General features: G+C 41.9%; 2 protein-coding genes and 1 long non-coding RNA gene across 5 annotated transcripts; 1 reads left to right on the forward strand and 2 right to left on the reverse strand.

Moving 5' to 3' along the window:
* Positions 1 to 4064: 4064 nt before the first annotated feature.
* On the reverse strand, positions 4065 to 131720 carry glrbb (glycine receptor, beta b). Of its 3 annotated transcripts, XM_073043024.1 has the most exons (10): positions 131295 to 131720; positions 129496 to 129653; positions 87748 to 87854; positions 75113 to 75180; positions 62222 to 62451; positions 62027 to 62109; positions 59465 to 59605; positions 45996 to 46148; positions 43931 to 44256; positions 4065 to 5335 (listed from the first exon to the last, which is right to left on the reverse strand). In XM_073043024.1, exons 2-10 carry the CDS (start codon positions 129615 to 129617, stop codon positions 5039 to 5041), a joined length of 1527 nt encoding a protein of 508 aa, XP_072899125.1. In that variant the 5' UTR covers positions 129618 to 129653; positions 131295 to 131720; the 3' UTR covers positions 4065 to 5038. The 3 variants fall into 3 exon arrangements, with proteins under 3 accessions (XP_072899125.1, XP_072899127.1, XP_072899128.1); XM_073043026.1 differs by lacking the exons at positions 129496 to 129653; positions 131295 to 131720 and adding an exon at positions 74584 to 74665 and having other exon boundaries at positions 87748 to 87778; XM_073043027.1 differs by lacking the exons at positions 75113 to 75180; positions 131295 to 131720 and having other exon boundaries at positions 129496 to 129634.
* Positions 131721 to 179374: 47654 nt separating this feature from the next.
* Positions 179375 to 447238, forward strand: pdgfc (platelet derived growth factor c). Its single transcript, XM_073043028.1, has 6 exons — positions 179375 to 180112; positions 316729 to 316924; positions 349382 to 349562; positions 423929 to 424130; positions 443648 to 443862; positions 445540 to 447238. The coding sequence occupies exons 1-6, from the start codon at positions 180004 to 180006 to the stop codon at positions 445654 to 445656; spliced, it is 1020 nt and encodes a 339-aa protein (XP_072899129.1). The 5' UTR covers positions 179375 to 180003; the 3' UTR covers positions 445657 to 447238.
* On the reverse strand, positions 388427 to 394149 carry LOC140726522 (uncharacterized). The gene is made up of 2 exons (XR_012098659.1): positions 393967 to 394149; positions 388427 to 390513 (listed from the first exon to the last, which is right to left on the reverse strand). It is a non-coding gene; the product is annotated as an uncharacterized lncRNA (long non-coding RNA).
* Positions 447239 to 576716: the final 129478 nt, after the last annotated feature.

The raw sequence follows: 576716 nt of genomic DNA on the forward strand, positions 1-576716 counted from the left end.
CTACACACACTTCCGTTACCTGCCCTAACTCATTTCCTAATAGGAGATCTAATATTGCATCCTCCCTAGTTGGTACATCTATATATTGATTTAGAAAACTTTCCTGAACACATTTCACAAACTCTAACCCATCTAGACCTTTAACAGTATGGGAGTCCCAATCAATGTGCGGAAAATTAAAATTCCCCACTATCACAACTTTCTGTCTCCTGCAGTTGTCTGTTATCTCTCTGCAGATTTGCTCCTCCAATTCTCACTGACTATTGGGTGGTCTATAATACAACCCTATTAATGTGGTCATACCTTTCCTGTTTCTCAGCTCCACCCATATGGCCTCAGTAGGCAAGCCCTCTAATCTTTCCTGCCGAAGCACTGCTGTAATATTTTCCCTGACTAGCAAAGCGACCCCCCCCCCCCACACCCTTCATCCCTCTGCCTCTATCACGTCTGAAACATCGGAACCCTGGAACATTGAGCTGCTAGTCCTGCCCCTCCTGTAGCCAAGTTTCAGTAATGGCTATGATGTCATAATTCCATGTGTCAATCCAGGCCCTCAGCTCATCTGCCTTTCCCACAATACTCCTTGCATTGAAATATACACACCTCAGAAGATTGTTACCACCACACACAACCTTACTATTTATGACTTTGCATGAACTACTAACATCATTTATTTTTACCCCTGTTCCATTATCTACTCTGGCACTCTGGTTCCCATCTCCCTGCAAATCTAGTTTAAATCCTCCCCAATAACACTAGCAAACCTCCCTGCAAGTATATTGGTCCCCTTGTAGCTCAGGTGTAACCCATCTCTCTTGTACAGGTCCCACCAAGACTGCTTAAATTTCCCAATGTATTTGTGTCAATGAATGTCGTGTAAATGAAGCTTTCTTGCCAATCATGCTAGTAATTAATGATATTTATGATAACTAATTGAGATCCGGCACGCATCATTACAAGACATCTCTGTAACATCCTGATAGTGTCAGTATCTGCCCATTATTCCAAGTCTCAGTCAAGGGTTATTATTCCAAGGGTCCTAATCTTAGCAGCAGGTTACCTTCAATTCCACAAGCTTCAATTTCCGTCATTTCTTAGAGTCTCAACTTCTGGAAGTCCCTATAAATTACATTAGAAATAGGTATTCTTAATAATTTGTGTGAAAGATGGAGTGGGTGGGATGGTAAAAATTGGAGTGCATCATATTTTGCAGAGATCTGTTTTTGAGGTAACACATCCGTTTTTGCAGATTCCGCCTCTCCTCGATTTTTTTGCCCATTATCTAGAAGCAGTATCACCATGGTTATAATCACTTACAGCAGCATTTAGCTGTACAATTCACACACTTGATCTGTATAATTGACTGTGCCCTTTATTATCTCATTGCTGAGAAGTCAGTCTTTCCAAATTTAAAAATACTGTACAGTGACTGTTTTATATTTCTCCTTCGAAACATAGCACTGAGCACGTGATTGATTTTAGACAATCTGCTCTCTGATACCCAGTTTAATGCATGTTTGGTGTAGAGTTTAATGGTCCTCATGAAACCCACACTGGCATTGGTAAGTGGGTTATTGATGACAAAGGCTCCCAGTATTTTTATGATTGAGAGTAGACTGATTGGGCAGATGTGTTTTTCTTTATGACAACCCAATAGACTGTGGGGTAATCACTATTTTTTAAAGTAAAATGCATACAGGTTGAGCACAACTTAGCTGAAATTCCAAAATACAAAACCTCTAAAATCCAAAAATTATTTGAGCGCTGACGATGTCACAAATGGAAAATTTGACAAGGTGCTGGGAAGGTTCCCAGGCGATGCACAGGTCTCCGCACACCACAGACAGTTCTGAGAAGTGGCTTCACATATGTAATGAACAGAAGTTAATGAAAAATAGAAAAAGACTGCTTGAAGCAAAAAAATGAAGTTCTCAATTGTGTATTGAAAGAGTGGATTCATCAGTGTTGGAGTGAATACATGCCACTTAATAGTATGCAGATCATGAAACAAGCAAAGATCAGAATCAGAATCAGGTTTAATATCACCAGCATCTGTTGTGAAATTTGTTAACTTTACGACAGCAGAATAATGAAATATATGATATAGAGAAAAAAATGTTACATTAAGTATATATGTGTCTATAAAATAGTTGTTAAAATAAGTAGAGCAAAATAACAGAAATAAAAATGTAGTGAGTTAATGCTCACGGGTTCAATGTCCATTTAGAAATCCTATGGCAGAGGGAAAGAAGCTGTTCCTGAATCACTGAGTGTGTGCTTTCAGGCTTCTGTCACCTCCTACCCAACAATAACAGTCTGAGGAGGTCATGTCTTGTGCAGAGGGGATCCTTAATGATGGATGTCGCCTTCCTAAGGCACCACGCTTTGAAAATCTCTTGAATACTACGGAGGCTAGAACCCATGATGGGGCTGACTGATTTTCCAAGTTTTTGCAACTTACTTCAATCTTGTGCAGTAGCGCCCCTCCCCCCACCCCACACCAGACGATGATGCAGCCAGTCTGAATGCTCTCTATGGTACATTTGGAGAAGTTTTTGTGTGTTTTAGCTGACAAACCAAATCTTCTCAAACTCCTAAATGAAAAATAACCATTGTCTTGCCTGCTTTATAGCTGCATCAATATGTTGCATCCAGGTCAGGTCCTCAGAGGTATTGACACACAGAAACTTGAAATTGCTCACTCTCTCCACCTCTGATCCCTTTATGAGGATTGGTTTGTGATCCCTCATCTTGCCCTTTCTGAAATCCACAGGTCTTTTGTCTTGCTGACGTGAGGTGCAAGGTTGTTGCTGCAACACCACTCAACTAACTGGTCTATCTCACTCCTGTACACTCTTTTCGTTAACATCTATCACAATGAACTGAAAATTGAAGATAATTGTGAATATTCATCAGACTGTTTGCAGAAGTTTAAGAAAGTCACTGCATTAAATTTTTAAACACTTGTGGTGATAATGCGTCTGCTGATCATGAAACAGTAGAGAAATTCAGTCACAAACGAGAGAAAATCTGCAGATGCTGCAAATCCAAGCAACACATACAAAATGCTGGAGGAACTCAGCAGACCAGGCAGCACCTATGGAGAAAAGTACAGTTGACGTTTCGGACCAAGTGATGAGCTTGCCAAGATCGTCGCTGATGAAAATCTAACATGCTGAACGGCGGTATCAGTACATATGCGTCATGAACAAGTGTAAGACAAAGACGGCTTACCAGCAGTACATAAATTCAGAGTTGAAAGTATGGAGATGCCAAACGGCCACTGACTGTCCACTTCAGCAGCCGAGGTGAGATAACTTACCTTGCTGATGGTTCAATGTACGCATTATTGTTTCATGCACAAAATTATTAAAAATATTATATAAAACTATCTTTGGGTGTATGCATAAGCTGTATATGTAACATAAATGGATTTTATCTTTAGACTTATGTCCCATCCCCATGGTATCTCATTATATAGATGCAAATATTCCAAAATCTGAAAACCAAAACATTTCCGGCCACAAGTATTTTGGATAAGGGGTGCTCAACCTGTATCGTTAACTGAATGTTGATACGGTGAGTTTTGAATTCATGTCCTTGCATTATTACCCAAGTAACTTAACCAGTGCAGGCTAAGCTGGTTAATACTCACCTGGCCATGGTCTTGTTTTTCAGACATTAGACAAGCATTATTCAGAATATAAGTGTCTTGCTATAGTTTTACCCATGGAATAAAAGTGGAGGAGAAAAGCAGCTTAGTAATAACATTGCAGCCTATATTGCCCAGAATTAATTTACTCTAACTGGAATCAGAGTTGCATTTTGAAGTTCAATATCTACATAACTGCATAAGTGACAGGTGTACTTCCACCCAAACACCCTCCCAATCATCCTCCACCTGAAGCTATTGATGTTCATTGTAACAATTACATACTGGGTTCCAATGATTCTCAGGGAACATTTTTGATGAACTATTACTATACTTTGTGAATTTTATAATATGGCTTCAAAAACTACAATTTCTTGAATGGATAATTATTGGAAGAATTTGGAGCAAAACATTTCTGGAATAAATTATGTTTATTATACAAAGCAAGTATATTTTGGGTAGAATCCTGCAGTATTATATCTTACAGATCACTGCCAACACATTGTATTTTATATATATAGCTGTGTGTGGCCTATTATGTGCACCATAAATACATAAATGCTATCAAACTTAATAGAAGCTGTTATAAAGTGCACTGACATTATACAGCAGCTAATATATTTTCAATCAGTGCATGGAATGAAAGCATCAGGTACACAATTTGTGCACATTTCTTTATTTCTCTATAATCTCTTTTGTAAGGACATTATTCATACACAGATACCACCTAAATGTTCTATTTGATTTCAGATATTGCTGAAGTTGTATTGTATATGTCATATAACATGTATTTATATTACTCACTGTTGAAACAAAAGCCATTATTGATATACATTTTATATTTAATATTACAACATCTCAATAGACTTGGCAATTTAACTATCAAACTTTGACAAATGGAGAAATATATACTATATTTTTCTCATTTACAAATGGCAGTGGTATGAACAAAAGCTCACTTTCGATCCAAAACTGAAGGACAGGTTGTGGCAACATGATTTCAAAACAAACTTCACTTACGATATGGAACGTAAAATTTTTCATAAATTCATACCTTAGGAACATTAAGCGTGCTCAATTAAAAGTAACATCAAACTTTCAACACACTTTCAATGACCTATCACAACATCATCAACATGTTATTCCGAGAATAGGAGAATGATTACAATGTAGTTCAGTTTTCATGAACTGGGTGCTGTACAGCAACATACAGCATAGTTTGGTTAGAATATTTGCATTGCAATTTCATGCTTTCATTCAAATTTGACATGAATACATTTGGTTTCAAATCAACTTTTAATCACAAAGCGTTTAGAATGAAAAAATATGCTTGAGAGATGCCATTCTTTGATATTTCTCATACAACGAAACAGAACAATGGAATGTTCATAGATATGCAGACCAGTATATGACATTAAAAAAGAGGAAGCAGAACGGAAACAAAGCTCTTGCATAGAGGTCGATCCGTTTCGCTTCAGTTGGGATGACAGGCTTTGGAGGTGGAGGCTTCTTATTATTTTTTAACTGAAGTTTCCCAAGACCATTGTTAACTTCAATGGGTTTTCCATAGCAATCATAGTTGGACAATTCAAAGTCCCGAGGCAAGCTGCCAACAATACTGAAGTCATTGGATCTCAGGTCAGATTTGGAAGTGCAAACCTTTTTGCATCTTGTTTCAGCAACCTAACATAACACAGAATATAAATTGTTGAGATTTAGCATCAATGTAACCAATATCACCATAGCCACGATCCTAAATATTGACATTTAACTATACAATTCACATAATTCCTTTGTTTAAATGGCCATGGTAAATTGAACGAAAGTAAATTGTGATTGTGGTGCAATACACTCACATACCAATGTGTGGCGCCACAAGGTAGTAAAATCCAGCTACAATTCTCAGCCAGGCAATTGAGAACCAACATAATTGAACATGATTTCAGTACAGACTTTTACTTACAAGTTTTCCAAAACATTGTGCTTAAAGGATAAGGTACTGTCTTTGAACTTGGTGTATAAAATAATTTCCAAAATTACACCAAAAATATTTGGGCAGTTCCCTGAAAAATAGTAGTATAAACTTTAATTTTCTTACAAAGTGACCACTAATTTTGGGTTTTATATGTGGTGGATTATGTCTAGAGGCTAAGTATGTATTGAGTGGAGTATTTGAAAAAAAAACACAGTAATCCACAGCAGAATTTATCCATGCACCATTCATATACATAGAATAGTACAGCACAGAAGTAAGTCCTTCAGCCCATGATGTTGAATTAAACTAAATCTCTTCTGCTTGTATATGATCATATTCTTCGATTCCCTGCATATTCATGTGCCTGACAGTGTCTTAAGCACCAATATTGTATCTAATTCTACCACTCCATCTCCAGCAATCCATTCCAACACCTGTTACTTTGTGTTGTAGAACTTGCCCCACACAAATCCTTTGAACTTTCCTTGTGTCATCATAAATGGATTTCCTGATATATTTTGCATTTATACCTGGGAAAAGATCTTAACCATCTATTTATGCCGCTCATAATTCTATCCGGTCTCTGATGTTCCAGAGAAAACAAGTTTATCCAAACTCTACCTATAGCAGCATCCTAGTAAACCTCTTCTGTACCCTATAAATGAATAAATCTGAAAAACACTCTTAAACCACCTAATGATATGACATTTGATTTTCATGACGAATGGTTATGTGGCTATTATGTGTAATAACGATGTAATAACGAATGGTTATTACATCATATCAGAGCAAAGGTAACTGCAAACACAAACATTCAATACTGTCACCCTCTCAAAAACAAATCAATAATCTCCAAGACCTTGGCCTCAGCACCTCCTTATGCAACTGGACACTCGAATTCCTCACTTGCAGAGCCCAGTCAGTTCAGACTGGCAACAACATCTCCTCCACAATCACCATCAGCACAGGTGCACCACAAGGCTGTGTGCTTAGCCCCCTGCTCATCTGGCTTTATAGTAATGACTGTGAGGCAAAGCACAGCTCCAATGCCTAATTTAAGTTTGGTGACGACACCACTTACTGGCCAAATCAAAGGTGGTGATTATTCAGCATATAGGAGGGAGATTGAAAACCTACCCGAGTGGTGCCACAACAACAACCTCTCAGTCAATGTCAGCAAGACTAGGGAGCTGATTGTTGACTATAGGTGGAGAGAAACAGAGATCTAAGAGTCAGTCCTCATCAGGGATTCAGAGGAGGAGATCTCAGCAACTTTAAATTACTCGGTTAGTACTTCAAAGATCTGTCCTGGGTCCAGCACATAAGTGCCTTTTCAAAGAAAGCAAGGAAGCACTTCTACTTTTTTAGACATTTACGAGGATTTACCATGACACCTAAAACTTTGACAAAGATCTATATGTGAGCGATGTATAGAAGATTGATTGGCTGCATCGTGGCCTGGTATGAAAATGCCAATGGCCTTGAATGGAAAAGCCTACAAAAAGTATGGATACAGCCCCACCCATCATGGGTAAAACCCTCCCCACCACAGTGTAGATCTACACGGAGTGCCGTTTGGAGGAAAGCAGCACCCACCATCAAGTACCCCCACTATTCAGGCCATGCTATTTCTCAGTGCAGCCAACAGGAGCCTCATGACCCATATCACCAGCTTCAGGAGCAGTTATTACCCCTCAACCATCAGGCTCTTGAACCAGAGGGAATAACTTCACTCACCCCATCACAGAACTGCTCCCACAACTTGAGCACTCTCTCTTAAGGACTCTTCATCTCAAGTTCTCAATGTTTATTGCTTATTTATTATTAATATTATTATTTACTCTTTTTTTCCTTTTAGTATTTGCAGAGTTTGTTGTCTTTTGCACATTGGTTGTTTGTCTGTGTGTTATGTATGGCCTTTCACTGATTCCATTGTGTTTCTTTGTACTTACTGTGAATACCCACGAGAAAATTAATGGTGGCATATACGTACTTTGATAGTAAATTTGCTTTGAAATTTGAGACATATTTGAAACATTTGAATGAGGATCTGCAGATTTTTATCTGGAGCAACACACACAAAATGCTGGTGGAACTCAGCAGGTCAAGAGGCATCTATGGACATGAATAAACAGTCAATGTTTTATGCCGAGGCCTTTCATCAGGACTGGAAAGGAAGGAGGAAGAAGCCGGAGTAAGAATGTGGGGGCAGGGGGAGGAGGGCAAGTTAGAAGGTGTAGCCAGGTGGGTGGGGAAGGGGTTGTATTAAGTAGCTGCGAGTTGTTAGGTTGAAAAGCTAAAGGACTACAGAGGATAGGAGAAGAGAGTGGATCATGGGAGAAAGAGAAGGAGGAGGGGCACCAGGGCAGCTGATAGGCAGATGAGGCAGAAAGGTAATAGGCCAGAGTGGCCTCCAACCTGATGGCATGAACATTGATTTCTCAAACTTCCGATAATTATTTTCCCCTTCTCTTTCCTTCTTCATTCCCTACTCTGGGCTTCTTGCTTCTTTATTTCCCCATTCGGGCTTCTTTTCCTCACCTGCTTATCACCTCCCCCTGGTGCCCCTCCTCTTTCCCTTTTGGCCATGGTCCATCCACTCTCCTCTCCTACGAGATTCCTTCTTCTTCAGCCCTTTGCCTTTACCACTTAGCACCTCACAGCCTTTTGCTCCATCCTCCCTCCCCCGCCAACCCGGGTTCACCTGTCATCTTCCAGATTGTCCTCCCTGCACCTTCTTATTCTTGCTTCTTCTCCCTTCGTTTCCAGACCTGAAGAAGGGTCTCAGCCTACACTGACTGTTCATTTATTTCCACAGATGCTGTCTGACCTGCTGAGTTCCTCCAGTATTTTGTGTGTGTTGCTCTGGATTTCTGGCATCTGAAGGGTCTCTTGTGTTTAGATTCTGATCTATATTATTCAGAATACAAAACTGGCAATTAGATTCTTAACAACATATGACAAAAAGATTCATTGTTAATTAATTTAACTTAATGTCATTTAAAAAAAAGTTAAACTTATTTGAAAGTTTATATTAACTTAATGGAACACAAAAATCTCATGTCATTGTTTTCATATTTTACAATTATAAATTACTTAAAATCCAGTGATGTTTAGGCTACGCTGCCAGTTTGTTAGGGAAATTGCTGTTTTTAATAATAAACTTAACTAAGAGTAAAGTTCTGACTGCCATTCCATGCTAAGGCATTGGAAAGTACTGTATATTAAATCAATACGTTCAGGGTGGAGAGGGTGGAGATTGTAATGAAAATCTATTTGAGTGTTCTGGAATGCAATGATACAAGACACTAAACACGAAACAAATTGTTGAATTGATCATTTATATATGCCGACCATAAAGGCATATCACAGATGCTGTATTATAATGGCACCCCAGTTATGGGTGACTCTAACGGCTGTCTTCTGTCCTCCATAGATGCTACCTCATTTGCTGAGTTCCTCCAGCATTTTGTGTCTGTTGCTCAAAATTTGCAGCACCTGCAGAATCCTTTGTGTTAATGAAAACTCCATTTCATTACCTTATTTCCCTACATTGGTCAATTAATCTTGGGACAGAGAAATCAATATAATGTTACAGTTGCAATTTCATTGAAGTCTTTGTTGGTTCACACTCTACCCCCTCCCCCTTCCACTATTAGGTGGTTTGTGGATAACCTCTGTTTATGTGATAGATTCTTAATTAAACTTTAATTATTTTCTTGTCTTCTTGATTACAATATGCTTTTCGCTGCACTCCCTAATAAATTCAGCCATCCACTTTCCTTCACATTTTTGAAATATATTATATCTTGCAATGGTTCCTATCTGATCCTGATTTTTCTGCAGGCAGATCACAGTAATCCCAACAAATCAAGTCTTTCTAATGTATCATTCCCCCGTTCCTTTCCTTTATTAATGTCACATTGTGCATGTCAGAGTTATTCAGGAGCTAGGGAATTATGTGGATAACAGACAGTAATACAAACTAGAACCAGTCTTTGACAAAAACCTGTTTGGATGTAAAACTACAAGCAGTAATCAGTTTTGAAAATAAAAGAACTATGCAAGCAAAAACAGTATCATCTACAGAGCAAGGGTTACTGGCCTACAGTAGGCAGCTGTCAAAGAGATATGGTTTGTAAACTGACGTGACCATAACACATTCTTGTATGCATCAGCCAAATGTCAGGCCATGGGGCTCTGTTTATGAGCCTATAAACCAGTGTAAAACAGCGCCTGTTAAGTTATTTTGCACTATTGTGACTGAGATGAAGTAAGCATCCAGAGCAGGCTTATTTTGTTACTTAGCACAACAAAATGGTCATATTCCCCATCTAGCAAAAACTAGAATAGTTGTATACCCAGACAGCCAGCCTTCACAATGCTAACTTCGGGTGCCTGTGTTCTCTGTCCTCAGAAGCTTATAGACCATCTACGTAAATAACTTGGAACTGGCAAAGGTGTTTGAACATTCAGAGTGGTCAGTTAGAGTGTGAGCCTATAGTAAATATGTAGTCAGTGGATTTATTTGTCAAAACAATGTCACTGTAGCATCTGAAATTGTACTGAATCCACCTGCTATTATCTTTGTTCTTAAGAATATAAGAACTTGATGTACTTTAAGTTCAGGAAGACTCTGTTGGGAGAGCCTCCAAAAAAGATGCCTGATTCTCATGAAGAACAAAAATTATCTGTATTTTTCAGCTTCAGTCTCCAGTAATTTAGTCAGTTACAGCAATTCATTGCTGTAAATACGATATAGCTTTTTTTTAATAGGTAGCTCCTTATGCAAATAGGTTTAGTTAGTACTTGGAGAATTAAGAAAAGTTGCATGGAATACCTATGACTATTTTGGTCTCTCTGAAAAGACTGAGATACCATTTCCTGACATTGCATACCTGACACCAAATGCTTCCTTACAATTTAACCATCCCGTTAGCTACCGTGTGAAGTTCAGTCAGCTCCCAGAAGCCTACAAGGTAGCAGTCAGATCAGGGCTTCAGCCCTTTGCCAGGGTAACCAGTGTTGCCACAGTTGGCAAGAAATGGCATACATATGGTCTAGTAAAAGGGCAGATCCTAGATAATGAGGTAATACAGGATTAGCACAAGATGCATTAAAGAGAGCTTGACTGTACCACTGAGTTGTTCCAGCAGATGGCTTGTTACCATCAGATATTAATTGTTTGTACAGCTACTAATTAAAACATACACACAATCCAACACAGCCCTACAGTTAAAGCTATTCTCTCTCTCACTCCCTCTTTTATAGGGAGCCATCATTGACATCAACACATAGTCTCATCTCATAATTCTTAGCAAAGGTTAATAGCAATTAGATGGAGGCTAACCAGAATAGACTGAGGCCCCTCTTGTGCTTAATATCTTAAGGCTTAAGGCAAATATCCTCCTCCTCCTCACGGGAAAAAGGCCACTGAGGACAACACTAAATCAAGAAGAAGACTGCTAGGAATCTACCTGATAAGCATGTCTAACCTCTTCAATTTCTTGAAACCTACTGCATGTTAAAAGGTCTGAACAGATTTGGCATGGAGAGGATGCTTCCATTAGCAAGAGAATCTAGAATCTGAGGACACAGCCTCTGAATAAAGGGATGCCCTTTTAAAACTGAGGTGTTGAGGATTTCCTTCAGCCAGAGCGTGGCGAATCTGTGAACTTCTCTGTCACAGAAGGTGGAGGAGGCCAATTCATTGAGTGCATTTAAGCGAGAGATTGATAGGCTCTTGACTGGTAGACCGTTTAAGCTCTATGGAGAGAAGGTGGGAGAATGGAGTCGGAAAGAAAATCAGCCATGATCTGAGAGGCTGAGAAAGGCAGAACAAACTTGAACGTTATAAATGGGGTTCTCTTCTGATAACTCTGTGAACAAACGTATCGAAACAGTTGCCCCTAAGAACCAAAGAACCGTGAGCCAATAGAATTCAAAGGTCAACTGAAGGGGTAGCCAATCAGGATTGAAGCAAGTGAATGAGGACCTACATAAACGCGAGCACTCCCAGAGAGAAACACCAACAACTGCGCACTGACGATGTCAGCTTGACTGGTGATGAAACATCTGAAAGCTAATTGCCTAGCTCAGCGAACGCCGTAACATCAAACATAAAATGGGATTAGTTCTACTTGGGTACTGGATGGTCAGCACAGACTGGCGGACCAAACAGCATGTTTCCACACTTTAGGATGTTAAGACTCGGGAAGTTTTCATGTGAAGGCCTATTAAATTCACACTGCTGTAATTGGCATGCTGTAGATAGATGACACAAAGGTGCAGCAGTCAGTACTAGGTACACACAGTCACAGTGGCACTGTAAATCCAACTTTTGTGCCTTGTGGGAAGCTGTGTAGAACCAGGAGAACAAGGCTTCTCCTCTGGAGGTGACACACAATTCTCTTCAAGGTCTCCGAGTCATTTAGTGAATTCTCAGTCTGGGCAGGGTCAATGTCTCACTGCATCTATCCAGTTGCAGGAAAAGGTAACTGCTCTTCACGATCAGAAATATTATATTGTCCTTCTAACTTAGTTTCCAATTCTTGATAGCCCCTCCACTCTATTGTTATTAATATGATCTGTTCCAATTCAGAGCACAACTGGATTTCCCTCTTCCCTTTCCAGCTGCATTGAGATACTCCTTACTCCTGTGCTTACTTACTGCCCTTTACACTGCTGGCGCTTTGGGCAGCAGTGAAGGTCCTCCATCTCTATTAGCGCATACCATCACACACAGATTCTTCATTGCTGTTTCCGTAACTATTTTGTTTTACCAGTAGGATTGCTGGCCCTGAGCTGAACCCCTGAACCTGAAGGACTGCTGAACCACTCTTAATCTGACCTCTACCCTTTGATCTGTTTGGCATGGGTGACCCTACCGACAGTCAAAGCACAGGGACCAGCTTCCAGCCAACATAGCTCTCCGAGTCATTGAGGCATGCAAACCTCCAAACCCTACAAGGTTGTGGTCCCCTTGGAGGTCCTTACTCCTGTATCATGTAAGTAACGCATCTCTTAGGATTGTCATTTGCAACTTCAGAGGACGCTGAATCTCCCTGAATCCAATATCGCACTCGCAGAGCAGTTCAAGTCTTCAAAATTGTTGAGCACATCCCATAGAGGAAAACCTTACAGAATAGCGAAGGAGCCCCTGACCTGTCATCTTTAAATTACTGAAGAGGCAGTTGTTGATTCAGACACAGGTAGATGCTGCTCCTTAGCTAATTACCTTAGACAGTGGATTCCAGTTAACTGGGCAATTGGTTAATTGTGGCAGCTCTTTATTTGGGACAACTCTTACAGAACAAAAACTAGTCTTGAAAATAGGCGAGATTCCCTTCATTTATTTGCAACACAATGCCACTTAATTGGGGCAAGAAACTATTGCCGACAGCTTCTAACCAGTACTAGACGTATGCACTTGTGTGGCCATTAGACACTCTACTGTGCTTAGAGCAAACAGTTGTTAAATTTCATCAGTTGTGTGTGTGTCTGTGTTCAAAAGGCGGTGATTTTTGTCATTGATAGTTGGTGAGAGATAAGCAGTAAAATAATTCAGAGCTGTTTTGCTCATTGCCATTTCAAGCATTCAAGCTTGGTGATACCAGAAATGGCTGGGAGTGAAAATGATATGATGTCACTACTCCAAGTTAGAAGCTATGAAGAAGTTGATGGTATTGACAATCATTTTGAATGTTAACATGATAATGAAGATTTGGAGGATGCAATTATTGATAGCATTGCATAAAGGCAATCTGTGCTGATTTTGTCCATTTACAGTCAATCAAAAGAACGCAGCAGTGATTCCTCTGTCAATAACGATTAGGAACTAATAGTGTTACAGTACTGTAGTAGTATTGATAGTGTTCTAATTTGTTCTGTATTTCAGTTAAACACATAATGTGTTACTCAGTTAAATGATAGGTTGTCTCTTTATCCTTTTTTAACTGTTTCCATGAAACTTTGGCTAATTGGAGGTAGCCGCTTAACTGGGCCAAAATGTTCTGGCCCTGATGTGTCCCAATTAACTGGGATCCACTGTATTTGTTGCTCTCATTCGATCTATACATCTGAGACACACCAGTGGGAAAACAGGCCCATTCATTTAGTTTGTAATAATTTTGATACTATCAACCTCAGACGCAGGAGCAGAGTTAGAGCTTTCGGTCCTTTGGCTCTGCACTGTCATTCAATCATGGCTGAATTTCCTAATAGTTTGTGTTTATTTTTCTTATTCACCATCACCTGTTGAGGAGTGTTTTGCTTTTCATCTTTCCTGGTGAACTCAACTCATTTCATTCTGATTCTTTGGAATGTGCCTTTTCAATATCATGTGTTTTTCACCACAAAATCACTGGCAAACAAGCTGAAGCCGAATCATTTTGTGATCACTCCGACGCTTAGTTGGTGACTTTAACAGAGAAAATGTCAAAGGAGATTTCACTAACAATCACTGACAGAAAAATCAATGCTGCTCTACGGAGGTTTTTAGTGGGTGTGAACCAAAGCTTCATCAAAAAGGTAGGATATGAAAGGATGAAAGAGATTTACTGAGAGCAGGAGTAAAGAGGTTTAATGGCATTAAGTTGGGTTGATATCATTAAAGGATGAGTGAAGGGAACTTACTAAACCCCAGAGCTCCAAATGATGTAAATGTGATACAGGTTCAGTGCAATAGGGGGCCCTCAGAGGGTAGACAGGGCACAGCACATAAAGGAGTGGAAGAAATCATACACTCTTTTTGAAGCCTCTCAAATCCATGGGCTTGGCAAATTGAGAACATCTTTTCAGACGAAAATGATTCTCTCCACATAAATCTCCCCTGTGCTCAATGCCCAAGCCATTCTTTATTTCCAAGTACAATAAGAAGCAAGTCTGCATGTTGTTTCGTCCACTGAAAAGAGCACAGAAGCAAAATTTAACTGCTGAGTGATGTGGAGCCTGAAACTTAGTTTATGTTTATTTTCTTGCCTTAATTTTCCACTTTTCCATATGGAAACCCAACCCTTGTTTCTTACTTTGATAATATGTGTACTTTGAATGTTGAACTTTCTCTGTTGTTATTTTTACTCCACCTTTACTTACCTGGCATGAGTCCACAAGTTTTGCTCTCTCAGATATAAGTGCAGAGGCTTTGAAGCAGCAGAATTCCCAGAAATGCATGCAACAGGAGTTTGGAAAATATATGGCAGGATGTTCCTTTCAGAGATTGCCAGTGAGTGTCAGAGATGGGAAGGCTGTTAAATGCAGCAGAGCTGGAGTGGAGAAAAGGGTTGTTGGGAACTGTTTGGCAGAAAGGAATACAGAGGCAGTTGAGGCTGAAGTGGAGAGAAGAAAAGTTGGTGAAGCAGAAAGGAGTGGTGGGCTCGTTAAAGCTGGAGTGGAAGGAAGAGATGTCACAGACAGCTAGATCAGAGAGGAGGGAATGGATGTTTGAGTTAAAGAGCTTGAGAAGAAAAAGGGAGAATGAGACAGGAGGGAAGGTGCCAGAGATAGTGAAGTGAGTGTGGACACAAGGGTAAACAGAGATATCATGGCTGCAGAGCCAGGAAGGGGTTCTGGGGACAATGAGCCTGCATTATAGCTACTGGAAAGAGCCCAGCACAGGAAGAAATACTGGTTAATTAAAGGGTGGGAATGAATATACTGTATGTGTAAGCTCCAATGCCAATACAACTCAATTTTGAGAAGAATTATGATGTCAATTGTCCCAGTTTTAATGAAGCGTCAGAATAATTCTGCAAACAAACTGTAGATCTCAGACAACTGTTTAGCTAACAACTTCCATATCGTGTTGAAAGAAACTGAAATCATCAGTAACACAATTTATAAAATTGCGTATTAATCACAGGGCACCTGTGCTTCTTAATGGACTGTTTATTAATAAAATTTTAAAAAGTATATTCTGGTAAAGTTCCAAACAAACATTAAACTTTTAGTTTGAATTACATGGATGTTTAGTGCATTCTCAAATTTGTGAGACATTTTATCATTGAAGCAATTTAGCAATAATGTCATTTACTTATATTAGTCTGGTGAAACTACTAAATGCTTAATCACTGTTCAAATAGCAGTAACTTTGAGTGGTGTGACAAATGACTTTATGGTTTACTAACAGCCAATGGAACAGGCTTCACAGTATGGACAAACAGTGCAATAACGCTTATCAATCTCCTCCTTTGTTTATCAATGTCAAGGATAACACTGAGCTATTAGCTTTTTAATGAGATAGTCTGACAGTTAGTATACCAGCAATGATACTGACAATAATAAAATCATCTGTTAGCTCAAGGATCATCTGAGCAATCACGAAAAGCAACTCTTTCTGTATCATTGTATCACATGGCAAAAGCAACAAGATCTTTGCGGTGAAGATCATGGTTTTCAATAGATTGATTTTCTTAGACAATTTCAAATCTAGTGGATTCAACCGCAGTCAATTTCAAACTTTAGCAGAAATTGAGGCTGGATATACAAATAAGATTTATCACATAGAAGTGAGGTAGAATTACAAAATAGATAAAACACGGAAGAAGCTACTTTGTCCACAGGAGCTAAACTGTTGAAAAGGAAACACTCCCACTAACCTCACCTTCCAGCTCCTGGTCCATAGCCAGCCCAGTAGTTCACAGAACTCCAAGTACTCACTTTTATTATGCTTTTTCTCACTGGCAATGAGGGCACTCTGAATAGCATCCAGAATATTCTGGGTAAAACAAAAAGCTAACAATTGCTTGAATTCTTTGTCCCTCGGTTTTTGATCCCTCAGCTAAGGGAAAAGTTCCTTTCAGTTTACTCTGTCTGGAGAGAGAAGAAGAATTTGGTGCATTTCCAACTCAGTTCCCCCTCAGCTTCCTCTTTTCCAAAGAAAATAACTTCAGTTTATCCTGTCGCTCTGCAGTTACAATTTTCCAACCCTGCCAACATTCTCGCAGTTATCCTCAGAGTTCTTTGCAATGCAATCATATCTTTCTTGGTAATGCAGTGACCTAAACCATACGCGGTATTCAAGCAGAGATCTAACTAGTGTTACGTATAGTTCCATTCCAATGACCTTTATCTTGTTTTCTATGCCTCAGCTAATAAAGGAAGGCATCGCAGTATTTTTTTAACCATTGTATTCATCTGCTCATTTCCTTTGAAGGATTGGTGGACCTTCCCAAAACACATCTGGATTAAATTTTATTTAGCATTTTTCTGTTCAATTATTACCTTCTTGCAGTTTACAGCTTTCCTCCTCACATCAAAATCACAAGATAAAGAAAAAATTAAGCTCACAGCAGATAGATAGAACTTAAAACAATGGAGAAATTTCTGTTGGTCAGAGTGCTCAAATTATTTTACTTCACGGGCAACAGGAAAGATAGAGAATATTGATGAATACCTCTAATCACTATTCACTGAGAAGAACACCATTGTCATTGGAGAATTCAGGAAGAGGTGGGTGGTACTAGGAGGATAGCCTTTAGCTACTGGATAACATTGATGAAATTGGGAGATAACTGAGCAGCAGATGATGGAAATTAATCCTGAAAAGGGTGAGTCACGCATTTTAGGAGGGCTAATAAAGCTAAGAGATTGGTATGGCCTAAGGGACTACTTCACAGAGGGGCGTTGGTATACAAGTCCAAGAAAGGTGAAGGTGGCAGCACAGACACATAAGGTAGATAAGACTTTACTTTATTTACTTCTTACATCCTTCACATACACGAGGAGTAAAAATCTTTACGTTACGTCTCCATGTAAATGTGTAATATGCAATCATAGTAATCTATAAAAATAGAACAGTCAATGTAACATAGAGTGCACTCAAATCAGTGTGAGTTCATCAGTCTGATAGCCTGGTGGAAGAAGCTGTCCCGGAGCCTGTTGGTCCTGACTTTTATGTTGCAGTACTGCTTCCCGGATGGTGGCACCTGCAATAGATTATGGTTGGGATAGCTTGGTTCCCCAATGATCCTATGGGCCCGTTTTACACACCTTTCCTTGTAAATATCCTGAATCATAGGAAGTTCACAACTACAGATGCGGTGGGCTGTCCGCACCACCCTCTGCAAGGGAGTTACAGTTCCCATACCAGGCAGTGATGCAGCCAGTCAGGGTGCTCTCAATTGTGCTCCTGTAGAAAGCTCTTAGGATTTGGGGGCCCACGCCAAACTTACTCAAGCGTCTGAGGTGAAAGAGGCACTGTTGTGCCTGTTTCACCACAGAGCTGGTGTGCACGGACCAGTTGAGGTCCTCGGTGATGTGAATGCTGAGGAACTTGAAGCTATTTACCCCGCAAGCCCAGATCCATCGATGTTAATAGGGGTTAGCCCGTCTCCACTCCTCCTGTCATCCACAACCAGCTCCTTTGTTTTAGCGACATTGAGGAAGAGGATGATTTCTTGACACCATTGTGCCAGAGTGATAACTTCTTCCCTGTAGGCCAGCGCGTTATTGTTTGAGATAAGGCCAATAAATGTAGTGCCATCGGCAAATTTAATTAGTAGATTGAAGGCACATGAAGAATTGACTTCATCGGTGGATGTATAAAATCTAAGGACTGGGAAGTAAGTCATAGTACAACTATAAGAGGTGGGCGGACCTAAAGCTGGCGCCAATGGGAGACTTCCCCCAGTTCATCAATTAAATTCTTCCTATTCTAATGACACTATTTTCCCTTACAGGGTCCTATCGGGATCTTTGATCTGCAGCGATACTCAAAAACTGCAGTTCTGCACGACAGTGTGTTCCCATTCTAGGAGCTTACCAATCGGCCGCGTTTCAGCATGTCCAGCTTCAGCCTGAAGTTGGGTGACTTCGGGGCCTGCACAGCCGTGTGGACACAAATTCTCACCGGTGTTGCATATTGAAACATAGCAGGAGCCGAAACATTGAAGACCATGTGAGTGGCTGTCGGAGGGCTCTGCACTCAGTTTGTCAATTCTTGAGTTGGAGAACTCAAAATAAAACATGCTTCAGACTAACTGTAACATTGAAATAATGACTGTTGTCCTCCCTGTTGCTGTGGAAAGAGAGATCTGTCTCTCCCTTGTTTGTCAGAGAGAGAGTCTGTGGGATGTCGAAAGGCTGGAGTGAAGAGTTAGTTTTCGATAGACTGTAAGACCATGGTCTCTCTTTAAGTGCTTTGCTTTTGCTGGCTTGGTGGGTGGTGAGAATGCTGATGTTTATGCTAGAATGGGAGGGTGGGAGAGGGGGAGGATTGATGCTGCTTGTGCATGGGTGGGGACTTTGGGGCTTTTACGTCACTTTTCTGTCATTCATTCTTTGGGTTTTTTCTTCTGTTTTGAGAATGTCTGCAGAGAGTAAGAATTTCAGGTTGTATATTGTATACATTCTCTGAAATGAAATGGAACTACTGAACGATATAACAACTGGTGAAAAACCACAACTGGAATAGTGCGCGGAGCTCTGGGAAGGACAGGACTGCATCAGAGACAAAACACTGGTAACTCCCCAGGAAGCTGACTGCGATGGAGCACTTCAGTTATGAGAACTGATGGAATAGGCTTGTTTTCCTTAGTGTAGAGTGAAGTGACCTGATGGAGGTAAAATTATGAGGGGCAGCAATATGTAGGTAGCAAGAACCTTCTCCCTCTAGCTCCAAAACCAGAGTACCTAAGTTAAAGAAACTGGATAGGAAGTTTCAAGGGGATCTGAGAAAGAATTCTTTTCATCCAGAGAATGGTTTAAATTTGGAATTGTCTAAAGAACACACTGTGGTAGGGGCAGATATGCTGATACTTATGAAGTATCTTGAATAGCAGCTGAATTGCCAAGGTATAGATGGATATGGGCCATATAAAATGGATGTGCATTTTATGGTCAACAACACTTAGCGTTGAAGGGTTTGGTTTTGCTCTGTACAGCTCTCTAACAACTTTAATAATACAGCAGATTCAGGTTAATTGGTCTATTGGTTAATTGATGATGTCGTTCATTAAAATCGTTTTGGAAATCTTTATTTTCTACAATTTCTAAAGCTCTGAAAATTAATTTACAACCTAATACATTAACTGTTCTATTTGGAATAGTTCCACATCATATTCAGGGTATTCCATCTTCAGACCAACATGTAATTGCATTTGTTACATTGTTGGCAAGAAGGGCTATTTTATGAAAATAGAAAGATACTTCTGCCCCCACCTCAATTCAATGGTTTTCTCAAGTAATGTTACGTCTTAGTTTGGAAAAAATCAGAAGTAGAATTTTTGATCCTCGATTTGACTTTGAGAGAAGATGGGGCTGTTTTGCCAAATATTATCATTCAATTTGAATTATTTTATATGGTTTCCTTCCAATTTTATTTTATATAAACATGAATTGGCAGTTGATGATTCCTTTTCATATATATATATATATATATAGATGATGGTAAGTTGTATTGCTCCAGGAGTTGATTCCTAATGGGTTTTTTATTTTTTATTTTTCTTTCTCTTGTAGTTAGTGGGGTTTCTTTTTTTTTAGTAAGTTGGAATTCTCTTTTTTCCTTTTCTTTATAAAAAAAAATTCTCTTTCATTATCGTATATTATCCTTCTTTGATAAGTTTTTTTCTTCAGCTTTATTTATTGTATATATATCAACTTGCTGAAGTTTGTATCATTGTACAGCTGTAGAAGATTATGTATCAATAAAAAGATTCTAAAAATGAAAATGAAAAATGATGATGATGATGATGACGTTAACTCAGGCCTGAGATGCCAGTGTCGGGCATTTTCACGCCTTACAAGGCGTGGAACGAAAGACTGTGTGGCGCGCCATTCCTCACACAGACATTTTCGCAGTACTTTTCTTTATTTTACAAGGTCGAGTTGCGAGCTCAACACTCAACCCGGCAGGGATGTAAAACGTATTCAGGAATGGTCCGACTGGATTCGAACTCGGGAACCTCCGTTCCGGACTCTGGCGCTGATGCCATCTGTTAATTGGGCCAATGCTTATTTGGGACAACTGATAAAAAACAAAAACTAGTCAAGAAAATAGCTGGGACTCTCCTCATTTATTTGGGACACTATGCCGCTTAATTGGGACAGAAGACTCCATCCACTTTCTAACTAGCATTAGTCGTGTGAACTTGTGTGGCCATTAGACCTTACACCATAGTTAGAGTAAAGAGATCTAAACAGCATCAGTTAGTTGTGTTTGTGTTCAAAAAGCAGTGATTTTTGTTACTGATAGTTGGCGAGAAATATGCAGTGAGAAAATTCAGATCTGTTTTGTTTACTGTGGTTTCAAGCATTCAGGCTTGGAGATGCCATAAATGGCTGGGAGTAATATAAAACAATTTCACTAATTCAATAAGTTAGGAACTATGAATAATTTGAAGGTATTGACAATCATCTTGAATGTGACAATGAAAATGAAGATTTGGAGGATGCAATCATCAAAAGCATTGTATGAAGGCTGTACATTATCTGCACTAGGTGTCTTTGCACTGATTTTGTTCACTTACAGTCAATCAAAAGAACCCCGCAGTGTGTCAGTTGTCCGTTGTATCTGATAGTGACAGTGAAACCTGTGCGGGAGAGCTTTTAAAGTGGAAAAGCCGTTGCATTGGGACGGTTCCACTTTCTTGACCTTGGAAGTCCAAGTCCAGTGATATGAGTAGTTGCCACAAACTAGGGTCTTCTTTGGTTACAGAAGATAAGCATGACTCCTTCTGTGCCTTGTCATGCCCTTTGCTCTCAAAGGTAGTTTGTCTTTTTCATACCTTTTTAACTATCTCCGTTAAACTTCAGCAAGATACTGAGGTAGCATTTATGGGTTCATGGACAATTCACAAATCTGATGGCGGAAGGGGAAAGTCAGTTTCCAAAATGTTGAGTGCGAGTCTTCAGGCTTTTTTACCTCCTTCCTGGTGGTAGTAGTGAGAAGAGGGAATGACCTGAGCAGTGAGGTTTCTCACCTTCCTGAGGCAGCACCTTTTCAAGATGTCCTCCATGGTGGGGAGGCTAGTGACCATGAAGGAGCTGGCTGAGTTTACAACTCTTTTCAGCTTTTCTCAATCTTTTGCATTGCAGCCTCCATATCAAGCAATGATGCAACCACTCAGGATGCTCTCCATGGTACATCTATTGAAATTTGCTAGAGTACTTGGTAACATACCTAATCTCCTCAAACTCCGAACGAAGTATAGCTGCTGGGCTGTCTTCTCTGTGACTGCACCAATACGTTGGGTCCAGGATAGATCCTCTGCCATGTTGATGCCCAGAACTTCTCACCTATTCAATTGCTGACACTCGATGAAGACTGTTGTGTGTTCTCTTGACTACCCCTTCCTGAAGTCCACAATAACTTCCTTGGTCTTACTGGCATTGAGTGCAAGGCTGTTGATGCGACACCACTCAACCAGCTTATCTACCTTGCTCCTGTGTGCTTCCTCGTCACCATCTGAACTCCTGCCAACAATAGCTGTGTCATTGACAAATTTATAGATGGTGGTTAAGCTATGCCTAATCACACAATCGTGGTTGCTGAGAGAATAGTACAGTGGGCTAAGCACAGATCCAAGAGGTGCACCGTGTTATCGGTAAGATGTTATTTCCGATCTGCACTGACTATGGTCTCCCATTGAGGAAGTCCAGGATCCAGTTGCAGAGGGAGGAACAGAGGCCCAGGGTTTTGGAGCTTGTCAATGAGAACTGAGGGTATAATTGTGTTGACAATCGAGCTGCAGCTGTCGATAAACAGTAGTCGGACATATATATTACTGTTGCCCAGGTAACCCAAGGCCACATGGGGACCCAATGAGATTGCATCCACTGTGAAACTATTGTGGTCTATGGGACCTTAACAAGATTTCCTTTGTTAAGATCCCTCAGAGGTCTTTAATAAGATCATCTTTAACTTCTACTTGCTTACTGAGAAAACACACAAATCCTGGCAAATACTGTATATTTGAGTATCAGAGGTCAAGTGAGAATAAGAAACTGAAGTAAATAGATAAAATAAATTACTAGGGAAGTTAGTGAGCTTGAAAGATAATAAATCCCAAGAACTGATGATCTATGTCCCAGAGTTCTGGAAGTGAAGGCAACACACACAAAATGCTGGAGGAACTCAGCAGGCAAGGCAGCATCTATGGAAAAAAGTACAGTCGATGTTTCGGGCAGGACCGATCTGGAAGTAAAGGACCTGGTTATTATCCTGGTTCCAAAGTTGTTTGTTTCTAGAGTTGCTCCTGTGGAAGGTGGGTAGCTAATATGACTTTACTATTTAAGAAAGGAGGAGAAGAGAAAACAGGGAACTACTGATCTGTTAGCCTAATGTTTTTGTTAAGGGAAATGATTGAATATATATTGAAGGCTCCTTAAAAGTTGTCATAGCCAGTGATGGTAATGGGCACAAGCTCCCACTACCTAACAAATACTCCCAGTGGCATTGCCTGAAATAACCGCTGACAACCAAGTCCAGATCCTGGCCTTCATGGGTGGCTTAGCTACTAAGCTTGGCAAAACCGTTTCTACTGACAGGAGAAGGGGCAAAGCAGGCTACTAGCACCTTAAAAATAGTCGCTTCGGGCAGATAAGGTTCGTCTGCCATGGTTAGCAACTCAGCTAGGAGAAGGAAAACTCTGATCTCAAACCTCTGCTGCCTTGTGGCTATAGCCACTAAGGGGGAGGGCTGTGGGAGTAAATCCTGAGGGAAAAATCCTGAGCTGGAGTCCCTAAGACAGTCCTACATTGAGTTCAGTGCCAACTGGCAACTCCTGCGACACTTCTGGTACCTAACTGTATCGTTCTCTGATATTCCTTTGGGTTCATCAGATGCATGGAGAGGGGGAGCTTGCTACATGGGCAACAGCTTGCTCTCCATATCATACTGCCCAGGATTGCGGATCTAGACAGCTAGGACGCAAAATCCATGGTCAACCCTGACCAATGGAAGCCTCCTATCGAAGGGTACAATAACAGAATGCCTTGAAAAAAATAAAGCTAAGAAGAATTAACACAAGTTTATGAAGAAAAATAATGTTGATAAAGCTGTTGGAACTCTCTAAGAATGTGGCTAGTTGAACAGATAATTGAGCCAATTGGTATTGTGCCTTTAGACTGAGGTTCTGCACAAGAAGTTGTGGAATTAACAATAATAAACTGGTTACTGGACAGAAAACAAATAGTGGGAATGAACAGATCCTGCTCCTCAGGTTTGCAGGCTGTTACTGGTGAGCCCCAGCTATTATTGATCCAAATCAGTGATTCAGTTGAGGGTACAAAACATAACAATTCCAAGTCAGTTTACGATATTAAACTAAGCTGGTGTGAACAAGGAGAAATGCAAAGTCTTGAACAAAATGAGTCAGGGGCAAGAGAACATGGCAAGTGGAATATAATATGCAGACATGTGATGTCATCCACTCTGTTGCAAATAACAGAAAGGCTGATTATTTGTTAAATAGTGAGAGATTACACAGTGCTGGTGATCAAAGGGAGCTGGGTGTAATTGCACACAGCACTGATAGTGAGAATGCAGGTGCGGCAAATGAATAGGAGACCAATGCTACACTACTTTTATGACAAGGGTTTGATGAGACAAGAAAGGATGTTTTATCGCAATTAAATTGCCCCTTGTTGAGACAACACCTGGAATATTATGCACAATTTTGTTTATCTACCGATGATGAAGAAAAAGCACCGAAGTTACATTGAACTGGTTTCAGGGACAGCAGGTTTGCTATATGGAAAGGAATTGAATACATTGGAAATTTATTTTTAGAATTTAGGAGAATAAGAGGAGATCTCATCAATACTTACAAAATGTCAAGGAGCTTGACAGACTAGATAGAGGAAGGATATTTCCTCTGAACAAAATATTGTAAGAAAAGGGGCACAATTTAAATAAAGTCAAAGTAAATTTTATTATCAAAGTACATATATACCACCATTTATAAGCCTGAAATTCATTTCCTTGTGGGCATACTCAACAACTTGTAAAATTGTTTCTATAACTGGATCAATGAAAGATCAACCAGAGTGCAGAAGACAACAAACTACAAATGCAATATAAATAAATAGTACTGGAAAATAGCTCTGAGCTGGAGGACCAGGCATGATCTTGAGGGATAATGCAGCAGACTCAAAAAGCTAATCCAGCTCTTATTTATGTTCCTATCATCTCTAATTTTTCTGAAGTCCAGTGAATATGAATCCAGTTTGCTCAGTATTTCTTACAAAGAGAAATTCTCTTTGTAAACATTCTCTATATTGGCTCTGCTGTAGATATAACTGTGGTGGTTCAGTCCGAAGTCCGTGGTCCGGTCTGCGGACTCCGGGTTTTCCGGCGGTCCCTTGCTGCGGTTGGACTTAACCAGAAACACCCGAGGCTCATATTGGAACTGGGAATATAAGTGGCCCTGCTTTTGAGTGTGGTTGGGGGTTGTCTTGTCAAGATACTCATGGTACAGGTGGCTGGTGGAAGGCTAGAATGGGCTCTTGCCATCCTTGGGGCTGTATTGGAGAACCATGGCTTCTGGGAGCCTTGCTGGTAGTAGTTGGAGTGGTCATTGTGGTATGGATTCAGCTGTTTCCCGGGCCAGCTGGGTGTCTGTCAGCCACTCTGAGCTAGGTAGGGAACCGGTTGCTTCCGTAGCCAGCCAAGGCTGCTGGCTGTAATGGCTACTTGGAGCTACCCTGATGCAGAGGTGGAACTGTCTGTTGTTCCTTGGTGTTTGTCTCTTCCTGTTGTTGCCCCCATGGGGTAAGTCTGGCCATTTGGCTGTTGCCCTGTGGGGGGATCTGTCTTGTCCTCCATGGGGTAAGTCAGGCTGTTCTGCTGTTGCCCTGTGGGGGGGAATCTGTCTTGTCTTTGCCTCTGTTGGGTAGGTCAGGCTGTTCTGCTGTTACCTGATGGATGGTCCTGCCCCACCTTGGTGTGGAGTTATAGCTGAGTCCTGGTTTGTCGGAGGATAAGTCCCAGCTCCATGTTGATGTAAAGTTCCTAGTCTGCCCCTAGCTCCAGCCTCTGAGTTCCCCAAGCCTCAAACCCCAAGTCTCCAGCCAAGCCTCGTCATGGCTCTGCCTGGGTTTGGGGGTCTGAGACTGAGGCAAGACACGGGTTCTGGGTCCTTGTCCAGTCTCGGGCTCAGAGTCCACCTCAGGCTTCTTGTTCCCAGTCCCTTGTCCTGGTCCTGCTTCCCTTGCCTAGACTGCTTCCTGCCCCATCCTTGGGGTTCCATCTCATCCTATTTCTGGGACTCCAGTGTCTGTGTCCTACAATTGGGTCCTGATACAACACCCCCTTATGAGAATAACTGAGGAGAGCAAAATTTTGTACAGTAACCTGCATGTGGACACAGGAATAATAAAGGCCAACATTTCATTTGCCTTCCCAATTACCTGCTGTAAATGTATGCCAACTTGGTGTGTTTCACTTACGAGGAAACCCAGATACTTTTACACAGCAACAGCATTCTGTAGTCTCTCTCCAGATAACTTCAAACATCATCTTCAAATTACATATCTACTTGCTTATACCCTGCAGACTCTTAGTATCCTCTTCACAGTTTGCTTTCTCACTTTGTATTATCACCCACTTTGTCTCTAATACATTACTATCATTAATAAGGACTGGAAATAGTTGATGTCCCAGAACAAATCCCTCTTGCACCATGCTGTAAACCTGAAAATGACCCACTTAGCCTAGCATTCTGTTTTGTTACTAAACCAATTCTCTATTTATATTAAAGTCCTACTCCCAAAGCCATGGGCACTTAATGCCTTGCATAGTAACCGTTTTTGTTGAATGTTAAGTAAGCCATTTAGAAATCCAAATATATTACATCTACCAGCCCCCATTTATCAACTTTACAAACTGCATTCTCAAAGAGCTCTAATAAATTTGTCACTGTTTCCACTTCATAAAGCTTTGTTGACTACTCACTTTCTGTTACTGTTTTCTACTACATAAATGAACAAAAGGCTTTAATAAAGGATTCCATCATTTTCCCAGTGACCAATATATTTTTTTCTCCATCCTTCCCCAGATAAGTTTTCTAATCAGTTAGGATCTTTCTAGAATCTGAGGAATTTTCGAAGACAACATCCAATGTCTCCATTATTTTGGCAGTCATTCATTTGAAACTTCAGAATATTGCCTTTCTTTCAGTATTGTATACCATTCTTATCTTCCCTTTGTTCAATCATTTTATAGTCTCTATTTCTCAATAGAATATATATTTCTTTAAAATTACAATGTACTTGCTTAAATATACTTCAATGCTATTCTACTGTTTTATTTCTTAATCAATTCCCTAGTGCAATTTAGCCAACTCTGCATTCACTGTTAATTTGAATTATACATGTACGTTTGTAATTCAGACTTGCATTTCTCCATCTCAAAACTGACTGTGAAATCCCATAATGTATAATCACTCTCCCCCAAGAGGATCATTTTTTTTTAGGTTAGTAATTAATTCATCTTATTACACATGACCAGATCTAACTTATTCTCTGGCTAGTTCTGCAATGTATTGTATTAAGAATGTATTCTGAATGTTTTCAATGAACTTTTCATCAAGACTACTAGCTACTTGTATCATCAGTCGATGTAAATCTTCATGAATATTTAAGTCAACTCATGACCATTATAGTAAAATTTCCCCTAAGTCCGCTGTATTTATTAGCTTATGTTGTGTTATATTGTGCGAGCTATGCACAAGTGCATGGGGTTCACCATTTCCGTAGAAGTAGTCATGATCCACCCTCTGCTGACAGCTCATCTTCCTTTACACCCCTTATATTTTGGCTAGCTGCTGCTCGTGCACTTGTAGCATCCCAAGTAGGTGCCATTCCTCCCTGGATACGACAGTTCAAAATCAGTGCAACAGTCTACTCTCTATTCATTTCAAAAGAAGACTATCCTTAAGTGTTGGGAAAGCTACAGTTATGTTGTATAGAGCCAACTGCAAGCGCTGCTAATGAGAAAAAGAAGTTTTTTTTCCCCAAACACAATGTATGCGTGGAGCTGGAGAGGAAGGAAGGTACCATGTCCAACAGTATTCTTAAATTTACAGCAATGAAATAGAAATGTTGGCTCTCTTCTCAGGAAATCATTCATTAAAAATGTCCATGTCACTAACCACTTCTTTCGCCAATCTTCCAACTATCCCCCACTTTCCTCCTAAGCCCAGTAGCTTTCCCTACCATCCACCAGTTTAGCACTTCTCCCATGCCTGCAGTACATTAAATGAAAGATATCCACCTCAGTGGCAGAATGGGAGGTGTACTCGGAGATACAAAGGGCAGTAACTGGTGAAAACACCATAAAGAGAATTGCATGATCAGCTATTATAGAGAAACAGTTTCTTTAGGATCCTAGAGGGCCCTTCAGCTGATCCTGAGGAAGGCAGTCAGATAATGTCTATCATATTCCTTGGGGCTGTCAGAATGATGTAAAAATATCAGCAAAGTTCCACAATCATGGAGAAAATTTGCAGCAAAAGGAGGCAACTAATGCTGGAGCAAATAAAACAAATTTGATGCAGCAAAGACCATTTGATATTAAACACAAAATACTCTGCAGATGCTGAGGTCAAAGCAACACGCACAACACATTGGAGGAACTGAGCAGGCCGGGCTGCATCCGTGGAAACGAGCAGCCAACGTTTCAGGCCGAGGCCCTTCGTCAGGACTGAAGAGGGAGAGGGCAGGGGTCCTATAAAGAAGGTGGGGGGAGGGGGAAGGTGCAGGTGAAAAACCAATCAGAGGAAAGATCAAGGGGTGGGGGAGGGGAAGCGGGGGGGGATAGGCAGGAAAGGTGAAGGAGGAATATAAGGAGAAAGCACTATGGGTAGTAGAAGAAGGCGGAACCATGAGGGAGGTGTTAGGCAGCTGGAGGAGGAGGCAGAGAGAAAATGGGATGGGGGAAGGGAGGGGGAGGGTATTACCAGAAGTTGGAGAATTCAATGTTTATGCCAAGGGGCTGGAGACTACCCAGACGGTATATGAGGTATTGGTCCTCCAACCTGAGTTTGGCCTCATCATGGCAGTAGAGGAGGCCATGTATGGACCTATCTGAATGGGAATGTGAAGCAGAGTTAAAGTGGGTGGCAACTGGGAGATCCTGTCTGTTGTGGTAGACTGAGCGCAGGTGCTCGATGAAGTGGTCCCCCAATTTGCCCACTTCAACTCTGTTTCACATTCCCAGTCAGTCCTCCCTCATGGTTCCTCCTTCTTCTACTACCCATAGTGCTTTCCCCTAACATTCATCTTCACCTTTCCTGCCTATCCCCTCCCTGCTTCCCATCCCCCACCCCTTGATCTTTCCTTTTATTGGTTTTTCACCTGGCACCTTCCACCCTCCCCCCACCTTCTTTATAGGGCCCCTGCCTCCTCCCTCTTCAGTCCTGATGAAGGGTCTCGGCCCAAAACATTGATTGTTCATTTCCACGGATGCTGCCCGACCTGGTGAGTTCCTCCAGCGTCTTGTACCACTTGATATTAAACAGCACCCTTTAAGACTAAACTTACGAGTTAAATATCAAACAAATCTTACATCTCAATAAAGATACAATATACCACCTCACGTGGAAGAAGTGACATTATGAGCAGATACACCTGTCTATCAATAGAATCACAAATCAACTTCTTACTGAAGTAAAACTAGATTTCCCTCTGTTACACAGGCTATCTTCATCGAACGCTAAGTTCAATCGACTGAACATTTCCTTGAAGAAGGTTATACACTACACTCATTTGAAGGTATTATCAAAACTTCAAAGTAAAGTTTCAATTAGTTGCAGATGTTCATACATTAATGATAACAGATGGCTGCATTAAACCTCTTTCCAAATGGGCTTCAGGATACTGAAATGTCCCTTGATAATATGGCAAATGCCTTTTTACAGTATATCAGATTCAATTTATTTTAGCAGATCAGAGATCAGAATATGTAAATAATCTGTCAAATAATAGTCATTTCAGGTATTTCAGGTGCTTGGAACTTCGTGCATGGTATATTCAATACTACTCCATTGTTGTGGAATTTGACATGAGACCAACAGGAAGAACAATTTTGAGCAAAGTGAAAGCTTTTGTGTTGTTAACAGTCTTAAATTACTACTTATAATATCTACAAGAATTAATAATTACTGTAGGTCTTCATAATATATCTGCTGAAATGCAGTCTTTGATAATTTACAAGAAAATTTTCTTAGTTGTGGCATCCCGAAATAATCTTTCCTTAAGAAAAATGGAATAGCTAATTGTAAGATATAAAAGAACATTAGAATTTGTTCTGATAATGTCATTACACAGGCTTTCCTAAACCAAACCTAACACTTAATCTAAAACATCTTGTGATGTGAATCATATGGTGAACCATTAAATAATAATAACTTATTTATGGAGCATTTTTCATAAGGTGTAGTTTAAAGTGTTTTACAATGGGATAAAGTACAAAAATAAAAATAAAAGATAAAAAGATGTTAGTTAAGAAGTTAAATAAATAGATTTTGAGCTGATGCTTAAAAGTGCCAACTGAGTCTGCATCCCTTATAGTTTTACATATTAAATTCCATAGTTTAGGAGTGCAGTTCAAAAACAGCCGACTTGCCAATTATCTTTTGAAGGAGATTGTTTAATTTTAAGAGATCAGCAAAAGAAGGCCAGAGAGCTCCAGCGGGATTATAAAATGAAATCAATTTTGTGATGTACTCAGGTCCAGACCAGTGAGAGCTTTAACCACAAGTAACAGAACATTAAAATCAATTCTAAAAGATAGAAGAAACTATATAGAAGCTAGGACAGGAGTGATATGCTCCCTCATCCTTTTTTAGTTGAAAGTCTAGCAGTGGTGTTCTAAATGAGTTGAAGTTTGTTAATAGATTGCTTTGGAAGGCCAGTAAAAAGTGCATTGCAGTAAATTAGTCTATTCAATATAAAGGCATAAGTTAGATTTTTAGTATCATTACGTGGCAGAAACAGATGTACCTTAGCAATATTCCTTAAATGTAGAAATGGCAACATTCTCTGAGTTTAATTTGAATAAATATGAAGAAGAATGAAAAAAGTTTGATTGGAGACAAGTACACAACACAATCTTGTCTGTTTACTTCATGTTTTTACAAAAGCTTCAAATATCTGAAGTGTGCTATCACACTCCTGATTTCATTGAAGTGTGTGTTTTGTTCTTCATGATTTTCAGAGACAAGGAGTAGCATTTGTACAAAGTAAGAAAGAGCAAAATGTATCAGCTACTAAACAATTAGAAGTTTGATGAAACAATGCCAATACGACACTCAGAAAAGGATTCTGAACCTTCTCAGTAGAAGTTCAAAATCTGAATCACGTTTGATATTACTTACATCAACACCATCATCATCATCATATGACGTAGGCGATCATGGTGACCATGATTGTTCTTGGCAATTTTTTCTATGGAAATGGTTTGCCATTGCCGCCTTCTGGGCGGTGTCTTTACAAGATGAGTGAGCCCAACCATTCTCAGTACTCTTCAGAGAATGGCTGCCTTGCTTGAATGGTCACATAACCAGGCCTTGTGATATGCACCAGCTGCTCATGCGACCATCCACCACCTGCTCCCTGATTGGGGGGCGAAGTAGGTGCCGCATCTTGCCGAAGGGTGATCTGCAGGCTAGCAGAGGGAAGGAGTGTCTTAGTAGAAACGCATCTTCACCTTGCCACTTCGGTTACTGACATATGTTGTGAAATGTGTTGTTTTGTGGCAGCGGTACAGTCCAAGAGAGAAACATCATCATAAGTCACTGGAAATAATTAAATAAATTGTGCAACAGAGGAATAGTGTGGTAGTGTTCATTGATTGTTTAGAGGTCAGATGGCAGAGGGGGAAAATCACTTCCTAAATCATTGAGGGTCAGTCTTCAGACTCCTGTAGTTCCTTCCTGATGTTAATGACGAGAAGAGGATTTGTCCCAGGTGGTATGGCTCCATAATAGAGGATACAGCCTTCTTGAGGCACTGGATTCTACAGTCTGGAGTCTGCACTGACTACGGTCTCTCGAAAAGGAAGTCAAGGATCCTATTGCAGAGGGAGGTACAGAGGCCCAGGTTTTAAAGCCTGTTGATTAGTAGTGAGGGGATCGTGGTGTTGAACACTGAGCTGTGATCAGTAAACAGCAGCGTGACACGTATTGCTGTTGCCCAGGTGGTCCAAGACCGAGTGGAGAGCCATTGAGATTGTGTTCACCGTAGACCTGTTGGGGGTGTAGGCAAATTGCAACAAGCCCAGGTCCTTGCTCAGGCAGGTAAGGGTAAGAATCTGATGATATGGTAGATGAATGTGTGGTGTTGGAATTGATCAGAATCAGGTTTAATATCACTGATGCACATTGTGAAATTTGTTAACTGTGCAGCAGCAGTACAATGCAATACATGATTAATATAGAGAAAATCTGAATTACACTAAGTAAATATATGTATATTAAATAGTTACATTGTAAAAAGTAGTGCAAAAACAGAAATTTAAAAGTAATGAGGTAGTATTCATGGGTTCAATGTCCATTCAGAAATCGGATGGCAGAGGTGAGAAACTGTTTTTGATCTCTGAGTGCGTGCCTTCAGCCTTCTGTACCTCCTTCCTAATAGTAACAGTGAGAAGAGGGCATGTCCTAGGTGGTGAGGGTCCTTGATGATCGAAGCTGCCATTCTGAGGCACCACTCCTTGAAGCTGTCTTGGTTACTACGGAGACTAGTACTCATGATGGAGCGACTCTCTGCAGCTTACTTCGATCCCATGGAGTAGCCCCCATCCCACCCCTTACCAGCTGATGATGCAGCCAGTCAGAATGTTCTGTAGATGTTTTTGAGTGTTTTGGGTAACAAACCAAATCCCATCAAACCCCTAATGAAAAAGAGCCACTTTAATTGCCTTCTTTATAGATGCATCAACAGGTTGAGGCCAGGTTAGGTCCTCCGAGATATTGACATCCAGGAACCTGAAAATGCTCCTTCTCTCCACTTCTGATCCCTCAATGAGGATTGGTTTGTATTCCCTTGTCTTACCCTTTCTGAAGTCCACATTCAGCACTTTGATCTTACCATCATCAAGTACAAGGTTGTTGATGCAACACCACTTAACTAGCAGGTATATCTTGCTCCTGTACGCCCTCTCGTCACCACCTGTGATTCTACCAACAATGCTTGTTGTCATTGTACCTCTCCGCATCTTGTGGGGCATCGGGTGGCAACCTTTGCCGTTTCCTTAGCATTAGTCTTTTTTTTTAACTCTCAAACAAGCAGGGATGTAAAGTGTGCAAGGAGCCGGCCAGATTCGAACCCAGGACCATTTGCCTTGAAGTCCGGTGCAAATGCCACTACACCACCTGCTGGCTACATCAATGATTATATCATCAGCAAATTGATAGATGGCATTTGAGCTGTGCCTAGCCGCACAGTCATGGGTATAGAGAGTAGAGCAGAGCAGCGGGCTAAGCACACATCATTGAGGTGCACCAGTGTTGATCGCCAGCGAGGTAGAGATATTATTATCAATCTGTACAGATGGTGGTCTTCTGGATAGGAAGTTGAGGTATAGAGGCCCAGGTTCTGTAGCTTTTTCATAAGGACTGTAGGAATGATGGTGTTAAACACTGAGCTATAGTCAATGAACATCATCCTGACATAGGTATTTGTATTTTCCAGGTGATCCAAAGCCATGTGGAGAGTCATTGATAGCTCATCCACTGTAGATCTATTGTAGTGACAGGCAAATTGCAGTGGGTCCAGGTCCTTGCTGAGGCAGGAGTTCATTCTAGCCATGACCAACCTCTCAAAGCATTTTATCAGTAGATGTGAGTGCTATTAGCCAATAGTCGTTAGGTAACTCATACTGCTCTTATTGGGCACTGGTATGATTGTTGTCCTTTTGAAGCAGGTGGGAATGTCTGGCCGTAGCAGTGAGAGATTGAAAATGACTTTGAATACCCCTGCCATTTGGTTAGCACAAGATTTCAAGCCTTACCATCAACGTTTGCTTCTTTGTGAGGGTTCACCCAATGTCAGCCTCCAAGACAGAGATCACAGGGCCACCAGGTGCAGAAGGGATCCTCACACCTGTAGTTTTATTCTCCCTTTGAAAGCAAGCATAAAAGGCATTGAACTTGTCTGGTACTGTAGCATCGCTGCCACTCACGATGTTGGGTTTTGCTTGTAGGGAGTAATGTCCTGCAAACCCTGTCAAAGCTGGTGTGCATCCGACGTCGCCTCCAAATTTACTTGGAATTGTTTCTTTGCTCTTGAAGTAGCCCTCCACAAGTCAAATCTGGTTTTCTTATACATACGCAAGTCGCCAGGATTAAATGCCACACATCTAGCCTTCAACAGACTATGAAGCTCCTGGTTCATCCATGGCTTTTCATTTGGGTGCAGCGAATTTCAGATCTGTGAATCATTGGAATCTCTTCTGGGGGAGGTATAACCTATACAAAAGGAACAGTTTACAGATAAATTCAAGAGGAATCAAGGTCCTTATGGGCAGGTTTGCTAGAGCTGTTACAAAAGGTTTAAACATAATTGGCAGCTCAAGTGATAGGTCAGGTAGATACAGTACATAGAGAGACTGAGGAGGAGGTGTACAAGAGCAAGATAGATCAGCTGGTTAAGTGGTGTCGCAACAACAACTTTGGACTCAATGCCAGTAAGACCAAGGAGTTAATTGTGGATTTCAGAAACGGGAAGTCAAGAGAATACACACCAGTCCTCATCGAGAAATCAGCAGTGGAAAGGGTGAGCAGTGACAAGTCTCTGAGTATCAACGTCTCTGAAGATCTATCCAGATGCAATATATTGATGCACATACAAAGAGGGCACAACAGTGGCTATACTTCAATAGGAGTCTGAGGAGACTTAGTATGTCACCAAAGACACTCACAAATTTCTACTGAACACCTATCTATTTGCATCACTGTCTGGTATGGAGGGGCCACTGCACAGGATCAGAAAAAGCTGCAGAAAGTTGCAAACTCAGCCAGCTCCATCATGGCTGTTAGCCTCAGCAGCATCGAGGACACCTTCAAAAGGCGCTGCCTCCACAAGGCACCATCCATCAATAAGGACCCCATCGCCCAGGACACGTCCTCTTCTCATTGCTACCATTAAGGAGGTGGTACAGGAGCCCGAGGACATTTGCTCAAAGTTTCAGAAACAGCTTCTTTCCCTCTGCCATCAGATTTCTGAATGGATTAAGAATCCATAAACTACTTCATTATTTTTCACTTTCTTTTTGCACCACTTATTTCTGTTTTATACTTATTGCAATTTACAGTTTTTATTACGTATTGCAATGTACTGCTGCCACAAAACAACAATTTTCATGACCTATACCAGTAATATTAAACTCGATTCTGATTCTGAGGATAGGCAGTGCGTAGGGCATAAGTGCATTGGGTTTGATGGGTTGAAATGTATTTACTTTAATGCAAGACGAATCAGAACAACGGTGATGAACTTAGAGCATGGATCAATGCTAGAAACTATGATATAGCAGTCATTACAGAGACTTGGCTGTTACAGGGGTTGGACGGCTGCTGGATGTTCTGGGATTTAGATGCTTCAAAAGGGAGGGAAGTAAAAGAGGTGGGGGAATGGCATTATCAATCAGGATAATATCACAGCTGCAGAAAGAGAGGACATCGTGGAGGGATTGTCTCCATATCCCTTCCACATCAGTGAAGTCAGTGTGGTTAGAAGTCAGAAATAGGAAAGAAGCAATCGTTTTATTGGGAGTGTTCTATAGGCTCCCCAACAGCAGCAAGGACACTGAGGAGTAGATTAGGGGGCAGAGTTTGCAAAGGTTAAAAGTAGCAGTGTTGTTATCATGGGTGACTTCAACTTCCCTAATACTGATCGGTAACTCCTCAGTGCAAGAGGTGAGTTTGTTAGGTGTGTCCAGAAAGGGCTCCTGACACAAGATGTAGATAGGCTGACAAAAGAGGACATACTAGATCTAGTACTAGGCAATGAACTTAGTCTCTCTGTAGGCAAACACTTCAGAGACAGTGACCACAACTCCCAGACTTAGCATAGGCTTGGACAAGGATAGGAACAGACAATATGGAAAAGTATTTAATTTGGAGAAGACTAATTATGATGTTAATAGGCTGGAACTTTAGAGCATAAATTGGTAACAGATATTGTCAGGGAAATGTACAACAGAAATCTGGAGGTTGGTTAGGGAGCACTTACATGAGGATCGAAATAGGTCTGTCCCATTGAGGCAAGGAAAGGATGGTAGGATGAAGGAATCTTAGTTGACAAGAGAAATGTAACATTTAGTCACGAGGAAGAAGGAGGCATATTTAAGGTTCAGGAAGTAAAGATCAGATTGCAGTGAGCTCTTTGGGCCTGTGCAGGGCGCTGGACAGCATTGGACTCCAAAGTTTTTGTTGTACCTGAATTAGTTCTTGTTGCTTGATGAGAGTTACTAATTGTTTATAGAGTTCCTTGTGTTTTTCTTGAGCGACTCACTCTTTGTAATGCAGTCTCCTGGTGCTTTCTGTTTCAGCTTTTTCAGATATTTTGACAGGCTCAGGGATTCCATATTACTTGTATTATTTAAGCAGACGCCCAATTAGCACTAATCGCGTGGTTCTAGTTTTGAGAATGCTACATCTCCCAGTATCGATTGGCCGAGCCACCGATGTTCTGCTGGAATTATGATGAATAAACTCTCATTGCCATCTCTACATCAGAGTCTGTCTTTCCACGGCACTTGGGTTTCAATATTGCCAGCAGACATTGTGACACAGATAGCGTTCTTTACGAGTATTAATGATTTGCAGGAGATCCTGCATTTGATGGTTTTCTTTAGTGGTCAAGATGAAACCTTGGGGCTGGGATAGAGTGGTGGGGGGGGGGGGGGAAGAATGTATTGTCAGGATAGCACTGGTGAATAAATGTGCATTTTGTGAATGATGCATATTACAGTCAAAGTGGACAGAATAGACATTTTGGATGATGGCTGAGGTACTAATCAAATGGACTGTTTTGTTCTAAATGGTGTCAAGCTTCTTGACTATTGTTGGAATAGCATTTGTCTAAGCAGATAGAACATTTGGTTCAGCACATAATTGACTCATGGTTTGTAGATGATAGAAGCTCTTTGGGTGCCAAAAGGTTCAGTCACACATTGTAGTTAACACCACCTCTCACCTGTCTTGCGGTTATTAGTTCAGTTGAGTTTTGGGTTAATGGTGGCATTTAAGATGTTGATGGTGGAGGGCTTGGTGTTTGTTGGCAATTTGTTTGAATGTCACGGGTAGCTGGTATGACTTTCTTGTGTTACATTTTATTAATATAGTAAGCTATTTGAAATGCCTGAAGTTCGATTGCACTTTTGTTTTAAAGAGAGCTTAGAAATTCTTTTTAGTTCCAGCACCACTTGGATGCCCCTCAAAAATTTCTGGTTTGTTGAAAACAAGTGCGTATTACACACAGAAAGCCAAAGCTGCACACTACCCAGTGGGACCAGGCTAACTTCACCACAGCTGCCAACAGTTTGTACCCAGCAATCACAGAAGGCATCAGGCCTTATACGCAGGCTGCTCCCGGCCATCAGGTAACAGGGATACACCATGAAGGAGACAGAAGTAGTAGCTCCACAATTTGAGGGGCAGGGCATAGAAGTGTCTATCAAGATACATACTAGTAGATAGGTTCTGTTCTTCATACATATCCCCATACACTAAGCTCTCCCCTGTCCTATGTCACAAAATATAAGGAGAGGCTCTTGTCTTTATCATGACCAATGTAGCAGAAGATGAAGCAGACTGAGGAACTGGTGGGAAAAGTTAAGGAAAAGGAGGAGGAGGGTGGTGGTGATGGCCACAATACCCCATAGTGCCACCACACAGAGTGGTATAGCAAAGATACAGGGCAGAAAAATGTGCGTCACAGGGAGATTCACCTAGCGTAATAGGGCTACACCCTAGCAAGAGACACAAGAAATCTAGATCTGGGACTGACATCCAAATTGTCTAAAATGACTCTATATTAAAACAAAAGTTGTGGTTGGGATCAAGAAACTAAAAGCTATGTTTGGAATCTGAAATAAAAGGAAAGCATACTAGCAATGCCAAGCAGGTCAGCAGCTTCTGAGGAGAAATCTGACCTGTCTACAATCTATCTTGAGATGGTGCTGCTGAGAGACATGACACTTTACTGGCAGCAAACAAATCTACCATCTACTCTACTCTGAATAACGATCACTGCAATCTAGAGCCTGCAGCTTCCCTTTCAGAGCTGTGGTTTTGAACTGCCTGTACCATCTGGCATTATTTCGGTGAACTGGAGACTCAAAGGAGTAATATGGTTGCGGAGGTGTGTGGGTACAGGCCAAATTGGGGTGGCAGGGTCCAGATTTGAGAACAAGGAATGAGTTAATGTTTGGCCAATTTAAGCACAGGGCTAGTTTGAAAAGGTTGGGGTTTCGGGGCCAGAGGTGAGGGACTGGCTGTGTTCAGCTTGCTGCTCCACGAAGTTTACTCGTTTCTGCGTGGAACTGAGGCTGTGGCGTGCAGCTAACAGCAATGAGCAGGGTTCATGGGCGTGGACTCACTTTTGTGAACAGCGGCTCGGGGTGTTATTTGTTTACTTTTTTATTGTTTGCATGATGTGTTCTTTTTGGCACAATGGGTGTTTGACAGCCTTTTTAAAGGGTTCTGTTGGGTTTCTTTTGTTTTTGTGGTTGCCTGGAAGAAGATGAATTTCTTCTCACAGGAGCTTGTACGAAGGCAAATGACCTTGATGTTCAGTCTGTACGAGGACTCTGTGACAATCCTGTCACACTATACCTACTACAGGTGACAGCCACTTTGGAGGGAAAGACAGAGGTCATAGGACTTCTGTTTAATGCAGTGACTAAACCATTTTGTTATTAGTCTGTCATTGCCATCATATACTCTTCCTTCTCCATACAGCCTGTATCTCATCCAAAGTGAGGTCATCCACTTTGGTTGGAAAACATGGCATGGCATTTATCAAATTATCTGAAATTGAAAGATGCTATAGTTCAGGGTGACCTGGGAGTCCTAATATACTTCTCACTGAAGCCCAGCCTGGAGGTTTAGCAAGCAATAAGGAAGGGGAACAGGATAATGGTCTTCACTGTTAGTAGCGTTGAGTAAAACATCTTTCTCTAATTACATCGGGCCCTAGTGATCCTTCATCTGGAATAGTGCAAACAGGTCAGCTGTCTCTACTTTTGGAATGGATCCGCTTACAATTGAGACAGCATAGCAAAGGTTCACCAGATTGATTCATAGGATAGCAGGTGTATCATACGAGAGTTTAAGCAGAGTGTAGAGAAATGAGGGATCATCTCACCGAAGCGCACAGTGTTCTTACAAGGCTTGACAGGTGTTTCCCCGAATGGCTTGTCCAGAAACACATGTTAAAGTTTCAAAATAAGAATATAGATGAAAAGCAATTTCCTTACCCAGAGGAGAGTGAATCTTTGTAATTCTCTACTCAGGCTGATACTGATAGATACTATATTTGGATATTAAGTGAATCAAAAGAAATGGGCTGAGCCATGATCTTATTGAATGGCACAGAAGGCAAGAGGGACAGAATGGCCTTTTCATTCGATTTCTTACGTTCTGACCTTCAGTGTTTGCCTATCACTGCAAAGCCAAATTGTGAAGACAAGAGATCACCTTTATTCCTGAAATACTGGTTTATCTAATATTCCTCAGGGATAGTCTAAAGATCAAAGTTCAAAGTAAGTTTATTGTCATATACTACCTTCAGATCGATTTCCTTGTAAGTATTGTTACGAATATGCCGCAACTCTGAGGGGCCGAAGGGTACAAAGTCGCCCCCTCCTTTTTGAGAATCACAAGATCGCTATTAATTTGGGTCTGGGACCCAGGAAATGAGAGAGATACACATCATGGCAATAATGAGAGAGAGCGAGACGCCGGTTCACAGCCCCGGCAGTTGCCATAGATAACGCAGAATACAGAAGGTAGGGGGAATGCCTCCTAACAAAAGTGGGACGGAACCATTGATTACTGCTATTGTCTCTTGGAGACGGAATTGTGTATTGAGTACTGTACTATTCATGGAAGCCCCTCAGGGGACGACCAGAGTGGGCTGGTTGAGGGATTGCATCATCCCAACCTGATTGACATCTGAGACCCCGTGAGTAAGGATAAAAGAGGGTCTGGGAAACAACCCCTTTAGACGCACCTGGAGAAATGCTAGAGATCCTGTGACAGCGTTTAATAGCGACAGCCGGTGGGGGCTCGTGAGTGCGTCCTTCCCTTGCCTGAGATTGGCGGGCTCTCCACGGAAGAACGGCTTAGCTAAAGAAGAGGCCACAAGTGAACGGCCGCACCAACGAGACTCCGACGGATCGAAATCATAAAGGAAAGCCGGCAAGTTTCTTTTCTCAAAATCTCTCTCTCTCTCTCCAACAATTGCAAAGCCAGCGGTCCCCAAAGGCTGAAGCCTGTATGAACTGAACGAACTTTATATTTCCATCGGACAATTCTTTATCCCCTAGACAACGATAGAGCTTATTTCTTATTGATTATTATTATACCCGCACTTTTAGATTTAGTATGGACGACGTATATTATCTGTATATTTGCATTGGTATTATTTTTGTGTATTTTTACTAATAAATACTGTTAAAAATAGTTTCATCAGACTTCAACGGACGTCCCTATCTTTGCTGGTAAGTTACCCAGTTACGGGGTTCTTAACAGTATTTACAGGAATAAGTACAATAGATTATTTCAAAAAACTATGCTTTAACTAAGACTAACAAATACTAATGGGAAATGAAGACAAAATGTGCAAATACTGAGAACACGAGTTATAAAGAGCCCTTGAATGTGAGTCAGTACAGAGCTGTGGTGAATGAAATTATCTGCTTTTTCATGAGCCTGGTGACTGTAAGGTAATAACTGTTCCTGAATCTGTGGGTTTCTCCCAGCCCATCAGAACAGTTTAAATTCTTCTTCTTTCTAATGCCTCCATTTTTTCCTTTTCAGGTGGCTGGGGTCCTGTCGGAGTCTGTGATCTACAACTGCACTCAAACTGTGGTTCTTGACAGTTCTTGGTGCTCGCCCATCGGCCATGTTTTCAATATCTCCAAAAGCAGCTTGGATGACAGGCGCCTTTGGGGCGTGGCCTTGCTCGGCTCTGTAGACCCGATTTCTCGAAGGTGTCATGAACTGAAGCGTCGCAGGGAACTGGAACAGAGACAACGGGTGCGGCTGTGTAAGGTCTCTGCCCTGGGGTGATCACTCTTGCTCTCGCTCTTTCGATGTTGAGTGAGAGTTCATTGCCAATTCTTGAGTCAGGGAAACTCAAAATAAAAGCAGCGATACAGGCTGTAACATTGAAATAGCGAGCTGCTTGTCTCCCCTCTCGCTGTGGAGGGGGGGGGAGAGAGAAAGGGGAGAGGGGGAGGGGGAGAGACTGAAGGATGTTGAACTGTTGGGATGAACAGAAGCTTTTGATGGACTGTAGACCATGGTGTCTCTTTACGGCTTTGCTGTTGCTTGCATGGTGGGTGATGGGAATGTTGATGCTTTCTGCTGGCATAATTGGGTGGAGGAAGAGGGTTGATGCTATGCTGCTGCTTGTATGTGGGGGGTAGGGGGCTTTGGGGTTCTAATATTTTTTTCTGTCATTCATTCTTTGGGGGTTTTCTTCTGTTTCGTGGATGTCTGCAGAGAGGAAGAGTTCCAGGTTGTATGCCACAGACATTCTCTGATATTAAATGGAACTATTGAACCTGTAATTGCCCAGTGGTAGCAATTGGAAGAGTGCACGGCCTGAATCCTTGATGAATGCTGCTTTCTCTTGGCAGCACTCCTTGTAAACGCGTTCAATGGTGGGGAGGGCTTCGACTGTGATCCCTCATTTTCTGTACCCTGTTCCATTCCTGGGCATTGATGGTTCCATACCAGGCCACGATGCAACCAGTTAGATACTCTACACTGTGCATCTATAGAAGTTGTTGGTAATATGCCAAATCTACACAAACTTCTGAAAAAGTAGAGGCACTGTCATGACTTCTTTGTGATGACACTTCGGTGCTGGTTCTAGGACACATCCTCTGATATGTTAATGTCAAGGAATTTTACCTTTATTTCTCCTAATAAAATGAACTCCTGCTTCACCCTAAATCATGCACCTAAAATACATAGTAATACACACAAAATGCTGCAAGAACTCAGCAGGTCAGGCACCATCCATGGAAAGGAATAAAGAGTCAACGTTTCGGGCCGAGAGCTTTCATCAATACATCTAAGCATTTGGATAGCTTGTTTTATATCATGATGAACCCAATGTCTGGATGACGGGCTGAAGTGGAAAAGTTGGGTACAGGCCGAAACAAGGCGGTGGGGTCCGGCCCTCAGAGCATATCAAAGCTACTGAACCCCATGTTTGGTTGACAACTTAAGTGCTGGGCCAGATTGAAAAAGTCAGGGTGTTGGGGCCCGAGGCGAGGGATGGACTTGTTGCTCCGCATTGTTTAATTGGCTCTGTGCTAAACTGGGGGCCTGTGGATGGACTCCCTTTCACAGACTTCAACCCTGAATGCTATTTGCTTGTCTATTATTTGTTGTTTTGATTTGTTGCTTTTTTTCCTCTGGGGGTTTGATGGGGTTTTTTTTAAATGGGTTCTTATGGGTTTTCTTGTTTTGTGGCTGCCTGTAAGGTGATGAATCTACATGTACACATTTTGATAATAAATGTACTTTGAACAACACTGAGCTTAATGTGTAATAGAATTTTGCAAAAGTGGGGCCTCAAATAAAAGATTAATGTGTTTCTAGGTCTACTGTACATTGTTGACAGGTATTTGATCTCAAATCAAAGGAGTTAAAAGTTGACAACACTTTTAAAGATGGAGGGAGTGTATTCAACAGACAGCAGTGTTGTTTAAAGAGGGAGCAATGACCTTCCACTATCTGACATGAGAGCACAAGAGCCTTCAGAGACACCACTGTCCCAAAATCATGGAAAATCAGGATTCAGGATTTTCAAGATTCAAGTTTATTTGTCATGCGTACATCGATTTTGTTAACAATCGACACACCAGAGGGTGTGTTAGGAGCAGCCCCAAGTGTTGCCACATAGTCTGGCACCAACACTGCATGGCCACAATGCTCGTCAGAATAACACTGACCACAATAAATATAAAAAACACCAAAACAAGCCCTGTTTCTCCCTCCTACCCACTTTTAACCATAGGACAGCTCTCCAGCAGATTCAGACTTGGGTCTGCTGAGTCCAGGCTTCAACATCCCCAGTGGACTTGCAAAGATTTGCAAACTCAGCTCCAGCCAACTGGCCTCAGCTTCCAGACTTCTGAATCAGGCTCTCGCTCTATACCCTGTCTATACAATGATCCCAGCATGAGCTCTCATCACTCCTACAACTTCCAGTGCACCAGTATTTGTCTTATGCTGATTCTGAAGCCTCTCCTTCTCTGAGTCTGACAGTATTGCTGGATACCATCTTCAAGTGTAGGAGGAGGATCAACAGTGTAAGGAAGAAGGCAATGAATGCATGGCAAAACATTATGCAAATAAAAATTCTGTTTATTACTTGAAAAGAATCTATGATCACTACTCTACTGCACTTATCAGCCATTTTACAGGCCCAAAATTGCAATCCTAAATTTCACTTTAGAGGCAACGTGAAGACATAGGTGAAGAGATGAATGTGTTTACCTTACATCACCTTGGTTTCAAATGTTTGATTTTAATCATAAGTTTAGGTCTTGTATAATGCATTGGTCTTTTTAAAGATTGCAGGAATCTTTTTTTACTGCTTCATGTCAAGCCTTGCCCACGAGGAACACACACTGTGCATTTAAACTCCCAATATATGATTGCGGTAGGCAAAGCTCCCTTCTGGAAGCATGGATTGTGAAAATGAATTCTCAACTAGCGGTACATTAGTACTGTGGAAGCCAAAATGCAATCAAATTTCTATGTATGTGGGCTGGACAGCAGTTGCTATGCTCAGAATTCTGCATATTTCATATCTTTTGAATTGGTTGGGATGTGGGCACATTATTTCTGATGTACACATAAAGAGTGATCATATTGCAACAATGTTTTTGCTCTGAGCAGCTCCAGAAAGTTATTCACGAGTTAGCAGAGAGTTCTAATATTGATGTATACATTTGCAGTCAGTCCTACACACAGGAAAACAAAATATATTCAACCATATCATAGTGATATCCCTTGGATAACATGCAAGATAAGCTATTGGGGGAAAAAAAATCACAAGTCATTAGAGCAAATGTATTCAGATTAAACTTAAAAGCAGTTCTCGTTGTTTCTTACCTGTAATGTGCTAATATGAACAGGAGTATCTGTGCCATTAACGGTATTTTTAGAAGAAGGTTTAACCCAGTTTCCACATCCTTTCCCTTCAGATGCAATAGCTTGCTCCTTTGCCTTCAACTTCTTTTGGATTCGAGCCCTTTCGGCTTCAATTATTTTTGAGCTGTTCAAAAAAACCTGCACAACCGCATATTCCACAAGAGATGCAAACCCAAACAGAAGGCAAGCTATCAACCAGATATCCATGGCTTTTACATAGGAGACCTTGGGCAGCTCTGCAGCAAGGTTCATACACTCGGATGACAAGTTGAGGACTGAGAAGATGCCTATGAAATAGAAAAATGCATCTTAATATCAACATATTTAAATATTATGCTTGTGAATATAAATTATATGGATAGTCTACTATTTATTAGGATAGATAACTCACTGATTCAAATGAAAAGAGATTTTGTTTATGTTTGACTTCTCCCATTTCTGCCTGTGACAAGACTTATAAAACCCCATCTGCTAATATTTTAAGGATAATGTTCAGGTGTATGTTGCGGTGTCAAAATATCTTCAAGAGTGCATTAGTGGAAAGAATATCAGAAGTTCTACATTGGGTAGAATATGATTAGAGAATTACATAAACAATGAATGTGCAAATCTACACGAAAATCAATGCTGCTGCTTCCTACTGGATTTGTCCTTTTTACACGAATCTACAAATAAAACATGGAAGGTGACAGTCAAATTAGTTGGCACCAATTAAAATAGTTAATATTCTCAAAATTACCTTATCATGCTTTTACTGAAGTGAGTCCAACTATTACCCTACCTGCAATTGTGCCCATTTTAACATTACTCAGTTTTAACATATTTCTGTATATAAAACACCTGTGCAGATTATGGAGCCAAGCTATTGAACTGCATGGAGCAAACATAGGCAACCATTATTGCTTTAACAGAGTAAGATATGGAGAAGAAAACTGCAACATCTCCAACCAGAAAAGGCATTTCCCACTTGTTCTAACTCATTCTCTCAGTTCCAAATGAAAAATGCTACATTCTGGAGCCCACGCAGTTGCTGCCAGCATTTCCACTTTGACTTAACACACACCAATATATTTTTAGATATTAAGGTAATGAAGGGATAGTGTGGGGAAATGGCACTAAAGTTTAAGATTTGCCATGATCTTTATTGAATGGTAGAATGAATGCAACAGGTAAAAGGTAGAATGAATCCAACATTTTGTAATGCCTACGTTTTCAGGAAATTTGCTGCTTGGGATGTGGCTGGGTTCAGAAAAATCAGCAAGCCATCATGAGAATTAACCAAAGGTTTGATCAGTGCCATGTGATAGAAGGGGTGGTCATTTGGAATAATCAAAGTCTATTTGATCAAGACTGAAAATTGTTATGTGAAAATGTTAGATAAAAAAGTTATGTGAAAATGTTAGATAAGTGAGGCTTTCTATGGAAATGAAGGGTGGAAGATTTAATTATATGCTGCCAGAAGTTAAGGGAGCCCTGGGTATAGTGTATTAGAATGACAATTTTCCTTGAACAAGAAGGCTTTTTCTAAACAACAGGCAGAACGTTTAGAAGGGAGATGAGAGTTTTTTCAATCCAATCTTTGGTAGGAATCTGGAACTCAATCCTTCAACAGGTGATCAACACAGACACAATAGTAACAATTAAAAAGTACTTGGATGTGCATTTGAAGATTTGTGGGCTAAAAACCTAGTACTAAAAGGTGAGGAGGGAAAGATCTTATTCTAGTAACAAGGACATGATGACTCAACTATTTTCTACTCAATTGTTTTGTGATTAGTAGTACATTAAAGGGATGAGATAGATAGACTGTACTAATGCATTGAAAATAATCCTCAATCATTCACAATTCCTAGCTGACTTAAGAGTTGCTATTTAAAAGTTTCACATCATCCATTTTTAGAAACATCAACAATATCATGAACTTTTCTGTAATCAGATATACAATGGCAAATGAGTCAGCAACATATATTGGAATGTACAACTATTCTCTACATCTCTTTCTTCTGTGATGCTGTTGATTTTTTACCTAAAGGTACTCTTGCAGCACTTGCATCAGGGTTTATCCAAAATGACAGCCAAGAAAGGACAACAATCAGAAGAGTCGGAGCATAAACGCCCATCATGTAATATCCAACCTGTCTTCTTAATGTAAAAATCACTTCCACACATGTGTAATAACCTTTAATAAAAACAAGGTTTTGAATAATTATAATGCGTATCAAAATAGGAAGGCAGGCATTTAATAGAATCGTTACAATTAGTTTACATTTAATTCAATACATTTTTCAAGAAGTAAAGACCAATCTGTTGCTTTTTACATTTGAACAACGCTTTAACAAATGGTTCAGTTTGTTTTGTTGTGGGATGAACACGGAAAGGATTTTAACCTTTGTAGTTAATCTCACCTCTTACATGAATTTGCCTTTCTAGGAATCAATCTGGTAAGGTTTTGCAAAGCTCACTTTGTTGCAGGTAACGGTTCCTTAGGTAGGAACACTAGACATAGACATATCATTGACCTCACCAGGGCCCTGTATGATTAAAGGAAGACACCTCCACCCTTGTTTCCAACTTGACTTGAAATAAAAGCCAACATACTATCATGACGCAGGGTTTCAACCTGAAATATTGATCATTTCTTTACCTCCACACGTGCTGCTATCTCCTGAGTTTCTCTAATTTCTTTTTCAGCTCCAGGTTAGAGCATCTGAAGTCTCTTCTGTCTCCAACATACTGTTCACCTCTAGTTGCTTGCTGCATAGCAACTTGCAGTAACTTATGTGCAAAGAACACGGACACCTTTCAATCTTTGCCTTTCAATTTTTATGAATGGAAGTGGATGACTTCATATTTTTCTACATATTTTATTTGCCAGGTCTTTGCTCATTCACTGATCTAGTACATGCTCTGGAAGCCTATCTGTGGTATTCCCAGTCTGCACACTTGGTCTTGTATCATTAACAAACTGAGATAAATTATACTTGATCCCCTCATCTAAATCATTAATGAACATAAAGGGGGTACAGCACTGATTCCTGAGCCACCCCGGTGTCACATCCTCCCTACCCAAACAATTATCCATTTATCCCTACTGCCCGTTTAAAAATCCTCAAGATGGGTCAGTATGTTTTACTCCATTACAATTTCTTTGAATTATGCTTAAGATTCAATTATATGGCTCATTACCAAGGGCTTTTTGAAAGCCCAAATGCACTACAGCAACTGGTTTGACCATATCTCTTCAGACAATTCCAATTTTATGACATTCAAAATGATTTGTCTAACGCGATTTCTCTTTCTAAATCCATGATGGGTCTTCCCGTTCACTATAACTTTCCATGTGCTCTTCCTTAATTACAGATTTTGACATTTCAACCTGTCACCAGGCTAACTAATCTAGAGTTTCCTGCTTTTTTTCCCCTTCCTTTCTGAAAAAAAGGGGGTTGGATTCGCTATCTTTCAGTCTTTGGGAACAGTTCTGTAACCTTGAACTTTACGGGATGACAACTGCAGTGTCTACTATTTTCATAGACATTTCCTAAATTCCTTTTTTTTTTAAATTCCACAATACATTTATTTCTTCCTCAGAATTACCTTGATTTTTGATACTTTTCCCTATTTTACATACAGGAAACCTTTATTATCAGATTTTGTTCTCACTACCTTGGTTTTGCATTCTATTTTCCCCATTTTTTTTCAATTTCTCAACATTCCTTTATCAAATTCTCAAATTTTCCCAATTGTCAAGCCTACTGCTTTTTGGCAACATTCTAAACATTTTCTTTTGATATAATGCTACTTTTAACTTCGCTTGGTAGCCACTGTTGAATCACATTTCCTGTTCTTTTTATATGCCTTAAAGGGATTTATATTACTTGTAAACTGTGACAGTTCTTTAAAAGATTTACTGTTTGTCATTTTTACTTGAAGTTTCCCAATCTACTGTAATCAGTTTATACCTCGTGTCTTCACAACTTGCCTTTAAATTGTGATTTCAGCTTAAATCAACCATATTCCAATCTTTAATAAAATTCCTATCATGTAATGATCACTGTTCCCTAAAGGCCCATTAAGTACCAGATGATCAACTGGCCCTTCTACAGAACATTAGATCCACCATACCCTGTTCCCTTGCTGGTTCCTCAATGCAATGATCTAGAAAACCATCTCTTACACACTATAAGTTTAGATCCCCCCCCCCCACCCACCCCTGCCCTACCACTAATATTACTGTTTGTCCAGGCCAGAGAAGTAGAACTAGGGGACATAGCCTCAAGATCTGAGGAAACAAATCCTTGACAGAGATGAAAAGAAACTATTTTCCCCAAAAAGTAGTGAATCTATGGAATTCTCTACCCAGAGAAGCAGTGGAGGCTACCTTAGTAAATACACTTAAGCACAGTTACATGTTTTTTTTTCCATTAAGAATTACGGAGAAAAGGTAGGTAGGTGGACCCGAGTTCACCACCAGATCAGCCGTGATCTTAGTGAATGACGCAGCAGCTTGAGGAACCAGATGTCCGACTCCTGCTCCTATTACTTATGGTCTTGTATGCCATTCACAGTTTCCCATGATATTTTATTACCCTTGTTACATGCACCACTAATGTTGTGATTTATACCGTGTCTTATATTATTAGCACAGTTTAGAGGCCACATGCTACCCCACCAACATTTTCTTCCTCCTGCTGTTTCTCATATTCACTCAAACTATTCCTGCTTCTCGATTTTCTGGGCTCAGATTGTTCTTTTCTGCTGCCGTTATCCTTTTCTTAAAAATGAAGGACATTCCATCTCCTTTTGCATTTTGCCTGTCTTTTGTAAAATGTAAAGTTTCCTGAAATACAGTATTTAATTCCCAGCCTTGGTCAACTGGCTACCATGTCACTGTAGTGGATATATGATTGTACTGCATATATTTGTGCTATTCACATCCTTTGTTGTTAACGCTCTATAAACTCAAATTAAGAGCCAGTAGTTCTGTCTTTGTGCTGTTTTCCCCTGCTCTGACTCAGGATGAACTGTTGCTTCCTGACAGACTGGTTATCATTAGCTATGTTTTCCAACTGGAGCCATCTCTTTGTCCTTAACTCTCTTCATTTTCCCCTGAACAAAACCCTTCTCCTAGCATCACCTCATCCTCCTCAGAGGGTATGATATGGCAAAAAGGAAAGCTTATGTTAGATCAACACACACAAGATGCTGGAGGAACTCAGCAGGTAAGGTGGCACTTATGAAAATGTATAAACAGTCAGCATCTGGGGCAGAGATCCTTGATCAGGACAGGAAAGGAAGGGGGAAGATGTTAGAATAAAAAGGTGGGGGAAGGGGAAGTAGGACAAGCCAGAAGGTGGTAAGTGAAGCCAGATGGTGGGGTGGAGGGGAATGAAGTAAGAAGCCAGGAAGTGATAGGTGGGAAAAACAAAGGGCTGGAGAAAAAAAGAATCTGATAGGAGAGCAAGGTGGACTATGGGAGTAAGTGAAGGGGGATGGGCACCGAGGAAGGTGATAGGCAAGAAAGAAGAGGTAGGGGGCCAGAGTGGGAAATAAAAGACAGAAGGGGGAGAGAAAAGAAAATTACCAGAAGGAGAAATCTACATTCATGCCATCAGCTTGGAAGCTACCTAGATGGAATACGAGATGTTGCTCCTCCACCCTGACAGTAGCCTCATTGTAGCAGAGGGGGCAGCCATGGACCAACATGTCGGAATGGGAATAGGAATTCATATGGTTGGCCACTGGGAAATTCCACACTTTACAGGTGGAGCAGAGGTTTATGACAAAGTGGTCCCCTAATTTACATCAGGTCTCACCAATTTAGATGAGTTTGCATTGGGAGCACTGGATACAATAGATGATTCCAACAGGTGCTCAGGTGAAGTATTACCTTACCTGAAAGGACTATTTGGGTCCCTGAATGGAGATGAGGGAGGGTGAGGGAGGAGATGAATGGACAGGTGTACATGTTTGCCCTTGCTAGGAGGGAGATTAGTGGGGAGGGTCGAATGGACAAGATTATCATGGAGGAAGTGATCCCTGCAGGAAGTGGAGAGTGGGGGGGGAAGTAAAGATATGTTTGGCGGTAGGGTCCTGTTAAAGATGGGAGTAATTGCAGAAAATTATGTGTTGGATGTGAGGCTGATGGGGTGGTAGGTGAGGACAAGAGGAACTCTGTCCCTGATAAGGTAGTGGGAAGATGGGGGTGAGTGTGGATGTTCGGGAAATGGAAGAAAATGCAGGTGATGGCAACATCAATGGTAGAGGAAGGGAAACCCCATTCTTTGAAGAAGGACATGTCAGATGTTCTGGAAAGGGAAAGCTCATTCTGAGGACAGATGCGATAGAGACAAAGAAACTGAGAAAAAGGAATATCTTTTTTTTACAGAAAACAGGGTGAGAAGAGGTATAGTCAAGATAGCCATGGGAATCACTAGGTTTATAAAATATGTTGGTACACAGTTTGTCTCCAGAGATGGAGACAGAAAGATCAAGAAAGGGGAGAGATGTGTCAGAAATGGAAGTGAATTTAAGGGCAGGATGGAAGTTTGAGGCAAAGTTTATGAAATTGACGAGCTCAGTATGGATGCCTGAAGCTGTGCCAATGCAGTTGTCAATATAGCACAGGAAGAGTCAGGGAGCATTACCTGTAAGGCTTGGTACATGGACAGTTCCACATAGCCAATGAAAATGCAGGCATAGCTGGGACCCTTGTGGGTGCCCATGGCTACTTCTTGAGTTTGGAGAGAGTGGGAGGAGCCAAAGGAGAAATTGTTGAGGGCAAGTACTATTTCTGCCAGACAGAGGAGGGTGTTGGTGGAGGGGAACTGTTCAGGTTTTTAATTTTAATTTTATTTATTTAGTGATACAGTGTGGAATAGGCCCTTCCAGCCATGCTGCTAACTGGGACATGTCCAATGGGAAGGCTTCTATCAAAACCAAATACTTCCATTTCTTTTGCTACCAGAAGCCACTGCCATGAAGGTTCCAACCAGCCTTATTGCAAATGGTACACATGTCCTGTAGATACAATATACAGATCACAGCTTCAGCCTGCTACTCACACTAATGCAAAACAAGATGGATTCTAATATTGTTGAAACCCCTAACTGACAAGTTCTAAAGATCAGAAAGCAGGCAGCCTATGGAATTAAAAGTTATATTGGTTCTGCTGTAGACAAGTTCCACGTACTGTGGGAAGCTGTAAATGTAACACCCTGTTCTAGAAAGGAGGTAGAAAAAAAAGCAGAAAGCTACAAGTCATTTGCTCTGCCATTTATGATTGGGAAATGCCAAAGAACCATCAAAACTTTAGAAATTAAGAATACATTTGAATGAGTCAACAAGTTTGAATGAAAGGGAAACTGTAAGATTTACAAGGTGATTTCTAAGTTGAAGGAATATGATGAGGGAACCTGAGAAGGTTGATCCAATATTCACTGGAGTTTAGGTGAATAGAGGGTGATCTTCTGCAAACATAGTGTACAAGATTCTGAAAGGCCCTGTCAGACTGATGCTGAAAGGATGGTTCCTGTTATGATGGAATATAGAACTGTTAAGCATGAAATTTTGTTTTCTTCCAATTAGCAACGTTGGCATCCAACCTACTGTTTTTTTTCCAGATCCTGTGGATCTTTATTCTTCTAGTTAATCTGTGAAAAGAGACCTTGTTAAAATCTACATTGAGTCTTCCAGATATTTTTTTTCCTCATTAATGTTCCCTGCTACTATCGTGGAAAATCCAATCATGAGAGTCACATATGCATAACAAATCAAAGCTGAGTGTCCTTGATCAGTGTGTTTTGCTGAATGAATAACTTGCTGAAAGCGTGCGCTGTTAATGGTGCAGGAAGGGAAGCAGTGGGTCTGAAACCGCAGCAAACAAGTCAATCAAAAGGTTATCTCCTCGACCATTCAGGTTCAAGGACCGTGAAATTGATAGCATAATGACTAAGAAGGATTGTAATACAAGAGCTGGTGTCATATCGGGTGCCAAAAGTAAAATTAAAAAGGTAATAGAAAGATCTCTAAGTTTATAGAAGAATAAGGAAAAGAAATAGACTATTTTGTTTGTAAAGGAATGAAACTTCAACAGTGGCTAATACTATTCAGAATTAGAGATAGTGACAGGATGCTTACATATTATTAAAAGGGTACATACTGAAACTGACTAAATGTACTGGACAAGTGTAGCAACCTTGTGACAGTCTATGAATTTCAATAGAAGATAAGTAAGGATATGTCTTTGATGGGTTAGCAACAGACAAGAGGAACTTGACTCTAAGTTTTAGACATTTATATTTAATTTTATGTATGCCTCTTGAGCAAAAACAGTGGCAAGCATTATTAATTCAAAGATTATATTTTCTGCAACTTCATCAATAATATCTTCCATCAGTCTAATAATTATCTTCCTCATTTTGAGTCAATAGAATCCAAAGAGGTCTTCATAAAGAAGGATGTTCACTGGATAGACTGGGATACTAAAGGAAAATGTACAGCTGGACGAATAATATCCAAGATCAAGAATCAACGTGTATCTGAAGAATAAAAATCTACAATTTTTAGAGTATTTTCTCAGAAGGGCTTTGTCAGAAATAATAGATAGACAAGAAGACACCCATCCTTTGACTCTGCATACACATCAACCTATATAGATGGTCTACAATTCTAACTTTTTTGTCATCCTTCTAGAAAATACTGGGTTTTCATGGACATGCAAATAACTAAACCAGAGAGTCACATGTAACACAGCAAAGCAGCTGCTTTTAACTGTAAAGCAGAAGTACCTGCTCTTAAAACTGTACTTGTAAATGTTATATCAAAATTAAAGCAAGCACAAGAACACAAGTCTGCAAGGAAATATACAAACCTACTGTGATTCTGACCTGGTGGGTAAAGAAACTGCCAACTCAAGCATAACAGGGATATCACAAAACATATGAATCATTCACATCTTACAGGGAGAAAGATGAGATTTTTTCATGGCCATTAACATTCTTGAGCTGGAAGACAGTGCTGACATATGCAGGTATTGAATGCTGTAGTGAGCAAAGCACTTAAGGAAATTGGCTCCTAAGTGCATTGTACGCTCATTAACTTAGAAGCTTGCAAAAAGCTGCAGACTTCTCATTTATAGAAATAGTTCAGAGATTGGAAGAACATTTCAGCCTATTGAAATAGTGCAGAGTTATGAATTCATCTCATGCAATCAAATGCTAGGAGAAAGCATGGCTAATTACTCAGACAGTTTCATATGCAGAGACAAAAGGCTTCAGTTAAAGGTATTAGGCACTAGAAACACTATACTTGATTTGATATGTAGGATTGTGAGTTCCACAGAACAGCAATCAAGAATGCAAAGACATTCTGTCCTATGCCATCCACAAATTCAATGGTAGCTTAAAAAGCAATTCCGAAAGCTTTGGTGCAGAAACAAAGTCAGCATCAAGTGATCTGAGCCATTCTTCGACTGTCAGCAGTCATTCCCAATGTACAGTAAGTGTTTTTATAAAGGGTTTAAACTGGTGATCGTATAGAAGAAAGGACACTTAGCAGTAACTTGCAGAATGTAATGTGTGACATCAGACAAAAATGCAAAATCTCAAATGCAACATCAGCACAGAGCAAGCTTCTCTGAAGATGACGGAAGGGAATTTGCATAATATACAACCACTATGTATGGCACAGAATATAATTTATGTAGTATCTATGCCTCAAATAGCCCACAATGTCAGACCTTAAGTCCCAACTGATGGAAAATCACTAAAAACGCAGATTGATGTAGCTACAGGCAGGACAAATAGAATTATAGAACAGTGGGGTCTCAGGGGGAGGCCATTTCATATATGAACCTCATGTCATCTCTTTACACAGCTACTGACTAATTGCACTAGCTGCCATTTCTGTAGCCTTTCCAATATTTTCCTTACCATTGAAATTTTTATTCAATTCTCTCTTGAAGGTTACAAGGGAACCTGCCTCCAATATTTCTGCAGTGTATGCAAGATTCCAGTCTCACGCCACATAAAGTAAATGCTCATGGCATTATTAATTTCCTTTCCTTTCATTATGTATCTGTGACATCTAGTCCCCAAACCCTTCACTAAAGACAATAGCCTCCTAAATATTCACCCAGTTTGACCTCTCTTAATTTTGCATACATCTAACACAGCTATCTCTTCTTTCTAACATGTCTACCCTCAATCTTCTCTAAAGAAACCATGTTAGCTACTTTGACCTATCATAAGACCTCAAGACAAAGGAGCAGAATTAGGCCATTCTGCCCATCAAATCTGCCCAGCCATTCCATTATGGCTGATTTATTTGTAACCTTTGATGCCCTTACTAATCAAGAACCGATTAATCTTGGCTTTGCATATACCCAATGACATTGTTGGCAATGAATTCCACAGATTCACCACCCTCTGGCTGAAGAAATTCCTCCACTTCACCGTTCTAAAGGATGACATTGTATTCTAAAGTCATGCCCTCTGGTCCTAGACTCTCCCACTATAGGAAACATCCTCTATCTAGACCTTCCAATATTCAACATGTTTCAGTCAGATCCCCCTCATTCTTCTAAACTCCAGCAAGTACAGGCCCAAAGCCATCAAACACTCCTCATACGTTAACTTTTTAATACCTAGAATCATTCTTGTGAACCTCCTCTGGACCTTCTCCAATGCCAACACATCCTCTGGATAAGGGTTCTAAAACCTCAAAATACTCCAAGTGTGGTCAGACCAATTCAATTCAAGTTTAATTGTCATTCAATCAGACATGAATACAGCCAGACAAGACGGTGTTACTATGGGGTCAAGGTGGATAACACAGTACCAACAGTCACACATAGCACGTATAAGATAGAAAGATACGACCACTCGATAAAAGAGTCCAAGCTCTGGAAATCCAATGCCACCAACATCTGTGGATGACCGCAACAGAACTTGTCTTCTGCCGAGTGAACACTGGGGAGGGGGGGTAGCAGCAACTCCAGCCCGAATGCTGCGCCACACACTGGCTCCGATGCCTCCCTCCTGCCAGCTGTAAGCAGGCGACGCCATGGCTTGAGGCTCTGAGTCCAAATGAACGCTGCCGAAATCTGCAGTTACCACAATATAGCTCGTCTTCCGCCAAGCAAAGACAGGGTGGGGCGGGGTGGGGAGGGATGTACGGCACCAACTCCAGCCCAAATGCTGCGCCAGGCCACCCCCTGTGGAGCGCACCGGCTCCAACGCCTCTCCCCTGGTGGCTATGTCAGGTGACACTGTGGCTCGTGGCCTACTCCTCACTACAACCAAACACTCAGCTCCCCCACCATCGACCCCTGCTCTCCGTCAATCAATCAGTGAATTCAACTGGCGGCATTCCACCTTAACAATGCCCAAAAGGATTCTGAGATCGCAATAAAGGTGACCAAGATGGTCATTCACTGTTAGACTGTATACCTTCTTCGATCAGGCAGCAACACATCACGCAGCTCCTTAATTTTCCACCAGCCAGCAATTCTTACTACACTGCTTCAAGTTCTTAATATTCAGCAGGATCTTGCAATCATGAAAAATACATTTAAATATGACAGTAGTATCTTTTATTGACCCCGTAGCAACCGCTGCAAACAAACATGCCATCATCTTATCGGAAAAATGCCTTATAAAGACTTAGCATTACATCCACGTCCCCAACTAGTTTAAACCCTCCCCAACAGCTCTAGTAATCCTACACACAAGGATATTAGTCCCCTTTTGAGTTCAGACATAATCCATCCTTTTAATACATGTCATAGCTTCCCCAGAAGTGATCCCAGTGACCTAGGAATCTGAAATCCTTCCCCTGCAACAATTCCTCAGCCACGTATTCATCTGCCAAATCATCCTATTCTTACCCTCACTGGCACATGGCACAGGCAGTCATCCAGAGATTCTTATCCTTGTGGTCCTGATTTTCTGCTTTCTACCAGGTCCCTATATTCTACCTATGTCATTGGTACCAATATGTATCATGTCTTCCACTGTTCACACTCCCCTTTTAGAGTGCTGTGGACGTAATCCGAGACATCCCTGATCCCGGCACCTGGGAGGCAATATACCATCTGGGTATCTCTTTCACATCCACAGAATCTCCTGTCTGCTCCTCTCACCGATGAATCCCCTGTCATTACTCTACTTCTCTTTCCCCTCCTTTCCTGAACCACAAAGCCAGACTCTGAGCCAGTGACTTTCCCCAGGTAGGTCCAAAGTGGCACTTCTGTAACCTCAGGGATTTTCTGCACTACTTGCCTAGTCCCTCTCCCTCTTCTGAAAGTCACTAAGCTACCTGCCTCCTGCAACTTAGGGATGACTACCTCGCAGTAGCTTGTCTATCACCTCCCCATTCTCCCACATGAGCCAAAGGTCATCAAGTTGCAGCTCTAGTTCCCTAACACAGTTTGTAAGAAGATCAAGTTCAAGTTCAGTTTATTGTCATTCAGCCGTACCCATGTATATCATCAAATGAAATGATCCGAAAGACCCTGAATTCTTTTAAAATCTTGTACCGCCTCACTAAAACAAGCGACTGCTCGCAATGATTGAGGCCCGTCGAAAATCTTTGTAACTAACTGCATTGCCACACTGCAGAAACCATCTCAATCTCTTCTGGACCGTCCACATCATTTTAATAATATTGCAACAAGAAGTAGCCGAGGTCAGACTGACATTTTAGGATGGATTCACAAGAATTCCCCAGCTTTACACTTCATACTTCTACTAATGAAGGCCAGAATCCTGCATACCTAGCAGCTTTCTCAATGTGGGCTGCCACTTCCAACGATGTCTGCATCTATAGTTCACAGATCTCTACTCCTGTGTCCCTTTGACACCAGCATCCTATCATCTACATTGAATTTCATCATTCATCTTACCAAGATGCATCATCTCAAATTTCTCCACATGTATCTGCTCATTCCACCAGCCAGCTTATATTCTGCTTCAGTTTATCACCATCCTCTGCACTTCACTTCAATGCTAAGTGTAATCATATATAAATTTAGAAATTGTTGCCTGTACCCTCAAGTTTAGATCTAGCTCATTACTTACTTCCTTACTGCCTGTTACGATGCTGGCATTTCAGGCAGCCATGAAGCTCCTCCATCTCTGCTGGCGTTCAGGGCTTCCTTCACCGTGTCAGTAGCTTCCTTTCGGTTTTCACTACTGTCAGTCATGCAAATCCTGGTGGAGACTCAGGAATACCAGCACACTCAGATGTAGAAGAATTTTTCATTGCTGTTTCCGTAACAATTTTGTTTTACCGGTCAGGGTTGTTGGCCCTGAGCTGAACACCCGAACCTGGAGGACTGGTGGAACACTCTTAGTCTGGCCTCTACCTTTTGACTTGTTTGGCATGAGTGACCCTACCAAGAGCCAAAGCATAATGTCCTGACTCCAGCCAACATAGCTCTCCAGGTCATTGAGGCACATAAGCCTCCAAACCATGACAAGGTTGTGGTCCACTTGGAGGTCTAGCTCATTATCATAGACCTAAAAAAATTGGCCCCCAACACTGATGCATCCCCCAGTCCCAGAAACACACATTCACCATGTCACTCTGCTTCTTACTTACCAGTTTTGCATCCCTCCCTATTTCAGTTTCTCTCATTCTTAGTTCGAATGATAGGTCTCAGATCTGAAAATTTAACTGTTTAGTTTTTCCAGTATTTTGTGTCTACATTTCAAGTAGTACTAGTGCCTGTTACACAAATCCTGGCAGCCAAATTCCCCTTCTTTCCTGACTTTCTGGCACTCTTGCACAACCTGAACCCTTCTTCACTGTCTTCTCAATATATGTAAACACAATGAGCCTTGAAACTTCCCAATAACCAACTCACCCTGATGCCCATTATTACAGTCCTGAACCTTCTGAATTCCCAGTTTCTTGTTCCCCAGTTCCTGCCCCTGAACTTCCTCATCCTGAGACTTCACAAACCTGCCTTCCCATACCTTAGGTGATACCTTTGCAGATAAATGATAGCAGAAAGAATGGCTGGTAACTAGGCAATTTGGATTTGTTTTACTTTTTCTGACTGGAGAGCAGCAGTGACAGGAGTGGACAACCCCCAACGCACCCGCAGAGACTTCTGCTCTCTCCTACACTACCTTGGCGTTTCCTCTACCGGGCGGCTGCAAAAGGAGACTCCACAACATGAGGGCCTAGTACACACCACAACCAAGGCAATGCAGCTCCTCCACCACTGGTCTCGCCAATGAACCAGTGAACTGGACTTGCAGTTTTCAACATTACCGAAGTCCAACAAGGCCTTGTGATCACATGAAAAACATTCAAGAAAATCATGCACACCTACTTTTGGACTGTGCACTGCCTTTGTACAACTGTACTCAACAAATAGTTTGGCTAAAGGCATTTATAGTTGTAGAGTGTAACTCAGTGCTACGGCTGATATGTTTGATTCCATAGCTTTTTCTATATCCTGTTCCACTAGCCACATCATGGTATGACATGACGTGAGTGGAATTGGCTAAAGACAGGCTGATGAGGAAGCCAAAATGGATTATCTGTTTGGCACTTCTGGCTGAATATGTTGGCAAATGCTCCTGTCTCATCTCTTGCACTTAAATAAGAATGTTGCACAGTACAAGTACTCCTTGGCCCACCACATCTGGAATATCTCTTTTATCCACCTACACCAATTCTATTCACCCAAATAAGGTCTGTATCCTTTCATATCTTGCTTATTTAAGTGTGTGCCTAAATGCCTCTTTACTCTAGTGACCACATTTGACTCTACCACCTCATCTGCCTGCTAATTCATCTCAAAACTCCTTTAAAACTCTTTCATTTCACTTTAAGCCTACTATGGGGGAAAAAAGATTCTGACCACCTACCCCACAGATTGCTCTTATAATTTTATATACTGTACCATTAACAGGTCATCTCCAATCTTGTTTGATTCCAAGGAAAGCAAACAAAATTTAATCCATCTCATTCCATAGCTGAATTCCTCCAATCCAGGCAATATCTTGGTGAACCTCACCACTACAGTCACATTTTTCCAATAGCATGGCAATCAGAAACACACACAACATTCCCTTCTGAAAATTGTTCAAAAGTTACTCACTATCTACTTACTGTTTGCATATAATTCTTTTGACATTTTTTTTAACAATTTTAGTGCCTCATATGAAATTTTGGTTCATGTAGTCAGATGCAAAAGAGTTCATGAGCTTCTGAGATGCTTCCATGATCATTGAGCTCTTCTATATGTACTTCTGGAGTGTTTGAACAGGACGTTCTGTCATTCAAAGAAACAAAGTATTCCCAGATGTATCTAGAAGGTTGCAACGAGGTTTTAACTCCAGCTGATTAGATCCACATGTCACCCATTGAAATGACATGAAGCTCCTAAATCTAAATTTCCGAAGAGTGGTCATTCTCCAAAGATTTATACCTTCAAAATAATGTACCAAAACAGCTTTTAACATTGATAAGAAAATAGCTCACCAGTGCCTTCATAATACTTTGTGCAGTTTCCATATTCAATATCTTCCTCTTTAACATCAAACTGCGGTAATGCAATCTCTTCCATCTGAACGGGGTCCTTAGCTTGCCAAATGAATTTCAGGTCTTCAGTGGTGTAGCCAACTAAGAGGAAAAGTGCACATAATTAAAGAAATAAAGATGCAAGTGCAGAAAAGATACAAAAAAAAAGTTTTTGATGACTAAAATGGTGCAAAATCTTTGGTAGGGTCCAATTCCTATTCTTCTTTTACCTACTTGTCTATTTCCTATGAAGTCGCATTGTTTGACCTATTTCACTGCAGCTGGAAGGGAAGGAAAACCGATTGATGAAAAAAAAACACCAAATATGAGTGAATATGTTTTCTTGAACCTGCCTAATGCTAATAGATTACTCTGAAATAAAATGGACGGAACAGATGAGCTTGAACATTAGAAAGTTTTTGTGCATTAGAACAGGCTATTCAGCCCAACAAAGCTTGCCAAATTCCTATTCACATAGTGTGTTAAAATACCTCCAGAGTTTAGATTTGAAAGTCTCTAAGGTACTATTCTCAAGGTACAACTTGCAGTGGAAAGAAATGCTTCCTGATGTTTGTCTGAAATCTGCCTTTAACCAGTCTCCACCTATGGCTCCATGTCCTTGATGATAGATTAATTGTGAAGTGGCAGCTGGCATCCACCTTACTTGTACCCTGAATGATTCTGAACACTTCTATCATGTCATGTCTACTTAAGCTAAAAAGATTTAATTCTTTCAATCTTTCTTCATAGCTCATACGCTACAGACCCAGAATGAGTCTAGTCGCCCTTCTCTGAACCCTCTCTAGTGCTTCACATCCCTCACAAAATATGGAGGCCAAAATTGTACACAGCACTCAAAGTGTACCTTCAAAAGTACATTATACTGCTTAAGGAGAACATCTATAGACTTGAACTCCACTGAATGCATTACATAGCCCAACATTGTATTCGCTTCCCTAATTGCTTCTGTGCATTGTCTAGATGTTGATAGTGATGAGCCTACCAGGATGTCCAAATCCTTCTCATACAGTGCACTTTCTAACTCAAGACACCCCCATTGTGTATTTATATCTAATATATCTACGCCCTATATGTAATATTTTACATTTACTTACATTAAACATATTCTAACATCTGCAAGTAGCGTAACACAAACTATTCCAGAACATTTCCTTTCCTGCATATAGGCTCTCACCTTTTCTCTTTCTTCCTGCCCTTTCCACCCCATCAGATGTCATGCCCCCTATATGAAAGTACCTCAAAACCTCTCCCCTCCCCTTACAGTCTTCCAAAGAGACAAATGAATGGCATACAGTGGTTCATTCCTCCATTTCCATTCATTCTTTCAGCCTGATCTTATTGAAGAGCTGCTGTGTGTTTTTTTTTGCTTCGACAGACCTAAAATTTCTCTTTACTTACAATGAGCTATTATTAAATCTGTCCATATGTTACCAATAACATGTTGTGAGTTGTTAAACATACCTGTTAATGACAAACTGGTTGGCCTTGTTTAGGTTCTGTCTGATAAGAATTTAGCAATATGATACTTTACATACCAATAGCTAAAAATAATATATTCTAATTAGTTATGTTTACTTTAATTAACATAGCAATGACTAGAAATGTTACTCCAAATACAAAGCACTTGAAAGGCTGGAAATATGAAAGTTCCAATGAAAGGTTATCAAGCTAAAACTCTGGTTCCCTCTTGACGGATGTATACATATGTATATAGATGACCTGTTACATATTTCCAACATTATATGTTTTCAATTCCATTATTATCTTATAGGTGAGTAATGATTAGAAAATACTACCATCCTATTTTTGGGAAAAAAAGCCACTGGATACTTATAGGAATACTTTGCTGATTATTATTACTATTAAGTTATCTCAAATAGGTCTATGCATCTGTGAGAATAATACAGTAATGTCCCAGAGTACTCTACATTCACTTATTATTTTCTCCCATAATTCATTAATTTAACTGATAGTCAGAAACACAAAATAAATTAGCTATAAATTCACATTTCCACCTGGAAAGATCTCTCAAATTTGCTCTTTTATTTAACAAAATTAATGCTTTTCAATTCCAAGAATGGATGCAAGCTCCCAAAGCCTTCTCTAAGTTGTCATGGAGACTCCTGCAGGATAACTGGAACCAAGTCCATTGTAGAGCTGAACCTGACACCTGCAACTTTTCAATGGGGGATCATTAACTGGTGATTAACATCCAGGACTCCAGGTGCTAATTTTCATTTTCTGGCACAGATGGTCAATCGGCGTTGTGGATGAGCAACTAATTATACATGCTGACCATGCAACAATTAGCCTCTCATTGCTCTTGCTCAGAGTGAAAGTCATCCCTGCTCACTGAATAATTGTCTTTCCCTAAACAATAGAAAGCACTGCTTTTGAAATATGAGATCTTAAAACAAAAGCTGACTTATTGCCAACAACACCTCTACAGTCTCAACTATCAGTCAAAATATATGACCCGAAGCAAAAATTCAAGAAACCTACAGCTCTCCAGCTGAATTTTGCAACGCTGTGTATCCATGGGAAACAGGGTCAAATCAAGAGGGCATGAAAGTGTTATTGACAACCTGAAATATGAAAGAGAAGAGCAAACATTACCCACTTTTGAAAGCTATAAAAATAGAGCACTTTCAGCAAATGCAGTCAGTGTCATCCTTAGATGTCAACATTTTATCGCACCTCATACTGAGCAGCACATCACCATTCCGGAATATAAAGAGCAGGATGTTGTCTTGTGTTACATCGTGAAAATTTGCATTCTTTTCATTTGCAAAAAATAAGTCAGGCTTCCATAAGCATTTGAACATTGTTGGATCCACAGTCAGAGTATCTGAACCCTTAAAATCATTTGGTAGTTTGAGTCGAGGGTCATTCCATTTTTGTCTCAGGAATATATTCACTCTATAGTCCTATCAAAACAGAAGCTACAAATTAGTTGTACATGAAAGACACAATCATAGAAAATTACAAGGTAAAATCATAATCAAAATAAAATCAAAAATAAAAACAAAATACTGGAAATATATAGAGCAAACACGAGGAAATCTGCAGATGCTGGAAATATATAGCAGATTAATCAACAGCTGAAAGAGAAGTAAAAATGTATCTAAGAACTGTGAATTCAACTTAGAAGAAATGCTAATAATTTTATTTATTGAGAATAACACAAGCATCCATTTTGATACTAATTTTACTAATTAATGCAATCTATCAGGTGCATCAGAATGCTAAATATCTAGCATTGAATCCAATTATCATTTAAGTAAGTGTTAACTGTATGTTGTTACTTTAAAATGACTTTTCAATTATTATATTAGGAAGAGAACTTTTTTAACCTACTGTTAGCATTCCTACCTCTGGGAGGGAAGGTTTAAGGCTTGTTTTTCAAGTAACAATGGTGATGTCAACCAGAACATGTGGCTGAATATTTGTCCTTCTGTTTCATTGAAGTTAGGAAGTAATGACAGGTAAATTAGTATTACCCAGCAGAGCCAGCCATGAGTGACCCATAATTCTACAACATTCTTTACAAGCTCTGATCAATAATATCACAAAATGGTTGAACAGGTATTGGCATTGGTTTATTGTAGTAGATGTACCAAGAAACAGTGCCAACTTCTGTTTACATGCCATCCAGACAGATCATTCCATACAGAAGTAGATCAAGATAGTAAAAAAAGGAAAATAGAGCGCAGAATACATGTAAAGTTTCATTTACAGGGTAAGTGTAGGCACTTAGACGAAGTGCAAGGGTTGCAACAAGGTAGATTGGAAAATCAAGGATTCACCTTTTTAGTGTATGGAAGGACTTAAAGAATCTGGTAACAGCAGAATAGAAGCTGCCCTTGACCCTGGTGGTAGCTGCTCCTAAGCTTTTGTATCTTCTGTCGAACAGAACAGGTGAGAAGAGAAAATGGCAAGGTGGGAGAGATCCTTAATTATGATCAAAGTTCAAAGTAAATTTATTATCAAAATACATGTATGTCACATATATAGCCCAGAGATTTGTTTTCTTGTGGGCATGCACAATAAACACAAGCAAAATAATAGAATTAATGAAAGGCCACACCCAAGAGCATGGACAGACAACCAATGTGCAAAAGACACAACAAATGGTTTAAGTACAAAAGAAAAACAGAAATAATAAAAAATAAATAATATCGAGAACATGAGATGAAGAGTCCTTGAAAGTGATCTCATAAGTTGTGGGAACAGGTCAGTGATGAGGCGAGTGAAGTTTTCTTTGGCTCAACAGCCTGATGGCTGAGGGCTAATAACTGCTCTTGAACCTGGTGGTGTGAGTCGTGGGCTCCTGTACCTTCTTCCTGCAGGCAGCAGTGAGAAGAGAGCATGGTCTGGGTGGAGGGGGTCATTGATGATTAATGCTGCTTTCCTGTGACCATGCACCATGTAGATGTGCTCAATAGTGTGGAGGGCTTTACCCGCGATGGACTGCTGTATCTACTACTTTTTGTAGATTCTCCTCAAGGACATTGGTGTTTCCATACAAGGCTGTGATGCAACTAGTCAATATACACTTCACCACACATCAGTAGAAGTTTGTTAGAGTTTTAGATGTCATGCCGAATCATCGCAAGTTTTTAAGGAAGTGGAGCCACTCCCATGCTTTCTTTGTAATGGCACTTATGTGCTGTAACGAGGACAGAACCTCTGAAATGAAAATACAGAGGAATTTAAAGTTGCTGACCCTCTCCACCTCTGATCCACTGATGAGGACTGGCTCACAGACCTCCGGTTTCCTCCTCATGAAGCTAATAATGGGGCTAACAGTAGCATAGTGGTTAGAGTGATGCTATTACAGCTTGGGATGATGGGGTTTGGAGTTAACTTCCGGCGCCGGCTGCAAGGAGTCTCTGTACCTCCTCCCTGTGGAATACATAGGTTTTCCCCAGGCGCTCCGATTTCCTCCCACAGTCCAAAGACCTGCCGAATAGGTTAATTGGTCTTTGTAAATTGTTTCCTGATTAGTTGCAAAATAAATAAATAACTTGTTCTTTGATCTTGCTGACATTGAGTGAGATATTGTTGTGGCACTACTCAGCCAGATTTTCAATCTCCCTCCTATATGCTGATTTGTCACCACCTTTGATTCCGCCAATGACACCGGTTTCGTCAACACGGTTAAATATTGCATTGGAACTGTGCTTGGCCTCACAGTCATACGTTTAAAGAGAGTAGAGTAGGCAGCTAAGCACACAACCTTGTGGTGCACCTGTGCTTATGGAGATTGTGGAGGAGATGTTCTTTCCAAACTGAACTGACTGGGGTCTGCAAGTTAGGAAATTGAGAACCCAACTACACAAGGAGGTATTGAGTCCTAGGTCTTGAAGCTTATTAATTAGCTTTGAGGGATGATGGTATTGAAAACCGCTCTGTAGTTGATCGAGAGCATCCTGATGTATGCACCTTTGCTGTTCAGATGTTCCAAGGTTGAAATGGCATCTGCTGTGGACCTGTTGAGCTGGTAGGCAAATTGAAGCAGATCCAAGTTGCTTCTCAGGCAAAGGTTGATATATTTCATCACCGACCTCTCAAACCACTTCATCACAGTGGATATAATTGTTACAGGACAATAGTCATTGAGGTAGGTTACCTCACCCTACACTCACCTCTGGAGCATTGGACTGTAAAGACACCTACATCAGACTATTGTTTATTGACTACAACTTTGCATCTAATGCTGTAATTCCAAGCAATCTCATCACCAAACTCCAATATCTGGGAATCAACAATTCCAACTGCAACTGAATTCCACAATTATACTCAAAGCTGGTGCCCCACAAGGCTGTGAACTCAGCCACCTACTTTAACCCCCAAACATTCATGATTGTATGGCCAGATTCTGCTCTTATTCCATATACATTTATAGATGATACCACCGTTGTGGATAATAACTATGAGACCGAGTTCGGAAGGAGATAGACAGCTTGGCATGATGATATCATGAGAACGGCCTTTCCCTCAATGTTAGCAAAGTAAAAGGATTGGTTGTTGACTTTAGGAGTTCAAGTTCCTAGGAACGAGTATCGCCAATTGCTGTCCTGGTTGATTCACATGGATGTCATGGGCAAGAATGCTCACCAATGCCTCTACTTCCTCAGGAGGCTAAAGAAATTTACCATGTCCATCATCCTTTACCAATCTTTATCCATGAACCAGAGAAAGCATACTGTCTGGATGCATCATGACTTGCTATGGCAACTGTTCTGCCTGTGATCCTAAGAAACGTCTAGAGAGTTGCGAACACAGCTCAACACATCATGGAAGCCAGCCTTCTCTCCAGTGACTCTGATTATGCTCGTCACTGTTTCAGTAAAGCAGCCAGCATAACCAAAGACCCCAGCCATTACAACATTCTCTCTTTCCCTCTCAGCTTCAGGCAGAAGATGCAAAAGTCTAAAAGCATATACCATAAGGCTCAAAGAGAGATTCCACCCAACTGAATGAAAGGATAGAAGCTGTCCTTAACTACTAAATGGTCCCCAGTATGATAAGATGGAATCTTGACCTCATAACCTACCTCATTATGATCTTGCAACTTACTGTCTGCCTGCACTGCAGTTTCTCTGTAGCTGTTACACTTTATTCTGTGTTCAGTTATTTTCTTACCTTGTACTACCTCAATGCACTGTGTTATGAATTAATCTGGATGAACAGTATGACCACCTTTTCAATGTACCTTGGTACAAGTATCAATAATAAAACAACTCCAATCCAATGTAAATTCCCTTCAAACTCAGCATGATATCCAGAGGTATCAGTGAATCTTGGGGCAGCTGTGACCTGGCTGAGCCACTTATTCTTCGGTACAGGCAACTACCTTCTACAAATTGGAAATACATTTCGAAATGTGCAATACCATCATACTCTTTCTTCAGTATATGTGAACAAGGAAAATTTTCTACAGCGAGATTTATCACCAACAACCAAGTTACTTTTTCCTGACATAAAGGAATTAAATTCCTGGTTGTGGAGTACAAAATCAAGGAAAATATGCTGGACTAAATGCAAAAACTACACATACTACCATAGCTGGAATGAGTTGGATTACTCTAATAAAATCCTATCACAGATGCAAAGGCCAAATGACTCTTCCGTGATTCTGGGTTTGCTAACTTAGTCAGAGTCACAGAGGAACATGGCCTGGATACAGGCCCTTTGGCCCATCGAGTGCATGCTGATCAATGTGTCCATCAATCTAGTTCCAACTTTCCTACAGCCCGTTTCCCCTTAAACCCCACCCCTCCATGTACCTATCCAAGTGCTTCTTAAATGATATTATTCTACTTCTTGCAAATACTTCCTGTATTAGCTTGTTCCATATACTCACTACTCTGTGTGAAAAAGCTGCCCTAGTCACTTACAAGTCTTTCCCCTCTCACCCTAAATCTATGCCCCCAGTATTGGACTCCTCTACCCTGGGGAAAAACTGTTACCATCCTTGTCATCTGTGTCCCTCATGATTTTATAAACCTCTATTATGTCACCCAACATTCTCCTACGCCCCATGGAATAAAAACCTAGCCAGGCCAACCTCTCCCTATAACTAAGGGCCCTCCCACTAATAGAACACAATTATTCCACCAATGATGAGCAATTTCTCTTCACAACTTCTCCTCAAGTTCCCACTAACTGTTGGGAGGTCCCACGTGGATGATCCTCCCTCTCATGTTTCAAATATCTACCCATTTGGTCTCATTGAACAATCTCCTTCAAGAACATCATCTTAAAGAACTGCTGTTATGTTTTCCCTTATCAAAAGGGCAACACTCTCTCTTCACCTGCCCATACCTCTGTCAGAGCTGCAGCATCTGCTTTCTGGAACATTGAGCTGCCATTCCTGCCCTTCTGTCAGCCATGTTCCTACTATGGTTAGAACATCTCAGTCCTCAGAACCAATCCACACTCTGAATTCATCTGCGTAGTGCATTGAAATAAATGCAGTTTCACGGGGTATTCCTTTCTCTGCCTTTTCTGTATTCCTAGCCAATCTGATTATTAAACTTGCGCCGGCTGGCTACTACTTTATCCATGACTTCCTCCAGTTCAGAATTCCACCCATCGTGCACCCCCCAAGCTGTTCCATATAACACCAAGAAATTTCCTTGCAAGGATATTGCCCCTTTGCTGGTTCAACTTGTACAACCTGTCACCTTTGTACAAGTCGCCTCTACCCCAAAGCCATTCTATTGGTCCATGATCTTGAATCCGTGCCACCTGCACCAGTTCCTCAGCCACAAATTCAGCTGGTCTATCTTTCTATTTCTGATGTCATTTGCACATGGACCAGGAATAATCTGGAGTTCACTACCATTGAGGTCCTGCTTCTTACCTAACTTCCTACACACATTCTGCAGAACCTCATCCCTTGTTCTACCTGTGTCATTTGTACTGACATGTACAACAAACTCTATCTATTTGTTCTCCCTCTTGAGAATTTTCTGCAGATGCTCAGAGACATCCTTGACCCTGGTACCCAGGAGGCAATAGACCATCCTGGTATCTCTTCCGCAATCTCAATATCTCCTGTCTGCTCCCCTCACTATGTTGGAGCAGTGAACTAATTTTCTAATCATTCTTAAGGTCATTCTTTTTCAATTGACAGCAGAATCCCGAGTGATGCTGCAGAATATCTTACTGCAGTAAGAAAGGACAGCCACTGTAAGATTATCGATAAAATTATGTTACATCCATCATTTGGAACTTGGAAAATTCAAAAAGCCTATCATCAACAATAATCTCCACTAAAATGTTAATGTGCAATTTCTCTGACTTTTCATACATTAACCTTTATTTATCTAATACTGCAAAATATGCTGGAAGCTTAAAATGTGCCCAGTACTGGAATTTTGAAATAAAAGCAGAAAGTGCTTGAAACCCTGAACAGGTCACTGCAGATCTCCTAAAAGAAACCACAGTTCTGATGAAGGGTCTCCAACTAGACACTATTACACTGTTTGTCTTCTAACAGATGTGGTCTGCAGAGCGCTCCAAGCATCTTCTGCTTTCATAGCACCATTCCACTCCATTCTGTTTCCTTCTCCTTTATTTTCAATAACAGATTTTCACAGGGAAACTCATAATATCCGTCTGGAGGGTCAGAATTCTTCTGGAAATCCTCCTTTGGAACTGACCAAAATTTAGATAAATATTGAAAAGTCACTTGTTGCTGGAACAACCCAACATTCTCTGCGAATACACTCTTACAAGTGCATTTAACAAAACATTTCTTCATGGCTCAGATTTCCTTAAAAATAACATGTTACCTTATCCACTATTTCTAATAGTCAGCAGGCCACACCTATGCTGTAAATTTTTTTAAAAATTCTTTATTTAAGCAAAATAAGCTTTATTCATAATCATTTATAAGAATAAACCATGTAGCATTTTTTTTCATTCTTACATTCATATACAATATACTTAGTGTTAAATTATACTGTTTAAAGCCAATAGCACTTCTGACACTCATGATCCCCTGGGAAATTCCATTAATACAATAATTGAGGGGCTTCCTCAGCTAACCCAGCCCCTCCCTGTCCAGTAGAAGAAAAGCCCTAAAATGTGGTCTTCCCCCACCAAGCCCTTGTGGTAGCTGCACTAAGCTTTGGTGTGTCACTTGGCGACATTCCTGGAATGTGTCACCTGGCAGCATTCCTCTACAGACGTCTTAATGTGCCGGCAGACCAAAGGACATCTTTCACTGAGTTGATGATCCTCCAGCACGGCATGATGTCCGCCCCTGGGAACAGCCCATACATGATAGAGTCCTCTGTCACCCGCAGCTGCTCACCATGAACCATGACACGGGCCCTTGCACCTTCCTCCACACACTCTACGCAAACCCATGGCTGCTATTCTTGACACAAGTCCCTGCTCCTCCAGCTTGGAAATCACCTGGGCCATCTTCCAGTTCATCTGGGGATCCAAGATGGAGCGAGTTCTATGGATCGTTATGCACAAGTTCCTGGTCAGTACGGAAAAAACATACTCAATGGTGCCCTCATCCTGACGACCACCTTCATGTGTCGTTGCGTCACGTGCCACTACATGCTGAGGTTCTATCTATCCCCGTGTTGTGAAGGATGGGTCTACCCCCATTACTGCATAATGTCCCAGTAAGCTGCACTTAGTTGCACTGCCTGTCCTACACGTGAGTGAAGCGTACACATTAACTAGCCAGAGCAGAGTGTTTTGGTACATTACACTTGCTACGGGGAAGTGCCCTAACCACCTCTCTGACTTGGGTGATTGAGAAGTTGCCTCCCTGCAGCAGAATCCTCAGACCAGAGGCGTGACAACCACACTGACCAACCACGAGGTCACCGTAGCGACCACCTCTGATAGCCGTGAAGGTGAGGTAGCCTGCACTCCTGTGGAAGGTTACATCAGCCTTGACCGTGGCAAGGCACTACAAGGCATTGATACATCATACTGCACATGGTTAAGAATGCTGTCCATGATTGAGTAGTGGAATGACAGTGCTAGTCCGCTGTCATTCAATCTGAACCATCATGGCCTCTGCCTCCCTGTTTGCAGGCTCAGGTACTGAGAGTGCCACTTCCCCAGGTGTGGCACTGCTGCTATTGTGTCTGGGGACTGGTTGGTCTTTGCTTCTGTTCCAGCGTCATGCACTGGTCACCCTGCACCTTCCATCTCTCTGAGCTGGGGTGTGCCAGATGATGTTCTTTCCTGGACTCCCAAAGCTGGGAGGTAATGGCTCCAGTTCTCTCCTGGTCTCCCAGAGCTGGGGGCTAATGGCCTCTGTGCTGCCCCCGGGAGTCTCCTAAGACTGAGGGGGTTGGGTCGCTGGCAAATTCTTCCTTAACCACATTCGCTTGTTGGCTCCCTTCTACTTTGTACTCTCTGGTTTGGCATTTCCTCTGCATGAATCATCAGTTTCCCACACATACTTAGCAGTCCAAGAGGGGAGGATGCTGGCGTCCTTCCGCCACACTGTCCTTTCTTTCTCATTCCTTTTACTCTTAGCGGCCTATTGTCACTTAGATGGTGCCTTCTGGGACTTCTTCCTCTTCACCACCCACCACGCTTCTTCTTGTCTCTCTGCCCTTCCTTCCTCCAATAACTTCTCCTCATTTTATGGAGGGGACTGGGGTTTTTCAGCGGCAGGGAGTGTGGGGGGGGGGGTGAGTGGGGAGCTTGAGGCAATGAGTCATTCCGCAGTCCCAGTCTCTGTCTCAATTTTGGCAGCAGCCTCTTCAATGGTATTGAATTGACGTTACGACTTACACCCTTCATATACATGAGGAGTAAAAATCTTTACGTCTCCATCTAAATGTGCAATGTGCAATTTATAGTAATTTATGATAAATATTATGTACAACAGGATAGTCAATATAACATAAAAATACAGTTGAGTCAGTATGAGTCAAGCAGTCTGATGGCCTGGTGGAAGAAGCTGTCCTGGAGCCTGTTGGTCCTGGCTTTTATGCTGTGGTACTGTTTCCCAGATGGTAGCAGCTGGAACAGTTCGTGGTTGGGGTGACTGGGGTCCCCAATGATCCTTTAGGCCCTTTTCTCACACCTGTCTTTGTAAACGTCCTGAATCATGGGAAGTTCACATCTACAGATGTGCTGGGCTGTCTGCACCACTCTCTGCAGAGTCCTGCGATTGAGGGAAGTACAGTTCCCATACCAGGCAGTGATGCAGCCAGTCAGGGTACTCTCAATTGTGCCCCTGTAGAAAGTTCTTAGGATTTGGGGGTCCATACCAAACTTCTTCAACTGTCTGAGGTGAAAGAGGTGCTGTTGTGCCTTTTTCACTACACAGCCAGTGTACAGACCACGTGAGATCCTCGATGATTGTGTATGCTGCGGAACTTAAAGCTGTTCACTCTCTCAACCCCAGATCCATTGAAATCGATAGGGGTTAGCCTGTCTCCATTCCTCCTGTAGTCCACAACCAGCTCCTTTGTTTTTGCGACATTGAGGGAGAGGTTGTTTTCTTGATACTGTGTCAGGGTGATGACTTCTTCTCTGTCGGCTGCCTCATTATTATTTGAGATTAGGCCAAACAGTGTAGTGTCATCAGCAAATTTAATTAGCAGATTGGAGCTGTGGGTGGTGACACAGTCATGGGTATAGAGTGAGTAAAGGAGGGGGCTTAGTACACAGCCCTGAGGGTCAGAGGGGCAGTGATGAGGGAGCCAACTCTTATCACCTGCCAACATTCTGACAGGAAGTCCAGGATCCAGCTACACAAGGAAAGGTGAAGGTTGAGAGTTCTGAGCTTCTTGTTGAACCTGAAGGGATTATGGTGTTGAATGCCGAACTGTAGTCCAAGAAAAGAATCCCTCTTCTCTGGATGTGTAAGGACGGTGTGTAGAGCCGTGGCTATTGCATCATCTGTCGATCAGTTGTGTTGGTAGACGAATTGTAGGGGGTCCAGTGTGGGTGGTAGCATGCTGCAGATGTAGTCCTTGACCAGCCTCTCAAAACATTTGCTTATTATTGAGGTGAGTGCGACAGGACATCAGTCATTCAGACATGTTACCTTGGTCTTTTTAGTGTGGGTGTTGACGTTTCTCTGGGTGTTATCAGTGACCACTTCCCCTCTTATTGCCTGAGCGTTGGTACTAGCCTGCTTTGGATAGGCTTTGTGAAGGTGACCTGGCTCCCTACACATTTGCTTTCCCTGTAATCCTTGGTCGCATGTCCTTCCTGCTTGCAGTTTTTGATGATGCCTGTACTGCACTGGGCCGCCACATGTCCAGACTTATTGCAGTTATGGCACAGCCTGGGCCATAACTGCAAAAATATCCCAGCATATATCATATAAGCAAAGTCTGCTCCAATGGCAAAGACAGAGGGAGTGTGGATGGTGATGCCATTTGTATCCGCTCTCAGTTTGACCTTTACCTGGCATTCATTCGTCCAAATCCCAAACACATTCTTGATGTCCATGAAGCTTCCTGTTCCTTCAACATAATTAGCCAGAAAGATTAGGACATCTACAACGGGCACATGTGGGTTGAATATGTGCTCTATGATCACATGCTCCTTCGGGGTGGGGATGGTGAAGACTGGCAGCGCCTTCAGAAACGACAGCGTGCCTCATTTGCCTTTTTGTGAAAACCCTGTTGCAACTTTTGCCATGCCACTGCATATTTGAAGGTGATGTCAAAGAACCCATTACTGGTGAAGTCTCGGACACAGATGTCCTTCACCTCAAACTCGCAAAACTGCAGCGCGACCTTCTCAATGAAGCAGTCCCTGTTGAAGGAGCTCTTGTTGAGATCCTTGACTACCATTTTGATTGTGTTTCTGATCCTGGGTCCTCCTACCGACAGACACACTGTAGCTACAGTCACCCTGACTAAACTGACCATTGATTGCTGGAAAGGGTGTTAGACTGGTTTTCCAATTAGCATGACGATACTCCCCTACATCACAGGTTAAGCTCTTATCAGTGCCACTTGATCGTGAAGAATCCCTCGTGTCTTCTGTTCTCAATGTTAGTATCTACAGAGATCCACCATGAGTCAGTTCCTGCAGAAACTACATTTGATCTTAACCAAAAAGCTGAGATATTCAAATGATCACATTCAAAAAGCAATAGTCAGTGAAAACAGACACTATAACCATGGTAAAAATGACAATGCATATTAAAACTGGACTGAAAAGTACAGATCTCCAAGCTGACAAAACTGCAACCTTTTTAAAAATATAGGTTGAAATTTTCTCACATACAGTGGTCCAGCAACTCCCATGGTCCAATACATTTGGAATAGACCTGTACTAACCAACTACCTAATGACTTAGCAAACAGCCATTTCACCTTACCGAAATTTCAGTTCTCAACTGCAGAAAACTCTCAGATTCCACATGTAACCTGTGGAGTACCTATAGAAGAACAATTCTCCTGGTCAGTGGAGGATGACTGGGAGTGAATTCTGACATCAGGTATTAGTCAGGTCTCAATGGTGCCAAAATAGAGTTTCAACCTGTATAATCTGGGTACAATGCATCCAGTGTGGCAGCAAATGCACTTCCAATTTTTTTTTGAGCTGGATATATGCAACTGCCATATTAGTTTAGCAATAGAAGATGTCACCCATTCTATGGCCATTTGCTAGCAACTAAATATCAATATGGGTTAGACATTGGGAGGATATATGATCTCATCCTACTTGCTGTTCGCCTAAGAAATAGGGAACTACTGGCTTGCTCCTATGATAACAACAGAGAACGAGTGATGGAATCATGTATGGGATGTGATATCAAGACACAGAAATGATATGATTGATCAGTCAACACCAATTTTGACTAAATCAATTAAAGATTTTTTGTAGATATGCTTGGAGACTGGGTGAGAAGAAACCAACAGATGTGCATTTTCAAATGGTTTTTCATCTCTCATACAGGTTTGTTTTCTTTGTTGGAGGATGTGGATAGGGAGTAATATATCCGTGTGTTGAGAGTTTGTTAACAGGTAGAACGTAAAGAGCAGGAATAAATGTATCCTTTGCAGGTCAGCAAGCTGTGTTTAGTGAGAAAATACAGGAATCGGAGTTTGGGCCTTAACTACTCACAATTTATACCAAGGTTTGCCTGAGGAGAACATATGTAACATTTCCAAGTTTGCAAATGACATAAAATCATGTGGAAACATGCCGTGATGAAGCTATAAATAGGTGTCTAGGAGATTTAAACAAGTCAAGTCAGTGGGCCAAAACATGACAAATCAGAGTAGATGCAGAAAAGAGTGTAGTTATCCACTTTAGTTCGAAAAACATAAAGGATCATTAGTTTTTAAATGATGAGAGAACAGAAAATGTTAATGTTAAAAAGGACCTGACTGCTCTTGTATATAAGTCTTGGAATACTTTTATGTAAATGTTGCAGTTAATTAGAAGGCAAACAGGCAGGCTGACCTTTATTTCGAGATGTTTTGAGTACAAGTGTAAACATGTCTTCGTACATTTATGTAGGATCTTGGTGAGACCGTACAAGGAGTATTGTCTGCAACTTTGGTCTCTTTACTTAAAGAAGTATATACTTACTGAAGTAAGAAAGTAGCAAAGATCAACAGACTGATTTCTGGATGCCATTCTGTCAAATGAAGAGTGAATGAGTTTCTTTTCTCTAGAATTTAAAAGGATGAGAGGTGATCTCATACAAAATTCTTATAAGGCTTAAGAAGGTTGATACAGGAAGGATGTTTCCTTGACTGTGACTTTGACCAATTTGCAGTATAATCAAATGCAGGGAAAAACTTGTTATACACAATGATATTTGTGAGGTAAAAGTTGTAAAGACTCCAGAGAGAGAAGGTACCTCACAAATGCCCCAAGTCTTACTATTTCTGGCCTTTTGTATCCAATCTCTTAACATCATTCCATCCAGAACAATTTCAATAACTGCAATACCAATACAATCATTTTTTTCTTCCCTTTTCTTCTCTGCTTATTATACAACTTCTTAGAAATTTAAATAATTTAATGTTTTTAAGATGTTTACACTGTTTTTAATAAAGATCTTCAGTAGTTATCAAGCAGATCTCTATTTATTGAGTTAATAATGTGAGCTTACCATAGTTGTTTCATGGATTGAGCCAAAACTGTTAATGAAAATATTTACTTGTACATCAACTGGAATATCTGGAAAAAAATCAGAAGAACTTTATCTTGAAGGATAAATAATAAATTTTCAAGAACATAAAACAAAGTTCAATTACTATACTGGTGTTTATTCATTGAGCACGCCAACTTTCTTGTCAAAACAAGAACAAATTGAAATCGTGATTTATTGAACCAAAAAGGAATCAGTTTTGAATAAAAGATTTATTCTTAATGACTTTAAAGTGTAACTTCTGTTAAATTCCACTTACATCCTTTGATTCCTATGTCCTGTCTGAACTTGAATTAACAGATTAGATGTAAAATTATACTGTATAATTTCTTCCCTCTCCATCCCCTCCATCTGGTTTGTATAAACTTAAGCTCATCTGCTCTACCCTCAACGTAATTTTCTTTATGGCAGAATTCAGCCATGTTTACATTTATATCAGATTGCTTTTTGATCCCTTGCTGCCAACTTTAACACATCTGTATCTTCCCTTTTAATGATAAATCTGAACAAAATATTTCTCTGCACCTTTTCTGAATATCTGTACTCAATCATTCTTGCCTGTATTTCCCAGTGCTTTTACTTAAACAATAATGGTGGCCTTGGTAAGCACACCGAAGTTTCCGGAGTGAATACACTTAAAGAGTAGCTGTCAATTTTACAGCTATTGGAAGGAAGTCAGTGGAAGTAAAATTCAGAAGAGATAAGAAAAGGGTGGTAAGGTAGCATTGTGGTTAGCACAACGCTTTACAGCACAGACAACCCAGGTTCAATTCCTGCTGCTGCCTGTAAGGAGTTTGTATGTTCTTCCCATGACTGGATGTTCCTACAGTCCAAAGATGTACCGGTTGGTAGGTTACTTGGTCTTTGTAGGTTGTCCCGTGAATAAGCTGGAATTTAATCAGGGGGGATTGCTGTGCAGCGTGGCTCGAAAGGCCAAAAGGGCCTATTTTGTGCTGTAACTCAATAAATTAATAAATAAGCTTCAACTCTTTGTCCGTCATTTTAAAGCATCCCAAAAAAAGCTAAATCACTGCTTCAATCTAAGCTTTAAATTCAGACAAAATATTTTTGCAGCAACCTTATGTAACCTCGATCCACTGCAGTTTGCCGACCAGAAGCACAATGGAGTCAACGATGCTGTCATCTACCTGCTGAACAGAGTCTTCTTCCATTTGGATAAGCAGGACAGCACTGTGAGGATCACGGTTTTTGATTTCTCACATGCCCTCAACACCATACAGCCCATATTGCTGGGGGGAAAAGTTCTATTCAATACAGGTTTGTATTTCCATTGTATCTTGGATAATGGATTAACTGCCTAGTAGACCACAGTTTGTGTGACTTCAGAGCTGTGTGTCAGACATGGCTATAAGCAGCACTGGGGCCCCAGAGGGGACTGTATTGGCTTCCTTCCTTTTTAGCCTGTATACCTCAAGCTTTAAATACAACACTGAGTCATGTCATCTGCAGGAATTCTCTGATGACTCTGCAATATTTGAGTGTATGAAGTGAGGATAGGAAGATGAATACAGAGCCATGGTGGAGGACTTTGCCAAATGGTGCAAGCTGAATCATTTGCAGCTCAACATCAGTAAGACAAGGGAGATGATGATAGAATTTAGAAAGACTAAGCCTGCACTGCTCCCCGTTACTATTGATGGTGAGGGCGTGGATGGGGTGCACCTGGATGACAGACTTGAGTAGAGCACCAACACAGAGACTGTGTACAAGAAGGGCCAGAGTCACTCCTACTTCCAGGGGAGACTGAGGTCCTTTAGAGTATGCAGGCCTCTCCTTCACATGTTCTACTAGTCTGTTGTTGCCAGCACAATCTTCTATGCAGTGGTGTGCTGGGACAATGGCATCAACACAGGTGATGCTGACAGACTCAATAAACTGATTAGAAAGGCTGGTTCTGTTTTAGGAGTCAAACTGGATGCACTGAAGGCTGTGGTAGAACAAAGGACCCTACGGAAAATCCTAGCAATTCCGGACAATGTTTCTCACCCTCTGCATGCCACCTTGACTGAACAGAGGAGCACTTCTAGTAATGGACTAAGACAATTGAACTGCTCCAAAGACTGCTATGAGGTCATTCTTACCCTTGGCCATTAGGCTCTATAATGAGTCAACCTATAGCTGGGGAAGTGACGACCCCTCCTGTCAGACTGTTTGAGGTAACTTATTTTTTTATTCTTTCTTACTTCTCTTCTAATATTTGTATATCTGTGCACTTGTAATGCTTCTGTGACAGGGTGATTTCCTTTGGGATCAATAAAGTATCTATTTATATTTGTTCCTTGAACTCATGCTTCCTCATGTCCATGTGCTAACGTTTCCATCTACTGTATACATCTGACTAATGGTATTTTTATTACCTGCACAATGTTAAATTGTCTACAATGACACTCAACTTATGAATGGGACTACTGAAAAGTACAAATTAAGGCACAAGTATTAATCTAGTGCTTCTTGTACATACATACAAGGCTCCAGTCTGGTTAACATGGTCACAAAGCTTTGTAGAGATAGTTGACGTGGTACATAGTATGACCACAGCAGTCTGGAGATCTGAGGGAGAAATCTCTGGAGGTAAGTAATTTATTTACACAGTAGAAATCTGTTCTAATGAAAAACACTCAATCTACTGGAAGAACTTAGCGGGTCAAGCAGTACCTGCGGGGCAACATTAATTGTCAGTGTTTCAGGTTCAAATACTGCATCAATCCTGGGATAAAAAATAACTCAGGGGAAAAAGTAAAGCCATCTTTGTACAGCAGAGGCTTAGGTAAGGTTCTAAATCAATACCTTTCATCAATATTCACAAAGGAAACAGACTTTGTAGCTGGTGAATTCAGTGAAAGAGAAGCTGAAAGTTTGGTGTAGGTCTACATAATTAAATGGGAATCCCCAAGATTGAACGGAATTTATTCCAGGCTGATGGGGGAGACAAGGAAACAGATTGCTGGGGCTCCGGCTAAGTCGTACTGCAAACCAAAGGTTAGCAAACATAGTTTGCCTTTTTTTCAGAAAGGGAGCAGGGAAAAGTTAGGAAATTATGGACTTGCGAGCCTAGTTATCAGTAGGAAGGAAGATACAGGAAAATAATTCTGTAGTTGATATGGTAGAAGGCAGTCTTAGACTGCAGGGAGATATCAGTGTTTTGGTGACATAACAGATGGAATTTAATCCATTCAAGTGAGGTGATGCATTCTGTCAGATCTAATGAGGCTTGGTAAACAGCATGATTAGTACAGTGTTAGGAAATATTGAGGAATGCAAGGAACTGGTAGCATCAGTCCATTGACTCATGAAGATGACAATGCAGTTGGATGATTAGGTTAGAAAAGCACACAGAATATTGGTATTCATTAATCAGGACATTAATTACAGAGTAGGGAGGTAACTTCATAATATCTTAGCCATGCCTCTGTTAGAACCATAATCAGCCTCAACTGGCCTTATAAGCTAAACATAAACACAAGGGATTCTGCTGATGCTGAAAATCATGAGCAACACACACAAAATGCTGGAAGAACTAAGCAAATCAGGCAGCATCTATGGAGAGGAATAAACAGTTGACATTTTGGGCTGATATTCTTAATCAGGACAGTCCAGATGAAGGATCTTGGTCTGAAACATCAGTTGCTTATTCCCCTCTTGGCTGAAATTGGAAATGTATCAGCCATAATAAATGCAGAAGCATACTATACAGGTAGAATGACTTAATTCTGCTCCTATGTCTTATGGTCTTCAAGGTTGCTGATTGACTTGCTGAGTTCCTCCAACATTTTCTGTGTGTTTTACCATCTAAGCAAATCTCATTTGGCTGCAGTTGACCTTTATTTCACTTTTTTTTTCCGATCAATGTAACAGTCCAAATGTATTTCAAGTGTTGTTAACGTACTTGCCTCAGCCACTTCCTCTAACAGCTCATTCCATAATGAACTGCCCTCTGGGTGAAAATTTACACTTCAGGTTCTTATTAAACCTCTCCCTTCTCACCTTAATCCTATACCCTCTAGCTTTTGATTCCTCAATCCTGGGAAAAGTACTGTATGTATGCACCCTATCTATGTCCTTCATGATTTTATTCACCTCCATAAGGTCACCCCACATTTTCCTTATAAAGGCCTTACTGAATCAAAGGCTTTACTTAAGTCCATATAAACAATGTCTACCATTCTACTCTGGTTGGCTTTCTTGACATGTCTTCAAAAGCAAAATAAAATGTGTGTGATATGATCTCCCATGCAGAAAGATATGCCGAATATTCCTAATCAACCCCATTTTCTAAAGCATGTGTATCTTGTTCCTCAGAATCCCTGTTAGTAACTTACCTACTGTAGATTTTTGGATTTACTGGTCTATACTTTCCAGGGTTTTCTTTTCACCTCTTCTGAAGTAAAGGCACAACATTAATTACCATCCAATCTTCTGGCATTTCACCCATAGCTAAAATTGATTCATATATCTCATCCAGAGTTCCCACTATTTTTAGCTCTGGTCTCCCATAGTGCTTTTGGACACACCTGATCAGGCCCCAGGGATTTATCCACCTTAATGCATGTTACGACAAGTTAGGTTTCTCTCTTTGAATTGAAAGGGGATATGGGGCAACTTGACGGAGATGTTTCCTTTCAGAATCAGAATCAGGTTTATTATCACCGGCATGTGACATGAAATTTGTTAACTTAGCAGCAGCAGTTCAGTGCAATACATAATCTTGTAGAAGAGAAAAAAATAAGTAAAATAAAACAATAATAAATAAACAAGTAAATCAATTACGTATATTGAATAGATTATTAAAAATGTGCAAAAACAGAAATACTGTATATTTAAAAAAGTGAGTTGGTGTCCAAATCTGAGACAGAGATCACAGGGTCAACAGATGCAGCAGGGATCTTCACAGCTGTAGTTGTGTTCTCTCTTTCAACGCATGCATAGAAGGTGTTGAGTTCATCTGGTAGTGAAGCATCACTTGGGTATTGGGTTTCGCTTTGTAGGAAGTAATGTCTTACAGTCCCTGCCAGAGTTGCCATGCATCTGATATCGCTTCCAACCTTGTTCGAAATTGTCCCTACGCCCTTGAAATAGTGCTCTGCAAACCATAACTGGTTTTCTGGTACAGGCCTAGGCTGCCAGACTTGAATGCCACAGATCTAACCTTCAGCAGACAACGTACCTCTTGGTTCATCCACAGCTTTTGGTTTGGGAATGTACAGTAAGCCTTTGTAGGCACACACTCATCAACATAGGTTTTAATGAAGTCGGTAACAACTGTAAAGTACTCATCCAGATTCAAAGATGAATCCCTGAATACAGTCCATTCCACTGATTCAAAACAGTCCTGTAGGCACTCCTGTGCTTCCCTTGTCCATACCTTCTTGGTCCTCACTACTGGTGCTGCAGTCTTCAGTCTCTGCCTGTACTCAGCAGAAGTACAGCCAGGTGATCAGACTTCCTGAAGTAAGGGTGTGGAATAGCATGGTAGGCATTCTTGACTGTGGTGTAGCAATGGTCCAGTGTGTTGTTTCCTCTGATATTGCAAGTGATCTGTTGATAGTAATTGCTTAGTGATTTTTTTCAGACTGGCCTTGTTAAAATCTCCCAAAACGATGGTGAAGGCATTAGGGTGTGCTGTTTTGTGCATGTTGATCCCGTTGCTCAGATCATCTAAAGCCTGCTTGACATTGGCCTGAGGTGGAATGTAAACTGCTACCAGAATGACCCCAGAGAACTCCCGAAAAGGACAACACTTTACTGCTAGATATTCCAGGTCTGATGAGCAGAATGGGGACAGCGCTGATATATTTGTGCACCAAGAAGAGTTGTTCATGAGGCATACTCCTCCACCTCTGATTTTGAGAGACTCTATAGATCTATACGGACGGTGTATAGTAAGCCTGTTGATCTGAATCGCTGCTTCCGCTACGGAAGGGGTTAACCAGGATTCCGAGGAACAAAGGACACACACGTGGTCCTAATGTCCCTCTGATTTAGCACCATGGCTCCGAGATCATCCAATTTATTCACCAGAGACTGCACATTCGCTAGCAAGATCGTCGGTATAGGGAGTTTAAAACCCCGTTTCCTTACCACTACTACGTCGACTGAGGCCTAGGGGGCCGGTGTCGGGCATTTCCTTAAACGCACTTGTAATCCTGATCTTCGCCCATGCTTTCTCCGAGGTTTTCTCTGTGGCCCCTTCCGACCACAGACTGTATTGTTTCCATCGGTTTTAAGCAGCGATAGTTCGTTTAAACACATTAAGACATCTTTGTTGACTCCACTGACTTTGGAAGCAGTTGTGCTTTTGAGCTGTAACAGGCTGAAAACGGGAATATTTGTTCGTATCCATTGAGAGTACTGCTGCTACTCGAGTCACACCAAGGCACCCCGGAAGATGCCCCAGGTGATAATAGCTAACACCAGAGGACATACTTTTAAAGTGAGTGGAGGATAATTTAGGGATGTCAGAAGCAGGTATTTTACATGGAGAGTGATAAGTGCCTAGAATGCACTCCTGAACGTGGTGGTAGAGGCTAATTTAAAAGACTCTTAGATAGGCACACAGATGAAAGGAAATGAGGAATATGGGCTATAAAGGAGGGAAGGGTTAGACTGATTGAGGAGTAGGTTGAAAGGACGGCTTCTCAAATCACAGCTTATGCGGGTCAGAAGTGACCTGGGACTCAGGTCAGCTGAGATTTACAGGATTCCCTGTGAATGCAGAGCGACGTATAGCAGCCTGACAGGACGGGGACACACGGAGGAAACCCGCATCAAGGAGCACAGGAGGTGTATCCATTTGGATTACCTGGAGAAATCAGCAGTGGCAGAACACTGCATTCACAATGGCCATAAGATTGACTGTGTCATACCAATGGATTTTGGGACCACCTGGTAAAGGAAACCATTGAAATAAAACTGTAAGAAAAGAATCCTGACAATGACAAAGGTCTCGCTCTAAGTAAGAACTAGAATTCAATTGTAAACAAGGTGGGAGAGCCGTAACCTGATTGGATGAGGACTAACTAATCAGGAAGGACAGACTACGGGGGGTATAAATACCACTGGACTAGACATGCCCGAGGTGAAGATGGTTTGTTCTTGAAGTTCACTACTTTTTTTTAAATCTCATATTTTGGCACCCCTTTTCTTCAACAAAACCTTAAGGGCAAGGACAACGAGCTTCCACTCTGACTCTCTGGATTCTGAGGTGACTGGCCACACCAACATGCTGTCTGCACAGAAAGGACTGAGATGCGTTAACTGTAGCTTAGTGGATAATTTGGAAGGTGATGCATTCCTTCTGCTTGCTTCACTGGGCTTCCATGTGCTTCCAATGAAGAGACGCAAGGCTCAGTGGCAAGTCAGATACTCAGATAGTCTGATTAGTTGTCAGGGTCCAGTCCAGTCCAGAATCCGCGTTCCGGGTCTCGATCCGGTCTGAGTGTTCCGGACTCCGGATCTTGCAGCTGTCCCTCCGGGCCCCTTTGAGCCTGTTAAGATCATCCTGGATCAAGGAGGCACACCTGTGACCAATTCGGCTGCAGGTGTTTATAAGGGGCCGTGGGACAGAGACTGGGCAGGTGGTCGTTTTGTTCTGCATCTGGTTAGCTCAACTCTATACCTGGCTCTTCTACTCCTTGTCTGCTCCGAAGTCAGTTCAACCTACTCTACAGCCGGTTTGTTTGCTCCGAATCCTGCCTTTTGCCTGTTCTGCAACTGGCTCTCTATTCCGCTCTGCAACCCACTCTGTACCTGGTTTACCCGGTTCGTCATGCTTTTCCTGCTCTTCTTGGGTGTGCTGGCCCCGCCGTTCAGTCTTATTCGTCTTGCCCGTGCTTTCGGTTGCCTTTACCAGTGTACCCGGTGGATCACTGTAGTTCTGCTGCTCACCCTGGACCCAGCTTCCTACTCGTTGCCTCCGTCAGGTGGGTCTGGCTGAACTGCCGCTGCCCGGCGGGGGTTCTGCCCCCTCTTACCCGTTGCTTCCGGTGGGCGGCTCCGGCTGGACTGCCGCTGCCCGGCGGGGGTTTCTACCTTTTCCACCTATTGCTCCCTAAGGGTTGTGCCCCGCACCTGCCCAGTCCTAGGGACTCCTACCCTTGCCTCCCTTCGATTCCCATGGACTGTGCCCCACGCCTGCCCAGGTGTCCGCGACTGGTGATGCACCATCAATAACTCACGCTGAGACTTAGGAAGTGAGATATCGGCTTTTATTGACTGGAAGAACAAACAACACTACATCCTGGGAAAATGAGGGAGAGCAGCAGACCACAGTCGCCTTTATACAGGGGTCTGTGGGAGGAGCCACAGGAGCAGTCAGCAGGGTCTGTGGGAGGAGCCACAGGAGCAGTCAGACAGGTATATCTAGTTCACCACAACTGGCCCAAGCTTCTGTGTTCCTGCCTGGGAGGCGGCCCTACCCGGGATCCCTGCGGCCCACCATGAGGGATCTGCCTGCCTGCCCGCCCCGAACTGTGGGATCCTCCTGCCTGCCTGCCTGCCTCGTCTGAACTCTTGGATCCAGCCCCACCTGCATTAACCCTTAAATGCCATGGCATCCCCATCCTGTCCTCCCCCTAGTACTTCAGTGTCTGCGTCCTGCGTTTGGGTCCATCCGGCCCCCGATCCTGACATTAGTTCCGAGTCAAGAATTTCCATGAACTGATGAGGACACTATACATATCCAAAGAGGCTTTGAGAACATGTGGGAACGTTTCTGTTGACTTAGTAATCTGATACCTGTGATGGTACTCAGAGTAGAATGTCTTTTTCAGCACGTTCAGGCCCGTCAAAGGCAGTGATGAGATCAATATATTATCCTGGGAGGGAAAACTCATGCTGATTCACTCATCCTGCTGGTGGTTTCAGCCACTTTGAAAAGACATTCATTGAGATGACTGCTGTAGCATAGTTCCTGCCTCTCACAGAATGCGCAGGCAGGCAGGGGTCTCTGCTGCACTGTAAACTCAAGCTTCACGTTCAGCTTGAAGCCTTGATCTTCAAATATTCCTCCTTCAGATTGCCCGTGGCTGCAATGGTCCACTGGAGGTGAAAGTAAACTTTGTCGTCAATGTCTGCCTCTGCTGAGATCTGGCTCTCAGCATGTGGAAAGTGATTAATGCCTTCAAGGGTGACACTGTGGAACTTACCATGGAGTAGGAAGGAAGGCGGGGGAACTTTGCCAGAAGTTAGAAATATTGATATTTATGCCATCAGGCCGGAGGCTTCCAGACAAAATATGAGGAGTTCCTCCTCCAACCTTCAAAGTTCAAATTTCAAAGTACATTTATTATCAAAGTATATGTACTAATTACAACCTTAAGATTTGCCCCCTTACAGGCAGCCATCAAACAAGGAAACTCATAAAACCCATTTAAAAAAAAATTGTCAAACTCCCAATGTGCAGGAAAAAAAAGACAAATCACAGAAATATCAAAAGCAAGCAAATAAGTGAAATTCATGAAAGTAAAGCCATTCGTCACTGTAGCGGATCCAGTAGCCCGCTAGTTGAAGGCAACAGCCTCAGTTCAGCAAAGAGACAAGTAAACCATGCAGAGCAGCGAGCGAAACCGGCCCAACCCTCAACTCCGGCCCTGACACCCTGACCTTTTCAATATGGCTTGGCACATAAGTTGTACAAGCCTCACTCTTGGACCCACGCCCTGCTATTTCGCTATCTCTCGGGCCTGGGGCCTGCCGGCTTGATTCAGCCCATATCGAACCTTTCCAATTTGTCCCGCTGCTTAAATCGATCAAACCTCAGGGCTTTTCTCATTCTCGATCCCAGGCCTCAACTCTGCCTTGGTTCTGCCACATTGAATCACAGCTTCAGCAATGACCAAACTCTGGCTCATTCCCTGCGCTTGGGCCCCGGCCGCAGCACCTCGATTCGGCCCATACGCACCACACCAGAGCTGTCCTGCACCTTCAAGACTTCTGTTCACTTCGCAAAAATGCCAGATTGTACAGCTGGTTCAAAAGCTCAACTCCAAAAGGTAAGTTATAGGCTGTTGATTGCAGTGCTCCAGAGGAAAGACAGTAATGACTTTTTGACTGAAGGTATTCAGTGCAAGGCCAATTCTCTTGCATGCTGCAGTGAACAAGTCTATGATGATTTAAGAGTTTGAGCTTATTGTCCACCCATGTGTTTACGTAGGTGTAGTTTGTAAACTGCAGCTCAGTAACTCAGTCTGGAGTGTCCTTGGTTCTAACGTGGAGGTGAAAACGGATGAATGGTTGACCATTTGACCTTTAGATAAGCTCCACTCCACAGCAAGTTTAGTGGTGGTTGAATGAACTTTATTAAAACAAAAAGCGGGCAGGTGAATTTGGGTGAAAGAAAATATCGAGAGTATACGAGGAAGGATCAAGCAATAGTGCAGGGTAGCAGAATAGGTAAGCAGTGTCTGTCTGATAGAAACAATGCAGATTAACCAGCAGCACACACAAAATGATGGCAAAAATCAGCAAGACAGGCAGTACATATGGAAATGAATCAACATTTTGGGCTGAGACCCTTCTTCAGGACTGGAAAGGAAGGGGGAAGATGCCAGAATAAAAAGGTGGGGAACAGGGAAGGAGGACTAGCTAGAAGGTGATAGGTGAAGCCAGGTGGGTGGGAAAGGTAAACGGCTGGAGAAGAAGGAATCTGAATGGAGAAGAGAGTGGACCATGGGAAACACGAAAGAATGAGGGGCACCAGGGGGAAGTGATTGCAGGTGAGGAGAAGAAGTAAGAGGCCAGAGTGGGTAATAGAAGAAAGGGGGAGGGGGAAAATTGCTAGAAGAGGCAGTTGATGTTGGAAGCTATCTAGATGGAATATGAGGTGTTGCTCCTCCACCCTGAGAACGTCCTCATCATGGCAAAAGAGAAGGCCATGGACTATGTCAGAACAAGACTGGGGATAGGAATTAAAATGTTTGGCCACTGGGAAATTCTGCTTTTGGCAGATGGAGCAGAGGTGCTCAACAACGCAGTCTCCCAGTTTGCATCATGTCTCATCAATGTAGAGGAGGCTGCATCGAGAGCACCAGATACAATGACGACCCCAGCAGATTCACAGGTGAAGTGTTGCTCACCAGGAAGGACTGTGAATGGAGGCAAAGGAGGTGAATGGGCAGGTGTAGCATTTCTGTCGCTTTTGCACACATATGTGCCAGGAGAAAGATTAGTGAGAAGGGATGAATGGACAAGGATATCACAGAGGAAGTTATCCCTGTGGAAAGTGGCAAGTGGGGGGGGAGGTAAAGATGTGTTCGATGGTAGGATTCTGTTGAAGATGGAGGTAGTTGTGGGGAATGATGTGTTGGATGCAGACGCTCATGGGTGTTAGGTGAAGACAAGAGGAACTGAATCCCTGCTAAGGCAGCAGGAAAATAGGGTGAGTGTGGACATACAGGAAATGGAGATGCAGGTGAGGGCAGCATCAATGGTGGAGGAAGGGAAACCCCATTCTTTGAAGAAGGAAGACATCTTTGAGTGTCCTGGGAACATCTTTGATATCCTGGAAAGGAAAGCCTTATCCTGGGAACAGATCTGGCAGGGGTGAAGGAACTGAGAAAATGGAGACAGGAGATTTACAGGAGACAGGGTGGGAAGAGGTGTAGTGAAGATAACCATGAGAAACAGCAGATTTATAAAAGATGTTGGCAAGTAACTGGATCTATATTCTCTAGAGTTTAGAAGAATGAGAGGGAATCCCATTCAAATGTAAAAAGCTTTTTTGAGGGCTTGACAGGTTACATAGAAAGCTGAGGTTTCCCATGGCTGGGGTATTACGAACCCATAACGAAAGATTCAAAATAAAGGGTTCATCACTCAGAGCAGACAAGAGGAGTTTTCTTCACTCAGATGTAGTGCATCTTTGGTATTCTCCATCCAAGTGGCTCAATTCAAGATTATATGTAAGATGGAGATCAATACTTTTTTAGATATACTCTACAGGAATCACAGAATATGGGGAATGCCTTCTCAGAACTCACAAAACTGCAATGGAAGCAGCACACCCTCAATCCCAAAGAACTGCTTAGGCAGAGCATAAATGTGTGTATTTAATCTTAACCAGGGTTATTTTGTAATTATCAGATTATTTGATTGATTTCTATTCAAAAATCTTGAATATCTTCAGGCGACATATTTGAAAATCTTTCTTTCATTTCCCTCAAATGCCAACTTCTCAGATTATTCACTACCAAACATAGAATTAAACTATGCTCCTGCTGTTCATTTCATTAATTATAAAGATCCTTATGATAACAACATATAATTGTTTCCAAGTCAATAATTTTCCTTGCTGTAAAGGTAATAAAATAGAACTGAAATCCCACCATGCATTACTTCCTGAATGAAGCAACATTCAGAGATAGTCAATAATTTTCAGTCCATTAATTTAATTGAATAAAGTAGGGGAATGAACATTCTGAAAATGCACTCCCATAGGGAGCATACGCTGGTAGAATGATTATTAAATACACCAGTCATAGAACTACTTTCCGTTATCAAAACTGCAGGAAACTTTTACAAAATAGTTGAAATTAATTTACAGACTAAGTTTCCTTGTGTTGTCAATGGATTGTACAAACCTTTAAAATTTGGCCGTATTCTTGGGTCATATGAGACAAGTAATCTGCTGAGGATGTTACTGGTGGAATTTGCAGGAGTCCGTGCAAGATCTTCAGCTGATTGTTCTCTGCAACAGAAATAAATACATTTGTCGTGTTTAGTTCCAGTGTCCAACCTGATCATCAATTAGTTATATCTTCAATATCAGTGTGCCAACATCCATATTTACATCTGACTGATGAGTTTTCTGTTAAACCCACGGGTCCTGATGATAAAGGATAGGACATGGGGATTGGATAGAATGGAATTCGTTTGGAAATTAAACAAACACTCCATGCCTAATTTTATAACACACCTAACAAGTGAGAAAGTGAAAGGCATTAATGCTAGTTAAAAAAATGCTAGAGCATTATGCAGATCAAAAATAGGCCCTTTAGCCACACACATATTGTTCATCAAATAAGTTGTATCCACGGTATTGAAATAGTTGATTATGGAGAATATAGTTGTCATCTTCCAGAATTCTGTACATTCTAGAATAGTTTCCACTGATTGGAAGGTAGCAAACATAACCCCACTACATGAGAATAGAGGGCAATCTGTGCCAGGGAAGTGGATAGCAGTAATATAGGAAAATATTAACATGGATTGCAAGAAAATAGTAACAGGTTATTTGGAAAATAAAAATTAAATTGGGGAAAGTATCATAGATTAATGAAATAGAAATCATGCTTGATGATCCTGAAACAGATTTTGAGATTGTAACTAACGACACAGATGAGGTGAGCCTGTAGATGTCATACATTTGGATGTGAAGGAGGGTCTCAGTAAGTTACCACTGAGAAAATGATGAAATAAAGTTAGAGCACATGAGGTTGGGATCACTTAGAGCACATGTAACTAAACACTGGGGTAGTGTAGTGGTTAGCATGATGCTATTACAGCTCCAGGTGTCAGAGTTCAGAGTTCAATTCTGCTATCAACTGTTAGGTGTCTGTATGTGCTTGCTATAGAATGTGGTAGTTTTCTGTGGGTGCACCAGTTTCCTCCCACAGGCCAAAGGCATACCAGCTAGTAGCTTAATAGGTTATTGTCAGTTGTCCTGTGAGTACAATAGGGTTAATCGGGGGTTGTTGGGTGATGGGTTCCAAGGTCTGGGGGTCCTATTCCGCGCTGGTATCTCAATTAGTAATTAAATAAGTAAGAGATTCAGGGGAGTAGATTTGGAGTGGAGATGAGGAGGAACTGAGAGTGGTGAATCTGTGGGATTCTCTGCCCAATGAAGCAGTGGAGGCTACTTCAGTAAATATGTTTAAGACAAGGTTGGATATATTTTTGCATTGTAAGGGAATGGGGAAAAGCAGGTAGGCAGAGATGAGTCCATGGCCAGATCAGCCATGATCTTTTTGAATGGCGGAGTAGGCTTGTCGGGCCAGATGACCGACTCCTGCTCCTGGTTCTTATGTTCTTATGTTCAATGCTAATATGCATTCAGGTTCAGTTAACACACAGAAAGAAGAAGAAGAAGATTGACTGTGCCCAGTTATGGTGCGCAGGAATTACTACAGGGACCCCAACTGTTCATAAACTAAACCGTGATTTGGATAAAGGGACATTGTACAATATATCTGAGTTTGTTTATGAGGAAAAGAAGTATGAAGGATGCAAGCAGACTTCAAGAGATGTAGACATATTAGTGTATGGGTGAAAACATGACACATTCAGCCTAATATGGAACAAAATATGAATTCATTCATTTGGTAGAAAAAAATTAAAATAGGCTAATTTTCAAAGAGATTGAAAAGTGTATGGTTTGAGAGGAATCTGGGTGAAACCATACATGAATCTCGAACAGGTACAGCAAACAATTAGGAAGGCTAACTCTATGTTGGACTTTATTACAAGAGAAGTTGAGGACAAGAATAGAGACATCTCAAGGCACACACTCAACGATTCAGGAACAGCTCCTTCCCCCCGCCATCCATTTTCTGATTGAACAGTGAACCCATGAACAGGACCTCACTACTTTATTTAATTTGACTATTTTATATATATTACTGTGATCCATGTTTTTATTCCTGTTATCATGTATTGCATTGTACTACTACCACAAAGTCAACAAATTTCACGACGTATGTTAGTGATATTAAACCTGATTCTGATGTCGTTCTTATCGCTCTTCACGTAGAAGATGCAGGGACGCTGTTTCACTAGCTGTGGGCTGTGGTATCTTGAACAAGAACCACTGTCTCAAAATAAGAGGCATCCAATTGAGGCTCAGATGATGAATTATTTCAACAGGAGGATAATGAACCTTAGGAATTTTCTAGCTAGGGCTACAGAGACAGAGATATTTTTGGATATTTAGGAAATCAAAGGATACAAGTTGACTATGGGAAAATTATTGTGTCTGTCTGCACAAGGGCCTGCTCTAGTCTGTGTCTGCTATAATCATGCGCTCCTGTCTCTGCCTGTCATTTCCTCTTTTTACTTTTCCAATACTAATTCCTTCTTTCTTCACTTGTCTGATCCTGTCCACTTTTTGTATCTCCTGCTTCACTTGTCTGAGACAGCCTGGTTATTGGTATCAAAAGATTCAGGAGCAGCGCCCGGGGAATGGAAAAATTGCAAATGTTACGTTCTAGTTCAAAAAAAGAGTATATCTACAAACTTACTGAACTTAGGCCAATTGGTTTAATTTCAGTGGTGAGGAAACAATAATTAGGTGAAGAATTATGAGCTACTTTGACAGATGTGAAAATAATTACAGAGAAATTCTGTCAAGCTAATTTAAGAGGTTTCTTTTAAAGTTACCTTGGTTGATGAAAGAAATGCAGCTGATAAATAGAATACTTAGACATCCAAATGACATTTTATAAGATGCCACATAACTGGCTTGTCAGTGGTGGGAGGTTCTTTCTCAGACTTACGAAAACTTTACAGTGGAGTCCCGGAGTCTTCAGACTAAGGCCACTTTTCTTAAAATACATTAACCAAATTGGGGTGTACAGGGCATAATTTTTGACTTTGCAAACAACACAAACTTGAAGACATAGAGGGCAGTAAGGAGAACAACAACAGAGATGGAAATGTTGACAAGCTATGGGATTAGGAGGATAGATGGCAGATGAAACTTAATTATGAGAAAAGTATAGTATTGGAAATAGTTTGAAAGGTGTGTAGCTCGGGTACTTGATGGTTGGGTTCAGTTCTCTCTGATCTCGGCAGTTTACTTGCAAATGTTTTATCATCACATGGGGAAACATCATCAGTGCGCTGTTGATTCAGCAGCGCATTGACGACGTCTCCTCGCATGGTGACAAAGTGGTTGCAAGTAAGTATAGTTTTATATTTTAACAAAATGAAGCAGTAATATAAACTACAGAGCATAATTCTAAAAGGGGTACAAGATCTGGTGTTGTATTTGCATACTGTAGTTCATTGAAGGTGTTAAGGCAGCTTGAGAAAGTGGTTAAGACATATGGGATCCTAGATATTATATACAGAGGCACAAAAGACAAAAGCAAGGAAGTCAGGATTAATGTTAAAAACCATTTCTTTAGTCACAACAGATGTATGCTGTCTATTTTGTGAAGGTACAGAAATGGGGGACTTTAGTTATCTGGATTGACAGGGGAGACTTGGTTGTTCTCTTAGGAGAAGAGGAGGTGGCAAAGGAGCATTTAAAATCAGGAAGGGTATAGGCAGAGTACACAGAGGGAAACTGTTCCCTTTGATGGGGTGGCCAAAAACTGGGAGAAGTAAGACTGAACTTGATTGACAATTGAAACAAAGTTGAGAAAAAATACATTCTTTCACAGCCAGTGGTTTGAGACTGGAACGTTCTACCAATGGAGGCAGCTTCAATTATAGCATTCAGAACAGTGCTTGATAATGAAAGAAAATGAAGTTATTTACACAGACATGGGGAAGGGGCTTCGGGGTTTCAGTGTTTCTATCATTCAATATATGGGGTTTCTTGTTTCTTGGATGTCTATGAAAAGTACGAATTTCAGGTTGTATACTATACACATTCCCTGATATTAAATGAACTTTCAAACCTTTGAGAGGACAGGGTGTGTAATTACCTGGATTCTTTTTCCTTTGAAGCAGTGTTGTCTCAATGGACTGAATGTCTTTTCTCACCAATGCTATTTCATGGTTGTTTTTAGCAAAACATATCTCAAGTAATAAATGAACTGTATACTCTACTAGTGGATGAGCTGAGCAGAGGCTGAAATAGGATGTACAAATGTGAAAAAAAAGATTTGATGGTGAAAGAGAGGGTTTTTGTTTGGTAGATTACCATAAGAGACAAATAGGAGGCCAGTCTTACGAAGCAGGTTAAAGAGAAGCCTGGAATTTATAACAGAGACAGATAGATGGTAATGAGTTTTCTCATTTCAAAATTGTTCCTCAGGAACTTAATGGTCACACATACTAGTAAACAGAACATTGAATTTCAAGCCATGCTACTAATCATAAGAAATATGAGTGGGCCTCTCAACCCCTCATAGCTTCTACATTATTCAATATGACCATGTTTGAACTTTTCCCTTGGTGCCACCTTATAGCATGATTAAATCATGCAGGAAAAGAATTTACTCCTCAAACCCAGCTTAAGAGATCAACACCCTATTCTGAGACTAAGCCTCTTAAGTTTTAGATTCCCCAGCATTTTTATCAAACCTCTTGTTAGTTCCAATAAGATTAACTTTCACTTTCCTAAAATCCTAATAGTGTAGGCTAGTTGGCTCAGCCTTTTCTCAAACAGTAACAACACATCCTAAGGAGCAATCTTTAGAATCGTTGCCATTGTGTCATAAGTATATCCTTCCTAAAAGCAGAACAGTTTTAAAGTACAAATGATCAAATCTTTGAATTGCTTTGGCAAGTTAATAAAGATGTGAAATCGAGCATCAGAATTAGATTTGTCGTTCTCAATCTGCATGTAGAATTCTACATTATGGCCTGATGATACCTAGAGGACCCTTTGCTATGTAACCGCTAATTAATTCTGTCTTCTTTTTTATCAATCTTTTTTTTCAATTTTTTTTATTGATTTAAAATATAAAGGATAAATACAAATCATAGGAGAGGTGATCTCAAATACATATTTCAATAATAATACAAAGAACGGAAGATACACTGTCAAAATCATATATAGTATTAAACTACTATAAAGAAAAAAAAAGAACCACATCTCCTCTTAACAATTCATAGAAAAAAAAGACACTGTTATTGAGGAAAAAAACACTAAACTAACCCAAAACAAAAGAAAAAGGGGACTGGGCAGTCCATTTTGAGGATAAAAGAAAGATCCTTCTGATCAAATCTAAAACTTCGCGGAGAAGAAAAAAAATTAACTGAAAAAGTAAGAAGAATTAGATCATATGAAAATATTGAATAAAAGGTCGCCAAGTTTGCTCAAATTTAAAAGATGAATCAAATGTCCGACTTCTAATTTTCTCCAAACTTAAACATGACATAATGGAGGAGAGCCAAAAAAAGACAGTAGGTGGATTGGGATCCTTCCAATACAATAGAATAGCTCTCCTAGCCAATAAAGCTCAGAAAGCTATCATGCGTTGAGCGGAAGCAGGAACATTTCCTGCTTCCATTGGAATAATCCCAAAGATTGCCGTAAATGAATTAGGTTGTAGGTCCAAACCTACGACTTTTGATAACGTCCTAAAAACATCTCTCCAAAAATTATTTAACTTTATGCAGGACCAAAACATATGAGTTAAGGTAGCTACTTCAGTATTGCATCTATCACAGGTGGGATTTATATTAGAAAAAATATGCGCTAGTTTATCTTTTGACATATGCGCCCTGTGCATACCTTGAACTGAATCAAGGAGTGACGGGCGCAGATAGATGAGTTGTTAACTAAATGACTAATTTTATTCCACTGGTTATCTGAAAGTGATCTGTCTTCTTAACAGAATCGAGTAATCGCATAACTACAGAAAGCCTACAATTCATTTTGGCCATTGAGCTTTATGCAAGAGCAGTCTAGCTAGATCCACTCCCTTACCTTCTCGCTATTGTTCTGTAATTTCTTTCTTTAAATGTAGTTATCCAGTTCCCATAATTGTGTTGCTCTCCACAAAATAGTAAGAATCTGGCACTATATTCTAAATCCTAAATGCTGGCTCCATCAAAAGTTTGTCTGCATGTCACTTTTGGTCCTGTGACCAGTCACCTTCACTCTATGACTCTTCCACCACTGGGAGCAGTTTCCTTCTAGCCACTCCATTAAAATCCACCATCGTTTTAAATACCTCTTGCAACTTCTCTGTTTCAGAGAGTCCCAACTTCTCCACCCTGTCTGGATATCTAAAGTCCTCATTCCTGGAATCATTCCAGTAATTTTCTTCTGCATGCTTTCTAAGGCCTTCACATCCTTTCTATAGTGTGACCGCTAGACTGGACACAATGCTCCAGTTGTGTCAAACTGGTGCTTTATAATAGTTTGTTATAAAAACTTGAAATGCATACTTCTACTTATATTCATTTGCAATGTCCAGGATCTTATATGTTTTTTTCGATTCTTGTTCGATCTATCTTGAGATCCTGCATATCTACCCTCAGATCTCTTTATCCCTACACAGTCACAAAGAGGAAACAGGAAACAGGCCCTTCAATCTGCCAAATCCATGCCGACCATTAAGGATCCGTTTACTGAAAACGTGAGGCATCTACTATACTAGCTGCATCACAATGCCACCTCCTAGAAATAATGTAACCTCTGAAATGGTGTAAGTAGGGCAACTCTTAGAATTCTCTCTCCTAATTTATATTAACTGCTCTAATTCATCTTCCGAAAATATAACCTTTCTTGTTATCTGCCTAGTTCACTAACCGATCTATGTTTGCTTTAAGTTTATTATTACCCTCATGGTTCAACAATGTTTCCACATTTTGTATCATGTCCATATTTGGAATTTTGCATGTAAAGCCACATCCTTGTCATTAATGTGCGTTGAGAATAGCAGTAATCCTGAGTATGACATTGGGGAACACCACTATACATTTGCTTGCAGTCTGGAAAATCAGCTTTCAATTCCCACTTGGATTATCAACCTGACATTTTGCATATACCATTTTTTCTGCTTTATTTTCTTCTTTTTATCCCTTTGAAGAGTCTTGAAGAAGTTCTGATATTAATTATCTTTCTCCCTCGTGGGAAAGTATCTGAACTCTTAAACTATGTTATCCATTAAAGCTATCTATTATTCAATTAGATTTTGATTGCTAATCTTCAGTTACTATTTACCTTGGCCAGATTTGTTCCAATCTCATAGAAATTGGTTGACCATTTTAACCTGAGTTAATCTAGATGTTGCAATATCCACACCCCTAATACCTACTATACTTGCTCTGCTTCATTTCCCAGAGCCATTCAGTAATAATCAGATTTGAAATGACTTCTTATCTGGATGGATCCACAAATATTTTTCTACAAAATTGCCTTGCAGTCATTGGATTTAAGTTTAAGGTCATACAGTCAAGACTGAACTAAATCAGAAAACTGAATTCCATTCAGTGAGAAATTTGATGATCTTATACACACATGGTCAAGCTCATTGAATAGATCATCAGATCCCATCTCACAACAGTTACTCCAATAGCCTTCACATTCAATAAAAAAATTCCATCAATCAGGACTCCTCTCTCACATTCTAATGTTCTATCATATAGATACACAGTTACCAATAGTCCAACAATTACAAGCACATCCAAATCCTGAGTTAAGGGTCTCAGCACAAAACTTTGACTATTTCCTTCCATAGATGCTGCCTGACCTACTGGGTTCTTCCAGCATTTTGTGAATGTTGCTCCAGATTTCCATCATGGGTAGCCTCTCTGGTGTATCACAAGTACATAGCTGTCACACACAGCCAGACATATTGCTCAGACACGTTTCATGGCATTCATCAATACATTTACTTCTCCTCTGATAATACATAATTGGCACAAGCAGAAACAGATTGGTGATAAACAAGCTCAGTCATTTTGGTGTGGCCTCTACTGTCTCATTAGGCACCAATAGCTCAAAGATAACTGAAGATGATAGATCTTCCTTATCCAATCTTCCTTCTTATCCAATTTGATGCTACTGTACAACTCTGTCAGTCCAACTCACTTGAGACATTAACAGTACCAGACTATGAGATACTTTAATTAACACTAACACTTTTTTTCTTTTTGGTTTAGGTGTTATATAGTAAAATAATTAATTTTCCAGTGAACCTGGTGTATCTAAAGAGAGTATGGGCAACCAAGTTGTGTCTATAAGACCAAAAAACTTAGGAGCAGAGTTAGGCCATTTAGGAGTACTCTGCCATTCAATCATGGCTGATCAACCTTTTCAACCCAGTTCTCCTGCCTTCTTCCTGTAACCTTACTAATCAAGTACCAATCAACCTCCACTTTAAATATGCCCAATGACTTGGTCTCCACAGCTAGCTGTGGCAATAAATTCTATAGATTCACTACTCCCTGGCTAAAGAAATTCTTCCTCATTTCTGTTCTAAAGAGATGTCCCTTCTGGTCTTAGACTCTCCAGCTACAGGAAATGTCCTCTTATGTCTACTCTATCCAGGCTTTTTAATATCCAGTAGGTTTGAATGAGATACCCCTCCCCAAATTCTTCTAAACTCCAGCAAGTACAGGTGCAGAGTCATTAAAAACTCCTGATATGATAACAACCCTAATCCCCACAGCCATTCTCGTAAACTTTCTCTGGACCCTTTCCATTGCCAGCACATCCTTTCTTAGATATGGGGCCCAAAATGCTTACAATAATACAATACACGTGTCCCCTGCTTTACGAAAATTCGCTTTACGCCACTTCGCTTTTATGAAAGACCTACATTAGTACCTGTTTTTGCTAACCAAAAGAAATCCAAAGAGGATTTTAGCTTTTACGAAAAAAGGCACCCGCTTTAAACTTGTGTTTACCCTGAGAAAGACTATCATGACCGTGAAGCCTTGCGTAGTCAGGTGTGTGCGCATGCGTGTACATGCCGATTTTTTTCTACAAATCAGTTTTGGCTAAATCTTCCTGATTCTGGTAAGTGAAACCACACTGTACATACATAATTTCTACTTTATATAGGCTTTGTATTTATCATACCATTCCTGCTTTTACTATATGTTAGTGTTAGTTTAGGTTTTATGTGCTATTTGGTATGATTTGGTAGGTTATTTTTTAGGTCTGGGAATGCTCAAAATTTTTCCCATATAAATTAATGGTAATTGCTTCTTCGCTTTATGCCATTTCGGCTTACGAAAGGTTTCATAGGTAAGCTCTACTTTCAGATAGCAGGGGAAAGTTGTAATCTAAATGTGAAATAACCATCACTTTTTAAAGCCTCAGCATTATATTCTTGCTTTTATATTCTAGACCTCTTGAAATGAATGTGAAGATCACATTTGCGTTCCCTCCTACTGACTCAACCCGCAAATGAACCCTTAGGAAATCCTGCACTAGGACTTCCGAGTCTCTTTGCACCTCCGATTTCTGAATTTTCTCTCCATTTGGAAAATTGTCTACTACACCTTTACTCTTCTACCAAAGTGAAGGTCCATACAGCTCCCTATGCTGCATTCTGTATACCACATCTTTGCCCATTCTCCCCACATGTACAAGTCCTTCTGCACAGTCCCTGCTTCTTGAACACTACCTGCTCCTCCACTGATCTTTGTCTCATCTCCAATGGGCACTACAGTGGTATAGCAATTAGGGCAACGCTAATACAGCTTGGGGCATTCCAGAGTTTGGAGTTCAATTCTGGCACCATTCTGCAGGGAGTCTCTGTACATCCTCCCCATGGATACACGGGTTTCTTCCGGATGCTGCGGTTTCCTCCATAGTGGAAGATGCACCAGGTAGGTTAACTGGTCTTTGTAAATTGTCCCATGATTAGGTTAAGGTTAACCGGGGTTGTGGAGTTGCTGGGATGGCATGACTTGAAGGGCTGGAATGGCCTACTCCGCACTGTCTTGCTAAATAAATAAAACTTGGCCACAGAGGCATCCATTCTATCCTTACATATCTGACCACTGTGGCCCATAAAGTCAGAGTCAGAAAAATGGATCCTTCAATCCACCATATCTATCCTGACTAACAAGTACATTTCTATATTAATCACATTAATTCAAGGGATCGTCCAGATGCTTTTTAAATGTTGTGAGAGAACCTGTCTCAACGAGCTTCTCAAGCAGTGCCTTCCAGATTGCACCCATCCTCTAAGTAAAATAATTCTTCCTCAGTGACCCTCTAATTCAGGGGTTCCCAACTTTTTTATGCTGTGGGCTAAAACCATTATACAAGAGGGCTGTGAATGAACAGAAATCAAAGTTCAAATGTCAAAGTAAATTTATTATCAAAGTACATACGTACACCATATACAACCCTGAGATTAGTTTTCTTGTGGGCACACTCAGTAAATCCAAGAACCATAACAGAATCAATGGAAGTCCACACTCAACAGGGCAGACAAACAATCAGTGTGCAAAAGACAATAAACTGTGCAAATAAAAAAGAGAAAAATAATAACAATAATAAATAAATAAGCAATAAATATTGAGAACATGAGAAGAAGAGTTCTTGAAAGTAACTCCAAAGGTTGTGGGAACAGTTCAGCGACAGGATGAGAGAAGTTGAATAAAGTTACCCCCTCTGGTTCAGGAGCCTGATGGTTGATGGGTAATAACTGTCCCTGAATCTGGTAGTGTGAGCCCTGAGGTAAGAAGCAAGCATGACTTGGGTAGTAGAGGTCCCTGATGATGTTTGCTGCTTTTCTGAAACAGTGGTCCATGCAAATGTGCTCAGTGGAGGGGAGAGCTTTACCGACAGACTGGGCCATATCCATTACCTTCTGTAGGATTTTCCATTCAAGGGCATTGGTGTTTCCATACCAGGCTGTGATGCAACCAGACATCTGCACCATACATTTATAGAAGTTTGCTAAATATTAAATGTCATGCTGAATCTTCACAGGATTCTGAGAAAGTAGGAGTACTGCCGTGCTTGCTTTGTTAACGCACTTATGTGACAGTCCCAGGACAGAGCCTCTGAAATAATAACACTGAGAAATTTAAAGTTGCTGAACCCCCGATGAGGATTGGCTCATGGACTTCCGGTTTCCTCCTCCTGAAGCCAAATATCAGCACCTTGGCCCTGCTGACATTGACTGAGAGGTTGTTGTTGTGGCACCACTCAGCCAGATTTTCAAACTCCCTCCTATATGCTGATTTGTCACCATCTTTCAATTGGCCAACGGCAATCGTGTCGTCAACAAACTTAAATATGACATTGGAGTTGTGCTTAGCCACACAAATTGAATATCCACTAACATTTTATGTCAATGTTGCATTATTTTTGAGGAAGACCACAATTATACTAAGTGCATTTTTGAACCTTTGTAATGGTAGATGTGAGAGGTACACTGCGCAGTACCTACAGCAAAAGAAAGGCCCTTCGGCCCACAAAGCTGTGCCGAACACGTCCTGATCTTAGAACTACCTAGGCTGACCCATAGCCCTCTATTTTTCTAAGCTCCATGTATCCATCCAAGAGTCTCTTTAAAGACCCTATCATAGAAACATAGAAAACTTACAGCACAGTACAGGCCCTTCAGCCCACAAAGTTCTGCCAAACATGTCCCTACCTTAGAAAATACTAGGGTTACCCATAGCCCTCTACTTTTCTAAGCTCCATGTACCTATCCAAAAGACTCTTAAAAGACCCTATCGTATCCGCCTCCACCACCGTTACCGGCAGCCCATTCCACGCATTCACCACTCTCTGTGTAAAAACCTTACCCCTGACTTCTCCTCTGTACCTACTCCCAAGCACCTTAAACCTGTGCCCTCTTGTGGCAGCCATTTCAGCCCTGGGAAAAAGCCTCCGACTATCCACACAATCAATGCCTCTCATCATCTTATACACCTCTATCAAGTCACCTCTCATCCTCTGTCACTCCAAGGAGAAAAGGCCGAGTTCACTCAACCTGTTTTCATAAGGCATGCTCCCCAATCTAGGCAACATCCTTGTAAATCTCCTCTGCACCCTTTCTATGGTGTCCACATCCTTCCTGTAGTGAGGCGACCAGATCTAAGCACAGTACTCCAAGTGGGGTTTGACCAGGGTCCTATATATCTGCAATGTTACCTCTCGGCTCCTAAATTCAATTCCACAATTGATGAAGGCCAATACACTGTACGCCTTCTTAACCACAGAGTCAACCTGCGCAGCTGCTTTGAGCGTCCTATGGACTTGGACCCCAAGATCCCTCTGATCCTCCACACTGCCAAGAGTCTTACCATTAATACTATATTCTGCCATCATATTTTACCTACTAAAATGACTTGAGCAGGGGAACTATCTGTTGCACAATCTCTGTTGAACAATCAATCCATATTGTAATATAAGATGGAAACAGAAATTGTATGAAGGAATTCTCAAGTTAATGGTGAGGAACTGCCTAATTCTCCTTCCCCACACAACTCCTCTCCTGAGGGCTCACAGAAGTTCCTCTCCCCTTTGTCAGCCCGGTCTCCACAGCACAACATGTCAGCATTAATTTTAAAGTTTAATATCTACCACTTGCCCTTAGGCAATGAACATGACCTTCCCACATAACCTGCTATCTCAAACCTGAGGCACAGATGGTAGAACCGTGCAGTTAGAGAGAATTCAGTCAAGCCCAGCCTTTGCAGAGCTTGAGCTTATTGCAAGCATCCAGTGTAGACATCTGCTTCTCACCACAGTGGAAGAGAGTTGGCTTCCAACAGCCTGTCAATGGGCACAGCCAACATACTTCACCACAGTACTCGAACCTCACCAATCCAGCTGAAAGCATTCTAAAAAACAGCACTGGTCTGTTTACCTGTTATAAGAAATATACAATAAGCTCAACCTGAAAAAATATATTGTAATATTATGTTAATTAAAATATTTTCTTTGGACACTGTCTCTCTTGGAAACCAGACTATGAAGTTTTAAATGGTGAATATGAAAACAAATGCCTTTTACAAATGTTCCTGCCTGATTATTCAGACTTTTCATGTCAATGAAGGATTCTCTGAAATTAATCAGACACTATTTCCTCATCATAAAGGAAAGGGTCTATCTCAGCGCAGAATTACTGTTATAAAGAACCTAATTATCTGTTTTTCTTGTATCTATTCCCCATGCAAACTCTAGGGCTGGTCTCAGCTGCTGCAGTGGAAACATTTGATTGTGCCCCCCATTATCAAATGGCCTCTGACAAGATGAATGATGAGTGAAACTCAGGCAGTGACTTGTCGATGCATAATGATATGAAGTGTGGGTTATTCAGGACTGGTTTTTCATTGAATATGTCAAGGGAAATGGGAACTTTCATGACCATCAGATAGCAATCTGTAGCTTGATGTACTATGTCTATAGGGACATTCAAGCATTTGGCCTGGTCAGAATTATGTTCCTTTTACATTCCTACAATGGCTGTTATTACATTATTAAAACTGAAATGCAGCATTAGATGATTAAAACTTCCACTTCAGTGGAAATCGATTCCCTTGGACTTACTCATGTGATAACGTCTACAAAACTCAAATGAGAGCAATCACAATGTATTAGTAATGTCATGTGTAAAGGTGATTTATCTTGTAATGCAGGCCTGGATATTTATTTATTTATTGAGATGCAGTGAAGGGTAAGTCCATCCACGCCCCCCAGCAATCACCCGATTTTGATCTGAGATGACGATACAGATTTATGAATTAACCAATCAATTGGATACAATAGGGTCTTTTAAGAGACTCTTGGATAGGTATATGGAGCTTAGAAAAATAGAGGGCTATTGGTAACCCTAGGTAATTTCTAAAGTACCTGAAGGAAACCCACGTGGTCACGTCACGTACCCCGTAACTGGGTGTCTGACCAGCAGAGAAAGAAGAATTCGTTGGAGTTTGGTGGTACCATACTAAAGGTGTTTATTAGTAAACTACACAATACAATATCAAAAATGCCAATATACATATAAAACAAGTTAGCAGTAATAAACCTAAAAGTGTAGGAATAATAATAATCAATAATAAACAAGCTCTATCGATGTCTAGGGGTAAATGAATTGTCATAGGAAAGTATAGAGTTCAGTTCATAAATGCTGAGGTGGTTATGGTTGTTGTGTTGAAATCGTTGGAGAGAGAGAGAGAGAGAGAGCGAGATGTAACAGCAACAGTTGCGGCAGGTTTTGTGGCTTTCTTAATCCGTCGTATCGTTGTGGTCATTCAGTTATGACCCCTCTGGTCTTCAGCTAGACTGTTCTTCTGTGGTGGACTCGTCACTCTGGCATGAGTGGACACACACACAAGTCCCCACCGGCCCTGCTGTAACACTGTGAGCTTTACTGACCGATCTCCTGGTTCGGTCTCCGAAGCCCCCACCTTTCTGTAGGTTCCCAATACTCAGTCAGTGTCCACTGGTGTGTCTGAAGGGTGTCTCTCCAGACCTGTCTTTTATCCCCACTCATGGGATCTCAGCTATCCATCAACTCTGAATGACTGTGTTCATCAAATCAGGCCACTCCTGCTGTCTCCTGAGGGATGTTAACGAGCAAAGTACAGTCCTTGTAGTACAAGGTAAATAATCCAGGAAGAGTCATAATGCAGTCAATCAACAGTCTCTCTCCCCCTCATATCTGTAGCAAATGTTCTTGCCTGGGCTTTATCTCTCTCACATGAGCAGCATAACAACAGCAATAGTTCGTGGTTCTCAGAAGGGGGGGGGGGAATGGTTAACTCTGCACCCCATTGTCTATCAGGTCTGTCCATCACTCATAAAAGTACAAACTCCTTACAGGAGCCGACAGGAATTGAACCCACATCACCTGTACTGTAAACCATTGTGCTAACCACTACATTACTGTGCCACCCGATTGCCCGATAGCAGTAAATGCTGCATCAATAACATTGAATGGTGTTCATACAGAACATCAATAATGAGAATGGAGAAGTTCAGAGGGCTTCTATTTCATCAAAAGTCTTTTCATGTATTGCAGTTGATTGATTTAAGGCTGGGCATTTAACTGGATCAGCATTATGCTTCTGGCTGGCCTTAACTCAAAACAATTACTTTGAAAGAATCTCATGATCTGCATTAAGCTATAAGCTGTAGTGGTATTATGCCACGGCACAGACATGTCTCCAGGGCTGATTAGTTAAAACAATTGATTGAAATGTTAAAAGGCAGCGATTTAATCTTACAACAGAATGCTTATTTTTTGATGAGTGCTGCCAATAAGCACAGGTGCTGTAGATCAAGAATATTCAGCCTTGTGATATTCATTTTCAATAAACCCTCTCAAGTAAGGCTTTGAGAACATTTAAAGTAAGGATTATCTTTTTTTCTTAAAACTTTTCAGGATTAATTTCAGTATTGGAACAATAGTAGCGCTCAGTCCACAACTGACGATATTTAACAACACACAGAAAATGCTGGAGGAGCTCAGCAGGTCAGGCAGAATCTATAGAATTGAATAAACAGAAGACGTTTTGGGCCTTGACCCTTCTTCAGGACTGGAAAGGGGGAAGATGGCAGCATAATAAGGTGGGGAAGGGGAAGGAGGATTAGCTGGAAGGTGATAGGTAATTCCAGGTGGGTGGGAATGGTAAAAGACTGGAGAAGGGGAAGGGGACAGTGGAAAACAGGAAAAGGGAAGAAGAGCAGGTGATGAGAAGTGGTAAGAGGTCTGAGTGGAGAACAGAAGAAAAGGGAAGGAGGAGGAAAAAGAATACTGGAAGGAAAATTGATGTTCATGCCATCCTTTGTTATATCCTTCTTCTTATACAATTCTGCCAACAGCTGAGAACAAGCAAGAAGGAGCTACACAAGAAGAGCCTAAATGTCTCGGCCCAGACTTAAACTGTTTATTCTACGGAGGGAAATAAACAGTCAATGTCCTGCTGAAGGATCTTGGCTCGAAATATTAACTCCATTGCTGCTGCCTGACCTGCTGAGTTCCTCCAGCATTTTGTGTGTGTTGATTTACATGCTTCAGTTTCTACATGTTTGTATCTGAATGTCTAAGATATTCATAAAGGTCACAACCACAAACTTTTTTGCTCCAATTTCTGTCATTAAGTCAGAAAAGCAGGTTATGAATGTTGATGACATCATCAGGTGTAGAAAACACAATGGGAAATGACAGCAACATTAGGATGAATCACAACTGCAAATGTGAACCCCAATTTCCAAGTGGGTGGGACCTACAATGAAAAAGGAAGCTAACACTTAAGTTATATGCGAAGTGCTCTCTCAGCAAGATTTATATGCAAAAAGGCACAAATAGTTTTTACTAATCCAGTTTCTAGGTTTTCTTCCAAAGAGGTGAATGAGCTTCTGACTTAGTGTAAACTGTCACACAGAAAATCTTGATATGATTTGACAGTCAATATAGTCTTATGAAGAGAAATCAGTGTTTGATATATACTGAGTGTGTTTTTATTATAAATAGGGATATGGGGAAATCAGTTTAATTAATTATGTTGATTGGGTAATTGATTAGATGTCACACAAATAGTTATTGCATTAAATAAGATTAGAGCCTATGAATGAATACTGATAGAGATTTTGCCAAAGGAAAACATAGTTATACCTGCAAAAAGGGTGAGTGAGTGAGTCTACCTACATGATGAGGACTGAATGGCTGTGCAGGTATTATGAGATCAGACATTCTGGCTCTACATTCCAGAAGCTGATTATAAGGTGTAGCTTTCCATCACTCAGTGAGAGAATGGATGTACAATCTATGTGACAGAGTAAGGGAGAGTCAACTCTCAGAGCTCCTGTGGTTTTTGATTGTCCACTGAACTAGCATTGTCAATGCTATCACAAAATGAAGGTATTGAATCTGAATTTAGCTCCGAAGGGAGCTTTTGGAAAAGCTGACATGGCTGAATACGAGTGTTTGTTAAGAACATACAACAATACACCACAGGAAAAGGCTCTTTGGCCCAGAATGCCAAATTAAACTAAATTTATCTGCCAGCACGTGATCCATTTTCCTCAATTCCCTTTATGTCCAGGTACAAGTCTAAAAGTTTCAATCGTTTTATTTCCTCACCTGAAAGGCAGTCAAAGATTCAAAGAACATTTATTATCAAAGTATGTTTGCAGTATTAAACCCTGAGATTCGCAGACAGCCATGAAACAATGAAAACATGAAACCCGTTCAAAGAAAGACATCAAACATCATTATTGCAAATGTGCAATATATTTCTTTTGAACCATTTTTACACCTGAAACATTACTGAATTAATTCACCTTAACCACTGAAATTGTATTGCTCACCAGGAATAACGTAGTGATTTTATAATATTTGAAACCATATCAAATAGCTGACAGTACAGTAATATCAAACAGGAAAGGAGAAGTAATCTGACATGCTGTTAACGCGGACCAGAGGAGAGGGACAGCAAAGATCTTGTATGTTACATCAAATCAGAGGGTATACTTCTTATTGTTTCAAGGCAGTGAAGATTTACTGTTAAGATCTTTTCAGCGACAGAGTGGTTGCAATTAAGAAACCCGACGCAGATTGGGGGACCACTTCATCAAGCACCTCCACTCCGTCCGCCACAACAGACAGGATCTCCCGGTTGTCATCCGCTTCAACTCTGCTTCACATTCCCATTCGGATGTGTCCATACATGGCCTCCTCTACTGCCATGATGAGGCCAAACTCAGGTTAGAGGAGCAACACCTCATATACCGTCTGGGTAGTCTCCAGCCCCTTGGCATGAACATTGAATTCTCCAACTTCTGGTAATACCCTCCCCCTCCCTTCCCCTATCCCAGTTTCACTTTGCCTCCTCCTCCAGCTGCCTACCACCTCCCTCATGATTCTGCCTTCTTCTACTACCCATAGTGCTTTCCCCTTACATTCCTTCTTCATCTTTCCGGCCTATCACCTCCCTGCTTCCCCTCCCCCACCCCTTCCTTGATCTTTCCCTTTACTGGTTTTTCACCTGGCACCTACCAGCCTTCTCCTTCCCACCCTCCTCCCACCTTCTTTATAGGGCCCCTGCCCCCTCCCTCTTCTGTCCTGACGAAGGGTCTCAGCATGAAACGTTGACTGCTCGTTTCCACGGATGCTGCCTGACCTGCTGAGTTCCTCCAGCGTATCGTGCGTGTTGCTTTGACCCCAGCATCTGCAGAGTATTTTGTGTTTCCCTCTATAGATGCTGCCTGACTTGCTGAGTTCCTCTGGCATTTTGTGTATGTTGTTCAAGTTTTCCAGCACTTTCACAATCTCTTGGTCACTGAATTGGCCCCTCACCAGCTGATGTCAGTAGATGAACCAATGAGATAGGCTTCAGTCAGGGAGGAAATCTGCTCATTCTCTGCAAATCATGCCTCCTTGCTGGACTGGCCCCCAGGACAGGCATGAGAATATTCACTCCTATGTTAATAGCAAAGAAGGTATACGTATCTAGTATACGCACTAGAGGGCTACTGTGATCCCGCAAATTCACATGAATTTACTTTAACACTGAATAAGGAATTTTTTTGTCATTCATTGGGTGAGCTGAAAGCACAGCTGCACAATAGGCTAATTACAGCCTATTGTAAACTAGAGAAGACCTGCAGAAATGATGAACCAAGCAGAGTCAACACAGGGTGATAATAACAGGGTGAGGTGCTTCTGGATGACCAGGTGGTGAGTTAATTTGCTGAAATTAGCTCTCAACAAGGAGTGGGTTTGGGTTACCCTCAAAGCTGATAGCCCACTGTATGATGCTGAAACATAGTCACAGTAATCCACATTTAACCCTTCACAGGAAAAAGCAGTGTGGGCACCAGCATATCAAAGGTAGATACAGCAGGAGGAAAAGCAAAACACAGTGGTGGGAACAGATAGCTAAGGTAGAAAATAAGCTGAATGAGCAGGAAGCTGTTGAGATGCTGAGAGGCATTGATCGTGTGGACAGTCAGAGGCTTTTTCCCAGGGCTGAAATGGCTGACACGAGAGGGCACAGTTTTAAGGTGCTTGGAAGTAGGTACAGAAGAGACATCAGGGGTAAGTTTTTTACGCAGAGAGTGGTGAGTGCGTGGAATGAGCTGCCAGAACGGTGGCGGAGGCAGATACGTTAGGGTCTTTTACGAGACTTTTGGATAGGTACATGGAGCTTAGAAAAATAGAGGGCTAGGTAAATAGGTAAGCCTAGTAATTTCTAAGGTAGGGACATGTTCGGCACAGCTTTGTGCTGTAGGTTTTCTATCTTTCTATGAAGCGGAGAACGATAGGGAGCCAGACTATGGGTCAAGTTGACAACCTCTTGGAAAACTCTGGCTTATGGTACCAATGTGGCAGAAAATATCAGACTAACTGACTGAGCACCTTGCTTGACTGTGTTCTTGATCTCCCATTCAGCATAGTTTAATTAAGACAGATAGCAGCAACCCCATCAATGCAACTTTTGGCATTTGCAGAGGTTGAACAACTGTCAACATTGAACAAACTTGACAGAAAGGAAGAGGTTGCTGCCATTCATAATGAATCTTGGCATATACGTCTGATACTCATTTGGGAAATTTAAAGGAACCATGAGAAGGGGCAAGAAACATCCTTTCTAGGACATAGCTGTACCTAACAGAGACATACTGTAGCTTCCTTTGAGTTCATTGACCAACTGTAGCCAACCTACGTGCAGACTAAGGAAGGGGTGCTTATAGATCAAGGACAGTTCCAGGGAGTGCCTTAAATTATTGGCTGTGATTTCTGATATCACATTCTGTATTCCAGACTTTTATCCTGTAAATAATGATAAACACAAAAAAGTAAATGTTGAAGGAAGTGACCTTGCACGTCACTTGCAGCAAGTTGTTGAAGTCAGCCCAGCGCCACTTCACCAAAACAAGAGGAGATGGTGAGGTGAAGGAAGTAACTGTAAAGAGTTGCCAGCAAAAATCAAAGGACATCAATTCTCAAAGAAATATCCAACGGCAGCCTAACAACAGCAGCACACGTAAGAGGCAGACTTTGGGATGCTTATGCATTGAAGCATTTTGGAATGAGAGTATCGAATGCATTTCTCCAGTGTTGTGAGGAGCCTTTTGTTCAAAGTAAAGGCATGTAGGGAACACTGCCATTGGATAGACTATGTGCTCAGTGCTGGTTATGAAGCTAGTCCACCCAATATTCTTTTCCCACTTGGGAGAAAGTACAGTGGAAACTGTATCTGCCTTCACTGATAAGTAACTCCCAAGATTTTGGAAGAAACCCATATTTCTCTTGAATCAGTGTTCAATGCAGGGGTGCAGGAGTGATCAGTGGACTTCTGAGGTGAAAGCAACACAGCACTTTCTCTTCTTTTTCCTGGAGACTGACAGCACTCCAAGTGGGTCCTGTTGGAGGAGAGACAGGAAAGTTTGAGAAGAACGTTGGATTGATAACATGTCTCCAATCTGTATTTGGATTGGGTCTGGATGGACCTGCTGATTATCATCACAGCTTGTATTGTTATTGCGTAGCAGGTGTGAACTGGCAATTCAATTCACCAGAAAAAAATGGGTATCCCAGTGTATGATTCACACAAGCGAAGGGCGCTGAGTAGGCTACGGTCAATTATGGAAAACTCTGAACATCCTCTACATAGCACCATCCAGAGACAGAGAAGCAGTTTCAGCGACAGGTTACTATCGATGCAATGCTCCTCAGACAGGATGAAGAGGTCAATACTCCCCAATGCCATTAGGCTTTACAATTCAACCGCCAGGACTTAAGAACTTTTTAAAAGCTATTATTAATGCTTTTTGAGATAGTGATTTAGATGCATATCATATTTTTTACTGAGTTAAGTATTGTATGTAATTAGTTTTGCTACAACAAGTGTATGGGACATTGGAAAAAAAGTTGAATTTCCCCATGGGGATGAATAAAGTATCTATCTATCTATCTATCTATCTAAGTGAGGAATTAGAAAATCTCACAGAATGCTAGAGAATTTGAATACTATTGTAAGGAGGTTAGGCTTTAGTATAGAGAACATTTCTAAAGCACCAAATGAAATACTGTAAACATCATGGTCTCATTTAAAAATGAATGTTAATGTGTTTAAAACAGTTTTGAACAGGTTTTCTTGACAAATAATTAAAATGCGTGGATTGTCTTGTGTTGGGCAGATGAGGCATCATCTGCTGGAGCTTAGATGAATGAAACATACAAGATCCTGAGTATCTTGCCAGAATAGAGGATCCTCTTGCAGTAGTAACTCAATCAAGGAGTTGCCATTTAAAGATAAGGACCAACTAATTAAGACTATAATGAGACTCTTTTTTTCTCCCTCAGTAAGTTGTGAAACTTTTAAATACCCTTCCTCAAGGGATGGTGGAAGCAGGATCTTTGGAAGTTTCTTTAGATAGTATTCAGTAGATTTTCATAAACAAGGAAGTGAAAGGTTATCATAACTTGAGGGGAAGAGTTGAGTTCAAAGTTCAAAGTACATTTTATTATCAAAGTACATATACAGTATGTCACCATATACAAGCCTGAGATTTATTTTCTTGTGAGCATATTCAATAAATCTACAGAATACTAACTATAACAGAATCAATGACAGACCGCCCAGCTATGGTGTTTAACCAGTGTGCAGAAGACCACAAATTGTGAAAATGCAAACATAAATAAATAGCAACGAATAACGAGAACATAAGGTGAAGAGTCCTTGAAAGTAAACCCATCGGTTGTGGGAACATTTCATGATGGGGCAAGTGAAGTTGAGTTCAACAGCCTGATGGCTGAGGGGTGGTAAGTTTTCATGAACCTGTTGGAGCAAGTTCTGAGGCTCTTGTACCTTTTTCCTGATGGCAGCAACGAGAAGAAAGCATGACTTGGGTGGTGAGGTCCTTGATGATGGATGCTGCAGGCTGATCAGCCATGATTTTATTAAATGACATTGCAGGCTTACAGGACTAAGTGGTCGTCTTTTTCTCCTAACTGAAATGTTATGCTTTCATCTTTAAAGCAACCTTTCAGCTTCATATCATCCCAAGCAATGAGAAGTTAATTACTCTCACAAGTCTGATCTCTTACAGTAGTTACCATGGCTACTCCTGAGAGAAACACTTGTAGGAAAGGTAGCGAAATAGAAACATAGAAAATAAGTGCAGGAGTAGGCCATTTGGCCCTTCGAGCCTGCACAACCATTCAGTATGATCATGGCTGATCATCCAACTCAGAACCCTGTACCTGCTTTCTCTCCATACCCCCGATCCCTTTAGCCACAAGGGCCATATCTAACTCCCTCTTAAATATAGCCAATGAACTGGCCTCAACTGTTTCCTGTGGCAGAGAATTCCACAGATTCACCACTCTCTGTGTGAAGAAGTTCCTCCTCATCTCGGTCCTAAAAGGCTTCCCCTTTATCCTTAAACTCTGACCCCTTGTTCTGGACTTCCCCAACATTGGGAACAATATTCCTGCATCTAGCCTGTCCAATCCCTTTAGAATTTTATACGTTTCAATAAGATCCCCCCCCCCCAATCTATCAAATTCCAGCGAGTATAAGCCCAGTCGATCCAGTCTTTCTTCATATGAAAGTCCTGCCATCCCAGGAATCAATCTGGTGAACCTTCTTTGTACTCCCTCTATGGCAAGAATGTCTTTCCTCAGATTAGGGGACCAAAACTGCGCACAATACTCCAGCTGTGGTCTCACCAAGGCCTTGTACAACCGCAGTAGAACCTCCCTGCTCCTGTACTCGAATCCTCTTGCTATGAATGCCAACATACCATTCGCCTTTTTCACCACCTGCTGTACCTGCATGCCCCCTAGTGTACAATGACACCCAGGTCTTGTTGCACCTCCCTTTTTCCTAATCGGCCACCATTCAGATAATAATCTGTTTTCCTGTTCTTGCCACCAAAGTGGATAACTTCACATTTATCCACATTAAATTGCATCTGCCATGAATTTGCCCACTCACCTAACCTATCCAAGTCACCCTGCATCCTCTTAGCAACCTCCTCACAGCTAACACCACCGCCCAGCTTCGTGTCATCCACAAACTTGGAGATGCTGCATTTAATTCCCTCATCTAAATCATTAATATATATTGTAAACAACTGGGGTCCCAGCACTGAGCCTTGCGGTACCCCACTAGCCACTGCCTGCCATTCTGAAAAGGTCCCGTTTATTCCCACTCTTATATATAAGGCAAAATTACTATCCAAGATGAAACAATTCTCCGCATTGCTCCTCCTCTAGAAATACACACTGTACACAAGGAATTGAAAAGGAAAGGATTAGGTAAGAGAGCGATAAGTAAAAAGTGGTTTGTGCTGGAAAATCCATGTCGCAGCATTGATGAGATCTAACTGTTGCAAACTTAACGAAACACAACACTACTATCACTGCCATTTCATCAGTTCTTTCCTTTCATACAGTCAGTTGGCACAACAACTTAAAATGAAACTCAGGGGTTTTGCTTTACTTAATAATAGTGGACCTCACTGACGTCTTATTTTAGCTTCTCAGTATGTCTTCTTATCAAATGCACACAAGTCAATCAGTGCATTTTTAACTGCACTGCACTTGAGCGCAGTAGCTATCCGGCCACCTTTGCCCAAAGGATTCAGGGTTCAAAAATCAAGGAAATTGTCAGTCAACGTGACTTTGATCTCCCTGTAAAGCATTGTCCATATATGAAATCAAAGCTGAGTCTTACAGAATGCCATATATATCAGTAGTAACAGTCTTGGAAAACTTGAGCTTTATTGGAAAGAGAAAACATAGGGTCTCAGGTTCCAGACTCTTTGCAGGCACGTTTCTGCTTCCTGCAGCAAGATTACTAACCACCCATGCCCAGTAGTGGAATGCTGCCAGTGATATCACAACTGAAGAACCACATGATTAAGCATCACAGCTACGAGATGCTGACAAAAGCACTCCTTGTCAGTTGTAGCACAGGCTAAACACTTCAGAACATCTTTGAACACTCTGCAATCAGTCACCCAGTTGGGTTTCCTAATGTCAGTAGAGTGGAAGCCTCTTGAAATATCAAGAGAAGAAACAAACAAGCACAAGGTGCTCATAGTTCTCCTGAGAATGTTTCACAAATGGAAATAATGTTGAAGTTCAATTTATATTAGTACTGGCACAAATGGCTATAACTCTTAAAGCATGGAAATAGACCCTTTAACTCATTGAGTCCATGCTGACCATCAGCACCCACTGAATCCTACTTCCACTTTTTATTCTCAGCAAATCCAATCAAAACTATCTTAGGTACTGTCCTTCATCTACACAGTCAGGATCATCTCACGCGGCCAATTGGACTCCCACCCCGTACATCATTGGGATGTGGGAGAAAGCTGGAGCATCCAAAGGAAACTCATGCAGAGACACAGGAGAGATGCAATCAATATGTGGGTTCACGTGTATGCATGGCCAATTTCATGACCAATGCTACTGCATCCTGAAATGATCATTGATATAATCTCCTCCAGGTGAAATCAAAATTGAATCACATAGTATTGAAAATTTCCAAGGAAACTTGTCTACAGGGATAGATAAACCGGTTAAGCAGCTGTGTAAAAATGTGGTAGATGGAGCAGAATGTGGGAGGAGATATTGAGAGACTGACTGAAAGCCATTCAACTTCCTGCTAAATGACAGCTGATGCAAGTACATCAGCAGTTTTCAGCAGTGATGTGGGAGAACAATCGAATATAGATCAGCAAATAACCATATAACCATCACAGCATGGAAACAGGCCATCTCGGCCCTCCTAGTCCGTGCCGAACTCTTAATCTCACCTAGTACCACCTACCCGCACTCAGCCCATAACCCTCCACTCCTTTCCTGTCCATATACCTATCCAATTTTACCTTAAATGACACAACTGAACTGGCCTCTACTACTTCTACAGGAAGCTCATTCCACACAGCTATCACTCTCTGAGTAAAGAAATACCCCCTCGTGTTTCCCTTAAACTTTTGCCCCCTAACTCTCAAATCATGTCCTCTCGTTTGAATCTCCCCTACTCTCAATGGAAACAGCCTATTCACGTCAACTCTATCTATCCCTCTCAAAATTTTAAATACCTCGATCAAATCCCCCCCTCAACCTTCTACGCTCCAATGAATAGAGACCTAACTTGTTCAACCTTTCTCTGTAACTTAAGAACTGAAACCCAGGTAACGTTCTAGTAAATCGTCTCTGCACTCTCTCTAATTTATTGATATCTTTCCTATAATTCGGTGACCAGAACTGTACACAATATTCCAAATTTGGCCTTACCAATGCCTTGTACAATTTTAACATTACATCCCAACTTCTGTGCTCAATGCTCTGATTTATAAAGGCCAGCGTTCCAAAAGCCTTCTTCACCACCCTATCTACATGAGACTCCACCTTCAGGGAACTATGCACTGTTATTCCTAGATCTCTCTGTTCCACTGCATTCCTCAATGCCCTACCATTTACCCTGTATGTTCTATTTGGATTATTCCTGCCAAAATGTAGAACCTCACACTTCTCAGCATTAAACTCCATCTGCCAACATTCAGCCCATTCTTCTAACCGGCATAAATCTCCCTGCAAGCTTTGAAAACCCACCTCATTATCCACAACACCTCCTACCTTAGTATCATCGGCATACTTACTAATCCAATTTACCACCCCAACATCCAGATCATTTATGTATATTACAAACAACATTGGGCCCAAAACAGATCCCTGAGGCACCCCGCTAGTCACCGGCCTCCATCCCGATAAACAATTATCCACCACTACTAAATGATCCTACAGCAGATAAAGGTACTCAACCAGATGGAGGTTTACAGTTCATATAACACACACAAAATGCTGGTGGAACACAGCAGGCCAGGCAGCATCTATAAGGAGAAGCACTGTTGACGTTTTGGTCCGAGACCCTTCGTCAGGACTAAAAGTGATACCGAGCTGGAGAAGGGAAAGGATCATAGGACGGGAGGCTTCGGGAGAAAGAAAGGGGGAGGGGGGGAGCACCAGAGGGAGATGGAGAACAGGCAGGGTGATGGGCAGAGAGAAAGAGAAAAAAAACAATTAAATATGTCAGGGATGGGGTAAGAATGGGAGGAGGGGCATTAACGGAAGTTAGAGAAGTCAATGTTCATGCCATCAGGTTGGAGGCTACCCAGCCGGTATATAAGGTGTTGTTCCTCCAACCTGAGTGTGGCTTCATCTTGACAGTAGAGGAGGCCATGGATAGACATATCAGAATAGGAATGGGACGTGGAATTAAAATGATCCTTTCCCTTCTCTAGCTCTGCATCCATTTTGCCAATCACCTTTCCAGCTCTTAGCTTCATCCCACCCCCTCCGGTCTTCTCCTATCATTTTGAATTTCCCCCTCCCCCCACTATCAAATCTCTTATTATCTTTCCTTTCAGTTAGTCCTGACGATGGGTCTCGGCCCGAAACGTCGACAGTGCTTCTTCCTATAGATGCTGCCTGGCCTGCTGTGTCCCACCAGCATTTTGTGTGTGTTGGTTGAATTTCCAGCATCTGCAGATTTCCTCGTGTTTACTCTTTACAGTTCATATCTTTATTTTTCAGAATCTGAGCATTATTAGCAAGGTCAGCATTTACCGTACATTACTAACTTCCTCAGTGAAGGTATTTTCAGAGTACTTATGTGTGAAGAATAATAGGACTCAGAACTAGTGATGAGGAAGATTGCTGACATATTGTCAAGTCAAGATGATGTGCAACTTAGGTTGGGGGGTGGGGGGGAGTGGTGTCAGAAGTGGAAACATGCAGATGATGAGTTCCCATGAGTTGGAAGCCCTTGTCCTTCTTTGTGGAGGTCACAGGTTGGAAGGTGGTGTCAAAGTAGCTGAGGCAAGTAATTTACACTGTTTTTAATGGATGACTCGCCCTGTAGCACTGTGGGCAGTGGCTTAGGGGGCGGATGGGCTACAAAGCAAGCAGGCACTTTATGCTGGATGGTGTCCAGTGTCAAGCTGTGCTCATCCACACAAATGAAGAGCATTCTATCATGCTCCTGATTTCTGCCCTATAAGTGGTGTACACTTCCAGGTGTCAGAAAGTAGGCTGCTCATCACAAGATAACCCATTCGCTGACCTCTTCCTGTAGCTACAGAACGAATGTTGCTGATCCAGTGGAAGTTCGAGTGAATGATGACAAAGACACTGAATTTGAATTTAAGTTGGCTTTAATTCTTACATCCTTCATATACATCTAAATGTGCAATGTGCAATTATAGGAATTTATAATAAATATTATGTACAACAGGATAGTCAATACGACATAGAAATACAGTTTTAATTACAGTTTTGAATTAATCGGTCTGATGGCCTGGTGGAAGAAGCTGTCCCGGAGCCTGCTGGTCCTGGCTTTAATACTGCAGTACTGTTTCCCAGATGATAGCAGCTGGAGTAGTTTGTGATTGGGGTGACTCGGGTCCCCAATGATCCTTTGGGCCCTTTTTACACACCTGGCTTTGTGAATGTACTAAATAGTGGGAAGTCCACATCTATAGATGCACTGGGATATCCTCACCACTCTCTGCAGAATCCTGCCAATGGGGGGGCTTGAAGATGGTCATAACTGGCACCTCTGTGATACAGGTCTCACATGTCCCTATGAGCCCAGGTCTGAAAATCACCCAGTTCTTGCATCGTTCAGGATGAGTTGATTCATTTGCTGAGAAGTTGTGGATTAGAATTGAATTTTATACAGTTATCAATGACTCTCCAATTCCAGCCTTTGTTGGAGAGAAAGCTGTTCGTGAAGCCCACAGAGCTAGAATACTGATGAACTGAGTGATACCTTGGTCTGGGTGAATTGACCTTTCACAATAACCATTGGCTTCTCTGTATTATTCCAACCACAGTTCAATTCAATTTAATCAAGCTTTCTCGATGTGACACTTGGGTTAACTATTACCTGATGTCATGGGCAGTCATTCTCACCTCAACTCTAAATTTCACCTTCTTGACAAGACCTAGAGCTGATTAGTTCTGTTGAAACTGAAACTGGGCACCAGTGAAAGGTTATTGCTGAGGAAGCAATACTTGATGTCATTCTACTGACGGCAAGAGTAGACTGATTGAGAGGTAATGAACAGTGTGAACTTCTCCTGCATTTTTACTAGAGGACATATTTGGGCAATTTATCACATTGTGTGGCAAATGGCAATGTTATAAAAACTGGAACAGTGTGGTTACATGTTCTGGAGGATAGATCTTCAACATTACAGTCAACATGTTAACTTGTTTTTATGGGCTATGTTTTTTTCAATGCTCTAAGCCAGGGGTGTCAAACTCATTTTAGGTCACGGGCTGGATTGAGCAAAATGCAGCTTCATGCGAGCCGGATCAGTCGGACGCGTGCGAACGCAGCTTTCGTTGCTTCCGTTTTTTCAGCCTGCTCTCATGTGTCTCAGTCTCTGCTATAACTACAAAGTGTTTCACTTTACAAATTCCGTTTCTTATGAAGAAGACTGCCGAGCAAGACTGCCGAATAAACACTAAAAACCTGAAAACCTGGTACCTGAATAAACTCAGCATTAGCCATATCATACGCCATGGGCGCTTCGATTACTGGGGCCAGCTTTAATAGTAATTAGATATTATCTCGCGGGCCAAAGATAATTCCACCGCGGGCCAGATTTGGCCTGCGGGCCTTGAGTTTGACATATATGCTCTAAGCCATTTCTTAACTGAAGACTGGCTTCTGTGATGGCACAGAACATATTGCTTACAGACCCACAACTTCAGCCTGGGCTCTCAGGCAGATTTTCACGATGACTGCACCTGCCCCGCCCTGTCCTGGCCTCCTGACTGAGTAGCTTTAGGCAGAGTGAACATCATTGTCATTGGGAATGCTGAATTCTCAAGAAAACTTCCATAAACTTTGTGTCATACAGAAACATAGCAAACAGAAGGAGGAGTAGACCATTCACCCCTTCTTATCTGCATCACATTCAGAACGATCATAGCTAATCACCTACCTCTTAACCATATTCCAGCTCACTTCCCATGCCTCTTGATGTTTTCCCAGGAATCAGTCTGATAAACATTTGCTCCATTCTTTCAATGGAAAATATATTATTTCTTAGACAAGCAGACCAAACTGCACATCAAGACGTACAAAAAAGCTGGATGAACTCAGCAGGTCGGGCAGCATCCGTTGAAAGAAGCAGTCAACGTTTCAGGTCAAGACCCTTCGTCAGGACTCAACCCGAAACGTTGACTGCTTCTTGCAACGGATGCTGCCCGACCTGCTGAGTTCATCCAGCTTGTTTGTACATGTTGATTTGACCACAGCATCTGCAGTGTACTTTGTGTTTACCAAACTGCACATATTACTTCAGTATGGTCTCAGAAAGGCTCATGGTGATGGGATTAAAGAGGTCATAATTATGTGGTAGGTTAATAACTAAATGAGGAAGAGCAGAAAATTTTCTTTAGGCAGGAGATAAGGATACAGTGGGTCCATAGCTCTGCATGAAAAACAAGGCTTTTTTGATTATATATTAATGACTTGGCCTCACTTATGATGTATAGGACATAATATCATACACTGCAGATTAAGTTGATATTCAGCAATTTATTAAACAACTAGCAAGATGGTTTTCAGAATTCAAAAGTATATTTACAAAGAGCGAAATAGGCTGATACATGACAGATGAAATTTAAAGCTAAGTGGAAAGCTATTCATTTTACAACAATTTTAAAAGAGAAGTTGAAGCAGAGGGATCTGGGATATCCATTTGTGAACTTTTTTCTACACTATAGCAATGCTTATATTTCAAAAGACATACTTTAAGGTGCTTTTGGATGTTCTGTGCAAGTTTCTGCATAAACTCGAGTCTCTCTCGTTTTAGAGATGGTAAGACATTGAGAAACCTTTATTAATAGAGGCACAGAATATATTAAGTGAGGAAATTATACCCTCATAAAATACTATTTAGACCTAATCTGAAATATTATAAATACCATGCCTGGGATCCAGCTATTCACAATCTTCATCAAAAATTTAGCTGAGAAGACCATATACTATTAATAACTCATCAGTCAATAACTCATAGGGGTGATTGATAAATTTGTGGCCTAAGGTTGAAGGAGATGAGTTATACAGCTCTCATTACATGCACATGCAGTTCAACTTTTTAAGTGATTATGCAGAAAGTTTGAAGTTAATAACTCATCAGTCAATAACTCATTGGGGTGATTGATAAGTTCATGGCCTAAGGTAGAAGGAAATGAGTTATTAACTTCAAACTTCCTGCATAATCACTCAAAGAATTGAACTGCATGTGCATGTAACAAGAACTGTATAACTCACCTTCTTCTACCTCAGGCCACAAACTTATCAATCACCCCTGCTGTGGACACTTTCTGGAGGTCCAAGATCCATATGCTCCACGACCACTGGACTAAGTGTGTAAATGTAGGAGGGGACTATGTTGAAAAATAAATGTGCTAGGTTTTCTAAAATTGACTCCTTCTACCCAGGTCACGAACTTATCAATCACCCCTCGTACTTTCAACTTTGCTGAAAAGACAGATTGTAAGTACAGAGGAGTATGTAAAGGGGCTTTGGTGAGAAGAGGAATGAACAATCTGAGTGAATGAGTCCGAGCAGACAGCACAATAAACCCACTTCCTCACAATTCAAGTTACCTGGATTCAATCCTGACATGTCTGTGTGGTGTTTGCATTTCCTCCCAATGATCATGTATTTCCTACCACATCCCAAAACCACGTGAGCTGGTAGGACAATGACCACTGTAAATGGCCACCCCTGTGTAAAGAAGTTGATAGGAATGAGGGGGAGAATAAAGATGGAAGTAATGGAATATTACTTTAAAAGGGTTGTTGATGGTTTAAAGTTCAAAGTTTAAAGTAAATTTCTTATCAAAGTACATATATGTGACCATATATAACCCTGAGATTCATTGTCTTTTGTCAAGTCAAGTCAAGTCAAGTCAAGTCACTTTTTATTGTCATTTCAACCATAACTGCTGGTACAGTACACAGTAAAAACGAGATAATGTTTTTCAGGACCATGGTGCTACATGAAACAGTACAAAAACTACACTGAACTACTTAAAAACAACACAGAAAAAAACTACACTAGACTCCAGACCTACCCAGGACTGCATAAAGTGCACAAAACTGTGCAGGCATTACAATAAATAATAGACAAGACAATAGGCACAGCAGAGAGCAGTAAGTTGGTGTCAGTCAGGCTCTGGGTATTGAGGAGTCTGATGGCTTGGGGGAAGAAACTGTTACATAGTCTGGTTGTGAGAGCCTGAATGCTTTGGTGCCTTTTCCCAGACGGCAGGAGGGAGAAGAGTTTGTATGAGGGGTGCATGGGTTTCTTCATAATCTTGTTTGCTTTGCAGATGCAGTGTGTAGTGTAAATGTCCGTAATGTCGGAAGAGAGACCCCGATGATCTTCTCAGCTGACCTCACTATCCGCTGCAGGGTCTTGCGATCCGAGGTGGTGCAATTTCTGAACCAGGCAGTGATACAGCTGCTCAGGATGCTCTCAATATAACCCCCGTAGAATGTGATGAGGATGGGGGGTGGGAGATGGACTTTCCTCAGCTTTCACAGAAAGTAGAGACGCTGCTGGGCTTTCTTGGCTATGGAGCTGGTGTTGAGGGACCAGGTGAGATTCTCCGCCAGGTGAACACCAAGAAATTTGGTGCTCTTAACAATCTCTACCGAGGAGCCGTCGATATTCAGCAGGGAGTGGTCGCTCCGTGCCCTCCTGAAGTCAACAACCACCTATTTTGTTTTGTTCACATTCAGAGACAGGTTGTTGGCTCTGCACCAGTCTGTTAGCCGCTGCACCTCCTCTCTGTAAGCTGACTCGTCGTTCTTGCTGATGAGACACACCATGCATACTCAATAAATACATGGAATATTAACCACATCAGAATTAATGAAAGACTGCACCAACCTGGCAGTTCAACCAGTTTGCAAAAGAAAACAAAACTGTCCAAAAACAAAAAGAAATAATTAATTAATTAATAGATAAATAAGCAAGCAAGCAAGAAATAAATATCAAGAACATGAGTTGAAGAGTGTAAGGAAGTGAATCCATGGGTAGTGGGAACAGTTCAATCACAGGGGGTGGGGTGATAAGTTATCTCCTTTGGTTCAAGAGCCTGATGATTGAGGGGTAATAACTGTTCCTGAATCTGATGCGTGAGAGTCATGAGGCTCCTGCACCTTCTTCCTGATTGCAGCAGCAAGAAAAGAGCATGTATTGGATGGTGTGGGATCATGATGATGGATGCTGCTTTCCTATGACAGCATTTTGAGTAGATGTGCTCTGAGGAAGGGAGGGCTTTTTTTGTGGTGGACTAGGCCGTATCCACATTTTGTAGGATTTTCCACTCAAGGGCATTGGTGTTTCCATACCAGGTTGTAATGCAGCCAGTCATTATATTCTCCACCACACATCTATAGAAGTTTGTCAAAGATTTAGATGTCATGCCAAATCTTCATAAACTCCTAAGGAAGTAGAATCTTTATAATTGCACTTACGTGCTGGTCCCAGGACAGGTCCTCTGAAATAATAAAACCAAAGAATTTAAAGTTGCTGACCCTCTCCACCTTTGATGTTGCCTCAGTCAGAGAAAGGACTTATTTATATACTGTTTGACTGTATGACTCAAACAGACAGAATATAATGTAGAAAAATGTAAGTCTATCCACTTTGGTGAACTTAAAACTAAAACAAGACTATTTGTTACATGACGAGAAATTGTTATTTTTCAGTGGTAACTGGAAATGCTTGTACACAGTTACTGTAGCCCAACATGCAGGTGCAACAGAAGAAAAGGGAGAAAGTGGTATGTCAGTTTTTATAACAAGAGGGTTTAATTGTAGGAGTAGAGAAGTCTGGTTGTAATTGTATGCTGCCTGCTTGAGAGCACACTTAGAGCATTATGTGCTGCAGGGTGTACTTGTCATTGAGGGAGCCTTAGAATGATTCACTAAACCGGTCTGCCATAAGGAGAATGAGTATACTGACAGCGTTCCCTTTAGAATTGGGAGAAAATAAGATAGATCTCTTTGAAACTTAGAAAATTGTTACAAGATTTGATAGGCTGTGTGCAGGGAGGATTGTTCCTCTGAATCAGAAGTTATTTTCTTTTTCATTTAACCAACACCACCAGTACTTCTGCCGTTTGATCTCTCCTTGCCTCCACACCTATCATACACCTTGGTTCTTCTCTACCTTTTACAACTTAAGGTGTTCCCAGTTCTGAAGAACCATTAATTCTGTTTCTCTCTGCACAAATACCAACTGACCTGCTGAGTATTTCTATTTTTTCCCTGCTTTTATTAGCAGAGCGTCACTGAGGCAGAAGGGATTTAGTTATGTGATACAGATTTATAACACATGGACAAAGGTCTCTGGCAAATCCTCAGTATGAAAAAGGCCATTCGCTTCATAGCCACACAGAAGAATTCTAGTCATTGAAGATAACTCCTATACTTCTGTTTACTTTCATATAGTCCAATGATTATGTTCCTTGTGTAGGTTCTCCAACATTGACATTTAGTTAAGCCAAGTAAGCTTTTTAACATATAATTCATACCTTCAATAAAGAAAACAACATATCTAACAAAACTAGCTGATAAAAACAATCAAACCATGGATGACACTGAGTCAGTTTACAGCAGTGAGACAGGATGCAATGGGCAGTGCCTTAACAACAACCTCTCAATGAATGCCAGTTAAGCTAAAGAACACATCATTTGATGGAAGGAAGAGGAAGGAGAGCAATCATGCACCAGTTCACATTGGTGGATCGGCAGTGGAGAGGGTCAGCAGCTTTAAACCAGGGCATTAAAATATTGTCTGACCTGCCTTTGAACCAGTACATAGATTGCATCTAATCATAAGGAAGATGCACCAGCATCTGTACTTTCTTAGAAGGTGAAAGAGATTCAGCATATCAACAAACACTAACGAAATTCTACCGATGTAATTTTGAAAATATCCTGACTAGTTGTGTCTAGGTCTGGTATAGTAATTCAAATGCACAAGAATATAAGAATTTTCAGGGGGGAAATGCGCTCACTTCAATACATCATGGACATGTTCCTTCCCAATGTCAAAATTATCAACATGAGGTTCTACTTACAAAAAGCAAAATCTATCATCAAATCACCCCACTATCTGGACCATGCCATCTTCTCACAGCTACCACTGGGCAGGAAATACAGAAGCCTCTAGTCTCACCCCACCAGCCTCAAGAACTGCTACCTCCCTTCACCCATTCAGTCCTAATCACAACCTCAGCACAATAACACCATGACGATTTTACACTACAATGAAATTTGGGGGTTTTGTGCTAATTGTGTTCTTTCTTGTCCAATTTTTATAATTTATCTTTTTCTTCTGAATGTATGTGCCTGTACTACTGTTACAAATAAGTTCTTCATTGCAGCTATACGTACACGTATTTGTGCATATGGCAATAAAGTTGACTCAATAACTCACACCACAATACAATACAGTACCAATACAGCAAAACTGTGATTATCCACTATCTATTTAAAATCCCAATAGTTTGGCATCTGACTCACAAAGTAACGTTTGCTGGATTCCCTTTCCACTCAGTAGGAATCTGGCTCTCAAATTCCCTTTCAACTCACCTGGTTCACTGGAAAATGTATAATTGTGCTATGTAACATTATTTTAAAAAGTGAATTCAATGAGTGATGATGTATTTTGCAGAAATATCAACCAGCAATCCAGAGAATCAGCCAGCCTAGCACCTCCAAGGTCCCGAGGTGCCTGAATATCAGAATTTTAACGTACATACAGTTTGGAAAGGTACATATATCCCAAACACCACACTGTTTTCATTTCAAAAAGGATAATAATCACAAAGCAACAATATCCACATATTTTAAATTATTTCATGTATATGAAATATAAAATTATACAAGTTCATAATTGTTTACAATGTGTATATAGATGGTAAACTCATAAATTTAGTTAAACATATATCTATTTGTTTTTAATCCTCTCAACTACAACCCAATCATTATAATCTAAATCTAACAATGTAGCAGTATGCATTCTTGGTATCAATAGATCCACTAATTAATATGTCTAACAGGCTTCATATTACACGTTAGAAAAACCTCACATTCTGTGCAAAAGCATTACAGTCATGGTTAAACAGACCTAAATGAATTGTAAAACCCAAATTTAACACTGACCAATGAACCTATTAAATACAACAGTAATAGTAATTATGATTTATCCAAAATTTTCACAAGCATCACAAGCCTAGCAATTTCTAACATAAATAAATTGGAATTACTAGGAAAAGGGGAGGCACAGTAGTATGGTCCACATGGTAGTGTAGTGGTTAGTGTATTGCTATAGCAGCACCAGCGACCCCAAGTTCAAATCTACCGCTGTATACAAGAAGATTGTAGGTTCTCACTCATGGCTACATGGGTTTCCTCCAAGTGCTCTCGTTTCCTCCACATTCAAAAAAGCATACAGGTTAATTGGTTGTGTGAATATAATTGGCGACGCAAGCGTTTTTGGCCAGTAAGGTCTGTTACTGTGCTGTATCTCTAAATACATTTTTCTTCACATGTGCTCTGTTTCATATTGCCACTCCCACTTCAGTGCCCTTGTCCTCGCACTTGATTTTGCACAACCAATGTTAACATTTCCAGGCCTGAGGTAACATAAGACCATAAGATATAGAGCAGAAGTAGGCCATTCTGCCCAGCAAGTCTACTTCGCCATTCAATCATGGCTGATCCAATTCTTCCAGTCATCCCAACTCCCCTGCCTTCCCCCCCATACCCTCTGATGCCCTGGCTAATCAAGAACCTATCTATCTCTGCCTTAAATGCACCCAATGACTTGGCCTCCACAGCCGCACGTGGCAACAAATTCCACAGATTTACCACTCTCTGACTAAGGTAATTTCTCTGCATCTCTGTTCTAAATTGACGTCCTTCAATCCTGGTCATGTCCTCTTATCCTAGACTCCCCTACCATGAGAAATAACTTTGCCATAACTAATCTGTTCAGGCCTTTTAACATTCGGAATATTTCTATGAGATCCTCCCCCTCATTCTCCTGAACTCCAGGGAATACGGCCCAAAAGCTACCAGACGTTTCTCATACGGTAACCCTTTCATTCCTGGAATTATTCTCATGAATCTTATCTGAACCCTCTCCAATGTCAGTATATCCTTTCTAAAATAAAGAGCCCAAAACTGCACACAATACTCCAAGTAACATCATGTATAAGATCTTCAAACTCCTTTAAATCAACTCCACAGAGCAACACAGGTCTGTGAAGAAACCCAAGGTAATCTAAATCTGTTCAGGCTATCTGACTACAGGATAAATAGCGGAAGCCCATAGACAGCATACCTTCTTCCAAGGACTACAAAGTCTCGTCCACCACAGCTGCAACATCCACATGGTTTGTTTCTTTGCCTTGCTCTTAGATTCTCATTTCCCTTGACTCAAATTGCTCATTAAGGACTGTTACTCTAGGTCATCTTCTCTATGTTGCAAATTCTGGCACTCTTGAAGCCCTGAAACCTCTCCATTCCACTTAGCGTCCAAAGACTATCCATAGGTACTGCCACACTGCTATTGCACTGCAATATTTGCTTCATTTTGTCTACTTCAAAGCACTCATATAATCAGCACTCTAAACTCTCCTTATTTTCAAAACAATTTCACTCTAAGGTTCTTCATTAATGGATTCCTCATCCTAAATTTACGCCTGGGAATATCACATTTCCAGGCAGGTGGGCAGCTGGAGTTGCTTTGTTGGGAAAAAACCTCAGAAAGAACTGACACAGGATCCGTAAATGTAGAATCTTTGTGGGTAGAATTGAAACTGCAAGGATAAAAAAGATCCTGGTGTGAGTTATATACATACAGGCCTCCAAACAGTAGCCAGAGGGAGATGGAAAAGGCATATAAAAAGGACAATGTTACAATGGGGATTTCAATAAGCAGATAGTTGGTGCTGGATCTCAAGAGGAAGAATTTATAGAATACCTATGAGATGGCTTTTTAGAGCAGCTTCTGGTTTAGCCTACTAGGGAAAATGCAATTCTGGATTGAGTGTTGTGTTATGAACCAGATCTAAGGCACTTAAATTAAAGGAACCCTTAGAAGCAATAATCATATGATAGAATTCACTCTGCAGTTTGAGAGGGAGAAGCCAAAATCAAATATACAGGTATTGCAATGGTTAAACAGAGCTACAGAAGACTGAGAGAGGAGCTGGCCAAAGCTGGTTGGAAGGTGGTGATGACAGTAATTCTCTCCTACTTCTTATGGTCCATCTACCTTTGCTGACCTTGGTTCACACTATTGAACTTTCCAGCAATCCTTTGTGCACGCTATCAGTATATGCATCGAGCCAACTTCTCACTTCTCTGTTCTTAGGAAAACTGTGTTGCTTTCTCTTACGTTACAGTCGTAGTGCTCGTTGCAACTTGAGCAAAGCGCAGCAATGTTTCGCTGCCTGCTTGCATTCGGCCTTGCCTGGGAAATTGGACTGTCGAGTCAACTGACTGAAGACTAGCGGTATTCATTTTGTATTTAGTTATTCCTTTCAGCCGCAGTGTTGGGCTTCGTTTTCCATTTGAGAGTTTTAGTTAACAGCCCTGTTTGGCCTAGCGTTTATTGATTACTTTTCCCTCTAACTCATTAAAGTCTGTGAACTAGCGAACCGTTTCAATGTCTCTTGCTCCACACTTGGACCATATTGGAACACAGTGACACCTAGCTGTTCTCCCTTCTTCCAACAACCTCTCCTCAGGCTCAATCATACTGCTACCAGACTTACTTCCATTCAGACAGTCAACCATCCTCACCACGCTCGGAGGGTAATGAGAAGAGGACATACCCTGGATGATGAGGGTCCTTAGTATGGATGCTGCTTTCCTGATTCTGCCTGTTGAAGATGTCCTCAGTGATGGAGAAAGTTGTGTCTGCAGTGCTGCTGGCTGTGCCTACAACCTTGTGATCCTGTATATTAGTGCCTCTATACCAGGCTGGGATGCAACCAGTTAGATTGCTCTCCATTGTACACCTATAGAAGTCTAAGAGTCCTTGGTTACACACCGAATCCCCTCAAATTCCTAATGAAATAAAGCCGCTGCTGTGCTTTCTTTATGATTGTGTCGATGTGTTAGGCCCAGGTTAGAACCTCTGAGATGTTGACACTTAGGAACGAAGCTGCTCGCTCTTCCCACTGCTGACCCCTCAATGCAGTGTGTGTTCTCCTGACTTCCCCTTCCTAAAGTCCACAATCAATTCCTTGGTTTTGTTGACATTGAGTAGGAGGTTGTTATGACATCACTCAACCGGCCGATCTCTCATTCCAGTATGCCTCCTCATCACCATCTGAGATTTTACCAACAATAGTGGTGTTATCAGTGAACTTATAGATTTCATTTGAACTATGCTTACCCATGCAGTAATGACCAGAGAGAAGAGTGCAGTGGGATAAACATACATCTTTGAGGTCTACCTGTGTTGCTTGTCAGTGCGGAGATGTTATTAACACTATGGATAAGTTACAGATCATATCATCATTAATTTCCACTCACAGACCTCTTTATTATTGCTCATTAATGCAAATTTCTAATCAGCCAATTATATTGTAGCAGCTGAATGCATAAAATCATGTATTCATAGTCAAGAGGTTCAGTTGTTGTTCAGACCAAACATCAGAATATGGAAGAAATGTGAACTAAGTGACCATGGAATAATTGTTGGTACCAGACCAACAATACAGTATCTCAGAAACTGATGATATCCTGGGATTCCCACATACAACAGTCGAGAGTTTACAGAAAAAGGTGCAGAAAAACAAGAAACATCTAGTGAGCAATAGTTCTGCGGGCAACAACACCTTATTTATGAGAAATGTCATCTTCAAATTGGAATGATTACGCCACAGTTATCACCAACTTCTTCATGACCTGTGTGGATGAGTGTGTTCATTCGAAAACATACCGTACATAACCAAACTAAAAGCTGTGGATGAACCAGGAGATTCGTAAACTGCTGAGGGATCAAGTCTTTGCTTAGGCGTTAGTTGGTTCCTGCCATGACCAACCTCTCAAAGCACTTCATCACAATCAGGTCCTGAAGCCTTGCAAAGGTTCACTCTTGGAAGATGTTTTGACATCAGCCTCTGAGACAGAGATCACAGGGTCACCGGATGCTGCATCTGATTCTGTCTCTAATATCATTTGGAATTGTTTTCTTGCCCTTAAAACAGCCTTCCGTTGGTCACACCTGGACTTCTTGTATAGTTCTGGATCACCAGCCTTGAATACCACAAACCTAACCCTCAGCAGCTACAATTCTCCTGGTTCATCCACGGCTTTTGATTTGGATATGTCTGGTATGTTCTCAAAGGCACACACTCATCCACACAGTTCTCGATAAAGTTGATGACAACTGTGGCATACATACTCATTCAGATTCAATAGCACTCTGTAGGAAGTTGGGGAGGGACAGGTCATTATTGGAATAGAATGTACAAGGGAAATGAAACTTTACCAAAGCTTTCTTTCACACTGGCATGAATGGAGGTGTTCCACAAAGCAATCACCTGATTGGTGCCTGATTATCACCAATCACAACCACTAACCTTTCAAGTGTGGATAAGACTGCTTCATGGGACAGGAACACAGTAGGTTAAATTGAAAGTACAAAGAAAAGCTCGGGCCCCTGAATGGTACAAGAGGAGGAGTTAAAAGACCTTTTACACACACACGGGAAAGCCTGTCCAAGTTTGGAGAAACTATTGAAGAATCTGAATTTGGTTATTCTGTAGTTGCAGCACACAAAACAACAGTGTTAGGCACAAAAAATATCAATAGAGCCAGTTTCATGCTAGATATAATACCATCTCACCATGGTGTACTGTAATTTCTATGCATAGTATAGTTGAAGACAGAATTGACTAGATCCTGCCAACCAACTCAGAATCCTAGTCTGGGGTTACTACATATGTCTCAAAGAGAAAGCACTCCATATTGTTAGAGCTATAATGAGCTGGAAACCTAAGAAATTCAACATCAGGCATCCATTTTTATGTTGCATATCCAGTGATGATCTCGGAATATTATACAGGCATAGCTTCACAAAGTTGTAACTGTTGCTTAAATTGACAAGGATCCATAATCAAAGAAGAACACTGATAATAGCTATGTAATCATTTTAAAATAGCATGGCAATTTTGATAAAGGATTCTGTACATATTCTTCTATCCACAGGGACTTTAGTGTTAAGACAAATAAAACTAACAGCACAGCCCACCTCAAACTTTCAGAAGTCCCACTGCATTGTCCGAAGCACAACCTGGGGAAATTCCTGAAGTGCAATTTTTTCAAATGAAATGTTAAATCAAACTTTGCTATCCAGTGTGTATTTAAAAGATCCAGTAATACTATAGCAAAGTAGAACATGGAATCTCACCAGTATCATTTATCCCTCAATGATTATCAATCAAGCATGCTGTATTTTTTTATCATTATCACTTCACGGGGGGATTTTACCATCAGCACACACACTCGCTGCTGCATTTTTTACTTGATCACGGCGATTACATTTCAAAAACACTCCACTGACTGTAAAGTTCTGGATCAGCAGAGTAAAGAAGCATCTCTACCCCTAATTCTCCATCATTTTAAAATAAAGAATAACTTTCCAGCAGTCTGTAGTTCTACAATCTTATGCGCTATCTCAATCAGTAGTAATATTATTATAATGGTTATATATTCAAGGATGAAAAAGATTACACAGGTAAGAAATTCAAAAGTACAAATGATAGGCACATATCCCAACAATAGGCAGAATCTAGCCATTGTATTGAAGAACGTTGCATTTGAAACAACACGATTCCAAGATTTCTGTCTAGCTGGGGTTATTTTACCCAAGGAATAATCTCTGATATGACAGAAATATAAAATAAATTTAGCTGTGGCTGATTATTGGGTTAAATATTAAGGAGCTGCAATCCCCCATTGAATTTCAACTCTCAATGATACATATCAGGATTTTGAACATTGTATTTAGTAAGACAAAATAAATTTTTCATCTACCAAGAAATGTAGAAATGACCAAACTGTGTGCTAGGTGGGAAAAAAGAAATCAGGAAATGAAATTTGTAAAATCTATATTATCGTATCCTACATTGTATTCTGTTTGAGCTTGATTCCAAACTATGCTTCTAACGGGTATGAAATTATTTTACTGACTACAAAAATGTTGGCTGTTATGGCTGCCATATTTATCAAGGTGGGAAAGACATGCCAGAATGAAGATGTTTGCTTTGCCATTTATAACTCCCTTTAAAGGGGAGCTATAACATTTTCTTGAATATCTGTATTACCTCATGCAAAAGCATTGGGCAATATCAAGGGATTAAACTTTTGAGTTTGTTTTATTGTTGCTGAGCTTGGCTAAGAATTCATACCACTCGGGTGCTAAGATGGATCTACAAGCAAGTGAGTGCACAGTAATTAGTAAAACAACATGGCTTTGTGATTGGCCAGTATTTTTGCCATTCTTTTTTCTCATTATATGGCAGATCTGTCTACACTATGAAAGACATAACCACAATCTATTTTCTTTGGAAAACATGTTCAAATTCACAAGTTTACATTTTAATACATCATGAAATAAAAGGAATAACATACGATGGACAGGGATACTGCTTCTTCTTTCCCTTTCCTTTCTTTGTGGTTGCTTCACCGGACAAACTCCGTTCAATACCAAAGCAGAAGATGACAAAGAGAAGGAACGCCTTGATCAGCTCCATTCTCAAAATGACTGCTCTCTCCCACACAAAGCTAATCTGGAATAGGAAAATTGTCAGCAAATGTCAAATTATTCTACAAACTCTATTTCACAAGTGACAAAATAGTAATAAAACTAAATACACTTCATCATACGTGTTTAGGTGCCCAAATCAGAGAATGGGTAACAAGAACAATACTTCAACGCCAGAGTCAATATTAAGCCTCGCACAGTAGATCTGTATTGCTATCACTTATTCGCATCCTGAGAGAGGAATAGTAACAACATTAAGAGGCGTCCTGACAGGTAATGGAATGAACAAGGATAAGAGGGAACTAATGCAAGCAAGTAGGATTAGTATAGATAGGCATGGTGCAGTGGGCCAAAGGGCTGTACAACATTTCACCATTACTAAACACTGGCCCTGCATCTTCAAGATGGTGCCACTGGTGAAACTGCTACCTAGCAACACCACTGACCCCCGTTTAACCTTTAACCTTTAGTGTTGATCATGTGGAGTTTGCACCTTCTTTCTTTAACCCTGGGTATTTCCTCTCACATCCCAAATACCTCTGGTTTGTAAGGCTAATTGGCCGTCCTATGGATGTGTGTGTGTGTGTGTGTGTGTGTGTGTGTGTGTGTGTGTGTGTGTGTGTGTGTGTGTGTGTGTGTGTGTGTGTGTGTGTGTGTGTGTGTGTGTATGTGTGTGTGTGTGTGTAACTGTTATAATCAGAATAACGCAGATGAGAATGGATGTCTCATGGCCCCACGTCCACTCAGTGGCTCGTAGGTGGCTGGTGTTGAGATTATTGAAAATTTATGAGCACACATTTCTGTTCGGATTTTCAAAGATTTCAACCCACCAAATATAAGTTCTGAATAAATCATTACAGATTCGGAATGATAAACACATGTAAATATGAAAAAGAGAAAATCTGCTGCTGCTGGACATGTAAATATGAAGTTGTTTTGCTAAAGAGACATAGATTATATTTAATACTGCGGATAAATGTAACTGCATCCTTTCAAATATTATATACATTAAACAAAAACTCCAAATATTAAACCTCATCCTGTCATAGTCCCGGGGGTAGTTCCTGCACAACACGATCGCTTTCCAATCTGCAGTCTGTGGGGACTGAGACCATCACAATACTGTCCCAGGGCTGCCTGTTGTCTGTGGGGAGTGAGACCAGCAAGACACTATCCCAGGACTGCCCGCAGTCTGTGGGGAGTGAGACCAGCAGAACACTGTCCCAGCGCTGTCCGCAATCCGTGGGAACTGAGACCAGCACAACGCTGTCCCAGGGCTGCCTGCTGTCTGTGGGGAGTGAGACCAGCAGAACACTGTCCCAGGACTGCCCGCAGTCTGTGGGGAGTGAGACCAGCAGAACACTGTCCCAGGACTGCCCGCAGTCTGTGGGGACTGAGACCAGCAGAACACTGTCCCAGGGCTGCCCGCAGTCCGTGGGGACTGGAACCATCACAACACTGTCCCAGCCTGCAGTCTGTGGGGAGTGAGACAGCACAATACTGTCCCACCACCGCCTGCAATCTATGGGGACCAAGACCAGCACAACCCTATTTAACAGCAAGAGCTATGGCGCCTTGGACAGCTCCTCTCACTGCTCAGAGCGCAGTCACCTCTGTGCGGCTGAATTTCGAAACAATATACTTATTTACGATTGTCTCTACTTACCCTGCATGTCGGCGTAATTTTATTTTAAGTAGATTTCGTTGGAGATCCCGGATTGTGCCTTGTGCTGGATGACGAGCGCTAGCCCTTCGCAGCACTGGCGCCGTCGCCAAGACAGCTCCTGCCAGCTCACCGCGCCGCCGTCAGTCTTCCCCGCTGCGCCTTAGCCACATCTGCCACTATTGTTATTATTTTGTTAAAAGGTATTTTGTAGATGATACTGTCCCCCAAGATGGAGGAGCGCTGTCTGCACTGGCTACATGCGCAGTGGGGACGTTACTAAATTGTGAGGGGGGGGGGGGTGATCCTTCACTAACCATTCCTTTACATTACCTTTAGTCAAAGGGTTTTGAAAATCATATTCAAGTACATAAAACCGACAGAAATGTTGTCAAATGCTGATCAGCGGCTTCGAAATGCTTAATGCTATGCAGCGTTGCCCTTGGGAAGTTTTATAATTATTATTCCTTTTGCATAAATTCTTGACGCTAGAAGCAAAGTCGACACTAACATTATTCATGATGTGTGAAGACGGGAACGTATGATCCCTCGCACCACATAACACAGATAATATTGTCAGTATTATTAAAATATTGGCAGTATTATTGCACGCGACATGTCTTAGCGCAGTTCTGTCCCACAAACATTCTTAATGTCCTTAATAAGAATCGATTTTATCCGCATAACATTCTGCTCTGTCGTCATTTTTTAAAAGACCATACGTCGGGGAAACTGCAAATCCGCGCAGTTCCCAAACAGAATCTCAGCATCTCGATTATTTCAATGGAAACCAATATCAGATAGGCTGTCTTGCAGCCAAACATCACAATCCCCTTTCCTGGTCCACCCATGTCCAAACACATTTAGTACCTACATATCTCAATCTTGCCCTCACTTCTTTTCGTGCTCTGTTATGGCTAAATATAAAATTAGTGAACTTATTTTATCGCATTGTAACGTCGATATTGGATCCATTGGTGCTCAGTTTTCATACACGTAACATGCTTAACGTTCAATACGCACTGGCGATTGCTTGCAAGTAAAATTGTACCCATTCGGAAATTCATTTGAGCGCCTCTATGCATGTCTGACCGTTTTGCTGCATCAATCACACATTTAATCACTTCACAACACACTCCTTTCATCTGTTACCACCAAACCAATGTAAATTTAAACTTTTAGGTGAAACCTACAATGTTTGCTATCACAGTGAAATAAAAATGTCCATTAAAGAGTCGTTATATTGGTTCAGCACAGCGTCTACCAGCTCCTGTTTTTAAAGCTCAGGATATACAAACTGTTATCACTGCTTCTTCCATCACTGTCTTCAGCCATTTCATGCAGTTCACATAAATTCTGCTTCTTGCCTTCTCCCTCCTATGATTACGCTCAGCTGCAAGTGGCCAGTCTAGGTGAGGAACTTGATTAAGGCAGATCTTCACATGATGGGTGCCCACACACACAGAGGAAATTGCTGGGGTTCTCCTCTCCTCACCATAGTTGCATTTTATGTGAAAACTTGGCAAAGATGCAGCTGCAACCCTTTTTCGTGCAGCTGCTGAAGGAAACAGCACAATGCCCAGAGTGCCATTTTAACCACTGGTGAATTCTGATTTTTTTTCTCTGAAGGAACCCAATTACAAGTTATTGTTGTGTGCTAAATTTTCAAAGTTCAAAGTGAATTTTATTATCAAAGTACATATATGTCACCATATACAACCCTGAGATTAATTTTCCTGTGGGCATACTCAGCAAATCGATAGAATAGTAACTACAACGATGAAAGATCAACCAGAGTGCAGAAGACAACAAACTGTGCAAGTGCAAATATAAATAAATTGCGATAAATAGTGAGGACATGAGATAATGAGTTAAGCATGAGATCACTGGTTGTAGGAACATCTCAATGATGGGGCAAGTGATTGCACTTATCCCCCTTTATTCAAGAGCCTGATGTTGAGGGGTAGTAACTGTTCGTGAACCTAGTGGTGCGAATCCTGAGGCTCTTGTACCTTCTGCTTAGTGACCACTTGTTGTGGCTGTAATGGAAGAGCTTACTGAGAGAACAGGAGCAGGACTTCATTGCTACAGCATATATATTGACTGTAACTGTGGCCTTGTCACATGCAGTCACTTCTGGCAGACGATATCATAGCAACACAAGAATATAAAAAGTAGAAACATGAGTAGGCCATTCAGTCTTTTAGGCCTGCAGTGCCTTTCAATAAGATTATGGCTGATCCTTTACCCATACCACCTGTAAATTCATTAACAATCTATTGTTCTGAGTAAAGATACTCAGTGAAAAGTCTTCACAGCCCCGACAGCTACTGAATTTCAAAGATTCACCACCCTTCACAGAAATTTATTCTTATCTCTATTAATAAGTTTATCTTCTGGTTTTCTGAATTCAAGATCTGTGTAATTGTAACAAGATGTTTCCACTGTCATATACAAACAAACATAGAAACATAGAAAACCTACAGCACAATACAGGCCCTTCAGCCCACAAAGTCATGCTGAATGTGTCTCTACCTTAGAAATTACTAGGCTTACCTATAGCCCTCTATTTTACTAAGCTCCATGTACCTATCTAAAAGTCTCTTAAAAGACCCTATCGTATCTGCCTCCACTACCATTGCCGGCAGCTCATTCCACACACTCACCACTCTCTGTGTAAAAAACTTACCCCTGACATCTCCTCTGTACCTACTCTCCAGCACCTTAAACCTGTGTCCTCTTGTGGCAGCTATTTCTGCCCTGGGAAGAAACATCTGACTATCCACACGATCAATGCCCCTCATCGTCTTGTACACCTCTATCAGGTCACCTCTCATCCTCTGTTGCTCCAAGGAGAAAAGGCCGAGTTCACTCAACCTATTCTCATAAGGCATGCTCCCCAATCCAGGCAACATCCTTGTAAGTTTCCTATGCACCCTTTCTATGGCTTCCACATCCTTCCTGTAGTGAGGCGACCAGAACTGAGCACAATACTCCAAGAGGGGTCTGACCAGGGTCCTATATAGCGGCAACATTACCTCTCGGCTCCTAAATTCAATTCCACGATTGAAGAAGGCCAATACGCCATATGCCTTCTTAACCACAGAGTCAACTTGCATAGCAGCTTTGAGCGTCCTATGGACTCGGACCCTAAGATCCCTCTGATCCTCCACACTGCCAAGAGTCTTACCATTAAGACTATATTTTGCCATCTTATTTGACCTACCAAAATGAACCATTTCACACTTATCTGGGTTGAACTCCATCTGCCACTTCTCAACCCAGTTTTGCATCCTAACAATGTCCCACTGTCACCTCTGACAGCCTTCCACACTATCCACAACACTTCCAACCTTCGTGTCATCAGCAAACTTATTTACCCATCCCTCCGTTTCCTCATCCAGGTCATTTATAAAAATCACGAAGCGTAAGGGTCCCAGAACAGATCCCTGAGGCTCTCCACTGGTGACCAACCTCCATGTAGAATATGACCCATCTACAACCATACAACCACTCTTTGCCTTATGTGGGCAAGCCAGTTCTGGATCCACAAAGCAATGGCCCCTTGTTTTTCTGTGGGAGACAAGTTAAAGAAAGGCCAAGATACTATTTGCATTTCTAATTGCCTGTTTAAACCGCATATTAACTTTCATGATTTATAAGGCCCAAATCTTTCAATTACTCACTATTTAAATGTTGCTTTTCTATTTTTTTCCTCTAAAAGGGGCTATATCAACCTTTTATTCTGCTCATTATTTTCCATTTGCTGTATTTGTTCTTATTCATTGAAAACTGGCATCAGTGATAATGGAGGTCCCTGGGGGAGGCTGATGGAATCATCCATGCGATACATTTAGCTGGAAGTGATTAGCAATGCTTTGGCCTTGTCTCTTCTGCTTCATGTGGTGGCATCTACAAAGTGTTAATAGAGCTTCACCTTCAAATGTTAATCATTCATCAATGTTTGTTACAGGATATAGCAGAACTGCAGACATTTGGAAGGGCTCACTTGCTGTATTAACATGGCACTCTACATTGACACACTACTTTTATTGTTTCTCATAAAAATAGTTCTTTGTTACGGGGATGGTTTTCAAATAGAACAGAAAGCACAGAATCTGGCACATCACAAGAAACTGATCGTTTAGAGTCTGTCCCTTCTGTAAGGCCACACATTTCTATATGACCTGGTAAAATGGAAAGGAAAGCCAATAAAGATGTATAATAAATACCAAATCCAATGAGACAATTGATGTTCTTACAAAAGTTACCCACTCTTTTTGTGGTCTTGATTTATGAAATGAAAATTCTTCATACACATTTCCTGAAATCAACCAAAATGGATAAATTGGTATTCATTAAATATTTATCAGTGGATCCAATGAAAAAGAATATTATCTGAGCTGTAAAATAGAACTATTAGAAACCTTAGAAACAGAATGTTAATAATTTATGGCAAAGGAGGAGAACATTCTGTGATGGGTTGAATGTACCATCTGTGCTAAAAGTTCATATTAATCTGTTTCTGTCTTTGTCATCCTTTTAAGGAATAAGTTCAAGCTCTCTCTTGATAAATGCGCGCGCGCGCGTGCACGCACGCACACACACACACACACACACACACACACATCCATTTGTCTCTTAGGAAAGTATCCCTTATGATAAGTATCTACAGCAACAAAACTGGGTATGTGTTGGAAGCACCAACCCCAATAGAGAAAATAGCTTTCCACGGTCGAGTCATGGTTAGCACAAACACTGTTACATTTCTGGGTGTTGGAGTTGAGAGTTCAATTCCAACATCATCTTTAAGGAGTTTGTATGTCCACCCGTGAGGACATGGGATTCCCCTGTTTGCTCTGCTTTCCTCCCACAGTCTAAAGACATACTGATTGGTAGGTTAATTGGTCATCGTAAATTGTCCCGTGATTAGGCTAGGATTAAATCAGTGGGTTGCTGGCAAGCACGGCTCATTCGGTCGGAAGGTCCTATTCTCCATGGTACGTATCTCTAAATAAAATTAAGTAAATAAAGATCAGCATTAAGCCAAAATTGAAAATCTGACAAGTATCCAAATATGCGAGCATCTTCTGAAATTTTACCACGCATTAATGTGTTATCTTAATCTTGCAATATGCTTGACAAAATGCCTTCTGAAAAGAATTGATATGTCAATTAATAACCATATTTTAAAAAAAGAATAAAGATGAAGCTGGAAAGATAACAGAGGAATAGCAAGGTAGTGAACAGTCCATTAACTCATGAGTAATATTATGCTAACCCTCTTTTATACTGCTTATTTATTTTTTTAATTTTATTTTGTAATTTAGAGTAATTTGTTATGGCTGCACTCTACTGCTAGAATGGTAGTTTAGTGGTTAACGCAAAGCTTTACAGTGTAGGCGACCTGGGTTCAATTCCTGCCACTGCCTGGAAGGAGTTTGTATGTCCTCTCCATGACTGCATGGGTTTCCTCCAGCTGTTCTGCCTTCCTCCCACAGTCCAAAGACCTACATTTGGTAGGTTAATTGGTCATTGTAAATTGTCTCAGGATTAGGCTAGGATTAAATCAGTGGTTGCTGGGAGGCGTGGCTCGAAAGGCTGGAAAAGCCTATTCTAAACTGTATCTCAATAAATAAAGAAATATCTAATTTACAGACTTATGTCAGTGACAATAAACCTAATTCTGATTCTGATTCGGAAAGATTATCATAAGTTCTGGCATGGTACACTTAAAACCAATCCATTTCCCTTTGAAAAGCCCTCCTCAAAAGCAACTTGGGATGTTGTCTAAATTGGGACACCATTCCACTGCTTAGTCGAGCAACAGCATAGCATAGTTGTGCATATAGTATCATACCATTGTCCAAGTCTTCCCCAATCACATAGAATGGATATGCTCCATTCCACCTGCAAGGCAGACCAAATGGAGATGATACCATAGAAGTAAAAGTCAGGATGAATTTGTCCTAGACATCTTCAGCATTGATTTGGGATCCCATGTACAAACGTTTGTAGTTTCATAACATTAGTAAAACATGGATAAAAATACCTCTTCCTAACTAGATAGATAGATAGATAGATACTTTATTCATCCCCATGGGGAAATTCAACTTTTTTTCCAATGTCCCATACACTTGTTGTAGCAAAACTAATTACATACAATACTTAACTCAGTAAAAAATATGATATGCATCTAAATCACTATCTCAAAAAGCATTAATAATAGCTTTTAAAAAGTTCTTAAGTCCTGGCGGTAGAATTGTAAAGACTAATGGCATTGGGGAGTATTGACCTCTTCATCCTGTCTGAGGAGCATTGCATCGATAGTAACCTGTCACTGAAACTGCTTCTCTGTCTCTGGATGGTGCTATGTAGAGGATGTTCAGAGTTATCCATAATTGACCGTAGCCTACTCAGCGCCCTTCGCTCAGCTACCGATGTTAAACTCTCCAGTACTTTGCCCATGACAGAGCCCGCCTTCCTTACCAGCTTATTAAGACGTGAGGCGTCCCTCTTCTTAATGCTTCCTCCCCAGCACGCCACCACAAAGAAGAGGGCGCTCTCCACAACTGACCTATAGAACATCTTCAGCATCTCACTACAGACATTGAATGACGCCAACCTTCTTAGGAAGTACAGTCGACTCTGTGCCTTCCTGCACAAGGCATCTGTGTTGGCAGTCCAGTCTAGCTTCTCATCTAACTGTACTCCCAGATACTTGTAGGTCTTAACCTGCTCCACACATTCTCCATTAATGATCACTGGCTCCATATGAGGCCTAGATCTCCTAAAGTCCACCACCATCTCCTTGGTCTTGGTGATATTGAGACTATCACCTACTGTCCTCTCTCAGATGATAAATCAATGCTCCTAATATTGAGCAGATCTTGGAGGAAACAGTTAAAAGTATTAAAAATACCAGGATGTATTCTGTGAGGGACTTCAATGTCCATCATCAAAAGTGACGTGCATAACACCACTGCTAACTGAGCTAGCCAGTCTGGTGAATATTGCTGTTAGGCTGCATTGGCAGAACGAAAGCAGTGATTGCTGCCATATGAATAGTAAACCTCTTTGACCTCATCCTCACCAACTTACATGTTACAACTGCATTTTTTCCATTTTGGTAAGTGAAAAATGCACAATTTCTTGAAGGCAAAGCCACCTTCACAGTGAGAATATCATGCTCTCCATAAGTAACATAACATTACATTACATTACATTACATAACATTAAATTAAACATTAATCCTGAACTAATTTCCACTTGGCATAATTTACTTATTATTATTTAATTATTTATGGTTTTATATTGCTATATTTCTACACTATTCTTGGTTGGTGCGACTGTAACGAAACCCAATTTCCCTCGGGATCAATAAAGTATGCCTATCTGTCTGAACAAATCTCACAGCTCAAAATCCAAACTAAAGCTTTCCTGCTGTTAGTGTTTGCTACCTAGTCTGAAAGGACACACATCCATCGGTTGAGTTCAGGTCAGTGTGGTTTTAAACATAGTTCTAAGTCCTCAGATATTATAGCAAAGTACTTAGGAAACAAATAAACTCAATATGGCTTTGTAGAAGGGATTTCTTGATGAATCAGCATGTGCTGTGAAAGGATGGGAACTGGTGGGTTTACTATAATTATCTGCACTGTACTATGGCAGCATTTAAGGTGCCACATCAAATGATATTGCTGAAAATAACAGCCCATGGTATGGATCACATACTGGTCTGGGAGAAAGATGGATTGACTAACAGGAAACAGAGCAGAGATATAAATGGATCTTTTTATAGTAGGATGATTAGTCTGCCTGGGACCTCTAATGCAAAGGATCAGGAACTAAACCCCATGGAATTCCACTGGCAACAACTTAACAGTCGCCAGGAACCCATTGTCATTTAGCTTTGGCATTGCACTAGTTTTGGGCACAATTTGCCACTTTCCATTGGATTCTATTTTATCTTTTTGACCAGCTTGTCATAAAAGAACTTTGTCAAAAGCCCAGTTAAAACTTATGTAGACTGCATTAAACTCACTGATTTCGTTGATCTTCCATGTGCCCCCTCAAAATGTTCAATAAAATTGTCGAGACACCAGATTCCTTTAATGTCTTTCTTGACTGTCCTGGTTCATCTGTGTCTTCTCAACTGAAAGTTTCTGCTATCTCTTGCAACTGATTTTAGAAATGTCATAGTTTCCAAAGTTAAATGGATTGGCTTGAAGTTAATAACTATGTCCCTTCCTTCCTTCATAAACAGTGATTCAAGATAAGCAGATGTCCAGTCATCTGACATCACCCCACGTGCCCAAGAAAGTGAAAAATGATGTTGAGTCTCTGCAGTTTCCTTGTTTACCTTATTTTAACAGCTTTGCCAATAGGCTTACTTTCAAAGATGCTTAACCTCTTAATTCTTTCTTTTCTACTCTCCTTATCCTATACAACATTTCACATTTTTCTTCCTTAAAAACAATGCCAGCATTATCTCATTTTGTGAAAGCAGCCTAAAAGTATTCCTCCTTCTCAAAATCCTCTGCTTTCTCAAATGGGTTATGTTTTCAGTCCAGAAAATCTCTGACACTTTCTTTGTTATCCTGTTCTTTATGTATTTATGAACATCTTGGAATATTCTATGATGATACATATTGTTGGATCTAACTGTTTAATTACTACTTTCTTTGCAGTTTAACAATTAATTGTCTGCTTGTATTTTATGCACATTTAATATGCCTCGAGTGGCTATGCAAAATATAATTAAGAAAGCTCTGGACGCTTCTGTGTTCTGAATAAAGTCAATGAGTGTTTTCTTATTGGTTAACTTGCTACTGCAGTATTGAATAAGTATTTTCTAATTGGTTCATTTTTCTCTTGAGTTGAATGGAATTTTCTACATCTTTAAGTATAAAAATACTGTAGTTGTTTTGTGCTAGGAACCATTATCTTCTTTAATCATAGCTTTCCCTGTCAATATCTGTTCAGTATTCTTCTGTTCTATCAACTCTTAATAGGGAAGCAACAAGTTTCGTGTCTCAATTCTGACTTTTAGAAGAACCTTGGATCAAAAACACCAGAATCCATCAAGTGGAATAGTCAGAAAAAATTTCAAATCCAGAACTTGTGACAATCTCCTGACAAAGTGAGATTTTCAGTGCCTGAACAAAAGAAGTAAGAGCTTCCTCTTAATGTTCCATTTTGTCTGAGAGAAAACTTCTGGCTTCTACACCACTGAATGGGAGTCAGAAGTGAGAAACTGCTATGTGGCTATTTTAAAAATAAGATCTGTAAAGAAGAAACACAACCCAGTAGAGGTTACAACCCATATGCAAAACCGGTAGAGCACAGACTAAGTACACAGGCCAGTAGAGCATCAAGAATTAAATTCGTACAAGTAGTGACCAAGGATAAAATGATAATAAATTCGTGTGAGTTAGTGGAGTGCTTGAGAAAAGTTACAATAAATATGTATGAGCCAGCAGAGCATGGGGAAAAAAGACTTAAGTTGGGGTAGCAGGACAGCCTAATAAATATTTCAGTTGCAAATCATTAAATTTAGAGATCACGGTCAAAGTAATAAAAGTTAAGTATGAATTAAGGTCAAATCAAAACAATGCCCAAAGTCACGAAACCACTATCCTCCAAGGGTCACAAAGTGAATCTAGACAAGGCACAATTACAACAAGAGGAAGTAATTTACTTGGGTCAAAACAAAATCCCTAAAGTAAATGGGAAATCACTGAAGACTGTGCAAAACCCATGAGTTAATAACTCATCTTCTCCTTCCTTAGGCCACAAATTTATCAATCACCCCTGATGAGTTATTACCTTCAAATTTTCTGCATAATCACTCAAAGAGTTGAACTGCATGTGCATGTAAAGAGAGCTGTATAACTCATCTCCTTCTACCTTAGGTCACGAACTTATCAATCACCCATCTGTGGACACTTCCTGGAGGTCCAAGATCTGTATGTTCCACGACCGCTGGACTAAGTGTGTAAATGTAGGAGGAGACTATGCTGAAAAATAAATGTGCTAAGTTTTCTAAAATTGACTCCTTCTACCTTAGGCCACAAACCTATCAATCACCCCTCGTATATAGCTAGGATGTCTAAGACTTTTGCACTGTTTTTGTCAACGTGGAGCTGAGAGTAAGCTTGTAAATCTGGCAGGAGCAAAAGACGTTTGGAATGGTGAGGGCAGAGCTCAGCGGGAAGGGTGTGGGACAGATGGCAAAGAAGGAGTGCTGGAGCAAGAGATGGTGTGGAACCAGACACAACCTGTCCTGGGACACCAAGCAAGGTAATTCGATTAAAGCAAGGTAAATGACAATTTATAGATCATTACAGAATGTCTCTCTGGTGCTTCCTGCTCCCTCCTCTCTCCCTTCCCTTTTTCCCAACTATGACTCCCCTCGCCCCGCACCCCTCCCACTCTCAGTCCTCAATAGAGACCCATTTCAGAATCGCGTTTATCACCACTCACGTGTCATGAAATTTTGTTTTTTTTTGTGGCAGCAGTACAGTGCATTATATAAAAGTACTACAGTACTGTGTGAAGGTCTTAGCCACCCTAGTTATATATATGTTCATAAGACTTTTGCAGTACTGTACACCACACAGTTCAAAATATTCACCAATGCTAGGCATTCCTGCAGATCCAGAACAAACACGTGTCCTCTTTATTAAACATTCCATTGACATTATATCTATGATTCCATATTCTCAATAGAGTCATAAATATACGATGATCATGCCCCCAATGTATCATCTTAAACTGGATCAAGCAACACATACCAAATGCTGGTGGAAAGCAGCAGGCCAGGCAGCATCTATAGGAAGAAGTACAGTCGACGTTTCAGGCCGAGACCCTTCGTCAGGACTAACTGAAACAAAAGATAGTGAGAGATTTGAAAGTGGGAGGGGGAGGAGGAAATCCGAAATGATAGGAGAAGACAGGAGGGGGAGGGACGAAGCTAAGAGCTGGGAAGTTGATTGGCAAAAGGGATACAAAGCTAGAGAAGGGAAAGGATCATGGGACGGGAGGCCTAGGGAGAAAGAAAGAGGGAGGGAAGCAAAAGAGGGAGATGGAGAGCAGGCAAGAAGTGATTGTGAGAGGGGCAGAGAGAGAAAAAAAGAGAGAAAAAAAGGGGGGGAGAATAATAAATAAACAAACAAACAGTAAGAAGGTGAGGAGGGGCATTAATGGAAGTTAGAGAAATCAATGCTCATGCCATCAGGTTGGAGGCTACCCAGACGGAATATAAGGTGTTGTTCCTCCAAACTGAGTGTGGCCACATCTTGACAGTACAGGAGGCCATGGATAGACATATCAGAATGGGAATGGGGCATGGAATTAAAATGTGTGGCCACTGGGAGATCCTGCTTTCTCTGGTGGACAGAGCATAAGTGTTCAGTAAAACAGTCTCCCAGTCTGCATCGGATCTCACCGATATATAAAAGGCCTCACCGGGAACACCAGACACAGTATACCACACCAGCCGACTCACAGGTGAAGTGTCGCCTCACCTGGAAGGACTGTCTGGGGCCCTGAATGGTGGTAAGGGAGGAAGTGTAAGGGCAGGTGTAGCACTTGTTCCGCTTAAAAGGATAAGTGCCAAGAGGGAGATCGCTGGGAAGGGATGGGGGCGGGGGAACAAATGGACAAAGGAGTCGCGTAGGGAGCAATCCCTGTGGAAAGAGAAGGGGGGGGGAGGGAAAGATGTGCTTGGTAGTGGGATCCCGTTGGAGGTGGCGGAAGTTACAGAGAATTATATGTTGGACCTGGAGGCTGGTGGAGTGGTAGGTGAGGACAAAGGGAACCCTATCCCGAGTGGACTGAAATGGGAGAGATGTGTTTGAGAGCAGAGTTGATGGTGGAGGAAGGGAAGCCCCTTTCTTTAAAAAAGGAAGACATCTCCTTTGTCCTGGAATGAAAAGCCTCATCCTGAGAGCAGATGCGGCAGAGATGGAGGAATTACAAGAAGGAGATAGCATTTTTACAAGTGACAGGGTGGGGAGAGGAATAGTCCAGGTAGCTGTGAGAGTCTGTAGGCTTATAGTAGATATAAATTAAAAGCCATCTCCAGAGTTGGAGACAGAAAGATCAAGAAAGGGGAGAGAGGTATCAGAAATGGACCAGGTAAATTTGAGGGCAGGGTGAAAGTTGGAGGCAAAGTTAATGAAGTCAACGAGCTCAGCAGGCGTGCAGGAGGCAGCGCCAATGCAGTCGTCGATGTAGCGAAGGAAAGGTGGGGGTATTCCCTCCCCTTTTTTTCTCTCTCTTTTTTCTCTCTCTGCCCCTCTCACAATCACTCCTTGCCTGTTCTCCATCTCCCTCTGGTGCTCCCCTCCCCCTTTCTTTCTCCCTAGGCCTCCCGTCCCATGATCCTTTCCCTTCTCCAGCTCTGTAACCGTTTTGCTAATCACCTCTCCAGCTCTTAGCTTCACCCCTCCCCCTCCTGTTTTCTCCTATCATTTCAGATTTCCCCCTCCCCCTCCCACTTCCAAATCTCTTACTATCTTTTCTTTCAGTTAGTCCTGACGAAGGGTCTCGGCCCGAAACGTCGACTGTCCTTCTTCCTATAGATGCTGCCTGGCCTGCTGCGTTCCACCAGCATTTTGTGTGTGTTGGTTGAATTTCCAGCATCTGCAGATTTCCTCATGTTTGCGATCTTAAACTGGATCATTTATGTAAATATAATCAGTGTGATTTAGGTATCTAACCCCATTCATTTCAATATCTACATCTAATGTTCATGAAAAAGCTGCTAGGTCTTTACACATGTTCATCGTAAAAGCTACCTTTTGCTTAAGTTCAGAAGGTACCATTCCAGTAGGTTATAGTTTATGCAATTACACTTTACATTGTCCAAAATGGTGTAATGACTTTGGAATTTTCAATAACAATCTGAAACATATTACAGTTCAGTGAAGCTCCTGTCAAGTAATAAAAAGTGGCCTAAGTTCATGGAACAATATGTACAAACGTTTGTACTTTATGTGTGGAAAAGGAACCTACACCTCCCTTCCATGTAATTAGTTAGATCTTGTTATTTAGAGTATGTTTTCCTGCCATGGGATATACACACACCTTACCTTTACCTCCTGAGTTTAGAAGTAAACGAGACATTTCAGAAGGAGGTTGTTTTGCATCAATTTTGTTCCCATTTTATGGTGTTGCAAGGAATATAAGAAAGATTAAAAATGTTGCTGAGGCCTTAGAAAGAATAAGCGATGACACTTGGTCCATGTTTCATCACACTCTTCCTGAAGTCAATGTCCTGCTCTTTTGTTTTGCTGACATTGTGGAAAAGGGTATTGTCATGACACCATGTTACCAAGCTCTCTAACCCCTTCCTGACACATTGTTATTTGAGATATAACCCACTACGGTGATATCATCCGCAAACTAGTTGGTGGAGTTAAAGCAGAATCTGGCCACACGGCTGTGAGTGTACAGGAAGGAGAGTAGGATGCAACATTGTGGAAAACCAGTGTTTAGAGTAATTAGAGCAAAGATGTTGCTGACTGTCCTTACAGATTGCGGTCTGCTGAGCGCGAAGTCAAGGATCCAATTGCAGAGGGATGTGTTGACTCCTAGGGTCTGAAGTTCAGAGATGTTTGCTGGAATTATAGTATTGAAGGCAGAGCTGTGGTCAATAAACAGTCAGCTGACTTAGGGCCTTTACTATCTAGATTCTCCATCAATGAGTGTAAGTCCAAGAAGATGGCATTCACCGTTGACCTGTTTCAGTTGTGACAAGCTGCAGTGGGCCGAGGTTGTCTGGTAGACATCAAAGCCACTGGGAGGTAGTTGTTAAGGCATGTTATCTTGCCTTTTTTAGGTACCAGAATGCCAGTGGTCTTCTTAACATAGGTGGGAACCACAGGTTGATCCAGGGAGGGGTTAAAATGTCTTCAAATACCCCTGCTAGCTGATCTGTGCAGGCTCTAAGGACACCAGGGACACCATCCAAGCCAGATATTTTCTGTGGGGTCATTATCTGGGAGACTGATCTTACTTCTGCAAAGATGACTCTGGATTGAGGTGCACTACAGGCTGATGGGTTGGGTGTTGACATCTCAATTCCCTTCTGCTCAAAATATGCATAGAATGCAATAACCTCTTTGGGAAGGGATGTGCTGTTGTTGGTAATGTTGCCCAACTTTGTTTTGTAGACCTTTATAGCCCTGTGACAGCTGATGTCACAGGGAACTTGATATTGGACTAGTACAATCTCTTAGGATCTCTGAGACCTTTTTGAAGGTCATACCTTGATTCCTTGTGAAAGTCAAGGTCCTGATTTGAATGCAATGTGGTAACCACAGACTTTTCTACAGTTGGTGTCTACAGAGTCTAATAGGAAGGGCAGGTGGGTTGGTTTTCTCCTTCTACTAACCCAGGGATTATTTAACTCCAGGAGAATGAATTGTGATAGAGGTATACAAAATTATGAGGGGTTTAGATAGGGTGGTGAGACTGTGGAACAATCTGCCAGTTATAATTACAATATTTAGAGAAGTTTGGATAAATAGATTGAAGGGAAATGTATTGAGGGCTATGGTCCAGCTGTGGATCGATGGACTAGGCAGAATAACAATTTGGCATTGACTAGATGGGCCGAAGGGCCTGTTTGTGTGCTGAAGTCCTCTATGGCTCTATGACTGCTTGACCAGAGATTCCCAATTACATCCTGAATGCTCCTTTGAGAGATCATGAATGAAAAATTCCTATTAGTCATTGGAAATGTTACAATCTTTCAAGGAGGCGTTCACTAAATTCTTGAATCTTTTCCTCTGTTGACTGGTAATCTCTTCCTGTAACAGAACTTAGAATAAAGTGTCAGTTTCGGGAATCTGGCAACAAGCATTCACATAATGTGGTCCACCAGACAGAGCCAAACAAGTATAATTAGGGATTAATTCTGATGATACCGGCCAAAGAAAGACAGGTGTTGGTAACTATCTAATGTCTTGACATAGCTCTAGGCCTTCAAAGGATATAGGAGGATGGGAATCACTGTTGCCTGGTTGGTCATGCGTTTTATGTCATGTCTAAGGTCTTAATCATAATACATCCTTTTTCTTAATTGACCTAAAACATTAATGACAGATTTAGATTCAGATTCAGTTACTTATCACAAGGACATCGAAGCATACAGTAAAATATGTTGTTTGTGTTAATAACCATTGCAACCATTGCCACACATTCCAGCAGCAACATAGCGTGGCCATGGTGTTCAGCAGATTAACACAAGCAGGAACAGCAAATCAATCCTCTTTCCTCCCCCCCATCCCCCTACCCACTCGCACACACAGGTAGTCCTCCAACCCCAGAACAGGCTGCCTCTGGACTGCCAGAAATGAGCAGACATGCAGACTTACAGGCATTAGGAGTCCAACCTCCCTGGTGAATTTGCAGACTCTCAGTGCCAGGTTTTGTCCATCAGGCCTCAATTTCTGAATTTACAATTGACTTTGATCTTTGAGTGTCCACCCAAGGACTTATGGATGACAGAACATTGAAGTCCAGATTTGTTGATTTGCATACCCAGGGGATCACCAGCCCTCATGCCCCCTGCCCACATGGTCCTCCAGTCCCAGGATCCAACAGCCTGGACTCGCTAACCTGGGGGCGGGGGAGGTATGGTGCACGCCAGCCTTCACTTCACTGGTCTTCATCCACAGTACTTGTTGTTCAACATCCATCCAGAGAAATCCTTTGTCACACATCCATATTGCTGGCCTTCAACTGTGAAGCATGGACTGGAGGCATGGAGTGCGGCCTGACCTCTAACTCCCCTTCATCCCTGTCTCTAAACCCTAACCTGACTCGGACCGACCTTTTCCGTGCTTAAAATCATCCCAGTAAACCTAAAAAACCAACCAAGTACGAGCCATGACCCCAAAAGAGACCACTGCTCAGCGCCATCTTGAATTGGAATGCAATCACATTTTTCCTTAATCTTCCTTGCACTTCACTTTCAACAAATTTTCCACAAGAGTTGACTGAAACGTGCCGTCGCTGGGAGGTAGCTTCCAAGACATGAGAAATGGTCCTACTTCCTAAAGTCTCACCATGAACTATGACTGCCAGAGACTCGTGTTGTGCACTGCAATGTGGTTGCAGGGAGCAGCACCAACAGCCTCTCTCAGCTTACTAAAACCTTTGATTCAATCACTTAAGAGGGACTGTGAAATAATTGCCTTTAATTACCTGACCATGGGATCTTGTCACCATTTTAACATTTGCTTCATGACAGCATGACCAAACCAATGGCCATACGATAATTTTAATGTAGACTAGACTGTGCTACTGCCCTGACATTTTCTTAATCATTCTTGTGGCAATATTCCACGCTCACCTTTCCATGCGAACAGATGTGATCTTCAGAATCAGTGGAAAAATAGCTAAGAATGACTACACTACAGAACCTCAGTAGTTGAGCTACAAAATGAAGACAATGCTTTTGTTGGCAGCCAAGCACCAAACCACCACTGACTCATTCATTGACTCATTCACCGACTATATGAAAGTAATGGCCTGATAGTCCAAATAGGAACATTGCTCATACTAGTTCATTGAATAAAGCAATCTCATGCCTCATTGGACTCTCAATTAACCACATTCTTTTAGTTTCAAGGCTATGCCCTGTCTAGCCAAAATGCAAAAACATTCCCCACTTTCTTTGGTGAAGCCACCAACCTACCTCTCCCCTCACCTTCTAGCTTGTCCTCCTTCTTCTCCTCCCACCTTCTAATTCAGGCTTCTTCCCCCTTCCTTTTCAGTCCTGATGAAGGGTCTTGGTTTGAAATGTCGACTCTTTATTTCCATTGATGCTGCCTGACCTGCTGATTTCCTCCAGCATTTTGTCAGCCAAATGTCTTTGCCTTCTTTCTTTGGTACTTGTTTCCCTAGTGATCCCAACACATCCAAACTCTTTTTCATCTGAAACTACTATCTGATTCACATGTCCTATCAAGCTTGTTTAAACCTTCATGATTATAAACCTCCCTATAAGGGTATTGGTCCTATTTCATGTGGACGCAACTCACACTCGTAAAAGGGAACCACAATTGATCCCAAAGGCCCAGGAATCTGAATCTTTCTTTCCTATACTTCATCTTCAAAAAGGCACTCATTTGTATTTCCTATGTCTCCAAATATTGGCTTTAGCACCATTAGTAACCCATAGTTTGCATCTGTTAAGATGCAACTTTTAATCTCTAACTCTCGATATTCTGCCTGGAGTATAGAGAGAGCCTGGAGTATCATCCTTTCTGCCTTTGTCATTGATAGTACTGTGGCCAATAACATCAGGCTGTACATCCTGCCTTGCTAAAATGGTTTGGTGTTCTCTTATATCCTAGGATCAAAGATCAGGGATCAACGTCAATTTAGTGAATTTTATTTGTGATATAACTTCACTTGTATTAGGACTTTGATGTGATGTGTTGCCGCAACATGCAACAAAAACAACAACATTCAACAACAGGTGGAGGAACAACACCATATATTCTGTCTGAGTAGCCTCCAACCTGATGGCATGAGTATCTATTTCTCCTTCCAGTAAAAGTAAATTCCATCCCTCTTTCTTCTTCTTCAATTCCACCCTCTGGCCTTTTACCTTTCCTCACCTGCCTTTCCCTTATCCTTGGGTCCCCTCCTCTTCCCTTTCTCCTATGGTCCATTCTCCTTTGCTATCCAATTCCTTCTTCTCCAGCCCTTTACCTTTCCCACCCACCTGGCTTCCACTATCACCTACTAGCTATCCTCCTTCCCCTTCCTCCACATTTTTATTCTGGCATCTTCCCTTTTTTTCTTGGTCCGGAAGAAGGGTCTCAGCTCAAAATGTTAACTGTTTATTCATTTACATAGACGCTGCCTGACTTGCTGAGTTCCTCCAAGATGTTGTGTAGGCGTTGCTTTGGATTTCCAGCATCTGCAGTCTTTTTTCCTGGTTAACATTCAACAAGTATAACAATAAAGAATTACACAAATAACTGGAGGACCACAATCTCTATGGATTGGCGATAATATCTCCTCCTCACTGACTATTAACACCGGTGCACCTCAGGGGTGAGTGCTTAGCCTACTGTTCTACTCCCTCTATACTGTGCGGCTCGGCATCTATAAATTTGCTGATGATACAACCTTTGTGGGTAGAATCTCAGATGGAGATGAGAGAGTGTACAAGAGTGAGAGGTGCCAACTAGTGGAGTGGTGTCACAACAACAACCTGGCACTCAACATCAGTAAGACGAAAGAGCTGATTGTGGACTTCAGGAATGGTAAGACGAAGGAACACATACTAATCCTCATCGAGGGATCAGAAGTGGAGAGAGGAAGCAATTTCAAGTTCCTGGGTATCAAGATCTCTGTGGACCTAACTTGGTCCCAACATATTGATGCAGTTATAAAGAAGGCAAGACAGCGACTATACTTCATTAGGAGTTTGAAGCGATTTGGTATGTCAACAAAGACACTCAAAAACTTCCATAGTTCTACTGTGGAGAGCATTCTGACAGGCTGCATCACTCTGTGGTATGGAGGGACTGCTGCACAGGACTGAAAGAAGCTGCAGAGGGTTGTAAACTTAGTCAGCTCCACCTTGGCTACTAGCCTACAAAGTACCCAGAAGACCTTCAAGGAGCATGTCTCAGAAAGGCAGTGTCCATTATTAAGGACCTCCAGAAATGATCAATCTTCAGAAGACATGTCAGTGATAATAAACCTGATTCTGATTATGTATTTACAATGTAAAGAGCATTATAAAAATAGTTTAAAGTGTTTATAGTGCAATGAAGTGACTGAAGTAATAGAGGGAATTACTTTATTGTTACTTTGTCAGGACCTGACAAAGAGTCCCGGCCTGAAACGTCGACAGTGCTTCCTCCTTTTCGATGCTGCCTGGCCTGCCGTGTTCCACCTGCATTTTGTGTGTGTTGGTTGAATTTCCAGCATCTGCCGATTTCCTCGTGTCTGAGAGTTTGTTGTAGTTTTTGTATATTGTGAGAAGATACTGCACCAAACCGGACAGTAATGGCTGATGTGAGGACGCTCTCTATGCTGTCAGTGTAGAATTGCAACAGTATGTTCTGCAGAAGGTGTAATTTTACCAGCCTCTGCAAAATGTACATCTTCTGCTGAGCCTTTTTGTTAATGAAGGAGATACGGTTCTCCCATCTGAAATCCTGCAAAATATTGATGCCAGGAACCTGAAACAATAGTTTTTGTTGATGAGTGGGTGGATAGGAGGTTAATGTCTCCTTAAGTTGATATGCATTTCCACAGTTCTGAGTGTATTCAGATTCAGGGTGTTGTGACTGCACCAGGATACCAACTTGTTTATTTCCTGGTGGTACTTGGAGTCGTCACTTTTGTTGCATCCTGGAATCTCTTTGGGGGCTGCAGAAATATCTGTTTACTGAATCTCTCTTTGCAGCAGCTTTCCTCTCTTTCCTACTCTACCTCACACTAACAGTGCTGTAGATTTGGCCCTGGCCGTTCTTCACTGTGTAGTCACAATCTTATCCGTTATTCAGAGGTGAACACTAGGTAGAGAGCATGATATGTTCAGGAGACTTCACACTATCAGCCTGACACTCTAGTGGTCACCTACTCTCCCTCTCTGCTAACACTTGGGATGATCACCACATCACCCTTTGGCTGTGAATGCTGTGTAACAGTACCAATTTCGTCTCACGTGAAACAATCCAGAAATCTTGAGCTTTTCTTGGCAACTTTTGAAGAATGTGTGTTTGTTTATGATACATGAAGCAACTGGATTCTCCTCCCCTCTTCAATGTATATGTATGCTGTATCTCTCATAAAATTAAAATTAAAAACATTTGCCAAGGCCATCCATTTTTAATACTAGCTGGTTATCCAATGTATTAAATTAAATACTTAATTTACTCATATTTTTATTTATTAATTATTAATATATAATGACGAGTCTAACTACCCACACATGATATTTAATACTATAGCTCAGTTTATCGCCATTGGCATATTGAAGGTCACTAATGGTCAGAATTAATCAGAACCAGAACTGGATCAGCAGTGTAAATACTGTGACTAAAAATGCAGCTCAAAGCCAAGGAGCCCTGCATGAGTGGCTCAGCTCCTAAAACCCTAAAGCTTTACCATTGCTCACAAGATATATTCAGGGTCTGATGGAGTGCTCATCGCTTCCCTGATGGAGTGTCATTCCTTTAACACTTTAAACAACTCAACAGCATCCACACAATGTAGCGCTTTGATTGACATCTCATCACTATCTTCCCATCTTCTCTAACACTAGTGTATAGTAAGTTCATCTACCATTGCTTAGTCACTTCAATAGTAGCCCACAAACAAGCAACCACTGTCACCAAGTATCACAAGAAACCCATCATCTTCTAATCCCCCTCAAAGCGTAAGTGTAAGTTCAAAGTAAATACTGTATATATCTCCATATCCAACCGAGATTCATTTTCCTGTAGGCATACTCCGCAAATCTGAATAGTAATTGTAACAGGGTCAATGAAAGATCAACCAGAGTGCAAAAGACAACAAACTGTGCAAATGCAAATAAATAGCAATAAATAATGAGAACATGAGATAATGAGATAAAGAGTCCTCAAGCTGAGACCAATGTTTGTGGGAACATTTCAATGATGGGGCAAATGAGCGCAGTTATCCCCTTTTGTTCAAGAACCTGATGGTTGTGGGGTAGTAACTGGTCTTGAATCTGGTGGTGTGAGTCCTAAATATCTTATACCTTCTTCCTGTTGGCCATGTCGAGAAGAGAGTATGACTTGGGCTGTGGAGATCTCTGATGATGGATGCTGCTTTCCTACCACAGTGTTTCATATAGATGTGCTCAGTGGTTGGAAGGGCCTTACTCATGATGTTTGGGGCCGAATCCACTACCTTTTGGAATTAGCTAGGCTGCCACCATCAATGGATGAACAATGAGTGATGCCTTTGCCATCGATGGCCATCTCCTAGAAACAAAATTTACAAATTTTTACGAGACTGTCATATGTTGAAAGATTGGAGTGACTGGGCTTGTATACACTGGAATTTAGAAGGATGAGAGGGGATCTGATTGAAACATATAAGATTATTAAGGGTTTGGACACACTGGAGGCAGGAAGCATGTTCCCGCTGATGGGTGAGTCCAGAACTAGAGGCCACAGTTTAAGAATAAGGGGTAGGCCATTTAAAACAGAGATGCGGAAAAACTTTTTCACCCAGAGAGTGGTGGATATGTGGAATGCTCTGCCCCAGAAGGCAGTGGAGGCCAAGTCTCTGGATGCATTCAAGAGAGAGTTAGATAGAGCTCTTATAGATAGCGGGGTCAAGGGATATGGGGAGAGGGCAGGAACGGAGTACTGATTGTGTATGATCAGCCATGATCACGGTGAATGGCGGTGCTGGCTAGAAGGGCCGAATGGCCTACTCCTGCTCCTACTGTCTATTGTCTATTAAATGTAACAGCTGTCATCCTTTCCATGTTTACTTACTTTAATCCACAGCCCCCACTCAGAAAACCAAAGAAGAATCTACGATACCCATTCAAAAATCAAGTTCCTGCTGATCTTTCAGGCTAGCCCTTGATGTTCTTCAATGGTCTAAAAGCATAACACAGATGCACTAAGGAAGGTCAGCAAGGTATTCAAGCTGCAGGCTTTATTTATCTCTAAACACAAAGTACACTGCAGATGCTGTGGTCAAATCAACACGTACAAACAAGCTGGAGGAACTCAACAGGTTGGGCAGCATCCGTTGAAACGAGCAGTCAACGTTTTGGGCTGTTACGTACCCCGTAACTGCGTCACTTACCAGCAAAGATAGAGAGGTCCGTTGAAGTCTGATGGTACTATTTTTAAGTATTTATTGATAAAAATACACAAAAATAATATCAATGCAAACATACAGATAATATATGTCGTCAATACTAAATCTAAAAGCGCGGGTATAATAATAATCAACAAGAAATAGCTCTATCGTTGTCTAGGGGATAATGTATTGCCCGATGGAAATATAAAAGTCACTCAAGTTCATTCAGTCTGCAACTTTTGGTGAGAGAGAGAGAGAGACGGATGTTTTAGAACTTGCCCGTTTTCCTTTTCATGATGTCGATCCTTCGAAATGTCGTTGGGGCTGGTTTCTCCTTTTTTAGCTAAAGCCGCTCTTCCGTGGTGAGGCCCACCAATTCCGAGGCAAATGGAAAAGGACGCACGTGGGCTCTCCACCGGCTGTCGCTATTATGCTGTCACGGGATTTCTAGCGTTTCTCCTGGTGCGTCTGAAGGGGTTGTTCCCCAGACCTTCTTTTATCCTTACTCACGGGGTCTCAGATGTCAATCAGGTTGGAATGATGCCACCCCTCAACCAGCACACTTTTGGTCATTCCCTGAGGGCTTCAAATAAATAGTACAGTACTCAATACACAATTCCGTCTCCAAGAGACAATGGCCATTTCCCGTGGCTTTGTATCACTGAGGGGCCAGGACATTCCAAACCCCTTGTGGATTCTGCGTCTCTCTCTCATTTCCTGGGTCTCCTGACCTGAATTAATAGCGATCTTGCGATTCTCAAAAAGGAGGGGGCTACTTTGTACCCTTCGGCCCCTCAGAGTTGGGGCACAGGTGTAACAGGGCCGAGACCATTCGTCAGGACTGAAGAGGGAGGGGGCAGGGGCCCTATAAAGAAGGTGTGGGGAGGGTGGAAGGTGCCAGGTGAAAAACCAATCAGAGGAAAGATCAAGGGATGGGGAGGGGAAGCAGGGAGGGGATAGGCAGGAGAGGTAAAGAAGGAATTTGAAGGGAAAGACTATGGGTAGTAGAAGAAAGCAGAATCATGAGAGAGATGATAGGCAGCTAGAAGAGGAGGCAGAGTGAAAGTGGGATGGGGGAAGGGAGAGGGAGGGAATTATCGGAAGTTGGAGAATTTAATGTTCACACCAGGGGGCTGGAGACTACCCAGATGGTATATGAGGTGTTGCTCCTCCAACCTGAGTTTGGCCTCATCATGGCAGTAGAGGAGGCCATGTATTTATCTCTGTATTCTACCACCTCTACTTTACCTCTGTCTTTTGCTGTTATATTCAGATAAATCAAAATGAGCATTGGTTTTCTCTAACTTTAGTGCTTCCAGATACCTCGCAGATGCAGTTCCACTGTTACACTCAGTTTCTTAAATTATTTAGAAAAACAAAAAGCCATGGGAATCAATTGAAAGTTGGTTTTGGTTTAAAACTGGGAAAGCGTAAGTTACTGCAAGTTATAGTGACTGTAATGGTATGTATGTGTAGTGTGATTCCACGGAGCTGGTCCTTGTTTCCTTGCTTTACGATAGATGATTGAACTTAGAAACCATGTTTAAGAAGTTTGCTGATGAAGTGTTACTTGGCAATGCAGTTGACAGCAAGAATACAAGTTGTGGACTGAAGGAAGATATCAGTGGAAAGACTGGATGAGCGGAAAAGAGGGAAGTTTAATTTATTCTGAAGTAGTGTGAGGTAATGTTTTTGAGGGATGCAGACAGGACAAAACGGGTAGCAGGTTGTTGAGAAACGTTTTGGAATTGTGGGGTTGTGGAATGTATATGCAGTGATTCCTAAAGGTGGCCGGTTTGATTGTAAAGGGATCATGCCAGAGATGTAAGAGCAATAATTAGGCCACTTATAGGTACAACGTATGGGTCCGATTACCAATCACAGAAAGAATGGAATAGCACTAGCAAGTGTACAGAGAAGATTTTGACAGGGCTGGAGCATTTTTGGTTATGTTGGCAGACTGGCCAGGCTGGAATGAAGAAAGAGTTAAGTGAGATAAATAAAATATAGAGGCTTAAAAGATGTGAACAGGAAGGACCCATTTCCTATGGCAGAGAGGTCAATAATCCCAGGGCCATAAATTTTAGTTATTCATGCTGAGAATTTGAAGGTAACTGAGGAATTTGTATTTTACTCAAATATAGCAGAGGTCTGAAATTTGCTGGACAAAAGGGTAGAAGAAGCAGAAGCACCCGTCATATTTAAAATGTACCTGGATGATCGCTTGAAGTAGAATTAAGCTATAAACTTCAGACTGAGAACTGGGAAATGGGATTAACCTGAATAGTTCCATCTTTGAGCCAGCTTGAGGTGAGTTTGATTATATGACAAGTGTATTCCTTTCTGTGCCATGAATTTCAAAGGTGCCTATGGTTTCTGTACATCTCTATGGCTTCTGTCTCCTCCCAACTACAGGAAAATAAATATGCATAGTTATCCACTGAAATGAATTTATACAAATTAGCTCATTGTTTCAATATTGATATTTTGGAAATAACTTGAACTTCAAAAATGTAATAGCTGGGATGGTCTGGTTACACAATGACCATCAAAATGAGGAGGAAGTTTGATGAGGCCACCCTCAGAGTGGAGAAGCAACACCTTATCTTCTGTCTGTTTAGCCTCCTGACTAATACCCCCCTTCTCTCTTCTTCTATTCCCCACTCTGGACTTTTACCTCTTCTCACCTGCCTATCACCTCCCACTGGGTTTGCTTCTCCTTCCCTTTCTCTCCTCTCCTTTCAGATTCCTCCTTCTCCAGCCCTTTACCTTTCCTACCCACCTGTCCTCACCTATCACCCTCTAGCTGGTCCTCCTTCTCTGCTCCCCGCATTTTTATTCTGGAATTTTCCCCCTTCCTTTTCAGTCCTGAAGATAGGTCTTGGCCCAAAACATCGACTGTTCATTCCCATGGACAATGCCTGACCTGCTGCATTCCTCCAGCATTTTGAGTTCATTGCTTGGTGTTGTTTTGTTTATTATGATCATTTTAAATCGTTAGCAGTCATACGCAGTCCTAATGTAGGTTAACCCATCTGCTCTGTCTCCTGAAATGGGTTTTATCCTCAATATTAGGAAGATATGTCCAATAGTCTCCTCTTGCTTCTGGATTTTGTGTTATTAACATTTCACGCTGATAAACTTTCATGAGAGTTTAGGAAAAGTTCAAAACCAATCAAATTTAAGGTGTAGCAAAAGGCAGGGAAGAACAAAGGGCTTTTTTCTGCGTGACTGTTAATTGGTCTGTCACATGACATCTGGCATCACGTGATTGGCAGATTTCGCAGGCTTGTCCACCTAACAATTAATGTTTGCCTTCCTAATTCTGTGCCTGTGAGCGTGTTCACTGTTTCCGGGTCAGGCAGACCTATTCCGCTGTACTGTACACAACACAACCTCTGGGTTGTTCCTTCACTGTAACGGTGATGATAAGGATTAAACCTGTGACACTCGCTCTTTTACAATTCATGTTCACAGTTGAACAATGAGCATAGTTAGAAAAGTTGAGGAATAGTGGTTTACAGTACCCCTGGAATGTTTACTTCGAATGTTTGGACTGTTTTTTCACAGCAAGTGACATCACCGATCCCAATAAAAAAAGTCAGCAGCTTGCTCAGTATATATAGTCCAAAAATGTACGACATTGTACAAGGTTTGGTGAGTCCTGATTTGCCCTCTTCAAAATCTTATGGGGAACTCGTGAAATTAATTGGATCTCATTGTAATCCTAAACCATTAGGTATTGTGCAAAGCTTTCTCTGTGTTGTTTTTTTTTTGTGTAGTTCAGTCTAGTTCTTGTACTGTGTCATGTAACACCATGGTCCTGAAAAACGTTGTCTCATTTTTACTATGCACTGTACCAGCAGTTATGGTTGAAATGACAATAAAAAGTGAATTGACTTGACTTGACTTGATTGACTTGACTTCCAGAAGATAGAATGCATGACTGCTTGGTCGTCGGCATGCTTGGTGTTCATGTTTAGCATTGTCTATTGTCAGAATCAGAGCTCCCATTTAAGGCAGTCTTTGATATTGGAACTGGCATGGAAGCCACACATAAGAATGCAGTTTTGTGGCAACAGTGCAAAGTACAGGGAGACGTGACGTCCACATCACCTACAACTGCAGCAGATTATACCGACGTTAGCAAAGTGTTCCTAGCTAAGAGAAAAGGGGTATGTCGGGGTACCGACGTTAACATCGCAGTGAATTTCACCAGAAGCCTACTAACTGTTGACACTGAGATTCCGTCTGCCGTACTTGCCAAAAGAAAAGATACTTGTCAAGAATTTGCCGAACTCGGCCTCTATTCAGAGCAGAATGCTCAAAGCAGCACAGTACGCGGTTATGGAGCCAGAAGCGTTCGTAATGTACTCAGATGGTCTAGGGCCAGTTCCCCCAGTATGGATGGTTTTAAACATTAACGGCAGACCCGTTCCCTTTGAACTCGACATGGGATGTGCAGTGAAAAGACATGGGTAGACTCATACATTTGGCTCTGACTCTTTGAAGTCACTTACACTACTGCATTACAGACTGAAGACTTAAACGGGGGAGCAGTTGTCGGTTGTGGCAGAGCTCATCTCGAACATGAAAATGAATTGCCCCAACTACCGGTGCATATCATTAAGGGAGAAGGAGTGAACTTTCTCGGGTGTGACTGGCTACAGAAAGAGCCTATCCAAGGTGTGTATCAGATAAGAACCAACATATAGGTCGAGAGCTTATTCAAGCGGTATAATCTTGTATTCAGCAATCTTGATGAAGGTAAGTGCAAGGGTCCCAAAGTACATTTTCCAGAATCAGGCACAACCAAACCAAAGTTCTTCAAGGCATATTCCCTGCCATACATGCTTCGCCCGAGATTTGAGGTGGAAGTGATGCAATTACAAGAATATGGGATCATTGTACCTGTGAGATTTTTACAATGGGCAACCCCAACTGTGCCAGTAGTCAAGAATGATGTGGAGATTACAAGCTTACAGTGAAGTCATGCCTACCCACCAAGACATACCTGATTCCAAAGATAGAAGGCATCTGCGCAACACCAGGAGACAGGAAGTTCTTCACAAAACTTGATTGTGCATGTCCATACCAACAGCTCAAGCTAGAAGAACAATCTGAGAGCCTCACTACTGTTGAAACCCACAAATCCAGTATATGAGGCTCCTGGTCGGCATAAATTCATCTCCAGCAATATTCCTACACCTTCAGGCAGATCATATAGAATACCTGGGTTTCGCTTGGATTCCAAAGAGATGCATCCAATCAAAGAAAAGCGAGTTTGGAAGGAACTGCCAGTGTAAGTGGTAGTTGTGGATTTCAGGGAAGGTTGTGTAGTTGTGTGGATGAGAGACGGATGGAGGGTACAGATAAATGGGACAAGGTGGAAGATCACAGACGGATGATCTGGATGCACGGAGGAGCCTATTTCCTTGCAGTGATAATCTATCACTCCATGACTACCTCTGTCCCATTTCCCCATTCAGTGTTTTCTCATGTTTCCACCGACACCAGTCTAAGTATGTGCAGTACTGAAGATGTGTTCAAGCTCAGCTTTCAATCACACTTCTTCTGCTCTTGCAGTACACCACTCTGTGCCTATTGTGGAACTCATACCGATGAGTGGCCCTCGGCTTATTGGTGATGTCTCACTGCTCTGTATCCCTTGTGGGACTCGTACGAATCTCCAGCCCTTGGTTGTCTCAAGAAAATCCCACCATTCTATTTCCATTGAGAAACTGGTATCACTGTGCAGCTTTCAGATCACTGCAGGATGACTCACCTCTCTGTCTCCACTGTGGAACTGGTTTTGATTTTGAGCCGACGGCTCACTGGAGATCGACTCACCTCTGTATCCATTGTGGAACTGGTAATGATGCGTGGCTCTCGGCTCATTTGAGAAACTCTCAACCCTAGTACACGCTTTCTGCTCTTACATTTAGAATACCATTTGTGAGACTGACTGCGCTGGTCTTGCCATTTTACTCACGTTTCCTTGTGAATTGCTTTCATCCCTAATTCGTGAACAGCTGCCCTGTGTTGCGACAGCAGTTCACTTGAATTACTACTCCGCCATTTTTATTGTCAACAGCCCTATTAGTTAATACATCGGGTTAATTGATTAACTCTCGCACTGGTTTTGTTTACTTCTGTGATGTATGCGGTGTTTCCAAGGCATCATTTATTATCTGTCTCCAATTACTCCAGGGTTTGGTTGGCCTGACCTATGACATGGTACAGTAATATTTAAAGGTCAAGATTGCTGGCATGGGTCACTTGTACTAACAACGCGTTCAATGTCTTCATCAATTTGTGACTAACAAATGTAATTCTGGGTTAGCACCTTCATATGTGATATGCCTGGGCACGCACGGTGTAACTTTTCCAGGATAGGGGACCATAATTGTGTAGGAATTACAATACGACTTCCCCACAGCAGATAACTGTTGTAGATGCTTAGCTCATTTTGAAACCTGGCATAGAGTAGCATAGTTTTGGACACACATCCATCTTCTACTTAACTTTTTACTTGTGTCAATGTTACATCTCGCTCAGTTTCTTCTGTTACCTGAGAAGCAGTGATTGGAGGTGTGTTGACTCAGTATATCAGTAGTACCAGTTTGCCTGGAAGTTCTGACTCGTGAGGATATTCACATAACGGAAGACTTCTTCAGGCATCTGCGGAGTTACTGTTTCTACCAGGAACATAAGATATTGTGTACTGATAAGCGGACAAGTTTAGGGCTCACCTTTGCATCCATAGTGATGCCATCTGCAGCACGGCCTTGCTCTCACCAAGCAATCCCACTAAAGGTCGTTTTGAGTCTTGAAACGTTGGCGGCACAGGTAACGGTGAAAATGCATGACCCCAAAAACAACTGCCAATGTTTCCTTGACCACTGTGCATAGTATCGTTTGGCTGGGTTAAGGGTGCATGACATGAAAGCGACAGGCTTTTCATCACCTTCCATATTCTCCTGGGATAGCACTGCACCAACACAATGTGAGGAGGTATCACAGCGCAAAACTATTGCACCCCAGGTCTGACATTCATTAATGCTTGGGAATTGAGTCAGCATTTGATTGGTTCTCTGAAAAGCCAATTCCTTTATCCGTTCCCAATGCCACTTTGTAACTTTCTTCAATAGATCGGTAAGTGGAGCAAGAAGTGTGGCTACGTGAGGCAAGAATCTGGCTTAATGACTGAACATGCCCAAAAAGCAGTGAAGTTCACGGATGCTCCTTGGTGCTGGGGATTCAAGAATGGAGCAAAGGTGGATGAAAGGAGAAGCTGTGGTGAAAGAGGGCCAACAAGTTATTTCAGCACCTGAGGGCGGAAGTGTATGCTGCCAACATCTAGACCACATCAGGACGTGGCCAAGTGAATCCCTCATTCCAGAGTGAGCTGGTGAACAAGACAGTCAACCCATCGCGGCAGAATCCCCAGATCTGTACCAATTCTCGCTCGACCCTGGTGTTTCCGGATTGCGCCTATTAGAATGGACCGGAAAGCCGGTGGAATATTATCAAGCTGGTTTCACCTAAAAACTTACAGGTGGAGAAACGTTCTACCCACTGTGTGACTGTTTATCGGTCTGTTAAGTGATATCACATGATTGGTTGATTTTGAGGGCTTGTCCAACCATAAATTAACATTTGACCTACTAATCCTGTGCGTGTGAACGTGGTCATTGTGTTCAGGTGACTACCAATCAAGCAGACCTATTCGGCTGCACTGTACACAATAAACATTCGGTTCCAGCCGCTGAGGTTTTCCTTAATTGAAACAGGAATGACAATAGAATTTTAAATGATACGCACTGCAGTTGCAGATGATCTGTCTGGTGGAGATGTAAGCAGAGGAGATGAATGAAGGAGAAAGAGAAAAATAAGTGTTTGAACAATAAGATACCAAAACTGTAGTTACTAGAAAGCTGAAATAAAGTAGGTTGCTGGAAAAACCTAGCAGGTCTGTGGATAAAGTAAAACACGTTTAACGTTATGGATTAAAGATCTGTCATCAGAACTAACCAGCTCTGATACAACTGGAAACATTGGTTATCTGAGTTCTATCTCTTGAAATGTGTCTAGCTGGAAGATGGGATGATGTTCCGTAAAGTCACATGGGGCTTTGTCAGGGCATTTTAAGACACCAAAGAACAGAGGTCTGAGCATGAATTGAATGGAGAATTAAAGTGACAGGCAACTGAAAACTTCGCATCACCTTTATGGACTGAACAAGGTGCAAGGTGGTCATCAAATCTGCGTTTGGTTTCTCTGGTGTAGGGGAAATCATCGTTTGGGTACATAATGCAGAGCTGAAAGCTATGATTTCACTCAATCATTTATTTCAGAAACTATTAATGTCTTTTCTTGTAAGTTAAACATAACTCCAAGAAAGCCAGTTCAGAAAATAATAAATGTCTGAAGGGACTTTAAAAAAATCAAATAATTTCAAAAGTTAGATATTGTAACTTTCATCTCCAGAACATTAGAAAGCACTTCACTGCCAAAGAAATATCCTTTTTTATGCAATTACTGTTCAAAGTTCAAACTTTGAAGTGATTTTATCACCAAAGTGCATACATGTCACCATATACTGTTCCACCCTGAGATTCATTTTCCTGCGGGTATTCACAGTGAAACACAATAGAATCAACGGAAAAAACTGCACATAAACAGGATTGACAAACAACCAATGTGCAGAGGACAACAAATTGCGTTAATACAAAAAGTAAAAAATGAATAGCAATAACAAATAAATAACATATATTGAGAACGTGAGCTGTAGAGTCCTTGAAAGTGAGTCTACAGGTTGTGGAACCTATTCTATGTTGGGGTGAGTGAAGTTATCCCCTGTGGTTTAAGTGTCTGATGATTGAGGGGTAACAATTGTTCCTAAACGTGGTGGCGTTGGACCTAAGGCTCCTGTACCGCCTTCTTGATGGCAGCATTGAGAAGAGAACATGGTCTGGATGATGGGGGTCCTTGATGATAGATATTGCTTTCCAGCAACAGTGCTCATTGCAGACAGGCTCAAGGGTGGGAAGGGGTTTACCAGTGATGGGTTTGGCTGTATCCATTACTTTTTGTTGGCTTTTCTGTTCAAGGACATTGGTGTTTGCATACCACGCTGTGATGCAGCCAGTCAGTATATTCACCGCCATGCATTTATAGAAGTTTGTCAAAGTTTTGGGTGACATGCGGAAACCGTGTAAAATTCTGAGAAAGTAGAAGCACTTCCATGCCTTCTTTGTAAGGCACTTCTGCATGTCATGGCACTTACATTGCCGGTCCCAGGACAGATCCTTTGAAATGATAATGCCGAGGAATTTAAAGTTACTGATCCTCTCCACCTCCGATCCCTTAATGAGGATGGCTTATGGATCTCAGTTTCCTCCTTCTGTAGTCAATAATCAACTTTTTGGATTTGCTTGTCACTGGCTCAGGACCTCTGGATTCCTCCTCATGTAGACAACAATTATTTCCTTGGCATTCTAATATAGGGAAACAAAGCAATAATTTGTAAAGAGAACGATTACACAAATAACAGGACCATTGGCTTTAGCACCATATTAGTTAAATTTGACGCTGGATTTTCACCTTAACAAATGTTGCCTACTTATATACTGAAATGTGATCTGAAAATCTAATCAAACTTAACAGGATAAACATCTGGGATGTGATTAAAATATTCTGAAACATATGAAGCTAAATTTACAACTTCTGAAAGTGGATGTGCCAATTGCGTGGCACGATTAACCTGTACCTGTTGTTTCAGAAGCAGTCCCAACCTTTCTGTTATCTGTAATTACTTGAGTGCTGCAAGGGGCCAGAGCTAATCATGCTGTTCATTGATTTAACGCTTCAGCAGGGGGTCTGCTTTCAAGAGCTTTACACGGTACCTGAAGCCAGTCTGTGCTTCATTCAGGAGAGTACATTGCAGCTGCAGCACTACTTGAGCCATTCAACAAATAAGGCTGTCTGGAACAGCAGGATGTGGGAGGGATCTGGATCCATGGTTTTCCAAAGCTGCAGGTGAGAGAAACGCAGAAGGGTAGAGATATCCTGTTTCATTAGGGTCCAGAATATTCTCTAGATACAATCAAAAGAAAGAGTCAAGAGGTGGCGGTGAATGTCGAAGTCAGGATTCAATACCCAACTTGAAAGCAATGAAATAAAAAGTTAACTGATCTGATTTCTATGGTGAAGGTCACTGAATGTATTTTATGATGACACATTCCTCAATGGCACCATCTGCCTCCAGGGCTGCTCAGTGCACTTGCCACCATTTATCACTCACACCTAACTTCAGTGCTCCAATGAGCCTTCACACATGCAAGATCACACTTCCTCCTCACAGCTTCTGCACAGTATCAGGTGTGAAACAATGCTGGCACGGGTGCTCTTTCACATCAGGATATCCACTAATGTGGCAACAACAACCAATCTCCCACTAACTAACCTTTGAACTACAGAGACCCTACAGAGGACAGTAAAACCGCCAAGAGCATCATTGGGGTCTCCCTCCCCGCTGCTTGATACATCTACCGGGAGCATTGCAGACAAAGGGCCCAAAGCATTATCATAGACCCCTGTCACCCACTCCACAATCTCTTTGACCCACTGCTGTCAGGAAGGAGGTACAGAAGCATCAGAACTAGGACTGCCAAACTGGGTAACAACTTCTTCCCTCAGACTGTGAGACTAATGAATACCCTGTCATCACCGAAGTCATGTTACAAGAACAGCAAACTATTTGCTGTTTACTGTTTACCTAAGCTGTGCACTACCTGCATTTTGAATTATATTTTCTTAACTTATTTGTGGTAATATTTTGGGTTCTGTGCTGTGTGTGATCTGTGGGTGCACCGTGGTCCAAAGGAATGTTGTTTCGTTTGGTTGTATATATGTACAGTTGGGTGACAATAAACTTGAACTTGAACTTGCTATGACATTGATCTTCTCGCAGCAGCTCTTCCATTGAAGCTGATGTTTTGGAGACATGTTGATTGAGGTAATAGAGCCAATTAGATGGCGGTCATCAATATGTCTCGTGGTGTAGTTGATAAACTCATCTTTGCTGACCCTCACTCAAAGCCTGGTGCTCGTGCATTCCAATGTAGAATTGTAGACAACAACTCACACTGCAGCACAAACAGAAGCCACCTGATAGTTGGATAATGTAAAGGAAGATCAGACATCTGTTGTGCTTCCTCAGCCTGGTTCCATGCAAGCTGAATATGCTGTCAATATCACTTTGTATGTTTCTTTTCAAAGAGACTTAAATGGTGTTTGGTCCCTCAAGCCATCTTCAAAGTCTTCTGAGATGCTACCAGAGCAGAAGCATCAACTTTGTGGAGAATGATTCTCCTGCCTCCTTTCAGATTGTTGGAGGTCAATGTACGTAAAAATAAGTTGTTTGTTTTTTTTTTCACTTCGTTTTCATTACTATTAATATTTGTATCCAATTTATAAGTTGCAGGTGCTTTTAAATTATTTTATTATCTTTAATTTAAAAATATTTGTAAGCTTTAACTTCCTTTAATCATGGAGCTGTCAGCATAAGCAAGGCTGCGTCCACTGAACGCCACTAGCTGTTGTTCACAACTTAGTGAGGCAGCTGGGATACTTTGATCTGCTCAGCATCAAAAGGTAAGTGCACAGTTGGCACCTAGGAAGAAGTAAAAGTGAGGTCCAAGTCAGTTCACACGCATTTTGGTGGCTTCTATATTTGCCGAGCCCCTATTGGTGACCACAGTGTCTGCCACACACTGCGGTGGAGGCCACGTCCGGAGGTATATTTAAGGCGGAAGTTGTTTGTTTCCTGATTGGTCAGGGCATCAAAGGATATGGCAAGAAGGCAGGTGTATGGGGTCGAATGGGATCCGGGATCAGCCATGATGGAATGGTGGGATAGACTCGATGGGATGAATGGCCTAATTCTGCTCTTATGTCTTATGGTCTTATGGACCTATAGACATGCACTCATTTGACAATTCATCTACAACTGTCAGTATCTGCATTGTTGTGCCTTGTATGGCAGTCTCCTAATGCATAACCACATCTCCTGGTCTGACTTCCTCTTCCAGTTTTCTAATCATCTGCTGATTTCCCTGTGGTCTCATCTACATTAAATGTAATTTTTGTATCATCAACAAATGTCTTAGACATGCTGCTTGCAATAAGTTTAAAGCAAAACTCTTAATCATGTATATTCAGACCTGCTCTGCTGAGCACCACTGGGTTACTCCAAGACAGACAATAGAATCACTCCCCATTCCTTTACCCTCCAACGCTCCACTCCTCCTCCTACAGACATTCACAATACCACAACCCAAGTAAGCTGTTTTTCACATTTCATGTGTCAATGACCCACACGGTATAGATTGCACTCTAATGCCAAGAGTCCTGTCAATAGCAGCTAACCCTGTGAATTAGTAGTGATTAGTGCCCCGGTGGTGGATTGGAGCACAGTGTCTGCACCTTAACTGCTTCCAGAATAAAGCAGCTTGTGTATGATCACATTTTCAAACACATTTTTTAAGCAGCTGCTCAAATGAAGTCGTCAGTACCTGGCACACTGTTGCCTGTAGACTTTACCATAAAAAAATGCATGAAAAACATCGCAGCAATATGCTTTGGAATACAATCATTTTAAAATTGTACTTGACAATCTCTTTAACAGCAATGTGTGTGTGCATGTGTTTATGTGTCTGTGTCTGGTGCTTGCTGGGACAAATCAGGTAGTGGAGGGGGTTTATCCTTATCTTCTGCAGAACATATTCTCCGTGGTACAGGATTAAGATATGGTATGTTACTTGGAGCATAAAACAGTATTAAGTATCAATTTAACAGGATCACAGGCAGATTAACCTGCCTGTATTATATACTGATGGCAAATGCAGGCACCACGTTGCCAGCACCCTTCCGAATATGGTGGCTGGCTAGTTGGTGTGAAAAATAAACAATCACTTTCAGCATACTTTGTGCAACTCAAAACAAATGTAATTGCCAAGCTGTAGAGGAGATAAGATGGTAAGATAAATTCAACATTAAGTCAGTTAGGTGAAGAAAATATATACACTTAGTGGCCACTTTGCTAGATACCCCTATACAGCTGCTCATTAATGCTAATATCTAATCAGCCAATCATGTGGCAGCAACTCAATGCATAAAAGCACACAGAAATGGTCAAGCAGTTCAGTTGTTGCTCAAACCAAACATCGAAATGGGGAAGAAATTGGATCTAAGTAACTTTGACTGTGCAATGATTGTTGATGCCAAATGTACTGGTTTAAGTATTGCGAACACTGTTGATCTCCTGGGATTTTCATGGACAAAAATCTCTGGAGTTTACAGTGAATGGTGCGAAAAACAAAAAAAATTCAGTGAACGGCAGTTCTGTGGCTGAAAATGCCTTGTTAGTGACAGAGGTCAGAGGAGAATAGCCGAAATGGTACTAGCTGACAGGAAGGTGACAGTAACTCAAATAATCACAGGTTACAACAATGGTGTGCAGAAGAGCATCTCAGAACCTTGAAGTGGATGGGCTACAGCTGCAAAAGACCATAAACGTACACGCAGTGGCCACTTTATCACCTACAAGAGGTACCTAATAAAGTGGACACAGTGTTGAAACAAAGAGAAGGATTAGATCGTGCGGGAAGGGAGAGAGAACTGATATAAAAGGAAGCATTAAAGAATTGAACTCTCAGTTTTTAATTTTTCTTTTTCTTTTCTTCGTACATATTTTTCATTCCCTCCTTTTTCTTCCACTCTATATCTGGTGTTTTGTTGAATTCATCTAATTTAAATCCGTCCCAATTTGGCAGCAAAACTTGGTGCTGTAGTGAATTTTTTTGGCTTCTATGAGTGTTGGAGGAATGAGATTCCAGTCATAATTTGGATTAATAAGTGTGCACTATTGCCATGCTGTTAGTCTTCTGGTATTTATTCTGCAATTTATTCTATCCCCTTTTCCCATTAACTCCACTTGCTCATACTTGGGGTAGTCTATAGTTGCCAAATAACTTAGCAACATTTCTTTGGGAGGCAGGAATACCTGAGGCATCGTGTAGACTTCACATAGACTGCACCCAAGGTCAAGATCAAACCTGGGTTGCCGGTGCTGTGAGGTGCCACCATCATGTTGCCCAATGCATGTCAATAGCAAAGCAAACATTGAATCGACCAGAAGCTCCTGCACTTTTGCACCTAAATACAAAATATCATCAGTGCAATTGAGATATTACAATAAAATATGTCTCAGAAATAAGGACCAGAAAATATGATGTTTAGTAATGTCTGTTAAAGGCAGTAATTGGCCTTAAAACTTTTCCTACTGGGTGTTGAATTATGTCATGTAATCTTTTAGGATGTAAAATCGACTAAAAATTATAATGCAGCCTTCTTTTGTCCTGCAATATAAGACTAGCCTTTTTTTTTACACAGTCATATGTCGAGTATAAGACTTGAAACTACAGCTCTGACTTAAAGTTATAGATGTTGACTCTGAGTTCAAGCTGACACCCAGTAAACTTGAGAAGCAAAATTCGGGACGGCTGTCTTGTGGTTTTCATGGGAAATGGGTAGAGATGCATTAATGCCTTATGACCCCCCAGAGGCTAGTATGAAGTCTAGCTTGCAATACATGTTAATAAAAATTGATTTGATTTATTAGAACAGCATAAAGATCTGACTATAAAATCATCTATGAAAGAAGTGAAAGTGCTATACTGGAGCATTTTTGGCTAGGATTGGAACACACTGGTGAAAAAGCCAAGGAAAAGCTTAGCATGAATTTAACCTAACCTTGAGATACATTCTGCTTATTATATAAGTACTTAAATCATAGAAACAGAATTAGGCCATTCAGCCCATTGAATGCTCCACCATTTGATCGTGGTATATCTATTTGCCATCTCAACCCCATTCTTCTATGTCCTCCCCATATCCTTTGATGCCTTTATTAATCAAGAGTCTATTCATTTCCACTTTAAATATACCCAGCGACTTGGTCTCCACAGCTGTCGGTGGCAATAAATTACACAGATACACCACCCTCTGGCTAAAGAATCTCTGTTCTAAATGGGCATCCTTGAATTATGGGGCTGTGCGCTCTGGTTCTAGACTCCCCACTACTGGAAACATCTCCACATCCATTCTATCTAGGCCTTTCAATAGTCAATAAATTTCAATGAGATCCCCCTCATTCTTTAAAATTTCAGCTAGAACAGGCCCAGAACCATCAAATGTACCTCATACATTAAACTCTTCATTCTCGGGATCATTTTTGCAAGCCTCCTCTTGACCCTCTCCAAAACTGCTCACAATACTCCAAGTGTGGTCTGACCAATGCTTTATAAACTCAGCATTAAATCCTTGCTTTTATATTCTAGCCCTCCAAATTACTCTGAGAAACTCTTGCTATTACTGCTCTACTGCCAGCCTGCTAGCGTCCCCTTCCAAACAACCTTGGCAACTCCTCTCTCATGCCTCTGTAATTCCCTTGACTCAACTGTAATACTGATATCTCCAATTTTAGCTTCCCACTCTCAAACTGTGGAGTGATTTCTATCATATTATGATCACTGTCTCTTAAGGGTTCCTTTACCTTAAGCTCCCTAACTAAATCTGATTCAATACAAAACACTCAATCCAAAATTGCCTTTTACCCAGTGGACTCAACAACAAGTTGCACTAAAAAGCCATTTCATAGGTATTCCTTCTCTTGGATTCCAAAATCAACCTGATTTTACAATCTTAACTGCATACTGAAATCCCCCATGACCATTGTAACATTGGCATGTTTAAATCCCTTTTCTATCTCCCATTATAATTTGTACTCCTTCTCCTGGCTACTGTATGAAGGCCTGTAAGTAACTCCCATCATGGTCTTTTATTCCTTACAGTTTTGTAACTATACCCACAAGGATTCTACATCTTGTGATCCAATGACACGTCTTTTTGAAAGGTTCATAGGTCCAATTTAATGTCAGAGAAATGTATACAATATACATCCTGAAATGCTTTTTCTTTGCAAACATCCACAAAAGCAGAGAAGTGCCCCAAAGAATGAACGACAGTTAAATGTGAGAACCCCAAAGTCCCCCCCCCAACTCCACCGTCCCGCGTGTAAGCGGCAGTGGGCAATGATCCCCCCTCCCCCCACTGTCAGGAAAAAAAAGCAAGCGTCAGCACCACCCCCGAGCACTCAAGCTTGAGCAATGCAACAGCAAAGACACAGATTTGCAGTCACCCTAAAGACTTGGCGTTTCATCCGGCATTCGACATACCACAGGCTCCCTCTCTCTCCTTAATAAGTGAGGGGGGGTGTCTCCATTTTCCATTTTCCCATCCCTCGATCCGCCCATCTCCAGAGCCCCGAGATCTAAGGCTTCCAAATATGAGCCGGTCTCTCAGGCCGAACCCTTGTCGTGCCCAACAACAGCCAGTCTTGAAACCCTGGGAACGGGTCCCACTCCAGCTATGATCTTCTTTCAAGCACAACTCTGTGATGCCCACAACATTATACCTGTCTAATTCTAACTGCTACAGGACCATCTGCCATATTTTGTACACTGTACACATTCAAATATAACACCTTCAGTCCTGTATTCACCATTCTTCTTTTCAATTTTGTCTCCATGTTGTCTAAAGTTAATTCTTATCCCTTTCTAAACTTCTAGTCTTTGTCTTTCTGCTGGGTACTGCAGTAACCTCCCCTGTACTCCCCTTCCCTTTTATTTTATTCATACTTTTCCAAGCTGTTGAACAACCCCTCCCACACACACATATTATTTAACTTAAAGCTGTATCCATAGCCCTCACTATGCAATTCACCAGTGTCCAGGTCCTGGCATGGTTCAGATGTATTGGAACAGCTCCCTCCTTTCCCAGTATTGATGCTAAAGTCCCACAAATTCAAACCCACACCAATCTTTGAGGCATACATTTAGAAATATAGAAACATAGAAAATAGGTGCAGGAGTAGGCCATTCGGCCCTTCGAGCCTGCACCACCATTCAGTATGATCATGGCTGATCATCCAACTCAGAACCCTGTACCTGCTTTCTCTCCATACCCCCTGATCACTTTAGCCACAAGGGTCATATCTAACTTCCTCTTAAATATAGCCAATGAACCGGCCTCAACTGTTTCCTGTGGCAGAGAATTCCACAGATTCACCACACTCTGTGTGAAGACGTTTTTCCTCATCTCGGCCTTAAAAGGCTTCCCCTTTATCCTTAAACTGTGACCCCTCGTTCTGGATTTCCCCAACATCGGAAACAATCTTCCTGCATCTAGTCTGTCCAATCCCTTTAGAATTTTATACGTTTCAATAAGATCCCCCCTCAATCTTCTAAATTCCAGTGAGTATAAGCCTAGTCGATCCAGTCTTTCTTCATATGAAAGTCCTGCCATCCCAGGAATCAATCTGGTGAACCTTCTTTGTACTCCCTCTATGGCGAGAATGTCTTTCCTCAGATTAGGGGACCAAAACTGCACACAATATTCTAGGTGCGGTCTCACCAAGGCCTTGTACAACTGCAGTAGAACCTCCCTGCTCCTGTACTCAAATCCTTTTGCTATGAATGCCAACGTACCATTTGCCTTTTTCACCGCCTGCTGTACCTGAATGCCCACCTTCAATGACTGGTGTACAATTACACCCAGGTCTCGTTGCATCTCCCCTTTTCCTAATCGGCCACCGTTCAGATAATAATCTGTTTTCCTGTTCTTGCAACCAAAGTGGATAACCTCACATTTATCCACATTAAATTGCATCTGCCATGAATTTGCCCACTCACCTAACCTATCCAAGTCACACTGCATCCTCTTAGCATCCTCCTCACAGCTAACACTGCCGCCCAGCTTTGTGTCATCCACAAACTAGGAGATGCTGCATTTAATTCCCTCGTCTAAATCATTAATATATATTGTAAACAACTGGGGTCCCAACACTGAGCCTTGCGGTACCCCACTAGTCACTGCCTGCCATTCTGAAAAGGTCCCGTTTACTCCCACTCTTTGCTTCCTGTCTGCCTGTCTTCCTGTCTTAGCTGTCCGAGTTTATCAACCCTAGGTTAATTTGCATGTAGCTCAGGAAACAATCCAGATATTATTACCTTTTGGTATTTTAATTTAGTCCCTATCTGCTCAACCTCCCACAGCAGACACACAAAATGCTGGTGGAACACAGCAGGCCAGGCAGCATCTATAGGAAGAAGTACAGTCAACATTTCGGGTCGAGACCCTTCATCAGGACTAATGGAAAAAAGAGATAATAAGAGATTTGAAAGTCAGAGGGGGAGCGGGAGACCTGAAATGATAAGAGAAGGTAGCAGGAGGAGGGATGAAGCTAAGAGCTGGGAAGTTGATTGGCAAAAGGGATACAAGGCTGGAGAAGGGGGGAATATCACAGGAAGGAAGGCCTTGGAAAGCAAGAACCACAGCAGAACCTTTTTCCTTGTTCTTTCTATGCTGTTGATGCACACATGGATCCTGACAACTGAATCGCTCCCCTTCCCACTCCAAATTTCTCTGCAAGTCAGATGAGATGTCCCATATCTGGGCACCAGGCAGACAACACAGCTTTCAGAACTCCTGATATTTGCAACAGAGAATTGTGTTTATTCCCCTGACGATACTATCCCCAAATGCAACTACATTCCTTTTCTCCCCTCCTGAATGCTCCCTGAACCACAGTGCCAAGGTTCAGTTGCTCACCCTTCCTACTCTCATCCTCACAGGGAGCAACGATGCCAGACCTGTTGGGAAAGCTCAAGGACAGAGGCTCCTCCAGCACAACTCCTTGATTACCCCTATCTGCCTCACTCGCAGTCACACCCTGATGTAGTTAATCTAATTGGTGATACTGCCTCCTGACTCAAAGTGAAGTGTCTAAGTAATGCTCCCGCTGTCTGGTGCCTGAAGCTGAGATTCCAGGTCATCAGCTTTGCGCCTTGAGTTTCTCAAGCAACGAACACTTGCTTCAGATGTGGTCAGCAGAAACACAATGGGGTCCATCAGCTCCCACATCTTGCAGCTACATCACATCACCCAATCCTGCATTCCTACTTTATTTAATTAGACGTCATTTGGTATATTTTTAGTTAAAGACTATGAAAAAAATCCTTATCTGTTTTTACCTGCTCCTTACTTGTGCCTCCTTGCCGAAGCCTTCAAGCCAATATCTCAGACTCCTACTCTACATTAGTTGTAGATTGTAAAGAAAAGCAATAGCTTTTGTGCAGGGTTATTCTTTATCAGGGAAGATATATTCAGGTCAATCAACCCTAAACCCTCCTCTTTGTGATTAAAGTATCTGTTGTTCTTTTTTCCCTTTAACATCCCTTTCATTTTCTCTATTTTGATGTAATGAAAACATGTCTTTTTCTTAAAATGTGTTTTCCCAGCATTTGTATTTTAAAGATTTTCTTTATCCTATTTTGTGTTTGTTTATAATCAGATTAAAGATGAACTTGAATGGTCAAAAATATGGTTAGTGCTTTGTTGAATAATGGCTCTGCAACCCTGGGAGTTCCATGACCGATTAGGTTAAGCAATAAGCTAGTGTGGGTGTGTAAATTGTCAGAGCATTTTTGTATTCTACATTGTACAACCCAATCGATTGCACAAATTGTACTTCTAAAAATAAATATTCCCATGTACATTTCTGTAATCTCAAACATTCATAGTTCAAATGTTGAATAAAAAACCAGTATGGTCAGTAATAATTCCATGCATTTTTAATTGTTTATAGATTCTAAACCTAATCAAGACTGCTTGATTCTGACATTGTATTACTTCTGATCACAAAATATTCATCGAATTACAATGAAACTGATTTCCATGTTTTATTTTTCACTTGCACCCTGATGTACATGTAGTGTACTAGGTTTAATGGTCATGAAACTTTGTACATGTTATTGAATGTCGGGCCTGCTTGACTAGCTGAGTATCCCTGGCATCTTCTGTTTATGGTCCAATTTCCAGCACCCACAGATTGTGAATATGTTTCAAATGAGCTTCAACTGCTACAGTAGAACTATTTCTTGTGATTAGAGAATCAGAAAATGAGGGTTTAATCTTAAAATTTGAACTTGGCTGCTTGGTGCTGGTGGTGGAAAGCATTTAGTTACACTGATAGTAGTGGACCACATGAACTTCTCCCCTGCCCAGGCTGCTGAAAATGAGAAAACTAAGATTAATATTTTTTTTAATTTTATAATGCTACTATATCAAATGTTAGAGAGTAAAGGTATACAAATGGATTAAGATAGTAAACATGCATAAATTCATGAATGTCATAAGTTTGAAGGGTTGCTACTTAAACTGCTGCTTACATTGTTTTTTTAGTTTTTAATTGCAACTTATAGGGTGCACTTAAAAAAACCAGTCCTCACTGAAACCTGTAATTCATTTCCTGTTTTTCTAATCCATTCTCATAATCACTCTTAAAATTGCAGGTTCTTAATCATAAAGTTACTGAGGTGTAAGAGCAAACAATAAGTTAAAATTTAAACTAGAATGTTATCAGAACAAAAATACTGGTGTGTGTTCATAATTTTCCAAGGTTTCAATTTTTTGCGCTGATTTATGCCTATAACTACATCAGGAACATCAGTAAAATTCAAGTAATATTTTTGGTTCCAACTTGCTTAACACTAAAAAAGGGGAAAAAGGTTTGCCTTTGTAATTTTTAATGTCCTTGGATATCACAATACAATTTACAACAAATGAGGTCAGGTCTGCCAATTATGTGCTTCTACTGCAGAATGTAAAGAGGAGTCAGAAAATCTATCAAACCCAGGTTAGACACATCATATTCTGTCTGGGTAGACTCTAACCTGATGGCATGAACATTGATTTCTCTGACTTCTGGATATTTCTCTCCCTTCCCCCTTCTCTCTTTTTCAATTCCCTTTTCTGGCTCCCCTCTTGCTCCTTCTCTTGAACTGCCTATCAGCTCCCTCCAGTGCTCCTGCTCCTTTCCTTTCCCCCATGGTCCTCTCTCCTCTCCTACCAGGTTCCTTCTTCTTCAGTCCTTTACCTTTTCCGCCTATCACCTCCCAACTTCTCATTTCATCCCCTTCCCCCACCCACCTACCTTCCCCTTCACCTGGCTTCGCTTATCACTTTCCAGCTTGTACTCCTTTCGCTTCCTCACCTTTTTACCCCTTCTTTTCCAATCCTGATGAGGGGTCTCGGCTTGAAACAGTGACTCTTCATTCCTTTCTGTAGATGTTGCCTGACCTGCTCAGTTCCTCCAACAGTGTGTGCGTGTGCTTTTACTTTCATTCTAAAGGTTACTCCTTTGTGTTATTGCTTCTTTGCTTGCAAAGAACTAATTTAAATAACTTCTATCATTAGAAAAAAATGCCAGAAACACAAAACAGGTCAGGTAGCGTCTGCAGAAGGAGAAACAGAGTTAACGCTCCAGGTCTGAGATCGTTTGTCATGGTACTTCTTTGCAAAGAACTTGTTATCCAGATTGGAGGCATGTGATCAGTGATGTGTCTCAGGGATCAGAGCTGGGCCAACTGTGGCTTGTCATTGACAAGAACAATATGAATCACAATGTTGTTGGCTTGGGGAGTAAGTTTGCAGGTGACATTAAAATTGATGATGTAGTGGACAATGGAGAATGTAATGTAAGATTATAATGCGGTCTAGAGAAACTGGGGAAGTGGGCCAAGGAATGGCAAATTGGACTTAGCTCAGACAAGTGTGAGCTGTTGCATTTTGGTAAGTTAAACCAGAACAGGACTTCCACAGTAATTGGTAGCATCCTGGAGAGTGTTGTAGAATGGAGAGATCTTAGGGGTACAGGAACATAGTTTCCAGAAAACAACAACACTCAGTTCTAGAAACACGGCTATAAGAAAGATTCATAATGATTTTACTGGGACTGGAGAGCTTGAGTTATAAAAAGAGGTTGAAAAGGCTGGGACATTTTTCCCCAGGGCATGGGGGCTAAGAGGTATATAGAATCATGAGAGATATAGATTAAAGGTGAGAAGGGAAAGATTTAAAAGGGATCTGAGGGGCAACTTTTTCACATTGAGGGTTGTGGATATATGAAACGAGCTCCCAGAGGAAGCAGCAGAGGTGGGTACAATTTCAATGTTTAAAAGACATTTGGACAGGGTCATGGATAGAAAATGTTTAAAGGAAATGACAAAATGTTGGCAAAAGAGACCATCTTAGACATTTTGTTGGGTGTGAACAAATTGGGCAGAAGGGCCTATTTCGAAGCTATGTAGCTCTACATCTCTATAACCTGAAATGCTCCCTGTTTCTCTCTCCATGACTTGCTGAGTATTTTCAGTTCTTTCTGTATTCTTTACAGATTTCCAGCATCAGCAGTCCTATTATAGTTTTCATTTACTCTTGCACTACACTTGTATATCTATTTCTGGATTTCCCTCTGCCAAGCTATTTCTTTCAGGGTGAAAAGTCCAAATGTGTTTCATCATAATTCATAGCTTTGACCATAAAAATTAGCCCTTGAACATTTCTCTGCACTGTTGGTGATTGTCTTTGGGTTTGCAGTGCAACGTAAGTTTCTCAGGATGAAGTCTGACCAATTGATTATTCCTTTATTTTATTTTTCAAATAATGCAGTTCAAACCTATATTTGCTTTAGTGGGTCCTGCACTGCATTACAAGCAGAAAATCTGCAGATGCTGGAAATCCAAAGCAACACGCACAAATTGCTGGAGGAACTCTGCAGGCCAGGCAGCAACTATGGAAAAGAGTACAGTCGATGGTTTGCACTCAGACCCTTCATCAAGATGAATTTGACATTTTGACTTCATCCCGATGAAGGATCTCAGCCCAAAATGTCAAACTAGACCCGACATAGATTGAGAGGCCGCTTCACGGACCATCTACGCTCCGTCCGCCAGAACAAGCGGAATCTCCCAGTGGCCACCCATTTTAATTCCACTTCCCATTCATGAATATGTTGGCATAAACATCAATTTCTCAAACTTCCAGTAATGCCTCCCTCCCCTCACCATTTCCCATCCCCTTGTCCTTCTCTCATGTTATCTTCTTGCCCGCCCGTCGTCTCCCTCTGGTGCTCCTCCCCATCCCCATCGTTTTTTTCTTTCTCCCATGGCCTTCTGTCTCTTTCACCAATCAACTTCCCAGCTCTTTCCTTCATACCTCCCGCTCCAAGTTTCACCTATCGCCTGGTGTTTCTCTCTCCCCTTCGCCCACCTTTCAAATCTACTCCTCAGCTTTTTTTCTCCAGTCCTGCTGAAAGGTTTCATCCAGAAACATTGACCGTACCTGTTTGCCTAGATGCTGCCTGGCCTGCTGAGTTCCTCCAACATTTTGAGTCTGTTGCTCGGATTTCCAGCATCTGCAGATTTCCTCTCGTTTGTGTGCGTTGTCCTGCACTGTATTAGATTGGGCATAGTGAGTAGTAAGTCAGCAAAGATCTCAGGAACTTAATTCTTCACTACAATATAATTCAATTAAATTCATAGAGATGAAAAGATATTCAGAAATCTGCCCTTGCTGACTATCAACCATCTAGCCATATTAACCTCATTTACCAGTACCTGGTCCACAACATCTGTGCATTTGTGATTTCAGTACTCACCCAGATACTCCCATAAATGGCGTGTGAGTACCTGCCTATACCATCCACTCAGGCACCATAGTCCAGATTCCAACGAGCCTCAGTGAATCATCAGGTAGAGTCACCAGTGAATCATCAGACTGCCATCAGGTAGAAGGTACAAGAGCCACAGGGCTCGCACCACCAGGTTCAAGAACAGTTACTACCCCTCAACCATTAGGCTATTGAATAAAATGGGATAACCACACTCACCTTCACTTGCCCCATCATTGAAATGTTACGACAGCCAATAATCACACTTTCAAGGGCTCTTTATCTCAGTTTCTCATGTTCTCGTTATTTATTGCTACTTATTTATACTTGCATTTGCACAGGTTGTTGTCTTCTGCACTCCGGTTGATCTTTCATTGGTCCTGTTGTTGTTACTTTTCTATAGATTTGCTGAGTCTGCCCACATTGAAATGAATCTCAGGGTTGTATATGGTGACAGAAATATACCTTGATAATAACATTTACTTTGAACCTTGAACCTTGAAAAAGCCTTCTTCAGATTTTCTCTAAAACTTTAACCCCTTACTCTAAATCTACGTCTCCTCTTACATATTTACCATCAACTTCACTTCCTTTATTTACATTAGATTTTATTTGCTGATAATCAGTCCGGATTCAGACTTTGTCCAGCACATTCTGTAATTTGCTTGCTACTTGTTAGCAGTTTCAACATTGCTAACATTATTTGGAGGAGCAACACCTGGCATTCTGTCTGTGTAGCTTCCAACATGATGGCATGAACATGGATTTCTCTGACGTCTGGTCATTTCTGTGCCGTCCCCTCCTCTATGTTCCAAAGCTCATTCCGGCTTCCCTCTCACGCTTCTTTTCTCCTTATGTGCCCATCGCCTTGCTTTGGTGCCCTCCTGCTTCTCCTTTTCCCAAGCTCCACTTCCCTGTCCTATCTGATTCCTTCCTCTTCTGCACTTTACGTCTTTCACCCATCACCTCCCACTTCTTAATTCATTCCACCCCCTCCCCAGCCCACCTACCTTCTCACTCACTTGGTTTCACCGATCACCTCTCAGTTGTACTCCTCCCCCTGGCCTTACCCTCTTATTCAGGTTTCTTCCCCCTTCCTTTCCAGTCCTGTTGAAGGGTCTCGGCATGAAATGTCGGCTCTTCATCTCCTCCAGAGCCGCTGCCTGACCTGCTGAGCTCCTCCAGCTCTTTGTACCAGTTCCTCAAGATTTCCAGCATCTGCGGAGTCTCTGGTGTTTACAATTTTGACATTGTTGATTCTTTTTTTCTTGGTGTAAGCTACTGATAGAATTTATTTAGATAACAATAGCAATCTCTGAGGACTTTATCCAGTACTGATTTACCTTTTTTTTAATCCACATAACTTATCTAAACAATATAATTTGTGTTTTAAACCTTTGCCCAATTTCTTATCTTCAATCAGGAATTATCCTGATGTATTTTGATTTAAATTTGGTCACCATCAAATCTAATCGTATGAGAGGGTTGTGATTCAGAAAGTCCGTATTTTTTATTTGCTTGAAGTACAGTACAATTACGTACACTACTGCTTTGCATTTGAAACGTATTTCGAGAAACGCTGGACTTGCTTGGTCCAACAGTACAAGCCATTTGGCAGTGAACCGTTCAGCCGAAGGAAAGACATTCATCAATTGTCTCTGCGGTGCTAATATGCCCCCAAGTGCCTCTTATTCCTTATAGGTTGGTTTTATTTACATATTTCTTTTAGTTCAGAATAGAATCAATGAACACCATCCAGCAAATTGATCATCACTTCTAACTATCTTCGGACAAAAAGAATCTATCAGCCATTAAGATAAATCTTCCCTCCCTCTCTCTTCTCCTCTCAGCAGAAAGATTAAATCTCCCTCCCTCTCTCTTCCTCTCCCTCCCTCTCGTGCTTTTCAACTTCATCTATTGTAAATTCACATGAACTTCACTAACGCATAGATTGTTTTAGATCACAACTTTTCAAACCTGACTTTTTTTTAAAAAACTGGACAGATTGAATTAACAATGGGAGTCCTTGACGATCAGTTAAAACAAGTTCTGACGCATGAATTAGGCATAAAGTACAGACAATGGCCACATCTTTGATAGTAAAGCCGGCACGAGGTATCGGAGCAGTTTCCCGTTCACTTTGCGGCGAACACTTGTGTGAATTGCGAGTGAAGCTGATCAGTTCCAGCGGATGGGAACTGAATACTGTACTGTCGTTATCCACATTGGTCCCCGTAATGGGTGCAGACGAAACCCTAAAAAGTGGTAGAAGTATTTATTCGCTGTTTCCATTTTTATATGGATATAGGGTTTCCCCAACTATCTCAAAATAGTTTATAAACAATCCGAAGTTTCGATTTGTAAACTGCACTGGGGGGATTAAGGCTGCTATGTAAAGTCTGATGTGCGAAGATTTTTTTTTGTCTCTGGAGAGGTTTGCAGCCAGCAATGCTACACCACCTGTCGTGTCGCCAGTTGGCAGTCTTGCTCACCCAAGAGGCGAGTCCACCCAGCGTGTCTGAACGGAGCAGCCCGTGGGTTTTGTGTATGCGTGTTTGGTGTGTGTGTGAGTGGGGGGGGGGGGGGGGGGTGGACGTAAAATGTGCAGAGGCGTAATCTTTCCTTTCGTACGGTAACAGGCAGCACTTTGAAGGATTTGTTTTTGTCTTTAGCTGACGTCAAGTGAGCAAAAAAAACTTAAATCAGCCCTTAAAAAAACTCCACTTGAAAGTACCCTGGAATAATGGAATCCAGCTGTTCGCTGGTAAACTACCTTTTAAAGTAATTTTTTACTAAAAGTTTGTCCAGACAGAAAAGTTTGGCTCTGGCAGCTGATGATAGGGGAAAAAAGCAAAGAGGAAAAAAATCGCAAAGATCGTGGACTTTATATAGAAGACAGTTTTAAAATCCAGAAGTTTATAAAAGTTGACAGGTGTGCGTAAGGACTTGGCTGCGTCTTTAAAAAAAAACTTGGTTTCTGGCATAAGCGTCTGTCATTTTTTTTCCGCCTTGCATTAGCCATTGAGTTGATAAGTGAGATCGTTGGGTCGGGGCACGGAGGAGAGAGAAGAGAGTGCTTTGGATCGGAATGTGGAAGCCACTGTGTGATTATCTGGTGAAAATGCTGGCACATCAGGGTCCCCGCACTGCGTGGTAGACGGCAGCTGTGACCGAGTCAGCGCGGAGAAGCCCAGTGCGTGTCTTGTCTGCTCTGTCCCGACAGCGCTCACACACTGTGCCCCTCAAATGTCCCTGTCATTAGCACTCCTGCTAATATCGGCTCTCAACTTCCGCCATCATGGATCGGAAGCCCAAATCAACAAGTTCCAGCCCTCAAGTAACAAGGAACCGAACGGTAAGTCTATCTCTATCCCCACCCCCCTCCGGTTGCCCTTTGATGTGGTGAAATTGGCTTTACCCCTGTATTGTTTGCCGCACTCACTTGCCGGTGTGGCGAGTGGCTGATCCTTACAGGTATGAGCTTCAGCAGGCTGCCAAACTACTTTACAATTGAGGGAATCTTGCCCCTCGCCCTCTCCAGTCGTGTGAATGCAAGACTTTGCCCGTAGGGAATGTCGATTTATTTCCCCAGCGCCAGAATGCAAACGTCTCTTATGGATCCCATTTCTGCAAAACGCTGCTCCAGAACTTTCGCATTATGCATGCAATCTCATCGCGACCACTTTCCAGCGCTGTGAAATAATAATGCATAGAAAAAGTTCCTGAGAGAGAATTTAAATTTTCTGCTTTCTGCTTCTGAAGTAGAGCTGGCGTGTTTTTTATATATTTAAACAGAGCCACGCCGCTTGTAAATGCGATGACATCTGGCACCTGCAGGCAGCTAGGGCGGCGATCAAAGAGCAAGCGTTAACAAAGCTGGCCTCGCAGTAAGAGAACTTGGAAGAGCCAGTGAAAGCGATCAAAAGAGTCAGTCAGCAAATGAGCTACACACTGACAGACAGCCGCCAGGTCTTCCAAAACCTCCACATCACATCTTGAGAGCTGTGTATACATAAAGCGCGCTTTTTGGTAGATTAGTTTAGCACAGAAGGGGGCCATTCAGCCCGTCGTGTCTATAGCATTGATTTCTGGACTGCTGACATTATGTATCCTTATCTGTTATAATACATAAAGCAACTTTTATTTACTTGTGGAATGAAAGTATCACTCAGACATTTCAGAATCATGTAGTGTTTATTTCATAAAGTTAGATTAAAGCCAGTTTCAAGAACATGTAATGCAGCCCATTTTGATTTTTACCTCCTTTTTAAAAAAATGGCAATGGACAATCGAAAGGTGCTCTCTAGCTGTGGTATGTCCTCCTGGCGAAACTAAGATTAGTAGGCTAAAATGCACTCTCCCCATTCATTACCACCTAATTATATAGCTTTGGGTCTTGACAGTTTTAGATTACAACCTAGTCTAGGTAATAATAAGGGATGGAAAACATAAGATTCCTGTGTTTTTCTTTAAAGACACCCACCCCGAATAAGAAATGGGTGGAATAGACCAGCATGGGCTCGGACTAAAGTAAAAACCTGAGATTAGTTTAACGGCAGCCCTTTTATACACTTATTAAACTAGATTTATGGACATCACATTCTGTTTAACAATTTGCAGCTGAGATCATAGGAGCCATCAAAGGATTTCTTGCTTTAAAAAGGCAGAAGTAAAGCTGTGAAAAAAACGACAAGTTATTGTGTTCTCTGTCTTGATCACTAATGAAGGAGATTTCCTTTATGTGTGTGATATAGTGCCGTGTTAGCTGTGGTCCAGCTATATGATGGTGGGTCAGTGCACAGCAACGCCTCAAAATAGATGCTATGTACCTAGACTCCATGCTGGGTCTGCATTACATGACTCAGATTGAGCAAATTGTTAAAGTTGTTACTTACTTGAATAAGTGCTTTGAACATTACAAGGTGGATTCAAACATCCCACTAAATGCTTCTGTTGTACTTCTCTAGAGTAATACTTGTGTTTACAGGGTATGGAGCCATATTCATTCAATAAGTCAAGTCAAGTCACTTATTGTATTTTCGACCATAAGATAGTAAAAATGAAACAACGTTTTTCAGGACCATGGTGTTACATGACACAGTACAAAAAATAGACTGAACTACGTAAAAAAACAACATAGAGAGGAAAAAAAAAACTACACTAGACTACAGACCTACCCAGGACTGCATAAAGTGCACAAAACAGTGCAAGTATTACAATAAATAATAAACAGGACAATAGGGCAGTAAGGTGTCAGTCCAGGCTCTGGGTATTGAGGAGTCTGAGCTTGGGGGAAGAAACTGTTACATAGTCTGGTCCTGACAGCCCGAATGCTTTGGAGCCTTTTCCCAGACGGCAGGAGGGAGAAGAGTTTGTATGAGGGGCGCATGGGGTCCTTCATAATGCTGTTTGCTTTGCGGATGCAGCGTGTACTGTAAATGTCTACGATGGCGGGAAGAGAGACCCCGATGATCTTCTCAGCTGACCTCACTATCTGCTGCAGGGACTTGAGATCCGAGATGGTGCAATTTCCGAACCAGGCAGTGATGCAGCTGCTCAGGATGCTCTCAATACAACCCCTGTAGAATGTGATGAGGATGGGGGGTGGGAGATGGACTTTCCTCAGCCTTTGCAGAAAGTAGAGACGCTGCTGGGCTTTCTTTGCTATGGAGTTGGTGTTGAGGGACCAGGTGAGATTCTCCGCCAGGTGAACACCAAGAAATTTGGTGCTCTTAATTATCTCTACCAAGGAGCTGTCAATGTTCAGCGGGGAGTGGTCGCTCTGTGCCCTCCTGAAGTCAACAACCATCTCTTTCATTTTGTTCACATTCAGAGACAGGTTGTTGGCTCTGCACCAGTCCATTAGCCGCTGCACCTCCTTTCTGTAAGCTGACTCATCGTTCTTGCAGCTGGGACCCTCCACGGTCGTGTCATCGGCGAACTTGATGATGTTGTTTGAGCTGTGTGTTGCAGCACAGTCGTGGGTCAGCAAAGTGAACAGCAGTGGACTGAGCACGCAACCCTGGGGGGCCCTCGTGCTCAGTGTGATGGTGTTGGAGATGCTGCCTCCGATCTGGACTGACTGAGGTCTCCCAGTCAGGAAGTCTAGTATCCAGTTGCAGAGGGTGTTCAGGCCCAGTAGGCTCAGCTTTCCAATCAGTTTCTGAGGGATGATTGTGTTGAATGCTGAACTAAAGTCTATGAACAGCATCCGAATGTATGTGTCTTTTTTGTCCAGGTGGGTTAGGGCCAGGTGGAGGGTGATGGCAATGGCGTCATCTGTTGAGTGGTTGGGATGGTGCGCAAACTTCAGGGGGTCCGGTGAGGGGGGCATCAGGGTCTTGATCAGCCTCATGACGAGCCTCTCGAAACACTTCATGATGTTGGATATGAGTGCAATGGGCGGTAGTCATTTAAGCAGGACATTGAAGACTTCTTCGGCACGGGGACGATGGTGGCGGCCTTGAAGAACGTTGGAACAATGGCGCTGCTCAGGGAGATGTTGAAGATGTCAGTGAGAACATCTGCTAGCTGGTCTGCACATCCTCTGAGCACTCTACCAGGGATGTTGTCTGGTCCAATAAGGGGCCAAATTGAGCTTACCTGCTTTCAGCCTTTTGATGTTCACAACATTTTGGATTCCACGTGTATATGTTGAAGATGAAAGTCAAAGAAGCAGATAATGGTGGAACAAGCCCTCCTCTACTGCTGGGATCATCACTGAAAGCAGTGTTGGGGCACAGATTAGAGTCAAAAGAGGCATTTGATGCATTTCACATTCGGTCTTTCAGCTCAGCTAATCTAGTGGAAAATAAAGGAAGTGCTGGAGCCGTTTTACGTTGGGTGTCCTTACACAAATTATCATTTTTAATTCTCATGTAACTAAAATACCTTTTGAACAGCTTTCAGATAGTTCTCTCATCAAAGAATTACAAACTATTCAGAAACTGTGAGCAGCTGATTGAAAGCCAAAGGCATCATGGTGTTCCTAAATTGCCTCAGGTCCTTTTTACATTTCACTATTTGCCTTTGGGATCAAGAGTAGAGGACCAGTGCATTCATAATAGGCATGTGGAGAGTGTGGGGCCAAACGCTGGCAGCTCGATGTGGAGTATGATTCCACCTGCTATATTTAAAATACTAAAATATTGTAAACAAATGCAAAAATATTGAAATTACCTAGCTGGTCTGTCAGCGTTGTTAAAGAAAAAGAGAAAAGTTAATAACTTGGAATGGTGATACATTCTAGCAAATAAACTATGAACAAAGTCAAAATATTGAGAGATGATAGATTCTTTTCTAAGAAGTACAATTTTTTTTCTAAATGTTTTCCAAATGTATATGCCTACAATTCACAAATGACATGTATTTACATGTTGCTTTTAACAGTGTAATATTGTATCAAGTGCTTTACAAAACCATTTATCAGAAAAAGATTGACGTTGTCAAATAAAATATCACAAGAAAGGTAATCAAAACATTGCCAGAGGAGCAAAGTTATAATAAGCAATTTGGAGATGGAGAGGGCTAGAGCATTTTTGAGAAACAGGGATTAAACACAAGATGATTTGGGAGTCCTTATGCATGAAACACAGAAAGTCAGCACACATACAGCGGGTATTAAGAAAGGTTATATTGGAGTGTTGGCCTTACTACTTCACAAAAAAAATCACAAGACTGAAGTAGAAGGAGGTTAACATGGTCAAAATGGGGGGGGGGGGGGGGAGGCAAAATTATCAAAGTACCCCAGGGATGCATAAGTTCACACAGATAGGAAGTGGTAAACCTATAAAAGTAACACATACAAAATGCTGGAGGAACTCAGCAGGTCAGTCAGTATCTATGGAAATGAAGATGCAGTTAATGTTTCGGGCCGAGATCCTTCTTCAGGACTGATGTGAAAAAGGGGAAGAAACCAGAATAAAAAGGTGGGGGGGGGGGGGGAAGGAGGCTAATTGGAAGGTGATAGGTGAAACCAGGTGAGTGGGAAAGGTAAAGGGCTGGAGAAAAAGCAATCTGATAGGAGAGGAGAGTGGACCATAGGAGAAAAGGAAGGAGGAGGAGGCCCTGGTGGAAGTGAGAAGAGGTAAAAGATCAGAGCTGTGAATAGCGGAAGGGGGGGATTTATTTTACCAGAAGGAGAAATCGATATTCATACCATCAGGTGTTGCTCCTCCACCCTGAGTGTGGCCTCATCTTGGTACAAGAAGTGGCCGTGGACCGACATGTCAGAATGGGAATGGGAACCACAAATATATTTTTTGGCTACTGGGAAGTTCCACTTATTCGGATGTAGTGGAGGTGGTTGACAAAGCTATCCCCCAATTTAAGATGGGTCTCATCAATATAGAGGAGGCCACCAGGATTTGGATTAATTTATGTGACCTTGATGCATCAGGAGCGTAATCAAGCACAGGCTGTTGACCACTGGGATGCAAAGTTCCACCTCAGCTCAAATCTGTTGTCGTTGAAACTTTCCTTTCTTTTTACCACCATCTGGACTTAACAATACTAATCTTTCCTGGCTGACCTACTGTCTTCCACCTGCTTAAATTCAAACTGATGAGAAACTCTGCCACCTACATTCTAATATCCCCTGCCATTCTTTGATGGGAACATTCATTAGTTTCTTTTTGTGTGTGTATTTCTCATCTTGATTCTCCAGTAAGATCAGAGGATATTTCTGCAAGTACTTTGGATACCATTTCTTTGAGCAGTGGTCAACAAAGAGGCCTGAGATGATCAAGCTATCCAGATTTAGCATTTTATATAACCTGGCCAGAAGTTAAATAATGCTGCTTGATAAAAAGAAATCCAGTTCTGAATGTGTTTTTGAAAATGTAATGAGTCCAGGTGCCCATTTCCAATACTCTATATCTTAAAGGTTTTCTAATACGTTTTTCAGCTCAGTTCCACACTTTTATCTTTACATCATTTTCAGACCTTCAATAGTCTATTGTATACCTCAGATCCCTTTATTTCACCTCCCCATCTCTATTGATGACAGAGTCCTTAGTAGTCTTAGGTTTAGTCTCCGAATTTTCTCTGTTTACCAAATTCTTACTATATTTACACAGTTTTGCTGCCATAATTCATGCCTGTTCCTTTACTTTTCTTTTGTTTTTATTTTCTCTGTGAACACCATTTTAAATAAAACACCTTCCTGTCATGAGTATCTCTGGCAAATTTTGTTCTTCTTTAATTCAGATTTTCAGTATTTGCTGTTTTTGCTTTTGATTATTGTATTAAAAAGCTGTTGTTATGGTAGTCAGTAATAGAAAGGCTGCTTTAGTATAAGAAAGACTGCTTCCTTGCAGTTGAACGGGTTGTTTGAACTGATTGTGAGGTAATTTTACAATTCTGAAAAGTTGCCATATATAACTCCTTCATCCTACAGTCAAAGGAAAACCTTTAAGGAAAATCACAAAGTACTTTGGTTAACTGTTGAGTTTCTTAACTACCAGGTGTAAAATTAAGCAATCTTCAATGTGAATCCAAGAACATTTTTTTGGAATATATTACAACTCATGCAACTTTGTTAAGAAAGGTATTCTCAGTTGCACTAATGCATAGGCAGCTGTAACAGTGACATCTAACATTCTTATAGAGAAGTTAGTCTCTATGAAGTAATCGCACATGCCGTATTCTCTGTGTAGCCATTCTGGCAGGATTAGACACCTCGCTGAATCTGCACTGCAGTAAGAGAAAAAAATCTTTCTTACTGTAACTTCTATTTTTCTGTGCACTTTCTATAATGAGATTATATTACAATATTAATGTCCAAACAATTACATTTACCAGTTCTTCATGACACTCCATTAATCAGTACCTTTATCAATGAGAAAGCCGTGTAGCTTATTAACACTTCAGGAATCCTCTTTGCAATAATATGGTCCTTTGTGAATTTAAATGTCAGTTTATTGGTTTTGTACAGTTGAGCTGGTTGTTCCATTGAAAAGAACTGCAAATGCATTGGTTTAAAAGAAGAAAGAATTTGGATTTATTAGTTGCCTATCACATCCTTGAGGGTGTAACACTTTACAGCTAACAAAGTATGTTTAAAGTGTAAACGATTGTGAACTTAACATTTAGTTGATTGAATCTGGATATATCAAAGCAATCACATTGCCTCTATTGACTCTCTGCTTGGGTAACTGTGCTGATAACGAATTGTGCAAACATTCATAGGGAAATACTGTTGTATTAGCACTAATTGCAAGGAAGGGATTGTAAGCTAAATGTGTTAGTATATCACAGTGGGAGAAAAAGGTAAATACACGTACAATCTATTCCAAACAATTGAATACAACAGCAACATGTCAATACTAAATGATACAAAGACTTTCTATGTTTACTCTGAGAGAACAATATGGTTTTAGATTTTCTATTCTTAACACATCTAAAATTTCATTGTTTTTCTACTTTGACACTTTATACATGCTGAATATTTCTTTCGGTTAAGAATAAAGACTGGCATCATGATTATAGACGCCATCCTACAGCTGCTGTGTGTGAACATTCCCAAGTGATTTTACCTCTGATTTTCCCCTTGCTTCTCTGTGGAAAAATTCAAGGTTTCCACTCCTTGATTATTCATCACAGCATGACGAAAGGCAGCACCACGTTACCTGTGGGAAAATTCAGCTCAGATGTTGTGTCTATCATTGTGAGGCATGTTGAATTTCCAGTGTAAAAACCTATACTACTTGAATTCTGCTTTGAAACCCTATATTTCAAATTACATTTTTAACATCACTTACAAAAAAATCAGCTTAAAAAAACAGTCACAGGATGTGGACTTTGCAGGCAAAGCCTGTTTTACTACCCAATACTAATTGCCCTTGAGAAGGCAACAGTGATCACCTTTCTGAAACTTGCTTTTCATGTGCTGTGGTATACTACATTGGGTAGTAAGTTCCAGGACTTGGACCTAGCAGTGATGAAGGAATAGGAAATCACTTCCATGTCTGTCTGCTGTGTGGATCCTAGCAAAATTAGAGGATGTGGTTTTGCCATGTTCCTGCTGCACTTGCCCTTCACAAGGTGGTTGGCTGGGGCTTTTACTGAAGAAACCTGGCCAGTTGCTGCAGTGCACAATGTCATTGGTACCATACACTGTGTAGATGGGAATGAATGTGTAAGGTGATGTTTTGTTCAAAGTAAATTTATTATCAAGGTACATTTATGTCAACATATACATCTCTGAGATTCATTTTCTTGTGAGCATGCTCAGTAAATCCAATAAATATAATAGAATCAATGAAAGACAAACAACTTTCTTTTCTTTTTATATCTTTTTATTAATTTTAAACAAACATAAGAGAAACATAGATACAGAGAGTTTGAGAATACATAATTAATAGGTTAAAGTATAAATACAAATAGATGATAATCCATATATAATAACCTCCCAAACTCATAGTGATTACGAAAAAAGGAGTAAATAAGAAAAAAAAACCCCTCCAAAAAAAAACCTAACCAACATGGGCCATTGCATTATGTCAAATATACACAGCAGCGTCAATAACTCCGTACCTCCATCCAAATAATTAAGGATAATAAAAGTAAGGTTTAGGAAAAGTCAGTTTAGCTCATATGAAAATGTTGAATAAATGGTCTCCAAGTTTCTTCAAATTTAATTGAAGGATCAAAAACAACACTTCTAATTTTTTCTAAACTCAAATAAGAAATAGTTTGAGAAAACCACTGAAATATGGTTGGAGGATTAATTTCTTTCCAATTCAATAGGATGGATCTTCTAGCCATTAACGTAACAAATGCAATCATCCGCCGAGCTGAGGGGGATAAACAACTATTATCCACCATTGGTAAACCAAAAATTGCAGTAATAGGATGCGGTTGCAGTTTAATATTCAAAACTGTTGAAATAATACCAAAAATATCTTTCCAATAATCTTGCAAGCAAGGGCAAGACCAAAACATGTGGGTCAATGAAGCAACTTCAGAATGACATCTGTCACAGGTTGGATTAACATAAGAATAAAATCGAGCAAGTTTATCCTTAAACGTATGAGCCCTATGTACAACCTTAAATTGTATTAAGGCATGTTTAGCACAAATGGAAGAAGAATTGACTAATTGTAAAATTTTCTCCCACTACTCAGTGGGTTTAAGACAATGAAGTTCTTTTTCCCATTCCTTCTTAATTTTTCCTGATACAACAGTGCTCTGTGTAGATGTGCTCAATGGTGGGGATTGCTTTACCTGTGATGGACTGAACCATATCCACTACTTTGGATAAGTTTGTAAAATGTTTAGATGTCATGCTGAATGTACACAGACATCTAAGGATTACTTTCGTTGCAATGGCACTCACGTGCTGACACAGAGCTTCTGAAATGATAACACTGAAGAATTTAAAGTTGTTGACACTTTCTACTTCTGATTTCCCCCTCCCACCCCCCCCCCCCAAAGGGGACTGGCTCATGAACCACTGGATTCCTTCTCTTAGAGACAATAATCAGCTCGTTGGTGTTGCAGACATTGAGTGAGAGGCTGTTGTTGTGGCACTATTCAATTTCCTTCCTATTTGCTGATTCATTGCCACCTTTGTTTCGGCAAGTCACAGTGGTATCATCAGCAAATTTAAATCTGGCACTGGAGCCTCACAGTCATAATTATAAAGCGAGTAGAGCTGGGGGCTAAGTACACAGCCTTGTGCTGATGGAGATTGTGGAGGAGATGTCATTGCCAATCCAAACTGAATATGGTGGTCTGCAAGTGAGGAAATTGAGGATCCAACTGCACAAGAAGATATTGAGACCAAGGTCTTGATGTTCATTGCTTACTTTTGAGGGGATGATGGTATTGAATGCTGAGCTGTAGTCAATGAAGAACGTCCTGATGTTTGCATCCTTGCTATCCAGATGTTCCAGGGTTGAGTGGAGAGCCAATGAAATGGCATCTGCTGTGGACCTTTTGTGCCAGTGGACAGATTGGGACAGTTCCACTCACTTCTCAGGGAAGAGTTGATACGTTTCATTACTAACCTCTCAAAGAACTTCATCACTGTGGATGTAAGTGCTACTGGACAATAGTCATTGAGGCAGGTTACCACGTTCTCCGTAGGTAGAGGAATAATTGAAGTTGCTGGGTACCTCAGGCTGCTGAAGTGAGAGGTTAAAGATATCGAAGAACACTCCAGCCAGTTGATCAGCACTGGTCTTTCATACTCGGCAGATACCCCACCTGGGCTGGATGCTTTCTGTAGCTTCACCCACCTGAGTGATGCTCTCGCATTGGCCTCAGAGACTGAAATCACAGGGTCGTCGGGGGCTGTGGGAGTTCGTGAAGGTTTCTCCACGTTTTGGCGGTCAAAGTGTACATACAGGGCATTGAGCTCATCTGGGAGAGGAGCCTCGTTGTCATCGATGTTGCCTGGTTTCACTTTGCTTGAGCTAATAGCATTCCGGTCCTGCCACAGCTGTTGAGTACCCTTCAGTGACTCAAGTTTGGACCAGAATTACCACTTCGTGCTTGTTCCAAATGATGTCAAGTATCCTTAAGTGTGATTTGATCTCCACTCATCCAGGTAAGTGGAGAGTATTGCATCTTGCTCTTGACCTGTGCTTTTCAGGTGGTGGAAAGGCATTGGGGATACAGGAGATCCCACTTTGTTGCAGAGAGCCCAGCTTCTGATGTGTTCTTTCGACCACAATACTTACAAAACAAGCAGTGGCAAGTTACTTATCAATGGTGACACAACATTTATTTTGATAGTAATTGGGAATCTATTTTGATAGCAACACAATGGATGTTAGAGATTAGATTTTTTTTGTCATTGGAAATGGATATTGCTTGACCAATTTATATAGATTAAATGTTACTTGTCAGCTGAGTTTCAATAATATACAAGTCATGCTGCCTAAAAGGTTATTTTTCAAAACCTAAAGAGTTGCAAATTGTTCTTAATATTCCTAAATCATCATTGAACTCTACACTTCTGACATTATGATGAAGTGACAGTCATTGATATAACAGCTAAAGGTGGTTGTGCTGAGAACACTATCCCAGAAAACATCACAAACAATTACCATGGCCAAATTTGCCTCCAATAACCACAGACATTTCACATTCTGCAAGTTATGAATCTAGTCAGTGAAGAGTTTTCTTCCTAATTCTCATTGACATACATTTTTGGCAGTGCTACTCAGATTCTGTCACTTAACCTTTGGAACTTAATTCCTTTGTGAAAGCTTGGGCAAATACTTCATTGAGTTCTGGAGGTGTGTGGTCCTGTTGGCACCAGGCACTTATGATACCATATACTACAGGAAATAAGCATTCTGAATTTACATATTTATGAATCTATGCCTTACCACATATTTTCTGTAATCACATCCCCATTTTACCAAAATTAGTTCTTTGTTGATTTTTGTGTTGCATAACTTGGGGGTCTATAACTTTAAAAATATCTTAAATCACCTGAGAAGATATCCATAAGCATAATGTAAGGCAAGTGAAATTCCTATGAAAAAATTCATGATGCAATTTTTAATGAGATAGTAACAAAAAAGTTAAATATCTTGTTGCATTTCTTAAATTTAACATTTTAAATTTTATGATCAAGTACTTCTGCTCAGTTAAATTTGTTTTAGTATCATTTCCTAGACATTAGAAAAGCAGTGTTAGAATAAAACCTTTGATAATTATATCATCTAAATTGTATCAAAAAGAAGATCCAGGAAGAAAAATGAATAATTGTTCTGCCAATTTGCTGCATTTTCATGATGGCTTGACTACTTAGTTCTCTAAGAACCCCCACCACCCAGGACATTCCCTCTTCTCATTGTTACCATCAGGAAGGAGGTTCGGAAACCTAAAGGCACACACTCACCAACTCAGGAACAGCTTCTTCCCCTCTGCCATCTGATTTCTGAATGGGCATTGAACCCATGAACACTACCTCACAACTTTTTTAAAATTTCTGTTTTTTCACAACCTATATTAATTGAACTATTTAACAAGCATATACATACTTTCAATAATTCTGTTGTTTTCTTTATTTCATGACATATGCCGATGATATTAAACCCAATTCTGATTCTGATTCTGATTCTGTCTATGAACTAGGGAGTATCATCCCAAGTCAGTATGGGTGTCTACTTTAAATTATCCTTTTTAAACTTTCATTATATGGTAGTTTAATGAAGGGCTGTGATGAATTTGTATATCTTTTCCACTTATAACATTTTTTAGTTAGTGTGGTAGATTTTAAATTACATGTGGTCTAGAAAAATCAGAGATTCAATGGAAACTTCAGTGAGGTGTTCACAGAATGTTTTCAGGACACTTTCATGTTATGAAGCCAACCAAAAATAAGGCTATGGAAGACATGTTCAAAGAGAGGATTAATTACTGATTTATGTTGAAGGCATCTCCCGGTAGCAGTGATCATATTACTGAACTTACATTCAATTTGTGGGAGAAAATGATGGGTCCAAGTAATCTATATTTAAATATGCAATTATTAGGGCATAGAAACAAAGTGAGTAAAAGTAAACTGTCAAGTTAGATTAGGGGATCAATCAATCAAGTTCCATTGGTGGATATTTAATGGGATCTTTCTAATTCACGAGAATGAAAACAGAGAAAAATGCAAAAGCATATCATGGTGGAAAGAAGTGTTGGAGGTCAGAACATTGAACAGAATACAGTATATAAAAAATTACAACCAAAAACATTAATGTCAGCATAAATGCAATGTGCCAAAGGGCCTCTTTCTCTGCTTTATACGTTAAGACTTGAATAATAAACAGTAAGTATGTAAAATTTTGAGTGTAAGGTAAACCTAACTTAAAAGCAAATAGCAATAATGCTTTATTTAAAATATAAAATATTAACTATTTTAGTATAGTAGAATTAACTGAGTGTGATCCTACAGAAAGTGCATTAGGGAGTTAATAATAGTAAGCAAGTGGGTGGCAAATGGTTTGAAGGGTATTTTACTTTAGACTTCACTATATGTATGCAATTACATCAAAGAAATATCTGTAAATCTGAAACTGGAAGGGAACATGAGAATTCAAGTAAATTACAATGACCAGAAAAGTGGTACTGAGCAAATTGTTGGAGCTATTGGTTGACAAGATCTCAGTTACTGTTGGATTTTATTCCGAGATTTGAAGAACAGGGATCAGTTAGATAATTAGTGCATTGGTATCAACTTTTCAAAATCCTCCATATTCCAGAAGGTACCATTAGATTAGAATGAGAAGATTAAAACAGACAATTATGGACCAATTAGCTCAATATATGACATTGGGAAAATCAAAGAATCCACTATTAAAGATATTACTGCAGGTCAATTAGAAATATTTGAGATAATCAGTTGAAGTCAACATTGTATTATGAAAGGGGAATTGTGTGACCAATTTTTTTGAAGTCTTTTGAAAACATAACATGGGTTAAAATGAAACTAGTACTTGTACTTGGATTTCCAGAAAACATTCGGTAAGGTGACATAGCAGAGGTTATAGTTAAAAATGAAAGCTAATGATGTAGGAAGTAACCTATTCACATGGATAGAAGATTGGCTGGCTAACATGAAACAGAAATGCGCCTTTTTCTATAGGATGGTGTTAAATATTGATAGCTTCGGTTGAGATGTTTGATGTTGTGGTGTTTGCCGAGCTTGGCAATCAGCTTGCAGATGTTTCATCACCAGTCGAGGAGACATCCTCAGTCCACAGTTGTCGGTGTTTCTCTCTGAGAGTGTTCGTGTCTATCTGGACCCTCGTTCACTTGCCTCGGTCCTGATTGTCTTCCCCTTTAGTTGACCTTTGAATTCTATTGGTTTGTGTTTCTTTGGCTCTTAGCAGTTCATAGATGGTGTCAATTTCGATATGTTTGTTTACAGACATCAAGTTTATAATGGAAAGAGAAAGTAGCAACCGACTCACATTCCTGGATGTAGTGGTTGTGCGAAGGACAGACGGTACATTAGAAACGTCTATCTACAAGAAGGGTACACACACAGACCAAGTGTTGAACTAGCATAGCAACCACCCAACCTGCCACAAGAAGAGCTCCATTTTCACCTTATTTAAGAGAGCGCAAACACACTGCACGGCCCTGAACTTCAGGCCAGGGAAGAAAAACACTTATTCAAAGTACTCCGGAACAACAGCAATGCTGACTAATGAGAGAAAGTCATGTAGACTTTACTCAATACACATTGAAAGGCACGACCTTGCCGTATTTCAAGAATATCTTAGAAATGACAGCTCAACTGCTCGAACCTGATGGCATCACAATTGCTCACAAACCAACGGAGACTTTTGGGAAGCTTGTCTGAAGAACCAAAGTACCAGTAGAGAACATCGGACAAAAGTAACGTATAGAATCACCTGTGGAGACTGCAACAAGGACTCTCAACTCACTTACAGGAACACAAACTGACGTCTAGAGACATGATACACTGTCGCTGATCTTGGTATATGAAGACTGAAGAGGGCACCACTTCAACTGGGACTCTGCGGAGGCTCCAGAGCAGCCTAACTCAAAGCAGGCATAGGAAAATTTAGAAGCATGGTTCTCTTCTGATAACTCCATAAACAAACCTATCAAAATAGACCATCTATGAACCCCTAAAAGTCAAAGAAACGTAAGCCAATAGAATTCAAAGGTCAACTGAAGGGGTAGCCAACCAGGACCAAGGCAAGCAAACCGGGTTCTATATAAACATGAGCACTCCCAGAGAGAAACACCAACAACTATGCATACACGAGGAAATCTGCAGATGCTGGAAATTCAAACAACAGACACAAAATGCTGGTGGAACACAGCAGGCCAGGCAGCATCTATAGGGAGAAGCACTGTCGACGTTTCAGGCTGAGACAAATCTCGGCTCGAAACGTCGTCTGTACTTCTTCCTATAGATGCTGCCTGGCCTGCTGCATTCCACCAGCATTTTGTATGTGTTGTAACAACTATGCATTGTGGATCTCACACCTTGACTGGTGATGAAAAGTCTGCGAGATCTTTCTCTATGGCAGGATATGCGATACAAAGTTGTGATTTGATTGAAGGCATGACATTTGGTGATGACACAAAGACAAGAGCAAAAGTAAGTTGTGAAGAGGACATAAGGTGAGCACAAAGGGAAATGGATAGGTTAAGTGAGTGAGTTTTAAACAAATGAGAAAATGTAAAATTGTCCTAAATAAAATATCCTAAATGAAGAGATTATAATGCTCTGAGAGATCCGAGGGATCTAGGTGCTCTAGTGCAAGTTTATTTGTCATAGGTTTACATACCATGGCTTTAAATGATATGAAAATATGCTTTTTACAGCTACAGCACAGTACATAACAAAACAATGACAAACATAATGTAACACAGACTTAAATGAACATATTATACATAATTTCCACTTGTGCAAGATATAGAGGAAAGTAAGTGGTAAGAATATACAGAAACAACAAGCAGTTGGGAAAGCTAACAGAATATTACCACTTATTATGAGGGGAACTTTAAAATTAGGGATGTTTTACTTATGTAGAGTTACAGCCCTTTCTGGCCCAACAAGTCTGTGCCACCCAGTTCTACCCATGTGACAAACTGACCTACTAACCTGTACATCTTCAGAATGTGGGAGACATTTCCTACAATGGGGAAACCTGAACTGAATGCATCTAGAATATGCATCCAGTTCTGGTTGCCCCTCTGTAGGAAGCATTTGGAGGCTTTGTACAGGGTGCAGATGAGATTAACTAGGTTGCTGCCCGGATTAGAGGGCAGGAACTATAAGGAGAGGTATGTCCCAGTTGCAGCATCGTGGCCCATGACTGATAAAAGTGTCTCCCATTGGGAGACTGGTTCTCTTATGTTTCAGTTATTTAGGTCATTGGTGAGAAAACAGATGGAGCACTATCAAGAAGTTAAAGCCAGCATGGTTTCCTTAGGGGGAAATCTCGCTTGACAAATCTGTTGGAATTCTTTGAGGATATAACAGGAGGGATAGACAAAGGAGAGTGAGTGGATATTATTTACTTGGATTTTCCGAAGATGTTTGACAAGGTACCATGCGTGATTCTGCTGAACAAGAGCTCATTTTATTACAGGAAAGATAATCACAAGACTAAAAGATTGGCTGACTGGCAGGAGGCAAAGAGGGAGAATAAAGGGAGCCTTTTTTGGTTGACAGTCAGGAATCAGTGGTGTTCTGCAGGGGTAGATGTTGGCAACCTTTCTTTTCACGTTATATGTCAATGAAATGGATGACGGAATTGATGTCTTTGTGGTCTATTTTGCAGACAATATAAAGATTGGTGGAGGGGTAGGTAGTGTTGAGGAAGTAGGGGGTTTTCAGAAGGACATAGATTAGGAGAATGGGCAAAGAAGTGACAGATGGAGTATTGTGTAGGGATGTGCATGGTTATGCAGTTTGGCAGAAGGAATAAAGCTATAGATAACTTTTCTAAACTATGTGGAAAAAATTCAGAAATCAGAGTTGCAGAGATTCTTGGGAGTCCTCGCTCAAATTTCCCTAAAGGTTAACTTGCAGGTTGAGTCAGTGGTAAGGAAGGGAAATGCAATGCTCACATTCATTTTGAGAGGATTAGAATATAAAAACAAAGATGTAATGCTGAAGTTTTACAAAACATTGTTCAGACCACGCAGAGTACAATGAGCAGTTTTGAACCCCTTGTTTAAGAAAGGATGTGCTGTCATTGGAGAGGGTTCAGAGGAGGTTCACAATAATGATTCTGGGAATGAAAGGAGGAGTGTTTGATGGCTCTGGGCCTGTACTTGCTGCAGTTTAGAAAAATAAGGGGAGGATCTCATTGAAACCTATCAAATATTGAAAGGCCTGGATAGAACAGACATGGAGAAGATGTGTCTTATAGTGGGGGAATCTAGGATCAGAGGGCATAACCTCAGAATATAGGGATGTCCTTTTAGAACAGAGATCAAAGATGAGGAGGAATTTCTTTAGCCAGAGGATGGTGGTGAATCTGTGGAATTCATTGCCACAGATGGCTAAGGAAAGCAAGACATTGGGTATAGTTAAAATGGAGGTTGATAGGTTCTTGGTTAGTGAGGCTATTGAAGCTTACAGGAAAAAGGCAGGAGAATGGGGTTGAAAGGAATAATAAAACAGCCATGATTGAATGGTGAAGCAGACCCCTGGGCCAAATGGCCTAATTCTGCTCATATGTCTTATGGTCTTATGCAATTATGGTATTCAAAACTTTTTCCTCAAAAAATTTAATATCAATGTTATTTGATGCTGGCAGGATGGGAGCAAGGAATCAGGATGGAATTAGAATTGGTTCATTATTGTTACATGTGTCAAGATACAATGAAAACCTTGGTATGCCATCCATATGGGTCGCTTTAGAAAGTAAGTGCATCTTGTAGTGCAAGGGAAAACGACAACAGAATGTAGTGTTACTGTTACAGTTTAGAGATAGTGCAGGTAGACAATAAGGTCTAAGGACCATGACAAGGTCAATTCTGAGGTCAAGACTATGTTAACATACAAAAGGTCTAGTCATTAGCAGGATAGAAGATGTCTTTGAGCCTCACGGTATTTTCAGGTTTTTCTATCTTCTGCCTGAAGGAATGGAGAGGAAGAGAGAATGTCTGGGGTAGAGGTTATCTGATTATATTGCCTGCTTTTCTGTGGCAGTGGCAAATGAAGACACAGCCCGTAGTGGGGATGCTAATTATGATGGGCTGAGCTGTGTCCACAAATCTCTGCAATTTCTTACGGCCTTGGGCAGAGCATTTGCAATACTATGCTATAATGTATCCAAATATGATGCTTTCTGTGGTGTAGCTGATGAGGGTCAAAAGGGACATGGTGAATTTCCTTAGCCTTCTGATGAAGCAGAGACATTGGTGCGCTTGACTGTTGAAGTTGGTTGACTGGTCTGGGCTGCTCTCATTGTCACAGGGTTTTCACAATGTTGTTTTTCTGAAGCTGATTGATAAAACAACTAGAACTTATTCCTTGTCGATGTGACTCTGCCTCACGGTTCAATGCAATCATTGGTAAACTTGAAGTGGAAGAGGTTGTTTGGATTCACATTGAATGCATAAAATAAAGCAGGACATGCAGATAGCTTCTTGGGATTTGGAATTCAGAAGGAGCTAGGTTCCATGTTCTGCAGCTGATAATGACCCCACAGTCATGATAAGATGGGTCAGGTATCTTCCTTCAGCTGCTAGCCAAATGTTGTATAGAGTGAGATTCCCATCCTCCAACCACAAATCCCTTCAACATTAGCAGTAGATCCCCAAACCAAGTACCTCAATGACATGAGCAACACACACAAAATACTGGAAGAACTCAGCAAGTCAGGCAGCATCTACAGAGGTGAACAGACAGTTGACATTTTGGGCCAAGACACTTCATCAGGACTCGAAAGGAGCAGAAGCCAGAATAAGAAAGTGGGAGTGGGGAAGGAATGCAAGCTAGGAGGTGATTGGTAAGTCCAGATGAGGGGGAAATTGATTAGTGGGAGAGGGAGGTAAAGTAATAAGCTGGGAGGAAATAGTTGGAAAAAGTAAAGGGCTGAAAAAGAGATCAAACAGGAGAGAACAGTGGACCATGGAAGAAAGGGAAGGAGGAATCAGAGGATGATGATGGGTCCGTGAGGAGAAGAGAAGTGGTCAGAGGGTAACCAGAATGAGGAATGAAGAAAGAGAGAAGGAAGGAGGGGGAGAAATTACTAGAAGTTAGAGAAATTCATGTTCATGCCATCAGTTTGGTGCTTCCCAAATGGAATATGCGGTGTTGCTCCTCCAACCTGAGTTTAACTTCCTCACAGCAGTAAGGAGGCCATAAATGGAAATTTCAGAATGGGAATTTGTCATGACACACACCCAACCATGCCAGCCTCTGGGGTTTAGATGCTCTAACTGTCCAGAGAATGGATAGCTGGTGCAGCCCCTTTAAAGATTCAGGACTGTCACACTAAATAGCAGACATGTTTTGGGCACCACGAATTGAATATTTAAAGAGCAGCTGAAGTGAGGTTTGGTTCAATCGTAAGCCCTATAGTGAATATACCTAGCGTTGTTTTGTGCTCAGCTCTCGATCCAGTTTGATAAGTCTCGATCTTTGCTTTGGATACTCCAGCGTTTGGTTCCAAGCCATCCTTGTCAAGGACTCTCGTCACAGTACGATTGAGATGATACGGACACAGCAGGGTATCAGAGTCTTTCATCCACTGTGGCCAACCACAGTGAGAGAATTTCCAGACAGAGCCTGGAGATTCACGGCCTCCTGGTAGGCGTTTGTCAACTTTCGCAAGAAGAAAGTCAGAGTTGCTTGGGAGAGCCATTTGGTCGCTCTGCAGAGCCAGTACACCATCCAACCTGAGAGAGATTTGATGGCGATCGGGGTAGTTCCACTCCCCGATCTCAGACCGTGACCAGCCTGTCTCCTGCTCAGGATGCTGTTCACTCCATACAAATCGGCCACATAAGAATCTCCGCCGATGAGAGGTACTGGCGCTGGAGTCGAGGTTGCTGCTATTACTGCAGGAAAGTAGGTCACCTGTGGACTGAATGTCTACAGCTGCTGCTGTCAGGAGAACTGTTAAGACCGTCCAGTGCCAGGAGGACCATGACGGTATCAGCCACCACTCCAAGCCTCATAGATTTTGGTGTCACACTGAGGGCAGAGATTTCCTGGGGTATGAACTGAAAAGAGGTGAATGCTTTTTAGGACTCTGGGGCAGCAGGAAATTTCCTGGACTTGGGGACTGCCCATCAGCTCAACATACCAGTGAAGGAGCTAAGCCAGCCCACGCCCACAACGGTCCTGAATGGCCGTCCACTTGGTTCCGGGCAGATCCGGCAGCAGACGTTGGTCTTGCAGATGAGGATGGAGGATCATGCACAGGACTTTATTTTCTATATTATTGAGTCTCCTCACATACCCCCTGATCATCGGGCACACTTGCTGTCCCAGCATAACTCTTCCGTGAATTAGAAGGAAGGGAGGATCACTGCATGGTCCAGTCGTTGTAAGAAGGTATGTTTCTGGCTTGGTGTTCCGAACCCCCAGGCTCTCCTGAAACCAGCAGCTGCTGAGGAGGAAGACCCCTCTTCAGTTAACCTGGAGCGTTCAGGATTCCCAAGCTCCAGCCAATAGGCACATGAAAGCCCCGACCCAGTCCAGTCAGGGATGTGCTGGAACCAGATCTCTAGTTCAGGAGCAAACCAAGGGGGTGCCCAAGCAGTCTGAAGCTCCAGCAGCTCAGCCAAAGGGCTCCAGTTGGCAGATCCTGTTGAAGGGAAAGGCTCCAAAACAAGAACCCTTGGAGCCTAGTCTCAGGAGCTCAGAGATCACGTGTCGCTCCTCGCTGCCGATGTCTGAGGATTTGCACTGTGATTTGGCCTCTGTCTGCACTAAAGATTCTTGTCATCCGGTGAAGGAGACTCTGAATCATCCCACTATCTCAGGAGTTGTCCCCAGAGGAAGGTTCAGTGGTAATTGCAGCATCCAAGCCTCTTGAAATCCCGTCTGCCTACAAGGATTTGGAAAAGGTCTTCAGCAAGGGAAAGGCCCCAGCTCTTCCACCATACCAACCCTACAGCTGTGCGATAGATCTACCGTCTAGTACTTGTCCTCTGCAGGGTCAGTTATACACGCTGTCAGGCTCAGAGAAGAGTGCTATGGAGGAGTGTATAAAGGAGGCTCTTCTGGAATTTATTCGGCCCTCCGCTCTCCAGCCAGTGCTGGCTTCTTATTCGTGCAGAACAAGGACGGGAGCCCATAGCCATGCATTGATTATTGAGGGCTGAATTGCATAATGGTCAAGCATCATTACCCTCTTCCACTCATGAACACGGCCTTCAAGATTCTCCAAGGGGCAAGAGTATTCTCGAAGCTAGACTTGTGGACTGCATACAATTTGGTTCACATAAAGGAGGGTGACAAGTGGAAGACTGCATTCAACACACCGACAGGGCACTATGACTACCTAGTCATGCCTTTTGGCCTTCCGAATGCACCAGCAATTTTCCAGGCCTTTATAAACAACATGCTCTGTGATGTTCTCCATATGTACGCCTTCGTCTACTTGGACAACGTCCTAATTTCACTATTTTTTTAGACAGATTATACTCACGCACTTCAGATCCAGGCTCCAACCTGTTCCCCATCTTTTACCCACAGTCCTAACAATGCTGAATGACTGAAATTTTACCGAAGAAACAATTGTCAAAATATTTCACACACAAAATGGTGCCCAGGGAAAGGTGTGAATCCGGTGGCCGACTTGTGTATCTTAATTTGTGAGGTTTCAAATCAGCTATAGTTGATGGGCAACCCCTGAAATGTACGTCTCACTGTGAAACTAGGATGCAGATGACATTACTCTGAAAACAGTGCCCCCCTGAAATTATGGTGATAGTGATGCTGGAGTTTTAGTAGCAGTGTGAATGTTTCTTATGAGGAAGGAAGATGGGGCACTCTATACCCACCTGTCCCATCAAAATTGTGTTGATGTTTGGTAAAAAGAATGACAACTGTTTTGTGAAGATCTTCATCTGATGTTCTCAATATTTATTACTATTGTTATTATTGTTTCTTCTTTTTCTATTGGCAGTTTGTTGTCTTCTGCACTTTGGTTGAACATCTTGGGTGATCTTTCATTGATTCTGTTATGGTTATTATTCTATAGATTTATTGAGCATGTCCACAAGAAAATGTATATAGTGATATATACTGCAAGCAGTTTGAAAATAAAATTTACTTTGAACTTTTAAACTAAAACAAGCTCATCTGGTCCATTTACAGTCTTATTGCCTACTGAGCTAATGATGAAATAATCCCCTCAGAAATTACGAGTGGAAGGAAAATTCCTCTCATGTCAATCCATTTTAGTAAATTAATGATGTCATTATGTCTTTTCATTTGAGTTTACTAAGCTTGTCAGACCTGGATGTCAAAATTGTCACAAACTAAAATGTGTTAATTAGTTAAAATAATGGTCCTTTGTAGATCATGTTAATTTGTAGAAAAAGCACATTTTGGTGCAGCAGAATAGACGGGATACTGAAGTATTTTTAATCAGCTAGATTGAAGCAAAATACAATATATAATTTGTGCCAGGCTGTGGAATCTCTCTCCTATGTTCCAAACTGGCATCTCTTTTGAAGCTGCTCATCTGATGATAATCCCCATTTCCACAAATGGTGTAATATTTCACATTCATGAAGTATGATACTGGACCCAAATACAAGGAATTCTTTGGTGGGATGATGTTGTAATCTAAATTTCACTGGGGGCAAAAATATCTTGCTTTGGAAAGCTCTTTTGTGTAGTTCTTGATGTGGCATTTAAATCTTGTGTATAATCTTAAATTCCATAGTGTCTGTATGAAGCTTGCCCATTCTCCCTATGACTGTGTAAGTTTCCGCCTATATCCCAAAAAGATGTGGGCTTGTAAGTCAATTGACATCTGTAAATTACCCTTAGTATGTGGATGAATGATTCTGAAGTTGGGGAGGAGAGAGGAAATGAATTTGAGAACGGTGACAGGAATAAGATGGTTAGCATGGAATTTGTCAAAAATGGGTGCTTGATAGCATAGATCCATGGGGCTGAAGGGCCTCTGTCCATCCATTTTTTGTATAACTGTAATATTACGACTCCTTTAGTCTACATTTTAAAAAATAATGCTATAATATTACGACTCCTTCCAGTGTTAGTTGCACACTCCTGTTTCCATACACCACACCTCACAGTAGAGAAATACTATTTTTTTAAACCCCACGTAGTTGGCAAACAGAAGAGGATGAACTTAGTCCAAATGGCTGGGAGATCTCATGCTGTCATGCAGATGTCTGAAGGACTAGTTTGCCATCATTTTGTTTATGTTCATCTTTGAGTGTACCAGTATGAAAGGTGAAATCAATCAGAAAAGTGGGGTTTAGCTAGCTGGGTCATGCTACCAAAACAGCAAAAATAACCAGTTGAGGAAAAAAAAGATATAGCTATTTTTGATATAGAACCTTATCACTGTCTCTACTAGGAAGGCTGGAAAACTGAAGGCTGTTTCACAGCTACCACTGTATCAAACATCATACTGCTACTGGCAGTTCCTGCATAAAAATATGCCAGGAGAAGGTTAAGCCTACAATCTTAGTGGAAATTGAGAAGTGAAAAGAATGCCGCTGAGAATAGAACCATCAGCGATTTGAATGACCCAAAAGATCCAGACACATTTTACCAATTTCCATGAAAAATCCCAGCAATTTTTCCCAAATTCTACAGCAGGACCAAAGTATCTATAACAGAAGATCTTGAATTTTGCAATCAAAAATAATCATGACTCAAATGTGATTTTAATCACATTGTTCAACAATTAAAGGATCACAATACGTTTCTTAAGTGGACATAGTTCAACAGTTTTCATGGAAAATCTCAGCAAACTTTCACAAATTCTACAACAGAACCAGAATTTTTGTAACAGAAAACCAGGACTTTTGCCATCACAACTGATCAAGACTTGCTTGTGGTTTTAAAGTGGCAAGAAGAATCAGGAGGGTATCTGGACAAGTCAGAGTGACAGCAATATGTTGGAGGAGCAATGCGAGACATGCCAGCTGAGGATTGGCTGTCGGAGATGGGTTTGGCAGTAAATTGGAGGGTAGCAGTGAGAAACAACAAGCGTCAGCAGGAGCTGGATGAATGGTTGCTGAAGTTGAATGTGGTGGTGGGTGTTGGGGAACAGCAGTGGGAGTCAGAAGGTGAGTGGTGGGAGATAGGTGGCTGCATATTGAAGCTGAGGGCACTGGGTGTTGAGCAGTTTTGGTGGTGAGTGTTGGCTGGTTTGCAGTGGGAATTGGGTGGGCATGCTGGGAGTTGATTGGGTACATGGTGGGTGTTAGGTAGGTGCTGCGGAGTTGAGTGGGTGGGTATGAGATGGGAACCAATGTGGGTGCAGCAGTGGGAATTAGGAGACTGTGGTAGGGGTTGGGGCTATTGGTAAGAGCTGGGGCAGGAGTTGAAGGAGTGTGGAGATGGGAAGGAGTTGGGCGGGTGCCAGTAGAGATTGGCTTGCAATGGTAGGTTATTTCTACTGAGAGTTGAGGCCCAGAGAAGATAATGTGTGAGTTATGGGAGATGTGCTGTTCTGGAGGGGTGAAGGCAAAGAAGCAAGGGTGCGGATGACCGCAAGAATTGAAAGAAGTGATGATGAGAATTGTTGCAATGCTGGGAGTCCAGTCGAGTAGCAGTTGGAATCACTGGTTAATCTTGGGAGAAATTGTCAAGAGTTGGAGCTAGAGTCAAAGTAGGTTAAAAGCACAAGTATGCAGTGGGTGTTAAGGGAGTGGGCAGTGGGAGTCGGTGGTAGCTGGTGTAAGAGAGGGGTGATGCTGGTGCTAATCGAGGGCAGCACTAGTGAAGGGAAGGGCTACAGCAATGGTCAATGACAGCAGGGGTAATTGGGTGGCTGTGGTGAGTTGCTTGGGATAATGGTGGAACATGGAAGTAGCTGCAATAAGAGTCAGGAGAAGAGCTGAGATCAGCAGAGCATAGGGTGGTGTCAGGAGAAATTGGTAGTCGATCTTTGGAGCTGGGGAACAATGGCAGCCATTGTACTGAGCTACATTTAACTTGTGGAATTTCAATAATTCTGAGATACAGGGTGAATTCTGTAACATTAAATGTTGTTTTTCATTGGGATCAACATTAGTTTATTTGTGAAAGTAAGCTTGTCGCTATCTGTTGAAGTTTCTTCCCTGACAACTGCCTCAAAGCACACGATCTAATTGAACTATATAGTGCAATACTGGGTCAGCCCTCTATTGTTGGAAGTGCCATTGTTTGGAATGGATGCTGGACTGAGATAGCTGCCTTGTTGACTGATGTAAAATAAATAATGTCAGCGTCTGATCAAAAAGGAAGTTCTGCTGGAATCCTAGTCATATTCCTTTTCTAATGAACACCATTAAAATGGAAAATGTGGCCAGCAAACTCTTGTGATGGATATGAAATTGATAATGTGCAAGTTAGTTAGTCATAGAAATGTACAGCACAAACAGGCTCTTTGGCCCATCTAGTTCTTGCCGAACCATTTAAACTGCCTACTCCTATTGACCTGCACTGGGGGTTATCTCCATACCCCTAACATCCATATACCTATCCAAACTTCTCTTAAACAATGAAATTGAGCTCGCACCCCTCACTTGCACCGGCAGCTCCTTCCACACTCTCACGGCCCTCTGAGTGAAGAAGTTTCCCCTCATGTTCCCATTAAACTTTTCACCTTTCACCCTTAACCAACCTCTGTGGAAAAAGTCTGTTTGCCTTTACCCTATCTATACCCCTCATAATTTTGTATACCTCTATCAATTCTGTTCTCAATCTTCTATGTTCCAATCTTCCCTTATAGTCTTTCAATCTTTCTTTATAACTCAGGTCCTCCAGACCTGAGATCTCCTGACGAAGGGTCTTGGCCCGAAACGTCGACAGTGCTTCTCCCTATAGATGCTGCCTGGCCTGCTGTGTTCCACCAGCATTTTGTGTGTGTTGCTTGAATTTCCAGCATCTGCAGATTTCCTCGTGTTTGCTTTTTAACATCCTTGTAATATTTTTTCTGTACTCTTTCAACCTTCTTTACATCTTTCCTGCACACAATACTCCAAATTAGCCCTCACCAATGTCTTATACAACTTCACCATAATACCCCATCTCCTGTACTCAATACTTTGATTTATGAAGGCAAATATATCAAAAGCTTTCTTTATGACCCTATTTACCTGTGCCACCACTTCCAACAAATTATGGACCTGTATTCCCAGATCGTTTTGTTCTACCGCACTCCTCAGTGCCCTACCGTTCACTGCTAAGACCTACCCTAGTTGGTTCTACTGAAGTGCAACAGCTGTTACTTGTCTGCATTAAGTTCCATGTTAGCACATGCCAGTTGTCATACTAGTACACAAATTAGCTAGAATTTTACTTCGAGTGTAATCTATTGAAAAGTAGTGAAAAGATGCCATAGAAATACTTATTTTTCTGTACTATCCTTATTGTGTTCTGGCCAGTACTGGTACATGTGTGCGTTGCAAAGTATCACTCATCACTGATTAAAAGCATCCAAGGGTTAGTGAAGAGCACAGTCACTGGAACTCAAGGGAGAGGAGAGTTACTGCATTTTGCAGAACTAACAATTGGTAAATGCAATCAGATGTTCCCCTGTTTTGTAGTGGTCAGATTTTTGGAGACAAAGCGAATGGAAATTAAGGATGCAGAAGATGTTTGATTGCTATGTCTCTGGAAAAATTTAAGTTGAACAAAATTGCCCTCAGATTCCATCTGTGCATGCCTGCCTTTTATGTTTTATTGCCTGCAAGTCTATAAAATACATTATGCTCAAACCACTGATCTTATGAGGTAAGGTGCACAATAGTGTTGATGTAGAGTGGAACCTCACCACAATAGAGAAAATTTCACCACAGTAGGTTGCAGGAGACTGCTTAAATTTGAACTTATAATGATGTAGATATTACAGATTTTGTCCAAGAGCATTTTGCTGCAGGCAAACTTGTATTAGCATTTATAGAGAAGGAAAATACACATTTGATGTGCTGTCTTTTTGTCACTCAAAATTTACTATAATATATTATTTTACTGTAACATCAAACTCTCCTTGCCACACTATTATCAAATACTTTAGGCATCTGCTATTTTTGGTCAAAAATAATCTGTAAAGTTTACTAATAGAATAGAGCCAAGTAATGGAGGTTCAGAATGAAAACACTATCTTCAGTCCTGTTTGAGATGTTAGTCTGAGGGCTCAAATCTAGCCTTTGGAATTCCAAGATATAAACAAAAAAATGGTGTAAATGGACTAATTGTGAATGCACCAAGAGCTACAGCATTGAATGGAGTACTGTACTTGCAAAAATACAATGAATTGAATACTGTAGTTACAATCTGTGATAAAAGATTGAAAATGCAATCTGAATACAAAGAGCAAGCAGCAGCCTAAGGAGAGAGATGGCTGGATTTTTACTGCTTTATAGACTATGTGTGAAGGCAACATATATGGGTAAGTTTTTAGTGAATATTTTGTGGCTTAAAATAGATAATTCATCAGGATGGGATGATATATATTCCAGGCTGTACAAAGAAACAAAGGAGCCAAGTAGCTGATAGGTGGTGTCATACCCCACTCCCTCTGTTCGTGGATGGGTTTTCCCGTTTGACAAAGATAGCTTCTTTTAACGCTTCGTTCAAACCACCTGTCCCCATTGCCCTGTCCAAAATGTGCACTTTGATATCATCAAAGGGGTGTCCCTTGTCCTTTAGATGTAGATATACAGCCGAGTCTTAACCTGAGGTGTTATCCCTCCTATGTTGGGCCATCCATTTGACTCGCCCCTATACAGATCTGTGCAGTTCTCATTGCATTGAGTAGCATATACAATATTGCTCTGTTTACATTTGTGTTTAGGATCCTTGGCGTGGACGAGTTTCTGTCTGAGTGTGTTTGTAGGTTTGAAAAACACAGGGGTTTGGTGTTTGTTGAAAATCCTTCCGAGTTTCTCTGAAACTCCAGCTGCACATGGGATGATTCTGCTTTTCCGTCTGCTTTGCTCCGTACCTCTGTCTGTGGGGCTGATGTCCCTGCTGGTTTTTGTTGCTGTCTGGATGAAGGCCCGGTCAGGTAGAACTGAAGAAGCCTTTCAGATGAGTGGTGAAACGTTTTCTAGACAACACAAGTCCAGTTGCCTTGACTTACTACTGCTTGATACCCAGTGACCTGGATGACTAAGCACCTTCATGGACATACTGTATACATTGTTGTTTAAAAAGGGAAGAAAAGAAAATGACAAATTTGATCCAATTTTGGTTCCGTGCCAAGATATCAAAATAATGGTTAAAGAGTGTTTTTGAGAACCATAGGCTGTTAACACTGAGTTTCCACAGGCACCGTGCTTGATGCCTTGCTTTTGTAGTATCTATTAGTGATGTAGACTAAAAATAGTTGACACTGTAATGATTGCAGGTGATAAAAAAAATTGATCATGTGATTGACAGCGAGGAGAAGATTGTTAGCTGAAGGATATAGATAGTCTAGTCAGCTGGGCAAAAACATTTCTAATGAAATTTAATGCACAGGTGTGCATAGTAGTGCACTTTGAGGGGTTTGACAAGGTAGGGAAATATTCATTACATGGGAATATAATGAGGAATGTGAAGAAATTATAGAATAAATTTGGAATATAAGTATATAGTTCCTTAAAGGTAGCAAGACAGACCAGTAAGTTTAAAAAGGAGCATGGAATGCATTCTTTTATTGACCACGAAATGGAATATAAAAGCTGATAGGGGAGATGGCTGATGAGAGTAGAGTTCAACCTGAAAATGTATATACCACCAGTAATACCTCAGTTGAAAGACAGCCTGCAGTTCTATTTTCCTTCTCAGCCATTAACTTCTTGGGTTTGCTTCCACTGCATTTCTTTGTGTTGTGAGGTGACCGGTAATGCCAGCGTGAGAACTGCAGACTCCTCCACATATGAGGCAGAATGCTCCTGATGGGAAGGGCCACTGGGATAGTTTGTTTCAGTTATTTATGCCTCACCTTTGTGTGCCAGGGTGGACTCGAAATCCACTCTGCCATCCAGAATGCTGCATCTCTACTTGATGTGGTCATGGGCCAGAGACCTTTAAGAGTCAACAGGGATGTTGCGCTTTCTTGAGCAGGCTTAAGGATGCCATTGAATCCTTTTCTCATTCTGCCTGGAATTTTCTTCCTATGATGGAGCTCAGAATGGCCTGTTTCTTTTCAGTGGTATTGGCCATGTGCATGAGTTGAACTGTCCAAAGGAGATGGCTATGTGTAATTAGAACCTCAGTGCTTGTGCTGTAGGCTGGAAGATGACGGTCATGTTGGTTCCCTTGTTCTTCAAGTGGACTTTGAGTTTGCGGAAACAACAGTGTTGGTATATCTTCAATGCCTTGAGATGTCTGTTGTAGGCTATTCAAGTTTCAGAAGCATACAGGATAGTGGGGCTTCACTTCACCTGCAAGTCTGCTGGGGTCATCTATTGTGTCCAGTGCACCTGATGTGGCACTCCTCTACATTGGTGAGACCCATCGTTACTTGGGAGACTGCTTTGTCAAGCACCTCCGCTCCATCCGCCATAAGTAAAATTTCCCAGTGGCCAAATATTTTAATTTCAATTCCCTTTCCCATTTCGGCATGTCAGTCCATGGCCTCCTCTTGTGCCATGATGAGGCCTCTCTCAGAGAGGAGGAGCAGCCCCTTATATTCCATCTGGATAGCCTCCAACCTGATGGCATGAACATCAATTTCTCCTTCCGGTAAAATAAAATTCCCTTTCCCCTTCCATATTCTTCTATTCCTCACTCTGGCCTCTTACCTCTTCTTACGTGCCTGTCACCTCCCATTGGGTCCCCTCCTCCACATTCCACTCCCATCAGATTCCTTCTTCTCCAGCCCTTTACCTTCCCCACCCACCTGGCTTCACCTATCACTTTCTAGCTATCCTTCTTACCTACCCCCCCTCCCCCCACCTCTTTATTCTGGTATCTTCCCTTTTCCTTTCCAGTCCTGAAGAAGGGTCTTGGCCCAAAATGTCAACTATTCATTCATTTCCATAGGTGCTACCCAACCTGCTGAGTTCATCCAGCATTTTGTGTTTGTTGCTGGGGATTGTTGCTGCCCAGTAGATCTAGACCATGGATTCTGTGTCACAATTCATCTTTATTTCTAAGCATCCTTTTCCTTAAAGGCAAAGGCTGTCCAAAATCCAAAAAAAAACATTAAAAGGCCATGTACCAAATTAAAATAACCCTGGCAGCAGATGGTGTCCCGGCTGAAGTTCGAAAACTTCAGCTATTAAGTCATTGTCCATATCTGGGATGGAGAGGACCGGCCAGAGAACTTCAGGATTGTCTTCAGGAAAAGAAAAAAGTCTAAGTGTGGTAACTTTAGAGCGAGCAGCTGCTGTCTGGATCAGAAAAAGTCCTCAACAGAGTCCGACTCAGTTTATCTTCCTAGTGACCAGATTCTTGCATTGTGAATGGATTCAACCACCACGAGGCAGAGGAGACATATTATTCACTATGTAAAAGTGCTAAGGTCGAGGCAGGGTGCAGCTTCAGACACAGCCTTTCACAACCTGATAAAGATTCTGATTCCATCAACTGCCCTCAGATTTAGCTGCCTTCATAAGTCTGTTTCCATCTTAAATTTTCCTGATGATAGGATGCAAGCCATGATCCTACCCAAGAGGTCTACAGTGGAGTCCCCAACAAAATTTCATTAATGTTCACCAAACCTCCAATCTTTCTGCCTGACTGGACCTAATATACAAAACTAAGAAACTGTTCAGTTTATAATCTCCCACTCTGGAATCTGACCTAGTAATGAAGTTGTTTATTGCACATTTGGAGGGGTTTCAAGTTGTTATACACTGCTTTACTGAGAACGAAGAGCATAATCAATGCCCACAAAATGAAATTACCCTGGCAACACACACAAAATGCTGGAGGAACTCAGCAGGTCAGGCAACATCTATGGAAAAGAGTAAAGAGTCGATGTTTTGGGCCGAGATCTTCCTGCTGGACTGAGAAGCAAGGGGGAAGACACCAGAACAAAAAAAAAGGTGGGGGGAGGGGAAGGAGGCTATCTGGAAGATGATAGGTGAGTGGGAAAGGGCTGGGGAGGAAGGAATCTGATAGGAGAGGAGACTGGACCATTGGAGAAAAGGAAGAAGGAGGAGACCTGGAGGAAGTGAAAAGCAGGTGAGAAGAGGTAAAAGGCCTGAGTGGGGAATAGAAGAGGGAAGGGGAGGGATTTTTTTTTAACACGGGGAAATCAATATTCATGCCATCAGATTGGAGGCTACCCAGACAGAAAATAAGATATTTCTCATCCGCCATGAGGGTGGCCTCATGTTGGCACAAGGGGAAATTTCTGTACCTGACCCTGTTCCCTAATACCACATTCCCCAACAGCAGAGGTTCACGGTAGGACCCTTGGAAATGTGGCACACTTCCCATCGTTTGGGACCCACCTTTCAGAGAAGGTAGACAGGAATGGAGAAAATCCTCACCACCCTCAGTGGGCTCTCTGCTCACTACATTTCAGGCTAGATGTGATTGCATTGCAGAGAATGCTGAGGAGTGTTATGGAGGTGTTACCAGGACTGTGAAATTGCAGCTTGGAGGATAGTTTGGATAAGCTAAAGTTATTTTCATTGAAACAATGAAGGCTGAGTGGAAGGTTAATTGAGCTGTATAAAATTATGGGAAATCTGGATAGAGAAAATACCAATTTCCCTTAGTGGAGTGATCAGTGGGATTAAAGGGGGATGTGGAAAATCCTTCACCTGGAAGTTGTTAAGGCATGGAACTCAATTCTGCAAGTGGGTGGTGGAGACAGGAGCCCTTGTCTCATTTAAACTGTATACTTGAAGAGCTATCACCCACAGAGTTAAAATTTAGTGCTGGAAGTTGGAAATAGGCAGAGATGCATTGGGCAGAATGGCCTCTCCTTGCTTTGTAAGTTTGCTGTTACTTTTTAAAGATTTTATTGTTTGTTTACAGGAAGCGATGTGATTCATGACTTTGCAACATTGAAACATTTTTTCCCCCAGTTCTAAAGTTTTCTGGTTAATCCACCAAGAAACAGAAGTCTCAGACAGAGAAAGTAATGACTGCGAAAGTATTTAGCTAAATGCCAAAGTATTTAGATCTTCCATTGTGCTGTACACCTGTTGAAATCAATCTTGCTGAGACCATAAAAACCAATGATGGGATTTCTTCACAAAAACCTTGAAAGCATTTTTTCGGATGGAGGGTTACTCTGCAGGCTCCTATGTACTATGGGCCTCCTCTGAAACAGCCAATGGAACAATTCAAAATACTGTACCTGAAATCATGACTTTGTTCTCTTTCAAAGAGGGTATTAGAGGTCTATGAACCATTTCAGCAGTTTCAAACATTAATCAAATATGACATAGAAAATGCTGTCACGACAGCAGCCCACCCACTAAAGGATTGTGGCTGATCAGTTTTTCAAAAGCAAAATAGCTGGAGCTTAATATTAATGGACATTTTGTGCAGTTGAAGCATACTTCACATAAAATGTAATGCTAACTATAAAGCAAATTAGGTAGAAGAAGGGGTTTGACTTGAATCGCACTTGAAGCAGTTCATCAGATGTCTGGTCTAAGATTCACATTGAATCAGGACTATCGCCTATGAAATACTAAAGTAAAACAGAATTTTCCAGCAGTAACAAGATTATCCCACAATTGTACTTTGGGGTTCTTGTGGCAATTTTTTAACTGTGAGAGGTGGTATTATTTTTCCCTTAAATTAGAATTTTTTGGCTGAGTTCAAAAAGAAGTGCAGTACACTGTGAAAAAGTTTTAATTGCACTGTGTCCATTCAGCTAAACATTAACTGGTATAAAATAGTTAGAGGTTTTCATACCTTATCAGTAGAAGAAAAAATAGATTGATCATGCTTTATTGTTTTTTTCTATTGTAATAATTTATACAGTACATATTCACAACATGGTTAGGATTTCCCAAGAAATAGGAAAGTATTAGGATGATTAGGATTCCCTATCAGTCTGTCAGAACTTACAGAACAAGAACAAAGGATTTCTTTAACCATGCCTTTCTCACAGCACACGAGGGCAACATTTTTGTTTGTGTAATAGAATTGTGGCTTTGTCTTACTGACCATACTGACAATATTTAAAACTGAATCAGAGAAACTGTATCAGTACAAGCTCAGAAATCAAATTAGTCAACACGTTCCAGAAGACTGAGCTCACATCACATCCGATTTTGTATCAGTAACTATCAGTAATCCTTGGTACTAATCATAAAACAAAAATATTAATGTATATGGAAAGAGGAAAATGTTGCGGTTCATGTGCCTTGTTATCGAAGTCACTTATCTCTGTAAATCATTTTTAAGTGGTCAATGAATTTTTAATTGTAGAGAAATATGGGTACACAAAGTGTAACAAGAATCTTAGCTATGATCATTGCCTTTTGATTTCTGCCCTTTGGATATGGCTTAGTGTTTTCACGTAACCCAATGGCCAAGACTCAGCTGACCCACCCTCACTCACCAGGTCATCTGCTCTCTAACTTTAATCTTGTACATGAAGCACTTTCTGTCATTGATTAAAATTTCCCCCACACCCTTATTTCATTTACTCAAAGTAAATATGTTTTCCACAGTAACAAAAATATCTCTCAAAATAGGCAGGGCACACAATTTAGTCTTGGAAAATTGTTTGCTGCTTCATCATTGGTAGTCCATTTTCATTGCTAAAGCCATGAACTCATATATTTCCTCTCTAAATCTCTTCAGCTTTCCATTTGGCTATTTCCTTTTCAGCTTTTAAAAACTCACTTCCTCAAGCCAGTGTTTAGTTATCTGCCCTAATATTTCAATGTGGGTCCAGGTGTAAAATGTAGTTGGATAACTCTCTAGTGAAGTGCCTTGGAAAGATTTTCTATGTAAAAGAAATTACATAAATGAAAATTTGTATGATGCGCAAATTTCATCCTGTTGCCGCCAAGTCAAAAACAAATGAGAGGGCTATCTGAGATTTAAAACAGAATGCCTTTCAGGCAATGATAATGCTACGGAATGTAAAGGGGAGGTGGTCAGCATCCCTCTAATTTGGCAATGTCTGATGCTTCTGTGGGCTGACTGTTACATTCTGCCCACATCTGAATTTTGTTGAGCTTTTGCTGCATGTGGATATGGTCAGCTTTGTTTGCTGAGGCTTTGCAGATGAAATTGAGCGTTAGCACTAATCATTGAACATCTCCACCTTTGATGGAAGGAAGATTATTCATCAGGTGGCTGAAGATGGTTGGCCCAGGACATTGCCCTGAGGAAATCAGAGGGGATATCCTGGATCTGGAATGATTGACCTTCTACAATGGTAACCACGTCCTTGGTGTTATCAGTGACTCAAACCATTAGAGTGCTTTCTTTTTATTCACATTGTCTTCAGTTTTACCAAGTGCTTTGATACCACATTTGATCAAATGCTGTTTTAATGCCAAGGGCAGTAGCTCACCTTACCTCTGGAATTTAGTGATTTGATTCATTTTGAGGCCAAGGAGGTGATGAGGTCCATTGCTGAATGGTCTGGGCACAACCAAAACTGGTTACACTGGACAACATTTTTTTAATGTGTTGCTTCCGCAGATTTTTTTTTTGTTTCTGATAGACTGCTTGAAGCTGAACGCAGATATAATTTCAGACTACTTAAATCACGTAGTAATTTGGAGAAACAAGAAAATAACTTCTATTGAATATAATGGGTTTTAATTGAACAACAGTGCTGACAATTTGCAATAGTTCAACAAAGCTAAAAATGTTTTAGAAACATCGAAAACCTACAGCACAATACAGGCCCTTCAAACCACAACGCTGTGCCGAACATGTCCTTACCTTAGAAATTACCTAGGGTTACCCTTTGCCCTCTATTTTTCTAAGCTCCATGTACCTATCCAGGAGTCTCTTAAAAGACCCTATCATATCTGCCTCACGTCCCTCGCTGGCAGTCCATTCCACGCACTCACCACTCTCTGCGTAAAATCTTTCCCCTGACATCTCCTCTGTATCTACTTCCAAGCACCTTAAAACTGTGTCCTTTCGTGCTAGCCATTTCAGCCCTGGGGAAAAAGCCTCTGACGATCCACACAATCAATGCCTCTCATCATCTTATACACCTCTATCAGGTCACCTCTCATCCTCTGTCGCTCCAAGGAGAAAAGGCCGAGTTCACTCAACCTATTCTCATAAGGCATGCTCTCCAATCCAGGCAACATCCTTGTAAATCTCCTCTGCACCCTTTCTATGGTTTCCACATCCTTCCTATAGTGAAGTGACCAGAACTGAGCACAGTACTCCAAGTGGGGTCTGACCAGGGTCCCTATATAGCTGCAACATTACCTCTCAGCTATTAAATTCAACTCCATGATTGATGAAGGCCAATACACCGTATGCTTTCTTAACCAGAGTCAATCTGCGCAGCAGCTTTGAGTGTCCTATGGACTCGGACCCCAAGATCTCTCTGATCCTCCACACTTCCAAGAGTCTTACCATTAATATTTGCCATCATATTTGACCTAGCAAAATGAACCACATATAATATATAAGAGGTCCTGTCCAGAGTCTTATAACAGAGCAGGATTGAAACCGTTCTTGTGTCTGGTGGTGTATGTTTTAAAGCTTATGTATCTTCTGCCAGATGGAAGTTAGAGAACAGCGAATGTCTGGAGTGTGAGGAGTCTTTGATTATGTTGTCTGATTTTCCAAGATGAGAGGTATAGACAGAGTCCATGATTTTTGTGAAGGACTAAGCTCTGTCCACAGCTCTCTGCAATATCGTGCTATGTTGTGGGAACAGTTGCCATACCAGATTGTGATGCATCCAGATGGGATGCATTGACTAAAAATTGAGGAGGTAGAGGTGCTGTTGTACTTTCTTGGTTGTGATATATTCGTGGTTGGACCAGGACAGGCTATTGATGATGTTCACTTCTGAAAACTTGAAGCTTTCAACCCTCTCAACCTCAGAACCACGTGTACAGCCTGCAGTCGGTTTTGTTTTGCTGACACTGAGGGAAAGGTTGCCGTCATGACACCATGTCACTAGACTCTCTGTCTCCTCCTGTACTCCAACTCAGCATTATTTGAGATACAGCCCACTATGACGGTATCATCTGCAAACATCTAGATGGAGGTGGAACACAATCTGGCCACACAGTTGTGAGTGTATAGGGAGTAGAAGAGGGGCTGAGGACACACCCGTATGGGGCACCGGTATTAAAGATAATCATGGTGGAAGTAATGCTGCCTATCCTTACTGATTGGGGCCTATTGGTCTGCATTCAAACCCAGTATCCCCATTATCATTGAAGATGGCAAATGTTGTGGAGGCTGTCCTCTTGAAAACATTAAATTTCCACCAACATTCATGACTCAATGTTGCTGCTAAGCTTTTCTTGATCCGTTGGTTATGACATTGCTTAGCTCTGTACAGTGACCACTGTTTACCGTTGCTTAGCATGCAAGTTGTCCTGTACCAGGCTGGTTCCTGATCATTTTTAGCATTCACTAATAAACCCAAGTTAGGTGGATTCATAGGTTGCAAGAGGGATGTAAGGGCTGTTAACAGGGTGTGAGTGGACAGTAAACTGGAAATGGTGAGCAATTTGTGTACGCTGAGTGAGACTACAAAATATTCATGAAATCAAAGTTTAGCATGCTAGTACCACAAGGGATCAAGTAAGGTTAACTTGATGTGGTTCTTTAATGCAAATGGTTTGAAATTTAAAAATAGGGAACTTTATTTTTAAATTTCAAACCATTTGCAGTTTTACAGGGCACCAGCCAACTCACAGCTGTAGAACTGTTAAGTTTTGCTTTCCATTTTTAAAGAATGATATAGTTGTATTGGAAGCTGTGTGGGGGGTGGTTCACTGAATTGATTCCTGGAATAACAGGGTCAATATCTGAAGAAAAGTTGAGCAGATTATGCCTCAAGTCATTAATACTCAGGAGAATGACAAGCGATCTTACTTGCGGGCACTACAAGTGGGCACTAGCCTACAAAGTACCCCGGACATCTTCAGGGAGCGGTGTCTCAGAAAGGCAGCGTCCATTATTAAGGACCTCCAGCACTCAGGACATGCCCTTTTCTCACTGTTACCATTAGGAAGGAGATACAGAAGCCTAAAGGCACACACTCAGCGATTCAGGAACAGCTTCTTCCCCTCTGCCATCCAATTCCTGAATGGACATTGAACCCTTGGACACTACCTCACATTTTTAAATATACAGTATTTCTGTTTTTGCACATTCTTAATGATCTATTCAATATATGTAATTGATTTGCTTGTTTATTTATTATGTTTTTATTTTATGTATTATTATTTTTTCTCTCTCTGCTAGATATGTATTGCATTGAACTGCTGCTACTAAGTTAACAAATTTCATATATTTAAGTTAGTGAGGTGTATTGACAGAGTGGAAGCTGAGATGTTTCCACCAGAGAAGTAATGTAGAACTAATGTGTTAGAGGAAGAGTCAACCATTTAAAGGGTGAATGAGGAAGAATTAATTCCCTCAGAGGGTGTGAATAACTGGAATTCTGTGCCCCAGTGACAGTCTTTCAATATTTTCAGCATAGAGATAGACTGGATTTTGAGATGCAAGGGAGTCAAGAAGAGAGGGTGTGAGTTAGTCAGAAGCTAAAGGCCCAAAGATTGAAGTCCCCAGGCTGGCTTGTCTGGAGTTAGAGGCCCAATGACTGAGTCTGGGCAAGGGACTGGAGTTTGGAGGCCTGACGTCTGAGAGTTTGGGGCCAAGGAGGCCCTGAGGTGGCCTGTTCTGAGGCTGGAGGACTGCCTCTATGTGTAGGTGGGTGGGAGGATGGGAAAAGGGCTTGCTTTGTTGTTTTTGTTTTATGTTGTTGTTGGTGTGTGTGTGTGTGTGTGTGTGTGTGTGTGTGTGTGTGTGTGTGTGTGTGTGTGTGTGTGTGTGTGTGTGTGTGTGTGTGTGTGTGTGTGTGTGTGTGTGTGTGTGTGTGTGTGTGTGTTCATTCTTTTTGAATAGTGGAGAAGTTGTTGACTCCTGCTCCTGATCAAGTTCAGGTTTATTGTCATCTGACTGTGTATACACTAAATATATATCACACATGGAACATAAGACAAAATATTGCCACAAAAAAGTTAATAACATATAAAATATAATTTAAAGTGCATGTAGTAGTGCGTAGCACAGGTAAACAGCTCGCTTTTCTAGTGATAAGACAGTGGTGGTGGCAGGGTATTCATTAGTCTCACAGCCTGAGGGAAGAAGCTGTTACCCAGACTGGCAGTCCTGGTCCTGAAGCTCCTGTACCTCCTACGTGATGGTAGTGGGTCAAAGAGAATGTGAGGTGGGTGGTAGAGATCCTCTACAATGTTTCAGACTCTTCAAATACAGTGCTCCTGAAAAATGCCACAAATGGGGGAGGGAGTGAATCCCAGTGATCCTGTCAGTGGTTTCTACTATCTTCTGTCTTGTGATATGAGGCCTTGCAGCTTCCTACCACACAATGATGCAGCCAGACGGAACACTCTCGATGGTACTTCTTGTATAAAATTGTTAGAATGGTGGCGGAGAGCCTTATGTGGCTCAATATTCTCAGAAAGTGTAGACGCTGCTGTGCCATCTTGACTAATGAGGAAGCGCCATGGGTCCAAGTTAGGTCCCTTATGTGCACACCAAGGAACTTCATGCTCTTCACTCTCTCCACAGCAGAGCCATTGATGTGCGATGGAAAGTGGTCGACCAGTACATTTTAAGACCAAAATAATCCATTTTGTCTTGTTCACGTTGAGACTCGGATTGTTGTTCTCACACCATTCGACAAGCCTCTCTCCCTCCCCTCTGTAGGCCAATTCATCGTTGTTGCTGATGAGACTAACTACTATTGTATTCTTGGCTATTCCTTATGAAAGGGGCTTCAGCTGAATTTCCCATTGGGTTTATTGCTGATGTTCTTGATTTGTAGTTTCTATCCACCACAACCAAAAACGTTTCAATGTCACTCTTTTTGGGAAAAGTTCCTCGGACTTCCGAGCAAGATGGTGCCGAGCTGCGATGTCCATTGATAACGTGGCCCAGACTTGGTTGTTTCTGGGTTCATAGTGATGACAGCACAGTGAGTTGGGTGTCAGGTTAGGGTTTAGTAACAGGGATGAGGGAGAGGTAGAGGTCAGATGAGGTAAATGAAGAGTCAGCAATCCAGGAGTTGAGTATGCAGGTGCTGAGGAAGCCAGTGACTCCCAGGTCGATCATCTCCAAGTCCCCAGGTATCCAGGTCCCAGATCGGAGGTTAATACACATGTCTCCATATACAACTCTGAGAATTATTTTCTTGTGGGCATACTCAATAAATCTATAATAGAATAATAACCATAACAGAATCAGTGAAAGACCGCAGCAACTTGGGCATTCAACCAGCATGCAAAAGACAGCAAACTGTACAAATACAATAAGAAAGAAAGAATAATAATAAATAAATAGACAATAAGCATCAAGAACATGAGATGAAGAGTCCTTGACAGTGAGTCCATAGGTTGTGGGAGCTTTTCAATGATGGGACAAGTGAAGTTATCCTCTTTAGTTCAAGAACCTGATGGGTGAGGGGTAATAACTGTTCTTGAACCTGGCGGTGTGAGTTCTGAGGCTCCTGTACCTTCTTCCTGATGGCAACAGTGTCATGTCCTGGGTGGTGGGGGACCCTGATGATAGATGTTGCTTTTCTATGGCAATGTGTCACGTAGATGTGCTCAATGGTGGGGAGGGCTTTACTCATGATAGGCTGGGCCATATTCACTACTTTTTGTAGGATTTTCCTTTCAAGGGCATTGGTGTTTCCATACCAGGCTGTGATGCAGCCAGTCAATATACTCTCCACCACACATCTATAGAAGTTTGTCAGAGTTCTAGATATCAAGCCAAATCTTCACAAACTTCGAAGGAAATAAAGGTGCTGCGTGTTTTTTTTCATAATTGTACTAATTATTGAAACATATAAGATTATTAAGGGATTGGACACACTGGAGGCAGGAAGCATGTTCCCACTGATGGGTGAGTCCAGAACTAGAGGCCACAGTTTAAGAATAAGGGGTAGGCCATTTAGAACAGAGATGCGGAAAAACTTTTTCACCCAGAGAGTGGTGGATATGTGGAATGCTCTGCCCCAGAAGGCAGTGGAGGCCAAGTCTCTGGGTGCATTCAAGAGAGAGTTAGATAGAGCTCTTATAGATAGCGGGGTCAAGGGATATGGGGAGAGGGCAGGAACGGGGTACTGATTGTGTATGATCAGCCATGATCACAGTGAATGGTGGTGCTGGCTAGAAGGGCCGAATGGCCTACTCCTGCACCTACTGTCTATTGTCTATTGCCTATTAACATGCTGGGCCCAGTACAGATCCTCCATAATGATGACACTGAGGAATTTAAAGTTGCTGACCGTCTCCAGCTCTGATTCTCCAATGAGGACTGGCTTATGGATCTCCAGTTTTCTCCTCCTGAAGTCAACAATCAGCTCCTTTGTCTTGCTGACATTGAGTGAGATGTTCATCCAGATTTTCAGTCTCCCTCCTGTATGTTGATTTGTCACCACCTTTGATTTGGCCAAAGACAGTAGTGTCATCAGCAAACTTAAAAATGGCATTGGAGCTATGCTTAGCCACACAGTGAAAAGTGTAAAGTAAATAGAACAGGGGCTTACATCATTGTGGTGCACCTGAGCTGATGGAGATTGTGGAGGAGATGTTGCTGTCAATCTAAACTGACTGAGGTCTGCAAGTGAGGAAATCAAGGATCCAATTGCACAAGGAGGTATTGAGGCCAAGGTCTTGAAGCTTATTGATTAGTTTTGTGGAGATGATGGTATTGAGTGCCGAGCTGTAGTCAATAAAGGCCATCCTGATATATGCACCTTTGCTGTCCAGATGTTCCATGGTTGAGTGATGAGCCAGCGAGATGGCTTCTGCTGTGGATCTTTTGCTCCAGTAGGCAAACGGTAGCAGATCTATGTTGCTTCTCACGCAGGAGTTGATATGTTTCATCACCACAACCTCTCAAAACACTTCATCATAGTGGATATAAGTGGATGATAGTCACTGAGGCAGGTTACCACGTTCTTCTTGGGCATTGGTATAATTGAAGTCTGCTTGAAGTAGGTGAGTACCTCAGACTGCCAAAATGAGAAGTTAAAGATCTCAGTGAATTCTTCTCTGTGTCCTGAATTCAAGGCCTAAAAGTCAAACTTTTGATCAGATGGTCCAGGGTTCAATACCCAGAGATTAGCAAAGTCCAGAAGGCAGAGTCAGATATTAAGGTCCAGAGCTCAGTGAGTGCAGAACTTGTAAGTTCAAAGTAATCATAAACAACCGTGAGATTCATTTTCTTGTGGGCTATCACAATAGAACAAAGAAATACAATAGAATCAATGAAACACTACGCAAAAACATAGGCTGACAAATAAACAACATGCAAAAGAAGACAAGCTGTGCAAATACAAATAAAAGTAAATAAATAATATTGAAACGTGAGTTGTAGAGTGTTTGAAAGTGAGTCCATAGGTTGTGGAATCAGCTCAGCATAGAGACGGGTGAAGTTAAGAGATGAGTGAAGTTATCCATGCTGATACAGGAGCTTGATGGTTGAAGAACAGTAACTGTTGCAAACCTGCTTGTGTGGGTCCTGCTGCTCCTGTACCTCCTTCCTGATGGTAGCAGCAAGAAGAGACTGGATGGCAGGGAGCCCTTGATGATGAATGCTGCTTTCTTGTAGCAGTGCTTCTTGTAGATGTGCTCAGTGGTGGGGAGGGTTTTTCCTGTGATGGACTGGGCTGTATCCACTACTTTTGGTAGGCTTTCCTGTGCACTGGCGTTTCCATACCAGGCTGTGATGTAACTAGTCAGGGTACTCTCCACTGTGAATCTATAGACACTTTTAAACATTTTCGATGACATGCTGAATCTGCGCAATTAACTAATAAAGTAGAGGTGCTGCCACGCCTTCTTTGGAATGGCACTTATTGCTCACCGATTCATCACCACCTTTGATTCGGTCAGTGTGGTGTTGTCAGCAGACTTAAATATAACATTGGATCTGTATTTAGTCTCACATTCATAAGTATAGAGCAGGGGCTAAGGACACAGCCTTGTGGTGCCCTTGTGCTGTCGGTAACTGTTGAGATGTTGTTGCCAATCCAAACTGACTGGGGTCTGCTAGTGAGAAAATTGAGGATCCACTGCACAAAGAGGTATTGAGACCTAGGTCTTGGAGCTTATTGATTAGTTTCGAAGGGATGATAATATTGAACGCCGAGCTGCAATCAATGAAGAGCATTTTGATGTATGTATCTTCACTGTCCAGATGTTCCAGGGCTGAGTGAAGAGCCAAAATAATGGTATCTGGTATTGTCCTGTTGTGACGTAGGCAAATGGAAGTGGATCCAAGTAATTCCTCAGGCAGAAGTTGATATGTTGCATGACCAATCTCTCAAAGCACTTCATCACTGTGGATGTAAGTGTTACTGGTTGACAGTCCTTGAGGCAGGTTACTACATTCTTCTTGGGCACTGGTGTGATTGAACCCCACTTGAAGCAAGTGGGTATCTCAGACTGCCAAAGCAAGAGGTTAAAAAATGTCAGCAAACACTCCAGCCAGTTGGTTAGAGCAGGTCTTCAATACCCGGCCAGGTACACCATCTGGGCCAGATGCTTTCACATCAGTCTCAGGGACTAAAATCACAGGATCATCGGGGGTTATGGGAGCACGTGAAGGTGCCTCCATGTTCTGTTTGTCAAAGCAATCATAAAAGGCATCAAGCTTATCTGGGAGCGAAACCCTGTTGTCACATATTAGAACTAGAATTAGCATTAGAATTTTATTTCTTACATCCATCTCACATCATGAGGGTGTAGAAATCTTTATGTTGCGTCTCCATCACTATGTACCAGCAAAAAGAAAGGGAAATGTGGGAGGATATTGCCCGAACACTAAGATTGTATACATAATTGGTTTGTAGGCATGTATGTACAGTCAGATATGCAATCAGATCAATGTGTATTGATAAATCTGGTGGCCTGGTGAAAGCAGCTGTCCTGGGGCCTGTTGGTCCTGGCCTTAATGCTGCGGTACCATTTGCCAGACGGAAGCAGCTGAAACAGTTTGTGGTTGGGGTGGCTGGAGTCCCTGATGATTCTCTGGGTCCTTTCTATGCACCTGCTGCTATAAATGTCCTGAATAGAGGAAAGTTCACATTCACAGATGTGTTGGGCTGTCCACACCACTCTGTGTAGTGCCCTGTGATTGAGGGTAGTACAGTTCCTGTACCAGATGGCGACACAGCCAGTCGGGATGCTCTTAATGGTACCCCTGTAGAAAGTCCTGAGAATTTGAGGATTCATGCCAAACTTCTTCAGCGGTCTGAACTGGAAGAGGCACTGTTGTGCTTTTTTCACCACACAGTCGATATATACAGTCCAGGTGAGATCTTCAGTGATGTGTACACTGACGAATTTGAAACTACCCATCCTCTCAACTACAGTCCCATTGATGTCAGTAGGGGCTAACCTGTCTCCGTTCCTCCTGTAATCCATGATCAACTCATTAACGACATTGACGGAGAGGCTGTTTTCTTGGCACCATTGTGTCAGGGCACTGACTTCTCCTCCGTAGTTTGCCTCATCATTGTTGGGTGTTGTGTCATCTGCAAATTTCATCAGCAGACAGGAGCTGTGTGTGGTCACACAGTCATGGGTGTACAGGGAGTAGAGGAGGGGGGTCAGGACACAGCTGTGGGGGCTCCTGTGTTGAGGGTCAGAGGGGCAGAGGTAAGGGTGCCCATCCTCACTACTGGGATCCAGCTGCACAATGTGGGGTGCAGGCTGAGATCTTTCAGCTTCTTGTCAAGCCTGGGGGGTAATTATGGTGTTGAATGCTGAACTGTAGTCCAAGAACAGCATTCTAACATCCCTCTTCTCCAGGTGAGTGAGGATGGTGTGTAGAGCTGTGGCTATGGCATCACCTGTCAATCGGTTATGTCTGTAGGTGAGTTGCAGGGGGTCCAGTGGGGGTGGTAGCATGCTGCAGATGTATCTTTAACCAGGCTCTCAAAGTGCTTGCTTATGATTGAACTGAGTGCGACAGGACGCCAATCGTTCAAACGGATGTCACTTGATTTTACTTTGTAGGAGGAGATGGCTTTCAAACCCTGCCATAGTTATGAGCATCCTTCTGTTATTCCAGTTTGGTGCAGAATTGCCACCTCACAGGTGAGATGGCTTTCTAGAGGTCACACCCAGACTTGAGCATCACTGATCTAGCCCTCAGCTGATTGTGGTTCTCTTGGTTCATCCAGGTCTTCTGGTCGAGGAAGACTCTGAAATGAGTTGTGGGGACACACTCATCCACAACTGTCTTCATTCAGGTCCTCTGATGGATCCTTGAACGTTGCCCCCGTCCACCTGCTCAAGGTAATCCTGTAGCTGCTCAGAAGTACACTTCTTAAAGGAAAGTTAAAGATGGAAGGCCAAAGGTCAAAGTCTGAAGTTGTCTAGAGGTACAGGCGCAAAGCTTGAAGCCTCTGAAACAGCTTGTTCGGAGGTCAGAGGTACAATGACTGAGATTCCTGACCAGGGACTGGGGGTTGGACACCTGATCTCTGAAAGTCCGGGGCCAAGGACTGGAGATCCAGAGGCGTTCTGACCTGGGGCTGGATGCCTGTCTGTCCGTTTGAGAGTGTGTGGGTGGGAATTGCTGTTGATGCTGCTTGCATTGTTCTGCTGAGCATTGTGGGCATAGTATATTGGTGCTGGAATAGGTAGCGAAGCTTGTGAACTGCCCAAAGCACACCCTTGCATGTGTTGGTTGTTAATACAAATGATGCATTTCACTGTTTGCGGTGGATTCCAGTTAATTGGGACACATTGGGGCCAGTTTATTTTGGCTCAATTAAGCAACTGTGCCAAATTATCAAAGTTTCATCAAGATAGTTAAAAATGTATGAAAAAGTCAAACTACCATTTAACTGAATTACATATTATGTATTTAAATGAATTATAAAACAAATTAGAACACTGCTACAGTACTATAAAACTGTAGTTCTTTATACGGTTTAATGGCCACACAAGTGCATTTGACTGACACTAGTTAGAAGCTTTGGCAATAGTGTTCTATCCCAATTAAGCTGCACAGTGTCCCAAATAAATGAAGGAAATCCCAGCTATTTTCTCAATGAAGTTTTGTTCTTTAAGAGTTGTCCCAAATAAACAGCTGTACCAATTAACCAATGGTCCAATTAACCGGAATCCACTGAATTTTCATGTACAGTGTGGTGGCACGGTAGCATTGTGATTAGCACAACCGTTTTCAGTACCAGCGACTTGGGTTCAATTCTCACCGCTGCTTGTAAGGAGTTTGTATGTTCTCCCCGTGACTAAGCGGATTTCCTCTGGGTGCTCTAGTTTCCTCCCACAGTCCAAAGATATGCTGGTTGGTAGGTTAATTGGTCATTGTAACTGGTCCCATGATTAGGCTAGAGTTAAACTCAGGTATTGCAGTGATGTGGCCAGAAGGGCCTATTCCCCATGGCAAGGCTTTGCTAATCAGTGTAACCTTTCAGTTTTAGTTTCATCCACACAAATCTTTTCTCCCTTCTGTGATATTTCTGTATGATATGGAGACTATTTCAATTCCACTTTTGTGAAAATACATCCTAGCACTTTGTTGGTTTTTAACCAATGTTGCCGATTTCTGGTGAAATGTCTTTGAACTGAATCATTAATTCTGTTCTTTCTTTCCACAGATGCTTCATGACCTGTTAACTACTTCCAGCATTTTCAATATGCTGATATTCTTGATGTGTGTGTCCCTTTCTTCCATGTCCTTTTGCTTCCCTTACAACCAACATGTGCTTTTGTCATTCTTGCTGCCGAAGTGCACCATCCCACCCTCAGCTAGACTGAAATTCATTTGCCAGTTACAATTGAAAAAAAATCAACCAACAAAAATAAAAAGAAACATTAGTGCATTTCTTTGTTGAATTTTTCACTCGTAGGATAACTTTTGGAAGAGCCTCAATGCCCAGCTAATAACATGTTGAACAGAGTGTGAGGCACAATCAGTGTTAACCTAAGTGACTGTTTATGGCTTCCAGACTTAATATAACAAATATGGCTCTCACTTCTGATTAATAGCAGCAGATTTGTAAACATTTATCTCTGAGCCATAAATAATTTACAAACAAAAGATGTGCTAATGAAAACATTTCTGATGTTGGGATGCAATTACTAGTTTCGTTGTATCGGACAAAGTGAGACACTTTGTACAGAAATTATTCAGTGTGTAACATTCTGCTGGGAACTCACTGGCCCTTTGGTACACCAGATGTTATCATATTTTTAGGCAATCCCTCCGGACTTAGGATCTCTGGTGTTGTGGATTCTAAGGTGACTGATGAGGCTGATGTTGGCTATTCTGCTGATGGAGCAGGAGGTGGCTAATGGTGCAGCCAGCTGGATACTTTGTGAGGTGGTACACAGCTTGTCTGTTACATAGCACTTCTGTGTGTTCCAGTTACATGGATTTGCGATCCTCAATACCATCCCAAATGCTCCTTCTCCATTTTGAGTCCATATTGGCCAGTAATTCCCCCAAAGTTGTTGAGATCATTGCAATTTTTTTCAAGGACGTCTTAAACACAGTCTTCCTATTCCCAACTTCCTGCGAAGAGTGTCTGTTTGAGGAGTCCTTGTGTGTTTAATGTGTAACTGGGACCTAAAAGCTGGGGATATTAGCCTGATGGAGGACACTGGGTATCATATTCTTCCAGTAGATTTGGAGAGATTCTCAGAAACATCATTGATGGTAATTCTTCAGCATCCTGAGGCACCTTCTGTAGGTTATTTAGGTCGCAGAGCACATTAGAGACAAGGGATCATAGCTGCGCGGTAGACCATGAGCTTAGTGACAGATCCTGAAATGACAAATGGCTGAATTGGGGTACTGAAGATAGTGGTGAACGTACCAATAAATATCCCATACCTGCACTGTTATCATTGTGATCACAGGGCAATATCTATCATCGTATTCACCCAATCAGTTGTACTGATAGCAAAACCTCTCTTTTTGATATTGTACACTTGTAGTTTGGAAAACACTATCAATAGAATCATACCTTTACCAAGTCTGGGCCACAGGAGTCTCCAGTCCACCCAGAATACCATGTCTTTTAATGGGTCTTGGAAATGTCCAAGTAAGCTATTCAGTCATACTGCTACCATTATGGAAAAATAAGGAAAAAAATAAAACAGGGCAAACCGTCAGTCATCGGCCTAGGAATTGGATTTTGACAGGGGTTGACCTTGCAAAGTCCTCTTCATAGACTTCTGGGAACTGCTGTCTACCTTGTGGAAAGTGTCCCACAGATTAGTCATGGAACAACCTGGTGTGGTTGAGCTCACAAAATCATACTTATAGACAATGATATAGACTCCTCCCTGACAATTCCTAGGTAAATTATGGCCACTAGCAGGACAGACCCAGCAGAAGTTGGAGCAGAACAGGAGACATTAATGTCCTTGGCACTGACTCTAGAGACTATGGGATGGCTCAGAGGTGCAGCAATTTGTCCTGCTGTCCCACGATTTGACCCTGCAATCAAATGTTCTCTGTATGGCCATGTGAGATACCTTTGTCCATTTTGGTTTCTTCCCATGTCCTCCCATGACCCCACAGTGTAAACTGGTGGCAAAAAGAATGAGAAAGAAGTTTATGAACATGTGTGAGAGAGAACAAGCAGCAGGACTACATAGGATATATGTCAATAAGGAGAGTGGGAGTGGGACCAATGGAATTGCTCCCCATTGGCCTGATGAGTTAAAGGCATTCTTGCATGTATAAGGTAAACAGAGCAGCAGGCCAAACGTGAGCAAGGAATTCTCTTCTGATTACCACCTAGCATCCTTCCTAAACCAATAACAAGTGCTCCTTTGTACTGAGCTTGGAAGAAGCACTAAAAATAGCAAGTTCAGAGAATGTATTCCTACATTTGGGGGAGAATCTGGGGGAACCATGTCCATCACTAGACTGGCGTGGTACCTCCTCTCCGGACTGGGCTGAGTTCTGCAGGGCTGGGCTACCAGACAGGGTGTCTGGTACTGAACCAACAGGGTCTCGGGCAGACCTCACCAATGTACCTGTGGCAGATGCATCTGTGTATGACAGGCTGGTGGAAGTGAATCTCTTCTTCACTCTCTCTAATGCTCTTATATCGTCCTTGTACAGTCCCTGTGGATATTAAATCTCATTTTCATAGTGAGGACACCCTACATTCTTTTGAGAGGCGCAAAAACCATGTTGATTGGGATAGACAGGAAATATCAGGCAGCTCAGAAAGGATCTCCATGAGGTGCTAACCTCTAACATTATAGTGCAGTTTATGCCTCACTCTGCCGTTACCACCATACCAGTGACTGAAACTTGGTTCAGTGAAGAATGCAGAGTAACACTGATCGCACATTGAAATGATGAGGTGGTAGCCTAGTGAACCTGCAGCTTGGGATGATGTATAAGCTAAAGGGGCTGCAGTGGGTAGAGCAAAGTAATCTCACAAAATGGTCAGACTGATCCATCAATGACGTACATTGAAACGTGCAGCAAAATGTGTCATTTGCAACAAACAGAACAATCTGAGGATGCACCGGGGGCAGCCCGCTAGTGTTGCTGTACATCCTAGCATCAATGTAGCATGCCCAGAGAGCACCACAGTCAATTTTCAATGAGCAACAGGAGCAAAACAAGCCCCTTTCCCACCTCCTCCCTACCACCCTCATACACAGACGGACTTCCAACCCAAGGGCAGCCCACCAACCTGCTGACTCACAGATACGAGGTCAGATGGTACAAAGGAAGATGGGTAACATTATTGCAGGAGTTCCTCAAGACAGCCTCCCTGGTCCAACCATCCTTAGCTACTTCATCAATGGCCTTCCTTCCATCAGAAGTAGGGATGCTGTCTGATAATGGTTCAATTTCGAATCCATTTGCAATGCTACGGCAAATGAAGTGCTCTGTGCTTGTACACAGCTACACATAGACTTGGAGTATTGCGTACCATTTTGGTTGCCCCGTTACAGGAAATACATCATTAAACTGTAAGAAATGTGGAGGAGATTTACAAGAATGCTGACTGAACTCAAGGGACTGAGCTGTTGGGTACAATAACAACATTTAAAAGGCATTTGGATAAGTCCATGGATAGAGGGGTTTGGAGGGATATGGACCAAATGCCGGCATGTAGGTTTAGCTTGGTTGGCACACTGGTTGGCATGGATGAGTTGGGTCAAAGGCCTGTTTCCATGCTGTATTACTCTGTGACTCTAGACAACATTCAACCATGGACTGGTAAGAGAAGTTTCAGTTAATATCCATCTCCAAGAAGACAGAATTGAAACGCCCACCATTGATAATCAATGGCGTTACCAATGCTGAATTCCTTTCTATCAGCATCCTCGAGGACACTGTTGATTAGAAAGAAAATGAGACCAGCAACTTAAATAGCACGGCAACAAGAGCAAGTCGGGGTTTGGTTATATCTGATGAATGACTTGCCTTCTGTCACGCAAACCCTTTCCACTATCTACAAGTCAGTAGCATTATGAAAACCTCTCCACTAACTTGAACGACTCCAACAGCTCTCAAGAAACTCGGCACAATCCAGGACAAGGCAGCCTGCTTGATCGGTGCTCTACACTCAAGAGGTGAGTCACTTGCCATGTACCTGGCCCCTGACCTGCTTTTCCACATTCATTTCCTCCACCATTGCCATGCTGTTGCTGCAGCTACTCCCAATCTGTGGCATCCAATGTATGGAAAGACCTTCACCTGCAGATTCCCGTCTATGGTGCAGAGCATCCCAATTTGTTTTGTTTTGCTAGACCATCATCAATGCTAGATCTAAATCATGGACTTCACTGTTCGAAAAGCATTCTGAATGTGCCTTATCAGATGACTACAATCATTTTAAAAGACAGAACAATTGCTTCAACGGCCTTTGAAATAAATAATAGAGTTGCACGTTTCAACAAAGCCCAGATCCTGAAAAGTACGTGAACAACAGCAGACAATCATTGTCCATCCTATATTAGAAATCTGTTTGTGTTTTGCCTTTGGAACCGTAGCAATCTTCCTGGTGATGGGACTTTCATAGTGCTTTTGGGTTTGAAGATCCAGGACTTCAAACAAGGAACAATGAAAGTACATTTACAGTATGTGCCAAGTCAGGATGACATGTGACTTGGGAAGGAATCTACAAGTACTGGTCCCAGTGTTGGAGGCAACAGGACTGTGAGTGTGCTTTTATCAGAGAATTACAGTCAATCTAGAAGGCAGAACTGCCTAATGTCACAGTGTTGTGAAGTTTGGTTGAACTAATTAGTGAAAAACTGCAGTGCATTTTGTTGCTGACTCACACTGAGGTAACAGTGCACTAGTGCTAGATGACATGAAAGTTTAACTGGTTATAGGTCTATTATAGTTACATGTATTGAAGTACAGTAAAAAAAAACATTGTTTTGCATGACACAATGTGCCAGATATCCTTGGCCTCTTCAGAGGTACTGATGTACTTTCCTGGCCATAATGTCTATATCATTGGACCAGGACAAGTTATCGGTGATGTTTACACCTAGAATCTTGAAGTTCTCAATAACCTCCTCCTCACCACCATTGATATAATACACAAGAGCATGTGCAACACTTCATTTTCTGAAGTCAATGACCAGCTCTTTTGTTTTGCTGTCATTGAGGTGAAAATTAGAGTGATGGATTTGGGGTCGAACAAGACTGGCTGCTTTGCCCCAGATGGTGTCTGAATTGCATAAATCCAGAGAAATGAAGCATCTCCGTCCATCCTGATCTGCTTCTTCATTGCACATAAGAATGTGAGAAAGTAAGAGCAAGGTTAGGCAACTCATCCCCTCAAGCATGTCAGGGTTGTGGGACATCTTTGGGAAGTCAGAAAATGAATGAATCACTGTAGTATACTCAACCTCTGACCTTCTTTTCTAGACGTTGTATTTAAATGACTGGTCCAGTTAATTTTCTGACCACTGATGAGATGGGGATGATCAGGATGTTGATGGGGTGGGGGTGGGGGGGTGGGTTCTCTCAGATGATTTGAGTGCCAAGGGTAAATATTAAGTTGCCTGGTACTTGATTGGTGTGAATGTAACAAGTTATAAGCCCTTGTCTGAATGCTATCGTGTCTGTTTAAATATAAGTTCCTTGATTTTCTGACAAACTTTGAATGGAACTTAACATTGTGCAATAATCAAAGAACATCCCCACTTTCTAAAGCAGGTCATAGATGAAGCAGTTGAATGTGGTTTGGCAAGAGCTCTGTGTTGAGGTACTTCTGCAGTGATGTCCTACGGCTAATGAGTAATCTACAATAACCACAATTATTTCTTTTGATGAGGCATGAATCAAGTTACTGAAATGTTGTTCTCCTTTGATTCTTATTGACGTCCACTTTACCACAATTAGCTAATGGCAAAGACAAATGATGTCTTGTTGTCAATGGCCACAACTTGGACCTCAGTTCTTTTTGTCCATATTTGGATGAAGGATGTACTGAGATCTGGAGTTCAGTGGTGCTAGAGAAATTCAAACAGAATTCATTGAGCAGTTTATTGATGAGTAAGTGGTGCTTGGTAGTAATGTTAATGGCTCCTTCCATGACTTGGATTAACAGTAGTCAGATCGCTTGATGGAATGCATACTGTTGAGCACCTTCATACTTTCCAGCAAAATTTCCACCTTCATACTTCATACATCATGCAAAATAATGTCTACCATATCCTAACATGAGAATATTGATTCGAATTTAATTTTTATTTGTCTTTAAACCTAGCTTACACAGTACCTGTGCGCTTTGATATCAATGTGATCCTTGAGCTTGATAGTTTTTAGCAAGAGTTGAAATATCTGGTTCAATTTGTGAGAGAAACCCGTAAGTCCCACGCATAACAATGTTCATGCGGTTTCTGTTTTTTGTGAGTATGTGGTTCATTGCACTGAAGCCTCTTTCAACAAGGCAGGAGGATGGAAATGCAATGAAGAGCAGTTGACTCTTCTCCAAAGACCAGGAAACTTAATTTGAAAGTGTAGCCACATACCACAAAAGATGTCATTTTTGAAAAGCATTTTTGCTTCTTCATCATTCTGAATTTCAATAATTTCTTCTTGCAAGCTCTCTTCCTGTTCTTCCACCTTGCAAAGAAATGGTTACTTACCCTGTCCATTATTTCCAGATTGTTCAAAACCTTGAATTGATTCTGAAAATCCTTCTTCAGTGACTGCAGGTTTAAGCAGTACTCTTGCAAATCACTGTCTGTGAAAGAGAGTGCCATACTTTCCATGCAAGGGAAACTGTGAGAACATTCTTCTCCCAATGTTTTGTTTATGTATTTCCAATTCTCCAATAAAAGTGGCTACTGCACTTTTTACTTGGATTAAATTGAAATTCTCACTCTGCAATTTCATATTTAGAATGTTCATTTTGTCATACAAATCAGCCAGGTATGCCACATCTCCACGTATTAGTTCAATCTTGTTTTCCAAGCTCTTGTCGACTTTGAGCCAAAAATTCAACCACTGTGTCAAAAAGATCAAAGAATTTTTTAAGCAGCAACCTTTTGACAGCCAACACACTTCAGCGTGAAGAAGAAGGCATTCAAACTCTTCATCATTATATTGGCATAGCTGACAAAATATACTGCTATTTAATGGATGAGTTTTGATTTTGTTGATAGCAAGTAATACAAGAGTCATGCTTGAAAAAAGTCGCTGACTAAGGCTTTTGGCTGTGAGATGTTGATGATGAATTACACAATCTATTGCAAACAGACTTGGAATTTCTCTTTTCATAAATGCCATTAAATTAGCATGACGACAGCCATATACGGTGTTCCATCCATTGCACAAGAAATCATGTTGCTAATCAGAATACTTTATCAACAATATACATTTTGAGCTTGTTGTATATTGATTCTCCATTAGTTTTTTTAACTTCATAAACAATTTTCCATTTTTGATAAATTGTACATATGCAATTAACAATGCCTCATTGTCTTGCACAGCTGACTCATCCAGTTGTATCCCATAGAAATATAGAAACATAGAAAACCAATAGTACAATACAGGCCCTTCTGCCCACAAAGCTGTGCTGAACATGTCCTTACCTTAGAAATTACCTAAGGTTACCCATAGCCCTCTATTTTTCTAAGTCCTATGTACCTGTCCAGGAGTCTCTTAAAAGACCCTATCGTATCCACCTCCACCACCGTTGCTGGCAGCCCATTCCACGCACTCACCAATCTCTGCTTAAAATCTTACCCCTGACATCTCCTCTGTACCCTGTCATGCTAGCTATTTCAGCCCTGGGAAAAGCCTCTGACTATCAATGATCAACGCCTCTCATCATCTTATACACATCTATCAGGTCACTTCTCATCCTCCGTCGCTACAAGAAAAAAAAGGCTGAGTTTACTCAACCTATGCTCATAAGGCATGCTTCCCAATCCAGGCAACATCCTTGTAAATCTCCTCTGCACCCTTTCTATGGTTTCCACATCCTTCCTGTAGTGAGGCAACCAGAATTGAGCACGGTGCTCCAAGTGGGGTCTGACCGGGGTCCTATATAGCTGCAACATTAACCTCTCAGCTCCTAAACTCAATCCCACAATTGAAGGCCAATATACTGTATGTCTTCTTAACCACAGATTCAACTTGCGCAGCAGCTCTGAGTGTCCTATGGGCTCGGACCCCAAGATCCCTCTGTTAAATTGCAGGAACTTGTTCCGTGCCGTGAGTCAAGAGGAACTGTTGAGCACTCTGGTTGCTAATTTATGCCTCCCCAGTAATGTCTGTTTGGTTGGTAAGGTTGGATGAGATTGCTGAGTTTCAGACGCGTTGTGACGACAAGTGCTCACTGCCTGCAGAGCTATGGTTCTTCCTGTGTTCCAGCGCCTCATCCTTGTTATTGAGAGTGCCTGCGTGTCTCGTACCTCAAGTTAGGGTGCCACTGACCGCAATGCCTCCAAGATACTTGAACACCCCCCAATGCCTTCTATTTCCCCTAATGCCCCCTTATGACATGTGACTGCCCCCTTGGGGGGACGGTACTGTCCCCAGTGGGAATCACTGTGCTATGGGGTGCAAAACAAATGGCTCTTCTGAAAAATCTATCACTTTTATAGGGAAGATGAAGAAATTCGTTAGATAGAGATACATTAGATCATAGGTTACATAATGAAAACAATTACATCAAATGTTTAAAGGTCCAATTTAATGTCAGAGAAATGTATACAATATACATCCTGAAATGCTTTTTCTTCACAAACATCCATGAAAGCAGAGAAGTGCCACAAAGAATGAATGACAGATAAACGTAAGAACCCCAAAGTACCCCCCTCCCAGCTCCCCTGTGGTAGCGAGCAACGGTCCCCCCTCCCCCCGCCGACGGAAAAAAAGCATCAGCACCCGCCACCAAGCATTCAAACATGTGCTAAGCAATAGCAAAGACACAGACTTGCAGTTACCCCAAAGACTTTGTGTTTCACCCGGCATTTGACGTACTACAGGTTCTCTCTCCCCCGATGAGGGAGAAAAAGGTGTCTCCATTTTCCCAGTGAATGGGGAACAACTCGCTGGTTTACGATTTTAAGAAGTCCATTATGTTGCTTTTTTTGAGCTCAGTGCCCAAAGATTGCAAAGATCCCGGGTTTTCAGGCCCACAGCATAGATCCTGACTCCCCCAATGACACACAGGTCTCCTGTCATAACACTGACCCTCGATCCACCCCTCTCCAGATCACCGAGGTCTTAGGCTTCGGAATTCAAGCCAGACTCTCAGGCCGAACCCTTGGCATGCTGAACAATGGCTAATCTTGAAACTCCGAGAACGGGTCCCATTCCTGTAAAGAACCGAAAGTGTACCAGTGTGTAACTCCAGGTCAGGTTCTTCAAAAGAACCCTGAACAGGAAAAATAGAGATATTAAAGATGGAAATAGCGATGTTTCCAAAGATGCAAGCAAAGGAGTCGTCGTTTAGCGCCATCTTAACTACACTCCACCTCCTCTATGTGGGTAAAGTACTGATACTTAGCCAGTGAAAAACGAGAAAGGTGATAAGTTGTTAGTTTAGCTGCTATACCACTTTCTGCCAGTGAGTGTGAAAAACACATGAGTTTGTTTAAAAAGTACAAATCTAATAAAAAGTATTAGTCAGCAACTGTAATAGGTTATTCAGGATGTTGTCTGTTCCATCACCTTGCTACCACCAGCCTTCACAGCTGTTTCTTGATATCTCATGGATCAAAACAAACTGGCTGAACCTTACCTTTTGCCATGATGAAAACCTCAAGAGGAAGCTGAGAAGGATCATCAATTCAGCAATTCAAATAGAAAATATCTTGCAATTCAGCCTGTCATTAGCACTCGCATGCTGTACCTACTGTTGTTCAGGATGGGAACATTTTCTTTGTGTCTCCTCCATTTCATTATCAATCACTTTTCCTGACTGGATGTAATGGGACTGCAAAACTTTCATCTGACCTGTTGTGAGCTTGCTGCCTATTTCATTCCACTTTTGTGGTTTACGCACGCATAATCTTATGTTGTATTATCGGTAGAATCATTTCTTCTGTTTTGGTGAGTCTGGTGTTGCTGCCAATGTACACATTTTCTTTCATTATTGCTTTGGGTTGATAGTAATGGTAGACTGCAGGATATGCTCAGTCAAGAAGTAATAGGGTATAAGTAAGCTCTTGGCTGTCTGCAGCCCCCCCCCCCCCCCCCACCATTCCTCACAGGTTTCTGATTCTGAGTCACCAGTTCTGTTCCAAATCCAAATTTATTGTATTATCAAAGTATACAACTCTGAAGGTCTTCATTTCTCCAGGTCGCCATGAAACCAAGAAAGAAAAGAAAGGCAGCACGGTCATCAGCCCTCAAATCCCACCTCCCCGCAAAAAAATACTAACAAAACCAGATCAGTCACATCGACCTCTAAATCCCCCTTCCCGCGCAAAAACTGAGCAAAGCAGATCAGGCACGTCAATCCCCAAATTCCCCTCCCCACATAACTAAATTGAGAAGATCAGGCGAGAATACATATAAATACTATAAAAACTATAAGACTGAAAAGAAGATTTTATAGTCCAAGTCCACACCCAAAATGCAATAAAAAGCCTGAGCAACACTCTCTGCAGCGGCAGGCTCTCCCTCTCTGGTAGTGTAGCAGAGCGATCAAAAGGCAGGCAGCCGGCCCTCACCCTCCACACAGGCTTCGGTGCTTCAATTGCCCTTGTCATTTTAGTTAGCTTTAATCAGCGAAATGGAGCCAAACATTGGCTTGTGTGCCATCCTGCAGGCTTCTCGCCACAAAGTTCGGTCACACTGTCTCTGCCTCCCAGTTTCTCGAAGACTGCAGAGTGCTGAATTATCCAGTTGAACTCTAAACAGCAACATGCAGTCTCCTACAATTCCAAAACCACATCCATGCATAAAAGAAGTGAAAAAGATGGTTCCATGCTCTACTCAGAAGATGTCGACAAATGAAACGCTTGACCAGAAGTTTAGTATAAGAAATTGTCATAAAACATGATGAAGATTGTTCTCAATGTTCAGCTTTTGAAGGATTAGTTCCAAAACTATATCAATTAATATTGCTTTATTTTTTTAAAAACTGGAAGTGGTAAGAAAAAAAATTGACTTAGCAAAAGGCTTGAATTTGTCCATCCTTCTATTGTTTTGTAGAGAAGAAGGGTATTTTTAAAGTATCATTTGCTTAAAAGATCAATAACAGAGGAAGGTAAACTGCCAATGGGAATTCATGTTGCTTATTGCTGTCATTGTTCACTGGTCACAAGACACTCAGTAAAATGGAAAACCGCATATGGAATAGTCATGCAAGATTGAACCTGGACGCAAAGCTCCCTTTCCAGAGAAGAGAGCAATATCTGAAATGTACAAAAATGAATGAACAGCCACATTAAATACAATAGGGGAATAGTGTGAATGAGTATTCTGTCCACTGCTAAATGTAGGAGAGGATTCGTTAAGGGGTAATGGCAGCTGCTTTGAAGAATTTTTTTTTTGAGAGTTTTCATGACATTAGTTAAAATTAGCTGAATTGGTATTGCCACTGGCTCCAACTAAGTTTTGATAATCTGGCTATCAAATCCTTAAAGTGCTAGAGGATACTGTGCATAACGACAGGTTGCTTATTTTTATGTAGATCCAGAAAGAGTATTTCCACTCAAACTACCTACACATTTAGAGTGCAGACGTTGCCAGCACACACTCATCATATGTTTTAAATTCATCCTTGTATCAAGATTGCTCAATTTCAATGCTAACCTGATTTGGGATGCCCTGTTAGTAGTTACATCCTGCTGGAGTTAGTGGTGAGCCAAGATGAGTATAGATCTATCCTTGGCCTCTGAATGAATGCTTCATAAATCTCCCCATTGAGGGCCTTACAAAATTATCTGCAATATTGCATTTGAAAAGTATGTCCAATGAACGGAAAGTATAATTTAGCACATCATCTTTGAAAATTGTGCCACCATTTATGTATATATAATATTACATATGATTAGAGATGATGAAATCAGTTTGGTATTTTGCAGTTAAATCTTACATTTTCCTCCTCCTTCTTCCTGGAATTCTAGTTACCTCATTCTTCTCAGCTTTTCTGAACAAAAAGAAAGTTTATATGTCTAAAGTACCTCACTCCTGATTGGCTGTCAAAAAGATGACATTTTAAAAAAGTGAACTGGGAATGGGATTTTTTAATGTATGTATCGAGAACGTTATTTAAGCACCTGAGGTAGCACAGATGTACTTGGGAATAACTCTTACAGAAGTTTTGAATTATTTTGGGCAATTGAAAGTATTTAAAAGCCTTTCAGCAAGTATTGAATTCATTATATTGAGATCAATTTATCAGTGTAAGCTTTTGGTCAATGTACGCCAAGAATACTGGCTAAGACTTGCCTTGGGATGGTATTGACTGGTGACCCAGCTCACCACTAATTGTAATTGGTGCATGGCTCCCTAAAGGCTGAAAAAGTCATGATGATTCCTTAAGGCACAAAAGCACCAAATTTCTTTGAGTATAGGGACACCAATAAAAATGATGTAAAAGCATTTTAATTTATGTAGAATTACATACTGTTCCCCAGTTTAAAGCTATTTTCAAAAATTTTATGAGCAGAAAATGTTAGAACATTCAGTAAGTCATGCAGAAATGTGGAAAGGGAAGCAAAGCTAATGTTTCCTGCAGCATGTTCTTTATCAGAACTAGTAGAGTGAGAATACAATTTAATTCTGAATTATGGAGAGCATGGGGAGGAGAAATAGATAGATAAATGAAATAGCCATAACAGGGTTATGTGTTACCTGTAATATTGGTTTGTTGTGTTTCTCCATATGGATATTTCCCAATTTACTGGCATTGTGAGTAATCTTAATTTGATTTAGGTTTTAAAAACAGAGCTGGTTTGTATTTTGTTGCTTTTAATTCTTTTTTTTCTCTAATTTGTTTATTGAACAAAAATCCTTATTAATTTGATTTTCTTATTACTCAAAGGATTCTGCAATATTAAGCATATCTGGGCAGAATGATCTGTCCTCTTGGATAAATTCCTGTTGTCCTATCCGTTCCTCTTCACCCTCTCTGCAACTTCGAACAAGCTTGTTTTCTTACATTCTCAGTTCCAACAAAGGGTCTCTGACCTGAAACATAACTTGGTTTCTCTTCTGACGAATATCGTAGTTTTCTGCAGTATTAATTAAACTCCACCAAGATACCACTCCTGAATATTACATGATAAACTTAGCAAAGTCTTAGTAAAAATTCTGTTTGTAGAAGCTATCCAATTCAATTTTGTCAGTTTATCATAGATTTTGTGTTCAACAACATGCAAACGAATCTGAGCAGAAAATCGTTAGAGAAAGTAGTTCTAGGGTGTAATTTGTACCCCGAGTGGAAACCCTATCCCCTCAAGTGCATGGGTAAATTAACACAACTAACTTTCTTGTTCACCTCGAATATGCCAGAATTTTGATTGGGGGGGGGGTTGGAGAGAACAGAATGGTGCAAACTGTGATTAAGCAAAAACTTGTCTTCTTTTGTGACTCTGTCTGGCAGTGTGTGGCAGCTATATCTTAAAAGACCATAGCGCTCTTTATTATTGAAGTCTGCAGCTGTGAGGAAAATTACTTTGTAATTTCTGAAAATCTGTAGCTTGTCTATCAATAGTTGGCTGGCAGCCAGGCTGTGTGTGTGCAAATTATGTTTCAGTTTTCTGGTGAGAAAACTCTATATAGTGCGAGTCAGAACAGACTAGAATGCATACATACATGCGAAGATTTTAACAAAGCAACATATTACAGAATAAAATGTTTAAGCTTAATGTTTTTAAACAATTAATTAGATGGACAGATTAAGGAATAGGGATAAAAGAGGATGGAAAGCATAGTGTGTACATGTGGTTAGAAATATTTATCACAGGGATGGTAAACACCAAATTGAATTACAGTGGATTCTGGTTAACTGGGCCATTAGTTAATTGGGGCAGACACTTATTTGGGACAACTCCTAAAGAACAAAAATTCATTTAGAAAATAGTTGGGATTCCTTTACTTTATTTGGAACACTATGCCTCTTTATTTGTGTTCAAAAAGCTGTGATTTTTGTCACTAATTATTGGTGAGAAATAAGCAGAGAGATGATTTGGAACTATTTTGCTGACAGCGGTTTCAAACATTCAGTACAGAAATTGCCATGAGTAAAAAAGAAACAATTTCACTACTTCAACAAGTTAGGTACTATGAATAATTTGAAGGTATGAACAATCATCTTGAATGTTTCAATGTAAATGAAGATTTGGAGGATGCAATCATCAAAGGCATTGTATGAAGGCAGTACATTTTCTGCATGAGGTTTCTGTGCTGATTTTGTCCATTTACAGTTAATGAAAAGTACACGGCAGCATATACTGCAAGAATTCCTCCTTTGATAACTATTAGGAACTCCAGTTTTATAATACTGTAGTACTATTGTTAGCATTCTGATTTGTTTTGTATTTCATTTAAATACATAATTTGTTACTCAGTTAAATATTAGTTTGTCTTTTTTTATACATTTTAACCTATTTCCATGAAACTTTGGCTAATTGAGGCAGCCTCTCAATTGGGCATAATGTACTGGTCCTGATATGTCCTAATTAACAAGAAACTGCTATAAGTTACTGTTGTATTTTCAAAGTAATATATGAGAAAGGTAGATCTGTCATTCTGCAATTTGATGGTTTTGTTTACAGCCAGAGACACGCTAACAAGCTTCCATTCTGCATCCTGGAGGCACGTTATAACTAATCTTCTTGGATGGAAATAATTTCAGTAAAATTGAAACCTACTCACCTGATTCTCCATGATGAATAACAGCATTGAAATTTCTTTAGCATTTTGTTCATGAGCGAAGAACTTCACAAACCAGAATAAAAGTGAAAATGTTGATAACATTTATATGAAGATTGGTTGCTATCCTTTAACATCCTTGGACATAGGAATTTTCTTTCAGTTCATAAGACTTCATGTGCTTTGCAAGTGAACAAGTATTTTTCTTATTGAATAGAAATTATAAGATGGTTGTGTCATGGTCCGGATTGTTAATCCCCTATCTTGCTCCTAATTTCCTTTGATTATGCCTCAATTCCAATCGTTAATTTCCCATTTACTGCTAATTCACTTGATGACAGCACACCTGGTCTCCATCAAGAACTGCAGTATAAGAACCCTGGCATCACAACCACTGGTTGCCAGTTTGTTGGTCTATTCCCATGTGACAATGTTCTTTCCCAACTGCTTAGAACCATTAGTTCTAAGTTCAGCTCCAGTTTCAAGATATTCCATGTCAAGACTCCATATCAGAGCCCTGTGTCAAGATTCCTCGTATTTGCTTGTTCAACATTCACAGTTGCGCCAGCATCCCCAACTCAATCTCTGTGCCTGTGTCCTGCACTTAGGTTCTCCTCAGTTGCTCCATGCAACAGGTTGTTTGTTTATTTTTAACCAGTAGATTCATGGAGGACTAATAAGCAATTTTCTGAAAGGCCACTGCTGGGAAATCCAGTAGCACAGAAAGCCTAAGCAAGCCCTGCATACTTTGTGCTATTCCATTGTGCAAAGCAAATCCTCTGAGTTTGAAGCTGGGGCAAGTGTGGTAGTCTGTAAATCAAGTATCAGAAATTGGGACGGTGACTCAGGGCCAGCCAGCAGGAAGGCAAGTCACACCATTTAATAGGACAGGATTGGGTTGGTGATTGGTAAATGACCAGGCTAGAGAGTGAATAAGCAGTCATAGTGTGATTAATAAATGTTCAGTGTGGTTATCAGTTGTCGACCTTGGTGATGGGGAGGCATAGGACTTGGAGACTGGGGAGGGCAGTAGATGGTTGGTGTTCAGGAGGGGGATTCGTGATAGGGGTGGTCAAGCTTATAACTGGGGGTTTAGTCGTCGCAGGACTGGCAGTACCAATGGTTGTGGTGGTCAGCTTGGTAGTTGGAGTAAAGACCTGCAAATCTGACACAAAGATGGAGAATACTAGAAGTGTTGAATATGTCAAGTAGCAGCAGTGGGGAGAAAACAGAATTGTTCCCTTAGGCCAATGACCCTCCACCGGAATTAGAAAGCACTTGCGTATAGATAATGACAAACACACTGTTGTCATTGACCCTTGTTACATCCTCAAAGAATTCAATTAAATTATTCAGACACATTATTCTCTTGACAAATCAGGGTAAATTTCTTTAACATCAAAATGAAGGTGCATGTTATCCCTCAGAATGAATTTCAGTAATTTCCCACCACAGAAGATACGCTAGTTCACCTCTAACAAAGAAGCAAAAAAAAAATTGAAGGTTCCAAAAATCTAAAATAAAACCAAAACTTGCTGGTTCAGAGTGGTTCGGAGGTTAGGCAACATTTGTGGAAAGAGAAACATGGCTGATATTTCAGTTCAAAGGCTTTCCATCAGAAAAATGAAGACCTCTTGGAAGTGTGGATGCAGAAAGTGTTATCATTGGATCTGTTATAACGGAGCCAGAGAAACTGAGACAATTTCTTAAGCATACCAAACAAAATGCTGGAGGATCGAAGGAGGTCAACAGGTTAATTGCTTGAAACTACTGAGGAACAGCTTGTGGACGCTCTAAATTTGTAATAAAAAATAACATGGCTCAGAGAGGAATAGTCAACATTTAAGATCTATGACCTCTCTTCAAATCTGGAAATAAAAAGGAGCGAAGACCAACATGCAGAACTAAACAGTTACTGGAAATCTGAAATGAAAGAGAATCCTAGAAAAATCTCAGGACATCAAAATGAACAAAAAAAACTGAGCTAATGTTACAGGCCAATGATCCTGAACTGGGGCTGGAAGGCCAAATAAACTGACAATGCTGGAATACGGAAATACAAATTATTCTTTCTATGAGTGGTTGTCAGTCTACACACCACTGGTTTTGCCTTTTTCTCCGTGGATGTTGCTCGTCCTGCTGAGTACTTCCAGCATGTTCAGATTTCCAGCTCAGTGTTTTCAGCATGGATATAGTGCTGGAACTTGGAGTTGAAGCTGAAAGTTGCATCGGTGTTGAAGAACACCTGTGTAAGCTGCTTTCAAAGGTTCAGTCTATGAGGGGTGATTGATAAGTTTGTGGCCTAAGTTAGAAAGAGTCAGTTTTAGAAAACCTATTTTTCAACATAGTCCCCTACTACCTTAGGCCACGAACTTATCAATCACCCCTGATGAGTTATTAACTTCAAACTTTCTGCATAATCACGCAAAGAGTTGACCTGCATGTGCATGTAACGAGAGCTGTATAACTCATCTCCTTCTACCTTAAGCCACGAACTTATCAATCACCCATCTGTGGACACTTTCTGGAGGTCCAAGATCCGTATGCTCCACGACTGCTGGACTAAGTGTGTAAATGTAGGAGGGGACTACGTTGAAAAATAAATGTGCTAGGTTTTCTAAAATTGACTCCTTCTACCTTAGGCCATGAACTTATCAATCACCCTCGTATTTGATGAAGAAAGTTCCAGAAAGAAAAATTTAAGCTCAGTTTGATTTGAAAGATTTTAGTTGTTGCAGGATTGGTTCTTTTTCCATTATTTGAGAGCAATAGTAGGTTAATGAGACATTTTGCTTGAATTAATTAATATGGGAATCTTATTCTTTTTGGTATTGATAATTGGAGTCAAAATATTCAGATTATAAATATCAACAATTATCTATCATACAGGTGCCCAAGAGAGCAGGGTGTGTTGTCATAACAACTATTGCCCAGTAGCACTTTAAAAACATCTCTCTCGTATAAGGCATTTTAATCATGGCAAAAGGGTACTAGCTGTTAAGCTATGCCTTGAATATTTGTAATTTCTCCTCTGCTCTGCTGCTGCAGAGAAAACAGCCCCAGCTTGCCCAACCTCTCCTCATGTCCTGGAAACCAGACAGCATCCTGGTCTTCTGCACCCTCTCTAAAGCTTCCACATCCTTCTTATAATGAGGCATCCAGAATAGAACACAATACTCTAAATATGGCCTGATCAGACTTTTATGAAGCTGTGGCATAACTTTCTGGACCTTGAGCTCAATGTCTCAACTTACAAAAGTAAGAATGCCATATTAACACACACAAAATGCTGGAGGAACTCAGCAGGTCAGGCAACATCTATGGAAAGAGTAAAGAGTCAACATTTTGGGCTGAGACCTTTCTTCAGGACTGAAAAGGAAGGGGGAAGGTACCAGAATAAAAGTGTGGAGGGAGGGGAAGGAGGCCAGCTGGAAGGTGATAGGTGAAGCCAGGTTGATGAGAAAGGTCAAGAGCAGGAGAAGAAACAATCTGATAGGAGACAAGAGAGGAAGTGATAGGCAGGTGAGAAGAGGTAAAAGGTCAAAGCGTGGAATAGAGAAGTGGGGGTGGGGTGTGGGAATTTGTTCACCGGAAGGAGAAATCGATATTCATGGCATCAGGTTGGAGTGTACCTAGATGGAGTATAAAGTGTTGTTCCTGTACCCTGAAAGTGGCCACATCTTGGCACAAGAGGAACCATGGATTGACAGGCCGGAACAGAAGTGGAAAGTGGGAATCGGAATTAAAATGTTTGTCCAATGGGAAACCCTGTTTGTGGTGGACTGTGCAGAAGTGCTTGATGAAGTGGTCCCCCAATTTACAACAGGTCTCACCAGTGTTGAGGAGACCGCATCAGGAGCACCGGAAACAATAGACGGCCCTAGCAGATTCACACATGAAGTGTTTACTCACCTGAAAGGACTATTTGGGGCCCTGAAGAGAGGTGAGGGAGGAGGTGTATGGGCAGGTATAGCACTTTGGCTGCTTGCAGTGTTAAGTGCCCAGAGGGAGGGTAGTGGGAAAAGACTGGGGATTGCAGAAGTTGCAGAGGATAATGTTTTGGGTGCAGAGGCTGAGGGGATGGTAGGTAAAGACAATAGGGACTTTATCACTGGTGGCAGGAAGATGGGGTGAACGCAGATGTATAGGAAATGGAGGAGATGTGGGTGAGGAACAGCACCTTATATTTCATCTGGGTACCCTCCAATCCGGGGGTATGAATTGGTGAACTCCGATGTCCTGGTATGGAAAGCCGCATCTTGGGAAAATATATGGTGGAATTGAAGAAACAGAGAAAAGGGAATAGCATTTTTCCAGGAGATCGGGTGAGAAGAGCAATAGTCGAGATAACCATGGGAATCAGTAGGTTTATAAAAGATGTCGGTTGACCGTTTGTCTCCAGAGATGGAGACAGAAATCAAAAAGGGGCAGGGAGATGTCAGAGATGGACCATGCGAATTTAAGGGTAGGGTAGAAGTTAGAGACAAAATTGATGAGCTCAGCATGGATCTATGAAGTAGCACCAATGCAGTCGTCAATGTAGCAAGGAAGAGTTGGGGAGTATAACTGGGGACGGCGTTGAACATAGACTGTTCTACATTGCTGACAAAGAGGCAGGCATCGTTAGGGTCCATGCAAGTGCCCATGCTACCCCTTAGGTGTGGAGAAAGTATGAAGAGCTGAAAGAAACATTGTTCTGCCAGATGGGAGGGTGGTGGTGGAGGGAAATTGGTTGGTTCTTTTGTCAAGAAAAAAGCGGAGGGCTTTGAGGCCTTCCTGATGTGGGATAGAAGTGTATAGGGACTGAACATCCAAGGTGAAGATGAGTTGGTGAAGGCCAGCGAATTGAAAGTTACTGAGAAGATCAAGGGCACGAAGAGTGCCGCGGATGTAGGGGTGATAGGATGAACCAAGGGGGATAGAATGGAATCGAGATATAAGTTCAATAGGGCAGGAGTAGGCAGAGACAATTGGCCTACCAGAACCATCTGGTTTTGGATTCTTGGGTAGGTGGTAGGTGGAACTATGAGTTTAGTGGCAATGGATGGGAGTTCTCTAGAGTAGATAAGGTCAGTGATGGTGTCAGAGACAGTTTTCTGAAAGTGTGGAGTAGGGTTCTCCTTGAGGAGTAGGTATGAGGAGTAGTCTGAGACTTGCTGCCTGGCCTCAGCAAGTTAGAGATCAGTGCACCACACTACAACTGCACCCCCTTGGTCAGCAAGTTTGAAGGTAATGTTGGGATTGTTGCAGTGAGAGTGGAGGGCAGTGTGTTCAGAAGGGGTCGTGTTGGAGGAGGAGAGAGGAGTGTTGAAATCAAGATGGATGATGTCGTCAGTAATTAGAGATGAAAAGATCCAAAGGATGAAGAGAACCATAGTGGGGTGTCCACGTAGTGGAGGAGGATTGGAGACGGGAGAAAGGATCATTAGAGTGGGGTGTCGAATCCTTGTAAAAGAAGTGGACCTAGAAAGAGTTTGACTTCGTGGCAGGTGTGTAACTCATTATGGTACGAACCAAGGGAGACGAAGGTGTGGCCTGTACTGAGGACGGAACGTTTTGCCTCAGAGAGGAGAAGGTCAGAGGGAACTATGAAGAACCGGTATGGATGAGAGCTGAAATCAGGGGGGGAAGAGAGTTGGTGGTATCAGAGGAGAGAGGAGGATTGGGGTGTTTAGGGAAGGTTGGGTAGGAGGGTGATGGAGGCTCCGAGGACCCAAGAGCTGATGGTGGTGTCTGAGAGACACGGGATTGAGGAGTGGTGCTGGGGGAAGGGGAGATTGGAGGTCCAGTGGCAGTGTGTAAAGTCTTAGCTTGGAGATGCCAGCAGTTGCATGTCATACGCATTCTTTCCCACCCAGTGCAAGGGAGCATGCACCCGGGCTCGAAGATCCCTCAGCTTATCAATGTTGTTAAAGACCCTGCCATTAAATTTGGCTTTGTCAAAGGTAGGTCGTGCCTTATGAGCCTGACTGAACTTTTTGAGGATGCGACTAAACACATTGATGAAGGTAGAGCAGTAGATGTAGTATATATGGATTTCAGCAAGGCATTTGACAAGGTACCCCATGCCAAGGTTTATTGAGAAAGTAAGGAAGCATGGGATCCAAGGGGACATTTCTTTGTGGATCCAAGCTGGCTTGCCCACAGAGGGCAAAGAGTGGTTGAGAGGGGTCATATTCTGCATGGATGTTGGTGACCAGTGGTGTGCCTCAGGGATCTGTTCTGGAACCACTACTCTTGGTGAATTTTTATAAATGACCTGGATGAGGAAGTGGAGGGATGAGTTAGTAAATTTGCTGATGACACAAAGGTTGGGGGTGTTGTGGATAGTGTGGAGGGCTGTCAGAGATTACAGCAGGACATTGATAGGATGCAAAACTGGGTTGAGATGTGGCAGATGGAGTTCAACCCAGGTAAGTGTGAAGTGGTTCATTTTGGTAGGTCAAATATGGTTCATTTTGGCAGAATTTAGTATGAATGGTAAGACTCTTGGCAGTGTGGAGAATCAGAAGGATCTTGGGGTCCGAGTCCATAGGACAATCAAAGCTGTGCAGGTTGACTCAGTGGTTAAGAAGGCCTACGATGCATTGGCCTTCATTAATCGTGGGATTGAGCTTAGGGGCCGAGAGGTAAAGTTGAACCTATATAGGACCCTCGACAGACCCCACTTGGAGTACTGTGCTTAGTTCTGGTCTCCTCACTACAGGAAGGATGTGGAAACCATAGAAACGGTACAGAGGAGATTTATGAGGATGTTGCCTGGATTGGGGAGCATGCCTTATGAGAATAGGTTGAGTGAACTTGGCCTTTTCTCCTTGGAGTGTTAGAGGATGGGAGGTGACCTGATAGAGGTGGACAAGATGATGAGAGGCATTGATTGTGTGGATAGTCAGAGGCTTTTTCCCAGGGCTGAAATGGCTAACACAAGAGAGCACAGATTTAAGGTGCTTGAAAATAGGTACAGAGGAGATGTCAGAGGTAAGCATTTTACGCAGAGAGTGGTGAGTGTGTGGAATGGGCTGCCAGCGACAATGGTGGAGGCGGATGCGATGGGGTCCTTTAAGAGACTCCTGGACAGGTACATGGAACTTAGAAAAATAGAGGGGTATGGGTAACCCTTGGTAATTTCTAAGGTAAGGACATGTTCAGCACAGCTTTTTGAGCCAAAGGGCTTGTATTGTGCTGTAGGTTTTCTATGTTTCTAAATGTGTACTCCTCCTTTATGTTGGAACTCCCGAAGTGTGGCATTTCACATTTGATTAATGTCCATCTGCCACACTCTACTCATATCTACAACTGATCTATGTCCTGCTGTATCCTTTGGCAATCTTTGAAGCAATTCACAATGCCACCAATTTGTGTGGTTCTGCAAACTTACATACCCAGCCTAGTATATTTTCATCCAAATTGTTTAAGTATACTTGTATATATACTGTATTAGCCAGAAAATAGCTGCCCTGCGCAACACCATCCTAAGTGTCCCTAATTAAGCCACACTTCTCCAGACCTCCCTAATTAGAGCCTCCAAATGCTCGTAAATTCTATTTCTAAGAGTTCAACTAGTTGCCCTATCACTGATATGAGACTTGCCGATCTATAATACCTCCTTGAAAAAAGGAGCAACAATAGCTACACATCAGTCCTCTGGCACCAAAACTGTGGCTGACAAAGATACAAAGATCTTGGTCAAGGACCCTCAATCTCATCTTTTGCCCAAATCAATAACCTGGTGTATATCCCATCAGGCCTTGGGGACTTATCCACCTTGATGAATTGCAAGAGAACTAATACTACTTCTATCCCAAACTTAAAATGCCTTAGATTTTAGAATGTACTGTGATGTTTAGTAACTCCAGAAACTGATCAAATGAAAAAGACAGGAGCCGGGAGATGCAGGTCTATCAGTCTTACTTTACTTTTCTTTAGTGAGCTGCTCACAGATGATGTGGCATAATGACGTATGCTATTCATGTACTTTTACATATATAACCATATAACTATTACAGCACAGAAACAGGCTATCTTGGCCCTTCTAGTCCATGCCAAACACTTACTCTGACCTAGTCCCACTGACCTGCACTCAGCCCATAACCCTCCATTCCTTTCCTGTCCATATATCTATCCAATTTTACTTTAAGTGACAATATCGAACCTGTCTCTACCACTTCTACTGGAAGCTCGTTCCACACAGCTACTACTCTCTGAGTAAAGAAGCTCCCCCTCTTGTTACCCCTAAACTTTTGCCCCTTAACTCTCAACTCATTTCCTCTTGTTTGAATCTGCCCTACTCTCAATGGAAAAAGCCTATCCACGTCAACTCTATCTATCCCCCTCATAATTTTAAATACCTCTATCAAGTCTCCCCTCAACCTTCTACGCTCCAAAGAATAAAGACCTAACTTGTTCAGCCTTTCTCTGTAACTTAGGTGCTAAAACCGAGGTAACATTCTAGTAAATCTTCACTGTACTCTCTCTATTTTGTTGACATCTTTCCTATAATTCAGTGACCAGAACTGTACACAATACTCCAAATTTGGCCTCACCAATGCCTTGTACAATTTTAAAATTACATCCTAACTCCTGTACTCAGTGCTTTGATTTATAAGGCCAGCATACCAAAAGCTTTCTTCACCACCCTATCCACATGAGATTCCACCTTAAGGGAACTATGCACCATTATTCCTAGATCACACTGTTCTACTGTATTCTTCAATGCCCTACCATTTACCATGTATGTCCTATTTTGATTAGTCCTGCCAAAATGCAGCACCTCACACTTTATCACAGCGTTAAACTCCATCTGCCATCTTGCAGCCCACTCTTCTAAATGGCCTAAATCTCTCTGCAAGCTTTGAAAACCTACTTCATTATCCACAACGCCACCTATCTTAGTATCATCTGCATACTTACTAATCCAATTTACCATCCCATCATCCAGATCTTTAATGTATATGACAAACAACATTGGACCCAGTCCACTCAACCTGTCGAACGCCAACTTCTCGAAAGCAAGAGCCGCTTTTACATTCATGGCGATAAGTCTGGTAAATTCCTAGCCAATCAGCTGAGGCGTTCCAAAGCCAAACAACATATTACAAAGATCCGAAAGGAGAACGGAGACTTTACATCGGATCATTTAGAAATTAATGACGCATTTAAATATTTTTATTCTCGGCTTTATTCCTCTGAATCCCTGAATATCAATATCTCTGTGGTTCAATTTTTACAGAATCTGAATATCCCCTCACTTTCATCTGATTTCAAAGCCAAACTCAATGCGCCTATATCACCAGAAGAAATATCTTTTGCAATTTCTGCACTGTCCTCAGGGAAATCTCCTGGACCTGATGGGTTCCCTGTAGAATTTTATAAATCATTCTCTTCACTTCTTTCTCCTCAGTTACTTTCAGTATTATCTGACTCGTTTAATTACAGCAAATTGCCACCCTCTTTCAATGAGGCATCTATTATTCTTCTTTTAAAAAAGGGCAAAGACCCAACAGAGTGTTCCTCGTACAGGCCGATCTCTCTGCTCAATGTTGATGTAAAGATCTTAGCTAAAGTGTTAGCTCATAGATTAGAAACCATTATTCCCTCCATTATCTCTGATGACCAAACAGGCTTTATTAAAAACCGTCTCCCTTTTTTTAACATTCGGCGTCTATTTAATATTTTATACTCAGTTCCAACTGGGACTCCTGAATGTGTTATCTCCCTTGATAGATAGATAGATAGATAGATAGATAGATACTTTATTCATCCCCATGGGGAAATTCAACATTTTTTCCAATGTCCCATACACTTGTTGTAGCAAAAACTCATTACATACAATACTTAACTCAGTAATAATATGATATGCATCTAAATCACTAACTCAAAAAGCATTAATAATAGCTTTAAAAAAAAAGTTCTTAAGTCCTGGCAGTTGAATTGTAAAGCCTAATGGCATTGGGGAGTATTGACCTCTTCATCCTGTCTGAGGAGCATTGCATCGACAGTAACCTGTCGCTGAAACTGCTTCTCTGTCTCTGGATGGTGCTATGTAGAGGATGTTCAGGGTTTTCCATAATTGACCGTAGCCTACTCAGCGCCCTTCGCTCAGCTACCGATGTTAAACTCTCCAGTACTTTGCCCACGACAGAGCCCGCCTTCCTTATCAGCTTATTAAGACGTGAGGCGTCCTTCTTCTTAATGCTTCCTCCCCAACACGCCACCACAAAGAAGAGGGCGCTCTCAACAACTGACCTATAGAACATCTTCAGCATCTCACTGCAGACATTGAATGACGCCAACCTTCTAAGGAAGTACAGTCGACTCTGTGCCTTCCTGCACAAGGCATCTGTGTTGGCAGTCCAGTCTAGCTTCTCGTCCAACTGTACTCCCAGATACTTGTAGGTCTTAACCTGCTCCACACATTCTCCATTAATGATCACTGGCTCCATATGAGGCCTAGATCTCCTAAAGTCCACCACCATCTCCTTGGTCTTGGTGACATTGAGACGCAGGTAGTTTGAGTTGCACCATATCACAAAGTCCTGTATCAGTTTCCTATACTCCTCCTCCTGTCCATTCCTGACACACCCCACTATGGCCGTGTCATCAGCGAACTTCTGCACATGGCAGGACTCCGAGTTATATTGGAAGTCAGATGTGTACAGGGTGAACAGGACCGGAGAGAGTACGGTTCCCTGTGGCGCTCCTGTGCTGCTGACCACTGTGTCAGACCTACAGTCTCCCAACCGCACCTACTGAGGTCTATCTGTCAAGTAGTCCACTATCCAATCCACCATGTGAGAGTCTACTCCCATCTCCGTTAGTTTGTGCTTTAAGATCTTGGGCTGGATGGTGTTAAAGGCACTAGAGAAGTCAAGGAATGTAATCCTCACAGCACAACTGACCCCATCTAGGTGAGAGAGTGATTTGTGCAGCAAATACGTGATAGCATCCTCCACTCCCACCTTCTCCTTATACGCAAACTGAAGCGGATCCCGGGCGTGCCTGGTTTGTGGCCTCAGATTCTGTATTATCAGCCGCTCCATGGTCTTCATCACGTGCGACGTCAAGGCAACAGGTCTGAAGTCATTCAACTCCTTTGGTTGTGGTTTCTTCGGTACCGGGACAATACAAGATGTTTTCCACTGTCTGGGTACTCTTCTCTGATCTAGACTCATGTTGAAGATGCGCTGTAGTGGTTCTCCCAGTTCAGTCGCACAGGCCCTCAGTAATCGTGGGGAAACTCCATCCGGTCCAGCCGCCTTGCTGGTACAGATCTTCCTCAGTTGACCTTCCACCTGTGCAGCCGTAAACCTGGGCGTGGGCCAGGTCTCCTGTGAGTGGATATTTTCCTGTGAGGGAAGTAAGCCTGGTGTGGAGTTCTGCAGTGAGGGTGAGATTGTGCTGTCGAACCTATTGAAGAAGTTGTTCAGTGGATGCGGAGAAAGCATTTGATCGTATAGAGTGGAACTACCTTTTTGCAGTCTTAGAAAAATTTGACCTCGGCCAAAGTTTCATCTCTTGGATGCAATTGCTGTACCTGTGTCCTACTGCTTCTGTTCTAACTAATTTTCAGAAATCCCGAGTATTTAATCTCAAACGTGGCACCCGTCAGGGATGCCCCTTATGTCCCTTTCTGTTTGATTTGGCTATAGAACCTCTGGCGATAGCATTTCGAAATTGTCCTGAATTGACTGGGATTTGGAGAGGGGGTGTTGAGCATAAAGTTTCTCTCTATGCTGATGACTTATTACTCTTTCTCTCAAATCCGTCTACATCCTTACCTCTAATGTTTTCACTTCTTGACCAGTTTAGCCAGATCTCTGGCTATAAACTCAACTTACATAAAAGTGAACTTTTCCCAATTAATAAAGAAGCACAAGAACTAATATTTCGTGATCTCCCTTTTAAAGTAGTCCATAATCAATTTACTTATCTTGGAATTACAGTCACTAGGAAGTTTAAAGACCTCTTTCGTGAAAACTTTGTCAATCTTTCATATGCTATAAAACAGAGTCTGGCACAATGATCACCTCCATCTATGTCCTTGGTAGGTCGTATTAATGTTGTTAAAATGTATGTTCTCCCCAAATTTTTATACTTATTTCAATCTATCCCAATTTTTATTCCTAAATCTTTTTTTGATTCCTTAGACTCTATTATTTTGTCATATCTGTGGAAGAATAAGCGCTCTAGAATTAATAAAATCCACCTCCAAAAATCTAAAAAAGAGGGTGGCATGGCTTTACCTAACTTTCGCTTATATTACTGGGCAGCTAATATACGTTGTGCTGCCTTCTGGTCTTTCTTCCACGGTCAACCTGAGTGCCCTAACTGGGTGGCAATGGAGTTGAGCTCCACTAAAGAATTATCTATATCTGCACTTCTTGGCTCTGCACTTCCTAGCAGTCTGCCCAGATCAATAGCCAATCCTCTGGTTAGACACACTTTGCGTATATGGGCTCAGTTCAGGAAATGCTATGGTTTCCAGGGGTTTTCCATTTCTAGCCCTGTCACACATAATCACCTTTTTTTACCTACTACGTACGATTCAGCATTCCATGTTTGGTACAGGAAGGGCATTAGACATTTTGAAGATCTCTTCATTGATAATCGCTTCACTTCTTTTCAGCAGCTCTCCGTTAAGTTCAACCTGCCTAACGCTCACTTTTTCAGATATCTCCAAATCCGACACTTTACTGCTCCTTTAATTCCTAACTTTCCTGAAATGCCTGCGAAAAATGCTATGGACCTATTTCTTTCCATTAATCCACTAGGTAAAGGTTTAATTTCAATTATCCGAGATAAACTAGCAGCCTTACGACGGGCCCCTGTTGATAAAATTAAAATGGCCTGGGAGCAGGATTTAAATATCTCCTTATCCGAGGAGAGCTGGGATTCAGTTCTCAAATCGGTTAACTCAACCTCCCTTTGTGCTCGCCATTGCCTCTTACAGTTTAAGATTGTTCATAGAGCCCATATGTCTAAATCTAAGCTATCTCGATTCTACCCTGGCATTAGTCCGCTCTGTGATAAATGCAAGAGGGGCGTGGCCTCTCTCATCCATATGTACTGGTTCTGTCCTAGCTTGGAGAAATTCTGGAAAGATGTCTTCACTACATTATCAGGTATTCTGAATCAGCACCTAGAGCCTAACCCCTTAATTGCTCTGTTCGGTTTTTGGGGCAAGACAGATTTATGTCTGGGTCCGACCAAATGCCGAATACTATCCTTTGCCTCTCTCTTGGCGAGACGCTTGATCCTCCTTAGATGGAGAGATGTTGCCCCGCCCACTCATGCGCAATGGCTTAACGACATTATGGCCTGCTTGGACCTCGAAAAAATTCATTATTCAGTTCTTAATTCGGATCTAAAGTTCCATAAGGTCTGGGGACCTTTTATCGAGTACTTTCATAACCTTCCTCTTGACTAGGGTTTTTTTTTTCTTTTTTTTCTTCTTTTCGGTCCCTTGCTTTCAGCTCCCTTTTTTTTCTGGTAGTAGGCATTATTATCCTCTGTTGCTAAGTGTATTCACAGTCTGGGAGTTTGACTGTCCGGACTTATACTCTTTATACTGTGTGGTGGTTGGTCTGGAGTTGTTGTTGTTTTTTTCTTGTGTTGTGGGGCTTGGGGAGGACACTAAGCTCACTTGTCTTTAATTTAGGTGCTTTTTTGTTAAATTCTCTTCCTTTGTAGCATATTGTTATTGTATGCTTAATTTTGCACTGTATTAATGCTCCTCATTGGGATTTGGGGTTTTTAATTTTGTAAAATGTTTTGAAAAACTAATAAAAAAATTTTTTAAAAAAACAAAAAAAAACCATTGGACCCAGTACAGATCCCTGAGGCACACCACTAGTCACCGGCCTCCAACCTGACAAACAGTTATCCACCACTACTCTCTGGCATCTCCCATCCAGCCACTGTTGAATCCATTTTACGACCTCAAATTTAATACCTAACGATTGAACCTTACTAACTAACCTTCCGTGCGGAATCTTGTCAAAGGCCTTACTGAAGTCCATATAGACAACATCCACTGCTTTACCCTCATCAACTTTCCTAGTAACCTCTTCAAAAAATTCAGTAAGATTTGTCAAACATGACCTTCCACGCACAAATCCATGTTGACTGTTTCTAATCAGACCCTGTCTATCCAGAAAATTATATATACCATCTCTAAGAATATTTTCCATTAATTTACCCACCAATGATGTCAAACTTACAGGCCTATAATTGCTAGGTTTACTCTTAGAACCCTTTTTAACCTGTAATGAATTATTTAAACAAGAAAGAATGCTTAATCAAACAATATATTTACAATATTACTGGAATATTAAAGTCACAACACTCATCCCTGCATAATTATAAACTTCAATTCAATACAGATGCATCTTAACTCAAATATGCAACATATGGCTCTCTATCCATATTATGTGTGTGTGTGTGTGTGTGCGTGCGTGCGTGCGTGCGTGCGTGCGTGTGTGTGTGTGTGTGTGTGTGTGTGTGTGTGTGTGCGCTCTTAACTCCTGGTGAAGTCGTCGGGGTGACGTCATGACAAGCCTTTTGCACCGATCTTTTTGGTGATTGCTCATCATGCAGCACGCCTTGGGCATCTGAAACCTGGCGGAACCCATCCCTCTCCAGGTTTTTGGAGCCAGCTGAATTCGAACTCGGAAGCCTTCGCTCCGAAGTCCAGCACTGATGCCACTACGTAACCAACCGTAGGCCCATATCATATATATTGTGTATATAATCACAGTACACTATATAGTACTGCTACTATAGAGACATCCACAACATAGTAAACTTTAAATTGTCCCATTCAGGCCTAAAGATATAATCACAGTGAAGGAATTTTTACTCTGTGGGATAACATCTTTCTTGACAATGGGGGGGTGGGGCTCACTCTGCTTGGCAGGTGAAACTTGTGGCTGTGAAACAATCTTGGGTTCTAGCGCCTCCTCTGGTGGTTGCAGGAGTTGACTCTGGGACTGGGGGAAGTGGTTGTCACAGCTCTGGATACCTTTCTTCTTGACCTTTTCGGAACGTCGAACTGTGCATGGGAAGCTGCTTGATCTACTGGTCCATCCCAGTGACCAGACAAAACTTTGAGCTAATGCTTCCATTTTGATCACACCTAGATGGTCGTCATAAAGCTCCACCAACACTTTAGTTTGTAACTCAGATGGTACAACAATTCTCAATCACCGCATAAGTTACTGATGCTTCTCGATAATAAGCCTATTATAGTGATAAAGTTCTTTGTGAGTGTTTATGGTGAGAAAAACTTTGGAATCTCTTTCCATCTCCATCTGTTTCCCTCCAGAAAGATTTGTAAGGTATGCTGTATCGTAGGCAAAGGGTATTGATATAATTTCAGTACTGGGTTGGTGACCTTAAAGTCACCACAGATCCTGAAAGACTCATTCTTCTTGGCTACTGGGATCACTGGCATTACCTATGGGCTCCAATCAGGCTTGGAAAGAATTCTTTCAGTCCCCATGTGAACTAGCTCACTGGCTACTTTATCATGGATGGTATAAGGACCAGGACGGGCTTTGTAAAACTTGGGTGTGGTAGTTTCATCTAACAATATTTTACCCTTGATATGTTTGAGTTTTCCATTAACATCCTTGAACACTGCTGAGGCATCATCCAGTATCTTTCTTAATTTGCTTTCAGTTGACTCCATTGCAGGGGATGTGGCATGGAATGTAGTTCTCCAATTGAGTTGTCATTGCCTCAGCCAAACACGGCCCCACAATACTGGCACTCCTGTTTTTAGATATGCAAAGCCAATGCGGCTTTTTGGTTGTTGTATTTCACTATTTCGAATGTCATTCCCACAGGGAGGATGTTTTCTCTAGTATAAGTTTTTAATTGTATATTTATAGGCTTCAATTCGGTATTTTTGAAATGTCATTCAAACTCATTTTGTGTAATGATTGAAACAGCAGAGCTGGTATGCAATTCTATTTTAATTATTTTGCCATTCACTTCTGGTGTAAGCCGCATTGCTTGTCTCCTGTTAGTTTTCATATAGTAACTCTCAAGGCTACTCAGTCCTGTGTCTCTCTCATCACGATCAGATTTTTCATCAGCAGCACGTAGATTAGTGCTCTTTTTGAAACTGCTACATGATTTATTTTTATCTTTTTCTCTAACCTGTGCAGTCCATTTATTTTTGTCTGCCCGACATGCTCTTTGTATGTGTCCTACTTTGTCTCATTTTCTGCAAGTTTCACCTTTAAACCTGCATTGGTCTGGAGTATGTGAGCCCCTGCCACAATGGTAACACAAGTTGTTTGGTCATGCAGGTTTCTGTTTAGACTAGTGGTCGCCAACCCATCGATCACAATCGACTGGTGGATCTTTGAGACTTTCCCAGTAGATCCCGAAGAAAAGAAAAATAAATACACAAATACTGTTGAGAGATTGTTTCCGGGTTGCAGGGTTTTAGTTCTGTTCTTTCTGCCCAGTGCGCATGCGCGTAGCTCCCCCGCCACGCACTACACAGTGTACTTCAGTGCGGGCCGTGAGGAAACGATATGAGTCAGCTGCACCTTTCCTCATTCCCTGTCACACCCACTGGTGAACTTGAACACATGTGAAGTCATCAGTGGCCTAAACCCAGTGATGCCCTCGTGCCAGAGATCACTGGTTGGCCTCGCACGGCCGGTGGGAAATGCCGTTGGTACTGGCCTGGAGCACGGACAGATGGGCGCCGCCTCTGAACCTGTTTACCACACCAAATGTTTGTGAGTATCCCGGTGATAAAATATTCACAGATGACCTCATTCGGGCTCAGGGTTTCGTAAGTAGCAGAGCAGCTACCGTGCTGCGATCTACTGAAAGTCATCCCTTGAGCCAAACTTTTGTCGGCCGATAGATCGTACAAGGGGGGCAGGCACACGTCCTGTCGCACTCCTTGCCCGGTCGGTCGCTCTCTCCAGACTGCGACCGCCACGGCCCCGGCACGGGAACCGCCGCACCTGGCCAAGGCGTCTGGCGGTGGGCGGGCGGGAGGTTGTCTAATGAGGCAATGAAGCACTCAAAGCTGCTTCATTACCTTGAGTCCAAGTACCCTGCACTTATAGACAAACCCTTTTGAGTTTTTTTCCAGCGGAAAAAACATGAGCAAGTGGGACAGCAGCTAAGTGCTGAGAGCCACGAAAACTAAATTGAGAAATAGACTGGACATAATGAACCTGCTTCGAGTATCGCTGTATTCCAGTCGTGTTTAACACCCCCCCAACTGGCCGGTCCGCAAGAATATTGTCAATATTAAACCGGTCTATGGTGCAAAAGAGGGTGGTGACCCCTGGTGTTCATGCATTATTTCTACTTCCGGGTTGCGGGGTTTTACTTTCAGTCTTTTTTGCCCCGGTGCGCATGCGTGTAACTAATCGATCTGAGGTTGATCTTGCCTTTCACTAAGGCCGAGGTGGGGGATCTTGGGCTTAAAATTGTTGGTGACCGCTAGTTTAGACCATGTAATTTTGTTCACGCTCACTTTCATTCCTGACTGCAACTCAATTGAATCCCTGGCTGCTGTTTCCACTGACACAGTGATTTCAGTTGGCTCTTTTAAATGTAGGTTGTGCTTCAATTAGGAGCTGGTTTTGAATACTTACTTGTAAGATTCCACAAACTAATGATATCTCAGTGCATCATTAAGCCCACCACTGAACTGACAATGCTTGGACAATTTCTTCAATTCAGCCACATAAGCTGAAATGGACTCCCCTTCCTTAGATTCCACTTATGAACCCTAATATGTTTTGTAATCAACAATGGTTTTGGTTCTAAGTGATCCTGTATTAGATTGATAATATTAGCAAAGCTCATTTCAACTGGTTTAGTTGGAGCATTTAAACTTCTAAGCACATGATGTGCTTTTCCAGCTATTGCACCCAGTAACACTGGTATTTGCTTTTCATTGCCTATTTCATTTGCTTCAAAATACAGGTGAATTCATTCAGTTTATATAATCCAGTTATCCATTGTACGATCAAACATTTCTCTTTCCAATGTAGCCAGCCATTTCCGCTTGCTTATTTAAATTTATTATTATCAGTTGATACTCACTGTTTATGAACCCATGAATTTTGTCAATTTTCTGCCTTTTTTTTTAACTCAACCATCCCTCTCCCCTTCCAAAGACACACGTGCTGATGCGTTTCTTTAACTCAACTATCCCGCTCTTCCTTTGTGAAGAAAAAGACATGCTGTGCTTCAACAGTTAGGTAGTCATCTTGGGTTCATTTTAAAATGTCTTAATCGCCACTCTAATGTTTTGTAACTGTAAAAAGTGATCGAAAGAAAAACACAGGAGACGGGAGAAACTTTTACTTTCCTCTTCTTTAGTGAGGCGTTCACATATGATGTGCTGACATAATGACGTATGCCATTTGTGTACTTTTACATAAAAGCCGTAATGAGATATCAACAACAAAGAATACTTAATCAAACAATCTATTTATAAAATCACTCAAGTATTACTGAAATGCAAAATCTACAACATACTCCACTCTGATTTCACTATCCTTACATTCTTTTCTTTGATAAATACCAACAGAAAATACTCACTTCGGATCTCACCCCCAAACTCTGCCTCGAAGCACATTTCCTCCTTTATCCTTGAGCAGTCCTACCTTCTTGCTCTTGTTGTATGTATAGAATGCTGTAGAATTCTCCCCAATCCTGATCACCAAGGACTTTTCATGATCCCTTGTAGCTCACCTATGTTCCTTTTTGAATTCCCTTCTAGCTTCTTTTATAGTCTTCAAGTGCCTGTTTAATTCAGTTTTCTTAAGCCTTATATATACTTTCTTCTTTTTCGTGACTAAATCAACTAACCCTGTCATCATCCAAGGTTCCCATACCTTGCTTTTCCTGTTTACAGAAACAAACTGGTTCTGAACATGTCCAGCTGGTCTTTCAACAACCTTCAAAAATCAGATGTGGATTAACCCTAAATCAACATTCCCTACCTAGCTCTTGTCTAATGACTTCACAATTAACTCCCAATGTAATACTTACTTGCAAAGTCCATGCTCATCCTTATTTATAATTTCCTAAAGCTAAAGGAATTGTGATCACCATTTCCCAAGTTTTCATCCAATATCCGACAGACAATTTAAAAATTCTGTAGCTATAGAAGTTGACCTGAAGTGCAGATATGACATACAATTAAATATGTAACAGTATAATGCTAATAATGCTGTCATAAATAACGTGTACTGGGTGAGAGCAGGTTGTTCAGAAGCCTCAATGTCAAGGGGAAGAAGTTGTTATCCAGTCTAAGAGTCTTTGTTCTACAATGGTAACCTCTGCTTGATGGTAGGAGATAAAAGAGGATGTAGAATGGATGGAAGTGGTCCTTGGCAATGCTGAGGGCTCTGCAGTCCCCATACCAGACAGTGATACAGCTGGTCAGAACACTCTTGATGGTGCATTGGTAGAATGGGGTGGGGAGTCGTGCTCACCTCAGTCTCCACAGGAAGTGAAGACACTGCTATGCTTACTTGACTAAAAAGGTGGTATTGAGAGGCCAGGTGTGATCATCTCTGACGTGCACTCCAAGAAACTTGATGCTTCTGACCCTCTCCACGGAGGAGCCGTTGATATGCAGTAGGGAGTGATCAGTCTGCACCTTCCTGAAGTCCACAATCACCTCGTTAGTCTTATCCACATTGAGACTCAAGTTGTATTTGCACCAGTCCACAAGCCACCCTACCACATCTCTGAGTGCTGACTCATCATTATGCCTGATGAGGACGACCACTGTTATGTCATCAGCCAACTTGATGATGCGGATCAAGCAGAAGAGAGATGGGTCAGCAGTGTGAACAGCATCAGGCTAAGCAAGCAGTCCTGGGGGTCTCTCCATCAAGAAATTCAAGGTCCAGTTAATGAGGAGAGTGTTGAGACCCAACAAGGACAGTTTCTACACAGCTTCTGAGGAATGATCGTAGGAAACATCATTCTCCAGGTGGGACAGGACTGAGTAGAAGGCGGAGACTATTGTATCATCAGCGAGCCAATTTAAGCGATATGCAAACTGGTGGGGATCAATGTGTGAGAAGGCATGATTTAATGCACTTCGTGACCAGCTGCTTGAAGCATTTCATTACAGTTGAGGTCAGTGTCACTAGTTTAGGTGGGCTTCTCCATGCTGTAAAGTTTACTAGTGTCTGTCAGCCTCCTGGGCACTGGGATGATGGTGGTGATCTTGAAGACATACTATCTCTCTTTACACTAGGGATGTATTCTGCTGTAAAATGTTATGGACTGAACTGAACATGTAGGGGCAAAGATAAAGCACAGCCGTCTGTATTTCAGTCTTACACAATCTTTTGTAATATCACTGTGTATGCTGGCAGTGCTCAATCAAAATGTCTCATGTGGGCAGTCAGATTACTTGGCAGTCATCCACCCCCTGTGCCGTATAGCATCTGATTTAATTTTCACTCAATGAAACATTTTCGATAACATACTTTGCCATAGAACTGCCTTTCGGTTTTAGGGTAAGTTGTGTGGTCCTCCCATAGAGCGGCCTATTGGGAAAAAGCATTGTGCAATAAGATGTAAAGTTATGCCATATCACTAGACTGTGACGCAAAGTTAATGAGACCCATAATAAAATCAACTTGAAAGAAATCCCAGGACAGATAGTAATATCTCTGCAGGATGTAGTTCCTGATTGAGATATTGCCCAGGGGAGGTGGTTATTGTCTTTGGCATCCAGATTTAACATGCAACCTCAAAACAGTGGTTAGCATAGATGATACAAGTCACAGGAGACACAAGAGTCTGCAGGTTATGGATCCACACAGAAAGGACTGGAGGATCTCAGTGAGCCGGGCAGCATCTGTGGAGGGAAATGGACAGTCAGTGTTTCAAGGGTACAATTTAATCAGAGAAATGTATACAATATACATCTTGAAATGCTTTTTCTTTGCAACCACCAGCAGCAAAAACAGAGGAGTTCCCCAAAGAATGAACAATAGTTAAATGTTGGAACCCCAAAGTCCCCCCCCCCCAGCGTGTAAGCGGCAGCGAGCAACAATTCCCCCTGCCCTCTCCGGCAAAAAAGAGCATGGGCACCGCCACCGGGCACTCAAGCGTGAGCAAAGCAAGAGCGAAGACCCAGACTTGCAGTTACCCCAAAGACTTCGTGTTTCTCCTGGTATTCGACATACTGCAGGTTCTCTCTCTCCCTAATAAGGGAACAAGAGATGTCTCCATTTTCCCAGCGGGCGGAGAGACATAACAAACAACTCACTGGTTTACGATGTTAAAAGTCCGCTATGTCGCTTTTTTCAAGCTCTGAGCCTGAAGATCGCAAAGATCCCAGGTCTCCAGGCACACAGCTCCCCCGACGACTCACAGGTCCCCTGTTGTGACACCGGCCCTCAATCCGCTCGTCTCCAGAGACCTGAGATCCTAGGCTTCCGAATTTGAGCCGGACTCTTAGGTCCAGCCTTTGGTGTGCTGAATAACGGCCAGTTATGGAACCCCGAGAGCGGGTCCCATTCCCGCAAAGGACTGTAGTCAGTGTGTAACTCCAGGTCAGGGTCTTCAAAGGAAAAATAGAAAAGTTAAAATAGATGTATTGAAGATGGAAATGGAGCTGTTTCAGAAGATGCAAGCAAAGGAGTCACTGTAAGGCGCCATTAACCCTCCTAAGCTCGGGATCTTTCACCTGCACTGGAAAATAGAGAGAAGTAGACAGCGTAGGAAGGTGTAGGGCATGGTGGAGCAAAAGCTAAGAGAGGATTTCTGGATCCAGGTGGGTTATGGTCAGCAGATGGGGAAGGGGAGAAAGGGAATGCTGACAGAGGTTGGCCAATGACAGCCGGAAGTGATGAAGGGGCCAAGAAGATGGAATCTGATTGGAGAGGAAAGTGCAGGATGGAAGTCAGTTTGCACAGGAACTTAAATATAAGTATTTACAAAATGGACAACTTAATTATACAAAATGTGATGGTTGCTCAAAATAAGTTATTAACATATATATTATATGTAATATTTACATGCTTAACGTTAACAAGGGAGTGTAAGCAGTTAGGGGCGGAGCCTGTGATTCAGTTGCCTAGGTCCCTGCCCCTGCACATGCCGCAGAACTAGTTCACACTGATAGAACTTTTCAAATAAACATTTCATTGTTACAGTATGATTTCTGTGCCATGATTGTCAGCCGGCAACTGTTATGCAATGCGCTACATCTGCATTGCAAACTCAGATGGAGCTGTGCATGTAGCAGCTGGTCTGATCTCACATGATTGTTTGGGTGGGATAAATGCCAGGGAACTTAATGAGATGGTTCGCAGTGATTAGCGAAACAAAACTTTGAGTTGCTATGTGGCATTATGAAGATGCAAAGGTTTCAGTGATATCATGGGTGTTGCATCATCTGCAGAAAACGAGGAGTGAAGGTGGAGGGAGATGGCCTCCACTTTTATTCATTTTCCAGGTAATGGTTTGCTGAAAGGAAGTTGCACTGTGGCAAAAACAGGAAAACCTGTGTAGGGATTCTGTAATATGATTAACCCATGCTGACTTGTCCTGGTTCAGGTCACACGTAAAATTTGTTCTTTCCTCTTATTGTCGTGTTTGCTGATTCAGCCTGCAATAACTATTACTTATTTCAGTATTAAATATATAAATATATACACAAACTGAGCCAATAAGAAAGTGGTGGTGGAGGTTATTTTCAAGATCTAGAAAGATTGGTGGAAGAGAACTGAGAACAGTTGATGTTCAGATGGGGCACTGCATATGATGGTGGGTAATGTCTTCCAAGTCACGTTGGAATTGTTCTCTTGGGAAAAGTTTGTTCCCCAACCTTTTGTTCAGGCATCTTCCCACTTCCTTATCAGACCTGAAGAAGGGCTCAGCCCCAAATATTGACGATCAAATTATTTCCATAGATGCTGCCTGACCTGCTGAGTTCCTCCAACATTTTGTGTGGGTTGCTCTGGATTTCCAGCATCTGCAGACTTTCTCGCGTTTAGAGGTTGTTCTTGTTATGTTTGCGGCGCTGGGAAGCCGGGTGGCCGTGAGTAACACACACCAGAGACGGAGAGGTGAGGAACAAATACGCCGCTGTTTATTTTGCTGGGTCTACCCAGAATGCCCTCTCACATTATGTTCAGTACATAACACACAGGGAAGCTCGACAGCAACCCGTAAGGGACAAAATATATACAAATACATAACACATCCCTCCCCCCTTATTTTAAAGGCTATTCCCCTTCCCATTCACAGACCAGCTGCTGAAGTATTAATATTCAACGGAGTAATCATCAAATTCAACCAACAAAAAAATATATATTTTTTTCTAAACTAGGGGAAAAGGGTAGACTGCCTCTATTCCCAGACATAATCTTGGTAGATTATCCTGCCCCATGTGTTGAGTGTTAGTCAATAAACTACACATTTGATCTGTCTGAGGGCTGCCTGTTCCTGTGAGGGTACTGACAACCTGTGGATGACATCGAAGTCATTTTAGCTCTTGGTGGTGTATGTATAGATCTTGGCTTGGGCACTGCATTGTCAGTAGGGGGCGCCTCAAAAAGCACAGGTGACAGGGAGCACTGGCTGTGTCATCTGATCTTAATGGAGGTTCTACAGTCATTGTTTCGAAATCCTGTTCCATTACTACAACTGGGTCTAGATTGGCCAGTTCGTGTTGGTTTTCAGTAGCCTCAGAAGTGACCAACATGCTTTCTCCAGATGGTGTTACCAGTTTCCATTGAGTACAATACAGAACCACTTTGTGCCACCAACATTACATGTATACACTTTGTTCTGAAGATGAAGTTTGGGGCAATTCTCTCTGTCCTGCTGTGAAACTTCTATACTTCACTTTGGCATGCCTGTCTTCTTGGGTTTTCTGTTCTTTTGTTTTGTGCTTTAGGGTTTAAGCAGGTCAAGCCAGGTGTCAAGATGTCTGTTCATTGGTGTGGTGGCTGGAGCCATTTTGGTGATGAAGAGAGGAGTGCTGTGAGATGTCAGCAAGAAAGTGCTAAGATGCTGGTTGAGGGATCCACTTCCCAATGAAGTCTTGAGGGCTTGTTTCATTCTTTGTACAAATCATTCAGCAGGGCCATTAGTGGCTGGATGGTATGGTGCTTACTTGATGTGCAGAAGACTGTTTGCTTCCGTAAATGCTTTGAACTCTTCAGTCAGGAGTTGAGGGCCATTGTCACTTACAAGCTGTTGAGGAAACCCAAAATGGCTAAAGATGGAACATTGCTCCTTAATGCACTTTTCAGATGTAATGCTCTTCATGATGGCAACCTTGGGCCATTTGTTTGTACGTCTATTATGACCAAGAACATGCGGCCCTTTACAAAATCTGCAAAATCTATGTGAATCCTTTGGCATAGCTCTTCAGGGCATTCCCATGGATGCAAAATTCAAATGTTCAAAGTTCAAAGTCCATTATCAAAGTTTGTACACTTTATACAACCTTGAGGCTCATCTACGTACAGACAGCCACAAAACAAAGAAACCCCAAAAAAAACTATTAAAAAAAGACCATCAAACACCCAATGTGCAGAGAGAGCAAGAAAAAGATAAATTGTGCAAACAATAAATAGCATTCAGAACAAAAGTGAGTCCTCAGACATGGAGTCTGGAGTGGCCGGATCAGGCCACAGCCTCAGCCTCAGTTCCGTGCAGAGCTAAATGGGAGATGTGAGCAGCGAGCAGAACCTGACCCTCACCTCTGGTCTCAACACCCCATCTTCTCAATCCATCTAGCCAGATGTTTAAATTGTCCAAACATCAGATCATTCTTTGCACTAGGACCAGGGCACTGTTGCTTCGATATGCTCTGGGCCTGGACCCCATTGCCACGTTTTGACCCATACCTGATCTTTCCATATCAACCTGGTACTTCGATCGCTCTCAGTTTAGGTGGGCAGGCATCTGCCTCTGCCTCTTCTCCACGCTGACTTTGCTCTGCTCACTCGCCCTGACTTTGCCTGAAACATGCCTTGACCTCTTCCCAACTTTGCTTTGAACATGCCTTGACTTTGCCTTGCATTCGCACGCTTCAACCCTCGGCTCAGCCTCACCTTTGCTTGCTTCTCCATTGTTTGCAGAGATTGTTTACCATAAATTCAACTAGAGAAAGTGTTATTAATAAAGTATGTAGTTGTGTTCTTCCTTTGCTACATCGATGACTGCATTGGCGCTGCTTCCTGCACGCATGCTGAGCTCGTTGACTTCATTAACTGTGCCTCCAACTTCCACCCTGCCCTCAAATTTACCTGGTCAATTTCTGACACCTCCCTCCCCTTCCTGGATCTCTCTGTCTCTATCTCCGGGGACAGCTTATCTACTGATGTCTACTATAAGCCCACGGACTCTCACAGCTACCTGGACTATTCCTCTTCCCACCCTGTTACTTGTAAAAATGCTATCCCCTTCACTCAATTCCTCTGTCTCCGCCACATCTGCTCTCAGAATGAGGCTTTTCATTCCAGGATGAAGGAGATGTCTTCCTTTTTTAAAGAAAGGGGCTTCCCTTCCTCCACCATCAACTCTGCTCTCAAACACATCTCTCCCATTTCACACACATCTGCCCTCACCCCATCCTCCCGCCACCCCACTAGGGTTAGGGTTCCTCTTGTCCTCACCTACCACCCCACCAGCCTTCATGTCCAACCTATAATTCTCTGTAACTTCCATCACCTCCAACGCGATCCCACGAACAAGCACATCTTTCCCTCCCCCCTCTTTCTGCTTTCCGCAGGGATGGTTTTCTACACGACTCCCTTGTCTATTCATCCCCCTCATCCCTTCCCACCAATCTCCCTCCCGGCACTTATGCTTGTAAGCGGAGCAAATGCTACACCTGCCCTTACACTTCCTCCCTCGCCACCGTTCAGGGCCCCAGACAGTCCTTCCATGTGAGGCGACACTTCACCTGTGAGTCAACTGGTGTGATATACTGCGTCTGGAGCTCCTGATGTGGCCTTCTATATACTGGTGAGACCCGACGCAGACTGGGAGACCATTTCACTGAACACCTATGCTCTGTCCGCCAGAGAAAGCAGGATCTCCCAGTGGCCACACATTTTAATTCCACGTCCCATTCCCATTCTGATATGTCTATCCATGGCCTCCCCTACTGTCAAGATGAAGCCACACTCAGGTTGGAGGAACAACACCTTATATACCGGCTGGGTAGCCTCCAACCTGATGGCATGAACTTTGATTTCTCTAACTTCTGTTAATGTCCCTCCTCCCCTTCTTACCCCATCCCTAGTTTTCATTTTTTTCTCTGTTTCCCTCTCACAATAACTCCTTACCTGTTCTCCATCTTCCTCTGGTGCTCCCCTCCCCCTTTCTTTCTTCCAAGGCCTTCTGTCCTATGATACTCCCCCTTCTCCAGCCTTGTATCCCTTTTGCAAATCAACTTTCCAGCTCTTAGCTTCAACCCTCCCCCCTCCTGTCTTCTCCTATCATTTCGGGTCTCCCCCTCCCCCTCCCACATTCAAATCTCTTACTATCTCTTTTTTCCATTAGTCCTGATGAAGGGTCTCGACCCGAAACGTTGACTGTACTTCTTCCTATAGATGCTGCCTGGCCTGCTGCGCGTTCCAGCAGCATTTTGTGTGTGTTGCTTGAACTTCCAGCATCTGCAGATTTTCTCGTGTGTTCGTAGTTGTATTCTTTGTTTTGTTTAATGTCAGTAAGTAGTTGCTGGGGTTCACCAGTGGACAAGGAAGCAAAGGAACAATTGAGGAACCTTTCCCACTTGCTGACAATGTGAACATGCTTTGGCCTTCTCTTCAATGGTTACATTCAGCCCTAGTCGTCAGAAGTAGCTGCCTGCAGTTTCATGTGCACTTTACCACAGTGCCCTGCATATAGCTCGTCAAGCGCTTTCTTACTGAATGGTGGAGGAAGGACAACACGGTAGCCCTATAGTAAACATCCTGCTTGGGCTGTGAGCTTCTTCCATCGAGCCTGGCAACGTCTCACTTCCATGGCTGGCGCTCCTTTCCATTCGTGAGTTACCATGTCCGCCAGTTTAGGTAGAACAGGCTCAGTACGCTTGTGCTTCTGGACTTGTGCCGCAGTTATCGGAGCTGTAGGTACTTCCTCGAAGTAAAAGATCCCTTTCAAGAATGGCTCTGGAACTGAAACAGCTAAGGGAAGTCTGGATAGTTCAACAGCGTTCGTGTAGTGCTCTGACTTCCTGTGCTTTATATCGTACTGATGTGCAGATAGTAACAGAGCCCAGTGTTGCATTCGACTAGCAGCCAGGGAAGGACTACCCATATCTGGACCAAAAATTGATGTCAAGGGGTGATGATCTGTCGGTTGTGTAAATTGTTGACCAAAGAGGAATCGATGGAATTTCTTAACCCGAAAGGCAGTTGTGAGTTCTTCCCTCTCAATCTGGGCATATGGCTTTCTGCCTTGCTTAATGTCCCTATGTGAAAGTGATTGGATGCTCTTCACCTAACAGCATATTGTGTGAGATAACTGCCCCCACACCATGGGGTGATGCATCGCGGGCCAAGTGTATGGACAATAGTGGGTTGAGGTATGTGAGTGCTTCAGATTGTGACAAAACTGCTCTGATCTTTTTAAAAGCCTCTTCACAGTGATCCATCCACTGCCAGGGTGTTGATTTATTTAAAAGCTCATGTTTCAGCATGCTAGCTAAGTTAGTAACAAACATTGTCTAGGTGTTAGCAGTCATAAGGAAGACGTTAATTGACATACATTCCGTAGTGATGGAGCTTCCATGGTTGCCCTCACCTTTGATGGGGCCTTATGAAGCGCTCTGCTGTCAATCAGAAGGCCCAAATCTTCATTTAAAGCTTCCTAAGAACTCACACATGTCCTTTTGGACCCTTAGCCCATGTTCCTTGAGTCTTTGTAGTGCAGCATCCAAGTTTTCTAAGTGCTTGTGTTCATTTTTCCCAGTAATGACTAAGTCATCCAAACAGCATTGTAGCCCTGTCAGCCCACTCAGGATCTGGTTCATTGATCGCTGGAAAGGTGAGTGAGCTGAGGTGATGCCAAATGTAAGTCTTCTGTATCTGAACATTACTTTGTGAGTCACTATGGTCAACAGTTCCTGTGATTCTGGCTCCGCATGCAAGTATCTGAATCCTCACTGTGGCCCATCCAACCGCAGGGTCACCCAATAGCCATCCTTGTGTCCTGAAACAGATAAAATATGCAAAGCTTCTTCAATCGCAGAGTGAAAATCACTTAGTCCGTCCTCAGTGTGCTCCATCTTGTTCACTTTTTTTTTGTTTTTCCAAAAGTCATTTTTCTTTATTATAGTGTTTTTGGTTGACGGTGTCTTTTTACTTTTACAGCTGTGTTCAATATGTCCCTTTTTACCACAGCTTCAGCAATCTTAATCCTTATACCAGCCTTCTTTTGCTGAATTTCCAGTTTTGTCACAATGGTAGCAATGATTAGTAATAGGTGACTTATTTTTAAAGTCAGTAGAAACTTTATGAACTTGGAAATATGTGCTTAATAGCTATGCTTCTTTAGCTGCCATCTCCATAGATGTACTAATCTCAATTGCCTCTGTAATGTTAGTCTGTCTTCTGTAAGCAAACATTTCTGAATTGCCTCACTACACAGACCACAAATAAGTCAATCACGTAACGTGTCATTCAGCGACTGCCCAGAATCACAATGTTAAGACTATTGTTTCAGTACTGTCACAAACTGTGAAATAGACTCACTTTCCTCTTGATTCCTTTTATGAAATCTTGAACTCTTAGCAATAATCAGAGGTTTAGGTGAACAGTGGACCTCTAAGACTTTAACTATGTCTACATAAGGCTTATCGCCAGACTTAGCAGGTTGTACTACACTGCATAATGAATTAAACTTTTTTGCACCAATCAGATCGGAAAAATTGGAACACAAATATCATCTGAAATTCAATTTCCCAATACAAGATATTCAAATCTTTCGGTATGTGAACTCCATCACTCTGTCATTTATCATATGGCCCCATGCTTCCAAACATTGGCGCCATTTTCAAACAATCTTGCTTTAGAAAAGTTAACTAGTTTTATTCATCTCTCTCTGTCTCCCTCTCTTATTTGTTTTATTTAACCATCCCATTCTCGTTCTCTCCCCTTGGATCCTTCACTCACCTCACTTCTAGTGCAAGATATTCAAATCTTTCAGGACATGAACTCACTTGCTCGGTCATTTTGCCATACTTCATTAATTAGTCTTATCCATCCCTCTCTCTTTCTCACTCTGTCTCTCTCTTTCATTTGCTCCATCTTTGTTTTGTTTAACTGTCCCATTCTCCTTCTCTCCCCTTGATTCTTCATTCACCACGCTTCCTGAGGCCATTTTCTGATGGCATGTGGTGTCTTCTTTTCATTCACCCACCTTACACAGTGGTACATTGCCAGAGTTGCACACGGACCTTTCTTGCCGAAGGGAACAGAACAGTAAATTTTGCATGAGGACTTGTCGCCTCGTCACCAGTTCTTACGTTTGCGGCACTGGGAAGCCGGGTGGCTGTGAATAACACACACGAGAGACAGAGAGATTCGGAACAGGCATGCCGCCGTTTATTTTGCTTGTAAATCATTGCCCAGAATGCCCTGTCACATTACGTTCAGTGCGTAGCACACAGCAAGGCTTGGCAGCGACCCATAACAGTCAAAATATACATGGAAACATAAAGGTTCTTAAAATTAATGATAGGAGAGAAGCATTTTGAACTTTAATGATATCCCAAATATTTAATGATGTCATAGACCTGATTAAGATCAGCAAATACATAAATAAATTCCATCAGTCAGAAGCTGTAGATCTAAACTCACACATTGCTCCATCTTTCAACTAAACCCAATCTTTTTAAATTGCAGCACCTGCTGGACACTTAAACTATACATTTACCACAACGCAAACATAAGGAAATCTGCAGCAGAAATTCAAGCAACACACACAAAATGCTGGTGGAACGCAGCAGGCCAGACAGCATCTATAGGAAGAAGCACTGTCGACGTTTCGGGCCGAGACCCTTCGTCAGGACACAACCATATCTCACAGTTTCCATGGTGTCCCAGTGTCTTGTCAATGGCAGACAAACCATCCAGGCACACTAAAACACAAGTCCTTCATATCTGCAGGCGATACCATTAGCAGCATTTTGTTTGGGGACCAAGTCAGCATTCATTGGCTAAGCAGCCTTGAGAAGGAAGTGCAATGTAATCTCTTCGAAGTTACTCAAGTGGAGTAATAATACCACTCATAATATAAATAGCCCTCCCCATCCCATGAACTGATCCTTTCCTTTTCAATAGGTAAGATCTCCCGCCTGGCCAGGCAGTGCCATTTGAGTCGCAAAAGCATCAAGAGCAGGATACAACTAGATTCAATTTACATTTGCGATTGCCAGATCAGATGCAGGCTGTAATGGTGCAGTGGAAAGCAGTTTGCATGATGTACATGTTGCAACTCCCTGCACCTAGGGTAATTGTGACCTTGGTATTATCTTCTCAGAATGTACTGCACAGGTGTAGATTCAGGTGGGAAGCTTATCCTAGTGCAGATGAAGTCTGAAAGGCACAGACAGCAGGATCAGCAAGCCTGCCTGAAATCTTGTGTCAAATATCTTTCATATAGAAGCTGTATGACATGTAAAGGCATGCATGAAGGATATACACAGTGGAGAAAGTGTGAAGATTGTTTGGCTTTGGTAAGTTCAGAATGAGGGCATGTTTTCATCTTTCAATCTTAATATATGAACATCACTCCTATTTTCTTCTTAGCCTGCTGCTGTATTTATGGTGAGAGTATTCACTGTGTTGTTCAGGAATTGCAGCATTAATGGGCGAAGAGCTGATATATTTTCAAGTCAGGATAGTGTGTTCCCTAGAGGAGAATTTGCATATCATAACGTACTCATGTAATTACTGTCTTGGCTCTACTGGAGATTGTAGCTGCTCCAGATGCCTTGATGAGGGAAATTGTTGTTGTGCCTATCTAGGTGTGTAATGTGAAGGGTAAGTTTATTTGTCAGTCGAAAGGCGTTTCTGCCATGCCAGTTGTCAATTGGCTGTTCAAAGGATGGAGCAGCTCTTTCCTATTGGTTGTCTTGTGTGCCACGGCACCAGTGTCCAGTTTTGGGAAGGTCAGAGATACCGGAATAGCACGTGCCAGAGAGTGGCTGGCTTTCCTTTGTTTCCAGGGGCTCCTCTTCACACTGAGGTCACGACCAGTGGGAAAGAGCCGCAGATAAAGAGGAGCCCATGCACACTCCTATTTGAGTACTTGTTGAATGGTTAGTTTTGTCGTTGTGTAACTTGGAGAGACTTAATGAGATACCTGTTGAGTTTGAAGTGTTATTGAATGTTTAGTATCATAGTTTTTGATGTTTGGTCAAGTGTTTTCTGTTTGTAAATAAATGGTTTATGTGATTATTCATAATCAGTGTCTCCTGTCTCCTGTGAACGTGCTTCTTTGTAACAAGGTGGTATACCGATGCATTATGTCAGTGCTGGAGGTGGTGAATAGTCTGGATGATTGAAATTCAAAGGAAGCCTTGAAGCACGAGAGACCAGGATTTAATCCTGACATCGGATACTGCCTGTGTGGACTATCTGGAGTGATACAGTTACCTCTCACATCCCAAAGCCATGCAGTTTGGTAGATTAATTGGCCACAGTGAATTGCTGTTGATATGTAGGTGAGTGGTAAAGTCATGAGGAAGTGGATGAGAATGTGTGGAGATTGAAAAACATGGATAATGTAGGAATACTGAAAATAGGTGTTTGATGGTCAGCACAGACTTGGTAGGCTGAATGGCCTGTTTCTGTGCTATATTTCTCAATAGCTCGATGAGTCTTTGATACAGGAGGGTGCCAATCATAGCAATAGTTCTGGCTTGAATAACATGAGGTTACTTGAATGCTGTTGGATAAACATTCATACAGACAAGTGGAGAATATTCCATCGCAGTCCAACACGTGACTTGTAACTATTGAGAGGCTTTGCAGTCAGGAGTTGAAATCCTTGGATTAGAACGCTCAGCCTTTTGGTGTGCTTTTCCTCCTAATATCATAATATGTCTAATTTTGCTGATTATCCATTTTAATGGCATACCAGATGTTGATGATGGTTTCGGTTATCCTCACATTGAAAAGGAAAAGCAAATGACTGAAGTGTTGCTGGAGATAATTAGATTCTAGTACTTGAACGGCAAGAATGTTCAAAAAAACAAATAGTCACAAATGCAGGAAATCTGAAATAAAAGCAGAAGATGGTGGAAATATTTAACAGGTTTGGCAGCATCTGGGGGGTTGATGACTATCATTTTTATAGTTTACAGTGGGTGGCAGTACAAGTTGGAGAGAGAGAGAGAGAGAGAGAGAGAGAGAGAGAGAGCGAGAGAGAGCGAGAGAGAGAGAGAGAGAGAGAGAGAGAGAGAGAGAGAGAGAGAGAGAGAGAGAGAGAGAGAGAGAGATTTGGACATTAACATAATACACAGAACTACCTCATCAAATAGAATCTAATTAGTCAAAACAGACACGAGCTGTTGAAAACAGACCTCAGAAAGAGCATTTCTGTCTTCAATTAGAGGAAAAGGCGATACTGAAACTATGTATTTGAACAGAAACCAGGACAAAAGCATTTTTATTTTATTTTAACTTCATACCAGAATGCCTCGCTTTATGAATATTGCATTGTCATCTATCACCACAAAGAAAACCGTTAGATTTACAAAAGTACCTGGCCTAGATGGTGTACCTGGCCAAACACTGAAGCCTTATGCTAATCAACTGGTCGAAGTGTTTACTGAGATCTTTAAACTCTCGCTTCGGCAGTCTGAGGTAGCCACCTGCTTTAAGCAGGCCGCAATCATACCAGTGCCCAAGAAGTACCTGGTATTCTGACTCAATGACTATTGTCCAGTAGCACCTACATCCACTGTGATGAAGTGCTTTAAGAGGTTGGTCATAACCATGTCAACTCCTACCTGAGAAACAACTTGGATCCACTCCAATTTGCCTACTGGCACAACAGGTTACAGCAGATGCTATTTCACTGGCTCTCTGCTCAGCTCTGAAACATCTGGCCGGTGAAGGTGCATACATCAGGATGTTATTCATTGACTACAATGCTCCTGTCCCTTTGAAACTAAGCTCCAAGACCTAGGGCTCAGTAAGTCTTTGTGCTGGTTCCATACCCTAAGTACAGTATTCACTTTCATGAACAAAAGTGACCGTTATTTAAGTACCGTAGGCAGAGCTGTCACAGTAGACACATCTCTGATATGATCAATAGTGATTGATAGTCGCTCAACAAGAACCTTAATTTCTCTCCTCCCACTGTCCTCCTGCTTCTTTGGAGCCAACTCCACTCTTTCTTGTCACAAGATGACCATCAAGAGTTCAGTTCTTCCTTGAGCACAATAGCTATGCTCTTCAACACCAGGGGTGTATTTTACAACTTCAGAATAGACACATAAAAGAGAATAGTGTATGGGAAAATGAATGAGATTGATGCATTTTCTTCAAGAGCTAGTGCAGACCATGTGGACTGAATGGCCTCCTTAAATGTAAATAAAAGTGCTGAAATGACCTTGGCATTTGTCCATCCATCAGGTTTACTCATAATAAATGCAGATCTGACTGTCATTGATGGTCTCTTTAAATGGTACAGCAGTGGATGCTGCTAGACCTCTCATGCATAATTATCAGGAGGTGCTGGATAATTGTAGCTCAGTTTCACAGTATAGGCATCAATTCAATATTGCATGCAGATTGACAGCCGCTTTCTATTATTCTGGAACTGGAAGAACAAGCGACTTTGCAGTTGCTGGAAATTCAGATCAACACACGCACAAAATGCTGGAGAAACTCAGCAAGTCAGGCAGCATCTATGGAAGGGAGTAGACAGTCAATATTTCAGGCTGAGACTCTTCATCAGGACTGGAAAGGAAGGAGAAGGAAGCCAGAATAAGAAGGTGGAGGGAGGGGAAGAAGGACAATCTCACAGGTGATAGGTGAAACCAGGTGAGGGGGAAGGTAGGTGTGTGGTCCCATTGCCCTTCTTACAGATATTGATGTTGTATTTTCTGGAGGCAAAATTCTTGATCAGGAGATGCAAGATAGTGGAAAGTGTGGGAATAAAACTAGTTCATATAATGAGCTGCATTTTTTTTTTTTTGCAATCTTAGTGGGTCAGGGGAGCAAGAAATACTGAGTTCTCACTCCATAACCCCAGATCACTCACTACCTCCAAGAGCAGCAATCTTTTTACCTCCCACTGTTATTGAGTTCTGCCACACTCCAATGTTGTTTATACCCAACCTTTTGCAGCCAAGCTCATTAGTTCTCCAAGCTCAAGCCTCCTTTCATTTGACGGCCCTCCTTTCACTTGTGGGGTATCCAGTAACCTCTGTGTCTTTAGTCCTGCCCATGTTCCACTGTGACATACCCCTCCCATCTGCAGCCTACAATGTCCATGCTGTTTGATAAATCTCTGTGCCTATAATCAAAAGGAAGAATCGAAGAAAACTTCCAACCCAAAGCAGCATGGATTTAAAATTAGCTGGAAGAGAGCGCATCAGTGGATGCTTGTTTGGCAATTGATGAGATGTGTTTGTCAAGTGTTTTAGATTCAGTGTAATTTTCAATAAATTAATAACATTAGACTTGGAGACCAAGTGTAGATAGTCAAGTTCACAAAACTCAAAACTGTGTGGATGCATTTAAGTGCATGGAGAAGTGGATTGGAATTGAAGCATGGGTTGACAGATTGAAATCTGGGAAGAGATGCAGGTGGAGTATAAATAACTGGCCCAGATCTTGGGCCAAGTGACCTACTTCTGTGAGGCTTATACATCTATGTAACTCTGTGTATCAGGAGTAAATAGCCTGGATATGTGGGAAGATACATGACGAATTACATTTACACAGCAAAAGTGTGAACTGAAATGATTTGGATGAGGTGCATTGACACAAAGAGCACACTTCTGCTAAACCGCTGGAATTCTCTGTACTGAGGGATGTCGAGGCTGCTGTTGAGTTAATTCAAAACAGGGATTGATGCATTTCTGAATATGAAGAGAATCAAATGATATGGGGGACAGTGCAGAAACATGGAACAGAGGTAAAGATCAGCTGTGATCCTGAATAGTGAAGCAAGCACGAAGAGCCAGATGGCCAACACCTGCTCCAAATTCTTTATGGTCTGATGTTTGAAATGTATTTCATCAACTTTCTTCCCAGACGGATTAACAAGGTTACTGATTGAATGGGAAATTTGCAAGGGCTGCTGTTTAGGGACAGAGTACAGATTAAATGGAAAAGACAGGCTACAGGGCTGACATGTGCTTACCCTCCTGTAGAAGGTCCTTCCTTTCTTCACCTGCTGGTTTGGGCAAATCTGGGCTTTGATATTTATGAAATATGGCTCAGCATAAGATGTCAAGGAAACCCTTCTGGGACCAACTGTGCCTTCAGCCCACCAGTTTCGACAGTGAAATCCACCGGAAAGAATACAGAGTCAGGGAATATTCAAAGAGAGAGAGAGATTGAAGTGACTGCGGTTGTATTCTTTAGAGTTGGGAAGGTAGCACGATGAAATCCTCAAACGGCTTGACATGCTAGACACGGAGGATATTTTCCTTGATCAAAGACCATAGGATGATAGAACACATCAGAGAAAGCCATTAAAGACTGAAATGACGAGAAATGGCTTCTTGCAGGGGGTGCTGAATCTTTGGAATTCTTTACACTGGCCGTGGATGATTCTTGACAGTGAGGAAATCTGGTGATATGGTGATAGTGCTGGTAAATGGTGCTGAGGTAAATGAACTTTTGAACAGTAGTGTAGGCCTTCCCTTGATCCTATTGGTCAATGGCTCATGTTCTTATGACCATTCCCACCCCCCCCCTCCCCCAGCAGACAACTCATCAAGTGCCACCAAGCTCACATTGGTCATGGAGAATATAGACAGCTACAAGACCGTGGAAGCTAAATGGCAGACTACTCATAGAAGAAGCAACATAGAAGAAATTACACATGGTAACTTTGATAATAGAATTTACTTTGACCACTGAACTTTGAACAACCCTTGTATGAGGAGCATACAGGGCAATTTAAAGGCATGATGCCAGTAATTAGGGGCTTCAGTTTTGTGCTTAGTTTAGAGCAACTGATGCAAGACAAGACAGAGATAATAGAAATGTATAATGATTTTTTTTGGCAGATTTTTTTAAAAAAGAGACTGTTTTCACTGGCAGATGGGACTAGAATCAAAGGTAGTGAGAAAAAAACCAAGAGGATATAAGGAATTCTCCTTGCATGGATGACTGATGAAATAATAAACTAGAGATTTGACTAAAGACCCAAAGGTATGAGTACAAAACCCATAAAGACACCTGGATCATTTCAATTCAATCAGATGAATTCATTAAAACTCAGAAACCTTGATGTTGTGGCATCTGGCTCACTCACTTGGTGTCACGGTAGCATAGTGGTTAATGCAATCGCTTGGCAGTGCCAGAGATGACTGATCTGGGTTCACTGTCGAAAAGGAACTTGTACTTTCTCACAGTGACTGCGGGGGTTTCCCCCAGCTACTTCGGCGTCCTCCTGCATTCCAACCACGTACACTTTGGGCGAGAGAGTTGTGGGCATGTTGTCTCGGCACCGAAAGCACGGTGACACTTGCAGGCTTCCCCCAGTACATCGCAAACGGTGACCCAACAGACGACGCACTTCACTGTGTATTTCGATGTTTTGATGTCTGTTACGTATGAAGCTACTCTTTTCTTTGGTCTGGAATGTGATCCATAGATCTAGAATATAACCAGGATGTGCGAAACAAGCTGGGAATGCAGGTTACAGCTGGTCAGGCAGCATCCATGGAAAAGAACAAAAGGGAAAGGAGCACCAGAGGGAGGTGATGAGATGGAGGAACAATGCCTTATATTCTGCCTGGGTGGCCTCCAACCTGATGGCATGAACATCGATTTCCTGAACTTCTGGTAATGCCCACACTTCACCATTCCCCATTTCCAATTCCCTCTTATCTCCTTGCCTGCTCATGGCCTCCCTCTGGCACTCCTCCCCTCTTTTCTTTCTTCCATGGTCCTCTGTCCTCTCCTATCAGACAACCCCTTCTCCAGCCCTATATCCCTTTCACCAATCAACTTCCCAGATCTTCTTTTCATCCCTCCTGCTCCCGGTTTCACCTACCACCTTGTGTTTCTCTCTCCCATCCTCCACCTTTTAAATCTACTCCTCAGCTCTTTTTCTCCAGTCCTGCAGAAGGGTCTTGACCCGAAGCGCAACTGTACTTTTCTCCACAGATGCTGCCTGGCCTGCTGAGATTCTCCAGCATTTTGTGTGTGTTGCTTTGATTTCCAGCGTCTGCAGATCTTCTCTTATTTGTTCTAAGATGCAGATAAAGAGTAAGAGCAGGGGAGAAAAAGAAGAAACACACAAGAAAGGAAGGAAGGTCAGAAATATTAAACTCCAAAGGAGTGAGTAGTGGAAGGTGAAAGAGTGGATTTTGGATAAATATGGAAACAAAGTTTGAAATTTGAAAAAAAGATTGCAGAACTTTCTGAAACTGTTGATTTTCTGAAAGTTTCAAACTTGCTTGGTCCTGTGGGCTATTACATTCCAAATGGAAATTTAAGGTGTTGCTCTTCAAAGTTACATTAGCTGCATTGGAACATTGCAGAAGACTAAGAAGAGAGAGGTGAGGCCGTGAGTAGAATAGAGATTTGAAGTGAGAAGCTTAGAGGCATATATGATTTTCAGTGGACCCAAAGCAGTAAGTGAATCTTTGTTTGGTCTCTGCAATATAGAAAATGCTACATTGGAGAACTGAATTCAATACATTGAATTGGAAAAATATATCAAGAGAATCACTGCTTCACCAGTAAAGAGTATTTGGGTCTACAGATAGTGCTAAGGAAGGAGTAGATGTGGGAGGTCCTGTGGCTGCACAGGGAGATGACATGGAATGATGAAGATGGAATCCATAAAAAAACTGGCAGAGAAACGTTTTAGTACATGTCCAAACACAGAAGAATTTCTAATCTTTTTCTCAATCTAGAGACTTTTAAAAAATGTTTCTTTTGCATTAATTTATCATTTTTACTAAAGCTATTTCTTTATTTTGTTGTTTTTGGACAAATGCAACGACATTCTGAGGCCAGATCTTGGGTGCCGAGCTTTTGATTGCTGCCCCTTGCTTGAACATGAGGAAGGCCTGTAAATATAAAACAAAGAAAGGGAGAAGTCAAGCAATGATAAAAGGGCGTGAGTGAATGAGAGAAGTGTTTGTGTGCTTCCACCTTTGTACATCTAGGTGGAACAAGATCCTTTATCTTGTGATCTTGTTAAGGAGGAGATTGACAGGTATCTAATTAGTCAGGGTATCAAGGGATATGGGAAAAAAGCCAGAAATTGAAACTAGATGAGAGAATAGTTTAGCTCATGGTGGAGTGGCGGAGCAGACTCGATGGGCCATATGGCCTACTTCTGCTCCTTTGTCTTGTGATCTTGTGAAAATATTAAATATCTGGGGTAAAAGGAAAACACTGGTAAATGCAGGCAGAGTTGATAAGAATACCAGATAGTACCAGAAGTAACTAACAGACTATTAAGCATAAATACTCACTCATATATGTACACAAAAAGTTGAATGTGGTATTTGTTTTACTACTCTTCTCTCCCTTCTCAAGAGTGATTGACAGGTCTTTTCATAATTAAGCTCTCTGCTTTCAGCACTGTGAAATCAATAGAATTTTATAATATTGAAAAATCTTCCATTGCTTGTTAAGGCCAATTAATTCCTCATAAATAAGGTTTTCAGGAAAGGATTTGATAGTTTTTGCTGGGGGCAGAACAAAAGCCTGAAGAGGAATTAACTCACCTGCCGGGCTGAAGTAAATTCAGCAATGAAGCAGCAACATGCACAGCGGCGTGTGGGTTTTGTTGTGACTATTGTAGAAACTTGCCTCTGGTGACCAGCCCCACATGAATCACACAGTCAACTGCTCCTGAAGTTTGCAATGTATTTGACTTGAAGTAGTTAAACCGTGTGACCAAAGTGGGACCTCATCACATGTTAAGAATGATACCTCTCTATAATATTTCTCTACTTCAACTGGATAATTTCATTAGCAAAATCTTTGGATTTAAAGATATATTCAGTCTTTTATTTTCAGCTGTAGCCAGTCAGAATATTGTAGGGCTTATAACCCAGCCCATTGGTTTGAACACGAAAGACAGACGTATCACTGAATGACTGAGAGAGTGACGGACTCTACAGGATCTACCTTTTGGATGTGAGATTAAAGGAAGATCCTGTTTAACCTTTCTAATGTAATAGAATCATAAAACCTGGCAATGCACCCTTCAGCAATCTACAAGAATACCACTTCTCGGCATTTAGCTCCTAACATTCTATTCTTTCAGTGTTATGATAAAACCTGCCTCCACCAACACCTTAAACCCTGCATTCCAGATTTCAACCACCCTCCGGGTGAAGAAAATTCTCGCTCAAATCCCTTTTAAATCTCCTGCCCCTTATCTTAAACACATGTTGTCTAGTCATAAGCACAACTGTTAAAGGAAAGCTGCGACACACAAAATGCTGGAGGAACTCGGCAGGTCAGGCAGCATCAACAGAAATGAATAAAGCATTGACGATTCAGGCCTTGGCTCGAAACGTCGACTGTTTATTCATTTTCCTAGATGCTGCCTGACCTGCCGAGTTCCTCCAGCATTTTGTGTGTGTTGTGCAGAGTCCCTGGTGTTTCTATTAAAGGAGCATGCTTCTTATTATTTACCCTATTTATGCCCTTCTTCATTTTTGCAGAAATCAATCATCACCCCCCAACCACTACCCATACCCACACACACACATACCTTCTCAACTTTCCATACTGTAGAAGAAACAAACCCTATCACTTGGTGACTCTGCTTAGACAGGCAAAGACATCTTGTTCAACCTGGGTGAGTTGAGCTAGAGGGCTGTTTCTTGTGCTATGTGGCTCCAAGCACGATCTATTCAGACTTTTCTCATGGAGAAGCAGTTTCCTAAAATGATAGTGATATTATCCCTACTGAGCTGACTAATATTTATCCCTCCATTAACTGCACAGAAACAAGTTTCCAGATTACTGTCACATCACCACAGTAGGTGGTATCACAGCAAGCTGTGTACATATTGGATCTGTATTTTCTTCATCATGCTGGCCTTGCATTATATAATTACACATCTGCCCAATCGTTTTTCAAGTTACAGAGAAGTTGTTTTGGGAATCAACTCAAGGATACGTAGAATCTCCATCATAGACTTGGACATCAACATTAGTCGTGAAAAAGAGTCGTAACCCAAAACGTCAACTGTGTACCCATTTCCGTAGATGCAGCCTGGCCTGCTGAGTTCCTCTGGTATTTTGTGTGTGTTACTTCAGATTTCCAGCCTCTGCAGACTTTCTCCTGCTTTTCAATATTAATACTCCTCAAGGTTGTTATAGCTGGGGTGCTAATGGGGACAAGCTCCCACTACCTATTAAATGTTCCCAATGCTGTGAGCCTCAAATAGCCTCTGACAACAAAGTCCAGCTCCTGGCCTTCATGAGTGGCTTAGCTACTAAGCCCAGCGGAAACATTTCTACTGACAGGAGAGGGGGCAAAGGTGGACTACTGGTGCCTCAAAACCAGTCATTTCGGGCAGATGGAGCTCATCAGCCATGGTTGGCAGCTCACTTAGGAGAAGGAAAACTCTGATCTCAAACCTCCACTGCCCTGCAGCTATAGCTACTCATGGGGAAGGCTTCAGGAGTAAACCGTGAGGGAAAAATCCAGAGTTTAATGTTGACTGACAACTCCTGCAATGCTGCTGGTACCAAACTGTATCCGTCTCTGCCGTCCCTTTGGGTTTATCAGGTGTGTGGAGAGAGGGAGCTTGCTACATGGGCAACAGCTTGCTCTCCATAGGCTGCCCAGGCTTGCGGATCTAGAAAGGTAGAATGCAATACCCATGATCAACTCTGACCAACGGAAGCCTCAGACTTCTTGATAGATGGGGAAGACTCGATGGGAAGAGTATTTAGTGGAATAATCATAGGGGTACAATGATCATCCTTCTACTTATGGCAGAAGTTTCTGTGGGGATCAGTGTGTTACATTGTGCAGAGACAAGAAGGTTAATTAACACAGTTAAGTCAGGTTTGCTCTGGAATGCAGAGTGATGAAGCCCACTGCAAATTGTACGAAGGAAAGGTACTGACCATATCAAGACAAGCCCACAGAATTCTGCAATTGATAGCTGATGAACAAGATAATTATAGTTACCAGGAGGTAGATGAAGTCAAACATGCTTTGTTTCTTAACAAAATTTTGATGCGATCCAAAAAATCAATGCACAAATCCAGGTGGTTAACATTTGTGCTTAGTTATGAGTTCCCATATCCCATTATCCTTACAGTTTTAACAAAGGTGTACATTTCTGCTTAATGGAAGTGGCATCCAAAAGAGCAAAGAGAAGTAAAGGATTCCAAGTTACTGTCCTACATAATCCTTAGGGATCTCATTAGTGGTGCCAGCCTGGATACTTCTGCCTAATTAATTTGAACCTATGCCTAAGAGTTCTTCATCCACCCCTTTGACTAAAAAGCCATTTTCCATTCCATATTACTTTTGTTGTTAATTAATGGCGTGATTGTTAAGCAGGGACATTACACGGCTTGTGGGAGTGTTGCATAAGCGAGGGTGTGAATGGGGAATTGAATGAGAATTAATTCAAGCTGTGAATTGATGATAGTTTGCTGCTCAGGCTTGGTTCCCTCTCGGTGGAAATTACTCCAGAGCAGCCCACATTTGCAAGTAGCTCTGACCTCCACTGTGGGTGGCCTGCTCTGGTAATAGGTTTGTTAGGGAGTTCTGGTGAGGGTTGTTGTGTATTTAATATTTCAGTAATATTGCAAATATGTTGCTTGATTAAGCATTCCTTGCCTTTTACATAATGCATGGTGGGTTATACTGTATGTAAAAGTACGTGAATTTCATATGTCATCACGTCACCATGTCATATGTACATGCCTCGCTTAAAGTAAGAATGAAGTGCAGTGCATGAGTTATACTCAGCCCTATGTTTTTTTTCTATATTTCAATTAGTTTCATGTTTTGGAGATATAAAAAAATAACGGGTTGCTTATGCAACCCACACAAAATGCTAGGGGGATCTCAGCAGGTCAGGCAGTTGACATTTCCAGCCAAGACCCTTCTTCAGAACTGGAAACAAAGTGCAAAGATGCCAGAATAAAAATATGGTGGGGGGAGGGAAGGAAGATAGCTGGAAGGTGATAGGTGAAGCCAGGCGGGAGGAGAGTGGACTATAGGAGAAAGAGAAGGGGCAGGTGATAGGCAAGTGATATCATGTCATCAGGCTACCTAGACGGAATAGAAGGTGTTGCTTCTCCACCTTGAGGGTGGCCTCAAATTTGGCACAGGAGGAGGCCATGAACTGACATATCAGAATGGGAATGGAAATTGGAATTAAAATGTTTGGCCACCTGTAAGTTCCATTTTTGGTGGATGGAGCAGAAATGTCAACAAAGCAGTCCCCCAATTTATGACGGGTCTCACCAATGTAGAGGAGGCCACATCGGGAACACTGGACACAAAAGAAGACTCCGGCAGATTCATAGATGAAATATTGCCTCGCCTGGAAGGACTGTTTGTGGCTCTGACTGGAGGCGAGGGAGGAGGTGAATAGGCAGGTGTAGCACTTTGGCCACTTGCAGAGATGAGCACTGGGAGGGAGGTTAGGGAACGGGGACGAGTGGGCAAAGGAATCACGGAGGGAGAGATCCCTGTGGAAAGTGGAGAGGGGGAGAGGTAACGATATGTTTGTTGGTAGGGCCCAGTTTGAGATGGTGGAAGTTGTGGAGGAGGATGTGTTAGCTGCAGGGGCAGATGGATTGTAGGACAAGAAGAACTCTATCCCTGTTAAGGAGGTGGGAAGATCAGGCAAGCACAGATGTTTGAGAAATGGAAGAGATGCTTGTAAGGAGGGCATCAATGGTGGTACTGTTGTATGGGGGTAGCAAGGAAACACTTCAGTTTCACTTATACTGCATGCTGTGAACTGATGACATCTTCTGAAGAAACCTGTCTGTGTCTCCCTTCAGCTGCTGAGTTTCCCAAGAAATCTTGGCTAGGAACTTCCCTGTAAAACCTACAGAGCAAATGCAGTCTGGGTTGCAGAAGAAGAAAGGAAATGTAGCTGTCGGAATTTCAAAATAAAAACAGAAAATGGTTAAAAAACTCAGAAGGCCAGGGAACATCTTTACAGAGTCAAGGAAAGTTAATGTTTCAGATAAACTACTGTTCATCAACAGTACGATATTTAAATCGTGACTGCATCTCCAGGTTTCCTGACTCTTGTTCTGCCTCTGTTAATTGTGCATGTGCAAGGGCTTGGTGGTTTTGAGGATTTAAGGTTTGTAAGATCTGATTCAACCTCAACTTGCCTTATTTTGGTGTCAAATATGTAAAAGTTTTTTACAAATTTCAATTATTTATAATATTTCTAATGCCTTTAAGAAAGAGATGGTTTAGGCAGTGTTTAAGCACATTTCCCATGAGGAGCAAAAGGACAAAGAAATCTAGGATATGTGAGATATAGAGGAAGACACTTAAGCAAAAAAAATCTGATTTTGGTGAAATGTGCAGTTGTAGATAACACCAAGAACCCTAGGCTAATGACAAAACATCAGGGAAGTAAAAAGTTAAAATGGAAATGTGCACAAAGAAGAAATGCTCAGCTGTCAATAAAAATGGGAATCCAAAGGTGTTCTATAGTACTCTCTCTATTTTGAAATTGTGGCCTTCACCAGGGAAGAGAGTACTTCCAAAATAATAATGAATAAGAAGCAAGTTGAAACATTTCATATGTCAAAAATTGATAGCATGGAGGTATTGGAAAAGATGGCTGAATGTTAAGTAGGTAAGTTGCCAGGATTCAATCAGATGTATTCCATTAAGTGAAGTATGGGAGGAAATTGCAGGAGAATTGGCCATAATCTTTAAATAGTCCTTGGATATGGGAGTGACGCTAGAAGATCACAGTAATAAGCTATTTAGTGTGAGATTAGAAAATGTTGCTTCCATGTTCAAAAGTAGGGAAAAAGTATTAGCCCAACAATGATAGGCCAGTTAGTTTCTGGTGCAGGAAAACTTGGAGAAGCATTGATCCAGGGCAAGATTAATACTCACCTGGAAGAAAATGGATTAATAAAAGCAATCCAGGACAAAATATTTTCAGGAGGAATCAAGTTTAATTAAATTGATAGTGCATTTTGATGAGGGCATAAGACAATGAGACATAGGAGCAGAACTTGGCCATTCTGCCCATTGAGACTGTGTAATAGATATTGAGTGTAATATAGAAAATTGTGGTGTACATGGGGTGCCAGAATGTTTTTGATAAGATGTGATTAAAAGTCTTAACAGCACATGGTATGAAAGAGATATTAATAATTGGGTTATGAAGTTCGCTGAGTAACAGTCAACAGAGGATCAAAGTTCAAAGTTCAAATTAAATTTATTCTCAAAGTACATATATGTCACCATATACAACCCTGAAATTCATTTTATTGTGGCATTCTCAATAAATCTATAATGGAATAATAACCATGATAGAATCAATGAAAGACCCCGCACCAACTTGGGTGTTCAACCAATGTGCAAAAGACAACAAACTGTGCAAATGCAAAAAGAAAGAAATAATAGTAATAAATAAGTAAGAAACAAATATCGAGAATGTGAGATGAAGACTCCTTGAAAGTAAATCCATTGATTGTGGGAACATTTCAATGATGGGGCAAGTGAAGCTGAGCATAGAGCATAGAAGAGTATAGCACAGGAGTGAAGCTATCCCCTTTGGTTCAAAAGCCTGATGGCTGAGGGGTTATAATTGTTCTTGAACCTGGTGGTGTGAGTTCTGAGGCTCCTGTACCTTCTTCCTGTTGGCAGCAGTGAGAAGAGAGCATGGCCTGGGTGGTAAGAGTCCCTGATGATGGATACTGCTTTGGTATGACAATTCATTAGATGTGCTCAGTGGTGGGGAGGGCTTTACCGGTGATGGACTGAGCTATATCCACTATTTTTTGCAGGATTTTTTTTGTTGAAGGTCATTGGTATTTCCATACCAGGCTGTGATGCAGCCAGTCAGTATACTCTCTACTATACATCTATCGATGTTTGTCAAAGTTTTAGATGTCATGCCAAATCTTCACAAACTCCTAAGGAATTTCTTTGTAATCGCGTGGTGAATAGTTGCTTTACCAATTGGAGGAAATCAATTACTGGTAATCCCCAATGATTAGAATTGGGGCCAATACTATTTCAAAGCTATACTGATGATAATGACTTGCAATTTCTACATTTGTGGATGGCATTGAACTTGACGGTATTGTAAACTGTGAAGAGGATGGTAACAGAATACAAAAGGCCAGTGAAATGAGTAGATACGTAGCAAATGAAATTAAAATATGGAGAAATCTGAAGAGCTGTATTTTGGTAGGGAGAATAAGGAGAGGTAATATAAACAATATTATTCTGAAAGGAATTCTGGAATAGAGGGATTTGGTTGTGTGTGTGCATATATCATTGAAAATGCAAGGCAACTTGAGAAGCAGTGAATAAGTCAAATATAACTTTTGGTTTTATCAGTAGAGGCTGGAGTTTAAGAGCAGAGAATTCATCATGAACCTTTATAAGACCTTGGTCCCACTTCATTTCTGGTTGTCAAATTATAGAAAAGATGTGAAGGTTTCAGGGAATGTCTGAAAAAGATTGGTTGGTGAGGTGAAGTACTGCAGTTAGAAAGGTTGATTAGAAATGCTGAGACGTTAATATTTAGAGAAGAAAAGGTTGAGGGACTTTCATAGAAGTATATGAAATGACGAAGGAACAGGAGAGTGATGGACACTGGTTGTCCCCTTTGGTGGAGGGACCAAGGACTCAAGGACATCAGTCCCAACTAAAGGGGAAGAGAATTAACATTGACATGAGGATCATTTTTCTTCTACAGTGTATGGCTGTATTCTTGAACGCACTGCCACAGTTGTGATGGAACAAGGTGCCATTGTAGCCTTCAAGAGGAAATTAGGAAATATATAGTAAAGACAACTTTTTCAAAATTATTCGTGAAAGGCCAGGAGATAGGAATGGAACTAGTGAGCTGCCATTATCGAGGGCTGGCATGGACACAATGGGCTGTGTGTCCTCCTTTGTGATTCTGTAACTTTTCCCAGGGATTATTCAGAAAGGAATTATATTAATTATGGCAGTTGGCCCTATAATGGGGTTTTACAACGCAGCAATATACAATGTAGGTGAATGCAAATGTTAGGTATATAATTTTGATATACCATTCTGATCAGATTTGCATAGGCTGGGTAAGAATTGCTTGATTAACCTGAAGCTAGTTTTGAAAAGTTGTGGAAAGAGCAAGAACAACGTGAAATATGGCCTTTTCTTGGTAACCCTACCAAGATTATGGCATTGCCTTAAAGGGTGTAGCCAGGTCTCGGTAGCAATACTTCAAACACCAATAGACTTCCTCTCTCTACCGCAGCTGGGTTATTTAGTTAGGCACCTGTAGGGCAACAGAAGGAAAGATGGCCTGTTTTATATTTCTGTTGCTCCATGAGGAACCCAATGCTGGTGTTGTTGACTCAGGGTATTTCTGGCCCCAAATGTGATCACTTCACTCAACAGAGCGCTTTCTACCCACCAGTTCATCTTGAAGAGCTCACCTTCCCTTTCACAAAATTCAGACTTCCTTAAGTGGCAGTGAATCTGCGGGACGTGTTACCTTGCCAAGCGGCTGACTGGCTGCCAAGAAGCAGCACGATTCCCACTGGCAGCTTGCCCTTTTAATAGAAGCCTGGCTACCAATGTGGATCAACAATCTTCAAACTGGCATCTGCAAAACAGAGCAGCAGATGGAGCCTTTGAACAAAGATGGTTCGCTCTGACATGTTTTGGCACTTATGAAATTCAGTGGATTGGCTTGAAAATGTTAAATTTATGGATTGTGATTCTTTACAAACATGAATTCAGAGCAAGAGGCTGCTGGTCAGCTCCTCAAGCCTGTTTTACCTTTTTAATCCAGTCAAGTCTGATCTGATCGTGGCATCCCATTTACCTGCACTTACCTTTCACCTGTTTGCTTGCTAACCCCTCCCACTTAGCATTAATATATCAAATACTACCACATGAACTTCACAAAATTGGAATTAGAATTCTTCAACTAGAGTCCTTCAATTTGATCATGATTTTAGAAACTATAAACTTCAGTGCTTCCTTTGTTTTCGCCATTTATATTGTACTTGGTCCATCCTATTTTGAGATCGATTAATTATCAGCCCCTGACATTGTCATTGAGTTCCCAGTCTTGACTGATGACTCCTGCTGCAGTTCAAAAAAAAAGTTCTTAAATTTTTCCTCTTCAGACAGTGTTGGTAATGAGAGTAAATTGTGCAGGGGGGTGGTGGGAGGGCAGGGGTATAGCTGCCTGAACTGGGGAGAAGATAGATGCCAGTACGAGCAGGTTGATTCCCATTATGACAGAGGAACAGGACAGCTGCTCGTGCTGATAGTTGGAAGGAGCAATCTGCCCAGTGGGGATAGGATATATACCCATCCTGTCAGCAGAAGCTGCTTCAACACTTCAAACTCACATTCTTGACCCAGATCTGAAGCCAATGAAAGGCTTCACTTTTGCCAGGGTGAGAGTAACTTCCTTTTGCTCTCTCTCGATATCTCTCAGCCCAAGACCAAGGAAGGTCTCAGTACTGGATTTCCTTCTGTTGACCAAATTGGTTGACCTAGTTTGGAATTGGTGAAGGTTACTTGTGGTGCACACCCCACAGGTACTGAGAGAGAGTCACTTGCAACCATAGAAATACTAGTGTGTGACCATCTGACAGCATAAGAAAATGGCAATGCGGGAAACTTATGGGAATGCCTCTGAGGAACGCAGATGAATGCTTCAAGCAACAGAGTACTGTGAGGTGTAGGAAGCTAATGGCTATAATTTCAAAGGATTCAGTCTTTAGTGGTCAGGAGGGGGAAAATGATGCTGATACATACATTGAATTAAGTTACATCTGTCACCTTAACACCCTTATGTTGGCGTAAAGGACAGCAATCAGTGGCTGCAGTACAGTTTAATGAAAGTAAATAATTGAAATTTTGGCTATGAGAGAACCAACAAGAAAAGAGTAATGTCCTGTATTCCAACACTCAGAAGCAGGGCAGAAGTTAGAAACAAGATCTCAAAGCATCTATTCAGGCTGTTTCATGTCTCTTGAGCTAATACAGGTGTAGGAATGGATTAAACATGTTAACACATGACTGAAGCAATGGTATCATATGTTTCTTTAAGACAGGAGGGAGCATCTCTGGATAGATAGGTGGCACTTAAACCAGGCTGGAACAGTGAGCTTCAACGGTCCTGGGGGGTAGAGTAAGTTAGTTAGGAGAAAGGTCTTAGAGAAGAAGTTATACTTAAGAAGAGATGGATCAGACGAGAAAATGAAAAATCTAAAGCAACACATACGAAATGCTGGAGGAACTCAGCAGCTCAGGCAGCATCTATGGAAGTAAATAGATGGTCGATGTTTCAGGCTGAGATCTTCCTCAGGACTGAGAAGGAAGGATGATGATAATCCAAGATGTGCCGGAAGCTCAATAACTCAGGTTATTCATCTGCAGTTATGAGTTGCCATGAGACTCGAATGGCCATAACTTACACTTGTTTCTGAAATAGGAGGATGGGGAGTTTCATGTTCAGGATATTTAAAGATTGAAAAATGGGAATTGGCAGTGTTCAAGTAACATAAAAGAGAATTTAAAAATATTTTGCAAAATATTTTACTCGAAGTAAGACTTCACTTTTTTTGTCTTTGTGCCTAATTCTGAGATGTTAGCAACACTGGCATTTTTTTGGCCATTTGTAATTAGCTTTTCTAAGCACAGCAGCAACATTTTCAATTCGACCGTATTGTATAGGTCTAAGACACATACAGAGCAAATGGTGTCAGGGCAGATCTCCTTCATAGTAGATGGAGTGGCATTTATGCTCATATCTCAGGATTAGTAACTCTGTAATTCAGCCATTGTGCAACCTCCCTACTCTTCTAATCATTCCATTTGCTTTATTTACTTATTATAGCGACATGTTAATTTTTCTATGTTTCTAGTGCAAGGGCATCTGAAACCAGCAGTTAAGTCTCAGATCATTTAAATTTCACTTTCCTGTTCTGTTCTTTCTACCAAAATGAATCACCTCACATTTAGCTGATGCCACAACGTGGTAGGGTACAAAGTAGAAATGGAGTTTTGGTCTCCTTAGTTAAAGGAAAGATATTCTTGCTTTGGAGATAGTCCAGAGAAATTTCACCAGATTGATTCCAGATGTATCAGGATTGTCTTATGAAGAAATAGAAAGCGGATTGGGCCTGTAGTCATCAAGAGTCTGGGAGGCTGAGTCATGATCTTATTGAAATATAAGATTTTGAGGAACTTGACAGAGTAGATGCCATGAGCATGTTGGAAATTTATTTATTTATTGACATACAGGCCCGGCACTTTGAGCCACACCACCTGGCAACTCTCGATTTAACGCTTGCCTAATCACGGGATAATTAACAATGACCAATTAACTCATCAGCTGGTACATCTTTAGACCGTAGCACAAAACTGGTGGAGCACCCGGAGGAAACCCACGCAGTCACAGGAAGAACTCCTTACATGCCGTGGCGGGAATTGAACCCCGATCACCTGTACTGTAAAACACTGTGCTGACCAATATGCTGTCACGCTGCTTCTTTTGAACTAAGGGCATTAGTTGCAGCACAGTAGATTACAAATACAAATTAACATAAACTTAAAATATATATTATACATAACCTACATGATAACATAAACATAAAGTAAATGTAACAGTATTAGTGCAAGTAAAGGGAAAGAGGAAAGAAATATTGTCTCAGGTAATATTGAATTCATGTTGGTCCAAGAACTTAGTGGCAAGGGCTGAGCCTTGATGTGTGGTCTTTCAGGCTCCTGTACCTCCTGATTGATGGCAACATTGAAAAGAGGGCACAAAGGCATGGATCTTGGGTTCCTTCATGATGGATATGAGGCATCACCTCTTGTAGATGTCTTTGGTGCTGGGAGAGCTGTACCCATGACAGAACTGGCCGAAACATTGTAGCCTCTTACGCTCCTGTGTATATGATTGAAAGGGCATAGTTAGATTTGAAGTCTGGGGTGAGAATTCTAAAATCTGCCCTTGCTGTACTGAGTCAGTTCAGGTTAGTGACAATGAGTTAATGGGCAAGGGGATAATGGTGTATGTTAGGTTAATGGATCCATTTTGGACGAGCTTGAGTCGCTGAAATGTATAATACAGGAAGATTATAGGGCAATACATTGTGGAAATAGGACCTTTGGCAACCCATCAAGCCCCCATTGACACATCCTACTTCATAATCCCTCCTTCCACTCAAATCCTTTATAGATTCTACCATGCATCTATACACTAGGGGCAGGTTAGAGCAGCCAAATATCACCCAAAGTTCAAAGTGCATTTTATTATCAAAATACATATACTTCATACAACCTTGAGATTCCTCTCCTTACAGGCAGCCACGAAACAAAGAACCCCAACAGGACCCATTGAAACAAAAGAAGACTTGTCAAACACACAATGTGCAGAGAGAGAAATAAAAAACAAGTCATGCAAGCAGTAAAGCGAGCAAACAGCATTCAGAGCTGAAATTCAGAAGACCAGGCGTCACTGCAGCCGATCCAGATGTCCACTCTTTGCAGGAAATAGCCTCAGTCCAGCACAGAGTCAAGCCGAAATGGCCCGTCTCTCGCCTCTAGCCCTGACCATTTCAATATGGCCTGGCACTTAAACCATCCAAACCTGGGGTCATTCCTCGCCCACGGGCTTGCAATCTGTTGCCTCGACATGGCCCCTACCCAACCTTTCCAATTTGGCTCAGCTCTTAAATCAATCAAACCTTAGATGTTTCCTCGACTTGGTATCTTTTGTGACTGTCACAAACATTGTTTCCAAGACAGGGGCTATATCCTTCTTCTTGGCAACTGTCTGGAGTTGACCAAGACAGATCTTAATCTTGTATCCCTAATTAATGGCAGAAAAAAGAGAACTCAGATGCCAGCCATGCGGTCATAAGGCCAGCATTCAAATGCCACACAGAAAGCACCAAAGGTCAGAATTGTACTCAGACCACTGGCAGAGTGAAGCAGCCGTTCTGCTTGTTGTTCCACTGTGTTGTCACTGAAACGCTGAATTTAAATTGATCAAAGATGTCCATGAGGTTTTCAGAAGTAGGTGAGCTGGGCCATGGGCAGAAGCAGATGAAGTTAAGTGGGATGATTGGAGAAGCCTTGAAGCAGAGCTCCGGATTAAGTCAGGACAATGAAATACCAAGGCCAAGGAGAATGACACCAGCCAAAGATGAAGTCGTTGATCTTATTTAACAGGAGCAAGTTTCCACTAATCGATTCATAATAATCAACATTTTGACTATTACACAGACATCTTATTTCAAATTAATTGAAATCTTAACTTCCTGTTGGATTATGCAGGGTTCATTCATTGAAGTTCAAATTTAAAAGAATATTTATAATGGTCTGCAGTGGTTTCTGTAACAAGTCAGAAGACTGTAATCCTTTAAAGTACACTTTCAGTAGTCAAATCAATCCACTGAACTTTACTTCAGTCCAAATATTCATTCTATGTATGGTCTGGCTCAGTCTTAAAATATTTTAATCTGCAAATTGTTTAACAATACAGATGTAATCCAACAAGCCTTAAATGGAAAGGTTTTTTAACATTTTGATTTCTCAGATTCAGTTGCTCAGCATGAATACTGTGCAGAAGTCATATAAAGGGCCAGGGCCTATATTTAATTGTGGTTGTGATATTTATTTTTCTCCCATGCCTTTTCTGGCACAGGACAAATTTACTTGTAATGGCAGGAAAAATCTCATCTAAGCATTCGGCAGCACATCTTCCTTACTAATGTTTTCAAATAAGATTTCTTAGAATCTACTGCTATTTTGGGCTCTGGAAGATCTTCAGATTTCTGTTCAGCAGAAAAGTGAAGTCTGTGTTCTGGTGTTTATAAAAGTATTCCCACTGCACTAATTGTTTGGATTGACATTTTTCATCATTAAGTTGTATGGCAGGTGATTTGGAGTAGCATAATAACATGGTCAAATTTCACACGGTTGGATTATCGTATGATCATGCGTCAAGCAATGCCTCCAACAGAGTTGGCAAGACTATTACTAATCCATGTCTGTCTAAGACTGTATTGGCTCATAGTTTTTCTATCCCCAGTTCATTTCTCACGTATCCCAAAATCAGAATCGAATTTCTTATCACTCACATATATAATATGAAATGTTTTGTTAACAGAGCATAAAATTACTATAAACTACAGCAATAAATTACAGTGCAAATAAAGAATAATGCAGTACTGTTCATGACTTCATGGACCATTCAGAAATCTGATGGAAGAGGGGAAAAGGCTGTTTTTGAATTGCTGAGTGTGAGTCATTAGATTTCAGTACTTCTCCCTGACTGTAGTAACGAGAAGAGGACATGAGGATGTTCTTAGTGATGGATGCCACTTCCATGAAGCACCTCTTGATGCAGATGTCCTTGATGGTGAGGAGGGTTGTGCTACAACCATCGGCAGAGTCTCGTGATCTTATGCATTAGAGCGTCCATGCCAGGTTGTGATGCAACCAGTCAGAATAGTCTCCACCATGCATCCATAGGTATTCGTAAGAGTCTTTGATGACATTCCAGATCTTCTTAAACTCCTTACAAAGTAGAGCTGTTGGCTCTTTGCATTGACGCCATTATTTTTGGTGATCACTATTGTTTGATGTGACCACATTGTTCACACAGATCAGCATGGTGTGCAGAATTTGGAATTGGAATTGGATTGCTGTCACATGAACCGAGGTACAGCGAAAAGTTTGCCTTGCCTACTGTTCACACGGATCAAATAATTACACAGTGCCCTGTGTAGTTCAAGGGAAAAGCAATAACAGAATGCAAAATGAAGTGCTACAGGTGGTAGGTGCTTTCAGGCTTTTGTATCTTCTGCCCTAAGGGAGAACGGAGAATGAGGTGGGTGGGCTGTATGATTATGATGGCTACTTAACTGAAGCAGCAAGAAGTATAGGTGGAGGGTCTCTGGAGGGGAGGGAGGCCAGTTTCTGTGATGCGTTAAGTATTTGTCATGATTACAGTTGATTGTAATGCTGAAAGTTTGAAGTGATCACTGCACTTGGACTGATTACTAATGGTTGCAATGGTTACTGTCCTTTGCAACGCGCACCATGGTTATATATGGTTATATTGGGCTGAGTGCAGGTCGGTGGGACTAGGTGAGAGTAAACGTTTGGCACTGAATAGAAGGGCCGAGATGGCTTGTTTCTGTGCTGTAATTGTTATATGGTCTACATACTGTTTGGAAGAATCATACTCGTTCACAGAGATCATCATAATTTGAACAGCAAAGGTTCAAAGTACATTTATTAACAAAGTATGTATGCAGTATACAACTCTGAGATCGGTCTTTCCACAGACAGCCATGAAACAAAGAAAAGCATGGAACCCATCAAGAAAACTACCAAATCCGTCCCAGCATGCGCAAAAAAATTGCACAAACAGCAATCAAAAGAACATAGAATATAAAACACAAAATCGAAAGCGTCCATATTCAGTTCAGCTCAGTGTCGTCATCTGCAGACCACACCAATTCAAATCGCCCAAAATTAACAACAAAAAAAGAAGTGACCAGAAATAGAAACACATCATAATGTGAATTTTAGCACCCGATCCACAAACCGTGTCGGTTAAACCAGGGTTTGATCTTAATGATTTGCTGTGATAATGCCATTTGAAATGATCTCCATCATTAGTGGTGATCACTGTTGTTTGCATTAATCACATTTATAGTAATTACATTTGTCTCCCGTGGGAAAGAATTGGCATCAATTTCACATTGTTCAAAAACATCTTCTATGATTTGCAATGGTGACTATTTCTTTGCCAAAGTATAGATAGTTACATGATAATATTCATTTCAAATATTGAAATATTATCTGGGGTCATTCTTTCCTTTATTTGCACTATTTTGTAATTTTATGTTTGTACTGTACTGCCACAAAACAACAAATTTCATGTTGTATAAGACAGTGATAATAAATCTGATTCTGATTCTGCCTTGCAGGATAACTGAACCTCTGCCTCAAACTAACACAGATCCAGCATGCTCTGATCATTAGTGTTTTTCCCATTCTGGCAGCCGATGGGCAAGGCTAAGGAGGATTTTGATAGGCTGTGACCCAGTTGAAAATATGCCGAGCTTCCTGAGCCAGTTCAGTGCCTGGCTGTGTGTAGATGATTAGCAGAATCTGGAGACTTGTTGAGAATCTGCGCAGAATAAAGTGAACTTAGTCTAGGATTAAGGTAAAAATAGGTGCTTCGAAGTTTCAAAGTGTATTTCTTATCAAAGTATGTACACAGTACACAAATCTGAGCTACGTCTTCCCCACAGACAGCCACAAAACAAACACAACCACGGAACCTGTTCAAAGAAAGACATCAACCCCACCCCACACAAAAAAAATCAATCAAGCAGTAAAATAAAAGTGAAAAACACAGAATGTAAAACACAGAACTGAAAGAGGCCAGGCATATTCCGTTCAGCCGACTGTTCGTTACCTGCAGGCTGTCCTGATTCAAAACCACCCAAAATGCCGACAAAAGAAGGTTCAACCAGATACACATCACAATGTGAACCTCGAAGTCCAATCCTCAGACTGCATTGATTAAACCTCGCCAGAACTCCAGCACCATCCTCAGACAGAACGGAGCAAGAGGAAGAGACCATTCGAAAACCAGGGCCTTCCTTCGGGAGCAGAGAGACCGTCACACACAGACACCGTCCTCTGGCAACAGTGTGCAACAAGTTGGTGGATGGAGCTGAACACCTGCCCACCTTCTGCACTTGCCTCAATGATTTCAACTTTCCTTAGTGCACTAATTGACGAGATTGGTGAGAAATGGAATCAGTGCCTATTAGATGGGCTAAAGAATCTGTTCCTGTGCTTTATTTCGGAATGACTCCCTGCCAAATAGTAAAGTTCATCCCTACAAATTAGTTTTGCTTGCAGTAATCACTCTGCTTTAATGTAATTTAGGCACAGACATTTTCAACTGCTGATAAATAAATGTGCATACACACACACACACACACACACACACACACACACACACACACACACACACACACACACACACACACACACACACACACACACACACACACACACACACACACACACACACACACACACACACACACACACACACACACACACACACATTCTGACCCAGAATTGAGAGTTGTGAAAACTCAGGTCCCATCACCCTTAACCAAAACAGCCTCTCCTTTCTTTAAAAGAAAGCTAAGCTGCCTTTCTTTTATCTGTAATCTGATTTGATATAATACATACAGACTATGGACTTTCACCTCCAGTCACCCAATAAAGAAACAATGCAAAGTCTTGGAAATATGAAAGTGCTCTTGCTCAAAATGAGAATCTTTCATCTTAGCAGAGAGAAGAAAAACACAGCTGGGACTACTGTAAACAAGATAGTAATATTATACTTTGTCTTTAAGAGAGAAGGTGAATGTTTATTCCGGTGAAAAGTGGTGCAGTAGATGAAGGGTGCAGGTTATGGGTCCATTCATTGTTCTAAGACTTCAGATTTCATTGACATGGTTACTTATACACAACCATTCTCTGGAGCTACGCCAGTTATTTGATGCTGTGGTCCTCACCAACCTTGGCAATTAAATTGCAGACATTTCAGTCGAGGTAACATCCTTAGTGTGCAGTTGTGAGTGTTTCTCTCTGGGAGTGGTCACATTTATGTGGGCCCCTGTTTGCTTGCCTCAATCCTGATTGGCTACCCCTTCAGTTGACCTTTGAATTCCATTGGCTCATGTTTCTTTGGCTCTTCGGGATTTGTAGATGGCGTCTATTTTGATGTGTTCTTTTTTCAGAGTTATCAGAAGAGAACCACGCTTCTAAAAGTTCTCTGTTGAAGTTACCTCCCCATTGCCATCAAATTCCTCCAGTTCCCTCCTTCTACAGAGAATCTACCAATTCTGATCCATAATGTTGAGTGCTTCAAAAATGTTCTTTCGTTTGAGGAATAAAATACAAGATCAGTTGTTTTGGAAAACCTTAGTTAATAATTGTGATATACGCATCTTTACAGAATAAATAGCCAGTACATGGGCCAGCACTGTCATGAATTCTTTGGGTTTGTAGGTATAACCTTGCCTCCCTTAGAATGGAAGAATAAATCTGTTCCATTCATCTCTTTCAAACTCTGGTGCCTCACTCTGCCAACCATTCTGAGACTAAAGAATTACTTCTATCATGAATTGCTGTCATATCTTCTCCACTAGAGAATATTAAGTGAACCATGTGTTGTCCATAGCTGAACCGGGACATCTGCTCCCTACTGAAATCCAGGACTGCAGTGTTTAGATCAGGCGACCCTGACCTGTACAAGAAATTGAGATATGACTGCTGTAAAGCTATCACGAATGCCAAGTGACAAATACCAATCTGAATTCAGTCCCTGGCCAGCCATCAGTTGTAGCAAGTACTGTAATAGGCTACAAAGTGAAATTGGGCGGCACTGCCGACAACACTGCATCCCTTCTTGATGAGCTTATGAACGTCACCACCTGATCCAACAGCCTCCATTGCACCTGGACCCACACCTACTGCTGCAGACATAAGATTAGCCTTCCGGAGCCTGAAACCATGGAGAGCATCTGGCCTGAATAGTATCCCTGGCAGTGCCCTTAGTTCTTGCACAGATCAACTGGTGGCGGTATTTGCAGACATGTTTAACTTCTCCCTGATTCAATCTGAGGATCCCGCCTGCTTTAAGAAGATCACTATCATCCCAGTAAAGTAAGGGAGCAGGCCTAATGACTGTGGCTCCGACGTCCACCATCATGAAGTACTTCCAGAGGCTGGTCATGACATACATTTACTCCAGCCTGCCAGACAACCTGAACCCACTGCGATTTGCCCGCCACTGGCACAGGTCTATGGCAGAAGTTATCTTCCTGTTCCTATATTTATCTTTGGAGCATTTGGACAGCAAAGACGCTAACTAGTTTATTGACTGCAACTTTACCTTCAGTGTTATAATTCCAAGTAAATTCACCATACTCTCGTGACCACAACCTTTTCCTCATTGTCAACAAAACCAAGATCTGGTCATTGACTTCAGGTAGGTTAGTGGTGCACACTCTCCTGTTTACATGAATAGAGCTGAGGTTGAGAGAGTTGGGAGCTTCAAGTTCCGAGGAGTGAACATCAGAAATAACCTGTGTTAGTCAAATCACATAGATACCATAGCCAGAAAAGCTCACCAGCCTCTCTACTTCCTAAGGAGTTAAAGAAATTTGGCACGTCCCCTTTGACTGTCACCAATTCTTATCAACGCACCATGTTGATAATTCTATCTGGAAGCATCACAGCATCATTATGGCAACTGCTCTGCCTGACACTAAGTTGTGTGGACATAACTTAGCACGTCATGGAAACTAGCCTCCCATACATGGATTCTATCTACACTTCTGATTGCCTTGGTATAGCACACAAAATAATCAAAGACCCCATTCATCCCTCACATTTTCTGTTCTCCCCACAACCGTCAGGCAGAAGATACAAATGCCTGAAAGCATGTACCGGCAGGCTGAAGAACAGTTTCTACACCACTAAGACTATTGAATGGTTCCTTGTAAGGTGGACTCTCAATCTCACAATCTACCTCATTATTGTCTGCTTGCATTGTGCTTTCTTTGTAGGTCTTTATTCTGCATTCTGTTACTACTACCCAGTGCACTATAGTAATGAAATAATCTCAGAGTATGGCATGCAAACCAAAGTTATTCATTGTACCTCAGTGTATGTGACAATAATAAACCAATGATTTCATCCATAGAGCCTTTTAATAATTATCCATTGTCCACTATCAAGACATCCACTATCTCCAGAACCTCCTCTTTTAAACTGTGAAATGTAAATCACTAGGTCCTTGGCATCTATCAGTATTCAAGCTCATCAATTTCTCTGGTGATATATTTTACTGATGCATAACTCTTTTAGCTCCCTAGTCTTACTAAACCCCAATTTTCTCATTAATTTGGCTGTTTTACGTTTATCCCCTTGAAGACTAACACAAAAAATATCTTCAATTCCTCTGCCATCTCCTTATTCCTCATTATAAATTCTCATCTCTGGGTTTCGAAGGGGCTCATATTTGCCATGGTTAATCCTTTGCTATATGCCTACAAATAAAAACATGTGCAGTCTGCTTCTCAGTAGTGTACTCCATATTGCTTTTTCATTAACATTTTATTTGCTCTCCTCTGCTGAGTCCTAAAAAACTTCCCAATATTCAGTCCTCCTGCTATTTTGAGCAATGTTATTAGACGCTTCTTTAGAGCTTTAATTACTTGTCAGCAATGGATGACTCACTTTCCCTGTTGGGTTTCTTGGCTTAAAGAGTTTATATATATATATCTACAGCAGTAATGAGAAAAGGGCATGCCCTAGGTTATAGGGTCCTTAATGATGGATGCCACCTTTTTGAGTCATTGCTCCCTGAAGATGTCCTGGAAACTGCGGAGTCTGACTTTGCATAGTTATATGAATTTAGCTGTGAACAACAGTAAAGTTTAAGCGCAGAGAGGGATCAAACAAGTTTGCGCCATCACCCCAACTGTGCTCTCAATCCTATTTGTTATAACGTTGCACTTTATTACCCAACAAGATATCTGTTGAAGTGAGCTAATCTGCCGGATGAATAGGAATCCGCTCAAACCCCATCCTCTAAACTCCAAAACCAAGGTCACCTTTGGTTCTGCCATTAGCATGTAATATGCAAATGACTCAGAGGTCTTTGCATTGTCATTATTGATTCATCTACTCAAGTATGCATCTGAATAGGTCTTACATTAAATATCAGCAAATCGCAGTCTCTCATCAATCCATCCCTGCTGGACAATAACGATCCTCAACATGACCTTGGGAAACATGGACTACTTCCTATTCCTCAGGGACCATATTTCAGTTGAGATATCAGCTGAAGCAAGTCAGCGCGGTCTTGACCCACCTGTGGAAAAATGTTCAATATCAAAGCCAGAAACACAACACAAAGTCATGGTCTGCCAGGCAGCAGTGAACTGAGAGACTTTAACTAGCCAAAACAGGTGCCTTTGGGTACTGTTTCTACATAATCATTTCAATCCACTGGAAGGACTATCATTCCTGTCCAGGCCAATGTCCTCAGCACTGAGACTTCTATTAACTCAGGCCAGCTCTAAGTGTCAGGAAACGTTACCTGACAACAGATTCCTCAAACAGACAGTCCAATCTGAGCCTCATCATAGTACAAGGTTTCTTGATAAACACTCTGAGCCTTCTTAAAAAAAATGTAGTGTCCTCACTCATGGGAATTTCAGGCTAATAACCCATCACGGTGAAGGAGGGGCATCCAGGATGCCATCAGGTACCTTGAGCCTCTTTGTAGGATCCTGTGTAAGATGCTGGCTAAATACCCACCTTCCTGCCCCATAAAGCATGACCTGCTTGCCAGTGATAGAATCCATGGGTCCTACAATGGTTTCACCAATCAGTTCAGAATCCTCATAAATGGAGTGGAAGCTATTCATCCTGGATCCTGAATAGATGAAGATTCACCTTAGCAATATGTGCTCTCACATTCTTAATACACAGTTTCAGAGAGCAGTCTGACATACTTAATTACCCCTTGTACTCTAATGGTCAATATATTTTTTGTTGGCTCAGAAAAATAAGTTTACATCATGGCAAACGACCTGAATTATCTTGAGGGTGTAATTGTGATTCAAGTTTTCACATGAATCTTCTTGTGTTCATTTATTGAACCTGCCTTTTGCCAGACTAAACAAATCATTGCCAGAGAAGAACTGCCAAAGTCTGTTTAAACTGTAACATACACATTCTCTTGAAAAGAAGTGAGAGAGGGAGTTTTTATATTCCTGAGAAAAGGAGTAGCCTGTGTCAAATGAAAGGTCACATGATCTGAGAAGGTGGGATGCCAGAGATTTGATAAGAAGTTTGGAGGACTGTAAACTTGCTTCACACATTCTTAATTCATTGAACAGTGCCAGTTTACAGGCAAACAAACAGTGATTGCCTTCAAGAAAGACTGGTTGGAACACTTTGACATCTGTCCTAGGTGAGTGAAATTTCATTAGGTCTTGTCACATGATGCCTCAACAATGAGGAGGTCACAACAGTCTGAGCTTTAAACAGAAACTAATCGGGCTTATTTGTATTTATATTTCTTAGCTGCAGTTTGTCCTGTTTAAGCGTGGATATAAGGAATGAAAATCAGCCAATTTTTGTACATTGCCTCATTGGTACATAGATCCTAACTTGAAATACCAAGATCAGTTGGGAGCAGCATCTTGAGATTAATGCAAATTAATCAATTTAACATTTAGAGCACAATTTTATAAGTTGGCATGTCAGGCAGGAAACTCTGTTCAGCGAACATAGGAATTCTGGCTAGTGCTGTATATGACACTTCCTCTGTTTATTAAGTGTCCTATGGTAGTGACATAATGATATATCCATACAAGGCTTCGGACATCTGTTTTCATGAGAATAAAATTCAAAGGACTTTGACTAAGTCATTTGAGTAACAAAATGAATGATCTGTTATTTCAGCACCATTTTCCAGTGTGTACCCATTATCATTGATTTCTTTAAACTTCAGAACTCTATTGATCTACGTTTCAAATGAGTGTAATAAATGAACCTCCACTGTCCATTGTTCCCAAACTCCTCAGCTAGAACAAATACCTTACCCACAGCTAACCTAACAATCCATTTGAATTTTGGAATTCAATAAGATCTCCTCTCATTCTTCTAAGCTTCAGGGAATACAGTCCCCATCTACTTAATCTTTTCCCTAGTCAGGTGTATTTGTTTACATATTCTATTGATTAAATCTTGCACAATACATTTCAAAAATTGCTTCTCTGCCCGTGGAAGCCCATTCTTTCTTCATAATAACTTTAATTTAAAGCACTTATAATTTCTTAGGCGCTATTTAACTAATTAGAGATTGTTGACAATTCCTGGAACAAGTTACTTATTCTCGCAATTTTAATCAATTTGGTAAATCCTGAGGAAATCTTGATAGTTGTTGTTCTGTGTCTACCAGATCTACCTTTGTCTATATAAAGAAATGGATCTTGTTAAACTGCTTTTCAGTTAATCACCTTCTTTCATTGATTGGATTTTTGGAGGTTCTGTTATCAAAAAGGTGACTGACAGAAATTTTAACCTTGCATTTACAAGGGGAATCAAATTCTTGAAAGCAGGAACCTGATCCTTAACCAGGGGAGATAACTTTATAGCCGAACCCACTTAGGAATCGTTTAAGTAAACAGATTTCCAAATATGGTTTATCAATTTGCAGTTCAAATTTCCCAAGGCTCAGGAAACCTGGTAGCTGAAAGAAGTTGAGTGCTGCCAATTGCCATAGCAGTTCTCTTGGACTGGAAAGACTAGGACTGCTGCCCTCCAGCGCTCTACATTGAACTGCTTACCTTCATACAGCTGACCCACTGCTTCACTCCAATGATCTCCCTGCTGTCAGTTCTGAACGGTGCCCTCATTTGCTCCTTAGTTCCTGGATTGAGTAATCTAAGGTTCAAGATGTTTAAGTTCAAGTTCAGTTTATTGTCATTCAACTGTACTCATGCATACTGCCCAACAAAATAACATTCCTCCGGACCAAAGTGCACAACATAGTATATATAACTCACACACATAACACATAAAGTAACATTATCATCAGTAAATTAACAAACAATAAGGTGTACACACAACACAAGTTAAAAAAATGAACAGCTTATTGCTACTGGGTTTCATGCGTGATAGACCTGGGTGGTGGCAGGGAATTCAGTCGTCTCACAGCCTGGGGGGTTGAAGCTGTTTCTCATCCTGACGGTTCTTGTCCTAATGCAATGGTACCTCCTGCCTGATGGTAGGTGTTCAAAGAGATTGTTGGACAAATAGGAGGGATTATTGACAATGCTAAAGGCCCTGCGTACACAGCACTCCTGATAAATTCAGCTGAATAGAGATCCTAATAATCCTCTCAGCAGTCTCTGCAATTCTTTTGAAGGGATTTGCTGCCACGTGCCTTGGAACTCCCGTAGCAGACCATGAGGTAGATGGTTAGGATGCTGTCGATGGAGCTCCTGTAAAAGTTGGTTCGAATGTGATGGGGAAAGTCTCACTCACCTCCTTCTCCTCGGGAAGGGGAGTTGCAGCTGTACTTTCATGACCAAAGAGTTGGTGCTGATGGACCAGGCTAGATTGTCTGTTATGTGCACTCCCAGAAACTTGGTTCTCCGAACTAACTCCTTGGAGCCAGGTATGTGCAGAGAGGAGTGGTCATCCTGCACTTTCTGAAAGCCCACAGCCATCTCTTTGGTCTTGTCCACAATGAGACTCAATTTATTGTGCTCACACCATTAAAGACCTGCTCTACTTCCTCTTTGTACACTGACTCTTTGTTGTTGTTGGTGAGGCCAATCACGTTGTGTCACCAGCGAATTTGATGATTCGGCTTGAACTGGATCTAGCAGTGCTGTCATGTGTCAACAGTGTGAAAAGCAGTGGGTTGAACACGCAGGCCTGAGGGGCACTGGCGCTCTGTGTGATGAAGCTAGCGACGTTCCTGCCAACATGTGGCCTTTCTGTCAAGAAGTCCAGGAGCCAGTTCAGAAAGAGGTGCTGAGACCCAACGAGAACAGTTTACCCATCAACTTCTGAGGGACAATTGTATTAAATGCCAAGATGAAATTAATAAACAGCATCCTGGCGTATGAGGCATGGGTTTCCAGGTGGAACAGGATGTATTGGTGTTCAGAGACTATGGCATCATCAGAGAACCACTTTGAGCAATATGCAAACTGGAAAGGGTCCAATGTAGCAGGTAAATGGAATTTAATGCAATCCATAACCAGCCACTCAAAGAAATAGGGGAGATTCCCATATAAATGCCAGCTATTAGCTGAATCCAGACAGCTGCCAGATAGAAAAACATAAAACAGGTTGTTCCATCAGGACAGCTGCATTGTCATGTTAACTTTCATTTCAAAGTTTCCTGGCTGCTAAAATATTTCTGCGCCCTTTGCATTTGCTTGTAGATATTTGCATGTGCCAAAACCTATTCCCTTTTCTAATCTGCTGTTCCAGAAAGATGGAAAATCTCATACTCCACAAAACATAACTGATACCAAATGGATCCACCCCTTATTGAGGGGACACTGAGGGCAGAGAGAGGGGTATTTATGTTGTGGGGGGACAGGGTGATCTTTGATATTGAATATTAGGCCACATATTTTCACCTCATCTCATCTTATATTCTTGATATTTTTCTTATTTATATATCATTATTATTTCTTTCTTTTTTTATTTGCACAGTTTGTTGTCTTTTGTACACTGATTATATCATGGGTCTTATTCTATTACGGATTGATTATGTCTGCAAGAAAATAAATCTCAGGGTTGGACAGGGTGACATATATGTACTTTGATAATAAATTTACTTTGATATCACAAGCTAGCAAACTAAGGAGGACAGAAGAGGGTCCCTTTGCTGAAATTTGGAGCAAAAGGCCAATTGCTGGAGGAACTCAGTGAGTCAGGCAGTCTGCGGAGGCAAAGGAATAGTCGATATTTCAGGTTATGACTCTGCATTGGGACTGGGTCAGGGTGCCGAGACAAGTTAGCTGTCCCAGGTAGTTTTAGCAAAATCAAAAGCAAAAGTGGAATCACTATAATAAGATTCTGCCTGTAGCATCACACCAAAGCAAAAGTGAGAGCAGGTGGAAAGGCAGGGTATGAAATTGAGGTTAAGTGAGGAGTCATCATGAAAGAGGGGAGTTTGGTCAGGAGGGATGTAATTGGGTCAGGTAGATCAGGGTAATGATGAATGCTAACGAACATTGGTGATAAAGGCACAGGGAAAAGTCTAATTACTGACCAATGAGTCTACTGTTAATGGTGGCGAGATTTTTGAAAACATGTTTAGAGACAGGATTAATCTGCAGTTTGAATAGCGGGGACTAATTAATGATTGTCAGCATGGTTTTGCTAGGGGGAGATTCTGACTGACTGATTTGATTTAATTTTATTTTATTTTGAAGAAATAACAAAATGTATTGATAAGAGCAGTCAGGCTGCTGGATTTCAGTAATGCCTTGCACAAGGTGCCATGTAGAAAACCTGTCCAAAGGGTTTGAGCCCGTGGTATTCAGGGCAAGTTGGCAAATAGATCCAAAATTAGTTTGTTAATAAGAGACAGATGGTGATGATGGAAGTTTGCCTTTAAAATTGGAAGATTGTGACCAATGTGCTGGAATTTTTAATGCTATTTAAATGGATTGAAAATTTGAGCCTGAATACAGAAGGTCTGACGCAATAAAAAATAGTATTTTTGATGGTGACAACAAAGATTTTGCTTCCTGAATACTTGTCAAGGTGTCAAGATCTCTGAGGATCTAACCTGGTCCCAACGTATTGATGTAATTAGAAAGAAGGCAAGACAGCAGCTATTCTTTAATAGAAGTTTGAAGCGATTTGACAAGTCAACAAATATCAGAATCAGAATCAGAATCAGACTTTAATCGCCAAGTACCTATGCACATACAAGGAATTTACTTCCAGCAGATGTTGTCTCTCTGCTCATAACAATAATAATGATAAATATAAATGAAAATATAGATTATACATACAGGTAGTGCAATCCAAGTAATAGTTAGCCGACAGTTAACCGGCAGTTAACTGTTCAGCAAAATGGCTGCAGTAGGGAAAAAACTTCTCCAGTGCCTATTAGTCTTAGTCTGGAGGGATCTGAAGTGCCTACCAGACGGAAGCAGATCGAACAGTCCGTGCGCAGGATATGCTCAAAAACTTCTATAGTTGTACCATGGAGAGCATTCTGACAGGTTGCATCACTGTCTGGTATGGAGGGGCTACTGCACAGGACCGAAAGAAGCTACAGAGGGTTGTAAATCTAGTCAGCTCCATCTTGGACACTAGCCTACAAAGTACCCAGGACATCTTTAGGGAGCGGTGTCTCTTATTAAAGACTCCCAGCACCTAGGGCAAGCCCTTCTCTCACTGTTACCATCAGGTAGGAAATACAGAAGCCTGAAGGCACACACTCAGCGATTCAGGAACAGCTTCTTCCCCTCTGCCATCCGATTCCTAAATAGACATTGAATCTGTGGACACTACCTCACTTTTTTAATATACAGTATTTCTGTTTTTGCAGATTTTTAAATATCTATTCAAAATATGTAATTGATTTACTTGTTTATTTATTACTATGTTTTATTTTATTTATTTTTTTTCTCTCTCTGCTAGATTATGTATTGCATTGAACAACTGCTGCTAAGTTAACAAATTTCATGTCACATGCCGGTGATAATAAACCTGATTCTGATTCTGATTCTGATTTTGGGTATATATTATGGATTTTGGGCTGCTGATCATGAAAATCAACCATGGAATTTCCCAATCACAGCGTTTTTTGAAATCGCCTTTATTTGTTATTTCAATTCACAATCAGGTAACTGATGCCAAGATTAAGGAAGACACCTTTGTTGGTCCACAAATCAAACAAGCCATTAATGACAAACAATTTGAAGAACTTCTAGAGGGACCAGAGGAAAATTGCATGGAATGTATTCAAGGATGTTATTGAAAATTTTCTTGGCAACTACAGTACATGCAGCTGGTTGACAACTTGCTTCTAGCACACAAAACCATGAAGTGCAACGTGTCACTAAAGACTCGTTTTCTGCATTTCCACTTGGACTTTGTCCCTGCAAATCTTGGTGCTGTCAATGATGAATATGAAAATGGTGGCGTGATGAGTCTTTCTCTGTGTTCTATGATTCTATGATTAAATTCATTAAATTAAACTTCCTGTCCAACTGCCGGATCGTTGAAAGGACCTATTTAATTTTGCCATCTCCTTCAGGGAAAGAAATTTATCTGAACTATGATGGGTGTTGAGTCACGTAATGTGATTAATTCTTAACTGTCTCCGCAGTTCAGGACAGTAAAACAAAGAATAACTTCAGTTGTTGCCAGACACATCCAGATCCTTTGAAGAAATAAATAAAAATGTAACATATTGTGAATGTTTTCCCAACAGGCTTACAAGGCCAATTACTTTGATGTATTGTTCTCCAGTGGCTGCCGCCTTGGTAGAGGAAGGTTGTTTTCTTTGAATTGTACTCTGATAGCTGTGATGTCAAACACTATAAGCTTCTGTCCTGGAAAAGCCTGGACAGACAGCGGTGGGACAAAGGGGTTGAGAATCTGAGTCTCCAATACCAGTGGAAATCTCCCAGGGCTGGCCAGACAGCCATCTTTTTATCTGCTGACACCTGTACCCCCCCAGGATCTCCAGACTCCAACCGCCCCCCCCCCACCCCCAGACTCTAAACTATTGCCAACACAATTATTTAACTTTTGTCAGGAGCAGTTTCCATCCCAATGGCAACAATGCACTCCCACGTGTCGGCTCTGCTCTTGAATGACAGCAATCTAATGGTGAAGGGCAGCACTCTGATCCTGGGTTGATAACAGTGGCCTGAGACTTTCCTGAGGTGTTGAATAGCCTCTGCATGCTCATCCACACTGCTGAGGAAGGATGCTCTCATCCCTTTTGACGTGCACTCTCGTTAAGACTGTGGAACTCTCAGTCCCTCTCACATGCTTCCTTCACTTGACCTCTGGTACAGTAGCCTGCAAGTGCTGATTGCCTCTACGGGGTGGGGAGCGGTGTTGATGTTCTTGTTGCTGTTTGCACAATTTGGGTTTTTTTGTGCATGGGGGGCGGGGTTGATGTCTTTCTTTGAACGGGTTCCATGGTTTTCTTTGTTTTGTGGCTGTCTGTGGGGAAGACGAATCTCAGGGCTCTATAAAGCATACATACTTTGATAATAAATGTACTTTGAATCCTTTGAAATAAAAAATAATTCTGTGATGTACTCTCCTCATCCCTTGCTTTATCAGTATCTGAACTGGTCCTCGGAAGGGTGTTCCTGCTCATCCTCCTGCTCTTACGCAGAGTCGTAGCCCTGGAAGGGTAGGTGCTGGGCAAATAGTATTTTTCTGACTCAGCATGGCAGCATAACGTGGGCTGTCAAGTGCATATGCAGATACCGGTAGGAGAAGCGTTCATTTCTGTGAAGAAAGGACGCTCAGTAAAAATCCAAAAAAATACTGTGCACCGTGGACTTCTACTGCATTTTCCCCAGGTACTCTGGTGTGAGTGGTGCAGCATCTGCCACGAGATGGACCTTCCTCTCCTGGCTGGTGGGCAGTTGTGTATATATATGTGTATATACTTGTCCGTGGAATGAAATCATCTGTCACTCTCTGCATCATCTAAGCACTCAACCATGACTCACGGAGCATAAACACAAGAACTGGAAATCCAGAGCAACACACGCAAAATGCTGGAGGAATTCAAAAGGTCAGGCAGCATCTAATAGAGAGGGATAAGCAGTCAACATTTTAGGCCTTTATCTGGACTTACATGGACTTTCCGGTAAAAAGATTCCCCCCCCCCCCTTCTGTTTACCACTCCTCGCCTGCCTATTACTGCCTCTGGGTCTCCTCCTCCTTTCTTTTCTCCTAAGGTCCACTCTCCTCTCATATCAGATTCTTTCTTCTCCAGCCCTTTACCTTTTCCACCCACTTGACTTCACCTATCAGTTTCTAACTAGCCTCCCCCACCCCCCGCCTCCTTTTTATCCATTTCAGTCCTGAAGAAGGGTCTTGGCCCAGAAGGTTAGCTATTGATTAATTTCCATAGATACTGACTGACCTACTGAGTTCCTCCAGCATTTTGTGTGTGCTTTTCCATTTTTCAGCTGAAAACAAGCAAACTTCCAGTGCTGCATTTTAGCTGAGAGCACCACTTCCGAGCTGGAGCAGAGCCATTATCTCGTGCGGGGATGGACCTTCAGGGACGTGGTTAAAGCTCAGATCTCTGCAACTTTCCTGTCCAGGTAGCTTCAAGCATAGCTAGTGAGCTGACACATTTTCATGAGAATTGCTATCCAATACCACATTTGAGCTGGTCCAACAACAATACGAGCAGATTAAACTCTTATTCTTGTGTAGATTTCATACTCCTATTTAAAAGTAAACCAATTTCTGGACTCAAACGGCACTGAAAAGGGAACATGCTTCTGTATTGTATGGGGCCTTTGGGGGACCAATTTTCTTTATTTGCCTGGCATTCAAAGTGCTTACATATCACAAAAGCTGAATCTTCTGCACAATTACACACAATAATTGTACATTACTTTCAAACAGGGATGAAGTGAATACTTAATAGTACAATCGCATGCCATGGTGAGAGCTATTATTAACAATTTAAAATGATGGATTTCAAGGCTTCAGACTGTGGGGCTGATTTGGGGGCTACTTTGGTTTTGAGTGCTGGATCACGTAAGGCATTAAGCCTGTGTGTGCCTGTCAGACATCAAATATAGAGCAACAGTACTGCACAGTACAGGCCCTTTGGCTCACGATTAACCTACTCCAAGATCAATCTAACCCTTCCCTCCCACATAGCCCTCCGTTTTTCTTTCATCCATATTCCTAATGTATCTGCCTGTACCACCACCCCTGGCAGGGTGCTCCATACCCTTAGCACTCTGTTTAAAAATAAGTACCTTTGCTATTCCCCTATACTCTCCTCAAATAACTTTAAAATTATGCCCTCTCACATTAGTCATTGCCACCCTGAGAAAAAGGCACTGGTTGTCCACCCTTTCTATGTCTTGTGTCATCTCATACACCTCTATCATTTCCTCTAATCCTCCTTCACTCCAAAGAAAAATGACCGAGATCTCTTAACTTTTCCTCATAAGACATGATCTCTGTTTAAGACAGCATCCTGGTAAATATCCTCTGCACCCTCTCTAAAACATCTACATCCTTCCTATAATAAGGCCCACACACCATTTTGGCATTAACCCTATTCTCAACTTCAAGTTTGATCTTCCAAAGTGAATCACTTCACACTTTACTGGTTTGAACTCTATTTAGCACCTCTCAACCAGCTTCGTATCCTAACAATGTCCCGTCATAATTTATGACAACCTTCCACACTATCCAAAGCACCTTCTGCAAACTTACTAGCCTCACCTTACACTTCCTCAAAGAGCTGGTCCGTGTGGAACACCACTACTCACAGACCTTAATCAATATTAATGATGTTGAAGTCGCCCATGACAACAGTCCTGTCCTTTTTGCACCTTTCCAAAATCTGTTCCGCAGTAAATCTGTTGCCATTGAGAGTCTGTAGTATACTCCTTATAGAGTGATTGATCCCTGACTTCCACCCACACTGACTCAGTAGACAACCCCTTCATGACGTCCTCCCTTTCTGCAGCAGTGATACTATCCCTAATTACCATTCCCCCATTTTTTTTTACTTGTCCCCTTTGAAGCATCTATACACCAGAACATCTAGTAGCTATTCCTGTCCTTACATCAATCAGGTTTCTGTAATGGCATAGCTCTAAGTATTAAGCCATGCTCTAAGTTCTTCACCTTTGTTACTGATATTTCTCACATTATAGTAAACACATTATAACCCATCCAACTGATCACAATTATGTCTTTCCTTCCTCACAGTCTCTCTACATGCTGCATCTACCTTCACAATGCAATAAATTCTGCAGATGCTGGATATCCAAAGCAACACACACAAAGTGCTGGTTGAACTCAGCAGGTCAGGCAGCATCTATGGAACTGAATAAACAGCCAATGTTTCGGGCCGAGACCCTTCTTCAGGACTGAAAGGGAAGGAGTGGAAAACATGGGGGAGGGGAAGAATTCCAGCTGGAAGATGATAGGTGAAGCCAGCTGGGTGGGAAAGGCAAAGGCCTGGAGAAGAAGGAATCTGATCTTTACAACATCTGCTCCATCCTCTGATCTATCACTCTGGCTCCCATTCCCCTGCCAACCAAGTATGAACCCCCCCAACAGCTCTTGCCGCAAGGACATTGGCCCTCTCAAGTTCTCTTGTGCAGATCATACCTTTTCCAGAAGAGATCCCAATGATGAACAAACATGAAACCTTGCCTCCTGCACCATTTCTTCAGCCACACATTCATCGGCCATGCCATCCTAACCTTGCTCTCACTTGTGTGTGGCACAGGCAGCAATTGGGACAAAGTCGTATCCGAGGTGCTCACTGAGGCAAGTATCCACTAAGCCAATCTTAGCTGCTCCTTCCTTACCATCATCCTACAAGAAAGAAAAACCTCTAAGCTGCATCAAGCTGCATCACAGAAGACACTGAACCCATCGTAAAATACTGTGGAGCATTTCTGATAGCAGTTCAGGCAGGAACACGTCCATTCCTGCACGTTATCTTCCTTTTGAGGCACATACAGTTTATGCGGCATGCATACATTCTCACAGAATCATGGTACTATTTACCCAGTGTCAAAACAGAAGGCCTGAGTAGTTTCAGCAATTGATTTCCAACTTCAAATCTATCATATTGCATGTAGGAACCATGTGCTAAGTGATAGAATTTCTAGCATAAGATCTCTTGTGGTTAACTTGTTGCTTGCAGCAATGAAGCAACTGTTTTCTATCATGCACTTTTAGTCTTGGAGAGCTTTCAACAATCTTTGGCAAACTACAATTTCTATCTCCCTGGCAACATTAAACAGAAGGAGCTTTTGATTTGTGTGAGACAAGAAGAATTGGCCAATTAGGGCAACAGAAGTCTGCATTGGTATTTTTTCTGATTCCATTTGTATTATATGTTAAAAAAAATATTCCACAGACCACTTTGGTCTCAACATTAAAGGAATTTGTGATAATCTTTGGTTTATTTCTTGCCTTTTTTGGTCCAAAGTGTGTATTTTTACAGGAAGAAAGATTTTCTGTTTATCTGGGATGCAGTTTTCCATTGGTGTTGACAGCACTAGGGCCACAGTTTAACAGAAGCTTTGTATCTGATCAGTGAAGCTTTATCTGTAATTCTAGCACTTATTGGGGAAGAGAAGGAATACAGTTGAATTTTCCTTTCTGCCAAATTCTCAAAGTGGAATTGTGTGTCCCATCAGCTGACACCAGTAATGTACAGAGTCATGTGGCTATTGTCTAAACCATATATGTCAAACTCAAGGCCCGCGGTGGAATTATCTTTGGCCCGCGAGATAATATCTAATTACTATTAAAGCTGGCCCCAGTAATCGAAGCGCCTATGGCGTATGATATGGCTAATGCTGAGTTTATTCAGGTACCAGGTTTTCAGGGTTTTTAGTGTTTATTCGGCAGTCTTGCTCGGCAGTCTTCTTCATAAGAAACGGAATTTGTAAAGTGAAACACTTTGTAGTTATAGCAGAGACTGAGACACATGAGAGCAGGCTGAAAAAACGGAGGCAACGAAAGCTGCGTTCGCACGTGTCCGACTGATCCGGCCTGCATGAAGCTGCATTTTGCTCAATCCAGCCCGTGACCTAAAATGAGTTTGACACCCCTGGTCTAAACCATTGTCATCTTTGATTTTTTTATCATTAGAGGGAGTATCTTTAACTTAAAGTGGTACCTGTTTCTCTTTCTGCAAATGCTGACTGAACTATTGAGAATTTCCAGTGCTTTTCTTTTTGTTTTCATTTCAAATAAAATATTGAAATACTCAAGGTATAATTCTAAAAATTTATCTTAAATTTGCAATTTTGTTATTTAGCATCTAAGAATAAATTTCTAATTGTTTACTGTTTTAATACTGACCCATGTGAAAACTTTTTATTTACTTTATATGGCTAAAAGTTTCTGGAAATGCTCAGACAACTTAGAATTACTTTCAGTCGGGGCTAGTTCTCAGCTCCACTGAACCAGCATTGACCTCCCAGAGCCATCCTTCTTTGTAAGATTATTGACAGGTTGCTGTTGTACTGTACAGTAGCTTCCTTATCAATGTCAATGTCAAAGTCGAGTTTATTGCCATATGTATATGTGTGCAAAAGTGCAATAAAAAACTTACTTGCTGCAGCATCTCAGGTACATAGCATCATATAAGCAACATTCACAAGAAAAAATCGATTAAACATAAATTATGCACAATAGAACATAAAGAAAGTTCATTTTAGTGCAAAGCAATCAAAGTGTTTTGCTAAACTGCTGGATCGGGGTTGTGCTGGTTGGCTCAGAAAGCAGATGGTTGTAGGAAAGGAGCTGTTCAATAACCTGGTGGTGTGGGACATCTGCATTTCCTTCTAATGGAGGCTACAGGAAGATGTCAGAACCCAGATGGCGGGGATCTTTAATGGTTGATACCTGCTTGAGTCTGCGCTTCTGGTAGATATTACTGATGGTGAGAAGGGATGTACCTGTGATGCATGTCGGAATTACATACATGATGTAATGATGGAAAATTGATCTGTTAACTTGTGCACATCAAAATCTCATGAAAATTAGTGAGATGAACGTGGAGACAATTTGTTGATAGTAATGTTTCCCAACCAGCCTCCAGCGATCTATTAAGGCTGTTGTCAATCTGCTATCAAAAAGGGAAAACCATTGACCACCTTAAAAGAAAATTTAGCAGCTGGAATATATTTTATAGGACTTCTGTCTACCAGCTCTCCCCAAATAAAACAGTGATTGACAAATTTATCACCATCCCTTTTGCCACCTGATATCCTAAGTACAAGTAATGTGGCTTTTATTTCAAGGGTGGAAAGTGTTATTGCACTCAAAAGGGTGGCACTGTAGCATAGTGGTTAGAATAATGCTTTACAGTTAATTTCCCACTGCTATTTGTAGGGAGTTTGTATATGCTCCCCATGACAGCATGGGTTTTCTCCAGGTGCTCCATTTTCCTCCCATAGTCCAAAATCTAAAGTCCAAACAGTTCATAGGTTAGTGGATCATTGTAAGTTGTTCTGTAGTTAAGTTAGGGTCAAATTAGGGTTGCCATGTGGCATAGCTCGAAGGGACAGAAAGACCTATTCTGCCCAGTATCTCTGAAACCTCTGTCAGTATCAATAAATAAATAATATGTGTAATAATATATACACATAATGACATAATTTATATATATATAAAATCTGGAAATTAACTGAAATTGTTGTATGCTGCTTTTGAACCACAGCTCAGCTGATTATACTGCATGGATGTTTATATCTGTACTTGTATCTTCTGGAAAACAAAATTTGCAGTGAATATTGGTCATTACTTTTATCTAGTTAATAAATTCTGTCAAAACACTAGAGATGTGCCATGTAGATCAATATTCTGCAATGTTTAGGTATGTTCTGGCCAGAATTTCAATTGCATAACGTTGCTTTCTTTCTTGTTATGCAACTGGCTATGAAGTGTTACATGACTGAGGCACAGAAAGAAGCATCTCCAGGTTGTTTTGAACCGTTTGAACCTTCCTGTTGTGAGCCATCCTCGTAACCCGGACATGATTTCAGTGTCAGACACCCACATTGTAGTTTGTGGGTGTCAGTACCCCTGGTCCCAGCAAGTTCTTCTGGCCTTCTAATTTTTAGCCTTCCTTGACCCAGTGATGGCCTTCCAGCTAATTTACCAGACTCTGCTCTTCTGCCTCTGATTCCTTCCTCCATCAGATAACCTATCATCTTCCAATTAGCCTCCTTCCCCTCCCCCGCCTTTTTATTTTTGCATCACCCCCCCCGCCCCCACCTTCCATTTCAGTCCTAAAGAAGAGTCTCAGCCCGAAATGTCAACTGTTTGTTCATTTCCATCGATGCTGCCTGATCTGTTGAGTTCCTCCAGCATTTTGTGTGTGTTGTTTTGGAGTTTCAGTATCTGCAGACTTCCTCTTGTTTACAGTATAACAGCAACACTGGATCCCAACCCATGCCTCCCACTGCTGTCTTCCACTCCTGACCCTTTGGGAACAGATCATATGGCAGATTTTGAAATGTTTGTTGTGATTGAGGCCTGGCTGAAACTTGATGCATGGGTCAACGATCGAAACCTTGTCTGGATTTCAGTTATTTTCATGAACAGTGTGCTGTGGTTGATTACCCAAATATAACGGCATTAAAAAGAAATCTGACCCCACTATCTCTTTACAGCTGCATCATTTCCAGCAATAATCCTCTCACACTAACAGGTAAATTGGGGAAAGGTTTATTCTTTTCACATCCAAGCTGGAGTATTTTGCACCTATCTTCAGCTGTGATGAATTAATTAAGACACATCAAGGTCTAGACATATACTCTCCTGGATATCTATTTCCAAGTTACTCTGTTGTTATGTGAGAGGATGGGTGAAACATTTCCCATTGAAAAGAAAGCATTCATAAATCATGTGTCATAAGGGTAGTGTAGATTATGTATGTTACTAGACAGTTAAGCCAAGCTCATCTCTTCCTTCTCTCTCACCACAGTGCAAAATCATTCATAGTACAGTTGAAGAGTATCAGTGTCTATTATACTGTTGCAGAAATGTTATTCCATATAATCCAACCAAAGAATCAAGGCAAAGTGCTCCGGCTGGACCCAGAATTCCAAGGCAGGCTTGAGTTACACATAAACATGTCATTCGAAAATAGCAGAGGTACATTTCAATAGATCTTTTTATGTATATATGAGGTATTTTCCTGATAAAAATTTCAAAAGGCTCTGCCTCATTCTCAATTGACCTGCAGAAGCACAGAACTAAAGACCAGTTCAAAGGCATCGCCTGGAGATTTTATGCTTTATATGAAAGAGGGTTAAATCTTAGGCTAAAGGAATCTTAGATGAGCTGAAGAAGGTAACATTCTGCAGTGTCAGAGAGTCAGATTTATGATCATTTAAATCATACCTTGCCTGCTCTGCAGCATCTGTCCTGGAATGTGCTCATTTCTTATTGGTGGCTCTGCAGGGAAACACTGGTTACTTGGTCCTCAGTAGTCAGCTTCTTGACTATTATTGAAATACAGAAGTCAGAGATGAGCTGATTAGAAGGACCAGATGTATAAGCAATGCCGTTTATTTGAATGGAGTTACCAATAATGAATCCACAGTGGAATCAGAATCAGGTTGATTATCACTGACATATGCCATGCAATTTATTGTTTTGCAACAGCAGTATTGTGCAATACATTAAAAAATGTTATAAATGACAATAAGGAACATATGGAAGGAAATTAAATTAAATATTTAGTGCAAAAAGAGAGCACTAATAGTGATATACTGTTCATGGGTTAGTTTATTGTCCATGCAGAAATCTGATAGGGGAGGGGCAGGAGCTCTTCCAACACATTAAGTGTGTATCTTCAGGCTGTTGTACCTCCTCCCTGATGGTTGTAGTAGGAAGAGAGAATGTCCTGGGTAATGAATGCATACGTTAACTTATTTTTCCACATTTCACTCTGCCTCTGTTAGTTCAATTAATTTCAAGGGCATATACTATATATGCATATATATTTATGCTGGTTTTAATTACATGCAATTATTAGAGCCTTTAAGAACATTAGCAGGGTGTCAAAAGCCATTAGGGTGCTAACTTGGTGAGCACTCAGGATAAGTGGCCAGACTCCTAATCTCCAGTGGCTCATAATGCTTCTCAGGAGGGTATTTAATTATGAGGAATCAAAAGTCCCTTTGTATCCAGATCAGGTAAAGTTGTGCAGCAAGTTCAGGCAGTGGGCAGGGTTCATGGACTACTTTACATTTTGATCTCAGATTGCATACAAGTGCCTTGGTGGCAGCAATATGGAAGCTAATTACACTTAGATAACTCACTGATGATTATTAAATAATTGAAATACTTCTTTCTCACTTTAGTAATCAAGAAAATTGAGTATTGCAGATGTATGTGTCAACATTGCAGTTGCATATTCACCGTTTCATGCATGTTGCACCCAGTAGAAGGCTTGGAACATCGAGTAAGTGTCGGTGTGGAATGACTCCTTCACGGTTCTGAATACAGAGCGTCCTAAAGCCAGAACTGATAACTACACTGCACCACAATCAACCGAAACACATCACACTGCTGCCCTGCTGCTCTCGTGATCTAAAATGAATTCCTTCAAATCTTGCAGCCATATTAACACTCCCTTTGAGTTAACAGAACAGAGTGTAGAAACACCAAACAGATACATTGACTTAAAACAATATAAAATTAGCCTTTCATTGTCAACCAACTTCTGAAACTACCTTAAGGAAAACAAATATCTTTCACTATTTAAATCCTCCGTAATGTCTGGTTCTGAGTGAAGGGAAAGTCTGAAAAACCTAACAGCATGTGGTATTTATTTTTCAAAATTTCGTAACCTGTAGCCAAGTATGTGATGAAAGAACAGGCCTCGTGCCAATCATCTTGAAGGAACTTTCAGCAGATACCTGTTAAAAATGATATGGTATATTGAATGCTTAAATATATTCCAGATTACCAACATTTCATTAGAAAGCTGGTTCTTGTGTTTCATTATTCTTTATGGGATTTATGTTCATAGCAGTTAATTTTTGTAAAGTTAAACAAAATGAAGTGCATAAAATTAATCAAAGCTGAGAATGAGATCTTGTTATTTAACATAAATAATTACATTGACTTCCTTCATCATTTAGGAGTGCACGATCATCAGCATGAAAAAATTATTACAATTTCGGAGGACGGATTTGTGCAGAGTCCCCGATTTCCGCAGAGCTACCCTCGGGATGTGGTGCTGGTGTGGAGACTAATAGCAGCTGATGAGAATATGCAAATACAGCTCACCTTCGATGAAAGGTTCGGACTTGAGGAGCCCGAGAACGGATTGTGCAAGTGAGTGCCTCATTCTCGGAACACTAATTCAGCTCTTAACAAAGAAATGGATTACTGATAGGAGCCGAACTCAGACCTCCTTGACAGAGTCTAAAAGTTTGGGTAGATCTTCCAATAGAACCCCAGAAACATGGACCTCCCCCCATGTTCCATTCCTCTCACACTCACCTATTACCCACCAATACTTCCTCCAACTTGAATTGAAGTCTCTTTAGATACCAAAGTTTTCAATGCTGAAGGCATTATAGCAATTGTATATTTCCTGTATTTTATTTATGATGTCTCTATAAACATGTAGTATCTCTCAAGTTTAATGCATAATCTCCAAAATTTGTTCAGCTTCCCAATATTTCCCTAATACCTTTCCCTCTGCATTCCCAATACTTCATATTAAAGTTTAAACATTTCTATCCCATATTATTAATCCGGGGATTTTGAAATAAGTTCATTCATGCAATTTAAGGAATCAAAGTAAAATGATCTTTCTTTTATTGCCAATACCACACATTCACATCTTACCCATGATTCCTTGGTACAAATTATTTATAAAATTCTTATTTGAAATTGAATAAAATTTAAGGTGATGCAATGAACATATGCTACTGTTCTCATGTTTAACACATGAAACTGAAGAAAACTGTCAACCTTTTTCTTAATTTCAGTGTTGATACATACTATGGCTTATCAAACCCTGAATACAAAACTTTGTGAGACACAATTATTCAAATCTTCTCAGTCCACCTTCTTCATTTTAGTCTCTTGTCAAGCACTGTATTTCCTATTGGGTTAATAATTTGACTGACATATACACTATGGTTTTAAACTCTGTACATACTTCGTGCTGCCTTGTTAAAGCTGTCAGTATAATCAAAGATCCCAACCCACCCAGACATTCTCTGTTCTCCACTCTCTCATTGGGTAGAAGATACAAAAGCTTGAAAGCATGTACCATCAGGCTCCAGGACAGCTTCTGCCTCACTGTTATAAAGCTATTGTGTCAGTACCTCCAGTTGAACTCTATCTTTTTGTGTGTTTCCCCCAGCCGTCATTCTGTGGTTTTGTATTGCCATGTGCTCCTGTCCCCGCTCCTGCTCTACTCCGGCCCCTGTATCACTGAGTACTCCGTCTCTCACCTGTCTCTCATTATTACCTGCATTGCTGCCACCTGTGTCTCATTGTGCTCCACCTATCATCTGCCTCTCTGTTTATAGCTCAGTGTATTTCAGTCCTGTGTTTTCACCTATTTGTTGCCATATTGTGCCAGTGAATTTTCCTGAGCCTTGCTAGCATGTGTATCTGTACTCTGTCTGTCTGAATATTGACTCTGCCTGTTTCCCCATTCTGGTTTTTGGATTTCTCTGGATGGTTTGATCTCTGTCCGAACTTTGATGCTGACTTTGTTGTCCCCCTGGATTTGCTACTCAGTAAATATCACAGTGCACACAGGTCTTGGTCTGAGATTGGCTCCCTGCTTCAGTGTCCTGACATATTGAATGGTTCTAGATGGACACTTAACCTCACAATATGTTGTTACGATTTTACACCTTATAGTCTACCTACATGGCACTTACTCTGTCCCTTTCACACTTTTTACCTGATACTATCTCAATGCACTGTATAATGTATTGATTTATGTGAACAATATGCAAGAGAAGCTTTTCACTGTACCTTAGTGCATGTGACAATAATAGACCCATTCCAACTCCAATTAAATTCCAATTTTGTGAGTCTATCAGAAACCTGGAGGTCTATATGAAGAGGATCCATAGATAAAGTATTTTTTCCTTCACTATTTTAGTTCCTAGTCAGCTGCACTCAATGACTCGGGAGCTTCCTCCCCTCTGCCATCCAATTCCTGAATGGAGCACGAACACTACCTCACTACTTTTTATCTTTGCACTATTATTTAACTTAACTATTATGTGTATATATATTGTATGTTCAGTTTTCTCTCTATCATTGTGTTGCATTGTACTGCTGCTGAAAAGACAACATATTTCATGACATACGCCAATTGGTATTAAAACCGATTGTTAGGGCATGACCTAAGTTTTACAAATCCATGCTGAATCTCAGTGAGCAGCAGAAACCTTCTAAAATATTCAACAGTCTGTGATTCAAAAGGGAAAGAAGGAATCCACTTGGTTCACACTGACTCTGAGCACCTGTAACTAATTTATATCTGCCAAGGACCAAACAGAGAGGGGGGGGGAAATGGGTCATTTTGCAGAGATCCTGGCCCCCTGGAATCTCCCCTCCAAACCGGTGGTTTCAGAGACCTGTAGATTTCCAACTACACAGCTCTATCTGGATGACTTTGTCGGTAGTGGAGAGTCCAATGTCACCTAGAACTTTATTTCCAGATCATTTCAAGTGATAGCAGATAATTTATGTGATGTAGTTCTTTATTTCGTTGGAAAGGTCAGAGGTGCTTTCTCCTTCCTCTTGAGTTTCCCTTGAGATCAGCAGATGTCAGAGGTCACAGGAAATGGTAGACTGCACTTACGTGCTCACCTTAGCTCTTCACGTGAACTGAAAGCTATATTCGGGTTGCAAGGGCGGCTACGCACCCTGAATGCGTAGCTTTTCTGCAACCAAAGCATGAGAATCCTCATGGTTAATAACATATTTCTGTGGAATTTGTTCAGCTCCCTCATTTCTCACGTTGCTTATGGTGCCTTTCAAATCTTATTTGGGAGGCTGCTTGTGAGGGAAGGCTGTCACCTCACTCCTTCACTATGAGCTTTACCTGGGGTCCTGAGCATGTTGCAGAATGATGTTGTAATCAGGGTCAGATGAAGCCCAGTGAAGAGTGCCTTTAGGGTTGTCAAAGTGAGATTTTGGTCCCTTGAATGACCAAAGAAACCTGAAGAATTTGCCACAGTGCCACATTGCACGCGGCACAAACTTTCGATTTCATGAGACCATTGTCCTTACCTGACGACCTGTAGTAGCTACAGGGGAAAGATGAAGAGGGAGATAATGGAGAGGAGGTGGTAAGCACCAGCATTGAAATGACATCCTCTTTGGATGTGTTGTCAGTGCACATCGCCTAATCCTGAAATTCTCCTAACTTACCCCAGGAGATTGAGGCATAATTCAGGCAATACCACTGCACCCTGGTATAACAAGATTTTAGGATTTCCATGGGAAACATGTAAGGAAGATGGTCCAATGTTTGACATCAGTTCTATTTCATTATCACAGTGTGACAATACCTCCAATTCTATTTGCAAATGCCTTAGAGGTACATTTCTATTAGGAATTCTACCGGCTGAACTTTACTTTCCACTGCCATATTGTGTTTTATTGACAACTTGACAATGAAAGCTTCACCAATCCATCCCTCCGCTAGAGATGTCCAAATTTGGGGTGCATCACAAATCTCCTCCCCTGTCCCAGAATGCAGTTGATGTCTTCAGAGAAGAGAATGGCCAGTTTGCCTGCAAAAGATTAGCATTATCTTTTTATAACACCAACAAGAAATTTCTTTTATGTGGATATCAGCAAACTGAGTAGCTACACTATGAGGCGTTACACAACCACTGGCATCCATTGTGGTCTAGATATGTATGACAGGCCAGAGGTGGCCTGCCCTGGGTTTGGAGGCCTGTATGTGTGAGGGCAGAGGGAGGGTGAGAAAGGGGATTTTGTTTTGCTGGTGTGGTCTTGTTTTGTTGTGTTGTTGCTGTTACCCGTGTTGTTGTGTTGAACATTGTAGGCATGCTATGTTGCCACTGGAATGTGTGACAATACTTGCAAACTGCCCCCAGCACATCTGTGGGTTTGTTGGTTGTAAACGCAAGGTATTTGACTATATGTTTTGATGTACATGTGATAAATAAATCTGAATCTGAATCGAACTATGGCGTGGACACCCCACTAGCATCAGCTTAACAGTGAGTTAATTTGTCAACTGGGTCACAAGGTGACTTTCACTGTACATCTTCCATGCTGTAATAATCTCCTTTCTGTATGACATTTGCTTTTATATATCCTGATCTTAGAGCAGGGGTTCCCAACCTTTTTTATGCCATGGACCCCCACCATTAATCGAGGGGTCTGTGGACCTCAGGTTGGGAGCCCCTGCCTTAAAGGCTGATATGGCATTTCCTTCTGCGGAAGTGCCCCGACTGATGTAGAAAAGCATTGATCAGCAACTGTGTGTAAATATCTGTCTGGTACTGCTAAGATCAAATGTATCTACTGAAAATAATCCACACTGTGGTATATTTTCCAATTAATCTTCTTCATCCAGGGAACAATCAAAAACAAACAGAAACCTAAGTACTTAGAGCCAGTTAAGTTACATGACCTCTTTAAGTAACAGTTTCCAAGTTACTTACTTGGCCTACCTCTTCTCCTGTGGCTAACAGGAAATTCTGTTTGAGACATTGAAGCAGAAAGTGGTCGTGAATGTTGCTCACTGCATCGCTGCAGCAGTTTTATTTTAATGTATTGATTTCTTTAAGGGATATGGATGTTAATGGTAAGGCTATCATTTACTGCTCATCCCTGTTTTCCCTTAAGAAAGTGGCATTGACCCACCTTCTTGACCTGCTGTAGGTATCTTGGTGGAGGTTCTCATACAATGCTATTGGCAGCATTTAGACCCTGCCGTGGCCAACAAATAACAATACCTTGTTAAGTCAGGATGGCATATGAGTTGCAGGGGAACATCAGCATCTGCTTGCAGCCCTCGTGATATGAGATAAGGAAGTACTGACGGAGAAGCGCTCAGGGAGAACATGGTGCATTTTGTGGATGGCATTCACTGCAACCAGGGTGTGACGAGAGGCCAAAGAATCAAGCGCTTATGTGCCAATCTAATAGGCTACTTTCTCGTCAATGGTGACCTTCCTGAGAGCTATTGGAGCTCAGATAAGTAGAAAATCAGGAAGACTGTAGATGCATAAACACGATGAAGTCTACAGATGCTGGAATTGCAGAGCAACACACACAAGGCTGGAGAAACTCAGCAAGTAAGGCAGCATCTATGGAAATGAATCGATAGTCAATGTTTTGGGCCGAGACCCTTCTTCAGGACTCAAGAAGAAGGGTCTCGGCCTGAAACGCCATCTATCTATTCATTTCCATTGATGGAGATTGTAAACACAGTTTCTTTTTTCATAGAAACATAGAAAACCAACAGCCGAATTTGGCCCTTCAGCCCACAAATCTGTACTGAACATGTACTTACTTTAGAAATTACCTAGGGTTACCCATAGTATTCCATTTTTCTAAGCTCCATGTACCTATCCAGGATTCTGTTAAAATACCCTATCATTTCCACCTCCACCACCGTCACCAGCAGCCCATTCAACGCACTCACCACTCTCTGTGTAAAAAAACTTACCCCTGACATCTCCTCTGTATCTACTTCCAAGCACCTTAAAACTGTGCCCTCTCATGTTAGCCGTTTCAGCCATGGGAAAAAGCCTCTGACTATCCACACGATCCATGCCTCTCATCGTCCTATGCACCTCTATCAGGTCACCTCTCATCCTCCGTCACTTCAAGGAGAAAAGGCCGAGTTCACTCAACCATCAGGCTCTTTACACGTGCATATCTTTTTCATTGTTCTCCCTGGCCTACTGAATGTTTCTAACATTTACTCTTTTACGTCAGTATTCCATTGTACTGTGTGCGTTGCAGACAGTTGAAAGGCTATGCAATGTCAGGAGATGATTTACCAGCCATGGAATACCCAGCTTCTGATTTACTCTTGTGGCCACGGTATTTATTTGGCATGTCCAGCTGAGTTTCCAGTCAGTGATGATGAGTCTTTGAAAGTGAGTCCATAAATTTGGGAACAGATCATTGATGGGATGAGTGAAGTTGAGTGAAATTATCCCCACTGGTTCAAGGGCCTGATGGTTAAGGGGTAAAAGCTGTTTCTAAACCTGATGCTGTGGATCCTGAGGCTTGTTATCATCTTCTTGATGGCAGCAATGAGAAGAGAGCATGGCCTGGATAGTGGGGTCCTTGATGATGGATGCTGCTATCCTGCCAGACTGCTTCGTGTAGATGTGTTCAGTGGTGGGGAGGGCTTTATCTGTGATGGACTGATGTGTGTCCACTAAGTTTTGTAGGCTTTTCTGTTTAAGGGCATTGGTGTTTCTGCACCAGGCCCTGATGGAACCAGGAAATAGCCTCTCCACCACTTATCTATAGATGTTTCATGGAGAGGATTTTTAGATGACATACCAAATCTTCACAACTTCTAAGGACATAGAGGTGCTGCCGTGCTTTCTTCATAATTGCACTTATGTGCTGGTCCCAGGACCGATCCTCTGAAATGATAACCCTGAGGAATTTAAAGTTGATGACTCTCTCCACCTCTGATCCTCTGATGAGGATTGGCTCATGGATTCCTCGCTTCCTCCTTCTGAAGTCAACAATTGCTGACATTAAGTGAGATGTTGTTATGGCACCACCTAACCAGATTTTCAGTCTCCATCCCATATACTGATTTGTTACCATCTTTGATTTTGCCAATGACAGTGGTGTCATTAGCAAATAAATATGGCATCAGAGCTATTCTTAGCCTTATAGTCATAAGTTTAAAGCGAGTAGAGCAGGGGGCTAAGCACACAGCCTTGTGGTGCACCTGTGCTGATGATGTTACCAATCCAAACTGACTGGGGTCTGCAAGTGAGGAAGTCAAGGATCCAGTTGCACAAGGAGGTTTTAAGGGCAAGGTCTTGAAGCTTACTGATTGGTTTCAAGGAGATGATAGCATCAAATGCTGAAATGTAGTCAATTAAGAGCATCCTGATGTATGCATTTTTGCTGTCCAGATGTTCCAGGGTTGAGAGAAGAGCCAGTGGAATGGCATCTGCTATTGCCCTGTTGCTATGATAGGCAAATTGGAGCTCTATTGCTGTATTGGCTCTATGCAAAAGCAATTCAGCTAACACTTCTCTCCCTCCTTCTGCCAGAGCCCTGTAAATTCTTTTCTTTCAAGTACTTATCCAGATCAGTTTCAAACAATTGAGTCTGTCTGCATGGCTCCATCTGGCAGTGCATTCCAGATACTAACTACTTGCTGTGTAAAATAAATATCTTCATGTCACTTTTGGTTCTTTTAGTAATAATCTTTATTCTGTCTTCTCCAGTTTTTGATTCTTCTTAAATAGGAACAGTTCCTCTCAACGTTCTCTGTCTAGACTCTCCATGAGTTTACCCTTGCAACCTCCACTGTACCAAGGAGAAGAACTTGAGCTCCTTCAGGCACTCAATCTTGGAATCATTCAAATAAATCCAATCTGGACCCTCTCTAAAGCCGTCATATCTTCCCGAAAATATGGTGTCCAGAAACGGACTCAGTGGTTCCAAAAACAACAAACTACTGAAGGAATTCTGTAGATTGAGGAGCATCTATGAAGGCAGACAAACTGCTGAGAATCCAGGTCGAGATCATGCATCAGGACTGAAATTAATGAGGTAGGATGGCTGAAAGTCGAAAGGACCTAGGGTAGATCAAGAGAAGAGAGAAACCGTTCTTTCTGCGCCTCTTTCTCCCTCTCTGTCCCTCTCTCTCTCACTCACCTTCCATCTCTTTCTCTCCCTCTCCCTCCCATCCTTTCTCCCCTTTCCCCCCTTTTCCCCCTCTCCCTGTCTCCTTCTGAACCATCCCTGCCATCCCCCAATTTTATTCCCTTTTCAATATACACCCTCCTCCCTTGCAAATGCCCCATCACTCATCTTTGCCTCCTTCCCTTCCCTGGTTCCCTCCATGTAGCGCCCACACACCCCACATCATATCCCACCATCTGCCCTTCATTTCTCCTTTAAATGGTTCTGATTATCACCGTCTTTCCATCAGATTCCAGCACTTGTATTCATTGTGTCCCTGTTCATCACCCTCCAGTCTCTGTCACTACTTTCACTCTCCCCTCCTCTACCCCACCTCATCTGTCTGACTTTATTTTCCCTTCTTTGCTCCCCATATCTACCCACCTCCACTCACCTACCTTTGTCTTCCACGTCCACCTCCTTTTCCCACCTCCACCTCCGTCTCCCACCTTCACTCACCTACCTCCATTTCCCACATCCACGCTCCAATTCTGTCTCCCACCTAACTCCGTCTCCTACCTCCACCTCCATCTCACCTCCACCTCCACCAACCCCCACCTACATCCATCTCCTACCTCCACCCTCCACCTCTGTCTCTCATTTCTACCTTCCACCTCTGTCTCCCACCTCCACCCTCTTTCACCATCTCCTACCCCACCTTCCATCTCCATCTCCACCTCCATCTCCCTCCAGCCAGCTCCAACCTCCAGCCACCTCCCTCCATCTCCCAACTCCACTTCTGCCTCCCACATCCAGCCACCTATCTCTGTCCCCTCCCTCCACCTCTATCTCCCACCTCCATCCTCCCCTCTGTCTCACACCTCCACCCACCTATCTGGGTCTCCCGTCTTCACCCTCCACATCCACCAACTGGCTCCATCTTCTCACAATCTCTCACCGCTCCTCTGTCCACCAATCACCTCAGGACTCCTGTTTTAAGTTCCAAAGTAGTAAGGAGATGAATATATTGGCTGAAGTGAATATCTCCAATAGGATGAGGCCAGGGTTGCCTTGGTGATAGGCTGTTGACGAAATCATGAGGTTGTTAAATCAGTGAGGCAGTTAGAGAGCAAAGAATGGAGCAGGTAGGAAGTGTGGGAAATGACTCACACCAGGCAGAGAGGAAAATGTGTAAATATTAGGAATGGATACAAAATGGACACTGTGTCTGATTTCTGCTCAGCCCAGCCGATTCCGTGCAGAGCTTCACTTAGTCCTTCCCATAGAATTGGGTATATTCTACTGCCTTTCTCTAATTCACTGCTAAGAAGTCTCTTCATCACTTGGTGTTGTCCATATATATGACATGATTGATCCAACTTATTTAACTCCATGCTAATTAGAAGTTCACACTGGGCATGGCAGATATTTGCAGTGCTTGGTTGTTGGTATTTGTGCTGCACAATCTATCGCCCATCTAGCGTTATTGGAGACACTTTCGTTTTTATGGGACTATTAAATGGGATGTTAAGGAGGTTAGGGGTACCATGGCTCTATAAACTTGACATTTTATAGAAACATTGAATCAGCTGTCTTGTCCAGAATATATTTTTGCCCATGACTGAAAACTGAAGCAGCAAAATGTAAGCATGCTGAAAGGACTTTGTCAACGCTGATGTCAGCATTCACCGAGATTTCTAGAACTTAATGTTTTTTAATGAGGTGTCGTTCAACTTTATTTCTGGTGATAATGGAAGTGCTGGGTTTTCGCCAGGAGACTTTGATATGAGTCGGATATATATAGCAATGAAACCAGCTCTTTAGCCTACAGCACCCATGCCAATCATCCCGAAAAAAAAACATTCTACCTGGATGCATAACGACTTGATATGGCAACTGCTCTGCACGTGATTGCACAAAGTTGCAGAGGGTTGTGGACACAGCTTGGTACATCATGAAAATCAGCCTCTCCTCCATGGACTCTGTACTTCTTGCAAAATGATCAAAGACCCCACCCACCCTGGGCATTCTCTCTTCTGCCCTCTCACATCTGGCAGAAGATACAAAAGCCTGAAAGCATGTACAGCCAGGCCAGCTTCTATGCCGCTGCTGTCAGAGTTGAATGGACCACTTGTATGATAAGGTGGACTCGACCTCACAATCTACCTCATTATGATCTTGCACATTGTTGTTTGCCTGAGCAGCACTTTCTCTGTAGCTTCCACACTTTATTCTGCATCGTCATTGTTTTACCTTCTTCTACCTCAACGCACCATGTAATGACACGACCTGTACAAAGGTAGGCTTTTCACTGTTAAGTGGGACATGTGACAATAACGAATAAGCCAATAAACCAATCATCAGTACCAATTCCATGTACAACCAGTTGGCCTGTACTTTCTGTGACTTGTGTATAAAGGGTTCAAATGTCCTGAGAGTACATACCACCCCTTTCCTTTAGGTGGTGTGTTCCAGCTTCCAACCATCTTTTGAGTGAGAAAGCTCCTTCTCAACCCCCCTCCCCAAATGTTTATCCCTTTCTTATGTCCTCTAGTTTTAGATATCTCTGCTATAGGGATGTCTCCATCTACTGTTTGTACCTTATCTATGCCCCTCCTAACTTTATATACCTCTGTCATGTCCCCGTCAACATTTCTGCTCCAAGGTAAACTATTCCAGTCTATCCAGTCTCTGTTCAAAACTAAAACACCTCATCTCAGCCAACATCCCAGTGAATCTCCTCCGCTCCCCCTCAATGAAATCATAGCGCAGTATTGTACTACTTACTTCAGCTGTGGCCTAGCCAAACCTTCATAAAGCTGTGCATAAAATGTTGTTCCCATATTGCACGTTCCTGCTAATGACGCTGAGTATCCTAGATGCCTTATTTGTCACTTGTGCTCCTACCTTCAGGAATCCTTGAATCGTACACCAAGGGCCCACTGTTCTTCAATACTCCCTAGCTCCCACCGTGCATTGTGAATATCATTCCAGTATTAGCCCTCCTTACATTTAATCAGATTAAATTAATTTTACCAGCTGATCAATATCACATTCATATCCAAATCATTAATCTACAAAGGAATGCTGTACAGTCAAAGGAAGTCAGTAAGTGTATCTTGCCATTCTCGGGAAGGTCATCTGGGGCTGCATTATTGATCATTTGCATCACAGTTTTGAGATTTGCTCTTGGCTTTGATGTTATCGAATTATTTTATTTATTTATTTTGAAATACAGCAAGGAATAGGCCCTTCTGGCCCTTACAGGCACAATGCGCCAACAACCCCTGACAAACTCAATTTAATCCTAACCTAATCACGGGACAATTTACAATGACCAATTAGCCTACCCAGAATGTCTTTGGACCGTGGGAGGAAACTGGAGCACCTGGAGAAAACCCACACATTCCAGAGGGACCTTACAGAGGTCGCTAGAATTGAGCACCAAACTCTGAATCCCAAAACTGTAATAACGATCCGCTGACCACTACAGTACCGTGGAGCTAAATTATATCTTTAGGATGATGCTGAAAGCGACCAGTACTAGCTGTCTGTCCAAGAATACTATAAAATAATGTAGTGATAAGCACCCACCCCACTTAACTTCCAGATCAACGGGAGATGTAGGAGGTGAAGCACCAGACACTGATATCTGGCCTTTTATGATAGTGGCATTAATGCTGATAAGTGTGAGGTGCTACATTTTGGTAGGAATAATCCAAATAGGACATACATGGTAAATGGTAGGGCATTGAAGAATGCAGTAGAACAGAGTGATCTAGGAATAATGGTGCATAGTTCCCTGAAGGTGGAATCTCATGTGGATAGGGTGGTGAAGAAAGCTTTTGGTATGCTGACCTTTATAAATCAGAGCATTGAGTATAGGAGTTGGGATGTAATGTTAAAATTGTACAAGGCATTGGTAAGGCCAAATTTGGAGTATTGTGTACAGTTCTGGTCACCGAATTATAGGAAAGATGCCAACAAAATAGAGAAAGTAGAGAGAAGATTTACTAGAATGTTACCTGGGTTTCAGCACCTAAGTTACAGGGAAAGGTTGAACAAGTTAGGTCTTTATTCTTTGGAGCGTAGAAGGTTGAGGGGGGACTTGATAGAGGTATTTAAAATTATGAGGGGGATAGATAGAGTTGACGTGGATAGACTTTTTCCATTGAGAGTAGGGGAGATTCAAACAAGAGGACATGAGTTGAGAGTTAGGGGGCAAAAGTTTAAGGGTAACACGAGGGGGAATTTCTTTACTCAGAGAGTGGTAGCTGTGTGGAACAAACTTTCAGTAGAAGTGGTAGAGGCAGGTTCAGTATTGTCATTTAAAGTAAAATTGGTTAGGGTTATTGATAAGAAAGGAATGGAGGATTATGGGCTGAGTGCGGGCCAGTGGGACTGGGTGAGAGTAAGCGTTCGGCACAGACTAGAAGGGCCGAGATGGCCTGTTTCTGTGCAGTAATGGTTATATGGCATAGGAGGCTGATTAATTTCTCTCAGCACGAGAGCCACCAAAGTAACACACCGAACAAGTGTGTTACTAAAACTCAGTAAGGACGCCATGGTAGTGGACTGGTTAGCACAATGCTGCTACAGCTCGGGCCGTTCCCGAGCTCAGAGCTCAATTTTGGCCCTGTTCTGTAAGAGGTCTCTGTGAAGGATGTAAGTAATAAAGTCAACTCAGTTCAATGCATCCTCCCCGTGGAATGTGTGGGTTTTCCTCAGGAGCTCTGGTTTCCTGCCACAGTCCAAAGACGTTCCATGCAGGTGAAATGGTTGTTGTAAGGTGTCCGGTGATTAGGGTAGGGTTAATCGGGGTTGTGGAGTTGTTGGAGTCGTGTGGCTCAAAGGGCCTACTCTGTGCTGTATCGCTAAATACATTTAAAGATGTACAGATCCTGCCCAGGTTACAAATGCCTGGCTAATAAACAATCTGTACGTATGAACAAGTGTTTGGGAGATCAGCAGGATGGACATGGATGGATTTGCTGGCTGGAGCAGACCATAAGCAATTTCTGTCAGGTGGGATAGGAGCATTTCTGCGCTTCCTCTCCCAACACCCATCCACTAGTGCCCCATCACCCACCCACTTGCCCCCCTCCCCACCTTCACTGAGCTACAATAATCAGGACTGGGATGAGCTTAGCAGAGCTTTGAACATTAAGCAGACTCACTGAGTTAGAGAGCCCGGCTTTTGATGCCTGTTGACTCTCCCATCGCCGTTATTTCTGAAATCCTCTTCCCTTACACTGTCATTAATTTCTGACATTAGAATAGTTTGTGTTCAGACCAGTTCTCAGCCACAGAACCCTGTTATAACCCAGGGTCTGCCAGTTTGTTATGCTGCGATTTTCTGTTGTTGCATAGCATAGCTTTGCTGTGTGGTGAGGGAAGGTTACACTGGGAATCAGTGAACCTATCATCTGCAATAACGTGGAGCCTTTTCAACAATGACATACCAAGGGTCTTAACAGCAGTGGGGAGAAGGAAATTGACAAGGTACTTCTTGCAGTGATTTCTGGTTCCTTCGATTCCCAAATTGTTATGATTTTACCAGCTTTGTAATTCTGAAATCCTGTGATAAAGCCTCAGCAAAAAAGTAAATCAATCTAAGAAAATTTTCTGATGATTTAAACAGTGCTTAAACATGTTGTTGTGCCTATTTCATTTTTTTCTTTTCCCTACTTGTCATTTGCCCAAGTACTTTTTAAATCTCTCTAGCTGGTAGTTCTTCTGGCTCAAATGTACTGGTCTTTGTTGACCAGTCTACCAAGTGATCATCCGTGCTTGACTCATGATTGAGGACAACTGTAGGATCATCTTCACATTTTGTTTTAGACGGGCATTCTAGCTCAGTGATTAATGGACCACAAGGAACACTTGAATAGTCTTGGTTGCGTTCAGCCAGTCCATATTTCATTGAATTAGGACACCAAGGATTTTGTTGGCACAATCCCGCTGGAAGTGCTTTGCACTGTGGCTTGTTTAGTGGTCCACTTTTCACTGCTTGTTCTCCTGGCACTGTGGTATAGACACAACACACTCCAGGCATTGAGGCTTAGCACATTCCAAGATAGTTGGAGTGCCCAAGTTTGGGCATCCTTTCTCAATGGACGTTAGATTATACGTTAAACTACCTTGAATAGTTCAAAGTAAATTTATTATCAAATTACATATATGTCACTTCACACAACCCTGAAATTTGTTTGCTTGTGGGCATACACAGTAAATCCAAGAAACACAATAGAATCAGTGGAAGTCATCATTCCATGGGACAGACAACAACCAATACGCAAAAGACAATAAGCTGTGCAAATACAAAGAAAACAATAAATATCAAGAACATGAGAGGAAGAGTCCTTGAAAGAGAGCCCCTAAGTTGTGGGAACAGTTCAGTGATGGGACAAGTGAAGTTGAGTGAAGTTATCCCCTCTGGTTAAAAAACCTGATGGTTGAGGAGAACCAATTGTTCCTGAACCTGGTCTGGTTGGTCCTGAGGCTCCTGCACTTTCCTCCTGATGGCAGCAGCGAGAAGAGAGCATGGCCTGGATGCTGGGGGTTCTTGATGATAGATGCTGCTTTCCTGAAACATCTCTCTGTGTAGATGTGTTTGATGGTGGGGAGGGATTTACTCATGATGGCTGAGCTGTATCCACTACTTTTTGTACGTAGAATTTTCCATTCAAGGACATTGGCGTTTCCATACCAGGCTGTGATGCAACCAATCAATATACTCTCCGTCACACAGCTATAGGAGTTAGTCAAAATTATAGACATCATGCTGAATCTTTGCAAACTTCTAAGGAAGTAGAGGTGCTACTGTGCTTTCTTTGTAATGGCACTTACGCGCTGGGCCCAGGAGAGATCTTCTGGTGAGAAGTTGTTGAGACACCACTCAGCCAGATTTTCAATCTCCCTCCAATATGCTGATTCATCGCCATCTTTGATTCTGCCAATGAGAGTGGTGACATCAGCAAATTTAGATATGAAATTGCAGCTGCACTTAGCCTCATAGACAAAAGTATAAAGCAAGTATGCACACAGCCTGGTGGTGCACCTGTCCTGATGGAGATTGTGTTTTTGCCAATCCAAACTTACTGGGGTCTGCAAGAGAGGAAATTGAGGGTCCAAGTGTATAACGAGGTATTGAAGCCAAGGTCTTGAAGCTTTCTGATTAGTTTTGAGGGGATGATAATACTGACTGCCAAACTGTAGTTGATAAAGAGCATCCTGATGTTTGCATTTTCACTGTCCAAATGTTCCAGGGCTGAGTGAAATGGCATCTGCTGTGGGCCTGTTGTGAAGGAAGGCAAAATGGAATGGATCCAAGTTGTTTTTGAGGCAGGAGTTGATATATTTTAATGATACAAGGATTCAAAGTACATTTATTATTGAAGTATGTATACAGAATACAACTCTGAGGCTCATGCTTCCACAAGCAGCCATGAAACAAAGAAATGCGATGGAACTCATTGAAGAAAATATCAAGCACCCAATGTGCGAAACAAAAATTGCAGAAATGCCAGAAAGCAAGTGGACAACACATGCAATGTGAAACACTAAACCAGGAGTCTAGTAGTATTCAGTTTAGTTAAGTTCCGCTTTGGGCAGCTAGCCGACTGCAGGCTGCAGGGCAAAGTATTCTTCACTGAAGCATCGATTGTTCAAATCAAATCACTCAAAAACAGTAAAAATAGTAACCAGAATCCAGGGACACATGCTACATGAACCTCAAAACAAGTCCACAGCCTCTTCAATCAATGCTTGCAATGTGGATCCCAAGACTTCTGCACTTTCCTCCGACAGCAGCTAACGAGTGAGAGGGGAAGACTGGTGAAATGCAGGCTGGCAGCACTGAAGACCCGCTCGTCCTTTACTCTCGTGCACGTTGACTTCAGCCTTGCTCAATGCCTCAATTGCAGAAAAGCAATGAAATTCATCATGGGCTTGTGCCCTCGATGCCTCAATCAGAAAGAAGCAATACAGCCAATCATGAGCTCGTGGCACGTCTCCTGGCTACCAGCCCTCCAGGCTGCTCACTCTGCTCCAAACCCCACCAGAGATAGCAAAGTGCCAGATTGCTCAATCGGTCCAAAAACACACCATCCACGTGTAAATTACAGATTCTAATTGCACGTAGCCTAGTAATAGAATCACATTTGAAGTAGCAGTTTCATAAACTATCTGCCAGATATCGGCCTTGGTCACATTGTTTGCTGGCACCATCTTGAAGTCACACACCTGAGTTTTCATCACTACCCTCTCAAAGAGCTTTATCACCGTGGAGAGTTTTCGATTAGATGATAATCATTGAGGTGTGTTCTTCTTAGGCATCAGTATAATTGAAGCCTGCTTGAAGCAGTTGGATACCTCAGACTGCCAAAGTGAGAGGTGAAAGATATCGGTGAACACTGCAGTTGGTGGATCAGCACTGGTCTTCCGTACTCAGCCAGGTACCCCATTTGGGCCGGATTCTTTCTGAATGTTCACCCTCCTGAAAGGTGCTCTCGCATCATCCTCAGAGACCAAAATCACAGGGTCACTGAGGACTGTTGGAGTTTGTAAATGGCACACACAAAATGCTGGAGGAACTCAACAGGCCAGGCAGCACCTATGGAAAAGAATACAATCGACATTTTGGGCAAAGACCCTTCAGCAGGAGTTTGTGAAGGTTGCTCCATGTTTTGACAGTCTAAGCATGCATAAAAGACATTGATCTCATCTGAAAGTGAAGCCTTGTTCTCACCTGCGTGATTTTCACTTTGTAGGAGGTGATAGTATTCAAGTCCTGCCACAGCTGTTGGGCATCCTTCTGTGATTCAAGTTTGTTCCAGAATTGTCACTCTGCACATGAGATGGCTTTGTGAAGATTGTACCTGGACCTGTTGTATCTTACTTGGTCGCCAGACCTGAATGCCACTGTCTGGTCCTCAGCAGATTGCCGATCTCATCGTTCATCTGGGGCTTCTGGTTGGGGAAGACCATGAATGATTTTGTGGGTTCACACTCATGACAACTATGATGTATTGGTTCAGAGCCTATGGTAAGTCCTTGATCATGGCCCAGTCCACCGACTCAAGCAATCCCGTAACCACTCCTCTGCCTCCTGCAATGTCCCCTTTGTTGTCTTTATCTCTGGAGCCATGCTCTTTATGCCTGTATGCAGGTAGGAGGAGGATTTTCTGAAATGTGGCCTATGCATAGAATGGTAGGTATACCTAATCGTAATATAGCAGTGGTCAAGTTTTTTGGGACCCCTTTTTGTTCAGACAAACCCGAATGAAGTCCCTATCTATGATTTTAAAGGTTTAGACTGTTCCTAAACTTGTTACATGAGCAAGGACACGGGCGCAGAGGCAGAGTCAGGAGGTGTTCTTGACGTAGCGATCTTCGAATCAGTATCCAGGAGCGATGCTAGGCTTAGAACTGGCAGACATAAGAACCATGAAACAAGGTTACTCACACCAGAGTCAACCAACGAACTGGCAGCTCCTTGTTGTGATCACAGGTTCTTTATCCTGCATTTTCTGATGGAAAGCAGGTGTGTGTAGTTAGTGGAACCTGGGAATGATTGGAAACTAAACAAGGGGATTGAGGCCCAATTCCTGAAGTAAGTAGCAAGGTGGGGGATTGCCAGAAGGGACCATAACAATACTGTCCCCTCAATGAGAGCCTCCAGGCCTGTCTGGATGGTCCCGATGAAAATCCTGGATGTGGGAAGGGTCTAGGATGAAGGAATGGGAGACCCAAGAATGCTCCTGGACTATACCCTTCCCAATCTACCAGGTATTGGAGACCCCTGCCCCTACGGCGCACATCCAGTAGTCTTTGGACAGTGTATGCTGGATGGTTGTCGATGATACAGACAGGTGCTGGAGTCTCAGCCGGGGACACAAGGGGATGACGGAGACTGGCTTTAACTGGGAAACATGAAAAGTTGGGTGAATGCGCATAGATCTTGGCAGTTTTAGGTGGACCGCTGCGGGATTGATAACACTTCCGACCTTGAATGGTCCCAGGGAGCGAGGGGCGAGTTTCCTATGCTCGTTGTTCAGCAGAATGTCCTTGGATGAAAGCCACACCATCTGCCCCGGTTGGTACTCAAGCGCCGGAGTCTGGTGTCGGTCGGCTGTCTTCTTGTTGCGTTTTGCTGATCCGAGTAGTGCCATGCATGTCTCCTCCCAGACCTTAAGGCACCAATCGATATGGTCCTGAACCGATGGTACCGCAATCTCCTCTTCCTGCGCGGGGAACAGTGGGGGTTCGTACCCCAGGGAGCACTCAAATGGAGACCTTCCAATGGCAGAGCTCACCAGTGAATTGTGGGCGTACTCAACCCACGGGAGGTGGTCGCTCCAGGTTGACGGGTTGTTTGCCGTTACACAACGTAGCATCGCCTCCAGGTCTTGGTTGACCCGTTCCAACTGCCCGTTCATCTGGGGGTGGAAGCCAGAAGACAGGCTGACCGATGCACCTAAGGCTTGACAGAAGGCCTTCCATACCTGTGAGACAAACCGGGGACCGCGATCGGGGACGATGTCTGCGGGGATTCCGTGGAGGTGGAAGGCGTGGTGGATGAGAAGATCTGCAGTTTCTTGAGAGGAAGGGAGTTTAGGGAGGGCTACGAAGTGCACCGCCTTGGAGAACCGGTCTACCACACTGAGTACGGTGGTGTTCCCATGTGAAGGGAGTAGACCAGTGACGAAGTCTAGGGTGATGTGTGACCAGGGACAGGTAGAGGATGAAGTAAACCTGCAGGTGGCCAATGAGAGGCTTTTCCCCAGGCACAGATGGAACATGCCGAGACATAGGAGCGCTAGGGTCCGATCACTCCTGGGTTGGCAGGCGAACCAAGACGAGTGCCCCCATTGGACAACCTGTGGCCTAACGGAAACTGGCACATACAGGCGATTGCCGGGTCCATTGCCAGGGTCCGGGTCATCCTGTTGGGCTTCTTTTACTTTGGACTCGATCTCCCAAGTGAGGGTGACAACCACGCAGGATGGTGGGAGGATAGTCCCTGGGCTGGAAGTGTCCTCCTTGGAGTTGTATTGGCGGGAGAGCGTGTCCGGCTTCCCGTTCTTGGACCCTGGATGGTATGTGAGGGAAAACTTGAACATCCGAAAAATAACACCCAACGGGCCTGGCAGGAATTCAAATGTTTGGTGGTCTGAATATACCCCAGGCTTTTATGATCAGTCCATACCACAAACGGTTGTTCTGCCCCTTCCAGCCAGTGCCTCTATTCTTCCAATGCTAGTTTGACTGCCAGGAGTTCCCGATTCCCCACATCATAATTCCACTTGGCGGGGGACAGTCGGCAAGAATAGAAGGCGCAGGGCTGAAGCTTTTCGTATGAACTTGATCGTTGGGACAGGACTGCTCCTATCCCAGGGTCCAGGGCGTCCACCTCGACAATGAATTGACGGGCTGGGTCCGGTGGACCAGGATGGGAGCAGTGGTGAAACTCCTCTTCAGGTCGGTGAACGCCGAGTCAGCTTCGGAGTCCCAACGGAAGTGGGTAGTAGGCGAGGTAAGCCAGGTAAGGGGGGGCCGCCACTCAAATGTAGTCTCTGATAAATCAGCGGTAGAAGTTTGTAAACCCCAGGAATCGTTGAATTTATTTGTGGGTAGTGGGCCTAGGACATTCTTCCACTGCCCAAATCTTCTCAGGGTCTGTGCTCACCTGCCTGATCTTGATGATGTAACCCAGGAAGCTGACCGAAGGAACGTTGAACTCACAATCCTTCGCCTTCACAAATGATTGGTTTTGCCAGTCTCTGGAGGACTTGACGGACATAGTGAACATGTTCTCCGGGGGTGCTAGAAAATATCAGGATATCACCAAGGTAAATGAAAACGAACCGATTGGATCCTATTTTCTTTGCCATTTCTGGACCTTAACTCTCTGTGACACATCACATATGACTTGGGAGTGGTCCTAATATTATAACCTGTGAGGCTTCTGCCAATGTCCAAACAAAATCTCTTGCTTGCTGCTTCCTACGTTAACCAACATTAATCATTATGTCTGGAACCTACCCACCTTTCTTCAATGTCCTTGCAAACTAAATCAAACTATTCCACACATCAAATGCAAGTAGCCGTCGGACTATGTGAGTTTATGAGGGCCTTTCGTAGCCTGTGTGGCATTTTGATTTTGAATCCCTTACGATTCATAATACTTCAGAATCAGAATCAGGTTTAATATCAGCAGTATACTTTGTGAAATTTGTTAACTTAGCAGCAGCAGTCCAGTATAATACATGATAAGCATAGAAATAAATAAATAAATAGATTAAAAATAGTAGTGTAAAAACAGAAATAACAAAATACAAAATATAAATGGGTTCAATATCAATTTAGAAATTAAATTGCAGAGGGAAGAAGCTGTTCCTGAATCATTGAGTGTGTCCCTTCAGGCTTCTGCACCTCCTTCCTGATGGTAACAGTGAGAAAAGGACATGCCCTCGGTGTTGGGGGTCCTGAATGATGGACACTGCTTTCCTGAGGCAATGCTCCTTGAAGATGTCTTGAGGCTAGTACCCATGATGGAGCTTTCTGTAGCTTCTTTCAATCTTGTGCAGTAGCCCCCCACCACCCCCCCTCACCATACCAGAGAGTAATGCAGCTTGTCAGAATGCTCTCCATGGTATATCTATGGAAATTTTTGAGTGTTTAGGTAACAAACCAAATCTCCTCAAACTCCTAATGAAATATAGCACTTTCTTGCCTTGTTGATAACTTCATCAATGTGTTGTTGGGACCAAGTTAGATCCCCAGAGATCTTGACACTCAGGAACTTGAAATTGCTCACTCTCTCCACTCTAATGTTTCCTCTCCTCTTTCCCAGTTAGGGTAGCCTCCTTTCTTGGCTGCCTTTTTAATAGGCTTCTTTCTCACAATCCTTATCCTAGCAACTGCATTGCATCTTTTGGATAATTTTCTGCAGATGCTCTGTGTTCCTCTAAGGTTATTGATCATAATAGCTGGGTTCTGATATCTCACCTGCTTACAAGCTGTAGTTAATGTTTGCAACAAAATTTCTGGATGCTCTTGCTTTTTTTTCTTCTTGCCAGAGAGTTTCCACAGAAATGCACAGTAAATGCTTCTCCTTTCCATTTCCAAGAACTAAGCTGCCACTGTAATATCAAAAATCTCTGGTGCTGACATTCTCTCAAATTTAGCCAATTTGGAAATCTCTATCAAAAGCAAACTACTGCCTGACACCACATCTGCTTTGAGTTATTGTGTAGATAGCAGTATACTGAGGCTGGAGTCACACTCGGCTGGCTCAGATGGGCATGCCACATTGTTTGTGTGCTTGACACTGGCCTTCCAAACCAGACTTACTATTTCAAACTCTGTCACAAGAAGACAGGCAGAGGCAAATATTCAAAGTTATTCTCAAAACCTCTTGAATAAATGCACTATCCCCACTGACCCACAGGAATCTCTCCAGCTATACTTACTATGGAAAAGCTGAGGTTTTTCTTGGAGCAGAGCAGATAGAGAGGAGATTTCAACACATACAAACAAGCTGGATGAACTCAACAGATTGAAATGAGCAATCAATGTTTTGGGCCGAGAACCTTCATCAGGACTGAAGAAGGAGGGGGCAGGGACCCTATAAAGAAGGTGGGACGAGGGTGGAAGGTGCCAGGTGAAAAACCAATCAGAGGAAAGATCAAGGGGTGGGGGAGGGGAAGCAGGGAGGGGATAGGCAGGAGAGGTGAAGAAGGAATATAAGGGGAAAACACTATGGGTAGTAGAAGAAGGCAGAATCATGAGAGAGGTGATAGGCAGCTAGAAGAGGAGGCAGAGTGAAAGTGGGATGGGGGAAGGGAGAGGGAGGGAATTACCGGAAGTTGGAGAATTCGATGTTCATACCAATGGGCTGGAGACTATCCAGACGGTATATGAGGTGTTGCTCCTCCAACCTGAGTTTGGCCTCATCATGGCAGTAGAGGAGGCCATGTATGGACATATCCAAATGGGAATGTGAAGGCGAGTTGAAGTGGGTGGCAACCGGGAGACCCTGTCTGTTGTGGCGGACGGAGTGGAGGTGCTCGATTTGACAGAGTGATCAAGATCATATGTACAATAGATAGAAAATAAAAGGATTTAGTTCTCATTAGTAGGTGATTTAAAGATCAGATGATGCAGGTTTAAGATATAGGATAATGATGCAAAAGGGACTTGAGGAAAAGACTTCTCAATGAGAATGCAGTCAATTCAAGTTGAGTTTGTTGTTCTATGCACAAGTACATGCATGCCAGATGCAATGAAAACATACTAATGGCAGTATCACAGGCAAAGAGCATCATATAAACAACATTCACAAGAAAAAAACATAATCTAAGAATAAATTATACAGAATTTTACAAGAAAGAATGCAACTAGAACAAAAACACAACAAAGTCCATTATAATGTAAAGTGATCAAAGTGATCCTATTTTTACTAAACTAGTGATTTGCCATTTGGTGCAAGAACTGAATGGCTGAATGTTAGTAGCTGACGGTGTTCAAAGTACAAATTAAATTTATTACCGAAGTATCTATATGTTACCATATACAACCCTGAGACTTGTTTTCTTGCAGACATTCAGAGTAAATACAAACAAACACAAGGAATCTATTAAAAACCTCACACAAGGTTGGAATAACAACCAATGTACAAAAGACAACACATTATGCAAATACAAAAATAAAATAATAATAACAAGTAAATAAACAAGCATTATCATGAACATGAGTTGTAGAGTCCTTGAAAGTGAGTCCACTGTTTGTGGAATCCGTTGGTATTGAGATAAGTGAAGTAATTCATTCTGGTTCAGGAGCCTCATGGTTGTAGGGATGTTTTTGCCAATTTAAGCTGACTGGAGTCCGTAAGTTGGACAAGCCTCTGAATAATTTTTGGGGACACACATGTCCATAACTGTCTTTATAAAGTCTGTGATAACTGTGATGTATTCATTCAGATCCTCTGATGAGTTCTTGAACACAGCCCAGTCCACTAACTCAAAAACAATTCCATAGCCACTCCCCTGCCTCCCGTGACCACCTCTTTGTTGTCCTTACCTCAGATGCCTTGTGCTTTAGTCCTCTGCCTGTTGGCCAGATGGAAGAAGAGAGCCCAATGATCAGTTTTCCTGCAATGAGGTCTGTTACGTACCCAGTAACTGGGTCACTTACCAGCAAAGATAGAGAGGTCCGTTGAAGTCTGATGGTACTATTTTTAACAGTTTTTATTGATAAAAATACACAAAAATAACATCGATGCAAACATACAGATAATATACATCGTCAATACTAAATCTAAAAGCGCGGGTATAATAATAATCAATAAGAAATAGCTCTATCGTTGTCTAGGGGATAATGTATTGTCCGATGGAAATATAAAAGTCACTCAAGTTCATTCAAGCTGCAGGCTGCAGCCTTTTGTTGGAGTCAAGAGAGAGAGTTTAAACTTGCCCATTCCTTTTATGATGTCAATCCTTCGAGAGTCGTTGGGGCTGATTTCTCCTTTTTGTTAGCAAAAGCCGTTCTTCCGTGACAAGGCCCACCAATTCCAAGGCAAATGGAAAAGGACGCACGTGGACTTTCCACCGGCTTTCGCTATTTAGCTGTTACAGGATTTCTAGCGTTTCTTCTGGTGCGTCTGAAGGGGTTGTTCCCCAGACCCTCTTTTATCCTTACTCACGGGGTCTCAGATGTCAATCAGGTTGAGATGATGCAATCCCTCAACCAGCCCACTCTGGTCATCCCCTGAGGGGCTTCAATGAATAGTACAGTACTCAATACACAATTCCGTCTCCAAGAGACAATGGCCATTATCCATGGCTTTGTCTTGCTGAGGCCAGGACACATTCCAAAACCTTGAGGATTCTCTCTCATTTCCTGGGTCCCAGACCTGAATTAATAGTGATCTTGTGATTCTCAAAAAGGAGGGGGCTACTTTCAACCCCTTGGCCCCTCAGAGTTGGGGCGCAGGCATAACAGGTCTAAGGATGCAACGGCAGGCATTCCCGATCATAGTATAACAGTATTCGTGTATGTGGACCCCTGGTGCTGCAGGTTATAATGGGGCAAAGATTTCTTTAATCAATCCTGATTAAAGACACCGGCAATGATGTGAAATGCAAGAGGGTGGTCTGTTTCTTGTTTGCTAATCACAACACTTAATACCTCGAGTGCTTGCTTAACATCTGCTTTTGGTGGGATGTAAACTACAGCCAAGATCATGAAGGAGAAGTCTCTCAATTAGTAGAAGGGATGGAGTGTAATCAATCAATGTTCCCGGTCAGGAGAACAACAGTCCAATAAGGCTGCTACATCTGAGCACCGTGATGAGTTTAACATGAAATATAATCCCCCACCTTTTGCTTTCCCCGAATGTTCTGCAGATTAATCCTTTCAGAAGATCAAGAACCCTTCAGGCGTGATTACCATATCTGGCATGTCTTGAGTGAGCCATGTCTCAGTGAAACAGAGAATGCAGCAATTCTTTATTTCCCTCTGACACAGCTACCTTGCCCTTAGACATTCTAAAGACCTGAAGAAGGATCTTGGCCTGAAATGTCAACTGTTTACTCTTTTCCATGGATGCTGCCTGACCTGTTGACTTCCTCCAACATGTTGTGTGTGTCACTTAGATGTTTTATCTTGTTCTCTAGCATGTACATTAACAAAAAATACTGAGTAGAGGATATTTCATACCCCAACACTTTAGTCTGTCTTGAAGTCCTCTCCACTGACTTCTCTTCTGGTGGTGTCAATGGACCTCCATCAAGTTTGCCAAGTCCTTCAGGAAATTGTGGAATTGCTAATTTGTTTAGATGGTTTAAAGATATGTTTTCTTAAAGGGAAATTACAGGCTGCAGATTGCAGTGACAGAAGTTCAGCAAAAGTATATCTATAAGTTTTGTGAGCTGCCCACAAAACGTCACTGTATATCACCAACACCATCTTCTATATTGAACTTCAGACTACTCTATCTCCTACCAAACGGTAGCTGCAAAAAGATGACATGGCTCGAATGGTGGGGTACTTTGATGATGGATGTCGCCTTCTTGAGCATTGCCTACTTTAGATACTACCAGTGGTGAGAAGGGATGCACCCATAAAGCCTAATGCTCTTAGCAACTTCTTTTGTTCCTGTTCATTCAAGTTACTGTACTGAACTATGATACTAGTCAGTAAACTTATAACATTACAGCTGTAGAAATTTGTGGCATGTTTGATGACAAAATGAATTATTTTAACCTGTTAAGAAAGTAAAGACACTGGTGCACTGTCCTTATGATTGCATCTATATGCTGGGCCCAGGACATGCAACCCAGTATGTTAACACTCAGGAATTTAAAGATGTTGGTGATCTCCTCTGCTGGTCCTCCAATATAGTCTGGAGCATGCTCGCCCTCTTTCCCCTTCCTGACATTGACAATCAGCTCTTTAGCTTTGCTGACATTAAACAGGTGATTGATTTTGCAGCAGGTCTCCTATCTTGCTCTGGAATGCTAACTCATCACCAGCTATGATTCGTCCAACAACAGGAGTGTTGTCAGCATAGGAGCTTAGCCACACGGCCATGTGTGTATAGAAAGGAGAGCAGGGGATAAGTATGCAGGGTGGAGGTTCACCTGTTTTGATAGTCAGTGAGAAGGAGTTACCAATGCTCTCTGATTGAAGTTACCTAATGAGGAAATTGAATATCTATTTGCAGAGCAAGGTACAGAGGACCAAGTTATGAAGCTTGATGAATAGTTTGGATGGGATCATTTTGAATGCCAAGCTATAGTCAATGAACAGCAGTCTTGTGTACACGCTCCAGATGGTCCAGAGCAGAGCAAAGAGTTGGAGAGATCATTTCTGCTGTTGGGCCAGTAGACTGACTGGAGTGAATCTAGGTCATCTGTGACGCAGAAGTTGATTTGCACCATATCCATCCTCTCAAAGTACTTAATTATGGCTGCTGTAAGCGATAATAGACGGTAGTTATTGAAGCGAGTCACTAGGTTGTCTTGGGCACCAGTACAATAGACGCCTTTTTGAAGCAAGCTGGAACCTCAGAGCACTGAAGCGAAGGATTGAATTTGTCTGTAAATAGACCAGTCAGTTGATCGGCACAGGTCATTAGCACTCGTTCAGGTATGCAGTCTGGACAAGACACCTTTTGTGGATTTGCCCTTCTGGAGGACATACGGACTTTAGTCTCATTGTCTGAAATTACAGAGTCATCCGATTCTTGTTAATATGTCATAGTTCTCCCTATCAAAGCACGTATAAAAGGCATTAAGCTCATCTGGGGGTGATCTTATGTTACCTGATCTCACCTTGCAGGAAGTTATATTGTACAAGCCCTGCCACAGCTGTCAAGCGCCTATCTGTGATTCCAGTGTGGTTTGAAATTGCCTCTTTGTACTCACAGTAGCCTTGTGCAGGTTGTACCTGAATTTTTTCTATTGCTCTGTTTGCCAGTCCTCAATATCACTGATCTAACCCTCAGTAGATTAGAAATGTCCTGATTCACTCAGGGTATTGGCTGGGGAAGACTTAGAATGATTTTGTGGATACATACTTGTCCATGTATGTCCTTATGAAGTAGGTGATGACTGTGGCATATTTATTTAGCTCCACTGATGGGTCCATTGTCTCAAAGCAATCCCAAGTTCACTCGTCCTGCTCTTCCATTCATCTCTTCATATCCCCTTCACTGGTGCCATGCTTGTCAGACTTTGCCCGTATGCAGGCAGGGGAAGCACAGCTAGGTGGTCAGATTTACCAAAGAGTGAGTGAGGGATGGAGCAGTAAGCACACTTGATGGTGGTACAGCATTGGTCGTGTGTGCTGACTTTTCTAGTATTGCATTGATGTGTTGATATTAGTTAGGCAGAGACTTTAATTCACTGCTTCTGGGAAGTTATATTCAAGTTATGTAAGATGTAAATGATGCCTAATTTGGAGAATTATGTGCAATTTTGGTCACCTACCTGCAGGAAAGATGTAAGTAAGGTTGAAAGAGTACAAAGAAAATTTACAAGGATGTTGCTGATGATTGGAGGATGTGAGTTATAAGGAAAGATTGAAAAGGTTAGGGTTTTATTCCTTAGAACATAGAAAACTGAGGGGAGATTTGACAGAGGTTTAGAAAATTATGAGGGTATAAATGGGGTAAGTGTAAGCAGGCTTTTTCCACTGAGGTTGGATGGGACTACAACTAGAGGTCATGGGTTAAGGGTGAAGGGTGAAAAGTTTAAGGGGAGCATGAGGGGAAACTTCTTCACTCAGGGGGTTGTGAGAACATGGAACCAAGTGGTGCATGCGAGCTCGATTTCAACAGCTTGGAAAGGTATGTGGATGGCAGGGGTATGGAGGGCTATGGTCCTGTTGCAGGTTGATGGGACTAGGCAGTTTAAATGGTTCAGCATGGACTAGATGGGCTGAAGGCCTGTTTCTGTGCTGTACTTTTCTATGACTCTATAAGAGAGGTGCGCAAAGAATCAGTCAGTGCCTTACAACAACAGAATTATAAAAGCAGAAAAACGCAGATAGAGAAAATTTGAAGTGAACATAAAAAAAATGGGAAAACTCAATAGGCCAGGCAGCATTTGTAGAAAAAAAAGTTAATGTATTACGTCAAAAATGTTTCAGTACATGGAAAGTGAGAAAGCCTTTTGGTTTCAAATTGCAGAGAAAGTGGGGGAAGGACAAATAAGACTGTAATGATCTGAGATGACCCGAAGCATCCCTGCCTCAGCTACCCATGTGTGCAGCCAATCATGTTTCAAATGAGAGTTCAATATCAAATCCATAAGGAAAACTTCAATTTGCCTTTAATTTAAATTTATGAGTGGAATATTGGGTGTTTTTTTAAGAGCATGCCCCCCTCTGTTCCAGCAACAGGAACATTTTGCCCATTATGAACTCACAATTAGAACAATTAATATAAGGGTAGATGCTCAGAAACCGTACTGCAGGCACAGAGTGTTGCTCCTGGAGATATATGTATATATATATGTATCATGTGATATATTGCACTCTGAATTTTATGATCATTAGTGAGTGAAATTCATTTCAGAAATCCAGAGATCTATCCATAACAGCAGCCAATATATCACTGAATTGTCTTTGAGGCCTTGGTAGCATTTGGCTTTCATTCATCTCAGGATGCCCAAGAGAAAAGTTATCACTGAGTGTTGAGAATTACACTGTCCTTGTTACCTGCAAAGAATCAACATACGAGCATGCAAATAAAACACTGATACCGGTAATAACCTCCAGGGATGTAGTGACCTGAATCTACATTCTAGCTTCTCCAAACAAACTGAACCATACAGGTATTCTGGATCCTGGCTTCAGCTTCCTTCTCATCCCACACTGCAGACCAACATGACAAATTCCCTTCCCTCTCTTTTGTGGCTTTAGAAGTGGCCAACTGTGTGAAAATGTAAATTTGTAGACAGATTCATTTTGGAGACAAAATTCATTTTGGTATTATACCTTGGACATTTGTTCTCACAATAGCTCTTTAATTAAAACTAGGTATTTTAAACAGAATATTCATAAAGAGTTATGTTGACATATCAACTATGTGTATATGAATGTATTATCAGATACACCAATCTCATATGCGGAAAGTAAAATTTGTTTAAGACATGCAGATTTATATGTTGTATGCCTTGTTTTTCAATCCCAACACCTATTATCTTAATGAGCCAAAACTCAAGGTACTGCAATGTCCTGATCAACGGGCTGAAGAAATGAGAGACAAACTCAGTTTATTTGCAACCAGTGTCTTTGGCAACTGAAATAAGAGACCTTTGGTGACCAATAGTTGGGGCCTAGAGTGCAGGTGCCTGGAACCTCGGAGGCTGGGGTGTCCAGAACCATCAGGAGACTGGAAGACTGAGCAGTTCAGAGCCTGGGGATTCTGGTGCCACGTTGCCCAGAAACGGGGTCTGAAAAGTAAGAGGTCAATACTGAACCATCGTTACAAATGTCACAATCTAGCAACATATTATGAAAGCTTACTTGTGGTGTGCCCAGGCAAGTTGGTCTAAGTTCCTCTGAATTGCCACGAAAGGCCACAAAGGAACATGAGAATGCATTTGGAATGATATCATCCTGTGCACACCGACACAGAAAACTCACCCGACATGCAAGGCTGAATCAGTGTGAGACATCTCCAGCTGAAATTCCTGAGTTGTCCAAAATGAACTGGTTAAGTTTCATTTTGTTCTTAAATCATCAATTTTTAATTTGACTAAATAATGAAATGTGGAAAAGGACACTTATTTTTTTAATAAAGTAAGTCAAGCAAAGCACTTCTGAGTTTCAATATCCCAATCTGAATCGCCCCGCTTTTAAAGCTAATATCTATTCATAGCAGAAGGATTATATGGTTCCTTTAACATAGCAAAAAGATTCCCAGATGCTCCATAGGAATAACATCAAATGCAAATCTTTGGTGCTGCTCCACAATGAGATGCTGAGCCAGGAATTAAAGGGAAGTGGAGTTCAGAAGCAGAGCTTGAACTTGCCCCAAATCCCAGCAGTTTTCCAGAGCTATCTGTCCTATCAGTCTGCTCATGGGAACCATAGTATATTGGTTAGTAATCTAGAGGCAGAACCAACAAATATCATTGACATATAGAGGAGAAGTTTAAATCCCACCGTATCATTTGGGGATTTGAATTTGGTTAGTTAATTAATCTATAGTAGTAGGATAATAGTTCCATTGATAGCAACAATTACCTTATTGCATTTTCAAAGTATCTGGTTCACAAATATCCTTCAGGGAAGGACACTGCCACGCTTATTGGCCTAGCCTGTATCTGATTCCAGGAACTCAACAATATGGTTCATCCTAAACTGCCCTTTGAACTGACTAGGAAGACACGTTATTGTATCATGCTGCTATATTTAAGCACAGCACAGTAAAACCAGAAGGACCACCTGACCCCAGATCAAGGCATCAATTTCAGGGATGTCACCTCCAGTCCAATTGACATTCAAAGTCCTTTTCACATGCAGCAAAAGTTTGTTGTCCAAAACACGAGTGCTGTTCCACAGACTAGTCGAGCATAGTTGGACATTGACATATTCGTGGACTCGTAGCTTATTGCTGACTTGCTGAAATCCTCCTTCACAATGTACAAGTCGATCCTGTCCTACTGAGAGGCTAAATACGTAGCAAAACAGTGGTGTGCATTTGGGATGGAGTGGTACAGGGAATTATCAATATTAACTTCAAACCCCATACAGTATCATGGCGAAAACCTGAAAGGAAACTTCCTCACAATTACCACCTACAGACCTTTGACAGATGAGGAATCTGTCTGAGAATAGCAGGAACACAAAAGGACTTCTACATCCATCACATGGTATGACCATCACTGAAGGACAACAAAGTTTACAGTAGGTGGCGGGAAAATCAATATAATCTCATTCCCACCAAATGCAGCAGATGTGTCTGTCCCTGGAAGTATTGTTAGAAGTAATCATGCACAGTCTGTTTTGAGACAAAGTCCCAGATTCTGTCTGAGGTCATTCCCCAATCAAATTTCTGGAGGGATGCAAAATGACACAATTAAAATTAATACTGATATTGCATTGCATTGTGACATGGTCTTTCAGCTCTCTCAATCAATAACAAAAACGGAATGGTATTCTACATTATCTGTAACATATTCTTTCCTCCACAATTATCATGAGAAAGGATTACTGACACTGCTCCAACCAGGTTGCAAAAAGCCAACCAGAATAACATCAAAACATAGAAAACCTACAGCACAGTACAGGCCCTTCTGCCCACAAAGTTGTGCCGAACATGTCCCTACTTTAGAAATCACTAGGCTTACCCATAGCCCTCTATTTTTCTAAGCTCCATATACCTATCCAAAAGTCTCTTAAAAGACCCTATCGTATCTGCCTCCACCACCGTTGCCGGCAGCCCATTCCACGCACTCACCACTCTCTGAGTAAAAAACTTACCCCTGACATCTCCTCCCCAGCCCTTAAACCTGTGTCCTCTTGTGGCAACCATTTCAGCCCTGGGAAAAAGCCTCTGACTATCCACACGATCAATGCCTCTCATCATCTTACATCTCTATCAGGTCACCTCTCATCCTCCGCCGCTCCAAGGAGAAAAGGCCGAGTTCACTCAACCAATTTTCATAAGGCATGCTCCCCAATCCAGGCCACATCCTTGTAAATCTCCTCTGCACCACTTCTATGGCTTCCACATCCTTCCTGTAGTGAGGCGACTAGAACTGAGCACAGCAACGATTGTGTGTATTTAATAAAGAGTTGACACCTGTCCAAACATGAAAAAACAATACAAAATTGACAGAGCAAAGCAATACTACAACCAGCAGATCAGATATCCTTGCTGGCATGTTCATTTGTGAATGGTGATAGACAACCAGTCAGATAATTTGAAGGAGAGGCCTTGAGATCATTCCAGCAGCACCAACAGCAAAGCCCAATGTATGTGCTAAACAGAAGATTGAAGCATTTGTAACAGAGTCAGTGGGTGATCTATCGCAATGTCCACCTGAGTAAGTTTAGCTTCAACACCCCCACTTCACCCCATACCTACTTTGTCAAGTTGAGGAATTATATTGATGACTTTCATTCAATATTGAAACCTATCGAATGTTGAAAGACCTCAGTAGACTAGATGTGGATGTTTCCTATGGTGGAGGAGTCTAAGACCAGAGAACACAGCCTCAGAATAGATGGACGTCCTTTTAGAACAGAGATGAGGAGGACTTTCTTTAGCCAGAGAGTGGTGAATCTGTGGAATTTGTTGCCATAGGTGGCTGTGGAAACCAAGTCAATGGGTGTATTTAAGGGAGAGGTTGATAGATCTTTGATTGGTCAGGGCATGAAGGGTTACAGGAAGAAGTCAGGGACTTGGGACTGAGAGGGAAAATGGATCAGCCATGATGAAATGGCAGAGCAGACTCGATGGGTCAAAGGACCTAATTCTGCTCTCATATGTTGTTATGGATTTTTAAAGAATGAACCTCACAAGACTCAAAATTAAAAATGAGGAACAGCTCCATTTTAGTTCATCAAGATAAGTTTGGCCAAATGGTTAATTGTTTTCCTTACACCTACATGATCTGCAGCTTTACTAGACTTTTTTTTGTTCTTCTCTACTCTGCCAAAGAACACACGACATTGATGATGAACAAATCTGTTTTACAAAATTGTGCAAATTAGGAACTGAGATGAATGTTTTATAATTTCTGGAGCTGAGAATTTTTTGTATAATGCTGTTTTGAAGGAAGACATCTATGATGTTCTGGAAAGGAAAGCTTCATCCTGGAACAGATACGGCTGAGAGAGAGGAACTGAGAGAATAAAATGGCTCCCCCACACTCCTACCTCTCACCTCAGCTGGTTTCATCTGTCACCTTCTAGCTTGTAAAACTTCCCTCCCCCCTCCCCCACCTTCTTATTCAGGCTTCTCCCTTTCTTTCCATTCCTAATGAAGTGTCTTCATTCCTTTCCATAGATGCTGCCTGACTTGTTGAGTTCCTCCAGTGTGTGTCACACGTTTGCACATCATTTTGTGGACTTGTGGTGTGGTTGACAATCAACTGTTGTTTACATTGCTGAATTCTTTATTATTTCCTGTATAGACTTCATGTCCTTTATGTACAGGCACTCCTGTGCCTAGCATCAGTTTATGGACATATGACCAACCTATGTATACAAGATATCTTAAGTACTTATATTTATTGTGTTGCTTATTGTTATTACTGTGTTTTTTTTTGCTGCATCAAATCCGGACTAACAATTATTTCATTCTCCTTTACACCTGTGCACAGGAAATTGCATTAAACAATCTTGAATCGTGAATCTTGAAAATGTAATTTATTTCCATCCAAATGACTTTTATTAAAAACTATTTCTGTTCTTCAGATTTGATTTTGTGGAAATTGAAGATTTAAGCGACGGCACCATTATTGGACGGTGGTGTGGTGCCAGTGAAGTTCCAGGAATACAAACATCAAAGGCAAACCAAGTCAGGATACGATTTCAATCCGATGAGTATCTGGCATCAAAACCAGGCTTCTGCATTTACTATACACTTTTAGAGTCTGTAAGTAACATAAATCTTTTTTTTTAGAGAATAATCATGTGGACTTAATAGTGCAACTTAAGGAAATAATTGAATGAACTTTCCATTTATCTCATAATCACCAAGGCATACTCAAGAATTTGAATCATTGATTCGTTGCAGGAGAAAACTATCATCACCTCACTCATTGAAAATTACCCTTAGCCTCTCCATATTTGAAGGATGTAACTGAAGAGGAAGAGCCTCACTATATCTGCTCACCTTGGAGCTAGGAAAAAGGTTGGGTAGTCACTTGCTCATCACTAAGAATGGAATTGTAAAGGAACTTCACAATAGACTTTGGAAAGGGCATGAAGGAAGGGAGTAGATAGACCAGAGAGCTGTGAGTCTGCTGTTGGGGTTGAAGAAGCTTGCTTGCCTTGGGAGAATAGGAGGAGGGCATCTGAGCAACTGACAAGATGGTCTGTTGTAATGACAGAATAGAGGAGGGAAGTGAGAAGAATTTTGTAGGATGAAATTAAACAGTTTTGCATTCCTAGAGTAACAAACAGTTTTGGCAAGTGAGAAAAGGGCATAGTCATGATTTACACAGACTCCAACCTTATCTAACAGTGAATGTCTGAATTACTTTCCCACAATATAATTTCCAGCCTTTGTTCCAGTCTATGCCCTTGGGAGATCAAAAAACAGAGCAGACAAGATAAGGCAGTGTGGTGGTTTCAATGGGAATTAGAACTTAGGTGTGGAGGTGGGGATGTGGTTAAGCCACTTGGTCACTCCAAAAGTCTCATGAGGGTAAAGGGCTGATTGAAGTTTTGAAAATACTTAGTAAATGAATTGAGAATAAATGTTTTGAATGACAGGCACAGAAGCAGATTTAGAAAGGGAAAAATAAAGAGATCAGCCCTTGTGAAAGCATCAAGAGATTAGAAGAATGGGAGAAAAGCAAAACATTATGGGGGATGGAAGGAATTGACTACTCTAATGCCTAGGAATTTGATATATGTCATCATCTCCCTTTCACAAAATGTTCCAAGGACTGGATGTATAGAATTAGATCACTTTTGATGCAACAAATTATGTCTTTAATGTAAACTCTGACACATTAGGCCACCAGAGATACAAAATTGGTTTATTATTGTCACATATAACAAGGTAGTGTGAAAAGCATCCTGTTCATACAAATAAATTCATTACAACAGTGCATTGAGGTAGTACCGGGGAAGACAATAACAGAATGCAGAATAAGATTCAAGATTGTTTAATGTCATTTCTTGTACACAAGTGTAAGGAGAACAAAATATTTATTACTCTGGATCCAATGCAGTCTGAAAAAAACACAAAAGATAAAGAACACAATAATAATAAAAAAGCACACTATGAATATAAACACATGAGATAGCTTATATACATAGATTAATGGTATGTCCATAAAGTAGTGTTGGTTTGTACATAAAGTGACTGACAGGAAATAATAAGGTAACGGTGGAGGTAGTGGGTGGAGGTGTTGATCATCCTTACTGCTTAGGGAAAGTAATCTGATGGTCCTGATGTGGATGTCACACACCCTGATGGGAGTGGGACAAACAGTCCATGAGCATGGTGTTTGGGATCCTTCATGATGTTACCAGCCCTTTTCCAGCATCTTTCTCTATAGAAGTCCTTGCCTGCAGATAGACTGGTGCCAGTGATGCGTTGGGCAGTTCTGTCTAGATGTTGCAGAGCCTTCCTGTCCTCTACATTGCAGTTTCCCCACCAAACAGTGATGCAGCTTGTCAGGATGCTCTCTGCTGCACATCTGTAAAATTACTTAAGTATGGATGTGCAAAGTTAAGCTGTCTTCAGCCTCCTCAAAAAGAAGAGGCTGTGCGGGATGTGTAATGGGACCATGAGGGGTTGTGTGTGACATACACTCCCAGGAGTTTGAAACCGCTTGCAGTTTCCACTGCTGTGCCTCCGATGTAAAGTGGTGTGAGTTCGCCTGAAGTCGAGAACTATTTCCTTTGTCATGTTGGCATTAAGGACGAAGTTATTTGTCTGGCACCAGGCCCGGGCTCTTCCACCTCATCTCTGTAGGCTGTCTCATCACTGTTGGTGATGATCCCCGCCACTGTCTTGTCATCGGCAAACCTGACGAAGCAATTGCTCAGGTGTTTGGCCCTGCAGTCGTGTTTGAGCAATGTGTACAGCAGTGGGCTCAGCACACGTGTTGAGGATGATGGGGAGGGAGGAGTGGTTGTGCTTTCTGACTGTCTGAGGCCTGTTCAGAAGGAAGTCCAACACCCAGTTGCACAGTGGTGCAATTAGGCTGAGGAGTAGGAGTTTGTTCATCAGACTCTATGGGACAATAATGCTGAATGCTGAACTGAAATCCAAGAACAGCATTCTGACATAAGTGTCCTCGTTTTCTAGATATGGCAGGGCCAGGTGCTTGGCAGATGCTATGGTATCTGTTGTAGAACAGTTCTGTCTGTAAGCATAATGATGGGTGTCCCATGTGGCAGGAATGAAGTTTTTGATGTGTCCCGTTACCAGCCATTCAAAGCATTTCATCATGATTCGCATAGCTGTTGTCATTTAGTTCTGAAGGTGTAGAGTTCTTTGGTACAGGGATGATGGTGGCTGATTTGAAGCCTGTGGGGGACAGCAGCCTGAATGAGTGAAGTGAGGAGATTTCTGATATATATGATTATATGATATATATGTACAATGTCTGAAATACTTCTTATGGAAATGTTTGTCTGATGATGAACTTCAATAAAAAAAATAAATTACAAAAAAAAAGAGATAGAAGCAATCCTTGAGCCTGGTGTACACGCTTTCTGGTTTTTGTATCCTATGTCCGATGGGAGGGGGAAGACGAGAGAATGACCAAAGAGGATGGGGCCTTTGATTTTGTTGGCCAGTTTTCCAAAGCAGAGAGAAGTATAGACAGAGGCTACTTTCTGTGATGTGCTAAGCAGTGTCCACAATTATGCAGTTTCTTGCAGCCTTGGACAGAGCAGTTGTGATGCATCCAGATGGGATTCTTTCTAGGCTGCATCAATAACAAAAATGGTGAGGGTCAAAGGGGAAATGGCAAATTCCCGTAGCCTCCTGAGGCAATGGAGGCTGTGTCATCAACATGGTTAGATAGGCTATCACTGATTTTCAGTTGCAGCTTTCAATCTCAACCTCAGCACCATTGATGTAAATAGGAATATTACAGGGGATGCACATTGGGTCCAAATAATATGCTAATAGAGCACTGAAGAGATTTCTAATAATAAATACAAACAAAATATAATCAGGCAGGGAAAACAAAAGGAGGCCATTAAAAGAGATATGCAACTTAGGTGTATGGATTATATTTGAATTAAAAAGTCAGTGATCGCTACTGAAACTTTTTAACTTGTTCAATGTTATTATTTTTTGCAGTAAACATCAGACTATCAATCAACTAATGTTCAAAACAACATAAACCATTAGCACTTTTTCTGGTGATAAATATCTTCCTTCCAGAAGCTGATGTATAGAAATATTGGTTGCTAATCCCTTATTTTGTTGATCTGTAATCATACTATTCTTCATTTATACAAGAGATTTCACTGCCCTGCCATTAAGGTGTGAGAGTTCTATTAAATTTGGAGTGTGAAATACCTTCAAATTCCATACTTCTGTTTTATACCAATTAGAATCAGTGTCAGGTTTATTATCACTGACCTATGCTGTGAAATGTGTTGCGTTGTGTCAGCCGTATGGTGGAAGACATAAAAATGAGCATGTTACAAACAGAAATAGTGTAGAAGAGGAACAATGAGGTAATGATCATGGACCATTCAGAACTCTGATGGCAGGAGGTAGAAGCTGGTCATAAAACACTGAGTATAGTACTCCACCTGAAGCGGCCCTGTGCCAGATGGTGAGGCTCCTTAACGATGGATGCCACCTTCTTGAAGCACTGCCTTCTGAGGGAGCCCTCAGTGGTAGGGAGGCTTGCGCTCATCATGGAGCTGGCTGACTCAACAACCCTCTGAAGCCTTGTTTGCTCTTGCATATTGCAGCCTCGGTACCAGGCCGTGTAGGAACAGTCAGAACTCTCTCCGCGGTACACCTGGAGAAACTTGCAAGACTCTGGTGACGTACCAAATCTCCTCAAATTCCTAATGAAGTCTAGCCATCATAATAATGCATTCAGAAATGTATTCCATCATCAGTAGTGATGAGCTTGCCTGGCTATTCTGGCCATAGCTAGTTTTTAACAGACTTGTTATAATGTTACAGTATCAAGGAGCCATGTATATTCATGGTAGCAAGTCCTTCAGACGTCTGCATCTGCACTGACCATCAAGCAGTTTAAGTGATCCCATTTTTCCATTTGCATCCACATCAGCCACTCCCTGCTCCCCCAATTCTCCAATCACCCAAATGCACTTGGGGCGCTTTAATTAATCAATATGTCTTGAGGAAATCAAAGCATCAGAGGGAAACCATTTGGTCATGTGGAGAACATTAATTCACAATAGTGAATGTGTTCAAGTTCAGGTTTATGGTTGTCATTGGTATAAATGCATTGAAAATTAGCTTTGTTCAACAGCAACACGGTACATTACAAAGAAGACAAATATAAGTTAATATAAACTATATCAATATAAGTTATCCATAATAACAGAACAGAATTATCATAACAGCATTACTGCAAGTTGAGGGGAAATGTAATATCATCCGAGGTAGTATTGATGTAATTGTGACGGCAGTGGGGAAGAAGCTGTCATTGAGCCTTGCGGTGAGGCTCTTGAGGCCTGGAGATGTGTGCAGCATGTGCAAATGCAGAAGTATCAGATCAAGATTAGCCAGCTGCAATATCTAAGGGAACAAAACCAGTGCACCTGAATGGCTCATGTTTAGTAGAAAGAACCAAGCAGCAAACTCACTAATATTGACAGATGTCCTGTAGCTTACTCAGAATGCTCAAGTGATTTATTTTTCAAGTGACGTCAAAATTGAAGTATACCAAACATGTCTTCTTAGACTAGGGGAATTTTAATTAACTCCACAGTTTTAACAACAGTGTAGGAAGGCAGAAGAAATTAAACGAATACAGGAATTCTGGCTTGAGGCTCAGAAGGGAATAATATTCTTCAGTGAAAGGAATAAAAAAGATGCTGACACTTGTAAAGCACAACTATCTTCAAATTAGGGAAGAAGAAAAGCCCAGTGTAACAATTAGTTATATAATTTTATAATAATGAATGTGTGCAGCATTTCAAGTCAATTCTGTCTAACGACTGAAAACTTAGGTGATATGAGTTAGCTTTTATAAAAAAAAACAGAAAAGTTAAATATTATAGAGACGGTGAAGTACTGGCAGGTGAGGTTATTTAGAGACCTGAATGCCGTTATCTCCAGAAAGTTAATATGCAGCTACAGCAGGTAATTAGGAAAGCAAGTGGTATGTAAGTCTTTATTACAAAATGATTGGAATTTCAAAGCAAAGGGCTGTGAAATTGGGCTTTATAGCTTTAGTTTCTTCAGTGATGTGTAAACTGATTTCTTTCCAAATTTAATCTCAGAGTGTATATTTTTAACTTGTGCTGCTTCACAAAATAAAGAAAAACCTTGTAGTTCATGTGACACTCCTTCTGGTAATTATTCATGAAGTATTAGGTTGGCTTGTTTGTCCTTGTGCAACGTTGGTTTGATACCATGTTTTACCAAAGTGAATTCTGCTAATCCAGCTAATTCGATGTGTTGCTGACTCACAAAGAACTCTGCAATTAGCAAAAAAAAAGGTTTATTTTAAATGGTGAGTGGTTGGGTAATGTTGATATTCAAAGGAACCTAGATGTACTTGTATCCAACATGTTGCAGCAGGCAATTAGTAAGATGTATGATATGTTTGCCTTTATTGCAAAACGAATACAAGAGTAAGGAAGTCTTACTGCAATTATACACTCAGTGGCCACTTTATTAGGTATTCCTGCTTATTAATGCAAATATCTAAATAGTTAATCATATGGCAGCAATTCAATGCATAAAAGTACACTGACATGGTCAAGAGGTTCATTTGTTGTTCAGACCAAACAACAGAATGGGGAAGAACTGATCTAAGTGACTTTGACTGTGGGATGAATGCTGGTGCCAGATGGGGTGGTTTGAGTATCTCAGGAAATGCTGATCTCCCGGGATTTTTGTGCACAGCAGTCTACAGAGTTTACAGAGAATGGTGCAAAAAACAAAAAAAAATCCAGTAAGTGGCAGTTCTGTGGGCAAAAATGCCTTGTTGATGAGAGATATCAGAGGAAAATGGTCAGTCCGGTTCAACCTGACAGGAAGGCAATGGTAACTGAAATAATCCAGCATTACAACAGTCAGGTGCAGAAGAGCGACTCTGAACACACAACACATCGAACCTTGAAGTGGATGGGCTATAGCAGAAGAAAACCACAAATATACACTTAATGGCCACATTATTAGGTATAGAAAGTACCTAATAAAATGGGCACTGATCATATATGGCCTGATGCCACATCTGGGGTAGTGCATCTAACTTCAGCTCCCAACCTAAGAAAGAATGGATACAGGGTTGACTTTATGATGAGAATTCAGTAGCTTAGGATTGTAATCATTAGAGTTTTGATAAATGAGAGCTATTTTTGAAATTTCCCTTAGATGCAGTGAACATTATACCTTTTAATGAACAGAATCCACATTGCATCTGAGAAGAGTTTGCTGGAGGTGGGCTCTTGGCACAGACAGCAGGGAGATCCTCACTGTAATCAGCTCAGGGCGAACAACCCTGACCGGTAAAACAAAATTGTTACCGCAGCAGCAATGAAGAATCCAACTACATCTGAGTGTGACGGTGTTCCTGAGTCTCCACCTCGGACTTGCATGACTGACAGTAGTGAAAACTGAGAGGAAGCTACTGACAAGATGAGGGAAGCCCTCATTGCTACCCTACATGCCAGTGGCGTAATGGGCAGCAAGTAAGTAAGTAAGGGTTTCTTTGGAGTTAGCTTTCTTGACTTGCTAATCACACCTTTCCAGACATTTCCAAAGGCTCTTCTTGCAATCACTAATTGGCTATCAATTTCCTGATTCTAACATTGTCCGTTTTAATTATGCCACTTGACAGATCAGTTAAGGTCTGTTAAATCTGTATTAATAGGAACATCTTTAAAAGGTCTCTATAATGTAACAATGTCATAACTCTAATCTGTAGAGCATGTATAGGGTGAGCTAAAGCACTGATTATCTTATAGGATAGCACTTCAATTTAATGCTGAAAGTACTTTTTAACTCCAGAAGATTAAACGGTATAATAATTAAACACTAAACCAAATAACAGATCAAAAGCTTGTTTGAATGGGTCCAGTTACTGAGAATGTGTATTTAGAGGCCCTTTAGAAGAGAAAAATGTGGACAATTAGGAGCTGGATTCCTTTTCCATTCCAGAATGTAGATAAGGAACCAACCTCTGTAAATGAACAACCTCCAACATTGGAACTAGGTTTAGAAAGAGTGCAGAGGATCTTAAGTTCAGTAATGTTTTACTTAAAATTTCTGTTTAATATTTCTGATAATTTTATTCCTTTTTCCATCCTTGACTTCAATGTCAGGAGTGGGTGAAGTTTCTGCTTGAAGGGCTGGGGTCAGTCTGGAGCATATTTCAGCAAGCTGAAGTTACTGCTGGCTGTTCTGTGAGGATGATGAGCTTGTACACGGAGGTCACTGTGCAAGCACTTTGACATCAAACATTGTAAAACAATTGCTGAACAAAGTTTTACCGTGCATGCCCAGGGAAGCAGTAGAGGTAACCTCATTCAGAATATCTGAGAAACAGTTGGATAGGTTTTTGCATAGTAGTGAGATTAAGGGTTACGGGAGAAAGGCAGGTAGGCAGAACTGAGTGGGAGATTTAATGAGGCAACTTTACAGGATGCTTAATATATTCTAAATGCCATACAGTACAATGTGCTTACCTGCTGAAATATTCAGTCCATGGGTAACACTACTGGCAGTACTCTAAAGGCTGATTTATACTTGTGTGTACAGGCTACACTGCAGCCTACACCGTAACCCTGATTTTCACTTCTGCGTCGCTCTACGCTGTAGCAAGCATGCGTTGCTGTCACCAAAGCGCTAGTTGGCGGTGGGGTTTCTATGCCACTGTGTTGGGTTTCTTCATGAGAGACACAGACGAGGAAATGCATTTCAAACATATTCGCATGTCGGCAGGTAGATTTGAGGATTTGGTTCATCTATTTCATATCGGTGTACGCACAGCCTACAGATATGGCGGAGAAGAAGCAACCGGAAATGCGATGCTATCGAGCGGACCAATCACAGTTGTTCTGGTCTGCGTTGCCGCGACGCGTGACTAATTTTTCTGGAGAGGTGCACGTCACCCTATGGTGTAGGGAATGGTGTAGGTACTGCGTAGGGTACACATTACCTACAGCGTCAAAGCGACGCACGAGTATAAATCAGCCTTAACAAGCTATTCATATAATTGGAGTAATACATCTCTAAACTTGTACTAAAATCCTCTTGCAATGAAGATCAATATGCTATTTCCTAACTGCTTGTGTACCTGAGAGTCGTTTATAAGGACACCCACCTTCACTGAATACCAATACTTTTCAATCTCTTACTCAGCAGTAGGAGGTTAGATACTTGCCTGCTGGTCCTCCAAGGCTTTTCCACTATCTGCAAGGCACAAGTTAGGAGCATGTTGGATTGGTCTCAAGTTGTCAGGGTGGATGCAACTCCACGAGAAAGAAGACTACTAGCAGAAATAGTTTTTCCTTCCACCATTGATGCACAGTGTGTACCACCCACAAAATTTATAGAAGTTACTCAACCAACTCCAGATCCAAGTGAATGATCTCTACCATCAAGAAGGGCAACGCCATTAGGTATGAGAGAACAACATTATCATCATTTCTTTCCTCAAGCCACACAGCATCCTGAACAAGAAATATATCACAGGCTTTTCATCATGAGCGAGCCTAAGTTCCTACCAACGAGCACTATGGGAGTATCTTCATCAGAAATAGTGGAGGAGTTCAAAAAGATCCCTCACCTGTTCTGCGCTGTTTCTCAATAAATATATGAATAACTTACCTCAGGTGGTTAGGTAAGTGGTTAAAAGCAGTGGGAAATTAAAAGGCATGTGAGAGAAAATGGGGTACAGGAAAATAAGTAGGTCATGGCATTGTTCTGATGGCCAGCAGAGAACCAGCGGGCATAATGACCCCCTTCAAAGTCACAAAATTGTTAGTGACATCCAGGTCCTGGAAAGTGAACCGATCAACAAAGTTTTACACATTCAAAGTTTTTTTAAAAATTGCAGATGCAGGAAATCTAAAATCAACTCCAACCTCATTGGCAAGGCCCTTCACGTGGCAGGGCCTTTAGTGGTACGTGGCATCATGTGGCCTGCTTCTTCAATCCAACCACCGGATAGCCACAGACAAGTTAGCAAAAGCTTGCAAATTTATTAAACTTTAATGACCACTAAAAAGTCATTACCCTGCCAAACCCAATAAGAAAGTTATATGTTTCAATAGGATTATCTACTTCTCAAAAGTTAACTGAGTATAGACCATTCTACAAAATCTCTTCTTACCTGAAGAAACTGCCATTCCAGAAATCAGTCTGGTGAATATTAACTTCACTTCTTCTAACGTAAGTGAACCCTTCTTTAGTGAGGGAGGCCGGAGCTGTACACAACATTCAGGTGAGGGCAGAGAACCAGCGGGCATAATAACCTCCTTCAATGTCACAAAATTGTAGTGACATCCAGGTCCTGGAAAGTGAACCAAGCAACAAAATTCAGATTCAGATTATTGTCATTTAGAAACCACAAATGCAATGCAGTTAAAAAATGAGACAACGTTCCCCCAGAATGATATCACAAAAGCATATGACAAAACAGACTACACTAGAAAATCCACATAACGTTTGGCAATCCCCAATCCAGAGTCCGGAGAGGCTGCTGTGTATTAATATCGCGCTACCGTCTTAGCACGTTCCCCAGAAAGGAGCTCCACATCCACCAGACAAAACAAGACCAAAAAACTAAAGCTCCAAGACCTGTACAAAACAACATAGTTACAACATATAGTTACATCAGTGCAAACAATAGTATAATTGATTAAAAAAAACAGACCATGGGCACAGTAAAAATAGTCCAAAGATGTTAAAGGACTATAAGTTCAAAATAAATCACCACACAGACTCCACAAGTCCCCAGGGTCCCGACAGACTCACCATCCCATGCCGGCGGCAGAAGGGAATACCCCGGCTATGGACTTCCACGGTGCCGCCCGACTCAGCCTCGCAGATGCAGCACACACTGAAAGCAACCAGACTGCAGTGGACTCCGAGTCTGTCGAACCTCCGAGCTGACGACCATCCCCTCCGGCACAGCTTCTCCAAGCACCATCCTCTGCCGAGCGTATTAAGACGGCCCCGCCAATGGCCATCGGCAAAGTGACCCTGATGACTGGGGGCCTGTTCTTCCCAGCAGAGTCCCAGACCTCACAGCAGCAGCAGCAACGAAGAAGGTCTTCCTGGAGATTTCCCAATGTTCCTCTGTGCTCCCACATCCATTTTCAATCGATTATGATTGCGCACGGCACCCCACTTCATAAAAAACAGATAATCAGCTCCGGAGTGGCCACTGCAATCTGCGTCACGTTGCCATCTTGGAAAATTTCTTGTACACATTCAAAGAATTTTTGAAAAATTGCAGATGCTGGAAATCTAAAATCAGAACAGAAAATGTCAGTGTTACACCTCAGTATCAGGTGCGGGTAATCGTGTTCGAGGAATATCACGAGTTAAAAAAAACAGATGGTAAGCCATGACAGCACATTGTGCAAAGGAGTTTTATTTAGTGCCAGGTGGAAAAAAACGCAAAAACTGCGCAGAAGTCATGAATAAAAAAAGTAATTACAAATAGACAAATGAAAACAAACATGTACAAAAGTGTATAAATATACAGAGGCTTTCTCCACAACACACTTTGTCTCTAACTTTCCAATATAACTATTCACTAACCTCCACACCTCTGTAGTAAAGCCAGACTGTGGGTTTAAATCTGCCTCCCCCGGCCTAGAAGGACCAGGAAATTCTATTGTTGCTCTGGGGTGCAGGGGGTGAGTGGTGGGAGAATATATTTCAGATGCAGAAATGAAACACTTTAAACAGGGACTCCAACATCCTACAGTTTTATTCCACAACAAATGCCTAGCTAAACCCATAGATCAGTGTCCACATGCTCAGATGAATATGAACGTATGACTAATGCCTCCCCACCAGTGGTGTTGCCTGTGTGAGCTGTGGTGCCTGCTCCCACTGTCTCTCGGGTCTTTTGGGACTGCCCTGCTGTCTACTAACCATTGTAACGATGTAAGCGAAAATAAGTGAAACTGTTTGGAATGCCTGTGTCTAGAATCCTTATTTTTATGAGTTATAAACCAGTTGAGCATGTTAATTGGAGGGATTGTTTTGATTAGCCAAGCTAGTGATTGTTGTACTGTTGGGGTGTGTAAATGGTGAACTCCCAACAACTGCAGAACAGGAGGGCAAAGTGTGTGAACTACTGGGGATACTAGACCAGGACAGAAGGAGGAGGAGTGACTAACTGGGCAAAGGGGCAAGGTTAGCGGGAGAATTAGCATTGGCAACCTGGTCTGTCTCAGCTGCAAACACTCAGCGGATGAGGCTGCATCTATGGGAAGAGGTACAGAGTTAATGTTAATGTTTCAGGTCAAGGATATTTTTACATTGAAAGAATATTCTAACTTTCTAGTTATTCCACCAAATTTATCCTCCTTACAGAATCAGAATCAGGTTTAATATCACTGGCATATGCATGAAATTTGTTGTCTTTGAGGCAACAGTACAATGCAATACATGAGAAAAGAAATTTTAAAATGGTGAGGTAGTGTTCTTGGGTTCAGTAACCATTTAGGAATCTGATGGCAGAGGGGAAGAAATGGTTCCTGAATTGCTGAGTGTGTGCTTTTCGATGTTACTGAAACACCAGGCTTATTTTTGTCCCTTCACTTTACAGAAAACCCTCTACAAAGTCCTCATGATCCAAGTCTGGGCAATTGGAACAAGTTTAGATGGCATATTTGTCAGCGTTGATAAGTTGGGCCAAAAGTTTTGTTTCTGTGATTCTAACTGGCAAGTGTAAATGTGGGTCCCTTACAAAGAAACAAGAGTAATGGGAAATAAAATGACAGAAGAATTAAACAGGGTGTTTGTATTGATTGTTACAGAAGACACACAAAATATTTATGGTTCAAGTGTCTAAAAAGAATGGGGAACTGTTGAAACTACTGTAAGTATGAGTCAAAAATTGTACTAGAGAATCATAAACACGAGAAAGTCTACAGATGTGGGAAATCTAAAGCAATACACCCAAAATGCTGGGGGAACTGAGTAGGTCAGACAGCATCTATGAAAATTAATAGACAGTGGACATTTCATACCAAGACCCTTCTTCAGGACTGGGAAGAAAGGGAGAAGATGCCAGAGTAAAAAGGTGAGGGGAGGGGAAGAAGGCTAGCTGGAAGGTGAAAGGTGAGCCAGGTGGGTGGAAAAAGTCGAGGGCTGGAGAGGAAGGAATTTAATAGGAGAAGAGAGTGGACCATAGGAGAAAAGGAAGGAGGAAGGGACCCAGAAGGAAGTAATAGGTAGATGGGCAGAGGTAAAAGCTTAGAGTGGGGAATAACGGGGGTAGAATTTGTTTATCAGAAAGCAAAATCAATATTCATGCTATCAGTTTGGAGGCTACCCAGATGGAATATAAGGTGCTGCTCCTTCATCCTGAGGGTGGCCTCATCTTTGCCCAAGAGGAGGCCATGACTAGAGAAGTTGGTGAGCACAAAAGCTGATAAATCACAAAGAGCTAGTGAACTACGTCCTAAAATTTTGAAGGATGTAATCTGACAGATGGTGGATGCTCTGGTTATCATCTTCCATGTTTTCTCAATCTTTTCCTGTGGATTGGACAATAACAATAATGAGCCAATTATTTAAGAAAAGGAAAGACGAAACATTTGCCTATTGTCCAATATTACTGATAGGGAAGACACCAAAACCAATAATGAAGGGTGTAATAATAGAACACACTAAAAGAATAATAGGATTAAGCAGCACCTACATGAATTCATGAAAGTAAAATCATGTTTAACTAATCTACTGGACTTCTTTGAGGTGTGACTCAGAATAGAGAGAAACCAGTTTATGTAGTGCATTTGGACTTCCAGAAGACTTTCAATTAAGTCACACAGAGGTTAGGGCACATGGAATTGGCTGGAATAATATACTGATGTGGACAGTGAATTAGTTATTGGACAGAAATTAAAGTGTGGGAATAAACAGACCCTTCTAGGGTTGGCAGCTTTGGCCTCGCTTTACAACAATTTACCTGAGGAGACCAAAGGTCATATTTACAAGTTTATTAATGATACCAAACTAGGCAGATTCCTGGTAAGGAGGAGGATGTAAAAAGATTCGCTTCAAGGTGATATGAAAAGTGAGTGGTTGAATAAGAACGTGGCAGTGGAATAGAATGGAAAAATGTGATGTCACAAAAGATTATTATTTGAATAGTGAGGGACTAAGATTATTGGGACCTGGGTTTGATTGGTTAGTAGTCACTGGAGCAAGTGCAGCAAGTGATTGGTGCGGCTGGGCGATTGGACGGCAGGCTGGACAGCACCTCCAAACTCCAGATGGGTAAAGCTGCGCGACGCCTTTGGCACCCCCACGGGTGGAGCGCAGCCACAAGCCACCTGGACACAATCAGACAGCTCAGCCCGCTCCCGGATTGACTTCCTCTTCCTATCAGACGTCACGCCGCTGTTCTTCTCTGACCACTGCTTTCTGCGAGCCACCTTTCACTTACGGGAGGACCGGAAGGCAGGCAGGGGGACGTGGAAGCTGAATGTCAAACTGTTGACCCCAGAGAACATTGAGGAACTAGAGAGGGAGTACACAGGTTGGAGAACCTTGAAAGCCTTCTTTGATTCCCCGGTTCACTGGTGGGAAGCCACCAAGGAGAACACCAAGAGGTTCTTCATCTGGAAGGGTATCCAGAAAGCAAGGCAGGGGCAGAGGGTATTGCGTAAACTCCAGACAGAGTTGCAGCAACTCCTTCTGCAGTTGAAGGGGGTGGATGTCAGCGAGGAATTACGAGAAGTGAAGGGCTGGCAAGCCCAGTATTTCACCACCGAATCCTCCAAGATCATCTTCCAGTTCAAGAGTGCAAACTGTGGAGCAGGACGAGACGTGCTCACGATTCTTCTTCCAGAAGGTGCACAGGGGGAGCTCTGTGATCCACAACCTTAAAGAAGAGGACGGCTCAGTCGCGTCCTCGCAGACAGACATACTGAGGATCTGCAGGTCCTTCTATGCCGGTCTGTACGGAGAAAAGGCCACAGACTCCTCAGCCTCCGGCAACTCCCTGTTGTCTATCAGGCAGGTCTTAGACGACAGCAAGCGGGAGAGTCAGGATCAGCCACTGACCCTGGACGAGCTGACTGGCTCCGTCCATTCCTTTGAGTCGGGTAAGACTCCCGGAAGCGACGGCTTACCGGTCGAGTTGTATTCGGCTCTGTGGAACCGGATGGGCCCCGACCTGCTGGAATTGTACAATGTTATGCTTCTGGCAGGCAGCATGTCAGAATCCATGAGGAAGGGCATCATCACCCTCATCTACAAGCAGAAGGGGGAGAGGGAGGACACTAGGAATTGGAGGCCCATCTCTCTCCTGAATGTGGACTACAAGATCCTGTCCAAGGCTATCGCCAGCAGGGTCAAGTCTGCACTGGAGCAGGTGATCCACCCGGACCAAACCTGTGCTGTACCAGGCAGGAAGATCTCGAAGAGCCTTGCACTGCTGAGGGACACCATCGCCTACGTGCAGGACAGGGGGGTGGATGCCTGCCTGGTCACCTTGGATCAGGAGAAAGCCTTTGACAGGATATCACACCCGTACATGGCGGATGTACTCTCCAAAATGGGATTTGGGGAGGGAATCCGGAATTGGATCAGACTGCTTTACACGGACATCTGTAGCGCAGTCCAGGCCAACGGGTGGGAAACAGAGAGCTTCCCCATCAGGTCTGGAGTCAGGCAGGGCTGCCCTCTCTCCCCTGTCTTGTTCATGTGCTGCATAGAACCCTTTGCCGAAGCCATCAGGAGGGATGAGGGCTTAAGAGGGGTGACGCTGCCAGGCAGTGGAGGGACGCAATTCTAAACCTCCCTGTACACGGACGACATCACCGTCTTTTGCTCTGATCCGAGGTCAGTTCGCAGGCTGATCGGCATCTGTGAACAGTTCAAACAGGCGTCGGAGGCTAAGGTCAACCGCACGAACAGCGAAGCCATGCTCTTTGGCAACTGACCCGACGGATCCAGTGTCCCCTTCACCATCAGGTCTGATCACGTGAAGGTGTCGGTGGTCTGGTTCGGAGGGGCCGAGGCGTGCAGGAAGAGCTGGCTGGAGCGGACTGCCAAGGTGAAACAGAAACTGGGACTGTGGGAAGGACATTCCCTATCGATAACGGGCTTACCTGGTCATCAGGTGTGAGGTGCTCTCAGGGCTGCTGTACTTGACGCAGGTGTGGCCTGTCGCTCCTACAGCTCGGAAATCACCCGAGCTGTCTTCAGATTCGTCTGGAGATTGAAGATGGAGTGGGTCAGATGGGAACGTCGTCTCCACACCCTGCTGCCCACGGGAGGACTGCAGTGAGCAGGAGTCAGTGACTCACCTCTTTGCATACTGTGGGTTTGTGAAGAAGGTGAGGAGGAGGAGGATGGAAGGGATACTGTCGAGATTCATGCCCAGCAGCTGCGTAACTGAGGACTCCCTGATTTATGGGCTGTTCCTGGGGACGCACACAGAAACAAACATCTGGTGCTGCTGGCAGATCATCAACTTGGTGAAGGACACTCTTTGGACAACCTGAAACTTGGTGGTCTACCTGTACATGGAGATGTCCGTGACTGAATGCTGCCGGCTGGCGCATTTTCACCTGCAGGAATATGTGCTGAGGGATGCACTCAAACTTGGTGCAGCCACCACGAAGACGCATTGGGGAAGGACAACAGTTTAGGGTCCGTCACCCACGGGAGTGGTAGAGGTTGTGTGGGGAGGAGTATACCCCTCATCAGCGGTGTGGATAAATGAATCAACATAGTGCCACAGATGTGGCTGGAAATGTGGAAAGGTATAGACCATTAAGGAACTTCGGTAAAGGAATGAGAGTCAGTGCCTGGTTTTATTGTAAATAGTTTTAAGAGTCAACGAATGATTTAGCATAAACATCTTTATTTTGAATAAGGACTTAGAGTCAACGCATGATTTATTGTAAATAACTTTATTTTGTAATATTTTTGAATGAAGTATATTTTTGGGGAAAAAAGTGCAGCAAGTGATTTGGACAGCATATGATACGTTGGCCTTTTTAACATTATGGTTTGATTGCAGGAGTAGGGAGGTCTCATTGCAATTGTCTAGGCCCTTGGTGAGTGTTGTGTAAAGGATTAGTCTCCTTACCTTGAAGATATGTACAATAAAGATTCACTGGAGCCATTCCAGGGATGGAGATAGACTTGATGCAGGAAATCTGCTTGTCTTAACTGAGGGGAACAAGATCAAAGAGCACAATTCGGGAATATGTAGGATTTTAAGACTGAGAGGAAAAAAAAATCTTTTCACTCAAAGGATGGCGAGCCTTTGGAATTCCCTCTCCTGCAAGGCCTGGAGACACAGTTGTTGAGTTCACTGAAGACAGAGATTGTCCTATCTCTGGATATGAATTGAATAAAGGGATATTGTGATAATGCTGCAAAATTCCACTGAGGCAGAAGATCAGCTATGATACTGATAAACAGTGGAGCAGGTTCATTGGACCAGATGTTCTTCTCAAACTCCTATTAATTATGTTCTTACAGTCCCAACCTAAAAATAATCCTTATATCTTTTCTCACTTTTTTCCTGTCAATTAATCGATCCTCAATTCACACTCGTACAAGTTACCTTCAGAACCAAGCCTTCTCATTTTATTGAGTAACCTCCTGTGTGTAATATTATCAAAGACCTTCTTCAAGTCTGAATCCACCACACTGTGTGTTTAGCCTTTATCTATTCTACTAGTTACAATCTCAAAAAAACACAATGTAATTTTCGCAAACATGATTTCCTTTCCATAAATCTGTCACTCTTCCCTATTACCAGTTTCTAATATCTACTTACCACCTTCTTACTGATCCATTCCAACATTTTCTCTACTCTTTTCCTATTCCTTCCACAAAACCCTGCATCACAGTGTTGGAAAGGGTGTCCAGATTTCTCATGATGTCTCAAAATCATTGCATAGTCTCACAGCATTATACGTGTAGGCTGCACGTTCTTGGATAACTTGATTGACAGAACGATTGGATACTTCTGAGTGTGCCCGGTGTGCTAACTCTCCTAAAATTGCACATTTCAAATGCTTCAGTTCCATTTTATTCTCTAATATTTTTTGTTAACTTTCTGTAAGCTTCAGCTCAGCTGACAGAGCTGCTTCCTCCCAACTCCAGTGACCTGGGTTTGATCCAGGCGTCCAGTTGTGTCTGCATGAGTTTCTACGTTTTTTTCCTGTGATCCTGTAGGTTTCTCCCAGGTGCTTTGAATTCCTCCCATGTCCCAAAGATGCATGGGTGACTAACTTAATTAAGCATTGTAAGTTGTCCCAGTGTATGTGGGTGGGTGGTGCAATCTGGGCAGGGCTGATTGAAGCATGGGGGGAATAAAATGGGATTAATGTGGAATTAGTGTCAATGACTGCATGATGATTAGTGTGAATTCTGTGGGTTGAAGATCCTAATTTCATGCTGTTCAATAAGATCTCATTACAATCAAGTTACTTGCAGCCGACCATAACAAGCCACAGCTGTAACTTTGTCTTCACTGGGTAAAACCTGGTCTCATCTTAATTTTTCTTCAGGTCTTAACCTTGTGTGATGTTGGCTCTAAGTCATTCATACTCATTAGCTATTGAGTTTTTCAGTGCCAACTTTTATATTAGCTTTGCTTTTGGAGTTCTCAGAGGTTGTTAATTTGTTTCAGCATGAACATCCTTTTCATAGTTCTTTGCCTTACAATCCATAAGTTTTTGAAGTGTCCTGTTGTCCTTGCTATCACACCAGTATTATCAGTAAACAGGATTGTTGTGATTCTTGTGGAATCCCTTAAGGCATCAGATGATTTATCTGAAGAAGTGCTTGAAAAGACACTGGTTGACCTTGATGCATTCCTACTGAAATTACAATTTGTTTGACAATGTTGTTGCTGATTAGCATTCTATTACTTGCATTCAAGGATTATTTTTATTATTTGTTACTTTGAGTCAAAGGGTTTTGTACCATCCCATATAACTTCCCGATGGCCAGACATTTTAAGATCAATTTGCATTTCCATTCTGACATGGGTCCTCTTGTGCCGAGATGAGGCCACCCTCAGGGTGGAGGAGGAGCACCTTATATTCCACCTGGGTAGCCTCCAATCTAATAGAATGAATATCGAGTTGTCCTTCCGGTAAAAGAATTCCCCCACCCCATTCCCCACTCTGAACTTTTACCTCTTCTCACCTGCCTTTCATTTCTCCCTGGGTCCCCTCCTCCTTCTCTTTCTCCAATGGTTCACTCTCCTCTCCTCCTGGATTTCTTCTTTAGCTTTCCCACCCACTTGGCTTGACACATCACACACCATCTAGCTTCCTCCCCCTCTCCACACCTTTTTATTCTGGTGTCTTCCCCCTTCCTTCTCAGCCTGAAGAAGGGTCTTGGCCTGAAACCGTGACTGTTTATTCATTTCCATAGACCTGACCTGCTGAGTTCCTCCAGCATATTGTGTGTGTTGCTTTGGATTTCCAGCATTGGCAGTTTTTCTGGTGTTTATCACATATTAAAAGTTTTCTTGAAATTTGGTATGTTGATATTTTTAGTTATAAATCATTTAGCATGAGGATTAGGCAAATTTACCTCTAATTTTTATGTTGAAGACTGCTTGTATTGTGAGATCCTTGAGCCTTATGTCGTCTTATTTTCCTTGTAGCATAGCTTTGCATGCACTCTTTTATATATCAACTTCAATTTCAGGACACTGCCAACGTCAGGTCAAGAATGGTCTGAACTAATTATAGTTGGTAATTAATTGGAATTGATTGGAAATGAGAATGCTACCTTCTTGGTTCTTGCAGATGTCACCAGGAGACATTGGTGACCCCCAATCTGCACTTCTGAGCTAAACAACATTCTTCACTGTCAGTTTTAACATTCCTCTCACCTTGTAAGCCAAAAGGATTTTATTTGCTGTTTGAGCTTTTGCTTCTTGGGGTTTGCTATGAAATATTTTGTGTTGTTTCATCACAACTAGGCACATGAGGGTGGTGTTTTTAGTATGACAGATATTCAAATATAATTAATTCAGCTTCTAAATTTCTGAACGCATTTGAGTGAATATTTATGAACTGAAAATCCAGCATCTTGTTCCATTGTGCTATACCAAAATGTTTGGACCCGTTGCAATTTTCCTATCGCCACAATCTCACTGGCTCTCCACTTAGTTTCGGATCACCTGGACAATAGCAATAACTACATCAGGCTGCACTTCATTGATTACAGCTCATTGTTCAACACATTCAAACCCTCAGTTCGAATCAACAAGCACCAGAATGCGGGACTCCGTACCTCCCTCTACAACTGGATCCTTAACATCCTCACTGGGAGACCACAGTCTACAGATCAGAAATAATATCTCCTCCTCACTGACAATCAACACTACCTCACCTCAAGGATGTGTGCTTAGCCTGCTGCTCTGCTCCCTCTACATCCACGAATGTGTGATAGGCACAGCTCAACTGCGTCTATAAATCTGCCAATGACACAACTATTATTGGCAGAATTTCAGACGGTGACGAAGACGCGTGCAGGAGTGAGAAAGATCAGCTGTTTGAGAACTGTTTCAGCAACAATCTTCCACTCAGCATCAATAAGACCAAGGAATTGAACGTGGACTTCAGGAAGGGGACGTCAAGGGCACATACACCAGTCCTCATCAAGGGATCAGAAGTGGAAAGGGTGAGCATTTTCAAGTTAGCACCATTATTGAAAGGCACAGTCATATTGGCCCGAACTTCTGTAGATTGAAAAACAAGTTAGTTGAGTTGAGTTGCTTTGCATTACTTACTTACTGACCATTACACTGCTGGCGATTGGGGCAACAATGAAGGTCCTCCATCTCTGGCTTCCTTCATCACGTCAGTAGCTTCCTCTCAGTTTTCACTACTGTCAGTCATGTGGGTGGAGACTCAGGAATCCCATTGCACTCAGATGTAGAGAGATTCTTCACTGCTGTTTCCATAACAAATTTGTTTAACCACTCAGAGTCGTTAGTCCTGAGCTGACCCCCCCCCCCCCCAAATCTGGAGCACCAGTGGACCTCTGTCTGTCTGGCCTCTGCCCTTTGAACTGTTTGGCATGGGTGACCATACCAAGAGCCAAAGCATAAAGCCTTGGCTCTAGCCAGCATAGCTCTCCGGGTCAATGAGGCATGCAAGCCTCTAAACGACAACAAGGTTGAATTATTCCTAATGATTTAAAATAACAGCCAGATGACACCCCTCTCCTCCCAGGCGTGGATGGCCATTTGCTTGCAGGAATCACATCACCGTCTTACTGACTGGGATCTTCTTGGTCTTGGTGGATATGCATACACCCTTCTCAGTAGAAGTGCTGATTTTGTCATCTGTAGAAATGGCTATACGTTTTTTATGTGGTTACTTATAGAAGACTAGGCTTAGAAATTTCTTCCTGGCTCAGACATAAATGGCCAACCCGTATCCTGCGACTATAGTCCTCCAGCCTGAGCAAAGGGCCTTTTTCAGAATCTTGGATGAGTTAGAGATCGTCGAATATTGTTCTGAATTCCTATGTGGGCAGGATCCTAGAGTTGTTGTGTTAGTACTCCAGTGATCTGGCTTAAATCCCAAAATCTGATGTTTCCTTTGTGGAGTTTGCATGTTCTCTTGGTTGCTGAACGTGGTTCTATTGAGAGCCCTGGCTTCCTTCCACATCTCATGGAGATGGAAATTGGCAGGTTAATTGGCCACTCTAAACTGCCCAGAATGTGTAGGCGAATAGTAGGATCTTGGTGGAGTAAATGGGAATTGGAGAGAACAGAGAAATGGGAATAATAGATAGTACGTTTATTATAAATGAGTACTTGACGGTCAGTATGGACTCAGTGGACTGATGTTATATGAAAGCAAGCATGTCCAATGCCTTCTTCACCACCTTATCAACTTAATCTGTTCATTTCAAGAAGCTGGGTCTCTCTGTTCATGTGCATGAGAAAGTCTGTGATGCTGGAAATGCAGAGCAACACGCACCGGGAGGAACTCAGCAGGTCAGACAGCATCTATGGAAACGAATAAACTGTCGACATTTCGGGACTGAGACCCTTCTTCGGGACTGAAAAGGAAGAGGGAAGATGCTGGAATAAAAAGGTGGGGGAGGGGAAGAGGCTAACTCGAAGGTGATGGATGAAGCCAGGTGGCAGTAGAGGTAAAGAACTGGAGAAGAAGAAATTTGATACAAGAGACCATAGGAGAAACGGAAGGAGGAGGGACCCAAGGCAGTGATAGGCAGGTGAGAAGAGATAAAATGCCGGAGTGGAGAATAGAAGAGGGGAGGGGGTGAGATTTTTTTTTACCAGAAGGAGAAATTGATATTCATGTCATCAGGTTGGAGGCTACCCAGACAGAATATAAGGTGTTGCTCCTCCACCCTGAGGGTGGCCTCATCTTGGCACAAGAGGAGGCCATAGATCAACATGTCAGAATGGAAATGGGAAGTAGAATTAATATGTTTGGCCACCAGTAAACTCCACTTTTGGAGGCTGTTCATATAGATGTGCGTAGCTCTGTTCATGTAGATAGTATTAGGGATAGAGTCTTATTCACCCAAACTTGAATAGCCACCTAATTTCCTACTATCATCCCTGTCGTGCCTCTCTTGTCAAACTCCCAGCCTGGCACCTCCACTAGCCGTGCAGTCTGACCTTCTTAGAACTCTCCTTCTTCCAATTCTGCAGTCCTGGTATTTGCAAATGGTGAATGAGTAAGCATAAGGCCTGGAATAACAATCTACCAGCAAGAATTTTAACCTACATAGGTATCTGAGGAATTGATATTGGGTTCATTGATAATAAACTACATACAGTAACTAGTCTCAATAATTCTGCAAGGAACTGGATTGTTGCAAAATTCTATCTAACCCTTCAGGTCAGGAAATTTGCCAGTTCTCCCTGGTCTGACCGGAATGGGACTTTAGGCCCACAGTTATGTGGTTGACTTGTAAATTGACTAATGAACAAAAGTTGCTGCAGGATAAGAATCAAGTGGGACAGTCCACCCAGTATTTGTTGTGTACTTGTACACAGCAAAACCGAATCTGTAAATTCTTGAAATTAAAGTATCTTTATTGTCATTGCATGCACTAATACAGTGAAAATGAGTTTGCAACTCTCGTACTCAATGCTATAGAACAACAATAAAATAAATAAACAATAAATAAAATCAAGTAACCAGCCAGTACAAGCAATGTCCAGCAGTACAAAAGCACAACTCAGATGCATGACATCCATAAAACCAGTATTAAAAGTAGCAATATAACAAATTTATGGATGATGCTTGATCGATTGGTTCAGAGCAATTATAGCTCCGGGGAAAAAGCTATTTTTCAGTCTGAAAGTGCGGGCATGGAAAATCTTATAATCCTCTTCTGCCAGATGGAAAAAGTTCAAACAGATGATTGCATGGGTGTGTATTGTCCTTCCAGATGCTTGTAGCTTTCCTTAGACAGCATGAGCTGTAGGTATCCTCCAGGGCTGGGAGCTATGTCCCGATGATCTTCTGTGCACTAGAGACGACCCGCTGAAGTGCTTTCCTATCAGCTGCTGTACAGCTGAGATACCACACAGAGATGCAGTATGTTAAGATGCTCTCTGTGGTGCAGCGGTAAAAGGTCACCAGCACCTGTTCAGGTAGACCAGCTTTCTTCAGTGTCCTGAGGCAAAACAAGCATTGCTGTGCTTTCTTAACTATTGTTGTGGTGTTGGTGGACCATGTAAGGTCTTCTGAGATATGTATTCCCAGAAACCTGAAACTGGACACTCTCTCCACTATGTCTCTGTTAATGTAGACTGGAGCGTACTCGTCATCTCGTGACTTTCCAAAGTTGATAATTAGCTCCTTAGTCTTTGCTGTGTTATGAGACAGGTTGTTCTCTGAGCACCAACTCACTAAGTTCTGTACCTCCGCTCTGCACGCTGATTCGTCTCTGTTGGAGATCAACCCGATCACTGTTGTGTCGTCTGCAAATTTGACGATGGTATTGGTGTTAAATTCAGGTACACAGTTGTAATTGAAGAGGGAGTAGAGTATGGGACTCAATACACAACCTTGTGGTATACCAGTGTTCAGGATAGTAGTGGAGGACAGGTGAGGGCCCAGTCTCACTGCCTGTGAACGCTCTGACAAGAAATTCAGGACCCAGTTGCAGAGTGATGAGCTGAGGCCTAGCTGGTGGAGTTTGGAGATGAGCTTGCTGGGGATGACAGTATTAAAAGGAGAACTATAATCAACAAACAACATCCTCATGTATGTGCCCTTTCCCTCCAGATGTGTCAGGACAGTGTGAAGAGCTCACCAACATCGTGTCCAATCAGCCTCCCTGCCCCATCCCTCTATCAAATTTCTGCTCCAACTCATCCAAGAATCTCCCTGTCCAAGCCACTCCACCGATCTCTCTGTCCCAACGTTTTTAAAGAATTTCCCTGCCCTGAGCCTCTATCTTCCTCTTTGCCCCATCCCCTTTCTCCTCTTGGCCCAAACTCTTCAGTAACCTTTGCCCCATCCCCTTCAGTTAGCCAGCCCCACATGATTTCCTTAGTGCACTGTGTGTGTGCAAAGACAGGCTCTTTCACCATGCAACTCCTGTTCAGTAGCACTTGTCACCTTGGATCATGTGCAATAATGAATCTTCCAGAAGTGGGAGAAAAACAAAAATGCGCATTCAACCTCTGCACACCAACACAAATCAAACAAGCACCATGTGGTTTCCAGGCAAGACTGCAGGGTACACCAGAGGAATGTAAGTATTGGCTTTGGATACAGAGTTCTGAACCCATCACAAAACTGCAATTCCCTTTCCTCCCATCAGTAAACCTAACCTATGAAGATCAGTTGCCTTTAAAAAAGCTTCAATAAAGAGTAGCCTTGTTATCTTAACCTGGTACCTTAGTGGGCAAATACTAAAAAATATTTATATGCAAAGGATCATAAATTCTCCAGTCAGCAACGTAAGCATTTATATTTATGTTTAAAGCAAAAAGAAGTTCCATTGTTCTGTAATTTTTCACCACAGGAACAAATATAAAACAATAAACTTTGCTTTTGTCATTTTAACAATAATATTTTGAGAAGCTTTTCAAGCAACTAGGCTCAGCATATGTAAACTAATGGTAGGTTAAGAGTCCATCTTTTGGTATTCTTGAGGTATTCTGCACTAAAAGAAGAAATACAGTCATGGCCTTTTAATGATATTAAAACGCATACACAGAAATGGTGTAAATTTGCAAACTGTGTCCTCATTATACTGAACTGACTGCTTATGCTATTGTATGACTATGTTCTCCATATAGGTAAAGGAAAGACAACATCTAGAGTCCTATCTGAATATTCTGTTAAATCTTTTGTGTAATAAGGAACTTAATTGCAGTATAAAGCATCTGTTGTAAGATTTGCTAGCCCATGGTTTTATAGAAGAAATAAATATGGTCCGAATTTATTTAGGTAAATGACCAGCCAAGCAATGCTTGCAATCTTTCCCCAAAACTGACCTTCGGCCACCCTGCCCACCCATTTGCCTGGCCTCCAAACCTCTGAATCACAGCCTCAGGTTTCCCTGTCCTCAATCCTCCTCCCAGCATTCCCGTCCTTATGCATGCTTTTTCATCCCACAGCTTCTGCTCCTATCTGACTTCTGCCACTTTTCAGCTGCAGCTCCATGAAGATGAGGCCCACAATCTAGAATCGGTGACACCGCGAGCTTCAGCATTTGGCTGCAGGGGAAGTGCCCTGCTACCACCTGCTCCAACCGTTGGTTTTTCTGAATTGCTACCCAATCTTCATTTATGTACTTTTCCTAAGCACTTTCAGAGGAGATTTACAAGGATGTAGCTGGGACTTAAAAAATTTATTCATTGCAGCACAGGAGATTGAGGGGAGGAGTAGCTTTATAGAGCTGTGATAAATTCACTGGGAGCATAAATAGTGTGAATGCACACAAGCTCTTTCCCAGGGAAAAAAGGCATGAGTTCGAGGTGAGAGGGGAAAGATTTACAGGGGACCTTTTATGCAGAGACTGGTGGGTGTATGCAATGAGCTGCCAGACAAGAGATTAAAGTAGGAACATGACCAATGTTCAAAAGGTGCTTGGACAGGTACATGAGTAGAAAAGATTATGGATCAGATGTAGGCAAATGTGAACCTTGGTTGGCACGGATCAGTTGGGCCAAAGGGCCTTTTCCATGCTGTGTAACCTTGTGACTTTCAATGGTTATGAAACCATCCTGATGAGTGTCACCTCCACTGTTGGGCGCTGTAGTTACAGTACACCAGGGGCACATTTGGGCAAATTAGGCTTTTGTAGTGTTGTTTATTTAGGACTACAAGAACTCTATGGCACCAAACTTTCACTCTTGGTGAGCTTTGATATGAAGCATTAAGGTAGACACTTTGATAAGCAAGTAGTGCACATTTAACATAGAACATGGCAGTACAGTGCAGTACAGACCCTTCGACTCACAATGGTGTGCCAGCCTAACCCTTCTCTACAATCAGTCTAACCCTTCCCTCCTACATAGATCGTCCATTTTTCTTATACCCGTGGGCCTTTCTTAGAGTCTCTTAAATGTCCCTGTTGTATCAGCTTCATTACCTTACAGTGAGGAGCTACAACTTTACCTCAGCTCATGAACTCAGTCCTCAGGCTAATAAAGGTCAGCACACGTGCCTTCGTTTCTGCCCTATCAGCTTGCGTGGCAGCTTTGATGGATCTCTGAACTGGGAGCCCAGTATCACCCTGCTCCCCCACACTGCAGAGAACCCTGCTATTAACCATGTACTCCACCTTCAAGCTCAATCTTCCGAAGTGTATCACTTCACACTTTTGTGGATTGACTGCTATCTGCCTCCTCTCCACCCAGCTCAGCCTCCTGTCTGCATCCCGTTGTAATCCACAGCAGCCTTCTACACTATCTGCAAAAACACCAACTTTAGTGTCATCTGCATTCAATTAACTCTTGCCACAGAGGTGACAGAACATGATACTCTTCAATGTGAAAAATGACTTGATGGCACCCCTGACATTCAGAAAATCCATACTTAATAACACTGCACAGCTTACACAAATGATTTCTACCCTCGCATCAGCTAATTTGTTTGTTTTCATTTTAGTATCTTTTGACTTTAATTACAATTTTATGCATTGCCATGGAGCCATAGAGTCACAGAGCATGGAGCCATTTACTTCAGCCCACTGAAGCTGTTCTGATCATCAAGCATCCAGTTAATGCTAATCTTACCTGTCGTGTATTTAATTTTTCAATAAAATTTAAGCAATCTTGTATATTTTTATATATATAGCTTGATTAAGCATTTTTGTTCACTTAAATATTTAATTTTGGGTTATATGTAAAAATATCTTAAATGTATACGTCATCAGGTGACACCTTGCTTAAAGTAAAGATGAAGTTACACTCGTATTTTAGACTTCTCACTTCTTCCTTCAATTAGTTTAATGTTTTGAAGTTACAAGACATATCTTTGTACATGATGGCATCTGGATCCTCCGAAACTCCTTTTACAGGCTGCAGTTGCACTAATGCATGGAGCCCCCTGTGCAAAGGAATGCAACATGATTCCTTCATTTCCTGCCAGCAAAGTAAAACAGGCAGGACAAGCCAGTGGGTTTGAATGGGTTTGGAGCCTCGGCCTGCTTTTGAATGGTGTCAGCTGCATGCCAGTTGCTCTGCATGTGCCAAATGTCAACTCTGCCGTTTACTCCAGTCTAAAGGAATTTCACTCCCTCGATGTACATCTGGTGTGCGACTGCAAGAAGCTTCACAGACCCCTGACAGGTAGCCATGACAACAATTGTACAGCAATGCCAGCTGCATTTCAACAACTGCAGTAAGCAAAGATTGGCCACAAAAGGAGAAATGTCCTCAGCCAACAATATTGCTCACGACTTCAATTTACAACACACGCTGTACAGAGTGGACATAATGGGAGTTACACTGCCATAGTAACAATCATCTCGCTTAGACCATGCTAGGGAAACCCAGTAGGTGAGTGGATCTGCATTATCCAACCATCTTGGAAATAGCCTTGGCCACTAATAAAGGGCAAGGTGTTAAAGAGCAGGGGTCTCAGGAGGAGGAGGCAAAATGAGTGGCCAGCCAAAAGCTCTCTTGCTCCCTCGGGTGTACATGAAAAACTAATTTGAATACAAATCACAGATACCTCAACCCCAATGCATCATCACCATCTGGCATGGAGGGGCCACTGGATGTGATTGGAAAAAGTCACTTGATTCTGTTTCTGGTTCAGTCTCATCTCTTCCCTTCCAGCTGATTACCATTGTATTCTCTTAGCCCCAATACAAAAGTAAAAGCCAATGCATATTAAATATACTGTACTGAGGCAATTTTATGAATTAAGTCTTTTTGCACTCCATAGAAACTATTCAGCTATATGTATATCCTTGGTATCTGTCTGCTTTCCATCTCTGTATGCCCTAATGCTCTTTAATCAGCATTCAAGCGGGGTTGGTAAAATCTAGAATAGACTGCACATAACCTCTGGACTCGTATACAAGAAACATGATCTTTGGCCCAATACATCCATGCCAACCTTTTTGCCAATCTACATGATCAAGCAGTGTGGTCCCTTCACCCAGGGATCAACCTATTGTCTCCAGTGCAAATATATCCACCCATAAGCAAGAAACCAAAGCCATATGCAGTAGTCCAGGTGTGGTTTCTCCAAGTTCCTGTACTAATGTAGCAGGACACTCCTATCTCCTTCACCTTCCACCTCTTCAGCCATGCCTACAAATATTCCAGCTGTCTTCCTAAGTGCTCACTTTAATTAATCACTTTTTGTGTTCCTCTGTATGAGGGCATCCATATCCCTTTGTTGCATCTCTCCATTTAAACTAGTGATCTCAATGACCGGTGAAAGGGGTTTGAGAGGCCTACGCTTGCTCCTGTTCATTGTGCTGGGGGTGTGAAACTCATTGCAGGAGAAAACTGTAAGGTGGCACAGAGATGGCATTGGAAATCTTGGGCCATTAATCAATACAATGGGTGTGCACCAGGAGACAAGTTAAAGCTGATCTACCTGAACATGAATTTGTCAGAGCTTTTACATTCTCAGTTGATGACATTAACAGTAAGACCACATTTTGATAACAGAATGGGGCTGCAGGAAGACTTAACTGAGTAACAGACTAGGTCCTGACTACAGAATTTTATGATTATCCACAGGTCTAACAGCAGCTCCAATTTTTTATTACAACAATGCTATAAAATAATTAGTGAAGTTCCTGAAACTTGTCTGTGGTTCCCTGTTACCACACTTAGCGCAATCCACATCCTTAGTTACTAGTTATTAGCCCTCACTATACTTTCCCCTACAACCCTCACAGTATGAAAGGTGGAGGCAGAAAACCTTCAACACATTTCAGAAGTACAAGTGCTTGGAATTGATGTGCTGTAACCTACTGTTCTGTGGACCAAGAGCTAGGAAGCAGATGGGCTTAGCTGCACATGTATCGGAATTGAAAAGTTTGTCATTTGAGGAGTGTTTGATGGCTCTGGGCCTCTACTCACTGGAATTCAGAAGAATGAGGGGTGACCTCATTGAAACCTATTGAATGGTGAAAGGTCTCGATAGAGTGGACTTGGAGTGCATGATTCCTATCATGGGGGATTCTAGGTCCAGAGGGCACAGCCTCGGAATAGATGAACAGCCCTTTAGAATAGTGATGAGGAGAAATTTCTTTAACCGGAGAGTGGTGAGTTTGTTGAATCCATTGCCCCAGGCAGCTGTGGAGGCCAAGTCATTGGGTATACTTAAGGCAGAGGTTGATAGATTCTTGATTACGCAGGCATGAAGGGATACGGAAAGAAGGCAGGAGATTGGGGCTGAGAGGGAAAATAGGTCAGACGTGATGAAGCAGCAGAGCAGAGCTGATGGGCCAAATGGCCTAATTTTGCTCCTACATGTTATATACAATGTGGGTTAAACAGCTTCCTGTGCAGTGTTGGCCTGTGACTCCCATTAATGACCCATTTCATGAATACCAATACCCCTCCTCCATTCACCTTTGAACTATATTTGTAGGGTGAGAAATTAGTGACCTGTTCTTGCCTTAGTTATTATCTCTGTTACCAGTATTAACAATTCTGTTAATAATTAACTCTATGCAATGTTATTGATTTATTAACTACACAATGAGTGATTCATGGAGATGAAAGGCAAAATAGACAAAGTCCCTGGCTGCAATGCTCATGGGAGGAAGCAGCAGAGAGTGGAGGAGGTGGCGAGGTGGTTATCTATTAATAACACAGAACAGTGCAATTGAACATTAACAGCAGGTTTGCATTAGACATGTTTGACAACGCTACAAGTTTCCTACGCTACGAGTGACTAGGCTCTGTCAGGTCAGCTGCAGGATGGGAAAGATTGAATCTCAAGACAACGTTTGGAGGGCACAGGGGATGGTCACCAGCTTCCGAGAATTGTGATTAGGGGAAAAGTCTTGGAGCCTGTCAGCCCAAAAAGACGGCTCAAGAAACAAGAGAGTGAGGAGGGCAAGGATATGCAGTAGAGATATAGAATTAATAGGCAAATCGTAAGGAGGTAGAGTTCAAAACAGATGTTTTCCCTCAAAGGATGGATAAAATATTCCTTTCCTTTCTGACCCTAAAGCGCCCCTGCTAAGGCACTCACCTGCTGAATCTGAATGTTTCTTTTTCTTTCAGTCCCGTGTCCCGTGAAGCTAAGTAGATAGGTATTAAACTTGGAGGTCTCCAAATATTTGACAAATTGCTGAGATGACCTCTAGATTGGTGTATGTAGCTTGGAGTTTAAGAAAATAAAACTGGGGAAACTGGAAACCTAAAATGGAAACAGTAAATGCCTGACATACTCAATCAGGCAGCTCCTATAGAGTGTTAACATTTCAACCCAATGACCTCACATCATAGCTGAAACTTTAACACCCATTCTCTTTTCACAGGTGCTGTGTGACCTATATTCTTTGATTATATTTTGTAATTATGTTTCATAATGTTAACCATTAAACATCCCCTCACTACAACAGTTGTGTTACAGATTTTGTACACTAAAATCAAACTGAAAAGAGAGGCAGAAAATCAATTGAGGGCAACAAAATACAGAAACAGGCATTATGACCTTACACAAGTATTTAAGGGATATCACAGGGGCATAATTAGTAGAGCTTCTGTCTCTTATCTCCAACCACCCGAATCAAATTCTGACCTTTGGTGCTGTCTCTGTGGAGTCTGCATGTCTCCTTCCTATGCCTGCGACCTTATGAGTTATAACAGGATCAATGAAAGATCAACCAGAGTGCAGAAGACAACAAACTGCAAATGCAAATGTAAATGAATAGCAATAAATAACAAGAACATGAGATAATGAGATTAAGAGTCCTTAAACTGAGATCATTGGCTGCAGGAACATTTCAATGATGGGGCAAGTGCGAACAGTTATCCCCTTTTATTCAAGCCTGATGATTGAGGGGTAGTAACTGTTCTTGAGAGTGAGACTCTCTTAGACTCTCTCCTGAAGGTTAGCTGTGTGAATAAAGATGTTACAGCTTCCACCTGGCTCAGTTTTAGTTATGACATCATTGCGCTGGTGCTGACATCTTAATACAATAATAGAGTTTATGTAACTTTATGGAAGGGAAATCATGGTTGATAAATTTATCAGAGATCTTTGAAGATTAACCTTTTAAGGTGAATAATGAGGACCAGTTGATGTAGTGTATTTGATTTCCTGATGACAGTTTGAGAAGGCATACAAGGTAAGAGATCATAGTATTCAGGATAATATATGGTGTCTATAAAAAGTATTCACCTCCCTTGGAAGTTTTTATGTTTTTTTTTACAACATTGAATCACAGTGGATTTAATTTGGCTTTTTTGACATTGATCAACAGAAAAAGACTTACATGTTAAAGTGAAAACAGATCTCTACAGTCAAGGTGTTTCAATTGTTTGTAGTAAAAATACACCTGTATCTGTAATGTCCAACTGCTGGTGAGTCAGTGTCCTGGCAAAAAATACACCATGAAGACAAAAGAACACAAGAAAAGCACAATTCAGACGATAATCTTCAAATCACTAAATATCCCTTGGCGAACAGTTAAGTCAATCATCAAGAAATGGAAAGAATATGGCACAGCTGTAAATCTGCATAGAGTAGGCCATCCTCAAAAATTGAGTGACCATGCAAGAAAAGGGCTGGTGAGGGAGGCCACCAAAAGACCTATGACAACTCTGGAGAAGTTACAAGCATCAGTGGATGAGATGGGATAGACCACGTATACAACAACTGATGCCCGGGCAGCTTTATGGAAGAGTGGCAAAGAGAAAGCAAAGCTGCTGTTGAAAAAACTCAAATGAAATCCTGGCTAGACTTTGCCAGAAGGCATATGGGAGACTCTGAACTCAGCTGGAAGAAAGTTTGATTGTCTGATGAAACCAAAATTGAGCTTTTGACCATCTGACCAAACATTATGTTTGGCATAAGCCAAACACCGCACATCATCAAAAGCACACCATCCCTACCATGAAGCGTGGTAGTGGCTGCATCATGCTGTGGGGAGCTTCACTGCCGCAAGCTCTGGAAGGCTTGTGAAGGTAGAGGTTAAAATGAATGCAGCAAAATACAGGGAAATTCTGGAGTAAAACCTGTTGCAGTCTGCAAGAGAACTGCAACTTGGGAGAAGATTTGTTTTCCAGCAAGACAATGACCCCCAAGCATAAAGCCAAAGCTACACAGGAATGGCTTAAAAACAACAAAGTTAATGTCCTGGAGTGGCCAAGACAGAGCCCAGACCTCAATCCAATTGAGAATTTGTGGCTGGACTTGATGATCCCAATGCAATCTGACAAAGCTTGAGCAGTTTTGTAAAGAAGATTTGGGAAAAATTGCAGTATCCAGATGTGCAAAGTTGATAGAGACCTAGCCACACAGACTCAATGCTGTAATTGCTGCCAAAGGTGCAGTAAAGTACTAACTTGAAGGGGTAAATACTTATGCAATCAGTTATTCTGTGTTTTATATTTGTAAGTAATTTAGATCACTTTGACACATAAGTTTTTTCTATCGATCAGTGACAAAAAAAAGCTAAATTAAATCCACTGCGAATCAATGTTGTAAAACAATAAAACATGAAACTTCCAAGGTGGGTGAATACTTTTCATAAGCACTATATTTGTACAAAAGTAGATCAGCTGGCCATCTTTAAAAAAATGGCTTTGAGGAACAGAGCTTTTCAGATTTTACAACAGGAATGGGTGTCGTCAGTTTTGCTGACCATAAAAAGATAGTTGGGAAAATATTATAGTTATGTAAGAAAAGTTGGGCACTGAGGAATCCAATTTCAAGATTTATACACATTAGATGTATCTGTGGGTCGTCCTTCGAAAAAAGACATAACATCTCTTTACTTTAACAATGTTATTATTTTAAATGTAATTAAATACAATTTCTTTAATTTTCTGAAGAATTGCCCTCTGGTAAGATCAGGTGCCTCGAGGGAAGTAGCTACATTGATTGCCTCAGAAAGCTTGGCTATTGAGATCGGGAATGTATTATTAAACTTTGCCCTTCTAGTGGCATTTTGGGAATTAAGTATGATTACACCTACCTGGACCTCCCTCGGGCATAGCTATGCACTATATTTGACGTGCATGCAAGGCTAACATTCTTTACACAATGGTCCATTATTTATTTCTCTCTGCTGGAGAGTTTCACAAGTAAATATAGTTTTGGAACGGGCATTAGTTGTCAGCAATTAAACTTGGGAATATTTATTGATCAGGAAGGACTTGGCAGCAATTTTACCTTTGTAATATTGGTATTAATTAAACACCGATGTCGTGAAGCTTCAGCTGCTTTAATTTTTAAAGAAGCCTGTGACTGGACAGTAGCCTAATTTAATATGTAAATCAGTTCCACAGACACTCTTGAGAACGTGGCAGCCATTTTGAGAAATAGATGGGGTCAGTTGTGCTGTGAGGATTACATTCCTTGACTTCTCTAGTGCCTTTAACACCATCCAGCCCAAGATCTTAAGGAACAAACTTACGGAGATGGGAGTAGACTCTCACATGGTGGATTGGATAGTGGACTACTTGACAGATAGACCTCAGTATGTGCGGTTGGGAGACTGTAGGTCTGACACAGTGGTCAGCAACACAGGAGCGCCGCAGGGAACCGTACTCTCTCCGGTCCTGTTCACCCTGTACACATCAGACTTCCAATATAACTCGGAGTCCTGTCATGTGCAGAAGTTCGCTGATGACACGGCCATAGTGGGGTGTGTCAGGAATGGACAGGAGGAGTAGTATAGGAAACTGATACAGGACTTTGTGATATGGTGCAACTCAAACTACCTGCGTCTCAATATCACCAAGACCAAGGAGATGGTGGTGGACTTTAGGAGATCTAGGCCTCATATGGAGCCAGTGATCATTAATGGAGAATGTGTGGAGCAGGTTAAGACCTACAAGTATCTGGGAGTACAGTTAGACGAGAAGCTAGACTGGACTGCCAACACAGATGCCTTGTGCAGGAAGGCACAGAGTCGACTGTACTTCCTTAGAAGGTTGGCGTCATTCAATGTCTGTAGTGAGATGCTGAAGATGTTCTATAGGTCAGTTGTGGAGAGCGCCCTCTTCTTTGTGGTGGCGTGTTGGGGAGGAAGCATTAAGAAGAGGGACGCCTCACGTCTTAATAAGCTGGTAAGGAAGGCGGGCTCTGTCGTGGGCAAAGTACTGGAGAGTTTAACATCGGTAGCTGAGCGAAGGGCGCTGAGTAGGTTACGGTCAATTATGGAAAACTCTGAACATCCTCTACATAGCACCATCCAGAGACAGAGAAGCAGTTTCAGCGACAGGTTACTATCGATGCAATGCTCCTCAGACAGGATGAAGAGGTCAATACTCCCCAATGCCATTAGGCTTTACAACTCAACCGCCAGGACTTAAGAACTTTTTAAAAGCTATTATTAATGCTTTTTGAGATAGTGATTTAGATGCATATCATATTTTTTACTGAGTTAAGGTATTGTATGTAATTAGTTTTGCTACAACAAGTGTATGGGACATTGGAAAAAGTTGAATTTCCCCATGGGGATGAATAAAGTATCTATCTATCTATCTATCTATCTAATCGAGAGGGATATGCACTGTGAACACTCTCCACTTTACTGATAATCCAGCCAAGTTACTTTGTGGCAACAGAAATGCTTCTTTGATCCCACAAAGTAAATAAAACTCTAGATTGCTCTCAACCTATGCTTTGAGGTCGTACAAGTGTTTCTGTTCCAAAGTTTCAGGTGACTGTTAAGAAAAGATTATCAGACAAAGTATCAGTATTCACGTCTGATGTATTTGCTATCTTTTTGGCCCTGGAATGGGGTGAAGAAGTACACGCTGATTAAGTACTTCTGTGTTCTAACTTGTTGTCAGTCTTTACATGTATTAAAACAGTACTTCACATTGTAGGCCCATCATTTTTCTTGAGATTGGAGAACATCTGTAGAGGCTGCAAGGTCTCGGCCTGTGCCTACATTTCATATGGGTTCCTGCCCATCTTGAGGTTGAAGTGAACGAGGTGGCAGACATTCTTACCAAGTAATCACTAAGGATTTAAATATGGTGGTGCCTTGGGTAAGGGGGAGATGAAAGCCAAAATTAAAAAGTCTATTCAATCACTATGGCAACAAAGTTGGGAAAAAGAACAGAAAGGACAGCATTTATATAAAATTCAGAGGATGGTGGGAACTTAACTGGTGGATGGGTATACTGTAAAAGGAAAGAAGTTGCATTTAAATGTTTGCATTTGGGACATAGTAGGTCTAGTGCTTGTGAATAATTCCCTGTTCAGAATTAATACGCACAATATTGGCATCTGTAATGAGCGTTCTTGTCAAGAAACAATGCAGCGTATATTGTTTGAATGTAGTTCCTACCAGGTGCAAAGGAAACATCTAATTGTTAAATTGAGATCTTTGGGGCAGACACAGTTTGACATGGAAAATTTATTAGAATATCTCTGCCATTGTAATGTATATACCCTGAGTGCCTATTTGACTTACCGAAAAGCAAGAGACTTCTTGATATTAATTGAGATTTTTTGGGGAGGGGGTGTATTTGGTGGATATACTTCATGTCTCCTTGCTTCACATTCCAATTCTGTAGGTGGTGGTAATGCACCTTATGTTAGTCTGCCAACTACTATTAAATGTTACAAGAAGAAGAGGAAGAACCTATGCTTTGACTTCCCTTGGATCACAACGCTTTCTCCAAAGTGCTTTGGCTGCACCTATTCACAGCACTTACCCTATCCATTTCAAAAGTCAAAGTATTATTTCAGGATGTCTGTTTGAGGCAATTTGTACTTCAATAAGTGGTGATGTCAAATTGTTGCATTCTCCATAGTAGAAGTTGTGATCTATCAATTAAGAGTATCCAAATTTATATTAAGATGTTTCAGAACCAGAGTCTACTGAAATGTAATTTTTCCTCAAGAGATTGTTTTATTTTGGTAATGTAGTTTGGTAGTGGTGTGGGGGGGGGGGGGGGGGGGATGGTGGAGATACATCTCTACCAAAGGTTCTCCTTCCCTCTGCTAGCCTGCAGGTCGCCACAGGTCCTCGTTATGCAACCACTGATGCCGGACAGACAATCTCTGAAGAGTATTGATGATGGCTGGGGCCACCCGTCTTGTAAAGACACTGCCCAGAGGAAGACAATGACAAACAATTTCTGAAGAAAAAAAGACTGCCAGGAACAATCATGGTCATAGAAGGACCACGATGGCCTAGGTCATACGACACAGTGTATAACGAACAAACGAACAAATGCTCTCCTATCAGATTCCCCTTTCTCCGGTAACTCTTTCACCAATCAACTTCCTAGCCTTTTACTTCACCACTTCCCCCTCCCACTCCCGGTTTTACCGTCACCTTGTGTTTCTTTGTCCCTCCCCTCATCTTCTAACTCTGACTTATCTTTTTACTCCAGTCCTGACAAAGGCTCTCGGCTTGAAATGTCGACTGTTCTCTTTTCCATAGATTTTGCCTGGCCTGCTGAGTTCCTCCGCTGTTTTGTGTGTGTTGAATGAACAAATGTAGTTTATTCAGTTCCCCATCATGTAGTTGTTCCGTACAAATGAGTCATTCAGAAATGCTGTTTTCTTTGCTTTATAAGTTTACGATTTGTTCAGCTCTGAGGCGATGTTTGTGGATCACATGTCACACAAATTCATTATTGTGAAATAATATGAATGATTGTCACATTGGGATTTTCTTCCACCCCCCAATCATCACCCCAATTTTGTTGATGGCTTGTCTTTTACAAGTGTTGGTATTTTCTTATCCTTCTCCTGCAGAATGTTATATACCTGCAACCACAAGTTTTTGTTTAATTCCAATTCACCTGTGGACTAAAATGTACATAGGTACACTTTCCATGTGAAGTTGGCCTGGCAGGTCTGGTGAACAAATAACAAGAGAAAATCAGGCTGATAACACTCCCTTGAAAGCTGGTTGCCACATTGAAAGCAAAGTGTTGGAATAAATAGATCCTTTTTGGGCTTGGAGGGGTGTAACTTAGTGCAGTTCCTTGGGGATCAGTTTTTGGCCCTTGTTTGCTTACTAATTCCATTAATGACCAGAAGGAAGGAATGAAATGTAAGGTTTCAAAGTTTGTTAATGATACAATATTAGGTGATGAAGACATTTTGATTTTGCTGTGGTATTTAGATAGATTGAATGGATGAAAACATAGTCGGTGGAATTTAATTGTGGGGAATTACGCACTTCTATAAAAGAAATTAAAAATCAGAATCAGGTTTATTATCACCGGCATGTGACGTGGTACTTGTTAACTTAGCAGCAGCAGTTCAATGCAATACATAAGCTAGCAGAGAGCGAGATAATAATAAATAAAATAAAAACAATAATAAATAGACAAGTAAATCAATTATGTATATTGAATTGATTATTTTAAATATGCAAAACAGAAATACTGTATATTAAAAAAGTGAGGTAGTGTCCAAAGCTTCAAAGTCCATTCAGGAATCGGATGACAGATGGGAAGAAGCTGTTCCTGAATCGCTGAGTGTGTAACTTCAGGCTTCTGTATCTCCTGCCTGATGGTAACAGTGAGAAAAGGGCATGCCCTGGGTGCTGGAGGTCCTTAATAATGGACCCTGCCTTTCTTAGATTTTTACTGAAATGGAGGGCGATTGTACAAATGTGAAGTTCAGAGGGACCCAAGTTTCCAGGTCCAACAGGTAGTTCAGAATGACATGTGAAAGGAAACTTTATTGTGAAAGGAAACTATAGACCTGTTAGCCTGACATCAGTGGTTAGGAAGGTGCTGGGATCAATAGTTAGGGATGAGATTACAGAATACCTGGAGGAACATGACAAGACAGGTCAAAGCCAGCATGGTTATCTGAAAGGAAAATCCTGCCTGACTAACCTACTGCAATTTTTTGAGGAAATTACAAGCAGGGTAGACAAAGGAGAAGTAGAAGATGTGGTGTACCTGGATTTTTAAAGACCTTTGACAAGGTGCCACACATGAGGCTGCTTAGCAAGATAAGAGCCCATGGAATTACAGGAAGTTACTAGCATGGGTGGAGCATTGGCTGGTCGGCAGAAAACAGAGAGTGGGAATAAAGGGATCCTATTCTGGCTGGCTGCCGGTTACCAGTGGAGTTCCACAGGGGTCAGTGTTGGGACCGCTGCTTTTTACGATGAATGTCAATGATTTGGACTATGGAATTAATGGATTTGAGGCTAAATTTGCTGATGATACAAAGATAGATGGAGGAGCAGGTAGTGTTGAGGAAACAGAGAGACTTAGATGGTTTAGGGGAATGGGCAAAGAAGTGGCAAATGAAATACAATGGAAAGTGTATGGTCATACACTTTGGTAGAAAAAATAAACGGGCAGACTATTATTTAGATGGGAAGGGAATTGAAAATGCAGAGATGCAAAGGGACTTGGGAGTCCTTGTGCAGGATACTCTGAAGGTTAACCTCCAGGTTGAGTCGGTGGTGAAGAAGGCAAATGAAATGTTAGCATTTATTTCTAGAGGTATAGAATATAAGAGCAGGGATGTGATGTTGAGGCTCTTTAAGGCATTCGTGAGACCACACTTGGAGTATTGTGTGCAGTTTTGGGCTCTTTATTTTAGAAAGGATATACTGACATTGGAGAGGGTTCCGAGAAAATTCACGACAATGATTCCAAGAATGAAAAAGTCACCATATGAGGAACGTCTGGCAACTCTTGGGCTGTGTTCCCTGGAGTTCAGGAGAATGAGGGGGGATCTCATAGAAACATTCCGAATGTTAAAAGGCCTGAACATATTAGATATGGCAAAATTATTTCCCACGGTGGGGGAGTCTAGGACAAATTCAGATTCAGATTCAGATTCAGTTTATTGTCATTTAGAAACCACAAATGCAATGCAGTTAAAAAATGAGACAACGTTCCCCCAGAATGATATCACAAAAGCATATGACAAAACAGACCACACCAGAAAATACACATAACGTTTGGCAATCCCCAATCCAGAGTCCGGAGAGGCTGCTGCATATTAATATCGCGCTACCATCTAGCGCGTTTCCCGGAAAGGAGCTCCAAATCCACCAGACAAAACAAGACCAAAAACTAAAGCTACAAGACCTGAACAAAACCACATAGTTACAACAGTGCAAACAATAGCATAATTGTTTAAAAAAAAGACTATGGGCACAGTAAAAATAGTCCAAGATGTTAAAGGACTGTAAGTTCAAAAGAAATCTCCACAGTTTCCACAAGTCCCCAGGGTCCCGACAGACTCACCATCCCACGCCGGCGGCAGACGGGAATACCCCCGCTATGGACTTCCACAGCGCCGCCCGACTCAGCCTCGCAGACGCAGCACACACTGAAAGCAACCTGAGTCCGTCAAACCTCTGAGCCGACAACCATCCCCTCCGGCACAGCTTCTCCGAGCACCATCCTCTGCCGAGCGTATTAAGACGGCCCTGCCAACGGCCATCGGCAATGCGACCCCAAGGACTGGGGGCCTGTTCTTCCCAGCAGAGTCCCGGATCTCACAGCAGCAGCAGAAACGAAGAAGGTCTTCCTGGAATTTCCCAATGTTTCTCCATGCTTCCAAGTCCGTTTTCAATCGATTATGATTGCGCACGGCACCCCACTTTACAAATAACAGATAATCAGTTCCGGAGTGGCCACTGCAAGCTGCATCGCGCCACCATCTTGGATCTTGGATCAATGGGCACGACTTCAGGGTTGAAGGATGTCCATTTAGAACAGAGATGCGGAGAAATTACTTTAGTCAGAGGGTGGTAAATCTGTGGAATTTGTTGCCACAAGCAGCTATGGAGGCCAAGTCATTGGGTGCATTTAAGGCAGAGATAGATAGATTCTTGATTAGCCAGGGCATCAAAGAGTATGAGGAGAAGGCAGGGGAGTGGGGATGGCTGGAATAATTGGATCAGCCCATGATCGAATGGCAAAGCAGGCTCGATTGGCCAAACGGCCTACTTCTGCTCCTATATCTTATGGCCTTATGGGAGGTGGAGTTTGTTAGGGAGATTTTGTTGCAGTATACTGGTCAGCCACAGCTGGAATGCCACACACCACTTCTGTCCTCTTACCTAAAGAAGGACACAGCAGGATTGAAGGCAGTCGAAAAGCAATTCACCAGACTGATTCCCAGATTGAAAGGGTTCTCCTAGCAAGAGAGGAAGCAGTTTAGATTTATATTCCTTGAAGTTTGGAAGAATGGGGGATGAAGAATAAGATGAGATTAAAGGTCAGCAGGGTCGCCATGAGACAGATGACCTGTTTTGTTCAATTTCATATCAGGGAATGTATACAACCTGAACACCATACCGAAAAAACCCAAAGAACAAACGACAAGAAATGTTAGAACCCCAAAGGCCCTTGTCCCACACACAAACAGCAGCTAAAACATCAACCCTCCTCACTCCCCCCCATTTACTTCAGCAAAAGCAACAGCCCTCTCACCACCCACCATGCAATAGGAAGGCCCCAGACACCGTGATCTAAAGTCCATCAGGAACTACTGTCCTTCTTGACACTTTGGACATCTCAACAGGCCCTCTCTCTCACTAAAATGGGAGAGGGAGGTATCACTCCTGCCACAGTGAGAGGGGAGGCCAACAGCTTACTGTTTCTATGTTACAGTCAGCAGCGTTGTTTGTCTAAACGCCCCGACCCGAGAATCAGCATCGAGAGAGAGATCACTAGAGTGCAAAGACCTCCGACAGCCACACCTCCTGTTTCAGTGTCCCGTGACACTTCGGAGACATCAGCGAGGAACCTTGCCACCCTCAGGGCCGCTCCCCGAAGGGGCACATCTTCCAACCCCCTCCAGGCTGCCCAGCGAGTTCCAAAGAGTGAGAAGCAACCATCCATGAAGAACGTGGTTTGAGCTCAGCTGTAGATCGTGGATCCCAACAGGACCGCAGCCTCCTTGAAAGGGAATAAAGAGATATGAGAATAGGAAGTTTAAACTGTTCCACAGAGGAACTGGAAGGAGTCACCCAAGTCTGCAAAAACCTCTGGCGCCATCTTTAGCTCCTCCCACTTTTGTGCTGTATGACTTTATGACTCTATGTCTCACTGTTTGCTCTTCCACCCCCAATAACCACTTCCTTTTTAAGAGCACTTTCCATGAAAGCTTAAAAGATGCTGTATTTTAACTTGTACCTAAGCCCTTCCCACCAAACCAGAGCGTAAACAGTCTTTCACAGTGAAACAACAATCCACCCAAACTTTTACAAACCGCCTATTATATTCAGTGCTGGCAGTTTGATCCCCTTAGATAACCAATCTTTCCAGCTTGTGTGAGAACTGGCCACCGGTTCTGATTCAGATCTTCCACCTGTAATAATAGCTCACTTTTACTCTCTCCTCAGTTGCTTCCAGTCCACTGAATATTTCAACCACTCTCTTCTGTTTGTATCACATTTCCTGCAATTATTGTAACTACACCTCACAGTTATTTCCATCCTGCCCTTTTGTGCTTTTCCTCTTTCTAACAAAACTCATCCATACCTGGTACGAACAGTATTGTGTTGTCTGCAGTGCCTTGACCTTCACCTTTTCAAAGAGACTCTTTATTCTTCCCAGCAGTCCCATTCTCAACAATTTAAAACACATCGATTATCTCATGTTTCCAGTTCCAATGCAGGGTCATTGGCCAAAATGCTAACCTTGTTTCTCTCATTGACTTGTTGAATATTTCAGTGCACTAATTGCATAAGTTCCCGGATACCACTTCTATGTTGTAAACCTTAAAGATCCAGGACAGTTAGTTACTAGGCTCAAATAAATTTGTAACAGGAAATAAGGAAATAATGGTGGTCCTTTGGAGGCTGGACTGAGTAGCTTCAACTCTGTCAAATATCATCTTGCAGTGAAGATTATCATCAGAAGCATTGAAGAACAAAGGCACAAGCTAGGAAGCCGTCAGGGCAGAGTGTGGACAGGACATAAATCTCAGCTTTCCTCTGATCACTCTGTTTTGCATGTTCCTGGATAGCATTCAATCAATAGCTCCAATAGAAATGCCTTCAGAACCTTAGAAGCTGTGTGGTAACACAAAGTCAATGTGCTCATGATGTTAGAATTGGGAAAGACAAAGGTGTTGGTATTGATGTGGGCCCAGCCAATATGAATTGAGAAATTGTTCAATTTTTTCTTAAGCTGGCAGGAACTCCTTAAATAGGGATGCAACTTAGGCGATGACTGCAATCAAGTACATATAATTAATTACATTTCCTGTGCAACGAGCTTATAAAGAAAATTATATCAAACGGAATGATTGGCAAATTAGCTAAATAAATTGAAAACTGCTGGGAAATTCCTTGGCTGCAGTCACTGGTTTATGAAGTTACAAAGGGATCTGTTCTGAGTCACATAATCTTTGCTAATTAATAGGTCATATGGAGAACAAGCCATGTTACGTATTTGTCTATTATCCTTTAATCATTTCTGCCTATCTTTTGGTACCCTCCTCTCTGTGCTGCTTAAGATCTGCTTTTAGACTTTATTAAACAAAATAAGAAAGCACCAGAAATATTTAGCAGATTAGGAACATTTGTGGAGAGAGAAAGAGCATTAATATTTCAGGTGGATACCTTTGCACCTTCAACCTGAAGTTAGGAGGTTGGCTATGGCATCAGGAATGAGGGTTGGTAGGAGGCTTGAGATGAAGTTTGCATACCTGGACTCAGAGCTGAGAGGCATCAGCTTGCAGGTGGTGAGATTGGAATTGGTGGCAGATCGTTTATTAGAGAAGATTCGAATCAGTACTAGGAGGGTGGAAGTAAAAATTGGGGGGTGGAATCAGTAATTATAGGAGACTATAGGCCAGGTAAGCAAATTAGTGGGAGCATTGTGTCAGGTTTTCAAGTGAAAGGATCATGCTTGCTGAGATAAGCAAAGAAGTATTCCACATCACTAGGTTTTAGCTGGGCAAGATGATATTGTTGCAACTTTTTATGAAGTGGTCAATTACAGCTGTTGGATAAAAGAATCAAAACTTCCCTGCATATAGACGATAACTTAGATGTGACCTAATATTAAAATTAAAGGTTATTACTTAGTGAACAATTATTAACCCTGATTTGATACAGTCTGTTTATATTTGGACTTGAGCTTATTATGACAGCAGTTCTGCTGAAAATATGGGCTTTAGGGAGTTCTAGTCTATGCCCAATGACATGCAGGAAATATAAACATTTCTGCACCGAATTAAAGAGCCCCATCGCCCAGGATATGCCCTCGTCTCATTGCTACCATCAATGATAAGGGACAGGAATCTGAAGACACGCAGTCTATGTTTTCGGAACAGCCTCTTCCCCTCCACCATGAGGGTTCTAAACAGACAATGAACCAACCTACCTCACTTTTTTACTCTCTTTTTGTACAATTTATTTTACCTGTGTAAATATATATGTTTTATTGTAATTTATTGTTTTTTATTATCTATTGACTGTACTGCTACAGCAAAACAGCAAATTTCATGACATACATCAGTGATATTAAACCTCACCCTGATACTGAGTCATTGCAGTAACATTCTGGATTTTAACAATGAAATGCCTGAGATATTAGCTGCTTTTTTATAATGAGATATGGCATAGATTAGAGATCAAGCAATATGAAGCCTTCATTGCAATGGTGCAGATAGGCCCACCCACTGACCCCGTGCTTTGAAAGGCCATCAATACTGTTGCATCCGGGGTCTCTGATCTCTCTGTCACCCCAGCCACTACCACTACATTTCTTGCAACAAATCTTGTGAACCGAAGCAATCATTTTCAATGAAAAGGGAGCTATCAGCCACAATGCAAGGGTTACATTGAAACCCTTGGTAGTTACTAATTGTTTGGAACACTCCACAGATGCTCTTGAATGAGTTAATTACACACTTTACAGTTTCACATCCACTTTGAGACTCGCAGTGTATTACTAGTCAACTAATCACAGTATTTATGTGCACTGCAGTAACAACACGTAAAATACTGTTATATCTGCCAGAGGTTTAGATTAAGTAAAGATTTGATTGTAGTGATCTCACAGCTTGTGTCTTGCAGTCACCACTCATTCCAGCCCTATAACTGTACTAAAGTTTCAGGCCATTTGGATCCAAGACAGCTCCTGGTACCACTGCCACAGTTCTTCAGGGAGGCTAGGCTGGTCGTTTGCACCAGTTGTGCTGTAGACATCATAAAGTAAGACCCTGCCATGGTCTGTCAGGAAGAATTTTCATTTTCTCCAAATATTCTTCAGAAACATTTGAAGACGGTTAAAAATAAGTTATATTTTATATGATGAATTAGGAACACATGAAATTGTTATCAATTAACTAAAATCATAAATTTCATTTAAACAAAGCAAAATAAAGAAATAATTTACCTATACTTGGAGTTTTGATAACAGTTAAATGAAAGGGGTTGCGCTGGTATAATGCAGAGTGGTCAGATAACAATGTGGACAAGGCTCATTTGACCATGCCCTGTTCTTGGCTACCATGCTGTCGAGCAGAAGTCCAGGACGCTACCTCCTCTGCAGCTTGTTGCTGATGCTCTATGGACCTGCTAGGCCAGTAACCCGAGGAAACAAAAGTAGGTGAAGGAAGACTTTTTTAACCTAAATTGTGAGAGAAAACAATAATAGATGTCAATGTTTATTTAATATCAGATTACAATTACAATGATTACAATGTAGATCAAAATGCTGAATCCAACACGGCATTAAAAACACAACATCAAATAGCTGTTTTACTTCTGATTCATTACAACACTGAATTTTGATACTCATAGTGTGTCACATTTCCACTTCCACAGAAGGCTAAAGAATTTTGGCAAGTCCCCATCAGCCCTTGCTCCATAGAAAGTGTTCTCTTGAACTCGAGATTCTGCAGATGCTGAAAGTCTTGAGAATCACACACAAAATGCAGGAGAAACTCAGCAAGCAGCATCTATGGAGGGGATTAAACAGTCAATTTTTCAGGCTGGACCCTTCATGAGGCCTGAAACGGAAGGGGGCAGAAGCTAGAATGTGTGGGGACGGAAAGGATCTGGCAGCTAGCAATAGGTGAGACCAGGTGGGAAAAATGGTGGGTGGCTGGGGGAGGAGTGATGAAGTGAGAAGCTGGGTGGTGATTGGTGGAAGAGGTAAAAGGCTAAAGAAGAAGGAATCTAATTGGAGAGGATAGTGGACCATGGAAAAAGGGAAGGAAGAGGGGATCCAGAGGGATAGAATGGGCAGATGAGGAGAAGGTGAGAACAGGTAACCAGAATAAGGAATGGTTAGAAGGAGAAAAGGGGAGGAAATAGTGATTACCAGAAATTTGAGAAACTATTCCCACAGGTTGTAGGTTACCCAGACAAAGATGAGGTATTGATCCTCCATCCTGACTGTGGCCTCATCGTGGCTGTAGGGAAGGCCATGGAGAGACAGGTCAGAATGATAACAGGAAGTCAATCTGAAATGGTTAGCCACTGGAGATCTTGCCTTTTGCAAAAATGCTCGACAAAGCAGACCCCAATCTGCATCAAGCTTAGCCAGTGTAGAGGAGGCTGCACTGGGAGCACCAGATACAATAGCTGACCCCAACAGACTCGCAGGTGAAGTGTTACTGTGTCTGGATGCATAAGGGCTTGGTCTGGCAAATGCCCTGCACGTAACCATAAGGAGCTGCAGAGTTCAGCACATCACATGAATCAGCCTCCAATCCATGGACTCTGTCTACACTTCTCGTTGCATCAGTAAATAGTCAACATAATCAAAAACCGCACCCTCCCTAGCCGTTCTCTCTTCTCCCCTCTCTCATCAGGCAGAAAATACAAACACCTGAAAGCACGCCACACCAGGCTCAAGGACAGCTTCTATCCCAGTGTTATCAGACTCTTGAACAGATCTCTTGTACGATATGATGCTCCCTTGGTTTCACAATCAACCTCACTATGATCTTGCACTTTATCATTTACCTTCACTGCCCTTTTTCTGTAACTTTTACACTTTATTCTGCATGGTTCTTGTTTTTACCGTATTCTAGCTCAATGCACTATGTAATGATTTAATCTGTAGAAACAGTATGTGAGATAATCTTTTTACAGTACCTGTGACAATAATAAACCAATACCAATACATTTCAAATTTGTCATGGTATTCTTGTGCAAAGATACTGCTGGCAAAACTGGCCAACACAGGGAGTTCATTGAGAGACAGATTCCCAACACAAGGCTTTTCTGTCAGCTAACAAACTCAATCAGTAAAGGCTAATGGAGTGCTGGCTTTTTATTAGGGAAGTAGAATATAAGCAAATTGAAATTATTTTACAGCCAAAGAAGGTGTTAATTATACTACATCTAGAGCTGCTCTAGGAGTGGCAACAGCAAAGATTTATTGAAATGAAACATGTCCTTCTAGGATTAACTTACTTCCAGAAAACTTACTTAATGTAATTTAGAAGATCAAAGGATAATTCGATCAAAGTTTGCTCCAATGACTTCCAAGAGGACTACAGACTTGTCATGATTTGGAGGCTTGCCTGCCTCAACGATCCAGAGAGCTATGCTGGCTGGAGTCAGGGCTTTATGCTTTGGCTCTGGGTCAGGTCACAGATCGGCAGAGGCCAGACTAAGAATGGTCCACTACTCCTCCATGTTCAGGGGTTCAGCTCAGGGCCAACAACCCTGACTGGTCAAACAAAACTGTTACGGAAACAGCAATGAAGAATCCTTCTACATCTGAGTGTGATGAAATTCGTGAGTCTTCACCCGGGACTTGTATGACTGACAGTAGTGAAAACTGAGAAGCAGCTACTGACACGATGAGGGAAGCCCTGAACACCACCGAAGATGGAGGACCTTCATTGCTGCCTAAATGCCAGTGGTGAAATGGGTAGTAAGTAAGTAAGTTGCCAATATGAATGAAAACTAAAAGAATGGTTAGAGAAAGTTAGTTAAGATCTATATATGTAAAAAAAGACTTGACTAAAAATTAGAGGCAGGCTTTTCAGGAGTGAATTCCAAAAAGGCTTCTACACAGGGTTGTGGTGGAAATATTGAACTCTCCACTGCAAACAGTAATCAATACTAGGTCAACTATTAAATATGATACCTTTAGGCAATCAAAGCATGCTTAGGAAAAAGGTAGGAATATGGGGAAAAAGGTAACAATATCAAGTGTATTAAAGGATGCCTTGTGCTTTCATTTCAAGGATACATTTCAAGGTATTCCACTGTCCTGGTGCTTGTAAGTATTGTTATTCTGAATGCTGACATGTTTTCCATCATTGACAACACTGCCAGGCAACTCTTCCTGGTCTATAATAAAAGAAACAAAAGAAACACATCTCCAAGGTACACCTTACCAAAAGCATGCACTGGGATGACGGTCGATAAGCTGTAGATGCTGGAAATCTGTAACAAAAAGCAGATGATGCTCAGTAAGTCAGGCAGCAACTGTGAGAAGAGAAGCAACGTTTATAATTCAGGTCAAAGATACTTTGTTGAACTGGGAACAGGAAAAAAACAAGTGAAAATAACTCAAACTAATATTTTTGTTCTCGCTTTCCCAGTTCTGGCAAAGGATCTTTGACCTGAAACATTAACTTTTGTTTTCTCCACAGGTAAGTATTTCCAACATTTTTAATAAGGTAGGTGGTTACATACATCATTGCACAGTACGAGATTAGAAACTCAGTCTCCTTTTTGTGTATCTGAAAGTTTTGTCACAGTGTTGCATGAACTGGAGGCGTGAGAAAATACACGGGTGAGGAGGAGAAGAGCAATATGATTGGCTATGATCTCTTGCCAGTTGTGATCTATCAATGTATCACAATGGTAAAACTGGTATTCAGAATCAGAGTCACCGGCATGTGACGTGAAATTTGTTAACTTAGCTGCAGCAGTTCAATGCAATACAAAATATAGAAGAAAAAAAAGTAAAAATATATTAGTAACAATATATGTATATTGAACAGATTAAAAATCTTGCAAAAACAGAAATATATGTTTAAAAAGTGAGGTACTGCTCATGGGTTCAATGTCCATTTAGGAATTGGATGGCAGAGGGGAAGAAGCTGTTCCTGGATCGCTGAGTGTCTACGTTCAGGCTTCTCTACCTCCTTCCTGATGGTAACAGTGAGAGAAGAGAATGCCTTGAGTGCTGGGGTCCTTAATAATGGACATTGCCTTTCTGAGACACCGCTCCCTGAAGGTCCTGGGTACTTTGTAAGCTTGTACCCAAGACGGAGCCAATTAAATTTACAACCCTCTGCAGCTTCTTTTGGTTACTTACATTCCAACTGGAAAGTACAATTCCATATTGGGATGAAAAGTAGCATGTTATCCTGACTTCTGAGGATATTATTCACATTTTCTATTGTTAAGTCTCTGTTTTTACGTAGAGTAACATCCACCTCCAGTTCATTTGCTGCTGAAACTTTCCTCCACCACCTCTGCGCTCTTTTATTTTCCTTGCTGTTCTTTATACTTCATAAACTCCAAACCCTTGATAATTCTTTCCTTGTGTTTTGTATCTGAACAGAATTCCCCAGAATTTTAATTTTCCTTTTCAACTGTTTCCTCATGACTTCTAAAGAGAAATCTTCAACTTCCCTGTCCTGAAGCACGGACAGGCTAAATATCTGTTACCGGTTTCAATGTTCTTCTGCCCCATGCATTCGTAATGTTAAGTATGCTCTTTGCTATTAGCTTTGCTCTGCTTCGTGTAGAATACAGTTTGGTTTTTCCACTTGGTGCTTGATACCACCTTGAATGTTTATTTGGAATGGGACGTAATAAAAAGCCGAGAAACAGAAACACAGGTAACCCCAATTACGGAGTAGTTATGTTCCTAGAAAAGCATCAATATTGCAACTTTCCATAATGGAAAACACAAGTTCCCATGGAATCCCATGTTAGAAGTGGAGGTGTGCTCCTATTGGATGCTTTTTCTTTCAACGGTAATGATAGTACCACAACTGCTGGTTTGCTGCAGGGGACCACTTAAGAGATTGTCTTGTCAGTCACAAGTGCAAATCTTAGCAGCTGCATTTAGAGTCACAAGTGATTACCGATGCTATAATCTAGAGGTTGCAGCCTCTTATTACCTTATTACATCTACTTAACACCTTTCAACCTTCAGTTTGAATGAGACAAACACTCTTAAAAGCATATATAAAAAACAGGTAAGATAGTTTACTGATATAACTCACCACAGATAACAGTGGTCATATAGGTTTACAACTTGCCGTTAAACATGCTGGCTCTGTTTTAGATACCATGAGAGTAAATAATATTTAAATCTCTTGAAAAAAATTGCTGCACTGCAAAATGAACCTCCCATGCTAAAAGGTTCAAAAAATAGACAAAATTTTTTGTTTATTTTTCATTTTTTGTTTATTAATTTGCCATCATATAAATTCCATCAGCTGGAATTGCATTTTTGGATAGTGATTTATGAGTACTATAAGACAAATTTCCCTAACCTGATTAGACATTTTATGGGGGTCACCTGTAGTCAAAAATCTGGAATAATTCACTTCAGCTGCTCACGAATCTATGAGCCTTCCTAATCAACTATTCTTTTGCATCAGAGCAGAAATTTGCTTTCCATAACCTTATGCCTGCTATCTAGACTTCAACGAGGACTTGCACATTCAATCCAGTCCACTTCTTAAATGATAAACAATTATGCAGGAAGCAATCCTCAAAGGAGAAGATTTATTTATTTATTTATTTCGAGATAAAGTGTGGAATAAACCCTTCCAGCCCTTTAAGCTCCGCCACCCAACAACCTCTGACAACCTCCGATTTAATGTTACTGAATGACTAAACAGACTTAAGATATGGGAAATGTTTATCCATATCTGATTCCATTTCCCATTGCAAAGACCAAGGGACTCATAATCTGCCTTCCTCAATGTGGGTGAACACCTTCTACAGATGCAGTATCAATGCATTTCAGATCGTTCACTTCTTTATGGACACGTCTACATTTTTAGCCGTCAGCACCAATCCGAAAGAGGGTTTTAATATGGTTACCTTAGATTATACAGTCAATTGAAGAGCTTGGAATGTGACCAAGAATCCATCAGCTTCATTTTGGGAAAAAAAATACTGTTCAAGTCATGAACAGAGGGAAAAAAACTGATTCCATTGGAGCACAAAATACCAACCATTCACTCCAGGGTAAAGAAATCAAGCCCTTTTCAAAACCTGTTCTTCCTTACTCCACATTTCAAACTCAACATTCCATGCCATAATTTATGTAAATTTCTCTCCTGCTTTAAAGAAAATGCTTCAGGCCATGACTCACACAGGCTCCGTAAGATTGATTTTCCAGGTCCCTTTCAGGTCCTCTGATTGTCCTTCATGAGCTCCAATCAAATATAGACTTATTCCCTAGTGGAATTGTGTTTCCCAAATTATTTTTTCCTTGGGAAGAATCCAGGTCCTAGTGATCCCCACTGATTTGATTACACCATCATATCATTCTTTCCCAGGACCTCCACGCTAAAACTTGAAGCAAAATCATTTTAACACTGCTCACATTTTGCATTAAAATGGCATTTAGCATTAAAATCTAAGGAATGTTCATGTAAAATGTAAAAATATAGAGTTAACCCTATACTATTCAGAGAACCATTGATGATTAATAAATGAGAGGTTTACAAAAAGGACTTTTATTAACAGAATTTTATGACAGTGCAGAAGAAAACAGAAGAACCAGATTCCATTTCATAAGCCACGTGGTTATGCCAGTTGGATTTTTAAAGCACTGGTTTTAAATTTCTACCATGCTCAAACGATATTCTTTCCGTTCCTTTAAGTCAGCCTATGCATTTGCAGATGTACGTACATCTGTCAGCCCTCATGAACAATTCAACAGGTAAATGGCATCAGTTTTCAGATGGTACAGTGCTTTCATCCCATCCTGCTTTTCCTTCAGTAACAGCTCTATTTAGCCATCTACATTTTATGTTTCCACTACATTACACTAATTTATCGTCAATTCACATTTAGGGCATTCATTGCCTTTGTGTCTTTTCCTTTCTCAGGCCCATCTTCAACGTGCAGAAGATATATATGTTCACAGTCATAAATTTGTGTATGAGGAGACAATGTTCAACCTGACGGAGAGAAAGGTTAAAGGACGAACACCAAACATTGCTATTAACATTGAGTAAAGCAGGGTGTATTTGAAGTAACTGACTCAGCAACAAGGTTGTCAGCTTGGTGATACTTGTCATTAGTATTTTATATTTTAAAGTATATGTAGTTGTCACTTCAACCAATACAGTCACAGGCATTGTAGTCAAACATTCCTTGTGCAAACATTCAGCCACTTATTGTCATTTCCACTCATTTCCTTGGCTTCATCTGGGACACTCTGGGACCCTGGTGCGGGAGTTGCTCAGGATGGTACCGAAACGCAATTATCAACATAATCAAAACCACAGAATAGTTTCAACACAGCAGGAGGTTACTAAGTCCATGTTGGCTCTCTAATGGAAAAATTCACTAGCTCCACATCCTGTCATCTTCTCTGTAGCTTTGAAAATGTTTTTCTCTCCATATATTTATCCCATTGTTTCTTAAAGGCCCAGGAGACTGACTTGTCAAAAAGCAATGTATTCTTGCAACCCTCACAATGTAGGGATATACAAACCTTCGCACATGAAACAAAAAAACATTATATGAAGCATTAGAAGACTTAGCAAAGACCTTCAATACTATTTTGCAGTCTCCAGGAGCAGTGCAGCCAAACCTTCACAGATAACTAACTTTTGAGCTTTCATGGAAGCTTAGAAGAAGCCATCCTGAACTTAGCACATCAAATTTAGGATAAAGGAGCTGATCAGATGCTTAGAATGCCAGATAATTCAGACAAGGTGTTAATTTCTCCAGTCCATGTTTCTGTAAATCTGTGGAAATGAAGAATGGTGGCCATTTTATAATGAGAGTGATGCCACAGGAGATGCTCTTGTTGACTTTTCAATATGTCAGCCTGTATTCATTATGAAGACAACACCTAGCTGGACAAGACTGCCTTTGGAATTGTTGTGGAGCTAGAGTCTGCACCCAAGCATTAATGGCCTTGTGCTCGGAGGCGGGTTCTGAAGTGCTGGCAACATAAGCGTTAAAGTTTACCTTTTCTCAGTGGGCTGAGTCCAAGGAAGTCCGCAGAGTTTCTTCAGTCAATAAACTAAAGTAAAAGACAAAAAAATAGTTTTGTCACAGAAATTCAAATAATTGCATACACAATTGAAAGTTATCTGAATAGCTGTAGTCTTTTTAAATTCTACTGTCTGTTAAGTCCTCCCACAATCCCATAGGGTTTCAACTAGAACATAGTCTATATATAAACAGTCTGGCCAAATGTTTTCTCTACAATGATGCACTCTTCAGGGAACAGTAGAATTATGCAATTACTTTTTAAGTTTCTTATTGACCATAAAAAGTAATGTTTGACTAAATCCCAATTATAATTTGGAATGTCTTTTTGGAAAGAGTACACAACAAAGTTGTAGAAATTTATCCTGCGTTATGTAAATGTGAGTAACATTGAAAGTACAGTTCTTTAAGCAGCCTGACAGTAGGGACACAAAGTGTTGCAGAAGATGATCCCACCGTCCCACCCCTGGGTATCTAGTTCAGGATACAACATTCCTGTTTTTTTTTAACTGTTGCATGGATCAGCTATTGCTCTGTGCGGGAAATGTTCACACAGCCTGATAACTGAGTGGCACTTTAATTTTTTTTTATAATCTGCATCTTCTTAATATTTAGAATAAAAATTGGAAAGACGCATACTTTTGATTTTATTTATTAATTGAAGGGTATAATGAAATACAGTACAACAAAGAAAATCTTTACACTTCGTAAATACTTTCTTGTCTGTCTTTATTCCGTTCCTGGCTGCGTGCACGGGAACATTTCAGTTTCTGCACAGTTACGCACCAGTACAGCTTGGGCGGAATGGTGTCAGGATATCACCAACTGTCCTTTGAAGGTTCCAGACGGGGTAGAAAGGACTGTGATCAATTTGACATAGCAGCTGGTCAGCAGATTTTACCATGGAGTGATCGTGACAGGATCATTATCATTACCAGTACCATGCATATATTGATTATGATGTGCATACTTAAACTCCTCTTTAAATTCTTCCTCCAACATCACTGTAAATGTTTATTTTGTTGTGCCCTGTAGTGAAAATTGATGAAGCTGACTAAGTCTATAACCTCTCTTGCGATCCTGTGCATCAGGCTGTGATGCCTGGAGTCAGAATGCACTCTATCATACATCTATTTCTCTGTGATATAATTTCAGAGGACCAGCACGTAAGTGCAACTATGAAGAAAGCACAACTGCGCCTCTACTTCCTTTGGAGTTTGTGAAGATTCAGCATGACATCTAAAACTTTGACAAACTTCTATAGATGTGTAGTGGAGAGCAAATTGACTGGCTGCATCACAGACTGGTATGGAAACACTAATGTCCTTGAACAAAAAGTCCTACAAAAAGAAATGGATATAGCCCTATTCACCATGAGTAAAGCCCTCCCAACTACTGAGCAAATCTACACGAAGCATTGTCACGGGAAAGCAACATCCACCATCAGGGACCCCCACATGCTCTCTTCTCACTGCTGCCATCAGGTAGAAGTTGGTACAGGAGCCTCGGGACTCTCACCACCAGGTTCAGGAATGGTTATTACTCCTCAACCATCAGGCTCTTGAACCAGAGGGTATAACTTCACTCGCCGCATCATTGAAATGTCCCTACAGCCTATGGACTCATTTCCTTGTTCTCTGTATTTATTGCTTATTTATTCATTTCTATAATTTCTTTCTTTTTGGTATTTGCACAGGTTGTTGTCTTTTGCATAGTGGTTGAATGCCCAAGTTGGTGCGGTCTTTCATCAATTCTACTATGGTTGTTGTTCTATTCTGGATTTATTGAGTATGCACACAAGAAAATTAATCTCAGGGTTGTATATGTACTTTGATAATAAATTTATTTTGAACTTTGATATAAATTTGTAAGCATTTTTTGCCAACATATAAAATTTCCTCAAGCTCCTATCAAAGTAGACCCACTGCCTTCTTCACGATTTTAGCAATGGAAGTTGAGTTAATGATTAGTACCTCTCTGGCTTTAGCAGGTTGACAATAGCAAAACAACTTTATAACATTTGGACATAAAAAATGCAACCGGTTTATATTGTTTTCCAGGACATCTAATAGATCGAATTGCACTTTAACACCTTTCATATATGCCAATTTATATAAATATATGTTTAGTAGATACTGTATCTATATTTATAGATAATATAAAAAATAGTATAAATAAATAGATAAAAAATTGATATATACACACATTTTTATATATATACCAATATATAGATGCTGGAAATTTGAATTAGGGAAACGAAGTGCTCAGAATTAAGTTAACATTTTTTTTCCGGAGAATAACCTATAAATATCTGAAGTATTTGTTTTTTCCCCTTAGGATATACATATGATAGTATTTTTGCCCATACCTCAATCTGCAGTTTTAGCATTTTTTCTGTCGTGGTTCCAACACACTGGTATTTGGCACTTCCTGAAACAACAAAAGACTTTGTTTTTATCTGCATTTCACTTTGTGGTTTTTCTTTGTTATAGAATATCTGTGCTTCTTTTGGGATTGATGCAATGCCCAGAAATTACATGCCATTTCTAAAATGGCTGTAATACAAAGTTTTGTTTTTCTCGTGGGTGATACTATTCATCTCTTTTTTAAAACTGCCATATTGCTTCCAATTTTTTCAATAATGCTCCATGCCATAATCGATGAAAGTACAAAATATACAAGCCTGTGCATTTTAAAGTATCTTCAAAGAGAATGACATATTTCAATTTTCTCCTTTACTTTCAGTAGTTTACCTGTCTGACTTATATTATTGAGAAGTAATGCTCCATTTCACATAGTTTTGGAGTAGGGTTACTCAAATTTAAACAGGGGCAATCTGAAATGAAAGTGTATTTAAATGCCTATGACAAGGGAGGGTATACCAGATGATTCTCAGAACAATTATGTTGACTGGATCTGTTGAATTGCTGTCATGGCATAACAATTTATGTCTGTATCAATCCAAATGGGAAGCAATTTCATTTAAGTCGTACTGAGCTGGAAACATAGAAAACCTACAGCACAATGCAGGCCCTTCAGCCCACAAAGCTATGTCGAACATGTCCCTACCTTAGAACGACCTAGGCTTTACCCATAGTCTTACTATTAATGTTATATTCTGCCATCATATTTGACCTACCAAAATGAACCACCTCACACTTATCTGGGTTGAACTCCATCTGCCACTTCTCAGCCCAGTTTTGCATCCTATCAATGTCCCTCTATAACCTCTGACAGCCCTCCACACTATCCACAACACCTCCAATCTTTGTGTCATCAGCAAATTTACTAACCCATCCCTCCACTTCCTCATCCAGGTCATTTATAAAAATCACAAAGAGTAAGGGTCCCAGAACAGATCCCTGAGGCACACCACTGGTCACCAACCTCCATGCAGAATATGACCCTTCTACAACCACTCTGCTTTCTGTGGGCAAGCCAGTTCTGGATCCACAAAGCAATGTCCCCTTGGATCCCATGCCTCCTTACTTTCTCAATAAGCCTTGCATGAGTAACATATCAAATGCCTTGCTGAAATCCATATACACTACATCTACTGCTCTACCTTCATCAATGTGTTTAGTCACATCCTCAAAAAATTCAATCAGGCTCGTAAGACACAACCTGCTTTCACAAAGCCATGCTGACTATTCCTATTTATATTATGCCTCTGCAAATGTTCATAAATCCTGCCTCTCAGGATCTTCTCCATCAACTTACCAACTACTGGATTAAGACTCACTGGTCTATAATTTCCTGGGCTATCCCTACTCCCTTTCTTGAATAATGGAACAACATCCGCAACCCTCCAATCCTCTAGAACTTCTCCCGTCCTCATTGATGATGCAAAGAACATTGCCAGAGGCTCAGCAATCTCCTCTCTCGCTTCCCACAATAGCCTGGGGTACATCCTGTCTGGTCCCGGTGACTTATCCAACTTGATGCTTTCCAAAAGCTCCAGCACATCCTCTTTCTTAATATCTACATTCTCAAGCTTTTCAGTCCACTGTAAGTCATCCCTATAATCGCCAAGGTCCTTTCCCATAGTGAATACTGAAGCAAAGTATTCATTTCCTCCGGTTCCATACACACTTTTCCATTGTCACACTTGATTGGTCCTATTCTCTCATGTCTTATCCTCTTGCTCTTCACATACTTGTAGAATGTTTTGGGGTTTTCCTTAATCCAAGGCCTTCTCATGGCCTCTCCTTGCTCTCCTATTTTTTGTTCTTAAGCTCCTTCCTGTTAGCCTTATAATCTTACAGGTTCCTATCATTACCTAGTTTTTTTAACCTTTCATAAGCACTTCTTTTCTTCTTGACTAGATTTACAACAGCCTTTGTGCACCACGTATCTTGTGCCCTACCATCCTTTCCATGTCTCATTGGAACGTAACTACTCAGAACCCCAGGTAAATATCCCCTGGACATTTGCCACATTTCGACTGTACATTTCCCTGAAAACATCTGTTTCCATTTTATGCTTCCAAGTTCCTGCCTGATAGCCTCATATTTCCCCTTACTCCAATTAAACTTTTCCCTAACTTGTCTGTTCCTATCCCTCTCCAATGCTATGGTAATGGAGATAGAAGACCAAAGGGAAACAAGGAGACAAGGCAGACCAGAGAAGGGAATTAGAAGATGATACGTTTACAGAGAAAAATAGATGGAAAATTGAGAAAGAATGGCAAAAAGAGACAAAAATGAACATTTAATTTATAGTAATAATTTCTTTAAGGAAATACTATGGAATAAATCAGCCACCAGTTGATGGTAATATTAGTCTGATGGCCTCTCTAGAAAGATATTCAAAGGACATTTATTTTTGCTGATATTTCTATAGTTGACTGTTACATTTCAGACACTTGGAAATCTTACCAGTTTTCAATAATATGACTTGAATAGTAGTACAAAAAATTATCCTAATACTCATATCCCTGAAGAATGGTCTCAGCTTGAAATGTCAACTGTTTATAGATGCTGCCTGACCTGTTGAGTTCTTCCAATATTTTGTGTGTGTTGCTCCCAATCTAGTTGATTATCTTATCTTTAATTGGGTTACATGGTTGTAGGTTATCATAGTTGCTTCATCTGTAACTGATTGCTCCTCAGATTACAGGTTTTACAAGTAGTGTTTCTAGTGTTTCAAGTAGTAGTTACTTGAATATTTAAAATAAGTTAATACAGTTATCCATACAAATGCAGCTTCAATGGGAAAAAGCTATCTCTGCCTATGAATTTGCGATGTTGACAGCCTTCAAAAGCTGTTTAGAGTTAATGCAAATATTGTTTTACAGGAAAATGGCTGGATGATCAAGACGAAAATAAAAGATCTGGTAGCGATAGATTGGATCATGTTTTGAAATGGGACACATATAATTTTCCAGTTTATTTTTATTTTTGCAACCTAAACTGAATAGGAAAAAGCTTCTGAAGGCAGCTACAGTCAAAATGGTAATACTATTGCACTGTTATATTTAGGTCTCCAAAATGAGAGCTGTCAGTTATTCCTGGCAAGTTCAAATGCTGAAATTCAGATCATTTTCCATATAAGAAAATTGACACAAACTATAACAAATTTTGGTAGGGTTTCAGCTAGTATGCAATAAATCAATAGCAATATTATTCCCTGGCAACCTTCCCTTCTCTTTATTAACTCTAAGGACAAATCTGTGATGCATTCCTACCTCTTTTCCCTTGTTAGATCAAGTATTTCTGAGGTGAAAAGTCCAAATGAGCTTTTGAAACACACCATCTAAGTTTGTGGGTTTGAACAGATTGGCATAGACCTAAGACAGAGTGTCTTTGAAATGTAATGCAGCTGTTTATAAGTTATCAGAGATCTTTTTAAATGTTGTATCAGTCTATATATATATCTGTCTCTGCACACATGATTATAAATGATTAGATATATTTATATAAAATATTCTAAACCCAAAGCGAAACATATAAGAATAGATGAAACCAAGTGAAATCTACTGTGTCTGTTTGTTATCTTTTATTATGTGGAGTACTGATTAGAATAGCAAAAAAAAATTGGACAGTGATCTTGCCAAAAGACAGTCTTGTTAAATAAGATGACATAATTATAATCCATTACTTACATATACTACTTCAAATGTACTTAAAAGGAAGGCAGTGTATTCTACATTAATATTTCAAAATGCCCCGTCTCCAAAATATCCTTCAATCCTGCTGTTAACAAGCACATAAAATTACTCAAGCTGTATGGAATTTCAGAATAATAGATGTTTTTAAAAAATGTGTAAAACGCAAAACTTCTGTAACTGCTTTTATCTCTGAGAAACCAAAAGCCTGTCATAAATACAGCCGTATTTTCTGGGGTCAAGTTTTACCAAGATTATAAAAACATATGTGTAAACCTCTGAAGGCTACAATAACATTTTGTTTGAATTCTTTTATAAGAGTGCTCAGAACATATAAAACAAATTCAGGTGGACCAATTGAAACCATTTTTGTGCGGCTATACTGTATGTGTCTTTGCAAATGGATAAAAATAGTTGATTCAACATAGCACACATGCATTTCAGATTTCTATGTTATCTCCTGCATAAACCATTGTAAATCAAGCAAGCACGACAAAATCGGGAGCCTTGGCATCGCCAAATGATGGGCTTTAGGCCATCTAACATATTATGCATCAGCCATGGGCTTTTGTTATGCCTTTCCTACCAAGCTGTCTATTGCAAATACCTAATGTAGGAGCAATTACCTTGCCAATGGTTGCTCAGTGGAGGAGAATGAGAGCTGGTAAAGGCTAGAGGGGGAGCAATCTCATCAACAGCAGAAAGAGTCGAGCATTCCTGCACACTTTCGCTGGCAACTGCAGAGGGTGCTGAAGGATAATGTACAGAGCAGGCCTGACTCTTATTTGGCCAGTTGTAAACACATTATGGAGAAGAATCCTTCAACAACTTCTGTACTGATCTACTGTAAGCAGCCAACACCTTTTTCAGGTGACTGTCTCGACTGGCTACAAATAGGCTCAATGATCATATCAGCAGCCTGAATACTTGCGTAAATAGAATGGAAACCTTCCCGTTGTTTCATCCAGCCTGGATAAAAAGAAAAGTAATGTTTTCCAATGTTTACTCCAGTGTAAGCACTGACGTGAATTCCAGTTTTCTCATGTCGCAATATTTGGAATTGAAATTGGAAAAACTTGTGGGAAGTTAGATGATTGGGGAGCTTTTAAAAACCAACAGAAGGCAACTAAAATAGCCATAAGGAGAGAAAACATGAAGGTAAGCTCGCCAATAACATAAAAGAGGATACCATACATTTTTTCAGATATATAAGGAGTAAAAGAGAGGCAAGAACAGTTATTGGACCGCAGGTAAATGATGCTGAAGAGGTAGTAATGGGGGACAAAGAAATGTCGTACAAACTTAATAGGTATTTTGCACTAGTCTTCACTGTGGCAGACACTAGCAGTGTGCCAGAAATTCAGGAAGTGAGTGTGGTTGCTACTACGAAGGAGCAGGTGCTTGGGAATCTGAAAGGTCTGAAGCTTTTTGAGTGTTGTTACATAAGCAAATGGAAAGTATTCCAAGATGCCCTGTCTTTTGCCTTAGAGATGATGTAAAATGGTTGTGGTGTTGCAAGTTGAATCACCTGCCACATGAAATAAAGTGTCGGACCGCCTTTTTTGGGACGTTATTTGTATGATTGGCCCGCTTGAGCTCCTACTCAATGTTGACCCTCAGAATATTGATGCTGGGTCACTTGGCAAGAAAGGTGTGCGGTTACACCTGCTCAAGTTGAAGGTGATGATTTTGGAGTCAATATACTGTCAGATGGTTGCCTCTCTGACTGGCGATCTGTGACTAGTGCTGTGCCACAGGGATCAGAGCTAGGCCCATTGTTGTTTGTCACTGTTGGTTTAAATACAAAAATCTGAATTCTACTTGTGAGATGAAATCAAGGCAGTACTGAAGTGCGTGTGGCTCAAGGAGCCCTTCTAATCTGAAACCAATCTGCATTGTGGAAAGCACTCCTGGGGGCGGAGACAATATTGCAGATAGGAAACTGGCTCTGTTTTGCTTACAAGAGCTAAGACAAAATTCAAGGGATAAATGGCAAAAATAGAGTCATATGGCACTACAGTACCAAAAGAGGCTCTTTGACCTGTCTAGTCTGTGCTGAACTGCATAGTGAGTAGTCACATGGATCCACACCTGGACCATAGGTCTCTATACCCCTTCCATTCACCTACTTAGCCAAACTTCTCCCAAATGTGGCAGTCAAGCCGGCATCCACTAATTCCGCTGGCAGCTCATTCTAGTCCTGACGAAAGGTCTCGGCCCGAAACATCGACAGTGCTTCTCCTTATAGATGCTGCCTGGCCTGCTGTGTTTTGTGTGTGTTGTTTGAATTTCCAGCATCTGCAGATTTCCTCGTGTTTGCTCATTCTGAGCTGTGTCTATTTCAGCCTTTCTCAGCCTTTTTGCCCTGGAGGAACCCTTGAAATAATTTTCAGGTCTTAAGGAACCCCTGCATTAAAATTATTATATCTAGAGCTCATGGTATGTTTGCGTGATCAGTAAGTTGTAGATATAATAATCCAAAAATAGTTGTCAATGTTCTTTTGAATAGAAAATTAATTTTTAACTAACCTTCCTTGAAAAAAATGAGAGTTAAGCTTAGCTTACCTTTCTTGAAATTACTCTTGCTTTCTTTTTCATAAATTTTAAAAACTCTTAAGGTAAACATAATAAGTTTCTCAATTCTGGATCAAACTTGAGATAAGCACACAGATTTCACCTTCAACTGAATTGAGACGATTTCTGTCCTTGCTCTTGATGCTTGTTAAACAAGAAAAAGCTTGCTCACACATGTAAGAAGTTGAAAACTGCAGCAGAATGTTCATTGCTTCCCTATGAATGGCAGGATGCTCTTTTTTCACAGGAATCTAGAACTTGTCCAGGGGCAGGTTCATAAATCTCATCTTGAGAGCATGATCAGACTGCAGCTCACAAAGTTCTTTTTCTTCTCTCAAAGTCAAGTTCTCAGGCTGAGCAGAAGATTCAGAGAAAGGTTCCCTCACCCAGTCATACACTTGCATTGAAAGGGAGGAAAAATACTGTTCAATTTGTTACGATCCAGCAACAATGAATATATAATTGAGACATGTTTTTATAACAAATAAAACATTTATTAAACACTGCTAAAAAAAACCCAAAAGTAAACAAATGACTAACTTAACCGGAAGTTGGCTGCTATGCGGCAGCTTGAACAGTTCTTAAAGTGATAATGCGAGAACAGTTCTTAGAAGTAGTAATGCGAAAGTCCAAATGTTTACACAGTCACTTAGGAGAGGTTTTCCTTGGGATAATAAATTCTCTTTCGTGGCATTACTGCTGATCCTAGCTGAAGCATGCTTTGCCGAGGGATTTACGATTGAAGGAAATAAAATGGCTTAAAGGGACTGACCTTTCCTTGGCGAAACTCTGCATCCAACTCTTTATGCTCTTTTGGCAAAGCAGGAGTTAACACGGACACAGGTTACTAATTCCTCGTGTGAAGATTAAATAAAGGTCGAACCGGCTTCACAGCCGACATCAACTTTCCTCGATCTTTCAGCTTCCTGAACTTCAATGAATCTTCACTCTCCGACTGGATTTTAACTGGCAGTATTGTAGCAAAACTGCCGGCAATAACCTTTGACTTAAGGCAGAAAGTAAAACTCCATTTTAAAATAAAACTGCGTCATAACATCAAATACGCAGCAACATGGAGTCACTATCAAATTCAACCACGACTGCCCCACCTCACAGGGAATGGTCCTCCTTTTATACCCTGTTGAAAAAAACTATCACATGACCTCTCACTGGCGGGAAAATGACGTCACTCCACCATCACAAGACCATTACCTCATGTCCAGCATAGCCTCAATCACATCATGGTCATGTGACAGGTGCAAGATACCCATGAATACGTAACAAATTTTGTTCTGCAGTTCTTGCAGGTGGTTTTCAATAAGACTGAAGACTTTCTGATATCCATCCTCACTCTCAAGCCCAAGCAGCAGTGGAAACATTTCAAGATTTCCTTTTGCAGCACGATCAGTTTCCTTTTAAATCCAAGAACCTTGTCACTTGAAGTCAAAACATTTTCTCCAGGGCCTTGCAGAAATTTATTAAACTGGTTCATATGATGAAAAAATATCTGTTAAGTAGGTTAGTTTCTGCAGCCATTCTTCATCTTCAAAGCACTTAGCAAAATCTGGCCTACTATTCTCTTGAAGTCCTCCTGCAATTCACCTTTCAGCTCAAACACCCTGCTGAGAACTCTTCCTCTGCAAAGCCTCTGGATTTCTGTATGTAGCAGGAGATCGGTGTGCTCTTGGTCCAGGTTTTCACACAGTTTGTTTAAACATTCTTGAGTGAACTGGTCTTAAAGCTACTAACTAACCTGCTTACTGAGTTGTTTTACTGACTGTGACTTTATTTTCAAAAGCTTTAATCTGTTTTGAGATTCCAGTAATCATTTGAAATAATCAGGACTTTTACATGTCAGACGGCTGTGATTTGCAGTTAAGTGGTTTTTCAATTTTGCTGGAGCCATTGCTGCATCTGTAGGTTGTTTGCCACAGACTGGGCACAGTGGAACAGGACAACTTGGATCACTAGTCCATGGAAAATCCATTGAAAAATAGTTTTGATTGTAAAGATATGGTACCAGCTGATTACTTTAGTCCTGCCCACTTCTTTTGTCTCCAGGACCCAGAAAAGGCTGGTGGACTTCTTCTGGGGCAATTGGAGGCACTGGGTCTCGGTTACAGTCCTGAATCTTCCAATCGCAGAGGGCGGTCAGTCATTGGTGAGTGTGTGTGTACACCAACCTGGCAGCTCCCCGCCTCAGGACCCTGCAGACATATCTGTACAGTGACCACCATCCAAGATGGCATGCGCTGGCGATGCACCTTCTCCACCAGGGACACTGCCTGCAGGAGGGCACGCGGTTTCCAGCAGACAGCATCAGCCTCACCGGGAAACGTTGAGAGTATGGGGTCTAGACAGGGTGACCTGCACCTGTGGGGCACCCTGTCGCTCTAGCTACGAGAGGGACTAGTTCCCATCCTATCACGGTGGGTGTCGAGGGGACTCGGGGAAGTGGAGGAGATCCAGCTGCACCACCACTTGATGGCCCGGAGGTGCTTGTTGGACCCAGGCCTCGGGATACCACACGGGCAGGGTCCCACAGAGCATGAGTTGTCTTACGGGGATGCCCACCCTGCCCGTCTGTGATGCTCCAAAGCGGTTCTTGGATGGGTTATTCCTGCAGACCTTTCACTTCCTTAACTACATCTGACGACCAGACTCACCTTATTACCATCCGGCAGCAGAAGAGTCCCCGGTGGAAATCTCTTTATGCAGGGGATCCTTCCCCTGTACACTGGGGACCTGGGATGGGAGGTGTTGATTGGGCAGTACTGGACAACAGGTACTGACATCCCATCCACCTGTCTGTTCTGTGGTCGGGAGGAGTTGGTGGACCACGCTTACACTTAGTGTGAGGTTGCAGCCCCTGTTTGAGTATCTGTAGGGGCAGATGCTCGGGTTCTGGTTGTATTTCAGCCCCGTGCTTCTTGTATACAGAAGGGGATGGGTCGCGAAGAGGATTTACTGGTGGGCTTGGCCAAGATGGCCATTCACGGGTCGAAGTGGACAGTCAAGGGCTCTGCCAGGGCTGACTGCTTCCCCCTCTACCGGGGATACCATCATGACCGGCTGTCCTTGGAGAGGGAGCCTGCAGTCACAAAGGGTACGGTGGGGGATTTCCGAGAGCGGTGGTGTCCCCAGGGAATTGACTGTTTTATAGACAGTAGTAATCATATTTTAATCTAAATTTATTCACTGTCTTGTAAATACACAATGTTTGTACTTTGTGTATTACGTAAACAAATTTTTATAGTTTTGTTAAAAATACCTTTTTGTGCCATTATTACACTAGTGCAGTGAAATGACTCAGAAAATTGTAATCCTTCATTGACCTGGTAAGAATTGTCCGTAGACCTAGGCCTTGAATCCTCCTCTTCACAAATCGCCACACTGGACCGCCTTTAGAATGAGAATTTCCCTCCAATATTCTCCTACAGCAGTAGGTTGTTCATGCCGGTGAGTTAGTCGGCGACGCGTCAGAGCAAGTTGGAGGATGGAGGGGCTGGCGTCACAGCCCAAGTTCAGAGAGTCCATTCAATGCTCGGAAAATGCTCTTCATGCTCCTCATTAGCCTACCGTCCTTCCCTCCGTGCAATACAACGCTCACCATCAGCCTACCGTCCTCGACTCCATGTAATATAGAGCACCCCATCAGCCTACCGTCCTCCCTACCTCGCATTAAAAACTGAGAATGGACTGAAGCAAATAAACACAGTCCTACTGCGCACTGCTGTACGGGACTGAGATTGCTAACAGGTTGCTCAGTCACTGTGAGCGCTAAGCATTACGCATTGCACAAAGTTCAAAAAACAATGTTGTTTTTAAATTACGATCTCGCAGAACCTCTATAGATCTCTCACTGAACCCTAGGGTTCCACAGAACCCCGGTTGAGAAACCCTGGTCTATTTCAAGGCAAAGAGTATTGTAGGTTAAGCAGATGAGCTTAGATCATGGATCAGCAAGTGGGAATATGATACTGTAGCCATGAGTGGGACTTGTTTACATAAGGGACAGGACTGACTGTTCAGCATTCTGAAGTTCCATTGTTTTAGACATGAAAGAGGGAGGTTTGGGGATGACATTATTTGTCAAGAAAAGTGTCACATAGTGCTTGAAGAGGACTGGGTAGTCTTGGTAGTCTCCAACCCGTTGGCATGAACATTGAATTCTCCAACTTCCGGTAATTCCCTCCCCCTCCCTTCCCCCATCCCAGTTTCACTCTGCCTCCTCCTCCAGCTGCCTATCACCTCTCTCATGGTTCCACCTCCTTCTACTACCCATAGTGCTTTCCCCTTACATTCCTTCTTCGCCTTTCCTGCCTATCCCCTCCCTGCTTCCCCTCCCCCACCCCTTGATCTTTCTCCTTACTGGTTTTTCACCTGGCACCTACCAGCCTTCTCCTTCCCACCCTCCCCCACCTTCTTTATAGGGCCCCTGCCCCCTTGCTCTTCAGTCCTGACAAAGGGTCTTGGCCCGAAACGTTGACTGTTTGTTTCCATGGATGCTGCCCGACCTGCTCAGTTCCTCCAGTGTATTGTGCAGACTGTAGGACTCATCTGCTGAGGCAAGATAAGAAAAGGACAACTACTTTAATGGGATTATATTATCAACTTCCCAACTGTCAACAGGATTTAGAGGAGTAAATTTGTAGAGAGATGGCAGACATTTGCAAGAAACATAAGGCTGTGATAGAGGGTGATTTTAACTTTTCACATATTGACTGGGACTTCCACACTATAAAAGGACTGTTTGGGACAGAGTTTGTCAAATGTGTTCAGGAAAGTTTCCTTAATCAATATATAGAGGTCCCATCTAGAGGGAGTGTGATAATAGATCTCCTTTTAGGAAACAAGACAGCGCAGGTGACAGAAGTGTGTGTAGTGGACCACGTTAGATCTCGTGATTATAAATCCATCACTTTCAAGATAATTATGGAATATGTTATGTTCTGGCAAAGGGATGCTTGGTAATGGGGAGGCCTTCATAAATGACATTTTGTGAATACAAACTTTGTATGTTCCTGTTAGAATAAAGGGCAAGTTTTATGGAACGGTGGTTTTCGAGGGATTTTGAGGCCCTGGTTAAGAAGAAGGAGGAGGTCCATAGCATGTATAGGCAGAAAGGAACAAATGAGAGCAAGAGAACACTTGAGAAGGAAATCAGGAGGGCTAAAAGAAGGTGTGAGGTGGTTCTGGCAGACAAGCTGAAGGAGAATTCAAAGGGATTTAACATATAGATTAAGAACAAAAGGAAAAAAAGGAATGAAATTCATCCACTTGAAGATCTATGTGGCCATCTATACGTGGAGGCAAAAGAGATGGGGGAGATCTTGCATTGATCTTTGTATCTGTATTCACTCAGGACACAGACACAAAGTCTATAGAAATGTGGCAAAACGGTAGAGAGATCAAGGACCATATCTGGAGTACAAAAGAGAAGGGGCTTGGTGTCTTGAGGCAAATCAGCGTCTAAATGTCTCCAAGGCCTGATAAGGTGTCCCTTCAGACATTCTGGAAGACTAGTCCAAAACTTGCTGGGACCTTGGCACAGTTATTTAAAACGTCCTTAGCCATGGTGAGGTGCCTGAGGTCTGGAGGGTAGCTGATGTTAATCTATTGTTCAAGAAAAGCTCTAAGAATAAACTGGGGAATTATAGGCTAGATATCAGTAGTGAATAAATTACTTAAAGCTACTCCTAAGGACAGGATATTTGAGTGTTTGGATAGACAGGGCCTGATTGTGATAGTGTGGAAAAGCCTACATGAAGTAGTGAATATAGCCCAGTCCTTCATGGGTCAAGCCCTCCCCACCATTGGGCACATTTACATGGATTGCTGTCACAGAAAAGCAGCATTCATTATCCATAGCCCCCACCATCCAGGCCGTTCTCTCTTATTGCTGCTGCAATTAGGAAGTAGGTACAGGAGCCTCAGGGCCCACAACACCAAGTTCAGCAACAGTTATTACCCCTCAACTATCAGGCTCCTGAACTTGAGGGGATAACTTCAATTGCCCCTTCACAGAACTGTCCCCACAACCTGTGGACATACTTTCAAGAACTCCTCATCTCCCGTTCTTAATATTTATTGCTTTTTTTTCTCTTCTTGAAATTTGCACATTTTGTTGTCGCTTGCAGATTGGTTGTTTGTCCATTTTGTTTGTCTTTCATTGTATTGTGTTTCTTTATATTTACTGTGAATGCCCACAAGAAAATGAATCTGGGGGTCTTATATGGTGTGTTACGAACCCCGTAACTGGGTGTCTTACCAGCAAAGATAGGAGTATCCGTTGAAGTCTGATGATACTATTTTTAACAGTATTTATTAGTAAAAATACACAAAAATAATATCAATGCAAATATACAGATAATATACATCATCAATACTAAACCTAAAAGTGCGGGTATAATAATCATCAATAAGAAATAAGCTCTATCGTTGACTAGGGGATAATGAATTGTCCGATGGAAATATAAAGTTCAGTTCAGTTCATACAGGCTGCAGTTGTTGTTCACTGTGTTGCAATTGTTGGGGAGGGAGAGAGAGAGAGAGTAACTTGCCGACTTTCCTTTTACGATCTTGATCCGTATCCGTCCTTTAGCTAGACCGTTCCGTGGAGGACTCGTCACCCAGGCAAGGGTGGACACACACACAAGCCCCCACCGGTCTGGTAGTGTCTCTCCTGGTGCGTCTGAGGGGTGTTCCCCAGACCCTACTTTTATCCCCACTCACGGGGTCTCAGGTGTCAATCAGGTTGGGATGATGCAATCCCTCAACCAGACCACTCTGGTTGCCCCCTGAGGGGTTTCAATGAATAGAACAGTACTCAATACACAATTCCTTCTTCAAGAGACAATAGCAGTAATCTCTCTCTTTGTCAATAGGAGACATTCCACCTTTGTGTGTCCCTGCGTTGTCTCTCTCTCATTACTGACATGCTGTGTATCTCTCTCATTTCCTGGGTATCAGACCCAAAATAATAGCGATTTTGCAATTCTCAAAAGGGGGGGGGGGGCGACTTTGCGATTCTGTACCCTTCTGCCCATCAGAGTTGCTCCTCATTCGTAACAGGTGAAATATATGTAATTTGATAATAAATTCACCTTGAACTTTGAGGAAGTCAACATGGCTTTGTGTATGACAGAGATTTTTGAGGAGGTTACCTGGAAAGTTACTGAGGGATTTTGTCTGCATGGATTTTAACAAGGCCTTTGACAAAGTCCTATAAGGGAGGCTGATCCAGGAAGTTCAGTTGCGTAGCATTCAGGATGAGGTAGTAAATTAGATTCAACAGTGACTTAGTGGGAGAAGGCAGAGAGTAGTAGTAAATGGTTGCCTCTCTGACTGGAGGCCTGTGGCTAGTGGTGTGCTGCAGGGTTTGTTGCTGGGTCCATTGTTGTTTTTCATCTATATTAATGATCTGGATGATAATGTGGTAAACTGGATTAGCAAATTTGTGGACGACACCAAAACTGGGGCCTAGTGGACAGTGAGGAAAGCTTTCAAAGCTTGCAGTAGGATCTAGACCAGCTGGAAAAATGGGCTGAAAATGGGCAGATAGAAATTAATGCAGAAAAATATGAGGAGTTGCACTTTGGAAGGACAAAGCAGAGTAGGATTTACTTAGAACATGGATTGGAAGGGTATGGTCCAGGTGCAAATTGATGGGACTGGATAGAATAACAGCTTGGCACCGACTAGATGGGCTGAAGGGCCTGTTTGTGTGCTGTAGTGCACTTTGTAAGAGCCTGGGAGGGTATTTAAGACCATAAGACATAGGAGCAGAATTAGACCATTTTGCCCATCGAGTCTGCTCCGTCATTCCATCCTGGCTATTTTATTATTTCCTCCCGACCTTATTCTCCTGCTTTCTCCCTGTAACATTTGACACCCTTACTAATCAGGGATCTATCATTCTCCATTTTAAGTATGCTCAAAAACTTGGTCTCTACAGTTGTCCATGGCAATGAATTCCACAGATTCACTGCCCTTTGGCTAAAGAAATTCCTCCTTATCTCTTTTCTGAAGGGCCATCCTTCTATTCTGAGGCTGTGCCCTCTGGTCCTAGACTTCCACACTATGAGAAATATCTTCTGCATGTCCACTTTTTCTAGCTTTTCAATATTCAGTAGATTTTAGTGAGATCCCCACGCCTCTTTCCACCCCCCACTACATCATTCTTCTCAATCCAGCAAGTACAGACCCGGAGCCATCAGATGCTACCTGTACATTAACCCTTCCATTCCAGTGTTTCAGGGTTCCAGCCCAGTGCTTCATAGCAAGTAATTCTGAGGGAATGCCCATTTGGCTCCACCCTCAGGGAATCTGGTTCTATGGTTCTGGGATCCAGTCCCTCTGAGGCTCTACATTCCATCTGATTCCAGCTTTCTCCACAACCCCCTCTGGAAACCTCCCCATGGGAGCTTCTCCTCACCGATGAGTGAGGAAGATCTGCTTATAGTTCCTTGAATAGTGGGATGGGATAGCACTGAGGATGAGGTAGCTGGTTTACAAAGAGAGGCAGTGTCGTGAGATTGCTAGCAAGGAGAAGCTGACGATAGGGCAGAACTACAGTCAACAGGATAAGTTGGAATGTAAAAGATGGACAAAACTGAAAAGGGGGAATACAGGACTGAAGGTGTAATATTTGAATGCGCACAGTATATGGAATAAGGTAGATGAACTTGTAGCATAGTTACAGATTGGTATGTATATGTATGAGGCATCACTGAATCATGATGAAAGAAGATTAATTTCTTCTGGGAGCTTAATGTCCAAGGATACACATTGTATCTAAAAGACAGGCAGCTAGGCAGAAGGGATGGTATGGTTCTGTTGGTAAAAAATGAAATCAAATCATTAGAAAGAGGTGACATAGGATTGGAAAGTGATGAATCATTGTGGATAGAGCTAAGAAACTGCAAGAGTGAAAATACTCTGATGGGAGTTGTATACAGACCCCCAAACAGTAGTAAAGATGTGGTCTACAAGTTACAATGGGAGATAGAAAATGCATGGCAAAAGAGTAATGTTACAATAGTCATGGGGGATTTCACCATGCAGGTAAATTGAAAATCAGGTTGGTGCTGAATTCCAGGAGTGGAAATTTCCAGTGTGCCTATGCCATGGCTTTTTAGAACAGCTTGTGGCTGACCCCCTGGAGGATCAACTATTCTAGATTGGTGTTATGCAATGAACCAGATTTTATTAGAGAGCTTAAGGGAAAAGAACCCTGAAGGGCAAGTGATCATAATATGATAGAATTCACCCTGCAATTTGAGAAGGAGAAGCTAAAGTCAGATGTTTCAGTAATACAGTGGAGTAAAGGGAATTACAGAGGCATGAATGAGCAGCTGGCCAATTTTGATTAGTAAAGAACACTGGCAGGGATGACAGCAGAGCAGCAATGGCTGGAATTTCTGGAAGCAATTTGGAAGGCACAGGATATATACATCCCAAAGAGGAAGGAGTATTCTAAAGGCAAGATGACACAAACATAGCTAACAAGAGAAGTTAAGACCAACATAAAAGCCAAAAAGTAATAGCAAATAAAAGATCAAAAATGAGTGGAAAGTTAGAGGATTAGGAAGCTTTTAAAAACCAACAGAAGGCAACTAAAAAAGTAATGAAGAGGGCAAAGATAGAATATGAAGGTAAGCTAGCCAATAATACGAAAGAGGATAAGAACAGTTTCTTCAGATACTGTACATAGAGTGTAAAAGAGAGGTGAGAGTGGATATCGGACCACTGAAAAATAGTGTTGGAGAGGTAGTAATGGGGGATAAGGAAATGGCAGATGAACTGAATAAGTATTTTTCATCAGTCTTTACTGTAGAAAACACTAGCAGTATTCCAGAAGTCCTAGTGTGTCAGGGGATAAAGGTGTGTGAGGTTGTCATTACTAGGAAGAAGGTTCTTGGAAAACTGACAAAGATCTGAAGATAGAAAGGTCTCCTGGACCCAATTGTATACACCCAGGGTTCTGAAGGAGGTGGCTGAAAAGATTATGGAGGCAATAGTATAATCTTTCAAGCATGAGTTGATTCTGACATGGTTCCAGAGGAATAGAAATTGCAATGTCACTCCACTCTACAAGAAAGGAGAGAGACAGAAGAAAGGAAACTAAAGGCCAGCTAGTCTGACCTCAGTGGCTAGAAAGATGTTGGCGTCAATTGTTAAGGATGTTGTTTTGGAGTACTTGGAGACACATGATAAAATAGGCTGTCGTCAGTATAGTTTCCTCAAGGAAAAATTTTGCCTAACAGATCTGTTGGAATTCTTTAAAGAAATATCAAGCAGGATAGATAAAGGAGAATCAGTGGATGTTGTGTACTTTAGATTGTCAGAAGGCAATTGACAAGGTGCTACACATGAGGCTGCTAATGGGAAAGATATTAGCATGAATAGAGCATTGGCTGATTGGCAGGAGTCAAAGTGTGGGAATAAAGGGAGCCTTTTTTGCTTGGCTGCCAGTGACTAGTAGTCTGCTTCTTTTTACGTTATATATCAATGATTGGATGATGGAATTTATAGCTTTGTGGCAAAGTTTGCGGATGATCCGAAGATAGGTGGCGGGGCAGGTAGTTTTAAAGAAGTAGAGAGGCTACAGAATGACTTAGACAGATTAGGAGAATGAGTAAAGAAATGGCAGATAGAATACAGTGTCAAGAAGTGTATGGTCATGCACTTTGGTAGAAGAAATAAAAGGGTAGACTGTTTTCTAAATGGAGAGAAAATTCAAAAATCTGAGTGCAGAGGGACTTGGGAGTCCTTTTGCAGGATTCCCTAAAGGTTAATTTGTAGGTTGAGTCATTGTGAGGAAGGCAAATACAATGTTGGCATTCATTTCAAGAGGACTAGAATATAAAAGCAAGGATGTAATATTGAGGGCTTATAAGCACTGGCGAGGCCGCACTTGGAGTGAGTATTTTGAGCATCTTATCTATGAAAGGATGTGCTGCCATTGGAGGGGGGTTGAAAGGCTTGTCATATGAAGATCATTTGATGGCTCTGTCATGATGAAATGATGGAGCAGACTCAATGGGCCAAATGGCCTAATTCTGCTCCTACATCCTTTAGTCTTATGGTAACCATCTGTGATAATGTTAACTAGAGAGAGATAATGTGCAGTGAGATTAGTACCCGGCAGAGAGATGAAAATAAAACTTTAGAATCTGGGACAGCTTTTCAAGTTATGGGCCCTTCACACATAACTTGAATGGTGGAAGTTAGGGGGTGGAGGAGAACTGCTTAATAGATGGGAATAACCTGTTGTTGTGACACCACTCAACCAGTTGATCTTTCTCAATCCTGTACACCTCCTCCTCACCACTGGAATTTTACCAACAATAGTTGTGTCATCAGAAAATTTGAGCTGTCCTTAGCCACACAGTCATGGATGTGGAGAGAGTAGAGCAGTGGGCTAAGCACACACCTTTGAAGTGCGCCAATGTTGACTGTCAGTGAGGAGGAGTTGTTATTTCTAATCCGCACTGACTGTGGTCTCCCATTGAGGATGTCAAGGATCCAGTTGCAGAGGGAGGTACAGAGGTCCAGGTTTAGGAGCTTGTTGATTAGTTTTGAGGAGATGATGGTGTTGAATGTTGAGCTGTAATCAATAAACAGCAGCCTGACGTAGGTATTGCTTTTGTCTAGATGATCTAAGGCCAAGTGAAGAACCATTGAGATTGCATCTGCTGTAGACCTATTGTGGCAATAGGCAAATTACAGTGGGTCCAGGTCCTTGCTTAGAGACGAAGCTCTGAAGGCACTTCATCACAGTAGATGTGAGTGCAAATGGATGATAAATGTTGAGGCAGATCACCCTACTCGTCTTGGGTACTGGCATGATTGTCATCCAGTAGGCAATATTTATTTTCAAGTAGTGATACAGCCCCAACAACACCTGGCTGCCTAGATTAGCCCTAACCTAATCACAGAACGATTTACGATGCCCAATTAACATACCCAGTCCACCTTTGAACCGTGGGAGGAACCCGGAGCACCCGAAGGAAATCCATGCATTCCAAGGGGAGGGCATACCGATTCCTTACAGATGGTATCAGAACTGAACTTCAAACTCTGATGCCCCAAGATGTAGTTGCGTCATGCTAATACCTACACTACTGTGGCACCCAAGGTGGAGTCGGGCAAGAAGGACAACAGTGGGCAGATAGAATCAGGTGGGAATGGACGGTGTTGGATCTGCAGAGAATGCTGAAAGATTATGAATGCAACAGGCCTTTGAATAAGGAAGATGACTATAAGAGATGGGAGATAAGGACAAAGTTAGGATCCTGTACTGCTGGGACATAACTTTACACAGGAGGACCTTAACAATAATAAAAACCTGTGTGAGGACCTTAACCGAAGGGAGATAAGGACTTACGGAGAACAAATTGATGCGTAGGAGGTAAAAGCTCTAATGGAAAAGGCCTTCAATTACCTGAGATCAGTGTCAGAGAGGAATTGACTGTTAGGAGTTCAGAAACTAACTTTGAAATGTGAGAGATAGGGAAATGCTAGAGAACACGAGCTTGTCACAAGAAAGGAGCTGGGAGAACAGAAGAAAACACGTAAGAATTCCGTGTGCTTTAATTGAGTGGGTTTGATTTTTTGTGTTCTGAGTGTGAATATTGTTTCCCTTCCTGATTTTCCCCCAAAAAGTTCTGAATTTTGATCAATTTAAACTTCTAATTGTTTTTTCTTTTGCAAATTGTGACACATTAAGGGAGCTGGTAAGTTTTCAGATACAGAAACATTATTTGGCACCAAGTAAATGTTTTCAAATATTAAAGATATAATTTACTAAGAACCTGATTACATCAATGAAACTAGAGAATAGTAAATGTTTTTGTATATTCTTTAAAAATTATTACGTCAAAATTGGATTATTCATAAGTGGTTGTCCAGACACTACTTGTAAATGCTTACTTTTGTTATAAATGCTTTTAATCAAACTTGTTTTGTGGCTGCCTGTAGGGAGATGAATCTCAAGGTTGTATAATGTATACATACTTTGATAATAAATATACTTTGAAATTTGAGCACAAACTCCTTTATAGATGTATCAAAGAATATTTTAAATGAAAAATTAATAATATGGTGTAAAATATTGCCAATTATGCTGGTCGTGGAAGATTTTGTGTCTGGTCATGTAAACTAGTTTGAATTTTCATTGAAAAACTGCTGCACTTTTTAGATATAATTTGTACCTGGATTGATTATTGCGGCCAAACCTAAAATGAAGTTTGGAAACAGTTGAACAGTCGGAAGAATTATAAAGTTGGCTGATTGTAAGAGAAAGAGTTTAAAGTAATCTTTTGTTTAGTAGATTGTATAAAGGAAAGTTGAATCTAACAATATATATTAATTCCTCTATTTCCTTTATTGTAAAAGTACAAATAAAATTGCAAAACCTTATTTTAAAAGTGTCAGATTAAAGCAAGACAGTACAGGTAGATGTTTTCACTTCTAATCTTCATATTCTATTTGCTTTTAATAGCAGACCCACTTTGGAAATCCAACAATAGCACCACCGTCACTATCGTTGGATAACTTAAATGAGGCTGTCTCAGGCTTTGATACAGTTGAAGAGCTGATCAAGTACCTGGAACCAGAGCGATGGCAACTTGACTTGGAAGACTTATACAAACCGACCTGGCAGATGCTCGGAAAGGCTTTTGTGCATGGTAGAAAATCCAGAGGCATGTATTCTGTTTCGTTTTACTTTGCCATCCAATAACATTTATATCTGTATGCCAACACTTTGCTGAGCCAAGAACTGTTTCAGAAGAATGAATTTATGGTTTTGTTATCCTTCTAAAGTTCATGAGTTCCTTAAATCAGTTTGGTGACTCTATAATTCTGTGTATACAACTAAATCGCAATAAGATTTCTAATATATTATGTAATGATTTATTCTGCCTGTAGCTTCCAGCAAAATAGATTTGATTAGTTGCTAAATGTGACCAATGACGACAAGTAATTCCGACTGGAGCTTGCATTTGTACATCAAATGTGAGCTGCATAAACAATGGATAAAAAGACATTCATCACAAGTACTTAAATAATTACATTTCTGGGAAGTGTTTCTATTGAATTCCTGTTACAAATTTGATCCAAATAGTGATGCCAATGTTTCAGGTGATTAGCAAAACCCATTGCAGAGTAAAACAGTATAGTCTTCAGTTAAAATTATTTCTCAATGAAATTTGGAATATGTAGTAAAGTTTATAGCAAGGAAATAGTCCATTTGCCTTTCATGCCAGGCAAACAAAAATGATACACAAGGAAATAGGTAAGAATTGAGTACTGTATTTGCAATAAAAGTCTCAAAGTCCTTCTTATAAATGTCCATGTTCCTTTGGATAGCACAGCACATTGGTGATATTACCCCACTGGTAATCCCTTAGACAAGAATAATAATCAAAATAAAACGTTGCAATTTCTATACTGCCGCATTAAACTCGGCTCAAGAAAATTGGAAATAAAAAGGCTGCAGAAAAATGGCCACAAAGGAGTTGGACTGTCTCAGTAACTCAGTTGTTTCACTAATAGCCTTCAAGTCAGGAAATTATATAATCACCCAATTAAGGCCTAAATACAATCAATAAAAACAGTTAGCTTATTTACATTGCACTTGGGATGATGTTACAACATGGAAAAGCTGATAAAATTTCCGCTAGGGCCCGGTACATCACAGGACTCGTGTGTATTCATTAACAAAGTTCCAAGCAGATTTTCAGCTTTCCAGCTGCTAAAGGGAACAGACTGGCATCAATGGGCTGAAAATGAAGAATTTTTCAACTAGTTTGGCCATATATCAGACTGAGATAAAATCACTTGATAGTATAGTATGAAATGAGATTAGATTCAACTTTATAATGTGCATAAATTTAGTTTAAGGTTGCATTTTTCAACTTTTTTATGGTGCTGTTCCTTGCTCCTTGCACAATTCAGAGCAACACACACAAAATGCTGGCAGAACTCAGCAGATCAGGCAACACCTATGGAAATGAATAAACAGTCAATGGTTTGGGCCAAGACCCTTCATCAGAACTGGAAAGGAAGGGGGTAGATTCTGGAATAAGAAGTTAGGGGAGGGGGAAGGAGACCAAGCTAGAAGATGATAGGTGAAGCCAGGTTGGTGGGGAAGGGGGGTACAAAGTAAGAAACTGGGAAGTGGTAAGTGGAGAAGGTAAAGGGCTGGAGTAGGAGGAATATGATATGTTGGTAAGACATAAGGAAATCACAGTTTCATGAAAGCTAAAGGAGGAGAAATTACAATTGGATATGGTATTGTTTGAGCATTCTCTGTTGGTGTTATAGTGTATACAAACATCAGTTTGTTTATATAATCTCAAATATTCATAATGTTCCACTATATTTACCTCTGTTTAGTCAACTTGGTCTGTATCTTCAAAGTGGAGTATAATATGTAAAGACTGATACATTGCATGTTTAGAATGAATTTCAGTCATGAGATATCTGCTGCTACATATTTTCAGCTTTCACTTCAATAGTCCCTTAATAATTTACTACGTAATTAGGGATTCTTGTTCCACAAAATCATTCAGTACTGATAACTGTAACATGTAAATAGAAAAACTGAACTGTACTTTGGGTTGGATTTTGATACCTCCTGTCTAGTGGAAACTATGGTGGTGTTTCAGAAATGTTAGGTAATGAATTAGTGCTTTCTGGCTATCAAAAGTAGCATCTGGGCCTGACAGGTAATCAGGAACACCACCAGATTAAGGAATTATATTAACATTTTTGGTGCTATGATGCAACACTGAATGGAGTGCATGTTAAATAACTTGTACAGTTGTGCAAATTGCCCAGTTGAACCAGCAGTCCAGCTAGAAAAGTTACTACAGGTAAATCTATGTTTAACTTTCTGGGTGGATAAGAGCTGGAACAACACTCTCCCCTGCTCAAAGGCATGATATGTGGACTCTTTTTTGTTGACGATCAGAGGTAGCAGGCTGTTCCCAGATATACTTCATTTCAGTATTATTGAGCAATTGTCAGAAAGGTCATTGATAGTTAACATCAGTCAAATAAAGCGTTGATGGTGTGCTTTAATGAAAATAGCCCTACATTTTCAAAATAGAGTTTGTGTTTTCTATCATGCTTAGTAAAATGATTTAGAATTTTTATTTCATAGAGCAGCATTTCTATGTTCTGTGTGTAGTGACTGAATGTAGTCACTGGAGAGACACTGAGGTTGGTCAATATTAGAAGTCTTTATTCAGCAAAGCAAGCAGGCATCTTCTTGGAAGTAGAGGCCTGTCTGACAATATTATATGAGATTTTATATGCTAAAGATTAAACGTAACAGCAGGAAAATTCTATAGTTACAATGTATCTACAGTGCTTCCTTTGAATTACATATAATTTTCAAACACCTAGATCTTCACATCCACACTCCAGCCACCCAAAATGAAGGTTAATCCCACTGGCTCTGGGCTGCATTCATGCATATGCAGACACCTGAGGTCAAATGGGGTGTTTATTTGTTTACAATCAATGCCAGTCTGCGGCTCTGAGAATGCACCATTGTTCTAGGTGCATTTTAAACTCATTCTACAATCCACGTTCAGGTCTGAAGATTAGTTGCTGTTTGCTGTATGCCATAACTCCAAAATATGCCCTAACACGATTGCAATGGAACTTTGTATCCTGCTGTTCCAAGTTTTTATTCCAATTCTTTTCCAGGATGTGACTTTCACTGCTGTTTGCCCTGTGATTGCTGCAGATAATGAACGTGCATCTCCAAATATTAAAACTTAAAGATGAGATTTCATTTTTTAAAAATGATTGAATGAAGTGCAGTGGAGCAAGGCAAAAATGTGCACTCATAATCCCAAAGGATCGAAGTCTAAAGAATGGCATCACACACAAGGCTCAGCAAGGTACTTAATGAAAACGGTATTAATAGTTGACTTGATAATTCAGAGGACAGACAGGTATCCCTGCAGTTATTGAAATGAGTCTCACATGGGAGAAAGGACACAGTTTTTCATACTGGAATCAAATTTAAATGATTGAGATTCTGCAATTGAAGTGTTTCAGAAGCCAGAGCAAATATTGAAGATCAGAGGCTCAATCTCTGTTTTATTCCTGATTCTTTTTTGCTAGTCCATATGGAAGCAAGAAGATAAGGCATGTTAGCTTGTGATCACAGAGTAAGGCTGATGGGAAGATTTCAGATTCCTGCAATATTGGCTTATCTCTCTTGGCCTTGGGTAAAGGTATAATATTTCTGATTTCCAATCATCCTCGAGCACTTTGCCCATGCCAGCAAAGGGAGTAATCATCTTTATAGTGATTCCTATGGGACCATGAAGAATCCAGTGGAGAGATTCTCATATCTGGAGAAGTTGGATATCTTGTCCACATAGTATCCTCCACAGCCTTGCCATCAGATTCACTTTTCACCTGGAGTCCTCCAAATGGAGAAGATTAAGATGGAAGAGGATGGGAACGATGAGGCAAATGAGCCAGAACAAAAAGCAGAGGTAATGGGAATCAGCAGATGGCTTGAAGGGTTACCCTTTTTGCACTTGTTGTCAGGGAAAAATTAAATACCTGGGAGATTTTTTCGGAATCTACTCCATGGGGTCTATGCCCCAGCCTACCATCACTCAGTTTTGGTTTTGGTATTAATTTTCCAGTATCCTAAGCACATGGTTATTGTACAACTCATACAGTATAGTACAATCTCAACAGGTTATTTCCAAAAGCCATAAACATTGACCACAGTCAAAACTTCAACAAAGTTGACTTAGGACAGGCAAGCATCTTTCTCCTAGAGACTGGTGTATACATAGCTACAACAAGATTATGTGAAGGAACCCCTCTTCATGTTGAAAACTGGTCTCTATGTTAGTTAGCCACTTATTCCTGATGTTCTGAGTTAGTGTGACCTTCATCAGAAGCAAACATGCTCGTAAGGAACTTTACACAACCAGATGAATGATTCAATTCGAGCAAGTATTTTAATGAGAGAGATTTACGGGAAGGTGCTCTGATTTCTTTCCAACCTGATAGTGGACTTCTGATTAAGGTTATTACTGTCAAAACAAAAATATCTTTAGGTCTATGACTCGCTCATAGCTCAATCACAACTGAAATGTCGGGAAGTTTATGGTCATGCACTTGGTAGAAGAAATAAAAGGGTAGACTATTTTCTAAATGGAGAGAGAATTCAAAATTCTGAGGCACAAAGGGACTTGGGAGTCTTTGTGTATGACTCCCTAATGGTCATACACATTAGGGAGTGAGGAAGGCAAATGTGATGTTAGCATTCATTTCAAAAAGACTAGAATATAAAAGCAAGGATGTAATGTTGAGGCTTTATAAAGCACTTGGAGTCTTGAGAGCAGTTTTGGGCCCCTTATCTTAAAAAGGATGTGCTGAAGGTGGAGAGGGCTCAAAGGAGGTTCACCAAAATGATTCCAGGATTGAATGGCTTTTCATATGAAGAGCGTTAGATGGCTCTGGGCCTGTATTCACTAGAGTTCTGAAGACAAGGGGTGACCTAATTGAAATCTATCAAATAGTGAAAGGCCTTGATAGAGTGGAAGTGGAGAGGATGTTTCCTATGGTGGGAGAGTCTAGGATCAGAGGACACAACCTCAAAATAAAGGGGCGTCCTTTTAGAACAGAAATGAGGAGGAATTTTTTTAGCCAGAGAGTAGTGAATCTGTGGAATTTATTGCCACAGGTGGCTGTGGAGGACTAGTCTTAACGAATATTTAAGGCAGAAATTGATAGATTCTTGATTGGTTAGAGCATGAAGGGATAAGGGGAGAAGGCAAGAGACTGGGGCTGAGAGGGAAAATAGATCAGCATTGACTCAATGGGCCAAATGGCTTAATTTGCTCCTATATCTTAAAGTCTTATGCTGTTGTAGTTGCTATGCTGTACTGACAATTGTTAGTCTGATTTTAGAGATGCAGCATCTGGCAAAACAGTGCATTAGAGAATGCCTACAGGTTGTAACCTTCATAAATGCAAAGAACAGCAAGAATGAAAACAACAGCACTATGCACAGTCTCTGCCATCAAGGGCAGGGCAGGGTATCAAGCTTAACACTGTAACTTCACATGAAAATGTTGAAGATAAAACAGCAGGAAAGGTCTTGAAACTTTGCAAACTGCAGTTGCAAGTTTATTCTACATGGATAGAAAAGGTAAATGGGACTAGTTTATTCGGGCACTTTGTTCAGTATGGTCTGAAAGGCCTGTTTCAATAATAACCATAATTAAAAAATTAACCTTTAATGGTAAGAAAATTTGCCATATGGGTGTTCAGCACAACTTGCAAAACAATTCATCTTTGCAGAACTGACCAACACATCTTCTTCACTAGTACTCTGTTCCATTACGTATTACATCTACCAATAGTAAAGACACAAAGCTGATGACCAATTTCCTAGGGTGGCTGGCTGTGAAATTTTTATGAGGAATAAGTGGTGGGAGGAGGAAAATGATATCCAAGGAAGGGATTGCATAAGAAATAGAGGCCAGAGTAGGCCATCTGCCCATTCAAGCCTGCTCCGCCATTCAGTTATCTGGCCGTGGACACATCGCTATGCAAAAATCTAGCTTATTGTGTCTTAAGTATATTTAATAAAGTAGGCCCGACTGCTTCCCAGGGCAGAGTGTTCCCCAGGTTTACCACTCTCTGGTAAAAGCAGCTTCTCTCAATCTCCATGCTAAATGTATTTAGCCCCTGAATCCTGAGGCTGAAGCTCTGGATTGCTAGTGCATCTCTCAGGGATTGGGTAGACAAAGCTTACCAACCTACACTGATATGGCAGTAGGCTGCACTCTGATGGACAACCATTGGTTGCTCGTGCTTTGCTGAAGAACGGTAATGCAAAAATCCATTTGTGTCTGCTCCTGGGTGAACGTTGACATGGCACTGAATGGAGTTGCCTAACCCTCCATTAAAGCATGAGAACTTTGGACGTTTTTCACCTCTGTCTTAATGGAAGGAGAGGTCTATTCCATTGACATTATAGAGAGGCTGAAACACCTTCAAGTATGTAATCAATCATATACAAACTTGAGAACTAAGATCAGAAGCATTTAATAGGGAAAAAGATAATGGAGGATCCTCAGATTTGAACAATTTATGAGCATGTTTATACATGTAATGCATACACACATACTCCATCCTACTTTTCCGGTCCTTGGTCCTAGCTCACAGGTATTGGGGAGAAGAGAATTATGAAAGGGATGGATTTCATAGAGAAGACCTTTCACTTGGTTTCTATATAAAAGAGGAAGCTTTCAGTGGTACATGTTATTTGAGAGCATGCCAGTGTGTTATACATTTTTCTGCCTAAAAATTCGTCACAGTCAGTTGCAATGAATTCATCATAAAGTATCAGCAATGCATTCTATTCTGCTTCCAAAATTCAGTTCCACTGAGATCAGTTGAACATGATGCCTACTTTATACAGTAGTGTGTTTAGTGAAGGTCCTTAAGGTTGTTACAGCCGGAGGGTGGTAATGGCAACAAGCAATTAAACCTATTAAACGCTCCCAATGGTGTGCACCTCAAATAGCCTCTAACAAGCAAGCCCAGCTCCTGGCCTTCACGTGTGGCTTAGCTACTAAGCCCAGTGGAACTGTGTCTACTGACAGGAGAAGGAGCAAAGGCGGGTTACTGGTGCCTTAAACCAGTCGCTTCAGGCAGATGGGGATCATCAGCCGTGGTTGGCAGCTCATCGAGAGGAAGGAAATCTCTGATCTCAAACCTCTGCTGCCTTGTGGCAATACCCAGTCATGGGGAAGGCTTCGGGAGTAAACCCCAAGGGAAATATCCAGAACAGGAGTCCCTAAGGCAGTGCTATGTCATGTTTAACACTGACTGGCAACCCCTGTGATGCTGTTGGTATCAAACTGTATCAGTCTCTGCCATTCCTTACAGTTCATCAGATGCGTGGAGATGGGAGCCTGCTACATGGGCCACAGATTGCTCTCCATTTCGTACTGCCCAGGCTTAACATAGAAACGTAGAAAACATACAGCACAATACAGGCCCTTTGGCCCACAAAGCTGTGCCGAACACGTCCCTACCTTGCATATCTAGACAGCTCGGATGCAACGAAAATCCATGGTTGACCCAGACCGATGGAAGTCTCATTCAGTGAAGTTCCAGACAAACACTTTTCAATCACTTTAATCACATGTCCAGTATATATGAATATTTACACCAGAATCTACCGTTGTTCACATCCAATATTTCTGAACCATTTTTATTAGTGGTATTATGCTTTCTGCCCCTTTGAGATATTCTCTTCATTTCACTTATTCTTAATCCATGTTGCCACATTCATAATAAGGCACCCACCACCCCAAGGCTTTAATATCTCATCCAAAAGGCAGTGGCCAGAAAAATGTGAAAATTTAGCTGATTATCTGTAGATTTTATTTATTAATTGATTTATAGAGTACTTGCTTGTCTATAACATTATTTAACGCTTGCAAGGTAGTTTGTGATTTGTTAAAGGCACAAGGGGACTTTGCATTGATTTCTAATTGTGTCCAGACTTTCGTTCTTCAAAAGGCATTCCCTTGAAATGTAGCACATGAGGAGGAAAAAAACACAAAGGGTTGGCTTAGCACTTAAGCTGCAAGAGGAGGACATGAAGAAAGACTATCACATATGGACAGATAGGATAGGAGTAAGGTCTTCCAGGAGAAGTTCTGCTACATCTACTTTTGTGGAGAGAATGCCTGAAGTCCTTGTCACGAAATATGCCAGGTCCACCACAATGACCTCAGTGATATGGGAAGCTCACTTTGAGAGTGAGTGTAAAAGTAATAGTTGCCAATAACTGTTCGCTCCTAGGTTGAAGTTAGAGTTAGTTTCATTATATCCCAGCTCCCTCCAGGATACCCCCCATTCCAAGTGAGGCAAAAGGATCCCTTTTTCCCTTTCAAGAAGCAGCATATGGAGTGAATTGGTTGCTTTGGCAGTGTACCAAGCTTCTTATTGATGAAAGGTGTTTGTTGATTGCACATTGCTTGAGAGTACTTCTTGTTTGCCACCAAAAGCTAATCCTCTTTTTTAATATTTAGCTGAGATATGATCATACTTGGTATACCCATTTGGTCGATGCATGACACTTGGGCAGGAACCATGGTGTGTCATCGAAACGGGAAACCCAGCCTTCTCTTGCAGTTAAGTTAACAATAGCCACTGGGTGAAAGAACCTTCCTCATGAATGCAAATCTCAGGCTCCAGTGTGCAAAACATGCACGTGCAGACATTATTGAAAGCCAAGGTGTTTTCTCGTTCCATTGGACTATTCTGAAGGAGTCCTCTTTCTGCAACTTTCACTGTGGTCTTTTCTACAACGCTCCCAAATCATAGTTCCAAAGTACAGAGGAAAATGTGAAATATTTAATAAAACAATCCACAGTGTGCTGTGAGTTGTTCAAATGAGAAACAATGGAGATATGAAAGTAATGGGAATGCGAATGAGATTGAAGGAGGCCAAGGAAACGCACATAAAGAGAGTTGGAAGGAAATTAGGAATTCAAAGTAAGTTTTGGAGCTTTCGCTGAGATCATGTTGCAGGGTGTGGTTGCCACGTTGAGAGAATCAAGGTGCTGTGGAGGGCATTTGGAGAGGATGCAAGGGATGTAGGTGGTCACCGAGGAATGAGGTTTTAAGGAAGAAAAGCTTAATTGTAAAGAATTTTCAGTGTTTGATTCCCAATAGAGCCCCAAGTAGGGATGAGCCAATTAGGTAATGCAGAAGCACACTATGGGTCATATGTTATGTCCTTTTCCAGCATTTGAATTATGGACCATTGTAAATAACATATGCAAACTGAAAGAATCATGTGATACCACATCACCATTTAGACCAAACGTTACCAGTTTATTCAGCGGACTGTGTATGCCTTAAATGCCTAGAGAATCCTATTGCAATTTACAATCTTTGGCCATTGGTCATGAATGCACCAATGATATGATTATTCTATTTGATCTGTTATGAGTCAATATTTTTTTTACTGAGAGCGTCATTTTAAGCGCCTGCACAAGGCGGGTGGATGACGTCATTATAACAAAATGCGGACAGCTTTCTGGGACATTCAGCAGAGAAGGAACAGCGGACTGCGAGCTGGGTGGAGATAGTTGAAGAATTCGCTACAGCAGCAGACGAGTCTAATCCTTCTCCATGTTCAGAGGATTGTGATAATTAGTGGCACACAGTGGATATTGGATACATGACTGTCACTTTACATGATCTATACTCAGATTTCTGGAGTATTCCTGTGGAGACTACTTTATGTTAACCCATATATGGATTCGGGTGTGTTAGGTGGCGACCACTTGTGTTAAGGAATATTCTGTGACTGTCGCCTTGTAATATCCCTAGGTGGATTTTGGAACACTACTTAACGTCTGGAATCTGCTGTGACTGCTACCTTGTTTTCCCAGCGTGGATCCTCTGGAATTTTCCGTGATCACCACCTTGTGTCATCTTAGTGTGGATTTACTAGTTTCTCTCCCTCACCTGCTTCTGTGGATTTCTGGAATCATCTGGATTGCCATTTCTGGGACTGTGTTTGAGTAAGATTTGAGAAGAACTGTTCCCAACCCTGACACCATTTGTGAGCTACAAAAATGCATTAGCACTGTTAATTTTTGTTTAGAGGAGTCATTTGTTTAATTGTCTGTAATTTTTGGGTAGATACTGAAAATATAGTTGTTTAACATTAAAACTGAGTCTGTGGTTCATTGTTGCTGGCACATAACAGATTGTGTGATGCATCACGAGGTGATAGAACTTTTGGCCTAATTCCTCTAAAATTTAACAATGCAGATCAGCAGGATCAGAAGGGATTGTGAAAATTCCATTTGTTCAGTCATGTGATGTGGATATCACTGATATTCACCAATCAACACTTTATCCTCCATCCTTAATTGCCCCTTCACTGAAGAAGCAACTGCTTTGGTGGGTCTGGAGTCATAAATGGAACGAATATCAAGGCCATTAATGGATACTTGGACACCAAAGGTGGAAGGTGGCAAATGCTGGAGGAACTCAGCAAATCAGGCAACATCTATGGAGGGAAACCAACAGTCAACATTTCGGGCCAAGACCCTTCATCAGTTTGACTGGCCATCTCCCTCCATGGATGCTGCCTGACTTACCAAGTTCCTCCAGTATTTTGTGTGTGTTATTCAATATTAACAGAATATGTAGAATCTTTGTGTCTCAGGGAACAAATAGAACAGTCATTGGTGAAACATGGTGAATGAGGAGCCAAAGATTAGAAAAATTTTGCATTAATATTGTTAAGAGTATTGCTGATTACTGAGAGATTGTGTTGCAGAGTGCAACATTTCAGTAGGTTTGTGCTCTGATTTCAATAAAATATCTCTGGAAGATCAAGGATATATTTAGGTTTCGTCTTGTCTGAAAGCTTCCATCTGGGTCTTCTATGTACCGCATCTCCCCTATGTGTGCTGAATGGTATAAGGGCTTTCACAGTACAATAGTTCAGTGGCGCGAGTCCTTTCACATAGGGCCTACGGATACATCTGACCACTTATCCTGCAGCATGTCTTCACAAAACTTGTGAGGCCTGCTTATTTGTAACTTATTTGTGACATAGGAGGAGTTCAAGTGACATATCAAGTCCAGCTCTGGAATCTCACCTCAGATAGATTGCTTTTAAGTAACATTGCAATGGCTCCTCAACACAGTCTATCCTCGTTGCAATACTTGTCACTGCATGAACCAAAACAGACACTGAATCAATGCTAACATTAAGTGCTTCTCATGGAACAAAACATTTGTGGTGTTATCTGTTTGTCTACTTTAATATTGTCAAATTAGAAGTTTTTTCAGATATTCTTTATGAGGTTAGTTACATGTATGGCTCAGCACTGACATTTTTCCATTGGGATATACTACACAGATCCCACTGCTACTACTTCTTGACTGATAAGTGTGAAAGCGTGCCAGAGGCTGGAATTTTCCTGTCAAACAATCTGAAACTCGACTATTTAAACAATGTTATATCATCCAGATTCATCATTACTTTATCTAACCCAACATTAACTCCTGGCTCAGATCTCAATTGGAACAAATGTGAATGGTACCAGAGGAATACGCAATGTGCTCCTTCAAATTTTTCATTTTCAGAGATAATTAATAGTTATTTTGCAGAAAAGACAGCCACCCAGCAGTATGTTTTAGTTTCCACATAGCTTTCCTGAATTATGACATCATGCATCTGTCATTCAGCTTACCGCAAAATTTGCACAAGCAGCAACCACATACACTAATCATTTACAGCATAGTTTCCCAAACTGAAAACAAATCAGATGTTTTTGTTTCATCTTTTGATTTAATTGTCATGCAATCAAATGTTCACAAGTTTGTTGTACCCATGTCTAGACATGCTCCTGAAGAATATCCACTTTGGTATGATTCCAAGGCTATTCAGTCTTCGTGGAACTGCATCTAAACACGTGGCTCTCTACTGCTCTGTTTCATTTAGAGAATACAATTTTAAAGCAGCACTGCTGATCAAGACAGCTGTGACCAGTAAAAACAGCAGCTGATTCACTAATTCCAGGAACCATTATTCTTTCATCTCAAGCACTGGTCTGAATTCCACACTTTGCAAAGCCCTGCTGGGAGAAGCATGTGATCTACTTGAGCTGGTTGGAACGGACCTATTCCCTGAATGTCCCTGGAAAACAGGAAAGATTTTGCCCCTGAAAAATGTCCTAATAACACAGTGTTGTCAGTCACAGGCCATGAGATATTACTGAGGTTCAGTACCCATTGAAGATTTTATTGTATGCATATTTAATAGCAAAATAAATTAAAATGTACTTACACTGTTAGGGTTCCTTATGTTTCATATGATTGTGACAACAAATAAATATTTATTGTGAACTTTGGAATGTAGAACAGAGGTTAATTGGTAGTTCTGATTAATAAAGACAGCAAGATATCAGAATTTTTTTTACTATGTCGATAAGTTAACAAAATCAAGAGATTCTGGGATTATGTGGAATTAAGTGTATGTTTTTTTTAAAGATCACAATTTTATCATTGTATTGTAATTCCATTACTTGGGTGAACTGTGATTTTATGTGTTTTCCAATTGTTTATGTGTTGACTCATGGGTTAAAACTCCTACTGTCTTTGATTCTCTGCCATTGCCACATCTTCTTTGATCCAAGGAAAACTTGTAAAGTTTATTTTTCTTATTGCTAATTTAATTTTCAGAATGTCAACCACAAAGCTGCTGGGAAGTGGTTTTGAATGCAGTCCAAGTCAGGCTCTTGTTTCACCAAGGCTTCTTTCATGTCATTGATTAGCATTTAATTGGTGGTTCTCCTGCAATGCTCTGCCTGCAAAGAGAGGCTCATTAACTCTTTTCCTATGCTCCCCCATCAACAAAGTTTCTCTCCATCAGAGATAATAGAATAAACTCATTAGAAGATCATGACCAGATCCACCACAAGTGAATAGCTCTAAATGATGACTAGTCACAGTCTCCATTCCTTTAAAACCTTAGAATGTGCTTCTGGATCCTGATGTACATTGCTGGTGGCAGTTCACTGGAATTCTGGTGAATATTCCCAATGCAAGCATGGAAAGTACTAAACAGAAGATCCATCTGGAACTCAGAAATCAAGTTGCCAATGACCTCTCTCAAATCAATAAATCAGTTGAAAATTAATATCCCTTCCTTTACATTTCAGATTTACAGACCTCACAGGTGTTCTCAAAGTGCTTTCCTGATTATTGCTGACAATCTCAGAGGTCAATCACACAAAAAAATCAACAATGTTCTTGTTAAATTTTAAAGCTGCCAAACTGATGGGCCTGCAGATACGCTTTGTTTTGTGTCCTTTTGGTGGAGTTGCAAGGAGAGTGCAGTAAGCATAGGGGCAAGCAATAAACTATGATGGATTTCTGTGCAACACATGCATTTAGAAAAGAAACCCTTTAAAACCAGCAACCAGGGGTGAAAAGGTCAAACTAACATTCATGTTCTGATTGAGGAGAGGATTGGAAGCTGGAATGTTTCTATGCATTCAGGAGAAGAAATTACATCAAAACCTTTGACCTTTTCTTGAATTAGAATCAGATTTAATATCACTAGCATATGTATGAAATTTGTTGACTTTGTGGCAGCAATACAATGCAATACATAATGATAGAGAAAAAACTGAATTAAATTATATATTTTAAATAGTTATATATATATATAAATAAGTAGTGCAAAAAATATAAATTAAGAAGTAACGATGTCATGTTCATGGGTTCAGTGTTCATTCAGAAATCAGATGGCAGAGGAAAAGAAGCAGTTTCAGAATCTTTGAGTGTGTTACCTCCTTTCTGATGGTAACCATGAGATGAGAGCACGTCCTGGGAGATGGAGGTCCTTAATGACAGATGCCACCTTTTTGAGGCATCAATCCTTGAAGATGTCCTGGATACTATGGAGGCTAGTGCCCAAGATGGAGCCGTCTAAGTTTACAACTCTCTGCAGCTTATTTCGATCCTGTGTAGTAGCAAACCACTCCACCCCCCCCCCCCCCGCCCCATACCAGACAGTGATGCAGCCAGTTAGAATGCTCACCATGGTACAACTGTAGAAAGTTGAGTGGTGACATGGAGATATATCAAATCTTCTCAAACTCCCAATGAAATATAGCAGCTACCTTGCCTTCTTTGTAGCTGCATCAATATGTTGACCATCTACAATCAACGCCTTGATATTCCGATATAAGATCATTGACCCTATAGTGTTAGTTTTGCTGTTTCGTCATGAAATCTATCTGAACTGCAGAGTATTTTGCTGCATTTACTACGTCACTGCATGTCTCATTATACAACTTTGAAATGTACAGTACTTGCCTGATGGGCAGGGATCACACCAAGCCATGGAGTTTACAGGAAAGGACAGAGAGGAAGGGACAACCTCCCTCAAGAATGAGATGTAAACAGGTAGTTGAATGTTTTATTGCCCAGTGGTCCAGTTGCCTAATGCTTTTACACTATTATGCAATTAAAATTAATTGTTTTTAAAGTGAAAGGCAATAATCAAGATCAAAGATCAAAGTACATTTATTATCAAAGCATATACACCTTGAGATCCGTTTGCTTACAGGCAGCCATAATCACCCTTTGTGGGTTGTTTCTCACCCTTTGGAAATGAAACCAGACACTGAGGGAATATGAGTCACCCTTGTGACCCCCCCCCCCCCCATGTGAATTTCTCTGCACATAGATGGCATCATCCCCAATGCGTCGCTTCGTTGGGAAAATTGTAAGAGAGCTTGGGCTAGTCTTCCATTTGGGCGACCATTCAGGATAATTTGGTCCCGCGCAATTACTTGAGTTCCAAGGTAGATGATGTGATCAATGCAGGAACTCAGACTCTACCACTAGGAGGAGGGGTGCCGAAAGAGGTGTGGAGCTTATGAAGTGGTACCTCCACCTGCTACTTTCTACCATGGAGGAGTTCCTGCTGCTTTCTACCATGGAGGAGTTCCTGCTGCTGTCTACCATGGTGGAGTTCCTGCTGCTTTCTACCATGGAGGAGTTCCTGCTGCTTTCTATCATGGAGGAGTTCCTGCTGCTTTCTACCATGGAGGAGTTCCTGCTGCTTTCTACCATGGAGGAGTTCCTGCTGCTTTCTACCATGGAGGAGTTCCTGCTGCTTTCTACCATGGAGGAGTTCCTGCTGCTTTCTACCATGGAGGAGTTCCTGCTGCTTTCTACCATGGAGGAGTTCCTGCTACTTTCTACCATGGAGGAGTTCCTGCTGCTTTCTACCATGGAGGAATTCCTGCTACTTTCTACCATGGAGGAGTTCCTGCTGCTTTCTACCATGGAGGAGTTCCTGCTGCTGTCTACCATGGAGGAGTTCCTGCTGCTTTCTACCATGGTGGAGTTCCTGCTGCTTTCTATCATGGAGGAGTTCCTGCTGCTTTCTACCATGGAGGAGTTCCTGCTGCTTTCTACCATGGAGGAGTTCCTGCTGCTTTCTACCATGGAGGAATTCCTGCTGCTTTCTATCATGGAGGAGTTCCTGCTGCTTTCTATCATGGAGGAGTTCCTGCTGCTTTCTTGAATAGATTTAGGATTGCGATGAAGAGAAACTGCTTTTTCCAGGGAGAGTGAATCTGTGGAACTGTCTGCCAGGGAAACAGTAGAGGTAAATTCATTCAGAATATTTAAGAAACAGTTGGATAGGTTTTTGCATAGTAGTGAGATTAAGGGTTACAGGAGAAAGGCAGGTAGGCAGAACTGAGTCCACAGCTGGATCAGCCATGATCTTATTGAATGATGAAGCAAGCTCGACGGGCCAGATGGTCAACTCCTGCTCCTATTTCTTATTCTCACATCTAAACAGATTTTCTGCTGACTTTGGGAGATTTAATGAGGCAACTTTACAGGATGCTTAATATATTCTAAATGCCATACAGTACAATGTGCTTACCTGCTGAAATATTCAGTCCATGGGTAACACTACTGGCAGTACTCTAAGACCAGATGTGTCTCTATGGCCATGCATGGCATTCAGTGGTATGACCAGTGTATGGCAAAGACATGCCCAACTGCAAAGAAACGACCACCAAAAATTCCTACATGGACCTCTTTGATAAATAATATAGTCACAGACTCCTGTTTCCAAAAGGGGTAATGAAATGCCACAGGAAGCTATTTGATCACACTCTTGCATGGACTGCGCTCTCTGAATATCATGGTCACTTTGACAATTACCAGAGGGTCGTTTTAAGCAGCTGTAGCAAACCTCTGTCGTTCTCCACAAATTCCTGCTAATCGTTGCATCGGAGAGGTTACTCTTTGCTTCCTTTCTACCTGACCAAACTATTAATATGTTACTGTAATCCAAAACTTTCTTCCTCAGTTAATCACACAACCAATTTTGCCTCACCTGCAAACTTCAATATTATGGACCATACATCCAAAAATCTAAATCCTTAATGTATTTTACAAGAGGAGCAATACCTCATTTCTCCAACCTGATGGAATGAACACTGTATTCTCCAACTTCCGGTAACTTGCTCCCCACACTCTTCTCCTCACCTGCCTATCACATCTCCCTGGTGCCCCTCCTCCTTCCTTCTCTCCCATGATCCTCTTCTGCAATCAGATTCCCTCTATAGCCCTTTGCTTTCTCCATTTATCACCTCCCAGCTTCTTATTTCATTCCCGTTCCCCCACCCACCAGGCTTCACCAATCACCTTCTGGTTTGTCCTCCTCCCCGCCCCCCACCTTCTCATTCTGGCTTCTTCCCCCTTTCCTTTCCAGTATTGCTGAAGGACCTTGAGTTGAAACATCAACTGTTTATTTCCTTGGATGTTACCTGACCTGCTGCGAGCTGCCAGAATTTTGTGCGTGTTGCTTTGGATTTTACAAGAAGCAAGGGACAGAGTACTGTATCCCTTAGAGCCCCAATGGTAACAACCTTTTCGTCGTAAAGACACCCATCAATCATGATCTCATGCTTCTTATCATTGCTCAATTTTACATCCAATTTACCACTGCCTTTGGGATTCTATGAGATTTTACTTCTTTGGCAAGCATTCCTTAATTTGCTAAAACTTAACAAAATTCACATAGACCACATCAACTGCACTGACCTCATTAACACTTTGTGTTATTTCCAGTGCATCATGTGATGCTAAAGCTCTAGCAAGGTTTTTGACATTTTAGTGATCTAATTTTAATTACTCCATTTATTTATAACAGGCTTTCCACTGAATTGTATTGACGGTGATAAGGAAGTTCCTGACACAAATTCTTTAAAGATTTAAATAATGTTTCACTTCTACACACAAAATTGAGATTACAAGGCAATAAATTTCAGAGTTCATTGTAGTATGTTTACCTTGGTCAAAAATTAGTAATCAGGGAACTTTGAAGAGTTATTTGGGAATTAAAATACCTCTACTTACTGATATCATCTGGTAAGAGCCAGGTACAACGAGGAATATGTCTAAGGATATGTGTAATATTTCTAGCCTGACAATGAATATTAAAAACAACTAATGAATTTAGTGGATTGTTTCCCATGTCACTAATGACCTGCAGCCTTTATGAAAAGTGTGCTAATCAGGGTTTAGCAAAATCAAGCATGTTGGAAGTAGGTCTCTATCAGCTTTGCACATTTGGACATTGCAATTTTCCCCCATTCTTCTTTACAAAACGGCTCAGATTGATGGGATCATGAGTGAGCAGCCCCTTTCAAGACAAGCCACAAATTCTCAATTGGATTGGGGTCTGGACTCTGCCTTGGCCACTCCAGGATATTACCTTTTTGCTTTTAAGTCATTCCTGTGCAGCTTGGGGTCATTGTCTTGCTGATAAACAAGTCTTCTCCCAAGCCACAGTTTCCTTGCTAATTGCATCAGGTTTTCCTCCAGGATTTCCCTGTATTTTGCTGCATTTATTTTACACTTCACAAGCCTCCCACAGCATGATGCAACCACCCCCATGCTCTATGGTAGGAATGGTGTGTCTTTGATGATATGCAGTGTTTGATCTGATGGCCAAAAAGCTCGATTTTGGTTTCATCAGACCATAGAACCTTCTTCCAGCTGACCTCAGAGTCTCCCACATACCTTCAGGTAAACTCTAAGATTTTATGTGAGTTTTTTTTTTCTACAGTAGCTTTCTCTTTGCCACTCTCTCATAAAGCTGTGACTGGTGAAGCACTCGGGCAACAGTTGTATGTGCAGTCTCTCCCATCTTAGCCACTGAAGCTTGTAATTCCTCCAGAGTTGTCATAGGTATCTTGGTGGCCTCCTCTCTAGACCGTTTCTTGCATGGTCACTCAGTTTTTGAGGACAGCCTGTACTAGGTAGATTTACAGCTGTGTCATATTCTTTCCATTTCTTGATGATTAACTATTGTTCTCTAAGGGATATTCAGTGACAAGGAAATGTTCTTGTTTCCATCTCCTGACTTGTGCTTTTCAATAACCTTTTCACAGAGTTGCTTGGAATGTTCTTTTGTCTTCACAATGTAGATTTTGCCAGGATACTAACCCACCAGCAGTTGGACCTCCCAGATACAGGTGTATTTTTACTACAGTCAATTGAAACACCTTGACTGCGTACTATTTGACTAATTATGTGACTTCTAAAACCAATTGGCTGCACCAGTGATGATTTGGCGTGCCATATTAAAGGGAGTGAATACTTATTCAATCAATTATTTTGTACTTTATATTTGCAATTAATTTAGATCACTTTGTAGGGATCTGTTTTCACTTTGACACAAAAGAGTCCTTCTGTTGATCAGTGTACAAAAAGAGCCAAATTAAATCCACTGTGAGTCAATGACGTAAAACAATAAAACATGAAATCTTCTAGGGGGCGGGTGAATACTTTTTATAGGCACTGTATCTCTTGACATCTTGGGCCTCAAGCCTGATAAAGTTTCACTCTGTCCATCACAATGTAAATGCAAAAGAAAAAGTTTCTGATTACAAATGCCCACATTTTTTCAGCAGATGGCTCAGTCAAAAGTAGACCTTTTCATAATAAATAAATAAGGAAATGAAATTGGTTTAGATTTCAAATGAGCATATTTAAAAGAAAAGGCTGGTTACTGATGTGTTTTGTAAGTAACTATATAGCTGAGTACACGTAATTATTAATTAGAAATAGCTAAATTTGGTTAATTAAACAGAACATTATTGGAAAATATGGTTCAAAACTTCCTTAGAACAGGAGATTCTACAAACTATTTAGACTTTATTTTAATCCCTTTCTTTTGCATAGAATTTACTGAGCACCCAGATAAAATAATAGCAGCACGTGTGCTCCAGCAAGCTTTCTTTGCATTCAGTCCACATATCCACCTATCCCTTTCTCCTTCATAAACGGGGAACACTAGGTATAATGAGATGAGTAATAACAGAACATATTGTATGTGCTCACCAGACCAGACATAGTCCAGCTGATCTACAGAGCACTTCAAAAGAATTCTGTTTTAATTCAGGTTTCCCATATCTGCTGCATTTAACTTTTATATGGTTTGGGCTGAAGTCTTTCAAGTGAAATATAAAGGAAATGCACCTAGCTGGTACCTGGACATTTCCATGGACAGAACAGCATAATAATCTTAAATATCCCACATGATATTAATAAAAATGTCATTATCTTATGATTGCAGTGGATCTGAACTTGCTCAAAGAAGAGGTGAAGCTCTATAGTTGCACGCCACGTAACACATCAGTGTCTCTGCGAGAGGAACTCAAACGGACCGATGCGATCTACTGGCCTGGCTGTCTACTGGTAAAGCGCTGTGGAGGCAACTGTGCCTGCTGCTCACTTGGTTGCCAAGATTGTCAGTGTATCCCCACCAAAGTCTCTAAAAAATACCATGAGGTATAACTAATTGAATAATTATTTTCAAATAATTGTTTTCAGAGTAATAACATTGCAATAATGCAGTTCAGTAAAGTTATTTTGAACTTTATTCAAAAAATGTTGTAGATGCATAAAACATCTATTGAACTGCCCTTTGGAACAGGCCTTTTGGCCCACAGTGGTACTAGAAAGAAAATTACAAAAACCAATCTCTCCTACCTCCACAATTCCTTCCTTCTTCCTCATATCCATGTGCCTATCTGAACATCTCTTAAGTCTCTAACGTATTTGCCTCTACCACCGTACCAGGTAGCGCATTCCAGGCATCCACCACTCTCTGAGTAAAAAAACTTACCCCTCACATCCCCTTTGAACCTACCCCCTCTCACCTTCAATGTGTGCCCTCTGGTATTAGACATTTCTACCCTGGGAAAAATATATTCCCTGTTTACTCTATCTGTGCCTCTCATAATCTTATAAATCTTATAAACTGCATTTCAGATCCATTCCAGCACATCAACATTGTCCTTTAAAACTCAGCAAGTTTATCATGGTCAGGTCAATTAACTTTGCAGCAGATTCATAAATCGTGTAGAACAAGTAGAATGAAGATTTATTTTCCTGTTTACCTATGCACCTAACATTTTGGTATATTCAAATGTCCCACTGACTTTGTGTCCTAAATATAAGTAAACAATTAAAAGTTACAAAGTGACTTTGTTGCTGGCAAAGTTGCAGCTGAAACAGTTGTCTAGATAGTGCAATACATGCATTGATTGTTATAGGTAGGAATTTAAGACCAAAGGCTTCTTTAATTGTGGATCAAAGGTAGTTGGTTGTAGCAGAGAAGTTGGGGGTGTGCAGGTTGACGATGGAAGTTGCAGTGAGGGTGGTTCACTGTCCAGACATTCAGACGAAAACGACAGAGAGGAGAAATTGGCCATAAGACGATGGGAAGAGATTGGCAAAAGACAAGCAGAAGAGAGGAATGACACATTGCTAAAGGAAAGTAGAAAAGAGTTTACTGAAGTATCCTAGTTCAAGAGCTACTGGGCATTGATTTGTTAGCTTCATGGTATCCCTAGCAAGAAGCTGAAGTTGACAGAAATCAATAAAGTTACAGTACAAATAGCTAGTTTCTAATGAATTGCATTTTTGAACTCCTTGCCTTACTAATTAAAATATAATGGCTGAAGTGACAAGCGTATGACATCCAAATGCAAACATCATCTGTAAAAGCATAGGTGGATCATATGTATTATCTATTTTAACCAATTAAAATCTACTTACTTATGTAGTAAGAACATTGAAAAATATTGCATTTCCATTATACTCGCCACATTGTTATTTCTTATTACTTTCTTTAAATGTTAACAATAGTCTACCAGGTGAAGCAGTTTGGCTGTGCAATGCATTGCAATGCCATACCAGGTTAACTGAGTTTCCAGAAGACTACAAGAGAATGTGGCTAATGTTGTATTGATTCCAAAATCACTTTTACTTGAAAAGACTGCTTTAATGAATAACTTTGTTGGAGCTGAAGACTCCTTAATGAGCAGATGTAGAATCTACGTTTAGATTTCTCTTCTTGTATGCCAGTACTGGAAGATATATCAGATAAAATCTAATAATGAGTGAAGTAAAATCCTTTCATCCTGCACAATGATTTCATTTAATTGCCTACAACTCTTTCAGGTTCTCCAGCTACGATACAGGAGCCCTGGGAAACCACTGCAAAAATCTCTTGCAGACGTGGGACTGGAGCACCATGATGAATGCAGCTGTGTATGCAAAGGAAAAACTGGAGGTTAAATCAGTTTGGTCTTTCAAAGCATTTACCTTACAGAGAATTAAACCTTAGAGCAATGGAGCCCTTTGTGCATATCTTTCGTAGAAATTACAGTCATCTCAGTTTTTGATTTTCCACTTCTTGACTTTTTAATGCATCTTAAAAGATCGGCTCTCTTGTCTACGAATGGAACTGCAAAATATTTATACAGGGGAAGAGTTCAGCAGCCAAATGAAGTTTGAATTGCTGGGCAACAGCAAAGAAAATGGCCCTTGCATTGCTCATCTGGTTCTCTTCCTCTCTTTCATCTTTGAAAGAATAAAAATGTAATTTAGTTCTCTGTTCCAGTTCTGAATCTAGTAAAAGTTCAGAAAATGTTTTTTTCAGGAAAAGCACTTCATCTGGAGTCACTTACTGTTTACATCATTAACTTTGTGAGTTAACAATATTTCTAGCAATGTTGCTGAAAACTTCCAAGGAACTCACTTTGTTTTGTGCCACTTCACCTTCGAGTGACATTATGTTCTACGAGCAATAAACTCTTCTCCGTGCACAGTTTTAAAAAAATATTTGTCCTTTTGTGACTTCAGCTGCAATGCCCCATCACAAGTATCCCAGTGAGGAAAATGTTGGGTAAATGCAGAATTTTAATGAAATCGAGGACCTACTTTGACAGACTTTTACTCTGAGGTCATTGCCTGAAAGTGTGTACATTTTTCAAATCTTCTCATTTAGGCTAATGTGGCTTAAGCTTTTTATATCACATTGAATGTATCTATTTTGTACCAAACCTATTTAAGAATTTAGCTTTTCAGATTTTTCAGAAAGGGAAATGGGTTGATGTGATTAAAAGCACTGCCATATCATTGCACTGCTCGGGTCGGTGCTTTGTATGGAAGCTACTGTTCCAAAGATCGTACTAACTAGAACTTTGTCTCAGTTATTGACTTTATTCATAAAATGGTTGCATCTGTATTTTAGTTCCATCTCATTTTTTTTTGTCTTCATTGCAAAGGCATTAAAATGAGAAATTATATTGACTTACAGTTGATGTGTATTCACTCAGTGTCAACAGTCAATTACTAACCAAGCTGGTAAATAATGATTGTTCAAGCAGAGCAACTGGATTATTAAAATGTTCATACCAAAAAATGACCAGTTCCTTTGAATATTGGAAATAATTTTCAGCTAAAAATCCATGCTCAAAAACTCTGTAGCATTCAATTTCAACACAAAACTGCATCACCTGAATCTGTCACACATTGATATTTATTTAATTTTAAATTAAATGTTTAAAAACTCATGTATATCAGCTAATGTAGCAGAAACTACAACTGTAAAAGTTATGAATATTTCTATATGTTATTCTTGATTCTTGACCACAAAATAATCAATTAACTGCATATTTATTCTGTATATAGTGCTGTAATGACCTTGATATTCATTCGAAACACGAAACCCAATCTCTCATAGGAAAAATGTGTGAAAGAATAATCATGCTTTCTTCAGACAAAGGAAGAGATAGTTATTAGACTTCATTTGGAATATCAAATCCTTGTAAAAATCTATTCAAGGAGTTTTATTAAAATAACTCAAATTCATAAACTTGTTTTGCAGTGTATCTTTAAAATACATACCTAAGAATGTTTGTGGAGCGTTGAACTACAGTTCCTAGATATAAAACACAAACACAAGAAAATCTGCAGATACTGGAAATCCAAGACACCTCTCAAAAAATGCTGGAGGAATTCATCAGTTCAGGCAGCATCTATGGAAAAAAGTAAACAGTCGATGTTTCAGGCTGAGACCCTTCCTTCTGTCCTAGATATAGAAGTTCTGATACCAAAATCAGTCCAAAGGTTCAAAAATCTTTGAATAGGTCTAGAAATCTATTATGGTTGTTTGATTTGTTAAGCAATATATGAATGAAAATTATGGTTTAAACTAATGTAGTTACATAGCATTCATTATGCTTAATGAAATGTTCTTGTCAGTATTTATGAGGATAAGACTCCTGCACAAAGCGTACACCCGGGTAATGTAAGTCACTGTGAAGTGTTCATGTAAGTCAAGCCTGAAATGTTGTCACTCACTAGCCATCATTTATAGCATGGTCCCCCCATAAAGAAGCAGGTTTTAACAATGGGAACATGCCCTGCAGTATATAAAGGGGCATTAGCATGTAGATCTACTGAGAGTCTGGTGCATGTCAACTCAATTACTTCTGCAAGGCAACAGAATGCTGGTATAACTGGCATCATGCATCAGAACTGCAATTATTAGCACAGTCTTAAGCAACATGAAATTTGTTATTTTGGGGCAGCAGTACAAAGGGTAAAGTTATTATAAATTACAAAGTAATGGATAGAGATTCAAGGAATAACAAAGTAGTATGATGGGTTCATGGACTGTTTGGAAATCCAATATTAAGGGGGAAGAAGTGGTTCCTAAATCATTCAGTGTGAGTCTTTAGGCTCCTGTCCCTCCTCCCTGATGCTGGTAATGAAAAGACAGCATGGCCCGGATGGTGATTGTCTGGGTGATTGATGCCATCTTCAGGAGGCACCACCTCTTGAAGATGCCCTCCATGGGGTAAGGACAGTGTCTGTGATAGTGCTGGCTGATTCTACAACCTGACGCAGCCTCATTGGAGGTGCAAATCCAGATTGGGAACAATTATTATTTTCCCAGAGAACACAAATAGAGGAATCAGAAATGCCACTTCGTCCATCTGAGGCCATTTAGCTTTTACTAAACACAAAGTACACTGCAGATGCTGGGGTCAAATCAACATGTACAACACGCTGGAGGAACTCAGCAGGTCGGGCAGCATCCGTTGAAATGAGCAGTCAACGGATGCTGCCCGACCTGCTAAGCTTTTACTAAACTCTTCCAATCTGATTAAGTGTGGAATGGACACCAGATAATGATTTTAATGGCAACAAAATGCAAAATCCTCAGTACAGACTTTTCAATAAGTATTGCTTTATAACAGAAATATTACCATGCATAAAATCAGTTCAAGTTATCTGACATAAGGGACAACTAAGCTTTGATTCAGTCATGCTAAGAGGAAAGTTTCAGCACTTTATTTCCAGTTTTTGTGAAAGTAAAGTATTTTCTAAGCAAGAAGCTATTACTGCAATCCTTAATGTGTGACCATTGGAAATAATGGCTCACACCACTGACTATGCCATAAAAGCAACCCAGTGTGTCAAGTTCAAAGTTCAAAGTACATTTATTATCAAGGTATGTATACATTATACAACCTTGAGATTTGACTCCTTACAGGCAGCCACAAAACAAGAAACCTAAAAGAACCTATTTTTAAAAAGACTGACAAACGCGCAATGTGCAGAAAAAGAAACAAATTGTGCACACAATCAAAGTAAGCAAATAGCATTTAAAACAAAAGTGAGTCTTCAGACATGAAGCCTGGAGCAGCTCGAACTGGCCCACAGCCTTAGCCTCAATTCAGCACATAGCGGAGTAAATATGGCAGAGCCCGCAGACATGGAGCCAAGAGCAACCGGAACAGACCACTGCCTCAGCCTCAGCGAAGAGGGGAGTAAATGTCTCAAGTGGCAAGCAAAACTGGCCTAACCCTTAGCACTTGTCCCAACACCCTGCCTTTTCAATACATCTGGCCCTGCATTTAAATTGTACAAACACTGGGTCATTCTTCGCATCTGGACCTGGACCCCACAGCCCACGTTTTGGCCTATACCTGACTTTTCCAAATCAGCCTGGCACCTAGATCAATCAAACCTTGCTCTCAGATTAGGTGGATGGACATTGAATCTGCCTTTCCTCCTTTTCTCGGCTCCACAGCCCTGACCGTCTCAAATATGCATTGACCTCACCCCTACTTCACCTTGCACCCTCAGCTCAGCCTCGCCTTCCCTCACCTCGTTTACCATAATTCTTTATGGGAAAAGTGTTGTTAATAAAATATTTAGTTGTATTTCAGTAAATTGTCACTCATCCTCAACAGCCCCATCTTAAACCAGAAGAGGAATAAAGTTTTAAAATTTAAACAAACTTTGATAGGCTTATTTATATGATGCAAAATCTTATGAGTGGAGATGTTGAACATGACATCCACAATCTTCAGCTTCTGTTTGACAGTGAAACTAGCCCATGTGTTTACTCCATTATTGTCCTTGAGTTGCACATGGGCAGTCCTGCTCAACTTCCCAAACATGTGAGTAACTTTTCATGTTAGGAGTTGGAATGTAATGTTAAAATTGTACAAGGCATTGGTGAGGCCAAATTTGGAGTATTGTGTACGATATTATAGGAAAGATGTTGACAAAATAGAGAGAGTACAGAGGAGATTTACTAGAATGTTGCCTGGGTTTCAGCACCTAAGTCACAAAGAAAGGTTGAACAAGTTAGGTGTTTATTCTTTGGAGCGTAGAAGGTTGAGGGGGACTTGATAGAGGTATTTCAAGTTATGAGGGGGATAGATAGAGTTGACGTGGATAGGCTTTTTCCATTGAAAGCAGGGGAGATTCAAACAAGAAGACATGAGTTGAGATTTAAGGAGCAAAAGTTTAGGGGTAACACGAGGGGGAACTTCTTCGCTCAGAGAGTGGTAGCTATGTGGAATGAGCTTCCAGTAGAAGTGGTAGAGGCAGGTTCGATATTGTCATTTAAAAAAAAATTGGATAGGTATATGGACAGGAAAGGAATGGAGGGTTATGGGCTGAGTGCAAGTTGGTGGGACTAGGTGAGAGTAAGCGTTTGGCACCGACTAGAAGGGCCAAGATGGCCTGTTTCTGTGCTGTAATTGTTATATGGTTATATGGTTATGTGTTCATCCTCCAACGCTTTGGCGTGAAAATAGGACATAAGTGACAGGAAGGTAAAAAAAGAATTATAATGACTCAAGAAAACTGAGTTTTCACCAAAGACCTTGGGAAGAGAGAAATGGCTACGTCAGGATATTTCCCATCCCCAACCCCATCCCACAGCTTCTCACATAGAGCCGAGGGTTCTCAAGGAATGCAGGATCTTGCATTTACAAATAGCCTTTAGTACAGTAGGAAGTCACTAGATGGTTCACAGGAATGCTGTTCAACTGGGTATGACAGCAAACCAGATCAGCAAATGTTAAGGCAGAGGTAATTTTTCTGCTTTTGTTGCTAATGAAATCTTTAAACCTGTGCAATAGACACCAAAAGTAAGATCATTGGGTATTGTGTCAAATTACACAGCATGTACAGGAGGTACAAGAAGTAGGCCAAATGCATATTCAGTACAGATAAGAGAGATAATGGAAGCCTTGAATTTATATATTGTCTTTCAGGAAACCTTTCAACTATTGGTTTGTAGTGAGTGAAGCGTCTTGCATCTGATGAAGGCTAGGGGTGCGTTGGGTCTGATGAGGGCTAGGGGTACGTTGGGTCTGATGAAGGCTAGGGGTGCGTTGGGTCTGATGTGGGCTACGGGTACGTTGGGTCTGATGTGGGCTAGGAGTGCGTTGGGTCTGATGTGGGCTAGGGGTGCATTGGGTCTGATGAGGGTCAGGGGTGCGTTGGGTCTGCAGAGGGCTAGGGGTGCGTTGGGTCTGATGAGGGCTAGGGGTGCGTTGGGTCTGAAGAGGGCTAGGGGTGCATTGGGTCTGATGAGGGCTAGGGGTGTGTTGGGTCTGAAGAGGGCTAGGGGTGCATTGGGTCTGATGAAGGCTAGGGGTGCATTGGGTCTGATGAGGGCTAGGGGTGCATTGGGTCTAATGTGGGCTAGGGGTGCTTGGGTCTAATGTGGGCTAGGGGTGCGTTGGATCTGATGTGGGCTAGGGGTGCGTTCGGTCTGATGTGGGCTAGGGGTGCATTGGGTCTGATGAGGGTCAGGGGTGCGTTGGGTCTGATGTGGGCTAGGGGTGCGTTGGGTCTGATGAGGGCTAGGGGTGTGTTGGGTCTAATGTGAGCTAGGGGTGCTTGGGTCTGATGTGGGCTAGGGGTGCATTGGGTCTGATGAGGGCTAGGGGTGCGTTGGGTCTGATGAAAGCAAGGGGTGCGTAGGGTCTGATGAGGGCTAGGGGTGCGTTGGGTCTGATGAGGGCTAGGGGTACATGGGTCTGATGAGGGCTAGGGGTGCATTGGGTCTGATGAGGGCTAGGGGTGCGTTGGGTCTGATGAAGGCTAGGGGTGCTTGGGTCTGATGAGGGTCAGGGGTGCGTTGGGTCTGATGAGGGCTAGGGGTACGTTGGGTCTGATGAGGGCTAGGGGTGCATTGGGTCTGATGAAGGCTAGGGGTACTTGGGTCTGATGAGGGTCAGGGGTGCGTTGGGTCTGATAAGGGCTAGGGGTACGTTGGGTCTGATGAGGGCTAGGGGTGCGTTGGGTCTGATGAAGGCTAGGGGTACGTTGGGTCTGATGTGGGCTAGGGGTGCGTTGGGTCTGATGAGGGCTAGGGGTGCGTTGGGTCTGATGAGGGCTAGGGGTGCATTAGGTCTGAGGAGGGCTAGGGGTACATTGGGTCTGATGAGGGCTAGGGGTACGTTGGGTCTGATGAGACCTAGGGGTACGTTGGGTCTGATGAGGGCTAGGGGTGCGTTGGGTCTGATGAGGGCTAGGGGTGCGTTGGGTCTGATGAAGGCTAGGGGTGCGTTGGGTATGATGAGGGTCAGGGGTGCATTGGGTCTGATGAGGGCTAGGGGTACGTTGGGTCTGATGAGGGCTAGGGGTGCATTGGGTCTGATGAAGGCTAGGGGTGCTTGGGTCTGATGAGGGTCAGGGGTGCATTGGGTCTGATGAGGGCTAGAGGTGCTTGGGTCTGATGAGGGTCAGGGGTGCGTTGGGTCTGATGAGGGCTAGGGGTGCGTTGGGTCTGATGAAGGCTAGGGGTGCTTGGGTCTGATGAGGGTCAGGGGTGCGTTGGGTCTGATGAGGGCTAGGGGTGCGTTGGGTCTGATGAGGGCTAGGGGTGCATTGGGTCTGATGAAGGCTAGGGGTGCTTGGGTCTGATGAGTGCTAGGGGTGCGTTGGGTCTGATGAGGGCTAGGGGTGCGTTGGGTCTGATGAAGGCTAGGGGTGCGTTGGGTCTGATGAGGGCTAGGGGTGCGTTGGGTCTGATGAGGGTCAGGGGTGCGTTGGGTCTGATGAGGGTCAGGGGTGCGTTGGGACTGATGAGGGTCAGGGGTGCGTTGGGTCAGGGGTGCTTGGGTCTGATGAGGGTCAGGGGTGCTTGGGTCTGATGAGGGCTAGGGGTGCGCTTGGTCTGATGAAGTCTAGGGGTGAGTTGGATCTGATGAGGGCTAGGGGTACGTTGGGTCTGATGAGGGCTAGGTGTGCGTTGGGTCTGATGAAGGCTAGGGGTGCCTGGGTCTGATGACGGCTAGGGGTGCGTTGGGTCTGATGAGGGCTAGGGGTGCGTTGGGTCTGATGTGAGCTAGGGGTGCATTGGGTCTGATGAGGGCTAGGGGTACGTTGGGTCTGATGAGGGCTAGGGGTACGTTGGTTCTGATGAGGGCTAGGGGTGCGTTGGGTCTGATGAGGGCTAGGGGTATGTTGGGTCTGATGAGGGCTAGGGGTGCGTTGGGTCTGATGAAGGCTAGGGGTGCTTGGGTCTGATGAAGGCTAGGGGTGCGTTGGGTCTGATGAAGGCTAGGGGTGCGTTGGGTCTGATGAAGGCTAGGGGTGCTTGGGTCTGATGAGGGTCAGGGGTACGTTGGGTCTGATGAGGGCTAGGGGTGCGTTGGGTCTGATGAGGGTCAGGGGTGCGTTGGGTCTGATGAAGGCTAGGGGTGCGTTGGGTCTGATGAGGGTCAGGGGTGCGTTGGGTCTGATGAGGGCTAGGGGTGCGTTGGGTCTGATGAGGGTCAGGGGTGCGTTGGGTCTGATAAAGGCTAGGGGTGCGTTGGGTCTGATGAGGGCTAGGGGTGCGTTGGGTCTGATGAGGGTCAGGGGTGCGTTGGGTCTGATGAAGGCTAGGGGTGCATTGGGTCTGATGAAGGCTAGGGGTACGTTGGGTCTGATGAGGGCTAGGGGTGCGTTGGATCTGATGAGGGCTAGGGGTATGTTGGGTCTGATGAAGGCTAGGGGTGCGTTGGGTCTGATGAGGGTCAGGGGTGCGTAGGGTCTGATGAGGGTCAGGGGTGCGTAGGGTCTGATGAGGGTCAGGGGTGCATTGGGTCTGATGAGGGCTCATCTTTGGAACTCTGCTCCTTAAAGATAGAGTGGAATCAGTCTTTGAATAATTGGAATTGAAATCTGAACTTCAATTGAATTATTATTTTCACATGTACTGAATACAGTGTTTGTCTTGCATACAGATCAAATTGTTACATAGGGCATTGAAGTAGAACAAGGTTAAACAATAACAGTGCAAAATAAATTTTAACGGCTACAGCAAAAGTATAGGGTAGGTAAACAATTAGGTGTAAGATCATAACAATGTAGATTATGAGATGAAAACTTGTACCAAAGAACCATTCAAAAGTCTTATAACAGCAGGGTAGAAGCTTTCTTTAAGCCTGGTGTTATGCATTTTCAGGATTTTGTATCTTCTGACTGAAGAAAGAAGGGCGAAAGGATGTCTGAGGTGGGTGGATCGGGTGTTTGATCATGCTGGCTGTTTTACTGAGACAGTGAGAAATATGGACAGAGTCTATAGAGGGGAGGCTGGTTTCTGTGACATGCTGAGCTGTGTTCACAACTCTCTGCAGTTTCTGCGGTCATGTTCAGAGTAGTTGTCATACCAAGCCATTATGCATCCAGATAGGATGCCTTCTATGCTACATCAATAAAAATTGTTAAGTAGCAACAGGGACATGTTGTATTTCTTTAGCCTCCTGAGGAAGGGAAGGCATTGATGAGCCATGTGGTTGGACCAGAACAGATTATTGATGATGTTCACTCTTAGGAACTTGGAGCTCTCAACCCTGACACCATTGATGTAGACAAGAACAAGTGCACTACCTCTCGTTTCTGAAGTCAGTGACCACTTCTTTTGTTTTACTGATATTGAGGCATTGACATTTATTGACCTTTTCATAATACCATGTACTAAAATCTCTATGTCCTTCCTGTACTCTGACTCATTGTTATTTGAGATACGGCCTATTACAGTGGTATCATCAGCAAACTTGCAAATGGAGTCAGAGCAGAATCTGGCCATGAAGTCATAACGACACAGGGAGTAGAGTAAGGGGACTAGGATGCAATCGTGTGGAGCACCAGTGTTTAGAATAATCACGGTGGAGGTGTTGCTGCCTATCTTTAGTAATTGTCGTCTGTTAGTCAAGAAGTCAAGAATCCAGTGGCGGAAGGATGTGTTGATTCCCAGGTTGTAGATGGAGCTGTAGTCAATGGACAATCACCATATGTAGGTATCTATGCTGTTCAGATGCTCCAAAGATGAGTATTTGCCATTGACCAGTTTTGGCAGTAGTCAAATTACAGTTAGCTGAGGTTGTCTGGGTGCTGGAGTTAATGCACGCCATGACCACTCTCTCAAACACTTCATGATGGTAGATGTCAGAGCCACACCTTGGTAATTGTGAAGGCAAAGTATCTTGTTTATGTTAGCTATAATTGTGGTCTTCTTTAATAAGGTGGGAACCATAGATTGAGGCAGGGAGAGGTTGAAATATCCACAAATACCACCACTAGTTGATCTAAGGACATGACCATGGACACCTTCTGTACCAGATACTTTCTGCAGGTTCACTCTCTGGAAAACTGATGTTAGATAAGTCACTAGTTTTATCTTATATAGTAGATGGACAACACCCCAGAATTCTGAATGAGGCAGCTGAATATACTGGGGAGAATTTAGAAGTGACCTTTCAAGAATCGGTAGATTCGGGAATAGTTCTGAAGGACTGGAATATCACCACTCTACTTTTAAGAAAGGAGGGAAATAAGACAGAAAATTATAGGTCAGTTAGCCTTCTTCAGTGGTTGGCAAGAAGTTAGAGTCCATTATTAAGGATGAGCTGTGGGGTACGTGGGGCACACAATAAAATAGGCTGGTCAGTATGGTTTACTTGAGGGCACCTCTTGCCTGACTAATCTGTTGGAATTCTTTGAGGAGATAACAGGCAGGATAGACAAAAGTGATGTTGTTCACTTGGATTTTCATGAGGCTCCTAAACAAGATAAAAGACCGAAGTATTACAGGAAATATCCTAGCATGGATAGAGATTGTCTGACTGGCAAGGGGCAAAGAGTGGGAATAAAGGGGGCATTTTCTGTGTGGCTGCTGGCTTGTGATGTTTTAGCAAGGGTTAATGTTGGGCCTGCTGCTTGTCATTCTATATGCTAATAATCTGGAAGATGGAATTGATGGCTGTGTGGCCAAGTTTGCAGACGAAACAAAAATCGGTGGGCAGGTAGTGTTAAGGAAGCATGAAGTCTGCAGGAGAATGGGCAAAGAAGTACCAGATGGAATACAGTGCAGAGAAGTCATACACTTTGGTGGATTATTTTCTAATGAGGAGCCTTAAAATAGAGGGATGTCCATTCAGAAGAGAGTTGGGGGTGAATTTCTTTAGCCAGAGGGTAGTGAATCTGTGGAATTCATTGCTGCTTACAGCTGAGGGCTAGACTTTGGTATAGTTGAAGTGGAGGTTGATAGGTTATTGATTAATAATGGCATCAAAGGTTACAGATAGAAGGGAGGGAAAAATCCATTAACAATGATCAAATGGTGGAGCAGACTCAGTGGACTGAATTGTCTAATTCTGCTCCTGTGTCTTATGGCATTATGATATAGTGGCAAGAAGGCAAAGCAATAGGAATATAGGTGCATGTGCAAGAATGAGTATGTGATTAAGGAGGAGGTGATGTCGTAACAACTTTTTGCTAAGTCGTATAACAAACAACAATTAACTCAGGGTGGATCAATCACCAGCACATTTATTTTACTTGCAGTCAGGGAAAACTATCACCTTACAGGAAGTGGTGATAATTTTGAAAACAGACAGCATAGTCCCTCCTTTAAACACAAGTTCAAGGACAGGGTGCATTCTGGTTGCCTGCTTAATCAGTGTATTTGGCATTCTTCCAGTAACACATCTGCTGGTCTGCAGTTGGTCAATGACTCAGGTTCCATCGGCATAACGTTACACAAACACCATCAGCAAAGCACTCTGCTATAATACAGTATCAAGCAATGATACAGTTTTGAAGTCTTACCCAAAATTCCCTGTTCATCCGTTCACTTCAAAGAGTACCCATCATTCCTTAATATCCTCCCTTTTGGCCTGTTATTTCACACAAAAAATCAGGGAAGAATAACAGCCATTATTATAATATCAAAAGTTATATCATAATGCAGAATAGTTGTCCACCTTTCTCCCAGAGTCCCACCGGCTACCATCCACCTCCTGGACTGTAATAGTTGTGATACTGATCCCCTATCTTCTTATTCTCTTTGGTAGCTTCCCAGATGTTTTTTTTTACAGGTGAGTTATAGTTCCTGATTTGTTAGATGTGTAAATACAGCATCACAAGTGCCCCCTTTGTTCTGATAGAGTAAAATCAAAATCCATTCTGTTCTGTAATGCTACTGTGTTCTGCAAACAACTTGGTTAATGCTTGTTGGGTTTGATCAAAGGCATATGCAGTTTCATTTGCTATTTTCTCCAAAACCTATGCTATATTAATCAGTTCCCGAGACAATCTCGCAGTCTCCGAATCTCATACGGACCTCTGGTGCTGCGGGACCAGAGGAGGGTGATGCAGTGATACCAAGTATTGCATTCAAGGAAGGGACACTATGAAGGCAATACAACAGCATCACTTCCAGGGCCACAGTTCTCTCCACTTCCCCTATTACTCAGAGTACAGGTCCGGCAGCCAGGGGTAGACCCAATAACCACATACCCAATAAGCAGATGGGGAGGACTGAAATTTGTCAGCTCCATACACATACTGTACCTTTACTGCTCCGCATTCAGGGACCCTTGACCTTCTAGTTATAGAACATGACAAAGAACATAGAAATCTACAGCAGATTACAGGCTCTTCGGCCCACAATGTTGTACCGACCATGTAACCTACTCTAGAAGCTGCCTAGAATTTCCCTAGTGCATAGCCCTCTGTTTGTCTAAGCTCCATGTACCTATCTAAGAGGCTCTTAAAAGAGCCTATTGTATCTGCTTCCACCACTGCCACCGCCAATGCACATTATTTCTAACATTCAGTAATTTGTCTCCCTCCTCCTTCCCTTTCATCCATGGTCCACTGTCCTCTCCTATCAAGTTCTTCCCTGATCAACACCCTCAGCCACTGCACGGGACAGTTTCCAGAACCTCAGGATGATTTCCTTCAATAAACATTTAGCTACTGTAACTGCATCATTCTTTTGTCAAGGAAATGCTTCAACACATCATGAAAAACATCAATAATGACCAATACCTATTTCTATTCTTCACATGAATGTAATTCCTTAAAATCCATCTGTAAATTCATGAACTGTCCATCAGAGGGTGATGTATGAAATGTTCCCACCTTCACTAGTTCCCTGGATTTTGTAAAATACATATCATACATTGTTCACAACCTTGATATACACTTTGCAATAAACCAGGGCATAGCATGTTTGATTTATACAGTCTATCAATTCCCTTCTCCAGTCTCCAAGGAAAGAGGCTTCTGGTCATTTTATGCTACTTAGCTGTGAGCATCTTAACTGTTTCATTTGGCTGGAGGGCCCAAAGGTGTGGTGGGACTTTGAAGAGTAAAGGTTCACATCAGCACTGAACAACAGCCCTGTGACAACTTCCTGTTCAAAGGTTGCCTTCCTCCTCAGGTACTAAAGAAAGCCTTTACCTCCTTCCAATCTCCACAGACTCCACCCAGTCATTTCCACAAACCTCTGTCATGGCAGTCCTCGTAGACCCTTGACAATTGGTCCAAGGTCCTTTGCCACTTTACCACTGGAAATTGCTAGAGTTAGTCGAGGTTTCCTGATCTTGTATCATCCACTGAACCTTATGGGGAAGTCCAGCTGCCATCGCAATACCAGAATCACCTACTATATTTCTTAAGTGTATAGAACAATTTCTTTACTGATACATGGGTCCAATTTCTGATGCATCATCATAATCATCATTTTGTGCCACGTTGTATGACATAGGTGATCATGACCTTTGACCATGATTGTTCTTGGCAAATTTTTCTACAGAAGTAGTTTGTCATTGCCTTCTTCTTGTCATCTTTACAAGATGGGTGACCCCAGCCATTATCAATACTTCAGAGAGTTTGACTGTCTGGCATTAGTGCTCGGATAACCAGGGTTTGTGATATGTGCCAGCTGCTCATACGATCATCCACCACCAATTCCCATGGCTTCACGCAACCCTGATTGCGATGGAGGGCTAAACAAATGCTATATCTTTCCCAAGGGTGACCTGCAGGCTAGCAGCGGGAAGTAGCGCCTTACACAGCCTTTGGGAGAGACATATCGCCACCCCACCACCCATCTGATGCATAAAATTGTCATTTCTAGCTGGGTCATAGTAAGCCGTATAGTGAGATAACAGCCATCTTGTAGGCATTCTGGAAATTCCTGCTCTTGTGATCCAGCACCAACCTGATTATCTGATTTTCACCATCTACCTGCATATTGAAATCTCCTATGACTATCGTAACATTGCCCCTTTGACATGCATTTTCTATTTCCAGTTGTAATTTGTTGACCACATCTTTGCTGCTGTTTGGAGGCCTGTATGTAACACCCATCAGGATCTGTGGAACATTCTACCAATGGAAGCTGAGAGCTTGACAAACTGCAGAACAGCAGATACATTACTGGAAGAATGCCAAACACACTGATTAAGCACAAGTACAGAATGCACCCTGCTGCTTGTTGTAAGATGTAGTGAAAAGGGGTTTGAAAGAACTTGGAGATACCACTGAGATCACATGTCTGGGTGTGGTAACTGAGCAATGGAGATTCTTGTCACCACCTGCTCCCGGGGAAACTTGGGCAGAGGAGTGATCACCAAAAAGTACGTTTGGTTTTTGCTCAATGTGGCCTTTCTAGGTGAGTAGCAAATGCCAGATTCTTCCCCGATCCTGTTCTATACACTGCAGTCTGTGCTATGGTCTGTTGAGTGGATCAGTTTGTCTCTCTGTGATCCTGACACTTTCAGCATGGCGACCAGACGCATATGTGTATCAATGATTAAAGCTGAATGGTAAAGGATGCACTGGCAAAAAGAGTGAATAAGAGTGGGATTTGTGGAAACTGAACTCATAAATTTAATCCCTATAGGAAGTGATAGCGAACAAAAGAAAAAGAAAACATGGTTAGTAGATTGAGGAAGAGAGTCAGTCTAACAGTTGGTCATAATGGAACAAGGGGAATCCTTCCCTTTTGCAAATAAGAGCTACCAGCATGGTATATGTTTAATAATTATCAGAAGGGATCAGTGGAAGAGTTATGAATGGGGAATCTGTGTGTATATCGACCTTGGACAGAAGAAGAGTTACAGGGCCACGGTAAAAGAGCTACCCGACTGGAAGACAGGTTTGTAAACAGCTATCCAGAAACTTAAAACTATGGTTTTGTGTCATGAACCTAGTATTATGAATTTGGAAACCTCAATGAGGGCATGATTAGGCCCCAAATTTGAATTTTATGAGGCTAAATTTCAGGGCTTTCACCCTGGGAGCAGGTGATCACAAGTTCCCACACCCAGACGTGAGATCTTGGTGGGACCTCCAAGTTCTTTCGAGCACCTCTTCACTACATCTTACAACAAGCAGCAGGGTGCATTCTGTACTTGTGCTTAATCAGTGTGTTCAGCATTCTTCCAGTAATGCATCTGCTGTTCTGCAATTTGTCAAGCTCTCAGCTTCCATTGGCAGAATGTTGCACAGATCCCGACAGACCTCCAAACAGTAGCAAAGATATGGTCAATAAATTACAACTGGAAGTAGAAAATGCACGTTAAAGGGGCAATGTTACAATTGTCATGGGAGATTTCTATATGCAGATAGTGAAAATCAGATAATCAGGTTGGTGCTGGATCCCAAGAAGGGGAATCTCTAGAATGCCTACAAGATGGCTTCTCACAGCAGCTCATGGTTGAGCCCACTAGGGGTGTTGTGCAATGAACCAGTATTGATCAGAGAGCTTAAGGTAAAGATACCATGAGGGGTCAGTGCTCGTAATATGGTAGAATTCACCCTGCAATCCAAGAAGGACATGCTAAAATTAGATATATCAGTATTCCTGTGGAGTAAAAGAAGTTACAGAGGCATGAGAGAGAGCTGGCCAAAATTGATTGGAAGGGAACGCTATCAGGGATGATGGCAAACAGCAATGGCTGGAGTTTCTGGGAGCAATTTGGAAAGCACAGAATAGATATATCCCAAAGGAGAAGAAGATGTATTCTAAAGGCAGAATGACGCAACCATGGCTGACACGAGAAGTCAAAGCCAACATAAAAACCAAAGAGAGGGTGTATAATAGAATAAAATTAGTGAGAAGTTAGAGGATTGTGGAACATTTAAAAACCAACAGAATGCAACTAACACACACAAAATGCTGGTGGAACACAACAGGCCAGGCAGCATCTATAAGGAGAAGCACTGTCGATGTTTCGGGCCGAGACCCTTCGTCAGGACTAACTGAAAGGAAAGATAGTAAGAGATTTGAAAGTAGTGGGGGGAGGGGGAAATGTGAAATGATAGGAGATGACCGGAGGGGGTGAGATGAAGCTAAGAGCCGGAAAGCTTCCACCAGCATTTTGTGTGCCTTGTCTGAATTTCCAACATCTGCAGAATTCCTCGTGTTTGCTCTTTAGAATGCAACTAAAGTTGGATAAGATGGAACATGAAGGTAAGCTAGCCAATATTAAAGAAGATAGCAAAAGGTTCTTCAGACACAAAGTGTAAAAGAGAGGCAAGAGTAGATATTGGACTGCTGAAAAATGATGCTGGAGAGGTTGCAATGAGGGACGAGAAAATGGCCATTAAACTGAATAAGTATTTTTGCTTCAATTTTAACTGTGAAAGACACTAGCTGAATGCTGGAAGTTCAAGAGTGTTGGGAGCAGAAGAAAGTGCAATTGTCATTACAAGGAAGAATTTGGTCAGAAAATTGAAAAGCCTGAGGTAGGTAAGTCACCTAACCAGATGTTCTACACTGTAGGGCTCTGAAACAGGTGGCTGAAGAGATTGTGAAGGCATTAGGAACAATCCTTCAAGAATCAATGCATTCTGGCATGGTTCCAAATGACTGGAAAATTCCGAAAATTTCACTCTACTCTTCAAGCAGGAGAGAGGTAGGAGAAAGAAATTATGGACCAGTTAGTTGGAAGACGTTGAAATTGATTGTTAAGGGTGTGGTTCTGGAGTACATGGAGGCACATGATAAAGTAGGCTAAAGTCAGCAGGGTTTCCCTTAAGGGAGGATCTTCCCTGAAAAATCTGTGGGAATTCGTTGAAGAAATAACAAGCAGTTTAGACAAAGGAGAATTGGGGGATTGGTGGATATTGTGTACTTGGATTTTCAGAAGGCCTTTGACAAGGTGTCATGCATGAGGCTGCTTAACAAGTTAAGAGCCCATGGAATTACAGGAAAGATACTAACATGGATAGAGCATTGGCTGATTGGCAGTAGTCAAAGACTGGGAAAAAGGGAGCCTTTTCCGGTTGACTGTCAGTGACTAGAGGTATTCTACAGGGGTTTGTGTTGGGACCATTTCTTTTTACATTATACACCATTGAGTTGGATGATGGAATTGATGGCTTTGTGGCCAAGATTGCGGACAGCGTGAAGATATGTGGAGGGTCAGGCAGTTTTGAGGAAGCAGAGAGGCTACAGAAGGACTTAGACAGATTAGGAGAATGGGCAAAGAAATGGGAAATGGAATTCAGTGTCTGGAAGTGTATAGTTATGCACTTTGGTAGAAGAAATAAAAGCACAGACTATTTTCTAAATGGAGAGAAAATTCAACAATCTGAAATGCAAAGGGATTTGGGAGCCCTCATGCAGGATTCCCCAAAGGTTAATTTGCAGGTTGCAGACATCCCACCCTGCAAAAACTCATTTCAGGGAGGTAGCATCACCACCCCCCCCCCCCCCCCCGCAACCCCATATCCCCCCCCATCCCCTGGTCGACCTCCAAGGGTGTATGTATACAGGACATCTGATTATGAAAGAACACAACAATTTATTTGATCACATATTGAAACTATTCACACACACACACATGTATATTCCTTCCCACCCTGTCTCACAGCTACCTGGACTATTCCTCTTCCCACCCTGTCTCTTGCAAAAATGCTCTCCCCTTCTTGCAATTCCTCCACCTCCGCTACATCTGCTCTCAGGATGAGGCTTTTCATTCCAGGATGAAAGAGATGTCTTCCTTTTTTAAACAAAGGGGCTTTCCTTCCTCCACCATCAACTCTGCTCTCAAACGCATCCCTCCCATTTCACGCACATCTGCCCTCACCCCATCTGCCCACCACCCCACTTGGGATAGGGTTCCCCTTGCCTTCACCAACCACCCATCAGTCCACATATAATTCTCCATAACTTCTGCAACCTCCAATGGGATCCCACTACCAAGAACATCTTTCCCTCCCGCCCCCCTTTCTGCTTTCTGCAGGGAATCGCTCCCTACACGACTCCTTTGTCCATTCTTCCCCCCACCCCTCCCCACTGATCTCCCTCCTGGCACTTATCCTTGTAAGTGGAACAAGTGCTACACCTTCCCTTACACTTCCTCACTCACCACCATTCAGGGCCCCAGACAGTCCTTCCAGGTGAGGCGACATTTCACCTGTGAGTCGGCTGGTGTGGTATGCTGCGTCTGGTGCTCCCGGTGTGGCCTTTTATATATTGGTGAGACCCGACGCAGACTGGGAGACCGTTTCGCTGAACACCTATGCTCTGTCTGCCAGAAAAAGCAGGATCTCCCAGTGGCCACACATTTTAATTCCACATCCCATTCCCATTCTGGTACGTCTATTCATGGCCTCCTCTACTGTCAAGATGAAGCCACATTCAGGTTGGAGGAACAACACCTTATGTTCCATCTGGGTAGCCTCCAACCTGATGGCATGAACATTGATTTCTTTAACTTCCATTAATGCCCCTCTTCCCCTTCTTACCCCATCCCTTATTTATTTATTCCCCCACCTTTTTTTCTCTCTCTGCCCCTCTCCCAATCAGTCTTTGCCTGTTCTCCATCTCCCTCTGGTGCTCTCCTTCCCCTTTCTTTCTCCCTAGGCCTCCTGTCCCATGATCCTTTCCCTTTGCCAGCTCTGTATTCCTTTTGCCAATCACCTTTCCAGCTCTTAGTTTCATCCCTCCCCCTCCTGTCTTCTCCTATCATTTTGGACTTCCCCCTCCTCCTCACACTTTCAAATCTCTTACTATCTTTTCTTTCAATTAGTCCCGACAAAGGGTCTCAGCCTGAAAAATCGACTGTGCTTCTTCCTATAGATGTTGCCTGGCCTGCTGCGTTCCACCAGCATTTTGTGTATATTGCATGTATATTCCTTGTTGAGTATTTTGTTGGCCGTCTCAATGCTAATAGGTAAATGCTAATGCAAATATTTTTTCTATTTCTTTTCCAAAATTTCCTTGTACTGTGATGTGGCTTGCTTGGCAGATTTGAGCATTTTTACAGGAAGTCTCAACCTCATAGCAGTCTGTGTCAATGAATTTGTTAATTTTCCAAGACATCAGATTCATAAGTATATTATATTATCATGGAGTCGTGTTTTATTCTATTACAAGTCTACAGGGAGTTTGGCCTCATCACATAGGACATCAATAGAGTAGCTCCTTAGCAGCGAGCCAGCTAGTTTAAATAATGTTAGCTATGCTAGTGAACAAATGACACCTGTTAAAACTCACCTCAATATGTATTTTACAGTCATTTAACCCACCATTGGCAGTAGAAAAGTCATTGTTGCAAACAGTGCAGTGAGCAACACTGTCATCATTTTTTACCCCTATTAGGCAGGGGTACACTTTAGTGTAGTCTGGGGTGAAGTATGTCTTATATTTTCTTTTTTTGGAACACTCTACCATGGCGCTGCAGGACACCAAACTGAACTGATGGACAATGAAAGAGAGAGAGAGGTCGACTGTAAAGCCCGCCCACAGAGAAAACTGATAGGTCTACTTGGCACAAAGAGAGACCAATCAGGATGCTCTCTCTGTTACTCTCCCACTACATCTGTCACTCACTCTCTCTGTCTCTCTCTCCTTCCCTCTCGCTCGCTCTAAAAAAATCAATTTCCGGGATATTGTATATAATTTGCAGGCGTCAGGGAGCCACTATCAATATGCAGGAGAGGTGAGATGTCTGAGGTTGAGTCAGTGGTGAGAGCGGCAAATATGGTGTTAGCACTCATTTCAAGAGGACTAGAATATAAAAGCAGGGACAGTTTTAAAAGGCACTGGTGAGGCCTCACTTGGAGTATTGTGAGCAGTTTTGGGCCCTTTGCTAAGAAAGGATGTTGTTGTATTGGAAAGGGTTTAAAGGAGGTCCAAAAAGTGATTCTGGAATCGAAAGGATTTTAATATGAGAAGCATTTGATGGTTCTGATACTGTGCTTACTGGAATTCAGAAGAATGAAGGGGGATCTCATTGAGACCGAATGAATCTTAAAAAGCCTTGATGGAGTGGCTGTAGAGAGAATGTTTCCTATGGTGGAGTAGTCTAAGACCAGAGAACACAGCCCCAAAATAGAGTCACATTCATTTAGAATGAAGATGAGGAGAAATTTCTTATGCCAGAGAGTGGTGAATCTGAGGTATTCCTTGCAACAGTCAGTTGTGGCAGAGGTTGATAAATTCTAGTTTGGTGAGGGCAGGAAGGGATACAGCAAGAAGGCAGGGGATTGGGGCTGAGAGGGAAGTGGATCAGCCCTGATGAAATGGGGGAGCAAAGTCAATGGGCTAAATGGCAAACACCAGGAAATCTGCAGATGCAGGAAATTCAAGCAATGCACACAAAATGCTGGTGGAACGTAGCAGGCCAGGCAACATGTATAGGAAGACGCACTGTCGACATTTCGGGCCGAGACCCTTCGTCAGGACTGGCTAAATGGCCTAATTTTGGAACTAGATCTTATGGTTTTAATTGGTGTATTTGGCATTCTTCCAGTAATTCAGCTGTTGGTCTGCAGTTTGTCAAGGACTCAGGCTCTGTTGGTATAATGTTACACAAACATGATTAGCAAATCACTCTGGTACAAAACAAGCTGCATTTTGTTACTACATTTTCTCAGTGGTGGAGACGTATCCGGACCTGCACCCATCTCGGAGCATCGCAGGGCCCCGGGTCGCAAACTCCGCGACCGGCCCGTACCACACCGCAGGGCCATTTGAAAGCGCCTCGCACTCTCGTTAGTTCCCGCTCTGAGCCAATATGGAGGCCATAAGCTGCGACGTTCCTGGATGGGTGAGGGCAGAAAGCGTGATGATAGTGATTAAATCGACAGGAGACTTCAGCTGCTGGAGTCTACCAGTAGCTCTCAGCGAGCGCGTCGGGCAGCGCCTGTGTTGTCTCGGCACGGCCAACTCCCCTCACGGGATGGCGGCTTTGGAGAAGATTTCCTGCTCTCTGTAGTGGGAGGTCTGTGAGACCCTCACTAACTCTTCCCCCGTCATTTATTTATCACATGCACATCGAAATATAACCTAAATGTGTCGTTTTGCGTTAACAAACAACGCTCCGAAGAATGTGCTGAAGCAGCCCGCGAGTGTCGCCCACCATTCAAGATTAGGGTCTCTCCCGTGGACTGAATCCCGGCGTTCGCGTAATCTGCATTCGGTTTCTCCAGCGTAGAGGAGATCACGGCCTCATCACCGAATGCAGCGGATTAGATTGGGGGAAAATGTACGACTGAATCACTGCTTCACCAGGAAGAAAAATTCTGGTTCCTGGAGAGGGAATGGGAAGAGGTAAGAGTCATGGAATACAGCACAGAATCAGGCCTATCGGCCCATCCAGTCCATGCTGACTGGTTTCTCTGTCTTATCAACTCCCGGATCATTGCCCTCCATACCCCTCTCATGAATCTACCTATTCAAACCTTTCTTAAATATTGAAATTAAAACCACATCCACCCCTACTGGCAGCCCTACAGCCCCTCTGTACTGAGGCTGCTTCTACACTCACATAACCCTCTGGGTGAAGAAGTTCCCACTCGGGTTCCCCCTAAATATTTCACCTTGCACCCTAAACCTATAACCTCTAGTTCTAGTATTATCCAACTGTGGGGGAAAGAACCTGCATATATTTACCCTATCTGTAGCCCTTATTATTTTGTTTAACTGTAGGATTTCTCCACGTTCTTCTAATGCCTAGGAAATAAAGTCCTAACCTATTCAATCTTACCTTACTATTCAGGTCCTGGAAACATCTTTGTAAATACTTTCTGTACTGTTGCAAGCTTATTGTTATCTTTCCTGTAGTTGGGTGACCAGAAATTGCAAACAATACTCCACAATTTCAACAACTTCCTGTAACATCCCAACTCCTGTACTCTGATTTATGAAGGCTAATGTGCCAAAACCTCTCCTTAGACCATAAGACATAGAAACAGAATTAGATCATTTGGCCCATCGAGTCTGCTCCACCATTTAATCATGGCATATCCCCTTTTTCCCCCCTCCTCAGCCCCACTCCCTGACCTTCTCCCCATAACCTTTGATACCGTGTTCAATCAAAACCTATCGATCTCCACCTTAAATACACCCTCTGGACCTGTGATAACAAATTCCACAAATTCACCACCCTCTGGCTATAGAAATTTCTCCTCATCTCTGTTTTAGATGGATGCTCCTCTATCCAGAGGCTGTGCCCTCTTGTCCTAGATTCCCCTATCATGGGAAACATCCTTTCCACATCTATTCTGTCTAGGTCTTCAAACTTTTGAAAGGTTTCAATGAGATCACCCCCTCATCTTTCTAAATTCCAGTGAGTACAGGCCTGGAGCCATCAAACATTCCTCATATGATAACCCTTTAATTCCCAGAATCATTCATGTGAACCTCCTGTGAACCCTGTCCAGTGCCAGCAGATCTTTTCTTAGGTGAGGAGCCCAAAACTCTTCACAATACTCAAGGTGAGGCCTCACCAGCACCTTATAAAGCATCAGCATCACATCCCTGCTCTTGTATTCTAGATCTCTTGAAATGAATGCTAAGATTGCATTTTCCTTCTTCACTACTGACTCAACCTGCAAGTTAACCTTTAGGGTGTTCTGCACAAGAACTCCCAAGTCACTTTGCATCTCAGATCTTTGGATTTTCTCCCTGTTTAGAAAATAGTCTGCTCATTTATTTTTCTACCTAAATGCATGATGATGCATTTTCCAATATTGTATTTCATTTGACACTTTCTTGCCCATTCTCCTAATCTGTCTAAGTCCTCTGTAGCCTTCCCGTTTCTTTATCACTACCTGCCCCTCCACTAATCTTCATATCATCTGCAAACTTGGCAACAAAGCCATCTATTCCATCATCTAAATCATTGATATGCTGCATAAAAAGCAGTGGTCCCAACACTGACCCCTGCGGAACACCACTAGTCACTGGCAGCAAATCAGAAAAGGATCCTTTTATTCCCACTCGCTGTCTTCTATCAATCAGCCAATGCTCTAACCATGCCAGTAACTTTCCTGTAATACCATGAGCGCTTAACTTGATAAGCAACCTCATGTGTGGCACCTTGTCAAAGGCCTTCTGAAAATTTAAATGTACAACATCCATTGCATCTCCTTTATCTATCCTACTTGTAATCTCAAGTAATTCCAATAGGTTCTCCAGGCAAGATTTTCCCTTAAGGAAACCATGCTGACTTACCTTGTCCTGTGTCACCAAGTACTCCATATCCTCATCCTTAATAATTGACTCCAACATCTTCACAACCATTGAAGTCAGGTCTATAATTTACTTTTTGCTGCCCCCTCCTTTCTTAAAGAATGAAGTGACATTTGCAATTTTCCAATCCTCTGGAACCATGCCAGAGTCCAATAATTCTTGAAGGATCAATTCTATTGCCTCCACAATTTCTACTACTATCTCTTACAGAACTCTAGAGTGTGGTTCGTCTGGTCCAGATGACTTATGTACCTTTAGGTCTTTCAGCTTTTAGAGCATCTTCTCCTTTGAGATGGTAACTGCACTATCTTCTCTTCCCTCACACCCTTCAGCACCTGGCATACTGCTAGTGTCTTCCACAGTGAAGACAGATGCAAAATGCTCGTTCAGTTCATCTGCCATCTCCTTGTCCCCTGTTGTTATATCTCCGGCCTCATTTTCTAGCAAACCATTACCACCCATTCTCCCTGTAACTCCACTTTCAAGGAATTATGGCTTTGTATTCTCAGATCCTTTTGTTTTACTGCACACCTACAATTCACCATGCAAGGCCTACCCTGGTTGATCCTCCCAGATTGCAAGACCTAATGTTTCCATTGTTCATTTTTCAGCCCACTGCTAGCTTTGATAGCCTTCCTTGCTGTCCGCTACATCCCCAATCTTGGTGTCATCTGAAAACTTGCTGATTCAGTTTATCACATTATCATCTAAGTCATTAATAAAGGTAATAAAGCACCGATCCCTGTGACACACCTCCAGTGACAGGCCTCCAGTCAGAGAGATGACCTTCCGCTATCACTCTCTGGCTTCTCTCACTAACCCTATGCTGAAATTCAATTTAATAATTCATCCTGAATGCCAATTGACCAGCCTTCTCCCATATGGAACTTTGACAAAATGTCTGTATAGACAACATCCACCACCTTTCCTTCATCAGCCTTCCTCATAAATTCTTCAAATGAACTTTATGAGATTATTAGATTGAACCTCCTATGTCAAACCTATGTTGATTATATATCGATTTCCTTAGAATTGCTTCAAATAATTTACCCATGACTGATCTCGGGCTCTCCGTCCTGTATTTGCCTGGTTTGTTCTTTCAAAGATTCTTAAACAACGAAACAACATTTGCTATCCTGCAGCCCTGTGGCTACGGTCATTATAAATGTCTCTACCAAGACCCCTGCTATTTCTGCACTAATTCCCACAAGATGGAAGGTTTGTCATCCCTGGGGATTTATCAACCCTAATTTGCCTCGAGACTGTAACCAACTCCATTTGTAATCGAGATACGTTCCAACACCTCACTACTCCTATGCCTCAGTTCTACAGACCTAGTGTCTGTCTCACAAGTAAATACAGATACCAGAAATTAATTTAAGGTCTTCTTCATTTCATTTCCATGGAGAGATTTCCACACTGATCTTCAAAATGAACAATTCTATCCCTTTAATATATCTATAGAACCCTTGGAATTCTCTTTCACTTTGTCTGTTAGAGCAACCTCAAGTCCTCTTTGAACCTCCTGATTTCTCTCTAAAGTGTTCTCTTGCATTCTTTACACTCCTTAAACATCTCATTTGACTTATATTGCTTATACCTGATCTGCAACTCCTCCTCCTCCTTAACCATCTCTCAAAAACCAAGGTTCCCAGAATGTGTCAGCATTGCAATTTATTCTAACAGGTACACACAACTTCTGTTTTGTCGACATTTCACTTATGAGGACATTGAGGTTGCTGAGAAGTGGTGTATTGGGGAGGGGTGTGGTTGGTGGTGGTTGGGAATGGATCAGGGATTCCAAAGTAAATGGTCTCTGCAAAAACCCTGTGATGTCCTTTTGCTGGACAGAGGGCAAAGGAGATTTCCAGTGATGTTGCTGGGATTGAGTTGTGGAGAGAGGTTGACTCTTCCTTGGGTTGTTGGGAACAAGAGATGACTTGTAGAGATGTATAAAATCACTGGTAATTTCATTTACTATTGTCACATGTACTGAGGTACAATGAAAACCTTGTCTTGCATACAGTTCGTACAGATTAAATCATTCCATGGTACATTGAGGTATATCAAGGTAAAACAATACACAAAAAAGACAGTGTGTATAGATAAGAAGATGCAACATCATAAAAAGATAGATTGTGAGCCTTGGTTAAACTGGAAAAAGTGTAAGAGAGTTTGGAAAGAAATTTACAACTCAGTTCCAGAAACAAAGGAGTGTCTATCCTGTCTGTATACCATAATACCATAAGACATTGGAGCAGAATTAGGCCATTTGATCTATTGAGTCTGCTCTGCCATTTGATTGTGGCTAGTGAGTTTTCCCTCTCAACCCCATTCTCCTGTCTTCTACCTGAAACTTTTGATGTGCTTATTAATCAATAACCCATCAATATCTGCTTTAACTATATCCAAAATCTTGCCCTCAGTTGTGTCTGTCAATGAATTCCACAGATTCACTACCATCTGGCTAAAGAAATTTCTGTTCTAAATGGACGTCCCTCTATTCTAAGGCTCTGTCCTCTGGTCCCTGACTATTCCACTATAGGAAACATGCTCTCCACATCCACACTATTGAGGCTTTCAATATTCCATGGACTCATTCTTCTAAACTCAGACAGTACTGGCCTAGAGTTATCAAACCCTCCAATGCCAGCACATAAGGAGCCCAAAACAGCTCCCAATTCTCCAAATGTGCTCTGACCAATGTTGTATAAGGCATCAGTGTTGCATCCTTTCATACTCTAGTCCTCTCAAAATGATCTCCTTTCCTTACTACCAATTCATCTTGCAAGTTAACCTTTGGGAATGCTGTACCTGGAGTTCCATGTTCCTTTGTTCCTCCAATTTTTTGAATTTTCTCTAACCCTTTTATTCTGTCCACCAAAGTGCATGACTTCCTACATGTATTCCATCTGCCATTTCTCCTTCCCCTGCAGACTCCATGCTTCCTTACACTACCTGCCCCTCCACCTATCTTTGTACCTTGGCCACAAAGGTATCAGTTCCGTCATCCATATTATTAATATATAGCATGAAAAGCAGCAGACCTAATACTATCCCCTGCTGAACACCACAGGTCACTGGCAGCTACCCCGAAAAGACCCCCTTTATTCCCCGTCTTCGCCTTCTCTCAGTCAATCTCTATCCATGCTCGTATATTTCCCGTAATACTATAGATGTTTATCTTGGTCAGTAGCTTCATGTATGGCATCTTGTCAAAGGCCTCATAAAAATCCAAGTGAACAACATCTTGTTTTTGTCTAGCCTGCCTGTTAGTTCCACAAATAATTCCAACAGATTTGTTAGGCAAGATTTTCCTTTAAGTAAACCATGCTGACCTCGGCCTATTTTATTGTGTACCCCCAAGTACCCCACAGCTCACCGTGTCGTCTGCCTGTCCTTCCTCACAGTCTCACTACACACTCCATTGATTTGCATACCAACTACTTCATCCTTTGCCATCACTACAGTTCCCATCCCCCTGTCGAGTTAGTTTAAACCCTCCCCAACAACTCTTGCAAACTTGTCCAGAAAGATACTGATCCCCTTTGCGTTCATGTCTAATGGGGGCTAAGGGCACAGGACTTAGTGGATAGGAGAGACACCTTGCTCCTTCATCAAGGCTCCCACAATGGGCACTCTAGGAAGTTGGTGTTCACTCTAGCAGCAGTTGCTGTCTCAACTTACCTGTAAGACCTAAGCTGGCAGATGAGAATCAGATTTACTATAAACAGCTTATTGGAGCTCCAGTGTAAATTGACAGCAAGATGGAGATGTTATTTCCAATCTGCATAGATAGTGATCTTCTGATTAGAAAGTCAAGGATCCAGTTGCAGAAGGACATACAGAGGCCTAGGTTCTACAGCAGATGGTGTGGATTGGGAAAGGGTGTTGAGAGGATGAATGGAGGGACTTCTGAATCCGCAGTTCCAGACTCAGATCACCATAGTGAGCTTACATGAGCTGAAACGAGAAGAGGTGATGACTGACTCAGGCTCCCACCGGGTTTCAAAAGGTGGGAGCCCATGGGAAGCTTCCTTAGGGTGAACTGCAGGGAGGGAATGTTGAAAGGGAAATCCTAGGAATAGGGACAAGGGTGTAGGGTAATGCATGACAGATGACACATATTGTTCCAAATAGAAGCTGTTCTACATAATTCAGCAACACCGTCATTGATTTGTTGTGTTCTCTTTAAGAGACAGTGTCTGACGTAATGACATCAGTATAAAGCGACTGCTTTTGGTTTGTTTGAAATGGAAGTAAAGGGCTGCAAATTTTGTTCTGCATGTAAAACAACCCTCGCACTTTTATTCACCAAATCCTATATTGGTGACCCTGACACTCTCGGACAGCTCCTGAGTTACTCAGTGACATGTCAACCAACACAGGCACTTTGAAGCAGCCAGCGTTTTGGGAGTAGCACGCTACCGCATGTTTTTCACAGGCAGAAGCCCAGTTCACGCTGCAAGTAATCACCATGGACAATACCAAATTTTACTATGTCATAGCATCACTAAGTAGTTCCACTGCAGGCAGGGTGGGGAGTCTACTAGAAGACCTGCCTGCATGTGATATATATCACTTAAAAACTCACCTATAACAGACGTCTGGACTTTCTGAGTCTGAGTGCGCCAAACAGTTGCTCTCTTCGCCCAGCCTGGAAGTGCTAGGCCGAAAGAACTAATGGACCAACTGCTGTTTCTCCTGGGAAATCACCATCTCTGTTTTATTTTTAAAAGACAATTTTATGCAAAAAGTGCCTGATCGAGTTAGCAGAGCCTCGCTAACACACCTGTGAATGAGGTGCATCGTTCCTCCTCCTTTTCCTGTCTCAGTAAGCCCTGACAGCAGAATCACGCCTGTGGCTCTGAACCAGACAATGCCGGATCTTTGTTTTTTAACATGCATGCTTTGGCACGAATGCCAAGAAGTACCAATGGCCATGCAGCTAGATTCCAGCTGCTAGGGTTGTCTATTGTTCATTAAGGATGTATTCAGGGCAATACTTCCTGTGTCAAAGGCGCTCAAGTGAGTGTGCTGCCAGCAACACCCATTGATTATAAGCAGAGAGTGATGGACCTTCACAAGAGGCTACCAATGGCAGCAGGATCTGGCCCTAAGGGGCACGACGCAAGACACTCTGCTTCAGTGGGCAACACTACTCATGGGACATTGTCTTGGCTGAAGTTGTTATACCTCTGCTCAGCACAGATTTCTTGTGTGCCAAAGGACTGTTAGTAAACCCATCAAAGCACAGCTTTTTAGGTGTGATGGATTTCTGTCACCATTTCATTCTTTGAGCTGGTGAACTTGTGCTCCCCTTGTACGGTGCCCTTAAAGACAATGCTCCTAATGATATGCTTGAGGTGCCAGTAGACATAACCATTACGAGCACACAACTGGACAAGCCAGTGACACCTGCTGTTACTCCAGCCAAGGTACATAGGATCCGATCTGGGCAGCTCTTACGAGCTCCATACAGATTCACGCTGCCTGTATTGGTGTGTTTTAGGAGGTAGGGGATGCCTATTTACGGTAATGTAATGGGTGACAGATGACCCATTTTGTTTGTAACAGAAACTGTTCTACATAATTCACAAAAATAGTCATTGAGTTGTTGTGTTCACTTTAAGAGATGGTGTCTGATGTAATTACATCAGTGTATGGTGACTATTTTTGATTAGTTCATAATGGAAGTAAAGGGCTGTGGCTTTTGTTAAGCACATTGAACAACTCTCGCATATTTATTCACAAAATCCTACAAGGGAGGTGAACCAGCTTTGAGCTCATGACTACAGGAGCCAAAGAGTACAACCCTTGCCGTAAGCCCCTGCCACTTGGGAGGTGCCACTGGGGTACCCCTGAGTCGGGTAGAGACAAAGAGGGTGGTTCCCACAAATGAACTGATGCCAACTGGAAACCAGGGTCACAGGGCAGGGTTGGTGCCACCGGAGAGTATGATGTGCGGCCTTCGTGAAGGACACACCAACAGTAGCTGTCAATGATTGGGGGAGCCAGCTTGATTCTGGTACGGGTGGGCAAAGTCATCTCAGAGCCAGTTGGTGTCAGACAAGGACCCATCCTCTATGCTGGGAGGTCAGAGCACTGGTGTGTACTAGCGTTCACCTGACAGTGTGGCCAGGGAGGGCAGCAGTTAGGTGGCGAGTGGCTGTAACCTGTCCCTCCCTCTCTTCATCATTGGGAGGAACAACTGGAGGATTCTCTGAGACTCTGTTTGCCTCAGTGCCAGTGTGGTAGCTCCGAGTAATGCCAGCCTGAGCTTGGAGCTGGAGCAGGGTTGGTTCTGATTATCGATGCAGGGTCATGAAGGCTGGACATGAAGGTCCAACAGGAATAAGACCCATTGTCAAATTTCACCAAGACACAATCAGACCAAACAAGTTCAGGCAGAACTGGTTGTGATGACAAACACTCATCAGTACACTGAAATGACAACTTTTAAAATTAGAAATAAATCAATATAAAAACATGTTTAGAGTTGGAAGGATGAACTGTCCAGTCACCACTTTCAAGGAAATCTGTATTTGTACCCCTTGGTCTCCCTGTTCTACAAACTCTCCCTGAGCCCTGTTATACACTCTGTACGTTAGACAATAAGATATAGGAGCAGAATTAGGCCATTTGATCCATTGAGTCTGCTCTGCCATTTCATCATGACTAACCCATTTCCCAGTCAGCTCCAACCTCCTGACTTCTCCCCGTAACCCTTAATACTCTGACTAATCAAGAATCCATCATCCTCTGCCCTAAGTATAGCCAGTGACCTAAACCTCCACAGCTGCCTGTGGGCAAAGAATTCCACAAATTCACCACTCTCTGGTTGAAGAAATTCCTCCTCATTTCCATTTATTCTTTTATTCTAAGGCTGTGCCCTCTGGTCCTAGTCTCTCCTACTATAGGAAACATCCTCTCCACATCTACTCTATCGAGGCCTTTTAATATTTGATAGGTTTCAATGAGATTCTCCCCCATCCCCCATTCTTCTGAGTTCCAGTGAGTACAGGCCCAGAGCCAACACATCTTCTCATATGGTTAAACCTTTAATTCCTGGAATCATTCTCTTGAACCTCCTCTGAACTCTCTCCAATGTCAGCACATCTTTCGTTAGTTCAGGAGCCCAAAACTGTTCATAATAGTCCAAATGAGGCTTATAAAGCCTTTACATTACATACTTCCTTTTATATTTTAGTTGTCTTGAAATGAATTCTAACTTCACATTTGCCTTCCTCATCACAGACTCAACCTGCAGATGAATCTTTAGGGAATCCTGTACAAGGACTTCAAGTCCACTTGCACCTTGGATTTTTGAATTTTCTCTCCAATTAGATCATAGTTAATGTTTTTGTTTCTTCTCCTGAAATGCATAACTATACATGCCCAACACTGTATTCCATATGCCACTTTTTTTGCCAATTTTCCCTAATCTTTCTATATCCCTCTGCAGTCTCCCTGCTTCCTCCATTACTTACCCGTCCATCTAACTTTGTAATATCTGCAATCTTGGCCATAAAGCTATTAATGTCATAATCTGAAGCATTGCAATATAATGTAAAGAGAAGAGGTCCCAAGACATTTCCCTGTGGATCACCACTAGTCACCAGCAGCCAACAAGAAAAGGCTCCCTTTATTCCCACTATCAGCCAATGCTCTATTCATGTTAGTATCTTTCCTGTGATACCATATTAAGCAGCTTCATGTGTGGCAACTTGTCAAATGTATTCTGAAAATCTATGTATACAACATCCACTGATTATTCTTTATAATTTCATCAAAGAATTCTAATAGATTTGTCAGGCAAGATTTACCCTGAAGGAAACCATACAGGTGTCCCCCGTTTTTGGATCGTTCGCTTTACGACACCTCGCTGTTTCGAAAGACCTACATTAGTTACCTGTTTTCGCTAACAGAAGGTGTTTTCACTGTTATGAAAAAAGGCAGCGTGCGTGCCGAACAGCCAGGCCCCTCCCCTGGAACTGCATTCTAGCTGGCATTGCTTAAACATTACCTGTGAGCATCTGTGCTTTATGTTGATTTATTTTGTGCATCCGTTAGCAAGATGAGTTCTAAGGTGTCGGAAAAGCTTAAAAGAGCGTGTAAGGGTGTTACACTTAGCATAAAACTAGATATAATAAAGCGTTTTGATCGTGGTGAACAAAGTAATGATATGGTGAGTTTGGCTAAGGGTTTGTGGAAGTTGACGAAGATGATGTTGAAGAGGTTTTGGCATCCCATGACCAAAAACTGACAGATGAAGAAAAAAGGATAACAATTGAAGCCGAATGCAGTAGCGAAGTCATCCAGGAACTGAACGTGAAGCAATTGTGTGAAATTTTCACTGCGATTGACAACGCCGCAATGATTGCAGAAAAGTATGACTTTAATTTTGAAAGGGTACGTAGGTTTAGGGCATATTTGCAGGATGGTTTGAATGCTTACAAAGAACTGTATGATACAAAAAAGTGCAAGGCTAAGCAGTCAAGCATACTGTCGTTTTTCAAGCCTTCCACATCAGCCACAGCAGACAACGAACCTCGACCTTCGACATCAAGGCAGGCAGACATAGAAGAAGGTAACCTGCCTGCCCTGGTGGAAACAGATGATGATGAGATGACACCCCAGTCTTCCACCACCCCAACCTCGGACGACTCAGCCTAACACACCATCAGTGTGCTCACTGTCTTCCGGACTCTGGTAAGTGAAACTACACTGGACGTACATTATTTCTACTTTATATAGGCTGTGTATTTTTCTGTGTTATTTGGTATGATTTGGCAGCTTCATAGCTTAAATGTTACTGGAAAGAGAGTTTCTGCTGAGTGTTTTTACCGCAAGTGCTGCCAAGAGCAATTGTGCCGAGTCTTTTGCTGAGAGCACTTGCGTGAGATTTTCGCTACTGTGGCCAGTGCTGCGAAAATTGCAGAAAAGTATTCCTACATTATATAGGCTGTGTATTTATCAGATCATTCCTGCTTTTACTATATGTTATTGTTATTTTAGGTTTTATGTGTTATTTGGCATGATTTGGTAGGTTAATATTTGGGTCTGTGAATGCTCACAGATTTTTCCCATATAAATTAATGGTAATTGCTTCTTCACTTTACGACATTCCAACTTACGAACCATTTCATAGGAACACTCTACCTTCAAATAGCGGAGGAAACCTGTAAAGACTTTTGCTTATTTTATCATGTGCCTCCATATACCCTGAAACCACGTCCTTAACAATTGACTCCAACATCTTCCCAATCACTGAGGTCAGGCTAACTGGCCTATAATCTCCTTTCTTCTGCCTCCTTCCTTTCTTGAAGAATGGAAAGAAATTTGCAATTTTCCAGTCCTCTGGAACCATGCCAGAATCTATTGATTATCAAGTCAGGTCAAGTCACTTTTATTGTCATTTTGACCATAACTGCTGGTACAGTACACAGTAAAAATGAGACAATGTTTTTCAGGACCATGGTGCTACATGAAACAGTACAAAAACTATACTGAACTACGTAATAACAACACAGACAAAAAAAAACTACACTAGACTACAGACCTACCCAGGACTGCATAAAGTGCACAAAACAGTGCAGGCATTACAATAAATAATAGACAAGACAATAGGCACAGTAGAGGGCAGTAAGTTGGTGTCAGTCCAGGCTCTGGGTATTGAGGAGTCTGATAGGTTGGGGGAAGAAACTGTTACATAGTCTGGTCGTGAGACCCCGAATGCTTTGGTGCTTTTTCCCAGATGGCAGAAGGGAGAAGGGTTTGTATGAGGAGTGTGCGGGGTCCTTCATAATTCTGTTTGCTTTGCGGATGCAGCGTGTAGTGTAAATGTCTGTAATGGCGGGAAGAGAGACCCCGATGATCTTCACAGCTGACCTCACTATCCACTGCAGGGTCTTGTGATCTGAGATGGTGCAATTACCGAACCAGGCAGTGATGCAGCTGCTCAGGATGCTCTCAATACAACCCCTGTAGAATGCAATGAGGATGGGGGGTGGGAGATGGACTTTCCAAAGCCTTTGTAGAAAGTAGAGATGCTGCTGGGCTTTCTTTGCTGTGGAGCTAGTGTTGAGGGACCAGGTGAGATTCTCCACCAGGTGAACACCAAGAAATTTGGTGCTCTTAATGATCTCTACCGAGGAGCCGTCAATGTTCAATGGGGAGTGGTCATTCCATGCCCTCCTGAAGTCAACAACCACCTCTTTTGTTTTGTTCACATTAAGAGACAGGTTGTTGGCTCTGCACCAGTCTGTTAGCAGCTGCACCTCCTCTCTGTAAGCTGACTCGTCGTTCTTGCTGATGAGATCCACCACTGCCGTGTCATCGGCGAATTTGATGATGTGGTTCGAGCTGTGTGTTACAGCACAGCCATGGGTCATGGGTCAGCTGAGTGAATTATATTATTAAAATAGCATTACTCTTACCTCTGCAATCTCTTCAACCATCACTTTGGAACCCTGGGGTGTATACCATTTGTTCCAGATGATTTATCTACCTGCAGACCTTTCAGTTTCCCAAGCACCTGCTCCTTAGTAATGGCAGCTACACTCTCTTCAGTCCCTGTCCTACTTGAATTTCTGGCATACTGCTAGTGTCTTTCACAGGGAGACTGATTCAAAGTACTTATTCAGTTTATCCACCAATTCCTTGTCCCCCATTTCTACCTCTCCAGCATCATTTTCCAGCTGTCTAATATCTACTCTTGCCTCTTTTTATATATCTGAAGGAACTTTTGGTATCATCTTTAACATTATTGGCTAGTTTACCTTCGTATTCCATCTTTGTGGCTTTTTTTAGTTGCCTTCTGTTGGTTTTGAAAAGCTTCCTAACCCTTAGTCTTGTTGCTCTGGGAGAAGAAAGAAAAAGAAAACTTAAAGGCTTACAACTCGACAATGACGGAACCATTTACTCCGAGAGTCACAGTTTTACACAACATGAGAACCCTTCCACACCTTCTTCACTACCCTGTCTACCTGTGTCATCTCTTTCAGGGATCCCTGTACTTCTGCTTTTGGTCTATCTGTTCTACATCTCTCCCTGGGCCCTGGCATTCACTATATGTTTTACTCTGGTTTCACTTCCCCAAGTCATATTTGTCCAGTTCCTTGGCCCACTTTCCCAGGTGATCTGCATCCTCAGACAACCCTCATTTTCACCACACACTCATTTTAGTGTCATCCTCAACCTCACTAATTGTTCAACCGGAAATTCTGGAGTGTAAACCTGAAGAACCTTTTGAACCACCTGTGTAGATATGTAAGAATCCATAATATCTGCCATGCAGATATTTGTTTCTGGTCTCCAGGTAACCAGAGTTTAAATACTGTGGTGGTGTTGCATCTCATTGTAATGTGTCCCACTCGTGTCACAGTGGCCTTGTGATGTCAGGGTTTGACCTCTCCCTGAGTGGTCACACCTCAACATCTCCATATTTAGTAAAAGCCTTGCTCATTGGCTGGGTTACAATGATGCCATGAGGAGGAAAGGAGCAGCTGGTTTTCATGGTGATGCACCATCAATAACTCACTCTGAGACGTAAGAAGCGAGATATCGGCTTTTATTGACTGGAAGAATGAACAACACTACATCCTGGAGAATGAGCCTTTATACAGGGGTCTGTGGGAGGAGCCACAGGAGCAGTCAGCAGGGGTCTGTGGGAGGAGCCACAGGAGCAGTCAGCAGGGGGTCTGTGGGAGGAGCCACAGGAGCAGTCCAGACAGGTATATGTAGTTCACCACACATGGTGTCACTGTGTCCGTGACTTTGGGAATGATAGATGTGGGATTGTTCACTCTCCCTGGCCCTTATCTAGGTTAAGGGAGATTCAGTGTTAAAATTGTGCTTGGAATCAAGAAATGGCTGATACATTTGAAAACCTGTACCTTCCAGGGGCGCTGCCTATAAATAGCGTTCCATTTGTGATTGTCACAGTCCTGGGACTCTGGGGTATGCTGTCACTCTTGGGTGAATATAACTTGTGAATCTGCCTCCACTATTCCAACAGACATTTATCTCCAGACCTTAAATGATTGAAGTGTAAAAATATATTTCCTTTCATCACTCCTAGTTTATTTACCAAGCATCGTCATTCTAAATGAACACAGACAAAATGCTGGAGGCATTCAGCAGATCAAGTAGCATCTTTCATGCTGAGACCCTTGATTCTACATTCCCCTGTTCTTGATGTGAAGAGCTTCCCTGACAGCAGATTGTCAGGAGAATAAATGAAAGGGTACTGGCTACAGAGAAAAAGATTTGGGAATGGGATCACCTTAGATCCTGCATGGATGAAGACCATGAGACATAGGAGCAATCAGCACATCAGGTCCACAAAACTGAGGAGCTGATTATTGACTACAGGAAACAAGCGATGAGCCAATACTCATTGGTGGATCAGAGTTGGAAAGAGTCAGAAACTTCAAATTCCTGGCATTTCAGAGGATCTGTCCAGGATCCCACGAAAACTGCCATTACAAAGAAAGCATGGCAGTGTCACTACTTCTTTGGAGGTTTGCAAAGATCCGGCATGTCATCTAAAATTTTGACAAACTTCTATAGATATGTGGTGGAGAGTATATTGGTGGAGGCTTCTCGGCCTGGTATGGAAACATTTTCTTGAACAGAAAAGCCTGCAGATTAGTACAGATTAATGATTAGTGCTGACCAATCCTGGAACACCTCCCAACGGCCCCTCCAGTGATGCCATCTCTTCAGCCTCTCGCCCCATCCTCCCCTCTCCTCACTTGCATTCCCCCTGCCCCTGTCCTGGCTGTCCTCACTGCCACTGCCTGGGTCCTCCAGTGAGGGAGCAGATCCCTCCTCCTTCTCCACCCCTACCCTTCCCTCCCCCTCTTCTCCTGCACACCCTGCCTGTACCCACTCCCCTCAACCTTTCCCTCCACCTCTAACCCCTACCCCTCCCCTCCCACACACCCACCCCCTCTCCCTTTCACCCTACCCCTTCTCTATCCTCTACCTCGCTTCCCTCCACTACCTACTATCCCCCCCCAACTGTATGTGTATGTTTGTATGTGTGAAGGGACCTGCCCTCCCCTTCCACCCTCATCCCTCCATCTCTGATGCCCCCTCTCAATCAATGCACTCGCACTCCTGGGAGTGCAGCCCCCCCCCCCCCATGGACACCACAAGCCCCTCGCCCGCCGCATCTCCAGCACTCACTGCATCACCCCTTGCGATAACGCAACTTCCACACACACTGAAACCCTTTCACACGCACCAACTTCACGTGGACTGCAACGCTACACACACGTACACCACAATTCTCGCAGGCAGCACAACCTGTGTGACACACACCACAGTTATCCTGCCCATGTCACATCCCCTGCACACACCGCAACCTCCAAGCGCACTGGAACCCCCACACACACAACGCACTCCACGCACTTTGCAATCCCCCAAACTTCATACACACCACAACCCGTCCGTACTCTCCCCTGCAGACACCGCAGCCTGTGCGCATAACTAATGCCAGACTCACTGCAAGCCACACGTGCACTACAATCCCCATGCACACCACTACCCCTGCGCACTGTGTAACCCCCACGCACACTGCAGCACCCCTACGTGCTCTGCAACCCTTGTGTTCAATGCAGTCCCTGGTACACTACACCTCCCCACCACTGCATACCACAATGTACACTGCAAAACTAGTGCCAACTGGACACCCCTTCCTATTGCTCCTTGCCCACTACCCCTCTCTCACCCGCCCTCCCTCCCTCTCAGCTGCCTTCTCCCAGCTTTTGCCATTCCCCTCCCCCGGCCCCCTTCTTCCCCTCTCTCCAGCTTCACCACTACCCCCTTCCTCCTCCTCCTCTCCCACCCCTCTCTCTCCTCTCTGATCCATCGCCCTCCCCTCTGACCCTGTCTCCACCCTCCCTTCTCACACACACCCACAAGCACATACATTGTGGGTGATGGGGAAGGGACAGGGTAGGGAAGGGGAGGGGGAAGGGTAGTGAGGAGGAGGGGCGGAGACGGGGAGGATTTAGAGGAAGGGAAGAAGGAGTGAGGAGGAGGCAAGAGGGAAGGAGTGGGAGGGAGAGGAGGAAGAGCAGGGGAAGGGAGAGAGAGTGGAACGGGGTGGATGGGGGAGTGATGAAAAAAGAGGGGAGGGAAAATTGGTGGGGGCTGCGGAGTTGGACGTGAGGGGAATGGGGAAGGGAGGTTGAGGGAATAAGGAGGAGTGGGAAGGAGGAAAGATGGAGGGAGGGCTTTCTTATGATGTCTCAGACTTCCCCATTCCCCCCCCCTCTTCCCCTTCTGGGAGGGCTCCCTCATGAAGACCCAGACCTCCCCCCTGTGGAATTGGCCCCATTCCCAACCCTAGGCTGGGGGCGTGAAATGTATTTATAAAACGTGTATAGATGGGAAGTGGTCTCAGTGAAGGTCTGAGAGTGGCAGTGGATTGCACAGATTCACCACCCTCTGACTAAAGAAATTCCTCATCTCTCCAAATGCATACTCTGTGCTATTAGACATCTTGACCCTGGAGGAAAAAGATAACAGCTATATCTGCTCCATCTATGCCTCTTGTGATCTTATCAGGTCTCTGCTCAGTCTCTGCCACTCCAGAGAAAACAACCCAAGTTTGCCCGACCTCTCCTTGAACAGTAGCTCATGTTTCTGCTCCGGGCCACATCCTGGTGAACCTCTTCTGCACTGTCTCCAATGTATCAGTATTACAGTGCAGTGAAGGGAATGACAGAGGCATCAGAGAGGAGCTGGCCAAAGTTGATTGGAATGGAACACTAGCAGGGATGATAGCAGAGCAGCAGTAGCTGGAGATTCTGAGGGCAATTTGGAAGGTGCAGGATAGATACATCCCAAAAATGAAGAAGTTTTCTAAAGGGAGGACAAGGCAACTGTGGCTGACCAGGGAAGTCAAAGACAGCATAAAACAAAAGGGAGGGCATACAATATAGGAAAAATTAGTGGGAAGCTGAAGTGTTACAAACCAACAGAAACTAACTAAAAAAACAATGAAAAGAGAAAAATGAAATGTGAAGGTAGGTTAGCCAATAACATTAAGGAGGATGTCAAAAGTTTTTCCAGAGATATAATGGGAAAAATAAAGCCTAAACTGGACATTGGAGTGGTGGAAAGTAACACTGGGGAGGTAGTAATGGGGAAAAAGGAATGGTGAACAAACTGATCAAGACCTTCGCCAGCAAGGGGTAGAAGTGCGCATAGTCACTGTTACTAAGGAGAAGGTGCTTGTGAGGCTGAAATGTCAAAGGTAAGTAAGTTACCTGGACCAGATGTACAACACCCAGTGTTCTGAATGAGGCACCTGAACAGATTGGGGAGGCATTGATAGTGATCTTTCAAGTATCAGTAGATCCTGGAATGGTTCAGAAGGACTGAAATATCATCACTCTAAAGGGAGGAAGGTAATAGACAGGAAATTATAAGTCAGTTAGCCTTCTTCAGTGGTTGGCAAGAAGTTAGAGTCCATTATTAAGGATGAGTTGTGGGGTACTTCGGGGCACACAATAAAATAGGCTGAAGTCAGCATTGTTTACTCGAGGGGAAATCTTGCCTGACTAGTCTGTTGGAATTCTTTGTGGAGCTAACAGGCTGGATAGACAAAAGAGATGTTGTTCACTTGGATTTTCACGAGGCCTTTGACAAAATACTGCCAGTGAGGCCATATTACTGCAGGAAATATTATTGCATGGATAGAAGATTGACAGATTAGCAAGAGGGAAAGAGTGGGATTAAACAGGACCTTGGTGGCTGTTGGTGGTTTGTGTTTTAGTAGGGGTTGGTGTTGGGTCTGCTGCTTTTCACGCAATGCATTAATAATCTGGATTATGGAATTGATGGCTTTGTAGGAAAGTTTGCAGACTATACAAAGATAGGTGGAGCGGCAGGTAGTGTTAAGGAAGGAGAATGGACAAAGAAGTGTTAAAGAAGGAGAATGGACAAAGATGTGTTAAAGAAGGAGAATGGACAAAGATGTGTTAAAGAAGGAGAATGGACAAAGATGTGGCAGATGGCATACAGTGTAGAGAAATCATGCACTTCAAGGTGCAAATGAATATGGGAGTCCTGCTGCAGGATTCCCAAAGGTTAACTTGTAAGATGAGTCAGTAGAAAAGCAAATGCAATGTTTGCATTCATTTTGAGAGGACTGAAATATGAAAGGATGTAATGCCAAGCTTTATAAGGCATTAATCAGAACACATTCAGAGTATTATAATGGGGGGCATTGGGAGTGGACCCAAATGCAAGACACAGACACTGAAGTACCAGGAACAGGACTAGGCATGAGAAGGAAGCAAGGACACTAGATAAGACACCAGCCCTGGACGAGACAAGGACTCCAGACCTGGGCTAGGACCTGACTAGGATAGGGAACCAGGACATAGAACTGAGAACTAGGAGCCTAGGCTAGCACTCCGAGCCAGAGACTGGACAAAGACCCAGAATCTGGGTCTTGACTCAGGCTCGAAGTCCAGAACCAGGCAAGGACATGACAAGGTTACTGGACAAGGACGAGAGACTCCTGGGCGGGACAAGGGAACCTCAGCACCAGGCTGGGCAAGGTACATGGACATGACGAGAACCCAGAGCCTTGGTCAAGGCAGAGACAACAGGACTGGGTTAGAGACTCCTAGACAAGGGAACCCCAGCACAGGATGAGGGAATCCCAGCACCAGGCTGGGCAAGGTATTCCTGTGCTGAGCAAGGCACATGGACATGAAGAGGACACAGAGCCTAAGGAGAGACAGGGACATGGAACACCAAGCCAGGACCCCTCCTTGGGTACAGGACATAGGGCCAGGACTCATTACACAGAACACCAAACACAACAAGACAGTTCCCAATGCTAGGTATCAGTAAAACAGCCAGACCTACCTAGCAAAGGCATGGACATGGACAGACAGCTCCAGGCAGAGGCCAGGGCAACAGGGGAAAAGGGAAGGGATACAAACAGGGGGTATGGACAGGAACAATACAGCAGCCCAAGGCTGAATCCTGAAGCTATTTATGAGGCCAGCCCAAACAAGAATCAGCTGCCTCAACAGAAGCTGGGAAAACCCAGAATACCTGGAATAAGAAATATGGACCGGACCGCAAACCGAAATGCAGATTTCACGGACCGGACCATGACATTGAGAGCAGTTTTGCGCCCCTTATCTAAGAAAGCATGCCCTGGCATTGGAAGGTTTGATGGCTCTAGTCCTGTACTTACTGATTTTAGAAAGAATGAAACCTATTAAATATTGAAAGGCCTCAATACAGTGGACAGTATATTTCCTACAGTGGGGGAGTCTAGGTCCAGAAGGCATGGTCTTAGAATAGAGGGGTGTCCATTTAGAATGGAGATGAGGAGGAATTTCTTTAGCCAGAATGTGGTGAATCTATGGAATTCATTGCCACAGACAGTTGAGGTCAAGACTTTTGGTATAGTTAAAGTGGAGGTTGATAGCTTATTGATTATGGAGAAAAAAATTCAAAATTTGTCTAATTCTGCTCCTATATCTTGTCACCACCATAGATTCGGCAGCATAGTAGATATGACAATTGTGCTTATGAATTTGCACGTGTCAGGTAATTATTATTTAATCGTGATAATATTTAACTACATTCTTGTTGTAGTGCTTGATGAGACTTGGACAGAGCATTGCAAAGCTTCGCTGCTGGTTTGCATTCAGCCTTCCCTGAGCCATTGGACTTTCAAGATCAACTGACTCTGAAGACTGGCGGTATTCGTTTAATGTTTAGACATTCTTTTTGGCTGCAGTGTAGGTTTCATTTCCCTTTTGAGAGTTTTGGTTAACGGCCCTGTTTGGCCTAGCGTTTATCGTTTCATTTGCCCTTGTTTGAATTAAAGTCTGAACTATCGACCTGCTTCTGTGTCTCTCACTCCTCACTTGGGCCATATCCGAACTGGGGTGACATACCTTATGGTTTTAATCAGTGTATTTAGCATTCTTCCAGTAATGCAGCTGCTGGTCTGCAGTTTCTCAAGGACTTTGGTTCCATTGCCATAATGTTGCATGAACACTATTAGCAAAGCACTCTGGTACAATACAGGTTCCATTTTGTTTACAAATACATTTCCTCATTGGTGGAGAAGTAGCCGAGCTGCTCTCACCACGACATGCTTCTTAGCTGCAAGCATCTTCCTCGGCCCCATCTCAGAGCTCCACTGACAGGCACGCACCTCGCCACTACAAGTCCCCAAGCCGCAAGTGCCTTCTTCCTTGGTTTCAGCCTGGTGCTCCACTGTTTGGCCCACGCCTTGCTGCACAGATAGAGTTCTCTCACCATTGCAGGTCCCCAGGCCACAAGTGCCTCCTGCCTTGGTCCCATCTTGGAGCTCCGCACATCCATCTGAAAGCGCCTCGTGCTCCCACTTTTTCCCGCCCTGAGCCAACAGTGCACGTGCAGTGCTGTTGTACGGTTCAATATGGAGGCCAAAAGCTGCAATATTCCTGACGGATCAGGTACACTTTCTCAACCTCAGCGCCACAGGGCAGGGGGCCACAGTGGCATAGGGCATAGGGCAGAGTGACAGGAGTTTCCAGAGACAGCAGCTGCTGGAAGATCTCAGAGAGTCGATCAGTGCCTGTGCTGTCTCTGCACGGCCAACTCCCTTCACGGAATGGCAGCTTTGGAGAAAATTTCCTCCTCTCTCTGTGGGAGTTCTGTGAGACCATCATTGACTTTTCCCCTCTGTCGTTTATGTATCACATGTACATCGAAATTTACAGTGAACTGCATCATTTGCCTTAGCAACCAACATGCCAAAGAATGTAGTAGAGCAGCCCGCAAGTATCACCCAACAGTCCAGCCCCAACATACCAAGCCCTACCGTGTCCAGCTTCAGAGGATTGATGGCTGCTTCAGGGATGATTGGGGTCTGTCCCGAAGACTGAATTCAGGCGCTCACCTAATCTGCTTTCAGTTTCTCCAGCATACGATTGAATTACTGCTTCACCTGGACGGAAAGTTCAGATCCTTGGATAGGGAGAGGAAGGGGTGAGAACCATAGAATTCAGTACAGAATCAGGCCCTTCAGCCCATCTATTCTATGTCAGCCAGTTTATCTGTCTGGTGCCACTTACCTGCACCTGGATCATTGCTCTCCAAATTCCTCTCATCAATGTACTTATCCAAATGTCTCTTAAATATTGAAATTTAAACTGTATTCACCCTTACTGACAGCTGCCTCCACACTCACACCACACTCTGAGTGAAGAAGATCCCCCTCAGGTTCCCCTTAAATATTTCATCTTGCACCCTCAACCTATGAACTCTAGTTCTCCTCTCATCCAACTTCGGGGCAACATCTTTATAAATTTTCTCAGCACTCTTAAGCATATTGATATCTTTCCTGTAGTTGGGTGACCAAAAATTCACACAGTACTCCAAATTCACCAGTGTCTTACAACTTCCATACCATCCCAACTCCTGTACTCAGTACTCTAATCTATGATGGCTAATGTGCCAAAACCTCTCCTTAAGACCCATTCTACCTGTGACTCCACTTTCAAGGAATTATGGCTCTGTGTTTCCAAATCCTTTTATTCTGCTGCACACCTAAACTCACTGTGTAAGTCCTACCCTGGCTGGTCCTCCTACAGTACAACATGAAACATTTGTTTGTATTAAATTCCATCTTCCATTTTCCCAGTTGGTCCACATTATCCTGAAAGCTTCGATAGCTTTCCTTGCTGTCCACTACATTGCCAATCTTGGGGTCATCCACAAATTTGCTGATTCAGTTTACTGCATTATCATCTAAATCATTAATATGGATAATAAACGACAACAGACCAAGCAGAGATCCCTGTGATACACCTCCAGTGACAGGACTTGTCAGAAAATTGATCTTCTACTATCACTCTGGCTTCTCTCACTAAGCCCATGCTGAATTAATTTAATACTTCATCCTGATTGCCAATTGGCTCGCCTCCCATACAATACTTTTTCAAATCATTGCTAACATTCGTATAGACAACATCCACTACCTTTCCTTTCCTTCATCAGCCTTCCTTGTAGCCTCAAATGAACTCTATATGATTGGTTAGATACGACCTTCCACACACAAACCTATGTTAACTATGGGACATGTCTATTTATATATCCAATTCCTTAGAATACCTTCAAATAGTTTAGCCATGACTGATGTCAGGCATAAACAATAAAACAACATTGCTGTCCTGCAGTCCTGGATGTCATAAATATCACTACCAAGGGCCTTGCAATTTCTGCACTAGTTCCCACAAGGTCTGAGGGGATGCTTGTCATCTCTGGGGATTTATCCACCCTAATTTACCTCAAGTTAGCAAGCACCTCTTCTGTAATTGAGATATGGTCCAACATTTCACTTACTTATATGCCTCAGTTCTACAGACCTAGCATCTGTCTCCCAAGTAAATACAGATGCCAAAAATCCATTTAAGGTCTCGCCCATCTCATTTCCATTCATAAATTTCCACACTGATCTTCAAAACAACCAACTCTATCATTTGTTATGTTTTTGCACTTCAGTGTATCTATTGAAGCCCTTGAGATTCTCTTTCACCTTGTTTTTTAGAGCATACTCATGTCCTCTGAGCCCTCCTGATTTCTCTCTAAAGCATTCTTTTGCATTCTTTATACTAAAACACATCTGACTCAAACTGCCAATACTTGATGTGTGCCTCCTTCTTCTTCATAAACAGGGCCTCAATATCTGTCAAAACCCAAGATTCCCAAAATGTGTTAGCATTTCTGTTTTATTCTAACAGGAACATTGAAATTCTGTAATGTCAATATTTCACTTACGAGGATATTGAGGTTGCAGGGGAAGTGGATGACTTGTAGAGATGTATAAAATCATTGGTAAGTTGGTTTACTATTGTCACAAGTACTGAGGTGCAATGAAAACCTTGTCTTGCATACAGTTCATATAGATCAAATCATTCCATGGTGCATTTTGGTAGAACAAGTTAAAACAATACACAAAACTATAGTGTATGTAGATAAGAAGGTGCAAGATCACAAAGCAGTAGATTGTGAGGTAATAATCTTAGCATATTAGATAGGGAACCATTTAATATACCTTTAACAGTGGGATGAAAGCTGTCCTTCAGCTTGGTAGGACATATTTTCAATGAATGGTTTATTGTAAACATTTTTAATTTGAATAGGAACAGAGAGCCAATGCATGATTTATTGTAAATAACTTTATTTATTGTATAAGGATTCAGATTTAATGAATGTTTTGTAAATCTTTTGTAATTTTGTAATACTCCTGAATAAATTAATTTTGGAATATTCCTGAATAAAGTATTTTGGGAAAATAATATTTTCAGGTTTTTGTATCTTCTGCCCGATGGGAAGGGGGGAGAAGATATAATGACTGCGGTGGGAGTTGAAGCAACACAGGACATGTTATGAATGGTAAGGCACTATTTACCTAGGAGTACAAGTGTACAATCCATTAAAGCAGCTTCTCAAGTTGACAGTGGTGAATAAAGCATTTAGTATGCCGGCGTTCATTAGTCAGGCATTAGGCATAGGAGTAGGGAGTTAGGTTGTAGCTGAACAAATCATTTAATAATAGTGGAGTGATAAATTATGCAGAGAAGGCCATAGCAGATACCCTTAATTCATATTTTGCAAAGCTGTAAGAAATATGCCAGAAAGTGTAGAGACAAAATAAAGGTTGTTTTAAGTGATCCAGAGATCTTAGAAAGTTAAGTCTTGTTTCAGCTGAAACGGCTGACTGGTAATAAATCTCCAGGGTCAGACAACATATATCCAAGGGTACTTAAAGAGGTGTGTGGTTATCCCTGCAAACCCCTGACATGTATTTTTCAAAAGTCAGTGAAGACTTGTGAAAAATGGGCTAATGTCCCGGTACTATATATAAGAAGGGTGACCGCACTGATTCTTGTAACTATAGACCAGTTAGCTCAATGTGTATCATAGATAAAATAACAGAAATATTAATTTTAAAACATGATTTGGAAAAGAAGCTGATAAGAACAGGCATGCTAGCAGAAAGCCAGTATGAGTTCCGAAGGGGGAAATCATGTTTTACTAATATACTGGATTTCTATGAAGAGGCAACTAAAACAATAGAGCGGTTGATATTGTTTACTTGGACTTTCAGAAGGCTTTTGAAAAGGTACCCCACAAGAGGTTACAGGAGGTAGGGATTCAGGGAAAGGTGTGTGAATGAGCACAGAATTGGGGTATAAAGGTATAAGTAAGGTGAACGCCAACTGCTACAAAATTAATTCATCAATGAGGACATGGAGCCATCGGTGGAGACTGGCCAAAGCGAGATTTCAGACTAGCATCAGGAAGTACTTTTTTACACAGCGAGTTGTGGACACATGGTACAAACGATTTTATTTGCGTAGTTGAGAGCAGTTTAGAGCCTTTCAAATCCAAACTTCAACACACCATGTGAATACGGATTTGGCAAGCTTCGTTGGACCGAACAGGGTAGAGGTGAGTCTGTAGAACAGGGGTTTCCGTGGAGTCTACAGGATTGATGAAAGAACAGGCTATGGGACTTACAATTAGTGTTATTACAAATGGTCCGGCCCAAATTGCATTCTGTCCTTCACAGAGAACAGCCAATTAAAGTCCCAAAATCAGATACAGTGGAGGTTAGAATAGGAGATCAGAACGTAGATCAAACCTTTCTACTTTCGCTTTATATGCCTGTAAACTGATGTGAAAGAGATTCATTGTGTAAAATATCAGCTACTACTACCTGTATTCCTGAGGGACTTGGTGTGTAGATACCAGAGAGTCATTGTGGACTAGACTATTTCAGTAGTAGTCATCCTGTTTTGTATAAGTTGCAATTACTCACTCCCCACCTATCAGGGAGTTTGGAACATTTTTACAAGAGTGTCTTGAAAGCCTCAGGAGATTTCTCAAGGTTCTGTTTATACCTACAAATTGGTAAGTGTCTCTTTTATTGTCACCATACGTCTTATTATGACTTGGCAAGAAATGACTAATTTATGCATCAGATGGGTGGTGGGCTGGAGATACGACTCTACCACAGGATGTGTAAGGCAATCCTTCCCTCCACTACCGCTAGCCTGCAGATCACCCTTGGGCAAGGTGCAGCACTTGCTTACCACCACTCCCCCCCACAAGTCAAAGTCACATGAAGCCATGGGAGCAGATGGAGAATATCACAAAGTCCGGGTTTTGCGACCACTGACACCAGGCAGAGTGTCTCTGAAGAGTATTGATAATGGCTATGGTTGGCCAGAAGAAGGCAATGGCAAGTCATTGCCACTGTAGGAAAATTTGCCAAGAAGCATTATGGTTAGAACCATAGAACACTACGGCACTGTACAGACCCTTCAGCCCTCCATGTTGTGCCGACCCATATAATCCTTTAAAAAAAGTACTAAACCCACACTACCCCATAACTCTCCATTTTTCTTTCATCCATATGCCTGTCCAAGAGGCTCTTAAATACCCCTAATGTTTTAGCCTCCACCATCATCCCTGGCAAGTCATTCCAGGCACTCACAACCTTCTGTGTAAAAAACTTACCCCTGATGTCTCCATTAATCTTCCCTCCCTTAATTTTGTACCTATGCCCTCTGGTGTTCGCTATTGGTGCCCTGGGAAACAGGTACTGACTATCCACCCTATCTATGCCTCTCATAATCTTGTAGACCTCTATCAAGTACCCTCTCATTCTTCTACGCTCCAAAGAGAAAAGTCCCAGCTCAGCTAACCTTGCTTCATATGACTTGTTCTCCAATCCAGGCAACATCCTGGTAAATCTCCTCTGCACCCTCTTCATAGCTTCCACATCCTTCCTATAATGAGGAATTGAACACAATATTCTAAGTGCAGTCTCACCAGAGATTTGTAGAGTTGCAACATGACCTCTCTACTCTTGAACTCAATCCCCCTGTTAATGAAGCCTAGCAACCCATAGGCCTTCTTAACTACCCTATCAACCTGTGCAGCGACCTTGAGGGATGTATGGATTTGAACCCCAAGGTCCCTTTGTTCATCCACATTCTTAAGTAACTGACCATTAATCCTGTACTCAGTCTTCTGGTTTGTCCTTCCAAAATGCATCACCTCACACTTGTCTGGATTGAACTCCATCTGCCATTTTTCTGCCCAACTCTGCAGCCTATCTATATCCTCTTGTAATCTTCAACCACCTACAGCTCCATCCACAACTCCTCCAATCTTCATGTCATCCGCAAACTTACTCACCCATCCTTCCGCCTCTACATCCAGGTCATTTATAAAAATCACAAATAGCAGGGGTCCCAGGACAGATCCCTACGGAACTCCACTAGTCACCGACCTCCAGCCAGAATACTTTCCTTCCACAACTACCCTCTGCTTTCTTCCTTTAAGCCAATTTTTTATCCAAACAGCCAGGGTTCCACTTATCCCATGCCTCATGACTTTCTGGATGAGTCTGTCATGAGAGACCTTGTCAAATGCTTTGCTAAAGTCCATGTAGACCACATCCACTGCCCTATCCTCATCAATTTCTTTTGTTACCTCTTCAAAAAACTCAATCAGGCTCATGAGGCACGATCTTCCCTTCACAAAGCCATGTTGACTATCCTTGAGTAGACTGTACTTCTCCAAATGCTCATAGATCCTATCCTTAAGAATCCTTTCCAGTAGTTTGCAGACCACCAACGTAAGACTCACCAGTCTATAGTTCCCAGGTTTCTCCCTATTACCTTTTTTAAACAAGGGAACTACATTTGCCATTCTCCAGTCCTCCAGCACTTCCCCCGCAGCCAAAGAGGATTCAAATATCATAGCTAATGCTTCTGCGATCTCTTCTCTCAATTCCCACAACAACCTGGGGTGTATCATATCCAGCCCTGGGGATTTATCAATCTTAATGTTTTTAAGAAGATCCAGTGCTTCTTCTTCCTTAATCTCCACATTGTCCAGCATATAGGCCCGCTCTACTTCGACCTCATCCTGATGAAGATCCTTTTCACTTGTGAATACTGAAGCAAAGTATTCATTTAGGACCTCCCAACCTCCTCTGCCTCCAGGCACATGTTGCCCTCTTTATCCTTTAGCAGTCCCACCTTCGTTCTCGTCATCCTCCTATTCTTCACATACACATAGAACGCCTTGGGGTTCTCCTTAGTTCTACATGCCAAGGCCTTCTCATGCCCCCTTCAAGCTCCTTCCTGGCTACCCTATATTTCTCATGAGCCCCTCCTACTTCCTGCTTCTTATATCTAACATATGCTTCCTTCTTCCTCTTGACGAGTTGCCTCACGTGTTTTGTCAGCCACGGTTCCCTTTTCTTACCATTTTTTCCTTGACTCAGTGGGACAAACCTATCCTGAACCCAGCTCAAGTGGTCCCTAAACTTCCTCCACATTACTTCTGTGCTTTCCCCTTTGAACATCTGTTTCCAATTTACTCCCGCTAGTTCCTGTCTCATCCCTTCAAAGTTAGCCCTTCCCCAGTTAGGCACTTTACCATTTTGTCTGATTTTATCCCTTTCCGTAGCTATGCTGAAGTTAAAGACTATGATTGCCTATGATAGTGTACATATGATGACGATGCATAGGAAAATTGGCTCATATCAGTAAGGACATTGTTCTAAACATTTCAGAAATATATATGGGTATATGTGGGTGATTCCTGTATTGCAGTGGCAGCACGGCTTACCCAAAAGGTTCAGTAGACGATACAAGATTAGGGGAATGAGGCTCCCCACCTAACTCCTGCAGTTTCCAGAGGTAAGGCATCAAAGGACCTTGGACCAATGGTCAAGGGTCTGTGAGGACTGCCATGACAGACTATGTTAGACATGACTGGTGGAGTCTCTGGCAATTGGAAGGAGGTAAGGGCTTTCTTTTGTCACTCCCTAGTACATTGGGAGTGGAGGCGATCTTTGAATAGGAAGTTGCCGGAGGGTTGTTGTTCAGTGCTGATATGGAACCTTTACTCTCCAAAGTCCCACCACAACTTTGAGCCCACCAGCCAAATGAGATGGGTAAGCTGATCACAGCTGAGTCGCATAAAATAACTATCAACTCAAATGCTCCATTGTCCCACAGGGCACAGTGCCCTCTTTCCCTGGAGGTAGAAGAGTGGAACTGATAGACTCTATAAATCAAACAAGCTATGCCCTGGTTATCGCAAGATGTATATCAAGTTTGTGAACCATGTATTTTACAAATCCAAGGAAACTAGTGAAGGTGGAAAGATCTCACACACCACCTTCTGATGGACCATTTGTGCATGTACAGATGGATTTTATAGAATTACAGTAACTCCGTGTGAAGGATATAAACAGGTATTGATTATTATTTATGTTTTTCATGACGGGCTGCAGCATTTCCTTGTAGAAAGAGTGATGCATTTACAGTAGTTTATGTTCATTGCGGGAAATCATCCCAAGGTTCAGTGTCCGTTGGAAGCTGTCTGGTGCAGTTGCCGAGGGTGTTGATCAGGGAACATGTCATTGCAACTGGAAGGTCAAGGGCCCCTGTCTGCGGAATTGTAAAGATACATGTACAGAACCGACAAATCTGTCCCCCCCGCCACCCCACCCCTCCCATGCTGAATGGTACTTATTGGTGTGTGCTTACCAGGCCTATCCATGAGTGCTGGGCATGACCCCTGAGTAACAGAAGTAGGGAGAACCGTAGCCCTGGAAGTGATGCTGTTATCTTGCCTACGTAGTGCCCCACATGCGACACTTGGCGTCACTTTGATCCAGTGGCACCTGAGGTCCATAACAGAGGTCAAGAGATTCTGGCTGACTGCCTTTCCGGGATATGCGACTGTGAGGTTGTCCCAGGAACCGATTCATATGGCATTGGCTTTGCAGAAAATAGCAAATGGAACCGCACATGCCTTTTGATCAAACCTAACAAGCATTAACCAAGTTGTCTGTGGAACTTGGCGGTGCTAAGTAGTTATGGCACCCAACAGCAACTCCTTTGCTTGCATCTTCGAAAACAGTTCTTTTCCATCTTTAATATCTCTATATTTCCCTTTCAGGGTTCTTTTGAAGACCCTGACCTGGAGTTACACGCTGACTACGGTTCTTTGCGGGAATGGGACCCAATCTCGGGGTTCCACAATAAGCCGCTATTTGGCACGCCAAAGGCTTGGCCTAAGATTTCGGCATGGATTCAGTAGCCTGAGATCTTGAGGAATTGAGGACGGGCAGATCAAGGGTCGGTGTCGCCACAGGAGACCCGTGTGTCGTTGGGAGAGTCGGAACATCTGCTGTGTGCCTGGGGACCCGGGATCCTTGCAATCTTCAGGCACAGAGCTCAGAAGAAGTAACGTAATGGACTTTTAACATCGTAAACCAGTGAGATGTTTGTTATGTCTTCCCGCTTATTGGAAAATGGAGTCACCTCTTTCTTATTAGGGAAAGAGAGAACATGCAGCATGTTAAATTATTGGGTGAACAATGTAGTCTCTGGGGTAACTGCAAGTCTGTATCTTTGCTATTGCTTTGCTCATGCTTGAGTGCTGGTAGCGGGTGCGCTTTGTTTTTGCCGGTGTGTGGAGGGGGATTGTTGCTCGCTGCCGCTTATGCACAGGAGGGAGGGGAACTTTGGGGTTCTAACATTTAACTGTTGTTTATTCTTGGGGCACTCCTCTGTTTTCGTGGATGGTTATGAAGAAAGAGCATTTCAGGATGTATATTGTATACATTTCTCTGACATTAAATTGTACCTTTGAAACTTTGAACTTATGGTGTTTGTACAGCAGCATAGCAGAACATAATGGCTTTGGATTTTATTCTATCAGAGGAAAAGGGGCACTTGCATTGTTGTACTTACATTCTGATGAATCAGAAAATATAACTCACTTGGACAATCGCATCCGAGTAGCTACCAAAGAGATTAAGAAAGTAGGAGATCAATATTATAACTATTATACTCTGGATGGTGGGCGACTATTCTCTATTTGGTATAACTTCTGAATTATAATAATAGCTGTTATTCTTTCTTGATTTGGTAGGGGAGGGATTGAGGGAAGGGGAGTCAGGAAGAGTGGAAGGTGGAGAATGGTTGAGCCTCAGAAGATCTGGGGGGGATGTGGTGGGGGAGAGAGGTGTGTAGGAGGGGGAAGAAGAGGTATAGTGGATAGAGTGGGATGAGAATGGAGGAGGGAGGTGGGGAATAGATGAGGAGGGGAGGGTGAGGAATGTGGAGAGGTAGAGGGTGGAGGGAAGAGGCAGGGGCCAGGGGGTTGGGAGGGTGTGGGAGGAGAGGGGAGTAAAGGGTTGAAGTGGAGGAGGAGGAGGAGGGAAGTGCTTCCTCACTGGAGGACACAGGCATTGGCAGTGAGGACAGCCAGAATAGAGACAGAGGAGAACGTGAGAGAGGGAAGGGTGAGGCCAGGGGCCGAAGTGATGTGTCACTGGTGGAGCCATTGGAAGTTGCTCTGGCATTGGTCTACACTGATCATTCAGCAAGCCAATCAGTGCAGTCTAATCCAAGACATTGGGCCAGCTCATTGGCTGACACAGGGCTGAGCCACTGGATGAGCCAATCAGTGACCCTGTGCTTGAGCCATTGGAAGAGTCAATCAGTGCTGCATTAGTTGAATTGTTCAGTGAACCAATTGGTGTTATTGCTGAGTCATTGGACAATCCAATTGCAATGGCCATACTGAAATTCTCAACAAGCCAATCAGAACTGACATCCTGGTATCAGTCAATGGGACATTCAGGGCTGTTGCATTGGAATCATGATGAGCCCATTGGTGTTCCAGTATGAAACTGTTGGGCTAGAATCCAATGATGTGACAACCAATAAGGTCACTCCGTGGGGATCCTTATGTGGGCCCATCAGTGGAGTTATTGGGTAGGAGCCACGCAGTGATGAGGATGGAGGTGAACAAATGGATGATGGCAGTCCACTGGAGCCAATAGCTGATGCTGTTGTGGAAGGATTTCCCATGGCTGAGAGATGAGGGTCGGACAGGGCATGAGCCAATCATCAGTGAGACAGGCCAGGAATTAATGAAGTTACTGGTGGAGCCCATCGTGGGTGAAATTGGTTGGGCTGCATGATGACATCAAATATCTGGAGCCAATCAGCATTGCCGTGGGAACAACCACAGAGCCAACTGAGGGATCATTGCTGCAGAATCTGTTGTAGATGAGAGTCATCTTGGTCAACTAAGGGCTTGGTCAATTAAGTTGGTGATGTCATAATCCTGTTGCTAATCACAAAGACTGCTCTGGAAGCATTGGTCAATATCAATCTCCCGTTGCCATTCAGGGAACTTGATTTGGACAACCCTATTGATGACATCATCAGCCTTGAGTGGATTGTGTTAGTTGGTTTCAATAACCTGAAGGTCACTGGGTAATGAATCTGCCTAACTTCTCTCCACAACTCAGTCCCTCGTGTGCCAGTTACAGTCTCGTTAATCTCCTCTGCACTCTTTCCAGCTTAACAGTAGCAGAGCAACCAAAACTGAACACAATACTCCAGGTGCAGCCTCACTAACGTCTTCAAATAGACCTAAAGACCATAAGGCACACGAGCAGAGTTAGGTTACTCAGCTCATTGCGTCTGCTCTGTCGTTACATCATGGCTGATTGATTGTCTCTCTCAACCCCATTCTCCTACCTTTCCCCATAACCTTTGGTGTTCTGACTAACCAAGAACTATCAATCTCTGCTTTAAATATATTCAATGACTTTGCCTCCACAGCCATCCATAGCAAGGAATTCCACAGATTCAATCACTCTCTGGCTGAGAAAATTCTCCTCATCTCTGTTCTAAATGGACCCTCAGGTGCTAGACTCAGACTATACAAAAAATCCTCTTCAGATCCATTCTATCCAGGCCTCTGAATATTCAGTAGGCTTAATGAGATCCCCCTCTCATGCATCTAAACAACAGTGAGTACAGGCCTAGAGCCAAACAAACACTGCTCATATGTTAACCCTTTCATTCCTGGAATCATTCCCAGGAACTTCCTTTGGAACCTCTGCAATGCCAGCACATTTTTTCTTAGATAAGGGGCCCAAAACTGCTCACAATACATCAAATGCAGTCAGACCAAAGCTTTATAATGCAACATTACATCCTTGATTTTATATTCTAGTCCTCTTTAATTCAATGCCAACATTGCATTTGCCTTTCTTACAATCAACTGAACCTTCAAGTTAACCTTCATTGAATCCCGCAGAAAGGCTCCCAATGTTTTTTGCACCTCTGATTTTTGAAATTTCTAGCAATTTAGAAAATAGTCTACGCCTTTATTTCTTCTACCAAAGTACATGACCATGCACTTCCTTACAGTATATTCTATCTGCTACTTATTTGCCTATTCTCCCAATCTGCCCATATCCTTCTGCAGATTCCCTGTTTGCTCTAAATTACTTGCCTCTCCACCTACTTTGTATCATCTGCAAACTTGGCCACAAAGCCATCAATTCCGTCATCCAGACATATAAGATGAAGAGATCTCAATATCGGCCCGTGCTGAACACCACAAGTTACCAGCAGCCAATAAGAATAGGCCCACAATATTCCGACTCTTTGCCTTTTGTCAATCAGCCAATCTTCTATCCTTGCTGGTATCTTTCCTGTAATCCATGACTTCTTATCTTGTTTGGCAGTCTCATGTGCAGCATTTTGTCAAACACCATCTGAAAATACAGTAAACAACATACACTGACTCTCCTTTGTCTATCATGCCTGTTTTTTCCTCAAAAAATTCAAGTAGATTTGTCAGGCAAGATTTCCCATTAAGGAAATGATGTTGACTTTGGCCTACTTTATCATGCACCTCCAAGTACCCTGAAACTTAATTCTTAATAATGGACTCCAACATCTTCTCAACCACTGATGTCAGGCTAACTGGGCTATAATTTCTTTTATTTTGCCTCCCTCCCTTTTTAAAGAGTGGAATGACATTTCCACTCTTCCATTCCTCCAGAACCATTCCAAAATCTAATGATTCTTGAAATATCATTCCAAATGACTTAAGGATCATTACTCATAAAGTCGGAGTCATGGAAAAGTACAACACAGAGACAGGCTTGGGGACACATCTGATCGTAGCTGAACCATTAAACTGTCTATTCCCATCGACTTGCACCTGGACCAGAGTCCTCCATACACCTGCCATCCTATCCAAACTGTCCTTAAACGTTAAAATCGAGCTTGCGTGCACAACTTGCGCTGGCAGCTTGTTCCACACTCTCACGACCCTTTGAATGAAGACCCTCTCATGTTCCCCTTAAACTTTTCACCTTTCACTCTTAACTCACGACCTCTAGTTGTAGTCCAACCCAACATCAGCAGAAAAAGCTTGCTTGCATTTACCCCGTTTACATTCCTGATAATTTTGTGTTCCTCCAGCAAACCTCTACTCATTCTATATTCCAAGGAATAAAGTCCAAAACTATTCAATCTTTCTTTGTAATTCAGGTCCTCCACTCCTGAGCAACATCCTTGTAAATTCTCTCTATACTCTTTCAACCTGATTTACATCTTCTCTGTAGATAGGTGACCAAAGCTGCACACAATGCTCCAAATTAGTCCCCTCCAATGTCTTAAACAACTTTAACATAACATCCCATCTCTTGTATACACTAATTTGATTTATGAAGGTCAATGTGCCAAAAGCTTTCTTTACAAACTTATCTAACTGCACCGTCACTTTCAATGAATTATGGACCTGTTCTACCACACTTCTCAGTGTCCTACCATTCACTCTGTAAGATCTACCCTGGTTGTTCCTATTGGAGTGCAACACCTCGGATATTTCCACATTAAATTCAATCTGCCATTTTTCAGCCAATTTTTCCACCTGGTTCAGAACCTGCTATAAGCTCTGTTAATCTTCCTTGCTATCCACTATATCCCCAAACTTGGAGCTGTCCAGAAATTTTTCTGATCCAGTTACCCACATCATCATCCCGATCATTGATTATAGATGACAAGTAGCAACAGACCTAGTACCGATCCCTGCGTCACTCCACTAGTCGCAGGCCTTCAGTCAGAGTGGCAACAATCTACTATTGTTCTCTGACTTCTCCCACAAAGCCAATGTCTAATCCAATTTATTCCCTCATCTTGAATACCAAGTGACTTAATCTTCTTGATCAACCTCCTTTGTCAAATGCCTTGCTAGTCCCAAGTAGGTAACATCTACTGCCTTGCCTTTAACTTTCCTGGTAACTTCCTCGAAGAACTCTATAAGACTGGTTAGACATGACCTATCATACAAGAAGCCATGTTGACTATCCCTAGTCAGTCCCTGTCTATCCAAATAGTCATGTATTGGGTCTCTTAGAATACCTTCCAATAACTTTCCCACAATTGATATTAGGCTTAACAGCCTATAATTCCTGATTTATTTTTAGAGTCTTTCTTAAACAACAGAACAACATTAGCGATCCTCCAATTCTCTGGTACCTCACCAGTCACTAAGGTTGATTTAAATATCTCTGCTAGGGCACCTGTAATTTCTGCACTTCCCTCCCACAGGGTCCAAGGGAACACCTTTTCAAGCCCTGGGATTTAACCACCTTAATTTGCCTCAAGACAGCAAACACCTCCTTGCCTGTAATCTGTATAGGATCCATGACCTCTCCGCTGGTTTTACTCACTTCTATAGATTCTGTGTCCATCTCCGGAGTAAATACAAATGGAAAAAGTCCATTTAAGATCTCCCACATCTCATTGGCTCCACACATAGATTATCTTCTTCCAGAGAATCAATTTTGTCTCTTCCAGTCCTTTTGCTCTTAACATATCTGTAAGAAACCGTTAGCATTCTCCTTCACCTTGTCTGCTAGGGCAATCTCATTCTTAAGTGTTCTGTTGCATTTTGTATACTGCATAAGCACCTTATTTGTTCCTATCTGCATATATCAGCTATGCACCTCCTTTTTTTTCTTAACTACTTTTCAATATCTCTTGAAAACCAAGGTTCTCTCACAAGGGTACTCTGCACTAGCTCTTTAACCCCCTTCCCCTTCTTGACTCTCACTCAGTCTCCTCAGTCCTGCACCTTGGGTGTAACTACCTCTCTATATGTCCTATCGATCTCCCCCTCAGTCACCCAAATGATCCGGAGTTCATCCAGTTCCAGGTGCAACCCCTTAACATGGTGAGTTAGAAGCTGCAGCCAGATGTACTTCTTGCAAGTGAAGTCATCAGGGACACTGGAGATCCCCCTGCCTTCCCACATCCCACAACTTTCAGCCACCCTGCCTGGCTTCCCACTGTTCTAACTGTGCAAATAGAGAGAAGAAAAACAATAAATAAACTTGGGGAAAAAGAAGGAAAAATCCACCTGCAGCTTTTTGCCTTCTCTCACTCAAGCCTCTCTGGGCTGAAGTGTCGAAGAGCTAACATCCCAAATAACCACTTTATCACTGTCCACTGCAACAGACGCCACTCTGCTTGCCCACCTTATTTTAATTGTTCTTGCTAATCAATCCCTATTGCTGACTGGCTGCTCCTCAAAACACCAACTGCCAGAAATCGATGCCTTACGTAGTCAACTGGCGAACCTCGGTGTGCTACGTCTCCTCATGTTTACTCATTACAGCAGGGCAAATGTGAGGGGGAGCCTCTTCACTCAGAGGGTGGTGAGACTGTGGAACGAGCTGCTGCTGAAAGTGGTGGATGCGAGGTTTATTTCAACATTTAAGAGAAACTTGGATCGGTGCATGGATGAGAGTGGTATGGAAGTCTACGGTCTAGGTGCAGGTTGATGTGACTAGGCAAATTAATGGTTTGGCACCAATTAGATGGGCTGAAAGGCCTGTTAGTAAGCTGTATTATTCTATAACTCTGGTGTCTCCACAATTTCTTCATCTACCTTTGCAGAACCCTGGGGTGTAGTCCATCTGGTCCAGGTGATTATCTACCTTTAGACCTTCTAGCTTCTAGCCTCTTCCTTAGTAAAAGCACCTGTACTCACTTCTGCCCCCTGACACTCTTGAATTTCTGGCATTTTGGTCCAATATCCACTCTTGCCTCTCATTTACTTTTTATATATCTGAGAAGACTTTTAGTGTCTTTCATATTATTGACTAGCTTACCTTTATATTTTGTTTTGTCTCTCCTTATGATTTTATTAGTTGAGTTCTGTTAGTTTTCCAAAAGCTTCTGAATCCTCTATCTTCCCAGTAATTCTTGCTATATTATATGCCCTCTCCTTTGCTTGTCTGCTGTAATTGTCTTTTTTTTCAGAGACAGTTGCCTCACCCTCCCTTTCGAATAGTTCATTTCTAACAGCACTGCAGGCTCATATTCCTCATTCCATATACTCCATGCATTCAAATGTAACATCTTCAGTCCTGTATTCACCACTTCTTTTCTATTTTGCCCCTATCTGTATATTACACTTCAACTCATTGCATTGACTGCAGGTTTGCCATATCATCTGCCTGTCCTTTCTCACAGTCTCACTACACACTCCATTGACTAGTATACCAACTACCCCATCCTCAGCCCTTATCACTCCAATTCCCACCCTCTGCCAAATTAATTTAAACCCTCCCCAACAACTCTTACAAACTTGCCCACAAAGATATTGGTCCCCTTCATGTTGAGCTGTAACATGGTGGCTGAGGGTATGAAAGCAGAGTCATCACTGCCTGAGATACCCTGGACTCAATCACTGGATTGACACCCCTAGTGCTTTCCCTCGGGACCAGTGGCAATGGCCCACTCAGCCTGCCCAGTGCTGGGTAACAAAGGCACGTTCAGTGCTTGCACAGCTCGAGCTGGTGAAGGTCTCAGAGGTGACTGGTTGCAAAATCTGGCCCTTTATTCCTAATCTGGAATGATGAGCCAGCTTGGCACAAAGGAGATTGAGGTCTGGGCACAGCCTTGAAGAGGCTGATGGAGGTGTCAAGGGTAAGAATCAAATCTACTAGTGAGCTGTATCCATGTTCCTTGAGTACCATCTCCTGAAGGTTGTGCTGCTGCTGCACGGGACCTGGAAGTGACCCGAGGTGAAAGGGCAGCTGAAGTGGTGACGAGACTAAAAGGACGAGAGACCTTGCTTCTTCATTGTGCAGTTTCATAAGCTGGTCCTTACTCTGGCAGCACTTGTCTCAACTTACCTGTGAGACCTAAACGGATTGGGAAAGGGTGTTGAGAGGATGAATGGAGGGACTTTTGAACCCTCAGTTCCAGACTCAGATCACCATAGTGTTCAGTACATCAGCTGAAACTGATGGCGATGACCGACTCAGGCTCCCACTGGGTTTCAAAAGGCAGAGGCACCGGGGAGCTTCGTTGGGGTGAACTGGCAGGGAGAGAATGTTGAAAGGGAATCTAGGAATAGGTATGACGATGTAGGGTAATGTAATGCATGACAAATGATAGATATTACTCATAATAGAAACTGTTCTACATAATTCACAAACACCGTCATTGAGTTGTGTTCACATTCACATCAGTGCGAGGTGACTGCTTTTGGTTTGTTCGTAATGGAAGTAAAGGGCTGTGGTTTTTGTTGGCAGTGGAGTCTTTGAACATGGGCCAGGCTGCCAACTCAAATCAGTCACATAGAAGCTCATCTGTTTCCTCAGACCAGCACTGTACAGCTTTCTGTACTGATTCCTCCTATTTCAGCTTCTGTCTGTATGCAGGGAGTAGGAGCACAGCCTGATGGAATAATTGTTAGACAGAGTTATAGATTCTTGATAAACAAAGAAATCAGAATCAGGTTTATTATCACTGGCATGTGTCATGAAATTTGTTAACTTAGCAGCGGCAGTACAATGCAGTACATGATAATATAGAAAGGAATAAATAAATGACAGTAAATATATATATTAAATAGATTAAAAATAGCGCAAAACAGAAATAATATATAATTTTTAAAAGTGGACATGGGTTCTATGTCCATTTAAGAATTATATGACAGAGGGGAAGAAGCAGTTCCTGCATCACTGAGTGTGTGCCTTCAGGCTTCTGTACCTCCTTCCTGTGGTAACAATGAGAAGAGGGAATGCCCTAGGTGATGGGTGTCCTTAATAATGGATATTGCCTTTCTGAGGCACTGCTCTTAAAGATGTCTTGGATACTATGGAGGCTAGTACCCAAGATGGAGCTGTGATTTAACAAATTTCTGTAGCTTCTTTCAGTCCGGTGCAGTAGCCGCAAACCCCCTCCTCCATACCAGACAGTGATGCAGCCTGTCAGAATGCTCTCCATGGTACATCTATAGAAGTTTTCGAGGATTTTAGTTGACAAACCAAATCTCTTCAAACCCCTAATGAAGTATAGTTGCTGTCTTGCCTTCTTTATAACTGCATCAATATGTTGGGACCAGGTTAAATCCCCAGGGATCTTGACACACAGGAACTTGAAATTGCTCACTCTCTCCATTTCTGATCCTTCTATGAGGATTGGTTCCTGTTCCCTTGATTTTCCCTTGCTGAAGCACACAATCAGCTCTTTCATCTTACCGACATTAAGTGCAAGGTTGTTGCTGTGACACCATTCCACTAGCTGGTATATCTTGCTTCTGTCAGCCTTCTCACCTTCATCTGGAGTGGATGCAGTGATGGATGGAGGGGCGCAAAACTTATTGGATGTAAGTAGGAATGAAGGGTTGATCCTACCTATCAGATACGCAATGATCATATTAGTTCTGAACTGAACAGAGGTATTCTGCAAAACATTTTCTAAAATACATTTGGCTTTCATAACTTAAAAGAGACCACATCTGAAGGAGCAATTTAAAATCAAGGCAATAAATTGTTGCTTCTCATAAGGTTTTGGCCCTGATTGATGGGAATGGAGAAAGTAAAGGTACAGGGAAGATGTTTCCTTCTGATGCACAGCAAAGTGCATTGGGAAGGACAGTAGATAGAAAATCCAGAGGATGATCCATTAAACAGACAGGTTCACAAAGGGAAATATTGTCAGTTTTAACAATAAATGCAGAAAGTACTGAGAATCCTCAGCAGGTTAAGTAGATCCATTGGAAAGAAAAATGTCAATTGCTTTTCATCAGTGCTTTTTTTGGAAATAACATAACTAGCTCATAAATAATGAATAATGCTCCTGGGAAACTATTGGCAAACGAGTACAAAATATGAAAGAAATTACTGAACCAAAACACAGAAGGAGAAACTATTTATGGCAGCTGACAGACATGCAAATTGCAAAAGATACTTGGTATCCAGAATAGTTCTATGTCTGTAAGAGAAATCTACTTACAAAGACTTACTTCCACTTTCATATAGAACTGCTGTATGAAGTCAGATTATTTTCCATCTAGTTAATTTTGTTTATCAATTATCACAACAACTCTATACAATCCTCCCAGCCTATTTTCTTTCCATATGTTGTGCATACTTAATCTTTTGCTCAGAAATTTATCAACTTGAAAACAGGTGAAGCAGTAATACCTCTTTTTCCCCTAGATGACATATTTATTTTCTTAACAGCACACTGGAGATGCTGCAAAATCATTTTAGTAGCTCTAGATATGAGCACCTGCTGTCTGAGAATTCAGGCATCAAGATGTATGTGCATTTAATTTGAAAAAAATATCTTCAAACATTGCTACCATGGTGTTAACAGGCTCACTGGGATAATGGCTTTGACAATATGGAGTTATTCAAAAGCCAGACCACCAAGGGTTCAGCCAATCAAAATCAATGCTTTTACTACCAAAAGTCAAAGGGCTACACTAAAACTACTCCAGTTTGATCTCTTGCACCTCTTTCAAGTTGTTGACAGCATATTCAAAATGACACCTAGTATGAAGGAAAGATCTGCTTCAAAAGTGGATTAAGTAATTTCAGGGCCTGCACAACAAATGCCAGTACTTCTTAGGATTTGTTAGAAGGATTTGCAGAATTTGAGAAAAAGCATTTAGTCTTATTAATAGGCAAGAGCAATGGTTTATATCAGTTTTTTTCAGTGGGGAGAGGAAGGGGTGGACAGGTGACAGTATTCCAGCTTGTGATATAGATCAAGAATTTCTTGCAGCATGCTTCTCCCTCTGTTGCAATAATTTAAGGTATTTATTTGTTTTACTGACATACAGCATGGAATAGATTTTTTTGGCTTTTCGAGCCACACCACCCAGCATTCCTGTGTTAACCCTAGCCTAATCACGGGACAATTTACAGTGACCAAGTAACCTACCAATCAGTATGTCTTTGGACTGTGGCAGGAAACCGGAGCACCCGGAGGAAACCCATGTGGCCAAGGGGAGAACATACAAACTCCTTGCAGGCAGCGGTGGGAATTGAACCCCAGTTGCCTGAACTGTAAAGTATAGTGCTAACCACTTCGCTTCCATACCACCCCGGAAGAAAAACTGAAATGAGTGTCGACTCAAATGCAATTTTATCAAGAGCCCTTTTCTGTGGCTTTAAGTCACACTCCTCATGTTGCAACATTACAGCGATCTTAGGGCACAAACTAACGGAGATGGGAGTAGACTCTCACATGGTGGATTGGATAGTGGACTACTTGACAGATAGACCTCAGTATGTGCGGTTGGGAGACTGTAGGTCTGACACGGTGGTCAGCAGCACAGGAGCGCCGCAGGGGACCGTGCTCTCTCCGGTCCTGTTCACCCTGTACATATCAGACTTCCAATAAAACTCGGAGTCCTGCCATGTGCAGAAGTTCGCTGATGACACGGCCATAGTGGGGTGTGTCAGGAATGGACAGGAGGAAGAGTATAGGAAACTGATACAGGACTTTGTGATATGGTGCAACTCAAACTACCTGCGTCTCAACATCACCAAGACCAAGGAGATGGTGGTGGACTTTAGGAGATCTAGGCCTCATATGGAGCCAATGATCATTAATGGAGAATGTGTGGAGCAGGTTAAGACCTACAAGTATCTGGGAGTACAGTTAGACGAGAAGCTAGACTGGACTGCCAACACAGATGCCTTGTGCAGGAAGGCACAGAGTCGACTGTACTTCCTTAGAAGGTTGGCGTCATTCAATGTTTGTAGTGAGATGCTGAAGATGTTCTATAGGTCAGTTGTGGAGAGCGCCCTCTTCTTTGTGGTGGCATGTTGGGGAGGCAGTATTAAGAAGAGGGACGCCTCACGTCTTAATAAGCTGGTAAGGAAGGCGGGCTCTGTCGTGGGCAAAGTACTGGAGAGTATAACATCGGTAGCAGAGCGAAGGGCGCTGAGTAGGCTACGGTCAATTATGGAAAACCCTGAACATCTTCTACATAGCACCATCCAGAGACAGAGAAGCAGTTTCAGCGACAGGTTGCTATCGATGCAATGCTCCTCAGACAGGATGAAGAGATCAATACTCCCCAATGCCATTCGGCTTTACAATTCAACCGCCAGGAGTAAGATATGTTAAAGTGCCGGGGTTAGGACTCAATGTATTTAAGTAAACTACTTAAGAACTTTTTAAAAGCTATTATTAATGCTTTTTGAGAGGGTGATTTTAGATGCATATCATATTTTTACTGAGTTAAGCATTGTATGTAATTAGTTTTGCTACAATAAGTGTATGGGACATTGGAAAAAATGTTGAATTTCCCCATGGGGATGAATAAAGTATCTATCTATCTATCTATCAACCGGTTTAGTTTCATAAAAGTAATGAAGGTGTCCTTAATTTTATCTAAATACTTCAAATAATATTGTGTGGCAAGATGGAAAGTATAATAGAAACTAAATTTTTGCTTCAGTATTTAGTAGTCCCGAAGATTTGCACCTTTAAGGATACAGTTTGGAAACACAAACAGACAATTCCTGTTTCTTACATTATTTGATTAAGACATTGCACATCAGCACTTTGTCTAGGGCTCTACTACTCAATACCTTTGCTAATAAAAACTTACAAATGTCAGTCTGTATAAAAATGTCTGGATGACATAGATCCAGGAACCACATTATGTCTGGTTAGATCTTCTTGATCTAAGTCCAACTTCAGGTCCAGATCCAGTTCCACTACCTGTTGTCATGATAACAGGAGACATGCAATGCTGGTACATGGCACAGGTCAGTGATCATACAATGCCTGTGAACTATATTGGTTAATGCAAATCAGCCACAGTATAACACTGAAGTACATTAGTCACATATCTGTTACTGTATAACCTGGGTATTTTAGAGATACTGATTTGTCAATATCTTTACTTCAGGTACATTTCTCTTGCTGAAAATAACAGCAATGCCAAAGTGTTCTTTTAAAGCTCAATGGCTTCACCATTTTATCAACACAGCAGTCCTGGCTTCACACTATTAACAATAATCCCTTAGTCCTATCCACTTTTTGCCCATCTGTTCTTGGAATTAAAGCTAAGGTATTTTCTCTCTTTTCTGCATGTGATATTAAATTGTCTCTCTTTTTACCTATGCTATCTGACCTGCTAAATATTTTCAGCTTATTTTTCATGATTCGATCTATGATGTTATTTTGGCCATCATTTAGTTACCACAACGTATCTGAAGCTACCAATGTACTATGTCAAACTCTTGGCTTCCTATCTGATCCTTAGATTCCATCAAAACCATTACTGTGTACTTACCTCTTCCCCTCTGTAGCCCTCACCTCTGCTCACTTGAATCCGATAGAGGCAGGTTTGGACATATGTGGAAGAGATTTAAGTTAATCACTACCATCAGGTCTGGCTAGACCTCAAAAACAAAATCATCAGGCCCTGCTGTCAACTGCCAAACCTACACATTCATTCTAGGATCATTCCAGCATGGAAAGAAATTGCTTAATTTCTTTACGGCGAACTATCTAAAATTTATGTTCCCTGTCGCCAAGCTAAATTTGTGGAAAGGTTTTGTGGTGGGGCCACAGCAAATCACAGTATATAGCAGATAAACCCAGCAATATAAAAGGCACAATAGGCCAGTGTCTCCTGTAACTCTGGATCTTACATGGAATAATCTTAAACAAGTGGAAGAGGAAAATAAAATACAATACAGGATTTCCCAGTCCACAAATCATGTTGATTAAACATTTTCCAATTATTGTTAATAGTGTGAGGCCTGGACTGCTGTGGTGATCAACTGTTGGTGAAGCCATTGAGCTTTAAAAGAACACTTTGGAGCTGCTGTTTTGTTTTCATCATTAGAAATGCTGATTACTACTGTACCTGAAGTAAGGTGACAAATCAGTGTCCCCAAAATACCCAGTGGTATACCCAGTGTGACTAATGTACTTCAGTGTTATACTGTGGCTGATTTGCATTAACCAATATAGTTCACAGGCATTGTATGATCACTGACCTGTGCCATGTACCAGCATTGCATGTCTCCTGTTATCATGACAATGGGTAGTAGAACTGAATCTGAACCTGAAGTTGGACTTGGATCAAGGAGATCTAACCAGACATGATGTGGCTCCTGGGTCTATGTCATCCAGATATTTTTACAGACTATTAGCTTATTGAGTCTATATTATCTCACCATTTTCCCATTTCTTCCCTTGTAACCTGATCTCCCAACACGCTCATCAAAAAAAAAATGCATTCTGTTCTGGTCGCCACAGTTTAGAAAGGATTTGGAAACTTTAGGAAGAGTGCAGAGGAGATTTACTTGATTAGAGAGCATATTTTATGAGGGAAGGTTTAATGAGCTGTGGCCTTTCCCTTTTTGTAAAGGATGAGAGGTGATTCAATAGAAGTGTATAAAATGATAAGAGGCATCTTTTTCCCAGGGTGGCAATGGTAATTTTAATGTGATTAGAGGAATGTATAGGGGGCAGAATCTCAGAGGTGGGTTTTTTGCAGTGTGTGGAGTTGCCAGCGGTGGTGTTAGAGGCAGATACAATTGTGACATTTAAAAGTTCAAAGTTCAAACTAAATTTTATTATCAAAGTACATATACGTCACCATATACAACCCTGAGGTTCATTTTCCTGTGGGCATGCTCAAATCAATAGAATAATAAGTATAAAAGGATCAAAGAAAGGTCAGAGTGCAGAAGATAACAAACGGTGCAAATAAATAACGAGAACATGAGATAATAAGAGAAAGAGTCCTTAAAAGTGAGATCATTGGTTGTGGGAACATTTGAGTGTTGGGGCAAGGTGAGTGTAGTATTCCTCTTTTATTTCAAGAGCCTGATGAATCTGGTGGTGCAAGTCCTGAGGCCCCTGTACCTTCTACCTGATGGCAGCAGTGAGAAGAGAGCATGACCTGGGTGTGGAGTCTCTGATAGGTACACGGATGAAAGAAAATTGGAGGGCTCTGTGGAAGGGAATGGTTAAATTGACCTTGGAGTAGGTTAAAAAGTCGGCACAACGTTATGGGCCGAAGGGTTTGTACTGAGCTGTTCTGTGTTTTAACTCTCTTTGATTCGCTTGCTATTCACCTAACTACAACTGGGATAATTTACAACAGCTGCTTAACCGGCTAACCATTACACCTTTGGAGTATGGGAGAAAATTGGAGATTTAGGAAACTCATGTGATCACAGAGCAACCATGCACAACTTGACACAGACAGCACCTAAGACTGGCATTGAACCTGGGTCACGGGAATTGTGAGGCACTAGCTCTATCTCTTGTGCCGCCGTGCTATCCTGGAGCCTCTGCCCCAGGTCCTAACTAGTCCAATGTCCCAGGCCCATTCGGTTAACTGGCTCCAAGACCAGTCAGTCCCTGGGTGATCCATGAATCCCTGGCTTGGGTGGGCCTCATGGACCTGGGCTGCCACTGAGTGGGCCTTGGTGACAGGATTGGATTTGCATGCATCCCAGGTTACAAGCAAACATCGGAGCAGTGATCCCAGCTGAAGTCTGTACCTGAGGCTTCATACTTCATTGTGTGCTTATGCCACCAAATATTCCTTTTAAGATATTGTTGTTGACTAGGGAATCTCACCCGTGTCCTACAGCCCCTCTTTGGGCTGTATGGGCAAAGTGTCCCTTTAATGTAGTTTACAGAAACATACTTAATGTAATCTTCATAATTTATCCTTTTTAGGCCCTGGATAATTCTAGTTCATTATTCCTGACTATTTCCCATGTTCAAGGTACCCATAAGGTTGCCAATAGTACTTCTGATGTGTTCTGAACCTAGATTTATTTATTTAATTTTATTGAGAAATATTTCTGAAACATTATTAATTGAATCATAAATCCATTAGAACTGTATATTCAAAGATTAAAGGTACATTTATTATCAAAGTATGTATGTAATAATTTGTCTTCCCTACAGACAGTCACGAAACAAAGAAGAACTGGGGAACCAACCCGTCAAAGAAAAACATGAAGCATCAAACCGCCCTCCTACCCCATGCATTAAAACAATTGGGCAACTGGCAACCAAAAAAAAGAGTGAAACTACAGAATAGAAACACAAACTCAAAAGGCATATTTCAGTTCAGTTCAGTTCAGCATTCGTAATCTGCAAGCTACGCAGATTCAAAAATTACCCCAAAATAGTAAGAAAATAGATCAACTGGAACTAGATCTAGAAAACTGGGCACATCATAAAACTGATTTAGAGTCCAAATCTACAATCCACATCGATTAAACCTGCTCCAGGCCCATCTTCCGACAGCAGCGAGGGAGACAGAGATCACTCGAATGAAGGGACTTCCCTCAGGAGCAGCGAGCAAGAGAGAGTGAGACCGCCAGACGCAGACTCCTTCTCTGGCAGCCGCAAAGGAGAGGCTGGTAGATGGTGCTAATATATTGATATGTCTATCTTGCTAATCAAGCTGTGGCTGAGGTGCTAATGCAGTAACATATGGTCTTTTCCAAAGTGATAGATTGAACTCATCAACTGACTGCAGTCTAGATATAGTTTTCATGTCAGCTTAAATAACTCAACCTGCAATCCGCTGCAGCATATTCATGCCGTCCCGAGTTTTTAATAAATGATGTAACAGTTATGCTGCTGTAGTCCAGATGTTATACAAGCCATGTCCAAGGCATGGAGAAGCAATTTGGCATATACTGTGTATTTGTCGTGTGCCAAAGAATGTGATAACAATCACCATTTGGGGACCAGTAACTCTTGGTTATATTTCATTTTCTTGGCAGTCAGCTGACCAAAATCATATGAAGTTTGCTTCTGCTGCTTTCTTGGTTTTGCAGAAAAGCAGCTGAAATTTTTAAAAAGTCAATTCTGTCAATTTTCAAAGAGGAAATTGGGTAATGTCATAGACTACTGTTTGTCATTGTAATAGGCTTTTCAATTGACATTATTAAAAAATATTTAAAGCTGAGAAGAAAAGAGAAAATTAAATTATTTCTACTTCATAGCACTTGTTATTGTGTTTGAATTTGATTATACAATTATCCCTCTGCAGATCCAGTGAACTAGAGGATTTGCATCAATCATTGCAAATAACAACTTATGATTTTAGAAATCGTTAGAAGTATTCAATTTACTGACAGGAATTTAATACTCCTTATAATAGGGAAAAACAGGTATTCTATAGAAATTTTAACAAGATGATCAGTTTAGATGAGCAACACACACAAAATGCTGGAGGAACTCAGCAGGTCAGGCAGCATCTATAGAAAAGAATAAACAGTCTACGTTTTGAGCCAAGACCCTTCTTCAGGATAATTTAGATTTAGACTTTTCAGATATGTCAAACCTTCACTCCCATTTTTAAGGCTCAGTTTCATCAACTAATAAAACAAATGGTAAAATACCTGTCGAATGCTGCACTGATTGCCACAAGGAGTGTGCCTTTAAGAGCTGTCACTCTGCTCTTGTCCCCATGAGGTGATGAGACAGGAGATGCACTTAAATGGGGAAGCACAGAAGTCCCACATCAATCGTCCTGGGTTTAAACCATCTTCACATTTTTCAAAGTGACTTTTTAGCTAATTTTGCAACTTCTTAAGTTAGTGCTGAACAAACATATTTTATGCACAAAAATGGTTGCATTATACTTTCTAGGCACTTTTGATTAAAGGATAGCCTAGGGATTAAGGGAGTAGAGATAGCTAAGGAAATTATAGACCAGTGAGTCTTACTTCAGTGGTTGGTAAGTTGATGGAGACAATCCTGAGAGGCAGGATTTATGAACATTTGGAGGGGTATAATAGGACTAGGAATAGTCAGCATGGCTTTGTCAAGGGCAGGTCGTGCCTTACGAGCCTGATTGAATTTTTTGAGGATGTGACTAAATACATTGATGAAAGAAGAGCAGTAGATGTAGTGTATATGGATTTCAGCAAGGTATTTGATATGTTACCCATGCAAGGCTTATTGAGAAAGTAAAGAGGCATGATCCAAGGGGACATTGCTTTGTGGATCCAGAAATGGCTTGCCCACAGAAGGCAAAGAGTGGTTGTAGATGGGTCATATCCTTCATGGTGACCAGTGGTGTGCCTCAGGGATCTGTTCTGGGACCCTTACTCTTCATGATTTTTATAAATGACCTGGATGAGGAAGTGGAGGGATGGGTTAGTAAGTTTGCTGATGACTCAAAGGTTGGAGGTGTTGTGGATAGTGTGGAGGGCTGTCAGAGGTTACAGAGGGACATTGATCGGATGCAAAACTGGGCTGAGAAGTGGCAGATGAGTTCAACCCAGATAAGTGTGAAGTGGTTCATTTTGGTAGGTCAAATACGACGGCAGAATATAGTATTAAGGGTAAGACTCTTGGCAGTGTGGAGGATCAGAGGGATCTTGGGGTCCGAGTCCATAGGACACTCAAAGCTGCTGTGCAGGTTAACTCTGTGGTTAAGAAGGCATACGGCGTATTAGCCTTCATCAATTGTGGAATTGAATTTAGGAGCCGAGAGATAATGTTGCAACTATATAGGACCCTGGTCAGACCCCACTTGGAGTACGGGTGCTCAGTTCTGGTTGCCTCACTTCAGGAGGGATGTGGAAACCACAGAAAGGGTACAGAGGAGATATACAAGGATGTTGCCTGGATTGGAGAGCATGCCTCATGAAAACAGGTTGAGTGAACTTGGCCTTTTCTTCTTGGGGTGACAGAGGATGAGAGGTGACCTGATAGAGGTGTATAAGATGATGAGAGGCATTGATCGAGTGGCTAGTCAGAGGCTTTTCCCCAAGGCTGAAATGGCTGCCACAAGAAGGCACAGGTTTAAGGTGCTTGGGAGTAGGTACAGAGGAGATGTTGGGGTAAGTTTTTTATGCAGAGAGTGGTGAGTGCATGGAATGGGCTGCCGGCAACAGTGGTGGAGGCGGATACAATAGGGTCTTTTAAGAGACTTTTGGATAGGTACATGGAGCTTAGAAAAATAGAAGGCTGTCTATGGGTAACCCTAGTAATTTCTAAGGTAGGGACATGTTCGGACAACTTTGTGGGCCGAAGGGCCTGTATTGTGCTGTAGGTTTTCTATGTTTCAATGACAGTAAGTGATCACTACCTGAGGGCAAAAGGCCTCAAGAATTATTATAAAGAAAATGCATTTTAATAGGCTAACTTTTCAGTATATTACAATACACAGCAATGATGCAGCAGAGGCATCTATGTTCTCTTGATTTGCTAATGTATTAGACTCATAGATTCATAGAAAAGCACAACACAGAAACAAGCCTTCTGGGCCACTTAGTCCATGCCAAATCATTTAAACTGCCTACTCCCATCGACCTGTACCTCCATACCCCTACTATCCATGTACCTATCCAAAATGCTCTTAAAATGTTGGATTCACATGATCGCATGCACAACTTGCACTGACAGCTCGTTCCACGCTCTCACAGCCCTCTGAGTGAAGAATTTTCTCCTCATGTTCCCCTTAAAATTTTTACCTAATAACCCTTAACCCATGACCTCTAGTTGTAATCCTCCCCAAACTCAGCAGGAAAAGCCTGCTGGCATTTACTCTATCTATACCCCTCATAATTTTGTATACCTACATCAAACCTCCCCTCAATCTTCTACATTCTAAGGAATACAGTCATAACCTATTCAATCTTACCTTATAACTCAGGTCCGCCAGTTCTGGCAACATCCTTGTAAATTTTCTCTGTACTCTTTCAACCTTATTTACATCTTTCTTGAAGGTATGCGACCAAACCTACACAAAATACTCCAAATTAGGCCTCACCAATGTCTTATACAACTTCAATATAACATCCATCTCCAGGACTCAATAATTTGATTTATAAATGTGCCAAAACCTTTCTTTATGACCCTATCTACCTGTGATGCCACTTTCAACAAATTATGGACCTGTATTCCCAGATCCCTCTGCGCTATTACACTCCTCAGTGCCCTACTTTTCACTGTGTAAGACCTACCTTGGTTGGTCCCTCTAAAGTGCAACACCTCACGCTTGTCTGCGTTAAATCCCATCTGCTATCCTTCAGTCCATTTTTCCAGCCAGTCCAGATCGCAGTGCAAGTTCTGACAGTTTTCCTTGCTGTCGACTATACCCCCGATCTAGGTGTCATTCACAATTCTGCTGATCCAGCTAACCTCCTTATTCTCTAGTTTGACTGAGGTCTGCCAGAAAAAGCTACTACAGTGCTTTGTTCACTTCATCATTCTACAGCACCATACCATCTGGCAAAGGAACTTCCAAGATGCAGGCATGGTTTTAGTTGAGAGGATATGATAATTGTGAAGTTTTTAAGACTCTATTCTCAAGTTTGGGTGTTTTGTATTTTACATACCCCGTGGGTATCTTGTGACTGTCTTATGACCATGATGTAATTGAGTATCTGGTGAGCATGATGTAATGGTCTTGTGATGGTGGGGTGATGTAATTTCCTGCCAGTGTGAGGTCACATGATGTAATTTTCCCACCAGCGAGATGTCATGTGATGGCCTGTTTCCACAGGTATAAAATGGGGAAGCCCTGTTGTGACGCAGGTCAGTTCTTTGTTTAATTCATCAGTGACTCCGTTATGCTGCGTCTTTGTCTCATGACGTAGTTTTGTTTTAAAGTAGAGTTTTACTTTCTATCTTAAGTCTCAAAAGTTATTGCTGGCAGTTTCGCTACAACACTGCCAGTTTTAGTTCAGTCGGAGAGTGAAGAATTATCAAAGTTCAGGAAGCCGAAGGATCGAGTAAAGTTGGTGTTGTTGGCGGTAATACAGGGATGACCTTGTTAGATCTTTGTCCAGGAAGTAGTAACCTGCACCCAAGATAGCTCCTGCATTGTGAAAGCAGAAAGAGCAGGGGCAGTGTGTTATTCGCCAAAGGAAAAAGGTCAGTTCCTTTAAGCTGTTTTTATTTCCTTCTTCGTAAATCCTTCGGGAAAGGCATATTTCGGCTGGGATCAGCAGTAACGTCACATTGTCGAGGAATTTGTCACTTCAGGAAAGTCTCTCCTAATTGACTATATAAATCACCTGGGCTTTTGCATTTATCGCTTTGAGAACTGTTCGAGTTGCCGTATAGCAATTAACTTCCAGTTAAGTTAGTCATTTGTTTACTTTTCATTTGTTGTTGAGCTGTGTTTTAAATAAACGTTTTATTTGTTAATAAAAATCTGTCTTAATTCTATATTCATTGTTGCCGTGCATAACAGTATGCAAAATCATTAATATGCTGAAGGTTAAGTAATGGATTAGTTGGTAAGGGTATTGTTAGAAATATTGAGATATTCATTGCACAAAAATATGAATTACTTAGTGGAAAAGTTACAGTCAATCAGCGGGGACCTGAGATGTGGGTTTTTACGTAATGATTGATGAAGATATAAATGAGTTGCTAGGGAAAGTGGTAAAGGGAGATCCAGTTACAATATTTCAAAAACACTTGGATGGGTACATCAATAGGAAAAGCTCGGATATGTAACAAAAGCAAACAGACAGAAGTGGCTCATGGAGGCAACATGGTCAGCATTGGCGATTTGGGTCAATTTACACTGCTAATTGATAATAGTGAAAAGTCTCCATGTCAGGGTGTTTTGTATGCAAAATCATTAATATGTTGAGGTTAAGTAACGGATTAGTTAGTAAGAGTATTGTTAGAAATATTGAGATATCCATTACACAAAATATTAATTACATAGTGGAAAAGCTACAATCAATCAGGGAGGAGATTATAAAGTTTATATAATGAAAGAAAGGCCCCATCCTTTCACTTAAGAGCTTTAGTTAATGGCTTTATAGCTCACTGCTCCTCCAAAGAAAAGTGGCCCAGGACCCTTTTGAATTTGTAATAGATGTTAGTCTTGGGGCAAAAGGGAGCAAGGAATTGAAGCGGCACTGAATTTGGGAGATCATATTGAATGGTGGAGTAGTTTGAGGGGCCAAATGTCCTTTTCCTGTTTTCAATACTTCTATGAAACATTAAAGATCTCTGCTAGGCACAATCTGTCATTGTGGAGAGGTCAATGGGAGTGTTGATCTAAAAACAGAAAATAGATAAAATATTTAGCAGATCAGGCAGCACCCTGGGAAAGTGTTAGCCTTTCAGCTTGATTACCTTTCATCAGAATTAGAAGGCTCTTTCTTCCCCCAGCTCTGAGTCAAGGAGAGGTGAGAGTAGAATCAGAAAGGGGGTCAGAGCAAAGTCAGCCTGGACGTGAGTAGGGATAGTAAGGACAAGGAATAACTGCTGGATATCATTTGATCTGGATCTGAGCTTAATCAGACAGAAGCTCAGCAGATATGACAATGTGCTAGCTGATGGTTTAGTGTGGAGGGGGAACTAAATGACTGATTGGTGAGAAGGATGTTAGATAGCAAATCAGTATTGCAGGGGTAAAAAAGAGTTGGCATGTCAGTGGAGACTGAGTTGGGTTGAAGTAGCTGGTCGGTGTTGGAGAGGTGGATAGATCAGGTGGCAAGGCTGACGGTCAGGGGAGTGAGTTGGGATATTGTTTTATATGGCTGTTAGGCTGGATTGTTGTGTTACAACCATGGATGGAAGTGCACGATAGCAGGTGAGCATGTTGCTTAAAAAGATCTATCAGAAAATGGTGGGGGAACCTAGGACCAAAGGGTATAGCCTCACACTGCAAGGACGTCCCTTTAGAACAGACAGAAGGAGCAATTTCTTTTAGCCAGAGGGTAGTGGATCTGTGGAATTCATTAGAGTAGACGTTAGTGGAGGCTAAGTCATTGGGTGTATTTAAAGCAGAGGTTGATAGATTCTTGATAAGTAAGGATGACAAAGGTTATGGAGAAAAGTCAGAAGAATGGGGTTGGGAGGGATTTTAAATTTGCTGTGATGAAGCAGATTTGATCGGATGAATGGCCTAATTCTGCTTCTATGCCTTATAATATCATGGTCTAAAATCAGAAGGGGGCACCTAGTATCCAGGCATGCGTTCTGTGCTAGTGGATATCACCTCAACTGTCTAGGATTCACTGAATAATTATCACAGAATAGTGAGCAAAAGAAATTGCAGACTCGGGGAAAACTCACTGTAAATCTGTCAGTTCCCTTTGAGAATGGGTTTTCAGAGGATTGTATTGGAGGTACAGCAGCAGCAGCACACTTGTTTTAAGTTCACTAATTCCTCTCAAGAGAGGAAATGTGCCACTCTAATTCTGTCTGATGTACTTGTGACTCCAGATCCCCTGTATGGTTGACTCTTAAATGGCCAAAGAATCCACTGACTGCAATGTCTCAAGAAGATGACTCACTACCAGTTTTGGGCCACTTAACTAAGAAAGGATGTGCTGACATTGGAGAGTGCTCAGGGGAGTTTCACAAAAATTATTCCAGAATTGTAAGGCATGTCATTTGAAGAGCATTTGATGGCTGTGAGCCTGTACTCACCGGAATTCCGAAAAATGAGGGGTGACCTAATCAAATGTTGAAAGGCCTCAATAGAGTGAATGTGGAGAGGATGTTTCCTATGGTGGGAGAATCTAAGACCAGAGGACACAGTCTCACATTAAACAGGCGTCCATTTAGAACAGAGAGGAGGAGGAATTTCTTTTGCCAGAGAGTGGTGAATCTGTGAAATTCATTACCACAGACGGCTGTGGAGGCCAAGACTTTAGGTAGATTCTTGATTGGTCAGGGCAAGAAGGGATATGGGGAGAAGGCAGGTCTGGGGCTGAGAGGGAAAATGGATCAGCCATGATGAAATGGTGGAGCAGACTTGATGGGTCAAATGGCCTAATTCTGCTCCTATATCTTACGGTTATATGATTAATTTTCTAATATAATTGCCATCCCTGATTGCCAACAATGCCCAGAACCCATAAAATCAATGAAATAAAATCATGGCACTACTTTATTCTGTTTTTAAGTGAACAAACGTAGGGAATGTTAAGAAGGAGAGGAATGATGGCAGTAATATGTGATAAGGTTGAAGGAAAGATTTAATAAGAAAAGAAGTGAGAACACATTGCAAAAAAATCATATTTGTATTATGGAAACAAAAGCTGGATCTGATGGAAATCTAAGCTGAAACAACAAAAGTAATATCTGAACTGTTGAACTGTGAATCATCTACTAAATTAAAAGTAAATTATCACTTCATCTGAAAAGAATATTTGGGCCCTGGTAGTAGGAAGGGAAAAGACTTTACCAAAACAGTGGGAACAAGTGGTGAAAATGAGGGTATTCAATAAGACTTTGAGAAATTTTAGCAAATATTTTTGGTCATGGTATACACATATATTTTAAGCATTCTCAATAGAGAGTAGGTCATGTTTTTTTTCAGACAGGACCATGTTTTTCCAGTGCCCAGTTCCTTGGGTGGCATGGTAGCATAATGGTTAGCATAACACTTTGCAGTAAAGGCGATCTGGGTTCAACTCCTGTGGCTGCCTGTAAGAAGTTTGTAAGAACCCCCGTGACCAAGTTGTTTTCCACAGTACAGAGTCATTGGTTGGTCATTGTAAGTTGTCCTGTGATTAGGCTTGGATTAAATTGGTGGATTGCTGGGCAGTGTGGCTCAAAGGCCCAGAAAGGTCTATATTGCCCTGTATGTCAATAAATGACATGCATTAATATCATTATATTTATTTATCATTTAAGTAAAAAAATGATATAAAGATTCACACACTGTTAAAAAGCATTATGTGGGCTAACTGCGGATATAAAAATCTGCTGTTGTTTAACTGACTTTGCTTTTCACTTGTACTTCAAAAGCTATATGGAGATATAACTTCAAAAAAACAATAGAAGCAGGAGTTGACCATTGTTACTCTGACATTCAATATAATCATATTTGGTCTCTTCCCTAAGCACCACTTTCTGCACATTTTGTATGAACATTGATTCCTTTAAATTCTGTACTGAATGTTTTTTCCCCATGTGATCACTCACAAGCATTCTCCCAAGCTGGCAAGGCTGTACTCTTTAAGGAGCTTTTAAGAATATTTTTGAAGTACTTTTTCTCTTAAAGTGGTGACCTAGTTTCTGCAGTCTTCCCAACCTAATACCCCTTTTAATTTTATATATCTAGAGAAAATTACCTGGGAGAAAAACAAACTGGTAAGGGCAAATTGTGCTCATCTAAGATAGAATATTTTGCTAAGATAACAGAGAGGGCCAATGAAGGAAATGAAGTTGATGTAATATACAGTATATGGGCTGCCAAAGGTACCATATAAATATGCCTGTGATCAGGACTGTAATCAAGAGTTATGTTCATGGAGTAAAAGTACAGTAGCAGCATGGATTTTTAAAGAATCGGCTAAGTAAGTGGAAAGGATAAAGTAGAGTTGCACAGGGATCCAGTTACAGCCCGCCGTTTCCCTTCATGCTGATTAATGACTTGGATTTCGATATACGGTATAGAGCACAAGTTTCAAATTTGCAAGTTACATAACATTTGGAGGCAAGGATAATTTGGAAGAGGATAATATAGACAACAAGAGGTGACTGCCACCTACAGTCTCAGTTCTTCCATCACCAAATTGATAGATAGCAGGTACATTTCCTAGGAAGTGCAATATGGACTAAAAGGCATAGATCTAAATGAGGTACAGGAACGTTGTGATCTGAGGATAATTATGCACAAACCATTGAAAGTGGCAGGCAGGTTGAGAAATTGTTTTGAAACAAATGAGGTCATGGGCTTTGTTTGATGGAAGTAATAATGAACCTTCTGAACACACTTATTTAACAGCAATATTTAGTATCACGTACAGTGCCAGGCTCCGCACTTTGGAGAAGTAGGCCTAAGATGGCAGAAAACAGATTATTCCGGGGATGAGAGTCTTCAGTTATAAGGATAGATCTGCAGCTGTTCTTATAACAGGGGAAGTTGAGGGCAGATCTGAGAGAAGTGTTTACAAACCACCTTGGTTGTGGACAATGCAGATCAGGGATTCCCAACCTGGGGTCCATGGACCCCTCAGTTAATGGTAGGGGTCACGGCATAAGAAACGTTAGGAACCCTTGGTGTAGATGGCAAGAAACTGTTCCTGTTGCTGCAAAAATCATGACTGAGAAAGTATAGAGCTGGAAAAGTAGGAATCTAATAGAAGATAAAAGTGGATCATGGGAGAAAGTGAAAGAGGAGGGGTAGCAGGAGGAAGTGATAGGTAGCTGAGGAGAAGAGGTGAGAGGCCAGAGTGGGGAAATAAAGAAGAGGGGAGGGGGAAAAAATGACCAGAGGTTGGAGAAATCGGTGTTCATGCCACCAGATTGGAGGCTACCCAGACGGAATATGAGGTGTTGCTCCTCCAACGTGAGAATAGCCTCATCATGGCAGAAGAGGAGACCTTGACTGACTTGTTAGAATGGGAATAGGGATCGGAATTGAATGGTTGGCCACCAGGAAATTCTTCTCTTTTTTGGATGGAGCTGCAGTCTCCAACCTAAGCCAGGTCTCACAAATGTAGAGGAAGGAGCACTGATACAGTCGATGACCCCAACAGATTTGCAGGTCAAGATTTGCCTCACCTGGAAGGACTGCTTGTTGCCCTGAATGGAGGTGAGTGAGGAAGTGAATGGGCAGGTGCAACACTTCTGCCACTTGCAGGGTTAAGTACTGGGAGGGAGATTAGTGGGGAGGGGATGAATGAACAAGGGAATCATGAAGGGAATGGTTCCTGTGGAAGATGGAGAGTTGGGGGGTGGGTGGGGGGTACAGATGTGTTTAGTGGTAGGATCCTATTGAGAAAATGCAGGAGATGAGGGTGAGGGCAGCATCAATGGTGAAGGTGTGTAAACTGTGTTCATTGGAGAAGGAGGACATCTGTGATGTCCTAGAAAGAAAAGCCTCATTGTGGGAACAGATGCAGTGGAGACAAGGGATCTGAAAAAAGTTAATGGCATTTTTACAGGGGGAAGGGTGGGAAGAGGTAGCTGTGGGAATCAGTGGATTTATAAAAGATAATGGCAGGCAGGTTGTCTCCAGTGATGGAGAAAGCAATTAAGAAAGGGGAGAGAGGTGTCAGAAATGGAACGTGAATTTAAGGGCGGGGTGAAAGTTGGGGACAAAGTTGGTGAAAATGATGAGCTCAGCATGGGTGCATGAAGCATCGCCAATGCAGTCATCAGTGTAACACAGGAGTTGGGAAGCAATACCAGGGAAGGTTTGGAACTTGAACTGTTCTACATTGCAATGAAAAGGCAGACAGAGCTGGGACAATACAGGTGCTCATACTACACTGGGAGATGGAGAAAGTGGGAGGAGCCAAAAGAGAAATTGTTGAGGGTGATGTCTAGTTCTGTCAGACGGAGAACACTTGTGGTGGAGGGGAACCCATTGGGCCAGTTGTCAAGAAAGAAGCAGAGAGCTTTAGTGCCTTCTTCATTTGGGGATAGAAGTGTATAGGGACTGGAAATTCATGGCGAAAATGAGGTGATCAGGGTCAAGGAACTGAAAGATGTTGAGGAGATGGAGAGCATAAGAAGTGGTGCAGATTAAGGTGGGAAGGGACTGAACCAAAGGGGATAGAGTCAAAGTACGCAAACATAAGTTCAGTGGGGCAGGAACAGAGAGAAGCAATGGGCCTACCTGGTGTTTAGGTCTGTGGATCTTGGGGAGGAGGTAGAAATGAGCAATGCAGGGTAAGTGTACTATAGTAGTAGTGGATGGGAGATCTCCATAGTTGATGAGGATGGTGATGGTGTCAGAGGCAATTTTCTTATGGTCCTGAATGGGGTCCATTTCAAGGGATGAGTAGGAGGAGGTGTCTGAGAGTTGTCACCTGGCCTCAGCAAGGCAGGGGTCAGTCCGCCACAATACAACAGCATCTCCTTTGTCTACAGGTTTGATGGTGGGGTCGGGATTGATGTGGAGAGAGTGGAGGGCAGTGTGTTCAGAGGAGCTAAGGTTCAAGGAGGAGATAGGAGTGCTGAAATCGATCCGTTTGATGATCATCGGCAATCAGAGATGAATCGATCCAGAGCAGGCAGAGAACCAGAGTGGGTGTCCACGTAGAGGAGTTGTGTTGGAGATGGGAGAAACGGTCATTGTGTGGGGTGAGGAATTTTTGCCAAAGAAGCATGCATGGAGATAGAGGTGACGGAAGAATTGCTCGGCCTCGTGGCAGGTACAGAATTCACTGAGACGCAGGAGAAGGTGAACAAAGGTAAGACCCTTGCTGAGGAAAGTATGTCCTGCCTCAAAGACAGGGTCAGAAGGAATGGTGAAGACACAGCAGGGATCAGAGCTGGTGTCAGAGCAGTGAAGAGAGTTTGTGGCATCAGAGTAGAGGGGAAGATAGATTGGGAGGAAGAAGTTGGCTCCAAGGACCCAAGAGGTGATGGGGAAGCCTGAGAGACCTAAAGTTGGGAAGTAGCTCTGGGGGAAAGGGAGCCCAGGGGAGGCATCCAGGGCCATCGGAACAGGAGCTGGAGATGGCAGGATCTGTGGACCGGAGTCATTCAATAAAGTCGATGTACAAGCAGGAAATGGCAGATGCCACAGTCTGGAGACGAGTGATCTTCTGATCCTTCCTAACATGAGGAAGGAGAGGAACTGGCAGATGAAGATGTGAATCCAGTGGAGGATAACTTGTCAGAGAGGTCCATGGCAGGCATAGGAGAGAGGCCTGGAGCAGCGGCAGAAACTGAGATAGAGCCCACTGGTATCTCTGCATGGTGGGGAGGGTGGCACGTAGCATACGAGGGAGAAGTGGTCAATCAAACATGGGTACCTGGGATTCTCAGTGGGCTCAGATCAAGAGGCCTGAGAACTGGAAGCCCTGTGGAACAAGATGGCAGTGAAGACAAGCTTCCAGGAAGGATATGTGGCTGCGGTAGTGAGTCTAGGTGAGTTCATGGTTAAAGAGTCAGAGGACAGCAGGAATCACCGGGGGTGGGGGGGGAGCAGTGAGAGAGGGTCTCACTAAACTCCGGTCAAAGAGAAGATTTAAACTTCTTCAAGGTCGGCATACTTCAAGGAGATTTTGCTCTGGAGTAGCAAATCATTAACACAAGAGATTCTGTAGATGCTGGAAATCCAGTACAACACACACAAAATGTTGGAGGAACTCAGCAGGTCAGGCAGCATCTGTGGAAATGAATAAACCATCAACCTTTCAGGCTGAGACCTTTCATCAGGACTGGAAAGGAAGGGGGAAGAAGCCAGAATAAGAAGGTGGTGGTGGAGGGGGGGGGGGGCACAGAGAGGACAAGCTAGAAGGTGACAGATGAATCCGGGTGGGTTGGGAAGAGTGATGAAGTAAGAAGCTGGGAAGTGATAAATGGAAAAGGCGAAGGGCTGGAGAAGAAGGAATCTGATAAGAGAGGAGAGTGGACCATGGGAAGGAGGAGAGACACCAAGGGGAGGTGATGAGCAGGTGAAGAGAAGAGGAGAGAGGTCAGAGTGGGGAAATGATGAAGAGGAAAGGAGAAAGGGGAAAGATTACTGGAAGTTTGAGAAATTAATGTTCATGCCATCAGTTTGGAGGTTACTAGATAGAATATAAGGTGATGCTCCTCCAGCCCGAAAGTGGCCTCATTGTGGCCATGGACTGACGTGCTGGAACAGAAATGAAGGAGGAGTTGAAATGGTTGGCCACTGAGGAATTCTGCTCTTTTTGGATGAAGTTGAGGTGCTTGACAAAGCGGTCTTCTCACCAATATAGAGGAGGCCACTCTGCAAGCACCAGATACAGTAGATGAGCTCAACAGATTTGCAAGTCATAGAATCATACAGTCATAGAAAAACACAGCACAGAAATAGGTCTTTCGGCCCAGCTAGTCCATGCTGAACCATTTAAACTCCCATCAGCTAGCACCGGGACCATAGCCCTCCATAAGCCTACCATCTATGTAGCTATCGAAAACTTCTCTTAAAGGTTGAAATTGAGTTTACATGCACTACTTGTACTGGCAACTCATTCCCCATTCTCATGACCCCCTGAGTGAAGACGTTTCTCCTCATGTTCCCTTTAAACTTCTCACCTTTCACCCTTAACCTATGACCTCTAGTTGTAGTTCCAACCGATCTCAGTGGAAAAAGCCTGCTTGTATTTACCCTATTTATACCTCTCGTAATTTTGTAAGCCTCTATCAAATCTCCCCTCAATTTCTACGTTCTAAGGAATAAAATCATAACCTATTCAATCTTTTCTTATAACTCAGGTCCCACCAGTCCAGCAACATCCTTGTAAATTTTCTCTGTACGCTTTGAACTGTATTTATATCTTTCCTTTAGGTAGGTGACCAAAATTGCACACAATACTCCAAATTAGGCCTCAGCAAAGTCTTATCTCCAGTACTTTGATATATGATATATGACCAACCTCCCATGGGAGACTTTAGCAAATGCCTTGCTAAAGTCCATGTAGGTAACATCCACTGCCTTGCTGATAAATTCCTCAAAAAACTCTAAGCTTGGTTAGACACATCCTACCACGCACGAAGACATGCTGACCATCCCTAACCAGTCCATATCTATCTAAATATTCATATATCCAGTTCCTCAGAATACCTTCCAATAACTTCCCCACTACTGATGTCAGGCTCACCGGCCTCTAATTTTCTGGTTTATTTTTAGGGCTTTTTTTGAGAATCGGAACAACATTGGCTAACTTTCCATCCTCCGGTACCTCACCTGTTGCTAAGGATGATCTAAATATATCTGCTAGGGCCCTGGCAGTTTCTGCACTTGCTTCCCACAGGGTCTGAGGGAACACCTGGTCAAGCCCTGGGGATTTATCCACCCTAATTTGCCTCAAGATAGCAAACACCTCCTCCTCTGTAATCTGCACAGGGTCCATGAAGTTAATGCCACTTTGCCTCGCTTCCATAGACTCTGTGTCTGTCTTCCTGAGTAAATACAGACACAAAAAAATTCATTTAAGACCTTCCCCAACTCTTTTGGTTCCATGCATGGATTGCCATTCTGATCTTCCAGAGGACCAATTTTGTCCCTTGCAATCCATTTGCTCTTATTTATTAAATCTTTTTATTGGATTCTTAATGAGGATCCTTAATGCTGCACGATGCCTTCTTGAGGCATTGCCTTTTGAGATGTCCTCACTGGTGGGGAGGCTATTATCCATGATGTAGCTGGCTGAGTTTATAATCTTCTGCAGCTTTTTAATCCTGTACATTAGAGCTTCCATACTAGGCAAAGGTGCAACTGGTCTGAATGCCCATGCAAGTTTCAACAGTACATCTGCAAAAATTTACTAGAGTCTTTGGTGCCATACCGAATCTCCTCAAATTGAAAATCTCCACCAAATATGTCCTCTCTCCGTCCCACCTCCCTACAATGAAGAATCTCCTTTTGCAGTATTTACAGTATTTTTTGTATCATTTCTTATTTGTAACTTATAGTAATGTTATCTTTATGTATTGCACTGTGCTGCTGTTGCAAAACAACACATTTCATCACAGAAACTTAACCTCAAGGGGTGGCCCAAGAAGTACTATATGAAAGTGGCCATCCAATTTGCATTCAATCTTGGACAACATCTGAAGAAAAAAACAGTCCAAGTTAATTGATTTTCTGCTTGGGCGAACGCTCATGGCTCTCGATATGGGAAAGAAAGAAATAAAAGAGCTTAATTTTTCTTTTGCATGATAATTTACAGTTGACACTGTAGCACTGATGTGCAATAACCACAGCAATCCTGAAGCCTTTAGGATAATTATGACTTGAAGAAATTATTTTTTTTACATTTTCTTCAACATTTCAAATAGTAAAAGCTGAAAATGATACATCTTATTGAATTAATGGAAAGTCTCAAGAATTTCATATATCTGTTTCACCCCTTAGGAATTTGTCTTTTCAGTTTAGTAATAGGAAGGCAATGTTTTCAGTTTCTTGGAAAATTTGCAGTATGTTAATCATACTAATGCTGGAAAAAGTACAGTCAAATTATTTGCTTCTGCAAATTGCTTTAAATTATGGCAGACTTTTGACAGTAACTGCATTTCTGGCAATGGAATTTCAGGCTCCTAATTCGCTGTTGGGAACTGTTCACATGAATTTTACTTATGAGAGTTACCTTATCTCCGCAGGGATAAATATGGACCTCTCCCAAGAAAACAGAATGCCTTAGTGTTGCTGCGTACCCACCAGGCATTGATTGTTGCAGACCACACCAAAATGCCCAGAAAGATATAAGCTCATCCTCTAAAGCCATTTGAAATGCAAACTATGAGAGCGATGCTTGCTGCAGGGGAGGAAGTTTCCAAAGAATGTTTCACACTGCACTGGATACCTTGCTGGAGGAGGTGGGTTGGAGGAAAGATATGATCCATCCTCAGTGGAGTGGGAAGTCCTCTGATGAAACTCATCGAAAACAGTGGAAGCAGATGTCCAAGAAGGTCCGGCTAAAACACACCTGAGGACCTGGATGCAGTGCTGCCGAAGGTTAGGTGCTTTATCATTGATATTGAATGCATCTTATTTATTACTATTATTTTTTTTCTCTTCTATATTATGTATTGCATTGAACTGCTGCTGCTAAGTTAACAAATTTCACATCACATGCCGGTGATAATACTCATGTGGTAGCAATGAGAACAGGGCATGTCCAGGGTGATGGATTCTTTAACGATAGATGCAGCTTTCTTGAGGCGTTGCTCCTTGAAGATGTCCTGGATACTATGGAAGCCAGTGCCCATGATGGAGCTGACTAAGGTTACAACTGTCTGCAGCTTATTTTGATCTGTCCAGTAGCCCCCTCCCCCACACCAGACGGTGTAGTTTAAATGCTCTCTGTCGTCCATCTATAGAAATTTGTGAGTGTCTTTGGTGACATTCCAAATGTCCTCAAACTCCTAATGAAGTAGAACCACTGCTGTGCCTTCTTTGTAACTGTATCAATATGTTGGGCCCAGAATAGATTCTCAGACATACTGACACCCAGGAACTTGAACTTGTTCAATCTTTCCACTTCTGATCCCTCTATCAGGACTGGTGTATGTTCCCTCATCTTAACCTTTCTAAAGTCTACAATCAATTCTTTGGTCTTACTGACATTGAGTGCAAGGTTGTTGCTGTGACATCACTCAACTGGCTGATATATCTTGTTCTGTACACCCCTTTGTCACCATCTGAAATTCTGCCAACAATAGTTGTGTCATCAGCAAATTTATAGATACCTTTTGATCTAAGCCAAGCCACACAGTCATGGGTGTAGAGAGAGTAGAGCAGTGGGCTAAGCACGCATCCCTGAGGTGCGCCAGTGTTGATTGTCAGCAAGGTGGAGGTGTTATTTCCAATCCACACAGACTGTGGTTTTCTGGTTAGGAAGTTGAGGATCCAGCTGCAGAGGGAGATACAGAGGCCCAGGTTTTGGAGCTTTTTTGAGCAGAACTGTAGGAATGATTGTGTTAAACGCTGAGCTGTAGTCAATAAACAGCATCTTGACATACGAGGAGTGATTGATATGTTCGTGGCCTAAGGTAGAAGGAGTCAATTTTAGAAAACCTAGCACATTTATTTTTCAACATAGTCCCCTCCTACATTTACACACTTAGTCCAGCGGTCGTGGAGCACACGGATCTTGGACCTCCAGGGAGTGTCCGCAGATGGGTGATTGATAACTTCGTGGCCCAGGGTAGAAGGAGATGAGTTATTAACTTCAAACTTTCTGCATAATCACTCAAAGAGTTCACCTGCATGTGCATGTAACAAGAGCTGCATAACTCACCTCCTTCTACCTTATGTCTTCACACCTTTCTGAATGACCCAGTACACAGTCCATGGAGGAACCTATGAGGGGGAACATGCGCGCATCTCAGGAGTAATGAGATCGGCACAGGAGAACAAGTTCCTGCTGTTACTGTGACGACCTAGGAAACCATCATGTCCCAAGCACCCAGTAAAAGAGAATACCTGTCAGTAGGAGGGGGAATCTGACAGGTTGGTTCTCCCTGAAAACATCTTCCCTAATGCCCTAATGCTCCCAGCTCCCTTGTCGAAGGGGTCTCCAACCCATGGACTAACTGAAAGGCCTGACGAAGGGTCTCAGCCCGAAACGTCGACAGTGCTTCTCCTTATAGATGCTGCCTGGCCTGCTGTGTTCCACCAGCATTTTGTGTGTGCTCTTTCTATCTTGTTAATTTGCTTGAACTGCAGCTAGTGCTTGGCTTTCCCTAGACATTTCGACGCAACCGGCAGATCAACTGGTCCCGAATGGCATTCCAAGAGTGGAGACCAGCATGCCTGTCTGCCTGCTTGCATCCAGCTCATGCCCCTGTCAGGGTATCCCTTCCTGTAACATTTGCTAGTGCAGAACTGTCTGGTGTTCTGGCTGAATATGCTGACCTTATTGAGGTCTTCAGTAAGAAGAAAGCTGTGTCCCTGCCTCCACACTGGCCACACGTTTGTGCCGTTAACCTCTTACCCAGCGCTAGGCCTCCCCAGGGCTGGCTCTTTTCCCTCTCTCATCTGGAAGAGTACTTTGAGGAGGCATTAGCCTTAGGATTTATCCATTCATCAAACTTGCCAGCAGGGTGGGCTACTTTTTTTGTGAGCAAGAAGAATGGCAAGCTCTGTCCCTGAGTTGATTATCAGCCCTTCAACAACATTACAGTATAGAACTGCTATCCTCTTCCTCTGTTTGGTGCTGAACATCTCCAAAGAGCAATCATGTTCTCTAAGATAGATGTGTGCAATACTTACAACCTGGTTTGTATCTGAGAAAAGGATGAGTGGAAGACAGAACTGGCCGCTATGAGTACCTTGTGGTCCTCTTTGGTCTGACCGATGCCTTTGCTGTTTTTCAGGCCCTGGTGAATGATGTGCTCCAGGACACGTTGAGCCAGTTCATTTTTGTGTATTTGGACAACATTCTTATTTATCGCCACTCTTGCCACGGACACATCCAATATGTCCAGAGAGTTTTCGGACGGTTCCTCAAGAGCAAACTTTATGCCAAGCCAGAGAAGTGTGAGTTCCATGAAGCGTAGGTGTCATTCTTAGGCTACATCCTCGCCCTTCCAGTCTTCAAACAGACCTGTGTAAACTTCAGGCAGTTACAGAAGTGGCCCAAACCGTCTCCAATCAAGCAGGTGAGGTGCTAACGGGTTTTGCAAACACTTATTACCACTTCATCAGAACCTTCAGTTCCAATGAGGCCCCCATAAATGCACTCATGAAGGAGACCTCTGCAGGATTTCTATGGATAAGTGAAGCAGACCAAACATTCTCAGAACCAAAACGACACTTCACCACTGCCCCAGTGCTGGGACATCCAGACCATCCCATCCATTTATTGTTGAGGTAGATGGATCAGCTGTCAGCATTGGAGTTGATAATAAATGTATTTTGAATGAGTCATGTGTACCCTAAGTTTGTTATTTTGATTTCAAAGGTTCCTGAAATTAAGAAACACACAGCAACAAATGACAAATTTCTTTTTTTTTTTGCAGACTCACTGCCTCTCTGTTTTCCAAATAAATTTTTCAACCACCCATGCTCATTTACTAAACCACTGCCTTCAACATCAAAGTTACCTTGCTCTCTTCCCAGGGGAATTCCAGTTATACAGTCAATTACTAAGATGCTGCTGGGCCCTTTCTTGGACCTAAACCATCAATAAGAATGTAGTCCATAGTGGATATAGTCGATAATGGAAAGAAATTCTAGAGATCTAAAGCTGGTACACAGCATAACTGGCTGAAGGTTGTTGAAATAATTCACATTGTCATCGTTTTCCCATTACAGATTGACACACTGATATCGATAGCAATTTGAAGTCACTCCCTCAAGCAATACAACAATTGTTCTCTTCAGAAGTATTAAAAAAGCCATTACATATTCCCACTTCTACTTTTGCATTCTTAGACTTCAGCATATGTTTGAATCTATTCTGTAGACTTGTCTCCCTGTAATACACTGGGACTGCTTTAACTGTTGACTATAATCTTTAGGAAAGATGTGTACCTTTCTACAATGCACCCTTTTCCATGGAAACTAGCAATATGATTTTAAAGGCTGGTTATTTCTCACGACAGCTGCAGCCTTGTTCACCCATTCGCTGTTGGATCCATCATTTAAACCTGCTTCACTTGATTTTTCTCAATAACTTCCAGAAATTTTTGATTGAACTGCCCCTTCAAAAATTTGACTGTGTCCTCAAAAGAGACCTTGTCCATAGATCAAGCATATAGTAGACTCACCAACGGACTTCCGGCAAGATGGCGATTGCTTAGCTGCTCCGAACTTTTGTTCCGTTATTGTCGCTATCTTTGCACTAAATGTCTCCATTTTTTTAAACCTTAGTTAGGAACTTTTTCGGTTTCTTTTACTTGCCTGTGAACACATCTAACTTACAATGTCTAGCAAGAGTTCTAAATCCGGGAGAAAGGAAGCTCCGGCTCTCTCGGCTGAGACCCGCGCTGCGCTCGAACAGCTCCGAGATGAAATTTTAAAGGAATTTAGAACCGTTTTCAAACAGCTGGAAGCCAAACTGGATCGGATCAATGACAGAGTGGACGAACATGCTGAACACTTATCTCGCATCGATTCGACTTCTGAAGATTTAGAAAGTCGTGTTCGATACTTGGAGACTCTCTGTTCCAGCCTAGAGGAAAATTCTAACAAACTCCTTTCCAAAATGGTGGATCTCAAAAATCGCAGCAGACGCTGTAACCTCCGAATTCTTGGGTTGCCAGAGGCCACCGAACAGGGATCAACCGTGAAGTTTTTCGCCGAGTTTCTCTGTGAGATATTCGGGAAAGACTTGCTTCCGAACCCGCCTGAGCTCGAAAGGGCACACAGGGTCTACGTTCCCCCCGGAATTCTGGGCTCCCGCCCGCGACCGGTAATTTTGTGCTTTCATCAATACCAGGTAAAACACCGTCTGATTATGGAGGCACGTCGCAGAGGTACTTTTTCTTTCCAAAATACAATCATTCGCTTTGTGGAAGATTTTGCACCCCAGACCTTAAAGATGCACGCTGAGTTTAAAGGCGTAATGAAAGTAGACTCACCAACATATTCAAAGTCCAAAGTAAATTCATTATCAATGTACATATATGTCATCATATACTCCCCTGAAATTCATATTTGTGGGCATTCATAGTTAGTACAAAGAAACACAATGGGATCAATGAAAACTACACACAAAGATGAACAAACAATATGCAAAAATCAACAAATTGGACAAATACAAAAAAATCAAAAAAAATAATAATAGGTAAGTAAGTAATAAATTGAGAAATATTGATATATAAACAAGTAATAATGAGAATATGAGTTGTAAAGTCCATGAAAGTGAGTCTATGGGTTGTGGAATTGGTTCACTGTTGGGGTGAGTAAAGTTATTCATTTTGGTTCAGCAGCCTGATGGCTGAAGGTTAGCAGCTGTTCCTAAACCTGGTGGTGTGAGATCTAAGGCTCCTGTACCTCCTTCCTGATTACAACAGATCCTTAATAATGGATGCTGCTTTCCTATGACAATGCTCCTTGGAGATGTGCTCATTGGTAGGGAGGGTTTTACCCATGATAGACTGGGCTGTATCCAGAACATTTGTTGGCTTTTCTATTCAAGGGCACTGGCGTTTCCATACCAGGCCATAAGGCAACCAGTCAGTATACTCTCCAATGCACACCTATGTAGTTTGCTGAAGTTTTAGATGACATGCCGAATGGTCACAAACTTCTAAGAAAGTAGCAATGTTGCTGTGCCTTCTATGTAGTGGCACTTACATGCTGGACCCAGGACAGATCCTTAAAATGATAACACCAAGGAATTTAAAGTTGCTGACCCTCTCCACCTCCGATCTCCTGATGAGGACTGGCTCATGGACCTCTGGTTTCCTCCTCCTGTTGTCAATAAGTAGCTCTTTGGTTTTGCTAATATTCAGTGAGAGATTGCAATTGTGGTACCAGGCTGTTAGATTTTCAACTTCCCTCCTATATGCTGATTTATCACCACCTTTGATTTGGCCAACAACAGTGGCCAATATTTAAACAGAAACTTAAATATGGTATTTGAGCCTTACTTAGCCTTGCAGTCATAGTATAAAGTGAGTGAAGAAGGGGGCTAAGCACACAGCCTTATGTAGCACATGTCCAATTCTCTAAACTGACAAGCAGCAAAAGCATTTCCTACTTCCATTCATCACTATGTTCCAGTAATCTGTCTCCTTCCCCAGTAGTAGGCAGCCTCTAGTGGACTGTGTCCTCTCCGGGGCGCAAGCCTGGCCGGGAAGATTTGAAGAACTGGCTGTTGCCCACGCAGCAGGTTCCCCCTCTCCACGTCCCTGGTGTAGTCCAAGGGAAGGGCAAGCACTGATACAGCTTGGCACCAGTGTCTCTGTGCTTTCCACAGGAATCACTTTCTCCATGACTCCCTTCTCCAGTTGTCTCTCCCTACTGATCCCGACAAGCAGTGCACATGCTACACCTACCAGTTTATACTCATTAATCCATCTTCTTCTCCCCTTCTTTTCCAATCCTGATGGTGTCTTGGCCCAAATTGTTGACTGTTTATTCTTTTCCATTGACGCTGCCTGACCTGCTGAGTTCCTCCCGCACCTGGTGACTCTTCGTTGGTATTTCTTGAGCTTTCCTACATACCGTACATGTTTATTCCCTGCTAGCCCCTGCATTAATCCTTTGACACTGAATACCCATTTTATAGTTTCATTCAATCACTGACTCCTATTTCCCTCACAGGCAGCAGCATCTCAAACAATGACAATGCAGTATTTGCGGATTTATATTAGAGTGTTGTAGGAAACCGGCATCCATCATCAGAGATCCCCACCACTCAGGTCATGCCCTCTTCTCATTGCTGCCATCAGGTAGAAGGTACAAGAGCTTCAGGACTCACAGGTTCAAGGAGAATTTCTATCCCTCAACCATCAGGCTCTTGAACAAAAGGGGATAGCTACACCTATTTGCACACCCATTGAGATGTTCCCACAACCAATGGTCTCACTTTAAGGACTCTTTATCTACCGTAATTATCTAATTTTCTGGTTATTTGGTGCTATTTATTTATACTTGCATTTATAGTTTGTTGTCTTCTGCACTCTGATTGATCTTTCATTGACCCCATTATAGTTACTATTCTATAGATTTGCTGAGAATGCCCACAAGAAAATGAATCTCAGGTTTGTATATGGTGACTTATATGTACTTGATAATAAAATGTACTTTGAACGTTGAGCTTTGAGTGGTACAGATGCTCAGTCTTGATAGAGGTAATAACAGAGCATTCTTTATTGAAAGCAAAGTTCCTCACACTAAACAGCAGTGTCTGTTAACAACAGCATGTAAAGTCATATCATACAGTAAACCCAGTTTCTACAGCTAAACTCACACTCTTAAGTACTACAGAATGAAATCCCTTTTCCTTGAGTAAAGAGCATCGGTGACCTCTGTAACACTGCAGTGTGTAGTGACCTGGAAATATTTATAGGCAGAAAGGAGCAAATGAAGTGCTTGAGAAGTATAAGAAATGTAAGAGAATACTTGAGAAGGAAATCAGGAGGACTAAAAGAAGGTATGAAGTTGCTTTAGCAGACAAGGTGGAGAAGAATCCCAAGGGCTTCTCTGTTTTTTTTAATCATTTATCTTCCATAGGTGCCCAGACATAATATCAAAGGCATTTTCTTTGAAGATACATATTGTTGATTTAATTAAGTTGTTAAGTTTGTTAGATACAGACTACCATTTAAAAGTAATTGTTGACTAATCAATTAATTCATACTTCTCTTTATGGTAGATGATAGAAAGTTAAACAATGAAGGAATTACAGAATCAAAGAATGGTTCGTTTTTTAATCTGATTGAAATACAGTGCAGAACAGGCCCTTCCAGCCCTTCAAGATGCACCACTTTGCAATTCCCCGATTTAATCGGCGTCTAATCAGGGGACAATTTACAATGACCTATACACCTACCAACCAGTACATCTTTGGACTGTGAGAGGAAACCAGACCACCCAAAGGAAACACACAGGGGGAATGTACAAGCTCCTTACAGACAAGCGGTGGGAATTGAACCTGGGTGGCCTGTACTGTAAACCATTGTGCTAACCATTAGGCTACTGTCCAGCAGTATAGTACTGAAGAAAGCCATGCAGCCCATGGAGATGCTACTAGCCCTATACAAGAACAATTCAACTAATCTCACCGCTTCAGCTCTCGAACAGAACTGACTCACTATCTTGCAGGTGTCTAATTTGATTACCTTATCCAATTTTGTTTACAAAATTCCTCCTTGATTGCCTTTAGCTTTCTAGAGCATAAAAGGATGAATTTTGAATAAAGGTTATATAGTCTTTCTAATCTTTGACTTTATTTTGAAACATTTTTTCTAAAGTCTTTCTTAAAGGTAGCTTGTCTTCGCATTGCTAGTGCAATAAATTTAGCATGACTGGTAACTTGAGCAGCTTTTACAGTTAGATAAAATTATCACACAGCTGTGATAAGTTTTTAACATCTCTGTCCCTCGCACAAAGGCTGCCTTAACAATACTGCTGTGAGTTGGAAAACAAGCAGACATTCTTTGGGTTTGTTAGCTGCATCTGAAGCATTTTGCAGCACAAACAAAAACCAAGGCTGGTAGCAGCATTTCGCAGGCATGTAAGGCTAATGTTTTATTACGAGTGGAGTCACCGACTCTAAATAAAGCCAGACATTTTATTTTTCCTTGTTTACTGCCTGCATCTGACCAGTGCTGTCACAGTAAATGAACCTCACCCCAGACATCTGTAGTAAGTGGTCACTCAGCAGCCCGGCCTGATTTATTCACTCCAACAGGTGGTTCGAGGAGACCACCCAAAGCTTTGGCTTGACTCATATTAAAATTAATTCCATCTGTAGCTGGGGTGAACCAGGTCATTAACATGAACTTATAGGAAACCACTGACTAATAATTCTTTGTAGAATTTTATATAGTATTATTTCCAAAATAAGATCATTAGAAAATGCAGCAGATCAGTCAGTACCTGAAAGGAGCATTTCAGCTGTACTATACTGGCCAATAGTTCAAATTTAATCCAGCTCTTTATGTTATGAGGCACTCAATCTTACTGGGAATATTTTTAATCCACACCATAAAAGGAAATACATAAACCTAAGATGTAAGCTACAGGGTGTTTCAGGATTCATACAGTAGAGTAACTTCTATTGCATCATAACTGAATTCCTTAACATTTTGAATCATTATTGATTTTTGAACATATGTAATTCGGCTAACTAAAATAAGGTGATTATGAAAGTTTACTGGAGGAGCAAAGCTTCTAGAGCAGGGGCTCCCAAACTTTTTTATGCCATGTACCCCTACCATTAACTGAAGGGTCTGTGGAGCCCAGGTTGGGAACCCTTGTTCTGGGGTTTCCTTTTACTGCAATATGTGAGTGCTAAGACAACACATGTTCAGGCAGAACTGTGAGTGAATGATCTATCCAAACTCAACCCAACTAAATAACACCTAATCATTTACTCTCAGGCATCTGAAGAGCATGGGAAGTCTAGGCGAGGAAGTACTGTTAACAGCGCTGTCAATCCCTTCCTGGGAACATTGGATGCAGTGAAAGGTATCAGAGCAGACAAGTATTTAGCTGCAGCTTTGGAGACTCATGCTCCATGCCCCTGCTTGAGCTGTTCCAGTGCAGTTACAGTGCTGAGAGGGTGGTAGTGGGGACAAGCTCCCACTACCCATTAAATGCTCCCAATCGTATGTGCCTCCGACAAGCAGGTCCAGCTCCTGGCCTTCACATGTGGCTTAGCCACTAAGCTCGGCGGAACCATTTTTACTGACAGGAGAAGGGGCAAAGGCGGGTTACTGGCACCTTAAAACCAGTCACTTCAGACAGATGGGGCTTGTCAGCTGTGGTTTGCAGCTCTTCTAGGAGAAGGAAAACTCTGAGCTTAAACCTCCGCTGCCTGTGGCTACACCCACTCGTGGGGAAGGCTTCGTGAGTAAACTCCCGAGGCAGTCCTACATTGAGTGCAACGCTGACTGGCGGCTCCTGCGATGCTGCTGGGGCCAGACTGTTTGCAGTTTTGCCGTTCCTTTGGGTTCATCAGTTACTTGCAGAGGGGGAGCTTGCTACCTGGGCAACAGCTTGCTCTCCATATTGTACTGCCCAGGCTGGTATATCTAGGCAGCTAGGATGCAATATCCATGGTTGACCATTACTATCAGAGGCCTCACAAACCTCACAAGAGAGAATTGACCAGCAAGTCCTGTTCACAACAAGTAGGGCAAATTCAAACCATCTAATTAGTGCCTACTCACTTTACTCTCAGTGTTCTGCAAAGTAAGGGAAGGTGTTATTGGCAGTGTTTTCAAGGGTATTTACTCAGCAATAACCCTTTTAGTGATGCCTTGTTTGGAATTCACCAGGAATATTCATCTCAAGACTTCTTCACAGCCCTTGTCTAAACATGCACCAAAGGGCTGTATTTATTAGGTGAGAAAGTGTCAAGGCATCACAAACTTAGAAACATTGAAGCATGGAAACATAGAAAACCTATAGCACTATACAGGCCCTTCGGCCCACAATGATATGCCAAACATGTACTTACTTTAGAATTACCTAGAGTTACCCATAGCCCTCTATTTTCCATGTACCTATCCAGGAGTCTCTTAAAAGACCCTATCGTATCTGCCTCCACCACCGGCAGCCCATTGCACACACTCACCACTCTCTGTGTAAAAAAAACTTACTCCTGACATCGCCTCTGTACCTACTTCTAAGCACCTTAAAACTATGCCCTCTTGTGGCAGCCATTTCAGCCCTGGGAAAAAGCCTCTACTATCCACACGATCAACGCCTCTCATCGTCTTATACACCTTTATTGGGTCACCTCTCATCCTCCGTCTCTCCAAGGAAAAAAGACCAAGTTCACTCAACCTATTCTCATAAGGCATGCTCCCTAATCCAGACAACATCCTTGTAAATCTCGTCTACACCATTTCTATAGTTTCCACATCTTTCCCTTAGTGAGGTGACCAGAACTGAACACAGTGCTCCAAGTGGGGTGTGACCAGGGTCCTATATAGCTGTAACATTACCTCCCAGCTCTTAAACTCAATCCCGTGGTTGATGAAGGCCAATAAACCATATGCCTTCTTAACCACAGAGTCAACCTGTGCAGCTGCTTTGAGCGTCCTATGGACTCAGACCCCAAGATCCCTCTGATCCTCCACACTGCCAAGAGTCTTACCATTAATACTATATTCTGCCATCATATTTGACCTACCAAAATGAACCACCTCACACTTGACTGGGTTGAACTCCATCTGCCACTTCTCAGCCCAGTTATGCATCCTATCCATGTCCCGCTGTAACCACTGACAACTTTCCACATTATCCACAACACCCCCAACTTAACGTGTTGTCAAGGCTCCCCAGTGAAGCTGGGAAGCAAACAATCCTTAGAAGCATGTCATGTACAAAGAAAGAATATTATTAGTAATTGGTATTTTTTGTTCTCGCATGTTCTAAGAAGGAGTGAATAGTTTGCTTTGTGTGCTATTTAGACAAATTATTCTAAACATAAGAAGACAGTGGTTGCAGAAAAAGAAAAAAAACTATAACAGAATATAGAATATATGCTCCAACTACAGACAAAGAGCTGCAAATACCATGATGAAGTTGATTGAAAGATCAAGAATTATCAAGATTGTAAAATATGTGGGGGCATTGCATAACTAATCATGGACAATACCACAGCTACATTCAGGGAGAACATAACAGAGGGCTCGTCTACTGGGTCTATATGGGTAGAAACCCTAGCATAAACTTCTGACTGCAAGATGTTTATATGGGGCAGAATTTTTAGGTGCATTTAGGAGGGTTTCTTAAATCAACATGTAGATAGTCCAACAGCAGAAAGGGCTGTACTGGACCGGATATTGGGCAATGATCCTGGCCAAGTGACTGACCATTCAGTGTGTGAATAGTTAGAGAACAGTAATCACAATTCCTTAAGTTTTAAGATAACTATAGTTAAGGATAAGTATGGACCTTGCGGGAGAGTATTAAATTGGAGAAGGGCAAATTATGAGGGCATTAGGCAAGAACTAGGGGAAGTTAATTGGGAACAGGTGCTTTTTGGCAAGCCCACATCTGACATGTGGAGGGTGTTTAAAGACCAGCTGCACAGAGTAAATGACAGTTAGAAGGACGGACAAAGATGGCAAGGTAAAAGAACCTCGGGTATCAAGAGAGGTGATGAATGTAGTCAACAAGAAAAAGGAAAAGTATGTAAAGCTTAGGAAGCTAGAATCAAACAGAGACCTTGAGGATTATAAAGGAGCCAGGTAAGAACAAGAAGGGAATTAGGAAGCCAGGAAGGGCATGAAAATTGTTTGGCAAGTAGGATTAAAGAGAATCCCAAGAAATTCTATAGTACATCAACTTCTGATTTAAGATGGCACTGCTGAAGGCAGGTGACAACTTACTGGTGGTTCCCAAAGCAAAAAATTCAACTAAGTACTTTATTAATAACACTCTTTCTGTAAAGATATGGTAAATGATCACTGCAAACAATGAAGTGGTGTGCGAGGGCAAGGCTGAGTCAAGGTTTGTAGCGCGTGGGAGCAAGACAGAGTCAGAATTGGAGAGAGGTTGAGGCATGTTCAAGACAGGGCTGGGCCATGCAAAGCAGAGAAAAATTAGAGCTGAGGAGACTTGGGACCCGTCTACTCAAACCAAGAGTGAGGTTTGATCGATCTAAACACCAGATGAATTTGTAAAGGTCAACTACGGGCTGAAATGTAGTGGCAGGGGTCAAGGAATGACCCGCTGTTTGGACAATTTAACAGCCAGGCCAGAGGGATTGAAAAGGCCAGGTTTTGAGACCAGAGGCGAGGGTTGGGCCCCTTGTGCTCCTTGCTCCATGACATTTACTCTAATCTTCCCTGCACTGATGCTGAGGCTGTGGGTTCATGTCTGAAGACTCATTTTAATTCTAAATGCTATTTTCTTACTTTTATTGTTTGAACAATTTGGTTTTTTTTCTCTCTGTCTGCACATTGGGTGTTCGTCAGATATTTTTTATGGGCTCTTTTGGGTTTCTTGTTTTGTGGCTGCCCGTAAGGAGAGGAATCCCAAGTTTGTATAATGTATACATACTTTGATAATAAGTGTACTTTGAACTTTGAACTTCAAAGAGCAAAAGGATAACTAGGGAAATGGTAGGACCACTCAAACATAAAGGGAGGAACATTTACTTGGATGCAGAGGATGTGGGTAAGCTTCTTAATGAGTACTTTACATCAGTATTTATCAAAGAGAAGGACATGGGGGGATAGGGAGATCAGTGTTGAGCACATTGATACACTAGGACATTTCGAGGTAAAGCAGGATGTAGTGGTGGGTCTCTTAACGAGCATTATGATGGAAAAGTCACCAGCGCCTGATAGGATATTTTTCAGGTTACTGAGGGAAGCAAGAGAAGAGATTGAGCCCCTCTGCTCCATCCGCCAAAAATGGAACTTCCCATTGGCCAGACATTTTAATCCCCATTCCCATTCCTGTTCTGACGTATCAGTCCATGGACTCCTCTTGTGCCAAGATGAGACTACCCTCAGGGTGGAAGAGCAACACCTTATATTCCATCTGGGTAGCCTCCAACTTGATGGCTTGAATATTGAGTTTTCCAGTAAAAAATTCCCTCCCCTCCCCTCTCCTTCTATTCCCCACTCTGGCCTCTTACTTCTTCTCACCTGCCTGTCACCTTCTCCTCAGTCCCTGTTCTCCTATGGTCCACTCTTCTTTCCTTTCAGATTTATTCTTCTCCAGCCCTTTATCTTTCCAACCCACCTGGCTTCACCTACCACGTTCTATCTGTCTCCTTCCCTTTCCCCTGCCTTTTTATTCTGGTGTCTCTCCCTTCCTTTTCAGTCTTGAAGAAGGGTTTTGGCCTGAAAAGATGTCTGTTTATTCATTTCCATGGGTGCTATCTGATCTGCTGAGTTCCTCCAGCATTTTATGTTAGTTGCTTCAGATTTCCAGCATCTTTAAGCTTTCTTGTGTTTAAGAAAAGAGATTGTTGTGTCCTCTCTAGCCACGGGCAAGGTCCTGGAAGACTGGGGTGTAGCTAATGTTGTTCCATTATTCAAGAAGGAAACCAGAGGTAATCCTGGAAACTATAGGTAGGTGAGTTTCATGTCCATGGTCAGGAATTCTTAGGGATAGGATTTATGAGCATTTGGAAAATCATAGTCTAATTAGGGAAAGCCAGTGTGGCTTTGTGGTGGGCATTTCACATCTTAGTAACTTGACTGAGCTTTTGATGAGGTGATGGGATGATTGATAAATGTAGAGCTGTGGATGTTGTCTACATGGATCTTAGTAAGGCATTTGACAAGGTCCCTCAGGAGAGGGAAATCAGAAGACTACAATGCATGTGATCCATGGTGAATTGGCTGTTTGAATTCAGAACTGGCTTGCCCATAGAAGAAGGAGGGTGGAGGTTGAAGGGAGTTATTCAAGCCTGAGCTCTGTCACTAATGGTATACTGCAGGAGTCTGTACTGGGACCTCTGTCATTTGTGATGTACATGACTGACCTGGATGAAAATAGAGATGGATAGGTTAGTAAAATTGCAGATGATACGAAGATTGGTGGTATTGAGGATAGCGTAGAAGACTGGCAAAGAATACAACGGGATATAGATCAGTTGCAGATATAGGTGGAGAAATGGGCAGTGAAGTTTAACCTGGCCAGATGTGAAGTGTTGCACCTTGGTAAGTGTTGCACCAAATGCAAAGAGACAGTATAATATTAAAGGCAGGATCCTTGACAGTGTAGATGAGTAGAAGGATCTTGGGGTCCAAGTTCATAGTTCTCTGAAAGTAGCTGCACAGGTTGATAGGGTGGTTAAGAAGGCCTATGGCATACTTGCCTTTATTAGTCAAGACACCGAGTTCAAAATTCAGGATGCTATGTTGCAGGTTTATAAAACTGTAGTTAGGTTTTATATGGAGTATTGCGAACAGTTCTGGTCGCTCCATTATAGGAAGGATGATGAGGCCTTGGAGAAGGTACAGAAGAGGTTTGCCGGGGTGTTTCCTGGATTAGAGAGCATGTGCTATAAAGAGAAGTTGGACAAACTTGGATTGTTTTCTCTGGAACAACAGAGGCTGAGGGGAGATATGATTGAGGTTTATAAGATTATAAGAGGCATAGGTAGAGTAGAAAGGGAATATTGTTTTCCCAGAGTTGAAATGTCTAATACCAGAAGACATGCCCTGAAGGTGAGAGGGGTAATTTCAAAGGAGATGTGAGGGGCAAGTTTTTTAGACAGAGAGTGGTGAGTACCTGAAATGCGCTGCCTGGGGTGGTGGCATAAACATTAGAGGCTTTTAAGAGGTGTTTAGATAGGCACATAAATGTGAGGCAAAGTGGAAAGGAATGGGCATTGTGCTGGCAGAAAACATTAGTTTAGTTAGCCATTTGATTACTAATTTAACTGGTTTGGCACAGCATTGTGGATGAATGGGCCTGTTCCTGTTACGTATTACTCTATGTTCTGTGTTCTGTGTTCTATTGTGAAGAACCAGGAAGCCAGGACACCTCTCTGCTGGTGATGAGAACATCTTGGTATGGGAAGCAACACACTCACACAGTAACTAGTGCAGATGTTATTAGTTGTAAAGCAAGCTCAGATGAAGATCACTGAATGCACCCTTGTGGTTTTGTGTTATTGAACTGCGTGTCTGATTTTCCTAAGAGTTTTGTATGCTGTTGTAGGGTGATGTGTCAGTGAACTGTTGTTCCCCTGGAGTAACAAGATGCCATTCATGAGCAGGTTGCTCCTTTCACTGGACACAGAGATGCCAACCAGTCATACACAGCCCACCTTCCTCCAAGAACAAAGATATTCTGCCCTGATGCAGCGTGTCAGCAGACTGGTCCCCTGCATGAACGGAGAAAGCCACTGGAGAGCAGATCACTTCCGCAGGAGAATTAGAAAATGCATACTGACTGTGAGATCTTCTCTCACGTGCAGGAGGAAACGTCTGCACCCATTACTTTTGTTGTGAGCAGAGTCCTAGTCTCCTTTTGCTGGGTGTTGTACTGGGGAGGAGTGGTGAAGGCAGCTGGGACCAGCTTGCCTCTTTCTGGGGATCTTCAGCGCGGCACAAATCTGGAGATCGAACCAGAGCTGGAATGATCTGATCCCCATCCAGCCCTCATATCGTAGTCTACCTAATCCGACGAGGCCAGCTACCACAGACAGCACGTTCACCAGGACCTCACAGCTGGCAATCCCAGAACACCCCCTCGCTTGGCGGGATGGTCCATGAGAACAAGAGGTTCTTGTGGGTCATCAAAGCCACCTGTTCACATTCCAGTCGATGGAAAGCAACCACACACGGGGAGCACTGAGGCATAATGCTAGGAACCATAAACCCAGTCACATGGCTGTGAAATATGAGATGCACTGTGTTTATCGTAAAGGTGGATTGATTGTTTATTTTCATCTTTAAATTCAAAGCTCAAAGTAAATTTATTATCAAAGTACATATCATGTCACCATATACAACCCCGAGGTTCACACGCATTGTTAGAAATTTCTATTATAACATAACCCAGAGATGAACATTATTTTTGTGACTGCTGGGCATAATTGACCTCGTGGCTTATTCTAGTATTGCCTTCTGTTCCTTACGTGTGAAGCTTGTTAACTAGATACAGCTTGGAGATATCAATTTCACTGTCTAGATTGTTAATTGGATAATGTGATACCATGGGCCATACCTTGAGTGATGCCTTCCTACTGACGATTACAGATAGGTGAAGGTTTTTCTGCTCATTGTGAAAGCTGTGTTCCACGGTGTGCTGATCACCCAGTGGCTGCATCTGAGCTCTGAGGGCAGGTCATTTCCCTCCTCCTGATGCTTCATCCCTTCCTGTCTGTCCTCACTCAAGTTATCATGACCCCTCAGAGGCAGTGATCCTTGTCAAAGTCAGTGAAATATGAGGGAGGTTGGCTGCAGAGATTAAAAATCCTCTGCAACGTGCCTTTCTGCTGGGGCCCCCACCTCAAGAGAGTATTAAATGGACACACTCATGTGAGAGAGCAGGAGTGTTCAGTGATGGGTTGTGCAATGAAGAAGTACTGCACATTGATTAATTAGTTTTGCTGACAGCTTTGGAATGTGTTACAACAAATTAGAATCAGCAGTTGTGGCCGTCTGCATCCACTTCGCATTAGCTCACCCCCATAAAATGATCTATTTGTATTAAGAGATGTAGAATACCCTGAAATGGAATTTCACAATGTTGTTCCTCCTAATGATTGACATGGGACTTTAGTGTCAGATTGCATTGCCACCGTATGTGTATTACTCTCAGCTGCTGCGCTTCTCTCTTTCCAATGCCACATTTACATTGACCGGCAGTGCAACGTGAAAGGACTCAACCCAAAACTTCGATTGTATATTTCTCTCCAAAAATGCTGCCTGGCATGCTGATAATCTCCAGCATTTTGGGGTGTGTGTGTGTGTGTGTGTAGGGGGTGAAGGTGCTGGAGATCTGCTGCTGCTGCTGCCACTTGGAACGATCTTATAATTTTGTCCATTCTTCAAGTAGTGGATTTGAGACAGAATACTTGAACCAAAGTAAGCAAGTCAGGGACAGGAACTGGTGCCCTGCAAGTCTGATGGATGGCCGGGCAAGATGACATTGAAAAGCATAGGGGACAGCAGGATGCTGGGGCAGTAAATAAAGAAAAAGTCATTAACTCAGGCACAGACACGATCTGCCAATAAAAAATATTATAACCGTTTCCTGTAGCAAACTCTCAATAGCTACACGAGCAATGATGAGCCTTTTTAGTTATGTTTGAAAAAGCTTCCACCTGGCATTTAAAGCCTACTTTCCGGTCGAGATTTCTTCAGCATGACTGCTTACCTCATTATCTCAGCAGCAATATCAAACATGCAATGCATGTCAAATGAAGTTACAACTGCTTTCCCAGCAGCTTTCAGGCATAGGTGCACCTCACACAAAGACCAGAAATTCAATTTCACAGTGTGTAGTATGCAATTGATTTTCCAAACTCAACTATCTGTGTGACATGATTATTAATGAGAGAAGTTCCGAGCATAAGCTACTTGGTCAACATTATAATCTTCTGTAAGAATATATTCACATTGTTTTCTAAAGAAAACTAGGGCCAAATAGGGAAGCCTTTATGGATGCATTTGCAATCATAGACCCATAGTATTAATGAAACACACAAAAGAAGCCATTTAAGCCATCAAGACTCTGATAGTTTCAAGGGTGCAATCCCCACATTGCTTTACAAATTGTTCTCTCTGGAATGTCTATCTAGTTCCATTTCACAAACATTAAGTTCCTGATCTATCTGCATGAACAAGTTTTCCCCAATCTTTAGACCAGTCTTTAAACCTTGGTTCTTCAACTTTAATCTGATGGGGACATCTTCTATTTCTTACATCAGCGCAGCCAGTTGACTGTCAAAATTCTTGTCCAGATTAAACAGCATGCATCATTTTTGACCTTTTCCAATATTTCAAACTGGAAAATAGACAAGATTAATCAAACCTTCAATTGATGGAATGGATGGTTAAGTTGAGAAAGGACTGTTTTATTGCTTGTGGTTTCCCTAGGCCAGCTCCACCCAAGCTTTTGGAAATTAAACTTCCAAGATTTGAGACAAATACACAAAGCATGCAGTACCACAGACAGGTATGAGTTTCATAACTTTTCTAGCAAGCACTGAAGTTCTTGAAATGGAGTGGATTCCAGCTAATTGGGACACATTGGGACCAGTGCATTTTGGCCCAATTGAGCAGCTGCTCCAATTAGTCAAAGTTTCATGGAAGTAATTAAAAAAGAATAAAAAAGGACAAACTGAGTAATATATGTATTTAAATGATTTCCAGGACAAATTAGAAAACTACCAATACTACTGTAGTACTAGAAAACTGTGTATTTGTGCCTAATATTTATCAATGAAAGAATTCATCAGCACCACGTTCAATGAACAAAATCACCACAGACACCTAATTCATCCTCCAAGTCTTCATTTTCATCGTAACATTCTAGATGATTGTCGATACCTTTAAATTTTCTGTGGTTTATAACTTGCTGAAGTAGTGAAATCATTTCATTTTCACTTCCGGCTGTTTCTGGCATCTCCAAGCCAGAATGCTTGAAGCTGCTATAAGCAAAAGAGTTCTGAATAGTCTTATTGCTTACATCTCGCCAACCTTCAGTGACAAAAATCACTGCTTTTTGTTTAAACACAAACACACACAACTGATGCTATTTAAGAGGTACAGGAACCTGAGGTCCCACACCACCAAGTTCAGAAACAGTTATTATCCTTCAACTGTCAGGCTACTAAACCAGCATGGATAACTTCACTCAACTCAACTCTGAGCTGATTCCACAATCTGTGGACTCACTTTGAAAGGATTCAGCAGCTCATGTTCCTAGTGTTATTTATTCATCTGTTTGTTTGTCTTTATTCGCTCAATTTGTCTGCCTTTGCACATTGGTGCTTGTCAGTCATATAGTTTTCATCAATTCCATTCAATGTCTTTATTTTCCTGTAAATGTGTGGAAGAAAGTGAATCTCAAGGTAGCATATGGTGACATATAGGTACTTTGATAATAAATTTATATTGGCTTTAACTTTGTAGAGTAGTGATAATGGCCAACTTCAGCTATCCAAAAATAAGCTGAGATCACAATAACGTCAGAGGAATAAATGAGTAGTTTCTGAAGCATGTTCAGAAGAATGTTTTTGATCTGTACATTTCACTTTGATGAAGAAGGTGACATGCTGAACCAGTTCCAGAAAGTAAGCCAAGTAAAGTGAAGCAAGTCTCAGTAGGGCAGGAGGTTGTTATCTAAAATACAGCTACACAATGTGGTTTGGAATAATTATGGAAAAGGTCTAGACACACATTTCAAGGTCAATGAAAGAAAGACCTTATTTCAACAGGATGTGAAAACGTATCACGATTCCTTCATCACCACTCTACCTAAGCCCTATTCCTCCCTACTCAACCATGCTACGATAACACTTTTACCAGTTCTATAAGACAGGGCTAGTCACTAACTATTTTCATTGCCAGCATAAGTACATCATGAAAAACTGTCCAACATATCATCTATATAAACAAATGATGCAGAAGCAGGCATAGACCTCTCAGCCTCTCCAACCTGTCCTGTCTGTCAATAAAATCATGACTGATCTAACTGTAACCTCAACTCTGAAGCCCAGTTTATTCTTGGTAAGTTTACACCTCCTTGCTAATCAGGAATCCACCTGCATTGTGCTTAAACACATTCGAAAACTCTGCTTTCATTGCCTTTGAAGAGGAAAATTCTGAAAAATGGTGGCTGTCTGGTTGAACAAAGAAATACCTTCTGTTACATGTGATAACCCTTTGGTTTTAAGGAGTGACCTGTGGTTCTAGGTTCTACCAGAGGAGGATATATTCCCCTCACATACACCCTGTCAAGATTCCTTAAGACCTTACACACTAACTTCCTTCTCACTGTACCAAATTCCAGAACATGAAAGCCAGTTCCATAAAACCTTCCTCATAGAGTCTCGGCCTGAAACGTTGACTGCTCATTTCAATGGATGCTGCCCAACCTGCTGAGTTCATCCAGCTTGTTTGTACTTCCTCATAAAATGATTCATTTTAGATCATGTAATAATCCTTCATTTCTTCATTGTATTTACATGCTTCCTTAAATGCATACAACAGTCCAGATTGGTCTCACCAATGCTGTCTACTTTTGTATTCACTTTAACAGCAATAAGCATGCTGTTATAGTTCTTAATTATTTGCTATTGATTCTCCCTATTTTTTAAAATCATGCACTAGACCCTTCTGCATCTCAGAGCTCTGCAGTTTCTCATCAATTAGATAACTTACTTCTTTATTTTTCCTGCCAAAGTGGACAATTTCCCTTATAGTTGACAGTTTTGCCCATTCGCTGAATCAGCCTTAATCCCTTTGTAGGCCCTTTATTCACAAATGTTCTATCTACCTTTATGTCATCAGAAATTCATCAACCCTACCTTTAGTGCCTTCACCCAAGTTGTTGAATAAACATGGCCAAGAAGAAATTATAAAAAGTGAAGATCTCAGTACTGATCCTTGTGGTACATCTTTGTTACATCTTGTCATCTAGTAAAGGGCTTATTTATGCCTAACCTCTGTTTTCCGTTATTCAAACAATGATCTGACCATTACACGCAATGTGCTGGAGGAGCTCAGCAGGCCAGGCAGCATCTATGGATGGAAATAAACAGCTGATGTTTCAGGCCAGGACCATTCATCAGGATCTGACCATGTCAACATATTATCTCCTACTTCATGAGCTTTTAGAAATATCAGTAAAACAATCAGATAATTGCATCAAATGAATGTAAATGAATCTACCAAAGGCCTTATTGTTCAATTTTGGCAAAAGTTTATTAAAGCTTAATAAAAGAGTCAAATTCTATGAGACAGAGCTTTCCGCTCTTGGATGTTTTGAATTATTTATATTGCAAAGTTCAAAGTAAATTTTATTATCAAAGTACATATACTGTATGACACCCTGAGAGTCATTTTCTTGTGGGCATACTCAACCAATCTGTAGAATAGTAATGATAACAGGATCAAGGAAAGTCAGACGGAGTGAAGAAGGCAACAAACTGTGCAAATGCAAATATCAATAAAGAGCAGTGAATAACGAGAATGAGGCAAAGAGTCATTGGAAGTGTTGAGGGAACATTTCAATGATGGGGAAAGTGAAGTTTATTCAAGAGGATAATTGAGGCGTAGTAGCTGTTCTTGAACAGTCCTGAGGCTCTTGCACCTTCTACACGATGGCAGCGGTGAGAAGAGAGCATGGCCTGGGTGCTGAGGATCTCTGACAGCGGATGCTGCTTTCCTACAACAGTGTTAATGCACAGACAATTTGTTTTAGTTTCCTTTATGTATAAGCAATTCTGCCAGACCTCAATTTCCAACCAATACAGCTGCTCACAGAAAAAAGAAAAGAAAATTTGTGTACTGAAAAAAACTCCCATTAGATCAGGGGTTCCCAATCTTTTTTTACGTCATGGACCAATATCATTAAGCAAAGGGTCCATGGACTCCAGGTTGAGAACCCCTGCATTAGATGAAAGTCAGATATTGTACATAAGGGTGGCAGGAGCTTTCAACTATTTATTAGAAAATTGTATATATCTGTATAAACTGCATTACTAATGTAATTCAACACTTCATGTATTTTTAAAAATTCCAACATCAGTAGTCATATCAGTGAGGTATATTATTGCTTGAGAGAAGGAATAATCTTGTCAATAACATTCATGTTCTTTTTGCTCCATTAAAGACCAAATCTGGTAGAATTATAACAGCATGGTATACAAAGAGGTTTTGGACAAATAGAAGGATATGTATTGTAAATGAAAATAAATTTAATTCTGAGCTTCACACACTGACTTTGAAATTGAGTAAGGATGATAAAGACTGAAGGTAGAATGCAAGTAAAGATTATAGAAGTGCCATCGAGAAAGCTTTCCTCTGTTTGGCATTTCTTTGCAGACCATAAGGCCCTGGCAAGTGATGCCAAGCTTCTCACATGAACTCAAAACTAAAATAATATAAGACATATCAGATAACATAACTTAGAAGGTGGTTTTAGTCAAATTGAAGTGTACAGAGATGCCACTTATCTTTTCTAATTGTGTTATTTTGATATGCACTTGTGTGTTGTGCACATTGGAATCTAAGGATCCAGGTGACCAGAATCAGATTTATTATCACCAACATATGACTTGGAATTTGTTATTTTATAGCACCAGTTCAGTGTAAAGAAATAAAAATCAATAAATATATACAACATATACACAAATACATAAGAATATTTCAATAGAGCATAATAAAGGAATAATGAGGTAGTGTTAATGAGTTCATGGATCATTTAGAAACTTGATGTCACAAGAACAAAGCTGTTCCTATAGACTTCATGCTCTTGTACATATCCCAGATGGTGAGGGTCCTTAATGATTGATTCAAGATTGTTTAATGTCATTTCTGAAGTGTAAAGGAGAATGAAATAATAGTTACTCTGATGCAGTACAAAAAAATCACAATAAGATAAAGAACACAATAATAAAAAACACAATAAATATATAAAATAGCTTATGAGCATAGATTGATCGTACATCCATAAAACGAATCTAGGCACAGGAGAGTCTGAACACAACATGACTCCAGCAAGAAATGATAAAGTAGTATGGTGGGAGATGTGGTGAGGTGGGTAGTGGATTCTGTCTTCTTGAAGTTCTGCCCCTTGAAGGTGCCCTCAATGATGGGGACGGATGTTCTCACGATTGAGCTGGCTGAGTCTACAACCCTCTGTAGCTTCATGCAATCCTGTGCATTAGAACCTCCATACCAGACAGAGTGCTTTCCACCATTCATATACCGAAATCTTTGAGTATTTTGTAACATGCCAAATCTTCTCAAACTCCCAGAGAAGTAAAGATGCTGGCATGCCTACTTTGTGATTACCTCAAGGTGTTGGGACCATGATAGATCCTAGAGAAGTTAATGCCCTGGAACTTGAAGCTGCTCGCCCTTTCCACTACTGACTCTTCGATGAGGATGGTGTGTTCTCCTGACTTCCCCTTCCTACAGTCCACAGTCAGTTCCTTGGTCTTCCTGACATTGAGTGCAAGGTTGTTATTGTGTCACCAGCTGATCTATCTCGCTCCTGTAAGCCTCCTTATTGCCATCTGAGCTACCATCAACAACAGTGATGTCAAGTTCAAATTCAAGTTTATTGTCATTCAACTGTATACATATAAAATGCCAAAGTAACGTTCCTCTGAACCAAGGTAACTAACACAGTACGTGTAACTCACGCACAACACATAAAGTAATACCCCCACAAGTAAATTAACAAATAATAAAATACATTCCAAAAAACTGACACTTAACACAAGCTGCATTTTCAACACATTAAAAGGTGAACAGTATTACGTTACTGGTGCTTTATAAGTGATGAGACTTGGTGGTGGCAGCGAGTTCAGTAGCCTTACAGCCTGGGGGAAGAAGCTGTTTCACATCCTAACAACCCTTGTCCTAATGCTACAGTACCTCCTGCCAAAGGGTAGGGGTCAAAGAGACTGGGGGTGGATGGAAGGGATATTGACAATGCTAAGGACTCTGTGTCTGCAGGACTCCTGATAAATATCTCTAATAAATATGTTATACAAGCACTTACGCCAGGCAGACGAACTCAGAGGAGTATTGATAATGGCTGGGGTCATCTGTCTTGTAAAAATGCTACGCAGGAGGAGGCAAGGGCAAGCCACTTCTGTAGAAAAATTTGCCAAGAACAATCATGGTCATGGAAACACTTTGATTGCCTCACCATACAACATGGAACATCATGAATGAACAAAACAAGACCCAGAAAATTTGGATCACTTCCCTTATTTCTAAATCCACCTGTCAATAAAGGTAGGAATTGATAATAATATTCACCACAGCCTTCAGTGCATTAGTCTTTGGATGTATGAGACAAAGAGTGTCTCTACATCAAGTTCTCAAACCAGGTATCTATGTTCCCTGCCCTCCTGTGTATAGTTCTGGTGAGTGAACTACCTGCACTAGGCACCTATAAACACCAGTGCAAAACCACCAAATAATTTCTTTAAAATCCTCTAAGTCCTGCAAATCCACTAGCAGTGATAATGTTCTCTCCTAGGTCATCATCCCCTGTACAGTTGGGTTCAGCTGGCTCATTTAGACCAGTTGCATAGTTTGTCCAATACCAGATTAATGAAACAAATGCTCTATTCGACCTCTGTCAGGAGAAGAAAATACAAATTGAACAGCAGAAAAGATTCAAGGAGGTTCGCAAAACTTCTTTGAGAAAACGGCAGCATCCTCAAGGGCTTCTGTGGATCCTAGCCCAAGACTAATCAGAAGAAAAGGAACATTTCGGGTGGCACTAAGATCCTAGAATCTGATCTTTAGGGGCACACAGAAATCCAGTGTAAACAGTGGAACAAGCACACCTCACAAACTAGCCACCTACCACACCTGTTAGGCACTGTGGTAGAGACTCTCGTTGCTTCCAGAGGCTTATCAGTCACCTTTGAATCCAAGGAGTGAATGTGGAAGCAAGTCACCCTCAATTCCAAGGGGATGTCTGAAACATTTTATACTCTTCGATTTTTTGGGTTTGAGTGCATAAATTTCTCCAATACAAGAATATACAAGAGGGTGCATAGTTCTGTCAATGCAGGGAATAGTGAACTGTGTACAAAGCAGAATTATGCTCTTCAGTTTTTTTATATAAATTAATTTCATTACAGGGTGGTGGGGTGGAGATATGACTCTAGCAAAGGAGGTGTAAGGCGCTAGCCTGCAGGTCACCATTGGGCAAGGTGTAGCAACTATGTAGCCCCGGATCAGGGGAATGTGAAGCCATGGGAGTAGATGGTAGATGGTTGTATGAGCAACTGGCACATAGCACGTCCTGGTTATGTGACCACTGATGCCAGGCAGACAATCTCTGAAGAGTATTGATAATGACTTGGATCACCCGTCTTGCAAAGACATTGGCCAGAAGAAGGCAATGGCAAACCACTTCTGTAGAAAATTTTGCCAAGAACAATCACAATCATGAGACATGATCACCTACATCATACAACACAGAACATAATGATGATGAATTTCATCATCTTTAATTTCTTATTTTTAAAGCTCTTAAACTAACAAGTGTAATTGAACAGTCTACTAGAACCGGAAGTCATCCTAGCTGAACATTATAAAACATTGATAATCTGACATCCAACTATCTGGAAATCAAGGCAGTCTGGCATCCTGGCTCATTTGCTCAACTGGAATGTGAGCCGATGACCTAGAGTGCAAATGTGGCTTGTGGCCAGAGCCAGTGGTAGAGAGAGTAATCATGGTCATGTTCTTGACTGTCAACTGGGTTTGTAGAGCCAGGGCTGGTATCCAGAACACTGAGATTCAGAACTGGGATCCAGAACACTGGGATGTGGATAGGGTTGTGACTGGAACTGGGATCCAGAACATTGGGATGTGGATAGGTTTGTGACTGGAACTGGGATCCAGAACATTGGGATGTGGATAGGTTTGTGACTGGAACTGGGATCCAGAACATTGGGATGTGGATAGGTTTGTGACTGGAACTGGGATCCAGAACATTGGGATGTGGATAGGTTTGTGACTGGAACTGGGATCCAGAACACTGGGATGTGGATAGTGTTGTGACTGGAACTGGGATCCAGAACACTGGGATGTGGATAGGGTTGTGACTGGAACTGGGATCCAGAACATTGGGATGTGGATAGGTTTGTGACTGGAACTGGGATCCAGAACACTGGGATGTGGATAGGGTTGTGACTGGAACTGGGATCCAGAACACTGGGATGTGGACAGGGTTGTGACTGGAACTGGGATCCAGAACACTGAGATGTGGACAGGGTTGTGACTGGAACTGGGATCCAGAACACTGGGATGTGGACAGGGTTGTGACTGGAACTGGGATCCAGAACACTGGGATGTGGACAGGGTTGTGACTGGAACTGGGATCCAGAGTGCTTATATGTTTCACACTCCCTTTAAATTTACTGGGTCCACTAAAAAATTTACTATACTGATCTGTAACATGTAAAAAGGTGAAATAAAAGTGTGATTAACAGCAGGGACATCCAGTAGTTTGGAAATCCATTGCGGCCATCAAACTTTACAACTCCTCCCTCGGAGTGTCAGACACTCTGAGCCAATAGGCTGGTCCTGGACTAATTTCCACTTGGCATAATTTACTTATTATTATTTAATTATTTATGATTTTTATATTGCTATATTTCTACCTATTTTTGGTTGGTGCGACTGTAACGAAACCCAGTTTCCCTTGGGATCAATAACGTATGTCTGTCTGTCTGTCTGTCTAATACCAAAGAAAGGCTGAGGGGGTGATAGATTATCGGAGTTAAACTGTAGATTGCAACTTTCAGTTCCTGTCACCAAATAGACTGAAGCAGCAATTCTCTAGTACATCTGTAATGATGTTGGTATTCAGATTTGGATATTTTCCAGGATCTCATGGGAGTAATACCACCCTACATCTTTGAGTAGAGGCACCAGATATTTATCAAGCAATAAAGAAAAACGTTGATGATCATTCCACTGTGCAGAACAAAGTGTCCAATTTAAATGGCAGTTTTACTGAGAGAACTCAAGTTAAAGCTGAAACTAAAATATTGCAGACATTGGAAGTCTGAGACAAAAACATGAACGGATGTAATAATTAGCAGGTAAGGCATTACGTGGGAAGAAAAAGAGTTAATATTTCAGGTTAATGACCTTTTGTCAGAAATCCAAATTAAGAAATTGTTAAAATTCAGAGAAAGGGAGAGGAGAGAAAGAAACAAAAGAGACCAATAATAGAAGAGAGCACAGGGTAAATTAATCAACAAAGCATAAAAATCAGTGTCAAATGCAGAGACCCCTTCTGCCCTTTAGTTGAATTGCATAACAGTGTAGCGATGTGCTACACACAGCGCTGAAATAACGACACGCAGTCGGTAAGTTGTTTCAACCAGGGGGAGGCCCATGGGCTGTCGGACCGCCGTATGATCCTCAATTCCTCCATCCTCTTGAACTCCTCCTTCGCCAGTTGGAGCTTGTCCGGGGGAAGCCTTCGAGCACGGGCGTGTAGGTGTGGTCCTTGTGTCAGGATGTGGTGCTGTACGCCGTGTCTGGGCATGGCTGCCGTGAACTGCGGTGCCAGAACCAATGAGAAATCCACCAGGACTCTGGTGAAGTCGTTGTCGGACAGCGTGATGGAGTCTAGGTGTGGGGCCGGCAACTGGGCTGCACCCAGGGAGAACGTTTGAAAGGTCTCGGCGTGGACCAGTCTCTGCCTCGGCAGGTCAACCAGCAGGCTGTGAGCTCGCAAAAAATCTGCGCCCAGGAGTGGTTGGGCTACGGCGGCCAGTGTGAAGTCCCACGTGAACTGGCTGGAGCCGAACTGTAGCCGCACCGTACGGGTGCTGTAGGTCCTCACTGTGCTGCCGTTTGCAGCCCTCAGGGTGGGACCCGGTTCTCTGTTGCGGGTGTTGTAACTCGTTGGAGGTAAGACGCTGATCTCGGCACCGGTGTCGACCAAAAAACCGTGTCCCAACTGCTTGTCCCACACATACAGGAGGCTATCCCGATGGCCAGCCACCGTAGCCATCAGCGGTGGCTGGCCCTGGCGTTTCTTGGGAACTTGCAGGGCAGGCTACAGCGGCGGGCTTCTGCGCCCCACTGCTGGTGGTAGAAGCACCATTGTGCGTTGGTCTCCTCACCCCTGCCTCTGGGTTTAGCAGGCTCTGTGGCCGGGCCTGGTCTGGTTTGCTGCTGGGAGCGTGGCCTGGTGATCTGTGCAATGGACGCCCCACTCTCCTTCTTGGCGTTCCACAGCACGTCCGCCTGGGCTGCCACCTTCCGAGGGTCGCTGAAATCCGCGTCGGACAGCAGCAGGCGTATGTCCTCGGGCAGCTGCTCCAGGAATGCCTGCTCAAACATGAGGCAGGGCTTGTGTCCTCCGGCCAGAGACAACATCTCATTCATCAAAGCCGATGGAGGTCTGTCTCCCAAACCATCCAGGTGCAGTAAGCGGGCAGCTCGCTCGCACCGTGAGAGTCCGAAAGTCCTTATGAGCAGGGCTTTGAATTCCGTGTATTTGCCGTCCGCTGGGGGAGACTGTATGAACTCCTCAACCTGGGCCGCTGTGTCCTGGTCGAGGGAGCTCACCACATAGTAGTAACGTGTGTCCTCCGAGGTTATCTGCCGAATGGGCTTCTGCTTGCTGGAACCATAGGTGAGGTCGCAGCGTCCAGAAGCTTGGCAGTTTCAATGAAACTGCATGAACAGATGCGGCGTCGGTCATCTTCGGCCCAAATATCGTTTGGGCCGTCGGGGTCACCAATTGTAGCGGTGTGCTACACGCAGCGCTGAAATAACGACACGGAGTCGATGAACTGCAGTTACAAAAAGATTTTATTCGAGCTTCGCGGCCTCGCTTTAAAGCCTCCCTGATCCCGCCCTCCCCGGGCGCGGATGCTGTAGGGGGCACATATTCACAGTCTTGTCCCGTGCGCAGATGCTGTAGGGGGCACGTATTCACAGTCCTGTCCCGCGCGCGGATGCTGTAGGGGGCACGTATTCACAGTCCCACGCGGGCTTTTCCCCTTGCTGGTGAAGCAGACTTGGTGCCCTTTTGGGACTGGCCTTTATGCCGGCGCGTTGGCTATTTGTGAGCCCGTTTGAGTGCGCTAGGAAGTGAGGCAGGGCTTGTGTCCGTCAGCCAGGGCCAGCATCTCGTTCATCAATGCTGACGGCATTCTGTCTCCCAAACCGTCCAGGTGAAGCAGGTGGGCACCCCGCTCGCGCCGTGAGAGGCCAAAGGTCCCAATGAGCAGCGCCTTGAATGCTTCACATTTGTGTTCTTCCAGTGGCGACTGTATGAAATCCGCAACCTGGGCGGCCGTCTCGTGGTCAAGGGCATTCACCACGTGGTAGTAACGCGTGGAATCAGAAGATATCTGCCGAATCTGGAACTGGGCTTCTGCTTGGCTAAACCATACGCGTGGTCGCAGCGTCCAGAAAGTCGGCAGTTGTAGCGAAACTGTGTGAACAGATGAAGAGTCGGTCATCTTTGGTCCAAATCCCGTTTGGACCGTCAGGGTCACCAATGTAGCGATGTGCTACACACAGCGCTGAAATAACGACACACAGTCGGTAAGTCGTTTCGAGACTAGTTTATTCAAACTTCGTGGTGCTGGTATTTCAATCCCTAGCGCCCGCCCTCTCCGGGCGGAAATGACGTCAGAGGTGCATTACCAAAGTCTCTCCCCGCACGTTGGCTATTTGTGAGCCGGTTCGCCTGCGCAGAATCTGGGTCGCCACACAGCTTTTTTTGTTGTTTTCGCAGGGCAAACAAAGCTAAATGTCCTATCAGACAGTTAACACCCATGAAAGCGGAAATCCCTCGAATCTGCACTGGAATGTGTCTCTAGAATTTATGCTCCTGAGTGGGATTTTCGATAGCAGCCTTCTGATTCACTGAGCTGTGGCTGAATTTTTAACTGCAACTTTATCGTGGTTCCAGCATCTAGATTCAGATTTTCTCCTGGTGGTCACCAACTGGAATGAAGTGACTTCAGTTTTACTCTGATGCCATACTTGGTCACAGATAGACTTAATTTTGTGCCATTCACTTCTTTTCCCCATGTTGTGCCAAGCCTGTGTTAAATTTGGAACTCAATTGTCTTGGCAAATCCCAACCTGAACATTGACATACAAGTTACTAATGAGTAAGTATCTCTTGGTGACACAACCAATGGCATCTATGATGTCAAGGTAGCTCTGCCTGCTAAAATATTGACCTATTGGACCTTAGCAGCAGCTGAGGAAATAAGTCTGATGCAGGGGAAGTAATGGCAAATTAGACCTCAGCAATCTGCTCAGTGCTAGCATCCTCCATCATTCACGAGCATAATGTACCCCCAAACAGAATCTTGACCAAATGATGTTAACAATTGTATTACATCCACATCCACAGGAAGGAGGCCTTGTTTTAAGGAAGAAGACTTCCTCGACAGGTCATGAAGCATCTTCTTTCACCTCTTTTAAGTCTTTTTATTTCAGATGTGGTTCTGTGACTGTTGTAGCCTGTTACCTACATTCAGGCGGCGTGCTTTCAGGCCGATGAGGCAATCTGGCGCTTTGCGGTCTCCAAGACAGTTCCAGAAGACTGTGAGCGAAGTGTGTGGCATAGACATCAGCAAGCCTGGAGACAGGGCTTGAGCCCATGATCGACTCCATCTGTAGCCAATCTCACTGATTAAAGTGCCCAGGAAGACTGAACTATCGAGGTGGGTGTGGAGATCAAGTGTTCAGCGCTGTCTCCTGGTCTCTCCTTCACTGTTGCCAGAGGAAAGTGTTTCTGTACGATGGTCTCTCTTTCTCTCCCTCTCACTCACTGCTCCCGAGAGAAGGTCCTTGCATTCGAGTGATCCCTCTCCCCCTCGATGCTGCTGGTAGGTTTAAATTGACGTGGTCTGTGGACTGGACTTTGTATTTCACTTTATGAAGTGTTCCGGTTCTGGGTGCTCCTCTTTGTTGCTCTTTTTGAGTGATTTTTGAATCGGGGTGGCCTACAGATACCGAAACTGAGCTGAACTGAAATATGCCTTTTGATTTTTTTGTTTTTATATTCTGTATTTTCATTCTTTTTTTTGTTGCCATTTGCATGATTTTTTATGCATGGGGGGTTTCATGGTTTTCTATGAATGGGTATTTCTTTGTTTCGTGGCTGTCTGTGGGAAGATGAACCTCAGCGTTGTATACTGCGTACATACTTTGATAATAAATGTACTTTGAATCCTTGTGAGGTCCTTCATATGGACGTATACAAAACACAAGATTCAGAACAAATTTCCAGATGTGCCAAAGATATGATGGCATTTAACGATTAAGATGTACAGTACATAAGATCATCATCATTATGTGCCGTGTTGTATGATGTGGGTGATCGTGGTCAACCATGATTGTTCTTAGCAAGTTTTTCTATAGAAACAGTTTGCCATTTCCTTCTTCTGGGCAGTGTCTTTACAAGACAGGTGACCTCAGCCATTATCAATACTCTTCAGAGATTGCCCGCCTGGCATCAGTGGTTGTATAACCAGGATTTGTGATGTGCACCACCTGCTCTCATGACCATCCACCACCTGGTCCAACGGCTTCTTATGACCCTGATCGGGGTGGAGGGTGGAGCTAAGCGGGTGCTACACTTTGCCCGAGGTTGGCCTACAGAAGGAAGGAGTGCCTTTCACCTCCTTTGGCAAGGACGCATCTCCACCCTGCCACCCTTAAGACGTATTAAGTAACCTATCTGGGAAAAGCAGCTGTAATAAAGGGCTTTAATGTAGTAGGAATTAATAAAATGAGAACAGACTTCAAAATGTTTCCAAATATAACCTATAAGTTTTAGCCAGATTTGAAATTATTAGGACAAATGCATAAACAGTGAAGAGAACTCCCAGCAAAAGGCAATTTAATAGATACTCTTTGGAAACTGACATGTCTATGAGAAATACTTAAATGCATTAGTCAAGTATACGTTGTTAATTGGCCTACATGAAATCAGGCAATAAGTCTTCTGTTGAGATATTTTGAACCATTGTGAAAGAGATCAAAGAAGGTTCTCAACCAGACTGGCTATTACATGGTCATAGTCATATTAGTCTGTCAGTCAATATTTGGGTGCCTGTGTACCAGAGAACCAGCCCTCACGATACTATGATAAAAGCAGTATAATTTGGGTGTCAGGTATTTCAATCTGAAAAGCTTTTGATAAGAACTATTGGTCCCAGAGGAGATATCTGCCTTTGTATAGCACATGCCTGTATAGGCAGTGCCCGGATTATGAACGAGATCCATTCCTCAGTTTGTCTTTAAGTCGAATTTGTAGGTAAGTCAGAACAGGTACATGTGGTTCTTATTTAGCGTCAGTTAGTCAAATGTTTGTCTTAGTATATAGTATATTTTTTACCTTTCTATGCCTATAAAACACTAAGAAACACTTCCAAATACACTTATTTTTCCAAAATAAGCCAATCTCGTCTACATTAAATATCTGGTCTGACAAATAACCTCCCTCCTCAATAATTTTTTTCAACATTTCAGGAAAATCACTCGCAGCAGTTACATTGACACTCACTGCTTCACCTTGCACTTTAATATAATGTAAATTTTCCCTCACTTTGAAACAATTGAACCAATCCCTACTCAGAAGTTCTTCATCACAATCACCTTCACTTGCTGCATGTGCAGCCTTTAAATCTTTTAAAGCCTTTTCTTGCACTAAAATAAGGGTAATATCATCTAACCAAATTATCAATAGCCTTTCCATTTCAATAATTAAACCACTGCATTGCTTAGTAATAATTGTAGCTTTCATCGGTGCAGGGCCTTTCACACGTTCCATTTATTTTCACTTATTCCTTCAAAATTGTTCTGATCTTTGACGGACTGTAGACCAACGCTTTTCCAGTGACCGATGGCATTTCACCTCTTTCCGGTCGCTTTGTTACTTCTACTTTATTGTCAATCGTGATCGTTTCCCTTTTCTTTGATGCATCACCAGCACTTGCATCGGATTTACGCTTTGGAGGCATGGTTATAAGGGTAAATAAGAGAAAAACTTAAGCCAAATACGAAGTTACACACTCAACACAGTGTTAACGGCAATGTGATCTGACTTAAAATGGTGGATGGCGTTTTCCTTCCTTGAGCCCACGAACCGCTGAAGCTGTGCAATGTTTTCAAAGTTTGAATATAATAGGCTCTATGGCAGTCCGTTCATAAGTATGAGTTGTCCGTAAGTCAGACATTCTTAATCCGGGGACTTAGAGTATATAGGGGTTGCCTTGTCAGTTGATATATTCTCCCATTGTAAATGCATAATTCCATGGAATCATTTATTCACACGCAAAATATTGAAGTAGAAGATGCATTTGTAACTACTGAGATTGTATTTAGTTGCCCATGGCAATTTTTGTACTTAAAGGATATAAAAGCTCAATATATGTTGAGTTCAAAAGATTCTCCCACCAGGACTCTCCTGTGTGTTTGCTTGTGCTGAGCAAACATCTGGTACATTACAGCTCCAGGATAAATGTCAGTTTTATTTGAAATGACATCAACAGAGTTTAAAATGGTAGAATATTGTCAGTCTGGAAGATTTATTTTAAGTACTGAATTTTAAGTATTTGTGAATCACAGGTAATGAGAAAAAGAAGCAAAAGATCTCTACCCTCCCACCTATACACATACTAAGAGGCAGGTGAAAGTGTTTCTGTGACCTTTCAACATTTACTAAGTGCGACCTTCTCAGGAATTTGGTACATTTGTGTGTGTGTCACTATATAAAGCACATACTAAGTGCACAATTACACCCATTATTCATCTATTTATGATTACAGAACACATATTTGGCACATTTTTTAAATTTACAGTTCCATTGTAGTCTTTATAAATGACTATTGTCCAAATGGAGTTCATCAGCACAGTCTATAACGATACCTAATATTAAGTTCATGATCATTATGACATTTGCACAGAAATAATTAATAATGTTTTAAGATGGTTTCTTTTGCCTTTAATAACTATTCACTCAGACATCTATTTCACAGAATTACTTGAAGGCTGCTATCAAAATTCATTTCTTTTCCCATTAATTATCTTACAAATCCATGCACCAATTATGATTATTTTGAGGTGATTAATTTGTGGATACAGAAGCCAGTACATACTCCTCACTCTGGCCTCTTACCTCTTCTCAGCTGCCTATCAGCTCCCCATAATGCCCTTTCTCCTATGGTCTATTCTCCTCTCCTATTAAATTCCTTTTTTCCCACCCACCTGGCTTCACCTATCACCTTCTAGCTAACCTCCTTCCCTCCCCCCAGCCTTTTTATTCAGGCATCTTTCCCCTTCATTTCCGGTCCTGAAGAAGGGTCTCAGCCTGGAATGTTGACTGTTTACTCTTTTCCATAGATGCTGCCTGACCTGCTTAGTTCCCCCAGTGTTTTGTGTGTGTTGTTACGGATCTGCAGATCTCCTCATGGTGGTGTTTCTGTGGCTATATTTTTTTTTAATGTTGGGGTAGCTAAAATATGCTTTTAATGTACTTTATTGGATTCAAAGTTTTTATACAGAAACTATATTCAGTGGTTGTAGGTTCTGATCTAAATTGATTTGACATGTAGTCTTATTTTCTTCCGCAAAATCTCTACATTTGTTACAAGCCTAAACTTAGAAATCACATCTAAACTTAAAGAAACTGTTAGCTGTTGCAAATGCAAAACAGATCAATTAGGATTTAAAAGAGGCAGCCTGACAGTGCAGCAGTTAGTGCACCAGTGACCTGGCTTCAGTCATAACTTCAGGCACTCTTTGCTCTTAGTTTGTTCAAAGTACTCGGAACTCTTGCTTCTTCCCACGCACATTCTGTAGGTTAATCAGTTGCTATAAGGTAAACTTTAATATACTGTATGTTAGTGGTAGAAGAATCAAAAGAGAACTGATTAGCATGTGGAAGAAGGAATTAAAAGAGAGCTGATTAGCATGCTTACAAGAGAGAAAAAGTCGCAGAAATGTGAGGAAGTAAAGGTATATCCTATACCTAATAAAGTGTCCAATGTGTGTGTATTCGAGGTCTTCTGCTGCTATAGCCCATCCATTTTGAGGTGCAACGTTATTATGCATACAGAAATGCTCTTCTGAACACCACTGTGTAATGTGTGTTTATTTAAATTATTGTCATCTTCCTGTCAGCTTGAACCAGTCTGTCCATTCTCTTCTGACCCCTCTTATTAACAATGCATTTTTGTCCACAGAACTGCTGCTCACAGGATGTTATTTTTGTTTTATGCATAATTCTCTGTAAACTCTAGACTGTTGTGTGTGGAAATTCCAGGAGATCAGCAGTTTCTGAGATACTCAAACCACCCCATCTGGCACCAACAATCATTTTACTGTCAAGGTCAATTATGTCACATTTTTCCCCATTCTGAAGTTTGATCTGAAGAACAACTGAACCTCTTGACTAGGTCTGCATGTTTTTATGCATTGAGTTTCTGCCACGAGTGGCTGATTGGATATTTGCATAACGAGCAGGTGTACACATGTACCTAATAAAGAGGCCACAGTATGTATAATTAGAACTAATTCAAAGAGAATATTTTCTTAAAACCAACAAGAACATGACCAGATATGTGAAAGAGAGGGTGGGGCTGAGTCTTGAATCCAGATCCACTCAATAAAGATTCTACTTCTGAGCGTAAAAGGGATTATGTTGTTGTATCAAGCTCAAGAGGTTCTGCAGATGCTGGAAATAAAGACTAACCAATAAAATGCTGGATGAATTCAGGTCAGGCAAAATCTTTGGAGAGGAATGAACAGTCTCTGTTTCGTGCCAAGATCCTTCATCAATCCTGTCATTGTCTTTGCCATTGCTGATTGACAGTAAGATTCACAAATTTAGTCAGCCTTTTAATCTAAGCAAATAAATTTATGCCTTTGAATATACGTATTCAGCTTTTTCTTTCCTGTCCTGATTGTACTCAAACTATTTATATAGGGATCACTGATTCCCAGTGCTCGTTGTTTTAGCCAACCTACTTTGCCACTGCTCTGAAGAAATAGTTCTTTCTTGCTGTAGTGTCACAATGATTGACTGCTACAAATGCATGGCAAAAATATTTTTACCAAAAGATTATTCCCTTTTCCGGACAATGTTTGGTTTACAGAAGTGCAATCCTCACAGTAAATGCTTTTCCAATATTTCCTTGAATTATAACTTTGATTTTTTATTGGTTAGCAGCCAATAATAATTATCTTTAGCAATAACTGATGGAATGCGCTTTGTCTTATTTGGAATATTTTCACCTCTGAGACAGAAGACTTGAAATCAATTCAGGCTGTTCCTTGCAAACGTACCTTGCAGCTCATATTTTAACCAGAATTGGATAGGTTTGTGATAGGCACCCACTTGGTACCATTCTACTGGCAAGTTCAAATTAGCACCACTTTTTCCCTGATCTCTAAATTTTGGATTTGAATCTAGAAGAAAGACAAGAAGTGACTGGCAGAGGCTCATCAATTTATTGCCAAACCTGACAGAATACTCCAGCTCCAGATAATAAAACTTGCAATTGTCATTTCTGCGGCAGCCTTCAGCACTCACATTAAAAATGTGTCAAGAAGCTCAGGCACGTCACCTCTCCACGTCTACTCTGAACATGAATTGCTTATATATATTAATCGCATTGATCAGCACTTGATCCATGGCCTTCTATGGCCAATGTTTGTCTGCTTCTTAAGTGTTGTTCAAGTCTGCTTCCATATCCCATCAGACAGTGTTTTCTAGATTTCAACCAGCTTGCTGTAAAAGACTTCTTCGTTCTAGCCCTGCTGAGCCTCTTATACCAACCTAAAACAATGCCCTCTGGTTTGAGATCCCTTGTTAATGGGGAAGGAATTCCTATTTTCCATCCTAACCATCCCTTCTTAATATTGCATTCCTATCAGACCACCCCGTGCCTCCTTTCTCCAAGGAAACAAAACCAGCCTATCCATTTTCTCCTCACAAATGAAGAGCTCCATCCCAGGAAACCTCCTATTGAATCTCCTCTGCAGCTTCAAAGCAATCACATCCTTCTTCTAATTCGGCAATTTACTCTGGCTTCCAGCTGTTTTATAAAGTTTGATGAAGTTGTACCATAACTTTACTGCCATTGCTTTCTATTCCACAAGTTTAGTGAGATTGGGGGTTTGGGGAGATGGCTCATGGAGAACATTGGGGAGAAAATCTGTGTGGAGAGGGTTGGTCAGGAAAGTGTGAGAAGATATTTAGAGGTACATCGAGGAGATAATAGATCAGCACTTAGCAAATGATGAGGAGGTTGCTGAAGAAATGATCATGTAGGCACTGAGGAAGTGTTTGGAAAAACATTTCAAGGTGGGGTCAATCACAAAAAATGACGTGAAATTTTAGAATCAACCTTGAGGAAGATTGATGCCATATCTAGCCATCGGTTGGATACTAATAATGGAGCAGACTCAATTCGCCAGTGCAAGCCTGTTCTCATATTCTACTCCCTAACCTCATATGTAAGAGGTAGTGTAAACAAATCATGAAAACTCCCACAAGCAGTTGGACTTTGTTCCACTGAATGGTATGAATCAAGTTTATAATTACATGATGCTGTAGCAGGTCCATTTTAATAGCTCGGCTTGAAGGACTATTGGCCTGAAAATTAATTAAGTTCCTCTACAAAATGCTGCCTGATTTGCTGAATATTTGCCTCTTATTTTAGTATATCCAGCCTCTAAATTCTTTTGATTTTCTATATGCACTAGTGGCCACTTTATTAGGTACCTCCTGTACCTAATTACATGGCCACTGAGTGTCTGCTTGTGATCTTCTGCTGCTGTAGCCCATCCACTTCAAGGTTCAACGTTATTGTGCATCCCGAGAAACCCAAAAGAATGAATGACAGAAAAAAAGTGTAAGACCCCCAAAGCACCCTACCCCCCTCCAATGCACAAACAACAGCAACCCTCCCCCTCCCTCTCCCCCCATATATTTTAGCACAAAGCATCTGCACTCCCACTACCCACCACACAAGCAACAGCAATTCCCTAAAGGGAGCACATGGTCTACAGTACTAAGTGTTCATTCCAACATTTCTACATCCCTTGGGCTCTCTCTCTCTCACTAACAAGGAAGAGACAGATAATACTCTTTCTGCAGCAAGAGGGGAGACAAACAGTCACTGTTTTGATGTTACAGTCACAAGTCTGAAGCGTTGATTTTTATTTTGAGTTCCCTGCCTCGAGAATCAGCAGCAAACTCTCGCACACCAATGAGAAAGAGATTGATCACCGAGAGCAGAGGCCTCCGACAGGTGCTCTCACTGTTTTCAATGTACCAGGTCCTGCTATGCTTCAGTTCATGACACCAGCGAGAATTTGTGTCCACAGGACCGTGCAAAGCCACACCCCAAAAGTGCTCAAATTCAGGCCAAACCTGGCCATACAAAAAAGTGGCCAATCAGCGATCTCCAAGAACTGGAACCTACCACCACGCAGAACTGCATTTTGAGTACCGCTGTAGATCGAAGACCCCAACAGGACCCCCGCCACGCTGAAAAACAAAATAGAAACATTAGAAGAGGAAGCATTTAACTGGGAAAAGTTGCCGTCTTGGCTCCATTTTCAGATTCTCTCTCTGACCTCTCTCATTAACAAGGCATTCTGGCCACAGAACTGCTGCTCACTGGATGCTGTCTGTTTTTAGCACCATTCTCTGTAAACTCCAGAGACTGTTGTGCATGAAAATCACAGGAGATCAGCAGTTTGTGAGATACTCAAACCACCCTGCTGGGAACCAATAATCATTCCACAGTCTAAGTCACTTAGATCATATTACCTCCCCGTTCCGATGTTCGGTCTGAACAACTGAATCTCTTGATTATGTCTGCGTTCTTTTCTGCATTCAGTTGCTGTCGCATAATTAACTGATTAGATATTTGCATTAGTGAGGTGTACAGGTGTAGAGTGGCCACTGAATATATGTACCAATAATAGTTTGTTATCACTTCTGTTGAGCATGTTATTAAGGACCTCCAGCACCCAGGGCATGCCCTTTTCTCACAGTTACCATCAGGTAGGAGGTACAGAAGCCTGAAGGCACACACTCAGTGATTCAGAAACAGCTTCTTCCCCTCTACCATCCAGTTCCGAAATGGACATTTAATCTTTGGACACTACCTCACTTTTTATTAAATATTCCGTATTTCTGTTCTTGCACGATTTTTTAATCTATTCAATATACGTAACTGATTTACTTGTTTATTTATTATTATTTTTTTATTTATTGTAATTTTTTCTCTGCTATATTATGTATTGTATTGAACTGCCAGTGCTAAATTAACAAACTTCACGTCACATGCCAGTGATAATAAACCTGATTCTGTTAAAATGAATCATGAAAATAAGAAAACTAATTATTGGCAGAGATCACCCTTCTTGTAAAGTGTATGGCAAAATTTGAACAATTGTTGGCATTTGTGCCTTGCACACCAGTACTCAGAATTTTGCATATTCAGCAGCCTTTAAACTATGGAGACAGAAGAGGGTACAGATGCTGTAATCGGGAGCAACAAGCAATCTGCTGGAGGAAAATAGAGGGTTAAGCAGCATCTGTAGGGGATGACGGAACTGTCGATATTTTGGGTCAAACCCTGCATCACACTCAGTCCTGATGCAATGTACACTGATAATTCTCATCAATCCCACCATCTCTGCCCCCCACACAAACGCTATTCAGCCTTCTGAGTTCCTCCAGCAGATTGTTTGAGTCTCCACAATATACTACAGTAGAACTAAATCAAATACTCAGCAATATGCTAAATGTGCATAAAACTACCAAAGCACACTGAATCATCTTTTTTTTGATAAAAGTCCACTTGTGAACCACATACAACTAATTAATGTTCTAGATTGACATTGCATAGTTTAAGAGAAATAGGCCAGAGTGTTACACGAGTGTGGCAGTGGACAAACCCAAGTGCAGAACACGGGCACGGAGGCAGAGTCAGGAGACATTATTGACATAACAAGCATGGAATCGGTATCCAGGAGCGATGGTAGACTTAGAACCGACGGTCCTAAGAACTATGAAACGAAGTTACTCAGACTAGAGTTGACCAACAAACTGGCAGCTCCTTGTTGTGATCATAAGGTTTTCATTCTACATTTTCTGATGGAAAGCAGGTGTGTGTAGTTAGTGGAACCTGGGAATGATTGGAAACTAAATGAGGGGATTGAGGCCCAATTCCTAAGGTAAATAGCAAGAGTGTTACACACATGGCAAATACTGTCCACTCTCTGGGCCTACCCTAACTTTCAGCTTTCTGATCAACATTAGGACTTCTTGGATTTCTGGTACTTTATGGAATAGCATATTATTTTCACTCCTCCATAATTTCTTATCAAGTCATCAAATATGCTGAAAGTGAAAATTGGAAATAGCTGCAGATACTGGAAATCTAAAATTATAGTGGAAAGTGCTGGAAGTATTTAACAGGTCATCAGTTCTGACAAAAGATCTTTGACCTTTCACTCTATTTCTCTTTCCACTGATGCTTCCTGTCCTGCTGAGTCTTTCTAGTAATTTCTATTTTTGTATTTTAAAGACTGCAATGTCTAATGATTGAATTAATTTTATACATCTTTTCCAATGGATTGAATTAATTTCTAATGCACACTTCAAAATTAAACACCATCCATCAAATGCACTAAATATGGTTTATCAATAGTTCAATTAATTCAATAGCATGGAATCTAATTCAGAACACTGATATATTGAATCTCATTAAACTGAATCCAATCTATCTGCTTTAAGAAGTATATTTAATTGGGTAATCCTGGTATTGATTTTGTTGAATTAAACAGAATGTAATCTACTTTCTAACTTCATTATGTTGCATTGAAACTATTTTACTCTTGATTTTATTAAATTTTAATTGATTATAATCGATGGTTGAACCCACAGTTACAAATTAAGAGCTGGAATTTGGTAAAAATATCCAAGTTTATATGATGATTATGCATGACAAATAAATGCAGCAAAGTATCGTGGGGAAACCTGTCATCTCTAGAAAATGCTGTGTTCTCATCTTTGGCATGAGCTTTTAGAAGAACATCTAATGGTGGTTCTTCATTCCCAGTTCTCATTGCATTTGATGGTGTAGAGTCCAACGTTGTTCGGAAATGGAAGTTCTCCTTTTTAGATAGGTCAAGGATGATTTGCTTCGATGATCGCTTTGTGCCAATGAGGTCAGAAGTTGGAAACCACATCCTCAAAAGATAGGCTAGGAGAGCCTGATCGGAACTTTCACTTTGTGAACTGGTGTCCGTCCTAATGCATGGACCCAAGGTTTTTTAATGCCATGCTAAACACTCCTTCTCCACTTTGAACAGCTGTGGGCCAGGGAGTCAGCATTTCTTCAAGGATGCTTAAATATTTTTGAACAGTTGTAAAGATTCAAGGACTCTTACCTTAAATCTTTACAACTATCTTTCTGATAATCTTTAACCATGATAAAATTTGGAAGGATGTTGTGGCCTGGCCAGTGTAAGCAGGCTGAGTTGAACAATGGCCTTGATTCTTGGTGTGTTGACCTAGAAGAGGACACTGATTAGCATCATAGTCATAGACAAGTACAGTACAGAAACAGACACTTTAGCTCATCTAGTCCATGCCAAACCATTTAAGCTACTTCATCCCATCGACCTGCACTGGAACAATAGCTCACGATACCCCTCCCATCCATGTATTTACCCAAATTTCTCTTAAATATTGAAATCAAAATCACATCCACCATTTGCAATGGCAGCTCATTCCACACTCTCAAGATCCTCTGGGTGAAGAAGTTTCCTCTCATGTTCCCCTTAAACATTTCACCTTTCACCCATAACCCATGATCTCTAGTTGTTGTCCCACCCAACCTCAGGTGGAAAAAAGCCTGCTTACATTTACCCTCTCTATACCCCTCATAATTTTGTATACCTCTATCAAAACTCCTCTGAACCTTCTAACCTATTGAAGTCATAACCTATTTGTGTGTGTGCGCCCTTAACTCCTGGTGGAGTGGCACCATCATGATAAGCATTTTGCTTATCTTCTTGGCGATTGCTCATCGTACAACATGTCTTGGGCGTCTGAAACCTGGCAGAGCCCATCCCTCTCCAGGTTGTTTTTACGAGGTCAAGTTGCTAGCTCGACACTCAACCCAGGCACGGATGGAGAGCGTGCAAGGGAGCCGGTGGGATTCGAACTCGGGACTTCTCGCCCCAGAGTCCAGCACTGATGCCGCTATGCCACCAGCCGGCCAAACCTATTTGATCTTTCCTTGTATCTCAGCTCCTCCAGTCCCGTCAACATCCTTGTGAATCATCTACCCAATAGAAGGGATGAGATAGAAAGGAGAATGACCAGGGGTTAGTCAATGCTTTACTGAGACAGGAGAACGTGTAAACAGAGTCCATGGAAGGGAGGCTGGTTTCTGTGATCTGCTGAGCTGTGTCCCCAACTCTCTGCAGTTTCTTGCAATCATTGCCATACCAAGCTGTAACACTTGCTATAGAGCACCAATAAAAATTGGTGAGAGCACTCTAAAGTTCTAACCTATTAACCTATCTTTGCTTATAACTCAGGTCCTCCAATCCTGGCAACATCCTTCTAAATTTTCTCGGTACTCTTTCAATCTTATTTATATTTTTCCTGCAGGTAAATGACCAAAACTCCAAATTAGGCCTTACCAATTAGGCTTTAGGTCTTATACAACTTGAACATAACATGCCACATGAGTGTTGGTTCACCTACCTTTCTAGTGAATTTGGCAGGTTTTGCAGACATATATTGGTAATAATCTCCTGTCTTTGTCGTGCCTCCTGTGGGCAGTCCAGGACTAAGAAACATAAAGAGCACAGGGATCGCAAATGTCCATCACTCATATACTTCAGTGAATAAATAGGTAACGACAATCTTGACATCACAATCTGTTTTGTTATTATAGAAACATAGAAAACCTACAGCACAATACAGGCCCTTCAGCCCACGATGCTGTGCTAAACATGTCCTTACTTTAGAAATTACTAGGGTTACCCATAGCCCTCTATTTTTCTAAGCTCCATGTGCCTATTCAGGAGTCTCTTAAAAGACCCTATCGTATCCGCCTCCACCACTGTCACTGGCAGCCCATTCCACACACTCACCACTCTCTGCGTTTTTAAAAAAAACTTACTCCTGACATCTTCTCTGTACCTAGTTCCAAGCATTTTAAAACTATGCCCTCTCATGTTAGCCATTTCAAACCCGGGAAAAAGCATCCATCTACCACATGATCATTCCCTCTCATTATCTTGCACTTTATTGTCTATCTGCACTGCAATTTCAATGTAGTTGTTGTACTTTTTCTGCATTCTGTTGTTATAATTGATACTACCTCCACTACGTAATGTGAAAAAAAAGTTTTTCACTGTACCTCTGCACAGATGACAATAATAATCCAATTCCACTACCAAAGCTCGGCCTCCTAGCATGTACAAGCACAGGTTTCATCAACATAGAGCAGCTCAGTCACTGAGATTTAAGTAATATTGGTTTTGGAGCATAGTCACCATAGGATGAACAGTTTCTCAATATTATAAAGGGTAGCAATAAAAAAAATCTGTTATATCAGGTGTTTGAGACTTTAACATCAATATTCAATAGGGTACATTTAATGTCAAAGAAATGTATACAATATACATCCTGAAATTCTTTTTCTTCACAAACGTCCACAAAAACAGAGAAGTTCCCCAAAGAATGAATGACAGTTAAATGTTGGAACCTCAAACACCCCCCAGCTCCCCCTCCCACACACAAGCAGCAGCAAAGCACTGACCCCTCTCCCCATCACCCCCTCAGCAATAAACCATTGGGGCCTCCCACTGAGCACTCAAGCACGCAACAAAGCATCAATAAAGACACAGACTTGCAGTTACCCCAGAGGCTACTTGTTCACCTGGCATTCGACATACCACAGGCCCTCTCTCCCTCATAAGGGAAAAAGAGGTGTCCCAATTTCACAGTGAGGGGGGAGACGTAACAAAACAACTCGCTGATTTATGGTGTTAAAAGTCTGTTGCATCACTTTTTCCGAGCTCCGTGCCTCTGGGCACACTACCAACAGCAAGCCCGCTGCTTCTGAGCTTTCATGTTCTCTCGTGACGCATCAGTCAGCGACAGCGACACCAGCCTTGAATCAGCCCACCTTGAGAGCCACAAACATCTGGCACCCTGAAGGTGTGCTTGCCTTCCAGGCTGCGTCCTTGGCATATCGAAAAGTGGCCAGCCATGAGGCCTCAGAGCGGGTCCCATTCCCGCAAAGAACCAAAGCCAAAGTGTAACTCCAAGTCAGGGTCTTCAAAAGGACAAGAAGTGATATCAAAGATAGAAATAAAGCTGTTTCTGAAGATGCAAGGAAAGGAGTCACCGTTTAGCGCCATCGTCACTAAGCTCTGCCTGTCAGGGTTCCGGTCGGCCGTTCCCCTTTAACACTCCTTTCTCCCTGATCATGCCCCAATTTCAGTCAATTGCTGCTAGTTACCCGATTACCGTACACCTGGCTTTCAATCAGAGAATGGGAAATAAGGACGAGGACGACCCTATCACAGTTGCTAGTTCGTTGGTCAATCCTTGTGTGATACTTCGTTTCCTATTCCGATTGGAATCGGCAATTCTAAGTTCCGCCCTAGTTCTAGAGAATCCCTGTGAATCCCGTCTCCTTGTCAAGATCCCCCCTGGTTTTCTGCTCTACGTTCAGGTCTACGACAGCCTCTCCAACGGAGTCGACGTGCCAGTGTCCTGCACTTGGGTTCTCTGCCGTCGCCCCTTGTAATACTGCCCTCTCCTAATTCTTCAAACAATGCTTTTGTTAATGCTCATGTTTTGGAGACAAGTTGATGGAGATATCAGAGTGGATTAGCTAGGCTCAAACCAACAGTCATTCCTACTGGTGATGGTTTTGGAATGCAGACTTTTTTGTACTCTCTTATGCAAGGAATTATATAATTTAATCAATATTAGTGCTTAGAGCAGGGTGGTGCCATGCATCTTGTGCTTGCTCCTCTAGCAAAACTGGGTGTTTTTTATGACAAGACTATGTTGCAAGCATTTTTGTAAAAAGGAGATAGTTTTCATTTTTCCTTTTCTGCTCATTATACCTTTCCAGAAGCTTGGGTCTCTACCCACCGAGGTATTGAAATCACACAGGAGGATCAGTTTGTCTCCCTATGAGATGTGGGCTAGGACTTTTTCCAAGGTTGGAACAGAAGTACTCTCTGGCTTCATCTGAAACTTCCACAGTTGTGGTTTAGGTACTGATGACTGTAGTGTGTTGGTGTTGTGGATCAATAGCAAAGGATCAACTTTATACGTCATATACATTTACATGTATTAGGAATTTGTTGTGCTATGTTGGTGCAACATGCAACAAAGCAAACAACATTTGGCAATTATAAATAATAAAGAATTATATAAAATATAAACTTAGAAGTACAGATATGGAGAAAATTTGCATCAATACACAAATAGCCATATGTATTTACAATGTAAACATTATTATGAAAAGTGGTTTAAAGAGTTTACAGTGCAATGCAGTGATGGGGTCAACAGACAGAATGGGGTGAGGGGCTAACTGGAATGGTTGACCAGATTAACTGCCTTTGGGAAGAAACTTTTAAGATGGTGTGAAATTTTTGTTTTAATAGCCCTATAGCGATTTCCAGAAGGGATCTTTTAGAAAAAGCAGTTTGCAGGGTTGGTAATGTCTGCAATAATATTTCCTACCAGCTACTTTGTCCTGGGCACATACAAGTGTAAGAGTGAGTACAAGGATCATGAAGTTTTAACTTAGTCCCAGGGCGAGTCTTTGAGATGCTGAATGAACTTGTTGTTGAGAGTGAAGATTGCTCTGTGAATACAGCATACTTTTGTGGTTTACCCTTGCAGAAGGAGGGGTACCCACTGTCTTGTCCTTTGAACTGACTACCTGCTGCACTTCTTGCATCATAGCGAGTGGTGTGGACTCCAGGTCTCTTGAGTTCCTGAGCTCCTGTAGAAGTTTTGTTATGAATGTTCACAGCTGCCCTGAAATTCTACATCTCAACATTGTGTTGTGCAAATTGAAAATAAACTACTGGAAAAACTCAATGGGTCAGGCAGCATCTTTGGGTGCAGAGGGATATTCAATGTTTCAGGTTGGGACCCTTTATTAGGGCAGAGACTATAGAAAAAGAATAGCCAGTATATATAAATGAGAGAGGGGGCTGAGACAAAGGGTGGTAGGTGATAGGTGATAGGTGGAACCAGGTGGAATGTGAGGGTGGTGGGGGGAAATGATAGACAGGTGGGGAGAGGGGGAGGAAATACAAAAGGTAAACCAAAGGAGAAGAAACCCAGGTGGATAGATATTTGGGTGATGGACAGATGAAGCCAAGTGGGAGATGGGTGATATTGTGGTAATGACTAGTGGGGTGTGGTGAGAAGATGAAAAATGCTTCCCATTCCCACAGCAACCTGTCTGCTCATGGGTTTCAGCTCCTGCTACACTGACAAACCTCTGTAGATGTGTGGTGGAGAGTATATTGGCCGGTTGCATTATTGCCTGATATGGAAACAGCAATGCCCCTGGACGGAAAAACCTACAAAAAGTAATGGATAAAACCCGGTCTATCATGGGGAAAGTCCTCCCCACCAATGAGCACATCTACATGGAGCACTGTTGCAGGAAAGCAGCGTTCATCATCACGGACCCCCACCATCAAGGCCATGCTCTCTTCTCATTGCTACCATCAAGATGAAGGTACAGGAGCCTCAGGACTTAAACCCCCAAGTTCAGGAACAGTTTTTACACCTCAACCATCAAGCACTTGAACCAGAGGAGAAAACTTCACTCAACTTCAATTGCCCCATCACTGAACTATTCCACATCCTATGGACTCACTTTCAAGGACTCTTCATCTCATTTTCTCAATATGTATTGTTTGTTTGTTTATTTATTATAATTTCTCTTTTTTTTGTTTATTGCCTAGTTTATTCTCTATTGCACATTTGTTGTTTGTCTGTTCTGTTGGTTGCAGTCTTTCATTGATTCTATTATGGTTCTTGAATTTACTGTGAATACCTACAAGAAAATGAATCTCAGGGTTTTATATGGTGACATATGCATCTGTGAAAAATATTGCCTCACACATTTTCTTTAAATTTCCTCTCTCTCACATGCCTTCTGGTATTAGATATTTCAATCTTTGGGAAAAGATACTGCTGTCTATTCTAACTATGCCTCTCATAATCTAACAAACCTCTACCAAATCTCCCTTCAGCCTCCGCCATTTCAGAGAAAACAGCTCAAGTTCGTCCAACCACTCGTTATAGCACATGCCCTCCAATCAAGGCAGTGTGCTGGCAAATATCTCCTGCACCCTCTCCAAAGCCCCAACATCTTTCCTATAATGGGGCAACTAGAGCTGAACAAAACATTTCCGATGTGGTCTAACCAGATTGATAATGCTGCAATATAACACGTTGACTTAAGTGAACTTAATTTGACTTTCACAAAGTGTCAGTGTAATCTTTAGTGCTGTTTAAAAATTATTAATGGGCGATAATTTCTTACCCCCTTATAGCTCTCCATATATTTAATATGTACCAAATGGGTTGCAGTGGTTCAACCTCAACCTGAAAAAGCATACCCCAATCCTCAGTGCTGAACAGTATCTGAGACCTGACACCAGAGAGGTAATACCTCAGAATAAGTCTAATAGTCTCTCCTGACCAGGCTCTCCTTATTCCTTTCTTTTCCAATGCTGTAACAACCAATAGTGTTCCGGGCTTGACTCTCTTAGACTCTGACAGAAAGTTTTGCCTTTTCCAGCGTTCATTTAAACAAAGACAACTAGCGCACAATGTATCTAAGGGCCTTCTCCTGAATCGCAGGTCCTCCCCCCATGCTCCAGAGAACAACTGAGGTCATTCAATTTCTTTCTATACCACAGCCAAAGCTTTGTCTTGACATAAGACACAACAGAAGCCAATTCAAACAGCATCTTCCGAAGGTTTGTGCTTGCAAAGAGCAGAACAAATCTAATCCTGCTAAGTAACATGCAATCAGCCTGCTCTCAATCATCAGCAAAGTGATGTGAGCTGTTGTTGACAGTGCTTTTAAACAGCACTTACTCATCAGTAACCTAGTCATCTAATGAGAGCTGAACTCCAGATCTGACTTGAGAGAAATTGTCCTTGACATGAAAGTAGCATTTTAATCAAATGTGACATTAAGGAGCCTCAGAAAAAACTAAAGTTAATGGTGTTAAAGGGAAAGATTCCATTGGTTAAAATCAAAAGAAAGTGGTTTTTGGTATTTGGTGATCAATCACTCCTGCCATAATTCTATAAGAACAGATTTGGGCCATTCAGCTCATCAAGTTTGCTCTGACATTTCATCACAGTTCATTCATTATCCCTCTGAACCTCATTCTCCCTTCTTCCCATAATCTTTAATACCCCTACGAATTAAGAACCTATCAAACTCCGCTTTAAGTATACCCAATGACTTGGCCTCCACAGCCATCTGTGGCAATGAATTCAACAGATTCATCATCCTTTGGCTAAAGAAATTCCTTTTCATCTCTAGGCATGACATTGTTTTTCCTCTTCATCTGTGTTCTAAATGGGAATGTCCCACAATTCTGAAGCTGTGCTCTCTGGTCCTAGGCCCCCCACTATAGGAAACATTCTCTTCACATCCACTCCATCTTGGACTTTCAATATTTGATGGGTTTCAATGAAATGCCCCCTCATTCTTCTCACTCAAGCAAGTACAGACCCAGACACTTTAAACACTCCTCATACGTTAACGATT

This window comes from Hemitrygon akajei, chromosome 4 (genome assembly GCF_048418815.1).
Source record: "Hemitrygon akajei chromosome 4, sHemAka1.3, whole genome shotgun sequence".
NCBI lineage: Eukaryota > Metazoa > Chordata > Chondrichthyes > Myliobatiformes > Dasyatidae > Hemitrygon > Hemitrygon akajei.

Bases quoted from the DNA above. Each gene is read 5' to 3' on its own strand.
- glrbb (XM_073043024.1), bottom strand. From the start codon at position 129,617: ATGGAGCTGATCAAGGCGTTCCTTCTCTTTGTCATCTTCTGCTTTGGT. The intron at 62,110-62,221 runs GTGCGATAAAAT...TTCATATTTCAG, and splicing joins GATGTGCTGCTCAGTATGAG to GTTGTCAATAACACTTTCAT. The intron at 59,606-62,026 runs GTAGGTTTCTTG...TTTTCCTCTTAG, and splicing joins CAAAATTCAGCTGGAGAGCT to TTGGCTACACCACTGAAGAC.
- pdgfc (XM_073043028.1), top strand. From the start codon at position 180,004: ATGTCCCTGTCATTAGCACTCCTGCTAATATCGGCTCTCAACTTCCGC. The intron at 180,113-316,728 runs GTAAGTCTATCT...TTCATCATTTAG, and splicing joins AAGTAACAAGGAACCGAACG to GAGTGCACGATCATCAGCAT. The intron at 424,131-443,647 runs GCATGTATTCTG...TTATGATTGCAG, and splicing joins GCATGGTAGAAAATCCAGAG to TGGATCTGAACTTGCTCAAA.